The sequence below is a fragment of the Bufo bufo genome, chromosome 10, assembly GCF_905171765.1.
Source record: "Bufo bufo chromosome 10, aBufBuf1.1, whole genome shotgun sequence".
NCBI lineage: Eukaryota > Metazoa > Chordata > Amphibia > Anura > Bufonidae > Bufo > Bufo bufo.
This window is the reverse complement of record NC_053398.1, coordinates 41,951,527-42,489,143: the sequence shown is the minus strand read 5'-3', so window position 1 is coordinate 42,489,143 and position 537,617 is coordinate 41,951,527. Positions and strand designations below refer to the sequence as shown.

At 45.0% G+C, this 537,617-nt stretch overlaps 1 protein-coding gene across 1 annotated transcript; it reads left to right on the top strand.

Annotated features, from left to right (window-relative positions):
• The first annotated feature begins 178,254 nt into the window (after positions 1 to 178,254).
• Positions 178,255 to 409,146, top strand: LOC120980019 (mucin-5AC-like). Its single transcript, XM_040408884.1, has 39 exons — positions 178,255 to 178,327; positions 180,275 to 180,355; positions 208,075 to 208,119; positions 211,512 to 211,773; positions 211,856 to 211,973; positions 215,695 to 215,779; positions 216,348 to 216,454; positions 218,809 to 219,025; positions 220,144 to 220,269; positions 225,416 to 225,533; positions 226,249 to 226,387; positions 228,679 to 228,783; positions 236,765 to 236,834; positions 239,794 to 239,931; positions 242,565 to 242,729; positions 247,899 to 247,993; positions 252,806 to 252,932; positions 253,026 to 253,281; positions 257,000 to 257,052; positions 261,729 to 261,829; positions 262,591 to 262,742; positions 265,969 to 266,107; positions 266,193 to 266,303; positions 272,590 to 272,769; positions 275,885 to 276,124; positions 277,704 to 277,860; positions 285,091 to 285,219; positions 286,804 to 286,939; positions 309,397 to 309,440; positions 316,593 to 316,982; positions 318,348 to 322,790; positions 368,787 to 368,827; positions 388,424 to 388,540; positions 391,069 to 391,155; positions 393,137 to 393,223; positions 397,796 to 397,918; positions 399,512 to 399,572; positions 399,955 to 400,057; positions 408,608 to 409,146. The coding sequence occupies exons 1-39, from the start codon at positions 178,255 to 178,257 to the stop codon at positions 408,777 to 408,779; spliced, it is 9,393 nt and encodes a 3,130-aa protein (XP_040264818.1). The 3' UTR covers positions 408,780 to 409,146.
• The last annotated feature ends 128,471 nt before the right edge of the window (positions 409,147 to 537,617 follow it).

The window sequence follows — 537,617 nt, the reverse complement described above, 5'->3', positions numbered from 1 at the left end:
CTAGGTATAGCAGTGGTACTATACACCCAAAAATTTGTGAATTTCACCAGAAAATGTAACTGACAATTTATTTATTTATTTACCAGTCTGCTAGGTATAGCAGTGGTACATCACACCCAAAAATTTGTGAATTTCACCCGAAAATTTTTAATGACAATTTTTTTTATCCTGTCTGCTAGATATAGCAGTGGTACTATACACCTAAATATTGGTGAATTTCACCAGAAAATGTAACTGACAATTATTTTTTTTTAATGGTCTACTAGGTATAGCAGTGGTACATCACACCCAAAAATTGCTGAATTTCACCCGAAAATGTAAATGACAATTTAAATTTTTTTTTTTACCGGCCTACTAAGTATAGCAGTGGTACATCACACCCAAAAATTGGTGAATTTCACCCGAAAATGTAAATGACAATTTATTTTATTTTTTACCGGCCTACTAGGTATAGCAGTAGTACATCACACCCAACAATTGGTGAATTTCACCCGAAAATATAAATGAAATTTTTCTTTTAAACCGGCCTACTAGGTATAGCAGTGGTACATCACACCCAAAATTTGTTAAATTTTACTAAAAAATGTAAATGACAATTTTTTAAATTTTTTTAACCTGTCTAACTAGGTATAGCAGTGGTATTATACACCCCAAAATTGGTGAATTTCACCCAAAAATTTAAATAACAATTTTTTTTTAAACCGGCCTACTAGGTATAGCAGTGGTACATCACACCCAAAAATTTGTGAATTTCAATGGAAAATGTAAATGACAATTTTTACTTTTTTTAACCTGTCTGCTAGGTATAGCAGTGGTACTATACACCCAAAAATTGGTGAATTTCACCAGAAAATTTAAAAGACAATTTTTTTTTTTTTACCGGCCTACTAGGTATAGCAGTGGTACATCACACCCAAAAATTGGTAAATTTCACCCGAAAATGTAAATGAAAATTATTATTTAATTTTTTACCTGTCTACTAGGTATAGCAGTGGTCCATCACACCCAAAAATTGGTGAATTTCACCAGAAAATGTAACTGACAATTTTTTTTTATTTTTTAACCTGTCTGCTAGATATAGCAGTGGTACTATACACCCAAATATTGGTGAATTTCACCAGAAAATGTAACTGACAATTTTATTTTATTTTTTAACCTGTCTGCTAGATATAGCAGTGGTACTATTCACCCAAATATTGGTGAAATTCACTAGAAAATGTAACTGACAATTTTTTTTTTTAACGTTCTACTAGGTATAGCAGTGGTACATCACACCCAAAAATTGGTGAATTTCACCCAAAAATGTAAATGACAATTTTTTTTTTAACCAGCCTACTAGGTATAGCAGTGGTACATCACACCCAAAAATTGGGAAATTTTACCCGAAAATGTAAATGACAATTTTTTATTTTTTTTTAACCTGTCTACTAGGTATAGCAGTGGTACATCACACCCAAAAATTGGTGAATTTAAACGGAAAATGTAAATGACAATTTTTATTTTTTTTAACCTATCTGCTAGGTATAGCAGTGGTACTATACACCCAAAAATTGGTGAATTTCACCAGAAAATTTAAATGACAATTTATTTTATTTTTTTAACGGTCTACTAGGTATAGCAGTGGTAGTATACACACAAAAATTTGTGAATTTCACCCGAAAATGTAACTGACAAAGTAGTGAAATGATACAAAATAAAATATGTACAAATAAAAAAAAAAAAATGATTTATGAGGTAAAGTTCCATATGGAGTAGGAGTTTGAGGAGGCGGCGGACGTAGCGGAGTAGGTGGAAGTGGCGGTGGAGGAGGACTAGGTAGCCAACACAGGTTTTTGGTTTTAATTAAAATTTTTAAAATTAGGGTACACTCTAAAAGAGTGTGAAATATCCAAAATACAAGAATGAGCAATTGCGCTGCAGTATAACAATGGCTGGTTAGTTCCGGTATACAAGTCTATTGTGCACAAGGTACGGACAAGTCCTGAGGGATCCAAGCCTGGTTCATTTTAATGAACATGAGCTTGTCCTTGTTGGCTGTGGACAGGCGGCTGCGCTTGTCTGTGATGACGCCCCCTGCTGTGCTAAACACACAGTCAGATAATACACTCGCTGCAGGGCAGGCCAGCACCTCCAAGGCGTAAAGCGCAAGCTCAGGCCATGTGCCCAATTTGGAGACCCAGAAGTTGAAGGGGGCAGACCCGTCATTCAGTACGTGTATGCGTGTGCACACATACTGCTCCACCATGTTGGTAAAATGCTGCCTCTAAGACATTCTATATCAGCTGGTGGTGCTGGTTGTTGTGGCGTGCTGACAAAGATTTTCTACATGTCAGCCATGCTAACCCTGCCTTCTGAGGTGCTGGCGGTGCCCCAGCTGCGTTGGCGACCTCTTCCTCTGCCTTCGCCTTGTACTTCCACTGTGCCCCCGCTGTCAGGTGGAAATGCCACCAGCAGCGCGTCTACCAGCGTGCGCTTGTACTCGTGCATCTTACGATCACGCTCCAGTGACGGAATTAAGGACGGTACGTTGTCCTTGTAACGGGGATCCAGCAGCGTGGCCACCCAGTAATCAGCACAAGTTAGAATATGGGCAACTCGGCGGTCGTTGCGGAGACACTGCAGCATGTAATCGCTCATGTGTGCCAGGCTGCCCAGAGGGAATGCAAAGCTGTCCTCTGCGGCAGGTGTATCATCTGTATCCTCTGTATCCCCCCATCCACGCACCAGTGATGGCCATAAGCTGGTCTGGGTACCACCCTGCTGTGAACATGGTTCCTCCTCCTCCATCTCCTCCTCCTCATCCTCCACCTCTAGAACTGTGCCCTGGCTGGACAATTGTGTAGCTTGGGTTTGTGGGTGCAGGAACCCGCCCTCCTCCTCCTGTGCCACATCCTCTTCCATCATCGCCAGGAGCGTTTTTTTAAGGAGGCATAGAAGTGGGATAGTAATGCTGAGAACGGCGTTATCGGCACTGGCCATGTTGGTGGAGTACTCGAAACAGTGCAACAAGGAACACAGGTCTCGCATGGAGGCCCAGTGATTGGTGGTGAAGTGGTGCTGTTCCGCTGAGCGACTCACCCGTGCGTGCTGCAGCTTATCTATAATTGTAAGCATTGTTAATATATATAAATTCAGGGTAATCAGCACCTGTATTACTTACAAGCGCTCAGTAGCAGAGAGGAGACAGGAGGCAGGCCGGGAGGACGGGCGCTGACTGCGTGAGTCACTACGTCATGCGCCTGCGCCGCCCACTTTATGAATAAAGCAGGCGGTGTGGGCGCATGACGTAGTGATTTAATAACTGAATTTGACAGCAGTATATAAGCCTGTAATTTCACACGTGCTGATGCTGCAAGGCCTAAAAATAGTGTTTTTTGGCAAAAAAAAGTGTGTTTTTAAAACCCCAGAAAATGATGGGTGTATTTCTAGCTTAAATTGCACACTGACTAATCCAGATGTTGTATATTGCCAAAAAAGTGTTTTTTTTGGTAAAAGAATAGGAAAGCTGTATATATTAAACTTGAATTTAACACTTGCAGATCAGGAAAATAGTGTTTTTTTGGGCAAAAAAGTGTGTTTTTAAAACCCCAGAAAATGATGGCTGTATTTCTAGCTTAAATTGCACAATGACTAATCCAGATGTTGTAAATTGCCCAAAAAATTGGGATTTTCAATGTCCCAAAAGCTCAGATGCAGTGCTGGTGCACTGAGCTTGCATAAAATGGCCGCCGCCGCCGCCCACCTAACTGACTTATTAAAGTTATTTTTTTTCAGTCACTGGGCTCAGGGCAGGATAAAAAAATTGTGCCTTGCACCCACAAAACACAATGTATGTAGATCGCTGAGTTAGATTCATATTTTGAGCAAAGACTCTCTCCTATTCCCTCCCTGAAATCACCAGCAGCATCCTCTCCCTACACTAAGCACAGCAGAAAAGCAAAAAAGACCCAGGGTGTCCCAGGGAGGGGCGAAGGACAGTGCCCGCCCAATACGACCACAAAGGACACCCGTAAAAGGTAACTCGGCACAAGCTCCCGAGTACAACAGCAAAAACACACGAAAATGGAGCTCATAGTACCAAAAAATAAAAATATCTATTTTATTTAAAACATGATTAAAATTACATGAATGAAAAAACCAGTAGATGTGATGCCATAAGCAAGGTAAAATAAGAGCAGTGGATAGAAAATAAAGAGCGCCACCCTGGGGAAGCACACGAGTCAAAAGTACAACATGTATATATAGATCATAGAAAAATACTGGGTACAGTGCCCAAACTATGAAAAAGAGCAATGAGGCTAATGTACATAGGTGAATCAGTGGTCAGCGAGAGAACCACACACGGCAGTAAGACATGGTATATTGAACAAATACAATGTAAGAGGTAAACAACAAACCAACCATGAAGACCAGGTGTAGTGAGACACCAAAGTCATATTACCAGGGAGGGAATAGCTGGACCAGGACTCACCTAAAAAGGACCGTGTGCTGAATAACCCAGGATGGCGCTACCCCAACGCGCTTTTCGGCGTGCCTTCGTCAGGGGGTAACGCCATCACTGTTAATCTGATATTTACAGCCTCTCTCAGCCAATGAAAAGTCAATACTCACTCATCCCCAGGTGTGCATGTCCATTGGCGCGCGAGAATCCAGTCAAGCCGCGTCCGGCTGCCCCACAGCCGGTGTCCCGCCGACACGCCCACACCATGTGACGCAGTCACATGATCGGACGGCTACGGCGCTCGGACGCTCGGACGTGAGGCGCCGGAGGCGGTGCGGGATGACGCGCGCACACATCACAAAAGAGGAGGATCAGGGCACCAACATAACAGTATGCCTCCCATCGAAAAAGACCTGATTGTCTCAGCCGGGAGCCATCATATATATATATGTATCAATACAACATAATATACATTGGACAAAATACACGCCTACATATAATCCATGGTTTGTTGAACACATCAGTTGTTATAAGAAAATATATATATACACATCATGATAAAGTAAATATAATGGCATAAAGAGAACACGTGATAGTATTTGAAATACATAAAGATATAAATGTGAGTGTGGTGGAATGAATAAATACAAAATATAAAGATTGACAGTGCAAAAGAAAAAATAATAAAATAAACAATAAATAAATAAAGACGGTAAGCAAAAATTTATAATTGATAATAATAAAAATATAGTGGCCATAGACATGATATAGTGCAGAACCACGTGATGCAATCAAGGTAATATTTAGATCCAAGATTGCAGAAGTGGAATATACAGTGCTAGTGAAATTTAAAGATATGCATCACAATGATGATAATCATTATGCTATATTGGAACCAATACTACATACTTTATAAAGTGCAATGTGCAAAAGCAGGTTACATGGAATATAATCTGTATACCTCAATCTAAAAAGTAAACCGTACAGTGATCAAGCACCGTTAGACAAACATATATGTAGTCACGGCAGTGTCCTATACAATAAAGTAAATGAATAAAGTGCCAGAGTGCATGGAAGTGGGGAAGGAAAGAAGGGGGGGGGGGGAATAGGAAGGGGTAAAATGGGGGGGGGGGTGATGAGGAAAGGAGGGGGAAGGGGGGGAAAGGGGAAGGAGGGGAGGGGAAGGGAAGGAGAAGGACATTATGCATATATAGCTGTGCACATAACCAAATGCAGAAGAAACTCAGGTAGCTAAAACATAGGTAGCTAAAATATAACAAGCTGAGAAGAATCCAGTTGTGGCGAATGAATGGGAGGCAATGGAACATGGCGTTCTGCAACAAAATAAAGTGCTGGAGAGAGAGACAAAATATATTTTAGAAGAATAAAAATAATAATAATAATAATAACAAACAAGCTGTTAAAAGAAAAATGGTGGGATCCACAGTCATGGGCCCAGCGGTTACTGAAAAGATGAAAAGCCCAAATTGTCATTAAAGGGAGTCTGTTACCACATTTGGGCATATTAGACTGAACAAATAGTGTTATATGTGCCACCCAGAACTTAAAAACGGTACCTTTGTTGTAGAAAACGGACTTTTCTTTTAGCCGAAAATGAACTTTTAACATTATGTTAATGAGCCCTCTCAAGTGCCCAGGGTGGCGTCTCAATTCTCCGAGCTCCAGGCAGCACCTCCTCAACGGCTCATAACCCCGCCCTCCGTGCGCCTCTGCCCGCCCGTTTACTCTCCTCCTCTCTCCATTTCCACTGCAGCTGCGTGGTCAAATTCATAGCGGGCGCATGCGCAATGCGATGCCCGCTCCTGGCAGGGCATCGCAATACCTACTGTGCATGCGCCCGCTACGAATTTGACCGAGCAGCTGCAGTGGAAAAGGAGAGAGGAGGAGAGTAAACGGGCAGGCAGAGGCACACGGAGGGCGGGGTTATGAGCCGTTGAGGAGGTGCTGCCTGGGGCTCGGAGGATTGAGACATAATGTTAAAAGTTCATTTTCGGCTAAAAGAAAAGTCCGTTTTCTACAACAAAGGTACAGTTTTTAAGTTCTGGGTGGCACATATAACACTATTTGATCAGTCTAATATGCCCAAATGTGGTGACAGACTCCCTTTAAGGCCCCTGGGACGTAAGGTCCCAAGGGTCCAGATCCAACGGCTCTCCTTTTGGGCTAGCCTCTTGGATACATTGCCTGCACGTAGGTCAACCTGGATACAGTCAATCCCTCTAACCTTGAGAAATCTCGGGTTACACGAGTGAAATTCCTTAAAATGCCTTGCAATTGGTTTAAGGACCTCAACCTCCTTTACTTTCTGTGCATTCAGAATGTCCCTTACATGCTCCCGCACGCGGACCCTCAACTCACGTGTTGTCAAACCCACATATATCTTGGGGCATGGGCATAGGGCATAATATACCACCCGCGTGCTGGAGCATGTAAGGGACTGATTGATCTTGAAGGATCTAGCTCCCGAAGAATCCATGAAGTCAAAAGTTCGCTCCATATTAGGGCATGCAGCACATCTGCCGCAGGGTCTGAACCCGGTCTTTGGGTTCCCTTGTCCGACACAAAGTTGGGGAGATGTCGGTTGTAAATAGCCTCTCACCAGACTATCACGTAGGGTGCTAGCCCTACGTGCTGTGACAAGGGGTTGTGTAGATAAAAGTTTTTCCAAGACAGGGTCCGGTAATAAAATGGGCCAGTGTGAAGCCAAACACTTCCTCATTTCATCCCAGTGTGAGTGGTACGTACTTATAAATCAGATTTTTTTTTATTTAGATACCCTATCTCTTTTGGTTTGTAACAATTGAAGCTGATCCTGGATCTTAGCTCGCCGAATAAGCCTTTTTGATAGACCGATGGCTGTAGCCCCTCCTAAGGAATAGGTCCCTCAACTCACTGGCCTGCCTTTCAAAAGTCGCATCGTCGGAACAAATCCGACGGATACATAGGAACTGGCCAACAGGGATGGCAGAGATGGTGTTTTTAGGGTGCAAAGAGGTTGCATGCAAGTAAGCATTGACAGCCATCTCTTTCCGGAAAACATCCGTCCTAAGACGGCCGCCAGCATCCCTGAACACCGATACATCCAGAAAATCAACTCTCTGCTTATTATACGTATAGGTCAATTTGATATTTCTGGAGTTGGTGTTCAATAACTTAAAGAAATCATGAAGTTGTTCCTCGGTTCCCTGCCAGATCAGAAAGACGTCATCCATAGAATGGCGCGGTCATGATGACGTGTATGTCTGACAGGAAAAGGTCCCTCTCCCAAAGCCCCAGGAACAGGTTGGCGTACGCGGGCGTGCACGCCGCCCCCATCGCTGTCCCCTGGAGCTGCAGGAAAAAGGACCCATTAAAGGAAAAGAAATTCCTCGTAAGTAGAGTTGAGCGAACACCTGGATATTCGGGTTCGAGAAGTTCGGCCGAACTTCCCAGAAATGTTCGGGTTCGGGATCCGAACACGACCCGAACTTCGTCCCGAACCCGAACCCCATTGAAGTCAATGGGGACCCGAACTTTTGGGCACTAAAAAGGCTGTAAAACAGCCCAGGAAAGAGCTAGAGGGCTGCAAAAGGCAGCAACATGTAGGTAAATCCCCTGCAAACAAATGTGGATAGGGAAATGAATTAAAATAAAAATAAAAAAAATAAAAATTAACCAATATCAATTGGACAGAGGTCCCATAGCAGAGAATCTGGCTTCACGTCAGCAGAGAATCAATCTCTTCATGCCATAGCAAAGAATCTGGCTTCACCCACCACTGGAACAGGCCACTGTCACACATTTAGGCCCAGGCACCCAGACAGAGGAGAGAGATCCCGTAACAGAGAATCTGGCCTTATGTCAGCACAGAATCTGTCTTCATGTGATAGCAGAAAATCAGGCTTCACGTCACCCACCACTGGAACAGGCCACTGTCACACATTTAGGCCCCGGCACCCAGGCAGAGGAGAGAGGTCCCGTAACAGAGAATCTGGCCTTATGTCAGCGCAGAATCAGTCTTCATGTCATAGCAGAGAATCAGGCTTCACGTCACCCACCACTGGAACAGGCCACTGTCACATATTTAGGCCCCGGCACCCAGACAGAGGAGAGAGGTCCCGTAACAGAGAATCTGGCCTTATGTCAGCACAGAATCTGTCTTCATGTCATAGCAGAGAATCAGGCTTCACGTCACCCACCACTGGAACAGGCCACTGTCACATATTTTGGCCCAGGCACCCAGGCAGAGGAGAGAGGTCCCGTAACAGAGAATCTGGCCTTATGTCAGCACAGAATCAGTCTTCATGTCATAGCAGAGAATCAGGCATCACGTCACCCACCACTGGAACAGGCCACTGTCACACATTTAGGCCCAGGCACCCAGGCAGAGGAGAGAGGTCCCGTAACAGAGAATCTGGCCTTATGTCAGCACAGAATCAGTCTTCATGTCCTAGCAGAGTATCAGGCTTCACGTCACCCACCACTGCAACAGGCCACTGTCACACATTTGGGCTCCGGCACCCAGACAGAGGAGAGAGGTCACGTAACAGAGAATCTGGCCTTATGTCAGCACAGAATCTGTCTTCATGTCATAGCAGAGAAACAGGCTTCACGTCACCCACCACTGGAACAGGCCACTGTCACATATTTAGGCCCAGGCACCCAGGAAGAGGAGAGAGGTCCCGTAACAGAGAATCTGGCCTTATGTCAGCACAGAATCTGTCTTCATGTCATAGCAGAGAAACAGGCTTCACGTCACCCACCACTGGAACAGGCCACTGTCACATATTTAGGCCCCGGCACCCAGACAGAGGAGAGAGGTCCCGTAACAGAGAATCTGGCCTTATGTCAGCACAGAATCTGTCTTCATGTCAGAGCAGAGAATCAGGCTTCACGTCACCCACCACTGGAACAGGCCACTGTCACACATTTAGGCCCCGGCACCCAGACAGAGGAGAGAGGTCCCGTAACAGAGAATCTGGCCTTATGTCAGCGCAGAATCAGTCTTCATGTCATAGCAGAGAATCAGGCTTCACTTCACCCACCACTGGAACAGGCCACTGTCACACATTTAGGCCCAGTCACCCAGACAGAGGAGAGAGGTCCCGTAACAGAGAATCTGGCCTTATGTCAGCACAGAATCTATCTTCATGTCATAGCAGAGAATCAGGCTTCATGTCACCCACCACTGGAACAGGCCACTGTCACACATTTAGGCCCCGGCACCCAGACAGAGGAGAGAGGTCCCGTAACAGAGAATCTGGCCTTATGTCAGCACAGAATCTGTCTTCATGTCATAGCAGAGAATCAGGCTTCACGTCACCCACCACTGGAACAGGCCACTGTCACATATTTAGGCCCAGGCACCCAGGCAGAGGAGAGAGGTCCCGTAACAGAGAATCTGGCCTTATGTCAGCGCAGAATCAGTCTTCATGTCATAGCAGAGAATCAGGCTTCACATCAACCACCACTGGAACAGGCCACTGTCACACATTTAGGCCCCGGCACCCAGACAGAGGAAAGGTTCATTCAACTTTGGGTTGCCCCGCAATATAATGGTCAAATGAAAATAAAAATAGTATTGAATGAGGAAGTGCCCTGGAGTAGAATAATATATTGTTAAGGGGAGGTAGTTAATATCTAATCTGCACAAGGGATGGACAGGTCCTGTCGGATCCATGCCTGGTTCATTTTTATGAACGTCAGCTTGTCCACATTGGCTGTAATGACGCCCCCTGCCGTGCTGAATACACGTTCAGACAAAACGCTGGCCGCCGGGCAGGCCAGCACCTCCAAGGCATAAAAGGCTAGCTCTGGCCACGTGGACAATTTGGAGACCCAGAAGTTGAATGGGGCCGAACCATCAGTCAGTACGTGGAGGGGTGTGCACAGGTACTGTTCCACCATGTTAGTGAAATGTTGCCTCCTGCTAACACGTTCCGTATCAGATGGTGGTGCAGTTAGCTGTGGCGTGGTGACAAAACTTTTTCACATCTCTGCCATGCTAACCCTGCCCTCAGAGGAGCTGGCCGTGACACAGCTGCGTTGGCGACCTCTTGCTCCTCTTCTGTCTTCGCCTTGGGCTTCCACTGGTTCCCCTGTGACATTTGGGAATGCTCTCAGTAGCGCGTCTACCAACGTGCGCTTGTACTCGCGCATCTTCCTATCACGCTACAGTGTAGGAAGTAAGGTGGGCACATTGTCTTTGTACCGGGGATCCAGCAGGGTGGCAACCCAGTAGTCCGCACACGTTAAAATGTGGGCAACTCTGCTGTCGTTGCGCAGGCACTGCAGCATGTAGTCGCTCATGTGTGCCAGGCTGCCCAGAGGTAAGGACAAGCTGTCCTCTGTGGGAGGCGTATCGTCATCGTCCTGTGTTTCCCCCCAGCCACGCACCAGTGATGGGCCCGAGCTGCTTTGGGTGCCACCCCGCTGTGAACATGCTTCATCCTCATCCTCCTCCACCTCCTCCTCATCCTCGTCCTCCTCGTCCTCCAGTAGTGGGCCCTGTCTGGCCACATTTGTACCTGGCCTCTGGTGTTGCAAAAAACCTCCCTCTGAGTCACTTCGAAGAGACTGGCCTGAAAGTGCTAAAAATGACCCCTCTTCCTCCTCTTCCTCCTGGGCCACCTCCTCTTCCATCATCGCCCTAAGTGTTTTCTCAAGGAGACATAGAAGTGGTATTGTAACGCTGATAACGGCATCATCGCCACTGGCCATGTTGGTGGAGTACTCGAAACAGCGCAACAGGGCACACAGGTCTCGCATGGGGGCCCAGTCATTGGTGGTGAAGTGGGTCTGATCCGCAGTGCTACTGACCCGTGCGTGCTGCAGCTGAAACTCCACTATGGCCTGCTGCTGCTCGCACAGTCTGTCCAGCATATGCAAGGTGGAGTTCGACCTGGTGGGCACGTCGCATATGAGGCGGTGAGCGGGAAGGCCGAAGTTACGCTGTAGCGCAGACAGGCGAGCAGCAGCAGGGTGTGAACGCCGGAAGCGCGAACAGACGGCCCGCACTTTATGCAGCAGCTCTGACATGTCGGAGTAGTTGCGAATGAACTTCTGCACCACCAAATTCAGCACATGCGCCAGGCAAGGGATGTGCGTCAAACCGGCTAGTCCCAGAGCTGCAACGAGATTTCGCCCATTATCGCACACCACCAGGCCGGGCTTGAGGCTCATCGGCAGCAACCACTCGTCGGTCTGTTGTTCTATACCCCGCCACAACTCCTGTGCGGTGTGGGGCCTGTCCCCCAAACATATGAGTTTCAGAATGGCCTGCTGATGTTTACCCCGGGCTGTGCTGAAGTTGGTGGTGAAGGTGTGTGGATGACTGGATGAGCAGGTGGAAGAAGAGGAGGAGGAAGCTGAGTAGGAGGAGGAGGAGACAGGAGGCAAAGAATGTTGCCTTGCGATCCTTGGCGGCGGAAGGACGTGCGCCAAACAGCTCTCCGCCTGGGGCCTAGCCGCCACTACATTTACCCAGTGTGCAGTTAGGGAGATATAGCGTCCCTGGCCGTGCTTACTGGTCCACGTATCTGTGGTTAGGTGGACCTTGCCACAGATGGCGTTGCGCAGTGCACACTTGATTTATTCGGACACTTGTTTGTGCAGGGAAGGCACGGCTCTCTTGGAGAAGTAGTGCCGGCTGGGAACAAAATACTGTGGGACAGCAAGTGACATGAGCTGTTTGAAGCTGTGTGTGTCCACCAGCCTAAATGACAGCATTTCATAGGCCAGTAGTTTATAAATGCTGGCATTCAGGGCCAGGGATCGAGAGTGGCTAGGTGGGAATTTACGCTTTCTCTCAAATGTTTGTGAGATGGAGAGCTGAACGCTGCCGTGTGATATGGTTGAGATGCTTGGTGACGCAGGTAGTGGTGTTGGTGGTACATCCCATGTTTGCTGGGCGGCAGGTGCCAACGTTCCTCCAGAGGCGGAGGAAGAAGCCGAGGCGGCGGCAGCAGCAGAAAAGGCCGAGGCGGCAGCAGCAGAAGAGGTAGCAGGGGGAGCCTGAGTGACTTCCTTGTTTTTAAGGTGTTTACTCCACTGCAGTTCATGCTTTGCATGCAGGTGCCTGGTCATGCAGGTTGTGCTAAGGTTCAGAACGTTAATGCCTCGCTTCAGGCTCTGATGGCACAGCGTGCAAACCATTCGGGTCTTGTCGTCAGCACATTGTTTGAAGAAGTGCCATGCCAGGGAACTCCTTGAAGCTGCCTTTGGGGTGCTCGGTCCCAGATGGCGGCGGTCAGTAGCAGGCGGAGTCTCTTGGTGGCGGGTGTTCTGATTTTGCCCACTGCTCCCTCTTTTGCTACGCTGTTGGCTCGGTCTCACCACTGCCTCTTCCTCCGAACTGTGAAAGTCAGTGGCACGACCTTCATTCCATGTTGGGTCTAGGACCTCATCGTCCCCTGCATCGTCTTCCACCCAGTCTTGATCCCTGACCTCCTGTTCAGTCTGCACACTGCAGAAAGACGCAGCAGTTGGCATCTGTGTTTCGTCATCATCAGAGACGTGCTGAGGTGGTATTCCCATGTCCTCATCATCAGGAAACATAAGTGGTTGTGCGTTAGTGCATTCTATCTCTTTCACCCCTGGGGAAGGGCTAGGTGGATGCCCTTGGGAAACCCTGCCAGCAGAGTCTTCAAACAGCATAAGAGACTGCTGCATAACTTGAGGCTCAAACAGTTTCCCTGATATGCATGGGGGTGATGTGACAGACCGATGGGCTTGGTTTTCATGCGCCATCTGTGCGCTTTCTGCAGAAGACTGCGTGGGAGATAATGTGAACGTGCTGGATCCACTGTCGGCCACCCAATTGACTAATGCCTGTACCTGCTCAGGCCTTACCATCCTTAGAACAGCATTTGGCCCCACCAAATATTGCTGTAAATTCTGCTGGCTACTGGGACCTGAGGTAGTTGGTTCACTAGGACGTGTGGCTGTGGCAGAACGGCCACGTCCTCTCCCAGCACCAGAGGGTCCACTAACACCACCACGACCATGTCCACGTCCGCGTCCCTTATTAGATGTTTTCCTCATTGTTCCCGTTTACCACAATTTTGAGAATGGCAAATTTGGGAATAGTTTTTCAACCCAGAACAAAAACTGTGCTTTTACGGTCACTACAAATAACTTGACCAGCTAAAACAGTACAGATCTGGTTGAATAGAAATGTGAGGCCTGTTTTTTTTTGCGCTGTGTGACAGGTATAGGTTTAATCACAGAATTAGACTTGTATCTGCACGGTAGCGTGTGTGTTAAGTTTTTCTGAATGACACTATCAGCACCTTGAATCTAAGATATCCTTTTTGGGATAGATTTCAAGTAGGCCTGATATATATAGCATAAACTACTTATTTTGAGAATGGCAAATTTGGGAATAGTTTTTCAACCCAGAACAAAAACTGTGCTTTTACGGTCACTACAAATAACTTGACCAGCTAAAACAGTACAGATTTGGTTGAATAGAAATGTGAGGCCTGTTTTTTTTTGCGCTGTGTGACAGGTATACGTTTAATCACAGAATTAGACTTGTATCTGCACGGTAGCGTGTGTGTTAAGTTTTTCTGAATGACACTATCAGCACCTTGAATCAAAGATATCCTTTTTGGGATAGATTTCAAGTAGGCCTGATATAGCATAAACTACTTATTTTGAGAATGGCAAATTTGGGAATAGTTTTTCAACCCAGAACAAAAACTGTGCTTTTACGGTCACTACAAATAACTTGACCAGCTAAAACAGTACAGATTTGGTTGAATAGAAATGTGAGGCCTATTTTTTTTGCGCTGTGTGACAGGTATACGTTTAATCACAGAATTAGACTTGTATCTGCATGGTAGCGTGTGTGTTAAGTTTTTCTGAATGACACTATCAGCACCTTGAATCTAAGATATCCTTTTTGGGATAGATTTCAAGTAGGCCTGATATATATAGCATAAACTACTTATTTTGAGAATTGCTAATTTTGGAATAGTTTTTCAACCCAGAACAAAAACTGTGCTTTTACGGTCACTACAAATAACTTGACCAGCTAAAACAGTACAGATTTGGTTGAATAGAAATGTCAGGTCTATTTTTTAGGCGCTGGGTGACAGGCTCAACTTGCCCCTGATGTAGTATATGGCCAAAAAATAACCACACTATTGATGGTTAAATGCACTTGGGTGACACAGGCTCAGCCTGCACCAGATGTAGTATATGGCCAAAAAATAACCAGACTGTTGATGGTTAAATGCACTTCGGTGACACAGGCTCAGCCTGCAGCTGATGTAGTATATGGCCAAAAAATAACCAGACTGTTGATGGTTAAATGCACTTCGGTGACACAGGCTCAGCCTGCAGCTGATGTAGGATATAGCACAAAATAACCACACTATTGATGGTTAAATACACTTGGTGATAGCTTGTGCTGGCGCACCACAAGCCACAAAATGGCCGCCGATCACCCCAGAAAAAAGTGATATAAAAACGCTCTGGGCAGCCTAAAAAAAGTGAGCAAGTCGATATTAGCACTTCAATGATCCACAGCTGGAGATCGATCACAGAATGAAGTCTTTTAGACGAGTTAATGTGCCTAATCTCGCCCTAATGTCGCAGCTGCAACCTCTCCCTATGCTTGAATCAGCAGAGTGACGTGCAGCGCTACGTGACCCAAGCTTATATAGAGGCTGGGTCACATGCTGCACTGGCCAATCACAGCCATGCCAATAGTAGGCAAGGCTGTGATGGCCTCTTGGGGCAAGTAGTATGACGCTTGTTGATTGGCTGCTTTGCAGCCTTTCAAAAAGCGCCAAGAAAGCGCCGAACACCGAACCCGAACCCAGACTTTTACAAAAATGTTCGGGTTCGGGTCCGTGTCACGGACACCCCAAAATTCGGTACGAACCCGAACTATACAGTTCGGGTTCGCTCATCCCTACTCGTAAGCACAAATTTAAGGAGTTGTAACAGAAATAAAGAGAAATCCCTAGGCAGGCTTCTGGCAGAGAGAAAAAACTCTACTGCCCGCAAGCCATCCACATGTTGGATACTGGTGTAGAGGGATTTTTACATCACAGGTCACCATAATGTTATCCTCATCAAGGGTAATCCCCTGTATCCTCTGCAAGAAGTCAGAAGTATCTCTGACATACGATGGTAGAGTTTCCACAATAGGTTTAAGGTGGAAGTCCAATAGTTTGCAAATATTTTCTACCATACTATTGCACCCAGATATAATGGGCCTACCTGGAGGTATGGAGGCATTCTTATGAACCTTGGGTAATAAATACAAAGTTGGAATAGACGGTTCCTGAATGATGAGAGCTTCATGCATCTGTTTGGAGATGATGTTTCTCTCCAATCCAGTGTCCAAGATTTTCATTAATTCACCTCTAAAAGAAATTGAGGGATTAAAGGTTAGCTTCTGGTAACAAATAGGGTCTTTCAATTGCTGGTATGCTTCCACTAAATACATGCTACTGGGCCAAATCACCAAATTTTCCCCCTTGTCGGCCGGTTTGTAGATAACATCTGAAATATTTTTGAGTTTATCAAGGCTCTGTCGTTGGTCCCTATCCAGATTATCATGTCGAACAGACATGGGAATCTGTTCAAAGTACTTACTGACCGTCTTGACAAAGAGGTCAATCGCTGGACATAACGACAAAGGGGGAAATTTCTTAGATTTCTTTCTTATCACCAATGGTATTTCATCGGCGATATTGGTAACAGGTCCCTCCTGTTCTAACAGCAGATCCTCCAAAATACGGAGAGCCCGCTGTTCATCCTCAGAGTTTAGAGCCCCGGCTGAGTCACTCCTAGCATGCCATCTCTTCATCATCAAAGAGCGCCCAAACAAGTGCAAATCTTTGATGGCGGTGAAGCAATCAAACCTACAGCTAGGTACATACGATAGGCCCTTCTCCAACATAGAAGTATCTGTGTTGGAGAGAGTGTGACCAGATCAATTAATTACCTTGGGCTCATTGTCCAGATGTCTCAGATTCGGGGTTAATTCCGGTTGCCTTTTCCTTCCAGGTCCGTTACCCTGCTCCATCTTTCTCTTATTACGAGTCAGGTGGGTTGGATTGGTACCCTGTGACTGAGAGTCACCCACTGATGACACAGAAGATACTGAAGATGATCTGCTGCGGGACCTATTTCTATTAAGATCTCTGTTTTTCCATTTATATACGCAATTTTGTTGCGCATCGTTACTGTCCCTAGAGAACTTCTGAATTTTAGCCTCTTGAATTTCTTTTTCCCAAATTGGGTATTTTATGTCCAGTTGTTCTTGGAAAGTTTTCAAAAGTTCTGTGCTGCAAACACTCGACAGACGTGTCTGTAGTTGGTCAATTTCCATATCCATCTGTTCCAGGCTTTTTTTTGTTATGGCCAATCAGAAGCTCCAGGAATTTAAATGAGCTCTGATTGCAGGTCTCCTCCCATTTGGAGACAAAATTGTCATCCTCTATGGGAAAAGAGGGGAAAACCTGTATCCTAAAGCCTCTCTGGAGATATTTTTCCAGGAAGGCCTTATTCCACCATGTACGTGCTCTTTTGTGTAGCAATTGTTGTAATGAATTTTGGACATCCTTAATCATGCCACCGCTGGGACCACCCACCGCTCCTTCATCCTTGAAGATGGCATTGAGTGGAGAGAGCCAGGAAAGTTCTCTGGCCTTGTAGTCCATAATGATCCTAAGGTCAGAGATCTGTGAAAATACACAGTAAAGATTAATCAGAAAAGCAAAAAAAAAAACAGGGTGTCCCAGGGAGGGGCGAAGGACAGTGCCCGCCCAATACGACCACAAAGGACACCCGTAAAAGGTTACTCGGCACAAGCTCCCGAGTACAACAGCAAAAACACAAGAAAATGGAGCTCATAGTACCAAAAAATAAAAATATCTATTTTATTTAAACATGATTAAAATTACATGAATAAAAAAACAGTAGATGTGATGCCATAAGCAAGGTAAAAAAAGAGCAGTGGACAGAAAATAAAGAGCGCCACCCTGGGGAAGCACACGAGTCAAAAGTACAACATGTATATATAGATCATAGAAAAATACTGGGTACGGTGCCCAAACTATGAAAAAGAGCAATGAGGCTAATGTACATAGGTGAGTCAGTGGTCAGCGAGAGAACCCCACATGGCAGTAAGACATGGTATGTTGAACAAATTGTCACGGTGGATGTGCACTCAGTATAAAGGATAACACACCAACCAGGCTCTGGACGAGAGACAGGGGAAGGGTCACCTCCTAGTTTCTCCCTGACCTCTTTCCTTGCACTGCTCAGCCCACAGGCAGACCTTGAAGATAGGTATGCTGTGTCCTCCAGCCTGGACTGACAAAACCCTGAACTCCCTGAGATGGTGAAGTGGGGAGAGAGGAGCAGCCTGCTCGCACAGAACCTGGATGGGATAGATGACACAAACAATCAAACTAGAAATTACACTTATCTTCTGAGAGCAGGACCTGACAGCCAACCTTCCCTCCAAACTTCCCAGACAAAATGATCAGTATAATCCGCTCAGAGCACTTAGCTGGAGGCCATTTAAACTAATGACTCCACCCAGTGCACCTGATGAGAGGCGGATGCAGCACGGCACCAAAACAAATACTAAACTCGTGCTGCTATCCTGGCCGACCTCCGCACATCGTCAGAGTGGGGCATGACAGTACCCCCCCTTCTACGGGTGACCTCCGGACACCCTGGACCAACCTTATCCGGATGGGACCTATGAAAGGCCCTCACCAGTTTGCTGGCGTTGACATCCGACGCCGGGACCCACATCCTCTCCTTAGGACCTATCCCCTCCAGTGCACGAGGTACTGGAGGGAACCCTGCAGAACTCTCGAGTCGAGAATCCTGGAGATCTCGAACTCCAAGTTTCCCTCGACTAGAACAGGAGGTGATAGTACCACCGGTTTAACATATTTTTTTAGTAAAGACTTGTGGAAGACATCATGGATCCTCCAAGTCTGCGGCAGATCCAGTCGAAACGCCACAGGATTGATCACTGCAGAAATTTTATACGGACCAACAAATCTAGGCCCCAGTTTCCAAGAAGGCACTCTCAACTTAATATTCTTAGTGGACAACCACACCAGGTCACCCACACACAGGTCCGGACCAGTCACACGTCTCCTGTCAGCCATTCGTTTATACCTCTCACCCATCCTCTCCAAATTCCCTTGAATCCTCCGCCAGATAGAGGACAAGGCAGAAGAGAATCTCTCCTCCTCTGGCATCCCGGAGGAACCAGACCCAGAAAGGGTACCAAACTGAGGATGGAAACCATATGCGCCAAAAAATGGCGACTTACCCGTGGACTCCTGCCTACGGTTATTCAATGCAAATTCTGCTAAGGACAAGAATGAGGACCAGTCCTCCTGATTCTCAGCCACAAAGCACCTCAGGTAGGTCTCCAGGTTTTGATTGGTACGCTCTGTCTGTCCATTGTTGCAGGACGCCATGTTCCTTTGCCTCCCATTGATCCGCCACAACTGGATTCTTCTCAGCTTGTTATATTTTAGCTACCTATGTTTTAGCTACCTGAGTCTCTTCTGGATTTGGTTACGTGCACAGCTATATATGCATAATGTCCTTCTCCTTCCCCTCCATTTCTTCCCCTTCCCCCCCTTCCCCCTACTTTCCTCATCACCCCCCCCTTCAATTTTACCCCTTCCTATTCCCCCCACCTTCTTTCCTTCCCCACTTCCATGCACTCTGGCACTTTATTCATTTACTTTATTGTATAGGACACTGCCGTGACTACATATATGTTTGTCTAACGGTGCTTGATCACTGTACGGTTTACTTTTTAGATTGAGGTATACAGATTATATTCCATGTAACCTGCTTTTGCACATTGCACAATACTATGTAGTATTGGTTCCAATATAGCATAATGATTATCATCATTGTAATGCATATCTTTAAATTTCACTAGCACTGTATATTCCACTTCTGCAATCATGGATCTAAATATTACTTTGGTTGCATCACATGGTTCTGCACCATATGATGTCTATGGCCACTATATTTTTATTATTATAAATTATAAATTTACGCTTACCGTCTTTATTTATTGTTTATTTTATTATTTTTTCTTTTGCACTGTCAATCTTTATATTTCGTATTTATTCATTCCACCACACTCACATTTATATCTTTATGTATTTTAAATACCATCACGTGTTCTCTTTATTCCATTATATTTATTTTATCATGATGTGTATATATATTTTCTTATAACAACTGATGTGTTCAACAAACCATGGATTATATGTAGGCGTGTATTTTGTCCAATGTATATTATGTTGTATTGATACATATATACTGTATATGATGGCTCCCGGCTGAGACAATCAGGTCTTTTTCGATGGGAGGCATACTGTTATGTTGGTGCCCTGATCCTCCTCCTCTTTTGTGATGTGTGCGCGCGTCATCCGGCACTGCCTCCGGCGCCCCATGTCCGAGCGTCCTCACGCCGTAGCCGTCCGATCATGTGACTGCGTCACATGGTGTGCGCGTGTCGGCGGGACGCCGGCTGTGGGGCAGCCTGACACGGCTTGACTGGATTCTCGCGCGCCAATGGACATGCACACCTGGGGATGAGTTAGTATTGACTTTTCATTGGCTGAGAGAGGCTTTAAATATCAGATTCACAGTGATGGCGTTACCCCCTGACGAAGGCATGCCGAAACGAGCGTTGGGGTAGCGCCATCCTGGGTTATTCAGCACACTGTCCTTTTTAGGTGAGTCCTGGTCCAGCCATTCCCTCACTGGTAATATGACTTTGGTGTCTCACTACACCTGGTCTTCATGGTTGGTTTGTTGTTTACCTCTTACATTGTATTTGTTCAACATACTATTTCTTACTGCCATGTGGGGTTCTCTCGCTGACCACTGACTCACCTATGTACATTAGCCTCATTGCTCTTTTTCATAGTTTGGGCACCGTACCCAGTATTTTTCTATGATCTATATATACATGTTGTACTTTTGACTCGTGTGCTTCCCCAGGGTGGTGCTCTTTCTTTTCTGTCCACTGCTCTTATTTTACCTTGCTTATGGCATCACATCTACTGGTTTTTTCATTCATGTAATTTTAATCATGTTTAAATAAAATATATATTTTTATTTTTTGGTACTATGAGCTCCATTTTCTTGTGTTTTTACTAAGCACAGCAGAGTGACGTGCAGCGCTACGTGACTCCAGCTTATATAGAAGCTGGGTCACTTGCTACACTGGCCAATCACAGCCATGCAATTAGTATGCATGGCTGTGATGGCTTCTAAGGTCAGACAGTTAACCGCTTGTTGATTGGCTGCTCTGCAGCCTTTTTTTAAAAAGTGCCAAGAAAAAGCCGAACACCGAACCCAAACTTTTACTGAAATGTTCGGGTTCGGGTCCGGGGTCCAAAAATCCTAAAGTTCGGTACGAACCTGAACTTTACAGTTCGGGTTCGCTCAACCCTAGTTGACAGCACAGGCTGCAGATGACAACAATATTGTCAGCAGCTGACACGTTAAAAAAAGCCCACACTGCGGAGCCATGTGCCAGTGTCCTGGGAGTGCCAGATGTGACCGTGCATGGTGGATAGCTCACTCTAGATACATTTGCAGTCTGCTTTTTGCCTCCTGCCTGCAAGTTCTGCCTGCTTCTCCTCCTTCTCCTCCTTCTCTACTGCTCTGTCTCTCCCTCTGAACTCCCCTCCTCTCCCTCTCTTGTTGGCACCCACGTGACGTCCATCGACACGTCATCATCGTCACCTTCATTACCACTGACATTAGAGATCTCGGAGTAGGCAGCAACAGCGGGGACCTCCCTCCTTGGTCTAATCTGGGTACTGTCGTCAGACCACTGGGTGGTGGCCGTTGCTACCTCTTCTTCCTCATCCGATGCCAAGAATGGCTGCGCATCGGTAAGGTCTGGGAATGTATGGGAAAATAATTCCTCTGACTCGAGTGGAGGGGCTATGGTGGTGGTGATGGTGTATTTGGAGGTGCACACAGCAGAGAGGGAGGAGTGTGCAGATACAGAGGACGAGGAGGGTGCAGAATCGGAAGGCTGAGTGAGCCAATCAACCAGCTCTGGTGCTTCCTTTGAAGTAAATGCACACACGCACCTTCTCCGAATTCCCACTTAGGCTCCGGCCTGGTGCACCTGTCCAACGCCTACCACCCCTGCGGAACGGCCTGCCTCTTCCTCTGCCTGTCATTTTCTAAATGACCCTGTGCCAAAGATCCATTAGAAGAGCAGTATTTGTGGAAGCAGGTATATCGCAGACCTCAATCAGTATTTGGCAAAAACAGGTTTATCAAACCCCCTTAATCAGTACTTTGTGAAAGCAGGAATATAGAACCCCTTACTCAATATTTGGTGGAAGCAGGTATATTGCACCCCTCAAACAGTACTTTGTAGTAGCAGGTATATCAAACCCCTTAATCAGTATTTTGTGGAAGCAGGTATATCGCAGGCCTCACTCAATATTTGTCCCAGTTTGCATTGTGGCGCAGGACACCGCTCTCGAAGTCACACCGATGCGACCATCGATTGGATTGCAGCAGATAATGCTTCCAGTCGGTTAAGCACCACCCTGTCTTCCACAAAGTCCCGTCTCAGTAGCCAAGAGTCTGGTCAACAGAATCCTCACCCTAATCCTCCTTCCTCCCACCATTGAGAGTCTTTGCAAACAAGTTATCCCACACATAGTCCGAGGACCTCTTTTCATCGCCATTCCTTGATTAGAGCCTCTCGCCAAGCCCACTTGAAAAGGGACATGAGGAGTCAACGGCAATTAGTGTCTCATGAGGTTGCTGATGAGGATGAGACACAGTTGTCAATAAGTGAGGTTCTTGTTAGGTCAACAAGTCAGGAAGATGACCAGAGTGAGAAAGTGAAATAAGAGAGAAAAGAAGAGAGAGAGGACAATATTGCTGACAATATTGATGTATATGCGTATACAATTCGCTTACCAGAGGTTGTTGTGACATAGTCAAAACAGCTGCATAGGCTTTGGCTGGTATGTAACCCGACCAGAAAACGGGTGCTTGGCTGCAGCCTGGGTTCCTGCCTGCTGGAGTGGAAGTAAAACTTGTACCGGATAAAAACTGATGAACCTCTTCTGCAGGCGCTGCCAAAGATACCATTTAGATGAGGCGTATAGTTTAAAATGGCTTTAATTCGTCTACGCGTTTCAGGGGTGATTTACCCCCTTCATCAGGACAGTAAAACAAGTTTTAAACAAACAGAACATATATATATATATGCTTTCCTGGTTGTGTTTTGGCGCCAACAACTGTGGGTGGGGGTTTGCAGAAAAAGGATATCCAAAGCAACTAATCAAAAATGCGGCAGACAGATGTATGTCAAAAACACAGATAGAACATATAAGCACACCCCCGAAAAAACAAGAAGGATTGGATCATATAAATTTCATCACCCAATACAGCACTTCAAACAAATACATCCAGGTGACCCTTAAAAAACACTGGCACATACTACTTCATGATCCATATTTGGCAAAGCACCTACCAAAGACACCTAGGATCACCTATAGGTGGGCACCCACCATTAAGAGCGTTATTGCCCCCAGCAAACCAAAACAGCATTAAAAGAGACAAAATGAGGGGAAGATACAAACATGCAAACCCTTAAAAGCAGGAACTTTCAGATGTGGAACAAACAGATGCCTGTGTTGCAAAATGATCACACACAACCAAAGTACTTTTACATATAAACATAATGGTACAATATTCCCCATCAAACAACGAATGACCTGTCAAGCGAACTACGGTATGTTATCTATCTAAAATAATGTGGTTGCGGCCTACAATATGTTGGCCGCACCACACAACCTTTATATTGCCGGATGAATCAGCACCGGGAACAATATCCAAAGACACTACGCAAAACATAGTCTGTCCAGCCTAGAGAAGGAAAAACACCTTATCCGAGTGACACCCATCGAACAAATACCAGAAAACCCCTTTAATAGGTTTGATAATCTTCAAAAAAGAGAGGTCTTCTGGATATATCAGTTGGACACATTAGCCCCATTTGGGCTAAACAAATTAAATGAAACTATATTATAAAATCATCCCTGATTATTCGCATACAGACCCAGATAAAGGCATCTTACCAGAGCCAGACAGTATGCACTACCATTGACTTTTTTCGTCACTTATTACCTATTATTTTACATATATGTTGTAGTTATACACCATTATTACACAGAGAATCAGGCTTCATGTCAGCAGAGAATCAGTCTTCATGTCATAGCAGAGAATCAGGCTTCACGTCACCCAAAACTGGAACAGTCCATTGTCATATATTTAGGCCCCGGCACCCAGACAGAGGAGAGAGGTCCCATAACAGAGATTCAGGCTTCATGTCAGCAGAGAATCAGTCACTGCTCCCTCTTTGTCTTTTGCTACGCTGTTGGCTCGGTCTCACCACTGCCTCTTCCTCCGAACTGTGAAAGTCAGTGGCACGACCTTCATTCCATGTGGGGTCTAGGACCTCATCGTCCCCTGCATCGTCTTCCACCCAGTCTTGATCCCTGACCTCCTGTTCAGTCTGCACACTGCAGAAAGACGCAGCAGTTGGCACCTGTGTTTCGTCATCATCAGAGACGTGCTGAGGTGGTATTCCCATGTCCTCATCATCAGGAAACATAAGTGGTTGTGCGTTAGTGCATTCTATCTCTTCCACCCCTGGGGAAGGGCTAGGTGGATGCCCTTGGGAAACCCTGCCAGCAGAGTCTTCAAACAGCATAAGAGACTGCTGCATAACTTGAGGCTCAGACAGTTTCCCTGATATGCATGGGGGTGATGTGACAGACTGATGGGCTTGGTTTTCATGCGCCATCTGTGCGCTTTCTGCAGAAGACTGGGTGGGAGATAATGTGAACGTGCTGGATGCACTGTCGGCCACCCAATTGACTAATGCCTGTACCTGCTCAGGCCTTACCATCCTTAGAACGGCATTGGGCCCCACCAAATATCGCTGTAAATTTTGCTGGCTACTGGGACCTGAGGTAGTTGGTTCACTAGGACGTGTGGCTGTGGCAGAACGGCCACGTCCTCTCCCAGCACCAGAGGGTCCACTAACACCACCACGACCATGTCCGCGTCCCTTACTAGATGTTTTCCTCATTGTTACCGTTCACCACAATAAGAAAAAAATTATTTGGCCCAATGTATTGAATTCAAATTCAGGCCTTTTTTTACAGGCACCTAACACTATCTGGCTATCTATTTAGGTACCGTATTACACTAATACAGGCACAACAGTAACGACAGATTTAGCTGAATATAAATTGTAGGCCTAGTATTAAGGCGCTGGATGACAGGTATCCCTTTTACGGACAGAATTAGACTTGGAGATGCACGGTAGCGTCTGAAGTTATTGAGGATGACCCTATCCGCACCTTCAATCTAATATACCCTTTTATGGATAGATTTAACCTTGGCCTGATAGTAATTCCCTAAATTTGTGATTTCTGCTCTAAGTTGGGAATTGTATTTTAACCCAGAACAAAAACTGTGCTTTGGCAGACACTAAATAGATTGACCAGCCACAGCAGTATCAACAGATTTAGCTGAATATGAATTTTAGGCCTATTATTTAGGCGCTGGGTGACAGGTATACGTTTACGGACAGAAATAGACTTGGAAATGCACGGTAGCGTGTGTGTGAAGTTATTGAGAATGACCCTATCCGCACCTTCAATCTAATATACCCTTTTATGGATAGATTTAAAGTAGGCCTGATACAGCAGAAACCACTGATTTAGAGAATTGCTAAGTTGGGAATTGTATTTTAACCCAGAAGAAAAACTGTGCTTTGGCGGACACTAAATGAATTGACCAGTCTCAGCAATAAACACAGATTTAGCTGAATATAAATTTTAGGCCTATTATTTAGGCGCTGGGTGACAGGTATAAGTTTACAGACAGAATTAAACTTGGAAATGCACGGTAGCGTGTAAAGTTATTGAGGATGACACTATCCACACCTTAAATCTAATATACCCTTTTATGGATCGATTTAAACTTGGCCTGATACAGCAGAAAAAAAATATTTAGGGAATTGCTAAGTTGGGAATTGTATTCAACCCAGAACAAAAACGGTGCTTTAGCGGACACTAAATGAATTGACCAGCCTCAGCAATAAACACAGATTTAGCTGAATATAAATTTTAGGCCTATTATTTAGGCGCTGGGTGACAGGTATACGTTTACGGACAGAATTAAACTTGGAAATGCACGGTAGCGTGTGAAGTTATTGAGGATGACACTATCCGCACCTTAAATCTAATATACCCTTTTATGGATCGATTTAAACTTGGCCTGATACAGCAGAAAAAAATTATTTTGGGAATTGCTAAGTTGGGAATTGTATTCAACCCAGAACAAAAACGGTGCTTTGGCGGACACTAAATGAATTGACCAGCCTCAGCAATAAACACAGATTTAGCTGAATATAAATTTTAGGCCTATTATTTAGGCGCTGGGTGACAGGTATACGTTTACGGACAGAATTATTTAAACTTGGAAATGCACGGTAGCGTGTGAAGTTATTGAGGATGACACTATCCGCACCTTCAATCTAATATACCCTTTTATGGATCGATTTAAACTTGGCCTGATACAGCAGAAAAAAATTATTTAGGGGATTGCTAAGTTGGGAATTGTATTCAACCCAGAACAAAAACTGTGCTTCGGCAGACAGCAGACAGTATTACAATTGGCTAGCCACAGCTGAAACACCAGATTTAGGGTACTGCTATTTTGGCAATTGTATTTTACCCCTCAATAAAATAGCAAGCATAGCCAAGCCCCTGATGTAGGATATAGCAAAAAAATAACCACACTATTGATGGTTAATTGGACTTGGTGGCAGCTTGTGCTGGCGCACCACAAGACACAAAATGGCCGCCGATCACCCAAGAAAAAAGTGACATAAAAACGCTCTGGGCAGCCTAAAAACAGTGAGCAATTAAATAGCAGCAGTTCAATGATCCACAGCTGTAGATCGATCACTGAATTAAGTGTTTTTGCAGAGTTAATCACTGTCTAATCTGGCCCTAACAGCAGCTGCAACCTCTCCCTACACTGATCAGAGCAGAGTGACGTGCGGCGCTACCAGGGCCGGACTGGCCTACCAGGATACCGGGAAAATTCCTGTTAGTCCGGTAGCCTTGACTGTTGCACGGCCGGCCTTGCTGACAGCGAGGAGGCTCCTTGGCTGGTGCAGTATATATTACACAGAGTGAGTGACTGACAGAGAGAGGAGCCCATCCCACGCCCACAACAGCAGGCTTCGGGCACGGACATTGCCCAGAGCCTGACTCCTCCCACACATGTGACTGATCACATGATCGTGACATCACGGAACTGTCATCCGGCTGTTCAGGGCTGTGTGTCTGGTAGGAGGCTGAGTATAGAGGCTAGTGATTTTATCAATAGGAGAGCGATTGTTTCAGCAGTAAAGTAAGACTTAACATACAAAAACAGTTATGTGCCTGGTTTAGGACACATGAGGAGACATTAATAAATTAATGCTGTGACACATAGGGCCATGAGGGGGACCAGCATAATATGCTATATGTGTGTCATTCACACATATAGCATCTTATGCTGGTCCCCCTCATGGCCCTATGTGTCATAGCACACATCCCCCATAACAGTGCATCATCCATAGGTCCCCCATAACAGTGCCATCCACAGATCCCCCATAACAGTGCCATCCACAGATCCCCCATAACAGTGTCATCCACAGATCCCTCATAACGGTGCCATCCACAGATCCCTCATAACGGTGCCATCCACAGATCCCCCATAACGGTGCCATCCACAGATCCCCTCCATAACGGTGCCATCCACAGATCCCCTCCATAACGGTGTCATCCACAGATCCCCTCCATAACGGTGTCATCCACAGATCCCCTCCATAACGGTGTAATCCACAGATCCCCCATAACAGTGCCATCCACAGATCCCCTCTAAAACAGTGTCATCCACAGATCCCCTCCAACCCAGTGTCATCCACAGATCCCCTCCATAACAGTGTCATCCACAGATCCCCTCCATAACAGTGTCATCCACAGATTCCCTCCATAACAGTGTCATCCACAGATCCCCTCAATAACAGTGTCATCCACAGATCCCCTCCATAACAGTGTCATCCACAGATCCCCTCCATAACAGTGTCATCCACAGATCTCCCTCCATAACAATGCCATCCACAGATCCCCCTCCATAACAGTGCCATCCACAGATCCCCATAACAGTGTCATCCACAGATCCCCCTCCATAACAGTGCCATCCACAAATCCCCCTCCATAACAGTGCCATCCACAGATCCCCTCCATAACAGTGCCATCCACAGATCCCCCATAACAGTGCAAATAGACCTCTAGCACAATTCCCTTAAAGGGTTTCTACCACTTCGTTTTCACATAATCAGCTTTCAGACACTAGCGATCCGCTAGTGTCTGCTCTACCCGAACCATCCTAATATAATTGCTTTTGGGGCAGCCGTTTCGCTAAAAAAAGAACTTATATTGATATGCTAATGAGCCTCTAGGTGCTATGGGGGCGTCATTAGCACCTAGAGGCTCGGTCTACCTTCACAAAATGCCGCCGCCCAGCACGTCCCTCCAGCCCGCCCATCTCCTCCGGAATGCGATCCTCCCTGTGAGCATATGTATTTGGCGCATGCGCAGTGAATGTCTGACCGCTTTCTGCACTCCTCCCACACATGTGACTGATCACATGATCGTGACATCACGGAACTGTCCTCCGGCTGTTCAGGGCTGTGTGTCTGGTAGGAGGCTGAGTATAGAGGCTAGTGATTTTATCAATAGGAGAGCGATTGTTTCAGCAGTAAAGTAAGACTTAACATACAAAAACAGTTATGTGCCTGGTTTAGGACACATGAGGAGACATTAATAAATTAATGCTGTGACACATAGGGCCATGAGGGGGACCAGCATAATATGCTATATGTGTGTCATTCACACATATAGCATCTTATGCTGGTCCCCCTCATGGCCCTATGTGTCATAGCACACATCCCCCATAACAGTGCATCATCCATAGGTCCCCCATAACAGTGCCATCCACAGATCCCCCATAACAGTGTCATCCACAGATCCCTCATAACGGTGCCATCCACAGATCCCTCATAACGGTGCCATCCACAGATCCCCCATAACGGTGCCATCCACAGATCCCCTCCATAACGGTGCCATCCACAGATCCCCTCCATAACGGTGTCATCCACAGATCCCCTCCATAACGGTGTCATCCACAGATCCCCTCCATAACGGTGTAATCCACAGATCCCCCATAACAGTGCCATCCACAGATCCCCTCTAAAACAGTGTCATCCACAGATCCCCTCCAACCCAGTGTCATCCACAGATCCCCTCCATAACAGTGTCATCCACAGATCCCCTCCATAACAGTGTCATCCACAGATTCCCTCCATAACAGTGTCATCCACAGATCCCCTCAATAACAGTGTCATCCACAGGTCCCCTCCATAACAGTGTCATCCACAGATCCCCTCCATAACAGTGTCATCCACAGATCTCCCTCCATAACAATGCCATCCACAGATCCCCCTCCATAACAGTGCCATCCACAGATCCCCATAACAGTGCCATCCACAGATCCCCTCCATAACAGTGCCATCCACAGATCCCCCATAACAGTGCAAATAGACCTCTAGCACAATTCCCTTAAAGGGTTTCTACCACTTCGTTTTCACATAATCAGCTTTCAGACACTAGCGATCCGCTAGTGTCTGCTCTACCCGAACCATCCTAATATAATTGCTTTTGGGGCAGCCGTTTCGCTAAAAAAAGAACTTATATTGATATGCTAATGAGCCTCTAGGTGCTATGGGGGCGTCATTAGCACCTAGAGGCTCGGTCTACCTTCACAAAATGCCGCCGCCCAGCACGTCCCTCCAGCCCGCCCATCTCCTCCGGAATGCGATCCTCCCTGTGAGCGTATGTATTTGGCGCATGCGCAGTGAATGTCTGACCGCTTTCTGCACAGACATCTCCACTGCGCCTGTTCCTCGGAGCACTATGACGTCATCGGCGCAGGCGCAGTGGAGATGTCTGAGCAGGGAAGCGGTCAGACATTCACTGCGCATGCGCCGAATACATACGCTCACAGGGAGGATCGCATTCCGGAGGAGATGGGCGGGCTGGAGGGACGCGCTGGGCGGCGGCATTTTGTGAAGGTAGACCGAGCCTCTAGGAGCTAATGACGCCCCCATAGCACCTAGAGGCTCATTAGCATATCAATATAAGTTCTTTTTTTAGCGAAACGGCTGCCCCAAAAGCAATTATATTAGGATGGTTCGGTAGAGCAGACACTAGCGGATCGCTAGTGTCTGAAAGCTAATTATGTGAAAACTAAGTGGTAGAAACCCTTTAAAATATCGCATCGCATATCGTTATCGTATCCTGGTTGGGAAAAGCTGGTCTACTGTGATAATATAAACAATGGGGGTTCTACAAAAGAGCTATTGGTTCGGCAAAATTCATATTCGTGTTTACACACGTGTTTTAAAATGAATACTTTCCCCTTTTATAAACAAGTAAATAATGACGCAATGCTGTGGGGCTGGTATGCAACTTTTTCCAGGGCTGGTTTTTATCCCCAGTCCGGCCCTGGGCGCTACGTGACTCCAGCTTAAATAGAGGCTGGGTCACATGCTGCACTGGCCAATCACAGCCATGCCAATAGTAGGCATGGCTGTGATGGCCTCTTGGGGCAAGTAGTATGACGCTTGTTGATTGGCTGCTTTGCAGCCTTTCAAAAAGCGCCAAGAAAGCGCCGAACACCGAACCCGAACCCAGACTTTTACGAAAATGTTCGGGTTCGGGTCCGTGTCACGGACACCCCAAAATTCGGTACGAACCCGAACTATACAGTTCGGGTTCGCTCATCCCTAGTCATGACCTAAAGCGCCCGGCAGACCGCACAACTGCCCTGGAAGGCCGGGTGGGGGAAATTGAAGATGTTGTACCCTCCTTTAAGAGAGTCTCTGCTGATCAACCCAGAAAATTGCTCTTTTAATGGCCAAACAGGACGATCTTGAAAATCGTTCGCGGAGGAATAATGTCCGCATAGTAGGAGTGCCGGAGAAGGTTGAAGGGTCTAACCCGACTGATTATTTTGAAACGTGGGCGAGAGATACCTTTGGGAAGGAGACTTTAACGCCTCTCTTTGCAGTTGAAAGGGCCCATATGGTTCCTACCAGGCCGTTACCACCAGGCGCTCCACCAAGACCGGTTCTTATGAAGATTTTGCATTACAAAGATAGAGACATACTCCTGCGAAAGGCCCGCGAACAACCTGACTTAACCATTGGTGGCCAAAGGGTGTCGCTATTCCCAGATTACTCTATGGAGGTCCAGAAGCGGAGGTCGCGGTTCCTAGATATAAAGAGACGGCTGCGCAGCCTGAACGTCCCCTATTCAATGTTGTTTCCAGCGCGGCTACGGATAGTCGCTTTAGGCAGAACCAATTTCTTTGAAGACCCTAAGGAGGCTCTGCGATGGGTGGACAGTCACGAAAACCGTTTGAGAAATGCTGATCCACAGGCAGATGATAGCTGAAGGGCGGTTACTATGGTTCAGTTTGCATGACTGAATTTATTGAGCGTATGTGATAATGTGTCTGTGAGATGAGGTAGTCATGTGTGCAGGGTTAGCGGTCATATTATCAGAAGTTTACTGTTCTAATGTGTTTTATGCTAGCTTAATTGTGAACACCACTTCTGTAATGGGTTCGTTAATAGGGATGAGCGAACCCGAACTGTATACTTACATTTTCGTAAAAGTCCGGGTTCGGTGTTCGGCGCTTTCTTGCCGCTTTTTGAAAGGCTGCAAAGCAGCCAATCAACAAGCGTCATACTACTTGCCCCAAGAGGCCATCACAGCCATGCCTACTATTGGCATGGCTGTGATTGGCCAGTGCAGCATGTGACCCAGCCTCTATTTAAGCTGGAGTCACGTAGCGCCGCACGTCACTCTGCTCTGATCAGTGTAGGGAGAGGATGCAGCTGCTGCTGTTAGGGCGAGATTAGGCAGGGATTTATTTACTGAAGTGATCGATATACAGCTGTGTATCATACAACCTCTGCTATTCAATTACTCACTGTTTTAAGGCTGCCCAGAGCGTTTTTCAGTCACTTTTTTCTGGGGTGATCGGCGGCCACTTTGTGTCTTGTGGTGCGCCAGCACAAGCTGCCACCAAGTCCATTTTTAACCATCAATAGTGTGTTGTTTTTTTTTGCTATATCCTACATCAGGGGCTTGGCTGTGCTTGCTATTTTATTGAGGGGTAAAATACAATTGCCAAAATAGCAGTACCCTAAATCTGGTGTTTCAGCTGTGGCTAGCCAATTGTAATACTGTCTGCTGTCTGCCGAAGCACAGTTTTTGTTCTGGGTTGAATACAATTCCCAACTTAGCAATTCCCTAAATTAGTGGTTTCTGCTGTATCAGGCCAAGGTTAAATCTATCCATAAAAGGGTATATTAGATTGAAGGTGCGGATAGGGTCATCCTCAATAACTTCAGACGCTACCGTGCATTTCCAAGTCTAATTCTGGCCGTAAAAGGGATACCTGTCATCCAGCGCCTAAATACTAGGCCTACAATTTATATTCAGCTAAATCTGTCGTTACTGCTGTGCCTGTATTAGTGTAATACGGTACCTAAATAGATAGCCAGATAGTGTTAGGTGCCTGTAAAAAAAGGCCTGAATTTGAATTCAATACATTGGGCCAAATAATTTTTTTCTTATTGTGGTGAACGGTAACAATGAGGAAAACATCTAGTAAGGGACGCGGACGCGGACATGGTCGTGGTGGTGTTAGTGGACCCTCTGGTGCTGGGAGAGAAAGTGGCCGTTCTGCCACAGCCACACGTCCTAGGGAACCAACTACCTCAGGTCCCAGTAGCCACCAGAATTTACAGCGATATTTGGTGGGGCCCAATGCCGTTCTAAGGATGGTAAGGCCTGAGCAGGTACAGGCATTAGTCAATTGGGTGGCCGACAGTGGATCCAGCACGTTCACATTATCTCCCACCCAGTCTTCTGCAGAAAGCGCACAGATGGCGCCTGAAAACCAAGCCCATCAGTCTGTCACATCACCCCCATGCATATCAGGGAAACTGTCTGAGCCTCAAGTTATTCAGCAGTCTCTTAAGCTGTTTGAAGACTCTGCTGGCAGGGTTTCCCAAGGGCATCCACCTAGCCCTTCCCCAGGGGTGGAAGAGATAGAATTCACTAACGCACAACCACTTATGTTTCCTGATGAGGATATGGGAATACCACCTCAGCACGTCTCTGATGATGACGAAACACAGATGCCAACTGCTGCGTCTTTCTGCAGTGTGCAGACTGAACAGGAGGTCAGGGAGGAAGACTGGGTGGAAGACGATGCAGGGGACGATGAGGTCCTAGACCCCACATGGAATGAAGGTCGTGCCACTGACTTTCAGAATTCGGAGGAAGAGGCAGTGGTGAGACCGAGCTAACAGCGTAGCAAAAGAGGGAGCAGTGGACAAAAGCAGAACACCCGCCGCCAAGAGAGTCCGTCTGCTACTGGCCACCGCCATCTGGGACCGAGCACCCCAAAGTCAGCTTCAAGGAGTTCCCTGGCGTGGCAGTTCTTCAAACAATGTGCTGACGACAAGACCCGAGTGGTTTGCACGCTGTGCCATCAGAGCCTGAAGCGAGGCATTAACGTTCTGAACCTTAGCACAACCTGCATGACCAGGCACCTGCATGCAAAGCATGAACTGCAGTGGAGTAAACACCTTAAAAACAAGGAACTCACTCAGGCTCCCCCTGCTACCTCTTCTGCTGCTGCCGCCGCCTCGGCCTCTTCCTCCGCCTCTGGAGGAACGTTGGCACCTGCCGCCCAGCAAACAGAGGATGTACCACCAACACCACTACCTCCGTCACCAAGCATCTCAACCATGTCACACGGCAGCGTTCAGCTCTCCATCTCACAAACATTTGGGAGAAAGCGTAAATTCCCACCTAGCCACCCTCGATACCTGGCCCTGAATGCCAGCATTTCTAAACTACTGGCCTATGAAATGCTGTCATTCAGGCTGGTGGACACAGACAGCTTCAAACAGCTCATGTCGCTTGCTGTCCCACAGTATGTTGTTCCCAGCCGCCACTACTTCTCCAAGAGAGCCGTGCCTTCCCTGCACAACCAAGTATCCGATAAAATCAAGTGTGCACTGCGCAACGCCATCTGTGGCAAGGTCCACCTAACCACAGATACGTGGACCAGTGAGCACGGCCAGGGACGCTATATCTCCCTAACTGCACACTGGGTAAATGTAGTGGCAGCTGGGCCCCAGGCGAAGAGCTGTTTGGCGCACGTCCTTCCGCCGCCAAGGATCGCAGGGCAACATTCTTTGCCTCCTGTTGCCTCCTCCTCCTACTCGGCTTCCTCCTCCTCTTCTTCCACCTGCTTATCCAGTCAGCCACACACCTTCACCACCAACTTCAGCACAGCCCGGGGTAAACATCAGCAGGCCATTCTGAAACTCATATGTTTGGGGGACAGGCCCCACACCGCACAGGAGTTGTGGCGGGCTATAGAACAACAGACCGACGAGTGGTTGCTGCCGGTGAGCCTCAAGCCCGGCCTGGTGGTGTGCGATAATGGGCGAAATCTCGTTGCAGCTCTGGGACTAGCCGGTTTGACGCACATCCCTTGCCTGGCGCATGTGCTGAATTTGGTGGTGCAGAAGTTCATTCACAACTACCCCGACATGTCAGAGCTGCTGCATAAAGTGCGGGCCGTCTGTGCGCGCTTCCGGCATTCACATCCTGCCGCTGCTCGCCTGTCTGCGCTACAGCGTAACTTCGGCCTTCCCGCTCACCGCCTCCTATGCGACGTGCCCACCAGGTGGAACTCCACCTTGCACATGCTGGACAGACTGTGCGAGCAGCAGCAGGCCATAGTGGAGTTTCAGCTGCAGCACGCACGGGTCAGTCGCACTGGGCCTCCATGCGAGACCTGTGTGCCCTGTTGCGCTGTTTCGAGTACTCTACCAACATTGCCAGTGTCGATGACGCCGTTATCAGCGTTACAATACCACTTCTATGTCTCCTTGAGAAAACACTTAGGGCGATGATGGAAGAGGAGGTGGCCTAGGAGGAGGAGGCGGAGGAGGAAGAGGGGTCATTTTTAGCACTTTCAGGCCAGTCTCTTAAAAGTGACTCAGAGGGAGGTTTTTTGCAACAGCAGAGGCCAGGTAAAAATTTGGCCAGACAGGGCCCACTACTGGAGGACGAGGAGGACGAGGATGAGGAGGAGGTGGAGGAGGATGAAGCATGTTCACAGCGGGGTGGCACCCAACGCAGCTCGGGCCCATCACTGGTGCGTGGCTAGGGGGAAACGCAGGACGATGACGATACGCCTCCCACAGAGGACAGCTTGTCCTTACCTCTGGGCAGCCTGGCACACATGAGCGACTACATGCTGCAGTGCCTGCGCAACGACAGCAGAGTTGCCCACATTTTAACGTGTGCGGACTACTGGGTTGCCACCCTGCTGGATCCCCGGTACAAAGACAATGTGCCCACCTTACTTCCTGAACTAGAGTGTGATAGGAAGATGCGCGAGTACAAGTGCACGTTGGTAGACGCGCTAATGAGAGCATTCCCAAATGTCACAGGGGAACAAGTGGAAGCCCAAGGCGAAGGCAGAGGAGGAGCAAGAAGTCGCCAACGCAGCTGTATCACGGCCCGCTCCTCTGAGGGCAGTGTTAGCATGGCAGAGATGTGGAAAATTTTTGTCACCACACCACAGCTAACTGCACCACCACCTGATATGGAACGTGTTAGCAGGAGGCAACATTTAACTAACATGGTGGAACAGTACATGTGCACACCCCTCCACGTACTGACTGATGGTTCGGCCCCATTCAACTTCTGGGTCTCCAAATTGTCCACGTGGCCAGAGCTAGCCTTTTATGCCTTGGAGGTGCTGGCCTGCCCGGCGGCCAGCGTTTTTTCTGAACGTGTATTCAGCACGGCAGGGGGCGTCATTACAGACAAACGCAGCCGCCTGTCTACAGCCAATGTGGACAAGCTGACGTTCATAAAAATGAACCAAGCATGGATCCCACAGGACCTGTCCATCCCTTGTGCAGATTAGACATTTATAACTACCTCCCCTTAACATATATTATTGTACTCCAGGGCACTTCCTCATTCAATCCTTTTTTTATTTTCATTTTACCATTATATTGCGGGGCAACCCAAAGTTGAATGAACCTCTCCTCTGTCTTGGTGTCGGGGCCTAAAAATATCTGACAGTGGCCTGTTCCAGTGTTGGGTGACATGAAGCATGATTCTCTGCTATGACATGAAGCCTGATTCTCTAACAAATAATCTGACCCAAGAGTGAGTCAAAAGAGCCACCCCATAAATGCACATCCGACCATAAAGGAATATAAAAATATATATAAAGTTTATTAGACACAACAACACACACGCATTAAAAAATTGTATACAATATAGAACAAAGTGCGGTATGCAATAAAATATTTGTAACCGACACACACAGGTCCACTGAGTTATCACATATAAATGTATGCGTTATTAACCAGCATATAAAGCAATACAATGAATCACATATGTGAATCACATATGAAACCTGATTCTCTGCTATGGGACCTCTCTCCTCTGTCTGGGTGCCGGGGCCTAAAAATATCTGACAATGGCCTGTTCCAGTGTTGGGTGACATGAAGCCTGATACTCTGCTATGACATGAAGCCTGATTCTCTGCTATGGGACCTCTCTCCTCTGTCTGGCTGCCGGGGCCTAAAAATATCTGACAATGGGCTTTTCCAGTGGTGGGTGACATGAAGCCTGATTCTCTGCTATAGGACCTCTCTCCTCTGTCTGGGTGCCGGGGCCTAAATATCTGACAATGGCCTGTTCCAGTGTTGGGTGATGTGAAGCCTGATTCTCTGCTATGACATGAAGCCTGATTCTCTGCTATGGGACCTCTCTCCTCTGTCTGGGTGCCGGGGCCTAAATATCTGACAATGGCCTGTTCCAGTGGTGGGTGACTTGAAGCCTGATTCTCTGCTATGACATGAAGCCTGATTCTCTGCTATGGGACCTCTCTCCTCTGTCTGGGTGCCGGGGCCTAAATATCTGACAATGGCCTGTTCCAGTGTTGGGTGATGTGAAGCCTTAATCTCTGCTATGACATGAAGCCTGATTCTCTGCTATGGGACCTCTCTCCTCTGTCTGGGTGCCGGGGCCTAAATATCTGACAATGGCCTGTTCCAGTGGTGGGTGACTTGAAGCCTGATTCTCTGCTATGACATGAAGCCTGATTCTCTGCTATGGGACCTCTCTCCTCTGTCTGGGTGCCGGGGCCTAAATATCTTACAGTGGCCTGTTCCAGTGTTGGGTGACATGAAGCATGATTCTCTGCTGTGACATGAAGCCTGATTCTCTAACAAATAATCTGACCCAAGAGTGAGTCAAAAGAGCCACCCCATAAATGCACATCCGACCATAAAGGAATATAAAAATATATATAAAGTTTATTAGACACAACAACACACACGCATTAAAAAATTGTATACAATATAGAACAACGTGCGGTATGCAATAAAATATTTGTAACCGACACACACAGGTCCACTGAGTTATCACATATGAATGTATGCGTTATCAACCAGCATATAAAGCAATACAATGAATCACATATGTGAATCACATATGAAACCTGATTCTCTGCTATGGGACCTCTCTCCTCTGTCTGGGTGCCGGGGCCTAAAAATATCTGACAATGGCCTGTTCCAGTGTTGGGTGACATGAAGCCTGATTCTCTGCTATGACATGAAGCCTGATTCTCTGCTATGGGACCTCTCTCCTCTGTCTGGCTGCCGGGGCCTAAAAATATCTGACAATGGCCTTTTCCAGTGGTGGGTGACATGAAGCCTGATTCTCTGCTATGACATGAAGCCTGATTCTCTGCTATAGGACCTCTCTCCTCTGTCTGGGTGCCGGGGCCTAAATATCTGACAATGGCCTGTTCCAGTGTTGGGTGATGTGAAGCCTGATTCTCTGCTATGACATGAAGCCTGATTCTCTGCTATGGGACATCTCTCCTCTGTCTGGGTGCCGGGGCCTAAATATCTGACAATGGCCTGTTCCAGTGGTGGGTGACTTGAAGCCTGATTCTCTGCTATGACATGAAGCCTGATTCTCTGCTATGGGACCTCTCTCCTCTGTCTGGGTGCCGGGGCCTAAATATCTGACAATGGCCTGTTCCAGTGGTGGGTGACGTGAAGCCTGATTCTCTGCTATGCCATGAAGCCTGATTCTCTGCTATAGGACCTCTCTCCTCTGTCTGGGTGCCGGGGCCTAAATATCTGACAATGGCCTGTTCCAGTGGTGGGTGACGTGAAGCCTGATTCTCTGCTATGACATGAAGCCTGATTCTCTGCTATGACTTGAAGCCTGATTCTCTGCTATAACATGAAGCCTGATTCTCTGCTATGGGACCTCTCTCCTCTGTCTGGGTGCCGGGGCCTAAAAATATCTGACAATGGCCTGTTCCAGTGGTGGGTGACATGAAGCCTGATTCTCTGCTATGGGACCTCTCTCCTCTGTCTGGGTGCCGGGGCCTAAATATCTGACAATGGCCTGTTCCAGTGGTGGGTGACGTGAAGCCTGATTCTCTGCTATGACATGAAGCCTGATTCTCTGCCATGAGACCTCTCTCCAATTGATATTGGTTAATTTTAATTTATTTTATTTTTATTTTAATTCATTTCCCTATCCACATTTGTTTGCAGAGGATTTACCTACATTTTGCTGCCTTTTGCAGCCCTCTAGCCCTTTCCTGGGCTATTTTACAGCCTTTTTAGTGCCGAAAAGTTCGGGTCCCTATTGACTTCAATGGGGTTCGGGTTCGGGGCGAAGTTCGGGTCGAGTTCGGATCCCGAACCCGAACATTTCCGGGAAGTTCGGCCAAACTTCTCGAACCCGAACATCCAGGTGTTTGCTCAACTCTATTCGTTAAATATCAGGAGGATTATTGAAGAGGCAATGCGGGGAGTGGGAAGCAAGTGTATTGTATACTTTGGTGGGCAGTGCATAGCATTAACAGCTGGACTAAGCCACGCCTCGCCACTACAAGTTTTAACTGTACCGAGGAGCTGGTGGTTCTGACACGGTTAACTTTTTAAACCTGCAGTCCCTTAGGGAGAAAGTGCGGGGACCTGTCGGACACATCGGTGACCTTGTCCTAGACTACCTGAATACAGGATTGATTTTGTGTTTTTCTTTTTCTCTTGTCTTGTTTTTTGCTTCTTTTTGTCTTTGTTCTAATGTTGGGGGATGATGTTAGCTTAGAAGCCAGGATGTGCAGGAATATACGACCACCTACTGTGCTAGTGGGACAGGAAATGCAGCAGAAGCATGTTGATGAGTTAGGTCACACTCAGATTCGCTCCACTTACATATGGTCATTTTGGTCTGATGGCTAGTAGGGTGACTTTCTTCAGCTGGAACGTTAGGGGGATTAAGGAGGCCAATAAAAGATGGGCAGTGCTAGACAGTGTGGGGAAGTACCAGCCCCTGATTTGCTGTCTCCAGGAGACTCATTTACTGCTGGATCAAACTAGCATTCTCAAGCCGAGATGGGCTGGTCACTGCTTTCATGCCACCTATTCTGCCTATGCACGGGGGTGAGCATCTTAGTGCACAGGTCTATTGCATTCTCATGTTTCTCCCAGAATATTGACAGAGAGGGTAGATATGTGTATTTGCATGGCTCCTTATACTCAGTTGAATGCGTAATCATTGGAGTATATATTCCCCCACCATATTCCTCTCAGGCGATGAAAATATTAATTGCCTTGATAGCGGAACAGCCTAATGTACCTACAATAGTGTTAGGTGATTTTAATAATGTACCCTGCTTGTCACTAGATGAATTTCATGCTTCTCCACAGGTTGTCTGCAGCGATCTCACTCCCTTCGGCAGATTACTACAGGAAGCATCCATTTTGGACTTCTGGAGGTTGAGGTACCCTGACACCAAGCAGTTCTCTTGTCGCTCCAGCACATATGGTTCCTTATCCAGAATTGATTTCATTCTGGGCAATGAAGAAATGGGTTACTTGCTAGATGACATTAGATACTTGCCAATACACTTTTCTGATCATTCACCGATTGTGGAGACCTTTCAGATACTGCCATCCGTGTCGCGCAGATCTAATCAATGGAAGTTCAACCCTTATTGGCTGAATATCCTGGTTGATCTGTCATATGTCAGGGACACTCTAAATGAGTTTTTTTTAACATAATCTCCCATATACCGGTAGGATAGTAGTGTGGGATACAATGAAGGCATTCCTGCGAGGGATACTGGCTGCTAAAATGAATGTCCGGAAAAAAGAGAATAGTGCTCTAACCAGAAAGTTGCTTTTGGCGGTAGAGGCAGCAGAGGATAGATATGTAGAAAACCCTATACCAGAGCATGAATCTTAGTGGAGGGAGGCGCAGCAGCAGTTGGACGACCGCTTGCTCCGTAATGCCCGTAATAGACGGTTTTTCTTGAAGCAAACATATTATGAGGAAGGGGAAAAGGTGGGCAGGTTGCTGGCTCTGATTACTAGGTATCAACAGAATTCGAATTACTTGGCAGCGATGTGCGACGCGGATGGTACGGTGCAAGTAACCACTGAAAAAAAATCGCAGGTATTGTCAGGGTTTTATCAAAACCTATATACTTCCAAAACTGTAGCCACGCAAACTGACATCAAAAATTTCCTCCATCCCCTACGACTGCCCACTCTAGATCAGGATCAAAGAGTACTCCTAGACAGTCCCTTTACTTTGAAAGAATTGGAAGTAGCGCTAGGAGATATGGCTAACAATAAAGCCCCAGGGAGTGATGGCCTACCTGCCGAAATTTATAAACATTTTGCCCCGATTCTATTGTCCCAGTTAATGGAAGTATTTAATGAGGCCCGGCTGCTGGGGAAGCTGCCTGACACGATGAATGAGGCGATTATCGTCGTTATACCAAAGCCGGGAAAGGATCCATTGGAGGCGGAATCATATCGGCCCATTTCTTTGTTGCAGGCAGACGTTAAGTTGCTGGCTATGGTATTGGCTAACCACCTTAACTCAGTCATAGCCTCACTTATAAACAAGGACCAGGCAGGATTTATGCCAAACATGTCGACCACGGTAAATATCAGGAGACTACACATAAATATTCAGGTGGGCAAGGTCCTCGCCTTGAATGCGGCGGTCGCGTAGTTTGACGCGGCCAAAGCATTCAACAGCGTGGAATGGCAGTACTTGTTCCTGGTATTGGAAAAGATGGGGGTGGGATCGGTCTTTATTGACTGGATTAAAATGCTGTACGCATGCCCTACGGCTAGAATACAGGTGAACGGATACCTCTCTGACTCATTTAAATTGCAGAGGGGTACCCGACAAGGTTGCCCATTGTCGCCGTTATTGTTTGCGGTGGCGATAGAGCCCTTGGCGGAGGCCATACGCACATCTACGGTAGTTAAGGGACTTCGATACGGGTCGGTAACCGAAAAAGTATTTATACGCAGATGATCTGCTCATGTTTTTAGATGATTGGGCGACATCCCTGCCAGTTGCAATGGAGATTATTAACAGTTATGGACACATATTGGGCCTACGAATAAACTGGAAAAAAATCGGTCCTGTTGCCGCTTGCTGGGGATGATTCGGGGGATCCTGTCACGGCCGGAGGGCTACAGATAGTGTCGAATTTCAAATACCTGGGGATACAGTTCTCCAGAAATAGTAGGGACTTTATAGACCTGAATGTAATGCCGCTACTGGATAAGTTCAGGAAGAAAATACAGTCATGGTCGAAGTTACCTTTATCTATTGTTGGCCGAACATACCTGCTTAAAATGATTCTTATGCCCCAACTTCTTTATGTGCTGCATAACGCTCCCATATGGATTCCACTAAATGTGTTCTATACTATCAACGCAATCTTTAGAGACTTAATTTGGAAGAAGGGGATACCTCGAATAAAACTGAGTACCCTGTGTAGGGCTAAGACTCAAGGTGGACTGAGCATCCCTGATCCCCTGGTTTATTATCTGGCAGCCCAAATGCAGCACATAGGGGGTTGGGGTGAGGAAGAACAGGTTAATAAGACAGGTAGAATAGTAAAACACTTGCTTAACAGAGGGTGCCTCCTATCAGCGCTAGAGGATGGATCTTTTAAAGAAGTAGGGAGACCGTACGGGATATTGGATATGATACATATGGTGTGGTGGAAAACCAGGAAAATGGCAGGCATCACGGGGTATACGAAATTTACTCCAATATGGCCGAATATTATGTATGCTGAAATTATTAAGGTTTCTAGAGCTAGGACATGGAGGAAATTTGGCCTGGATAGACTATGTCAGTTATTCGAAGACACATCCCTTAAAGATTTTTCTAAATTACAGCAGGAGTTTAGTTTGTCTAAATCTCTTTTCTATGTATATCTGCAAGTGAGACATGCCATACAAGTGCAGGAGCGACAGGGGCGGCTGTTGCCTGCCCAGAAACACCTGATTATAGACCTCATGGCCACTGGAGACGGCTCGGGGAGAGTGATATCGCTGCATTATCTCAGCCTAATGGAAGCCTTACATAAAAAGAATCCATTGCAACTGTTTGAAAAATGGGAAAGAGATATACCAGAATTGAAGGGAGACCAATGGGAAAAGGTGCTCGCTGATTTTCCTGATATAGCGGTAAGTGAGGCTCACAGGGTCTCGCAATTGCAGTTGCTTCACAGGGTATATAGAACCCCGAAAATGTTACATAAAATAGGGTTTCGTGCCGATGATAAATGCCCAAGATGTGGAGTCACGTCTGCTGATCTTATACATTTGATGTGGAACTGTCCGCGCTTACGCAGATATTGGAACGATGTGGCAGACCTCATCGTGAAGGTTTATGAGGTTACGGTTGAACGTTCTCCTTTATTATGCATATTGGGATATGTTGGTGAAATGTCGGGAGGTTAAGTTAGCGATTCAACGTATCTTATATCAGGCTAGGAAGCGGATAGCGTCTCGATGGATAGTTCCGGAACCGCCGGAGGTGCACGAATTAGTGAAGGCAATACACACTTTGGAGCAACTTGAGAGTTATGTGTATAAAAAGAGAGGGAATAACAAGAAGTTTAATAAAATCTGGTATGCATGGATTGAACATTTCCATCTCGTTGTTTAAGATAGGGTTCTAGGGCTAGAGTAGACTGTGACAGTCATAGGTAATAAGGCAATCTGGATATAGCGTAACAAAAAGGGTGGAGTGCGTATATGCTGGAGTGCTTGTAGTATGACTGTGAGTCGGATCACATCCTGAACGCTGCTGTGGACTATTTCCAAGATGGACTGCACCTGGACTTTGGGGCTGGGGAAGGGGGGGGGGCTGGGGAAGGGGGGGATTGGGAGGGTTTCTCTGTGTTTTTAATTTTGTCCACATGAAAAATGAAAAATTGATCTCAAATAAAAAAAAATAGGTGCTTCGGGAGACCAATTCACTAAATCCGCTCCCTTTCTGGTTAGGTCAGTGACAAGCTTAACAACAACAAGATTTTTTTAAATAAATTTCTGGTAGTAATTGGAAAAACCAAAAAACGCTTTTAGAGAGGAGGGTCTCACCCATTCCAGAATCGCCTGCCCCTTCCCTGGATCCATCTTAAAGAATTGGGGTGTGAGAACATACCCCAAAAACTTAATTTCTTGCACCCCAAATATACATTTTTCACCTTTGCAAATATTTGATATTCTTGAAGAACCTCCAGTACCTGTCGAGTGTGGCTAACATGAGACTCCCAATCAGGTGAATAGATTAAAATATTGTCTAAATAAATGATCAAGAATCTCCCAATGAATTTTCTGAAAATATCATTGACAAAATTCTGGAAAATCACTGTGGCATTGCTTAAACCAAATAGCATCACTAGATATTCATAATGCCCCTCAGGGGTATTAAAAGCAGTTTTCCACTCATCCTCCTCCTTGATACAAATGAGATTATATGCTCCCCTGAGGTTGAGTTTAGTGAACTATTGAGCTCCAAGGACCTGATTAAACAGGTCTGGAATCAACGGCAAAGGGTATTGATTTTTTAAGGTAATTTTGTTTAACTCTCGATAATCAATACAGGGTCTTAACCCACCATCTTTTTTTTTCAACAAAGAAAAATTCTGCCCCCCATAGGGGAAACCAAAGGTCTGATATGACCTTTCTGTAAACTTTCCTTCAAATAGTCCCTCATAGACCTCCGTTCAGGGCCAGATAGATTATAAATACAACCCTTAGGGTACTTGGATCCTGGAATAAGTTTGATAGCACAATCATACGGTCTATGAGGGGGAAGGAACTCGGCATCAGACTTAGAAAACACATAACTGAGGTCACTGATGTAAGGCGGCAGGCAATTCGATTCAGAAGCGATTCCAGCTTGAATAATTGGTAAACAGCATGGCTCACACTTTTGTCCCCATTTCTTTAATTCACCCGTGGACCAGTTGATAATTGGATTATGAATTTGAAGCCAGGGCATGCCCAAAACTACTTCCACTGGTAATTTTATTAGTTTCAAAAAGGAACAACTCTCCATATGACTAACCCCCACCGTCAAGTTTACCTCAGGCGTACAATATTCCACAGTACTGTCCACCAAAGGAGTGGAATCAATAGCTATAATGTGTATAAGCTTGGGAAGAGACAAGATAGGTAATCCCAATGACAAGGCAAAATTATAGTCAATAAAATTAGAGGTGGACCCAGAATCAATGAACGCCTTCCCAGACACTTTACACATGCCCAAAGAAATAATCACTGGCAACATTTTTTCTTTTACTACCTCTGGGAGTATCTTATCCTTCTGATCATCAGGCCTGCAGGATCTCTTGGAGGGAGTACCCAGCGATCAGATTCTCCGCAGTAGGAACAGGCACCCTTTTGACATTTCACAGACCAACATAGCCGAGCACTGATTCATCATTATCGGCGCTCAGTTCCCCTGATGATCATTGTCTAGGGGAATGGTGGCCGCGCTGAGCAGGCGTGCACGGCCGAGTTCTCCCCGCTACCTGATCCCCATGGAGACGAGGACGCCGGCCGCGTTCTCGCTCCTGCATGCAGGTGGGATGCCGGCGGCGCTGCAAGGAAGAAGCGCGTCGTCCGCTCCCCGTTACAGTACCATTTTGGTCATGTGTGCGTGCAAAAAGGCAATATAAGCAGTGTGGAATGTGAAAAGTTGGCGACAGACTCTGTCGCATGGCCTGCAGGATGAAGTACCAAGCTTATTTAGAGGCCTGCACCTCTACATAGCTTTTCCTCTTCCTCCAAAAGCGCAGAGGGACTTGAGAGCAGCACTAAAAACGCCCACCTTTATAAATGTCCCCCTGTATTCTTATACATGTCTGTTGTGAATACATTCTCTTGCAAGGAACATGGAAAAGTGTTGGCAATTTGGAACTACTCCTTTAAACCTCTTTCACATCATCTTCAATCCATCAGTTTTACAGTACAATTATTCTTTAGACAATACTATTACTAAGCTTTAATAATGAAAAAAGAAAAACAAAACAAAATTAACAGTGATAGGTTAAGAATATGTTAAACTTGAGGTGTAAAGAGGAAGGAATATGATTACATCTTAATATCTGCAAACATACACTTCCTTGAGCTTATGCAGCCCTGATGAATTTTTCATGTGCTAGTGATACAATGCTTTAAATGAAAAACAGGTGATGTACCCACAGTAATGATAACTGACAATGTACTTTTGCATTTGTAAAGGGTCAATAACAGAATGTCATAATTATAATAGTCTCCTACGATAACAAGCATAAGAGGGTGAAAAATACAGCCCTGAAAAATGTGTATTTCCCCACCAATTTGTCAGTGAATATCCGATGACCGGTGTATGTGGTCATTTAAATGTTTCACCAATTACAACCAAGATACTGTACAGTGCTAAATATTTAGTATGCTTCCTAAGTGGGTCATCGAGGATTACACAAATATGGCTGTTCTCCTCCAAAAACAGCACCACAACTGTTCCAGGTTGTGTATGGATATTGCAGGTTAGCCCTACACACTGCAATGGAGCTGCAATGCCACACAGAGTTTATGGATTTGCATGCTACAGACATATTTTACAGACTTTTGTTTGCCTACCACTGTACCTCTGATATATATGTATCTATATGGTATGCTGCATTATGGCATTATGGCAAATGGAGTAGAGATGAGTCAATTGGTTTTAAATGATTCAAATTTGTTACAAACTTTCCAAAAATTCTACTTCCAGAACTTTTGGCAATTCGATTTGCGCAAATTGTGCAAAATGGCATCACATTAGTGAGCAAACCAGGGCAGGGAAGATAAAGAGGGATGGTCACATGACCCTGGGCAGTATACGGGACAGTGGCCTTGCCCATAATGCGTTGCAATCAGCCTAACAGCCAATCAAGAGGGACAATATTGACTTGTGTATTAGGCCCCATGTAAGTTTCCAAGCAGAGATACCGTTCTCAGTTAAGCCACTAACGTGATAGGATGTGTCTGTCACAGACAGAGCAATAAGACAAAGAAGACGGAGAGTTTAAGATCTTGGAGGGGAAATGTTAGGGATTGAGATGATATATTTAGTTAATAGAAATAACTACTTGATAGACACACAGGTTTTAGCAGTAGGGACAGGATAGAGTCAATTAGTTTATTGTGTGTGTCTTACAGAGCTTGAGTTGTTCACATGTATACACAGATCTGTTTTTAAAGAGACAGTACTTTCTTTTACGTGCAGGAACCAGCTTACAGGCCAATTAATAAAAATAAAATAAAATTCTAGAGGCTAATGATATTGCACTCAACATTGTACATGTAACTACACCTATTTCCTAAAACCTGTTGCAAATTTTCTATAGTTAATATGTGTAGTGTACAAATAAGTGTATTTTAGTGCATCACCAGCAGGGTACATTTTGATGACAAAGGTTGCCCAATTGTAACTTTTTGTTTTCAAAAACCTATTTAAAAGATTTTTTCAGTTAAGGGTGGGTTCACATCTGCGTTGTGGATTCCGTTATGGCTTTTGTTATAACGGAAAATAACAGAATCCATAAGACGGAAGGACGGATCCATCATGCTGCCCATAGACTTGTATTATGACAGAATGCAAAACAGAAGCCTTTAAAAGGCATTCCATCTTAATAGAAGTCTATGAGAATCATAACGGATCTGTCCCGTTTCCGTTATGCAGAACGAAGAAAAAAGTGCTTTCGACAGGACTTTGTTTTCCGTCTTGCATAATGGGAACCAGACAGATCTGTTATGATTACCATAGACTTCTATTAAGAAGGATCAAAACGGAATGCCTCTTAAAGTCTTATGGATTCCGTTATTTTCCATTATAACTATGTTATAACGGAAAGCCATAACGGAATCCAGAACGCAGATGTGAACCCACCCTAATAAGTGTATTAATAAGTACATTTTCCTGCATCAACAACAGGGTATATATTGTTCTCAAAGGTTATTCAATTTCATCTTTTTCCCCAAAAAACCTGCAGCAAATTTTCTATGGTTAATAAGTGTATAAATAAGCGGATTCTATTGCATCACCAGCAGGGTATATTTTGGTTGCAAAAACTGTCAAATTGTGCCTTTGTTTTTTTTAAACCTTTTGCAAATTTTCTACAGTTAATAAGTGTACAAATAAGCAAACTTTCTGACATCCCTGCAGGGTCTAAATTGTTTGCAGAAGTTGTCAAATTGAGCTTTTTTTCCCCCTAACAAACTGTTGCAAATTTACTACAGTCAGGAAGTGTACAAATAAGCATATTTTACTGAATCACCAGCAGGTTATATTTTCATTTCAGAGGTGGTCCAATTGTAATTTTTTTTCTAAAATCCTGTTGCAAACTTTCTACAGTTTATAAGTATATAGACAAGTATATTTTACTGTCTCACCAGCAATGTATTTTTTAGTTGCATGGGTTGTCCAATTAATTTTTTTTTACTCAAAAACATGTTGTAAAGTTTCTTTATTCCTGAACTCTCATTGTTTAAATATGCTTCAAAATAAAATATCTGTCAGTGTCAATGGGCACTGTAATATAAAATGAAAGACCCATGCCACATCATTAGAAAGAGTGAATGTGCGTGGCTGCAGTGAAAAATTGTCTTCCACAAGTGTAGAAAACATTACGTTTGTGAAAATAAATCAGGCATAGATACATCAGGATTTTCAGACACCACTGGTTGATATCAATTAATAGATTTGCAATTGCTAACAGTGGTTATTTATCACTGATGCCACTGTCCCTGTCTGCCTGTCTATCATGTTCCATAATTATGTGCTCTTGCTGCCGCATCTGCTGCTTCCTATACTGACATTACTAGTACCACTACACAGCTGCAAATCTACTGTCCATCAAGTTCCTTACTGTACTGCTACTACTGCTACTACTACCATTACTACTAACCCTACAGAGCCACATATCTTTTGTCTCCAATTCTTTTTCTGAACTACATCTGGCCTGTTAAGAAATACATTTTGGATGCTTGTTCAGAACAAGCTATAGCAATTTCTGATAATACTGCATGTGTATAAACATGAGCAGGTACCTGCCTCCTTTAGGCATAATGTTTGACCGCTGCCCCCAAAAAGGGACACATTTTTAAATTTTTATTAATTTTTAAAAAATATAACAAATCCGACAGTGCAGTGTGTTATGAAACAGGCCGTCTGTTAAGACCATCACCTTAGTGTTTCCCTATATAGATATACAGTATATGTCACTGTTACTCTGAGATTAGTAATGCTGTCTTTGCGTTAAAGAGCTTGAAAGAGGAGACAGGTAAAGAGAAAAAAAAAAGAGTGAGGGAAAAATCACAGAATTTTTTTTTAAAAAGAAAAATACTAGAGAGAAAAATATGAGTCGTAGGAGACCTCAAAAGTATCATACACAAATTTTATAGGACAATTAGAGCACTTTTGATTCGAGTTGACTTTCATATCTGAATAATTTCTTCTGACCCAAAACAAATTTCAAGAAATGTGTCCATCTGTAATGTAGGGCTCTTGCTCATTTTATTTCTGATGCCAACCTTCCTTGTGTATTTTACCATGAAGAATGAACCAGGAATGAAATAGCAATTTAAATATTGCATAATAAGCATATACAGTCATGGCCAAAAGTTTTAAGAATGACACAAATATTAGTTTTCACAAAGTTTGCTGCTAAACTGCTTTTAGATCTTTGTTTCAGTTATTTCTGTGATGTAGTGAAATATAATTACACACTCTTCATACGTTTCAAAGGCTTTTATCGACAATTACATGACATTTATGCAAAGAGTCAGTATTTGCAGTGTTGGCCCTTTTTTTTTCAGGACCTCTGCAATTCGACTGGGCATGCTTTCAATCAACTTCTGGGCCAATTCCTGACTGATAGCAACCCATTCTTTCATAATCACTTCTTGGAGTTTGTCAGAATTAGTGGGTTTTTGTTTGTCCACCCGCCTCTTGAGGATTGACCACAAGTTCTCAATGGGATTAAGATCTGGGGAGTTTCCAGGCCATGGACCCAAAATGTCAACGTTTTGGTCCCCGAGCCACTTAGTTATCACTTTTTCCCTATGGCACGGTGCTCCATCGTGCTGGAAAATGCATTGTTCTTCACCAAACTGTTGTTGGATTGTTGGAAGAAGTTGCTGTTGGAGGGTGTTTTGGTACCATTCTTTATTCATGGCTGTGTTTTTAGGCAAAATTGTGAGTGAGGCCACTCCCTTTGGATGAGAAGCAACCCCACACATGAATGGTCTCAGGATGCTTTACTGTTGGCATGACACAGGACTGATGGTAGCGCTCACCTTTTCTTCTCCAGACAAGCCTTTTTCCAGATGCCCCAAACAATCGGAAAGTGGCTTCATCGGAGAATATGACTTTGCCCCAGTCCTCAGCAATCCATTCACCATACTTTATGCAGAAGATCAATCTGTCCCTGATGTTTTTTTTGGAGAGAAGTGGCTTCTTTGCTGCCCTTCTTGACACCAGGCCATCTTCCAAAAGTCTTTGCCTCACTGTGCGTGCAGATGCGCTCACACCTGCCTGCTGCCATTCCTGAGCAAGCTCTGCACTGGTGGCACTCCGATCCCGCAGCTGAATCCTCTTTAGGAGACGATCCTGGCGCTTGCTGGACTTTCTTGGACGCCCTGAAGCCTTCTTAACAAGAATTGAACCTCTTTCCTTGAAGTTCTTGATGATCCTATAAATTGTTGATTGAGGTGCAATCTTAGTAGCCACAATATCCTTGCCTGTGAAGCCATTTTTATGCAACGCAATGATAGCTGCACGCGTTTCTTTGCAGGTCACCATGGGTAACAATGGAAGAACAATGATTTCAAGCATCACCCTCCTTTTAACATGTCAAGTCTGACATTTTAACCCAATCAGCCTGACATAATGATCTCAAGCCTTGTGCTCGTCAACATTCTCACCTGAGTTAACAAGACGATTACTGAAATGATCTCAGCAGGTCCTTTAATGACAGCAATGAAATGCAGTGGAAAGGTTTTTTTGGGATTAAGTTCATTTTCATGGCAAAGAAGGACTATGTGTCACGACTGTGACTGATCCAGACAGGTCTGGGAGGAGAAGGTCGCAGCGACTTGCTACTCGCGATAGCTTGTGAGTTTGCTCCGTGGTTCAGGGTATGTCATCTGGGTTTTGCCTTGTGAACCTTTTTGTCCTAACTGGGAGTTTGTAGGCATCCTTCTCAGGTGAGTCCTGTCTGCCACTCCCAGCTACTATATTAGTTTCACTTTCACTTGCAGTCATTGCCAGATATAGTCCTTACTTCCAGTTCTATTCTGACCTTTGAAGGAGATCGTTTGATGGTGTTGCTGTGGAGCTCTTGTCCGGCGTGGACTGTTGTGATTGGGATCGCCTTCTCTGCTCGTGACTGGATAAGTCTATCTCTGCTGTTGTTTGTTTGTTGCTGTCTTCCCCTGCTGTTCTCCTAGACATGAGTGATCGTGACTAGTGCTCCCATCGGCCTTTCCCCACTCTAGGCTTTAGGGTGACTGAGGGTTTAGGCATCCTGCTCGCCGCACGGGTTCACACCCCGTCTAGGGTATCAGGGCAGACAGGTGCCACCTTAGGGTTAGTCAGGGGTGGCCATTCTTTTTCCCATCCGTAGATAAGGGTCCCCCTTCCCCTCCGTCTGGTGCGACACGACTGCTGCTGGGGTAGCGGTCGTGACACTATGCAATTCATCTGATCACTCTTCATAACATTCTGGAGTATATGCAAATTGCTATTATAAAAACTTAAGCAGCAACTTTTCCAATTTCCAATATTTTTGTCGTTCTCAAAACTTTTGGACACGACTGTATTTAACTGTCCACATTCTGAATATAACCCCCAAAATTCCAATTAACTGAACTTTACTAATACTCCATTATTATATTGTAAATTCAGTTTAAAAGAACTGTGAAGAGTTAAGGCATTCAATCTGGAATATGGCAGCTTAAAATCGCTAAAAGTGTGTCTATCTGAATTAGGACTAAATTCCTTATCCAGAGGACTCTACTATAATGTTAGCAGATAAAAATATGCAACATGTTTTTTGTGGTATTTTTTTCTGTATGACAGTCACTAAACACTGAACAAAACACATTTAGATCTATACGTACCGTAGATCCATATTTGATGCTACATTTCTACAGGTGGATGTTCTTCTTCTCCATCTCTTTTTCTCATTTTCACCATTTTGTGTTGACTCTAGATTCCAGCATTTTTCCCAATGTTATACAGTACAGCAAAAGAAAATCTTGATTAGGGATGAGCGAACCCGAACTGTATACCCTGTGGACCCTCTGGTGCTGGGAGAGGACGTGGCCGTTCTGCCACAGCCACACGTCCTAGTGAACCAACTACCTCAGGTCCCAGTAGCCACCAGAATTTACAGCGATATTTGGTGAAGCCCAATGCCGTTCTAAGGATGGTAAGGCCTGAGCAGGTACAGGCATTAGTCAATTGGTTGGCCGACAGTGGATCCAGCACGTTCACATTATCTCCCACCCAGTCTTCTGCAGAAAGCGCACAGATGGCGCATGAAAACCAAGCCCATCAGTCTGTCACATCACCCCCATGCATATCAGGGAAACTGTCTGAGCCTCAAGTTATGCAGCAGTCTCTTATGCTGTTTGAAGACTCTGCTGGCAGGGTTCCCCAAGGGCATCCACCTAGCCCTTCCCCAGCGGTGGAAGACATAGAATGCACTGACGCACAACCACTTATGTTTCCTGATGATGAGGACATGGGAATACCACCTCAGCACGTCTGTGATGATGACGAGACACAGGTGCCAACTGCTGCGTCTTTCTGCAGTGTGCAGACTGAACAGGAGGTCAGGGAGGAAGACTGGGTGGAAGACGATGCAGGGGACGATGAGGTCCTAGACCCCACATGGAATGAAGGTCGTGACACAGACTTTCAGAATTATGAGGAAGAGGCAGTGGTGAGACCGAGCCAACAGCGTAGCAAAAGAGGGAGCAGTGGGCAAAAGCAGAACACCCGCCGCCAAGAGAGTCCGTCTGCTACTGACCACCGCCATCTGGGACCGAGCACCCCAAAGGCAGCTTCAAGGAGTTCCCTGGCATGGCACTTCTTCAAACAATGTGCTGACGACAAGACCCGAGTGGTTTGCACGCTGTGCCATCAGAGCCTGAAGCGAGGCATTAACGTTCTGAACCTTAGCACAACCTGCATGACCAGGCACCTGCATGCAAAGCATGAACTGCAGTGGAGTAAACACCTTAAAAACAAGGAACTCACTCAGGCTTCCCCTGCTACCTCTTCTGCTGCTGCCGCCTCGGCCTCTTCCTCCGCCTCTGGAGGAACGTTGGCACCTGCCGCCCAGCAAACAGAGGATGTACCACCAACACCACCACCTCCGTCACCAAGCATCTCAACCATGTCACACGCAGCGTTCAGCTCTCCATCTCACAAACATTTGAGAGAAAGCGTAAATTCCCACCTAGCCACCCTCGATCCCTGGCCCTGAATGCCAGCATTTCTAAACTACTGGCCTATGAAATGCTGTCATTCAGGCTGGTGGACACAGACAGCTTCAAACAGCTCATGTCACTTGCTGTCCCACAGTATGTTGTTCCCAGCCGCCACTACTTCTCCAAGAGAGCCGTTCCTTCCCTGCACAACCAAGTATACGATAAAATCAAGTGTGCACTGCGGTCCACCTAACCACAGATATGTGGACCAGTAAGCACGGCCAGGGACGCTATATATCCCTAACTGCACACTGGGTAAATGTAGTGGCGGCTGGGCCCCAGGCGAAGAGCTGTTTGGCGCACGTCCTTCCGCCGCCAAGGATCGCAGGGCAACATTCTTTGCCTCCTGTTGCCTTCTCCTCCTACTCGGCTTCCTCCTCCTCTTCTTCCACCTGCTCATCCAGTCAGCCACACACCTTCACCACCAACTTCAGCACAGCCCGGGGTAAACGTCAGCAGGCTATTCTGAAAATCATATGTTTGGGGAACAGACCCCACACCGCACAGGAGTTGTGGCGGGGTATAGAACAACAGACCGACGAGTGGCTGCTGCCGGTAAGCCTCAAGCCCGGCCTGGTGGTGTGCGATAATGGGCGAAATCTCGTTGCAGCTCTGGGACTAGCCGGTTTGACGCACATCCCTTGCCTGGCGCATGTGCTGAATTTGGTGGTGCAGAAGTTCATTCACAACTACCCCGACATGTCAGAGCTGCTGCATAAAGTGCGGGCCGTCTGTGCACGCTTCCGGCATTCACATCCTGCCGCTGCTTGCCTGTCTGCGCTACAGCGTAACTTCGGCCTTCCCGCTCACCGCCTCATATGCGAGGTGCCCACCAGGTGGAACTCCACTTTGCACATGCTGGACAGACTGTGCAAGCAGCAGCAGGCCATAGTGGAGTTTCAGCTGCAGCACGCACGGGTCAGTCGCACTGCTGAACAGCACCACTTCACCACCAATGACTGGGCCTCCATGCGAGACCTGTGTGCCCTGTTGCGCTGTTTCGAGTACTCCACCAACATGGCCAGTGGTGATGACGCCGTTATCAGCGTTACAATACCACTTCTATGTCTCCTTGAGAAAACACTTAGGGCGATGATGGAAGAGGAGGTGGCCCAGGAGGAGGAGGATGAGGAAGAGGGGTTATTTTTAGCACTTTCAGGCCAGTCTCTTAGAAGTGACTCAGAGGGAGTTTATTTGCAACAGCAGAGGCCAGGTACAAATGTGGCCAGACAGGGCCCACTACTGGAGGACGAGGAGGACGAGGATGAGAAGGAAGTGGAGGAGGATGAGGATGAAGCATGTTCACAGCAGGGTGGCACCCAACGCAGCTCGGGCCCATCACCGGTGCATGGCTGGGGGGAAACGCAGGAAGATGACGATACGCCTCCCACAGAGGACAGCTTGTCCTTACCTCTGGGCAGCCTGGCACACATGAGCGACTACATGCTGCAGTGCCTGCGCAACGACAGCAGAGTTGCCCACATTTTAACGTGTGCGGACTACTGGGTTGCCACCCTGCTGGATCCCCGGTACAAAGACAATGTGCCCACCTTACTTCCTGCACTGGAGCGTGATAGGAAGATGCGCGAGTACAAGCGCACGTTGGTAGACGCGCTACTGAGAGCATTCCCAAATGTCACAGGGGAACAAGTGGAAGCCCAAGGCGAAGGCAGAGGAGGAGCAAGAGGTCGCCAACGCAGCTGTGTCACGACCAGCTCCTCTGAGGGCAGGGTTAGCATGGCAGAGATGTGGAAAAGTTTTGTCACCACGCCACAGCTAACTGCACCACCACCTGATACGGAACGTGTTAGCAGGAGGCAACATTTCACTAACATGGTGGAACAGTACGTGTGCACACCCCTCCAAGTACTGACTGATGGTTCGGCCCCATTCAACCTCTGGGTCTCCAAATTGTCCACGTGGCCAGAGCTAGCCTTTTATGCCTTGGAGGTGCTGGCCTGCCCGGCGGCCAGCGTTTTGTCTGAACGTGTATTCAGCACGGCAGGGGGTGTCATTACAGAGAAACACAGCCGCCTGTCTACAGCCAATGTGGACAAGCTGACGTTCATAAAAATGAACCAAGCATGGATCCCACAGGACCTGTCCATCACTTGTGCAGATAAGACATTTATAACTACCTCCCCTTATCCATATATTATTGTACTCCAGGGCAGTTCCTCATTCAATTCTTTTTTTATTTTCATTTTACCATTATATTGCGGGGCAACCCAAAGTTGAATGAACCTCTCCTCTGTCTAGGTGCCGGGGCCTAAAAATATCTGACAGTGGCCTGTTCCAGTGTTGGGTGACATGAAGCCTGATTCTCTGCTATGACATGAAGCCTGATCCTCTGCTATGGGACCTCTCTCCTCTGTCTTGGTGCCGGGGCCTAAATATCTGACAATGGCCTGTTCCAGTGGTGGGTGATGTGAAGCCTGATTCTCTGCTATGACATGAAGCCTGATTCTCTGCTATGACTTGAAGCCTGATTCTCTGCTATGACATGAAGCCTGATTCTCTGCTATGGGACCTCTGTCCTCTTTCTGGGTGCCGGGGCCTAAATATCTGACAATGGCCTGTTCCAGTGGTGGGTGACATGAAGCCTGATTCTCTGCTATGAAATGAAGCCTGATTCTCTGCTATGACTTGAAGCCTGATTCTCTGCTATGACATGAAGCCTGATTCTCTGCTATGACATGAAGCCTGATTCTCTGCTATGCAACCTCTCTCCTCTGTCTGGGTGCCGGGGCCTAAATATCTGACAATGGCCTGTTCCAGTGGTGGGTGACGTGAAGCCTGATTCTCTGCTATGACATGAAGCCTGATTCTCTGCTATGACATGAAGCCTGATTCTCTGCTATGACATGAAGCCTGATTCTCTGCTATGACTTGAAGCCTGATTCTCTGCTATGACATGAAGCCTGATTCTCTGCTATGGGACCTCTCTCCTCTGTCTGGGTGCCGGGGCCTAAATATCTGACAATGGCCTGTTCCAGTGGTGGGTGACGTGAAGCCTGATTCTCTGCTATGACATGAAGCCTGATTCTCTGCTATGACTTGAAGCCTGATTCTCTGCTATGACATGAAGCCTGATTCTCTGCTATGGGACCTCTCTCCTCTGTCTGGGTGCCGGGGCCTAAAAATATCTGACAGTGGCCTGTTCCAGTGGTGGGTGACGTGAAGCCTGATTCTCTGCTATGCCATGAAGCCTGATTCTCTGCTATGACTTGAAGCCTGATTCTCTGCTATGACATGAAGCCTGATTCTCTGCTATGACATGAAGCCTGATTCTCTGCTATGGGACCTCTCTCCTCTGTCTGGGTGCTGGGGCCTAAATATCTGACAATGGCCTGTTCCAGTGGTGGGTGACGTGAAGCCTGATTCTCTGCTATGACATGAAGCCTGATTCTCTGCTATGACTTGAAGCCTGATTCTCTGCTATGACATGAAGCCTGATTCTCTGCTATGGGACCTCTCTCCTCTGTCTGGGTGCCGGGGCCTAAAAATATCTGACAGTGGCCTGTTCCAGTGGTGGGTGACGTGAAGCCTGATTCTCTGCTATGCCATGAAGCCTGATTCTCTGCTATGACTTGAAGCCTGATTCTCTGCTATGACATGAAGCCTGATTCTCTGCTATGACATGAAGCCTGATTCTCTGCTATGGGACCTCTCTCCTCTGTCTGGGTGCTGGGGCCTAAATATCTGACAATGGCCTGTTCCAGTGGTGGGTGACGTGAAGCCTGATTCTCTGCTATGACATGAAGCCTGATTCTCTGCCATGAGACCTCTCTCCAATTGATATTAGTTAATTTTAATTTATTTTATTTTTATTTTAATTAATTTCCTTATCCACATTTGTTTGCAGGGGATTTACCTACATTTTGCTGCCTTTTGCAGCCCTCTAGCCCTTTCCTGGGCTATTTTACAGCCTTTTTAGTGCCGAAAAGTTTGGGTCCCCATTGACTTCAATGGGGTTCGGGTTCGGGGCGAAGTTCGGGTCGAGTTCGGATCCCGAACATTTCCGGGAAGTTCGGCCGAACTTCTCGAACCCGAACATCCAGGTGTTCGCTCAACTCTAATCTTGATTTTTGTTAAACTGAAATTTATGGGGAAATATAGGTAATGCAGATGAACATGTTTAATACAGTTGGCTACTTATCAAAAATTAAGTTGGGGGTTCTTCATTCTAGTTGTAGCACACCTTTTTTTTAGTAACAATGTGGTCTATACCCCATGTCCACTTTGTACTACTAAAAATTGAGGGTAATATACAGGATATTCATGTGCACATCATAATGAAGTGTGTTGTCGGCCTACCTATAATGACTAATCTATTATATTAAATTAGGACTAAAGATGAATGGTCTTCTGGAAATGTGTTTTGTATCCGATCCGTCTAATTTTTCAAAAAGTCAATCCAAATCAAAAGTGCTCTAATTGACCTGAAAATTGGTATATGACACTCTGATATTTCCTAGGACTCACATTTTGTATACCTTGTTTAAATTATGAATTCACTTTTGCTCTTTACCAGTGGTGTGATGTTGCTGGTAATAAATAGTCTCCATCAGCAATGGCAGATCTACAGTATTCTTCTGCCTCAGCCAGAAGTGAATTGAAATTCTCACTGATCTTATAATTCCTTCATTCAAGTTATGTTTTGTATACTGGTGAAGGATAGCATTGTCTGTTTAGGTGTGACACTACCTGCCACTTAAAAACCCTCCTGAGATGTCACCGTTGGATGGACAATGCAAAGAGAGCAAACTCGGTCAGTTCTGGCCACTATTCCAATCTGCCTGCTCAGAAGTCCATGGAGTCAGAGAACACGGTATGCATCAGAGAAAGGGCACAGTCCCGGTAAGACTGAACCTTGTTGTTCAAGCGGTACATATCCGCCTACTGATTTGCATCAGCCTGCCGCAGCACATGAAAAGAATTGCTTTATCATGTTCATGACACTGAACTGGCTGCTGCTGCAGCTTTTGCTGCTTGTGGAGCTAGAGATGGTGGATGACTGAGCTGAAGGCAGAGAGGGCCTTCCTGATCAGACATGTGGGATGAAAGTGTCACGATCAGTGTGGGGGAAAAACTCCACACTAAACACAGGAGGGAATGCGAACAGTAACTGGGCCTGGAAAGTAGCAAAGGAACAGGTCACCTCCTAAACAACCCTAATCCGGGCCCTAACCACCTATCAATATGAATAGACCTTGAAGGTAGGAATATTCATTAGCTCGATACCTAGGCCCTTATATCACTATAAGGCCTTGGAATGAGGGTAAGACCAGAGACAACCCATTCCTCCCCAGATGGACGAATGAAAGTTTCTGTCTCAGGCACAGATACAAACAACAGGGAATATAACAAACACAAAACAATAAGAACAGACAAGACTTATCTGAAAGTAGAAAACTGGCATCTCCAGAAGCACCACAGAGTACAACCGACCAGCTTTTTAGAAGGCAGGAAGAAAATCTATAAACCGCACCTCCAAGAGTGAGAAGCGGCTACTTATGGGAAAGGTAGTTTACCAACAAGCAACACCTGAAGCAAGGGGTGTGGCATTCACCAAAACACAGACACAATATGATCCACAGTGAACTTGTCAATTTAACCCACGAGTTGCCAGTCTCTCCGATCTCCTGGTACCTGCCACGGGAACGTCCATGACAGAAAGCCTCTAATTGTCAAAAGCTGCACCAAGATGTGTACACAATATATCCTGATAATACTGAAATTTTGCCTCCCATTTGGCAACAAGAAAACATTCCCTCATTTTGTTTTGATAGTAAAGGTCTAAAAGCATGGTCATCTAGCCATCATCAGTTTTTTTCATGCTAAGGATAGGTCTGTCTGTAAGTACACAAGCAGGCATATAGCTTACTATTCTCACCAGCGTGCCCAAGAACCCAGTTCTTTTTGGCTCCATCCCCCACTGAGATGATTGGTCATCATGTCATCATCATGTCATCATCATTAGAGATGGGCGATGTTTTGAAAAATATGATTCGGTCGATTTGCAGAAGTTCATCAAGAAACTCAATTTGTTACAAATTAATTAGTCTCAAATCGCTATTCATTGTATGGAGCGGACTGCTGCAGTGAGCCTGCTCCATACGCGGAGGGTGCCGGCTGTCACATACAGCAGATTCCCGTCCGCAATGACGGGGAACAGCGATTGCCCCACCCCCCATCATTTAATCCATCAGATGCCACAATCGGTGTTGATCTGTGAAGTAAGGCAGAGGGACCCCCATAGTGAAATCTCAGGGCTCTGATTGATTACCATGGCAGCCTGGATGCTCTTAAAGATTCCTATGGCTGTCATGGTGCTGTATCAAAATCTTATTCACCTTAATAGATCTCTATTAAGGTGAATCCAAAGATCCCAGGTTTACTTTTAAAGTTGTCACTGAAGAGTAAAAAATAAAAAATGTGTATATATATATATATATATATATATATATATATAGAGTAAAGAAAGACACCGCAGCACGTCCGTTTGGTGAAGAAAGTGGGACCCTTTATTCACCTGTGCGACGTTTCGGTCCGCTTACTGGGACCATCCTCAAGCAATACAGCATTGTGGGAACTGTGAGCATTTTATGCAGTCATAGTCAATTAACATACACAAGTGGCAATCGATAAAATATACAAAATACAAAAGGTATAGTAACTATCAAAAGAATACAAATGTGGCAGGCCCGGAAGGTAGTTAAGATCAAAGCCGTGATCGGCATACATGAAGCTTCCAGGTATACATATTAGTCATAAGTACAATAAAAATACAGAAGTGACAATTAATAGTGAATCATTATCACCTGTGAATATGTGAAGTTGACAGGACCAAATATGGAGTTGGGCGTGCTCGATGGTGGGAGGATGAACTGTAGCGTGATGCGCCGCATGGAAGTGGCGTCCCGGAACTGCTACTGCGCATGTCCGTGACGTCACTGTAAGTCAAGCACATGATCACCCAGTGAAACGTCACGTGACACGGCAGCATAACATATCAATGCCGTAGGTAGAGGTAAAAACCAACATCAAAACAAGAAATTCTGTGGCAGTACACGGATAAAACACCCAGGGTATGTGGTCGGGCGACATGCCATCTTGCGATGCGCTGTCGTCCGGCGTCGACGGGCACAGAAAAGGGGGAAGGTGAAACAGCGGCAGCCATCACCCTCCCACCATGCTCGTCACAGTTAACCCCTTATCGGGTGGAAATCCTGCACAGTTACTTTCTAAGTATACAAGTAGCAGTAGTAAATATAGCAGTAATAGACAGTATAATAAGCAGTAATCCAGGGATAAGCCACACATGTTTAAAGTAAGCATCACGCCTCCCGCTGAGCTAAGCCCATCCAGCAATAGATCCTGAAAAGTGAAACAATAAAAGAAATATATTATCCAAATATATTCATTAAAAACAAGAAAACAATTTTTTCAACACTTAAGTCGACAAGGACAAAGCCAAAGGGAATCATATGAAAAGCCATGGCCTGTATTCTACATTCAAGCCCATCGGACGAATGGATTGTAGCTTAAAAATCCATTCGGACTCACGTTTTTTAAGCATTTTAATACGGTCACCACCAGTCCGCGGTAACGGAACTTGATCCAGGATCATGAACTTAAGATCTCCTTCAACATGATCCATGGCCGCGAAGTGGTGTGAAACAGGCAGGTCTTTACGTTTTTTCCGTATGGAAAATCGATGTTGATTGAAACGGGACTTGAAATCACATGTGGTTTCACCCACGTATAATAATTTGCAGGGGCACCATAAAACATAAATCACAAAACAAGAGTCACAAGTCAAATAAAATCTAAGGGGGTAAGAGATCCCAGTTTGTGGGTGGATAAATTCCCGTCCCTTCACCATGTATTTACAGTTTACACAGTAAAGGCACGGGTAACTGCCAGTTTTTTTAGGGGCCAAAAGTAATTGGCGTGTACTTTTTTGTGAGCCTATATCATTTTTGACTAATCTGTCTTTTATGTTACGAGCTCTCTTGTAAGAAGTGAGTGGTTTATTACAGAATTCAGGAATGTTTTTATGCTCAGTTTTGAGAATTGACCAGTGTTTGTTGATTATTTTATTGACATGTGAACTTGCTTCACAGAAGGTAGAAACAAAGGGTATTCTTTGAGAATACTCACGTTGAGTGCCTTGAAGCAATTCGCTTCTCTCTTTTAGATTACTCCGTTTGCGTTGTTGCTGCAGTATAGGAGCTGGGTATTGTCTCTGTCTAAAGCTTTGTGTCATGGTCTCAAGAGTAGCATCGAGCACAGAGGTATCACTGACTATACGTTTAGCCCTGATAAACTGGCTGTAAGGTAATGACCGCACCATCATCCGAGGATGAGCGCTGTCAAACCTCAAGATGGTATTGCGGTCAGTGGGTTTAGTGTAAACCTCTGTGCTCAATGCCCCTCTGGTACTGCGTACGTTCACATCCAAAAAATGTAACATATTGGTTGAAAATTCCAAGGTAAATTGTATGTCTGGAATCAGGCTGTTTAAATAATTGTGGAACAGATGTAGCTCAGAGGCAGTACCCGTCCAAATAACAAAAATATCGTCTATGTATCTCCACCACCTCAGCACATGGCTGAAGTGGTGGGACACATAGACATGCTGTTCCTCCAAATGGGAGACGACCATGTTGGCGTAAGTGGAGGCCACATTCGTCCCCATGGCCGTCCCTCTGATTTGCATATAATAGTCATCCCCAAAAAGGAAATAGTTATTATATAAAATCATGCGCAATAAAGCCAGAAAAAAAGTACGTGCCTCAATGGTGTAATCAGATTTAGCTAAGGCAGATTCCACAGTTGCCAACCCTATATCATGCTGTATAGAAGTGTACAGACTGACGATGTCGAAGGAGGCCAATATGGCGTCCTCCGGCATCGTCACGTCTGCTAACTTAGACAAAAAGTCAGTGGTGTCACTCAAATAGGATTTTGAGTTGACCACATAAGTCTGCAAAATCTTGTCTAAAAAGATGGAGGCGTTACTGAGTAAAGCGCCACGGCCAGAAACGATAGGACGGCCGGGCGGACACTGTAAATTTTTGTGGATTTTTGGCAATAAATAAAATAAAGGGGTGACAGGGTGTTCAATCAGTAAAAACTCACTTAGTTGCTCATCAATGAGACCGATTTGTGCATAGGTGTTAACAAGTGACTTGAATTCACGTTGTATGTCAAATCTGGGATCCCTTTGGAGTTTTACATAAACTGCAGAGTCAGATAATTGGCGGACTGCCTCTGTCAAATACATAGCAGTATCCATGACCACTACCGCACCACCCTTGTCAGCAGACTTGATGGTGAGGGAGTGGTCATGGATTAACTGTTCAAGTGCCTCTAATTCCTGTTTGGAAATGTTGGGGTGCTGGATGTGATCCAAGAGTCCAGAATGTTTGAGCTCCTGTATGTCACCCAGCACCGCGTCTGAAAACACGTCTAACGCCTTGGAAGATATTTGGGGGGAAAAATCCCTCTTGATCCTCAGTCCCCAATCAGATAAACGTAATTCATGCATGGGTAAAGTGGTAGCACTATGTACATCCTGAAAATGGATTTTTAGTTTAATTAATCTAAAGAAATACAATAAATCGGCTTCCAACTCATACCAATTAATACCACTCGCAGGACAAAAACTCAGACCCTTTTCAAGTAGCTGCTTTTGTACCGGTGTCAATATGTGAGAAGATATATTTACCACCGTCAGGCATTGGTCTTTCTCAGCATCTTTTGACTCCTTGTTTTTACGGTATTGATTTCTGTTTCGACCGCCCCTTCTAGTGGCTTTTTTCCGTGTGCAGGCAGAGGCCCTAAAAAAGTGGCTGAATTGCCAGTGTTGGAATCATCCCGCTTTTTAGTTTTTTTCTGACTCTGATTTGGATTTGTTCGGTTGCTTTCGTTCCAATTATAGACATGGCCAGTAGTATAGTCCATTGTGTCCCTTTGCCATTTTCCTCGCTTGGTTTCTTGAATATCACTCTTAAGCTTATTCAGATGGGGTTGAAACTTGTTATAGTACTCATCGAAGTCCTGTGGGGACAAGATGGCCCTTAATGTGGACTCATCTTCGGTCTTGTTGGCTGCTGTAGAAAATAAATCTTTGCGCATGAATTCAATGTTAAGCAGCATTAAATCCAAGGAATATTTATTGGAGATTTGTTCATATTTAGAGCGAAATTCTAGGTCATTGGAATACATGGAGGATCTAGGTTGTACACGCATCCCCCTAGGTACGCGGTTGGTTTTAACATATTCCACTAATGTGGTGGAATGTAATTCCAAAGTAAGGCATTTTCTAGAATCACGCTCGTACCTCTTTTTAATGTCAAGCAGCGAGGGAACCGAAAGAAAGTCCTTTTTGGGGATGACTATTATATGCAAATCAGAGGGACGGCCATGGGGACGAATGTGGCCCCCACTTACGCCAACATGGTCGTCTCCCATTTGGAGGAACAGCATGTCTATGTGTCCCACCACTTCAGCCATGTGCTGGGGTGGTGGAGATACATAGACGATATTTTTGTTATTTGGACGGGTACTGCCTCTGAGCTACATCTGTTCCACAATTATTTAAACAGCCTGATTCCAGACATACAATTTACCTTGGAATTTTCAACCAATATGTTACATTTTTTAGATGTGAACGTACGCAGTACCAGAGGGGCATTGAGCACAGAGGTTTACACTAAACCCACTGACCGCAATACCATCTTGAGGTTTGACAGCGCTCATCCTCGGATGATGGTGCGGTCATTACCTTACAGCCAGTTTATCAGGGCTAAACGTATAGTCAGTGATACCTCTGTGCTCGATGCTACTCTTGAGACCATGACACAAAGCTTTAGACAGAGACAATACCCAGCTCCTATACTGCAGCAACAACGCAAACGGAGTAATCTAAAAGAGAGAAGCGAATTGCTTCAAGGCACTCAACGTGAGTATTCTCAAAGAATACCCTTTGTTTCTACCTTCTGTGAAGCAAGTTCACATGTCAATAAAATAATCAACAAACACTGGTCAATTCTCAAAACTGAGCATAAAAACATTCCTGAATTCTGTAATAAACCACTCACTTCTTACAAGAGAGCTCGTAACATAAAAGACAGATTAGTCAAAAATGATATAGGCTCACAAAAAAGTACACGCCAATTACTTTTGGCCCCTAAAAAAACTGGCAGTTACCCGTGCCTTCACTGTGTAAACTGTAAATACATGGTGAAGGGACGGGAATTTATCCACCCACAAACTGGGATCTCTTACCCCCTTAGATTTTATTTGACTTGTGACTCTTGTTTTGTGATTTATGTTTTATGGTGCCCCTGCAAATTATTATACGTGGGTGAAACCACATGTGATTTCAAGTCCCGTTTCAATCAACATCGATTTTCCATACGGAAAAAACGTAAAGACCTGCCTGTTTCACACCACTTCGCGGCCATGGATCATGTTGAAGGAGATCTTAAGTTCATGATCCTGGATCATGTTGCGTTACCGCGGACTGGTGGTGACCGTATTAAAATGCTTAAAAAACGTGAGTCCGAATGGATTTTTAAGCTACAATCCATTCGTCCGATGGGCTTGAATGTAGAATACAGGCCATGGCTTTTCATATGATTCCCTTTGGCTTTGTCCTTGTCGACTTAAGTGTTGAAAAAATTGTTTTCTTGTTTTTAATGAATATATTTGGATAATATATTTCTTTTATTGTTTCACTTTTCAGGACCTATTGCTGGATGGGCTTAGCTCAGCGGGAGGCGTGATGCTTACTTTAAACATGTGTGGCTTATCCCTGGATTACTGCTTATTATACTGTCTATTACTGCTATATTTACTACTGCTACTTGTATACTTAGAAAGTAACTGTGCAGGATTTCCACCCGATAAGGGGTTAACTGTGACGAGCATGGTGGGAGGGTGATGGCTGCCGCTGTTTCACCTTCCCCCTTTTCTGTGCCCGTCGACGCCGGACGACAGCGCATCGCAAGATGGCATGTCGCCCGACCACATACCCTGGGTGTTTTATCCGTGTACTGCCACAGAATTTCTTGTTTTGATGTTGGTTTTTACCTCTACCTACGGCATTGATATGTTATGCTGCCGTGTCACGTGACGTTTCACTGGGTGATCATGTGCTTGACTTACAGTGACGTCACGGACATGCGCAGTAGCAGTTCCGGGACGCCACTTCCATGCGGCGCATCACGCTACAGTTCATCCTCCCACCATCGAGCACGCCCAACTCCATGTTTGGTCCTGTCAACTTTACATATTCACAGGTGATAATGATTCCCTATTAATTGTCACTTCTGTATTTTTATTGTACTTATGACTAATATGTATACCTGGAAGCTTCATGTATGCCGATCACGGCTTTGATCTTAACTACCTTCCGGGCCTGCCACATTTGTATTCTTTTGATAGTTACTATACCTTTTGTATTTTGTATATTTTATCGATTGCCACTTGTGTATGTTAATTGACTATGACTGCATAAAATGCTCACAGTTCCCACAATGCTGTATTGCTTGAGGATGGTCCCAGTAAGCGGACCGAAACGTCGCACAGGTGAATAAAGGGTCCCACTTTCTTCACCAAACGGACGGGCTGCGGTGCCTTTCTTTACTCTACATTGCACACCTTGGTAAGGTGTTTATCGCCGCTGGCACCCATACCCGACTACCAGCAGTGCTCCCCTGATTTCTTTTCCTATATATATATATATATATATATATATATATATTAAACTATCACCCGCTCTCACCAAAAAAGATATTAGGTATCACTGTGTCAGAAAATGTCTGAACTATTAAAATATTTTAAAAAGTTTGTGTGCATTGATTGCCGTAATGGAAATAAAATAAAAACCACCCCTCAAAAAAACATTGAATTACAGTTGTACGTACCACACATATGGTACCAATGGTAAACAATAAAAACAATAAAGAACATTTCAAAATGAACTGAGAAGACATATAAATATAATGTACACATTAAAATCATTAATGGCTCTGTTCTGTCAAATGGAAAACTACTAAAAAAACAGAATATTATTTTTTTTATACAGTTGAAATGAATCCCTTAAAATAAGACTGATTTCAATATTCCAAGTCTAAAATTAAAAATATATACAAATTACTGAATTATTAGGGTTCAAACCAGATGGGCCAAACATGGTGGATGGATCAAACATGGTCGCTGGATTATTGGCATAAAGGACAGGAGCGTGAAAACTAGTAGCTGCCATATAATATGTTAGCCAAACAAGGGCTGTTGCTGGTATGGGGTTTGACCTGTTAGGTGGGTCCACAGTCAACCAATTAAAGTAGTTGTGGCCAGCAACCTCCTGAAAATGCCTTTTTGAATGAGAATTACATAACGGGCCACATGTGGCCAATAGTTGACCACTATATACTTTTTACATTATTAATAAAGTTATACTTAACATTAACTTTTGCATCCTAAAACAAAATAAGAAGAGTACCTTGTGTCACAGCAGGTAACCAGCAGTTGAATTAAACAAACTGTGAAAAGAGGAGGTAAAAACGGTGATGGCACATTCATCAAGTGAGAGAAGAAGAAACTTGACAATCCTATAGTCGCCAACCACTGTTCCAACCCCATTGCTCTTCTGCCCTAAAGTGTAATACTGGTGAGAGTTAGTAATCTCTCGGCATCTTGGTGACTTTTGTTGGACATGCAAACCTTTTTGGGTGATTCGGAAGAATAAAGCCAGCAGTGAATTGCATTATTAAGACCTGGGCCCCCCTAAGGGGTGCAGACTGGATGATATAGGTTGGCACACTGTCACGCAAGGCTTTCATCTGATTGTTATTGCTAATTACATACTACTATTTCTATTATTTATTTTAACCCCTTGTACCCCGGCCAGTATTCGCCCTCCTGACTAGGCCATTCTTTGCAAATTTGACATGTGTCACTTTATGTGGTAATAACTTTGGAACACTTTTACTTATCAAAGCCATTCTGAGATTGTTTTCTTGTGGCAAACTGTACTTCATGACAGTCATAAATTGACAGTCATAAATATTTATTTATCCCCATTTGTCTACTTTATGTTGGCATTATTTTGTAAATGCCATTTTATTTTTTCAGGACGTTAGAAGGCTTACAATTTTAGAATCATTTCTTAAAATTTTTAAGAAAATTTCCAAAACCCACCTTTTAAAGACCAAGGACTTAAATAGTAAAGACCACCCATAAAGACCACCCATAAGTGGTACCATTTTTGGGTACATATGATTTTTGATCATTCATTATTAAACTTTATGGGGCAAGGTGACCAAAACGACACCCCTCAAGTTATTCAAAACTGATTAAAAAAATTGTTAACCCTTTAGGTGTTCCACAAGAATTAATGGAAAATTGAGATGGAATTTCAAAATTTCATTTTTGGCAGATTCATTATTATTTTTAATTTTTTTCTGTAACACATCAAGGGTTAACAGTCAAACACAACTCAATATCTATTACCCTGATTCTTCAGTTTACAGAAACACCCCACATGTGGTGGTAAACTGCTGTAAGGGCGCAGGGCAGGGCACAGAAGGAAAAGAGTGTCGCATGCTTTTTGGAAGGCAGATTTTACTGGACTAGTTTTTAGACACTATGTCCTATTTGAAGCCCCCCTGATAAACCCCTACAGTAGAAACTTCCAAAAAGTGAGCCCATTTTGGAAACTACGGGATAAGGTGACAGTCTTATTGGTATTATTTTGGGGGTACATATGATTTTTGATCGCTCTATATAAAAATTTTTGTTTTCTGACGTTCATCTGACAGCTTGTGCAGGGGCTTATTTTTTGCAGGAAGAGTTGATGTTTTTAGTGGGACCATTTTTGGGTACATATGATTTTCGATCATTATTACACTTTATGGGGCAATGTGACCAAAAAATTGGTTGTTTTGGCACAGTTAAATAGTTTTTTTCAGCGTTCACCTGTGGGGATAGGTCATGTGATATTTTATAGAGCAGGTCATTACGGACATGGCAATACCAAATATGTATACTCTTTCTAATTTATTAAAGTTTTACACAATAAAAGCATTTTCTAAGCAAAAAAAAATGATGTTTTAGTGTCTCCATAGTTTGAGAGCCATAGTTTTTTTTGGGCCGATTGTTTAAGGTAGGGTCTCATTTTTTGGGGGTCATAGGCCTTTTTGATCGCTTTGTGTTGCACTTTTTGTGATGTAAAGTAACAAAAATGGCTTTTTGGCACAGTTTTTAAAAAAAATTTGATGGTGTTTATCTGACAGGGTATGTTATCTGATATATTTATAGAGCTGGTCGGCAAAACCTTATATGTGTGTGGGTTTTTTTCTATTTCAATTTTTTCAACTTTTTTTCTTTATTATTAAAAACACTTTTTTTTTAACTTTATTTCTGTCCCACTCTGGGACTTCAACTTTTGGGGGTCTAATCCCCTCTGCAATGCATTACAATACATCTGTATTGTAATGCATTTCCTGTTAGTGTATTACACTGAGTAATATGCTAACAGGTTGCCTGGGTCTCACCACAGCATAGAAGTGGTTAATTCGCTGGCATCCGCTTTTACAGCGGTGCCAGCGGATACAGCAGGGGCCTGGCTATCAGTAACTACCGTCCCCTGCAGTAATCTGGTGGCACAGCTCCGATGCCTGCTCCATCACCATGACGTAATAGGTGCAGATTGGCCATGCGCCGCCATAGTGATGGGATATACCTCATGATCCATATTGGGACTTCTGATTGGCAAGGGGCACCTTTTAAACCTGCCCCTCTCCCCCAGCCATTAACTCCTCCTGAGGAAGCAATACTATACGCGAAACGCGCGTTGAGGAGCACCTCCGCCCTGGCACTAACCCCCTCCTTATACTGGTATGTTGCCCCACTATTTTATGCACCTCTTGGTCGGTAGACTTAATTGTTCAGGGCCTTAGTAGTGTTGCTGTATACTATAGGGGGCACGCTTGTATCTGTCCATTGCATAACCTTTGCCCTGATTGATAATTTTTTCAATAGGATATTCCTTCCACTATGCATTGATCATCAGGGTTATACTCATTTCCACATTGGGATAGGGCTGCTAACAGGGTGGTGCATGACTGTGTTTTTGTCCCTGCTTTTTTATCTTTTGTGACATACCGTATTTTTCGCTGTATAAGACGCACTTTTTCCCCCCCAAACGTGAGGGGAAAATAGCAGTGCGTCTTATATGGCGAATGCTGCTGATTTTGCTGAGTTTTCAATGATACACCCGCCGCGATGCCGTGCGGCGGGTGTATCAGCTGTGAGGGAGGCCGGGACTGGGGGCCGGCATCTGCTTTTATAATGACAGCAGGGCCCGTGCAGTGACTGTATTCTACTACATGGGCCCCGCTCACTGTATAATCCTATGTCTAATAGTTAATTGTAATTGTATGTAATCACATAAGGAGCGCTGTGTATTACCGGTACTTACAACTACAAGCGCTCGCCGCTAGGTAGGTAGCAGAGAGGAGGGAGGAGGCAGGCAGGGAGGACGGACGCTGGCAGTGTGAGTCATACGTCATGCGCCTGCTCCGCCCACTTTATGAATGAAGCAGGCGGCGTGGGCGCATGACGTATGACTCACACTGCCAGCGTCCGTCCTCCCGGCCTGCCTCCTCCCTCCTCTCTCCTCTCTGCTATCTACCGAGCAGGCGAGCGCTTGTAGTTGTAAGTACCGGTAATACACAGCGCTCCTTATGTGATTACATACAATTACAATTAACTATTAGACATAGGATTATACAGTGAGCGGGGCCCGTGTAGTAGAATACAGTCACTGCACGGGCCCCGCTGTCATTATAAAAGCAGATGCCGGCCCCCAGCGTGTATTGAGGGTCATTCACTACAGGGACACTTATGGAGGGGATCTGTGGATGACACATAGCATAAGATGTTATATATGTGTCATCCACAGATCCCCCCCATAACTGTCATACACAGATCCTCATAACAGTGCCATCCAGAGACCCCAACAAGAGCCACCCACAGATCCCCCATAAGTGTCACCCACAGATCCCCCATAAGTGTCACCCACAGATCCCCCATAAGTGTCACCCACAGATCCCCCATAAGTGTCACCCACAGATCCCCCATAAGTGTCACCCACAGATCCCCCATAACAGTGCGTCACCCACAGATCCCCCATAACAGTGCGCCATCCACAGATCCCCCATAACAGTGCCATCCACATACCACAATTAGTTCAAAACCCACCAAAAGCACACCTTTTGGTTCAAAATTTTTTTTTTCTTATTTTCCTCCTCAAAAACCTAGGTGCGTCTTATGGTCCGGTGCGTCTTATAGGGCGAAAAATACGGTATATTGTTGTTCATGTCCATATTTTAGTGATACATTAATAAAATTTGAATTTTTTACCATTCTATAGTGGTGTGTTATGCACTCCTCTTTTTGTTGTGTTATCTTTAGTACATCAAATTGCGGCAAGTCACTTGCCGCTATGACGTACTATGACGTCATGTGTCAGAAAGAGGTTAAAGCCCCATTAATTCCATGGCGCTGTAAATCAAAAGAGGATTACACAAACAAAATATGAAAAATACAAAGAAACTATTAATGTCTGATGTAGGAATAAGTAAATGTAGGAATAAATTATTAAAACTAAAGCAGAATACATTTTTCCCTAACAGAATGTATAAACTACAGATGAGCAAAGTTTTAAAAATTTCTGTTTGGGTGATTCGCCAAAGTTCTAAAAGAAATTACATTAGTTCAGAATTAACGAATCACAATAAATTAGGTATACCCAGGCCACTCCACCTAATCATAGTCTTCCCACTTGATGGCCCAATCTCTATGTGAAGGCTTGGAAGTTAGAATGAAGGGAGAGTGCAAGGAGACTGAAGGGAGAGTGTATTGCCATGCACATTAGTGTGCAGTGCACCAACATTCATAGCTAATCCATTCTGTTAGCGAAACAGTTAATCTGTATTGCAGACAGGTCTAATTTATCAATGTGTGCATTACTGTGCAGTGCACAAAGATTCATAGCTATTCACTTCTGCTAGAAATGCATACAGCTCATTTGGTAAAGAAAAAAACCTGTGCGCGTGTTGTAGCAGTCTGAACACATGCTTTTTAATCCCTACTGTTAGCTGTAGAATTACTGTGCGTCCTTTCAGGTAAATGTTAGCGTCAGATCCAATTTCTCGCCATGGACTTAACCAAGCAGTGCACCAAGATTTAAGTAGTGGCCCTATGACAGAGTGGAAGGAGTGGCAACAGCAGTGGCAGTAACAGTGACAATAATTACCTCATAACAGAGTGAGGAGAGGGGGCAGCAGCAGTGACAGTGACAGTAGTGGACCAACACTAATGTCCCCCAGTAGTAATGGACGAACATCGGCCAGGACGGTTCACGAACGCAAACGCGCGCTCGAGATCAAATGTTCGCTGGAGGTATATTAGGCAGTCTCCAGCTAAAAATTTTACTGTAGGCCAGTACAGGCCCCAAAAATTAGGCATTCACCTCACAGAAAAAGCCTTTTATGCTGCTGTATATACATAAGACAATAACTATTCTTTGTTCTGGGTAGTGGTGGATATGTGTGGGCTGGCATGAGGAAATTCAATTACACGTGGTCATCACAGGTGTTGAATTCCTCCGAGATCCACGCCTCATTCATTTTTAGAAATGTAAGGTAGTCCGAACTGTCGTGAGCTAGGCGAGTGCGCATATCGGTCAAGATCCCCCCTGCTGCACTGGACGTCCTTTCGGACAGGACACTCGACGAGGGGCAAGTCAAGGGTTCCATGGCAAATTTTGCCAGCTCCGGCCACAGGTCAAGCCTGCACACCCAGTAGTCTAGGGGTTTATCGCTTCTCCGAGCATCCACATCGGCCGTTAACCCAATGTAGTCGGACACCTGTCAGTCTAGGCGTTCCCTGAGGGTGGATCTGGAGGGCGGCTGTCGATGGGTTGGCTACAAGAATGATCTCATATCTAAAGTGACCAACACATCTTCAAACCGCCCTCTTCTTGGAGCCGCGGTAGGATTGGTTCCCGTAACCTGTTTCGCTGTTGGTGGAAATTCCTCTGCCAGCACCCGCAACAGCAGAATGCAGCATCTCTCGCAGCAAGGCCTGGAAATGCTGCATTCTGACAGCCCCCTGTGATGCTGGTAACATGTCCGCCATTTTGTGTTTGTACTGGGTGTCTGAGTACGTTGCCACCAAGTACTGGTCCATGCCCTTTATGCTTTTTATACGGGGGTGCCTCTTCAAACACTGGAGCATGAAGGCCACCATTTGCACTAAATTGGAAGCGGTGGAGCTGCCTGGCTCCCTCTAATTGCCAAGGAAAATGTCGTCCTCGGTCTCCTCCCTCCAGCCGCGGACAACACCAGGGATCCCCGAAAAGTCCCCCTCAAAGCCTGCTCTTCTTGCTCCTCCTCCCCCCAGCCCCCATCCTCCTCTGACTCCTCTTCAGACTCCTGCTGACTTGTCTCAGAAGGAGTAGCCCCTTTGGGAATTCATTCAGCATTGCGACTTCCTCATCTTCCAGCTTCCGCTCCTCGATGGCTTGATCAATGACACGATGCAATGAACGCTCCAGAAAGTAGGTGTAAGGTACGATGTCACTGATGGTGCCTTGGCTGTGACTGTCAAGTTTGGTGATCTCATCAAATGGCTGCAGAAGTCTGCATGCGTCGCGCATGAGCAGCCACTGGCGCGGTGAAAAGAAACCAAGCTCCCCACAACCTGTCCTGCCGCAGAGTTCGTAAAGGTAGTCGTTAATGGCACATTGCTGCTAGAGTAGCCTATCAAACATATACAAGGTGGAGTTCCAGCGCGTCGGGCTTTCACAAATCAGACGTCTGATGGGCAGGTGGTGTCGCGGCTGAACATCAGCAAGGCGAGCCATGGCCGTGTAAGATCCTCTAAAATGGCCAGAGATTTTCCTGGCCTGCCGCAAGACGTATTTGGCAATGAATCGCTGCACGACTAAGTTCAGGACATGTCCAATCCACGGCACATGTGTCATTTTGTCCTGTTTCAGCATGCTCAACAGATTGGCACTGTTGTTGCACACCACTTTACCAACTGTCAAATTAAGCGGGGTTAGCCACTGATAGGCCTGTGACCGCAGAGCTGAAAGCAGTGCAGGACCAGTGTGGCTCATGGCTTCCAGGCACAACAGCCATGGCACAGCATGGCAACGTCTTAACTGGCATGTTGAATAGGTTCTTGGGAGCTTGGGGGGTTCAGCGGAAGAGGCGGTAGCAGTGGAAAAGGAGGAGTCAGCCAAGAAGGATACAGAAGATGGAGTAGGAGGAGGACAAGAAGAGGCAGGCCTTCATGCAATCCGTGGCGGTAACACCAAATCCACACAGGAGCCACAGGTTACATGCTTGACGGCCGTCATAAGGTTCACCCAGTGGTCAGTAAAAGTTATGTACCTTCCCTGCCTGTGTTTGCTAGACCACGTGTCTGTGGTCAGATGTATCTTGGCACCGACACTGTGTGCCAGAGATATATTCACTTGCCGCTGAACGTGGCCATATAGCTCTGGAATGCCCTTCTTGGAGAAATATTTCCTTCCGGGGACGTTCCATTACGGTGTGCCAATGGCCACAAATTTTCTAAAGGCCTCCGAGTCCACCAGTTTATATGGCAGTAGTCGGCGGGCTTGCAGTTCCGACAAGCCAGCGGTCAGCCGTTGGGCAAGAGGGTTATCGGGCATCATCAACTTTTTACGCTCAAACATTTGGGCCATGGAAGCCTGCCTTATGCCAGATGAATGCGACGATGGCACGGTGGAAGGTGGAGTGGAGGACAAATGGGAGGAGAGAGGAGAAGGAGAAGAGGCAGGAGGTGGAGCGCAGCACAGGCTGCATATGGAAACACTATTGTCAGCAGCGAACACGTTAAAAAAAGCCCACACTGCGGAGCCATGTGCCGGCGTCCTGGGAGCGCCAGATGTGACTGTGCATGGTGGCTTGCTCCAGAAACATTTGCAGTCTGATTTTTGCCTCCTGTGCACTGCGAGTTCTGCCTGCTTCTCCTTCTTCTCCTCCCTCTCTGCTGCTCCGTCTCTCCCTCTGAACTCCCCTCCTCTTCCACTCTTGTGGGCACCCACGTGACGTCCATCGACACGTCATCATCGTCACCTTAACCACCACTGACATTAGAGATCTCGGAGTAGGCAGCAACAGCAGGGACCTCCCTTCTTGGGCTGATCTGGGTACTGTCGTCAGACCGCTAGGTGGCGGCCGTTGCTACCTCCTCTTCCTCATCCAATGTCAAGAATGGCTGCGCATCGGTAAGGTCTGGGAATGGATGGGAAAATAATTATTCTGACTCGAGTGGAGGGGCTATGGTGGTGGTGGTGGTGTCTTTGGGGGTGCACACAGCAGAAAGTGAGGAGGGTGCAGAAGCAGAAGGCTGAGTAAGCCACTCAACCAACTCTGGTGCGTCCTTTGAAGTAAACATACACACCTTCTGCAACTTCCCACTTAGGCTCCGGCCTGGTGCACCTTCCCGACCCTACCACCCCTGCGGAAAGGCCTGCCCATTCCTCTGCCTGTCATTTTCTGAATGACCCTGTGCCAAAGTCCTTAGAAAAGAGCAGTATTTGTGGAAGCAGGTATATCGCAGGCCTTAATAAATATTTGGTGGAAACAGGTATATCGAACCCCTTAATCAGTATTTTGTGGAAGCAGGTGTATCGCAGGCCTCAATCAATATTTGGTGGAAGCAGGCATATCAATCCCCTTAATCATTATTTTGTGGAAGCAGTTATATCACGGGACTCAATCAGTATTTGGTGGAAGCAGGTATATTAAACCCCTTAATCACTATTTTGTGAAAGCAGGTGTATTGGAGGCCTCAATCAATACTTGGTGGAAGCAGGTATATCAATTACCTTAATCAGTATTTTGTGGAAGCAGGTGTATCAATCCCCTTAATCAGTATTTTGTGGAAGCAGGTGTAACACAGGCCTCAATCAGTATTTGGTGGTAGCAGGTATATCGCTCCCCTTAATCAGTATTTTGTGTAAGCGGGTGTATTGCACCCCTTAATCATTATTTGGCAGAAGCAGGTATATCAATCCTCTTAATTAGTATTTTGTGGAAGCAGGTTTATAACACCCCTCAATTATTTTTTTTGCCAAGACAGTTATATCATTACATCACCCTGTTTATTTGTGGCAACAGGTTATAGGTATGTATATTGCAGCCGTCAATCAGTATTTTGTGGAGGCAGGTGTATCACACCCCTCAATCAGTTTTTTTTAGGGGGCAACAGGTATAATGCACCCGTTGCAAATAGTTGTTCCAATAGCGCTTGTCCCTCTATATAGCTGCGGTATCGCAGCAGAACCGCACACAACTGCTGCATAATACAAATGCACTATAATAAACTATCTATGTTAGAAATTATATTATAAGTATATCACAGTATCACATCCCTCATTATATCACACCTATCAATAGCACGCCTATACCATTTCTTAAAAGGACTTTTGTGGCCCTATTAGCTAGCGTTTGGTGTCCCTAACAGCCTCCCCCTGCTCCACAAAGCAACCTCTCCCTACACTTGCAAAACACAGAATGTAAAATGGCTGTCAGATCGGATTCTGTTATAGGGTGGGGGTGTGTCCATGTGCTGAAACGTCTCAATTGGCTGTCCTGTCCCACCTGATGGATGTGTCATGGGTCAAAGTTCGGCGCAATGCAAAAGAATATAGTGCTAGCAGACATCGCCATATGTTTTCATATTCGGCGAATCGCGAATGCTCAAAGTTCGCCGCGATGCGATCGCCAGACGAACCGCAAGGCTATCTCTATCCCCCAGTGACTTGGTGAAAAATTCACACACTGCCGAGTATGACTTTTTCCCCCCACCACTGCGTGATGCCTGCCTGCTGCTGTTTTTATGAACCTGTGCTTTGCTAATGTGTTGCTCACAGGTAAATCTCCTGATTTGCAAACGGTTTACCTCTCCCGCATTTGGCTGTCTCTCGAGCACCCTGACACCCTTGCTCCTTGATGATGACATCGCCCCTTCTTCACCTGGCTCCCATGTGCGATTGTCTACATTATCATCTACATCAGTTTGTTCCTCACTAATATCACCTTTACCTGTCTCTTACACACGTCCCTTACCTCTCGCACCATGTGCTCTTACTCGACTGTCATCATCGGTACTTGCACGCCTAGAGGAGTCTGTGCTGGCCTGTAACTGCTGACTGTCCTCAAAAAGCTCATCCTCACTGAAAAGTGGAGCAGAACTTGCAGCAAACATTACTTGGCTAGCAGAAGGAGCACCAAAGGCAAGAATCAGGTACAGGACAGATGAGGGCATAGAGGCCGTTACTGGGCCATGCCAACTAAGCGATTCCTGACTGTGTATCTGTTGTCATCTGAAATTATGTTCATGAGTGAGTCAACCATTCCAGTACAGCTGGAGTGGCAGCTCTGGCCTGTTGCTGCTACTACCAACCCTTCTTTTGCTGCTACTTGTGGTGGCTGCAGCAACATTTTTGCCACTGCCCGTTCATTTTGAGGGCCCAGGCAACTGTATGTTGGCCATAATGTACAGTAACTGTATCAGTAATGTAACAGATTAACTGAAAATGTGCTAGCGGTTTAACAAGATGCAGATGGCGATATATTACACCACACTTTAATACTGAGGCACAGTAATTCCATTTATAAATTAACAGATTAACCGGCATTGTGGCAGCAGGTAAACAAGATGCACATGGCGATTACACTCAACCTGTACTTTGCCTGCAGTCTCCCTATGCCCTCCATACAGTGTCTAAACACTCTCCCTACACTGTCCCTGCACTCTCCCTATCCAATATTGTACAATAAAAAGCCTTCTGAAACACTGTCCTTAGTAGAGATGTCGCGAACATAAAATTTTCAGTTCACGAACGGCGAACACGAATTTCTGCAAATGTTTGCGAACGGGCGAACTGGGCAAACCGCCATAGACTTCAATAGGCAGGCAAATTTTATAACCCACAGGGACTCTTTCTGGCCACAATAGTGATGGAAAAGTTGTTTCAAGCGGACTAACACCTGGACTGTGGCATGCTGGAGGGGGATCCATGGCAAAACTCCCATGGAAAATTTCGTAGTTGACGCAGAGTCGGGTTTTAATCCATAAAGGGCATAAATCACCTAACATTCCTAAATTGTTTGGAATAACGTGCTTTAAAACATCAGGTATGATGTTGTATCGATCAGGTAGTGTAAGGGTTACGCCCGCTTCACAGTGACAGACCAAACTCTGACAGACCAAACTCCCCGTTTAACGCACCACAAACAACCGCAAACAGTCCATTTGCACAACCGCAAACTCCCCATTTGCACATGGTTGGATAACAAGCTAGCCATGTCCCGTTCCTTGTCCTCACTGACGTCATTGAAGGTCTCTTCCTCCACTCAGCCACGTACAACACCAAGGGTCCCCGAAAGGTGACAACAAGCCCCCTGGGATGCCTGCTGTGGTTAGTCTTCCACCTCCTCAAAGCCACCTTCCTCCTCTGACTCCTTTTCTTCAGACTTCTCTCTCTGCGTTGCCGCAGGTCCAGCAATCGATGACGACAAGGCTGCTTCTGGTGGTGATGGTGACCATAACTCTTCCTCTTCATGCTCATCTACGGCCTGATCCAGCACTCTTCGCAGGGCACGCTCCAGAAGAAACGCATATGGGATGAGGTCGATGATGTTGCCTTGGGTTTGACTGACCAGGTTTGTCACCTCCGCAAAAGGACGCATGAGCCTACAGCCATTGTGCATGAGCGTTCAGTAACGCGGCCAAAAAATACCCAGCTCCGCAGAGGCTGTCCTCTTTTTTTTTCTTTCCTTTTATTCATCTTAACCAACAATTACAAAATTAGGAGCAACAGGATACATACATTCCCACCAAGCACCCACTTCCCTCCCCCCAAAACGCCGCCATAAGCTGAAGAATAAAAAAATGAATAAAAAATCTGTTCTTACCAGTTTAATCTCTGTTTTGTCCCCTATCAGGGGCCGGTGTATGGAATAGATTTTAGGAACCGGGAGATGGAAAAAGATGGTTGGTCGGTCCTCTTACTTCCAATTTGGGGCACTGAGCGTGCGCCGTGCAGTGTACTGTGCCACCCTATATGAGTGGTGTGTTAAGTAGTACTATTCTTATCAGTTTAATCCCTGTTACGTCGCCTATCAGGGGACGTGTATCGAATAGATTTTAGACAACCGCAGAGTTGTCAATAGTTGACACACTCATGACATAAATTTTATTCCTCTATGCGTCAATCTTGGTGTAGTGATGACTGTGCTCGTGCGCACATTTGGGAGATTGCGGGCGATGGCGGTTTTTCAAAGCCTATAGTCATGCTGAAGAAGTTTAGTGACAGTTAAGTGACCCAGAAAACAATGATTCTGCAGTGTGGGCCCATTGTTGGCCTAGTAGGCTTTAATGATCACCTTAGATGATCACAAGAAAATTAATGTTTTTTCTATGCAAAATTATCCAGCCGATCTCTTTTGGTCTGTTCACAATGAAGCAACGACCTTATCATCTGGGGTGTGCCAACATTACCAACACACTCATAGAGGTGATCGCTTCATTGTGATACTCAAGCCCCTTCACCACAACAAGGCAACAATTACGAAGGGGAATTGACACATGTATGTGCCTTTTTTTTGTTTTGTTTTTGCAGCCACAGTGCAGCACCAGAGGCCAGAAAAATTAGACATGTACACATGCCCGAAAAAATAGGTATTGTTGCAGCCGCTGCTGTAGCAGCGGCCAGAAAAATTGATGTTTTCCAGGCAGAAAGTGCACTAAAACATTGCGGCTTGAACCCTAGTTGGTGGCGGAGAAGTCACGCAAGTCATCCGGCATGCAGAGATTAAATACAGCAGCGTGTGGACCATTTTTAGCCCAAGGCATCTCATCAGGCCTTTTTTAGTCAAATGCATCCCCCACTGTCAGTCCCTTCGGGATCCATGCCTCATTCATCTTAATAAAGGTGAGGTAATCTAGACTTTTTTGACCTAGGTGACTTCTCTTCTCAGTGACAATACCTCCTGTGCGCTGAAGGTCCTTTCTGACAGGACACTTGAAGCGGGGCAGGCCAGAAGTTCTATCGCAAATTGGGATAGCTCAGGCCATAGGTCAAGCCTGCACACCCAGTAGTCAAGGGGTTCATCGCTCCTCAGAGTGTCGATATCTGCAGTTAAGGCGAGGTAGTCTGCTACCTGTCTGTCGAGTTGTTCTCTGAGGGTGGACCCCGAAGGGCTGTGACGATGCGTAGGACTTAAAAAGCTCTGCATGTCCTCCATCAACAACACGTCTGTAAAGCGTCCTGTCCTTGCCGGCGTGGTCGTGGTAGGAGGAGGATTACTTTCACCTCTTCCCCTGTTAGATTCCCGTTGTGCTGTGAAATCACCCTTATACGCTGTGTAAAGCATACTTTTTAACTTGTTTTGGAACTGCTGCATCCTTTCCGACTTCCGGTAATTCGGTAACATTTCAGCCACTTTCTGCTTATATCGGGGGTCTAGTAGCATGGCCTGTCATATATCTTCTATATGAAAAGAATCTTCATATAAAAGAGATATGACATAAATAGAGGTCCGCACCGAGATCGAGTAATTCTTTAACCACCTCCGGACCGCCTAACGCAGGATCGCGTTCCGGAGGTGGCAGCCCTGCGCAGAGTCACGCATATATGCGTCATCTCGCGATGGGCGAGATTTCCTGTGAACGCGCGCACACAGGCGCGCGCGCTCACAGGAACGGAAGGTAAGAGAGTTGATCTCCAGCCTGCCAGCGGCGATCGTTCGCTGGCAGGCTGGAGATGTGTTTTTTTTAACCCCTAACAGGTATATTAGACGCTGTTTTGATAACAGCGTCTAATATACCTGCTACCTGGTCCTCTGGTGGTCCCCTTTGTTTGGATCGACCACCAGAGGACACAGGTAGCTCAGTAAAGTCCCACCAAGCACCACTACACTACACTACACCCCCCCCCCCCCGTCACTTATTAACCCCTTATTAGCCCCTGATCACCCCTGATCACCCCATATAGACTCCCTGATCACCCCCCTGTCATTGATCACCCCCCTGTCATTGATTACCCCCCTGTAAAGCTCCATTCAGATGTCCGCATGATTTTTACGGATCCACTGATAGATGGATCGGATCCGCAAAACGCATCCGGACGTCTGAATGAAGCCTTACAGGGGCGTGATCAATGACTGTGGTTATCACCCCATATAGACTCCCTGATCACCCCCCCTGTCATTGATTACACCCCTGTCATTGATCAACCCCCTGTAAAGCTCCATTCAGATGTCCGCATGATTTTTACGGATGCACTGATAGATGGATCCGATCCGCAAAACGCATCCGGACGTCTGAATGAAGCCTTACAGGGGCGTGATCAATGACTGTGGTGATCACCCCATATAGACTCCCTGATCACCCCCCTGTAAAGCTCCATTCAGATGTCCGCATGATTTTTACGGATGCACTGATAGATGGATCCGATCCGCAAAACGCATCCGGACGTCTGAATGAAGCCTTACAGGGGCGTGATCAATGACTGTGGTGATCACCCCATATAGACTCCCTGATCACCCCCCTGTCATTGATCACCCCCCTGTAAAGCTCCATTCAGATGTCCGCATGATTTTTACGGATGCACTGATAGATGGATCCGATCCGCAAAACGCATCCGGACGTCTGAATGAAGCCTTACAGGGGCATGATCAATGACTGTGGTGATCACCCCATATAGACTCCCTGATCACCCCCCTGTCATTGATCACCCCCCTGTAAAGCTCCATTCAGATGTCCGCATGATTTTTACGGATCCACTGATAGATGGATCGGATCCGCAAAACGCATCCGGACGTCTGAATGAAGCCTTACAGGGGAGTGATCAATGACTGTGGTGATCACCCCATATAGACTCCCTGATCACCCCCCTGTCATTGATTACCCCCCTGTAAAGCTCCATTCAGATGTCCGCATGATTTTTACGGATGCACTGATAGATGGATCGGATCCGCAAAACGCATCCGGACGTCTGAATGAAGCCTTACAGGGGCGTGATCAATGACTGTGGTGATCACCCCATATAGACTCCCTGATCACCCCCCTGTCATTGATCACCCCCCTGTCATTGATCAACCCCCCTGTCATTGATCACCCCCCCTGTCATTGATCACCCCCCTGTCATTGATCCCCCCCCCCTCTGTAAGGCTCCATTCAGATATTTTTTTGGCCCAAGTTAGCAGAATTTTTTTTTTTTTTCTTACAAAGTCTCATATTCCACTAACTTGTGTCAAAAAATAAAATCTCACATGAACTCACCATACCCCTCACGGAATCCAAATGCGTAAAATTTTTTAGACATTTATATTCCAGACTTCTTCTCACGCTTTAGGGCCCCTAGAATGCCAGGGCAGTATAAATACCCCACATGTGACCCCATTTCGGAAAGAAGACACCCCCAGGTATTCCGTGAGGGGCATATTGAGTCCATGAAAGATTGAAATTTTTGTCCCAAGTTAGCGGAACGGGAGACTTTGTGAGAAAAAAATTAAAAATATCAATTTCCGCTAACTTGTGCCAAAAAAAAAAAATTTCTATGAACTCGCCATGCCCCTCATTGAATACCTTGGGGTGTCTTCTTTCCAAAATGGGGTCACATGTGGGGTATTTATACTGCTCTGGCATTCTAGGGGCCCCAAAGCGTGAGAAGAAGTCTGGTATCCAAATGTCTAAAAATGCCCTCCTAAAAGGAATTTGGGCACCTTTGCGCATCTAGGCTGCAAAAAAGTGTCACACATCTGGTATCGCCGTACTCAGGAGAAGTTGGGGAATGTGTTTTGGGGTGTCATTTTACATATACCCATGCTGGGTGAGAGAAATATCTTGGTCAAATGCCAACTTTGTATAAAAAAATGGGAAAAGTTGTCTTTTGCCAAGATATTTCTCTCACCCAGCATGGGTATATGTAAAATGACACCCCAAAACACATTCCCCAACTTCTCCTGAATACGGCGATACCACATGTGTGACACTTTTTTGCAGCCTAGGTGGGCAAAGGGGCCCATATTCCAAAGAGCACCTTTAGGATTTCACAGGTCATTTACCTACTTACCACACATTAGGGCCCCTGGAAAATGCCAGGGCAGTATAACTACCCCACAAGTGACCCCATTTTGGAAAGAAGACACCCCAAGGTATTCCGTGAGGGGCATGGCGAGTTCCTAGAATTTTTTATTTTTTGTCACAAGTTAGTGGAAAATGATGATTTTTTTTTTTTTTTTTTTTTCATACAAAGTCTCATATTCCACTAACTTGTGACAAAAAATAAAAAGTTCCATGAACTCACTATGCCCATCAGCGAATACCTTGGGGTCTCTTCTTTCCAAAATGGGGTCACTTGTGGGGTAGTTATACTGCCCTGGCATTCTAGGGGCCCAAATGTGTGGTAAGGAGTTTGAAATCAAATTCTGTAAAAAATGACCTGTGAAATCCGAAAGGTGCTCTTTTGAATATGGGCCCCTTTGCCCACCTAGGCTGCAAAAAAGTGTCACACATCTGGTATCTCCGTAATCGGGAGAAGTTGGGGAATGTGTTTTGGGGTGTCATTTTACATATACCCATGCTGGGTGAGAGAAATATCTTGGCAAAAGACAACTTTTCCCATTTTTTTATACAAAGTTGGCATTTGACCAAGATATTTATCTCACCCAGCATGGGTATATGTAAAAAGACACCCCAAAACACATTCCTCAACTTCTCCTGAATACAGAGATACCAGATGTGTGACACTTTTTTGCAGCCTAGGTGGGCAAAGGGGCCCACATTCCAAAGAGCACCTTTCGGATTTCACAGGTCATTTACCTACTTACCACACATTTGGGCCCCTAGAATGCCAGGGCAGTATAACTACCCCACAAGTGACCCCATTTTGGAAAGAAGAGACCCCAAGGTATTCGCTGATGGGCATAGTGAGTTCATGGAAGTTTTTATTTTTTGTCACAAGTTTGTGGAATATGAGACTTTGTATGAAAAAAAAAAATAAAAAAAAAAATCATCATTTTCCACTAACTTGTGACAAAAAATAAAAAATTCTAGGAACTCGCCATGCCCCTCACGGAATACCTTGGGGTGTCTTCTTTCCAAAATGGGGTCACTTGTGGGGTAGTTATACTGCCCTGGTATTCTAGGGGCCCAAATGTGTGGTAAGGAGTTTGAAATCAAATTCAGGAAAAAATGAGGAGTGAAATCCGAAAGGTGCTCTTTGGAATATGGGCCCCTTTGCCCACCTAGGCTGCAAAAAAGTGTCACACATCTGGTATCCCCGTACTCAGGAGAAGTTGAGGAATGTGTTTTGGGGTGTCTTTTTACATATACCCATGCTGGGTGAGATAAATATCTTGGTCAAATGACAACTTTGTATAAAAAAATGGGAAAAGTTGTCTTTTGCCAAGATATTTCTCTCACCCAGCATGGGTATATATAAAATGACACCCCAAAACACATTCCCCACCTTCTCCTGAGTACGGAGATACCAGATGTGTGACACTTTTTTGCAGCCTAGGTGGGCAAAGGGGCCCATATTCCAAAGAGCACCTTTCGGATTTCACTGGTCATTTTTTACAGAATTTGATTTCAAACTCCTTACCACACATTTGGGCCCCTAGAATGCCAGGGCAGTATAACTTCCCCACAAGTGACCCCATTTTGGAAAGAAGAGACCCCAAGGTATTCGCTGATGGGCATAGTGAGTTCATAGAACTTTTTATTTTTTGTCACAAGTTAGTGGAATATGAGACTTTGTAAGAAAAAAAAAAAAAAAAAAAAAATCATAATTTTCCGCTAACTTGTGACAAAAAATAAAAAGTTCTATGAACTCACTATGCCCATCAGTGAATACCTTAGTGTGTGTACTTTCAGAAATGGGGTCATTTGTGGGGTGTTTGTACTGTCTGGGCATTATAGAACCTCAGGAAACATGACAGGTGCTCAGAAAGTCAGAGCTGCTTCAAAAAGCGGAAATTCACATTTTTGTACCATAGTTTGTAAACGCTATAACTTTTACCCAAACCATTTTTTTTTTACCCAAACATTTTTTTTTTATCAAAGACATGTAGAACTATAAATTTAGAGCAAAATTTCTATATGGATGTCGTTTTTTTTTGCAAAATTTTACAACTGAAAGTGAAAAATGTCATTTTTTTGCAAAAAAATCGTTAAATTTCGATTAATAACAAAAAAAGTAAAAATGTCAGCAGCAATGAAATACCACCAAATGAAAGCTCTATTAGTGAGAAGAAAAGGAGGTAAAATTCATTTGGGTGGTAAGTTGCATGACCGAGCAATAAATGGTGAAAGTAGTGTAGGTCAGAAGTGTAAAAAGTGGCCTGGTCTTTCAGGGTGTTTAAGCACTGGGGGCTGAGGTGGTTAATTGATTGTGCAAATAGTGGAAGATTCCACATTTCTTCTTGGCTAGCCAGTGTGGTGTTACATCTGTATATTGATTATTGATCAGAAAGATGGGTGTTATAGGCAGTGACCCGGGTAGTGAATATGCTACAGCAGGTAGTCCACCCAACCCAATGCAGCTGATCCATAATGTTGTTGAATATATACACTCACGGAACAAAATTGATAAAGATATAAATGAATGGATTAATGAGCTACAGGAAAAAGCCAAGGAAGAACGTGGGGATATATGGCAGTTAGGTGACATGGTTGAAAGATACCTGACATATATTGATGTGTTGATAGATAAAAACAAAAAGGACCAACACCTTTTTTGCACATTGCCACCTGTCTTATATGCATTACTGGCGGTCAGTACTCATTCACAAAAGAGATGTGAATGTCACGGCTGAGGATGGGGGAAAACCCTCAGCCGTGTGCCGGGGGATGACAGTCGCTGCTTGACCAGGACGAACAGGATTAGGGAGCAGGTCACCTCCTAACAGCGTCCCTAACCCTGACCCTAACTCCTACCTGCATGGGCCGACCTTGAAGGTAGGAGGACCCATGCGCAGGAACCTCGGATCCCTACTCGCCCTCCGCCGGTCCCTAGGCTAGGAGTCAGAGTAAGACATCCTGTTCCTTCTGGATACGGAGGAACAGGAGTCTAACTGGCCAAGCTGCAAGGAAGGGAGAACAAGTGCAACCTGTGGCAGTGGCAGGTACTTGCCACAAACATCACACTGACCTGCCACAGACAACCAAGCCTGGAACCCATGTGGGTGTACTGCCCACAGACAGCAGGACTCAGCACACAAACATACAACACACGGGAACCCAGGACCACAGGTGCAATAAAACAACATAAAGCAAACACATCTTCAGACACCAAAGGACATATATAAGCTTATGACCAGAAGGTTGGCCCCCACTGGCAGTTGGTAAGTAACCAGGAGGATGTCTACAGCCAGCATGGCTGAAACACCCTCTCTGGCTACTGCCTACAACTGAGGCTTTATAGGGCCAAGAGGCCACACCCAACAATCAGACACACCCCGTGACTCAGACACACAGAAAGGGAGTTAACCCTTCCAATACCACAGAAGGGAAAACATAACTTAAAGGGGAAGTGTCAAAACTACAAACACACTGTGGCTGTTGCCGCAGGCAACAACATGGGTGGCAAGCGTGTCCTGGGAGTCAGCCTGAAGGCCGGGACACTGCCACCACATGTACACATACAACCAAACGTTGCCACGGGCAACCACAGTGAAGGGAAGATGTCAGTGCACACCACACACAAAACAGAGTGCACACAGACATACAAAAGTGCATACAAACGTGCACATAACTCCAAGGGAACCGCACACAAAGCTGTTGTCCGCGGCAACCGCACCTGAGGCTAACTACATTATGCCTCAAGCTGCGGTTGACACTACAACCCAAAACCGCGGGCAACAGTATGCGGCTCCCAAGGAGTCACGGCCATAACCGTGGCCGTGACAGTGAATCTGTGCAGGAAATGGAGATCTATGTAGCCCAGCTAGAAGCAGATCTCAGAGTCGCAGAGACCGAGATTAAGGACTTAAAATACAACCTTGATCTCAGCCATGATGCATATCAAAGGGCAAAAAGTGACTTAGAGGAGTTACTTCTCCGGCATTCCAAAATTCAGCAGACAGGCAAATCAAGCCATACTATAATTGATATTGATCAAAATCTGTCTGATACTGAGGGATTTCCAGACCCCCCAAATCTTACACCCCAACATCTAGACATGTCGTCACATGCTCTTAACCACCTCAGCCCCTATAGCTTAAACACCCTGAAAGACCAGGCCACTTTTTACACTTCTGACCTACACTACTTTCACCGTTTATTGCTCGGTCATGCAACTTACCACCCAAATGAATTTTACCTCCTTTTCTTCTCACTAATAGAGCTTTCATTTGATGGTATTTCATTGCTGCTGACATTTTTACTTTTTTTGTTATTAATCGAAATGTAACGATTTTTTTTGCAAAAAAATGACATTTTTCACTTTCAGTTGTAAAATTTTGCAAAAAAAACGACATCCATATATAAATTTTGCTCTAAATTTATTGTTATACATGTCTTTGATAAAAAAAAAATGTTTGGGTAAAAAAAAAAAATGGTTTGGGTAAAAGTTATAGCGTTTACAAACTATGGTACAAAAATGTGAATTTCCGCTTTTTGAGGCAGCTCTGACTTTCTGAGCACCTGTCATGTTTCCTGAGGTTCTACAATGGCCAGACAGTACAAACACCCCACAAATGATCCCATTTCGGAAAGTAGACACCCTAAGGTATTCGCTGATGGGCATAGTGAGTTCATAGAACTTTTTATTTTTTGTCACAAGTTAGCGGAAAATGATGATTTTTATTTTTATTTTTTTTCATGCAAAGTCTCATATTCCACTAACTTGTGACAAAAAATAAAAAGTTCTATGAACTCACTATGCCCATCAGCGAATACCTTTGGGTGTCTTCTTTCCAAAATGGGGTCACTTGTGGGGTAGTTATACTGCCCTGGCATTCTAGGGGCCCAAATGTGTGGTAAGGAGTTTGAAATCAAATTCTGTAAAAATTGGCCGGTGAAATCCGAAAGGTGCTCTTTGGAATGTGGCGAGCGTCAACAGCTAAAGGAGCTCTTCACAGAATTCCAGGACATGTTTGCCAGGCATTTTTATGATTGTGGGGAAACAGACCTACATGTCGCAAGAATCCAAACAGATCCTGATGCACCCCCTGTCTTTGTCAAACAATACCGACTTCCGCTGGCGGCTTACGAGTCCCTATCGGAAATCGTCAAAAACCTGGAGAGGAGGGGCATCATCCGTCCAATACATAGCTCGTTCAAACATCCTATACTTGGAGTCTTCAAACCCAACGGTCAATTTCGTCTCTGCTCGGACCTAAGACAATTGAACAAACGTGTTTACATGTCCGGATGGCCCGTGCCATACATTGACCAGTGTTTGGCGCAAATTCAAGGATCCAAAATTTTCACCGCCCTTGACTGTGCACAAGGATATTGGACGATTAAAGTGGACGAAAGGCATCAGTACAAACTGGCCTTTACATTTGGAAAGACACAATATGCATGGACCCGACTACCCTTCGGGCCATGAATTTGCTGTGTTCATGCATAAGGCAATGCCTGATGCCACTGAATGAGGTACCTTATCCTATGTGGATGACATTCTAATCAAAAGCACAACTTTTGAGGAACACATTGTAGAACTGAAGCATGTACTAACCCAACTTAGAAAATCTGGTGTGAAACTTTCTTTGCAGAAGGCTCAATGGTGTCGTGCCAAGGTAAATTTCTTAGGTCATGAAATCACTGCTGATGGAATCAACCCACAGAAGAAGAAGGTGGAAGCAGTGATCAACACCAAGTCACCTACCAATCTCAAGGAGTTGAGATCCTTCTTGGGCATGATGAACTATTTCCGTAAGTTTATAGATAATTATGCCGAAATTACAAAACCTCTTTTCCAGAAAAAGGAGAATCTGAACAAGATCATCGCCTATGCCAGCAAATCCTTATCACCGGTTGAGGTAAAATTCAACAATTGTGAGAAAGCATTACTGTCAACAGTGTGGGCTTTACAATATTTCAGGAGCTTTATTCAAGGTGAAAAGATCATTGCGGAAACTGCACATCAACCACTGCAATATTTGCAAAGTGAAAGTATCAAGGATGGAAATCTGTCAAACAGCAGGATAACCGCCTGGATGATGTCCTTAATGGGATGGCCATTGGAGATCAGGTATAAGCAAAATAATAAGAACCCAGTTGCTCAAGGATTAGCTGAACTGCATGATTGTTCCAATGCGGAACAGGGAGGTAAGTCACCAGAAAATGATTTCTTGGAAGAACAATCATCATCCCCATATAAATCTTATGAAGAGGAGTACTGCAAATCATTACCATATGTATATGTAGACGGCTGTTCTTTCCATACGGATGTAGGAAATGAGTGTACACTGGTTGCAGGTGTCGGAATTGCATGGAATAATATATTCCCGGACATATCCGTCGGATACAAAATTGGCCCCAAAAGTAGCCAAGTCGCAGAACTCACCGCTGTGTACAAAGCCGTACAAATGGCTATCAAATACGATATTAAAGAGTTTTCCATAATCACAGATTCTGACTATATTCGTAATAGCTTTGTGGAGTATTTCCCCAGATGGAAAAGATCCAATATGATGAGAAGTAATAACAAGCCAGTCAAGCATGGTAAGATGTTTTGTGAAATCGATGAAATGGTTATTACCCACAGTCTTACAATTTACTGGACGAAGGTAAAGGGTCATTCAAAATATCCAGGTATGGACAAGGAAGGAAATGACCTAGCAGACTCCCTCGCTAAACAAGCAGCCATCAATGGAGAAGTTTTGGATGTGGATGATCTCATGGGAACTATTCAAGTGGATGCAACAACAAGAAGTCAGGCCCAAAAAGGAACTGAAGCCAATGTGTTGCAATGGAGCCAAGATTCCCCTAGTGAGGATCTCATCATGAGCCAAAACAGGGATCCAATTATTGGTGCTTTTTATAAACACATTGAAGATCCACAGAATTATCCCATAAATACGAAAGATTGCAATGGCAAAGAGGAGTTGCGGATTTTGATGAAAGGTAAGTCCCAATTCTCATTACAGGATGGATTGTTGATTAGGACCTCGAAGAATGGTATCACGCAATGGGTAGTGCCCGCAACATACCGAGGTTTGATGCTCCAACACGCCCATGATGCCCCGACAGCTGGTCACCGAGGTGACAAGCTAACGTACGAATTGTTACGGGACTACGCTTATTGGCCAAATATGTTGCAAGATGTTCGCACGTATTGTCAAGGATGTCTAATCTGTCCTCAATTCCAGCCACAGACACCCACTCATCGAGCGCCGCTGATGAAAAGGGGGATGTTCATGCCATGGTCAGACATCCAAATTGACTTCATCGGACCAGTAACAACCTCATCAAAAGGCAACAGATACATGCTAACCGTGACTTGCTTGTTCACAAACTGGGTGGAATGTTTGCCTTGTAAAACATGCAGTTCAAGCGTATGTGCATCTCTTCTCATTAACCACATATTTTCCAGGTTTGGTCTTCCCCAACGCATCGAGTCCGATCGTGGATGTCATTTCACTAGTGAGGTGATGACAAAGATGTGGGAGATACTGGGGGTAAAAAGGAAGCTGCATATAGCTTATCGGCCAGCCTCTAGTGGTGGAGTGGAACGTTACAACCAATCCATTGTGAACATTCTAAAAAAGTTTGTCAATGAATCCAGTAAGGACTGGGATGTCAAATTGCCTTTGGTTCTTATGGCTATCAGAGCCACCCCAAGAGCAGCAACCAAACTTTCTCCCTTCTAAATGATCACAGGCAGAAGGATGGTGTTACCTCAATATTTGCTATACCGGACGACAGACCACAATTTAATAAATGTTACAACATCTCATCAATATGTGAAAAATCTGGGCAAGCACCTTCAGCATGCTTTTGCATTCGCCCAGAAGAATATAGAGAAAGCCGCAATAAGTGCTAAGACATACTACGATCTGAAGACCACACAGAAGGAATATCAAATTTCCGATCAGGTTTATCTCTATAACTTCGCTCGGGATCAAGTGAAGGAGAGAAAGTTCTTACCTTCCTGGAAAGGACCTTATGTCATCACTGACAAGTTGTCACCTGTGGTCTACAAGATAAAAATCCCTAAGGGGGATGAATTTGTAGAAAAATGGGTGCACATTAACCAGTTGCGTGTTTGTCATCCTAGCTCACGACTTCGCGAGATAGAAGGAGTTGGATGAAGAGAGGTGAAGAGATTTTACGGTTCTAGCTAAAGACGGAAACCAGGATTGGTATTGTATGAACAAACATGTATACTAACCATCCTCATGTGTGTTTCCTCCGTAACTAAACATCTCTTAACTTACCTCTAAAACTGAGAACTTACTCTGTTCAAGAAAAGAACCTATGCCAATCAAAGATACATGATAGCATTAACTCTTTTCTTGCAGGATAAAAAGTGAAAGATGTATGTATTCATATGTGTCATACAATTTTATAGGTACAAGATGCCGACTAAGAGGATCGCCATCGTTTATATCATCCTAATCTTGGGGAAGGAGTTCCACGCCGAGCCGATTGCTGTGCCAGGTCCTTCATCCGGGATCATGCTGCAGGACACCGCAGGATTAATATTGACGAACAAGAGGATTCTATCCCAAAAGATCTACATCAGTCTGGATCCACACGTTTTCGTTGAAAGACAATTCAACGTGTCTGAGATCATGTCGCCGGAATTCCAAGCCTGGTACCAGACACACATCGGATATACCCAAGAACGGATTGCGCAAATCCTGGAGCAAGCAAGAAAGACCTTGACCAGAGAGCCGTTTTCTACAAACCAAAGACCAAAGCGATTCATCTCTGCAATCGTAGCCGCTATAATTTTTAGCGTAATAGGCGCTGTCATTGCCACAGGTGTAACAGTTGCCAATTCCATCTCTATCAAAACATTGGAACTTGAAATTGGTTCATTGAAAAGGAACCTAATAAACATTCATTCGGAGATGGAGAATCAAAACAAACATTTATCGAACTTATATACTGTTTTGCAGGATCCTGGGATGGTTGAATTTATTGACCATCCAAGTGGTGCTTTGCATAAGATTCTTCAAAAAGACTTTGGCCAAGTTATGGTACAAACAAGGTTCACGCACCCAACCTTTAGAAGAAGACATATGAAAAGCCCTTTTTATGCATTCCAAATACATTCACACGTTATGGAACATTTTGGAATGAAGGGAGATTTGTTGTGCATTTTCATACGTATACAATATTATCTAATGACATTATAATCAAAATGAATGCTCATCTCATTGCCTTTAAGAATAAGATCAGCCTGAACCAAAGTTCTATTATGTGGCTGAAAAAAAAAAAAAGCCAAGATGAGTTCATGGCAAGTTCAGTTTATATAAAAATATAAATGGGAACATAAACGGACATTGTATTTAAAAGTTATTGCTAAAGATATGGGACCATCTGTAAGGAGTAAGTCAACTCCCTAAGACATGTCTGTCTGGAGGGAACAAGGTTACTTGATAAGGACTCATATATTGAGGCACACCTGCTGTATGAGGTTCAATTTATATATTCCTAATTATATTATATATATATCTCTGCATGGTATATTTAGTTTACAACATATGTTAATCAATAATTCATATAATGTGTTATCCATGTGTAACAATGTATCGATTTGTATATATGTCATATCATGTATTTACCATTTAGAAGGTAGAGAAACAAGTGAGTTTATGTTTATTGGATTTCAAAACAATAGTTATTCATGGATGTAGATAAGTGAAGTGTACAAGTTCCGATGCCAAGCATCAAAGCCGCTATATAAAATTTTCATCAAGTCAACCTATTTTTCAAAAAGATAGGAGAAGACAGTCAACTCCAACAAGTCCAGGATATAGGTAATTAAAAGTGTCAGGAAAAGACCTTCCTCAATGATTTATATAAAAAGGTCAACGAAGTCATGAGAACATATTATTAGATATTTAATTTTAATGCTTAAAAGTTGTGATGTTCATCTACAGTACCGCAGTGCCATCTGGAGGCAGATGGACAATATTATATTATTTCCTTATTTGTTCTATACCATATTAGGAGTTGATCTGACATCATGATGTTATTAGCATGCGAATACACCCACCTTACCTGATTGGGAATCCCTAATCTAAAGGGGATGATTCTTAGATAAGGGGGGGAATAATTACTCGTGTGCGGAGTAGCATAGGAAAAGGGGGCTAGAGAAAAGGATCCATATATCCATTGATCCATCCATTCATTCAATCAAAAAGAAAAACTTTACCAGAAGAAACTTGGATTATTCTTTTTGGATTACTAGGAAAGTTCTTCAGAACTGGTCCTATCTGAACTCTGTCTACCTTTGACCCGGTAACGTATATTTTGTTTACTACTCATGATATTAACCACCTCCGGACCGCTGTACGCAGATTCGCGTTCCGGAGGTGGCAGCCCTGCGCTCAGCGACGCATATACGCGTCATCTCACGTGAGCCGGGATTTCCTGTGAACGCGCGCACACAGGCGCGCGCGCTCACAGGAACGGAAGGTAAGAGAGTTGATCTCCAGCCTGCCAGCAGCGATCGTTCGCTGGCAGGCTGGAGATGTGTTTTTTTTAACCCCTAACAGGTATATTAGACGCTGTTTTGATAACAGCATCTAATATACCTGCTACCTGGTCCTCTGGTGGTCCCCTTTGTTTGGATCGACCACCAGAGGACACAGGTAGCTCAGTAAAGTCCCACCAAGCACCACTACACTACACTACACCCCCCCCACGTCACTTATTAACCCCTTATTAGCCCCTGATCACCCCATATAGACTCCCTGATCACCCCCCTGTCATTGATTACACCCCTGTCATTGATCAACCCTCTGTAAAGCTCCATTCAGATGTCCGCATGATTTTTACGGATCCACTGATAGATGGATCGGATCCGCAAAACGCATATGGACGTCTGAATAAAGCCTTACAGGGGCATGATCAATGACTGTGGTGATCACCCCATATAGACTCCCTGATCACCCCCCTGTCATTGATTACCCCCCTGTCATTGATCAACCCCCTGTAAAGCTCCATTCAGATGTCCGCATGATTTTTACGGATCCACTGATAGATGGATCGGATCCGCAAAACGCATACGGACGTCTGAATGAAGCCTTACAGGGGCGTGATCAATGACTGTGGTTATCATCCCATATAGACTCCCTGATCACCCCCCTGTCATTGATTACACCCCTGTCATTGATCAACCCCCTGTAAAGCTCCATTCAGATGTCCGCATGATTTTTACGGATCCACTGATAGATGGATCGGATCCGCAAAACGCATACGGACGTCTGAATGAAGCCTTATAGGGGCGTGATCAATGACTGTGGTTATCACCCCATATAGACTCCCTGATCACCCCCCTGTCATTGATTACACCCCTGTCATTGATCAACCCCCTGTAAAGCTCCATTCAGATGTCCGCATGATTTTTACGGATCCACTGATAGATGGATCGGATCCGCAAAACGCATACGGACGTCAGAATAAAGCCTTACAGGGGCATGATCAATGACTGTGGTGATCACCCCATATAGACTCCCTGATCACCCCCCTGTCATTGATTACCCCCCTGTCATTGATCAACCCCCTGTAAAGCTCCATTCAGATGTCCGCATGATTTTTACGGATCCACTGATAGATGGATCGGATCCGCAAAACGCATACGGACGTCTGAATGAAGCCTTACAGGGGCGTGATCAATGACTGTGGTTATCACCCCATATAGACTCCCTGATCACCCCCCTGTCATTGATTACACCCCTGTCATTGATCAACCCCCTGTAAAGCTCCATTCAGATGTCCGCATGATTTTTACGGATCCACTGATAGATGAATCGGATCCGCAAAACACATACAGGCGTCTCCCTGGAGCCTTCCAGGGGGGGTGATCACCCCATATAGACTCCCTGATCACCCCCCTGTCATTGATCATCCCCCCCTGTCATTGATCACCCCCCCCTGTCATGCTGCATTCAGATGTCCGTATGATTGTTACGGATCCACAGATACATGGATCGGATCCGCAAAACACATATGGACATCTGAATGGAGCCTTACAGGGGCGTGATCAATGACTGTGGTGATCACCCCATATAGACTCTCTGATCACCCCCCTGTCATTGATCACCCCCCGTGTCATTGATCACCCCCCCTGTCATTGATCACCCCCCCCCTGTCATTGATCACCCTCTGTAAGGCTCCATTCAGACATTTTTTTGGCCCAAGTTAGCGGAATTTTTATTTTTTTTTCTTACAAAGTCTCATATTCCACTAACTTGTGTCAAAAAATAAAATCTCACATGAACTCACCATACCCCTCACGGAATCCAAATGCGTAAATTTTTTTAGACATTTATATTCCAGACTTCTTCTCACGCTTTAGGGCCCCTAGAATGCCAGGGCAGTATAAATACCCCACATGTGACCCCATTTCGGAAAGAAGACACCCCCAGGTATTCCGTGAGGGGCATAATGAGTCCATGAAAGATTGAAATTTTTGTCCCAAGTTAGCGGAACGGGAGACTTTGTGAGAAAAAAATAAAAAATATCAATTTCCGCTAACTTGTGCCATAATTTTTTTTTTTCTATGAACTCGCCATGCCCCTCATTGAATACCTTGGGGTGTCTTCTTTCCAAAATGGGGTCACATGTGGGGTATTTATACTGCCCTGGCATTCTAGGGGCCCCAAAGCGTGAGAAGAAGTCTGGTATCCAAATGTCTAAAAATGCCCTCCTAAAAGGAATTTGGGCCCCTTTGCGCATCTAGGCTGCAAAAAAGTGTCACACATCTGGTATCGCCGTACTCAGGAGAAGTTGGGGAATGTGTTTTGGGGTGTCATTTTACATATACCCATGCTGGGTGAGAGAAATATCTTGGTCAAATGCCAACTTTGTATAAAAAAATGGGAAAAGTTGTCTTTTGCCAAGATATTTCTCTCACCCAGCATGGGTATATGTAAAATGACACCCCAAAACACATTCCCCAACTTCTCCTGAATACGGCGATACCACATGTGTGACACTTTTTTGCAGCCTAGGTGGGCAAAGGGGCCCATATTCCAAAGAGCACCTTTAGGATTTTTACAGGTCATTTACCTACTTACCACACATTAGGGCCCCTGGAAAATGCCAGGGCAGTATAACTACCCCACAAGTGACCCCATTTTGGAAAGAAGACACCCCAAGGTATTCCGTGAGGGGCATGGCAAGTTCCTAGAATTTTTTTATTTTTTGTCACAAGTTAGTGGAACATGATGATTTTTTTTTTTTTTTTTTTTTCATACAAAGTCTCATATTCCACTAACTTGTGACAAAAAATAAAAACTTCCATGAACTCACTATGCCCATCAGCGAATACCTTGGGGTCTCTTCTTTCCAAAATGGGGTCACTTGTCGGGTATTTATACTGCCCTGGCATTCTAGGGGCCCAAATGTGTGGTATGGAGTTTGAAATCAAATTCTGTAAAAAATGACCTGTGAAATCCGAAAGGTGCTCTTTGGAATATGGGCCCCTTTGCCCACCTAGGCTGCAAAAAAGTGTCACACATCTGGTATTTCTGTATTCAGGAGAAGTTGAGGAATGTGTTTTGGGGTGTCTTTTTACATATACCCATGCTGGGTGAGATAAATATCTTGGTCAAATGCCAACTTTGTATAAAAAAATGGGAAAAGTTGTCTTTTGCCAAGATATTTCTCAGGCTTCACGTCACCCACCACTGGAACAGGCCACTGTCACATATTTAGGCCCACGCATCCAGGCAGAGGAGAGAGGTCCCGTAACAGAGAATCTGGCTTCATGTCAGCAGAGAATCAGTCTTCATGTTATAGCAGAGAATCAGGCTTCACGTCACCCACCACTGGAACAGGCCACTGTCACATATTTAGGCCCAGGCACCCAGGCAGAGGAGAGAGGTCCCGTAACAGAGAATCTGGCTTCATGTCAGCAGAGAATCAGTCTTCATGTTATAGCAGAGAATCAGGCTTCACGTCACCCACCACTGGAACAGGCCACTGTCACATATTTAGGCCCCGGCACCCAGACAGAGGAGAGGTTCATTCAACTTTGGGTTGCCCCGCAATATAATGGTAAAATGAAAATAAAAATAGGATTGAATGAGGAAGTGCCCTGGAGTACAATAATATATTGTTAAGGGGTGGTAGTTAATGTCTAATCTGCACAAGGGATGGACAGGTCCTGTGGGATCCATGCCTGGTTCATTTTTATGAACGTCAGCTTGTCCACATTGGCTGTAGACAGGCGGCTGCGTTTGTCTGTAATGACGCCCCCTGCCGTGCTGAATACACGTTCAGACAAAACGCTGGCCGCCGGGCAGGCCAGCACCTCCAAGGCATAAAAGGCTAGCTCTGGCCACGTGGACAATTTGGAGACCCAGAAGTTGAATGGGGCCGAACCATCAGTCAGTACGTGGAGGGGTGTGCACAGGTACTGTTCCACCATGTTATTGAAATGTTGCCTCCTGCTAACACGTTCCGTATGAGGTGGTGGTGCAGTTAGCTGTGGCGTGGTGACAAAACTTTTCCACATCTCTGCCATGCTAACCCTGCCCTCAGAGGAGCTGGCCGTGACACAGCTGCGTTGGCGACCTCTTGCTCCTCCTCTGCCTTCGCTTTGGGCTTCCACTGGTTCCCCTGTGACATTTGGGAATGCTCTCAGTAGCGCGTCTACCAACGTGCGCTTGTACTCGCGCATCTTCCTATCACGCTCCAGTGTAGGAAGTAAGGTGGGCACATTGTCTTTGTACCGGGGATCCAGCAGGGTGGCAACCCAGTAGTCCGCACACGTTAAAATGTTAGCAACTCTGCTGTCGTTGCGCAGGCACTGCTGCATGTAGTCGCTCATGTGTGCCAGGCTGCCCAGAGGTAAGGACAAGCTGTCCTCTGTGGGAGGCGTATCGTCATCGTCCTGTGTTTCCCCCCAGCCACGCACCAGTGATGGGCCCGAGCTGCGTTGGGTGCCAGCCCGCTGTGAACCTGCTTCATCCTCATCCTCCTTAACCTCCTCCTCATCCTCGTCCTCCTCGTCCTCCAGTAGTGGGCCCTGTCTGGCCACATTTGTACCTGGCCTCTGCTGTTGCCAAAAACCTTACTTTAAGTCACTTCGAAGAGACTGGCCTGAAAGTGCTAAAAATGACCCCTCTTCCTCCTCTTCCTCCTGGGCCACCTCCTCTTCCATCATCGCCCTAAGTGTTTTCTCAAGGAGACATAGAAGTGGTATTGTAACACTGATAACGGCGTCATCGCCACTGGCCATGTTGGTGGAGTACTCGAAACAGCGCAACAGGGCACACAGGTCTCGCATGGAGGCCCAGTCATTGGTGGTTAAGTGGGACTGATCTGCAGTGCGACTGACCCGTGCGTGCTGCAGCTGAAACTCCACTATGGCCTGCTGCTGCTCGCACAGTCTGTCCAGCATGTGCAAGGTGGAGTTCCACCTGGTGGGCACGTCGCATATGAGGCGGTGAGCGGGAAGGCCGAAGTTACGCTGTAGCGCAGACAGGCGAGCAGCGGTAGGGTGTGAACGCCGGAAGCGCGAACAGATGGCCCGCACTTTATGCAGCAGCTCTGACATGTCGGGGTAGTTGTGAATAAACTTCTGCACCACCAAATTCAGCACATGCGCCAGGCAAGGGATGTGCGTCAAACCGGCTAGTCCCAGAGCTGCAACGAGATTTCGCCCATTATCGCACACCACCAGGCCAGGCTTGAGGCTCACCGGCAGCAACCACTCGTCAGTCTGTTGTTCTATACCCCGCCACAACTCCTGTGCGGTGTGGGGCCTGTCCCCCAAACATATGAGTTTCAGAACGGCCTGATGACGTTTACCCCGGGCTGTGCTGAATTTGGTGGTGAAGGTGTGTGGCTGACTGGATGAGCAGGTGGAAGAAGAGGAGGAGGAAGCTGAGTAGGAGGAGGAGGAGACAGAAGGCAAAGAATGTTGCCCTGCGATCCTTGGCGGCGGAAGGACGTGCGCCAAACAGCTCTCCGCCTGGGGCCCAGCCGCCACTACATTTACCCAGTGTGCAGTTAGGGAGATATAGCGTCCCTGGCCGTGCTTACTGGTCCACGTATCTGTGGTTAGGTGGACCTTGCCACAGATGGCGTTGCGCAGTGCACACTTGATTTTATCGGATACTTGGTTGTGCAGGGAAGGCACGGCTCTCTTTGAGAAGTAGTAACGGCTGGGAACAACATACTGTCAGACAGCAAGCGACATGAGCTGTTTGAAGCTGTCTGTGTCCACCAGCCTAAATGACAGCATTTCGTAGGCCAGTAGTTTAGAAATGCTAACATTCAGGGCTAGGGATCGAGGGTGGCTAGGTGGGAATTTACGCTTTCTCTCAAATGTTTGTGAGATGGAGAGCTGAACGCTGCCGTGTGACATGGTTGAGATGCTTGGTGACGCAGGTGGTGGTGTTGGTGGTACATCCCATGTTAGCTGGGCGGCAAGTGCCAACGTTCCTCCAGAGGCGGAGGAAGAGGCCGAGGCGGCGGCAGCAGCAGAAGAGGCCGAGGCGGCAGCAGCAGAAGAGGTAGCAGGGGGAGCCTGAGTGACTTTCTTGTTTTTAAGGTGTTTACTCCACTGCAGTTCATGCTTTGCATGCAGGTGCCTGGTCATGCAGGTTGTACTAAGGTTCAGAACGTTAATGCCTCGCTTCAGGCTCTGATGGCACAGCGTGCAAACCACTCGGGTCTTGTCGTCAGCACATTGTTTAAAGAAGTGCCATGCCAGGGAACTCTTTGAAGCTGCCTTTGGGGTGCTCGGTCCCAGATGGCGGCGGTCAGTAGCAGGCGGAGTCTCTTGGCGGCGGGTGTTCTGCTTTTGCCCACTGCTCCCTCTTTTGCTACGCTGTTGGCTCGGTTTCACCACTGCCTCTTCCTCTGAACTGTGAAAGTCAGTGGCACGACCTTCATTCCATGTGGGGTCTAGGACCTCATCGTCCCCTGATCGTCTTCCACCCAGTCTTGATCCCTGACCTCCTGTTCAGTCTGCACACTGCAGAAAGACACAGCAGTTGGCACCTGTGTTTCATCATCATCAGAGACGTGCTGAGGTGGTATTCCCATGTCCTCATCATCAGGAAACATAAGTGGTTGTGCGTTAGTGCATTCTATCTCTTTCACCCCTGGGGAAGGGCTAGGTGGATGCCCTTGGGAAACCCTGCCAGCAGAGTCTTCAAACAGCATAAGAGACTGCTGCATAACTTGAGGCTCAGACAGTTTCCCTGATATGCATGGGGGTGATGTGACAGACTGATGGGCTTGGTTTTCATGCGCCATCTGTGCGCTTTCTGCAGAAGCCTGGGTGGGAGATAATGGAACGTGCTGGATGCACTGTCGGCCACCCAATTGACTAATGCCTGTACCTGCTCAGGCCTTACCATCCTTAGAACGGGATTGGGCCCCACCAAATATCCCTGTAAATTCTGGCGGCTACTGGGACCTGAGGTAGTTGGTACACTAGGACGTGTGGCTGTGGCAGAACGGCCACGTCCTCTCCCAGCACCAGAGGGTCAACTAACACCACCACGACCATGTCCACATCCGCGTCCGCGTCCCTTACTAGATGTTTTCCTCATTGTTACCGTTCTCCACAATAAGAAAAATATTATTCGGGCCAATGTATTGAATTAAAATTCAGGCCTTTTTTTACAGACACCTAACACTATCTGGCTATCTATTTAGGTACCGTATTACACTAATACAGGCACACCAGTAATGACAGATTTAGCTGAATATAAATGTGAGGCCTATTTTTTAGGCGCTGGGTGACAGGTATACGTTTAATCACAGAATTAGACGTGGATCTGCACTTTTTTTAACCCCTAACAGGTATATTAGACGCTGTTTTGATAACAGCGTCTAATATACCTGCTACCTGGTCCTCTGGTGGTCCCCTTTGTTTGGATCGACCATCAGAGGACACAGGTAGCTCAGTAATATGTTGCACCAAGCACCACTACACTACACCCCCCCGTCACATATTAACCCCTTATTCACCCTTGATCACCCTTGATCACCCCTGATCACCCCATATAGACTCCCTGATCACCCCTCTGTCATTGATTACCCCCCTGTCATTGATCACCCCCCTGTAAAGCTCCATTCAGATGTCCGCATGATTTTTACGGATCCACTGATAGATGGATCGCATCCGCAAAACGCATACGGACGTCTGAATGGAGCCTTACAGGGGCGTGATCAATGACTGTGGTGATCACCCCCTATAGACTTCCTGATCACCCCCCTGTCATTGATTACCCCCCTGTATTTGATCACCCCCCTGTAAAGCTCCATTCAGACGTCCGCATGATTTTTACGGATCCACTGATAGATGGATCGGATCCGCAAAACGCATACGAACGTCTGAATGGAGCCTTACAGGGGCGTGATCAATGACTGTGGTGATCACCCCATATAGACTCCCTGATCACCCCCCTGTCATTGATAACCCCCTGTAAAGCTCCATTCAGACGTCCGCATGATTTTTACGGATCCACTGATAGATGGATCGGATCCGCAAAACGCATACGGACGTCTGAATGGAGCCTTACAGGGGCGTGATCAATGACTGTGGTGATCACCCCATATAGACTCCCTGATCACCCCCCTGTCATTTATTACCCCCCTGTCATTGATCACCCCCCTGTAAAGCTCCATTCAGACGTCCGCATGATTTTTACGGATCCACTGATAGATGGATTGGATCCGCAAAACACATACAGGCGTCTCCCTGGAGCCTTCCAGGGGGGGGTGATCACCCCATATAGACTCCCTGATCACCCCCCTGTCATTGATCACCCCCCCTGTCATTGATCACCCCCCCCTGTCAGGCTGCATTCAGATGTCCGTATGATTTTTACGGATCCACGGATACATGGATCGGATCCGCAAAACACATACGGACATCTGAATGGAGCCTTATAGGGGGGTGATCAATGACAGGGGGTGATCACCCCATATAGACACCCTGATCACCCCCCTGTCATTGATCACCCCCCTGTCATTGATGTCAAAAAATTAAATCTCACATGAACTCACCATACCCCTCACGGAATCCAAATGCGTAAAAATTTTTAGACATTTATATTCCAGACTTCTTCTCACGCTTTTGGGCCCCTAGAATGCCAGGGCAGTATAAATACCCCACATGTGACCCCATTTCGGAAAGAAGACACCCCTAGGTATTCCGTGAGGGGCCTATTGAGTCCATGAAAAATTGAAATTTTTGTCCCAAGTTAGCGGAAAGGGAGACTTTGTGAGAAAAAAATTAATAAAATCAATTTCCGCTAACTTGTGCCAAAAAAAGAAATTTCTATGAACTCGCCATGCCCCTCATTGAATACCTTGGGGTGTCGTCTTTCCAAAATGGGGTCACGTGTGGGGTATTTATACTGCCCTGGCATTTTAGGGGCCCTAAAGCGTGAGAAGAAGTCTGGGATCCAAATGTCTAAAAATGCCCTCATAAAAGGAATGTGGGCCCCTTTGCGCATCTAGGCTGCAAAAAAGTGTCACACATCTGGTATCGCCGTACTCAGGAGAAGTTGGGCAATGTGTTTTGGGGTGTCATTTTACATATACCCATGCTGGGTGAGATAAATATCTTGGTCAAATGCCAACTTTGTATAAAAAAATGGGAAAAGTTGTCTTTTGCCAAGATATTTCTCTTACCCAGCATGAGTATATGTAAAAAGACAACCCAAAACACATTGCCCAACTTCTCCTGAATACGGCGATACCACATGTGTGACACTTTTTTGCAGCCTAGGTGGGCAAAGGAGCCCACATTCCAAAGAGCACCTTTAGGATTTCACAGGTCATTTACCTACTTACCACACATTAGGGCCCCTGGAAAATGCCAGGGCAGTATAACTACCCCACAAGTGACCCCATTTTGGAAAGAAGACACCCCATGGTATTCCGTGAGGGGCATGGCGAGTTCCTAGAATCTTATATTTTTTGTCACAAGTTAGCGGGAAATGATGATTTTTTTTTTTTTTCCCTTACAAAGTCTCATATTCCACTAACTTGTGACAAAAAATAAAAACTTCCATGAACTCACTATGCCCATCACGAAATACCTGGGGGTGTCTTCTTTCCAAAATGGGGTCACTTGTGGGGTAGTTATACTGCCCTGGCATTCTAGGGGCCCAAATGTGTGGTAAGAAGTATGAAATCAAAATGTGTAAAAAATGACCGGTGAAATCCGAAAGGTGCTCTTTGGAATATGGGCCCCTTTGCCCACCTAGGCTGCAAAAAAGTGTCACACATGTGGTATCTCCGTACTCAGGAGAAGTTGGGGAATGTGTTTTGGGGTGTCATTACATATACCCATGCTGGGTGAGAGAAATATCTTGGCAAAAGACAACTTTTCCCATTTTTTTATACAAATTTGGCATTTGACCAAGATATTTCTCTCACCCAGCATGGGTATATGTAAAATGACACCCCAAAACACATTCCCCAACTTCTCCTGAGTACAGCGATACCACATGTATGGCACTTTTTTGCAGCCTAGGTGGGCAAAGGGGCCCACATTCCAAAGAGCACCTTTCGGATTTCACCGGTCATTTTTTACACATTTTGATTTCAAACTACTTACCACACATTTGGGCCCCTAGAATGCCAGGGCAGTATAACTACCCCACAAGTGACCCCATTTTGGAAAGAAGACACCCCAAGGTATTCGCTGATGGGCATAGTGAGTTCATAGAAGTTTTTATTTTTTGTCACAAGTTAGTGGAATATGAGACTTTGTAAGAAAAAAAAGAAAAAATCATCATTTTCCACTAACTTGTGACAAAAAATAAAAAGTTCTATGAACTCACTATGCCCATCAGCGAATACCTTAGGGTGTCTACTTTCCGAAATGGGGTCATTTGTGGGGTGTTTGTACTGTCTGGCAATTGTAGAACCTCAGGAAACATGACAGTTGCTCAGAAAGTCAGAGCTGCTTCAAAAAGCGGAAATTCACATTTTTGTACCATAGTTTATAAACGCTATAACTTTTACCCAAACCATTTTTTTTTTACCCAAACATTTTTTTTTTATCAAAGACATGTAGAACAATAAATTTAGAGAAAAATTTATATATGGATGTCGTTTTTTTTGCAAAATTTTGCAACTGAAAGTGAAAAATGTCATTTTTTTGCAAAAAAATCGTTAAATTTCGATTAATAACAAAAAAAGTAAAAATGTCAGCAGCAATGAAATATCACCAAATGAAAGCTCTATTAGTGAGAAGAAAAGGAGGTAAAATTCATTTGGGTGGTAAGTTGCATGACCGAGCAATAAACCGCTAAAGTTGTGGAGTGCCGATTTGTAAAAAAGGGCCTGGTCTTTAGGGGGTTATAAACCTGTGGTCCTTAAGTGGTTAAAGAAGGCCTGATACAGCAGAAACCACTAATTTTGAGAATTGCAAATTTGGGAATTGTTTTTCAACCCAGAACAAAAACTGTGCTTTGACGGTCACAAAAAATAACTTGACCAGCTAAAACAGTACAGATTTGGATGAATATAAATGTGAGGCCTATTTTTTAGGCGCTGAGTGACAGGTATACGTTTAATCACAGAATTAGACTTGGATCTGCACTGTAGCGTGTGTGTTAAGTTTTTGAGAATGACCCTATTAGCACCTTGAATCTAATATACCCTTTTAGGGATAGATTTAAAGTAGGCCTGATACAGCAGAAACCACTAATTTTGAGAATTGCAAATTTGGGAATTGTTTTTCAACCCAGAACAAAAACTGTGCTTTGACGGTCACAAAAAATAATTTGACCAGCTAAAACAGTACAGATTTGGATGAATATAAATGTGAGGCCTATTTTTTAGGCGCTGGGTGACAGGTATACGTTTAATCACAGAATTAGACTTGGATCTGCACTTTAGCGTGTGTGTTAAGTTTTTGAGACTGACCCTATCAGCACCTTCAATCTAATATACCCTTTTAGGGATAGATTTAAAGTAGGCCTGATACAGCAGAAACCACTAATTTTGAGAATTGCAAATTTGGGAATTGTTTTTCAACCCAGAACAAAAACTGTGCTTTGACGGTCACAAAAAATAATTTGACCAGCTAAAACAGTACAGATTTGGATGAATATAAATGTGAGGCCTATTTTTTAGGCGCTGGGTGACAGGTATACGTTTAATCACAGAATTAGACTTGGATCTGCACTGTAGCGTGTGTGTTAAGTTTTTGAGACTGACCCTATCAGCACCTTGAATCTAATATACCCTTTTAGGGATAGATTTAAAGTAGGCCTGATACAGCAGAAACCACTAATTTTGAGAATTGCAAATTTGGGAATTGTTTTTCAACCCAGAACAAAAACTGTGCTTTGACGGTCACAAAAAATAACTTGACCAGCTAAAACAGTACAGATTTGGATGAATATAAATGTGAGGCCTATTTTTTAGGCGCTGGGTGACAGGCTCAACTTGCCCCTGATGTAGTATATGGCCAAAAAATAACCACACTATTGATGGTTAAATGCACTTGATGAAAGCTTGACCCTGATGTAGTATATGGCCAAAAAATAACCACACTATTGATGGTTAAATGCACTTGATGAAAGCTTGACCCTGATGTAGGATATAGCAAAAAATAACCACACTATTGATGGTTAAATGCACTTGGGTGACACAGGCTCAGCTTGCCCCTGATGTAGTATATGGCCAAAAAATAACCACACTATTGATGGTTAAATGCACTTGATGAAAGCTTGACCCTGATGTAGGATATAGCAAAAAATAAACACACTATTGATGGTTAAATGTACTTGGTGGCAGCTTGTGCTGGCGCACCACAAGCCACAAGATGGCCGCCGATCACCCCAGAAAAAAGTGACTGAAAAACGCTCTGGGCAGCCTAAAAACAGTGAGCAATTGAATATCAGCAGTTCAATGATCCACAGCTGGAGATCGATCACTGAATGAAGTCTTTTGGAGGAATTAATCTGCCTAATCTCGCCCTAACGTCGCAGCTGCAACCTCTCCCTATGCTTGTATCAGCAGAGTGACGTGCAGCGCTACGTGACCCAAGCTTATATAGAGGCTGGGTCACATGCTGCACTGGCCAATCACAGCCATGCCAATAGTAGGCATGGCTGTGATGGCCTCTTGGGGCAAGTAGTATGATGCTTGTTGATTGGCCTTTCAAAAAGCGCCAAGAAAGCGCCGAACACCGAACCCGAATCCGGACTTTTACAGTTCGGGTTCGCTCATCCCTATTAAAGAGTATGACACTGGTTGTCATAAATCAATAAATCATACTGTGCTGATCAGATAGGGGTGTGTTAACACCACCGTGTCTTACATTTTGGATGTTACGTTGTAACTTCATCATTTGTTTTGCAGTTGTATTGTTTTTATATTCTTTGTTTTTAAAGAAATGATTATATATTTTTGCATATACAATTGTCCCTTTGTTTCACTGCTTGCACAAATCAAATTAAGATACTTGATAAAAAGAACTTAGAGGCGTTTTTTATGTCCGCCTGAAGGATAATATAATTTTTATATATTTTTTTATCCTCTCTTTTATATGAAGATTCTTTCATATAGAAGATATATGACAGGCCACCCAGTACAGGTTGTTCTCCTTTAGCCTTTTTATACGAGGGTCCATCAACAGGCATGACAGCATGAAAAACCCCATTTGCACAAGGTTGGATGTCGAGCTACTCATGTCCCGTTCCTCATCCTCACTGATCTCATTGAAGGTCTGTTCTTCCCCCCAGCCACGTACAACACCACGGGTACCAGATAGGTGACAACAAGCACCCTGGGATGCCTGCTGTGGTTGGTCTTCCTCCTCCTCAAAGCCACATTCCTCCTCTGACTCCTCTTCCTCAGACTCCTCTTCCAGTGTTGCCGCAGGTCCAGCAAGCAATGATGATAAGGCTGTTTCTGGTGGTGATGGTGACCACAACTCTTCCTCTTCCTCTTCACGCTCATCTACGGCCAGATCCAGCACTCTTCGCAGGTCATGCTCCAGGAAGAAAACAAATGGGATGATGTCGCTGATGGTGCCTTCGGTGCGACTGACTAGGTTTGTCACCTCCTCAAAAGGACGCATGAGCCTACAGGCATTGCGCATTGCGCATTGAGCAAAATACCCAGCTCTGCAGAGGCTGTCCTAGCACCCCGCTCATACAAATACTCATTGACAGCTTTTTCTTGTTGGAGCAGGCGATCGAACATTAGGAGTGTTGAATTCCAACATGTCAGGCTGTTGCAAATCAAGCGCCTCACTGGCATGTTGTTTCGCCGCTGGATATCTGAAAAGTGCACCATGGCTGTGTAGAAACGCCTGAAATGGCCACACACCTTCCTGGCCTGCTTAGCTCGACATCCCGTAAGCCTGGGTACTTATGCACAAAGCATTGTACGATCAGATTCAACACATGTGCCATGCGCACATGTGTCAACTTGCCCAAATTCAATGTCATCAACAAATTGCTTCCGTTGTCACACACCACTTTGCCGATCTCCAGTTGGTGCGGGGTCAGCCACTGATCCACCTGTGCGTTCAAGGTGGACAGGAGTGCTGGTCCGGTGTGACTCTCTGCTTTCAGGCAAGTCAACCCCAAGACGGCGTGACACTGTCGTATCCGGGATGTGGAATAGCCCCTGGGGAGCTGGGGAGGTGCAATTAATGTGGAGCAAGATGCAGCAGCAGAAGAGGACTCAGCCGAGGAGGTTAGCGAAGAGGATGGAGTAGGAGGAGTAGAGGAGGTGGCAGCAGGCCTGCCTGCAAGTCGTGGCGGTGTCACCAACTCCTCTGCAGAGCCAAGCATTCCATGCTTGGCAGCCGTCAGCAGGTTTACCCAATGCGCAGTGTACGTGATATACCTGCCCTGACCGTGCTTTGCAGACCAGGTATCAGTGGTCAGATGGACCCTTGCCCCAACACTATGTGCCAGACATGCCATGACTTCCTTTTCCACAATAGAGTACAGGTTGGGGATTGCCTTTTGTGAAAAAAAAAATTCGGCCAGGTACCTTCCACTGTGGTGTCCCAATAGCTACAATTTTTTTGACTCCACCAGCTTGCATGGTAAAAGCTGGCGGGCGAAGAGTTCCGACAAGCCAGCTGTCAGACGCCGGGCAAGGGGGTGACTCTGTGACTTTGGCTTCTTACGCTCAAACATTTCCTTGACAGACACCTGACTGTAGGCAGATGAGCAGGGACTGCTGAAGGTGAGAGGCGGAGTGGCGGGTGGTTGAGAGGGGGTAAGGAGGACAGCAGTGGTTGACGTGGCTAAAGATGCTGGACCAGGAGGAGGATGGTGGCTTTGAGTTTGTGTGCTGCTTGTACTCATCATGTGTTGATCCCATAGGCGTTTGTGATGTGAGATCATGTGCCTTCGCAAAGCAGTTGTACCTAGGTGGGTGTTGGACTTCCCACTACTCAGTTTCTTTTGGCACAGGTTGCAAATGGCATCGCTGTTATCAGAGGCAGACACACAAAAAAAATGCCACACTGCTGAGCTTTAAAATGACGGCATTCTGGTGGTGGCAAAAGCATGCGTTGATTGGCGTGCTGTCTGGCTGCCCCCGGGTGCCGATACATGCTGTCTGACTGTGCCACTAGCTCCATGCGACGACCTCCCCCTGCTTCCAACTCGTCTCCTCCTCCTCTCTGTCTCCCCATCTGAACTTTCCCCCTGTTCTTCTTCTTTTCAAGCAGGCACCCACGTGACATCCATGAAAACATCGTCATCATCAACCGCTTCACTTGTATCTGACAACTCAGCAAAGGAAGCAGCAGCGGGTACAACATCATCATCATCACACCGTACGTCCATGTGTGTAATGCTGCCTGACTGAGACATATCCCTGTTATCTACATCCTCTGGCAATAATGGTTGCGCATCACTCATTTCTTCCAACTGATGTGTAAATAACTCCTCTGACAGATCAAGTGAAGCGGCTGTGGTGCTAGTGTTGGTGGTGGTGGCGGGCGGGTGAGTGGTAACTTGAGAGGTGCCCGAAGCTGAGCTGGAGGAGGATGGTGCGTCAAGGTTCCGAGCGGAAGCTGTAGAAGATGGGGTGTCCTGTGTAAGCCAGTCAACTATGTCCTCAGAATTTCAGAGTTCAGGGTATGTGGCCTCTGAACACTGGGCATTATTCTAGGGCCAAAGGAAATCACAGCACCACGACCACGACAGCCCCTGCGGGGTGGCCTGGCTCTGCCTGTCATTTATTTTTAGATTAGTGGTACTATGTGTGCAAGGTACTGTGTCACCCTATATGAGTGGTGGGCAGTGGGCACAGTACAGTCTGTGGGCCTGACACACACTGGCAGGCTGCTGCAATTATATTACAGGAAAAAATTAAATGACTTTTTTATCTGCAAGGTACTGTGCCACCCGATATGAGTGGTGGGCAATGGGCACAGTACAGTCTGTGGGCCTGACACTCACTGGCAGGCAACTGCAATTATATTACAGAGAAAAAATTAAATGACTTTTTTATCTGCAAGGTACTGTGCCACCCGATATGAGTGGTGGGCACTGGCAGTGGGCACAGTACAGTCAGTGGGCCTGACACACACTGGCAGGCATCTGCAATTATATTAAAGGGTAAAAATTAAATGACTTTTTTATCTGCAAGGTACTGTATGACTTTTTTATCTGCAAGGTACTGTGCCACCCGATATGAGTGGTGGGCACTGGCAGTGGGCACAGTACAGTCAGTGGGCCTGAGACACACTGGCAGGCAATTGAAATTATATTACAGAGAAAAAATGAAATGACTTTTTCATCTGCAAGATACTGTGCCACCCGATATGAGTGGTGTACACACAGTACAGTCTGTGGGCCTGTGGCCTCTCACACACGGGCAGGCAACTGCAATATATATATATATAAAAAAGCAGACTGATGTACCAGCCCTAAAAAGGGCTTTTTGGGGTGCTGTCAGGACGCTGGAGTGGACACAGAACACTGGCCTAGCTAACGATTTCCCTATTAATTCAGCAGCAGCAGCTCTCTCCCTGCTCTAACTAACACTTCAGAATGAATCTAAGATGGATGCTGTCCTTGCTTTTTGATAGGAGGTGGGAGGGTCTGGGAGGGAGGGTATGCTGATTGGCTGGAATGTGTCTGCTGACTGTGAGGTACAGGGTCAAAGTTTGCTCAATGATGACGTATAGGGGCGGACCGGGAACTGTTCGCCGGCGAATAGTTCGGGACATCTCTAGTCCTTAGCTCTTAAGTGCTTTTCACATCTGTCCCTAAACTCAGCTCACCGTGAAATGGCAGAGTCCGCACAGGTTGAGCATTTTTATAAGGCTGTGACATCACAGGGGATGGCTGTTGATCTGTTTCATTGGCTAGCTGCAAGGCATTATGGGTGATTCACATTCCCGGGCTTCTTACTTTCACTTTCTAACACGTGCAGCAACCATTTTAAGAAAAAGTCTGATGCGTTACCACAAAGCACAAGGAAATTCGGATTGGTGGCAAATCAATTTTTTTCAGAATTTCATATCGAATTCCACTTCAGATATTTTGATTTGCTCAATACTAATCATCATCATCAGGCTCCTCCTCCTTCCCCTCCTCATACAGTGGTAGCTCCTCATCCTCCATGTCCTCACCATTGGACTTTATCAACAGCTACAGGGTAGCCAGCAAGATGTTCTTTCTTATCTATCCTTTGTTGCATCAGCCTTAGCATCTGCTGTAAGATAAATATCAGGTGGATGACAATGTTGATGCCGCAGTTGCCCTTGCAGATCTGTGTCCTCTTCGAAGGGCCTAAGTAAGCAGCAGGCATCCCTGATATACTTTCACTGCCTGACCTCTAAACAACACATTGTCCTTGCTAAGGTGGTGTGGTGCATGACAAAATAATTTATGCTGCTCGTACAGATGCTCCAACATATGCAAGGATGAATTCCAGCTAGATGGAATTTAGTAGATCAAGTGGTGCAATGTCAGACTATTTTGTTGCTGCAAGTCCAAAAGGGAGTTCCTTGACTCATAAGAATTACTGAAATGCAACAACAGTCTTCAAGACATGCACAGTATTGTCTGTAAGCCATATTACTATTTTGAAAATTGTTACCTGACTAAATTTACCATGTGCAGGGAGCCTGTATTGTTTCCACCAAATGCATTGCACCTATGATGTTCCTGCTATTATTGCTAATCACCTTGCCCATTTAGAGTTGGTGGAAAGACATTCAGCGGGTTGTTTGCTGCTTGACGCACTTTAGCTTTATCGGCTCTAACACAGAATAGCTTCTCACGTAGGCTCATCGGCCCTAACATAAAATGGCAATGTTTCACTTTACCCATATGATAGAAGGAAGGGGGAGTGGGAGAAATGACCTTCCCTACCTCTGTTGGGGACATCCATGGGGCAGGATATTGAGAAGGTGGATGTGCCTAGTGTGGGATCCAGACCGGCCACAAATGTGAATATATCTATAGGAGCTGGTCTTGTTGCTGCAGTGCTGCCTCGCCACTGCCACAAGAAATACTGTGGCTTGCACCTCGCACAGTGATAATTGCAAAGAGTGCCCCACGTTCTCCGACACATGACAATACAAGGATGGCTTTTTTGGAGAAATAATGGTGGTTAGGTTTTCTCCTGTGATGCTGAACTTACGACATCAGTTCCCTAAGTGGGAACTCAGCAACTGCACCACCAGCAGCTTGGCCAGACGGGAGTTTTGCTTGCACAATATCGGATTGCCAGGCATGTAGAGTTGTTTCCTGGCCAATCATTGATTTCTTGATGACTTAACAGAGTACTGTAGATGTAACGGAACGCCTAGCACCCCGACCGGGTACCTCCGTTGATAGTTGCTTCTAGTGCTTCCAGAGGACTCCAAGCACTCCACTTGACACCGTCAGCACTGCAGACCCCACGAACCGCCGAAGCTTGGTGGAGGTCTCGCCGTCTCCTACCCACCCTGGACCTACGACAAGGCTCCAGGCTCCAGTGGGTGAACCTCTGCTAAATCCAGAGAGCAGGAACCATGAACAAGCTCTTACAAGAGCTTATACTCAGGGGAGTATTGTGATATAGCAATCCCCAAGAGTGTAGTTATCCCATTCCCCAAACATGATCCAAAACTTCATGAAGGTATAAAAACAGGAACTCTCTTTATTTGAACACACAAGCATTGATTTATACACATCCTCCAACAAGGTTACCACCAACAGGGTTTTGTAAAAACAGCCAATCACATGCATTTACAGTATTCAAACCTTCCCAGCAATTGTACACAAAATCACAACCAACACACAGAAAACACCTCAAAACCCCACACATCCCCATAATGGATACATCCATGGATAGCTCTGATCTGGGTGAACAACATATCCAAAAATCACCCAGATCCGAGCAGGGGTTCCCGAATTCCATGGAAGTCACATTTGTCCGGCCGCAAGCATGGCTTTCCTGCCCAAAACAGTTCCACAGATTTAAGCTGTGCGGCCGGTCTGTCTTCTCCTTCAAAGTTAGTATGGGCCATAATCCTGGGGCAGGAGGCTGGCAAACAGCCCCCTCCAAAACACTGTGGCAAGGTTGGTTTCGCCACAGTAGGATTCTAAGTGGGAGAGCAGTAAATGATAATGAAGATGACAATGAGAGGGCAATGCTTTTGTCTTCTGGCACTGTGGAGAAAAACTGCCAAACGGGAGATATTCACACACAACTAGTGGCAGCTGAGCTTGGCTTATGTCTGGCACATTTTGAGCCTGTGCACACAAAATCAATGGCATTGCCAGTTCCTGAGCTGGTCATAACATAAGCATATCTGGCTCTGGCATTTTTTTTTTGTAGTTTCTGGCCGTATGTTGCAACTGTTATATATAAAGAAAAGTACGCTAGACCTTAGGTAGAGCGTGTGGACCACAGAGGGCGCACAAAACAACCGGTCGAAGACAATATTTTGGTTTCATCAGTATTCCATTTATTCGTAAGACAACGCGTTTCGGGGTGTTAGGGTCCCCTTTATCAAGTCTGAGCCGGAAAGCTGGAGAGATGTCACGGCTCGTCTGCAGAGGCACGTGTAGAACGTGCTCGTCTGCAGGAGGTCAGCGTTCTACACGTGCCTCTGCAGACGAGCCGTGACATCTCTCCAGCTTTCCGGCTCAGACTTGATAAAGGGGACCCTAACACCCCGAAACGCGTTGTCTTACGAATAAATGGAATACTGCTGAAACCAAAATATTGTCTTCGACCGGTTGTTTTGTGCGCCCTCTGTGGTCCACACGCTCTACCTAAGGTCTAGCGTACTTTTCTTCATACCGTTACCCAAGTGGCAGGGTGGCTCCTGCCCAAGGCGATCGAACGAATCTAGGCTGCACCAACCGTCATTTAGCTACACTCGATCTCCATTGCAGTTGCATCCAATTGATGCAACCACAATAGGTGAGCAAACCATTTCTTTCATTAGAAATCTGATTTACTTACCCTATGAGCGCCTTCTCTATCCTATTGGCCATTATCTGCTGTTATTTATAAGATAGCATAAGATAATCATTTAATAGTCCCACCATGGGACCAAATTCAGAGTGTTAGGGCTCTTTCACACCTGCGTTCTTGTCTTCCGGCATAGAGTTCCGTCGTCGGGGCTCTATGCCGGAAGAATCCTGATCAGGATTATCCTAATGCATTCTGAATGGAGAGAAATCCGTTCAGGATGCATCAGGATGTCTTCAGTTCCGGAACTGAACGTTTTTTAGCCGGAGAAAATACCGCAGCATGCTGCGCTTTTTGCTCCGGCCAAAAATCCGGAACACTTGCCGCAAGGCCGGATCCGGAATTAATGCCCATTGGCAGGCATTGATCCGGATCCGGCCTTAAGTTTCGGCGCATTGCCGGAGCCGACATTTAGCTTTTTCTGAATGGTTACCATGGCTGCCGGGACGCTAAAGTCCTGGCAGCCATGGTAAAGTGTAGCGGGGAGCGGGGGAGCAGTGTACTTACCGTCCGTGCGGCTCCCGGGGCGCTCCAGAGTGACGTCAGGGCGCCCCAAGCGCATGGATCATGTGATCGCATGGATCACGTCATCCATGCGCATGGGGCACTCTGACGTCATTCTGGAGCGCCCCGGGAGCCGCACGGACTGTAAGTATACCGCTCCCCCGCTCCCTGCTCCTACTATGGCAACCAGGACCTTAATAGCGTCCTGGGTGCCATAGTAACACTGAAAGCATTTGGAAGACGGTTCCGTCTTCAAATGCTTTCAGTACACTTGCGTTTTTCCGGATCCGGCGGGCACCTCCGGCAACGGAAGTGCACGCCGGATCCCAACAACGCAAGTGTGAAAGAGGCCTTACAGGAGCACAGAGATTACAAAAACTCCAACAATGATAAAGGCATTACAGTTACATTCAGTCTCTGGATAGAAAGATATCCACAGGAACATGTAGGCAATGAGTGCAGTCTACAGGGAGTGCAGAATTATTAGGCAAGTTGTATTTTTGAGGATTAATTTTATTATTGAACAACAACCATGTTCTCAATGAACCCAAAAAACTCATTAATATCAAAGCTGAATATTTTTGGAAGTAGTTTTTAGTTTGTTTTTAGTTTTAGCTATTTTAGGGGGATATCTGTGTGTGCAGGTGACTATTACTGTGCATAATTATTAGGTAACTTAACAAAAAACTAATATATACCCATTTCAATTATTTATTTTTACCAGTGAAACCAATATAACATCTCAACATTCACAAATATACATTTCTGACATTCAAAAACAAAACAAAAACAAATCAGTGACCAATATAGCCACCTTTCTTTGCAAGGACACTCAAAAGCCTGCCATCCATGGATTCTGTCAGTGTTTTGATCTGTTCACCATCAACATTGCATGCAGCAGCAACCACAGCCTCCCAGACACTGTTCAGAGAGGTGTACTGTTTTCCCTCCTTGTAAATCTCACATTTGATGATGGACCACAGGTTCTCAATGGGGTTCAGATCAGGTGAACAAGGAGGCCATGTCATTAGATTTTCTTCTTTTATACCCTTTCTTGCCAGCCACGCTGTGGAGTACTTGGACGCGTGTGATGGAGCATTGTCCTGCATGAAAATCATGTTTTTCTTGAAGGATACAGACTTCTTCCTGTACCACTGCTTGAAGAAGGTGTCTTCCAGAAACTGGCAGTAGTACTGGGAGTTGAGCTTGACTCCATCCTCAACCCGAAAAGGCCCCGCAAGCTCATCTTTGATGATACCAGCCCAAACCAGTACTCCACCTCCACCTTGCTGGCGTCTGAGTCAGACTGGAGCTCTCTGCCCTTTACCAATCCAGCCACGGGCCCATCCATCTGGCCCATCAAGACTCACTCTCATTTCATCAGTCCATAAAACCTTAGAAAAATCAGTCTTGAGATATTTCTTGGCCCAGTCTTGACGTTTCAGCTTGTGTGTCTTGTTCAGTGGTGGTCGTCTTTCAGCCTTTCTTACCTTGGCCATGTCTCTGAGTATTGCACACCTTGTGCTTTTGGGCACTCCAGTGATGTTGCAGCTCTGAAATATGGCCAAAATGGTGGCAAGTGGCATCTTGGCAGCTGCACGCTTGACTTTTCTCAGTTCATGGGCAGTTATTTTGCGCCTTGGTTTTTCCACACGCTTCTTGCGACCCTGTTGACTATTTTGAATGAAACGCTTGATTGTTCGATGATCACGCTTCAGAAGCTTTGCAATTTTAAGAGTGCTGCATCCCTCTGCAAGATATCTCACTATTTTTGACTTTTCTGAGCCTGTCAAGTCCTTCTTTTGACCCATTTTGCCAAAGGAAAGGAAGTTGCCTAATAATTATGCACACCTAATATAGGGTGTTGATGTCATTAGACCACACCCCTTCTCATTACAGAGATGCACATCACCTAATATGCTTAATTGGTAGTAGGCTTTCGAGCCTATACAGCTTGGAGTAAGACAACATGCATAAAGAGGATGATGTGGTCAAAATACTCATTTGCCTAATAATTCTGCACGCAGTGTATATTCAATTGGGTCAGTGTTGGTTGTACAGCCTAACTGCAGCAGGGAGGAGTGACTTACGATAGTGCTCCTTCTAACACTTGGGGTGAAGCAGTCGCTGACAATACTGCCCAATGCTATCACTGTCTCATGCATGGGATGGGAGTAATTTTCCAGCATGGAGATCAACTTGCATAGTATACTTCTCTCACCTACCACCTGTACTGGTTCTAGGGGGCTCCCCAGGGAGGAGCTAACCCATCCTATTGCCTCTATCAAGGCTACCAACCTATTTATCTAAGGTTAAATTCAAACACAATGTAAAAGCACTCTGCAAACACAAATAATAAAGTAAAAACATTAGTGCCATACCCACTATAGAAAATGTTGTAATGCTACTGCTATCTTATAAATGTGAGATTCTTGGCAAATAAATTTTGTACAAAATTATTTGTGCCTGTCCGCCAAGGCGATCTCTTTATAACAGGAACCTACACTATTTACTACCATCTCTGGTCTACTGGCCTCCATTAAAGTTAGAGAATGCAGGTTCCATATGCATGCTGAGCCCACACTGTATCATACCTGTCACAGCCAGACAGCTGAGAAGCGCTCACAGGAGCTTCTCAGATCCTCCTCCTTGAATTTCTTTGTTTTGGTTTAGTTTCTCATCTCGTTAGTCTATCTCAGCTGTCATGCAGTTAGACTGATCGCTACCCTTTAAGTTCCTCCCCATAATGCAGTAGTGTGCGGCTGACACAACTTCCTGGAGTGTGTGTGCATGCTGTTCCCAGTTCCCAGTTCCCAGTCGTCAGTCGTCAGTCGTCAGTCGTCATTCGTCTGCAAGATAAGTGCTGTTTATGTATTTATGATTTTGTCTTTTCTGGATCCAGGTGACCCTGACTCCCTCCGTGTCAGTGTAGGGAGCCGGTGGTCGTGTCCCTTCACTATTGTAGGGTCTTCAGGTAATAGATAGCCGAGGAACGTGGATATGCGGCCATCCACCTTTGGGGTGTTCGCATAGGCTGAGCAGTGAGGGAGAGCGGCAGGTCTATTGCAGGGGTCTCCCTTTGTTCCTTAGTTGTGGATCCAGAGAGACATTGTTTATATGGTATTGTTTTGTTTCCTGTACACCATCCGTGACAATACCACTTTTGGTGCCACAGTGGCCTCCATTAAATTTAGGGAATGCAGGCTCCACATTCATGCTGAGCCCACCCTGTATTTTACCTGATATTAATCTGAATCCACCTCGTCTTCGGCATCCTGATCCTGTCTTGTCGATCACACAATCATCATCAGAGTCCTCACTCTCTCGCCTACTTTTCTCACACCATGATATATTATCATGGGCTCCTTGGCTCCCTCCCATTTCCCTGTTCAGCATTTGCACAGAGTGCCACCGTCTCTACCGCTACCACCATGACTACAAGTGCCACTACTACCACCACCATCAGCACTACCAACATAGCTGTTGGTCACCCACTTCTCCCTGAACCTCCTCCTCAGGGTGATCCAAATACTAAATGTTGTCACACAAGTTATCAACAGAGAGATTCTCCTAAGTATCTTCCTTAGCACATGGTGGGGTTTTGTTGCCTTTTATTAGGAAAAAAAAAAAAGTTCCCCATTAGGAGGGGGCAATAAAGACAGAGATGATCCAACTGAAATTCTTTTCTGGGGTTACAAGGAGGAGGAGTGTTGTGGAAATTTTATTAGGATGTGTATTTAATATATTGTGTATTGTCATCATGTCTCTCAGTGTCAGGATAAACCATTGGAGTGGATATCTTCCCGTGTATGTCCTGTCACAGCTGCTGGGCGCAGAGGTCTCCGTCGGCGAATGGTCCATGTGCTAAGCACTGGGCTGTGGGCCGGGGGAGACTGGTGTGTTCAGCAGAGCAGTGTTTTGTTGGCTGATGTATGGACTCCGGCTAGGGCCCCCACGCAAGATGCGGATTTATTGGCTTGGCGTGGATGCATTTGTTATGAGAACAATAAATGAAAGGAACGTGCGTTTGTTGTCTCTAGTGCACCTGATCAGCCGCTGGAGATAATGACGTTGTCCTGTAAATAAACATGCATGAGGATCATAGTAACTTTATCTGGCATTGATCACTGAGCAAGGCTAGATAGGGTTCGCTCCAGTGGTTATAGGATACATGTGTTTGTGAGCTGGCTATGTTCTCATCTTCCTATGTCATCACTTCCTGTATGTCATCACTTCCTGTATCCTTGTTTTGGGCCAGCCCCTTTTACACCTTTTGTTAGTAAATAAAAGAAACAGACTGGGCAGGAGGAGTTGCTCAGCAAGAATTAAGCATGGCAACACCTGTGTCTGACTCTGACGGCGGTTGAGATTTTTGCCTTTCCTTACACAAAGACATTGGAGAGCGGATTTCTAATATTAAATTTTCTACAACAGATAATATTTCTACATCAGGAGCAGTGAACCTAATTCCAAAACACTGTGTCAGACTTATTTACAAATGGTCCTTAAAGTATAACTGTCATATTTTTATTTATTTTTTAGTATTGGATTGTGGTGATTAATATCTCCTTGGTGGCCCTATTTGCACTTTTCACTGTGTATTTAATTACCCCTTAATTCCACATTTTTGTTCCCTGTACTGCCTACTTTTACCTGTGCTTAAAATAGGGTTGCTAGGCATGGTCCGTCTATCTGTTGATAGACGGAGCACGCAGCGTGCAGGGTCACATTACTGACAGCCAGGGACTGTAAGTAAATGATTAAAGCCAAGTCCTCCCCAGCAGCTGATAACAGTGCCTGGGCTGTGTGCACTTCTCCCTGTGCCTGCGCTTGGCAGACGCTCCCTCACTCAGCAGAGCTGGAGAATGCAGTGTGGAAGCAGCGCACAACAGGGAAGGAGATTAACCCTTTAGGGGGAGGGCTCTGGTTACTGACACTTTTGGGGGGCTATTGTTACTGGCTAGTGAGGGCAGGCGGGATTAGCCTCAGGGTGAGGGCAGTGGCGGCCATCTTAACTGAATAGTGAAATTGCAGTTTTATGCAGACTGGTTGCTAAGGGCTGAATCTTATTAAATATGGGGTAAGTCAGTCTAATAGTAACTGATTCTGGAATATCATGTTATTAGTAACTCCATATATTAAAATTGAAATTAGGGTCTAAATATGACAGTTATCCTTTAAGACCAATAAAGCCTTTTTGTTCCATGTGCTATTTGCTCCATGGTAAAACAAAACCTTTATTAATTCCATCTACTGACTAAATAAACGTGTTAAAATATATCAGCTCTATCACATAGTTACTATTGTTATTCTGTTTATTTGTAAAACAGTTTACATCACAGTGTGATTTAGCAAGCCAAGGGATATGGTGAGCCATTTCAGCTCTTTGCTGCAGGCTCACTCTTCTATAAACACCTACAACAACCTCATCACAAAAAAAATCGCCCATAGATCTACAAACACAGACCAAGCTCAAAAAGGAAAGGATCGATGGGACTAATATCATAAAATTATACAAAAATATTTATTTATCAAAAGTCCATAGTGTTGATCAGGTATTAGAAGGAAAGAGAGCACGATGGGAATACAATACAGAAAATATATACAAGATGTAGCAGGGTTAGCACTCCCGCTGTTAACTCAAATTTCTTAACTCATTTCATTATCTTGAGACAAAAGCCATTGAAAAGCAATTGAAGGTGTTTGCTTAGATTAGATAACCAAACTCAGAAATCTCAGAAAAAGGAGTGCTAACCATGCTACATCTATATAAAAAAACTAACCATAATATATATAAAACTAACCATAATAGGTCTAAAACATACCCAGGGACATGGTTTGCAGAAACTGGAATGTCACCCGATGTACTCACACTTCGACATGTGTTTTGCCTCAGTAAGCTTCGTCAGGAGGTGATGATGTATGACAAAATAGGGGTATATATGAAAGAAAGGGGTGGGCAATAACTTAATCTATAACTATAATCACCTGAGAAGTACCAGCGGCAGCGCGACCCCGCGATGATGGCCGACACCATCTTTCGTCACCACTTCCACATAGCACACATGCAGCGCGCACAGTGACGTGGAACAGAGCGCATCCAGAAGGAGCCGGACAGCGCATGCGCCGGGTCGCGTCTCTGGTATAATCATGTGATCGAGTATCATAAGAAAGATCATATGACTGATCCTATAGAAAATAAGGGAAAATGGAAAAGAATACTCGATAGAGCATAATTTTATATAAGCAACATCACAATTTCAAGACTACATGATCGTCTCCAAGCCCCATATATCATGATCAAACATATTTAATAATATTAGATTACAAATAATCAATTAAAACCATGATCATAATAATAATTAAAATCAATTCATAGTAATTAAGTACATAATCATGCATTATAGAATCTCAGAACACAAATACCTAATCATGTAGGAGGAGATTATTTTACTTTCTAACCGATAGGTTATTATTGTATATAAACTACTCTCTATGATTTATTCAGTTGTGAAGAAAGCCTAAACATAAGGCCAGCGTATGAAAGTTATTATGTGAAATATAAATTGTAAAGTAGGAAAAAAAAAAATATATATATATATATATATATATATATATATATAAAAAAATAAAAAATATTTATATATTTTTTAGTTTTTTTATATATTTGTAATTTTTTATTTAGGTTTTCTTCACTCTGGGTTTACTCTGCACATATCCCAGACTTTACCATAGATCGTTTCATTAGTACTCACTGAGCATGTCACTAGACTTAGATTTTTCCTCTAGATTAGCCAACTATTTTGTGCCTGTCTAGGAGTTTCTTTATTGCTACTTTTTATCTATAAAAATCATTGTAGATAGTATGGAAAGTTGTCCGCTATTACTAACATCTGTAGTAATTGTGCCTTGACGTGCTATAGGTCAGTATCTGCTGAGACTCAGAGGTGAACACAACATCATCCTGCTGGGACTGAGAAGAGTTAGCCACCCAGTTCACAATCTCATCCTCTTTGTCCTCATCTATCGTAAGCAAGGGAGAACTGTGGACATCTACTACTTCTGGGCAGATGGCTGGTGCTGCCACTGCTGCTTGCATTAATGTCCATGTTCTGACTTTATGACGATGAGGCATGGGTCTTTTGTTTTCGCCTCTTCCATTTACCAGTCATTTTATTATGAGGCCAAAAAAGTCATGGGTTTGGTACTCAGAATATTAAATGGTACAAGCAAAATTGAAAGAGTTATTTCTTTAACTTAAAGGCAGAGGTGCAATTTAAAGACAATGTACACTGATATTGACAATTTACAACGGTAATACAATAAATGGAATGCTATATTTTTGTAGTTATTACAGTACAACGCGTTCACGGTAATGCACGGTATATTGATGCAATACAATGCGTTAACGGTTTGGCATATAAATGCTGATATTGCAGCAGCACCACCCCTTGCCATGTAAAGACACTCCCATTGTCATGTGAAGCTCCATCTATTACTACTACTGGAGTGAAACTTAAACTTCTAGCTGCTACTATTGTCTGGATAGGCCACCAGCCCTTGTCTGAATTGCTTCTGACCATTTCCACATTGCTTTTTTTTGTGCTGTTTGTTTTTTAAACTATTTCCAATATGAGAACAATGAGATTGCGCCTCAAGTTTCCCCAATTTTATAAAAAAAAATTTTTACATGACAAGCAAGTGAGGGACTGAAAATGAAGAACTGTGTATTGGAAAGACTTAAGACTAGGGTTGAGCGAACCCGAACTGTAAAGTTCAGGTTCGTACCGAACTTTAGGATTTTGGGACTTCGGACCCGAACCCAAACCTTTCCGTAAAAGTTCGGGTTCGGTGTTCGACGCTTTCTTGGCGCTTTTTGAAAGGCTGCACAGCAGCTAATCAACAAGCGTCATACTACTTGCCCCAAGAGGCCATCACAGCCTTGCCTACTAATGGTATGGCTGTGATTGGCCAGTGCAGCATGTGACCCAGCCTCTATATAAGCTGGAGTAACGTAGCGCTGCACGTCACTCTGCTGTTACAAGTGTAGGGAGAGGATGCTGCTGGACTTGTGATTTCAGGGAGAGAATAGGAGAGAATCTAAGTCAGCGATCTACCTAGAAATAGTTGTGTAGGTGCAGGGCACTATCGTTTTACCCTGCCCTGAGCTCATTGACCAAAAAATACAAACTTTTAGAATTCTGTTAGTCAGGTGGGTGGTGGCGGCAGCGGCCATTTTATGCATGCTCAGTGCACCAGCACTGCATCTGAGCTTTTGGGACATTGCAAATCACCATTTTTGGGGGGCAAACTACAACATCTGTATGAGTCAGTGTGCAATTTAAAGGGAACCTGTCATGTGGATATTTGATTATAATCTAACTAATTATATACAATCATTAACTACTAAAAAGTACCTTAGATGTATTCACTTACTGGTGTGACAGATGGTTATCTCATAATATACACATGAAGATGCCGCATGCCGCATGCTAATGAGCTGATTTGAGTCTGGCGTGATGTCATTGAGTCCAGCGTATATTTAATTCAGAGCTGTAGCCACTCCCCTGCCCACCTGCTGCTGATTCATATGGAAACATTCAGCAGCAGGTGGGCGGGGAGAGTCAGGAGCTCATAAATATTCATGACTCATCATTATCAGCTGGAGCTTTTCAATACAAGATGTTGGCAGATTGACTGGGTCAATTAAAGAAAGTGACCCAGCATTGTGCTAAGAGAATCAATCACTTATTTATGTTGCCCTTAGTTAGGACACCATAAAACTGGTGACAGGTTCCCTTTAAGGTAGAAATATACAGCTTTCATATTCTGTTAGCAAAAAAAGACTTTTTTTGGGGCAATCTACAACATCTGTATTAGTCAGTGTGCAATTTACGGTAGAAATAAACCCAATCATTTTCTGGGGTTTGAAAAACACCCATTTTTTTTTTTTTTTTAAAAACAGTATTTTCCAGATCTGCAAGTGTTAAATTCAAGTTTAATATATACAGCTTTCATATACTGTTAGCAAAAAATGACTTTTTTGGCAATCTACAACATCTGTATTAGTCAGTGTGCAATTTAAGGTAGAAATACACCCATCATTGTCTGGGGTTTGAAAAACACACTCTTTTGACACAAAACACTATTTTCAGGCCTACACAAAACGCTATTTACTGCAGGCCTACAGAGGTTCAGGCCCTCTGAGATACTACCTCTACATACAGGGGTTTGAATTAGGCATTTGAAATACAGCCATTTTGGGCAAAAAAATCTTTTATTGAGGTCTAGTCTGGTTCAGGGCTTGTGAGATACACCTTTACATACTGTCGTTCTATTCTACTATTAATTAAACACCCATTTAGGGCCAGATCCTAAATTTAAAAAATATGAGGAGAGCTTCAAATAAGGGACGTGGCCCAGGTCGTGGTGCTGCTGGTGGAGCTCCTGTTGCAGGGAGAGGACGTGGTCGATCTGTGCCAGCTACACGCACAAGTGAAACCCCTTCCTCAGGTGCGAGTAGGCGACAAAACCTGCAGCGGTATTTGGTTGGGCCTAATGCTGCTCTACGAACGGTGAGGCCTGAACAAGTACAGGCGATAGTAGATTGGGTTGCTGACAGTGGATCCAGTTCCTTCACATTGAATCCCACCCAGTCTCATGCTGAAAGACCACAGTTGGCACCTGCAGCCGATGTCCATCAGTCTTTCACCTCACCCCCTTGCAAATCAGCCAAGCAGTCTGAGCCCCAAGTCATGCAGCAGTCTCTTCTGCTTTTTGATGACTCTGTTAGCTGGGTTTCCCAGGACCATCCACCTAGCCCTGCCCCAGAAGTGGAAGAGATTGAGTGCACCGATGCCCAACCACTTACTTTTCAAGATGAGTACATGGGAGGACCATCGCAGCACGTCTCGGATGATGACGAAACACAGGTGACAACTGCTGGGGCTTTCAAAAGTTTGCAGACCGACAAGGAAGTCAGGGGTGAAGACTGGGTGGAAGATGATGTGGAGGATGATGAGGTCCTCAACCCCAAATAGAATCAAGGTCATGCGAGTGACCGATGTAGTTCGGAGGAAGAGGCGGTGGTCGCACAGAGCCACCAGCACAGCAGAAGAGGGAGCAGGGTGCAAAAGCGGAGCCGCTGTCCTCTAGACAGTACGCCTCCTACTGCCCTCCACAGCAAGGGACCGATCACACCGAAGACAGCTCCAAGGAGTTCCCTGGCGTGGCAGTTCTTCAGACAATGTGCTGACGACAAGACACGAGTGGTTTGCACGCTGTGCAATCAGAGCCTGAAGTGAAGCATAAATGTTCTCAACCTGAGCACAACCTGCATGACCAGGCATTTAAGTGCAAAGCACGAGCTGCAGTGGAGTAGACACCTCAAAAACCAAGAAAGGTCTCTGGCTCCTCCTGCTTCCTCAGTCGCGGCCTCTTCATCCACCTCTGGAGTGACAGTGCCACCTGGCACCCCGCAAACAGAGGATCTGTCACCAACACCAATACCTGGGTCACCAAGTATCTCCACAATGTCCCACGGAAGCGTTCAGCTCTCCATATCCCAAACGCTGGAGAGGAAGAGGAAGTACCCCCCTACCCACCCGCGATCCCTAGCCCTGAATGCCAGCATTTCTAAATTACTTGCCTTTAAAATGGATAGTTTTAAAAGCCTTATGGCGGTGGCTGTCCCACAGTATGTCGTACCCAGCCGCCACTACATTTCAAGGCGAGCCATCCCTTCCCTTCACAACCAAGTAGGAGACAAAATCAGGTGTGCACTGTGCAACGCCATCTGTGGCAAGGTGCACTGACTAAGGATACGTGGACCAGTAAGCACGGTCAGGGCCGTTATATCTCCATAACAGCACACTGGGAAAATGCAGTGGCGGCTGGACCTGAGGCAGATAGCAGTTTGGCGCATGTCCTTCCACCACCGAGGATTGAAGGGCGCTTCAGTTTGCCTCCCGTTGCTTCTGGTGGCTGCCCGACTGTTTAGGGAGGGTAGACAGGGACTGTGGGTCCCCCCCCCTTCCTTTTCCCATCCTTAGGGTACTTGTATGGCCCTAGATTTAGAGTTGTTAGTTGGTGGGAGTATGTAGGGTTAACTTATTGCACAGCAGGAAGAGGAGGCGGGTAGCGGGAGGGTACTTATGTGCTGTCCCCGCCTATCCTCTTCCTCTTTATCGGAAGCGCGGTGCCCTGGTAAGTCGCACCTGTGCTCTGTCTGTATAAGAGTTTGGCGATGGCCGCGGGTGATGCCCGTCTGAGGGAGGTGTTGTTGGCACGTATGGCAGAGGGGGGTGAGGGGTGGCTGCGCTCGTTTTTGTGTAGTCTGGGTTCCCCTGATCCCTCACCTCCTCCTGTCAGTGCTCCGGCTGCTGAGGTTCTGGTGCAGCCCCGTGATGCAGCGATTGCTCCTGTGGGGGGCAGGCGGTCCTCCCGGCTTATCCGCCCCCCCATACGTCTCGGCCATAGCCCCCCTCCTTCCCCGCTTACCTTGGGCTCCCATAGCTGTGCTGCTGCAGGATCTTTAGAGATGCAGGCTGCCGGCTCTGTGCTGAGGGCGGTAGCTCCGCCCCTTCCTTCCCCCTCTCGGCCTCAGGCACTTCCCTCCTCACACGAGGTCAGTGGAAGTTTAGGTGTACACGCAGGCAGAGTTATGGGGTCACAGGTTAGCAGCCACTCTTCCCAGAGTCTCCCTCCCACCCCCCCTTCCACTCAATTCACTGAACCCCCTGCCATGACTGAGCAGCAGCCGGGTTTTAGTTCTGTAGCTCCTTCCCTGGCCATGCTGCCTGCAGTGACCCCTGGTGGTGCTGAGGTGCATTTTCCCCCTATCACTGCACTGTCTCAGCCACACGTACCCCCCCCCTCCCCCTCCTGCCCCCGAACGGTCACGTGCCCGCAGAGGACGGTCCAGCTCATCATCCTCCTCTCATGAGAGCCGGAGGCGCCATGGATCCCGCAGGTCGCGTCGCAGGTCAGGTGACTCAGCCTGGAGCAGGCGATCCAGATCCTCCAGGTGGCGGTCCCCGTCGTCCTCGGAGGGGTCCGTTGCTGCGCCAGGGGAGTCTGTGAGGCGTGCGCGGGTCCAGCGCAATAGGCGGACGTCTGGTCGGTCTTCCAGGGCTCAGAGCCTGGTTCTGGGAGCTTCTCTACAGCCCGAGGTTCCCGTTCCTGGTCCTGCGGTAGCGCCAATACCGCCTCCATCCGGTGAGTACCAATTTACGGGTGCGTGGGGGGCGGGTGGTGGGGGTTCTGATATGGCTACACTGTTAAAATTGTTAGTGGATCGTTTGCAGCCTAATACTGACCAGTCCCATCCGCCTCCTCCTGCTAAGCCAGCTCCGGTGTTAGCGGGGGTGCATAAAGAGTCATGTTTTTGTGGGGTTAGTTTTTTGGGTGCCCATTTGGATGAGGCCGTTCGGGAGAAGGTTTGGGCTAACCATTATGTGGATATTTGGTCTCTCATATCAGTTGATCAACATACCGTTGACAAGGAGAGGCGTTTTTCGGACAAGCCGTATGAGCGTAGGCCCAAAGTTGCCAGAACCATGAACAATTGGTTACAGGCTTTTTCGGTGTTGGGTTGCATTATGGGCCAGCGTCACCCTGAGCGCTGTTCTGAGTTGTTTGTTTATCAGGACATCATTTATAGCGCCTATAAGTCCCATGGGGGCAGCGCATGGTGGCGCTATGATGAGGAATTTAGGCGCCGTTTGGGTTTGCAGCCGGAGATTGGTTGGGGGGTTAAGGCCACGGATGTGTGGCTGAGGCTGATGGTGTCACAGAGACCTCCCCCCTTTCCAGGGGCGGCCGCTGGTTCAGGGGGATCTCCTTCGCCGGGACCGGTGGCCGTCCGACGACCCGGGTCATGCTGGTTATTTAATGAGGGTAACTGCAAGTTCGCAGGGTTGTGCAGATTCAAGCACGAGTGCTCGGTCTGCGGTGGTTCCCACTCGGCTAATAAATGCTCCCGCCCCCCAGTTAAGCTTTCCAAGCAGTTCGAGCACGGGGCTCAGAAGGACCCCGGTGAGCGTAGTAGAGATGGGCCCCTGGCTAGACAGGTACCCCAATAAGCAGGCAGCTGCTCAGCTCCGTGTTGGTTTTTCGTTTGGTTTTTTCATCCCTTTTATTCTGAACCGGTCCCCGTATTTTTCGGATAATCTGAAATCGGCCCGTGATCTCCCCGAGGTTCTCAGGGAGAAGGTCGGTAAGGAAGTTTCTCTGGGTAGGATTCGGGGCCCGTTTACTGATTTACCGTTTTCTAATCTGCGGGTCTCCCCGTTGGGCGTTGTCCCCAAAAGAGAGCCAGGCAAGTTCCGGTTGATCCACCATCTCTCTCACCCTAAGGGTTCGTCGGTTAATGACGGCATCTCTCCAGAGGATGCGTCTGTGTCTTATGTGTCCTTTGACCGGGCGGTTGCGTTGGTCAGGGATGCAGGCAGGGGGGCCCTGCTGGCTAAGTCGGATATCGAATCAGCTTTTCGGCTTCTTCCGGTTCACCCGGATTGTTTCCACCTGTTGGGTTGTTGCGTTGATGGCCTTTTTTATTATGACACGTGCCTCCCTATGGGTTGTTCTATTTCTTGCCATTATTTTGAAATGTTTGGGTCTTTTTTGGAGTGGGTTGTTCGTTATGAGTCTGTTTCTACGTCAGTTTTGCATTATTTAGACGATTTTCTCTTTGTTTCCCCTGGTAGTGGTGGTGGTTGCCTGTCCCTGTTAACTGTTTTTCTGGAAAGGATGGCGCAATTTGGGGTCCCCATTTCGAGTGAGAAGACTGAGGGCCCGGTTACACGGCTTTCGTTTTTGGGCATTGAGATTGACACGTTGGATATGGTTTTCAGGTTGCCGCCGGAGAAGTTGCAGAAGCTTATGGGGTTGATTGATGGTTTCCTGTCGGTTAGGAAGGTTACCTTGTTGCAGCTTCAGTCCCTGTTAGGTTTGTTGTGTTTTGCATGCCGAGTTATGCCCATGGGCCGGGTCTTTGCCCGTCGCCTGTCATTGGCCACAAGGGGGGTTAAATCTCCGCGGCATCGCATCCGGCTATCCAAGTCCCTGAAAGATGACTTGGGGGTCTGGAGGTCCTTTCTGTTGTCTTACAATGGTCACACGTGCTACATGTCCAAGGAAATATCTAACGCTGAGTTGTCTTTGTTTTCTGATGCGTCGGGGTCTTGTGGTTTCGGGACCATTCTGGGGAAGGACTGGTGCGCTGCTGGGTGGCCTGAGTCGTGGCGGTCATCTGGGTTGTGTAAGAACCTTACTCTGCTCGAGTTATTCCCCATTATCGTGGCGGTGGAGCTGTGGGGGGACAGGTTGTCCAACAAACATGTGTCGTTTTGGACGGACAATCTGGGAGTGGTTTATTGTGTCAATAACTTGTCCTCCTCTTCTCTTCCTGTCTTGTCTCTTCTGCGTTACTTGGTTCTTCGGTGTCTGGCATTAAATGTTTATTTTAGAGCCCGTCATGTTCCAGGTGTTGAAAATAAGGTTGCTGATGCTCTTTCCCGTTTTCGTTGGCAGGAATTCCGATCCTTTCTCCCGGAAGCGGATCGGGAGGGCCAGGAATGCCCCCCGCACCTATGGGATTTGGTGGACAGCAACTGATGTCGCTTGTCAGATCCTCGGTTTCTCCTGCTACCTGGCAGGCTCACGGTAATTCATGGGTTCAATGGTGGGGGATGGTGGGTGCACGAGATGTTGGCGCTAGGGATGATCTGCGGCTGGAGGTGACTGTGGAATGGCTGTTGCATTTGCGAGCTTTGGGGGTTTCTGCAGCGGTTGCGCAGCGTCGTCTATCGGGCATTGCGTTTCACTTTAAGCTGCGGGGATGGCCGGATGTTACCAAGCAATTCGTTATTCGTCAGGCTTTAAAGGGTTGGAGGAAGGAGTATGTTTCCCGAGAGAGTCGACGGCCGGTCTCGTTTGGCTTACTCGGTAAGCTTATTTCCCTGCTTCCCGAGGTTTGCTCATCTCCCTTTGAGGTGGCCCTGTTTTCAGGCAGTTTTAGTTTGGCCTTTTTTGCGGCCCTTAGGGTCAGTGAGCTGGTTGCCCCTTCCTGTCGTAAACCGGGGGGGCTTTCTAGTGATGATGTTGTTCTGGGTAATGATTCGCTTAGGATCCGGGTCCAGCGTTCAAAGACGGACCAATTTGGGAGGGGCACCTGGATTCCCCTCCACCCGGTTCCTGGTGGGGCATGCCCGGTTCATCTGATATCACAGTATAGTTCTTTGCGTTCTACTGGCTGCAATTTCTTTGCGCATGCGGACGGCTCCCCCCTTACCAAATTTCAGTTTGTCACGGTTTTCAAGTCTTGTTTGTCTTTAAGTGGTGTTGATCCCAAGGAATTTGGGACTCACTCGTTTCGTATTGGGGCTGCTACTGAAGCTGCCAGGGCGGGTTTATCTGAGGCGGAGATTATGAGGATAGGTAGATGGAAATCGGCCTGTTTTGCACGGTACATCAGACCGGACCTTTTGTTATTATAAAAAAAAAAAAAAAAAAAAAAAAAAAAAAATGTGTTTTATTTGTCGATATTTCTAGTGCTATGATCCATTCTAATAGTTTTTCTTGCAGGTTCGGGCAGGCCGGCGGTGTGGTTGATCGGCCATTCATATGTTTTTTGGGCGGCGCAACGAGCCGACTGTAGGCCTGGCGGAAGATCGCTCGGTTTTCGAGAGGCGGAAGTGTCATGGAGAGGTATTCGTGGCCTCCGGTGGTCGCATCTTCTCTCGCAGGTGGTGGAGATTGGCTTTCAGGCCGTGGGCCCGGTGGTCCTGGTGGTTCACGCTGGGGGCAATGACATTGGTTCCGTGCCCTTGCTGGAGCTGCTGACCCTGATGCGGTCAGATATGGAGAGGTTCCCGTCCTTCTTTAGAGAGGTAGTGTTGGTATGGTCGGAGATTGTTCCGCGGGTGGTTTGGCACGGTGACAGGGACGGGGAGGCTATAGAGAGATGCAGGCGGACGTTGAATTTGCGGGTTTCCCGTTTTGTCAGGTCCAGGGGAGGTGTGGTTGTTCGGCACCGCCAGTTGGAAGGGGACAACCGTTCTTTAATGAGGCCCGACGGTGTCCATTTGACGGATATTGGACTAGATATCTTCCTTTCTGGACTTCAGGATGGTATTGAGCAGGCCCTGTTTTTGTTGGGTGGTGGTCGGAGCCCTGTTTGAGGGCAGGTCTCCTCCGTGGCGGCAAGTTACTGCAAATAAAAAAGTTATTAATGATGGGTTTGGCGAAATCTGCCCGTTGGGAGTCCAGCGGCTGGCGGATCGCACGGTTTTTATACTGTTGCCGTTTTGATGAATAAAAATATAGCTGTGGCCGACTACCACCCAGCAATAAAGAAAGGTTAAAAGAAAGAACGTGGTCAGTGTCCTTATTTGGGATGGTTGTGAAGTGTGGGCCAGTGTGGTAGGGGTCACCCCCCCCCCCTTTTTATCCTTGGTTATTACCAACAGTCTGGTGGCTGCCCGACTGTTTAGGGAGGGTAGACAGGGACTGTGGGTCCCCCCCCCCCCTTCCTTTTCCCATCCTTAGGGTACTTGTATGGCCCTAGATTTAGAGTTGTTAGTTGGTGGGAGTATGTAGGGTTAACTTATTGCACAGCAGGAAGAGGAGGCGGGTAGCGGGAGGGTACTTATGTGCTGTCCCCGCCTATCCTCTTCCTCTTTATCGGAAGCGCGGTGCCCCCTCCCTCCCTCCCTTTTGTTTCCTGTATTTGAAAGTTTTAATGTTAATTTATATTTCTGTTTGTCTGTGCGTTATGTCCTCAAGGAGGCTGTATGCAGGATTGAAGAATTTTATAAGTCACAGCTGGCGGCAAGTTACTGCAAATAAAAAAGTTATTAATGATGGGTTTGGCGAAATCTGCCCGTTGGGAGTCCAGCGGCTGGCGGATCGCACGGTTTTTATACTGTTGCCGTTTTGATGAATAAAAATATAGCTGTGGCCGACTACCACCCAGCAATAAAGAAAGGTTAAAAGAAAGAACGTGGTCAGTGTCCTTATTTGGGATGGTTGTGAAGTGTGGGCCAGTGTGGTAGGGGTCACCCCCCCCCCCCTTTTTATCCTTGGTTATTACCAACAGTCCTCCTACTCCTACTCTGCTTCCTCATCCTCTACCAGCTCCTCATCCGGTCAGCGTAACACCTTCACCACCAACTTCAGCACAGCCAGGGGTAAACGACAGCAGGCAGTTTTAAAACTTATCTGTTTGGGGGACAAACCTCACACCGTGCAGGAGCTGTGGACAGGCCTTGAACAACAGACCGATGAGTGGTTTGTGCCAGTCAGCCTTAGGCCCGGCCTGGTGGTGTGCGATAATGGGCGAAATCTCGTAGCAGCTCTGGGACTAGCCGGTTTGAAGCACATCCCTTGCATGGCGCATGTGCTGAATTTGGTGGTGCAGAGATTCCTTAAAAATTACCCTGACATGTCAGAGCTGCTGCATAAAGTGCGGGCCGTCTGCTGCTCGCCTGTCAGCGCTGCAGCGTAATGTCGGCCTTCCCGCTCACCGCCTCTTATGCGACGTGCCCACAAGACGTGCCCGTTCTCAGCGTTACTATCCCACTTCTATGCCTCCTTGAAAAAACGCTCATGGCGATGATGGAAGATGATGTGGCACAGGAGGAGGAGGAAGAGGGATCATTTCGTAGGGTTTACGGCCAGTCATTCCCAAGTGGCTCCGAGGGTGGGTTCCTGCACCCACAAACCCAATGTACACAATTGTCCAGCTAGGGCACAGTTCTGGAGGATGAGGAGGTGGAGGATGAGGAGGAGGAGATGCAGGAGGAGGAACCATGTTCACAGCAGGGTGGCACACAGACCAGCTCATGGCCATCACTTGTGCGTGGATGGGGGGATACAGAGGACACAGACGATACACCTCCCACAGAGGACAGCTTTTCGTTGCCTCTGGGCAGCCTGGCACACTTGAGCGATTACATGCTGCAGTGTCTCCGCAACGACCGCCGAGTTTCCCACATTCTAACTTGTGCTGATTACTGGGTGGCCACGCTGCTGGATCCCCGTTACAAGTACAACGTACTGTCCTTAATTCCGTCACTGGAGCGTGATCGTAAGATGCGCGAGTACAAGCGCACGCTGGTAGACGCGCTGCTGGTGGCATTCTCACCTGACAGCGGGGACATAGTGGAAGCACAAGGCGAAGGCAGAGGATGAGGAAGAGGTCGCCAACGCAGCTGGGGCACCGCCAGCACCTCAGAAGGCAGGGTTAGCATGGCCGAAATGTGGAAAAGCTTTGTCAGCACGCCACAACAACCAGCACCACCAGCTGATATGGATTGTCTTAGCAGGAGGCAGCATTTCACCAACATGGTGGAGCAGTATGTGTGCACACGCCTACACGTACTGAATGATGGGTCTGCCCCCTTCAACTTCTGGGTCTCCAAATTGGACACATGGCCTGAGCTTGCCCTTTACGCCTTGGAGGTGCTGGCCTGCCCTGCAGCCAGTGTATTGTCTGAACGTGTGTTTAGCACAGCAGGGGGCGTCATCACAGACAAGAGCAGCCGCCTATCCACAGCCAACGTGGACAAGCTCACGTTCATTAAAATGAACCAGGCATGGATCCCTCAGGACTTGTCTGTACCTTGTGCAGAATAGACATTTATACCACCATCAAACCTACATTTTTGTACTCAAGTCAAGTGCAATGATTCTTTGTTTTCTTTTTTTTTTATTTGTCCCAATATTTTGGGGGCTACCTACCCCAATAAAAAAATAATAATAATATTGTTGGCTACCTGTTCCTCCTACATTGCTGCCTCCACCTACAACACCACATTCACCGCATCCTCAACCTCCGACTCCATATCCACCTCCTTCTCTGAGTTGCAGGTTAATAATTTGTAATTTTTTGTTATTTTATCTTATTTTAAGTTATTTCCCTATCCACATTTGTTTGCAGAGCAGTTGCCATGCTCTTAAGCACATTTTACTGCCTTTTACATCCCTCTAGCCTTTTCAAGGACTATTTTAGAGCCATCTTAATGCAAAAAAGTGCCAATTTTAGTGCCCTAAATTGAAAAAAATTATTATTTTCAATTGTTGGGTGACATTTTACCATTTTTGGCGTATACAAACCCCTGCTGTGCCTGGGTGACATGGGCCTAAATCTCTCAAAATCCTCTGTTCTATTGCTGGGTGACATGAACCCCCCTTTTGCCGTGAATGAACCCCTGATCTGCATTGCTAACAGGGAACTAAATTTAGTGAAAACATCTGTTACTGATCGGAAGATGCGCGACTACAAGCGCACGCTGATGATGGCATTCCCACCTGACAGCGGGGGCACAGTGGAAGCACAAGGCTAAGGCAGAGGAGGAGGAAGAGGTCGCCAACGCAGCTGGGGCACCACCAGCACCTGAGAAGGCAGGGTTAGCATGGCCAAAATGTTGAAAAGCTTTGTCAGCCTTGGAGGTGCTGACCTGCCCTGCAGCCAGTGTATAGTGTGAACGTGTGTTTAGTACGGCAGAGAGCATTATCACAGGCCACAGCCAATGTGGACAAGCTTACGTTTATTAAAATGAACCAGGCATGGATCCCACAGGACTTGTCCGTACCTTGTGCAGAATAGACATTTATACCAGCCTCAACCATCCATTCTTGTACTCAAGTGCACTTATTCTTTGTTTTATTTTGTTATATGTCCCAATATTTTGGGGGATACCCCAATTTAAAAATAACACAAATCAGTGTTGGCTACCTATTCCTCCTTCACCGCCGCTTCCACCTACACCGCCACGTCAACCTACACCGCCACATCCACCCATCCACCGCCTCCTCAACCTCCTACTCCTAGATCCAGATTGTTATTTTTAATTGTTCTGTATTTTATGTTATTTTAAGTCATTTCCCTATCCACATTTGTTTGCAGAACAGTTGCCATGCTCTTAAGCACATTTTGATGCCTTTTTTGCAGCCCTCTAGCCCTTTCCAGGACTATTTTAGAGCCATTTTAGTGCCCAAAAGTTCGGGTCCCCATTGACTTCAATGGGGTTCGGGTTCGGGGTCAAGTTCGGGTCAAGTTCGGGTCCCGAACGCGAACTTTTTTTTCAAGTTCGGCCGAACTCGTCAAACCCGAACATCCAGGTGTCCGCTCAACTCTACTTAAGACATTTTTTTGGTATCATATTGGAACCTGCACTGTATGAACTTGATCTTGAGTTTTATTCACATTGCTGTATGAACTGCATCAAACACTGGATCAGGTTCCATTAAGCCTCAGTCACACATCAGTGTTCCACGTATGTGTGCTGTACGTGTTCTCCACAGACAGCACATATACCCATTCATTTTAATGGGTGTATTCACCAATCCATGTTGGTTTTAGCTCGGAAGTATGCTCTATTTTGTCCATGTTCACGGATCCATCACGCCCATTATAGTCTATAAGTCCGTGAAAGCCACAGATTCACAGATCATTTGCAAGTGATGCTTTGAAAACATTTTTCTGCTGCACAGTGTCAGTGAAACACGGATGACACACAGGCAGCAAAAAACAGACACGTGGACCACAAATGGATGCTTCACGGCCATCTTCTCTGAGGCATCAGTGACCACCTTTTCACGAATTAGAGCATGGACATGGGTGTGTAAATGAGGTTTAAGGGGAATAGAAGGAAACCTTTCTCAATAGAATTATTTGAGAAAATGCAAATCTGACTCAGAAATACCTAAAGAGTTAATTACTGTGTAATGTTGGAATGTCTTAAGGTGTGGCTGTGCAAATATGTAAGGGGATGCTGTTATAAAGAAAAGAATTAGTGGTTTACCTAACTAAACATTTCATAGAAAGAATGCCAAGACTGGGGTGATCAGTGTTACCTCTAACACCATGAAATATTACTATACAATGAGGGTTAAGCCATTTATTTTAATAAACACATCAAATCAAATAATATTCCCAAACTGGATTTGCTTATTAGTCTTAAGATGTTATTTGTATGGTGTCTATAGAAATGTAAATAAAGTATCCAAATATTAATATAGTATAAGCACAATAATTTACCAAAAAAAAGTGTTTATGTGTACAATTTAAAATGTGTTCATTTACCAGTCGCAGCCCCCACCTCCTCCCTTCCTGACTAGGTGCATTTTTAGTGTTTTAAAGCCATTTGTTTTCCCTTTTAGTTATGTTAATCTTTTTTGCACCTTTTGTCATGATAGATGGGGCTTTATATTTATGGCATTTTTATTTTAGCATGTTTGTTTTTATTTTTTATAATCAGAAAGATATAAAAAGGGGGAAAAAATCAGTTTTTCACGTTTTATTTATTTTGATAATAGTACAATGTGCAACTAAAATATATATATTTTTTCCCCCTTACCGTAATAGTCATTTTAATATATGGGTTATACTGTGTGTTATACTATGTGTGATAATCACTGGGAGCAGGGATACAAGGCTGTGGTGTGGCGTATGGTCATTTTATTTTTATTTATATATCTTTACTTATTTTTTTACACTCTTTTAAAGGGGAATACAGCCCCCAGTGAGGTTGTACAAAGCTTTGCAACCTCATTGCAGAGCTGATCTGGGTTTTTAAAACCCAGCAGCTCGTACAGATACAGTACACAGCCCCGCGCGATCACATGACCCCTGGAACCGAAACAGGAAAAGACATTGCCGCTTCCTGATCTCTATATGCATGTACAGCGTTTTTTGAGCACTGAGTATAGATTGATGGGCAAGGCAGGGATGCTAAAAAAAAAAAATCCGTGCCGTCTCGGTGGGAAGCTCTCATGTCACTGACAGTGGGCTCTCTGGTCCTGCAGCTGCACAATTAGCGTGTGGATCTGATCTCTGCTAGGACATTTAGAAAGATTTGTGGCACCCATCTGGATATGCATAGACTATTGATGTACAGCACCATGGAATTAATGGTCCTTTCAAATAAAAAATAATAATAGTAATGATGTCCTATCCTGAGGATAAGTCATCAATATCTTTTCCAGGATAGCCCCTTTAAGACATGAAAAAACAGGAAAAAACAAATAAAATTTATGTGGTGATAATTAGGGGTAAGCAAATCGACTTCGGATGAAGCATCCAAAGTCGATTCGCATAAAACTTTGTTCTAATACTGTACGGAGCAGGAGTACAGTATTAGAATGTATTGGCTACGATGAGCCAAAGTTATTGCTTCGCGAAGTCTCACGAGACTTTGCGCAATAACTTCATAAATTAATTTGTACTGTAAAAAAAACTTTTTCCGAACCCAGGTTCGGTTCCAAGTGGATGTTTCATCTGAAGTCGATTCGCTCATCCCTAGTGATAAGGCACAAATATACACTACTCAAAAAAGTGGCCGAAACGGGTGAAAATGCTCCAAACCCAGACACTGTGGCGTGTCTATAACCGGGGGAGAAATTCCTCCGCATGCGCTCCACAGACAACAGAAAGCTCCAGCAAAAAATACGTACACTGGAGGATGTCGGGGCGGACCGCATGCACCACAAGAACATCTTACACAAAATGATACATTGTGCAGATGAAAAAATATACATACACAAATCACTGCAAAAAATGCACCAAAATGATACGCAACTGACAATACTAGCTAATTCCTCAGGCCGATGTTAAAAGCTGAGAACTTTGCCAATATCTTCCAGTCAGGAACATATCGGAGCCCCTCATGCACCACGTCACGGTGTCTCAGCACGCATGGGGTCCTACCACTCAACTGCCCGTGGTGTGTGAACAGGGTCTGAACAGTGCAATTAACTCACAGCCAGACTCTCCCATGCCTCCATAGTGGTATCACCAATGCGCTGTGAGGTAAAATAAAGCTGTGAGCCGCACCCACAACAGACCATGTGACACAGAAGCTACCAGGTGCAAAAGAATGTTACCAACAAAATAAAGTGGTACATTCCATACACATAAGGACAAAAACTCACTGAAAAAAGTGGCCTAAACGGGTGAAAATGCTCCAAACCCAGACACTGTAGCGTCAGGGTACCAAGGGGGGGCGGCCCGCCCCGGGTGCCACTCACAAGGGGGGTGCCATGACGGAGTCACCCCTCCATCTACTGCTGCACCGCGACGCGACTCCGCCAGGCGCCGGCTTCTGTGGAAGGATTATTGCGGCGGCGCGCAACATGACATCACGACGCTGACGCCGCCTTCACGGATCTTTTAAAGAAGCGGAAGGATCCATTACCAGCGGTCGGACGGAGCCTGAGGCATCATCAAAATGTAAGTAAATAATTGTGTAATTAAGGGGTGTGTGTGTGTGTAATTAAGTGGGGGTTTGTAATTAAGGGGGGGGGTGTAATTAAGGGATGTGTGTGTGTAATTAAGGGAGGGGTTTGTAATTAAGGTGGGGAGGGAGGGGGTGTAATTAAGGGGGGGAGTGTGTAATTAAGGGGGGGTGTAATTAAGGGAGGGGGTGTAATTAAGGTGGGGAGGGAGGGGGTGTAATTAAGGGAGGAGGTGACGTGTAATTAAGGGAGGGGGTGTAATTAAGGGGAGAAGAGAGGGGGTGTAATTAAGGGAGGGGGTGTAATTAAGGTGGGGAGGGAGGGGGTGTAATTAAGGGGGGGAGTGTGTAATTAAGGGGGGGTGTAATTAAGGGAGGGGGTGTAATTAAGGTGGGGAGGGAGGGGGTGTAATTAAGGGAGGAGGTGACGTGTAATTAAGGGAGGGGGTGTAATTAAGGGGAGAAGAGAGGGGGTGTAATTAAGGGAGGGGGTGTAATTAAGGTGGGGAGGGAGGGGGTGTAATTAAGGGGGGGTGTAATTTATTTCCAAGTTAATTTATTTTTCACAGTTATAGTTTTTTCAAGTTGATATAGAGCTTACAAATTTGTAATAAATATTATTGAAAACATTGAAAAAAGTTTGTGCATGTTTTCTTAACTTTCTTTTGGCGGGGGGGGGTGCCAAACAAAGGGTTCGCCCCGGGTGCTAAATGCTCTAGGTACGCCCCTGTGTAGCGTGTCTCTAACCGGGGGAGCAATTCCTCCGCATGCGGTCCGCAGACAACGTCAATCCCCATGCGTGCTGAGACACCGTGACGTGGTGCATGAGGGGCTCCGATATGTTCCTGACTGGAAGATATTGGCAAAGTTCTCAGCTTTTAACATCGGCCTGAGGAATTAGCTAGTATTGTCAGTTGCGTATCATTTTGTGCATTTTTTGCAGTGATTTGTGAATGTATATTTTTTCATCTGCACAATGTATCATTTTGTGTTAGACGTTCTTGTGGTGCATGCGGTCCGCCCCGGCATCCTCCACTGGCATTCTAAGCATACTGAAATGAAAGCTATAATTTACTGCCCCCAAAAATGACAATAGAATTAATAAATCCTCTTTGCAGGAAACCCTAACTTAATAGGTCCACCTGGGTCTAGATGTCATAATATGTAAGATGTTTTTTTTCTCTGTTAAAACCACACACAATAGATGAAATCATAAAGACGTGCATTAACAATAGATATCCTCAATATTTTACACAGTAGGGCAGATATTTGATATTTGGGAAAACTTGCACTGAATAGTGAATCAAACTGTAGTACGGAAATATAATTATAAAGTCTACGAAAGACAATGAAAAGGGGAAAAACAGATAACAAAAGACAGAAGTTTGATACTGTGAATACTTTCATGTGCCCAAACCACTAGGAGTTTTGAATGTAAAGCAAGTTAAAGTTGTAACGTACAAAATACATTTATAGCTTTTTCAAGATACAGTATAGGTCATTACTGGCATTACTGGTTTAGGTCTAACTACTAGAACACCGACTAACCATGAGAACAAGGGTTGCAGGTTTACTTTGCTGCTCCAATTGTAATGTTTTATATCCATCTCACCTCTCAGGACAGGCATGGCCCCCTCCCGTAGCTCTGTGCCCTCCTGGCATTGTTGGCAGTAAAAGGGGTGACTAGTACTACCTGGACTATGTTGCATGGTCTGAGCTGACTCATGCAGTCAGTGTGAAGTTAAGGCCTCTTTCACACTACCATATGGCTATTTCAGTGTTTTGCGGTCCGTTTTTCACTGATCCGTTGTTCCGTTTTTTTGTTTTCATTGTGTTTCCGTTTTTCCGTTCCGTTTTTCCGTATGGCATATACAGTATACAGTAATTACATAGAACAAATTGGGCTGGGCATAACATGTTCAATAGATGGTTCCGCAAAAAACGGAACGGATACGAAAGACATACGGATGCATTTTCATATGCATTCTGTTTTTTTTGCGGACCTATTGACTTTAAATATAGGACATGTTCTATCTTTGCACGGAACGGAGATACGAAAACACGTAAACGGAATGCATACGGAGTACATTCCGTTTTTTTTGCGGACCCATTGAAATGAATGGTTCCGTATATGGACCGTATACGCAACGCAAAAAACGGCCACTAAACGGAAACAAAAAACGGTAGTGTGAAAGAGGCCTAACCCTGGTAGTATCAACACATTAGCCTCACATCCGCAGCAGGGATTAATAGAACATGGGAGCCTTGTGACAGAGACACAGGAGATGGAAAGCTGAAAGTGACTGAGATGCTGTAGTTCCTGCATGCATGTAGCTAGTAAGCAAATAAAGGAACACTTGCATATAGGGTTCACTATGTCACCAGCTAGTAGTGCAGAGGAGTTCAGGCCAAAGCAGAGGAGCTGAAGGAAACCACCTACCCATAGGCCTCTTTTAGGCTACGTCTACACGACGACATTTGTCGCGCGACAGATAGGGCACAACTACACTGCAACATTTGTAGCGCAACATTTTGTTGCACCAATGTCGCGCGACAATTTTTATAATGGCAGTCTATGGTGTCGCACTGCAACATGCAACATGCTGCGACTGCGACGCAACAGTCCCAGAAAAATCCATCTCGAATTGATTTTCTGCGACTGTTGCGTCGCAGTCGCAGCAAGGGTGACATGTTGCAGTGCGACACCATAGACTGCCATTATAAAAATTGTCGCGCGACATTAGTGCAACAAAATGTTGCGCGACAAATGTCGTCGTGTAGACGTAGCCTTAGATCCCAGACCTGTATTGAGACCTGCTGGACAGCAACTTAAATGCTTGTAGGGAGATAGGTCTCTGGTGTGCAGATCATGCAGCACTGCACAGGAGGTGAGAATGTTGTGGTTAAAACTGAAGAGCCTCCATCTACATTGCTACCATGCTGAAGAGACCAGTATATGGTCATCTGGTTGTAATGCAAGTCAGGGAGATCATCAGGCCAGGACTGCCAATCCAGCAGACTGGGCATATGCCCAGTGGGCCTCGCTGACTTCCGACACTAGGGGTCAGTTAGGGTGGCCAGCAGGGGCATCGCTAGGTGAAAATATTTGGGGCCTGGGCCCCGGATCTTTTGTCCCAGGCCCTGAATGTACTGCATACCGAACATATAAGATGCATAGGAGTGCATCTAATAGTCTGAATATTAAAGTCATCAGCATGCAGGAGCCACAGGGAGGTGAGGGCAGTGCAGCGCAGCTGTACTCACTCACCGCTCCATGGTCTTTTTTCAGGCTCCGCTGTGCACTACGTCCTGACTGCGTACAGCGTCAGGATGTAGTTCAAGTAGGCACGCACTATGACCTTACGCTGTGCAACATCAGATCATAGTGTAGCGCGAACCCACAGAAGACCAGGAAGCATAGAGTCCTGCAGAGTTGCAGCACCATCAGGAGCAAGTGAGGTAAGTATACACTGCGTGCAGAATTATTAGGCAAATGAGTATTTTGACCACATCATCCTCTTTATGCATGTTGTCTTACTCCAAGCTGTATAGGCTCGAAAGCCTACTACCAATTAAGCATATTAGGTGATGTGCATCTCTGTAATGAGAAGGGGTGTGGTCTAATGACATCAACACCCTATATTAGGTGTGCATAACATCCTTTCCTTTGGCAAAATGGGTCAAAAGAAGGACTTGACAGGCTCAGAAAAGTCAAAAATAGTGAGATATCTTGCAGAGGGATGCAGCACTCTTAAAATTGCAAAGCTTCTGAAGCGTGATCATCGAACAATCAAGCGTTTCATTCAAAATAGTCAACAGGGTCGCAAGAAGCGTGTGGAAAAACCAAGGCGCAAAATAACTGCCCATGAACTGAGAAAAGTCAAGCGTGCAGCTGCCAAGATGCCACTTGCCACCAGTTTGGCCATATTTCAGAGCTGCAACATCACTGGAGTGCCCAAAAGCACAAGGTGTGCAATACTCAGAGACATGGCCAAGGTAAGAAAGGCTGAAAGACGACCACCACTGAACAAGACACACAAGCTGAAACGTCAAGACTGGGCCAAGAAATATCTCAAGACTGATTTTTCTAAGGTTTTATGGACTGATGAAATGAGAGTGAGTCTTGATGGGCCAGATGGATGGGCCCGTGGCTGGATTGGTAAAGGGCAGAGAGCTCCAGTCCGACGCCAGCAAGGTGGAGGTGGAGTACTGGTTTGGGCTGGTATCATCAAAGATGAGCTTGTGGGGCCTTTTCGGGTTGAGGATGGAGTCAAGCTCAACTCCCAGTCCTACTGCCAGTTTCTGGAAGACACCTTCTTCAAGCAATGGTACAGGAAGAAGTCTGCATCCTTCAAGAAAAACATGATTTTCATGCAGGACAATGCTCCAACACACGTGTCCAAGTACTCCACAGCGTGGCTGGCAAGAAAGGGTATAAAAGAAGAAAATCTAATGACATGGCCTCCTTGTTCACCTGATCTGAACCCCATTGAGAACCTGTGGTCCATCATCAAATGTGAGATTTACAAGGAGGGAAAACAGTACACCTCTCTGAACAGTGTCTGGGAGGCTGTGGTTGCTGCTGCACGCAATGTTGATGGTGAGCAGATCAAAACACTGACAGAATCCATGGATGGCAGGCTTTTGAGTGTCCTTGCAAAGAAAGGTGGCTATATTGGTCACTGATTTGTTTTTGTTTTGTTTTTGAATGTCAGAAATGTATATTTGTGAATGTTGAGATGTTATATTGGTTTCACTGGTAAAAATAAATAATTGAAATGGGTATATATTTGTTTTTCGTTAAGTTGCCTAATAATTATGCACAGTAATAGTCACCTGCACACACAGATATCCCCCTAAAATAGCTAAAACTAAAAACAAACTAAAAACTACTTCCAAAAATATTCAGCTTTGATATTAATGAGTTTTTTGGGTTCATTGAGAACATGGTTGTTGTTCAATAATAAAATTAATCCTCAAAAATACAACTTGCCTAATAATTCTGCACTCCCTGTATATCATTTTTTTCATCTGATCTGAGTTCTGATGAGGGGTCTGATATGAGGCTGATGGGTGGTTGATCTGAGATCTGATGGGGAGTCTAATCTGACTCTGAAGGGGGTCTGATATGAGGTATGATGTGGGGTATAATCTGGGGCTGATCGGGGTCTGACCTGAGGCTAAAGGAGGCTGGGTAAGGGGTCTGATCTGAGACTAATGGTGGTTGGGGTCTGATCTGAGGTCTGATGAAGAATGGGGGTCTGATCTGAGGTCTGACTCTGAATGAAAAATATTTTTTTCTTATTTTCTTCCTGTAAATCCTGGGAGCATTTTACATTCCTCAGGACGGCGATACAATTGAATCAGTGCAGCGAAACACGGGAGCCAATTACACCACTCTCTCTCATAGGCTGCAGGCAGCTAGGCATGAGGCATATGAGAAGTAGTACAGTGCAGGAGGGTCTTAGGCAGTGCAATGATGTCAGATTAAGGACAGGGGGCACTAAAAGGAATGTGGGCACTATAGGGGGCAGTTTAAGGACTGTGAGTACTATAGGAGGGCAGTTTAATGACTGTGGGTACTACAGGGGAGCACTATAAAAACTAGGGACAATTACAAGGGGCCACTATCAGGACTGGGGCACTATAAGGACTATGGGCACTACAGGGGGCATTATAAAGTCTGGAGGCACTATGAGAGGCAGTTTAAGTACTGAGGGCATCACAAGGATTGTGGGCAGCACATGAGAGTACTATAAGGTTTGGGCACTAGCAGGTCTGGATACATTACAGGGGGCAGTTTAAGGAATGCAGTCACTACAGGGGGCACTATGAGTTCTGGGGGCACTGTAAGGTCTAGGGTAGAGATGAGTGAATAATCGAAAATTTTGATTTGGCTGATTCGCCGAATTTGACAAAAAAACTTGCTTTGTGACAAATTACTTCATCATGAATCGCATTTTTTTGTAAGTAGCGGATGCAATAACAGGGAGCTGCGATAGCGCCACCCCTGTCATTGTACCGCTCAGATGCCGCGTTCATACATGATCGGGGCATCTGAGTTTAAAAAACAGTGTAAAATTAAGAATAAAAAAAAAATGTAATCAAACTTATAGCCTCCATTTGCTTGCGATAGGCCGGCTGCCGCCATCTTGCTTGAAAATCTGGAGCGAAACCTCGCGTGGCGCAAGATTGCGTCATCACGACGGCCGGCGTGGTCATACGTCACCACGCATGGGACTTTGGCCGAGATCTTCAATCAAGATGGAGGCTGGCGAGCAAATGTAGGAGGTAAGTTTGAATTTTTTAGTTTTTTACACTATTTCAGGTTAAATCGATTCACTGACACGAAACGAAGCACGAGGAAATTCGGCTTCGAGGCGAATTGAATTTGTCCTGGAATTCGGATCGAATTCCACTTCTTGGGATTCGATTTGCTCTTCTCTAGTATAGGGCATTACAGGGAGGGAACTCTATAGGGGTGCAATAGAGTTGCTTTATTACTACTGGGTGCACTACGGTGGGCATTATTATTTGGCACAATATAGGAGCACTACTAGGGCACTGTTACTAATGAGAGCACTCTGGGAAAGAATTATTATGATTGGTGGGATTTTTATATTACTGGAAGTCCCCCTACAGTAATTCAAATGTTAAATTTTTCTGAAGTACAGTAAGTATTTGGGGGCATTGGGGAGCACAGCGGGTACAGTTTTGGGGGTAGTAGCTGGATGACAATGTTGTGGCACCAGGGTCGAGAGGACAATGATAGAAAAGTGAGGAAAGTAATATGTCTCTGTGTCAAATTCTGCAGAGACGAGACTCGGCTAAAAGAAATTGTCTGGACCAAATGGAGAAGATGACAGAATATCTGCTTCAGAGGAGATGTCACCTGTGAGGCACTGGATGTGAGAGGTATGTGTTGCTGTATAGTCCTGTATATGTCATTGTGTCCATGCAGCAGGTAAAATATCTTTAGTCCTAGAGCGTGTGGGGTTGGCAACTTAGAGAATTGGGCCACATGCATTGAGACTTGAGCCTTGGATCTTTTGAGACCCTAGCAATGCTTGTGAGTTTTTAGACGTTTGGTCCTCTATCCGGCACAAGGCTAGGACGGACGGACAGAAGTCCACCTTTTTAGTGGCTTTTGAAGACAGGGAACTGCCACCATATAAATTTGCTATTCCCGGTGGCAGTCCCTATATTAAAGCATCTCTGCAGCACGTCAGGAAGCATCCAACTCCACATAATAAGCTGTGCATGATATTGTCTGAAGCAGCGGGATCTGCTTGCAGAGAAGCAATATATTATTTTACCAATAACTGGATGCGGTATTAGTACTTAGAAAGGCGGGCCAACCATCTTTGCTCAAGTGCACCGAGCTTGGCATTCTCCAGGTGTGCCAACGGGTTGTTGTCCGTCATCACATTCACTTCTGCACCAGTCAGGTATTCTGCAAACCTTTCAGTCATGGCCCACACCAGTGCCAGTAGTTCCAGTTTAAAGGAGCTATAGTTATCAGGGTTGCGTTCTGACTCTCTTAGGGACCGGCTCCGAAGGGCGATGACTCTCTCCCGTCCATCCTGGACTTGGGATAGTACAGCCCCCAGACCATGTAGGCTTCCATCAGTATACAGCAGGAATGGGGAATCAAACCGCACTTAAGCCAGGATCGGGGCATTGGTCAGCGCCTCTTTTACTGCTTCAAAGGCATCTTGTTGCCGGGGCCCCCAGTCGACGGGACGTTTCTTCGGGCCCCCAGCCGTGCCTCTTAGCAACTAGTTTAACGGGCCTACCAGATGAGCGATTTTGGGAATAAACCTCCTGTAGTAGCCGGCCAGTCACACGAATGCCCGTACCTCCCGTAGTGTACTCGGCGGGGGCCACTTCTGAACAGCCTCCACCTTGCTGGGGGCCGGTTTTACCCCCTCCTGGGTGACCACATGTCCTAAGTACTCTATCTGCTGTCGGAACAGCTGGCACTTTTTGGGCTTGCTCTTGAGCCCATAGTCTCGTAGCCGTCCCAAGACTTGTCGCAGCTTCTGGAGGTGATCTTCAAAGGAGGCCCCAAACACTACTATTTCATCCAGGTATATCAATACTGATTCGAAGTTTAGGTCCCCCAGACAGTGTTCCATCAATCGCTGGAAAGTCCCCAGGGCATTGGAGAGGCCGAAGGGCTTCAATAACTGTATATAGGGACTTCACATCGAGGGTCCCTATAATATCTCCTTCAATCCACGGTAGTGACCACAGCTGATAAAAGAGAGACAATGAAGACACCATAGTGAATCCCTGACGAAGAGCACCGTAGTGCTAGAAACGCGTTGGATAATTCCTTTTTGGTGTCTGAGAGGAACCGTAGCTCTGGGGACATCACCCGCTCCATTCCGTGAGCGAGAGCAAAATACAAAAGTAAAAACTGCGCCACCGGCCGGGGGCGAGTTTTGAAAAGATCCCGAACAGAACTTTGCCTACTATCAGCGGGGACCCCTGAAGCCCCTGAAAGAAGAATAATAATAATACTCTTTTAAACACTCCACAAGAGAACTCACTAACAGCTAAGAGGAGGACCTACTAGGAGAATAAGGTAAAGCCTTCTCTCAGATTGAATATCAAGTAGTATCTTCCTATCGTAGCGTATAGAAGTGCAGTGGAGGTGCGCGGTGCTCCTACATTCTTTTAGAAGTTGTTTCCTACATTAGATAGTTAGTATACACTGCGTGCAGAATTATTAGGCAAATGAGTATTTTGACCACATCACCCTCTTTATGCATGTTGTCTTACTCCAAGCTGTATAGGCTCGAAAGCCTACTACCAATTAAGCATATTAGGTGATGTGCATCTCTGTAATGAGAAGGGGTGTGGTCTAATGACATCAACATCCTATATCAGGTGTGCATAATTATTAGGCAACTTCCTTTGCTTTGGCAAAATGGGTCAAAAGAAGGACTTGACAGGCTCAGAAAAGTCAAAAATAGTGAGATATCTTGCAGAGGGATGCAGCACTCTTAAAATTGCAAAGCTTCTGAAGCGTGATCATCGAACAATCAAGCGTTTCATTCAAAATAGTCAACAGGGTCGCAAGAAGCGTGTGGAAAAACCAAGGCGCAAAATAACTGCCCATGAACTGAGAAAAGTCAAGCGTGCAGCTGCCAAGATGCCACTTGCCACCAGTTTGGCCATATTTCAGAGCTGCAATATCACTGGAGTGCCCAAAAGCACAAGGTGTGCAATACTCAGAGACATGGCCAAGGTAAGAAAGGCTGAAAGACGACCACCACTGAACAAGACACACAAGCTGAAACGTCAAGACTGGGCCAAGAAATATCTCAAGACTGATTTTTCTAAGGTTTTATGGACTGATGAAATGAGAGTGAGTCTTGATGGGCCAGATGGATGGGCCCGTGGCTGGATTGGTAAAGGGCAGAGAGCTCCAGTCCGACTCAGACGCCAGCAAGGTGGAGGTGGAGTACTGGTTTGGGCTGGTATCATCAAAGATGAGCTTGTGGGGCCTTTTCGGGTTGAGGATGGAGTCAAGCTCAACTCCCAGTCCTACTGCCAGTTTCTGGAAGACACCTTCTTCAAGCAGTGGTACAGGAAGAAGTCTGCATCCTTCAAGAAAAACATGATTTTCATGCAGGACAATGCTCCATCACACGCGTCCAAGTACTCCACAGCGTGGCTGGCAAGAAAGGGTATAAAATAAGAAAATCTAATGACATGGCCTCCTTGTTCACCTGATCTGAACCCCATTGAGAACCTGTGGTCCATCATCAAATGTGAGATTTACAAGGAGGGAAAACAGTACACCTCTCTGAACAGTGTCTGGGAGGCTGTGGTTGCTGCTGCACGCAATGTTGATGGTGAACAGATCAAAACACTGACAGAATCCATGGATGGCAGGCTTTTGAGTGTCCTTGCAAAGAAAGGTGGCTATATTGGTCACTGATTTGTTTTTGTTTTGTTTTGGAATGTCAGAAATGTATATTTGTGAATGTTGAGATGTTATATTGGTTTCACTGGTAAAAATAAATAATTGAAATGGGTATATATTAGTTTTTTGTTAAGTTACCTAATAATTATGCACAGTAATAGTCACCTGCACACACAGATATCCCCCTAAAATAGCTAAAACTAAAAACAAACTAAAAACTACTTCCAAAAATATTCAGCTTTGATATTAATGAGTTTTTTGGGTTCATTGGGGATTCATGGTTGTTGTTCAATAATAAAATTAATCCTCAAAAATACAACTTGCCTAATAATTCTGCACTCCCTGTATAGTGTGCGGCAGGAAAATGGATGTGCAATGTGCATGTGAGAGATATTTCTCTGCTGTCCATACATACATGCTACAGACATTGTGCTGTGATGTCACAACAATATTTAGTGCACCAATCAGTAATCTCTACTCAGACCTGATAAAATGTGAAGTTGCACGTATTGCGCCAAAAAATATGCGCATCATTAGTGCCGATTTGCGCAATTGCAAATATATTGGAGCACTCTATCTGCATATAAAGCTATTGTTCTGCCATGTATGCAAAATGTAATAAAAAACAGTGCTGTAATGTAAAATTACTTACAGTGATCAGGAGTTATTCCTCACAGTCACAAAAGTTGCTGCCAACCATTTTCTCCAGTCTCAGGAAACTTCTAGCAGCTTGAAAAATTTAGCAAAAGTGATCCATGCCTGTATTGCGTGCACAATATGCGCATATTACATTGCCGATTTTCGTAATAAAGAAAATAATGACTGGAGATCACGAATTCTAGAATTTGCAAATTTATGGCGAATATTAGTACAAAAATTCGTGAAATATCACGAAAACGAATATTGCCTATGCTGCTCATCACTATTTAGCAATGCGTTTTTTTAAGGGTGCGGGTGGTGCACCCAACATACTGGATCCTGCATTCAATACATTCAATAACATAAATAATATAGTTGGTGTTGCAGTTAATAAAAGTATTGGTATTATGACAATAGTTATTTGCTGTGGAGGTCACAGACTTAGGCCTATAGAACACGACCATATGGCTTTTTCAGTGTTTTGCAGTCTGCAAAAAACGGATCCGAAAAAAATGCGCATGACATCTGTGTGCATTGCGTTTTTTTCAGAATGGAAAATCTGGCCCCTAATAGAACAGTGAACAGTACTATCCTTGTCCGTTATGCAGACAATAATAGGACATGTTCTATCTTTGAACGGAACAGAAAAACGGAAAATACGGAAACGGAATGCATATAGAGTACATTCCGTTTTTTTGGCGGACCCATTGAAATTAATGGTTCCGTATACGGTCCATATACGGAGCGCAAAAAACGGAACGTAAATGGAAAAAAAATGTTTGTGTGCAAGAGAATATTTTTAATTTGGGGGTCAGCATCCAAAATAGGTAACTATTTTTTGAGGAGATGAACAATCTGATCATATTCTGAAGAATAATTAGTAGAAAAAAGTAACAAAATCAGTATTACGATCAGTAGTGTTATGTTTTCTGGGGGAAATTTTTTGTGACAGTGCCATCGCTGAGTAAAGATTCTCTATTTTTAGTGATCGCAATATTTTTGCCATGATTGAGAGACCAAATAGGATAGCCTCTTTCTTTGAGGCAGTTATCAATGATGACACATTCCTTATAAAAATCCTTGATGTCTGAACAAGCACGTGATGCCCTGATGTATTCCCCTGCCAGGATGCTGCGAATTGTGTGCTTGGGATGGCAGCTGCTTGCGGCCAAAATAGTGTTACGTGCTGTAGGTTTTTGATACAACCCGCTTATGACAGGAATCTCCAATCAGAGTTAGATCCAGAAAAGAAATTTCATATGAGTGACTATTGTAAGTGAAAATTAGTGAAAAGCTATTGTTATTTAGATATTCAATAAAGGCTGGGACGGACGCCACAGGGCCCCTCCAAATGAGGAGCATATCATCAATATAATGTCTGTACCGGCCTATATGAGATAAATAAGGATTATGTTTGGGGAAATGTGACATTCCCCAAACCATGCCATAAAAATAATGGCGAGAGCAGGGGAGAACCTCGCTACCATTGGGCATCCTTTAACCTGTAAGAAAAAATTATTATCAAAAGAAAAATAATTCCAAGATAATATAGGAAGGCATGTGTCACCGAGGTTCCTGGCCTCGGTAGAGTTAAGAGCCAGTTTTCCTGTGCCAGCAGAAGTTTCTGTTTGACACCTTGCTATTTTTTTTTTAATTCAATTATTTTTATTGAGCATATAAATACATCAGGTACATAAAGTACACACAACGGTATGTACCGTACAAAAACCATAAATACAATATGTACCATGTCATGTTGATCACTCACGTTACCAAATACACATTTCCATATACATTATGCTTGCCTTCAGTACATTCAGTGCAATATTTTATTAAATAATTCACACTTGTCTAGATACAGCAGCCAGGGAATTAGATAGATCTTGACTAGTATACAATGATTGCGGTGAGGAACACCATCTTTCCCACACTTTAGCGGATTTGGAAGCACACCCTCTGTTCTTATACACAATATTTTCATATGGGATGATGATATTTACTAAATTTTTCCACTGTTTCAATGTGGGTCCTTTCTCCCCCATCCACCTAATTGCTATTGCCTTCCTTGCCATAAACAAGGTCTCCCTCAAAAGTATCCTCTCATAATGATCCCATAACTCATCATCTAATATGCCAAAGATGCACAATTTGGGATCCATGGGCACTGGGTGGTTCATAAGAATGGTTAAAAAATCAGTAATTTTATACCAAGACACGGAGGCTTCGTATAGCTTTTCTCCTTCTTTACTGAAACCAACAGCAGCAAAGAATTAGCATAAAAAATTAAGGACAACCCCAAACAACCCCTCCCATAGATAGTCCATAAATAGGTCCTCCTCTGTCATCTCTTCCTCTTTCTTTGCTGCTGCCCACAGCAGATAAGTACCTCTCGTTTTGTCTCACAGTATTTCACCTAGTTTATATGGGTTTTGTCTTGTAATATTCTTAAATTGGGTTATATGGTTTTTTCTTTCCATAACTATATCAAAGTTTGAGCTTTCTTTATCGTTTTCCCTCTACCTTATCTTATCCCTAGGTTTTTTTTTTTCGTTTTCTCTGGTGATTTATCGCTCCTGCTTCTGCCTTTTACCCTATTCCTTGATTTTTATTCTGTTCCGTTCCAGCGCATTCGCTGCTAGCTTATCAGTTCTTTGCCCAGCTTCCCCCCCCCCCCTTTCTCCGTCTCTGCTTACTTCAGGCGCCATTATCTGGTCGTCTAGTTGTTCGCGCTTCTTGCCGCCCGAAGTCTCGCATCTCGCGGGACTTCGGGGGCAGTCGCGGGGGGGCGCTCGGAGCATGGGATTCTCGGGCGCTATCTTGGTGTTCCCTTAATATACCTTGTGGCGCCGGGACTGGTCATCTCGGCAGCCATCTTTGCACACCTTGGGTGTACGGGGGCGTGTCTGTTTTCTCCCCTTCTCCGCTCCGTCGGCGCCATCTTACCGCTCTCCTGACACGGTCGGTGCCTGCTCCTGTCTGCCTGTGCCTAGTTAAGTTATTATTTTTCCCCCTTTTGCGCTCTGCTGTTACCAGGAGTGACTAACTCCTTTATCATGTCCTTCCCTAACGATCTTCCTATGCCCTCTGCTCCAGTGGGTCCCTCCACTACCTCGGCCCTGTGACCTGCAGCCTCAAACCTTTTACATGCAGAGCCCCAGGTTGTAGATTTGCAGCAATCTATTTCATCTGCAATTGCTAATGCCATGGGCAATGTTTCTAGCATGATTTCTCAAACTATTTCTCAGGCGCTTAGAGCGCAAAGTCCTGTCGCCACCCCACCTGCTGATATTACCCCAGCTACCTCCAGAATTGATTGCAATGATGGCTTGGTTCCATCAAGAGACGGCGTGCATAGGTCACGCAAGAGAGCCTGTCCGCGCCAGGCGGAAAAAGCGCGCCCCTGGAAGTCCGCTCGGGCTCGTCCCGAACTAAGCTCTGACTCTGAAATTGAGTCCGATGAGGAGGTTTGTAGTGAGGACCAGTATGCCTCTGATGTAGATTTGGAAGGGGTCCGGGTGGCTGATGAGGAAGAAGGGTTTGCCCCTCCGCTTCACCCCCCTTCTAATGTGGGTACGGAAAATAATACTCCTGGGTCTGGTTCCCTGTTTGACCCTCAGGGCGAACCACTATTTGATCCGGACAGCCTTCACCATCCGAGGTCGGCTGAATGGTTGCCCATTCCACATGTGGCACAATATTTAGAGAACAGGGTTAGGAAACCCCTTTCCAAGGAAACCCGAAATAAATTAAAGGCTGAATGCCCCCGCCCCTTAATTCCAAATAAGGTGGCTGAGACACCCAATGTGGATCCCAAAATGATCCAGTTCCTTTCTAAATCGGGTTTTAACCCCCGTAAGGGCCTAGACTCTGCTCTTCGTGCTTGTCAGGACAAGCTCTTGGACAGTCTAGGTCCCATGACAAAAATATTTGAATTGGCTGAAACTGCCAGAATTGAGGGTACGGCCATAGACCCAGAAGAGCTCAGTGGCTGGGCGCAACGCGCCATTTGTTTAATAGGAAACGTTAATTCCTCGTTGTCCATTGAACGTAGGAAAGCATTGCTCATGAAGATTGAGCCCAAACTCACTAACATGGCTCTAACGGAGACGGGTAAGGAGGCTCAGGGGCTCCTCTTTGGCGATAGTTTTATTAAAGACCTAGGAAAATTTGTGGGGGCTTTTACTGCGCTTGATAAAGCTCAGAGCTCCATGCGTAGGGTTTTCCACGGGCGTGTCTCTAATAGGGCCGGGAGCTTCAGGGGCCGACTGTCTGGCCGTGTCCACTTCCAGACGCGTGGAAACGCGCGAGGTCCCTATAATCAAAGACCATCATTCCAGGAGCAAAGAGAACAATCCTCGTTCTTCCCATCCAGGGGTCAGCAGTTTCGCTCCAGAGGTTTCAGAGGCAACCTTGGATCAAGACGTCCTCTCGGTAAGTCCTCAAAACCTGTGTGTTTTTTCCAACCTTTGTATAGGGGGCAGACTCCAACATTTTTTGCCCGCTTGGAACCGGATTACCTCCGATCCGTGGGTGCTGGCCACGGTCCAGGGATTTCAGATAGATCTTGTAGTCTCTCATCTGTCATTCCCAGAGCCTCATCCTCTAATACTCTCAGAACCGGCCCGTTTTTGCATGGACCAAGAGCTCCGTTCCCTTTTGGACAAAGAAGCAATAGAGAGAGCACCTCCTCACTCTTTGGGGGTGGTCAGCAATATCTTCTTGGTAGAAAAGAAGGGAGGTCAATTCCGACCGGTGATAAATCTGCGGAATCTGAACAGATTTGTATGCTACCGCCATTTCAAAATGGAAGGTATTCATCTGCTCCGGGACCTCCTACTGCCTGGAGATTGGATGGTGAAGTTGGACCTGAAGGATGCCTATCTGACGGTCCCGGTGGCTCCTCAGTCCAGAACACTTCTCCAGTTTCGTTGGCACGACCTCTTATACCAGTTCACGTGCCTCCCATTTGGCCTATCATCAGCCCCCTGGTGTTTCACCAAATTGATGAGACCGGTGGTGGCTTGGCTTCGCAGTCAGGGTATCCGTCTTGTGATTTACCTGGACGATATCCTCTTCATGGCTCAATCCCCGTCGGAACTTTTAATTCACCTTCGGGCCGCAATGTCTCTTATTTCAGGTCTGGGATTCGTCATCAACACCGAGAAGTCCTGCCTTCATCCGTCCAGATCGATGGAATTTCTGGGTTTTGTGGTGGACTCCAACGAGCGGACACTATGCCTTCCGGGATCCAAAATCAGATCTATACGCAAGGAACTACGTCACGTCCTGAGACTTCCTCAGATGTCCCTGCGTCATCTGGCACGCGTTATTGGCCTTCTATCTTCTTCTATTCAAGCGATCTTTCCAGCTCCGCTTCATTATCGAGCATTACAACGACTGAAGATCGCTCATTTGCAAGCCGGCGTATCCTATGCGGACTTGGTGATGTTGGATCGCGAGACGAGGGACGAGATCAGGTGGTGGATTTCCAACCTCGACGCGTGGAATGGCAAGGCCATTGTAGGACCTCAACCGGATCTGATCGTGGAGTCGGACGCCAGTCTCCTGGGCTGGGGTGCATACTGCAACGGGGTTTCCACCGGAGGACCCTGGTCAGGCAACGAGGCTCATCTCCACATAAATGCTCTGGAACTGTTAGCGGGCTCCTTCGCCATCCGCAGTTTCACCAACGACAGGATTTCGGCGTGTATCAGGCTCAGGATGGACAATGTGTCAGCCGTACGGTATGTCAATGCCATGGGGGGCACCCACTCATCGATCCTAACCCATCTGGCGAAGGAATTTTGGACCTTTTGCCTAGACAGAGGCTTTACGGTGGTCGCGGAGTACATCCCAGGACTACACAATACTTTCGCGGACTGGAGTTCTCGTCACTCATCGGATTTCAGCGACTGGAGATTAGATCCAGCGGTATTCTCATCCATCATGTCGATTTGGGGACTTCTCTCTATGGATCTGTTTGCTTCACGTTGGAACGCTCAGCTCCCGAACTTCTGGAGGCCAGATCCTCTGTCGGTAGCTGTAGACGCCCTTCTGCAGGATTGGTCGGGTCAACTAGCTTACGCGTTTCCCCCGTTTGCACTCATCCCGCGGGTACTTTCTCAAGTCCGTCGCCAACTCGCGGACTTGGTGCTGATCATCCCCTTCTGGCAGGCCCAGTCCTGGTTTCCTCAGCTCCTGGAACTTCTTGTGGAAGACCCCCGTCTCCTTCCATCGAGTCCAGATCTTCTTCGCGGACCTCTGGATCAACTGCATCCGCTGGTGGCGGACGGGTCTCTTCACCTACTCGCGTGCAGAATCTCAGGGAACATTGGGGTGTCACAGGCTTATCGGGATCGGCTCATACCCTTCTGGAGAACGCGTGGGCCCCTGGCACCCGACGCGCTTATCAATCAGCCTGGAAGCGTTGGTCTGACTGGTGCGTGGGGCGGAATCTGGATCCCTCTTCGGCTCCTGTGACTGACATACTCGAGTTCTTGACGTCCCTTTATGATGAGGGTAAAGCCTATAGGTCGATTAACCTTTACCGTTCAGCCATATCGTCTAGGCACCAAGGTTTTGCGGGATGTCCGGCGGGTCAACACCCCTTGGTATGTCGTCTTCTTAGGGGATCTCGGTTATCTCGGCCTCCTAGACCCCGTTTCACTAGTTCTTGGGATGTTACGTTGGTTCTGCAGTTTTTCTCTAATTGGCCCCTCAATTCTTCTTTGACTCTACGCCAACTCTCGGCGAAACTTGTCACTCTGCTGTGTTTGATTTCATGCAAAAGAGTTTCAGATGTGCGGGCTTTGGATTTCGATGCTCTGTCGTTTATTCCTAGCGGTGTCTTGTTTAATATCTCTCGCCGCACGAAGACTAATATCCGGTCGGTATCTTACCCGGCTTTTCCGGATAATCCAGCCCTTTGTCCGGTGCAATGTTTGAGAGAGTATTTGGACCGCACTTCTTCCTTGCGTATTCCTTCTAACCCTCAATTGTTCATTTCTTTCCGCAAACCCTTTCTTCCGGTTACAAGTGTCACTCTTTCCCGTTGGGTTAAGTGGATTCTTTCCCTAGCTGGAGTTGATACGTCGGTATTCACGGCCCATTCGGTGAGGGGAGCTTCGACTACCTCCATGACCGTTGCGGGTGCCCGTTTGGAGGATGTCTTACGTTTAGCTGATTGGTCTAGGGCTTCTACATTTAGGGAATTTTATTTCAGACCGCCTCCACATGCTTTTTCTGCGGTGATTTCGACGCTTTAAACTAGCAATACGAAGCCTCCGTGTCTTGGTATAAAATTGCATGATTTTCCTATTTTATGTCGTAAAGTCATGATTTTATTAAAGACACGGAGGCGAGTATTGCCCACCCTCTTCTTTTCCCTCCCTATGTTATTTTGCTCTTATGTTATTTATTGCAGATAGCCACATGATTGGTTTTATGTTATTTATTGTTTAATTGTGAATGACCTTTTGTCTCCCGCATGTTTTGGTAAGACTTAAGTTTTCAGAATTACCTCGTATTATTATATATTTTTTCTTTCCATAGGTTGACCCCTGTTGCATACCTACTTACCTAGTGAGGTTTCCTGGAAGTTGTTAGGACCAGTTGATCGTCGTTCCGGTTGAGCTATGGTTCCAGTTTGTCGGGATTGTGTTTCCGGTTGGAGTTCGGTTACAGGATGTTCGGTCCAGTGTTCAAGTGGTCCACATCAAAGAAAGAGGAAGAGATGACAGAGGAGGACCTATTTATGGACTATCTATGGGAGGGGTTGTTTGGGGTTGTCCTTAATTTTTTATGCTAATTCTTTGCTGCTGTTGGTTTCAGTAAAGAAGGAGAAAAGCAATACTCGCCTCCGTGTCTTTAATAAAATCATGACTTTACGTCATAAAATAGGAAAATCATGCAATTTTCGTCCAGAACCTCTGGATGTGTGGGCACATCCAAATCAGATGCCAAAAATCAGCGCCTTCCATGGAGCATCTATGGCAACAGGAATGAGTCAGTGAACCAATTTTAAACAAACGTAAAGGAGATAAGTATCCCTGATGCAATATACATAATTGTATAAACTTATTATTTATTGCTGGGGACACCAGCACCGGGGACTCTAGTAAATCCTCAATATCATCATCAGCAAGATCCGGAATCAATGCTTGCCATTTCAATATCACCTTTAATGGAGTTAGTTTATATTTGGTATTCAATAGATGGGTGTACAATCCTGAAATAAATCCTTTGGGTCCCTGGGATCGAATCACTCCAATCATAGGAAATCTGGTGATTTGGGTCCGTGCCGCCCCAAAATGTGTCTGCAGAGCATGGCGTATCTGTAGGAACTTGTGAAATGAATTCCTAGGCAGGTCATATCTACTACACAGTGTATCATATGCACAGAAATTGTTATCATCCTATAGGTCCCCTAGCTGATATACATTATGCCTCTTCCAGAACTGAATTCCAGGCAATGACAGTAGAGATGGGAACATAGGATTATCCCATAGAGGGACATCTGGAATGTGATCCGAATACCCATGTAAAGTTTTACATGCTTTCCATACCTGAATACCCAACCTATGTATTGGTAGCAGTCGTCTAGGGAATAAACTTGGACGTTCTAGAACAGGCCATAGCGATTTCACATTCAAATATTCAGCCAGAAGGTATTCAGATCTGGGTGTTTGAACTTCAGTACTTAACCATGCCTTCAAGTAACGTAATTGTCCTGCCAAGTAGTAAGTATATAGATCTGGTAAAGACATGCCTCCATCTCTCCTCTGACGACATAGGGTATCCACCGATAGTTTGTGTCTATTAGGCCCCCACAGAAAGGGCGCTAGCATGGACTTGTACTGCTGGAAGGTTTTCTTTGGGATAATAATGCTAGCATGCTCCATAATGTATAGAAATTTAGGTAGGACGACCAATTTGATCAAATTAATGCGGCCTGCCACCGATAATGGTAGGCCTCCCCAGATCCTAAATTTATCTTTACAGTAGTCCAAAAGAGGCCTAACATTAAGAGCCTGAAAGGAATCAGCATTTTTTGTAATAGTGATACCCAGATATTTTTAAGCTAGATACTATAGGCAAATCCCCGCTAGGAAGTTGTATAGGGTCCATGTCATATAAGGGGAAGAGTATCGATTTAGACCAATTAATTGATAGTCCAGAGAATCGACTAAATCCTTCGATTAATGTTACAGCTCTAGGGAGAGTGCTTTCCACCTCTGACATGAATAACACCATGTCATCCGCATATAAGCCTGCTCTATCTTCTCCCATTCCCAGACTCACTCCCTTGAAGATCTCATCCTGCCTGATACGTATAGCCAGGGGTTCAATAGCTAATGCAAAAAGCAAGGGGGAGAGTGGGCAACCCTGCCGCGTGCCTCTTCCTAATGGAAAGCTACATGAATGTGTTCCATTTGCTAGGATATTAGATTTTGGTTCCTTATATAATATGGAGATCCATTTAATGAAATTGGGGCCAAACCCAAACTTTTCTAGCGAGGTAAGTAAATATGGCCATTCTATTGAATCGAAGGCCTTGGCCGCATCTAATGACGCCAAAGCCCACTTCTGTTCTCTAGCTAACCCTATTTGTGTAATCACCTGTACTCTTCTAATATTATCTGATGTAGATCTCCCAGGCAGAAACCCCGACTGATCCAGATGAATCATAGGGCCTACCAGCCTGCCCAATCTTGATGCCAAAATCTTAGTTAGAACCTTGTAATCCAGATTCAGCAGGGATATCGGCCTGTAAGAGCCACATTCCTCCGTGTCCTTTCCTGGTTTCAATATAACCACAATTGATTCTTCATACAAGGATGGAGGCAAACAACCCTGCCTAAACGCCTCACTGTACATACTTAGCAGAGATTGAGATAGAGAAGCAGCATATTTGGAGTAGACTTCCACAGGCAGCCCATCCGGGCCAGGTGATTTCCCTCTCGCAAGTCCGGCTATAGCCTCCGATATATCCTGAGTTGTTATCTGGGCTTCCAATATGCTCCTTAATTCCTGTGACAATGTAGGGATCTCAATATCTGACAAATAACTTCTCACCTCATCAGTAGTGTAATCTGCCCTCCCAGTATACAGTGTCTGGTAATACTCTCGAAACCTATCAACAATGGCATCAGGTTCAGTCTCTAATCCTAAGTATTGCTGGGGACGCCTGATTTTGCCGGATTATATGGGCTAATAGTTTACTTGATTGATTCCCCAGCTCAAAGTAGAATTGTCTGGTGAAGAACAGCCTGCGTTGAGCCTTTTCTTTCAGGAGACTCAAATATTGACTTCCTTTCACCAGCCAATTCCGTTTATTCCGTTCCGTGGGATCATCAATATATAATCTCTCCAATACAGAGCACTTCGAAGCTGTCTCTTCCTCCAGTCTAGCTGAAGCTCTCTTCACAAAAGATATGGAGGATTTAAGGCAACCCCTCAAATAAGCCTTTAGTGTATCCCACTTCAGCAAGGGATCTACGTTGTCATCGTGAACCTCCACAAATGCTGCTAATTGATCCGGTATACGGTCATTGGATGAAAAAAGGGTAAGCCAGAAGGGGTGTATCTTCATTGAGTGACCTGTCCGTCTAAGATCTGGTAACAGAGTTAAGAGTACCGGGGAATGGTCGGATACCCCTCTCACTCCATACTCAATCCTATAATTAGCAGAGCACATTGATAGAACACCCTAGTGATAGAACTTATTCTTGTCATTCCTCCAGTCACAGAGACTATTGTGACTGGAGGAATGACAAGAATAAGTTCTATCACTAGGGTGTTTAGGGTGTTTAAGTCGCCACATATCCGCCCAGCCAACCTCTGTCATCAATTTAGCTAGGGAGGAACCATTTTCTTCAGCGTCCTCCAATGACCCCCTCGGGTGGAACCTATCTAAGTTGTTAGACATAGTCATGTTATAGTCACCCATGCACAACACCCTAGCCGATGGGTAGGAAGCCGCAAAACTAATGGCCCGATGGAGTATTTGCAAAGAGGACGGGGGAGGTATATATATCCCTAGTAACACATACAGATTACCTTGAATGTATGCCGCTACAAATATGTACTGACCCGCGGGATCAATCTGCATTTGCTCAAGTTCCCACCGTAACGATTTATGTATCATTAAGGACACCCCTTGGGACATATTTGTATAGCAGGAGTGCTGTATCCATTGTTGCCACGGCTTCCTCAGCCGTCCGATCGTTTCTGTGGTTAAATGTGTCTCCTGCAGACACAATATGTGTGGCTTGAATTTCTGTATCTCAGAGAATACCATGGCCCTTTTCCGAACGCTCCCCAGACCCCGGATATTCCATGACATTACTCTCATGTCCGCCATGTTATAATATCAAACTCAAACATACGGATCCATCGCTCATCCCAGATTCCCTCATCTCTCACGTCTGCCATCCCAGCAATCCCGAGACTTGGTAAACTCAATATCATATTTCTGACATAGTACATATCATTAAACAAATAACCATAAACCATAAAACAAGATATAGAGGCAGGACTTGGAATACGACTCATTCCAGGTAAACACTTTTCAGTCCTGCGACAACCAAGCAGTGTCAAGGCCCCCGTGGCTACACTTAAACGGGGAGTACTAATGGTATATTTTACCAGTCGCACTGATGTTATTAGCTATAACATGAGGGATAAATGCATACCCTAACTTTCAAATTAAGCATGCATATACGCACAACTTTGAATATTTTCTTATGCAATAGTGTCGTCAGTAAGAGCGCAATGGTCCTGGTGAGGCATCCCCCCCCCACCGCACCCACATCGATGTCTGGCTATGTATATCATATTGCAGTGAAGCAATGCATTAGTTGTACCCAGAGGAGAGATGCCCCCCCACCCACACACCCCCACAGCCGAACATGATCAAGCGCTCAAAACTTCACCACAGCACATCAAGTAATGGCATAGGATATAACATTAACGTTCAAGAACAGAGTGTCCCCTGATAGGTTTATACTTGCGAAATTAAGGCATAGGTAAGGACAACTTGCAATCCAAATATAAGATCACACTTCCTATCGCATCTCCTCCTCAACACAAGAAAAGTCCATCGCCCATAACTCAAGAATAAAGTTATCTGTGGTCTCTGGCGGGACGGGGTCTACTCTCCATCCAGACGACAGCTTCCGCTGGTGAGTTGAAAAATCTGCTCCTTTCTCCATCAGTAATCCTCAGACAGGCTGGATACGCCATGGAGTAAGGTATGTCCATTTCCCGAAGTCGCTTCTTCACTGCTACAAACATAGCTCTGCGCTTTTGTAACTCCGCAGAGAAATCCGGGAAGATCAAGACCGTGGCGTTTTCAAAGCAGATATTTTGCTTACGTCTCGCCAGTTGAAGGATACGATCTCTATCATTAGAATTCAGTAGTCGTGCCAACAACGGGCGCAGAGGAGCTCCTGGTGGTGGTACTTTGGCGGGAACTCTGTGAGCTCTCTCCACAATGAATGCAGTAGAAAAAGTAGCGTCTGGGAAGGTAGACTTCAGCCAAGTGGTAACAAAAGTCCCAGGATCAGTGCCTTCTGCTCTTTCTGGAAGTCCCACAATGCGCAAATTATTGCGCCGCGTGCGATTCTCGTAATCATCGCATTTCTGTTGCCAGTATTCAACTTTCTTTTCTAATTCAGATATTTGCGCAGGTATCGGGTGCACTCTATCCTCAACATCAGAGATTCTCTGCTCCGATTCTTTTATGCGCTCGCGCATGCTCTGCATATCGGCCCGCAGAAGGCCTATATCTACCTCCACTTCTTCCATCTTTCTGGATAAGGAAGATCGGCAGGTAGTAATAGCCAGTAGTAATTGCTCCGTCACTTGTTTAAGTGAAGGCTCGCTCTGGGTCGCCACCTCCGCTTCCAGTAGCGACTCCCCAGAGGCCGACGATGCGCGTGACTGCTCTCCCGCTCCGCCGCCATCTTGGTGATCTGAGCGAGCAAACTCTTTAAGTTTTTCTGCGGCAGTAAGAGCTCTATTTCGTGACATTTTTGGCACGCGGGATCTACCCGATCTTTTGCTCCTCGGTGTGGAAATGTTGGCGTCTGTTAAGTTCAGGATTAACGAAAAGTTAGGGCATGAGGTCCGGAGCTCTTGCTAACCGCGTCCTCTCATGTCAGCTTCCGGCCACGCCCCCCGACACCTTGCTATTTAGTATAGCTGTAATAGCTGATCCGTAATGGCTTTTACTGGGAGTAGTCAAAGTGCTGGGTGGGTGACTACTCCCCACGTTCCAGGCCAGGTCTTGACTGGCCTATATAAAAAAAAACAGACAGCAGTGTCAGCTGGTGGTAATTACCTCTCTCTCTGACAGGGGAGCTCTGGCAATCGCTGGATTGGAATCTGAGCCGTGTGCTAGGCTGGAGGCCTAAGTTTGGGAGGTCTGCTCTGTCCTGAGCAATGCTGATCGGGTGTGAACTAACACCTAAGATAACAGGTGACTGTTTTGTTGTATGAACTGTCTAGGTGTAAATGAACACCAAAACTGCAAATGGGCTGTTGTACTGTTTTGTCGCAATAAGTGTGAATAAAACACTGAAGTTTTTGAGTTACAAACTAGTCTTTGCCTCTATACTGCGTCCTCTTGTCCTCTCTACCAGAGCGAATCCCCACAATAATAGAAAACTGGTAAAATCAATTATATATTCTTTTAATTCAGCTGAATAGTCACTGTATTTATTTAAATGGAAAGTCAAGGCTGTCAGGGCTCCTGGGTGTCGAATAGAAGGATAAAGCGCTTGAATGTCGCAGGTAACCCAGGTTGAGTGTGAATCCCACCATATATTATTCATGTTGTTTAGTATATTTTTGCTGTCCTTCAAATATCCTGGGATTCGGGTGGCCAGAGGTTATAGATGATGATCCACCCAGTCACAAAGTCTTTCAAAAATGGATCCAGAGCAGGAGACAATAGGTCTATATGTAATAGGGGTATCCTGCTTATGTATCCTAGGTAAGCCGTACATGATAGGTGTACAGGGACAGGTACTCTTTTTCGTTATCGCTTAAGACACCCAAGCGGTAATTGCACGTACTAATTTATTTATATGAATTAAAGTAGAATAAAAATCAAAATGATTATCAGGAAGTCCTTTGGATAGAACACTGATTTGTTGTTCGGTAAGACCAGTAGATGACAGGTTAATAACATTACGTATTTCATTGTTCAGATTGCTGCATTTCCGTGTCTTTCTCTTGGTATACCTTGGAGTAGGACCTTTTGTGTTTACAGCCTGTCCGGTGTCATTTTTTGACTTTTGTTGATAATTATATTATAGCTTGGTAGTACAATTGTAAGGAGTATTCACATCAGTATCATAAAAATTGGATAGTCCCTCTGAAGTTTCTGCCTCATGAAGCTGACATTCATTTTTATTTCCTATATTTCTTGGATCTATTTTTAAGAATAGACTTCTGTGTTTGGGGGTCATCCTCATTATGTTTCCAGGTATAAACCATGTTGTGATCATAGTCATGGCGATTGCGAAGAAATTTGGATCTTTTTACTTCTGTTATTATTTTTTCCAATTTTGCCAGGTTATCCTTAATTTTTTGCTCCATTTCCAAATATTCGTTTTGAGAAATGAACCTTAAGACCGATTTGTCATACCTATATTGATAACCTTATTCACACTGCATTTTGCCTTCTTGTTAAATGCATATTTTGCGATATGTGTCTGTACTGGGCTTGATATACTCTTTTATTAAGATATTTCCAGTCCAGCTCCTATTCCATCCATGCCAGATTTTATGTGTTACTGCTTTTTCAGCATGCCTGTTAGTATATAAACTTTTATAATTTTCTATGTCTTGTATGCTATGAGGAAGGGCTTGTATGCCCGAAACGCGTAAGCAACAGTGGTTTTAATATTTTTATACTATGTTCTGAGTTAATAAAGGATTTTTTTTATTTGGGTGCCGGATCTATCCACGTTTTTCCTGCATTGTTCCAGGTTGCCAGCCCAGACCGCGTGCACCATAACTGCATGGAGGTGAGCCTATCCACTAAAGAGCTGCCTTATCTTCCTCTCTGCTCCGATTGTCAGGGATTATGATCCTGAATACAGCTGAGAAGATCTTCTGCTGAATCTCTGTAGGAATGCAGTTCATGAGGAGAGTATACAGTTGGCTACATCACCACAGCCCCATATTACCACAGTCTGTCCTGTCCATCCTCTTTTTACTTCAGCTGACTCCTCACAGCTGATTCACAGCTGATCTCCTACAGAGACTCAGCTGAAGATCTTATCAGCTGTATTCAGGATTATAATAATCCCTGACAAGCAGAGCAGAGAGGAGGATGAGGCAGCTCTTTAGCTCAGTGTTATAAAGTAACTTGCCCTGCTGTGTGATTAGGACAGGTTTTGTGTGTACTAATAGGATGACAGCCATTTTATTTTCCTGCCACCATCCTGGAGTAGGGAGACACACATAGCACTATGAAGCCAAGCAGATTCTCTAAAATTACACAAGTTGCACTATGGTGGAACATGGAGTCATTATGTGTCAGTACAGCTTCATAATATATTATCCTAAGCAATCTATTTGCCACATGTGAGCATAGCCTAATTTTTGGCGAAATGATAAATTGGAGATATATAGTGAAGCCGATTATACGTGCATCAGAATTGTGACTGACATTATGTAACAGGAAAGGTTGGCAGGCTAGCCTCCACCTTTTCAATTATCATATTACTGCAATCCTTCACAGCAAGGTATTACTGCTTGACGGCAAACGCGTCACATACACATATGTCAAATATCTATAGTCTGCTAATTTATCAACATGGGTTTATAAGAGCTCATCCAATTGTTCCTGTAGCTTGGGAGTTTATCTGTTATGAATAGTGGGCAGGTTGCCATTTTCTATAAAAATGACAAACACTAATGCTTTTCCTGATAAGTTTAATATCAAATTCATTTAAAAACTAATTCGTTGACACTGAGCTTGATGTATCATGCAGGAAATGGTGACTTTGTCTTGGCATTTTCTACAGGGCTATGAAAGGTGGAGAATGTTTAAACAGTGTTCCTTTTTAAAGTTTGTGCTGTTGAATGATTATTATACGGCTAACTAAATAATTTTTTATTTCTTCCTTCTTTGATTTCCTTATAACTTCGCTGTAAGGTATACAGATCATTTAAAACAGTTGGTGTCCTACATTATCTCTATTACACTCATTGTATTGTAATTCTTTAAAGGATGAATAAGAGGCTCTGTTATGTCATATGGACATTGTCACAAAATTGTCACATACAACCAAACAGGCAGGGGCGGACTGGGAACTTAAAGTGGTCCTAGAAAAAAAAGAAACGAAAAGTGTCCCCCAAGACAAATTCAAAGAAGACCGGGCAACACAAGTATTCATGGCCAACACGAGTCACAGGCAGGGCTAACAGAAGTAGGCTGGGCCAGCAATATCACAGTAAATCCAGGAGGGCACCTGGGGCAGCTGGCCAGATGCATAAGTACTTGATGCTCCTAACATTGATGTTAAAAGCATCTCATTGTTATGTACCTGGCCAGTGGCCATGAGAAGAGCTCGGGTGGTCACCTTGGCATCGGCCCACCAGGAAATTTCCCTGAAGGGTTGGCCAGTCCGCTCCTGACAACAGGACATGAGACAGCACTGTGGCATTCACTGCACCTGTGACTTTGCATGTGACTTAAGCGGGTACAGAGTGTCCACATTAGCTTTCACACTCGCAGGCACAAGATAGCAGCGCATGCACAGGATACCGCTTCTCTCTCACCTGGCAAGACAATGTTTCTGTGTCTTTTGTCCTGTGTGTCTATACGTTTTAAAGTGTTATGTTTATGGCTATGGCCTCGTTCCTGGCACTAATGCTGGAAACAGGTTGGATCCTTGCGAATGGGCAAATATACTTTGCCAGATACGATGAACTTTGGCAGGCTGTTACTCTACCACAACGGCCTGCCCAAAGATTTTACTGCTAATGTGAAATTCGCTTTAGTTACAGTGTGTAACTAGAGTCACCTACAGCACCTTGAAAAATATTCATATCCCTTGAACTTTTCCAAATTTTTTCACGGGGTGCCCACAAACTTAAATGTATTGGGATTTTATGTAATAGACCAAGACAAAGTAGCGAGTATGTGTAAAGTTTAAATAAAATGATACATGGTTTTCAAAAATGTTAATAATAAAAAATCTGGAAAGTGTGGTGTGCATTTGTATTCAGCCCTCCTGAGTCAATACTTTGTAGGACCACCTTTTGCTGCAATTACAGCTGCAAGTCTTTTGGGGTATGTCTCTACCAACTTTGCACATCTAGAGGCTGAAGTTTGTGCACATTTTTCTTTGCAAAATAGCTCAAGCTCAAATTGGATCTGTAAACAGCAATATTTAAGTCTGGACTTTGACTGGACCATTCTAACACATGAATATGCTTTGATCTCAACCAGGCATGCCCAATCTGCAGCCCTCCAGATGTTGAAAAACTACAACTCCCAGCATGCCCGGACAGCCTACAGCTATCAGCCTACAGCAGGGCATGGTGGGAGTTGTAGTTTTGCAACAGCTGGAGGGCCGCAGGTTGAACATCCCTGAAAACTATTCCATTGTAGCTATGGCTGTATGTTTAGGGTTGTTGTCCTGCTGGAAGGTGAACATCCACTCCAGTCTCAAGTCTTTTGGAGCCTCTACCAGGTTTTCCTTCAGGATTGCCCTGTATTTAGCTCCATCCATCTTCTCATCAACTCTGACCATCTTCCTTGTCCCTGCTAAAGAAAAGAATCCCCACAGCATGATTCTGCCACCACTATGTTTCACGATCGGGATGGTGTGTTCAGGGTGATGTACAGTGTTAGTTTTCTGCCACACATAGTATTTGGTATTTTGGCCAAAAAGTTAAACTTTGGCCTCATCTGATCAGAGCACCTTCTTCCACATGTTTACTGTGTCTCTACATGGCATGTGACAAACTTCAAACTGAACTTTTTATGGCTTGCTTTCAAAAATGTGACTGCAAACACATACCATATGGTCATCTGAATAAACCCCAAGTTTGTGGGTGCAATGTGAAAATATGTGGAAAAATTCAAGTGGTATGAATACTTTTACAAAGCACAATTTTGGATTGAGCCATACCTTTTGGTAGATGTCTCTTAGAAAGATATTTTGATCCGCAGGTTTTCATAGTTTTACCAGTCTAGGGATGGCACCCATGCCAATGAAATATAAAGAACTGGAAACAAAATTGAATTCTCGGATTTCCCAAGGCAGAAAAGGGTCTCTTGATTCTAAATATTTTAGTGGATTGTTCCAAATGTAAATTATGACTGTAGAATTTCAAATACAATGTGTTCTATTGTACTGTATCCACCACCTGTGGTTTGGAGAGATGGATTTTTTATCCCTTTCATTAGTATCCTGGTCAGAGTAGTCCTTCACAAAGGACATTTTGCTCCTGTTTGTCAACCAAACTAATTTAATTACTTTCTTGGAAATGTAACTACTTTCACCTCTGTGCAGGAATATGCAATAATGTCTGAATTTGGACAAATAAAATGTGACTCATATCTGATACAACATGATTCATAACATAATTGATACAAATAAGATGTAGCTTGTACAGAATATAGGAACGATTAATTATTGAGGGAAATTACTCCAATCAAGACTCCCCTCTATGTGCCAAAGTGGAGAGCCATTCTGTAAGACCTAGCTCGGAGGTACATTATATGGATAGTCATGTGTGGCTGACAGCGACTTCCTCCAGCATTATCAGCTGATCTCTGGGGCTGAGAGGATCCGGACTTCGCTGTCTCAGTGAAAAAACCTCTTTAACCGCTTCATTACAGCAATTTGCAGTGTTACAGGGCAATGGTAGCTTGCAATGTATCCTGGCCATTTTGTATGTTGGGTTACGGATAAGAGCCTGGATGCGTCTTGAACTCCTATTATCTACGACATACAATAGACAACCACACAAAGGCTATATGCCAAAAGCCACTTTTGTGCAAGCCATCAACCTATCCATGAGACAGATAACAGACTTAGTCAGCATACCTTACAATGGCAGCCTTGTGCACTATGAGACATTCCAAACCAGCTCTCATCTGACTGAGAGCCAGTAAGCCTCAAAGTTACTTCAGATCTGTTGGATGGCTTGGGTGGACCTGCGCACCTAGATCAATATCATTAGGGAGACAAAAAGTTTTCTGATTGTCCTAACATAATATTCAATAACTGTCACGAGGGGGTGTCGAGGGCCACGTCTGACTCCGTTGTACCCGAGGTCAGGAGGTCGCAGCGGGTGGCTGCGCGCTCTATATCTAAAGATCACGTTGTTTCTTAGTGACTGTTTTCTGTGTTTGCCTTGCTATCCTTTTTGTCTCAATCAGGGATCCGTAGCTTCTCCTCCTCAGCTGTTTCTTGTCTGCCACTCCCAACCTCCTTATATTCTCCCCTCACACTTCTCTGGTTGCCAGTTATAGAGCTTCCTGCCTGGACATCTATACTGACCCACTGGAGTTGTGAATCCTGGTTGTCGTTCCAGAGTGCTACCCTCCGGATCCCTGTTGGGCTTCTTGTTGTCTCCTGTTGTCGCCCACCTGGGATTATATGTTGAGTTTGTATTGTCTGTCCTTCCCTTGGTGTTTTCCTTTAGAGATAGTGGTGCGGACTAGTGTTCCCACCGCCCTGTTCACTATCTAGGGCTCAGCTTAGGGAAAGCCAGGGCTTTAGGCACGTGATCGGCGTACGGGTGAGGAACCCGTCTAGGGACGTCAGGGCAGCCAGGTGCCAGCCGCTAGGTGAGTCAGGGGTCACCACCTTCCCTCTCACTTGGGCAGGGCCTTCCTTGTTCCCTCCCTCTGCGTCACGTATGTGATAGTCACGCCGACCGTGATATTATAACTGGCCTTTACTTTTTGAGAAAAAAAAAAAATAAAAAATTTTTTTTTGTTGTTTTTTTTTTCTCTACTTAGAATCCAATATGGATCCTATTGCTGCCTTGGCAAAACAGCTTCAAGGCCTGTCTTTGGAGGTGGCAGGATTGAAGTCGTCTGTCCTCCAACAACAGCAGCAAATGCAGCTGACCGCACCCCCAGCGGTTGCTATGGGTAACCAGGTTGTTACAGAACCCAAGGTTGTTCTTCCTGACAGATTTTCTGGGGGAAGGGACAAATTTGCGACGTTCCGTGAGGCCTGCAAATTATACTTTAAGTTGCGCCCTTACTCCTCAGGTAATGAAGAACAGCGGGTTGGGATTGTCATTTCCCTGCTTCAGGGGGACCCACAATCCTGGGCGTTCTCGTTACCCCCTGTTTCCCAGGCTCTCCGGTCAGTGGAGGGATTTTTTGGGGCTTTGGGTCTCATATATGATGACCCTGACCGAGTCGCCCTGGCTGAGTCGAAGTTACGGAGACTCCTACAGGGAGATCGGTCAGCAGAGGAGTATTGCTCAGAGTTCCGTAGGTGGGCTATGGATACTCAGTGGAACGACCCGGCTCTCAGGAGTCAGTTCTGCTCTGGGTTATCTGAAAGGGTTAAGGATGCACTGGCGCTGTTTGAGACCCCCCTTTCCCTTGATGCTGTTATGTCCCTCTCTATCAGAATAGATAGGCGTCTTAGGGAGAGATCGAAAATTCCTGAGCAATTGGTTACCTCTCCCAAGCAACAATTAGTCTGTACTGACTTAGATGAGCCTATGCAGCTAGGCGGAACTTCTCGTCAGGTCCGTCCTCCTGAGGTTCGCCGTAGGGGGGGGGGGCTTGTTTTTTCCGTGGGGGGAAGGGTCATTTCATTAATGTCTGTCCCTCCTTTCTCAAAAACAAAAGACCGTCGGAAAACTACTAACCCGAGGCTGTGCGGAGGATGTCAGCCGGGGGGTATACGTTTCCTCCATACGAACATCTCAATTTGTGTTACCAGCGGTTATTGTTTTTGGTGTTAAGACGGAGTCTATTTCTTTTTTTCTAGACAGTGGAGCAGGGGTAAATTTGATAGATGCCCATTTTGCCCGCACTATGGGTTTGTCTCTCTGTACGCTGCAGAGACCTATTCCCGTATTCGCTATAGATTCGGCTCCTCTGTCTCAGAGAAACCTCACCCACATTGTTCATAATTTACACCTTCGGGTAGGGGACCACCATAATGAGTGTCTTTCATGTTACGTTCTGGAGGGCCTTCCCTCTCCTGTGGTATTGGGTCTTCCCTGGTTGGTAGCGCACAATCCAGTGGTGGATTGGCAGGCCAGGGAGATATTGGAGTGGAGTGAGCATTGCAGAGAGAATTGCTTAAATAACAATTTCTTAATCGCCTCCATAGCTTCCCTACCTACATTTATTTCGGACTTTGAGGACGTTTTTTCTGAAAAGGGTTGTCAGAAGCTACCACCTCATCGTCCTTATGATTGCCCGGTTAACCTGATTCCCGGTGCAAAATTACCCAAGTCCAGGTTGTATAATCTTTCGGGTCCCGAGAGACAAGCCATGAAAGATTATATCTCCGAGAGTCTGGCTAAGGGACACATCAGACCCTCTTCTTCACCCGTGGCTGCAGGGTTTTTCTTTGTTAAAAAGAAAGATGGGGGCCTGCGTCCTTGCCTAGATTTCCGTGAGCTAAACCAGATAACCATCCGAGACCCATACCCTCTTCCTCTCATTCCTGACCTTTTTAATCAGATTGCGGGTGCTAGGTGGTTCTCCAAACTTGATCTTAGGGGGGCCTACAATCTGATTCGTATCAGGGAAGGGGATGAGTGGAAGACAGCTTTTAACACCCCTGAGGTGCATTATGAAAATCTAGTTATGCCTTTCGGTCTGACCAATGCCCCCGCTGTCTTCCAACATTTCGTTAATGATATTTTTAGTCATCTCATCGGCAGGTTTGTAGTCATATACCTAGATGATATCTTAATTTATTCGGCTGATCTGAAAACACATGAGGTGTGCATGTCAGGCAAGTACTGCAGGTCCTACGGACGAATAAATTATATGCGAAAATTGAAAAATGTGTCTTCGCCGTTCAGTAAATACAGTTCCTGGGATATCTATTATCTGCTTCAGGTTTCCGTATGGATCCTGGGAAGGTCCAGGCAATTTTAGATTGGGATCTTCCTGAGAACCTTAAAGCCCTACAACGGTTTTTGGGTTTCGCAAATTTCTATAGAAAGTTCATTAAAAATTATTCAGTGATCGTTAAACCCCTTACCGACATGACTAGGAAGGGGACTGATTTTTCTAAATGGTCTGACGCCGCTAAAAATGCATTTTCCTCTCTAAAAGAGAGGTTTACCTCGGCACCTGTTCTAATTCAACCTGATGTCTCCCAGCCTTTTATTGTTGAGGTAGATGCGTCAGAGGTGGGAGTGGGGGCTGTATTGTCTCAGGGTCCGTCTCCTGGCAAGTGGCGCCCTTGCGCTTTCTTTTCCAAAAAATTATCTTCTGCAGAGAAGAACTATGATGTTGGAAATAGAGAATTGTTGGCGATTAAGCTGGCGCTTGAAGAGTGGCGTCACTTCTTAGAGGGAGCAATCCACCCCGTCACGGTGATTACGGATCACAAAAACCTTCTGTACCTAGAATCGGCTAAGCGTCTCACCCCTAGACAAGCTAGGTGGTCGCTATTCTTTACCAGATTTAACTTTGTAATCACCTATCGTCCTGGGGCAAAAAATACCAAGGCAGACGCGTTATCTCGTAGTTTCCCTGGAGGGGGTAATGCTAGTGATCCGGTACCTATTTTACAAAGAGGAGTGGTTGTCTCTGCTGTACACTCTGTTCTAGAGGGAAAGGTGTTAGAGGCCCAGGGGGACGCCCCGGCCTCTTGCCCCTCAGAGAAATTGTTTGTACCGTTAAACCTGCGTCTTGAATTATTAAAAGAACATCATAATTCGGCACTTGCTGGGCACCCGGGTAGTAAAGCAACCTTGGAGCTATTATCTCGTCGTTTTTGGTGGCCAAGGTTGCGTCAGGATGTAATGGATTTCGTGTCTACTTGCTCTACTTGTGCACGCGCGAAAGTCTCTCATACACGTCCAGCAGGGTCTTTATTGCCACTTTTTATCCCCCACATCTGTTAATGGATTTCATCACTGACTTACCGTTGTCTGCGGGTAAAACAGTTATTTTGGTAGTAGTAGACAGGTTTAGCAAAATGGTACACTTTTTTGCGCTACCCGCACTTCATAATGCTAAAACTCTTGCTCAGGTGTTTATCAGTGAAATCGTGAAGCTTCACGGGGTCCCTTCCGATGTGGTTTCGGATCGGGGAACCCAGTTTATTTCTAAGTTTTGGAAAGCTTTTTGTTCCCGTTTGGGGGTACACTTGTCCTTTTCCTCAGCTTTCCATCCTCAGTCGAATGGACAGACTGAGCGTACCAACCAAAACCTAGAAACATATTTAAGGTGTTTTGTGTCTGAAAACCAAGAGTTGTGGTCATCATATTTACCGTTAGCTGAGTTTGCCATAAATAATCATTATCAGGAGTCCACTGGCAAGTCACCATTCCTTGGTGCATACGGTTTTCATCCCCAATTTTGTACTTTCAAAGAGGGGGGGTCTTCTGGGGTTCCCGAAGAGGAAAGGTTTTCTTCATCTCTTTCATCGGTATGGCAGAAAGTGCAAGTTAACTTGAAAAAGATGAGTGGTAAATATAAATGCATGGCCGATAAGAAACGGTCGCCAGGTCCGGACCTAGGAGTGAATGACTATGTGTGGTTGTCTACTAGGAATATTAAGTTGAAGGTTCCCTCTTGGAAACTGGGCCCTAGGTTCATTGGTCCTTATAAAATAGTAGCCGTTATTAACCCTGTGGCTTTTCGCCTGGAGCTACCTCAGACTTTTAAGATCCATAACGTCTTCCATAAATCGTTACTCAAGAAGTATGTTCCACCTCTTGAACCATCACCACTGCCTCCTCCTCCTGTTATTGTGGATGATAATCTGGAGTTTCAAATAGCCAGAATTGTTGATTCTCGTCGGGTCCGCCGCTCTCTTCAGTATCTGGTGCATTGGAGGGGTTACGGTCCCGAGGAAAGAATGTGGGTTCCAGCGTCAGAGGTAAACGCCAACAGGTTAATTCAGGCTTTCCATACCTCTCATCCGGAGAGACCTGGTCCTGAGTGTCCGGAGGCCCCTCGTGAAAGGGGGGGTAAAGTCACGGGGGTGTCGAGGGCCACGTCTGACTCTGTTGTACCCGGGGTCAGGAGGTCGCAGCGGGTGGCTGCGCGCTCTATATCTAAAGATCACGTTGTTTCTTAGTGATTGTTTTCTGTGTTTGCCTTGCTATCCTTTTTGTCTCAATCAGGGATCCGTAGCTTCTCCTCCTCAGCTGTTTCTTGTCTGCCACTCCCAACCTCCTTATATTCTCCCCTCACACTTCTCTAGTTGCCAGTTATAGAGCTTCCTGCCTGGACATCTATACTGACCCACTGGAGTTGTGAATCCTGGTTGTCGTTCCAGAGTGCTACCCTCCGGATCCCTGTTGGGCTTCTTGTTGTCTCCTGTTGTCGCCCACCTGGGATTATATGTTGAGTTTGTATTGTCTGTCCTTCCCTTGGTGTTTTCCTTTAGAGCTAGTGGTGCGGACTAGTGTTCCCACCGCCCTGTTCACTATCTAGGGCTCAGCTTAGGGAAAGCCAGGGCTTTAGGCACGTGATCGGCGTACGGGTGAGGAACCCGTCTAGGGACGTCAGGGCAGCCAGGTGCCAGCCGCTAGGTGAGTCAGGGGTCACCACCTTCCCTCTCACTTGGGCAGGGCCTTCCTTGTTCCCTCCCTCTGCGTCACGTATGTGATAGTCACGCCGACCGTGATAATAACCTTTCTATACAGTTTTGTCATGTAAAAACTAATTTGCATAAACATAGGCATATGGGAAAGACATGCAAATGAGCAGAATCTGCCTTGTTTTTTAGCTGAAAAACCATTTGCATGGAAAATTCGCGATCTACACTACTCATGAACAGCACAATCTATTGGTTTCATAGTCTTATGACAAGACGATTACTCTTGTCATAAGACTAAGAAACCAATAGATGGCGCTGTTCATCTTGTTGGGGTGCTAGTAAGTGGGGCACACTGCTCAACAGAGTCCACACACCGTGTAGCACTCAGCCTATAATAGCCTGGCTTTTGGCATATAGCCTTTGTGTGGTTGTCTATTGTATGTCATAGATAATAGGAGTCCAAGACGCATCCAGCCATCCTCTTAATGCTGTTTCCAAACCATTTTGATGGGGTTTCCATCAATTTCTAACCTTTTTTTGTGAACCAGACCCCCTCTCTTCTTCAGAGCAGGGGTTGCCTGGTTTGATGCTCGGGTCTCCAATTGACTTTCATTGTATTAAATTGTACTCGAGCACCCGCAGTATTTGAGCACTCTGATTTGCCGAGCATAGTGATGCTCGCGCCGAACAGCAGTTCGGCCAAGCATGCTCGCTCAACACTAGTCCCCTGCAGTCCTATGTAACAGCACATATAACACAGTGATGGCTATCTGAGTACCAAAAATGTAGTAGTGTTACCTGTAGTCCAATGTAAAACCACAGATAACACTAGTGCTGATAATGTGGTAGTTTTACCTGCAGTCCTGTGTAAAACAACTGATAATACTAGTGCTGATAATGTGGTAGTGTTACCTGCAGTCCTATGTAAAAGTGTAGATCATGTGGTAGTCTTACCTACGTCCTTAGTGTGCCTCCCTGTGCCTCTCCCACAGAACTCCATGCTGGTGGTGCTGCTTCCTCTTCCTTCTTCTTGCCCCGCACAGAACATCCTGATGTGGTTGCATCAAGACATAGGAACACTGTGGGCATGGTGATGGGAAATCACATAGGAACAGAGGGATTGTCAAATACGCAAAGGGACACACACACTGGGACAGAAACACACACATACAGAGGTATACACACACAGGGAGAGACACACACACAGGGAGAGACACACACACAGGGACAGACACACACAGGGACAGACACACACAGGGACAGACACACACAGGGACAGACACACACAGGGACAGACACACACATGGACAGACACACACACAAGGACAGACACACACAGACAGACACACACACGCAGAGACTGACAAACCCACATGGACAGACACACACAGGGATGGTCAAATACGCACAGGGACAGACAAACACACAAGGACACCCACACAGGAAGAGAGAGACACACACACAGGGACAGACACATACACACAGGGACACACACAGAGGGACAGACACACACACACAGTGACAGACAGACACACACACACAGGGAAAGACACACACAGGGATTCAAATACACACAGGGACACACAGACAGGGACAGGCACACCCGCACACCCACACACAGAGACACACACACACACACAGGGAGAGACACACACACAGGGACAGCAATGGTCAAATACTCACAGGGACACAAACACTCAGGAACAGACACATACACACAGACTGTTGGTATCTAGGAACAGGGGTTAGGATGAGAGAGCTACCATGAGCCCCCCGTTATTCACTTATACCATAACAAAAGACACGGACACTGTTTTTTACTTTTAACTTGTTTTACTGGGTGATGATCGGCCACAGCTAAACATTACAATGGCAAATTAAACTCCTCCCCCAACCATTCCTTCGGTGCGGTGTGCCAACCCCTGGACCCCAGAGGGCACGTGCGCCAAATCTGTTACCACCATGCTCCTTTTCTCTAAATTGCCGCCAGCTGTGACTTCCGAACTCCAATCCATAACCAGGAACCTCGAACAAAAGAAAACAACATGACCATCCAAACTTAAACACAAAACATAACAATAAGGGACGGAGTTGCGGGACCAGATTGCCTTCACTGTAAAGAGGAAGGGCCAGGAGTAGGGGGGGGAGTATATATCACCTCCCATTGCCTCGTCCCCCTCCTGTTCCGTAGCCCCACCACCTCATCTTTTAACCCTTTCGACCCCACTCCAGGTTACCACCCCTTTTAAACCTTTTATGGCCCAACGGGCCAACATTGAGGTTTGGGGGGGCCTTAACTTCTTATTAAACCTGAGGAAGGGGATGGGGAACCATCAGTCCCTCATCACCCTCCCTAAACCGTCGGGTGCTATCCACAAACGCAAATGTAACATCCCAGAGTTATGTTACGAAACTCTTTTATCTGCATTATCATCCTGTGTAATTTAACATCACATTCTCACAAATGTGCATATTCTAAGCCTGTTACATGTATTTGCTGTAATTTCCATGTACACCAGCAGGTGGCAGCAATGTTTAGCAAGGCCTTAGTTCAGTTTAGTATTTCTAGACTGGAATAGTACATTCCAGTTTAGCTCCCCCCTCTTTGAGCAGAGTGGGCTTGCCCATGTCCTTCCTCATGGGGAGAGAAGGAAGTTACAGTTAGTGTGCCAGCCACCCCGGCTAGGGGAAGGCTATGCTGGTAGGAGCTCCCAGTTCTAGGGATCCCAACCCAGAATATTGTCTCGGCTGAGACCAAAGATCACCATTCCCAGCCTGAGCCTTGAGCCTCAACTGGCGACAAGCAAGCTGCCATCTCCAGAACTCCAGGACGAACCATTCCCTGTGAGCGTAACTGTGAGTAACATCCAGAGACCAGGAGAAGCCAAATTCCTCCTCAGATAGTCAGTCCCATACACAGCAGAAGATAGACAGAGCAGAAGATAGTAATTCCTGCCATATTCTCCAGGCACATGATAGGAGCAGAAGAGATATTGATCCCTGCCATACATTGCCAATACCTGCTGGGACCCAAGACTAGCTGTATCTCATGTGGATTAATACTGCCTCCAGTAAAGACAAGTTGAATTATATTCCAAGTCTGGATCTCATTCATTACTACCAAGTTCCTCAATTACTCCTACTAGCAACACACTCATTTATTTCAAGTGAGCCAGGATCCAGGAGTCCAGCCGTACCAAGGTAGGAGACACCGTTGACACTATACCTACTACCACACAGAGACATTACACCACTCTGGCATTCCTAACCTGGTACGTGAGTTGCAACACATTAAAGGGCCCTGAGACTGTACCCTGCGCACTTTGCAATTGGCGTCACAAACAAAAACAATAGACTTCTATATCCATATCCGGACCCACTGCATAATTTTGGCGTCCGCCTAACCGTACCACGGTCCGGCTCATTGCACAAACACAGGGACACACACACACAGGGACAGACACACAGAAAGGGACAGACACACACAGGGACAGACACACACACAGCGACAGACACACACAGGGACAGACACACACAGGGACAGGCACACACAGGGACAGACACACACAGGGACAGGCACACCCACACACAGAGAGAGACATACACACATGGACAGACACACAGGGACAGACAGACGCCCAGGGACAGGAATGGTCAAATACTCACAGGGACACACACACACACACAAGGACATACACAGAGGGATAGACACATGCACACAGGGAGAGACGCACACACAAACAGGGACAGGGATGGTCAAATACTCACAGCGACACACACAAGAACACACACAGGGACAGACACATACGCACAGGGAGAGACACACACAGAGGGACAGAGAGACACACACAGGGAGAGACACATACACACAGGGTCAGACACACACACACACACAGGGTCAGACACACACACACAGGGTCATACACACACAGGGACAGACAAACACAAACAGCGTCAGACACACAGACAGGGACACACACACACACGTACACAGGGAGAGACACCCACACACAGACACACACACACACACAGGGACAGACAAACACACACACACACACACACAGGGACAGACACACACACACAGGGACAGACACACACACACAGAGACAGACACACACACACACACATGCACACAGGGAGAGACACACAACACAGGGACAGACACACAGGGACAGACACAGACAGGGACACACATGCAGAGACAGACAAACACATATGGACAGACACAAGCAGGGATGGTGAAAGAACTCCCTAATCCATACCACGAAAAAGTCAGGAAAGACACATACCGTAAGTCACGTGAATACAGCAGCGCACATGACTGTATCCTAAACTGATCATTGGTCCAGGAATCAATGGGGGAGCCGCCTATGTCACCATATCTTATGTGAGCATGCCATTACTAAAGATGGCCACTATTTATTGACTGCGCATGCGTCAATCGGGACCAATCACATGACCCACCAATTTTTGGCGGAAATACGGCACAGAGCGGAGGTATGTATGTACACTTCAGGTGTTGTGTTTATGCAAGTGTTTGTCAAATATGGCATAGGCCACCCTTATATCACAGTGTGTGGTAATCAAAAGTATGTTAAATACAAGAGAGCCATGTTGTCCTTATCTCCAGATAATAAATAAAAAAATAGAAAATACATTACGTATACAATAGGCTCTTACTATCTAAGCGAATACAGAGGCTAAATGTGCCACAACCACAAGGGGCTTTATTCCATTAAATTCATAAATATATATATCAATCGATTATAAATACATTGATTATATAAATAAAGTGTATTAAAAATGTGTTAAAAAAAAAAACTAGTAATAAAAATATATATGGAAAAACCCAATAAATTCACAGGTAAGTATTGAAACCATGATTAAATGGTATCAAAAATCAATCAAAAATTAATCAAAAGCAAATTGTGCTTATACATAACTTATAATAAGTGAGGTGAAGAAGAAAGGAAGACCATGTGCCAGACCATAGTAAAAGGTACCGGGACATGTCAAACAAAGTAAGTGATAGTGCCAAGCGTGATAAGTGACCAAACCGAGAAGTGAATACCTACCTCCAATATTTATGCCTATAACTATACACTGTTAATAAATCAAGTACTTACTACTAAATAACCAAAAATCGTACGAAAATATATGTGGAGGGATACCCAAGCGTGCAGGCATATGCGCCCGCCCACACAACAATATGCTCGCCCGCACATGCCCACGCACCCATACGCGTCCACATGCACACATTTATATCAAGCTGACAGCTCATGGGAAGTGTCTTTTCTGCCTCAGCTCAGGGGGCGTGTCTCAGCTCTCCCTATCACAGCTCAGGAGGCGTGTCTCAGCTCTCCCTATCACAGCGCAGGAGGCAGTTGAAGGATGAAACTGAGCATGTGCGGCCTTGTCAGTGAGCAGGACAAAGTAATAAGAAAAAAACAAACAGCAGGTGGCGCTATACAGATACATTTTATTGAATAACCCAGTGGCTCTGCTAAATTTTTAATTACAAGCAATTGCAAAGTATTCAGATCCAGGTGCTGGTTTGAAAACTGTAGAATATTTTTTCGTAGGACAACCCCTTTAATGGGAATTACCGAAATCTTTATCACTGAATTCAAAATCACATCTTTTGCTAAATTAATTCTGGTGCTGATAGTCTGCTGACATATTGGTGTGTGTCACAGTTACTTACCGTATGTTGTAGAGGACACACTCTGTCCAAATGCACTTTTTTTGCTGTTGCCACTACTACTACCGCCCCTACCCAGCTGCACATCTCCTACCTTGTCCATGTTCCATACAGTAGTACTGCAGCTGGGATCCCTACTCTGCACAATATAACAAACCTGAAACTACTCTCAAAAAGGGACAATATTCTGACAGCTTTTATAAAAAGCCAGTGCTTCTTCACTTTTCAGGACAATGTTTTCCTTAAATTAACACCAAACCTGCTGCTATTCACCGAAAAGGGATCATTCTTTGGGCTCCTTGTTTGAAAGGAGTCATTGCTTCTTTCACCTAAAAGAGATCATTTTAGGACTGGTTGTTAAAAAGCCATTGTTTCTTCGGATACCACCATGTCCATGTGTGTATTGTATAAATACTGGCAGACATTTTCCCGCAAAATGGGATAACTTTTGAACCATTTTTGAATTTAAAAAGTATAAAATATCAGCGTGTTTTTAAACAGACTGTTTGTTAGTACTTACTATCATCTGTATATATACCGTATATATCTGTCCTTTTCATATTTCTAATGCTGTTGTGGTGTGGATACAGCTTGCAGTGGGTTGGATACAGTCCTGGGATCAAACTTGTAACTGATCACCCAATGCATGAGCAAACACTTTCTCAATAAGTGAAAATATCATTGATACAACACCCAAATCAGTGTTTCTGTTGCCTGGAAACAATGAATCTGTATGAGTCCGAGTGATTGCCGTAGTAATGGCACATACCCGAACAGCGGAAAGGATTGCTGCACATAAAAGGCAATTATCAGGAGTGAACACTTTATTCCCAATAGTTGCCTGGTCAGTTAGCCCGTATAATGGGGTCTTTATGGAAGATTGTTTCACATTAGACAAATATTGTCAGGAATTCATCCAGTTAACCCTGTGCTGGTACAGTTACTATAATAACCAGTCAAGTCCAGGATGGTGTAGTGTGACTGACATATCACTTTTCTATTTGCTCAAGACTAAAGTGTTAAAGGATATAATATATTGGATATGTTGAAACTTTAGGAGACTGGGATGTGCCATCAGTATTTGTAGTCTGGGACACGGCCAAGTCCTAGGCAATATAAACTGGTCTAACTAGGGAGCTTTGCACTTGCAACTATGAACCTACTTGGGAAAGATCAAGCACTGCTTTGGATTTGGGCATGGATATTGTGTTCTTGCAGCCCCATTGGTAAATATAATTCATTACTTCAATATGCCGTGTATCTTATAATGGTACAGAATGGATGGACAGCAGGTTAGCTATTTGGTTATAAATACAAGTCTAATTCAAACTTAAGAGTAAGACCTAAGGAAACAAGTAAGTAAGGGATAAGGATTTCCACAAGATTTTTTGTTGAGGAATTAATGCCATAGATTTTGCTTTGATAGAACATCCAGGCTTTGTCATGGATTTTTCGGTAGATTTGCCACGATAGTCGCATTACATTACAATGGGTGAAATGTGCTATGAAAATCCACTAGAAGATTTGACTTTCTGTAGATTTAAAATCGGTGCTACAGACACCGATTATTCTTTCCTCAGTGTATGAATGACATTTGTTAATATTTCATCCACTTTGCTGGTACTATAAGAGTTCGGCCACAGGGTCAGGTTTTCTGATGAAGTTTTGGAATCTAAAAGCAGGAGTGAGTCAAAAAATCAAAGTATAAAGGACAGATATTATGTCTCCCCTTTTTTTTTAATTCTCTCCTGGTTTTGGCTTCCAAAACTGCATCAGAAAACCTGAATGTGTGGCTGTACCCTAATATGCTGCAGAGTTTTTGCACTTAGTGAACAATATTTGAGAGTAATGGGTTTTTTGTGTATGTAGAAAATGTTTCAGATCTTTGAGTTCAGCTCATGCAAAATGGGAGAAAAACCGAAAGTGTTGCGTTTATATTTTTCTTCAGTGTATATAAAAATATTCTCTATTTGCATGGAATCCAACATAAAAAGCTCTGTATGCCTCCATATGAAATCACAGCATTCTGGAGATGCAGTAGAGGGCTTAATCACCTCTACATCAGCCCTATTACTCATTTGCGATACACAGTATCTACCAGAATGTGCTTCATATACAACGTCTACGACAGATGGCACTGTACACGATGCCACAGATTTACTATTGAAAACACAGTACCCCATAAACAGTACCTGCCAGAGAGTGACCTCATATCACTGGATATTGTCCTCCATGCTACTGCTGCTTCTGAGACTGTGCTACAGTGATAAAGGATTTCCCTTTCTCTGTGCATGCTGTATATGGGAGACATAATAGCAGCTAGTCTCCACCCAGTAGCTCAAGGATAATTGACAATTAGAGTTAGAGCCTGTAAGGTTTGCCACCCTGAATTTTTAAATGATATACAGATGTGGCAAGTGGCAACATCAGTGGGTCAATGTATTTTTCTGAAAGTGCAGCTTGATGCCAACTTTAAGCTTTAGAGGTGAAGGTGGCTGTAATGGGTGGAGATTTGTCAGTAACTAGAATATCTTTACTCTGGCACAATGCTTTGTGGTTCGAATACAGTATATTAGTGCAAAACTTGGCTGTTACAGTCTTTTAAAGTTACACAGCTCGGAGCTTACTATTAAGAATGGAACAGTCTCTCAAAGAGGCCACTCAGTGTATTGGTTACAGTCTCTCAAAGAGAGCACACAGCATGTTGGTTGCACATTAACAGGCTCCAAGAACATCTCACATATAGAAGATGGTACAGAACTGCAAGTTGGCACCCTCAGTGTCTGGTCATAATAACAGTAGTATTTCCAAAGCATTGCTCAGCTCACAGTACAGAAATTTTCCAGTAGGTGGTCCTGAGCTACTCTAGTCATTCCAGGAAAAACTTTGGTTAAGAGTTCCCCTCAGGAAAAGCAGTCCGAAGCAAGGTTCACCTCCATATAGGATGTCAGGATCAAATGCTCTACTGTAACTCACCGGCCAGCACCAACTGTTTTTGGCTTTCATAGACCAGGCTGGCTTATTATTGCAGTTCTCCATTAGTACTGTGCAGCCTAGGCCCATGAAATAATAATAATTACAATTATAATAACCTGAAAACTTCAGCCGCAATAACAGAATCATGGGCATGCCTAATCTTTTTAACTGACACTGGAAAAATTACTCTATTCCAGGAATTTACGGACAGTCTTCCACCCGGAAGTCTGCAGCTGAGAAAACTGGTAAAAAAAATGCATCACAGAAGTCGTCTAATGGTAAGATATAGTTATATTCCTCATTAGATGAAAACCCAGTGAAACTGCAGAACACAAATCAAAATAAAAGTAATATTATGGTCAGATGTAGTATTATTTCTCATGTACACAAACATCAGCTTATTCTGAAAAGTCACCTGAAGCAACAGGTAAGCTTTAGATACGCAACCGGGGGTCTTAATTGTAAGGTCTGCTTTGGAAATTAAATGTAATGTATTTTTCACAATTTTTTCCCCAAATGACAGTGGACAAATGGCAGTGTCTCTTATAAAGCCAATACTAGTGAGCGCTTCTATATGGAAGCACATACTAGTATGCAGTAGGTGCGGGGAGCAGTGAGTGAAGTACTGGCTGAACTCACAACTGCCTGGTCTTCTCCGGGCCTGCGATACACTGTCCTGACTGTCAGGATGTAGGGGGCACACTATAACCTGCGTGACCCATGCTGTGCGATGTCAGGTCACAGTGTAGTGTGGACCCAAAGAAGACCAGGGAGTGGTGAGTGAAGTGTGCTGTCTGGAGAGGTAAGTCTATTTAGAAATGTTTTTATCTGATCAGAGGTCCTATATTGGGGGTCTACCCTGAGGTCTGATATAGGGGGTCTGATCTGAGGTCTGATATGGGGGTCTGATCTGAGGTCTGATATAGGGATCTTATCTGATATTTGATGTCTGATATGGGGGCCTGATCTGAGGTCTGATATGGGGGTCTGATCTGAGGTCTGATGAAGATTGCGGGTCTAATTTGGGAGTTTGAAGAAAAATATTTTTTTCAGATTTTCCTCTTCTAAAACCTAGGTGCGTCTTATCAGGTGTATCTTAAAAAGCGAAAAATACATTAGGTGTCTCGTGTAGGGTATGAAAAATGTAGGGATCCTTGCTTTCAACTATATCACTATCCTCAGGCACTATTACTTTGTAGTATAGTATCTGGGAGCACTGCCTGCCTCCACAGGCACATAATTAGTGGTTTAGCAGAATGAGGGTGAAGATTGTGTCTTGGCAGCAAAATCCAACCACAGTCTTTGGGAGAATTGGTCATGAAGGTCTGGACTAGTGTCACGCAGATTGCAATATTGCAGATCCCTATTGTATGGATCTATCATACCGTGCCCATACACTGCTATGGGCATACACTGTGCCTCTATATGGCACTGATTGTATATAACATCATACAGGGCCTTGCCACATGTATGATGTTACATCATATTGTAGTGATTTTGGCCAATTCCTAAGCAATCAGATGTGAGCTCTAGTGCTTTTCTTGGGGATAGTCCAGTATTCAACTGAAAAAATGCAACACTGCTAATACTTTCCTCAAAAGTAGTTTTACATCATAAGTCACTTCAAGCCCTCATGTACACGGCAAAGCTGCATGCACAGAGACTGTTTTGTGGCATACCGAGTGCCCACAGTTCCATATAATAAAGCACTGGTGTCTCAGAAAGGAACTGTATTCTCTCCTAGAAGCATTACCTCAAAGGCAATATATAGCACTCAATGGAACTGCCATTGTTTTACTCAAAGGTTCCATATGAATCCATGAAAATAATACTGTACCTCCACACGAAATTAGAGCATATCACAACAGGCTTCCATGACCTCCAGCCACAGCTCTCCCCGCTCCGTTCTCGTTGTAGGTAACTATCAGACAATGGGGGCATATCCTAACAATATGCCCCCATTGTATGTGATGGGAATGCCCCTTTAAGGGGGAAGGAGGATATTCACTGAGTTATTTCTGCCACAGATTTTGCTTTGATGCAGCAGCAAAATCCACACATGTGCTTTGTCCTCATTTTAGCTTCCAAAACTACATCAGGAAACCTGAACGTGTGGCCGTTCCCTAATATACTGCAGATTTTTTGCATTTAATTGAGCTACAAAAAATCAACTGCATTTCTGCCAAGTGTGAACATAGTCGTACAGAGCCCATGAATAATTAAAACTTTAGCTTTTATTAAATATACGTTAATAGGATCAGCTATAATACTTCATTCCTATTACACACCAAAACAAAAAACAACAACAAAACTTAGATACAAGTCGACTGGAAGTGGAACCACGATTGATGCTTATCATACAAGGAAGGAATGCAGGGGTCAGGCATTGGGGGTTATGTCCCTATAGTATTCCTGACTAATGCCTTAACCCAGAGATGCACCCTAAAGGTGAGTGCACTCTGTTCCCGTTCCTATTCCAGACTTTCCTTATTATTACCCTCAGTACATTCCAACGCCCTTCCCCTCATTCAGGTTCTTTAGGGGGGGTGGTAATAAATGGGTTATGTTTGATACAATAGAATCAATTAAATACAATATATATATAATCGGTTAGTTACCAAAAGATGCAGCCAGTAATAAATAATAAACAGGATAGTTTAGTTGCCACCTGGTACACCCAGTTAGATGCCTCATATTGTAGATGACATCATGCACATAGTCCAGATTTACTCAGATATATGTAGATCTAGGTCCATACTCCCACAAAAAGTCAATGTTTCAATAACTTGAGAATCAATTACAGCTTGACAACAACATATCATGCTGTATAAGTTATGGTCTGCTGAGGCATGGCATCCTACTCTTCTTGAAGGGCTGTCCTCAGGTCATTGAGGTTTAGGGGTACAGAGTTAGGAGCCTCTACATGGCAACTCAGCTGATCCCACAGGTTTTTAATGAGATTCAGGTCTGGAGAAAGTGCAGGCCACTCCATTTGAGGTCCCCCAGTCTCCAGCAGCCATTCCCTAATGATGAGACCTCGATGAGGTGGCGCATTGTCCCCGATGAAGATGAAATTAGGCCTGTGCTGTTAATGCAGAGGGACAATGACTGGATTCATGTTATTCAAGTAGTATGGGCTTGTCACTGTACCATTCACAAAGTTTAGGGCAGCTTTGTATTGACTAGACACATCTGCCCACACTGTAACACCACCACCACCAAAAGCTTGTCTGGTGACAACAGTGGCTGATGCACAGCGCTCTCCCTGATGTCTCCAACATCGTTGGCGCCAGGAGCATTGCCAGGTCAAAACATTCAGGTCTTGAGCCCCGGATGTTTTGTCCAGGGCCCCGAATGTTATGGCAGTCTGCAGAGAGAAGGAGACAAGCAGTGCTTGTCTCCCTCCCTCATTCTCTTCTGCAACACCTACGCTGATTGGTGGAGGAGCAGTAAGCAGGCTTCTCTCATTGCTGCTGCTCCACTAATCAGAGCCTCCTCCTGCATGCTGACAGAGTTCGTGGGAAGCGCTGGCCCGCTCTGTCACACCATGAAAAAAGCCAGCCACAGTGTAAGTTCTACAGCTGTGTTCTTGGGAATGTGGTGGTTGGGATGTGTGGGGAGGGGGTGGATGAGGGCACCGGCAGCAGGACAGCTACTGCACATTCCAGGGGAAGGTAGTGGACACAATGCAGGCTACACTCACTTTATTTTCGAAAGGTGGGGAGATTGATTCCTACAGGCAAATGTCATTCACTCCACTTTCCCTCCATACTAGATTGAAATGATCTTGGAATTACAGTATCTGGGACCAAAAAGCAGACTTACATTATATTTCTACTAAGTCTAATAAATATATACACTAATGTAAAGCTGATTTGTGGTCCCCAATAATTCCAAGATCACTCCAATAAGTTATGGAAGGGGCCTGGAGTAAATGACTCTGCCTGTGGCACCCTTTATCTACAAGCATACCCCCAAATAAAAATCACCCAGAAAGCCTCTAGCTGGAACACCCCTTCTAAGACCCCAAATGACAACCAACAGATCTTAGCCATTAACCCCTTAAAAACTATAAGACGGAACTGTACATCATAAGCGTTAAGAGGTTGTATGTGAACACATTTGTCCAGTTAAACAGAGGGAGGGGGCTCCCTCTGTCACGGCCATCAGTGCCCTGTGACGTGACTGTGGGCACATATCACTCAAGCCTTAATTAGCCATTTTACAAAATAAATGTCTTATTTATAATGCATGGTGCATGCATGCAGTGATCAAAAAGTTGCAGGTACCCCAGAATGAAAACAGTTCATAATACAAAAAATAAGCCTCATACAGCTCCATCAAAAGAAAAAAGAAAAACATTTTGAATCTCAGAATATAATAACACAAAAACAGATTAAAAAAATAAATAAAAAGAAGAAGCATGTACAAAGGTTGGAAGTGTCGTATTGTCATGGATCAGTCACTGGATTTATTTAATTGTTATCCACCAAAAACCCATGCACTCTCGGCTAGTATGTATGTGTATAGGGGAGTTGAAAGAGACAGCTATCACATCGCCTTTTATTTTCCGTTCTGATCCATTCTGAAGAACATAAAAAAAAAAAGATCCTGTAAAAAAAAATTGATCCTGTGCATCCATTATGAACATTGTGCATCCGTTTTAGCCATTTCCATCAGAGATCATATATATTTTTTTAAGGTGGGAAAAAAGTCCTGCAGTACTTTTTTTCTGTCTAAAAAATGGATCTCAGTCGGAAATGACTAAAAAGTATAATCTGTTTCTAGTGCTAAGGCATGAGTATGTGGGGGGGAGGGAGGGGGAGGGGACAGGGCGGATATTTCAAGAATTTGGCACATATGCATTGGGGCTTGAGCCCCGGATCTTTTGAGACCCTAGCAATGCCCCTGGTTGGCACCCAACATTTCTGCTAAGAGCAAACCAACCTTTATCAGTGAACAGCACTGAGGCCCACTGGTCCTTTGTCCAGCGTAAATGCTCCCTGGCCCATGCAAGACGATGACGCCTGTGCCTGGTGGTGTGGTCAGGTACTCTTGCAGGTCGTCCAGCATGCAGACCACACAGATATAAACAGTTTTGAATGGTCTGACGTGACACTCTGGTGCCTCTCTGGTGCCTCTCCCCTCCTTTGAATGTGCCTAAGGTTGTGTGGCATTAATCATTCGTTTCCGCAGGGCATTGTTCACAATGAAGCAGTCATCGGTGTGGGATGTGGCCAAAGGACGTCCACTTTTATGCCTTTCTGTGACTCTTCCAGTCTCTTTGTATCTCTGTTGCAACCTGCTGATGACACTCTGTGGCACTCTACGCTCAGTGGCCACTTCCATCTGAGAAATTCTGCTTAAAGTCTCGCAATAGGGAGGTACTGTTGATCACTTGCTAGGCGTCGTCTTGGTCTCATGATGTCAAAATGTGAACAGCATGATAAGGAGGACTGTTTAACTATTAATTCTAATTGAACCAGGAAATTTATTGGGCGATTCATGGATCAAATACCTGTTGTGAATTTTGCTGTTAATTTGCTCCTTGTTAGAGAACAGCAAGTTGTGCAAAAAGTACTAAAACATTGAACAATTAAACAAGTCCATTCAAAAGTTTAGAGAAGGTCACATTAAGTTCACCTGTAAAGGTTAGTGCATTTAGGTTCATCCTGAAATTTCACCCACAAACCAAATATCCCTAAATTTTAGTGTGTAGTAGTGTATATGCCTATGGGTAAATAGATGGTAACAAACGGCCTGTTTAAAAACACATTGCACTGCTCTCTCTTCTGACTGGTAAAATGCTAGCTGCCATTTTGAGTGATTCATTGGAAACAAATGGCAAACATTTTGGATTTGCTAGAATCTAATTATTTTTAGAACTTTTTTTATAAATTTGATTAGTTTAGAATTGATTCACTCATCTCTAAAGTATAAAGGTACTGCCACAGAGTAAGGTTTCTGTTTCTGTATATGTTCTATACACTTTCTTTCCAATTCTCATTTACTCATGGTTTTGGCTTCCGCATGCAGAATCCTGACCCTGTGGCTGTAACCTAACAAGGAAGGAAGCTAGTTTACCTTCACATGATCTTCTGTCCTTGTAACTGGCTGCTAAGCTGTCAGGTGGGAATGCTAACATCAGCGTGCGCTTGTAGTCGCACATCTTCCGTTCAGTAACATATGTTTTCACTAAATTGAGTTCACTGTAAGCAATGCAGAGCAGGGGTTCATTCACAGCAAAAGGGGGTTCATGTCACCCAGCAATAGAACAGAGGATTTTCAGAGATTTAGGCCCCTGTCACCCAGGCACAGCAGGGGTTAATTCACGGCAAAAGGGCGTTCATGTCACCCAGCAATAGAACAGAGGATTTTGAGAGATTTAGGCCCCTGTCAGCAATGCAGAGCAGGGGTTCATTCACGGCAAAAGGGGGTTCATGTCACCCAGCAATAGAACAGAGGATTTTGAGAGATTTAGGCCCCTGTCACCCAGGCACAGCAGGGGTTCATTCACGGCAAAAGGGGGTTCATGTCACCCAGCAATAGAACAGAGTATTTTGAGAGATTTAGGCCCCTATCACCCAGGCACAGCAGGGGTTTGTATACGCCAAAAATGGTTAAATGTCAACCGACAATTGAAAATATATTTTTTTCAATTTAGGGCACTAAAATTGGCACTTTTTTGAATTAAAATGGCTCTATAATAGTCCTTGAAAAGGCTAGAGGGAAGTAAAAGGCAGTAAAATGTGCTTAAGAGCATGGCAAGTGCTCTGCAAACAAATGTGGATAGGGAAATAACTTAAAATAAAATAACTAAAAATTACAAATTATTAACCTGCAACTCAGAGAAGGAGGTGGATATGGAGTCGGAGGTTGTGGAGGCGGTGAATGTGGTATTGTAGGTGGAGGCAGCAATGGAGGAGGAACAGGTAGCCAACAATGTTTTTTTATTTTTTTATTGGTGTAGGTAGCCCCCAAAATATTGGGACAAATAAAAGAAAAGAAAACAAAGAATCATTGCACTTGACTTGAGTACAAGAATGTATGTTTGATGGTGGTATAAATGTCTATTCTGCACAAGGTACAGACAAGTCTTGTGGGATCATTTTAATGAACGTGAGCTTGTCCACGTTGGCTATGGACAGATGGCTGCGTCTGTCTGTAATGACGCCTCCTGCGGTGGTAAATACACGTTCAGAGAGTACACTGGCTGCAGGGCAGGCCAGCACCTCCAAGGCATGCAGGGCAAGCTCTGGCCATGTGGACAATTTGGAGACCCAGAAGTTGAATGGGGCAGAACCATCAGTCAGTACGTGTAGTCGTGTGCACAGGTACTGTTCCACCATGTTGTTCAAATGCTGCCTCCTGCTAACACGCTCCATATCAGCAGTTGGGGCCGGTTGTTGCGGCGAGGTGACAAAGCTTTTCCACATGTCGGCCATGCTAACCCTGCCTTCTGAGGTGCTGGCGCTGCCCCAGCTGCGTTGGCGACCTCTTCCTCCTCCCCTGCCTTCGCCTTGTGCTTCCACTTGTCCCCCGGCGTCAGTCGGGAATGCTCTCAGGAGCGCGTCTACCAGCGTGCGCCTGTAGTCGCGCATCTTCCGATACTGCTAGAGTGAGGGAATTATGGACGGCACATTGTCTTTGTAACGGGGATCCAGCAGGGTGGCCACCCAGTAGTCAGCACACGTTAAAATGTGGGCAACTCTGCAGTCGTTGCGCAGGCACTGCAGCATGTAGTCACTCATGTGTGCCAGGCTGCCCAGAGGTAAGGACAAACTGTCCTCTGTGGTAGGCGTATCGTCAGCATCCTCCGTATCCCCCCAGCCATGCACCAGTGATGGGCCCGAGCTGCGTTGGATACCACCCCGCTGTGAACATGCTTCATCCCCATCCTCCTCCTCCTCCTCCTCATCCTCCTCCTCCTCGTCCTCCAGTAGTGGGCCCTGTCTGGCCACATTTGAACCTGGTCTCTGCTGTTGCAAAAATCCTCTTTCTGAACCACTTCTAAAAGACTGGCCTGAAAGTGTTAGAGATGACCCCTCTTCCTCCTCCTCGTCCTGGGCCACATCCTCTTCCATCATCGCCCTAAGTGTTTTCTCAAGGAGACATAGAAGTGGAATTGTAACGCTGATAATGTCGTCATCGCCACTGGCAATGTTGGTGAAGTACTCGAAACAGCGGAACAGGGCACACAGGTCTCGCATGGAGGCCCAGTCATTGGTGGTGAAGTGGTGCTGTTCCGCAGTGCGACTCACCCGTGCGTGCTGCACTGAAACTCCACTATGGCCTGCTGCTGCTCGCACAGTCTCTCCAGCATGTGGAAGGTGGAGTTCCACCTGGTGGGCACGTCGCATATGAGGCGGTGAGCGGAAAGGCCGAAGTTACCCTGTAGAGCAGACAGCCGAGCGGCGGCAGGATGAGAACGCCGGAAGCGCGCACAGACGGCCCGCACTTTATGCAGCAGCTCTGACATGTCGGGGAAGTTGTGAATGAATTTCTGCACCACCAAATTCCGCACATGCGCAAGGCATGGGATGTGCGTCAAACCGGCTAGTCCCAGAGCTGCAACGAGATTTCGCCCATTATCGCACACAACCAGGCCGGGCTTGAGGCTCACTGGCAGCAACCACTCGTCGGTCTGTTGTTCTATACCCCACCACAACTCCTGCGCGGTGTGGGGCCTGTCCCCCAAACACATAAGTTTCAGAACGGCCTGCTGACTTTTACCCCTGGCTGTGCTGAAGTTGGTGGTGAAGGTCTGTGGCTGACCGGATGAGGAGGTGGTAGAAGAGGAGGAGGAAGCCGAGTAGGAAGAGGAGGCAACAGCTCTCCGCCTGGAGCCCAGCTGCCATTACATTTACCCAATGTGCAGTTAGGGAGATATAGCGTCCCTGGCCATGCTTACTGGTCCACGTATCTGTGGTTAGCTGGACCTTGCCACAGATGGCGTTGCGCAGTGCACACTTGATTTTATCCGATACTTGGTTGTGCAGGGAGGACACGGCTCTCCTGGAGAAGTAGTGGCAGCTGGGAACGACGTACTGTGGGACAGCAAGCGACATGAGCTGTTTGAAGCTGTTCGTCCCCACCAGCCTGAATGACAGCATTTCAAAGGCCATCAGTTTAGAAATGCTGGCATTCAGGGCCCGGGATCGAGGGTGGCTAGGTGGGAATTTACGCTTTCTCTGAAAGGTTTGTGAGATGGAGAGCTGAACGCTTCCGTGTGACATGGTGGAGATGCTTGGTGACGGAGGTGGTGTTGTTGGTGGCACATCCTCTGTTTGCTGGGCGGCAGTTGCCAACGTTCCTCCAGAGGCAGAGGAAGAGGCTGAGGCAGCAGCAGAAGAGGGAGCAGGAGGGGCCTGAGCCCTTTCTTGGTTTTGAAGGTGCTTACTCCACTGCAGCCCGTGTTTTGCATGTAGATGCCTGGTCATGCAGGTTGTGCTAGGGTTCAGAACGTTAATGCCTCACTTCAGGCTCTGATGGCACAGCGTGCAAGCCACTCGGGTCTTGTCGTCAGCACATTGTGTGAAGAAGGGTACTCCTTGAAGCTGCCTTTGGTGTGCTCGGTCCCTGGTGACGGTGGCTAGTAGCAGGCGAACTGTTTTGGCGACGGCTGCTCTGCTTTTGCACCCTGCTCCCGCTTTTTCTACACTGTTGGCTCAGTCTCACCATTGCCTCTTCCTCCGAACTCTGAAAGTCAGTGGCACGACCTTCATTTCATGTGGGGTCTAGGACCTCATTGTCCACTGCATCGTCTTCCACCCAGTCTTCCTCCCTGGCCTCCTTTTCGGTCTGCAAACTGTAGAAAGACGCAGCAGTTGGCACCTGTGTTTCGTCATCATCAGAGACATGCTGAGGTGGTATTCCCATGTCCTCATCAGGAAACATAAGTGGTTGTGCGTCAGTGCATTCTATGTCTTCCACCCCTGGGGAAGGGCTAGGTGGATGCCCTTGGGAAACCCTGCCAGCAGAGTCTTCAAACAGCATAAGAGACTGCTGCATGACTTGAGGCTCAGACAGGTTCCTCGATATGCACGGGGGTGATGTGACAGAATGATGGGCATGGGTTTCAGGCCATCTGTGCGCTTTCTGCAGAAGACTGGGTGGGAGATAATATGAACGTGCTGGATCCACTGTCGGCCACCCAATTGACTAGCGCCTGTACTTGCTCAGGTCTTCCCATCCTTAGAACGGCATTAGGCCCGACCAAATATCGCTGTAGATTCTGGGGGCTACTGGGACCTGAGGTAGTCGGTTCAGTAGGACGTGTAGCTGTGGCAGAACGGCCACGTCCTCTCCCTGCACCAGAGGCTCCACCAACACCACCACCACGACCATGACCGCGTCCCTTATTAGATGTTTGCCTCATAGTTAGCGTTCACAAAACAAAGTAAAAAGTGGTTAATTGTGTTAAAATAATTAACCGCAAATATAAACCCTGATACTTTACAGTTCGGGTTCGCTCCACTCTAGTCAGGAGTAATTCTTGACCATTCCTCTTTACAGAACTGTTTCAGTTCAGCAATATTCTTGGGATGTCTGGTGTGAATCGCTTTCTTGAGGTCATGCCACAGCATCTCATTTAGGTTGAGGTCAGGACTCTGACTGGGCCACTCCAAAAGGCGTATTTTCTTCTGTTTAAGCAATTCTGTTGTTGATTTACGTCTATGCTTTGGGTCGTTGTCCTGTTGCAACACTCATCTTCTGTTAAGCTTCAGCTGGTGGACAGATGGCCTCAAGTTCTCCTGCAAAATGTCTTGATAAACTTGAAAAACTTGTGATGATAGCAATCCGTCCAGGCCTTGACACAGCAAAGCAGCCCCAAACCACGATGCCCCCACCACCATACTTCACAGTTGGGATGAGGTTTTGATGTTGGTGTGCAGTGCCTCTTTTTCTCCACACATAGTGTGGTGTGTTTCTTCCAAACAACTAAACTTTGGTTTCATCTGTCCACAGATTTTGCCGGTACTGCTGTGGAACATCCAGTTGCTCTTGTGCAAACTGTAAATGTGCAGCATTGCTTTTTTTCCGTTAGCAGTGGCTTCCTATGTGGTTTCCTCCCATGAAATCCATTCTTGCTTAGTGTTTTACGTATCGTAGATTTGCTAACAGGGATGTTAGCATATGCCAGAGACTTTTGTAAGTTTTTAGCTGACACTCTAGGATTCTTCTTCACCTCATTGAGCTCTTGCAGTCATCTTTACAGGACGGCCACTCCTAGGAAGTGTAGCAGCAGTGCTGAACTTTCTCCATTCATAGACAATTTGTCTTACCGTGGACTGATGAACAACAAGGCTTTTGGAGATACTTTTATAACCCTTTCCGGCTTTATGCAAGTCAACAATTCTTAATCGTAGGTCTTCTGAGAGCTCTTTTGTGCGAGACATCATTCACATCAGGCAATGCTTCTTGTGAAAAGCAAACCCAGAACTGGTGTGTGTTTTTTATAGGGCAGGGCAGCTGTAACCAACACCTCCAATCTCATCGCATTGATTGGACTCCAGTTGTCTGACACCTCACTCCAATTAGCTCTTTGAGATGTCATTAGTCTAGGGGTTCACATACTTTTTACACCTGCACTGTGAATGTTTACATGGTGTGTTCAATAAAAACATGGTAACATTTAATTCTTTGTGTGTTATTAGTTTAAGCAGACTGTGATTGTCTATTGTTGTGACTTAGATGAAGATCAGATCACATTTTATGACCAATTTGTGCAGAAATCCATATCATTCCAAAGGGTTCACATACTTTTTCTTGCAACTGTATATACAATAAGTGAGAAAAGAATATAGGTTTATCTAATGATAAAAAAAGCGAGATTATTCGATATTACAAAGATATAGCAATAGAGATGGCCTTGCATTTCGCCTGGCGGTCGTTTCAAGGCAAACTTTGCTCATTCGCTGTTCGCCGAACAGGCGAACATATAGCGATTTCTGCCGGCACCATATTCTTTGCATTGTGCAGAACTTTGACCTATGACACATCCATCAGATGGGACAGGACAGCTAATTGAGAAGTTTCAGCACATGGACACACCCCCTACCCTATAAATAAACCCAATCTGGCCGCCATTTTACATTCTGTTTTTTGCCAGTGTAGGGAGAGGTTGCTGTGTGGAGCAGGAACAGACTGTTAGAGAGTATAGAGACACAAAACGCTAGCTAATTGGGCCCCAAAAGTCCTTTTGAGGACTGGTATTGGTGTGCTATCGATAGGTGTGACATACTGAGGGGTGTAATATACTTATAATATACTTTCTAACATAGAAAGTATATTATAGTGCATTTGTATTGTGCAGCAGCTGTGTGCGGTTCTGATTCAATACTGCAGCTATACAGAGGGACAAACGCTATTGGAACAACTAATTGCAACTAGTGTGATATACCAGTTGTCCCCAAAAAAAAATAATCGGATTGAGGCAGGGGTGTGATATACCTATACTATAATTTCTATATAGTGCATTTGTATTGTGCAGCATTTGTGTGCGGTTCTGCTGAGATTCCGCAGCCATACAGAGGGACAAACGCCATTGGAACAACTAATTGCAACTGGTGTGATATACCAGTTGACCCCAAAAAAATACGATTGAGGCAGGGGTGTGATATACATATAATATCATTTCTATATAGTGCATTTGTATTGTGCAGCATTGGTGTGCGGTTCTGTTGAGATACCGCAGCTATACAGAGGGAAAAACGCCATTTGAACAACTAATTGCAACTGGTGTGATATAACAGTTGCCAACAAGAAAATCTGATTGAGGCAGGGGTGCAATATACCTAGAATATTATTTCTATATAGTGCATTTGTATTGTGCAGCATTTGTGTGCGGTCTGCTGAGATACCGCAGCTATACAGAGGGACAAACGCCATTGGGACAACTAATTGCAACTGGTGTGATATACCAGTTGCCCCCAAAAAAATCTGATTGAGGCAGGGGTGCGATATACCTATAATATAATTTCTATATAGTGCATTTGTATTGTGCAGCATTTGTGTGCGGTTCTGCTGAGATACCGCAGCTATAGAGAGGGACAAACATCATTGGAAAAACTAATTACAACTGGTGTGATATAACAGTTGCCCCTAAAAAAATCTGATTGAGGCAGGGGTGCGATATACTTAGAAAACAATTTCTATATAGTGCATTTGTATTGTGCAGCATTTGTGTGTGGTTCTGCTGAGATACCGCAGCTATACAGAGGAACAAATGCCATTGGAACAACTAATTGCAACTGGGTGACCGCCTAATGGACCTCCCGCCACATTATAAATTGTTCTTTTCTGTACGGTGAATTAATAATTTTTGGGGCCTGTAGTCCACTGGCCTGCAGTAAAATTGATATCCATTGACCGTCTAATATACCTCCAGCCACATAATCATTGGATGTTTTCTGTACGGTGAATGCATAATGTTTGGGGCCTGTACTCCACTGGCCTGCAGTAAAATTGATATCCAATGACCATCTAATATACTTCCAGCCACATAATCACTTGATGTTTTCTGTCAGGTGAATGCCTAATTTTTGGGGCCTGTACTCCTGTGGCTTAAAAAAATAAAAATCTAGGCTCCAGCAGGGAACATTTCTGAAAATTTTGCTTTAAGATGCATATAAATGGCCCCTGATTGAAATACATATTTTTGGGGGGAATTTTTGCCATTGATCCCACTCTGGTATGTCACTGTCCATGTTGTGGGACGGTTTGTGCACTTCTTGTAAGTATTTGGTGGCTGCAAATATGACCTGAAGGTTTTTTAGGTTCACCCGTCATTAAAGTGAATGGGGCCCGCTGAAAACTTGCGGTTCGTGAACATTTGATTACGTTCGCGAATCATCCCGGCCGATGTTCGTCCATCACTATATAGCAATATATTCTATATATTTGCAAATTCTCGAAGTGCCAATATTCACAATAAAGATTTTGCGCTCAACATTACTCCTATTAACATAAATCCATATTGAGTGAGCTCCCCCTTTGAAGGGACGAAGGGTATTTAAACTTTCTGTATAACTAAAGGAGAGCTCTAACCACGAAAATCATATATTAGAAAATCAATAAGTACAGAATTTTTTATCCTCTCTGCTGTTTCATTTGTTTCCTAAATGCAACTTAGTACAACAAAGTATCTAAATAAGCCTACATTAACAATTTCCTACTATTTTGCTTCTGCAATGTGTGTAAGTTCATCCTCTAGCTGCTGGTGTTGCTAAATCTGACATATCTGCCAGAACTGTGCTCCTGGCTGTGTCAGCTCTCTCTGCTCTTCCCCTCCCTTCTCTCAGTGTTTAAAATAGCTGCATGAGGTTGTACACCTGTATGAAGAGTTATGAGCACCAAAGGAAGCCAGATCTCACAGGCTGTAGATAACAAAGCGCATATTATGCAGTTGTGGCAGGGGAAGGCAGCAGCATCCTAAATACACAGATCTAACATATTACTGAAAGGGGCATACCAACATGAGAAAAGACTGAGAGTAGGAGTGAGTTGAATACTGCATATCAGATGTCTGAAAATAAACAAAGGAATGAAAATTGCAGAAAATAAATAGGTAATTTTTGGAAACTGCGTTTCAAGTTAAATCTGTTATTGCAGATTGAAGCCTCCTTAGGGTATATGTATATATATGTATATATATAAATATATATAAATATATATAAAAAAAGAAAAAAAGGGGATGGCAGCACCGTCACAAAGACACTTGGAAGAAAAGGGTGCACAGGCCCAGATGTGGATATAAGCCAATCCAACAAATGTAAAAAATGAAAAAAGGGCAGCACTCCACTGGATTAAAATAAAATAAACTTTATTTACCCATAGGCTACAGCGACGTTTCGGCTCATACACAGGAGCCTTCCTCAAGCAGTGTGCATACATCAAAACTCTGGGTACATATAGTGTTACAGCCAATTAAGAACAATTACATGTTAAGTGAACATAATTAATAAAAAATCTAAATACATGATGCCATATAAATATCAAAAGCAATAAGACCAAACATATGTGAATATTAGATCGTGATACATACAATTGTGAAATAATATGGTAGATATAAATAGTACAATACATTTGTATTACACAAATCACATAACAAGTGCCAGCTGAAGATGATTGCATAAAGTGCAAAGTGCTTACTGTTACAGGTGATGACTATAATGGAAGCGGGAGGGAGAGTGGCTGTTGTCCATGTAGACATGTGCGATCCGGCGTACCTGAATCCCCACTGCGCATGCCCCCATGACGCATAAACTGTGTTTCCGTCTAGCATTAGCCTCGTCACGCTACGCATGCGCTCTTAGGCTATAACGCTATCGCGGCCATTTTGGATAAGGGCAGAACGCCCACTGAGTTACGCTGCTATTAAGGACAACTAATAGTCCCGGTATACCGCAGGCTAGGGGTGAAAAAGGACATATATACATGTCCGAGTGTCTCAGTGGCTAAGTGGCTAAGTGGACTAAGCAGAGGGCCAACACCTGCAAATTGAAGTGGGGCGCCCCACCAAGGCTATAGAGCGGTAGCGCATCCGCATGTAGATGCAGAGTCGCACCGCTACTTCAGTCAAAGTCCATCCATCGCCACCTCACTCTGAGGGATCTCCTCACCACACCCCGCCATAGTAGTAACGGAATCTGAGTTAAAAGTACAGAGGTAGTTATTTAAGGAAATACACAAGCCTAAAGATCATGTAGAGCAGACGCGTCCAGACATCGTGACCACACAGCCCCAATGGACATGACGCCACTTCCCCATATCCCGAATCCAATGAAAATTTATCTAAAAGAAGAAGAAGGAAGAGAAAAAAAGAGAATACATTAAAAAAAGGAAAGACTTGGAGAATAAACCTAAGATATATGCTTTGTATACACAAATCACATACTACACAGAAAGACAGTCGACATGAGTGCAAAGAGAGAGGGCAAACCACGCAACTAACTCACTCCAACCCTATAGTCCACATTGAGACCACATGGCTGTAGAGAATTAAGTGTATAAATCCATTTGAGCTCTCTCTTTTTTAGGAGTCCAATCCTGTTGCCTGCGGTATACCGGGACTATTAGTTGTCCTTAATAGCAGCGTAACTCAGTGGGCGTTCTGCCCTTATCCAAAATGGCCGCGATAGCGTTATAGCCTAAGAGCGCATGCGTAGCGTGACGAGGCTAATGCTAGACGGAAACACAGTTTATGCGTCATGGGGGCATGCGCAGTGGGGATTCAGGTACGCCGGATCGCACATGTCTACATGGACAACAGCCACTCTCCCTCCCGCTTCCATTATAGTCATCACCTGTAACAGTAAGCACTTTGCACTTTATGCAATCATCTTCAGCTGGCACTTGTTATGTGATTTGTGTAATACAAATGTATTGTACTATTTATATCTACCATATTATTTCACAATTGTATGTATCACGATCTAATATTCACATATGTTTGGTCTTATTGCTTTTGATATTTATATGGCATCATGTATTTTGATTTTTTATTAATTATGTTCACTTAACATGTAATTGTTCTTAATTGGCTGTAACACTATATGTACCCAGAGTTTTGATGTATGCACACTGCTTGAGGAAGGCTCCTGTGTATGAGCCGAAACGTCGCTGTAGCCTATGGGTAAATAAAGTTTATTTTATTTTAATCCAGTGGAGTGCTGCCTTTTTTTTCATTTTTTATAAATATATATATATATATATATATATATATATATATATATATTTGTGGTCAAGGCTACGGCCAAGGGGATGCCTGGAAACCCTAAGGAGATAACACTAAGACTAACCTAACTGGACGTGTTTTAGATGACCTGACAGAATGACTAATGATGTGCCCTTTGCCATTGCTGTGGGTAGGCCTATAAGGGGGCATACCCTGTGGAAATAGAAAGTGAAGAGGGGGAGGGTGACACCTGAGAACTCACACCCGTGGGTGAGACCGTGCCTTGTTTTTTTTTTACTTCTTGGACCCTGGATGGAAGGGGCGACCGGGACATTAAGTTCTGAAACGCTTGTAGCGGTGGAGCGACAGACAATAGCGATTTAAAAAGTGAACCTGAAGAACGTGACAGGCAGCAGACATTTGATAAACATAAGCTCGAATAAGCGTAACAGTCAATGGACATTCGGGAATAATAAATGTAAGCCTGAATAATGTAAACAGGCAACAGACATTAGAAATTTTAAAAACTCAAGCCTAAGTAACGTAAACAGGCAACAGACATTAGAAGTTAGTAAACGTAAGCCTGAATAATGCAAACAGGCAACAGACATTAGTAATTAATAAACGTAAGCCTGAATAACGTAAACAGGCAACAGATATTGGTAGTGAGTAAACATAAGCCTGAATAACGTAAAAAGGCAACAGACATTAGTAGTTAGAAAATGTAAGCCTGGATAACGTAAAACAGGCGACAGATATCAATCAACGTAGGCCTTAATAAAGTAGACAGGCGACAGAACAATAATGATTAATAAACGTGAGCCTGAAACGTAGCAGGCAACAGACATGATGATTGATACCGTAGGCCTGAATAACGTAAACCGGTGACAGACATTGAATAATAAACGTAGGCCTGAATAACGTAAACAGGCAACTGTAATCAATTAACGTAAGCCCGAATAATGTAAATAGGCAACAGACATTAGAAGTTAGTAAACGTAAGCCTGAATAATGCAAACAGGCAACAGACATTAGTAATTAATAAATGTAAGCCTGAATAACGTAAACAGACAAAAGACATTAGAAGTTAGTAAACTGGAGAACGGCGGCATCTGCCGGGAGAACGGTGCGGGGAGCGCGAACTGCTCCTGTGAGAGATCGGGAAGTCCGGGGAAAAGCCGCGACGCATCGGTGTCTGGTGCATGACCGACTCGGGGCAACAAATCAAGCACTTCGTAGCAGCGCCGCGCGTCACAGGCCCTACGACGTGACGTCATCACGCTCACCGCCATCTTACCTGTATTTCCCCATTTTTTTTTTTGTCAAAAAACTAAAATCCAGACGCAGATAGGAGAAGACAAATTTCATTTTTGCTAATCATGACCCTTCACCAAGACATACAAAGTGAATAGTAAAACTTCCTTATACCTAGTAGGAACTCACTCCTATTGTATTATTGGCTTCAGCTGAAGTAAATCAAAGCAGATTGTTTTGGCTAGCAAAGGCAAGGAGACCAAGCTGAGTGAATACGAACCGCGGCATGAATACAAACAGTAGCACAAAAACCAGCTCACCCAAGCACCACAGACCGGTCTTTTTTTTTTGTAACAGAACCGCTCTCCAGTAAAAAAGCTATGCTTTAACAGAACTGTTGCTATCCCTCCATTATTTCTTCTGGCAATGCTGGTACAACATGGCAGCTGAGTGCCAGACAGACGGATCCAAGGGAGCATAGCCAGAAGGGTAGAGAACGCTGGAGGCAGACACCCCGTAGCTGCGACACTAGGAGCGGTGAACGAGAGACCAGGGTGGCGAACTAACAGACAGATGAAACAGCCACACCGTGCGAGACCGTGAGTGTGCCGCACGTGCAAGGAAGCCGATGGCGTAGCCGCAAGTGCAGGTAAGGAAAGCTCAAGGCAGGGAGGGAGATCAGAATGATCCATGTGCTTGAAAGCTGCGGGAGCCCTACCCAACCTGCAAGCCCAGCCAGAAACAAACCCAGAGCGGCGGTTGTCCTTGAGCCCGATTTGCGCTTACCGTAAGAAACTTTGGCTGGCTCAGGGCACCGTGGCCCATGGATACTTACGAGTCGAGCACACTTCAGCGTAGCTGCTGTTGGTGTGAGCTGCTTGGGTCAGGGATGAAAGCACGCTCCCTCCTGCACCTGAGAACTCACACCCGTGGGTGAGGCCGTGCCTCGTTTATGAAGTGCCTCCGCCTCTCCCACAAATACAGGCTGACTCATCAGCCTTAACTACATATAAATGGAAAAATAGACAGCACTCCAAGGGCTATAAAACAATGAAAAATGTATTCACCCATGTGGAACAATACAGCAGCAACGTTTCGGCTCACCCATCTATGGATGAGCTGAAACGTCGCTGCTGCTGTATTGTTCGACATGGGTGATTACATTTTTCATTGTTTTATAGCCCTTGGAGTGCTGTCCATTTTTCCATTTATACATTTTGGGCTATTAGCCTATGACCAAGGACATAGCACCCTATTCTTTGTTTTGATTTTTTGTCGGTGCTGCCAACCTTTTCTATATATATATATATATATATATATATATATATATATATATAAAAATAAAAGAAAAACCACCAGCAGCACCATCCAAGAGAAAAAAGGAAAAAAGGGAGGGTGCAAGGCCCAAGTATGGCAATAGGTGCTGACCCACTTGTATAGGACAAAAATTGGACTGCCCTCCAAAGGACTTTCCAATGAGTCAATATGCTTTATTCACCCATAAAGTGGCACAGAGCGACGATTCGGCTCATACATGAGCCTTTCTCAAGCATTGGTGCAAAATGAACAGCAAACATATAAAGGTGTAACAATCAAAGTAATCAGTGAAATGACATGATTGATAATTAGAGTAATAATACAGATAAAAAATATATCAAAATACATAAAAGGTCAATTATCATCACTAAAAGATAAAGTGACAAAGTGCATATTGTAAATCAGATACATTGCACAGTACATTACATACAACACCATATAATGTGCATAATTAGATCCATCTGTATGTGCAATCAGTGCATACACGTAATCAATGTGATCATAAGTAGGAGGAGAGAACAAATTGATACCTGGATGAACGATGAAGCCCACACATACTGTCTAAAGATTACCTCTGCGCATGTTCCGGCTGCATTACATCATCAAAGTAATAATAAGCTATATTATTTGTGTCTATTATATATTATTTATACTCATTTATTTCACTTTTTTAGACACTTTCACACACCTGGGAGAAGGTGTTATGGACAAAGAATGTGCCTGGAGGTTGGATGAAGAGCCCCCTGCAAAGTACAATATCACTCTAACACCTCATCTTTGAAGGAGGATTTGTTTTTTCAATAAGGCTCCTTTCGCGTGTCCCGCCTGCATTGCATGAGGGCGTTCCCTCTTCGTTTTAACAAGATATCGTCTTGTACAGTATAAGTGCTGATGTCATCAGTATGGTATTTTCTTTATAGTTTCGCACATCCAATGACCAATTATGTCACAGCCGATAGAGGAGAACCCTCTTTGTCACGATATGGGGCAGGATGGGGACCCTTAATGGGTGTTGGCACCATTGGGGCGCCGAATGGGCTTGTGTAATCCATCTTGGAAGAGATGGTCGCTCGCCTAACCTGCCTGTGATTGGAATTCTGTCACGGAACCATGAACCAGACGTACAACAAGAGATAAGTGAAAATAAGAAGGCTTTATTGAAAATAAAGCTGTAAAGCAAAAGTCCAAACGGATGGTGAAACCGAGCAGAGTCTTTGCGAAGCCAGAGGTCAGGAACCAGAAGGGTAGTCAGACGAAGCCAGGATCAGGAACCAGCAGGGTAGTCAGACGAAGCCAGGATCAGGAACCAGCAGGGTAGTCAGACGAAGCCAGGATCAGGAACCAGAAGCAGCAGCAGTCTTAGAAGCATGTGAACACAAGAGGACCAAGCAAGGAACTGAAACCACAGACCTCCTATATATATGAGCTAGGCATCCAGCTCCTCCCAGTGGGAAGGAGGAGCCGCAGGGTGGAAGGCTACAAGAAACCCAGAAACCAAGATGGCCGCCAGCACATGTCAAACGAAGGAGAACAGCAAGAAGGTAAGACCATGACAGTACCTCCCCCTCAAGGGCCCCTCCTCCGCGGAGCACAAAACGGTTTCTGAGAGGCTCGGAGCAAGGCAGGAGCATGGACATCTGCGGAGGGAACCCAGGAACGCTCCTCTGGACCATAACCACGCCAATGGACCAAAAACTGCAACCGACCGCGGACCAGGCGTGAGTCCAGGATATTGCTCACCTCATATTCCTCACGATTGCCCACTTGGACCGGACGAGGCCGAGGAACCGAGGAAGTGAAACGATTACACACCAGTGGCTTCAACAGGGAGACATGAAACACGTTGGAGATCCGCATGCCAGGAGGAAGCGCAAGGGCATAGGCTACCGGGTTTACCCTGCGAAGCACTCGGAAGGGACCAACAAAGCGAGGCGCCAGCTTGGGAGTGGGCACTCGAAGGTTGAGGTTGCGGGTGGACAACCATACACGGTCTCCGACCTGGTAGGAAGGAGCAGGCGCTCGTCTGCGATCAGCCTGGAGTCTCTGGCGCTGCGCAGAGACCTCAAGGGACTTCTGGATCTGTACCCAAGAAGCACGTAGGACGGAAAGGTGATCCTCCACAGCCGGAATATCCTGGGGAGAGAATACCTCCGGTAACACGGCAGGTTGGAACCCATAATTGGCCATGAAGGGAGACGTCCCAGAGGAAGAGTTCACCGCCGTGTTCCTGGCAAACTCAGCCCAAGGCAGAAGGTCAACCCAATTGTCTTGGTGATCGGAGACATAGCAACGAAGGAATTGCTCCAAGGCCTGATTGGATCGTTCTGCGGCCCCATTGGACTGAGGGTGGTAGGCCGAGGAGAAGGAGAGATGAATCCCCAACTGGGAGCAAAAGGCGCGCCAGAACCTGGACACAAACTGACTCCCCCGATCCGACACAATCTCCTTGGGCAAACCGTGCAACCGGAAGACCTCCCTGGCAAAAATCGTGGCCAACTCTTGTGCAGAGGGTAACTTCTTGAGAGGAACACAGTGGCACATTTTGGAAAACCGATCCACAATCATGAGAATGACCGTATGGCCTCGGGATGCAGGGAGGTCCACAATGAAATCCATCCCCAGGTGTGACCATGGGTGCTCCCCGGTGGCTATGGGTTGCAGAAGGCCCAACGGAAGGTGCCGAGGGGACTTACTCTGGGCACAAACGGAGCATGCCGCTACATATGCGGCGATGTCGGAACGTAGGGAAGGCCACCAGAACAGACGTGAAACAGCCCAGGACAGCTGATTCTTTCCAGGATGCCCCGCGGTCTTGGAGTTATGGTAGGTTCGCAACAACCGAGTGCGCAACTCCTCAGGCACAAAACATCTGCCGTTGGGTCTCCCAGAGGGAGCACCAGATTGAGCCGCCAAAATCTGCTAACCCAGGGGAGAGGTCAGGCTGGTGCGAATGGCGGCCAGGATCTGATTCGGAGGTATGACCGAAGTCGGAATCGACTCCTCCCTGGACAGCTCGGAGTACTGCCATGATAAGGCATCCGCCCTGATGTTCTTGGAACCGGGTAGGTAGGAGACCACGTAATTAAAACGTGACAAGAACAGAGCCCATCTGGCCTGACGTGGTGTCAATCTCTTGGCCTCAGAAAGGTAGGTCAGATTCTTGTGGTCCGTCAGGATGAGAACCGGAACCACCGAACCCTCGAGCAAGTGCCTCCATTCTTTAAGGGCCTGCACGATGGCCAATAACTCCCTGTCACCAATCTGATAGTTGCACTCCGTGGAAGACAGTTTCCGGGAGTAAAACCCACAAGGAAGCAGAGGACCCTCTGGTGTTCTACGCTGAGACAGAAGGGCGCCTACTCCCGTCTCAGACGCGTCCACCTCGAGGACAAAGGGCAACTCAGGAATGGGATGCGACAGAATCGGAGCCGACACAAAGGCGGACTTTAGGGCCTCAAAAGCTCGGATGGCCTCGAGCGGCCAGACCTGGGAATTACTGCCCTTCCTGGTCAGATCCGTGAGAGGCTTGGCCAGCATGGAAAAGTCCCTGATGAACATCCGATAATAATTGGCGAAGCCCAAAAAGCGCTGCAGGGAACGAAGACCACTGGGCTGGGGCCACTGTAAGACAGCCGAAACCTTCTCAGGATCCATGGAGAACCCCTCAGCGGAAATGATGTAACCTAAGAAAGTTACCTGGGATCGGTGAAATTCGCATTTCTCAAGCTTACCGAACAGCTTGTTCTCTCGTAACCGTTGCAACACTCGTCTGACATCCAGAATGTGGGCCTCCATGGATTCAGAATATACCAAGATGTCATCCAAATAGACCACCACACACTGCTGCAACAGGTCACGGAAAACATCGTTGATGAATTCCTGAAAGACTGCGGGCGCATTGCACAACCCAAAGGGCATAACCAAGGATTTGTAATGACCGGTCCTGGTGTTAAACGCGGTCTTCCACTCATCGCCCGCCTTGATCCTTACCAGGTTATATGCCGCCCTCAGGTCGAGTTTGGTAAAGACCGTGGCCCCTTTAAGGCGATCGAACAGCTCGGAAATCAAGGGTATCGGGTAAGCGTTCTTGATCGTGATGCGATTGAGACCCCTGTAATCGATGCAAGGCCTCAACTCACCGCCCTTCTTTTTCACAAAGAAAAATCCAGCCCCTGCCGGGGACGAAGATTTGCGAATGTGTCCGCGTGAAAGCGCCTCCCTCACGTACTCCTCCATGGCCTCATTCTCCGCTACCGACAGTGGATAGACTTTGCCACGAGGAGGAACGGCACCAGATTGTAACTCTATGGCACAATCGTATGGGCGGTGCGGAGGTAGGGCAACCGCGCGCACCTTATCGAATACATCCCGGTACTCCTCGTATTCAGGAGGCAACAGAGAGTCCGAGGAAGTACACAGCAACCTGACAGACCCATGGATGCAACTAGCCCCACACTGCGGTGACCACGAGAGGATCTCGACCGATCTCCAATCGAAAGTCGGATTATGCTTCTGGAGCCAGGGGTACCCCAAGACCACCGAGTAGTGTGGAGACGAAATAACCTGGAGGCAGACCGACTCTCTGTGAACGGCACCAATGGCTATCCCCACTGGAAGGGTCTCATGAGTCACGTGTGGCGGCAGAAGGGGTCTGCCGTCTATCGCCTCAAGAGCCAGTGGGGAACCTCGAGCCTGCAGAGGAATGGAATTGGCGGCAGCGAACACACTATCAATGAACAAACCACCAGCACCAGAGTCCACCAACGCCTGGGTCGTCACCGAGCCCCCGACCCAGGAGAGGACAACAGTGATCAGTGGTTTGTCAACACGGGAAACCGGGGACGAGGAGACTCCACCCAAGATCTGCCCCCGACAGGATCTCAGGTACGAGCGTTTTCCCGGACGGTTCGGACATGCCAACCGAAAATGCCCACCGAGACCACAGTACATGCATCGGCCCTCGCGTCTCCGGAGTGCCCTCTCCCCCTCGGACAGGCGAGCAAACCCCAGCTGCATGGGTTCACCCCCAGACAAGTCATCCCCAGGAGGCGTGGGAGGAGAGGGAGGCACGGGTGGGACAGCAAACGTAGGCACCAATCTGTTAGAAGACCTCCGCAGGTTCTCCTTAAAGGAAGGTCTCTCCCTGAGTCTGGTGTCAATCAAAATCAGGAAAGAAATAAGAGACTCGAGCTCAACTGGTAGGTCCTCAGCTGCAACCTCATCCTTCAAGGCATCAGAGAGACCATGAGAGAAAGCAGCGACCAGAGCCTCATTATTCCAGCCCACCTCTGCTGCCAGGGTACGAAACTCAATGGCGTATTCAGCTACGGATCGTGAACCCTGTCTGATGGACATAAGGAGCTTCGCAGCAGAGGCAGCACGAGCCGGCACATCGAATACCTTCCGAAGAGAAGCAACAAAACCGGAAAACTCGGCAACCACCGGATTGTTGTTCTCCCATAAAGGGCTGGCCCAGGCCAAGGCCTTGTCCGAGAGCAGCGAGATCAAGAAGCCCACCTTTGATCTCTCAGTGGGAAAGGCATGTGGCAGCAACTCGAAATAAATGCCCACCTGGTTAAGGAAACCTCGGCACTGAGTTGGCTCTCCCCCAAAGCGCTGTGGAAGAGGGGCAGAACCGGTCATACCCCGAAACACCGCAGGCGCAACAACAGGTGTCGGGGTAGACTCTGGCGCAACAACCGGAGCGGCAGTAGGAGCGAGCCCTGGAGCGACAACCGACCCATCGGCAACGGGAGCGAAATGAGCCGTGCGTTCAAGCAGGGTTTGCAACGCCACAGCGAACCGACCCAACAGGTGATCCTGCTGATCAAGTCTGGCAACCAGCGTGGGTAGCGAGGATGGCCCTGTACCGTCAGAATTCATGGCTTGGTCCTAATGTCACGGAACCATGAACCAGACGTACAACAAGAGATAAGTGAAAATAAGAAGGCTTTATTGAAAATAAAGCTGTAAAGCAAAAGTCCAAACGGATGGTGAAACCGAGCAGAGTCTTTGCGAAGCCAGAGGTCAGGAACCAGAAGGGTAGTCAGACGAAGCCAGGATCAGGAACCAGCAGGGTAGTCAGACGAAGCCAGGATCAGGAACCAGCAGGGTAGTCAGACGAAGCCAGGATCAGGAACCAGAAGCAGCAGCAGTCTTAGAAGCATGTGAACACAAGAGGACCAAGCAAGGAACTGAAACCACAGACCTCCTATATATATGAGCTAGGCATCCAGCTCCTCCCAGTGGGAAGGAGGAGCCGCAGGGTGGAAGGCTACAAGAAACCCAGAAACCAAGATGGCCGCCAGCACATGTCAAACGAAGGAGAACAGCAAGAAGGTAAGACCATGACAAATTCATCCATAGTGACTGTTCTGATAAGGCGTAAGACGATTGTGATAATTCTTTGGTTACCGTGATGTGTTTAAAATAAGTCTGGCAATGTTCCCTTCCTTAATATGGCGGAGTTTACAAGGGAGTCGGTGCTGCGCATGCGCCGCCGGCTCCAGCCGTCAGCTAATGGACTTGGAATGTGATGCACGCTTGCGCTGCTTTGGTCATTGGTTGGCCACTTTGCGACTCACTTGTGTCTCCATTCGGCCCTACTTTGATGATGTAATGCAGCCGGAACATGCGCAGAGGTAATCTTTAGACGCGCCACGTGTGACATAATTGGTCATTGGATGTGTAAAACTATAGAGAAAATACCATACTGATGACATCAGCACTTATACTGTACAAGACAATATCTTGTTAAAACGAAGAGGGAACGCCCTCATGCAATGCAGGTGGGACACGCGAAAGGAGCCTTATTGAAAAAACTAATCCTCCTTCAAAGATGAGGTGTTAGAGTGATATTGTACTTTGCAGGGGGCTCTTCATCCAACCTCCAGGCACATTCTTTGTCCATAACACCTTCTTCCAGGTGTGTGAAAGTGTCTAAGTGAAATAAATGAGTATAAATAATATATAATAGACACAAATAATATAGCTTATTATTACTTTGATGATGTAATGCAGCCGGAACATGCGCAGAGGTAATCTTTAGACGGTATGTGTGGGCTTCAACGTTCATCCAGGTATCAATTTGTTCTCTCCTCCCACTTATGATCACATTGATTACGTGTATGCACTGATTGCACATACAGATGGATCTAATTATGCACATTATATGGTGTTGTATGTAATGTACTGTGCAATGTATCTGATTTACAATATGCACTTTGTCACTTTATCTTTTTGTGATGATAATTGACCTTTGATATATTTTTTATCTGTATTATTACTCTAATCATCAATCGTGTCATTTCACTGATTACTTTGATTGTGACACCTTTATATGTTTGCTGTTCATTTTGCACCAATGCTTGAGAAAGGCTCATGTATGAGCCGAATCGTCGCTCTGTGCCACTTTATGGGCGAATAAAGCATATTGACTCATTGGAAAGTCCTTTGGAGTGCAGCCCAATTTTTGTCCTATATATATATATATATATCCCCTGCAGTGGCCCTCCAATAGTAATCCATAGATGCCGAAGTAATGCCCCTCAGCTCTTACAAAGAGGCACTTTATTGTGGAACATAGATGGGTGGGAATTGCATGGACAGGGCTTTATTGAACACCCAAAGAACTTTATAACTATACAGTTACCTAATAAAACTTTGACTACCTGCAACTATGAGGCTTAAGATTAAAATGACTTACACAGATACTATTGAAATCAATAATAAATGTATTCTGCCACTGATGTACATAAGAAAAGTTTTTGATGAGTGTGAGTGGCAATCTCTCAAACAATGGAAAATAGTGAACTCGCCATAGTCGTACTCCTAGCAATACTAGTTGCATGTAGAATTCCAGTAATGGAGATGCAATGGATATGCCTTTAGGTAATTTTTTTATGTGCTTTGAGAAATGATGATAGAGGTCAAAGGAAAATCCTCTCGCCAGATGTAATAGAGGTGCAACAAACAGGGAAAAAAAATAAAGGACACAGGATGTGAGCTCACAGAAGATGAGGAGTTACAGGATAAATTACATGGAAATTAGAACATAGATAACTTAATAAAACTAAATATAACATTGGTTAAGTACTCTAAGTACAGTGGGTAACAACACAAAATACAATAATGAATTGTAATTGAATGTCATAGCTGGGATAGCCAAAAAATCTTTTTAGTAACAGGGCTCAGACCTCAATAAGGATATATTATTTTCCATACAGCATTTTGGACTAGAAGAAAACAAGTGAAGGTTCACTTGCAGTAATCACCGCCTTTATTGGGCCTATAAATTCAAGTGATCCACAAAAACTCAAAATTATATTTTAAATGTAAATGTATAAAATGCTATGCACAGTTTATCAAGAAACACTAGTAAACCTTGCATGTCTGGTTTTGCTAGCATTTTTGCACATACTTGTTTGTGAAATTGAGTAGATAAAGATAATGTGTATTATTTAATTTTCCCTTCTATAACAAACTATAGTATACTAGACAAACAGGACTTAATACTAAATTTCCTGTTGTAAAGCCAATTAGCAACTGTAGTGCTTATAAGTAGTCCTGCCTGAACAGCTTGTAGGAGAAATAACATATACCTAGTCTATTCTTTAACACAGCTAATTTAATAAGTGGGAGAGGATACATAATTATCATGATCATATCTGAGTCTGATCATATTTCTTTACAATATTGAATTACTGTGACAGTAACACTGGAGTTTCAACAGCGTGTATTGTATTCCAGGAAATCGTAAACTTCGTCCAATAAAACCAACCCCATCTCCAATACGTAAGTAATAGAAGTACATGAATAAATGTTAATTATTTGAATATGTTTGTGGTGTTACTTAATAGGAATCTATCACATTGACCCTGCAGTTCTATATGTAGGCAGCATGTTATAGAACAGGAGGAATTGAGAAGATTTATGTATAGTTTTATAGGAAAAGATTTAGTATAACTTTTTTTTTTTTTTTGCTTAGGAGCCCAATGGGTGGTCCTTCTCAGTGGCGTGCATACAGACTGTCAATCACTGAGCAGGGTTTACCTATTAAATTCCTAAGGATAGAAAGTCTGGAGAAATAAATTAATAGAATACAACTTAGGCTACTTTCACACTTGCGTTCGGAGCGGATCCGTCTGGTGTCTGCACAGATGGATCCACTCCTATAATGCAAACGCTTGCATCCGTTCAGAACGGATCCGTCTGCATAACTGTTTTTTTCAGATCTGATTTTTCACTTCGTGAAAACTCAGATCCGACAGTATATTCTAACACAGAGGTGTTCCCATAGTGATGGGGACGCTTCAAGTTAGAATATACTAAAAGAACTGTGTACATGACTGCCCCCTGCTGCCTGGCAGCACCCGATCTCTTACAGGGGGCTGTGATCCGCACAATTAACCCGTCAGGTGCCAGACCCCCCTCCCTCCCCAGTTTTAAATTCATTTGTGGCCAGTGCGGCCCCCCTCCCTCCCCAGTATTATATTCATTGGTGGCTAGTGCGGCCCCCCTCCCTCCCCAGTATTATATTCATTGGTGGCCAGTGCGGCCCCCCCTCCCTCCCCAGTATTATATTCATTGGTGGCCAGTGCGGCCCTCCTCCCTCCCCAGTATTATATTCATTGGTGGCCAGTGCGGCCCCGCCTCCCTCCCCAGTATTATATTCATTGGTGGCCAGTGCGGCCCCCCTCCCTCCCCAGTATTATATTCATTGGTGGCCAGTGCGGCCTCCCCTCTCCCCCCCCACCCCTAATTAAAATCACCCCCCATCATTGGTGGCAGCGGAGAGTTCCGATCGGAGTCCCAGTTTAATCGCTGTGGCTCCGATCGGATACCATGGCAGCCAAGACGCTACTGCAGTCCTGGCTGCCATGGTTACTTAGCAATTGTAGAAGCATTATACTTACCTGCGATGTCTGTGACCGGCCGGGCGCTCCTCCTACTGGTAAGTGAAAGGTCTGTGCTATAAGCAATGCGCCGCACAGACCTTTCACTTACCAGTAGGAGGAGCGCCCGGCCGGTTACAGACATCGCAGGTAAGTATAATGCTTCTAAAATTGCTAAGTAACCATGGCAGCCAGGACTGCAGTAGCGTCTTGGCTGTCATAGTAACCGATCGGAGCCCCAGCGATTAAACTGGGACTCCGATCGGAACTCTCCGCTGCCACCAATGATGGGGGGGGTGATTTTAATTAGGGGGGAGGGAGGGAGGGGGGCCGCACTGGCCACCAATGAATATAATACTGGGGAGGGAGGGGGGCCGCACTGGCCATCAATGAATATAATACTGGGGAGGGAGGGGGGCCGCACTGGCCACCAATGAATATAATACTGGGGAGGGAGGGGGGCCGCACTGGCCACCAATGAATATAATATTGGGGAGGGAGGGGGGCCGCACTGGCCACCAATGAATATAATACTGGGGAGGGAGGGGGGCCGCACTGGCCACCAATGAATATAATACTGGGGAGGGAGGGGGGGCCGCACTGGCCACAAATGAATTTAAAACTGGGGAGGGAGGGGGGTCTGGCCCCTGCTGCCTGGTAGCACCTGATCTATTATAGGGGGCTATGATACACACAATTAACCACTCAGGTGCGGCACCTGAGGGGTTAATTGTGCGGATCACAGCCCCCTGTAAGAGATCAGGTGCTGCCAGGCAGCAGGGGGCAGTTATTACACAGTTCTCAGTATATTCTAACTTGAAGCGTCCCCATCACTATGGGAACGCCTCTGTGTTAGAATATACTGTCAGATCTGAGTTTCACGATCTAACTCAAATCCGATGGTATATTCTAACATAGAGGCATTCCCATGTTGATGGGGACGCTTTAAGTTAAAATATACCATCGGATTGGAGAAAACTCCGATCCGATGGTATATTAATAGGGACTCCTGACTTTACATTGAAAGTTAATGGGGGACGGATCCGTTTGCAATTGCACCATATTGTGTCAACGTCAAACGGATCCGTCCCCATTGACTTGCATTGTAATTCAGGGCGGATCCGTTTGGCTCCGCACGGCCAGGCGGACACCCGAACGCTGCAAGCTGCGATCGGATGTCCGCCTGCTGAGCGTAACGGAGGCCAAACGGAGCCATACTGATGCATTCTGAGCGGATCCGCATCCACTCAGAATGCATTGGGGCAGTACGGATCCGTTCGGGTCCGCTTGTGAGAGCCTTCAAACGGAACTCACAAGCGGAACCCCGAACGCAAGTGTGAAAGTAGCATACTGAATCTTTAGCCGCTTTTGTTTTAATACATTTTGCATAAACCAATAGCACAGATAAATATCAAAATCTTTCTATTATATTTTATAAGAGAAAAATGTTTCTTCCTTCCCCGACTCCCTCCTAAAGTAACATTCTCACCAAAGGAATACAGGATGCCCATAAAAGACTATAAAGAGCGGTGAGGCGAGTGAGTTGCAGAGAGAAAGAATAGACATACAGTGAAAGAGCTTGTTTTAAAAGACAGAGACGCACTTGCTACCGATAGAAACCTAGGCAGATGACAGGAAAAATGTTGTTAAAGGGAGAAAGAGGCATTTTACTCTTATTAAATGTAACAATGTTTCTTATATTCACCTGCACTATTGATCTATGCAATATTTGTTGAAACAGCTTTTGCCATTTAAATTGCCTGTACATAGTACATGCATATCCTCCAAAACAGATAACTATCAAATGTGTATGGGGCCCCCGACTTTTCCAAATGATAGATGTTGGGGGAGATAAGCATGGATTTCAACATGCCCTATCTTTTTGTTCTTGGGGAAATAAGCTGCTCTCTAGCAATTTCTGACAGTGGTAGTCACTACAACAAAATGTTCAACCACCACTTTCAATGAGAAATTGCAGTTATATGTTGAATAATAATTCACATTGTAGAAAAATAAAAAAAAATGTTCATTCTTGGAGTGGATTTCACATGGAACTTACGATTCAAATCAACAGGGGGCCTAAAAACCACCTGAAAATCCTGTCAAAATCCACATCAAAATCACTTCAAATGGAAAACCACCTTCAAAAAAACTGTGCAGACAACACATGAAATGGTGGTGCAGATTCCGCACCTAAATTTGAATCATACTAACACAGTGATTTTCCAGTTGTTGGATAACATCTTCACACATTAAAAGACTACTGTTCATTCCAGATACTTTTTTTTGCAGAACAATTTAAAAGTCACAGTGGACAGGTTTGCAGCACATGGGGAAATGATCACTTCAAAACATTTGATGGAGATACCTACAACTTTCCTGGCACATGCAATTATTTATTTGCCTCCCACTGCAAAAGCAACAATGAAGACTTCAACATTCAGATCCGACGCACTGAGATAAAGGGCATCCCTGTTATAACCGAAATAACAGCAATACTAAAAGGAGTGGTGTTGGAAATAAAAAACAATACTATAATGATGGATGGGATCATGTAAGTTGTTCTTTAACTTCTTTTCACCATCTAGGCTTAGTGTCTCATTGTAAAATGGCAACTGATGACACTTATTTCGTAGGGTGAAAGAGGTTCCTGCTGAAAAGTCTAGGGTTCATATTGGCAAACTCGGCCACAACATCAAGATCAAAGTATCCAATGATATTTCTCTGATATGGAACAGAAAAGACAGTCTGCTGGTAAATGAAGATATAGTTGCATATGTATATTGTACAGTATATGACTTTGCACTGACACTGCACAGGGGAACCACTCTATAGGGGTTTATTTAAGTCACACGCCTATGTCTAGGAGTCTTTCAAAAGAGATATCTTGGACAGCTGCAGAGCAGGCAAGTTTCCTGCAAAGACTGTTGGCAGACTCAACTAAGAAGACCCTAGTTCTTATATTGCTTCCATTGCCATCAGGTGTAGCTGTATCAATATGTACGCAGTGAACTAGCCCTGGTAGCAATTATCTACAATTTTTAACATTTCAAGGAGTATTTCATGGCTTTAAAGGGCTTGTCCCATGAAGACAGTGTAGCCCCTATCTACAGGATGGAGGTTAATATCTGATTGCAAAAAGGTCCAACTGCTGGAACCCCTGTCGATCACAAAAATGGGGACCTATGCTCCCCATTCTTGTCTGCCCCTGCATTCAACTCCATGGGACTGCCAGAGATAGCTCTCTGAAAGCCCCATACAGCTAACTGGAGCGGCAGCACACAAGTGTTACTAGAACTCTATTGAAACAGTAGAGAACCCACCTTGTTTTTGTGACTGGTGAGGGCCCCAGTGGTCAAGCCCCAACCAATCAAAAACTTATCCTCTATCCTGTGGATATGGGGTATATTGTCTTCATGGTAAAACCCCTTTAATATTGATGACCTATTCTTAGGATATTTCATATTCCTGATGATCAACCTTTTCATAGGATGCATCGAAACATTTACAACTCTGTACATTATGTGATAGGACTAGTAGAACACTGCTTTGAAAAAAATGCCTCTGTGTAAATTGTACATTTTAGCATTATGTAGAAAATGAAATTCTAATGAACTGCATGTTGTATGCTAATTACCATTGAAGATTCATGAAGGTGGTGCTGCTGTCCTTAAAACTCATGCAGTCCAGTCTTTATACCCTCATTTTCCATTTATTAACATCCTCCTGCAGGTGCTAGTAGTGAGAGACTAAATCCTTAGGGGTACCAATAGGACGATCTTTCACAAAGACCAGGATAGTCGAGCAGTGTGTAATATTCCTGGCACTCTAGTTTGACATAGCAAAGAATGCGTTGATAGATTAAAGGGCTGGCGAAGACCTGGCAGTCATGGTACACATTGGTACCAATGACAAAGTTAGAGGTAGGTAGAAGGTTCCTGATTTCAGGGATTTAGGTAGCAAGCTCAGGACAAGAACCTCAAAGCTAGTATATTTTGAAATACTACCAGTACGAGGAGCCACAACAGAAAGGCAGGGGGAGATTAGAGAGGTTTACGAGTGAGTCAATAACTTCTCTGTCAGCTACAGGCTCTATCATAAGAATGGGCTGCACCTCAATGGGGAAGATGTACCTGTTTTGGCAGAGAATATGGCTAGAAGGTTGGAGGAGTATTCAAACTAGGGACTGGGGGGCGGGAAATTTCATTATAGGAGTGGAGAATAGTGCTGATAGTGACCTAGGGCAAGGTAAGAGAACTGGGGTGGAATGGAGGGAGAGACTAGAACAGGTTATAAAGGTGCAGGGTAAAAAATATCCAAAAACCTCTTAATTTTATGTATACTAATGCCAGAAGCCTGACTAATAAAATTGGTGAACTGGAATTAGTAATGCCTGAGGAGGACATAGTGGGAATAATTGAGACATGGCTGGATTATAACTATAACTGAGTGGTTAACTTACAGGGTGTGAAGCAGGGACAGGCCTCATATATGAAGGACGATATGTATCTCCGAGAATGCTGCAAGAAACCTATTAAGGAGATACATATCGTGGTTTGCTGTAGTGCACCTGAGACGTGCCACGAAGGTACGCAGCCTTGGTGGAGTGGAAGCCAGAATCTAGAGTGTCCAATAAGATACATAGTGGACACTGTTGTTACCTAGTATAGCTGGTATCAGCTAATCCGGGCCTGACTTTTACTGGGAGTAAGCAAAGAGCTGGGTGGGTGCTTACTCCCCACGATCCACTCCTGGGTTTATACATGGCCCATGTCCACGATTGCGTTTAAAAGTCAGCAGCATGAGGCAGGATGTGTCTGTTGTGTGAGATCTGCAGATCACACACTGCAAGGCGTGTGTGAAGCTAACACTAGCCTGTGGACACTTCTAAAGGAGCCCTGAGCCTGCATGACTTTATTGTGTATGACATGGACTGATTACTTGTCCCGGCTGCGATCCGGCTGAACTGAACTGAAACAAGCTGAACAAGCAATAAATCATTTTAAAGTGACTTTGTTGTGTCCCTGCCTGTCTTTAAAACTGGTCATAGGAGCCCAATGGCATAATAAGGGTTACAGTTTATTTAGGAAGGATCATAAAAACTGAAGAGGGTTGTGCCTTTATGTAAAGTTCTGTCTAAAGCCCACACTCCCGGAAGATCTAAGTGAGGGAAAGGAACATGTGGAGTCAAGTAGGAAATAAATTGAATATGTAAAAGACAGATAAAAGCAGCAAATCTGGAGACAGAGAGGCTAGTTTCCAAAGAGAGTAAAACTAACGCTAAATGGTATAAAAGTATTGGCCCTTTAAGGATGACGAGGGAGAAGGTGTAGAGGGTGATAAGGAGAAAACAATCTATAAAAAAAAAAAATTCTCCACTTTATTCGGAAAATGAAATGTCAGATGAAATGCAACGTGTCAAAGTAAACTCCCCATTAAATGTGACCTGTCTGACACAGAAGTAACTGCAATGGCGTGTGAAAAATATAAAAATATACAAATCACTGGGTCTAGATGGCATACACCCCATATTTTAAGAGAATTAAGTAATGTCATAGACAGATCCTTTTTATTTTTTATATTAAAAAGATTTTATGGGATTTTGATACTGATGAGATGACCTATCTTCAGGATACGTCATCAGTATCTGATCGGCGGGGGTCACGGTGGGGATATCTCCTGTGAGTGCCACAACCTTCTCGCAGCAGAATAACAGGCCGAACTGGATGGACAAATGTCTTTTTTCGGCCTTATGTACTATGTTACTATGTTACTAAGCACAACGCCATACATTGTATAGTGTGTGTACTTGGTATCGCATATAGCCTCATTGAAGTCAATGGGGCTGAGCGCGATACCAAGCTCAGCCACTATACAATGTACGGCACTGTGCTTGTTGATCACTAGTGTTGAGCAGATCGAGCTTAGATCCGAAGGCAATTCGCTCAAAACTTTTAATGTTATACAGAAATACATTTCCATACAGCATTCAAACGTATGGGGCCCCGGCAAGGCAAATTCGTTATCACCAATGAATAACTTTGGAATTTGATTTTTGAACTTTAAAACCATTTTAGAACATGTCTATGTAGTCTGCTTCAGTACCGAGGTTCCAGCCAGTACCGAAGCCGACTTCTGATCCATGTTTTAAAATTGTTTTAAAGTTTAAAAATCAATGGCCGAAGTTATTCAATAAAAGTTGATACTATTTTACATGACAGTGCTTTATGTCTGCTGGACATTTTCTCACACTCCTACTGCAAGTTCACTTTAACAGCCCTCTTAGTGAAGCTACTACGTGAGAGAACCTATTCTTGGAAGTCAATGCCCTAGTATCCTATGAGGAAAAGGAGGTGTTGTCATTATATGTTAAGAAGACAAAACGTGATCAGATGTCTGTGTAGGTGTGGTCACTATTTGAACAAGACATTGGCTTTATTTTTAGTCATTTTAAAAATTGTGTTTTATCTTGTAGCTGAAACTGAACCGTAAAAAATATGCAAAGCAAACCTGTGGACTGTGTGGTGATTTTAGTGGTGTCCGTGGATTCAAATTAGATGGTAAGAAACTATTCAAATTGTTCCGTATTCATTCAGTACATATAGTAAAAATAAAGTGGCTTCCACAGATGAGAGGGGGAAAGGGCATGAAAGACATTGAAAGGGCAATAAGGGAGCCCAGGCTCCCAGCCCAGTCATTCAGTCGTTCATGCAAGCAATATAAGATTATCCTTACGTCTTACGTACGTGGAAAAGAGTTCATATTCTTCAATATTACAGACTCAAATGGACTACTACACGCCCTCTATCTTCCCCTGCCTATAGCTGGTCTGCAGGAGGTATTTTAAAGCGCCTCCTTCTACAGGAAGGCGTCGTAGCAACTTAGGTTCCTAGCTTTTCTAGTTTCCTATTTGAAGATTATCCTTAGGTCTTACGTACATGGAAAAGAGTTCATATTTTTCAATATTAGAGACTCAAATGGACTACATGTCCCACTATTGGTGTCTGCATGCACTATTGTATTCTCTCCAAGAAGCAATGTATATATGTAAAAATAGTTCCAAATTACAGCATATGAAGTTTTCAGTTTCTGTAAAATTATAATACATTTTGCATTTTCCTTATTCAGGTAAACAGCTCACTCCAGTGCAATATGGAAATTTACAAAAAATTAGTGGTCCAACTGAAGAGTGTCTAGATGTGCCTTCTTTCACTCCGAAATATTGCAAAGATAAGGTACAATAAAAAACAATAAAATTATGTTTTTTCTGAGTTAATTAGTATGCATGAGAATACATTTGTTAACAAACATTTTTGGAATTAGTTCTAATGGGCATTGAATATAAAATCTAATCCAATCACTATCCCCCGGACACTCACAGCAAATTATTTTGTAAAAACATGTAACATATCTACTTAATTGTATTATTATGACATGATGAAATTTTGTAGAGTAAAATCTGGCATTTATAACATATTGCAATCTGTCCAAACCGAATATTTAACTCCTCTACCATTGATACAAACTGAAAAGAATGGCGTGGTATTAAACAAGCAGGAAGTGCTCAAACCCACATGCAGTTGTGCATATATATATAGGGGAGCAAATCCTGCACTTGTGGCCCGTTGCTAATGACGATCTCCAGCAAAAATGCCTACAGTGGAGGATGCCCTCAGCGAACCACAAGTACAACAATAGACATCCTACACAAGATAGCAATTATGTGGATGTGATAATCATTATAGCAATATAACAAAATAATAGCAAAGACAGGTGCACTCTGCGATCTTACTAAACTCTCAAACTGATTTTAAAATTGAGAGATTAGCCAACATATCCTACGGTGTAGGACATGTCTGAGCCCGAGCACCGGGCCGAGGTTTCTCAAGTAGCTCTGGGACCTAACACTCACCTACCTGTTCCGTATGGGCGATACCAGGAGCCAGTGGACAAATTACAGGAGCATGAGGCCGACTCACAAACAACTCACCAGTTACCTCCAGCATGTAACCATGATAGCAATGGGAGGAGGGAGGAGACATGTCCTACACCGTAGGACATGTTGGCTAATCTCTCAATTTTAAAATCAGTTTGAGGGTTTAGTAAGACCGCAGAGTGCACCTGTCTTTGCTATTACTTTGTTATTTTCCTCTACCATTGACCAAATTGGAGGAACTGGAACAAGGGGCAGATATAAAATATTTCTAAACATTGACTATCACGGATCACACCTTGCAAAGTCCCAATTTTGACACTAGCTATCTCTACTGGACCGAAGTTATGACATAATGTTAGCCCAACTCCCAGTACCTGCGATTCTGTCCCCACACGCAGGTACGGGCGCCAAACTTCTTCACTCCTTCCGGCTGCTGCACGCCGTGCTGACAGGTGCAGACAGCGGGGTTCTTAGCTGTGGTTTGCATTCCTACCACCAGCATTTCCCTCCTGGCTCTGAGCAGAGCTTGCACTCTGAGTTATTTGTGTGTATTTAGGGTGTGTGTGGGCATGTCTCTACTCCCTTTGTGAGGCAGTCTGCGCACGCCCTCTATCTTCCCATGCCTATAGCTGGTCTGCAGGAGGTATTTAAAAGCGCCTCGTTCTACAGGAAGGTGCCGCAGCAACTTAGGTTCCTAGCTTGTCTAGTTTCTTATTTGAGAGAAGGTGTTCTATTGGTTCTTGTCATTCTGTGTATCGGACTTCGGATTAGGATTTGCGGACTTTGCCTGATAGCCACCTGCCCTGACCCTGATCTACGTTTACGGACTTTGCCTGACTGCTGCCTGCCCTGACTTCTGCCTTCGTACCCTGACTACGCTTTTGTCTGGTCAGCTTCTGGTCTCCCAGCATTCACTGGGTGTATTGTGTCACCTGGAGGTCAGTCCATTGGGTTTACTCTCTGGTCCCGATTCCCTTGTGTTCCAATTCTCCTCTGAGGTAGCATCTGGTACACCCCTCGGGAAAGTCTCTCCTCACCATCAGAGGTATCGTGTGAAGAATGAGGGGTGTGCTCAAACATCACCCTCAGAGGGAGTTGGTCACATGGGGCAGCGGATATTCACCCGCTGGTCATAAAACATAAAACCAGTAAACATGAGGCACACATCATGATCAGCCACAAACATGTAATGTAAAGCTGACAGCTTCCAATCTTCTCAAGAATATTCTTCTTTATTTAATAAATGCTCATTCATGCAAAAAATGGCAGACATAAACATGTGACAGGGTAGGCAACATTGCTGCTACCCCATGTCTATAGCCAAATTTCCAGACTTCTGGGCCACATATGTTCCTGCAAAACTCCCGTCCTGACCCTTATACATGTCAACAGCACAAGTCAGTAGGCCCTTTTCCATACCAAGTCATGCTAGTCTGCCACTATGTCTTTACCTGCACCAACGCTGTGGAGACTATTGGCCCAAAGGTGTAAAAATTAGTTGTAAATTCCTACCTCTACACCTGTTGTAGCTGTTCTCCTATTTTTCAAGATATGATTTAGTTTTCTACTATATTATAAACATGGTAGTTTGTGAAATATTATTGTTAAATGTAAAATGAGTTCACACCATTAACACATGTGTCTTTGATACAGGGTGAAATATGTAAGAATATTCTGACCTCTGCCGCCTTCTCCAATTGTAACACCATTCTAGAACCTATGGATTACATAGATATGTGTGTGCAGGACCTCTGTCAGTGTGATGCGAAGGACAAAATGCTCTGCCTGTGTGGTGCGTTTACTGAATATTCACGGCAGTGCACTCACGCTGGTGGAGTCCCTGGGAACTGGAGAACCCCAAAAATGTGTCGTAAGTGTAAAGAAGCATAGAGCTAATACAAAATAATAATGCATAAATACTGTAAGGAGACTTCATGTACAAAGGCTAAATTTAAACACCTGGCTGAGAAAACTTCTAGTTCTTTTCCATCTTCGATGGTCATAATAGAGGTGGACCCCCATAAAGGAACTCTGTCATCTTCAAAATCATTATCAAAGTAGGCATACCACTTTGTAACATAGGTCCACTGAAACATAAACATACCTTTCTTGTGAAATTCCAGTCCACTTATTTTTATGCAAATAAGTTTTTCTGAGAACCTTGGGGGTTATGTTTTTGGACAACTACCGTACATGCCAATTTGCAGTACTTTGAAACTGATTTTGGAGGTGACAGACTTCCTTTGAAAGTCAATTAAAGTTCATTAAAGGCAGGAGCTATAGATGCAGATATTGTCCTTGGTTGGATTTGAAGCTAGGACCATCAATGCTGCAAGGCACCAGTGCTTTGGATGATATTCTTTTCTGTAAAAGGTCCTCATCTGATAATAAGCTGCTCACAGACTATCACACTGTTAGCAACAGATCAGCAGTAACTGCTCAGTTTCCCTGCAGCACCATCAGAGGAGAAATCAGGATCAGACTAGGACTCATTGGGCCCACCAGAGAAAATAATTATCGGGATCCAAACCCCATATCTTCAATAAAGTCTAAAATATTTTGATTCAAAGAAGTAGACCCTAGTGACAATTTATTGTCTCCAAAGGCCGCTCCAAATGTTTTCTTGTCTCTGGCCTTTCGGAGCCCCTATAGTATCAGAGCCTGGGCCGACCAGAAGATCTGCTTACACAGAAGAATAAGCGTTACACATCATTTATCAATTGATGACATATGTAATGTATGGACATACCAAGTCCTTCAGTCTCTTTTGCATTATCTTTTCACTTGTACTATTAACCAAAATTCCCTAATAGAGTATTTGAAAGAGGGTTTTATAAACAAGACAATCCCTTTAACATATTTCAGTAGACTGTAAGATTGCAATCTCTTCTCCCGGGGCCTATTGCATGAAAAAATTGCTATATTCAATAAACTGTTTTTGCTGCGTTACCTGTTGTAACCAAAGCTGATGTCTTTTTGTGTTTTCAGCCCAGCCATGCCCCCCTAATATGGTATACCAAGAATGTGGCTCCCCTTGCCCCAATACATGTTCCAATACAGAGAGAACCGAGGTTTGTGAAGACCATGGCACTGATGGCTGCTTTTGTACTCCAGGTAAACAGATTTTTCTTTTGTATTGTATTGTGATTCTTTTCTCCAGCACTTCAAAGATACGGAGCTTTATGCAAACTTTAATGCATACTTATTGTTGCAAAAATACTCTCCATTACTGCTTAAGGTATTATATATTAGATCTAGTGCACCAATAACTTGAATTGATACACCTTTTTACATTTTAAAATGCATATGTACTCTTGTTTTTTTTGTAGGCAGGCCTTTTCTAATGTAATGGTAGGGGCATGGTCAGCACCCAGGAGCCAAGAAGGCATCTGTCCACTTCAGCTTATGTCGTACCCCCCCCTCCCCCTTCACCTTAATCCTCCCAAGCTTCTACTTATGGCCTAACTGATATAATTGCTTAGGACTGATAAGGAGGAAAAGGAAAGAGCCTGCCGACAACATTATAGGAACTGTAGGCTGTTGGAAGTTGAAAATCCCTAATGAAGATTTTCATATCTGCTACCAGGGGCGGACTGACCGGTCGGGCATTTCGGACGTGGTCCGAGGGCCCGGCCAGGATAGGGGCCCGCCGCAGCTGTGCTAAAGAGTTTTTTTTTCACCGCCTATTTCGCGTCCCCTCGTCACGTGACCTATTCCTCCCAGTAGCTCATACATTACAGGCTTTTTCTAGTTGGAGGAGGCCAAAAGACCTTTCATGATGTCACGACCACGTGATCCTGCGTGGGCGGAGTCAGTCTCCTGGGCTGGCTGTTCAGCGTGAGGAGGAAAAGGACCTGTGATGATGTCAAGACCATGTGATCCTGTGTGGGAGGAGTCAGGCTCACAGGCTGTGCAACTGGAGGAGGTAAAGGACCTGTGATGCTGTCGCTACCCTGTGATGCTGTATGGGCAAAGTCAAGTGAAATTCCCTAGGTAAAGTCTGTGACCAGGGCCCCACCTATGTTGCAGATCTACAACTTTCAGAATTTCTTGCCCACCAAAGACTGCCAGGACATGCTCAGAGTTTTAGCAGCAGCCTCAGAGCCACAGGTTGGAAAATATTGGTCTACAGAATTATTTATATATCTTAAGGCCTCTTTCACACTTGCGTTGTCCGGATCCGGCGTGTACTCCATTTGCCGGAATTACACGCCGGATCCGGAAAAACGCAAGTGAACTGAAAGCATTTGAAGACGGATCCGTCTTCAAAATGCGTTCAGTGTTACTATGGCACCCAGGACGCTATTAAAGTCCTGGTTGCCGTAGTAGTAGTGGGGAGCGGGGGAGCAGTATACTTACAGTCCGTGCGGCTCCCGGGGCGCTCCAGAATGACGTCAGAGCGCCCCATGCGCATGGATGACGTGTCCATGCGATCACGTGATCCATGCACGTGGGGAGCCCTGACGTCACTCTGGAGCGCCCGGGGAGCCGCACGGACGGTAAGTATGCTGCTCCCCCGCTCCTCACTACACTTTACCATGGCTGCCAGGACTTTAGCGTCCCGGCAGCCATGGTAACCATTCCGAAAAAGCTAAACGTCGGATCCGGTAATGCGCCGAAACGACGTTTAGCTTAAGGCCGGATCCAGATCAATGCCTTTCAAATGGGCATTAATTCCGTATCCGGCCTTGCGGCAAGTGTTCAGGATTTTTGGCCGGAGCAAAAAGCGCAGCATGCTGCAGTATTTTCTCCGGCCAAAAAACGTTCCGGTCCGGAACTGAAGACATCCTGATGCCTCCTGAACGGATTTCTCTCCATTCAGAATGCATTAGGATAAAACTGATCAGGATTCTTCCGGCATAGAGCCCCGACGACGGAACTCTATGCCGGAAGAAAAGAACTCAAGTGTGAAAGAGCCCTAACTTGAACAAGTAATAGTTCATTTGGCTTCATTTGTGTCATCCTCTAGGCTCAAACTTGCTTGTCTAAAATAAATATTTTCTTTCCTTCTTGGTCTATAGTTTCTGAGTTTCTTTGTGAATGTACACTGCTTGAAATATATCAAATTCCCTTTTGTCCTCTTAGTGAAATTGGCACCTCCTAACCTCCAATGGCATCAGGGATCCAACAACTTTTATATTTTAAAGGGTTGTCAATTATCCTATTAGGGTATCCTAGATTGGTCCTAGAAGGGGCCTATGTTTTGTATGTTCATTAATTAGCACAACTGTGTGTGTCCTCCTGCCCCTTACCTCATCCTAGTGGTGGTCCCAGCCCTTCTGTACCTTGGTGCCTCCATTACAGCACCTGTGTTACAGTGTGTCAGCCCACAGAGAGCCCTGCATACAACCTGCTGACTGTCTCCATCTAACATAAGCTTTTCCAGGGTGAGATCCACCTGAAGCTGCTCGGTTCTTTCTTTCAGCCAGATGTTCTCTGTGATTTCTGGGATCTGTCTACAGTACTCTGTGAGAGTCTGTCCCTGTGTGTGTGGCTCTCCGTGTGTGTGTGTGTCTGTGGCTCTCCGTGTGTGTGTGTCTGTGTCTCTCCGTGTGTGTGTGTCTGTGTCTCTCCGTGTGTGTGTGTCTGTGTCTCTCCGTGTGTGTGTGTCTGTGTCTCTCCGTGTGTGTGTGTCTGTGGCTCTCCGTGTGTGTGTGTCTGTGTCTCTCCGTGTGTGTGTGTCTGTGGCTCTCCGTGTGTGTGTGTCCGTGGCTCTCCGTGTGTGTGTCTCTGTGGCTCTCCGTGTGTGTGTATGTATGTCTGTGGCTCTCCGTGTGTGTGTATGTATGTCTGTGGCTCTCCGTGTGTGTGTATGTCTGTGTCTCTCCATGTGTGTGTGTGTCTGTGTCTCTCCGTGTGTGTGTGTGTCTGTGTCTCTGTGTCTGTCTGTGTCTCTCCGTGTGTCTGTCTGTGTCTCTCCGTGTGTGTGTCTGTCTGTGTCTCTCCATGTATGTGTGTGTGTGTGTCTCTGTGTCTCTCCATGTGTGTCTGTGGCTCTCCGTGTGTGTGTCTGTGGCTCTCTGTCCCTGTGTGTCACCATCACCATGCCCACAGTGTTCCTATGTCTTGACGCAGATGCATCAAGACATTCTGTGCGGGGCAAGAAGAAAAGGAGGAGGCAGCGCCGCCAGCATGGAGTCCGTGGGAGAGACATAGGGAAGTGTGTTGAGCGAACTTGTGTTTTAAGTTCGGCATCTAAAGTTCGGGTTCGGATTATCAAAGTATCCCGTTATGGATTCTGCTACCACGGACCATAACGAAATTTAGAATCCATAACGGGATACTTTGATAACCTGAACCCGAACTTTAGACGCCGAACTTAAAACACAAGTTCGCTCAACACTAATAGGGAGGCACCCTAAGGACGTAGGTAACACTACCACATTATCAGCACTAGTGTTATCTGTAGTTTTACATAGGACTGCAGGTAACACTACTACAATTTCTGTACTCAGATAGCCATCACTGTGTTATCTGTGGTGTTACATAGGACTGCAGGGGACATCTACTATATTTTCTGTCCTCAGAGAATTATCACTGTATAGGGGGACCCACTGAGACTTTATCGCCAACAGTGCCACCCACAGAGCCCCCACAACAGTGGCACCCACAGAGCCCCCACAACAGTGCCACCCACAGAGCCCCCACAACAGTGCCACCCACAGAGCCCCCACAACAGTGCCACCCACAGAGCCCCCACAACAGTGCCACCCACAGAGCCCCCACAACAGTGCCATCAACAGAGCCCCCACAACAGTGCCATCCACAGAGCCCCCACAACAGTGCCATCCACAGAGCCCCCACAACAGTGCCACCCACAGAGCCCCCACAACAGTGCCACCCACAGAGCCCCCACAACAGTGCCATCCACAGAGCCCCCACAACAGTGCCATCCACAGAGCCCCCACAACAGTGTCATCCACAGACCACCATTAGTTCAAAACCCACCAAAAGCACACCTTTTGGTTCAAAATATTTTTTAATTTGGCTATTCCCCACCCCTCTTGTAATTGTTCCGCTACTTGTGGGCTGCGCGGGCATGAGTTCAGTCACTTCGGTGCACAATCCCGTCCTGCAGCGCGTGATCCCGCGAGACCCGCCGCTGTAGGTCACGGGTCTCGTGGGATCACGCGCCGAAGTGACTGAACTCATGCCCACGTAGCCCGCAAGTTGCAGATCAGTGGAACAAGTACAAGGTGGAGGGGACTGTTTCTAACAAAGGCTCACTAATGGACGCTGAGATTAGATCACCCCATACGAAAGCATTGAACCAAAGGTCTGTTTTACTCCAGGAAGCCCTCAGGTGGCTGCCAGCCACTAGAGGCTGACTTATTGCTGGAACGTAAACAATGCAGTTTCTCTAGAACATTGCAGCTCGATTTGCAAAAGGGACACTGTACCCAGACCACTTCAATGAGCTGAAGTGGTCTGGGTGCCTTTTGTGTCGCTTTAACTTTGAAATCTTATTAAAGATTGTGTAAGGTGTGGCTGGAGGCGGGGCATGGAGGCGGGACAAGGGTGGGGCTTGCAGCAGAACATGGGTGGGGCCTGTAAGGGGGCCCTTGATTTATTTTGCCCGGGGGCCCTGAGGGTTCTCAGTCCGCCCCTGTCTGCTACTGATCTATAACTGAAAGAGGTTCTCCAGGACATAAGTATTGGTGACTTATAGTCAAGATAGATCATCAATATCAGATAAGTGAGGTTCCAACTCCCAGCACCACTGACTATAAGTTATTTGAAGGAGTCATGGTGCTCAAAGGAAGTCTTTGGCCTCTTTATAGTATACCGAACACAGTGCCTACATTGTATAGCAGCTGTACTTGGTATTTGAGCTCTGTCTCAGTCACTTGATTTGGAATGGACTGCAGAATGGCCATGTGAATAATGAACATGATGTCATAGGCCAAGGAGGAGGCGAAGTGCTCATATAAATGTCACAGGCCCCTTCCACCATCTGATCAGTAGGATGTGAGGAGTCATACCCTTTCCAATTTGATATTGATGACCTACCATATACTGAGAATAGTCCATATATTAAGCTGTTGTTAGCACACTCAAAGAGGCCTCTAAATGCAAAAATTCATGGATCCCAAAAATCCCAGTTTTGGTTATACTCACAGCAAAAATCAAATCCTGCAAATTGCAATCCAGAAGATCAGTCATAAATATTTAAGTCCTGCATATTTTCTTTAAATGTTCACACATTCACCCTTGTTCTAACACTTACTGATTGTTAATAAAAACATGTCTTTTTACTTAGGAACTGTGCTTGACGACATAAATAACAAAGGCTGTATCCTCCAAGAGGATTGTTACTGTGTCTATAACAGTGAGATTTACTCACCAGGATCCTCTTTCAGTAATCCATGCCGAGAATGGTAACGACAATCGATATGTTTATGACTGTAACAATGTAACAATGCCTGAATTAATGGACAATGAGAGTACCAAGTGATTTTTTATTTGTCCTGCCAGTAATGGAAAGAACAAAACATAATTGAGTTACCATTGCCAGTGCTTGGAATCTGATATTTCTAAAGATACAGAATTCCCATGTTAATTGGCCAAATGACAAATATATATATATATATATTGCATTAGGAAAGTCTTTAGACCCTTTCACTTTTTTTTACATTGTGGCCTTGCCCTGAAATAAAAAAAAGTTCAGGTTTACTCAGGACTTAGTTGAAGCACTTTTGGCAGCGACCAATCTACTTGGGAATGATGCCACAAGTTTTCACTCCTGGATTTTGGGATTTTCTGCCATTCTCCTCTGTACATCCTCTCAAGCTCTGTTGGTTTGGATGGGGGCCGCCGGTGTACAACCATCTTCATGTCTCTCAGAGAGATTGTTGATTAGGTTCAATGTTCAAGTCAAAGATCTGGCTGGGCCACTCATGAACATTCACAGAGTTGTCCGAAAGTCAAGCCTGTGCTGTCTTGTTGGAAGACAACGACCCAAACTACTGAGAAACAGACTAAAAATTTCTCTCATGATAAATCTTCCCATGTATGTTCATGATTTATTCATGATTTATTTATGTATTTTTATGTATGAAAAAACTGAATTATATACCGTAATGTTTTCCATAGTACTTGTATCAAAGGAAAATGGAAGTGTGAAGAGTTTTCCTGCACAGGAAGTTGTTCAGTTGAAGGTGGATCACATATTAGTAGCTTTGATGGATTCCGTTACAGTTTTAATGGGGATTGCAGCTATGTACTTGCTAAGGTAAAATATTAAGAAGCAGTTCAATCTTTTGCAGGAAAATCTCCAATGTAGTGTTATAACATAAAGACAATGGTATGTTCAAATCAACATTTGGAATCTGGGTGATCTACAGTCCAGGTTCTCACCCTGCAGTACATGTACCCCAGGAAGGATACACCTTATCCGAGGTATACTCCTCATTTGGGGTCATCTTCATACTTTCCTCATCCTCTGCTTTTATCGTGCAGCACAGTGTATAGCTATAGTCCTGAGTAGTGTTGAATGAATCGAAGTATCAAAAGTGCACTTCGATCCGAATTTCAGGAAAAATTTGATTTGCCACGAAGCCAAATTTCCTCTTCACATTAATAAATCAATTTTCTCTGAAATGGCGATAAAAAAGAACCAAACCTCACCTTAACCATTTGCATGCGAAGAGGCCGTCACAAATAGGCCGCCACTATGGCAGTTTACCATAGGAAAATGCCGCAAATCCCTTACACAGCAATATATATTTTTTTACTCCTTTATTTTTGATTAGCAATAAAAAAGGGATTTAATTGCAGTTTAAAAAAACTAAAAATGTACAATGTGATATTATATTAATACATAGCAATGTGAAGGACAAGCAAGTATAAAAAAGTTTTTAAATAAGTAAAAAAGTTCAAAGCATCCACCTTCCCCAATAATAAAAATAAACAATTTAAATAAAAAGAAGATAATTTTTGCTGTTTCAAAACCGCCTGTACAATTAAAATACGCAGCTCCATAGACATAACTATAAAAAAGCATTATTACATAGTGCCATTAATATCTGTCTATCAAAAAACAATCACTAAAAAAAATATAAAGTTATGGCTCTAGGAGGACAGAGAGTGAATAATGGAAAACCACAAGGTCAAGAAGCAGAGGTTATGAGACAGTGTAATCAGCTGCATAGAAGTATTCAAGCTGATATCACAGCAAAGAGACAATGGCACTTGCAATGCCGCGTTCTACAGTACATGCAAATTGAAAGAGATTCAGGTGCTCTTTAGTTTAGGGAGTACACAGTATGTCTCTACGGGTATTCTCCTAAATGGGAGTCATCACACTTTCTGCTTGCTCTGCTTTTAAGCGTAGCATAGTGCATGACAAACAGCCCTGAAGGTTAAAGGTTTATCCAACCAAAAAAATAACTAACTAAAGGACATATTTCTTTACTAATTGCCAAATAAAAAATAAAAAATAGCAGCACATCCAACAGCAGTTCATACAAAGTGCAAGTCTCTTTTCCCAGATAATGAGGTATGGTGGCTGGCAATGTGGCAGAAGATGATGCTTAGAAGTTGGCTAGCTGACAGTGTCTCTCTCCTGATTCCTTTCACTACGGCTGTACTCTAGCACTTGTGGCACTAGATGTTCACAGTATGATGCAGGTTTCTAGCTAAGCCTGTTCTGAACTGTGGTGATGGTGTATTAACATGTTTCCCATCACCTTGCAGTCTTGATAGCTTGATTGCTTGATCACTTTGCTGACACAAATACGCCATAGTTTAAACATCTTTTGTAGCCTACTACCTTGCAGGCTCTCTGGGGTGATTGTCCTCCTAGATGAGCCGCCTCTGTGGTCCACATGTCCTGGAGGAGCGGGAGATGGATCACACTCCTTGCCTTCCTTTCTATAACTACCCTAACTAGCTCTGCCCCTTCCTTGGAAGGAAGTAGGACCAGCCCATTCCTACCAAGAGGGGAGGAATGGGATGGTAAGTTCCATTCCCTTTGCTAAACACTGTCAACTGTACCCTATCTGCTGGTGAACAAAGTGTATAGCATGACATTATATTACATTGCATTACAAACCATTTGCCATAGTAGTACCCCCAGGTCTGAGGTACTATACAACCTCTTTCATATATGAACCTGATCAATTAATTATTTGTCCCTTCGTCTACAGTTTGTAGATTAGAAAAATGAGGGTTCTCATAGAAAAGAATAAACAAATAACTGAAGAATCAGACTGCACATAGTGCATGAGATTGTAGTCTGTTGCCATAGCGACACATTGATCTGCATAATAGCTTGTATATAAGAAACCTACAATACTTTAATCACAATATTATATTGGAGCAATAACCATAGTTGCCTATATTCGTTAAATCAAACTTTAAATGTATTTTACAAAAGCCCATGAGTTTTGTATGTTAGTGTTTAATAAATTTTTTGGTGAAATTCTATTTCATAAGAAGTTTCATATTGCTGTGCAAGCATTATTCTGCTGTCTTTTGAGCAATACAATACTAATACCTTTATTTCTAATCTTTTTTAAATAGCATGATGATTTCACTATACTTGCCGATCTACGCAAATGCGGCGGATTCGGTAACAAAAAATCCTGCCTGAGAAATGTGGTTTTGGTCTTACAAAAGGGGGAAACTGTAAGTAACTTTTATCAATAAGGTATATTCACTGTTTTCCTAACAAGATTCTGACAGAAAGCAGCATTATTTATATTATTGTAAATTCAGAACACATTTTTTTTGACAAGTGAAGAAATAAATTGACATTCATTTTACAAATGCATGCAACGTTTTATGTACAGGGGCACGTATTGAGAGGAGGCGGCATTTCAATATTGTGCTTGTGAATGAAGCGGTAATATGAATATTAGCTTTCTGAGCAGATCTCAGTGTGGTGAATCTATAATACATGGAGTATATGATATGTAGATGCTAAGACACAGCTCTGTCCTCAGCATGTATAGTATGAAGGGTTTTGGAACCGCGCTGCTCTGGACCGTGTCTCCCGATAAAAGTAGATGGCAGAGGGTGAGCCCCTTTTTCCCAGCACCCAAAGGATCCAATCCTCCACAGATCTCCTCTTCTAAGGGTTTCAAATGGGATAGGCAGAATAGTGAAGCACCCTTTGCAGTTTTTTGGTTAAAAGGTTTTATTATACTCACAAGAGTTGGTAGACAAAAAGCATGTAATACAAATATCAGAACGTCAGGTTCCTGTATTACATGTTGTATTACATGCTTTTTGTCTACCAACTCTTGTGAGTATAATAAAACCTTTTAACCAAAAACTGCAAAGGGTGCTTCACTATTCTGCCTATCCCATTTGAAACCCTTAGAAGAGGAGATCTGTGGAGGATTGGATCCTTTGGGTGCTGGGAAAAAGGGACTCACCCTCTGCCATCTACTTTTATCGGGAGACACGGTCCAGAGCAGCGCGGTTCCAAAACCCTTCATATTGTATCTACCGGTGTGCACGACCTACCACACTACTCCGGGACCAGCAGCAACGCAAGTAATTGTCCGTGTTGGGACACAGGACTGACTTTTCATTTTTGCTATTTCTCAGCATGTATAGCCCTGTCAATCAAGGTGAGGGGGGAGTGTGCAGAGCAGAGAGGGGTGTTACAAAGCAGTTCTCAAATGATTCAACGCCGACTCCTGGTGCTCCAATTGCTCATTTGCATATGAATAAAGACATAGATATATCTGCAGCTGTTTAGCATACAGAAAAAAGAAAGTTTTAATCAGCGTGATGAGCCCTACCAGGCAGTATGTCTGGTTTTATATGGTTGATCCTGGTGACAGAGCCTTTAAACAGGCTGGGAGAGCCAGGAAAAAGCCTGGTCCACAAGAAACCCTTGAAGTATGTTTCACTAATAGCAGCTTCATCAAGATACTTCCTGTGTTATATTTGTAGGAAATACCAGTATATATGTAAAGGAAGGAAGCTATTTACAGTGCAGTTGAGACTAAGTGTGTAGGGTTATATTTGTTATAACCCAGTGGGGTAACTAGAAATGACTGGGCCCCACAGAAAATTTTTGATTGGGCCCCCCCCCCCAGCAAATGCACAAATGGTTCACATGCAGTATACATAAAAGTCCATCCATATGCCGTTCAGAATCCATGTGAAAGATAAATGTGGCACGCTCCATCATATTTCATACTACAGAGGTAAGCTTCCCTAGAAGCCTTGCGATATAAAGGGGTCTCGTGCAGGGGCGGATTAAGTGCATGATAGGCCTCGGGCCCCTCCCTTCATTTTAGTTTAATTTTTTTTTCTGTATGAAGAGTCTGCAAAGCTTAGTGAGTGCCACAGTTTCTTCCTACTCCATATGACATCACATTCATCTTTCAGGTGGCCTAGAGCCAGCTTGGTCCCATCCGAGTGATTGGGGCTGAGCTGCAGTACCAAGCACAGTGATATCAAATTGACAGCTCTGTGCTTGGTAAGGAGCAAAGAGGCTGCGGCGCTCACTGGAACATCTCGGTCTCCTCAAACAGCTGATTGGCGGGGATGCCAGGAGTCGGACCCCCACCATCTCATAACTCTCTGAGTACAGACAGCGATGGACTGGCCATCGGGAGTACCGGGAGAATCCCGGTGGGCCGATCGAATTATGGGCCGGCCAGGGCCGCCAGGCAATCAGGCATCAGGGGCGTAAAGCTCCAGTAACAGCAGGCAGTGTGGGGGCGGCGCTCACTCACTGACGTCACACGCCTGCTCCTCCCACTAGGCGGCGCAGGCGCGTGACGTCAGTGAGTGAGCGCTGCCGCCCGCACTTGTTACTGGAGGCTGGAGGCGGGAGCTGAATATGTAAGGTAGACCGTAGTAAAGACTCTTTACTAAAGAGATGAGCGCTGCCGCTGTGCCCCCACGTGTAGTAGAATACCTACCTGGAGCCAGTGCCAGACTGTGCACAGAAAGGGCACTTTGTCACTGTGGACAAAGTATGGCACTTTCTGTGCACAGATTGGCTCTAGGTGGGTACAGTGTGGCACTGCAGTCACTAAGGGCACTATTTATCTGGGCATAGTAGGGCACTATCTGCCCACATAGTCAACATATGGCGCTCTGGGCACTGCCATATAATAGTGTGGGTACGGTACGGCGATATTTGGTTCTATGTGGGCACTGTATGATTGTGGGCAGATAGTGCCATACTATCCACAGATAAATGGCGCATTTAGTGCCTGTCGTGCCCACATAGTGCCATATAGAACCCATACTCGGAAAGCGCCATACTTGTGTAGACAGACTATTATAGGCAAAGTATGGCACTTTCTGCCCACGTTTTAGCTCTAGGTAGGTATGATATGGCACTTTGTGGGCACTGTAGACACTAAATACACAACTTATCTGAGCATAGTATGCCCAGGTCTTCCCACGGTCATACAGTGCTCAGATAGCGCCATGTTATGCACAGATAAATGGTGTATTTCTTGCTTATGGTGCCATACAGTACCTACCTAAAGTGAAAACCTACAGTACTTTGGCCACAGTCATACAGTGCCGACATAGAGCCAAAGTATGGCACTTTCTATGCACCTAGGTAGGTACTATATGGGTACAAATGCGCTATTTTTCTGTGAATAGGAGGGCACTATCGTGCTCTATGTGGGCACTGTATCACTATTAGGGCAGATAGTGCCATAGAGACAAAATGTCTCCCAGCACATTATACATGGCTCGTCATCATGGTTACGACCTCCCTGTAATCCAGCATTGGTGGTCGAAAAAAGCACCAAACTATGTGCACTCCCACAATCCCGGCTACTCCTATAGTGTGCAAGCACGACCACCGCTGCTGGATTACAGGGTGGTCAAAACCATGGAAACGAGCAGTGCATAATGTGATGGAAAAATGACTCCCGCCAGCAAAGGAAGCAATATGGACAATCACAATACATTAGTAAGTGCCTTGTATTAACTTTCTCTACAAGATAAATGCCACTTGCTGAAGAGACATAACCCCTTTTTTGAGTGTGTTTGGGAAAAATAAAGTGGGCCGGTCTGGCTGAAGTCCAGGGCCACTTTATTGTCCCAGTACATCCCTGAGTACAGATATCATAGATGTTACCTGCAGTCCTATGTAACATCCCACATAACACAGAGAACTATTGTGTTATGTGAGCTGTTACATAGGACTGCAGTTGACATCTACAAATTTTAATTTTTGGTGCCAAATTTAAAATACATATGATTATGATAAAAATGACTTGGAGGAGAAGATGAGACGCAGGTCACAGTAGTGAGCCAGCTCTACATATAGGGGAATACAGCACCATTTACCTCTTACTTCCAGTGATATCTCCTGTCATGTAGATCTTCTCTTTCCTCTTCTCCTCCGTTTAACCCAGACCACTATGACAAATTCTTTCAGCCGCATCTCATCTCTACAGAGTTGGTTTCACAGATATGTTAGATTTCTCATAATTGGGGTCATTTATCAAACTGGTGTAAAGTAGAACTGGCTTAGTTGCCCATGGTAACCAATCAGATTTCACCTTTCATTTTCCAAAGGAGCTGTCAAAAATGAAAGGTGGAATCTGTTGCTATGGGTAACTAAACCAGTTCTACTTTACACCAGTTTGATAAATTATCCCAAAGGTCCCTATAGTGTCTACAGCAGCTATAATGTCCCCTAAAGTGCCCCCAGTAATAATAACACCCTATATTGTGCTCCAGGTAATAATGCCTGTATAGTGTCCCAAAAAATAATGTCTCCTAATAGAAATGCCCCCGCACTTCCCCATATAATAATTTCCCCCACACTATCCCCATACAGTAATTTCCATCACACTGCCCCATATAGTAACTTCCCCCACACTGCCCCATATTGTAATTTCTCCCCAGACTGCCCTCCGATGAAATAATTTGCTCCCACACTGCCCTCATAAGGTAATTTTCTCCCACACTGCCCCCCTATAAAGTAATTTGCCCCCATGTAATAATCTGCCCCGCAAAGTTGGCACACACAGAAAAAAACTAAAAAAAACTAAAAGCTTATACATACCTGTGTCCGGGATGGGGAGGCAGGCTGCAGGTGCGCAATCTTTATTGTCCTGCATCCTGGCGCAGGCGCACGATGATGTCATCACGCACTGTGCCGGGATTATGCTACCATATAGGACTCAGGCCTACTAGGCCTGAAGCCTATGGCGGTAATCGGTGGCAGGGGAGGGAACTATGTGGGTGTTCGGGTTGGGCCCCCCAGCGATGCCAATCCCAGGGTTGCCGACCTGGACACCCCTATGTTAATCCGCCATTGGTCTCATGGGATGACATGCCTGCAGAATTGTAATATGGAACAATAGGCGCTTCAAGTTGAGTAAATAGATTTTCCATAAGCACAAGGAGCATATTAATATATTAGGTCCTGCTCTGCCACAGTCAGATACTGAAATATAACTGAAAATAATGAGCATAGCAATATAACATCATTTTCATAGATCTAAGTGCACCTACGGTAACTATTTATCCGTGAATCTGTGAAGATCACAGATCTAGGCTTTCCTTCTCCTGGTGCAAAGATTCATTTTACTGTTCTAACCCTGCATCTAAATATCTTAGCCAGGGCAAAGTCAATGGCTGGCCCTCCTTTGATATATAGCACCTAGGAAGGTGTTCATGCCAGGCCCTTTCCCCCCCTCCCTTCAGAGCTATGCCCTTAGTGTTAGTCATTTATAACACTGGTGCTTAGGGACATTCATGGAGATCTTTGTTTCTTCTTTTCTTTTTTTTGTTCTTTAGCCAACTTGAACCTTTGTCTACTAATTAAAAGGGGTGTTCTGGTTAGAGAAAACTATCGCCTATCCATAGGATAGGGGATAACTATTAGATTATTGGGGGTCCTACCCCTGGGACCCCACCATTCATTAGAACTGGGGATGCGTACCCTGTGGACCCTCCATGAAAAGGATGGAGCGTCTTTATTTATTTCTATGGAAGAGCCGATGATAGCCAAGTGCTATCTTCGGTGCTCCAATAGAAATTAATGGAGAGGCGGTGCACATTTCCAACCAGCTGCTCCTTTCATTCCAGGGGGGTTACACGAGGTATGGGTCCCCCATTCTTATGACAGGTGGGGGTACTGGCAGTAGGACCCCCATTAATCAAATTGTTATCTAACCATAGTATCCCTTTAAGGAGCCCTTCTACACCCTCCTCCACACTGGTTATTTTACCATCAAGTGACATTACTGATGTCCATTATCAGGGAACTCTTGAAGGGGTTTTGCAGTCAGTACATATTGATGACCTATGCTCAGGATAGGTCATGAATATTTAATTGTTGGGGTCCAACTCTTGACACCCCCGCTGATCAACGGTTCGATTTGGAGGCGGCACTTGTGCCAGCGCTACTTCCTCTTCCTCTTCAAGATTACACAGTGTGTTGACTTGCTTGAAGCGGCAGCGCCGTGTAACTACAAGTGCTCTTTGCATTGAAGTGACTACAATGCGCCTCTGAGACTTTGGAGACGGTGTGCAGTGTAATCTTGAAGAGGAAGTAATGCTCGCCAAAGCACAGCCTCTAATTTAACCAGCTAATCAGCAGGGATGTCAGGAGTCGGACCCCCACAGATCAGGTGTTGATGACCTATCCTGAGGATATGTAATGGCTGCACAACCTCTTTAACACTAAGAGCACTGAAAGTCATAGGGAAATTTGTTTATTTCATTATTTATTATTATATATATTTTAATGATTTTTTTTATTTAATTTTTTATGTGTAGGGGCAGTGATACTGACCATTTTTTGTAATATACACTGCTCAAAAAATAAAGGGAACACTTAAACAACACAATGTAACTCCAAGTCAATCACACTTCTGTGAAATCAAACTGTCCACTTAGGAAGCAACACTGAGTGACAATCAATTTCACATGCTGTTGTGCAAATGGGATAGACAACAGGTGGAAATTATAGGCAATTAGCAAGACACCCCTAATAAAGGAGTGGTTCTGCAGGTGGTAACCACAGACCACTTCTCAGTTCCTATGCTTCCTGGCTGATGTTTTGGTCACTTTTGAATGCTGGCGGTGGTTTCACTCTAGTGGTAGCATGAGACGGAGTCTACAACCCACACAAGTGGCTCAGGTAGTGCAGTTTATCCAGGATGGCACATCAATGCGAGCTGTGGCAAAAAGGTTTGCTGTGTCTGTCAGCGTAGTGTCCAGAGCATGGAGGCGCTACCAGGAGACAGGCCAGTACATCAGGAGACGTGGAGGAGGCAGTAGGTGGGCAACAACCCAGCAGCATGACCGCTACCTCCGCCTTTGTGCAAGGAGGAACTCGAGGAGCACTGCCAGAGCCCTGCAAAATGACCTCCAGCAGGCCACAAATGTGCATATGTCTGCTCAAACGGTCAGAAACAGACTCCATGAGGATGATATGAGGGCCCGATGTCCACAGGTGGGGGTTGTGCTTACAGCCCAACACCGTGCAGGACGTTTGGCATTTGCCAGAGAACACCAAGATTGCAAATTCGCCACTGGCGCCCTGTGCTCTTCACAGATGAAAGCAGGTTCACACTGAGCACATGTGACAGACGTGACAGAGTCTGGAGACGCCGTGGAGAACGTTCTGCTGCCTGCAACATCCTCCAGCATGACCGGTTTGGCATTGGGTCAGTAATGGTGTGGGGTGGCATTTCTTTGGAGGGCCGCACAGCCCTCCATGTGCTCGCCAGTGGTAGCCTGACTGCCATTAGGTACCGAGATGAGATCCTTAGACCCCTTGTGAGACCATATGCTGGTGTGGTTGGCCCTGGGTTCCTCCTAATGCAAGACAATGCTAGACCTCATGTGGCTGGAGTGTGTCAGCAGTTCCTACAAGATGAAGGCATTGATGCTATGGACTGGCCCGCCTGTTCCCCAGACCTGAATCCAATTGAGCACATCTGGGACATCATGTCTTGCTCTATCCACCAACGTCACGTTGCACCACAGACTGTCCAGGAGTTGGCAGATGCTTTAGTCCAGGTCTGGGAGGAGATCCCTCCGGAGACCATCTGCCACCTCATCAGGAGCATGCACAGGCGTTGTAGGGAGGTCATACAGGCACGTGGAGGCCACACACACTACTGAGCCTCATTTTGACTTGTTTTAAGGACATTACATCAAAGTTGGATCAGCCTGTAGTGTGTTTTTCCACTTTAATTTTGAGTGTGACTCCAAATCCAGACCTCCATGGGTTGAAAAATTTGATTTCCATTTTTTTATTTTTGTGTGATTTTGTTGTCAGCACATTCAACTATGTAAAGAACAAAGTATTTCAGAAGAATATTTAATTAACCCAGATCTAGGATGTGTTATTTTTGTGTTCCCTTTATTTTTTTGAACAGTGTACTTTAAGCACCCAAATCATACAGTTCTATTAGAAAATTAGCTCTAAATTGGCCAAGTGCATGCAGGACTTTTGTCTCCGCTACAAAATAGATCCCCTGAATGGAAACCTAACTGATCCCATTATAGTCTATAGGGTCCGTAGGCTTCGTTTGTCTCAGTTATGTGACGGAAAGGCAAGCGCAGATGTGAACTTAGCCTTGTTATAAAACGTATGACTTTTTAACTGCATGATTTTGTAAAACCAAGAACATTCTCCTTTTATCATTAGGTGCTTACCATCAGAGAGAATGGTGTCATTTTCCTCAACTGGATGCAAATTCAGCTGCCCATCTCAGTTGGTGAGTTTTAATAATAACTTTTCAAGGTTGCAAAAATATATATATATTCTCAGTTCTCTCCGCCTCATTAGAATTATGAGTTATTTTTTTGCTTTTGTTTTTTTTTTCATTATATCAGTATTTTATTTTCTGATCTCAGCAAATCCAGCTCTGTGGCAAGCAGATGCTTGCAATAAAAATCTTTATTTATATAGTGCCAACATATCGGCAGCGCTTTACAATCTGAGTTTGTGACATACATGTGAGTTTGGGTGACATACATATGTGGCAATGTTCTGTGGTGTGCTCGCACACTTAAATCTGTGCCTGCAGGTACAGAACAGCAGGGATCAATGCGCAAGCACAAGAAATGCAATCATACGGCGCATGCGCAAAATCTAGGATGGAATCGCGCCCGAAACTATACCAAAGGCTGTCAATCAAATACTAAGGGCTCATGCACACGACCGTATGTATTTTGTGGTCCGCAAAATACAGATCAGCAAAAAATACGGATGACATCCATGTGCATTCTGTATTTTGCGGAACGGAACAGCTGGCCCATAATAGAACAGTCCTATCCTTGTATGTGATGCGGACAATAATAGGACATGTTCTATTCTTTTGCGGAATGGAATTAAAATGAATAGTTCTCCATATGGTCGGCAAAAAAAAACGGAACGGACACGGAAAGAAAATATGTTCGTGTGCATAAGCCCTAAGGGGAAGTGGGCGCGGTGAGCTTGACTTCAAGCGAGAAAGCCACTGTCCGCTTGACTTCAAGAACCTCATTTACAGACGGCCTGCTGGGGAATAAAAGTCCTTTTTCAGCGATCTTGCACATCGGACATCTAAGACAAAAACATCTTTAGAAACATGATGACAACATCAATAAGTTAATGTTTGGGGTTTATGGTGCATTTTGTAGCTGACAGGTTTCCTTTAAATGTAAAAGACGGTAGGGAACACTTTTCCTTATATAAGACCGCCACCTGCTGGCTGTAAAATTAACTGTCATTAATGTGTAATTCACTTAAAAATAAATAAAAAGTAATAAATAAATATTTTTTTTTTTTTTTTTAAAGAGAAATACAGAAAAAAAAAATGCAAACGTTATAGCAATAATTACTAGTATTAGCAATAGTATAGCAGACTAAATACACACCAATACAAACTCCCTCTACACTTTTTCGTTTTAGTAATAGTATAGTGGAATTTGTGTGTGTAAAATATAAAAACATACACACATTTCTTATTTTAAAAATGTTGTTTTTTTTAGCTATATTTTGTATAGCAGGCTTTTTTCTGCGTAAAATATACAAATGCGGATGCGATGCGTTTTTCACAGATGGTTGCTAAGAGATGTTATTTGTATACATTGAGTTTTTTTATCACGTGCGCGCAAAATGCATTAAATTGCATTGCACCCGCACAATAAAAACGTAACAACTTAACGAGATCGCAAACAAAACTGAATGGACTTGCTTGTGAAATCGCGCATTTTTACTGAACACATCCGCAACGCATCCGGACCTAATCCGCATACGCTCGTCTGCAAGGGGTCTTAATGTGCCCCATCCTCCATACACAACTGGTACCTTTAAAGGCTATGTAACCCTTTGGGGCATTTTTTTAATTATTGCATTGTACTCATTTTAAGCTAAAAATATATATTTTTAATTGGTCTTAATTAAAAATATGGAGTCCATTTTTCTGTACAAAGCTGAGTGTCACGGTCCCTCAGGTGACTGATGTCAGGAGTTCAAGGAGACTTGCTGAACATGGAGGAATCTAACAGCCTCCTTGATTTCTCTTTATTCAGTGTTAATAAGGTTAATGACCACTTCCCTTGTCTCAGCTGTTGCACAGTGGTCATCACTTCTACCATTTATTGTCTAACCCCACCCTTCTGACTATGCAGTAGATTGCTTTATTTGGTTTTGGAAAGAGCTGGAATGTGGTTCTCCCTGAGTTTCCTGCTCATCCTTCTACAACAGAAGCTAAGTGTCTTGCTTGTTTGTATTTTGTCTTTGCTCCTTGGTTGTTGTTTTTAGGCCTCAGGGAGACGCTTGTTCCTTCATCTTGGAAGGAATGGGTTGTCTCAGCGCTGTCAATATCTTTAGGGCTCCTCAGGGTCTCCAGTGCTTCCAGGTTCCTGTGTATGGGCATTTCTACCTTCAAGTGGTGCCCATACGGTTAGGAGTCAGGGCCAGGAGTAGGGTTATTTAGGTGGTGACCCTTTCCCTTCTCTAGCGTTGAGGCCTAGTGGCTTTTCCCTTCCCCCCTGGTTTTCGGTGTGGTGTTTGCTTACCCCTTTACCTCATCCGTGACACTGAGATACTATAGTAGCACCCTTTGGATTTTCTGTCTTTTCCATCAGACCAGGAGCTGACAGACTCCTTATTTTCTGCTCTCTGACTTTCTAAACACTCATTATACTGTAGCTCAGTTCTTATCTTACTGATAAGAATGTGGCTTAAATAAGTGTTTTTTTTTACCTCTTGGTAGCTTGGAGATAAGGCTTATTAGATGGGCACAAAGTGAAAGTACAGTACCAGTCACAGAGCTAGAAATACAGTTAACCCTTTGTGATAGGAACGTCTCAATATTTTTAATAAAGGCCAATCGAAAAAAATATTTTAGCCACAAATGAGTAAAATGCAATCATAAAAAAAAATTGCCTCTGAAGGTGTGCGTAGCCTTTAAAGAGACCCAGTACCCTGCCTAAGCAATCATGTCATATACGTTTCTTCATGGTCCCCTGACAGAACAACTCTCTCATCTCTCTGTAACAATCCACCAGTAATTGTCATGAAATGCGTTATCTCAGCAAGAAGCTGCTTTTAAGGTGGCAATGGTTTCTCCCAAACCACTAACTGCACAAGTTGGGAAGATTAGATAAATAGATAGATATATAGATAAATAGATAAATAGATATGTATTATGTTTTTTCTCAGTCACATTTTACTTTCTTTTACAGCAAATATTACAGCCTTCTGGTCTACATCTTTCTACGTAAACATACACACAACATTTAATGCTGTAGTACAAGTCCAGGTTAAACCAGATATGCAGGTGTATGTCACTATTGGCCCATCCTATCATGGTCAGACTGTCGGTAAGATTTCATTTTTAGATTAAATCTTAGCATTATGCCTTTTGGCTTTATGATATTGGATTGACAGTTTAGATACTTTTATGTAACTGAAGCCTTTTTTAACTTTCATACCTAGCCAAACACTTTAAAGGGACTGTTGGATGATGGCCTCTGTTCGTGTTCACTATGATAAATCAAAGCACCATGTAATGCTATATTGATCTAGCGATAAGTGCTCATTGTCAGGAGATTCTATAAACATAATAGTGAGTCAATCAGTCAGTCACCTGAGATCAGAAGTTGGGTTGTTGTGTTGAGATACATTCCCTTAAAGGCGTTCTCTGGGAATGAATTAAAATGTCTGCAAGCAACCCATCCCATCCAGCAATGGGTTTTCTCTACTTGCAGAGCGAGGTAAGGGGGAGGGGAAGGGGTGTGAGGATGGGGGCATCTCTACCTGGCGATCCATCTTCTGCACATGCTCTACACTAGAACTCATCCGAACAAATTTATACTTGAGGAAGCATTCCCACAGCTCTAGACCCTCTCTTTGCCGGCAGATTAACATGGCTGCACTTCTTCTGCAGCCTTGGTTATCTTGTGCATGAGCCTTTACAGCGGGTATCAGCGCATGCGCAGATGATATCCTTACAAACCTGCATCAATAAATTTAAACAATTACCAATTCATTTTTGTAGGCATATCATCTGTACATGCGCCGATACTTGCAGGTGCATGAACAAGGCCATGTGCGCCAATGTTAATCTGCAGTTGGGAATCATCTGTAGAAGGACAGTCCCTCACATACAGAGAATTCATTAAAATGAACGAATCAATTCATACAAATCGATTTGATCAATCCTTACTCCACATAAATTAACTTTGATCTCAGGCTGCTCAGCCTGACTGCATATGGCATACAGGATCACATCATTGTCATCTATTGTAGAGCAGGCTTTCTGCTCTACAATAGATAGTAATAGAGCAATCTGGTATGGAGTCAGTCTAAGTAGTCTGAGATCAAAGTTTCTTGATGTGTATATGCAGGAGGCGGAGCGCAGTGCAGTGGGGCCCTGCACTATTATCCCCTCTTCCCACAGCTCTGTAAACAAAGGCAACCCATCTTAGGCCCCTTTCACACGGGCGAGTAATCCGCGCAGATGCGATGCGTGAGTTGAACGCATTGCACCCGCACTGAATACCGACCCATTCACTTCTATGGGGCTGTTCACATGAGCGGAGATTTTCACGCATCACTTGTGCGTTGCGTGAAAATCGCAGCATGCTCTATATTCTGCGTTTTTCACGTAACACAGGCCCCATAGAAATGAATGGGGTTTCGTGAAAAACGCAAGCATCCGCAAGCAAGTGCGGATGCGGTGCGATTTTCACGCACGGTTGCTAGGAGACGATCGGGATGGAGACCCGATCATTATTATTTTCCCTTATAACATGGTTAGAAGGGAAAATAATAGCATTCTGAATACAGAATGCATAGTAAAATAGCGCTGGAGGGGTTAAAAAAATAAATAAAATGTAACTCACCTTAAGCCACTTGATCTCGAAGCCCGGCATCTCCTTCTGTCTCCTTTGCTGAACAGGACCCGTGGTGAGCATTCACTACAGGAAAATGACCTGTGGTGACATCACTCCGGTCATCACATGATCCATCACATGATCTTTTATCATGGTGATGGATCATGTGATGGATCATGTGATGACCGGAGTGACGTCACCACAGGTCATTTTCCTGTAATGAATGCTCACCACAGGTCCTGTTCAGCAAAGGAGACAGAAGGAGATCCCGGGCCGCGATCAAGTGGCTTAAGGTGAGTTAAATTATTATTTTTTTTTTTTAACCCCTCCAGCGCTATTTTACTATGCATTCTGTATTCAGAATGCTATTCTTTTCCCTTATAACCATGTTATAAGGGAAAATAACACAATCTACAGAACACCGATCCCAAGCCCGAACTTCTGTGAATAAGTTCGGGTTTGGGTACCAAACATGCGCGATTTTTCACACGCGAGTGCAAAACGCATTACAATCTTTTGCACTCGCGCGAAAAAAATCGCGGGTGTTCCCGTAACGCACCCGCACCTTTTCCCGCAACGCCCGTCTGAAAGAGGCCTTAGGCTGAGTTCACTTCAGGGTTTAGCCTTTCTGTTTGTCTGCTCCATTATGGATTTGGTGCATAAGTGAGCCGAACTGAGCCTATGAACCCCATAGACTTTAATCGGGTCAGGTTTCCACTCATACTGTAGAAAGATTTTTGAAGCGGAGACAAAAGTTGTCCATTGGGCTCAGTTATGTGCCGAATCCGTCCTTTCCGGAGCAGAAGAACGGAAAGGATTAAGTCTGACGTGAACTCAGCCTTAGTCACCTTCTAGGACGGATTGTTTGCAGCCATTTTAAGTCATTCCCAGTGATCCTCTACTATACATTAACCAATTTTTTTTAATGAAAATTATGTATAGTATGGAGACCGCTTCACACTACACTTATTGCTCCAATCGTCCATAGTCATATATTTGTAGAAGTGCAATTTTAATACGTGAGTGTCAAGTCAAATATGTCAAGTCTGATAAATTTCCAATAAAAAACTACCCATAGAGCATCTGCTACATTTATACTTTCTTTTCTTTCCTAAAAGGATTGTGTGGAAACTTCAACAACATCCAGAGCGATGATTTTAAGGTTATTAGTGGGGTCTCTGAAGGGACCGCTGCCGCATTCGCTAATTCATGGAAGAGTAACAGCAACTGTCCCAATATCAAGAACAGTTACGAGGACCCATGTTCTGTGAATCTGGAGAAGGGTATGTAAATGAGGAAACAGTAATACAATACAGGGAGTGCAGAATTATTAGGCAAGTTGTATTTTTGAGGATTAATTTTATTATTGAACAACAACCATGTTCTCAATGAACCCAAAAAACTCATTAATATCAAAGCTGAATATTTTTGGAAGTAGTTTTTAGTTTGTTTTTAGTTTTAGCTATTTTAGGGGGATATCTGTGTGTGCAGGTGACTATTACTGTGCATAATTATTAGGCAACTTTAAAAAAAACAAATATATACCCATTTCAATTATTTATTTTTACCAGTGAAACCAATATAACATCTCAACATTCACAAATATACATTTCTGACATTCAAAAACAAAACAAAAACAAATCAGTGACCAATATAGCCACCTTTCTTTGCAAGGACACTCAAAAGCCTGCCATCCATGGATTCTGTCAGTGTTTTGATCTGTTCACCATCAACATTGCGTACAGCAGCAACCACAGCCTCCCAGACACTGTTCAGAGAGGTGTACTGTTTTCCCTCCTTGTAAATCTTACATTTGATGATGGACCACAGGTTCTCAATGGGGTTCAGATCAGGTGAACAAGGAGGCCATGTCATTAGATTTTCTTCTTTTATGCCCTTTCTTGCCAGCCACGCTGTGGAGTACTTGGACGCGTGTGATGGAGCATTGTCCTGCATGAAAATCATGTTTTTCTTGAAGGATGCAGACTTCTTCCTGTACCACTACTTGAAGAAGGTGTCTTCCAGAAACTGGCAGTAGGACTGGGAGTTGAGCTTGACTCCATCCTCAACCCGAAAAGGCCCCACAAGCTCATCTTTGATGATACCAGCCCAAACTAGTACTCCACCTCCACCTTGCTGGCGTCTGAGTCGGACTGGAGCTCTCTGCCCTTTACTAATCCAGCCACGGGCCCATCCATCTGGCCCATCAAGACTCACTCTCATTTCATCAGTCCATAAAACCTTAGAAAAATCAGTCTTGAGATATTTCTTGGCCCAGTCTTGACGTTTCAGCTTGTGTGTCTTGTTCAGTGGTGGTCGTCTTTCAGCCTTTCTTACCTTGGCCATGTCTCTGAGTATTGCACACCTTGTGCTTTTGGGCACTCCAGTGATGTTGCAGCTCTGAAATATGGCCAAACTGGTGGCAAGTGGCATCTTGGCAGCTGCACGCTTGACTTTCTCAGTTCATGGGCAGTTATTTTGCGCCTTGGTTTTTCCACACGCTTATTGCGACCCTGTTGACTATTTTGAATGAAACGCTTAATTGTTCGATGATCACGCTTCAGAAGCTTTGCAATTTTAAGAGTGCTGCATCCCTCTGCAAGATATCTCACTATTTTTGACTTTTCTGAGCCTGTCAAGTCCTTCTTTTGACCCATTTTGCCAAAGGAAAGGAAGTTGCCTAATAATTATGCACACCTGATATAGGGTGTTGATGTCATTAGACCACACCCCTTCTCATTACAGAGATGCACATAACCTAATATGCTTAATTGGTAGTAGGCTTTCGAGCCTATACAGCTTGGAGTAAGACAACATGCATAAAGAGGATGATGTGGTCAAAATACTCATTTGCCTAATAATTCTGCACGCAGTGTAGACATGGCCTGAAGGAGTCTATTCTGTCATAAGCTCTTGCTACATTTTATCAAAGCTTTATGAGAATGATGGTTTATCTGTAACGCCCGTTCTCCTGCACGCAGTCATATGACTTTTACGCTGTGTTAGTTCCCAATACCAATGACATCACGTCGACATCTGAGGCATGGCAAGGCTTGTAAGGCTCTGCCCTGTCGACACAACATCATCAATGGCCTTGCCTCTGTGGGTAGTGTTCTGCTCATTCTCCTGGACCCCGCTCTGTAGATGTGATGTCAGCAATAATGCTGTGTTTTAGTACTCATACTACACAAGGCCGTTGCCTGGCCGTGTCCGTTTTGCAGCCCGCAAACAGTGGGTCCGCAATATACGGGCACCGGCCATTTCTGCACCGCATCACGGACCCATTCGCCAGCTGGGAGAGAAAGAAGAGGCAGAGAACTGATTCTACAGGCACGCCCTCATGAGTTATGTTCTGGGATGTAAACACCAGAGATGGCCACAGATCGCTGGAGGAGTCAAAATGCACTCCGAACTTCATGATCTGACTGGCATAATGCCATAAGCTTGAATGCTGGAGGCATACTCACCCTCCGCCTCCACAGCTGGTCTCTGGGGGTATTAGAATGGTGAATATTTCTCCTTTGCTTTTAAAGGAAATCTGTCACCAGGACAATCGTTAGTGAAGTAAAACCATGGCCTAATAGCACTTAGTACCTTATTTCCAGATTTGCCTTTGTTTCAGCAATAGATGTTTTCTATCTTCCGAAAATCCAGTTTATTTGGTATGCAAATTAGCCAGTAAGGTGCCCAGAGGGGCGTCACTCTTGCAGGAAGGAGCCCAGACACGCCCCCTGCTAGTGCCCAAGCCCGCGCTTATGCTGGGAGCAGGGAAAGGGGGGGGGGCAGAGTTATGGCTTGAATGTGATGTAAGAGGGGTAGGTGGACACATTGTGGCAGGGGGCGTGCCTGGGCTCCTTCCTGCAAGAATTACGCCCCTCTGGGCACCTTACTGGCTCATTTGCATACCAAATAGATAGAAAACATCTATTGCTGAAACAAAGGCAAATCTGGAAATAACGATACTTCAATAGCGATCATCCTGGTGACGGATTCCTTTAATCCCTTGGAGCTCTTTCTAATGATATTTTCTTCCTGGACAACCCCTTTAACGAAACCTCATTTGTCAACTTCTCAGTCAGGCTCGGTCTGGCCCACAGGGGCACAAGTAAATCCCCTGGTGGGCCTCTGAGTAAGTTTAGCCTCTAGTCCTCTACCCCCTGCACAAGTGGCACATGACACTTACAGATGGACCGCATACAGCATCTCAACCAGCCTATGTCCATATCAAAAAAACTGAGCAGGTTATTTAACCCCTTCACGATCTCTGCTGTACATGTTTAAAACAGCAGACCCGAGGCACTTGTATGTGATTAGCCATAAGGCTGATCGCATACATTTTCCCCCCTCAGATGCCGTGGTCAAATGTGACCACGGCATCCGAGCAGGCCGGAAGCAGGTGCCGCGTGCAGCACTGTATTGTTATATTGAAAATGAAGTGCTCAGGGATGGCTATATAGCCAAAAATGAACACATTAGGCAGTTTAATCATTGCCAGTTATAGTCACTTTAAAAAAAAGTTTAAAAAAAGTTTTAAATTTTTTTTTAAAATATATAAGAATATAAAAGTTCAAATCACCCTCTTTTCCTCAAAATAAAAATACTTAAACAATAAAAAAGTAAACATCATGGGCATCGCCGCAAGTGAAAATGCCTGTACTATTAAAATATAACAGTATTAAACACTTCCCGTATTATCACGTACATGTACGTGAGCGAATGCGGCTCCTTGCTTGATGCAATTGTGTGCATAAAGCCCTCCTCTTAGGTCACAAGTTGACGGAGTGTCAGCCTTAGGCCTCTTTCACACGACCGTATGGTTTTGCGGTCAGTTTTTTTGTTTCAGTAGCGTTTCTGTTCCGCTTCCGTTCTGTTTTGCCGTTCCATTTGGTTTCCGTTTTTGATCCCTTTTTCGTGGATCGCAAACGGAAGCATACAATAATGTTTAAATAGTAAGTACATTATTAAATTGGGCTGGACATAAAATTTTCAATAGATGGTTCCGCAAAAATTAAACGGATACGGAAGACATACGGGTGCATTCCCTATTTATTCCGTTTTTTTTTTTGCGGAACCATTGACTTGAATGGAGCCACGGAACGTGATTTGCCGTCAATAATAGGACATGTTCTATCTTTGAACGGAACGAGAATCCGGAAATAGAATGCATACGGAGTACCTTCTGTTGTTTTTGCGGACCCATTGAAGTGAAAGGTTCCACATATGGACCGCAAACGGAATCCACAAAAACAGAACGGAAAAAAATAAACGTTCGTGTGCCTTAGTGGCCTTAGAGGAGAGAAACACTGGAGAGCCAGAAGACTGAAGAGCCTAAGGAGTGAAGAGAGGAAAACATTTATAAAACATGGTGCATTTTAAATCCATCTGCCTTAGGCCTCGTGCACACGACCGTTGTGTGTTTTGCGGTCCGCAAACCACGGATCCTCAAAACACGGACGGCGTCCATGTGCATTCCGCAATTTGCAGAACGGCACGGGCAGACATTATTATAACTGCCTATTCTTGTCCGCAAAACACGGACAAGAATAGGACAGGTTATATTTTTTTTGCGGAACGGAGCAACGGATGCAACTGTCCGCATCTTTTGCGGCCCCATTGAAGACAATGGGTCCGCATCTGAGCCGCCAAAACTGCGGCTCGGATGCGGACAAAAACAACGGCCGTGTAAATGAGGCCTAAGGATACATGCACACGACCGTATGTGTTTTGCGGTCCAGAAATTGCGGATCCGAAAAAAAAAGGATGACATCCGTATGCCATCCGTTTTTTTTTTTTTTTTTGCGGATCCATCCTAAAACGGACGAGAATAGGACATGTTCTATTTTTTTTGCGGGGTTTACGGAACGGACACACTGATGCGGACAGCACACGGTGTGCTGTCTGCATTTTTTGTGGACCCATTGAAATGAATTCTATTCGCAAAAAAAAATATTGAACGGACACAAAAACAAACAGCGTTTGTGTGCATGTAGCCTTAGGCCTCATGCACACGGCCATTGTGCGGCCGTTTCGTGCATTGGGGACCGCAATCGCAGCGGCCGGACCCATTCAACATATCATATTTATTTGCGGTGCGGAACAACGGAAAGAAACACCACGGAAGCACTCCGTAGTGCTTCCGGTGTTCCGTTCTGTGATTCCGTTCCGCATCTCCTTAATTGCGGAACCATTCAATGCTTTTTCTTTTATGGAAAATTCAATTACTAAATAATGAGCTGTCTAATGAATATACTGTATACCATTGTAATGGATATACTAAGCTATTATATGGTTTGTTTATAGATGTAAAACTACCGGGATACTTTTATTTTATCAAATACTATCATGCTTGTTTTTACTCTTAGCAGATTCCTTCTATACGTTCTTAGTTTATTCAGTTTACTGTACATTTTGCTTGTTTTAATAAACTAAAAGAATTCTACCTTTTCTTACAGAAAAATATGCACAGCATTGGTGTGGTCTGCTCACATCTCCGTCTGGACCGTTCTCCCCTTGCCACTCAATAGAAAATCCACTGCCATATCATGCGGTAATGCACTTTTCCCAACTCTTTCTTCAATGAAAGAGAGATTAGCACAAGTTTTTGCATACAGCACTTTTAGATGTTATAGTGATGGTTAGAGATGAGCAAATTGAAGCCAAGCGAATTGACTTTGATCTGAATTTCAGGAAAAATTTGATTCGCCATGAAGTAGAATTTCGTGTTGACGAATCAATTTTTTCTGAAATGGCAGTGAAAAAAAAACCCTTACCTCATCTGTTTGCTCACGGAGAGGCCATTGTGGCCATCTTGATTGAAGAAGTTGTGCAAAATTTTGTACGTGGTGACGTCACCGCGCTGGCTGGGTGCAGTGACGTAATCAGTGATTTCGAGATTTTGAGTGGTTTATTCAATAAAGATGGCCAAGACGGCCCCTCCACGTGCAAATGAAGGTGAGTATGTTTTTGGTTTATTTTTTACCCTGATTAACCCCTGAAAGGCCTCAATTTTAATGTCAGATGCTGCAATCAGCGATGAATGCGACATCTGAGGGGTTCAATGACGGGGGAGTGGTTCGATCGCCGTTCCACGGCATTGCAGCCACTACATACAATGAAATGCGATTTGTGACGAATATAATTTTTCAGGACTTCGCTCCTCACTTGTGATGGGATTAAACAGATAGTGGGAGATTTTTGAAAACTGATGTAAAGTAGAACTGGCTTGGTTGCCAAAAGCAATCAATCAGATTCCGCCTTTCATTTTCAAAAGGACCTCTGAAAAACAAAAGATGGAACCATTCTACTTTACACCAGTTTGATAAATCTTCCCCAGAGTCTCCAAATATATGGCACAATATTTTATAAAGTGACAGCCACAAGGCTTCCAAATACAGAAACAGCTAGGTGGCACCCATATGAGCCACCACCCACCATAGGGGTTAGAGGCATAGCTATAGGGCAGGGATGGCCAACCTGCGGCTCTCCAGCTGTTGTAAAACTACAACTCCCACCATGCCCTGCTGTAGGCTGATAGCTCAAGGCAAGTCTGGGCATGCTGGGAGTTGTAGTTTTGCAACAGCTGGAGAGCCTAAGGTTGGCCATCCCTGCTATAGGGGAAGCAGGGGAAGCGACTGCTTTGGGGTCCAAACTCAGAAGGGGCCCACCCAGGAGAAGGAGAGGAGAAGTAAAAGATTTTATTGTCAGGGCCCTCAACAGTATTATAAGATGACAGGACGGACACGCGCGGGGGGGGGGGGGGGGATCACAAATTTGCTCTGGGGCCCAGGCATTTCTAGTCACGACACTGATAGGGGTTTCAGCTACAGATCTTCAGGCAGTAAAAGCTATAAAATAGAAGATGCAGAACATTAGCTCGCCAGTATAGTGTCAGCCAAAGGCCTTTAAATGCAGAGACAGCTCAACAGACAAATACAATCAATGGCATACAATGAGAGGCTGCCCCATAGCAAAGGTCAAAAAGTACCCCATTATGGTACCAAATTTTGTCACCAAAGTTTTTGTATTCCAGCCCATGCCTTTTTCATGTCACTTGGTCCAATTCCTCTACTCCTTGCTTGGTAACAATGCAGTTCCTCTATGAAGGGGAGGGGGGTTGTCCTATACATGTTCTTGTCAGACAGTAAAAAAACTGTGTGGGACCATCAAGGGCTGGACCCCCCCCCCCCTCCCTCTCTATTGATCCCATAGTAGCCACATGGTCTAGTTCTATGGTATGTAGCCATTTGATACATGTTACAGTACTTCTTAAAAGTGATAGTCACAGGACATCCATAAACTTGAGGACCTCTCCCTATACAATAAAAAACGAGTCTTCTAAATATGGTGACAACCAGAAATCCCATACAGTTACAGTTCTAAGCTGAAATTCAGTAAACACAGCATAGTTTAAAGGGGTTGTTTACCTTTGGGGGAGCAGGTCACCTCTGAGGCTATTGATTGGCTGTAGCGGTGTCAAAATGGAAGTTAACATCCTGGGAGCGCAACTGAGCAGCAGTGGCTGAGGAGAAAATGAGCGGACAGGTCTGCTGGTCTGCCCAAGGGAGGGGGGTTTGCCGAACCACGGGTGCACAACCCCTTTAAGGGGCAATACAGAAATGGGAATATTATTTCTGTGGTCATTTTATTTTTATATTTGGCTTTTAGGCATCTGTTTTTCTATAAAAAATGATGAGGATTTTGTTCAGTGTCAGACTGGGATTCTTTGGGCCCACTAGAATAAACTATTGCTGGGACCCCACCCCTATATCATCTATACAGTCTAATAGGGTTTGAACCAAATTAATAAACCCCAGTGACAAGTGATTAGCACCAAAGGCAGCTTCAAATTAAAAAAAAATCCTGGATCTTGGGGGCCCACTATGGCTTCAGAGACTGGACCCACTAAAGGATCCTACTGTATTATGATGTGCCAGTCCGACTCGGATTTGATTTCATAGGTCTAATGTTTACATAGGCATAAATACTCTTTTAGGACATGTTCACTTAAGATATAACTCTTTGTGTGCCTGTTGCTGATGCAGTAGTTTAATGTGCTTCTGTCATGTGCTTCTGCTCTTAAAAAGTACTAAATCCATAGCCCTTCTCCTCTGTTAAAGGGGTTGTTCAAGTTATAAAAAATAAAAAAACACTGAAAAAGATAAAAAAAATAAATGAATGTGCGCATGGCTACATTTATAATAGAAAAATCACTGAAAATAATGCACTAAACACAATAGATGCAAACATTATATATGGACTAAGTCCTCATTCTGATATGATAAATTCTTAGGCTTTCAGACAATATATTTTGTATATCATACATCAAAACACATTAGTGCTGTAACGGTCTCGTACACACACACACAGGGGGGAGGATAGTGACCACTGCGCTCCACCCTCACCCCTGGCCCTGCCTACTTGCCTCACGAGTCCTGATGACAGGGGACAACTAGACGGCAGTCCGTAACTTAGTATACGTGCGGGAAGGACAGACAAGACAAATAACGGATAGTGAACGGATCGGGTCAAAACCAAGAGGACAACGCAGTACAGAGGGATAAGCAAAGAAAGGTCAGGAGAAGCCGGGGTCATAAATACCAGGCGAGTCGAGAAGTACCAAAGGAGTCCGCAAAGAATAGTCAGGTGGAAGCCGAGGTCAATATACCAGGAAGGATGCGCAGTACAGGAGGAGCAGGCAAAGGATCGTCAGGGAACAGGATCAGGTAAGTACACAGGTATCCAACAACTGCCAGGAACCTAAATTAACAGGCAACCTGTGGCCAGCAGGCTGCCCGTATTTATAGTGGGGAGTGAGGGTCATGTGACGTGGCCAGCGTCACATGACCGACAGACTGACCAGTCGAGCACCGAGTGATCAGCTCGGCGCTCAAGGCAGACCAAGGAGCAGGGAGCCTCCCAGCTAGCAAAGCCGCCCTGGGAACGAGGTCAAACACAGATCCTTGCTCCCGAAGCTAAGCAGCAGGTCTGCGGCTGATCGGAGACCGAGTGTGCCTTCGGCACCCCGTTACAAGTGCCCACCAGCGCCAAGGTGGTCTCATTAAGGCAGGACTCTAAACCTACCTCTATGCCTTCGGGCATCTACATCTAGGAGAGCAGACCCTGCACATATAGTGTGCTGCTACTTGTTACCTCTGTCTGCAGTCAGCATCCAATGAGAGGAAGAGCATGCACAGCTATACGTACCACCTAATCAAGGTCGCCTGCGGGATAGGGGGGGAAAAAGTGCACAAAAAACAGCTACTTCAAAGGGGGAATAATAGGAGAGCATTTAGACTTAAAGGTGCAACTTCTTCAGGTATATACTACAGACAAAAACAAAAAAACAAGTCTTGTACATGAACATATTTATTACATCATTCAGGATTTTTTTAAAAAAAAATTCTCTGTAGTATATACTTGAAGAAGTATTATTTTTATGTGATTTTTCTTTTATAAATGTTATTGAGTTACGTAAAAAAAAAAGCACTGTATATCTGATGTTCTGCAATATACATATACACAAGCTAAGCAAGTTTTAGGCCAAAAAAAAGATATTTACTCATTTCCCTAGTTCTGTTCTGGCCCCTTTGTTTATATGCAGTTGCAGAGCTGTGATGGTGTTTAAGTACAGTCGCCAAAGATGTCAACAGGGATTGCCTCTCCCATCCCTCTGCTCTGCAAAGGGAGTGAATACAATTGCTGCCCTGCATGTAGTCTGACTGCTGGGATACTCAGCAGCATGTTATATGTTTGGGACTACAGTTCCCAACCGTACAGTACAATGACATTGCTCATACACACAGGATCTCCCCCCTACCTGTTCTTGTGCAATGCTCTGCAGACACTTCCTCACAGACAGCAGAAGAGTATTTGTCAGCTCTATGTTTGCAGGGTGAGGAGGGAGAGAAGATCCTGTGCACAGAATTTGTCTCTTCAGTGCCTGCTCAGTACCTGAGGCAGACCCTCCAACCCTGCTTATGGTAGAAGGGGTTAAACTTTGCTGAAGAATCCAGTGAGAGGGGAGACACAGGGTAGTCAGCCCAGCCAGCAGATTGGGCAGTGCAAAGAGGGGCATGGCCAGCAGGGGGTGTGTTTTTTTGCTCCAACCAGCACAGCTTTCATAGTGAGGTTCTGTGCACCAAGGCAGGCCTGCTCCTCCTGCTTGGAACGTCATCAGTGCAGGGAAAGAAGCTGACGTAACAGGTCGCATGACCCTCAGCTAACTAGGAGAACAGGGCCACTGGAGATGAAGTAAGTGAATTGAAAACATCTTTAATTTTCTTAGTTGATTAACAGCATACAGCACCATAAACCTGTGTGTATTAACTTTTTTTTTTATTTTTTTTATTTTTTATTTTAGAATTGCCTTTCAGACACATGCAGCTGTAAAGACAGTGAGGAATGCATGTGTGCAGCTCTGGGTTCATATGCCTATGCATGTGCCAAGAAAAGTGTCACCCTCATTGGGTGGAGAGACAATGTCTGTGGTAAGTATTTGTGGAGTCCTCATTTAGCCCATGTAAACGTGCCCTGTAAAGACTTCCTTTTTAATTTTTAGATTTTTTTATTGCTCCTTATAGAAAAGTACACCAAATCTTGCAAAGATTCCCAGGTATACCAGTACAATGTAACACGGTGTCAGCCCACCTGCCGATCTCGCAGTGATGGTGACACAACATTCAACTATGAATTTTCTCCGGTGGATGGATGTGTGTGCAGAGGAGGAACATATCTAAATGAGAATGGAGATTGTGTAAATTCAAGTTCATGCCCATGTTACTACCAAGGCAATGCCATGCAATCTGGAGAAATGGTTGAAGAGAATGGAATTGCGTGGTAAGCATGTAGAAAAAAATGGAGGCGGTGTCTTTTCTCGTTATAATACAGCATTTTTTGTAGTCCATCTGGTCCTCCCAATCATAGCTTATTTAAACATGGCTGGATTTCCATTTCCCGATCCCATAGGTGTAACATATATGGCTTCTTAGCTTGGACCCTTCTAATATGTTAAAACTCTTTACGCATTTTGTTTTGGTACTTTTCTTATGGATTTCTTAAAAACAAATCCTTGACTAGAACTATACATAAAACCTAGATAAATTAGCAGCTCAACATTTGCTAGATGTGGTCAACTTAACACATTAATGGAACTTAAATGCATCATTTGAATCCATCATCCTTGGGTAAGACAAAAGGTTGACTTAATTAAAGGGAACCTGTCACTGGGATTTTGTGTATAGAGCTGAGGACATGGGTTGCTAGATGGCCGCTAGCACATCCGCAATACCCAGTCCCCATAGCTCTGTGTGCTTTTATTGTGTAAAAAAAAATGATTTCATACATATGCAAATTATCCTGAGATGAGTCCTGTACGTGAGATGAGTCAGGGACAGGACTCATCTCAGGTTAATTTGCATATGCATCAAATCGTTTTTTTTTACACAATAAAAGCACACAGAGCTATGGGGATTGGGTATTGCAGATGTGCTAGCGGCCATCTAGCAACCCATGTCCTCAGCTCTATACACAAAATCCTGGTGACAGGATCCCTTTAAAGCATACTTTCAACAAACATTGCATGAGGAATAACACTATTTCTGACCATTATGTGACATGTATCTGGTATTTGTTTTATCAGTTTTCTCCTCTGTATGCTGGTTCTTTTTCACAGCTTTATCAAATCTGGTGGGTGGAAAATAGCTCCCATCCACTGCACACAGAAAGTAGAGGAGAATAAGCATTATAACTTTCTCACGCTCACTAAAAAACAGCCCCAGAATTATTGAAGACATTAGAGAGAAGTGCTGACTTCTACTAATGTGAATATACCACTTGGACTGAGATAGTAACTTTCTATTTAACTGCACAGTCTCTCTGGCTTCCCTCTCTCTCTCCATAGACTTGTATGAGATAAAGTTTTCTGATCCTTTAGTGAGCAGGCAGACCTCCTGGTCTCACCAGGGTGGATTTCTCATAAATTTCAGAGGCAAAGTTATTTTACAAAAGGGAAGGAAGGGGAGAGAGAACAACTGATAATTCTAGAACAAGGATTTTTCTCTGATAAAATATATTACATAAGTTTCTTTATGGTTGTTTGTACTATTGATTTATACAAAGTTGTGTGGAAAGGTCGTGACCATTTAAGCACAGTCTTAAACAAATTGGTTTAAGATAGGAATACCATTTTAAAATCCAGGTAAAATGGCTTTAGTGCCTCATAACAGTGCCAGTCACAGTCCCCTCATTACAACAAGTACTCTATACAAGCCAACAAAGATGCCTCCAAAAAAGCCAAAGTGCCCTTCAGTGCCCCCATAAAACTGTTACCAAGAGTTTGCTCACATCAGAGGTGTGGAATAAACTTTCTTGATGTGAAAGGCTAAGGTTTGTGCCACTCCAGTTAATCAGATTACTTTTGCCTGGTATTACTTGTTATATTAAAAGTACCGTAATTCATTTGAATTCTGGTGACCACTGACTGCAGTGATGCACTGGGTTGCCGATTGTCCATAAAATTCTGGACAGTCTGTAAAAATAAGTGACTTTTCCTGAATCTGTGAAAAAAAAGTTGAGTGATTTTTTTTTTACACTGGTGGTTGCTGATGATATGTATATGTATATGATGGTATATTGAACTATAGACATGTTTTACATAGAATGTTTATCATGTATTATGGTTTTCCAATTTGTCTGTAAAAAATAGTGTCTGTCTGTGATTTTGGGATTAATTGTCCAGAAAAATTCTGGTTGGCAACCCTTATGCTGTATCATAGACTATATAGACAGTATGCTTGTATACTTGTCTGAAGGTCATTTTAGCTTGGCTAAGACTTTTAAAACTGTTAGGGAACATTCACATTAACATATTTTTTGGTCCGCATCCGATGCACATTTATTGCAGATCGCATGTGGAACCATTCATTTCTGTGGGGCAGCCTAACCCCTTCAGGACCCTGGGATTTTCCATTTTTGCGTTTTCAATTTTCACTCCCCGCCTTCCCATAGTCCTAACTTTTTTTATTTTTCCATTCACATAGCCTTAAGAGTGCTTATTTTTTGTGGGACAGGTTGTACTTTTTAATAGCACCATTTACGGTTGCATACCATGTAGTAGGGAGCGAGAAAAAAATTCCAAATGGGGTAGAATTTGGAAAAAACGTAATTCTGATAAAGGTTTTTATTTTTTTATTTTTTACACTATGCGGTAAAATTGGCCTGTTATCTTCATTCTCCAGGTCAGTACGGTTCCAACGATACCACACTTGAATAATTTTTCTTGTGTTTTAATACTGAAAAAAAAAATATTAAAACTTTGAGGAAAAATGTATTTTTTTTCATAACCATATTCTGACCCCTATAACTTTTTTGTAGCTATGTGTACGAGGCTGTGTGAGGGCTCATTTTTTGCGGGACAATCTGTTCTTTTCAGTGCTACCAATTTTAAGTGTGTGCGACTTTTTGATCACTTTTTATTAAAAAATTATTGGGTAGTTAAAGTGACAAAAAATGGCAAATTGGCTGTTTTTAATTTTTTTCCTGCTATGCCATTTGCCGTATGCCATTAATATTGTTATATTTTAATAATATGGGTATATTTGCACGCGGCGATGCACATTATGTTTATTTTTTTATTGGTTAAGTATTTTTATTTTAAGGAAAGGGGGGTGATTTGAACTTTTAGGTTTTTTATTTTTTTATTTATATTTATTTATATTTGTAAAAACTTTTTTTTACTTTTTTAAAGTCACCTTGGGTGATAATAACTGGCAATTATTCGATTGCCCATAGTATTAATTGATGGCTAAATAGCCATCATTGAAGACTTCAATTGCACTATATCAATACAAGGCTGCCACCTAGTGGCCTGTATTGATATATACATCTAATGGACTCTGAAAACGGCTTGGGGCTTTGGTCAATTAGATCGAAGGTAACAGGTCCCCCGATCTTACCCGGGGAACGCTGTTACTGGACCGGAAGCGAGCGATTTATGGTTCCGGTCTGCGCAGATGGCGTGGTCACATTGGACCACGGCATCTGAAAGGTAAGATGTATGCGATCAGCCTTATGGCTAATCGCATACATGTGCCACGGGTCTCTGCTATTTAAAATAGCAGAGACCCCGCAGCTAAGGCGCTCGCTGCACGTGCGAGCGGGTGCCATGTTTAGGGATTGGACCCATGACGTATAGCTATGTCATGGGTCCTTAAGGGGTTAAAATGCGAATGGCACACAAATGTCATCCATCTGCTGTTCGCATCTGTGCGGATGAGCCGCAAATTATAGAACATTTCCTTTAGGCATTTTTTTCAAGTAAGCAAGTGAAACGTGTCAGATGTCAGATACAGCAAAACAGATACATTATCTCGTGACAAAAGCCATTGAAATCTATTGAAAATTTTGTTAACTTTTTCTTGCTATTCTTTACTTAACGCGTTAACCATCAAATTGAGCTCGGCTGCATCTGTACATTCATGTGAATGCTCCCTTTATATGTCATTGCCTAAAATGTACAAAATCGAATGATGCATACATTAATGTTTTATATTAACAGTACCTGTGAAAGAGGCCATCTGACCTGTGTGGGAGCAGTCATTAAAGAGCCAGGTAAATCAAAGCTACTCTTTACAGCCCTTATTCTAGACTCCAGATGTTCTGAAACTACAACTCCGAGAATGCGCCATTCGCTTCTATCAGAGTTGTGAGAACAGCCGAGCATATTTGCATGCTGGGAGTTGTAGTTTCACAGCAGCTGGAGTGCCGAAGGTTGCTGATCCCTGGTCTAGACAATAATCCTAGCTTCCCCCCCCTTTATTATCCAAATAATATATATATATATATATATATATTCCAAATAAATGTTACGCAGCACTCCTTGGGTAAAAAGTGAAAAAATGTGATATTTATTCAACACATGTTGATACAGGCCTGTATCAACATGTGTTGAATAAATATCAAATTTTTTCAATTTTTACCCAAGGAGTGCTGCGTTACATTTATTTGGATTGTGTTTGGACCCCAGGACCAAGGGGAAAACGCTGGCACCTGAACTACTTGAAGCAAGTAGTGCTGCCCTGCCATTTTCTGGATATATATATATAGGTTTTTCAAAGAAGAGGCAGCACTCCAGGATACGGTGAAAAAACGACCCTCTTTATTTCCCCTGTGTAACGCTTCAACTGCTCATTGCAGTCTTTCTCAATCAGTCTTGCTTGAGAAAGACTGCAATGAGCAGTTGAAACGTTGCACAGGGGAAATAAAGAGGGTCGTTTTTTCACCGTATCCTGGAGTGCTGCCTCTTCTTTGAAAAACCTACAACAATTTGACCCAACAGCCTAAGGTCAGAGGATTTTTGCACCCGGCTTCACCTGCAAGTAGTGCTGCTGCTATTTCTTTGTGTTTTATATATATATATATATATATACATATACAGTCAGGTCCATAAATATTGGGACATCAACACAATTCTAACATTTTTGGCTCTATACACCACCACAATGGATTTGAAATGAAACAAACAAGATGTGCTTTAACTACAGACTGTCAGCTTTAATTTGAGGGTATTTACATCCAAATCAGGTAAACGGTGTAGGAAATACAACAGTTTGCATATTTGCCTCCCACTTGTTAAGGGACCAAAAGTAATGGGACAATTGGCTTCTCAGCTGTTCCATGGCCAGGTCTGTGTTATTCCCTTATTATCCCAATTACAATGAGCAGATAAAAGGTCCAGAGTTCATTTCAAGTGTGCTATTTGCATTTGGAATCTGTTGCTATGAACTCTCAAGATGAGATCCAAAGAGCTGTCACTATCAGTGAAGCAAGCCATCATTAGGCTGAAAAAACACAACAAACCCATCAGAGAGATAGCAAAAACATTAGGTGTGGCCAAAACAACTGTTTGGAACATTCTTAAAAAGAGGGAACGCACCGGTGAGCTCAGCAACACCAAAAGACCACGGAAAACCACTGTGGGGAATGACCGAAGAACACTCTCCAGGAGGTAGGTGTATGTGTGTCAAAGTCAACAATCAAGAGAAGACTTCACCAGAGTGAATACAGAGGGTTCACCACAAGATGTAAACCATTGGTGAGCCTCAAAAACAGGAAGGCCAGATTAGAGTTTGCCATACGACATCTAAAAAAGCCTTCACAGTTCTGGAACAACATCCTATGGACAGATGAGACCAAGATCAACTTGTACCAGAGTGATGGGAAGAGAAGAGTATAGAGAAGGAAAGGAACTGCTCATGATCCTAAGCATACCACCTCATCAGTGAAGCATGGTGGTGGTAGTGTCATGGCGTGGGCATGTATGGCTGCCAATGGAACTGGTTCTCTTGTATTTATTGATGATGTGACTGCTGAAAAAAGCAGCAGGATGAATTCTGAAGTGTTTCGGCCAATATTATCTGCTCATATTCAGCCAAATGCTTCAGAACTCATTGGACGGTGCTTCACAGTGCAGATGAACAATGACCCAAAGCATACTGCAAAAGCAACCAAAGAGTTTTGGAAAGAAGTGGAATGTTATGCAATGGCCAAGTCAATCACCTGACCTGAATCCGATTGAGCATGCATTTCACTTGCTGAAGACAAAACTGAAGGGAAAATGCCCCAAGAACAAGCAGGAACTGAAGACAGTTGCAGTAGAGGCCTGGCAGAGCATCACCAGGGATGAAACCCAGCGTCTGGTGATGTCTATGTGTTCCAGACTTCAGGCTGTAATTGACTGCAAAGGATTTGCAACCAAGTATTAAAAAGTGAATGTTTGATTTATGATTATTATTCTGTCCCATTACTTTTGGTCCCTTAACAAGTGGGAGGCACATATGCAAACTGTTGTAATTCCTACACCGTTCACCTGATTTGGATGTAAATACCCTCAAATTAAAGCTGACAGTCTGCAGGTGAAGCACATCTTGTTAGTTTCATTTCAAATCTATTGTGCTGGTGTATAGAGCCAAAAATGTTAGAATTGTGTCAATGTCCCAATATTTATGGACCTGACTGTATATATACACAGTTTCTAACAAACCACCCCGAATATGTAAGGCGTAGGCCTTTGTTGCCACTCTGTTTTTACTCATTTACATGTATATTTGGCCTAAAAAAAAAGCACAAAAATTAACAAATTTATGTCAGCTTTAGCATTTTTTATGTTTTACAGTACAAGCTGCAGAAATCCATTCTTTAAAAAAATTCTGAAGATTAGCTGTTTGATAGTTCAGCCTATTGCTCCTGAATGATATTCTTAGGCTACATTCACATGAGCATTTTTGCTGGATCCGTTGTGGATAAGCAAAAACGCTTCCGTTATGATAATACAACCGGTTGCTTCCTTTCTGAACGGATCCGGTTGTATTATCTCTAAAATAAACAAGACGGATCCGGCACTAAAACCATTGTAAGTCAATGGGCGGCGGATCAGTTTTTTTTAAAGTGCCTGAAAAAAAGGGAGCCGTCTCCATTGACTTACATTGTGTTTTATGCCGGATCCGTCTTGATCAATATCCCATGCTTGCAGCGGTTTTGTGTCCAGCATGGGAAAGCAACCAAATGGAACGGAATGCATTCTGGGGCACTCCATTCCGTTCAGTTTTGTCCCCACTGACAATGAATGGGGACAAAACTGAAACGTTTTCCTCCGGTTTTGAGATCCTATGATGGATCTCAATACTGGAAAGGAAAACCACAGATGTGACAGTAGCCTGAGCCGAATTATGCCCAAATCAAAGTTGAACTTTGGTTCCTTCAGCAGAGGAGTGAAAGTGGTTCTAGACCGAGTCATCAATTTAACAGATTTTTCATGGAACAGAATTCTGCAGCTTCCTATGTACTGTGAAACATACTGTAGATAGCTACTAGATTGGGTCTGTCACTTGGGACATACATCAGGATAAAGGTCCCTTCACACACGGTGGGAAAATCTGCCAGAAAATACGCCACATCAAGTCAATTCCTGCCCTGTGTTCTGCTGCAGAAGAACATTCTGCAGTGTAAATAATGGGGGACATTTATAAAGACTGGTGATTTAGATGCGGACTGTGGTTGTTCCGAAAGTTTACGCCTCAATTGTGGGGGTTCATTAGCAATAGGGCACAGTGCGATACCTCAGCTAATATAGTAGGGGATCTAGGAAAGGTAGTGCGGGTCAGTGCACCCCCGCCTGCGCTCCTGTGCTTTATATTAATCTCAAAGAGCACTCGGGGTGTATAGCTAGTTTTAATCTTTCAGTTAGCTCACAGATGTTCACCTTCTCCACTTATTTTTAATAAAGAAGTAAAAGCTTTTAGTGTCTGGGACAAGAGTGGTTAGTAGCCCATTTGACAAATTGTTTGATATATTATAAAACCCTTCCCGGACAGGGTCCTCTCTAGATTTGCTTTCAGGTCCATGCCTCAGCTCCACAAAAGATAGGACATGTCCTATCTTTTGCCGTATCTTGCAGATCGCGGACCCATTCAAGTCAATGGGTCTTCATCCGTGATACGAATGAGCCCTTAAGTTGAGTTATTTGACCATCAGTGTACAGTATGTTATCACTGGGCACTGGTCAATGGTATACTGGTGATTGAATACATTATTTTCATGGTGGACTGGGAACTTAAAGTGGCCCTGGAAAAAACTAAGTGGCCCCATATTCTAGATGGATCCGAATTGACAAGGCAGGGCAACACAAATATGCTGGACTAACTCAAGTAGAGCGGGACCAATAGGTGAAATGCAGGCTACAGCAGCTACCTTTAGCATGCTGCCTGGACTTCCCCTAATAATGACCCCTATTGTGCCCCCAGTAGTATGACCCTTAAGTGACCAAGAAAAGAAGAAAAAAAATAAAGTACCTAAGACCTGGTCCAAGTTGCCACCTCTGATGCAGCCTGCAGGCTAGAATGCCTTTGTCCCTGCCCCATTTGTACACTGCCTCATAGAGTGGCCTGTGGCCTATAAGGGTGCACTTCAGGGCATACTTATGTGCCTGGCCACGGGCTCCCATTACCCACTGTAATATTCAGCAAGGTACAGAAGTACAATACCTAATGCTCCCAGCATTAATATCCATTCATAGAATCATATCATTATGTCCCTGGCCATCAGCAGTGAGGAGGGCTTGGCGACCCCCTGGGCATCAACCCCTGGTTATCATATAAGGTAAAATCACATTACTATTTTTCAACAGTAAATTGTGTTGTGATTTATATTTCTGAAGCGGCTCATTTTACATACTGTTTGTGGAGATTTTTATGTTAGTACTACTATTACATCCAAAACTCTCCCACCAGTTTGCCCAGACCCACTGGCTTATTTTAATTGTTCCGGAGCTCCAAAAGGAACCAAGGGTGTGGAGTGTCAGAAGAGCTGTCATACATTGGACATGGACTGCGTAAGTAAACATGGAAATGATGAGCATCTTTTATCAGTGCAACTACCGATACACACAAGGACATGCATTTTGAGTGAGGGCAATTGTAAAAGCAAAACCTCCTCATTCAGTTGATTATTATAGTCCAAAAGCCCCTAGAAAGAGCAATTCTCTAAGTCCAACCATTCCGTACAAACCCAAGTTAATCCAGAAGAGGCAAAAACCACTCTTCCACCCTACAACTGAAAACAATGGCATTCTTGTAACCACCGATCCCTGAATCAACATTCTATATAAATACCGGTAACTCTGTATATTGTGTTTTACAAGGAAGATATCTAACCCCTTGTTAAAGAGGTTATCCAAGCTAGAGCTATTAATGACCTGTCCTCAGGATAGGTCATTAATATCAGATTAGAGGGAATCCAACAGCCAGCATCCCGACTGATCAGCTGTTACCTGTAGTCATCGGTGCCAGAAACTACACAGTAGATGGTGTGGAAGGAGAAAGCTCCATCCACTGTGGAGTTTTCTGGGCTGAAGTACTGAACCCTTCACTTGAATGGATCTTGAGCTGCAGAATGCTATCATGGCAGATACATGGAGACTTCTGCTTCTAGCTCCATCAAATGTTTAGTTTTATGGTGGATGATTGGTGGGGGAGCCAAGCATCAGATCCCTACAGATCTGATATTGATTACCTATTCTGAAGATTCTAAAGAGGCCTTACACTGTGTGACAAAGTCTCTAGTACATTTAAATTGTGTCTCATTCTTCTACAGTTCAGCTCTCAGTGTATATCAGGCTGTATGTGCCCTCCTGGCCTGGTTTCTGATGGGGAAGGAGGTTGCATCGGTAAGGAGCAGTGCCCATGTATACATAATGAAGCTACATTTAAACCAGGAGACACCATCTTGATTGGTTGTAACACATGGTAAGCCTTTTCACTTTCACAATATGCATGCTGTCCAGCTGTAGCAGATTTGCAGTATAGAGTCTGCATCAGTTTAACCTCTTCCCGACCAGCGCCGTACATGTATGACGCTGGGCGGCAAATCATGTGCTGCAGCGCACGTGACCACATATAGGACCACATATGGGGTGTTTCTCTAAATTGCAGAATCAGGATAATAAATATGAAGGTTTATTGTGTCGTTAAATCTTCTCTGGATTAACATAAAAAATCTGCAAAAAATAAAAATCACATTTTGAAATTTCACCTTCACTTATCTTTAATTTTTGTGGAACAACTCAAAGGTTAACAAAGTTTGTAACATCAGTTTTAAATCATTTGAAGAGTGTAGTTTCTAAAATTGGGTAATTTATAGGTGGTTTCTATTAAATAAGCCCCTTAAAATCACTTTATAACTGAATTGGTGCTTAAAGAAATTATTTTGGAAATGTTCTTGAAAATTTGAAAAATCGCTTCTAAAATTCTAAGCCTTCTAAGTCCTAAAAAAAAAAAAAATTACTGATACCTACATGAAGTAGATTCTAGTGAAGACAGGGCGGCACTACCTTCTTGAATTCGCGGTGCACGTGTCCGTGGAATGGCGTCCAGACAAACGTTTCAAAGAAGAAGACCGGCACTTCGCAGATGTAGATCACAATGTAGATTTATTCAGTCACATATTCAAGTGGCATAGTGACGCGTTTCAGCACAAGTGTGCTTTCATCAGACTGCAATGAAACATCTTACACTCCAGCTATTTATACATAAATGAGACACTAAGGAACTGACATCATCAGAGGAGCTCCGCCTCCCTCATTAACTAAAAATTCGCATATCAAATAATCGCAATGAAATATTCGCATTAGAAAATTCGCAAAAAAGTTGCGGGTCTCTTAGGCACAAGCACATTCAAAAAGGCAGAAAAGGAATTTTTTATGGAACTTTTGAAAATAGTCCTTGAGCAAAATTACTTTTTGTTTCAAGATTCTTTTTATCAGCAGTGCCGTGGGACCGCGATGGGATCGGACGTCGCGACGCCATACGCAAATACATATATGGCTTCTTTTGAGTGTCAATTTGTTTACTATAGCCCTCTATATCATCAACATTGTATATTTTTTGCGTATGGCGAGGCGACGTCCGATCCCTTACGGAATTTACCACGTATTTAAATTCCATCTGGGATGAACCTAAATTCACTGTACACCATAGTTCTGATAGAATTTCCTTTTTGGATACCTGGGTGACTAGGGACAAAGAAGGTAAGATACAGACGGATTTATTTGTGAAATCAACTGATAGGAACAGTTTACTGTCCTTTTCAAGTAGTCACCCAGCAACCATCAAGGAATCTATCCCATATTCACAATACCAGAGGGTTAGACGGATCGTCAGTGATAGGGATATGTGCCAAATAAGATTAGACGATATGACCAATAAATTTAGAGAGCGAGGCTACCCCCCTGATCTATTGAAAATACAGCGTAATAAAGCTGAGACTACACCACCGGATAGAACTAAGAAAGAAACAAGGATCCCCTTAGTGATTAAATACCATCCCTGGTCCCAGCGCCTGAGGACTATTGTTAATCAACATTGGCACATATTATCCAAGTCCTATCCACGGATAGGAGAGTTCCAGAGGCCACCCATGATATGCTATAAACGGGCAGAAAATATTAGGGATAAAATAGTCCGGGCAGATGTGGGAAGTAATAAAATAGAAAGAGGACAGAGTTTTTTATCTACACCTAGACGGGGCACTTTTCCTTGTTTAAATTGTGTCAATTGTTCCAGCGTCATAAAGGGTTCATGTTTTTCCCACCCTCACTCAGGTGAAAATATTCCAATAAGGGGCACGTTCACCTGTGATAGTAGATTTGTGGTTTACATTCTTAAATGTCCATGTGGATTATTATATGTGGGGGAAACCTCGATGAGAATGAAGGACAGACTAAGTAAACACAAATCTACTATCCGCAAACAGAATTTATTACTTCCAATACCCCTTCATTTTCATGATAAAAAACATAATATCTCGCAGTTGAGGTATCAGATTATTGTATCATTACCCCGTCGAGGGGGTGATAGAAATAAATTGTTATTGAAAAGAGAGGCTTACTGGATCCATCGTCTTCAGACAATGGAGCCCAGGGGCCTCAATCGTGAGTACAATGTGTCCTGCTTCCTATAAGGCATTCGGCTTTATGCAATTAGATAAATATATTTCTCTTTTTCTTCAGCGTGATTAATCACTGCCAAAATGGACTATTGGACTGAAAATCTTCGCCAGTATAGAGTGGATATGTTTATGCGAATTTTTTTTGCGAATTTTCTAATGCGAATATTTCATTGCGATTATTTGATATGCGAATTTTTAGTTAATGAGGGAGGCGGAGCTCCTCTGATGATGTCAGTTCCTTAGTGTCTCATTTATGTATAAATAGCTGGAGTGTAAGATGTTTCATTGCAGTCTGATGAAAGCACACTTGTGCTGAAACGCGTCACTATGCCACTTGAATATGTGACTGAATAAATCTACATTGTGATCTGCATCTGCGAAGTGCCGGTCTTCTTCTTTGAAACCTACATGAAGTAGACATATGTCGAATGTTGATTGATTACTATTTTATGAGATACATATCTGTCTTAAAAGTGGAGAAATTCAAATTTAGAAAGTTGTGAATTTTTCTAAAATTTCTGTAAATTATAAATTTTTTTAATATAAAGAAAGGAAAAAAAAAATTGATCCAAATTTACCACTATCATGAAGTACAATCAGAAAGCAGAAAACAATCTCAGAATTGGTTAGATAAGTAAAACCATTCCAAAGTTCTTACCACATAAAGTGACACATGGTGCCTGATTTGAAAAAATAGACCTGGGCAGGAAGGTGAAAAATAGTCTGGATTAGAAGGGGTTAAAGCGCTCTAAATCCAAAATCTTGGTCATTCAATTTAATTTTGGTGGATTGTGAGAAAGAGAGAGACAAAAATAAAATGATCAGTTCGGACCCAAATTAAAATTGGTCGACAGTTTCAGCTGAACCCCCTCTTATAACAATATAATGCACTGACTACTGATTCTTGTACTGTAGTTTTAATAGTAGCTAAACAATGCATGCAAAAACTGCACTGTGTGATCGAAGCCTTGTGCTTGATATATTTGCTCAAAGTACGTTTGTCTTCTGATTTGCCTATTTTTGCAGCACCTGTAAGGACAGAAGATGGCAGTGCACTCATAAACCTTGCCTTGGAACGTGTTCCGTTTATGGGGATGGTCATTACATCACTTTTGATGGCAAGCAATTTACCTTTAGTGGGAGCTGTGAATACACATTAGCCCAGGTACATTCGTTTTTACATTTTGACAGCAAATAAAAGATGACCTGAATGGACATGGCTGATAATACCACATTTTCTTTTTCTACAGGATAATTGTGGTGAGAATGGAGGTCAAAGCTCTTTCAGAGTCATCTCTGAGAATGTGCCCTGTGGAACGACTGGCACCACATGTTCAAAAAACCTCAAGATGCTTATTGGAGTAAGAAATCAATATTTTAAACAGTTTACTAAAAAGAGAAGACCCTGGCAGACTTTGTTAAGCAAAGGATGACCCAGATTGTAGGATGACCCAGAACCTAGCATATACCAGTAAAAAAGATTTTTTTTACACTATACATTATGTGTAGGGATGATCAAAGGTTTTCCAAAAGTTTTTTTTTTTCTGATAACCTATCTTCTGGATAGGTCATCAGTATCTGATCGGTGCGGGTCCGACACCCGGGACCCCCGTCGATCAGCTGTTTGAGAATGCACTGGCGCTGCAGTAGTGCCGAGGTCTTCTCTCTGCTTACCAAGCACAGTACCGTACATTGTGTAGTGGCTTTGCTTGATATCACAGCTCAACGCTATTCACTTCAATGGAGCTGAGCTGCGCCTAGGCCATATGACTGATGAACATGATATCTCATGGCCTAGCAAAAGCTGAAGATGGTCGTGGCACTACAGCAGGTGTCACTTTCCTCTCAAACAACTGATCTACGGGGTCCCGAGTGTCGGACCACAAGTGATCAGATACTGATGACCTATCCAGAGGTAAAAAAGCTCTTGGAATTCATTGGAATCAGCAAAGAAAATCGATTCTGATGCGTCCACACTGGGGCCCGGACAGGTAAGTTTGTAACAAGACTAGAATAGTTAAAATTTTCAGACATGATAACAATTGTTTTTCTTGTTTAACCACTTGCCGCAACTGTAACGCCGAAAGGCGTCATCGCGGCGGCTCCCCCAGGCTACGCTAACGCCGATTGGCGTCATCTCGCGAGAGCCGAGATTTCCTGTGAACGCGCGCACACAGGCGCGCGCGCTCACAGGAACGGAAGGTAAGAGAGTGGATCTCCAGCCTGCCAGCGGCGATCGTTCGCTGGCAGGCTGGAGATGTGATTTTTTTAACCCCTGAAAGGTATATCAGACGCTGTTTTGATAACAGCGTCTAATATACCTGCTACCTGGTCCTCTGGTGGTCCCCTTTGTTTGGATCGACCACCAGAGGACACAGGTAGCTCAGTAATATGTTGCACCAAGCACCACTACACTACACCCCCCCTGTCACTTATTAACCCCTTATTCACCCTTGATCACCCCTGATCACCCCATATAGACTCCCTGATCACCCCCCTGTCATTGATCACCCCCCTGTAAAGCTCTATTCAGACGTCCGCATGATTTTTACGGATCCACTGATAGATGGATCGGATCCGCAAAACGCATACGGACGTCTGAATGGAGCCTTACAGGGGCGTGATCAATGACTGTGGTGATCACCCCATATAGACTCCCTGATCACCCCCCTGTCATTGATTACCCCCCTGTAAAGCTCCATTCAGACGTCCGCATGATTTTTACGGATCCACTGATAGATGGATCGGATCCGCAAAACGCATACGGACGTCTGAATGGAGCCTTACAGGGGCGTGATCAATGACTGTGGTGATCACCCCATATAGACTCCCTGATCACCCCCCTGTCATTGATTACCCCCCTGTCATTGATCACCCCCCTGTAAAGCTCCATTCAGACGTCCGCATGATTTTTACGGATCCACTGATAGATGGATCGGATCTGCAAAAAGCATATGGACGTCTGAATGGAGCCTTACAGGGGCGTGATCAATGAGTGTGGTGATCACCCCATATAGACTCCCTGATCACCCCCCTGTCATTGATTACCCCCCTGTAAAGCTCCATTCAGATGTCCGCATGATTTTTACGGATCCACTGATAGATGGATCGGATCCGCAAAACGCATACGGACGTCTGAATGGAGCCTTACAGGGGCGTGATCAATGACTGTGGTGATCACCCCATATAGACTCCCTGATCACCCCCCTGTCATTGATTACCCCCCTGTCATTGATCACCCCCCTGTAAAGTTCCATTCAGATGTCCGCATGATTTTTACGGATCTACTGATAGATGGATCGGATCCGCAAAACGCATACGGACGTCTGAATGGAGCCTTACAGGGGCGTGATCAATGACTGTGGTGATCACCCCATATAGACTCCCTGATCACCCCCCCTGTCATTGATTATCCCCCTGTCATTGATCACCCCGCTGTAAAGCTCCATTCAGACGTCCGCATGATTTTTACGGATCCACTGATAGATGGATCGGATCCGCAAAACACATACAGGCGTCTCCCTGGAGCCTTCCAGGGGGGGTGATCACCCCATATAGACTCCCTGATCATCCCCCTGTCATTGATCACCCCCCTGTCATTGATCACCCCCCCTGTCATTGATCACCCCCCCTGTCAGGCTGCATTCAGATGTCCGTATGATTTTTACGGATCCACGGATACATGGATCGGATCCGCAAAACACGTACGGACATCTGAATGGAGCCTTATAGGGGGGTGATCAATGACAGGGGGGTGATCACCCCATATAGACTCCCTGATCACCCCCCTGTCATTGATCACCCCCCTGTCATTGATCACCCCCCTGTAAGGCTCCATTCAGACATTTTTGTGGCCCAAGTTAGCGGAATTTTTTTTTTTTTTCTTACAAAGTCTCATATTCCACTAACTTGTGTCAAAAAATAAAATCTCACATGAACTCACCATACCCCTCACGGAATCCAAATGCGTAAAATTTTTTAGAGATTTATATTCCAGACTTCTTCTCACGCTTTAGGGCCCCTAGAATGCCAGGGCAGTATAAATACCCCACATGTGACCCCATTTCTGAAAGAAGACACCCCAAGGTATTCCGTGAGGGGCATATTGAGTCCATGAACGATTGAAATTTTTGTCCCAAGTTAGCGGAAAGGGAGACTTTGTGAGAAAAAAATAAATAAAATCAATTTCCGCTAACTTGTGCCAAAAAAAAAAAAATTTCTATGAACTCACCATGCCCCTCATTGAATACCTTGGGGTGTCTTCTTTCCAAAATGGGGTCACATGTGGGGTATTCATACTGCCCTGGCATTCTAGGGGCCCTAAAGCGTGAGAAGAAGTCTGGGATCCAAATGTCTAAAAATGCCCTCATAAAAGGAATGTGGGCCCCTTTGCGCATCTAGGCTGCAAAAAAGTGTCACACATCTGGTATCGCCGTACTCAGGAGAAGTTGAGCAATGTGTTTTGGGGTGTCAGTTTACATATACCCATGCTGGGTGAGATAAATATCTTGGTCAAATGCCAACTTTGTATAAAAAAATGGGAAAAGTTGTCTTTTGCTGAGATATTTCTCTCACCCAGCATGAGTATATGTAAAAAGACACCCCAAAACACATTGCCCAACTTCTCCTGAATACGGCGATACCACATGTGTGACACTTTTTTGCAGCCTAGGTAGGAAAAGGGGCCCACATTCCAAAGAGCACCTTTAGGATTTCACAGGTCATTTACCTACTTACCACACATTAGGGCCCCTGGAAAATGCCAGGGCAGTATAACTACCCCACAAGTGACCCCATTTTGGAAAGAAGACACCGCAAGGAATTCCGTGAGGGGAATGGCGAGTTCCTAGAATTTTATATTTTTTGTCACAAGTTAGCGGAAAATGATGATTTTTTTTTTTTTTTTTCTTACAAAGTCTCATATTCCACTAACTTGTGACAAAAAATAAAAATTTCCATGAACTCACTATGCCCATCACGAAATACCTGGGGGTGTCTTCTTTCCAAAATGGGGTCACTTGTGGGGTAGTTATAGTGCCCTGGCATTCTAGGGGCCCAAATGTGTGGTAAGAAGTTTGAAATCAAAATGTGTAAAAAATGACCAGTGAAATCCGAAAGGTGCTCTTTGGAATATGGGCCCCTTTGCCCACCTAGGCTGCAAAAAAGTGTCACACATCTGGTATCTCCGTACTCAGGAGAAGTTGGGGAATGTGTTTTGGGGTGTCATTTTACATATACCCATGCTGGGTGAGAGAAATATATTGGCAAAAGACAACTTTTCCCATTTTTTTATACAAAGTTGGCATTTGACCAAGATATTTATCTCACCCAGCATGGGTATATGTAAAATGACACCCCAAAACACATTCCCCAACTTCTCCTGAGTACGGCGATACCACATGTGTGGCACTTTTTTGCAGCCTAGGTGGGCAAAGGGGCCCATATTCCAAAGAGCACCTTTCGGATTTCACTGGTCATTTTTTACAGAATTTGATTTCAAACTCCTTACCACACATTAGGGCCCCTAGAATGCCAGGGCAGTATAACTACCCCACAAGTGACCCCATTTTGGAAAGAAGACACCCCAAGGTATTCGCTGATGGGCATAGTGAGTTCATGGAAGTTTTTATTTTTTGTCACAAGTTAGTGGAATATGAGACTTTGTAAGAAAAAAATAAAATAAAAAATAATCATTTTCCACTAACTTGTGACAAAAAATAAAAAATTCTAGGAACTCGCCATGCCCCTCACAGAATACCTTGGGGTGTCTTCTTTCCAAAATGGGGTCACTTGTGGGGTAGTTATACTGCCCTGGCATTCTAGGGGCCCAAATGTGTGGTAAGGAGTTTGAAATCAAATTCTGTAAAAAATGACCAGTGAAATCCGAAAGGTGCTCTTTGGAATATGGGCCCCTTTGCCCACCTAGGCTGCAAAAAAGTGTCACACATCTGGTATCTCCGTATTCAGGAGAAGTTGGGGAATGTGTTTTGGGGTGTCATTTTACATATACCCATGCTGGGTGAGAGAAATATCTTGGCAAAAGACAACTTTTCCCATTTTTTTATACAAAGTTGGCATTTGACCAAGATATTTATCTCACCCAGCATGGGTATATGTAAAATGACACCCCAAAACACATTCCCCAACTTCTCCTGAATACGGAGATACCAGATGTGTGACACTTTTTTGCAGCCTAGGTGGGCAAAGGGGCCCATATTCCAAAGAGCACCTTTCGGATTTCACTGGTCATTTTTTACAGAATTTGATTTCAAACTCCTTACCACACATTTTGGCCCCTAGAATGCCAGGGCAGTATAACTACCCCACAAGTGACCCTATTTTGGAAAGAATACACCCCAAGGTATTCGCTGATGGGCATAGTGAGTTCATGGAAGTTTTTATTTTTTGTCACAAGTTAGTGGAATATGAGACTTTGTAAGAAAAAAAAAAAAAAAAATCATAATTTTCCGCTAACTTGTGACAAAAAATAAAAACTTCTATGAACTCACTATGCCCATCAGCGAATACCTTAGGGTGTCTACTTTCCGAAATGGGGTCATTTGTGGGGTGTTTGTACTGTCTGGGCATTGTAGAACCTCAGGAAACATGACAGGTGCTCAGAAAGTCAGAGCTGCTTCAAAAAGCGGAAATTCTCATTTTTGTACCATAGTTAGTAAACGCTATAACTTTTACCCAAACCATTTTTTTTTTACCCAAACATTTTTTTTTATCAAAGACATGTAGAACAATAAATTTAGAGAAAAATTTATATATGGATGTCGTTTTTTTTGCAAAATTTTGCAACTGAAAGTGAAAAATGTAATCGATTAATAACAAAAAAAGTAAAAATGTCAGCAGCAATGAAATACCACCAAATGAAAGCTCTATTAGTGTGAAGAAAAGGAGGTAAAATTCATTTGGGTGGTAAGTTGCATGACCGAGCAATAAACCGCTAAAATTGTGGAGTGCCGATTTGTAAAAAAGGGCCTGGTCTTTAGGGGGGTATAAACCTGTGGTCCTTAAGTGGTTAATTTAATATGAAAAATTGGAAAGGGCGTTCATTTGAATTTCTAACATTTTTGTGTTTTACTTTTTTATAAAATTTCTTAGACTTTTAAATTTTTTTTTACTCAAATTTTACTCCCAGTAGGGGACTTTAACATGTGATCCACTGAAGTCTATAATACTTTTACTGGCTGGCTGTCAAGCCTTGCCACAGACTCTAGGTTATCGTATCAGATTATTGGAACCCTGCAATTTTGTCACTGGGTCTCCAATCGAAGAATAGAGGGAACCCAGTTGACTGCAGCATGAGACCAGTCTAAATCCCTCACATACCTTGGATGTAAAGCTACACCCAGGTGTGAGATTCTTGATTCTTAACATGTTAAGTTAAAAATGCAATGAACTTTTGATTTTTTTCAAAGGCTTTCAGTGGCTTTTGTGACGTGATGTCACACTAAAAAAACTGCGACATCTCAAAGTCGATTTCACAATCGTGTTTGTACAGTATTTAAACTGGTTGCATGACTTTTATTTCCAAAATGTGTGGCATTTCAATAGACATCTCTCTTTCTCACTGAGGACTTGTGGATAAATACTGAGATACAGTAGATAGTTTTACACTTAAGTTTATTTGATCAAAAGGGTGAAGAGATTCTTCTTGACAATGAAAAGATTGAAGTGATGAAGAGAAATGAAAAGAATACAATTCCTTATCATGTTATACGCAGAGGCCTATATATGGTGATAAAAACTAATAATGGGGTCATCCTCATGTGGGACAACAGGACAACAATGCACATCAAGCTTGCTCCTCATTTCCAGGTAAAATACTTTAGTTTAACCCTAATATACTGTACTTCATTTTACCTAATTCAGGTTATAATTTTTGTGTCTAAGTTAATTTATCTGTTATTTAATTTGAGGTTATGCTTTAAAGAATGACCCATTTCTGATTGGGTTTTTAATAAGTTGTTACTCAAGCATTTCTAGCTCCAAAGCTTAGGCTTAATTCACCTATATGGTAACTTGTGCATACACTTCAATAGTCAAATGCATGCCAAAAGAAAGCCTGCTACACAGAAAAGATAAAAGTAAGGGCTCATGCACACAAATGTTTTTTTTTTCTGTGTCCGTTCCATTTTGTTAGTTTTTTGCACTGTATGCAGAACCATTCACTTCAATGGGGCCACAAAAAAAAATTGGAAATTACTCCGTGTACATTCCGTTTCCGTGTGTCTAAATGGCTGTTCTGCAAGGAATAGAACATGTCCTATTATTGTCCGCATTATGGACAAGGATAGGACTGTTCTATTAGGGGCCGGCTGTTCCATTCCGCAAAACACGGAATGCATACGGTTGGTATCCATGTTTTGCAGGTCGGCAGTTTGCGGACCACAAAACATCCAACGGTCATGTGCATAAGCCCTAAAGGTGCAATGCAAATCACCTCCAAAGTAGCTACAGAGTTCATCCTTACTGCTCTAAAGGTACAGTAGGCTCTGCAGATTTGCCTTTCGCAGTTTTTTGTGTGGCGAATCTGCAGCATTGTAAAGTTAAGAAATCTCATTCACACACATGTAAAGAATCTGCAGTGTAAATTGACCTGCGGTGCGGTTTTAAAATCTGCAGCATGTCATTTTATGCTACGGATCTCCACTGCGGATTTCACCCTTTGCAATGGAGAGGGTGATATCCACAGCTTTACAAATGGAATCTGCAGTAAAACCCACAGTGAACTGCTGCATTCCCATCACTTGTGAACATACCCTAGCAATGTGTCTGTTTGTTTTTTCACTGCACCATCATGTAACAGATAAAAGCACGTCAAATAAATTGCAATATGTTTCATTGGGCGTGCAATGTATTTGACTAAGGTCTCATGCACACAACCGTTTCATTTTTTTGCGGTCCGCAAATCGCAGATCCGCAAGAAACGGAAGCCGCCCGCGTGCCTTCTGCAATTTGCGGAACGGAACGGTCGGCCCATTGTAGAAATGCCTATTCTTGTCCGCAAAACGGACAAGAATAGGACATGTTAAATTTTTTTTGCGGGGCCACGGAACGGAGCAACGGATGCGGACAGCACACGGAGTGCTGTCCGCATCTTTTGCGGCCCCATTGAAGTGAATGGGTCCGCATCCGAGACGCAAAAACTGCGGCTCGGATGCGAACCAAAACAACGGTTGTGTGCATGAGGCTTAAGGCTACATTCCCACAACAGTGAAAAAAGACAGTTAAAAAACAAAACAGTCCATTTTTAATGACAGCCTTCTCACTGATGCCTTTCTGAAAAATGGCCATTAAAAATCTATCTATTGGATCTATCGGTCCGTGAGAATGGACAATATAGAGGAGGTACTATGTTATAATGGCGGTACACCTTTCGCCATTGTTCTGAGGTGTCAGGCGCTGGTTTCTTGTAATTTTGAACTAGGGCCATTGTGTTGCATGGGGGTTCATTTTGCCACTGTTCGGTGCCTTCTGGCATTGTCAGGAGCTCTCCTTGTTTTGCTGTGCAGCCTCGGTCTGGGAGGGTTTGTATGCCGACTAGACAAGCCTCTGCTGCTGGACCTGTCAGTATGACTGGAAACCAAGCCAATCAATGTTCAGTCTCTGTGTCCAATCATAGAGCGAGGAGGGGAATTAAAATCAGCTGCTCCCAATCATCAGTGCCTGGTATTTTGTTTGTCTAGGCTCTATACTGTGTGAATACCATTGCTTTCTCTTGTTTTAACCCGTGGCTTGTTTTTGGTTTATCCTCTGCTTCTAATTGTGCTCTCATCGACTTTACTGGCATCAACTCTGGCTTGTACCTGGATATCCATTTGTTTGCTACAATCATCGTTTTTGCCTCTCCTGGTTCTCTGATCCTGCATGCTGACACTTCTTATTCGTACCTTATCACTCTTAGTGTTCTGCTACTAGTGTGCCTGCAGAAGTGGTCTGTTGTCTGGATCCAAGGACGTATCCTGGGTCTTTAGCAGCCAAATCCATCCTGCCTCTCGTGGGGCTCTGGTGAACAGGGTAAACTTAGATTCCGCAGCATTTGGGCACACTAGTGGTGGTCTGGACAATGACTACAGTTTCCCCAATAGGCGTTGACTTCTTGTGGGTGTAAATTTGGGCCATTGTGCTTTGTACCTCTCTAGTTCAGTACTGCTAGGGATAAACTTCCTTGGCTCTGTGTGTACACCTACAAGACTAATGTGTTAATTTGTTTTGCTATATTGTTGAGATGTTGTCTGCCTGGTTCTTTCTGTAAGCCTGTGTCTCTGGTGCTTTCCACTGGAGTTTCTGACCCCTGTGTGTCAGCTGCCAACTACACCACTATTCCAAGAGGTAGCAACCTGGTGGCACCCCCGCAGCGAAGATCAGATCTCTGTATAGGGGTTAAAGAGTGAAAACCAAGAGACTGCCAGGATAACACCCTCAGGACTAGCCCTAAGTCAAACCGGTTAGTTGGCACAGTGGTTCCACAACCATTGTCCATAACATTATATTGTGTGATGGCCATTATTCAAGGCCGGTTAAAAACTGCTTTGTGAATACACCCACAGTCTCAAATACTTCTGGAAATTGCAATTTTGTAATATCATAGAATGTACCCAAAGTCTGGGTTTCAGCCTGTTGGCTTGCCTTGGGTCTGAAAGATGAGACAACTGGTATTATAGGATAGTATACAGTGAGGCTAAGGTTGAAGCTTGTGAACAGGTGGATAGCTGTATATACTGTACCTGGGTATCCATTTATGTAGTGTATTTTAAATAATGCCCTAAATGTGATGTGATGAGAGCCTTACAATGAACACTCAATCACATAATATAATCACCAAATTAGTTTTTGTGATACCGTATAATTACCATGTATAGTTGCCCCCCTCTCTTTAACATTACCTCTTTAACACTACATTTTTTCTCCATAATTTTTTTCCATGAAGGGTAAAGTCTGTGGCATTTGTGGTAACTATGATGGAAATGCAAACAATGATTTAACTACAAGAAGTCAATCCGTGGTGGAGAACCTAATCGAGTTTGGTAACAGCTGGAAAACTGACCCTAACTGTCCAAATGTGCATGTTGTCAATGATCCATGTTCTATCAACCCATACAGAAAATCTTGGGCACTGAGGCAGTGTGGAATAATTACCAGTGAAGTCTTTAAATCTTGCCACACTCAGGTGAATGCTTCTAAAATTTATAATTATATTACAGAGGTTGTCCAAGTGTTTTTAATACTCTATCCTCAGAATAGATCATCGGTATCTGATCAGTTGGAGTCCAGCTTCTAGTACCCCCGCTGATCAGCTGTTTTAACAGGCCGAGGCGTTTTGTTGAGTGCCGTGGCCTCTTTGTAGGCCAGTGAAATCACATTTATCGGTCACAAGGACTGATCAGCCTATGACTGCCGTTAGTAGTAAAAATTGCAAAGATTGCATCAAAAGCAAGGCACTGTAGGGGGGGAATTTATCATGAGGGAAATATTTTAAGTAAGTTTTTCTTGAGGCTGCATTTGAGTACTTTATGCCACATTTATCAAATATCTCATGTTACTTAATAAATTTGTCTTATCCTTAGACCTAACACTTTTTTTTGTCTCAAGAAGTTACTCCAGTTTTCCCACTCCAACTTCCTCCTGGAGTGAGATTCTGACTTTTTTGCAACGTTTTAAAAAAAAGTCTGAATAATAAATCTGGAGTGAAAGTCACTAACATAGCTAACCACACCCACTTTTCAACCCGCATTCAAAAACTGGAGTGACTGGTGTAAAATGCAAAAAGTCACAAAATTTTGCACAAACGAGTGCAAAAAAAATGCTGCAAAATTTTGCACAATCACTTGCTTAAAGGGCTTCTTTCACCCCACTAAACATTTTTTTTTTTGTGGTTACTTATAATGCCTATAATGCGATTTATGCATACATACTGTCATTAATCATTTTCGTTCAACAGATTCTGTTAAAAACTTACTTTAAAAATATGCAAATTACCTTGCTACCAGCAAGTAGGGCGGCTACTTGCTGGTAGCAGCCGCATCCTCCTATCCTAAAGACGCCCCCTCCGCATGCTGATTGACAGGGCCAGCGGACGGGATCTTTCTCTGCTGGCCCTGTTTGCATTCAAAATCTGGCGCCTGCGCCGTACCTGTCTTCAGTCGGCGCAGGCGTACTGAGAGGTGGATGCTCGCTCGGTCGCTCCATCCTCAATGCGCCTGCGCCGATGACATCACATCTACACCCGGCGCAGGCGCATTGAGGAAGGAGCGACCGAGCGAGCGTCCTCCTCTCAGTGCGCCTGCGCCGACTGAAGATAGGTACGGCGCAGGCGCGAGATCTTGATAGCAAACAGGGCCAGCAGAGAAAGATCCCGTCCGCTGGCCCTGTCAATCAGCATGCGGAGGGGGCGTCTTTAGGATAGGAGGATGCTGCTGCTACCAGCAAGTAGCCGCCCTACTTGCTGGTAGCAAGGTAATTTGCATATTTTAAAAGTAAGTTTTTAACAGAATCTGCTGAACGAAAATGATTAATGACAGTATGTATGCATAAATCGCATTATAGGCATTATAAGTAACCAAAAAAAAATAAAACTGTTTAGTGGGGTGACAGAAGCCCTTTAAGTGAGTGCAAAAAGTTGCAAGAGCCCAATTTTTGCGATTTTTTTTTGATGCCCGAATTCTGGAGTGAAGGTACAGTATAATAAATCAGGGCCTGTGAGTCCGGAAAATGTTTGTCAGCTATACTAAGTGTTTTCCTCTTTATAGGTTGATCCTACCAGATATTATGAGTCTTGCATTAGTGACTCATGTGCCTGTGATACCGGTGGGGATTGTGAATGCTTTTGTACTACTGTTGCATTATATGCCCAGGCCTGCAGTGAAAATGGATTATGTATAAACTGGAGGACACCAACTATATGTCGTAAGTCTGAATACTATTCACGGATCCGAAATAAGAAATTGCATTTAGTCCTGCACGATTTTATCAAATTGCTATGTTCTATAAAGTGTGATGTACTATTATCATTATCTGTTACGTACTATTAACATTTGGTACCACTGAGGGAGAGTTTACACCTTCCTTTTATTTTCCGTTTTTCTGATCCATCAGAAGAACAGAAAAATACAGATCCTGTGCATCTGCAGAGGATGCGTTTTATTACAGCATCGTATAAAAAATAACGGATCCTTTTTTTTTAGACAGAAAAAATGCAGTCCTTTTTTCCGTCTAAAAAAATGTATCTCAGACGGTAATGGCTCAAACAGATGCCAAATGTGCAACAGGATCTGTTTTTTGCTGTTCTTCTGACGGATTAAAAGAACAGAAAATGAAATTGAGATATCTCCCTTAGGGCTCATTCACACGACAGTATGGCTTTTTTAGTGTTTTGCGGTCCGTTTTTTATGGATCCGTTGTTCCGTTTTTTGTTTCCGTTTTTCCGTTCCATTTTTCCGTATGCCATATACAGTATACAGTAATTACATAGAAAAAATTGGGCTGGGCATAACATTTTCAATAGATGGTTCAGCAAAAACGGAACGGATACGGAAGACATACGGATGCATTTCCGTATGTGTTCTGTTTTTTTTGCGGACCCATTGACTTGAATGGAGCCAAGCACCGTGATTTGCGGACAAGAATAGGACATGTGCTATCTTTTCACGGTACGGAAATACTGAAACGGAATGCACACGGAGACACTTCAGTATTTTTTGCTGAACCATTGAAATGAATGGTTCAGTATATGTTCCGCATACTGAACTAAAAAAACGGCCAGTATACTGAACGCAAAATACTGTCGTGTGCATGAGCCCTTAACAGCACACCTTAATAGACACAGATATCAAAAAACTATTTTAAAGGGATTTTCTGTGGTTAAATATTCAGAACCCATCCTCAAGGTGGTCTTTCTGAGTGTTTTATACCAATGATCTATGGGATATGTCATTAGTATGTTATTAGTAGTGGCCAAAACCTGATGAGCACCATGGCCTCCTCATACAGTAGTTTGCCAGGCTCAGCACCATTCATTGGATAGCAGCTGTGCTTGATATCACAGCTCATACCTATTCACTTGAATCAGACTGAGCTGCTCCTAAGGCCTATTGCACACGACCGTATGGCTTCTTCAGTGTTTTGCGATCCGTTTTTCACGGATCCGTTGTTCCGTTTTTTGTTTCCGTTGTGTTTCCGTTTCTGTTCCGTTTTTCCGTTCCGTTTTTCCGTATGGCATATACAGTATACAGTAATTACATAGAAAAAATTGGGCTGGGCATAACATTTTCAATAGATGGTTCAGCAAAAAACGGAACGGAAACGGAAGACATACGGATGCATTTCCGTATGTGTTCCGTTTTTTTGCGGACCCATTGACTTGAATGGAGCCACGGACTGTGATTTGCGGGCAATAATAGGACATGTTCTATGTTAAAACGGAACGGAAAAACGGAAATACGGAAACGGAATGCATACGGAGTACATTCCGTTTTTTTTGCGGACCCATTGAAATGAATGGTTCCGTATACGGACCGTATACGGAACGCAAAAAACGTCCAGTAAACGGGAAAAAAAAACGTCCGTGTGCAATAGGCCTAAGCCATGTGACCGATGATGTCACTGGCCTAGGAAGAGGCCACAAGACTCATTTTATTGAATAACTTTTATTGAGTAACTCATTACATTTTATTAAATAACTCACTGGCTATTCTACATTTATAATTACATGCAATTTTAGAACTATTCAGATCCAGGTGCTGGTTTGAAAACTAGAACTTTTTTCGTGGGACAACCCCTTTAAATATATTTCTAAATACTTTCAATTAGTTAGAACGACTTGCTTTGTCTAGGGGTTAATCATTCATGAATTAAAATGTCTATGAGAAAAATGAAACCCATCCAAGCACATAGCAGGGCAAGTTGCTTGAGAGCTGGAGACCTGTCTCAGCCCTGCTTCCTGCTCTACTTATCAGTAATTGGGATGGTGAACCAGCAAGAAAGACACAGTAGAGAATGCATACCTAGGATTAGTGATGAGCAAAGTATTCAAAAATTCGATTTGGCTGCTTCGCAGAATTGAAATAAAACACAAATTAGCTTCATGGCAAATTACTTTGACGAAGCGCATTTCTTTGTAAGTAGTGGACTCAGTGCTCTATTTCAATACCTTAGGCCTCATGCACACGACCGTATATATTCTGGGGTCCGCAAGAAAACGAATCCGCAAATAATACGGATGATGTCCGCGTGCATTCCGTATTTCGCAGAACGGAACAGCTGACCCTTCATAGAACACTACTATCCTTGTCCGTAATGCGGACAATAATAGGACATGTTCTATTTTGTTGCAGAATGGAAATACGGACATATGGAAATGGAATGCACACGGAGTAACTTCAGTTTTTTTTGCGGACCCATTGAAATGAAAGGTTCCGTATACTGTCCGCAAAATAACGTAACGGACACAGAATGAAAATACATTTGTGTGCATAAGGCCTTAACTGCATGTTATCATTGCTAGTCATAGTCTTTGTTTGGCTCACTAGCTAGGTTCCTGGTTCCCTGTTGAGTACTCTGTGTTACTGATCCCGGCTTGTCTTCTGACCACTCTGTCTCACATTTTGGTACTGCGCAGCCTATCTGGTTCTGATCTCGGCTTGTCTTCTGACTACTCTCTGTCTCATATTTTGGTATTGTGTAGCCTGTCTGGTTCTGATCCATTTCTGACGACTCTGGTACTTTGTTTTTCTGTCTGTGTGTTTGGCTGTATCTGTACTTTTGTAGCGTAGGGACCATCCACCAGTTGTGGTCTAGCTATTTAGGGCTTGCAAAAATTGAAAAAAAGGGGAGCTTAAATGGGGGAAATGGTTGGGTGATAGGGAACGGAGGATAAGGGGGTAGGGGGAGGAAATGGAAGTGGGGAGAGAGGGGGAAAGGGGGGTTGGGGAACTGGAGTGGAGTAGGTGATGGAAGGAGGGGGTGAAAGGAGAGGATAAAGAGGGAAATGGGACGCCAGGGGATTCCAAAAGCTTTAACCAAAGTAAGAAACAAAGTTGTGAGGCTGCTCACACTAAATAGAACCAAGGTTCAAGCGACCTGACTAGCAGGCCATGACAATTGGTAGATACACGAAAAAAGAGAAAAAACAGTGGAGCGCCACGTGGTAGGAAGAAACATGAGGAATCTTTGATCTACAGTCAGGTCCATAAATATTGGGACATCGACACAATTCTGACATTTTTGGCTCTATACACCACAATGGATTTGAAATGAAACGAACAAGATGTGCTTTTACTGCACACTGTCAGCTTTAATTTGAGGGTATTTGCATTCAAATCAGGTGAACGGTGTAGGAATTACAACAGTTTGAATATGTGCCTCCCACTTGTTAAGTGACCAAAAGTAATGGGACAATTGTCTTCTCAGCTGTTCCATGGCCAGGTGTGTGTTATTCCCTCATTATCCCAATTACAATGAGTAAATAAAAGGTCCAGAGTTCATTTCAAGTGTTCTATTTGCATTTGGAATCTGTTGCTGTCAACTCTCAAGATGAGATCCAAAGAGCTGTCACTATCAGTGAAGCAAGCCATCATTTGGCTGAAAAAACAAAACAAACCCATCAGAGAGATAGCAAAAACATTAGGCGTGGCCAAAACAACTGTTTTGAAAATTCTTAAAAAGAAGGAACGCACCAGTGAGCTCAGCAACACCAAAAGACCCGGAAGACCACGGAAAACAACTGTGGTGGATGACCAAAGAATTCTTTCCCTGGTGAAGAAAACACCCTTCACAACAGTTGGCCAGATCAAGAACGCTCTCCAGGAGGTAGGTGTATGTGTGTCAAAGTCAACAATCAAGAGAAGACTTCAACAGAGTGAATACAGAGGGTTCACCACAAGATGTAAACCATTGGTGAGCCTCAAAAACAGGAAGGCCAGATTAGAGTTTGCCAAACGACATCTAAAAAAGCTCTGTTCTGGAACAACATCCTATGGACAGATGGGACCAAGATCAACTTGTACCAGAGTGATAGGAAGAGAAGAGTATGGAGAAGGAAAGGAAATGCTCATGAACCTAAACATACCACCTCATCAGTGAAGCATGGTGGTGGTAGTGTCATGGTGTGGGCATGTATGGCTGCCCATGGAACTGGTTCTCTTGTATTTATTGATGATGTGACTGCTGACAACAGCAGCAGGATGAATTCTGAAGTGTTTCGGGCAATATTATCTGCTGATATTCAGCCAAATGCTTCAGAACTCATTGGACGGCGCTTCAAAGTGCAGATGGACAATGACCCAAAGCATACTGCAAAAGCAACCAAAGATTTTTTTAAGGGAAAGAAGTGGAATGTTATGCAATGGCCAAGTCAATAACCTGACCTGAATCCGATTGAACATGCATTTCACTTGCTGAAGACCAAACTGAAGGGAAAATGCCCCAAGAACAAGCAGGAACTGAAGACAGTTGCAGTAAAGGCATGGCAGAGCATCACCAGGGATGAAACCCAGCGTCTGGTGATGTCTATGCGTTCCAGACTTCAGGCTGTAATTGACTGCAAAGGATTTGCAACTAAGTATTAAAAAGTGAAAGTTTGATTTATGATTATTATTCTGTCCCATTACTTTTGGTCCCTTAACAAGTGGGAGGCACATATGCAAACTGTTGTAATTCCTACACCGTTCACCTGATTTGGATGTAAATACCCTCAAATTAAAGCTGGCAGTCTGCAGTTAAAGTAAATCGTGTTATTTTCATTTCAAATCCATTGTGGTGGTGTATAGAGCCAAAAATGTTAGAATTGTGTCGATGTCCCAATATTTATGGACCTGACTGTATATAGTAAAAGACGGCTTATATGGCCATCCTGGAGATATTTGGAAGGGGGGCCATGTACTATGTAGCCAAGTAGAAATAATAGATCGTTTTTACATTTAGGACTAGAAAAATATATATTTTTAGTACAATTAATACAATGTTTTTTGGTTGTTTAGCGGAAATTATACACATAGTCGTGCGTTTTTACTTACTTCACCGAGGGGTGGCGCAAGATAAACTCAAGACACTTCACGCCAAGCCTCCCCTCGCCGAGGTCGCCTGTAGAGTATTAGATCCCCTTGACATCCTATAGATAGACCCGGTGGACTTCAGACGTAGCACAAGGTATCCTTTATTGAGTAAGCTTGACCCCGAAACGTGTGGGCCACTTCCTCTCGGTCATGTGACCCAGACCCGGAAGTGCGTTCCACCCGTAGAACGCACATCCACGGGTTCCAGTCCAACTGGGAATAGGATTGAAGGACCATGTCTATAGGGGTTAATTTTAGGCCCAAGAAGTTGCCCTCGTGTGTTTCAGAAAAATGTTTGGACACCCTATGTTTCAAGTACTGCCTCTGAATGTTGGAATGATGGTTATTGAGTTTTTCCTTCACTGTTTGTGTTGTTCGGCCTATGTACTGTAGGCCACAAAGGCACTCCAACATATATACAACATACCTGGAGTTGCAATTCATGTAGTGTTTAAGGGGAATGGATTCCCCAGTGTTAGAAACGGTCACTATATTGATATTTTCAGAAATACTACGGCAACACATGCAGCATTTAGATCCACATCTGAAGGAACCTTTGGATAACTCTGCAAGGTTGTCAGTGCCAGGGTTTGTGCTGAAAGTAGGTAGGGACAGTGGGTGGTTGCAGTTGCCTTACTGTCCTTGTCCGTATCTATGCTACTTTAACCACGACACCATGTTGCAACTAGTGTATACAAGATTGGACCACCTAGAATTCTTAGGACCCATATTGTGCCACCATTTGAAGCGTGTATCATCTTATGCCATATTATAGAGGTATTCTCTCTTTTGCATTGCTTCTACTGTAGGAGTGAATAATGTGCCTCATGGAAGCGCCATACAGTGCTACATGTTGTGCCTCCCTGAATCTATATAGAGTATTTGCTTACAACATTATCTTGTGGATCACTCTGAAGTAAACTCAGGACCAGCCATTTGGTTGAAGTCTCAACACTAAGACAACCTTCTTTTCTTGTCTCACTAAACTGTACACCTAGGTGAATAAAAATAATAGTGCATTAAAATTAATAGGACATATGAACCCTTTTAAAAAATAAATGGATGATATGTTACCCTGTCGTAAAATATCTGATCTAAATCCTTTGGCAAAAAGAGAGATGGCTTCTGTAGAAATGATGGCCGTCAAGATGGAATGTGACGGACACCATTTTATCTTCTAAGCACAGAGCCTAGAAGACTCTAAAGATGTTCCATAAAAATTATAAACACATCAGTCAAACAAAACTGTGTTAGGGCTCTTTCACACTTGCGTTGTCCGGATCCGTTGTGTACTCCATTTGCTGAAGGTGCCCGTCGGATCCGTAACAACGCAAGTGAACTGGAAGCATTTGAAGACAGATCCGTCTTCAAAGTGCTTTCAGTGTTACTATGGCAGCCAGGACACTATTAAAGTCCTGGCTGCCATAGTAGTAGTGGGGAGGGGGGGAGCAGTATACTTACAGTCCGTGCGGCTCCCGGGGCTCTCAAGAATTACGTCAGAGCGCCCCATGCGCATGGATGACGTGATCCATGCGATCACGTCATCCATGCGCGTGGGGCGCCCTGACGTCACTTTTAAGCGCCCCGGGAGCCGCACGGACGGTAAGTATACTGCTCCCCCGCTCCCCACTACACTTTACCATGGCAAACAGGACTTTAGTGTCCTGGGAGCCATGGTAAACATTCAGAAAAAGCTAAACATCGGATCCGGTAATGCGCCGAAACGACGTTTAGCTTAAGGCCGGATCCGGATTAATGCTTTTCAATGGGCATTAATTCCGGATCCGGCCTTGCGGCAAGTGTTCAGGATTTTTGACCGGAGCAAAAAGCGCAGCATGCTGCGGTATTTTCTCTGGCCAAAAAACGTTCCGTTCCGGAACTGAAGACATCCTGATGCATCCTGAACAGATTTCTCTCCATTCAGAATGCATGGGGATAATCCTGATCAGGATTCTTCCGGCATAGAGCCCCGACGACGGAACTCTATGCCGGAACAGAACAATGCAAGTGTGAAAGAGCCCTTACAATACTAACATTCATATTGATTCTGTTTCTGTTACTTACTGGACTTGTGTCATTTCACCAGCCGTGTTTTGCGATTACTATAATGATGCTGGAGACTGCGAATGGCATTATAAAGCCTGTGGAGATAAATGTGTGAAGACTTGCAGAAACCCAGAAGGAGAGTGCCTACATGAACTTTCAGGCTGTGAAGGTAAGAAGACTAATAGATGATTTGCTGTTTTGAAGTGTATTCGACTAGGAAAATACAGGACAAATAGCTCCAAACTTATTCACTAGTAGGTTCTATCATCAAAACCTAAACTAAATAAGAGAATGTAATGTCTACAAATATGTTTCAAAAATTTTATTCTGACAATTCATTATATTTTACAACCACAATTAAAAGGCTGGAGAACTTTTGTTTGCATAACAATGACACTTTGGTACAGTATTTAGTGGAGTTTTATCTTAAATTTCGCACTAAACAGCTAAACTAACATTTGCCTATAACAAATGGAAATTTTTCAGCCCATTCTCTTAGGCTGGGTTCACACTTGAGCGTTTTACAGCGCGTTCAAACGCGCTGTAAAACGCTCAACACATGAAAACCAATGCTTCCCTATGGCCCTGGTTCTCACTTGAGCGTTTTACAGCGCTGAAAAACGCGCTGTAAAACGCCCTACGCTCAGGCTCAATTCACACCTGAGCGTTCTGAAAGGAGCGCTCTGTATGCGCGATTGTACGGACGTTTACAAGCGCGCATACAGAGACAAGTGTGCACACAGTGTCGCGCGTTCCCGAAAGTCTATGTACGGGAACGCGCGACAAGCGCCCAAAAAAACGCTCCTGTACTTGTGTGAGCGTCGGGCGTTTTACAGCGCGATCGTACGCGCTGTAAAACGCCCAGGTGAGAACCATTCCCATAGGGAAGCATTGGTTTCTCCTTGTTGAGCGTTTTACAGCGCGTAGGAACGCGCTGTAAAACGCTCAGGTGTGAATTGAGCCTTAAACAAGTACTTGAGCTTCTTTGGGGCGTTTTGACGCGCGTTTGTGGCCATAGGACATTGCAGTCAATCACACAAACGCGCGTCAAACGCGCGTTTACTATTGCAAAAAATGCTCGTCAAAAACGCGCGTCAAAAACGCGCGTCAAAAACGCGCGTTAAACGCGCATATCAAAGACGCTCATGTCTGAACCCAGCCTAAGTGTTCGTTGCATCTCCACTAAGGCTCAGTTCACACCTGAGCGTTCTGAAAGGAGCGCTCTGTATGCGCGATTGTACGGGCGTTTACAAGCGCGCATACAGAGACAAGTGTACACACAGTGTCGCGCGTTCCCGAAAGTCTATGTACGGGAACGCGCGACAAGCGCCCAAAAAAACGCTCCTGTACTTGTGTGAGCGTCGGGCGTTTTACAGCGCGATCGTACGCGCTGTAAAACGCCCAGGTGAGAACCATTCCCATAGGGAAGCATTGGTTTCTCCTTGTTGAGCGTTTTACAGCGCGTAGGAACGCACTGTAAAACGCTCAGGTGTGAACTGAGCCTAAGCGTGGCATAACGAGCAATCAATCATTAATCTTTAGGATTTGCATAGATAACACACAACCTCTGCTGTTTACTTGGGCTCCCAATAGTTACCGTATGTTAGTTTATGTTTTTGTCCTTTTGTTATTCTTATGAAGTAGTAGACACTTTTTAATGTCTAAGTATATATTCTATATCTATGTACCATATGACTATATTAAACTTTGACATTGGAAGATATGTAACTATTCTCATCCATTCATGCGGCAGGCTGCTACCCTAAATGCCCACCATCTAGACCCTATTTTGATGAAGATAACATGAAGTGCGTGGCTCAGTGTGGCTGTGTTGACAATGGCATATTTTATAAATACGGAGATAAAGTACAACGCAGCTGTTATTCTTGGTAAGAACATAAATAAGACGTTAACAATGTATTTTATCTGAATTGGGTTGAAAACAGTAGAAAGTAGTTTGAGGCTGCATATTCTTAATGAAACCATATTTCTCAAATGTAAGCATGGTTTGTATCTGACAATAGTGTTTCCTCTTTCTTCACACATCCGTATGTGTTTTGCGGATCCGCAAAACACGGACACCGGCAATGTGCGTTCCGCATTTTGCGGACCGCACATCGCCGGCACTAAATAGAAAATGCCTAATCTTGTCCGCAGTTGCGGCCCCATAGAAATGAATGGGTCCGCAATTCCGTTCCGCAAAATGCGGAACAGGATTGCTGACGTTTGAATGGAGCCTTACTGTGAGGATAATTCTTTGTTTGTATAAAATTGTTGACTATATTAAGAACTTCCAATGGCAAGGAGAGAAGCAAGAGGGAGAAGGTGAATCACATGTTGCTCTTTGGTTCTTAAAGGGGTATTCCCATCTTGCTACTTCATCCTCAATTGCTGCCAGCTAGCTGTTCACTTCCTGGTTTTCTGCTACTAAGGCTGGGCTTAGGCAGTTTGAGTGAAAGCCGGCCACACCTCCTTATGACATCACACTGAGAACTCAGTCCTTGCGTGCTAGTTCATGTGAAGGCAGTCTGGCAGCCTGCAGTGTCTGTTAGGCCCCTCCCCCTGCTGGGGAATCATTAGAGAGCCATGTGAAGTGAGCTCAGTGTACAGTAACATAAAATCTCAGTCTGATCTTTTACAAACCCATTCTGTGCATCAAAAACTATAATTCCATATTATACATTAGTTCAAAAGCTTGATCAACGCCCACCCACCAGCACTGATGCAGATTTGTTTCCATTACAGCTGAACTCCAGTTGTGTATAAACCTTACACTATGTATCTTTATAGATGCATATACAGCCCAGCTACATGTGTCTCCTACAGTCCCCTAACATCACTTTGGCTGAATGGCTTCCTATACAGCCCTGCTACATCTTTATTCTACTCCCCCACTAGCACTGTGTCTGAAAAGCTTCATATACAGCTCTGCTATATCTGTCTGTTTATCTCTTCATCCAGCACTGTGTCAGAACAGCCGCATATTCAGATCTGCTACATCTGTTTCTCTCTTCCACCAACATTGATGCTGACCCGCCACCTATACAGCTCTGCTACATCTGTCTATTCCCTTCCCCATTAGAACTGTGTCTGAACAGCAGCGTATTCAGCCCTGCTACATCAGTTTCTCTATTCCACCAGCATTAATGCTGACCCGCCACATATACAGCTCTGCTACATCTGTCTATTCCCTTCCCCACTAGAACTATGGCTGAACAGCAGCATATTCAGCTCTGCTACATCCACCAGTCCCCCCATATGTCTCCATCAGACCCCCATATGCCTCAAACATTCCCCATATGCCTTTAAACAGCACCATATGCCTCAAACAGCCCCCATATGCCTTAATAAGCCCCCATATGCCTCAAACAGTCCCCATAGTTCCTCCATTAGCTCCCATTATGCCTCCATCAGCCCCCATTGTGCCTCTATCAGCCCCCATTGTGCCTCCATCAGCCCCCATTGTGCCTCCATCAGCCCCATTGTGCCTCCATCTGCCCCCATTGTGCCTCCATCTTCCCCATTGTGTCTCCTTCAGTCCCAATTGTGCCTCCATCAGCCTCATTGTGCCTCCATCTGTCCCCATTGTGCCTCCATCAGCCACATTGTTCCTCCATCCGCCCCATTGTGCCTCCATCAGCCCCCATTGTGCCTCCATCAGCCCCCATTGGGCCTCCATCAGCCCCCATTGTGCCTCCATCAGCCTCAATTGTGCCTCCATCAGCCTCCATTGTGCTTCCATCTGCCCCCATTGTGCCTCCATCATGCCCAAGTGCCTCCATCAGCCCCCAACAGCCCCATTGTGCCTCCATCAGCCCCATTGTGCCTCCATCAGCCCCATTGTGCCTCCATCAGCCCCATTGTGCCTCCATCAGCCCCATTGTGCCTCCATCAGCCCCATTGTGCCTCCATCAGCCCCATTGTGGCTCCATCAGCCCCCATCAGCCCCATTGTGCTACCATCAGCCCCCATCAGCCAAAGTGCCTCCGTCAGCCCCATTGTGCCTCCATAAGCCTCATTGTGCCTCCATCTGCCCCCATTGTGTCTCCATCTTCCCCCATTGTGCCTCCATCAGCCCCCATTGTGGCTCCATCAGCCCCCATCAGCCCCATTGTGCTACCACCAGCCCCCATCAGCCCAAGTGCCTCCGTCAGCCCCATTGTGCCTCCATAAGCCTCATTGTGCCTCCATCTGCCCCCATTGTGCCTCCATCTGTCCCCATTGTGCCTCCATCAGCCCCCATTGTGCCTCCATCAGCCCCCATCAGCCTCATTGTGCCTCCATCTGCCCCCATTGTGCCTCCATCAGCCCCATTGTGCCTCCATCAGCCCCATTGTGCCTCCATCAGACCCCATTGTGCCTCCATCAGCCCCATTGTGCCTCCATCTGCCCCATTGGGCCTCCATCTGATCTGCCCCATTGGGCCTCCATCAGCCCCTATTGTACCTCCATCAGCCCCCATTGTGCCTACATCAGCCCCCATAGTGCCTCCAGCAGACCCCCATATGCCTCAAACATTCCCCATATGCCTTTAAACAGCACCATATGCCTCAAACAGCCCCCATATGCCTTAATAAGCCCCCATATGCCTCTAACAGTCCCCATATGCCTCAAACAGCCCCCATAGTTCCTCCATTAGCTCCCATTATGCCTCCATCAGCCCCCATTGTGCCTCCATCAGCCCCCATTGTGCCTCAATCAGCCCCCATTGTGCCTCCATCAGCCCCATTGTGCCTCCATCAGCCCCATTGTGCCTCCAACTGCCCCCATTGTGCCTCCATCTGCCCCATTGTGTCTCCATCAGCCCCAATTGTGCCTCCATCAGCCTCATTGTGCCTCCATCTGTCCCCATTGTGCCTCCATCAGCCACATTGTGCCTCCATCCGCCCCATTGTGCCTCCATCAGCCCCCATTGTGCCTCCATCAGCCCCCATTGTGCCTCCATCAGCCCCCATTGGGCCTCCATCAGCCCCCATTGTGCCTCCATCAGCCTCCATTGTGCCTCCATCAGCCTCCATTGTGCTTCCATCTGCCCCCATTGTGCCTCCATCAGCCCAAGTGCCTCCATCAGCCCCCATCAGCCCCATTGTGCCTCCATCAGCCCAAGTGCCTCCATCAGCCCCATTGTGCCTCCATCAGCCCCATTGTGCCTCCATCAGCCCCATTGTGCTACCATCAGCCCCCATCAGCCAAAGTGCCTCCGTCAGCCCCATTGTGCCTCCATAAGCCTCATTGTGCCTCCATCTGCCCCCATTGTGTCTCCATCTTCCCCAATTGTGCCTCCATCAGCCCCCATTGTGGCTACATCAGCCCCCATCAGTCCCATTGTGCTACCACCAGCCCCCATCAGCCCAAGTGCCTCCGTCAGCCCCATTGTGCCTCCATAAGCCTCATTGTGCCTCCATCTGTCCCCATTGTGCCTCCATCTGTCCCCATTGTGCCTCCATCAGCCCCCATTGTGCCTCCATCAGTCTCATTGTGCCTCCATCTGCCCCCATTGTGCCTCCATCAGCCACATCGTGCCTCCATCAGCCCCATTGTGCCTCCATCAGCCCACATTGTGCCTCCATCAGCCCCATTGTGCCTCCATCTGCCCCATTGGGCCTCCATCTGATCTGCCCCATTGGGCCTCCATCAGCCCTACTCTACCTCCATCAGCCCCCATTGTGCCTCCATCAGCTCCCATAGTGCCTCCATCAGCCCCCATTGTGCCTCCATCTGCCCCCATTGTGCCTCCATCAGCCCCATTGTGCCTCTATCAGCCCCCATTCTGCCTCCATCAGCCCCATTGTGCCTCCATCAGCCCCATTGTGCCTCCATCAGCCCCATTGTGCCTCCATCAGCCCCCATTGTGCCTCCATCAGCCCCATTGTGCCTCCATCTGCCCCATTGGGCCTCCATCTGATCTGCCCCATTGTGCCTCCATCAGCCCTATTGTACCTCCATCAACCCCCATAGTGCCTCCATCAGCACCCATAGTGCCTCCATCAGCCCCCATTGTGCCTCCATCAGCCTCCATCTGCCCCCATTGTGCCTCCATCAGCGCCCATTGTGCCCCCATCAGCCCCATTGTGCCTCCATCAGCCCAAGTGCCTCCGTCAGCCCCATTGTGCCTCCATCAGCCCAAGTGCCTCCGTCAGCCCCATTGTGCCTCCATCAGCCCCATTGTGCCCCCATCAGCCCCATTGTGCCCCCATCAGCCCCATTGTGCCCCCATCAGCCCCATTGTGCATCCATCTTCCCCATTGTGCCTCCATCTGCCCCCATTGTGCCTCCATCTGCCCCCATTGTGCCTCCATCAGCCCCATTGTGCCTCCATCAGCCCCCATTGTGCCTCCATCAGCCTCCATTGTGCTTCCATCTGCCCCCATTGTGCCTCCATCAGCCCCATTGTGCCTCCATCAGCCCCATTGTGCCTCCATCAGCCACACTGTGCCTCCATCTGCCCCCATTGTGGCCCCATCAGCCCCATTGTACTACCATCAGCCCTCATCAGCCCTAGTGCCTCCATCAGCCCCATTGTGCCTCCATAAGCCTCATTGTGCCTCCATCTGCCCCCATTGTGCATCCATCAGCCCCCATTGTGCCTCCATCAGCCTCATTGTGCCTCCATCAGCCCCCATTGGGCCTCCATCAGCCCCCATTGTGCCTCCATCTGCCCCCAATGTGCCTCCATATTCCTCCATTGTGCCTCCATCAGCCCCATTGTGCCTCCATCAGCCCCCATTGTGCCTCCATCAGCCCACATTGTGCCTCCATCAGCCCCATTGTGCCTCCATCTGCCCCATTGGGCCTCCATCTGATCTGCCCCATTGGGCCTCCATCAGCCCTATTGTACCTCCATCAGCCCCCATTGTGCCTCCATCAGCCCCCATAGTGCCTCCATCAGCCCCCATTGTGCCTCCATATGCCCCCATTGTGCCTCCATCAGCGCCCATTGTGCCTCCATCAGCGCCCATTGTGCCTTCATCAGCCCCCATCAGCCCCATTGTGCCTCCATCAGCCCCCATCAGCCCAAGTGCCTCCATCAGCCCCATTGTGCCTCCATCAGCCCCATTGTGCCTCCATCTGCCCCCATTGTGCCTTCCTCAGCCCCCATCAGCCCCATTGTGCTTCCATCAGCCCCATTGTGCCTCCATCAGCCCAAGTGCCTCCATCAGCCCCATTGTGCCTCCATCTGCCCCATTGTGCCTCCATCTGCCCCCATTGTGCCTCCATCTGCCCCATTGTGCATCCATCTGCCCCGATTGTGCCTCCATCTGCCCCCATTGTGCCTTCATCAGCCCCATTGTGCCTCCATCAGCCCCATTGTGCCTCCATCAGCACTATTGTGCCTCCATCTGCCCCCATTGTGCCTCCATCTGCCCCATTGTGCCTCCATCTGCCCCCATTGTGCCTCCATCAGACAATGTGCCTCCATCAGCCCCATTGTGCCTCCATCACCCCACATTGTGCCTCCATCAGCCCCCATTGTGCCTCCATCAGCCCTATTGTGCCTCCATCATCCCTATTGTGCCTCCATCAGCCCCGGTGCCTCCATCAGCCCCATTGTGCCTCCATCTTCCCCATTGTGCCTCCATCTGCCTCCATCAGATCAAGTGCCCCCATCAGCCCCATTGTGCCTCCATCAACCCCCATTGTGCCGCCATCAACCCCCATTGTGCCTCCATCAGCCCCATTGTGCCTCCATCTGCCCCCATTTTGCCTCCATCTGCCCCACTGTGCCTCCATCAGCCCCACTGTGCCTCCATCAGCCCCGCATTGTGCCTCCATCAGCCCACATCAGCCCAAGTGCCTCTATCAGCCCCCATTGTGCCTCCATCAGCCCCCATTGTGCCTCCATCAGCCCCATTGTGCCTCCATCTGCCCCCATTGTGCCTCCATCAGCCCCCATTGTGCCTCCATATGCCCCTATTGTGCCTCCATCAGCCCCATTGTGCCTCCATCAGCCCCCATTGTGCCTCCATCAGCCTCCATCAGCCCACATTGTGCCTCCATCAGCCCCATTGTGCCTCCATCTGCCCCATTGGGCCTCCATCTGATCTGCCCCATTGGGCCTCCATCAGCCCTATTGTACCTCCATCAGCCCCCATTGTGCCTCCATCAGCCCCCATAGTGCCTCCATCAGCCCCCATTGTGCCTCCATATGCCCCCATTGTGCCTCCATCAGCGCCCATTGTGCCTCCATCAGCGCCCATTGTGCCTTCATCAGCCCCCATCAGCCCCATTGTGCCTCCATCAGCCCCCATCAGCCCAAGTGCCTCCATGAGCCCCATTGTGCCTCCATCAGCCCCATTGTGCCCCCATCAGCCCCATTGTGCCTCCATCAGCCCCATTGTGCATCCATCAGCCCCATTGTGCCTCCATCTTCCCCATTGTGCCTCCATCTGCCCCCATTGTGCCTCCATCTGCCCCCATTGTGCCTCTATCAGCCCCATTGTGCCTCCATAAGCCCCCATTGTGCCTCCATCAGCCCCCATTGTGCCTCCATCAGCCCCATTGTGCCTCTATCAGCCCCCATTCTGCCTCCATCAGCCTCATTGTGCCTCCATCAGCCTCATTGTGCCTCCATCAGCCCCATTGTGCCTCCATCAGCCCCCATTGTGCCTCCATCAGCCCCATTGTGCCTCCATCTGCCCCATTGGGCCTCCATCTGATCTGCCCCATTGTGCCTCCATCAGCCCTATTGTACCTCCATCAGCCTCCATTGTGCTTCCATCTGCCCCCATTGTGCCTCCATCAGCCCCATTGTGCCTCCATCTGCCCCCATTGTGCCTCCATCTGCCCCCATTGTGCCTCCATCAGCCCCATTGTGCCTCCATCAGCCCCCATTGTGCCTCCATCAGCCTCCATTGTGCTTCCATCTGCCCCCATTGTGCCTCCATCAGCCCCATTGTGCCTCCATCAGCCCCATTGTGCCTCCATCAGCCACACTGTGCCTCCATCTGCCCCCATTGTGGCCCCATCAGCCCCATTGTACTACCATCAGCCCTCATCAGCCCAAGTGCCTCCATCAGCCCCATTGTGCCTCCATAAGCCTCATTGTGCCTCCATCTGCCCCCATTGTGCATCCATCAGCCCCCATTGTGCCTCCATCAGCCTCATTGTGCCTCCATCAGCCCCCATTGTGCCTCCATCTGCCCCCATTGTGCCTCCATATGCCCCCATTGTGCCTCCATCAGCCCCATTGTGCCTCCATCAGCCCCCATTGTGCCTCCATCAGCCCACATTGTGCCTCCATCAGCCCCATTGTGCCTCCATCTGCCCCATTGGGCCTCCATCTGATCTGCCCCATTGGGCCTCCATCAGCCCTATTGTACCTCCATCAGCCCCCATTGTGCCTCCATCAGCCCCCATAGTGCCTCCATCAGCCCCCATTGTGCCTCCATATGCCCCCATTGTGCCTCCATCAGCGCCCATTGTGCCTCCATCAGCGCCCATTGTGCCTTCATCAGCCCCCATCAGCCCCATTGTGCCTCCATCAGCCCAAGTGCCTCCATCAGCCCCATTGTGCCTCCATCAGCCCCATTGTGCCTCCATCTGCCCCCATTGTGCCTTCCTCAGCCCCCATCAGCCCCATTGTGCTTCCATCAGCCCCATTGTGCCTCCATCAGCCCAAGTGCCTCCATCAGCCCCATTGTGCCTCCATCTGCCCCATTGTGCCTCCATCTGCCCCCATTGTGCCTCCATCTGCCCCATTGTGCATCCATCTGCCCCGATTGTGCCTCCATCTGCCCCCATTGTGCCTTCATCAGCCCCATTGTGCCTCCATCAGCCCCATTGTGCCTCCATCAGCACTATTGTGCCTCCATCTGCCCCCATTGTGCCTCCATCTGCCCCATTGTGCCTCCATCTGCCCCCATTGTGCCTCCATCAGACAATGTGCCTCCATCAGCCCCATTGTGCCTCCATCACCCCACATTGTGCCTCCATCAGCCCCCATTGTGCCTCCATCAGCCCTATTGTGCCTCCATCATCCCTATTGTGCCTCCATCAGCCCCATTGTGCCTCCATCAGCCCCATTGTGCCTCCATCTTCCCCATTGTGCCTCCATCTGCCTCCATCAGATCAAGTGCCCCTATCAGCCCCATTGTGCCTCCATCAACCCCCATTGTGCCGCCATCAACCCCCATTGTGCCTCCATCAGCCCCATTGTGCCTCCATCTGCCCCCATTTTGCCTCCATCTGCCCCACTGTGCCTCCATCAGCCCCACTGTGCCTCCATCAGCCCCCATTGTGCCTCCATCAGCCCAAGTGCCTCTATCAGCCCCCATTGTGCCTCCATCAGCCCCCATTGTGCCTCCATCAGCCCCATTGTGCCTCTATCTGCCCCCATTGTGCCTCCATCAGCCCCCATTGTGCCTCCATATGCCCCTATTGTGCCTCCATCAGCCCCATTGTGCCTCCATCAGCCCCCATTGTGCCTCCATCAGCCTCCATCAGCCCACATTGTGCCTCCATCAGCCCCATTGTGCCTCCATCTGCCCCATTGGGCCTCCATCTGATCTGCCCCATTGGGCCTCCATCAGCCCTATTGTACCTCCATCAGCCCCCATTGTGCCTCCATCAGCCCCCATAGTGCCTCCATCAGCCCCCATTGTGCCTCCATATGCCCCCATTGTGCCTCCATCAGCGCCCATTGTGCCTCCATCAGCGCCCATTGTGCCTTCATCAGCCCCCATCAGCCCCATTGTGCCTCCATCAGCCCCCATCAGCCCAAGTGCCTCCATGAGCCCCATTGTGCCTCCATCAGCCCCATTGTGCCCCCATCAGCCCCATTGTGCCTCCATCAGCCCCATTGTGCATCCATCAGCCCCATTGTGCCTCCATCTTCCCCATTGTGCCTCCATCTGCCCCCATTGTGCCTCCATCTGCCCCCATTGTGCCTCTATCAGCCCCATTGTGCCTCCATAAGCTCCCATTGTGCCTCCATCAGCCCCCATTGTGCCTCCATCAGCCCCATTGTGCCTCTATCAGCCCCCATTCTGCCTCCATCAGCCTCATTGTGCCTCCTTCAGCCTCATTGTGCCTCCATCAGCCCCATTGTGCCTCCATCAGCCCCCATTGTGCCTCCATCAGCCCCATTGTGCCTCCATCTGCCCCATTGGGCCTCCATCTGATCTGCCCCATTGTGCCTCCATCAGCCCTATTGTACCTCCATCAGCACCCATTGTGCCTCCATCAGCCTCCATCTGCCCCCATTGTGCCTCCATCAGCGCCCATTGTGCCTCCATCAGCGCTTATTGTGCCTTCATCAGCCCCCATCAGCCCCATTTTGCCTCCATCAGCCCAAGTGCCTCCGTCAGCCCCATTGTGCCTCCATCAGCCCCATTGTGCCCCCATCAGCCCCATTGTGCCCCCATCAGCCCCATTGTGCCCCCATCAGCCCCATTGTGCATCCATCTTCCCCATTGTGCCTCCATCTGCCCCCATTGTGCCTCCATCTGCCCCCATTGTGCCTCCATCAGCCCCATTGTGCCTCCATCAGCCCCCATTGTGCCTCCATCAGCCCCCATTGTGCCTCCATCAGCCCCATTGTGCCTCCATCGGCCCCTATTGGGCCTCCATCAGCCCCCATTGTGCCTCCATCAGCCTCCATTGAGCTTCCATCTGCCCCCATTGTGCCTCCATCAGCCCCATTGTGCCTCCATCAGCCCCATTGTGCCTCCATCAGCCACACTGTGCCTCCATCTGCCCCCATTGTGGCCCCATCAGCCCCATTGTACTACCATCAGCCCTCATCAGCCCAAGTGCCTCCGTCAGCCCCATTGGGCCTCCATAAGCCTCATTGTGCCTCCATCTGCCCCCATTGTGCATCCATCAGCCCCCATTGTGCCTCCATCAGCCTCATTGTGCCTCCATCAGCCCCCATTGTGCCTCCATCAGCCCCCATTTTGCCTCCATCAGTCCCACTGTGCCTCCATCAGCCCCACTGTGCCTCCATCATCCCCCATTGTGCCTCCATCATCCCCCATTGTGCCTCCATCAGCCCCATTGTGCCTCCATCAGCCCCATTGTGCCTCCATCTGCCCCCATTGTGCCTTCCTCAGCCCCCATCAGCCCCATTGTGCTTCCATCAGCCCCATTGTGCCTCCATCAGCCCCATTGTGCCTCCATCTGCCCCATTGTGCCTCCATCTGCCCCATTGTGCCTCCATCTGCCCCCATTGTGCCTCCATCTGCCCCATTGTGCCTCCATCTGCCCCCATTGTGCCTCCATCAGCCCCATTGTGCCTCCATCAGCTCCATTGTGCCTCCATCAGCCCTATTGTGCCTCCATCTGCCCCCATTGTGCCTCCATCACCCCACATTGTGCCTCCATCAGCCCCCATTGTGCCTCCATCAGCCCTATTGTGCCTCCATCATCCCTATTGTGCCTCCATCAGCCCCATTGTGCCTCCATCTGCCCCATTGTGCCTCCATCAGCCCTATTGTGCCTCCATCAACCCCCATTGTGCCGCCATCAACCCCCATTGTGCCTCCATCAGCCCCATTGTGCCTCCATCTGCCCCCATTTTGCCTCCATCTGCCCCACTGTGCCTCCATCAGCCCCACTGTGACTCCATCAGCCCCCATTGTGCCTCCATCAGCCTTCATCAGCCCAAGTGCCTCTATCAGCCCCCACTGTGCCTCCATCAGCCCCCATTGTGCCTCTATCAGCCCCATTGTGCCTCCATCTGCCCCCATTGTGCCTCCATCAGCCCCCATTGTGCCTCCATATGCCCCCATTGTGCCTCCATCAGCCCCATTGTGCCTCCATCAGCCCCCATTGTGCCTCCATCAGCCCCCATTGTGCCTCCATCAGCCCCATTGTGCCTCCATCAGCCCCCATTCTGCCTCTATCAGCCCCCATATGCCTACATCAGCCCCCCATATGCCTCCATCAGCCCCCAGGTGCCTCCATATACTTACATGCGCTGTGGCCGCCCGACGCTCCTTCTTCTTGTAACTCACCGGTCTGTGCGGCGCATTGCTTATGCTTATAGTTACAAGAAGAAGACTGCAGATAACTAATAACCCCAACCGCTAACGCATGTCTTCCCCGCCTAAACCAAATAACGACAGAAGCACATGTTTTGTGGAGTGAGGATCGGTCATAGCTTTATTTAACTTTTTTTAATCTCTTTTTTTACCAAAAACACCAAAACTCTTATCACCAGAAACCACTTCCAGGAGTATGAGAAGTGATATGCCCCACGGAAACCAGAGTGGGCAAGTCCGCCTTCTCCTCCGGTCTTAGTAATTTATTTCCACCGACCTCCAGCTGTGACTTGAACCATGACAACTGTAACAGAAAGATATGTAAGACAAAACATCATAGAGAGAGCAGTCAAAGGGCGGGCTAGTGGGAAAATTCCTGTTGAAGGTGCCGGTGAAAAGAGACCAACCTGTGATAAGCCCTGCTATTTATTAACTCTAGGGGGAGGGACAGGAGAGACCATAAATCTGAACCAGGGGAAAAAAGGGGGGGGAAGATAAGGGAGAAAACCAAATACTGAAACAGGCATACACAGTGCTGAAGGAATAACCCCCCCTCCCCCCATTAGAAGAAACTACAATGCCGGCAGGAGACATGAGGGATTTAACCCATGAGCTGCCACAGTATCTGAAGTCAAAAACGCCCTCGCTATATGCTGTGGTGTCAACTAGACTGCAGATAACTAAAAACCCCAACCGCTAACGCATGTCTTCCCCGCCTAAACCAAATAACGACAGAGGCACATGTTTTTTGGAGTGAGGATCGGTCACAGCTTTATTTAACTTTTTTTAATCTCTTTTTTTTTAACAAAAACACCAAAACTTTAATCACCAGAAGCCACTTCCAGGAGTATAAGAAGTGATATGCCCCACGAAAACCACAGTGGGCAAGTCCGCCTTCTCCTCCGGTCTTAGTAATCTATTTCCACCGACCTCCACGGAGGAGCCCGTGTACTCCTACACTGCGCTCCGGCCCCCACCCAACAAAAACAAGGCCTGTTCCACTGCGTCTTGAAGGCAGGAAAGAAAAATGTCCAGGCCAATTTCATTGAGGTGGACACCATCCGGTCGCATAAGGCGCTGGTTGTCCCCTTCCAGCTGATGATGGCAGATTACCACGCCCCCGCGGGAGCGAACAAAGCGAGAGATCCTAGCATTCACCGTGCGTCTAGCCCTCTCAATAGCACCTGCGTCTCTGGTGCCCTGCCACATAACTCTAGAGATCATCTCAGACCAGACCAGAATAACTTCTTGAAACAAAGAAGGGATTCTTTCCAGATCGGCTCTAATGAGGGTGATGAGCTCTGCAACCTTGAGCATGCAGAGGTCATTCCCCCCAGCGTTAATTACTAAAACAATCAGGGGTTGTATAACTGTACTGGCATTAACAGTCTCCGGAAGTACTTGCGACCAGCCACTCCACATGACTTCCACATTCCAGAAACCCAGGCTTCGTCCACCAGGCCTGAACTCTGCTCTTTGGCCGGCCCAGAGAATGTAGGAATGCCCCAGAAAACAAACCGTGGGGCGAGGAGAATCTGTGAAGAAAATACAGTTGCAAGAAAAAGTATGTGAACCCTTTGGAATGATATGGATTTCTGCACAAATTGGTCATAAAATGTGATCTGATCTTCATCTAAGTCACAACAATAGACAATCACAGTCTGCTTAAACTAATAACACACAAAAAATTAAATGTTACCATGTTTTTATTGGACACATCATGTAAACGTTCACAGTGCAGATGGAAAAAGTATGTGAACCCTTGGATTTAATAACTGGTTGAACCTCCTTTGGCAGCAATAACTTCAACCAAACGTTTCCTGTAGTTGCAAATCAGACGTGCACAACGGTCAGGAGTAATTCTTGACCATTCCTCTTTATAGAACTGTTTCAGTTCAGCAATATTCTTGGGATGTCTGGTGTGAATCGCTTTCTTGAGGTCATGCCACAGCATTTCAATCGGGTTGAGGTCAGGACTCTGACTGGGCCACTCCAGAAGGCGTATTTTCTTCTGTTTAAGCCATTCTGCTGTTGATTTACTTCTATGCTTTGGGTCGTTGTCCTGTTGCAACACCCATCTTCTGTTGAGCTTCAGCTGGTGGACAGATGGCCTTAAGTTCTCCTGCAAAATGTCTTGATAAACTTGGGAATTCATTTTTCCTTCGATGATAGCAATTTTTCCAGGCCCTGACGCAGCAAAGCAGCCCCAAACCATGATGTCCCCACCACCATACTTCACAGTTGGGATGAGGTTTTGATGTTGGTGTGCTGTGCCTCTTTTTCTCCACACATAGTGTTGTGTGTTTCTTCTAAACAATTCAACTTTGGTTTCATCTGTCCACACAATATTTTGCCAGCACTGCTGTGGAACATCCAGGTGCTCTTGTGCAAACTGTAAACGTGCAGCAATGTTTTTTTTGAACAGCAGTGGCTTCCTCTGTGGTATCCTCTTGTTTAGTGTTTTACGTATCGTAGATTGGCTAACAGGGATGTTAGCATATGTCCAAGACTTTTGTAAGTCTTTAGCTGACACTCTAGGATTCTTCTTCACCTCATTGAGCAGTCTGCGCTGTGCACTTGCAATCATCTTTACAGGACGACCACTCCTAGGGAGCGTAGCAGCAGTGCTGAACTTTCTCCATTTATAGACAATTTGTCTTACCGTTGACTGATGAACAGCAAGGCTTTTGGAGATACTTTTATAACCCTTTGCAGCTTTATGCAAGTCAACAATTCTTAATCGTAGGTCTTCTGAGAGCTCTTTTGTGCGAGGCATCATTCACATCAGGCAATGCTTCTTGTGAAAAGCAAACCCAGAACTAGTGTGTGTTTTTTATAGGGCAGGGCAGCTGTAACCAACACCTCCAATCTCATCTCATCGACTGGACTCCAGTTGGCTGACATCTCACTCCAATTAGCTCTTGGAGATGTCATTAGTCTAGGGGTTCTCATACTTTTTCCACCTGCACTGTGAATGTTTACATGGTGTGTTCAATAATAACATGGTAACATTTAATTCTTTGTGTGTTATTAGTTTAAGCAGACTGTGATTGTCTATTGTTGTGACTTAGATGAAGATCAGATCACATTTTATGACCAATTTGTGCAGAAATCCATATCATTCCAAAGGGCTCACATACTTTTTCTTGCAAATGTAATCATAATAGCTCAGGGAGAACATAAGAGACAAAGCATGCTGACTTCCACCTACCAATCCGTTGTACCTCAGAATCCGGTAAACCCGCCCTGGCGGCCTCCGTGGCCGCACCGAAGAGAAACGAATGAGAACCATATTCCGTGACAGGCATACCCAATGATGCGAGGCAACAGCGGAAAACGGAGCAAAACTGAAAACGGTTAAGGGGAAGGCCGAAGGCATGCATAAAAATTAAGTGCCATTTACACGGGAGGCATTGAAGTCCTCAACAGCGCTGACAGGGCAAACCGGGCCAGAAATGCGGTGCAAAGAAACCCTGGCACCACAAGCAAAAACATCGGTTTTAGAAAGACGGATACAATCTCGCAGAGATGAGTCGGAAAAAGAGACATCAGCAGGAGCAAGCCCTCCTGGGCGGAACCTGGACTGAGGAAGCAGCTCGACAATTCTGAAAGCGCCAAAAAAAGCGAGGCAAAAAGCGGCACGAAAAAGTAAAACCTCAGCAGGAGAGTAGCAGACCTTGTCTAATGACTGGACTAACTGGGTGAGAAGCTGATAAGAAACGGAGCGCCTGCATTCCTTATGAACATATTCTTTCCGCCACCCCTTAAGGGCTTGACGAACTATGAAAATTTTGTGACGTCCGACCAGCCCCGGAGACTAAAGTGAAAACTAATACCCGACAACCTATGCTGGGCAACCACCGCTGAAGCCCCCGCGGCCCGCAATTGCAACACATAATCAATAGTAACTCGCAGCCTATCAGCAACAGATGTGTGAACTGGCAGGTCAGTCGCCAATGCTGCCCAGTCCGCCCAAGCCTTACCATAACCAGACCAGGTCCTTGGCGTCACTGAAGCTCGGATAAGGGGCAACAGCCATTCATCGGTATGTGCCAAAGGTGAGTAGGGCACTGACAACCCTCCGGCGCCGCATCCGGCACAAGCTTCCGGAATTCCTGCCAACGAAAACATGAGAGAGCATCAGCAGCAACATTCACAACACCCAAAACATGCGAGGCCCGGAAATAAATGTTTAATTGCAAGCATCTAAGTACAAGGTGACGTAACAATGACAAAACTGGAAGAGAAGAAGAGGACAATTTGTTAATGCAACGTACCACCACCATATTATCAGTCCAAAAACAAACATTGCCTATTTTGCAATTTGAAACCCCATAATTCAATAGCGACAATAATGGTAAATAGTTCTAATAAAGTAATGTTTGAGCAAAGACTGGCAGTGTGCCATTGAGATGGCCAGGAGGCGGCACACCAGTCCGTTCCCAAAATGGCGCAGAAACCGGAGGAACCCGCTGCATCGGTAAAGAGGGACAGGTCGGGGCTGCCAGCACGTGTGGCCGTTATAACACTTGAGGAAGTCACGCCACACATATAGGTCATGCTTTAATTGCAGGGTTAAACGGACGTGGTGATGGGGATTAGAGACGCCTCGTGTTGCCAGGGATAAGCGTTGTGAGAAGACCCTACCCATGGGCATAACCCGACAAGCAAAAACTAGGAGCCCAAGAAGGGACTGAAGCTGCTTGAGGATGACAGATTTTACAGCGCAAAAACCTTCAATAAGGGCGAGGAGCTTAGACAACTTATTCTGGGGAAGTCGAAAAACCATTGCAGATGAGTCAATTTCAATACCTAAAAAGATAATAGAAGTGGCTGGGCCCAGGGTCTTATCGGCAGAAAGAGGGATGCCAAACCTGGACATTAGAAAACAAAAAGAGTTCAAAAGAAATTGACACTGGGAGGAATCTCCTGGGGAAACAAAAAGAAAATCGTCCAGGTAATGAATGATGGAGCGGGAACCAGTTTCATAGCGGATGACCCATTCCAGGAAAGAGCTAAATAATTAAAAGAAATGGCAGGAAATGGAGCAACCCATAGGGAGACAGGTGTCGTAATAGTAATGCCCATCTACCATACACTCGGAATAGGGCTGGAGGATTACCCAGAACAAGCCGGGACTATTCAACACAAAGCCGCGACCACGTGACAACCTACGTCACCTCACAGACGCGCGAACCACGCCTCCCGGCGTCCCTAGCAACGCGAGCTACACCGCCGACTCCGGGATCCAGGACAACCGCCGAGGGAGAACAAATCACCGCTTGAGGACCGAATACAACGCTGGGTGAAGGGTAAGTGACATCTGCAGCCAGACTAAGTGCGGGACGCCGCACCCAGGCTCAGAACACCCCTTAATCCCACAGTACCCGCATGATGACTACTATAGCATCCTATGATGCAATGTACTAATACACATGTCTGCGGCTGTATGAAACATAATTGACTTACAACACCTACCCTCTACGGATCATAAAGGAGTCTCAAGGCGCAACATCCATTCTTTTATTCATATCCAGAGAACAATATTATAAAATAATAAGACTACCTTAGATTAAGGAGCAATACAGATTATTCTAAGACAATTTTTTCATGGATAGACCTCTCTACCCATAAGGACATCGATACTACCAATTATTATTATTTTTACCCTTTTTTGTTTTTCTAGCGCATCATTTTTCTAGCGCCAATTTTTTTATCCATATCTTTACATCTCCCAGCGCATCATCCTTATAGCGCACATTTTACATCCATATCTATATATTCACATATATATTTTATTCCCATACTTCTTAAACACCAGCTGGCAACCATTGAATGATAATCCACCCATCTCTACACTATATTTTATTGAACACTTTATAATATACCTTACAGCCATTTTATATACAAATAAATTAATTTATTGACCCAAATCAGAGTGTGCCTGCTTACTCTCTTTCTTTTACAGTCCCATAACATAGCCTAAGACTGAAAAAGCTTGTAACCAATTGCCCATGGTGTGAACCACCTTAGGCCTGCGATCAATAAATCTATCGGAGTTGGGCCTGCGCTCCTTATCAACCGTGTGCTGATCGACTGTAATCAAAGACCAAATATCGACATACTGGTTGTTCCAAATTGAATTTTTAGTATCAATGTCTAAATGCGCTCCCAGAGGGGAGAGGCTGCAAAATAAGTATTCTTTGTGATAGCTGGCCTTAGGCGGAGGAACACCAGGGGCAGTAGGCTTGGGGGGCGGATGAGAACCCATCTGGTCCAGTTGCGACAGCAATGCCTTAAGGACCGGAACTAACTGCTGACCCATATATGCCGAACCCCAGGCCCCAGTAAAATTAAACTCACCGCCAGTAGAAGTAGAAGGAGGCTCCACAGGAACAACTGGAGGATCCGGCTCCTGGACCGCACTGACCCGACTGGCCCCGCGGGACAACCTTCTGGCCGAGTGAGTGGCTCCCTGCCTACGGCGTGAATGTGACCTGCCAGAACTAGTGCTGCAGGAGCTGACCTCCGATAAGGAAGGCGACTGCCAATGAGAGGACCTGGAGCAGACATTTCTGCGGATCCGCCGCGAGGATCGTGAGCGGTGACTGGAACAGCTATGCCTATTGGATTCCGACCTGCGTCTAGAGTGGCGGTCGGAGCAACGTCCAGGAGAGGTGGATGGAGAGCACCTTTGTGGGTTAACATGCTGAGTTGCCTGTTTAGGGAGAATGAGGACAGCAGGGGTCTCAGGCTGCTGTAACACAGGGACTGGTATGGGGGCTGAGGTGGCGGCTAACTGAGAAGTTGTGAAAAGTACATTGGTGGGCAGTGATGGCTGACCAGCATTCAGCAAGCCATGGGAAGGGTTAACTGAGAGCTCCTCAGCAGATGAGGGGGCTGTGGGAGTGTTTCCCATTGTGTTTGAAGTGAAGAATGAAGGATTTATTGCAGGGGTATTATTTGCAGAGTGCGCCAGAGCAATAGCACACAATGCAGGAGCGGGGGCGGGGCCACAGAACACGCTGCAGGAAGGGAAGCAGAGTTTCCAGCAGGCATGCTGGATACAGCGCCCCCCCCCCCGCTTGTCAGCACTGGACAATTTATGGATGGAGGAGGAGGGGTGAGTGAGGCTGCTTGTAGCAGCAGTGGGATAGATACCGGCCGGGACACTGGCTACAGTGTGCGCCGGAATGGGAGTGCAAGGTACAGGAGCGGGGGGCGGGGCCACAGAACGAGCTGTCGACAGGACATAAGATGTCCCAGCAGCTGGATACAGCGCCCCCCTTCCCCATCCCCGCTTGCACCCACAAGTTAATCTATTAAGGGAGGGTAGGGGATATGGCTTGGACTTAGACGGCAAGGAGGGCGGATACGCCGTGTAGTTCGCCGGCTCCCAACAGAGGAGGATGCTGGTGGAGCAGGAGGGGGCTCCTGCAAGCCAGCCAATAATCGGGACAAGAAATCCGTTGAAGGTGCCGGTGAAAAGAGACCGAGCTGTGATAAGCCCTCCTATTTATTAACTCTAGGGTGAGGGACAGGAGAGACCATAAATCTGAACCAGGGGAAAAGGGGGGGGGGGGGAATTAGGGAGAAAACCAAATACTGAAACAGGCATACACAGTGCTGAAGGAATAACCCTTCCCCCCCTCCCCCCATTAGAAGAAACTACAATTCCGGCAGGAGACATGAGGGATTTAACCCATGAGCTTCCACAGTATCTGCAGTCAAAAACGCCCTTGCTATATGCTGTGGTGTTAACTAGGAGCGCCGGGCGGCCACAGCGCAGGTAAGTATATTGCTGCAGAGTAAATGACCATGACAGTAGCGTCCTGGCTGCCATGGTAACCGATTGGAGCCCCAGCATTACACTGCTGGACTCTGATCGGAACTGCCACTGCCACCAATGATGGGGGGGGGAGGGGGAGGACGCACTGCCCACCAATGATTTTGCCCCAAGAATTTTATTTTTAATCAATACCCGGCCATCCTGAAATTTAAGGAGGGGGGTGGGGGGGGGAGGCCGGCACAGTTATACACAGTAGCGCAGCCCCGATCTCCTCACCATTCACTGAGGAGATCCGGGCTGCGCTGCTGAACGCTGAAAGCCTGGACAGCTCCCCTCCTCCTCCGCTGATAGGACAACATTCCCCCTGCCCCCCTACACCTTCTCCTTCTGGCGACGTGCGCGCTCACAGTTAGAATGAGAGGTCGGCCACAGGGAAACATCTGCACAAGCGCGGCCCATGGATGCCGCAGGCGAGCGGTGGCCGTATCCATGGGCAGCGTATATAAACAATGGAGTAGGAGAATTGAATTTTAGAGCGAACAGTAGTTTTTTTTTAATGCAATATATTTAGTCAAATGTTCACTGGGGGGGTATACAATTAAATACAATATGATCATAAAGATTGTAATACCCCTTTAAGCCTGTATTAGACAGGCAGATAGTCACTAACAAGCGTTCATAGTAACCGATTTACCCGATGAACGAGCAAACGTTTTTTCATCAGGCAATTGGAATCTTTCAACAGGCTAAAAATCATCTAGTCAGTAGAGCTATTGCTCCTCCCTATACTATGAAGGAGATTGCTGCATGTAATAGCAGTGGTCTCCTCCTCTAACTAGCAGATGATTGCCGGGAAGGAACACTTCCCTCCCTGACAATCGTCTGCTAATCTGCAGCTGTAATACAGCCTTGACAAGGCAAGGAGGATCTTCTCTGCCTTCTTTTTCTTTTCACTTCTGGTTAACTATGGTCGCTCCAAGAGACAGACTTTTTTAAACAACATTCGAGGAGGTTTCCACTTTTTGGACATGCTTCTGGTAACCATAATAAAGGGCAACAATTCTGAAAAGAGACACATCCAGCATCATCATGTTTCACATAACACACACTGAAGGTTGTTGATATCAGTGGGTTTAATTTATTGCTACATACATTTCAAATAGGAGAAATACACTACTCACAAAAAGTTAGGAATGTTTGGCTTGTGGGTGAAATTTCAGGATGAACCTAAAATGCACTCTAACCTTTACAGGTGAACTTAATGTGACCTTCTCTAAACTTTTAAATGCACATGTCCAACTGTTCAATGTTTTAGTACATTTTGAACAACTTGCTGTTCTCTAACAAGGAGCTTAATGGCAAAATTCACAAGAGGTGTTTGGTCCATGAATCGCCCAATACATTTCCTGGTTCAATTAGAATTGGTATGTAAACAGTCCTCCTCATCATGCTGTTCACATTTTGACATCATGAGGCCAAGACGACACCTAACAATTGATAAACTGTATTTCGCCATTGTGAGACTTCAAGCAGGATGTTTTCAGATGGAAGTGGCCACTGAGCTTAGAGTGTCATAGAGTGTCATTAGCAGGTTGAAAAAGAGATACAGAGAGACTGGAAGAGTCACAGAAAGGCAGAGAAGTGGACTTCCTTTCGCCACATCCCACACTAATCACTGTGAACAATGCCCTGCGGAACCGGATGATGAATGCCACACAACTCCAGGCACATTTCAGGGAGATAAGAGGCAATCAAGTGTCATGTCAGACCATTCAAAACCATTTATATCAGCATGGTCTGCGTGCTAGATGACCTGCAAATGTACCTAAGCACACCCTCAGGCACAGGCAACATCATTTTGCAAGGACAAGGGAGCATCTACACTGGACGAGAGACCAGTGGGCCTCAGTGCGTTCACTGATGAAAGTCGATTTACGCTGAGCAGAAATGATGGCCGCCAAAGATGTTGGAGACGTCAAGGAGAACGCTATGCATCAGCCACTGTTGTCACCAGACAAGCCTTTGGTGGTGGTGGTATTGCAATGTGGACAGATGTGTTTAGTCAATACAGAGCTGCCCTACACTTTGTGAATGGTACAGTGATAAGCCCATACTACTTGAATAACATCATTAATCCAGTCATTGTGCCTCTGCATGAACAACACCGGCCTAATTTCATCTTCATTGATGACAATGCGCCAGCTCATCGAGGTCACATTATTAGAGAATGGCTGCTGGAAAATGGGGTACCTCAAATGGAGTGGGCTGCACTTTCTTCAGACCTGAATCCCATTTAAAACCTATAAGATCAACTGAGTCAACTGAGTCATAACTCTGTACCCCAGAACCTCAATGACCTGAAGGCCACCTTTCAAGAAGAGTAGGATGCCATGCCTCAGCAGATAATAAGTTGACTTGTGAACAGCATGAGATGTCGCTGTCAAGCTGTAATTGATGCTCAAGGCCACATGACAAGTTATTGAGACATTGACATTTTTGTAGGGGTATACCCACTACCGTTGTTGGCTTTTGTTTCAATAAATTGTTCCAGATGAGGAAATCACCATTGCATGCTTCTACTTAAATGCCCTACTTTCATGATATAATATCACCGAAGCGTGAACTTTTTACGTTTTGCATAAATTTCATCCGAAAGCCAAATATCCTTAACTTTTGTGAGTAGTTTTATGTACAGTATGCCCTATATGTCTTCACCCAGTAATGACAGCTGATCATTAGGTGTTCCTGCAATCAATCTCTGCACTCATCTCATCATACAGGAAACTGCTTTAGGAAAGGGAACTGTCATCAATGTTAAATCTCTTTAAAAAAAATCTGGGAGCTATGACTTGATCAAGATTGCTTGAATATAGAATAAAGCCTAGAGATGGGGATATCCACCCAGTCAACTGATGGCTCATGTAAAGCCTTATCTTTGATCTCCTGACCTCTTAAACATTCATTGCTAAACTCTTATCAGACTGACAGGAATATGAGCTCAGGAGATCAGAGATAAGGCTGCACATGAACTGTCAGCTGACTGGACAGAGTTGACTAGATTCAGAAGTGATATTGTGCAAACAGGCAGATTTTTAACCCTTGTAGTTAAATAAACGACTCCCAGCACCCCAGACCATCAGCTGTTTGTAAGCGTTGCCTTCTCTTCTCTGTTTACGTTCTTGCAGTCTCAACTGGAGCATTGAAGAGGTGTAATTGCCACTACATCTTTCTCATTCACTCCTATGGGATGGCTTCGTTCTATTCATTTCAACAGAAAGGAGCCATCCCATTGAAGTGAATGGGGAAGCTATAGTTGTAATTATACCTGCTCACTGGTGCATATGCGACAGCGAGAAGGTAGCATTCATGCCAACACTGCTTTCTCTTCAAACAACTGATCGGTCGGGGTGCTGGGAGTCGCCCCCCCCCCGCTGATCTGATATTGATGATCTATCCTGAGGATAGGTCATCAATATAAAAAGCAGACAACCCCTTTAAAGTTAGTATTCTGTATTTGAAAGTTAAGATTTATCTGCTCATGTTTGTATCACTGAAATGTTTATTATTATTTTTTTAGTGTTTGTGCTAAGGATAAGATCAGATGTGATTATAATATTACAGGTATGTATATATTCCATTGTTTCATGATGCACTATTTCAAAATACCATGGTAGCTGAAGTGATGTGATTTTTGATCTTCCCTTGCTGTGCTGGTGTTTCTCAGCGCAATACTGTATATTAGGAGCAAACTGCAATAAAATCACATTGAACAGCAACTCTAGTTAATCACATTGCAGTGACAATAGAAGAAAGCCAGCACATCTTAGCCATTGTTTCCATTTCTTAAACTGCATAAATTGCTAGTTGTTGCTGTTTGTTGAGATGTTTTTAATGAATATGAAACAAGACATTAATTTTATATCAAGAATACTGTACATGCTGGCTTTTATCCTCTTTAAAGGCGTTTTCCAGGAGTTTTACACTGATGACCTATCTTCTGGATATGTCATCAGTATCTGATCGGTGGCAGTCCAACACCCATGACTCCCACCGATCAACTTTTTGAGAAAGCATCAGCAATTGCAGTAACAACGCGTCCTTCTCGAGCTTTTCCTAGGCCTTTTGATGTCCTAGGGGCAGCTTAGTTGTATTGAAGTGAATAGGACTGAGCTGCGCTAGCAAGAACCGCCGATATACAATGGAAAGCGGATGCTAATATATATGAGTGATAAAATTACACACTAGGCAAAAATCTGTGTTGATTCATCTCCACACAGTTCAAATAAAAAAAAATGTTTAGGTTAAAGTTTGGGAAAGCAAAATATTCGTGTCTTCCAATACTCAGGGTAGCGGACAGTTTATTTCTGTGAGTCATAACATACTAGGCTGAAATCCATTTTGGTTCATCTCCACACAGTTCAAATTGAATTTCTTCTTTTTTTTTTTTTTTTTGGGAAAACAGAATACAATACGCAGAGTAGCGGACGATAATATCTGTGAGTGATAACATGACATACTAAATCTGTTTGGTTTATCTCCACACAGTTCAAATGGATTTTTTTTTTTTCGGGTGGAACTTTGGGAAAACATATACATGTCTTACAATATGAAGGGTAGCGGATGATAATATCTGTGCGTGATAACTTGACATACTAGGTAGAAATCTGTTTTGGTTCATCTCCACATAGTTCAAATTAAAAAATTTGGTTGAATTTTGGGAAAACAGGCTATACATGTCTTACAATACACAGAATAGTGGACTATAATATCTGTGAGTGATAATGTGACATACTAAATCCGTCTTGGTGCATCTCAACACAGTTCAAATTTAATATTTTTTTAATTGAAGTTTTGGAAAACAGCATATACGTGTCTTACAATATGCAGGGTAGAGGACAATAATATCTGTAAATAATAATGTGACATACTAGGCAAAAATCCAGTTCGTTCATCTCCACACAGTTAAAATGTTTTTTTTTTTCTTTTTGAGAGGGGGGTTGAAGTTTCGGAAAACAGCATATACTTGTCTTACAATACACAGGGTAGTGGACGATAATATCTGTGAGTGATAATGTGACTAACGTTCTAAATCTGTGTTTGTGCATCTCCACACAGTTAAAATTATTTTTTTGCTAAAGTTTAAGAAAAATGCATGTACGTGTTTTACAATACGCAGAATAGCGAAGGATAATATCTGAGTAATAGTGTGACATACTAGAGTGAAATCTGTGTGTGCATCAACACACAGTTCAAATGTAATATTTTTGGGTTGAATTTTGGAAAAACAGGATATACATGTCTTACAATATGCAGGGTAATGGAGGATAATATCTGAGTGATAACATGACATACTAGGCCGAAATCTGTGTTGGTGCATCTCCGCACAGTTAAAATTTTTATTAGTTTGTTTGGGATAACATAGCATACTATATGTGTCTTCCAATACTCAGGGTTATGGATGGTTTGTATCTGTGAGTTATAACGTGAAAAACTTGTTTCTTGTGTTTTATAGGAGATATTCTTTTTTTCTGAATTTGCATATTTTATTGAACAAAAGACATTGGGCACAAATATTTTTGCGCCAATACTGTATTATTTCCAAAGTCAATTATCGTCAGCAGCATCTGTGCTGTGTTTGTGGAAAGGGAAGGACACCTTATTGCACCTCCCTGTCTGTAATTTCCATAAAGCAGATTTGCAAACTGTTCTGTACGTTCTGTGACTAGTTAGGCCCAAAATCTCAGGGCTATAAAAGGGTTCCAAATGAAAGACCTAGAGCCAGAGCCAGCATGTGGGTAGTAGCAGCACCAGCTATCTGGCGAGAAGTAGTAGTAGTAGGCTACAGTTGTCTCTTGCTTCAAAAAGATGCAACATTATTGTTGAGGAGAAAGAGGATGAGATTGTGGATTGGATGGCTCAATCCTCCTCTTATTCTCATCAGGATGAAGTGAAAATGTCTTCTGTGCGTGACACTGTGCTGTGGAGCCACAGGTCACAGTGTTCCTCCTGCTCTTCCTCCTCGTAACCCCAGATAATGCTTTCAGTGGAGTCCTTTCAGTCTTCACTGCCCCTTCCTAATGGAGTGGGGCAAAAAAAAACACCATGCACTAAGGCAAATAGTCAAGAGAGTCTCCCTGTTGATGACTTATGTGAGAACAATAAGTGTTTGTACTGCCATGAGGATGAGGTTTAGGAGAAGATTGCAAACCCCAATCATAGCTGGGTTGGTGGTGGTAGTAGTGGCACCCATAGCAAAGGTATTGGTGGTGGGGGCACCGACAGTAGCAGTTGAGGCAAATGCAGAGCAGGGGAGGTATGGCCAAGGAGCTCACCATGATATCTCACAATGATAAAAGTGGAAGGGAGGGTGAGGTCTCCAATAACTATTGTCTGCTGGACAGGACCTGGGAGACGGATCGGTGTGCTGAGATGAAGACAACATCATAGGAGGAGGGTGGTGGCGGAAGCAATAAAGAGCAAAGGTGCCATACCTTCCAAAGAACAGCCAGGGCTATGTCTGCTTTGGGATCTGGTGATACCGCTGACACTGTGTTTGGGTTAGGCCAAAAACATCCCAGAGCTAAGCCAAGGTTGGCTGTCTCTAGCTCTGAGACAGTATCTACCATCAGGCTGTTTTTCTCCAGGCTGCCAGAAGACACGAGCCCTGTGCAAGCTCTGCAACAACAAAATAAAATGTGCCCAGGCAAACGCAAATGTAGGCACCACAGCTCTACTGAACCACATGAAGTGGCATCTCCCCATCCCATGGGTAAGACAAGGGGTGCAGCCATCTACTACAACAGGAATTCCCTCCTTCTCCAGGTCCCCCTTGCAGCAGTCAGGTCACATCCACGGGCAGTACAGTGTCTTTCACATTGTCATCATCCCTTTCTGCCTGTCCCACTCAGACTCCTTCTCCTCCTTTCCATCATCCCCCATCGATAATAGAATGCATGGCCAGGAAACAAGAGTACACACCCAGCAATCTACTGGAGTGAAAACTTAATTCCCACCAGCGCAAGCATTTCAGCCATTTTTATGTGATGAGGGACACTCTTCTGGACTTGCAGCTACAGATTTGCCTGATGCTACACATTCCATCGCCCTGGAATTCAACATTGCACATGCTCAAGAGTCTATACGAGCAGCAAAAAGCCATGAACAATTTTGTCATGCACCAGACCACCTGAGCAGCAGGTAGCCTGTGTTGTTTCGAGGTCAGGCAATAGCAGCACATCTCAGACACCTGTTGGGTGCTGAAGCCCTGTAAAGATGCTACAAAGTTTGTAGGCAGGTAAAACTGCAGCATGAACAATGTCATCCCCCTCACATTTATCTTAGAACAGACGCTGACACGCAGCAGTTGATGACTGTCGAAGAAGAGCAGCTAACATATCTTGCTGGCTGCCCTGTAGCTGATGGGGACCCACAAGGAGACACTGCCATGGAGGAAGAGGATGAGGAGCTGCCTCTGCAAGAGGAGAAGGAGGAGTCAGAGGTGGAGGAGCAAGAAGACAATGATGATGGTGGCACCGGCCATGACACCCAATCATCTCGGTGAGGGGTGGAGCCAGAACAAACTAGCTGTGTGCTCACTTGCTTATGAAGTGACAGGCGTATCATTGACATCAAAAAGTCTAATGATTACCAGATAGCCAGCCTTTTAGACCCTTACTATCAAAGCAAATTGGGGGAATGCTTTCCCCCAACAGAAAAGGAGAACAGATAATGTTATTACCAGGAAACACTGTGTATGCAGCTTGATGCAGCTTTTGGCGAGCATACGCCTGCCTCCAGTGTGTCTGAAAATGAAGGCCCTCTCTGTCCCCCACAGTGTCACCTCCCTCCTGCCACAGCAAGCAGCATAAGGTGAAGCAGCAGTAGCCCGTTAAGTCTCCTCAACATGATGGAGCACTTTTTCCATGTGTTGCACCAGGCTGGGGCCAGTCAGCAATCTGAGAGCTTCCCCCTCAATGCCCAAGTTCAGGCCTACCTGCACTCTGGCCTGTCTCTAGTGCATGCCCTGTTCCCTGACCCCATGAATTTCTGCGCAGGCAGACTGCAACTATAGCCCGAACTGACACAGCATGCTCCCTTTTTCACAGTACACTCCCTTTCTTCATTCTTGTCATCTCAGAGCCTACATCTTGCCACTGCTGCTGCCTGACTACCATCATGTTCTGTAAGGCTGCTGCTGCCTTCATCCATCATGCTGCTACCTGCCTGCCAACATGTACTGCCTGCCGCCTCCTCAACTGCTGCTCCTTGTTGTTAATCCTGTACTGCAACCACTATTAAAGTTACGCATCTGGCGCTACTACCAATACAACAAATTACTACTATTGCTACTGCTACTACCCATCGACCAACCAACCAACTGCCTTGCATGTTTCAGGGTATGCTGCTTCTACTATCCTAATAACCTCAGGATAGGCCATCAATATGAGATCAGTTTAGTCTGACTCTTGGAACCTCCGCAGATCAGCAGATTGAAAAAGCTTCAGCACTTAGGCTTAGTCCAACTACAGTATATGCAAGCTATACAGGGAGTGCAGAATTATTAGGCAAGTTGTATTTTTGAGGATTAATTTTATTATTGAACAACAACCATGTTCTCAATGAACCCAAAAAACTCATTAATATCAAAGCTGAATATTTTTGGAAGTAGTTTTTAGTTTGTTTTTAGTTTTAGCTATTTTAGGGGGATATCTGTGTGTGCAGGTGACTATTACTGTGCATAATTATTAGGCAACTTAACAAAAAACAAATATATACACATTTAAATTATTTATTTTTACCAGTGAAACCAATATAACATCTCAACATTCACAAATATACATTTCTGACATTCAAAAACAAAACAAAAACAAATCAGTGACCAATATAGCCACCTTTCTTTGCAAGGACACTCAAAAGCCTGCCATCCATGGATTCTGTCAGTGTTTTAATCTGTTCACCATCAACATTGCGTGCAGCAGCAACCACAGCCTCCCAGACACTGTTCAGAGAGGTGTACTGTTTTCCCTCCTTGTAAATCTCACATTTGATGATGGACCACAGGTTCTCAATGGGGTTCAGATCAGGTGAACAAGGAGGCCATGTCATTAGATTTTCTTCTTTTATACCCTTTCTTGCCAGCCACGCTGTGGAGTACTTGGACGCGTGTGATGGAGCATTGTCCTGCATGAAAATCATGTTTTTCTTGAAGGATGCAGACTTCTTCCTGTACCACTGCTTGAAGAAGGTGTCTTCCAGAAACTGGCAGTAGGACTGGGAGTTGAGCTTGACTCCATCCTCAACCCGAAAAGGCCCCACAAGCTCATCTTTGATGATACCAGCCCAAACCAGTACTCCACCTCCACCTTGCTGGCGTCTGAGTCGGACTGGATCTCTTTGCCCTTTACCAATCCAGCCACAGGCCCATCCATCTGGCCCATCAAGACTCACTCTCATTTCATCAGTCCATAAAACCTTAGAAAAATCAGTCTTGAGATATTTCTTGGCCCAGTCTTGACATTTCAGCTTGTGTGTCTTGTTCAGTGGTGGTCGTCTTTCAGCCTTTCTTACCTTGGCCATGTCTCTGAGTATTGCACACCTTGTGCTTTTGGGCACTCCAGTGATGTTGCAGCTCTGAAATATGGCCAAACTGGTGGCAAGTGGCATCTTGGCAGCTGCACGCTTGACTTTTCTCAGTTCATGGGCAGTTATTTTGCGCCTTGGTTTTTCCACACGCTTCTTGCGACCCTGTTGACTATTTTGAATGAAACGCTTGATTGTTCGATGATCACGCTTCAGAAGCTTTGCAATTTTAAGAGTGCTGCATCCCTCTGCAAGATATCTCACTATTTTTGACTTTTCTGAGCCTGTCAAGTCTTTCTTTTGACCCATTTTGCCAAAGGAAAGGAAGTTGCCTAATAATTATGCACACCTGATATAGGGTGTTGATGTCATTAGACCACACCCCTTCTCATTACAGAGATGCACATCACTTAATATGCTTAATTGGTAGTAGGCTTTCGAGCCTATACAGCTTGGAGTAAGACAACATGCATAAAGAGGATGATGTGGTCAAAATACTCATTTGCCTAATAATTCTGCACGCAGTGTATACTTAGTAGTATTGTACAGGATAGTGAATCTAAAGTGCAGTGCTGCTACTAAGCAGATGGTATGCAGATGGATCAAGGAAAACAAAAAAGAGGACACAGTGCTCACACAAAAACTACAACCCTTTAAGCAACTGATCACAGAGGGTACCAAGGGTCAGACATCACGAGTCTCATAATTCTAGCTTATCCTGAGGACAAGCAATCAAAATCCTGAACATGAAAAAAGAAAACCTCTGTAATGTAGAGACTAGGGCAGATTTATGAAACGATCTAAAATAAAAACTTCATTTGTTGGCTACAGCAAAAAATTACAGCACCTTTCATATCTCTAATATGTACCATAGGACAAAATGCTGCACTGCGATTGGTTGCTATGAGGAGCAAAGACCAGTTTTATTTAACAGTAAAGCATTATCAACATTTCTTGAAAGCAGAAAAAAATATAAATAAACGACTATATAATAGAAGCAGCACAGAACAATGTATGTAGCTGTAAAATAATGTGTATTCGGTTGGGGTAGAACAGAATGAAGTATGGGGAGCATTGTAAATAGTATTTTAGTTGTTAATTGTGAAAAGTGTACAGTTAAACTTAAATATGAGAAACATAAAATGAGAAGTTTTCTACAGAAAGTAAAAATAACTGATGTTTTTATCTTTAAAGCTTGTCAGTGCATTTATGAAGACAATATATATTACTATGAAGATACCATTCCATACCCCAATGCAGAAGATAGTAAATGCAGCCAAAGGAGATGTGGTGAAGATGGAAGAATTGTTACAATAGCTTTCAATAACTGCACAACAGTATCATCACCGCCCACCAAACAGCCACAAAAAAACATTACAGCCGCAACGATGACTACAATAAAACATACAACTGGAAGAACGTCTACAGAACAAATCACTTCAAGGAGAAATTATAACACTTCAACATATACACATTCCACAACTACTTCTACAAAATCTACACTGTTGTATACTCCACGAACAACACCTATAAAATCAACTAGTCATTCTCCCAGCCCTTTGACAACACAGTCAATATTACCAAGTGTTGGTTTAAATTATCAAGTCTTCAATACTACATCAGGCCCATTTACACATTCCACGACTACTTCCACTGAATCTACACTGTTGTATACTCCACCAACAACACCTATAAAATTAACTAGTCATTCTACCAGCCCTTCGACAACAGAGTCAATAATACCAAGTACAACAACAGTCTTGAAAACTACATCAGGCCCATCTACACATTCCACAACTACTTCCACTCAATCTACACTGTTGTATACTCCACCAACAACACCTAAAAAATTAACTAGTCATTCTCCTAGCCCTTCGACAACAGAGTCAATAACCCCAACAACAACAACAGTCTTGAAAACTACATCAGGCCAATCTACACATCCCACAACTACTTCTACTAAATCTACACTGTTGTATACTTCATCAACACCTAAAAAATCAACTAGTCATTCTCCCAGCCCTTCGACAACAGAGTCAAAAACCCCAAGTACAACAACAGTCTTGAAAACTACATCAGGCCCATCTACACATTCCACAACTACTTCTACTAAATCTACACTGTTGTATACTCCATCAACACCTAAAAAATCAACTAGTCTTTCTCCCAGCCCTTCGACAACAGAGTCAATAATACCAAGTACAAAAACAGTCTGGAAAACGACATCAGGCCCATCTACACATTCCACAAGTACTTCTACTAAATCTACACTGTTGTATACTCCATCAACACCTAAAAAATCAACTAGTCCTTCTCCCAGCCCTTCGACAACAGAGTCAAAAACCCCAAGAACAACAACAGTCTTGAAAACTACATCAGGCCCATCTACACATTCCACAACTACTTCTACTAAATCTACACTGTTGTATACTCCATCAACACCTAAAAAATCAACTAGTCATTCTCCCAGCCCTTCGACAACAGAGTCAAAAACCCCAAGAACAACAACAGTCTTGAAAACTACATCAGGCCCATCTACACATTCCACAACTACTTCTACTAAATCTACACTGTTGTATACTTCATCAACACCTAAAAAATCAACTAGTCATTCTCCCAGCCCTTCAATAACAGCGTCAATAACCCCAAGTACAAAAAAAGTCTGGAAAACTACATCAGGTCCATCTACACATCCCATAACTACTTCTACTACATCTATATTGTTATATACTCCATCAACACCTAAAAAATCAACTAGTCCTTTTCCCAGCCCTTCGACAACAGAGTCAAAAACCCCAAGAACAACAACAGTCTTGAAAACTACATCAGGCCCATCTACACATTCCACAACTACTTCTACTAAATCTACAATGTTGTATACTTCATCAACACCTAAAAAATCAACTAGTCATTCTCCCAGCCCTTCAATAACAGCGTCAATAACCCAAAGTACAAAAAAAGTCTGGAAAACTACATCAGGCCCATCTACACATCCCATAACTACTTCTACTACATCTATATTGTTATATACTCCATCAACACCTAAAAAATCAACTAGTCCTTCTCCCAGCCCTTCGACAACAGAGTCAAAAACCCCAAGAACAACAACAGTCTTGAAAACTACATCAGGCCCATCTACACATTCCACAACTACTTCTACTAAATCTACACTGTTGTATACTTCATCAACACCTAAAAAATCAACTAGTCATTCTCCCAGCCCTTCAATAACAGCGTCAATAACCCCAAGTACAAAAAAAGTCTGGAAAACGACATCAGGACCATCTACACATCCCATAACTACTTCTACTACGTCTGTATTGTTATATACTCCATCAACACCTAAAAAATCAACTAGTCCTTCTCCCAGCCCTTCGACAACAGAGTCAAAAACCCCAAGAACAACAACAGTCTTGAAAACTACATCAGGCCCATCTACACATTCCACAACTACTTCTACTAAATCTACACTGTTGTATACTTCATCAACACCTAAAAAATCAACTAGTCATTCTCCCAGCCCTTCGACAACCGAGTCAAAAACCCCAAGAACAACAACAGTCTTGAAAACTACATCAGGCCCATCTACACATTCCACAACTACTTCTACTAAATCTACACTGTTGTATACTTCATCAACACCTAAAAAATCAACTAGTCATTCTCCCAGCCCTTCAATAACAGCGTCAATAACCCCAAGTACAAAAAAAGTCTGGAAAACTACATCAGGTCCATCTACACATCCCATAACTACTTCTACTACATCTATATTGTTATATACTCCATCAACACCTAAAAAATCAACTAGTCCTTTTCCCAGCCCTTCGACAACAGAGTCAAAAACCCCAAGAACAACAACAGTCTTGAAAACTACATCAGGCCCATCTACACATTCCACAACTACTTCTACTAAATCTACAATGTTGTATACTTCATCAACACCTAAAAAATCAACTAGTCATTCTCCCAGCCCTTCAATAACAGCGTCAATAACCCAAAGTACAAAAAAAGTCTGGAAAACTACATCAGGCCCATCTACACATCCCATAACTACTTCTACTACATCTATATTGTTATATACTCCATCAACACCTAAAAAATCAACTAGTCCTTCTCCCAGCCCTTCGACAACAGAGTCAAAAACCCCAAGAACAACAACAGTCTTGAAAACTACATCAGGCCCATCTACACATTCCACAACTACTTCTACTAAATCTACACTGTTGTATACTTCATCAACACCTAAAAAATCAACTAGTCATTCTCCCAGCCCTTCAATAACAGCGTCAATAACCCCAAGTACAAAAAAAGTCTGGAAAACGACATCAGGACCATCTACACATCCCATAACTACTTCTACTACGTCTGTATTGTTATATACTCCATCAACACCTAAAAAATCAACTAGTCCTTCTCCCAGCCCTTCGACAACAGAGTCAAAAACCCCAAGAACAACAACAGTCTTGAAAACTACTTCAGGCCCATCTACACATTCCACAACTACTTCTACTAAATCTACACTGTTATATACTTCATCAACACCTAAAAAATCAACTAGTCCTTCTCCCAGCCCTTCGACAACAGAGTCAAAAACCCCAAGAACAACAACAGTCTTGAAAACTACATCAGGCCCATCTACACATTCCACAACTACTTCTACTAAATCTACACTGTTGTATACTTCATCAACACCTAAAAAATCAACTAGTCATTCTCCCAGCCCTTCAATAACAGCGTCAATAACCCCAAGTACAAAAAAAGTCTGGAAAACGACATCAGAACCATCTACACATCCCATAACTACTTCTACTACGTCTGTATTGTTATATACTCCATCAACACCTAAAAAATCAACTAGTCCTTCTCCCAGTCCTTCGACAACAGAGTCAAAAACCCCAAGAACAACAACAGTCTTGAAAACTACTTCAGGCCCATCTACACATTCCACAACTACTTCTACTAAATCTACACTGTTGTATACTTCATCAACACCTAAAAAATCAACTAGTCATTCTCCCAGCCCTTCAATAACAGCGTCAATAACCCCAAGTACAAAAAAAGTCTGGAAAACTACATCAGGCCCATCTACACATCCCATAACTACTTCTACTACATCTATATTGTTATATACTCCATCAACACCTAAAAAATCAACTAGTCCTTCTCCCAGTCCTTCGACAACAGAGTCAAAAACCCCAAGAACAACAACAGTCTTGATAACTACATCAGGCCCATCTACACATTCCACAACTACTTCTACTAAATCTACACTGTTGTATACTTCATCAACACCTAAAAAATCAACTAGTCATTCTCCCAGCCCTTCAATAACAGCGTCAATAACCCCAAGTACAAAAAAAGTCTGGAAAACGACATCAGGCCCATCTACACATCCCATAACTACTTCTACTACATCTATATTGTTATATACTCCATCAACACCTAAAACATCAACTAGTCCTTCTCCCAGTCCTTCGACAACAGAGTCAAAAACCCCAAGAACAACAACAGTCTTGAAAACTACATCAGGCCCATCTACACATTCCACAACTACTTCTACTAAATCTACACTGTTGTATACTTCATCAACACCTAAAAAATCAACTAGTCATTCTCCCAGCCCTTCAATAACAGCGTCCATAACCCCAAGTACAAAAAAAGTCTGGAAAACTACATCAGGCCCATCTACACATCCCATAACTACTTCTACTACATCTATATTGTTATATACTCCATCAACACCTAAAAAATCAACTAGTCATTCTCCCAGCCCTTCGACAACAGAGTCAAAAACCCCAAGAACAACAACAGTCTTGAAAACTACTTCAGGCCCATCTACACATTCCACAACTACTTCTACTAAATCTACACTGTTGTATACTTCATCAACACCTAAAAAATCAACTAGTCATTCTCCCAGCCCTTCAATAACAGCGTCAATAACCCCAAGTACAAAAAAAGTCTGGAAAATGACATCAGGACCATCTACACATCCCATAACTACTTCTACTACATCTGTATTGTTATATACTCCATCAACACCTAAAAAATCAACTAGTCCTTCTCCCAGCCCTTCGACAACAGAGTCAAAAACCCCAAGAACAACAACAGTCTTGAAAACTACTTCAGGCCCATCTACACATTCCACAACTACTTCTACTAAATCTACACTGTTGTATACTTCATCAACACCTAAAAAATCAACTAGTCATTCTCCCAGCCCTTCAATAACAGCGTCAATAACCGCAAGTACAAAAAAAGTCTGGAAAACTACATCAGGCCCATCTACACATCCCATAACTACTTCTACTACATCTATATTGTTATATACTCCATCAACACCTAAAAAATCATCTAGTCCTTCTCCCAGCCCTTCGACAACAGAGTCAAAAACCCCAAGAACAACAACAGTCTTGAAAACTACATCAGGCCCATCTACACATTCCACAACTACTTCTACTAAATCTACACTGTTGTATACTTCATCAACACCTAAAAAATCAACTAGTCATTCTCCCAGCCCTTCAATAACAGCGTCAATAACCCCAAGTACAAAAAAAGTCTGGAAAACGACATCAGGCCCATCTACACATCCCATAACTACTTCTACTACATCTATATTGTTATATACTCCATCAACACCTAAAAAATCAACTAGTCCTTCTCCCAGCCCTTCGACAACAGAGTCAAAAACCCCAAGAACAACAACGGTCTTGAAAACTACTTCAGGCCCATCTACACATTCCACAACTACTTCTACTAAATCTACACTGTTGTATACTTCATCAACACCTAAAAAATCAACTAGTCCTTCTCCCAGCCCTTCGACAACAGAATTAATAACACTTAGTACCACAACAGTCTTAGAACATACTACAGGCCCATCTACACATTTTACAATTTTTACTAAACCTGAAACGTCTTATACTTCACCAACAACACTATCTACTAGCCCTACTTTTCAATGCCACTGGACAGACTGGTTTGATATGAACCATCCAACATCTGATAATGATGGAGGAGATGAAGAGAACTATGAAGTTGCAAAATATAGAGGAGTATATGTTTGCCGTAATAAAACCCTTATCAAAGACATTAAATGTAGGGCTAGCTCATATCCTGACATTTCCATTGAAAACCTTCCTCAAAAAGTCACCTGCAATATTGAAAAGGGTCTACTTTGCAGAAACCAAGATAATCCTGGTCCACTTAACATGTGCTTGAATTATCAAGCAAAATACTGTTGTGAAGAAATTATAACAACTACATCAGCTGTAACTTCCCCAAGATCAACATCTGCCCTTACTTTCAGCATTTCAACAACAGAATCAACTATATCTACAGCGAGTACTGCTCCACTAAGCAGTCCAAAATCAAGCACCAGTCTTACAGGTATGTGTTCTTCTTTTTAGTTCTTTATAATAGCAAGGTTTGCATTTTCTTTTTGTAATTTTTTTTTGTATTGATATGTATATACTGTATATTGATTTAGAATTATTAGACTCTATATTCATTTTTTCTTGCAAAGAAAGTTTGATTTCAGTATTTTGAGGAAATATGTTTGCATAAGCCGACAAATTAGATGTTGTGGAGTCAATGCCCGAGATGTTGGGTCATTCTATTTTTTTTTTTAAGATTTGTGAATCTTGGGGAGGAAGAAGAATTATGGGGTAGGAAGTAGAGATGAGCGAATTTCTCAAAAATTCTATTTGGTCGGTTCGACAAATTTTCCCAAAATATTTGATTCTATCCGAATTTATTCGAATCGCGTTAAAAAACAGCTATTTCCTGGCTGCAGAGATCCTGTATAGTGGTATAGAACACTGTGCCTTGCAGAAACACACATAGGGAGTCTGCTATGGTAGTGAAACAATGCTCTGAGTCAGTATGACACGCAGATGACAGGCGTTGCTCTTAGAATCATGGCACACTTCTTTTATTTGGGCAGTTATGGGGCCATAACTGAACAAATAACTCAAGTGTGAACTCAGCCATACAGGTCTATGTTAGCGTCAGGTATAAAGAACCGTCCAGAGGCCCAAGATCCTGCTATAGTGTGAAAAAGCGCACTCCTTTTACACCATCGTCAGCTGATTCCACATAGATTTCTACAGAACATGTTCTGTTAAACGCTTATAAAAGTAGAGCACCCTGACAGAGTGAAGAGGGTGTCAGCAGTATGTTTGTGTTGACCTCACTGATTATTTTGCTCTTCCTTTGATCCGTCAGAACAATAACCCTCAAAAAACGGATCCTGTCTGTTGAGCATCAGCCTTCACTCGGTCAGCATTTGGTCAGTAATCCATCAGTATTGCTAAAGCCCAAAAAAAAAAAAAACAGGAGTGGATCCAAAACAGAGATGACACGTGAATGGAATATTTGCATGTCTTCTGTGTTTTGTACCCACTCCTGCTTTTGGCTTACAAATCATAAGCAAATCATGCTGCAAAATAGGGACCATGTCATACAGGCGTTATAGCTGCTACATGGACAGGATCCGTTGTGCGTCTCATTTTTCCTTCCTTCTGACAGATCAGAAAAAGGGTCAAATAAATGATGATGTCAACCAGGCCAAAAAGGCAATTTAGTTTCCCCGTCATGGAGTAGGGAGGGTGGGAACAGCATGAGAAGTCCACAGAGTGGGCCAGTGACAGAGTGGTGAGGTAGCAGCAGCATGAGGAGACCACAGAGTGGCCCAATTACAGAGTGATGAGTTGGCAGCAGCATGAAGGTACCAAAGAGGAGCAAATTGACACGGTGGTGAGCTGGCAGCAGCATGAGGAGACCACAGAGTTGCCCAGTGACAGAGTGGGGAGGTGGCAGAAGCATGAGGAGACCACAGAGTGGCCCAATTACAGAGTGATGAGTTGGCAGCAGCATGAAGGTACCACAGAGTGGCAAATTGACACAGTGGTGAGCTGGCAGCAGCATGAGGAGACCACAGAGTTGCCCAGTGACATAGTGGTGAGGTGGGGGGCAATACCAGTACCAGCTGAAGATGGTGGGTGGCAGTAGGAACACCTGGTAGCAGTTGTATGGCATCAGGCGGGTGGCAGCATCAGAATAATAGCTGAAACAGGTAGCCAGAAGAAACAGGTCTCTTTTGACAAAGTTTAGGTGTGGCACCATGAGGGATCTAGTCTGATGCATTAGGCACTGGTGTGTGGAAATCCTGGCTGATCCACACCTGATTCATCTTCGCAAATGAAGGTTTCTCCACATTTTGGATGGATAGGTGAGTTCTCCTTGGGTAACTATGGCCCCCACCGCACTAAACACCCGCTCTGAGGCCACACTGCTGGCCGGGCAGGAAAGCTTGTCCAGGGCAAGCTCGGCTATTTGCGGCCACAAATCTCGTTTGGCTGCCCAGTAGTCCAGGGGATCTTTGATGTGAGGTGGCAGGGTGCACTCCAAGTATGCCACAACCTGCTAGTTCAGGTTCTTCTCTATGTCTAGCTACTGCTGCTGGTGAGTAGTTTCTTCACTAGGCGCTTAAAGAAAACTGCTCATCAGTGACTCTAGACTTAAGTTGCTGTTGATGGAGCTGGTACTGCTCCTGACTCCCCCCCCTCCCCCAGCAGCCATGGCAGTGGAACGTGAGGGCCCCCCAGTCAGACCTGCATGAAGATGGGTGATTGCGCACTTAGACAGCAGCTATAGGATGTCTCGATAGTAGATCAGTTTGTCCTCCCTCTCAGCGGGTGTAAAAAAGCCCCCAATTTGGACCGGTAGCCACTTGGTAGTCCATAACTTGGAAAGGGAAGGACTGCAGCACCAGCAACTTGGCCAGGAGCACGTTCAGCTTCTGCGCCGTTGGATGAGTGCACACATACTGTTGTCTCTTGGCAATTGCTTCGGTGATTAATTGCTGACAAAATAACTGACGAGGAGTAGGAGGAGCAGGAGCATCAGGACCAGCAGATGATGGGAAGGACAGACAGCTCCCTTCAGCTGAGGTGGTGGAGCCTTGACTGCATGAAATTGGGTGCGTGTCACTGGGTGCTGCGGCAGGCCAGACCACCACATCAGAGCCATGGTTCTCCCAGGCCACTTTATGGTGACGCTGCATGTGTTGACGCAGGGCCATGGTGCCAACATTGCCACAATGCTGAGTATGGTATTTTCCCCCAACACTCCTTGCTGACTGCCTGCTACCTCTGCCTCAGTGAACCCTTGCATTGCTACTTTCCAGGCAGGTAGGCTCCTGTCAAGTGGGTGGTCTACCCCGCGCATGTTTGGCTCCCGACCTCCCACTGCTGCCACTCTGCTGACTCACGGCCACGCTACCACCTTGATGAAGGCCCTTCTTCACCTGGCTCCCACCCAAGTGCAATCAGCTACATCAACATCATCATCCACTACTGTCTGCACGTCACTGATGTCCCCCTCAACGGTCTCAGGCCAGAAGCCTGGCCGCTCACCTGATCCCACGCAAATCTCATCATCACTACTTGCCCACCTACCAGAGGAAGTGGCAGATGTCTCCTCCAGATCTTGGCTGGGCAGTAGCTGATGATTGTCCTCTAGTAGCTCGTCCTCGCTGAAAAGTGATGCCGAGCCTATGGCATATAATACTTCTCGCGATGAGTGAACAGAAAATGACAGAGGCAGGTTAAAGACAGTTTGGGGCACAGGGCCTGCTCCCGGGCCATGTCAACTAAGCGTCATGTCAGAGGAACCCACCGACTCTTGGCTGGGGGTGTCTGATGTCACTTGCAATGAAGTCGAAGACCGAGTCAACCATTCAAGCACCGCTGGGTTGCTGGTCAAGACACGACCGCTAGATTGCAATGGGAGTTCAGGCCTCCCTCTGCGACTCCTGCTGCCACCCCCCCCCCTTCTTCTGCTGCTACTTCTGCCTGCGACTGAAACATTTTGGCCACTGCCCATTACCTTTGAAGGGCCTGCCACTTGTCTGTCTGACATACTTTATAATAAAATAATTAAATTAACATTAAAATAATACACCCCAAAAAAGGCTGTAGTACAATGTAACTTCACTGCAGAACGTCAATTAAGACGTATTCTTTTTCCTATTAATACACACAAAAAAAAGAAATATAACATATATCACAATTCACCACAGAACGGCTAATAGGACGTACGTATATTTCCTTTTAATACACACGGTAAATGGCTGTAGTACAATGTAACTTTACCGCAGAACGGCAAATTAAGACATATATTTTTTCCTATTAATTACCCCCCCAAAAAAATATAACAATCACAATTCACCTCAGAACGGCTAATAGGACGTACGTATATTTCCTTTTAATACACCCCGTAAATGGCTGTAGTACAATATAACTTCACTGCAGAACAGCAATTAAGACATATATTTTTTCCTATTAAAACCCCCCCCCCCAAAAAAAAATATATATAAATATAACAATCAAAATTCACCGGTGAAGGGCTAATAAGACGAATGTATATTTCCTATTAATACATCCTGTAAACAGCTGTAGCACAATGTAACTTCACCACTGAACAGCAATTATGACATTAATTTTTTCCTTTTTTGTCCCCTATTAATATACCCCCCAAAAAATTTAAAACTATGTAAAATCAATGCAGAATGGGCTAATAGGACATACCTATCTTTCCTATTAATACACCCTGTAAATGGCTGTATAACACAGAACTTGCACCCCAATAACAAGCAAGGTTTGCTGGAATTACTCATGTATCATATAGTGCAAACAACCTAAAAGCAGCAGTATAACCACAATTTAGATCTCCAATTAGTGTAGCAAGGTGTAATAGAATTGCTTCTATTACCTATACACTTTCCTATTGCACCCTGTTCACCTTTTATAGTGTGAATGATGCCTCCCTATCCTTTCCCTACACCTTGAATAATCTTTCCCCGAACTTCTAAATCGATTAAGGCCTCTTTCACACGGGCGTGTCCGGATTAGGTCTGGATGCGTCCCGATGCATTGCGGCAAACGGGTGCATTGCGGGTGCACGCACGCGCGTGATAAAAAACCGACTGTGCTACCCAGACCCGAACTTCTTCACAGAAGTTCAGGTTTGGGTTAGTTGTAGTGTAGATTGTATTATTTCTAGAGTTGAGCGAACACCTGGATGTTCGGGTTCGAGAAGTTCGGCCGAACTTCCTGGAAATGTTCGGGTTCGGGATCCGAACCCGACCCGATCTTCATCCCGAACCCGAACCCCATTGAAGTCAATGGGGACCCGAACTTTTCGGCACTAAAAAGGCTGTAAAACAGCCCAGGAAAGGGCTAGAGGGCTGCAAAAGGCAGCAAAATGTAGTTAAATCCCCTGCAAACAAATGTGGATAGGGAAATGAATAAAAATAAAAATAAAATAAATAAAAATTAACCAATATCAATTGGACAGAGGTCCCATAGCAGAGAATCAGGCTTCATGTCATCAGAGAATCAGGCTTCACGTCACCCAAAACTGGAACAGTCCATTGTCATATATTTAGGCCCCGGCACCCAGACAGAGGAGAGAGGTCCCATAACAGAGATTCAGGCTTCATGTCAGCAGAGAATCAGTCTTCATGTCATAGCAGAGAATCAGGCTTCATGTCACCCACCACTGGAACAGGCCACTGTCAGATATTTTTAGGCCCCGGCACCCAGGCAGAGGAGAGAGGTCCCATAACAGAGATTCAGGCTTCATGTCAGCAGAGAATCAGTCTTCATGTCATAGCAGAGAATCAGGCTTCATGTCACCCACCGCTGGAACAGGCCACTGTCAGATATTTTTAGGCCCCGGCACCCAGACAGAGGAGAGGTTCATTCAACTTGGGTTGACACAGCTGCATTGGCGACCTCTTGCTCCTCCTCTGCCTTCGCCTTGGGCTTCCACTTGTTCCCCTGTGACATTTGGGAATGCTCTCAGTAGCGCGTCTACCAACGTGCGCTTGTACTCGCGCATCTTACTATCACGCTCCAGTGCATGAAGTAAGGTGGGCACATTGTCTTTGTATCGTGGATCCAGCAAGGTGGCAACCCAGTAGTCCGCACACGTTAAAATGTGGGCAACTCTGCTGTCGTTGCGCAGGCACTGCAGCATGTAGTCGCTCATGTGTGCCAGGCTGCCCAGAGGTAAGGACAAGCTGTCCTCTGTGGGAGGCGTATCGTCATCGTCCTGCGTTTCCCCCCAGCCACGCACCAGTGATGGGCCCGAGCTGCGTTGGGTGCCACCCCACTGTGAACATGCTTCATCCTCCCCCACCTCCTCCTCATCCTCGTCCTCCTCGTCCTCCAGTAGTGGGCCCTGTCTGGCGACATTTGTACCTGGCCTCTGCTGTTAAAAAAAAACCTCCCTCTGAGTCACTTCGAAGAGACTGGCCTGAAAGTGCTAAAAATGACCCCTCTTCCTCCTCCTCCTCCTGGGCCACCTCCTCTTCCATCATCGCCCTAAGTGTTTTCTCAAGGAGACATAGAAGTGGTATTGTAACGCTGATAACGGCTTCATCGCCACTGGCCATGTTGGTGGAGTACTCGAAACAGCGCAACAGGGCACACAGGTCTCGCATGGAGGCCCAGTCATTGGTGGTGAAGTGGGGCTGATCCGCAGTGCGACTGACCCGTGCGTGCTGCAGCTGAAACTCCACTATGGCCTGCTGCTGCTCGCACAGTCTGTCCAGCATATGCAAGGTGGAGTTCCACCTGGTGGGCACGTCGCATATGAGGCGGTGAGCGGAAAGGCCGAAGTTACGCTGTAGCGCAGACAGGCGAGCAGCGGCAGGATGTGAACGCCGGAAGCGCGAACAGACGGCCCGCACTTTATGCAGCAGCTCTGACATGCCGGGGTAGTTGTGAATGAACTTCTGCACCACCAAATTCAGCACATGCGCCAGGCAAGGGATGTGCGTCAAACCGGCTAGTCCCAGAGCTGCAACGAGATTTCGCCCATTATCGCACACCACCAGGCCGGGCTTGAGGCTCATCGGCAGCAACCACTCGTCGGTCTGTTGTTCTATACCCCCCACAACTCCTGTGCGGTGTGGGGCCTGTCCCCCAAACATATGAGTTTCAGAACGGCCTGCTGACGTTTACCCCGGGCTGTGCTGAAGTTGGTGGTGAAGGTGTGTGGCTGACTGGATGAGCAGGTGAAAGAAGAGGAGGAGGAAGCCGAGTAGGAGGAGGAGGAGACAGGAGGCAAAGAATGTTGCCCTGCGATCCTTGGCGGCGGAAGGACGTGCGCCAAACAGCTCTCCGCCTGGGGCCCAGCCGCCACTACATTTACCCAGTGTGCAGTTAGGGAGATATAGCGTCCCTGGCTGTGCTTACTGGTCCACGTATCTGTGGTTAGGTGGACCTTGCCACAGATGGCGTTGCGCAGTGCACACTTGATTTTATCGGATACTTGGTTGTGCAGGGAAGGCACGGCTCTCTTGGAGAAGTAGTGCTGGCTGGGAACAACATACTGTGGGACAGCAAGCGACATGAGCTGTTTAAAGCTGTCTGTGTCCACCAGCCTAAATGACAGCATTTCATAGGCCAGTAGTTTAGAAATGCTGGCATTCAGGGCCAGGGATCGAGGGTGGCTAGGTGGGAATTTACGCTTTCTCTCAAATGTTTGTAAGATGGAGAGCTGAACGCTGCCGTGTGACATGGTTGAGATGCTTGGTGACGCAGGTGGTGGTGTTGGTGGTACATCCCATGTTTGCTGGGCGGCAGGTGCCAACGTTCCTCCCGAGGCGGAGGAAGAGGCCGAGGCGGCGGCAGCAGCAGAAGAGGCCGAGGCGGCAGCAGCAGAAGAGGTAGCAGGGGGAGCCTGAGTGACTTCCTTGTTTTTAAGGTGTTTTTACTTCACTGCAGTTCATGCTTTGCATGCAGGTGCCTGGTCATGCAGGTTGTGCTAAGGTTCAGAACATTAATGCCTTGCTTCAGGCTCTGATGGCACAGCGTGTAAACCACTCGGGTCTTGTCGTCAGCACATTGTTTGAAGAAGTGCCATGCCAGGGAACTCCTTGAAGCTGCCTTTGGGGTGCTCGGTCCCAGATGGCGGCGGTCAGTAGCAGGCGGAGTCTCTTGGCGGCAGGTGTTCTGCTTTTGCCCACTGCTCCCTCTTTGTCTTTTGCTACGCTGTTGGCTCGGTCTCACCACTGCCTCTTCCTCCGAACTGTGAAAGTCAGTGGCACGACCTTCATTCCATGTGGGGTCTAGGACCTCATCGTCCCCTGAATCGTCTTCCACCCAGTCTTGATCCCTGACCTCCTGTTCAGTCTGCACACTGCAGAAAGACGCAGCAGTTGGCACCTGTGTTTCGTCATCATCAGAGAAGTGCTGAGGTGGTATTCCCATGTCCTCATCATCAGGAAACATAAGTGGTTGTGCATTAGTGCATTCTATCTCTTCCACCCCTGGGGAAGGGCTAGGTGGATGCCCTTGGGAAACTCTGCCAGCAGAGTCTTCAAACAGCATAAGAGACTGCTGCATAACTTGAGGCTCAGACAGTTTCCCTGATATGCATGGGGGTGATGTGACAGACTGATGGGCTTGGTTTTCATGCGCCATCTGTGCGCTTTCTGCAGAAGACTGGGTGGGAGATAATGTCGGCCACCCAATTGACTAATGCCTGTACCTGCTCAGGCCTTACCATCCTTAGAACGGCATTGGGCCCCACCCAATATGGCTGTAAATTCTGGCGGTTACTGGGACCTGAGGTAGTTGGTACACTAGGACGTGTGGCTGTGGCAGAACGGCCACGTCTTCTCCCAGCACCAGAGGGTCCACTAACACCACCACGACCATGTCCGCGTCCGCGTCCCTTACTAGATGTTTTCCTCATTGTTACCGTTCACCACAATATGAAAAATATTATTCGGGCCAATGTATTGAATTCAAATTCAGGCCTTTTTTTTACAGACACCTAACACTATCTGGCTATCTATTTAGGTACCGTATTACACTAATACAGGCACACCAGTAATGACAGATTTAGCTGAATAGAAATTTGAGGCCTATTATTTAGGCGCTGGGTGACAGGTATACATTTACGGACAGAATTAGACTTGGATATGCACAGTAGCGTGTGTGTGAAGTTATTGAGAATTACCTTATCAGCACCTTGAATCTAATATACCCTTTTAGGGATAGATTTAAAGTAGGCCTGATACAGCAGAAACCACTAATTTAGAGAATTGCAAAATTGGGAATTGTATTTCAACCCAGAACAAAAATTGTGCTTTGACGGACACTAAATAACTTGACCAGCTAAAGCAGTAATGACAGATTTGGATGAATATAAATGTGAGGCCTATTTTTTAGGCGCCGGGTGACAGGTATACGTTTAATCACAGAATTAGACTTGGATCTGCACTGTAGCGTGTGTGTAAAGTTATTGAGAATTACCCTATCAGCACCTTGAATCTAATATACCCTTTTAGGGATAGATTTAAAGTAGGCCTGATACAGCAGAAACCACTAATTTAGAGAATTGCAAAATTGGGAATTGTATTTCAACCCAGAACAAAAACTGTGCTTTGACGGACACTAAATAACTTGACCAGCTAAAGCAGTAATGACAGATTTGGATGAATATAAATGTGAGGCTTATTTTTTAGGCGCTGGGTGACAGGTATACGTTTAATCACAGAATTAGACTTGGATCTGCACTGTAGCGTGTGTGTGAAGTTATTGAGAATAACTTTCTGACAGGCTCAGCTTGACCCTGATGTAGGATATGGCCAAAAAATAACTACACTATTGATGGTTAAATGCACTTTGTGACAGGCTCAACTTGCCCCTGATGTAGTATATGGCCAAAAAATAACCACACTATTGATGGTTAAATGCATTTGATGACAGCTTGACCCTGATGTAGGATATAGCCAAAAAATAACCACACTATTGATGGTTAAATGCACTTGGTGACAGGCTCAACTTGCCCCTGATGTAGTATATGGCCAAAAAATAACCACACTATTAATGGTTAAATGCACTTGATGACAGCTTGACCCTGATGTAGGATATAGCCAAAAAATAACCACACTATTGATGGTTAAATGCACTTGGGTGACAGGCTCAGCTTGCCCCTGATGTAGTATATGGCCAAAAAATAACCACACTATTGATGGTTAAATGGACTTGGTGGCAGCTTGTGCTGGCGCACCACAAGCCACAAAATGGCCGCTGATCACCCCAGAAAAAAGTGACTGAAAAACGCTCTGGGCAGCCTAAAAACAGTGAGCAATTGAATAGCAGCAGTTCAATGATCCACAGCTGTAGATCGATCACTGAATTAAGTCTTTTGGAGGAGTTAATCTGCCTAATCTCGCCCTAACGTCGCAGCTGCAACCTCTCCCTACACTTGTATCAGCAGAGTGACGTGCGGCGCTACGTGAACCAAGCTTATATAGAGGCTCGGTCACATGCTGCACTGGCCAATCACAGCAATGCCAATAGTAGGCATGGCTGTGATGGCCTCTTGGGGCAAGTAGTATGACGCTTGTTGATTGGCTGCTTTGCAGCTTTTCAAAAAGCGCCAAGAAAGCGCCGAACACCGAACCCGAACCCGGACTTTTACGAAAATGTTCGGGTTTGGGTCCGTGTCACGGACACCCCAAAATTCGGTACAAACCCGAACTATACAGTTCGGGTTCGCTCATCCCTAATTATTTCCCCTTATAATGGTTAAGGGAAAATAATAGCATTCTGAATACAGAATGCATAGTAAAATAGGGCTGGAGGGGTTAAAAAAAAATAAAAAATAATTTAACTCACCTTAATCCACTTGTTCGCGCAGCCCGGCTTCTCTTCTGTCTTCATCTGTGAGCAATAGGACCTTTGATGACGTCACTGCATTCATCACATGGTCCATCACATGATCCATCACCATGGTGATGGATCATGTGATGAGCGTAGTGACGTCATCAAAGGTCCTATTGCTCACAGATGAAGACAGAATAGATGCCGGCTGCGCGAACAAGTGGATTAAGGTGAGTTAAATTATATATTTTTTTTTTTAACCCCTCCAGCCCTATTTTACTATGCATTCTGTATTCAGAATGCTATTATTTTCTCTTTATAACCATGTTATAAAGGGAAATAATAATGATCGGGTCCCCATCCCGATCGTCACCTAGCAACCGTGCGTAAAATTTGCAACACATCCGCATTTGCTTGCGGATGCTTGCGATTTTCACGCAACCCCATTCATTTCTATGGGGCCTGCGTTACGTGAAAAACGCACAAAGAGGAGCATGCTGCGATTTTCACGCAACGCACAAGTGATGCGTGAAAATCACCGCTCGTGTGCACAGCCCCATAGAAATGAATGGGTCAGGATTCAGTGCGGGTGCAATGCGTTCAACTCACGCATTGCACCCGCGCGGAATACTCGCCCGTGTGAAAGGGGCCTAAGTCTTTCCTAGCACTGTCCCTAGTGCCTGCTGACAGCTCTCCCAGCACTAAGTAGACTGGAAAATGGCTGAATCCATGGCTTAGGCTATTTATAGGGCTGTGACATCACAGGGGCTGGCTGGCTGCTGATTGGCTGCATGCATGGCATTGTGGGTGATGCCTCATTCCCAGAGTTCTATGCACCATGTCCTAACATGTGCAGCAGATAAAGAAGAAAATCCACAGCACTCCTCAGTTCTGGTGAACAAGCTGGTTACTTTATTGGTAACAGCAGCATAGGGATAGCAACGTTTCAACCATCTCTGGTCTTTATCAAGCTATATATATATAGCTTGATAAAGACCAGAGATGGTTGAAACGTTGTGCAGCAGCCATTTGCGATTCGTTAGTTCGAAGCGTGAGGAAATTCGGCTTCGGTGCAAATCTAATTTTGTCCTGAAATTTAGATTTAACTCCACTTAGTCAACTTTGATTCGCTCATCTCTAGTTGGAAGGTGTTCTACTTTAAATAGTTTTATTTATTTTTACTTAAAACTCACATATGAAACCCTATGTCAATGAGTTCAAAAAGGGATTTTTTTTTATAAAAAGTGTCTACAGGGTCCTCCTATAGTTGGCCATAGTAATCTCCATCAGAGATAATCCTCAAAGCTTCTTTGTACTGTAGTTTACCCCCACCCCTCACCCTTATCTGCATTCTTAATAAAAATGTCTGAGTTAGAGATAAGATCATTAGTAACCCTAAATTGAGCTCTGGTAGTGGTCTTTCTAGTGATATTGGTTATTTTCTGTGTAGAAGCTTTCTAGGGGTGGTCCACTATATACTTGTAGATAAAAGGAGGATTTATTTCTCAGATTAGAAGTTGAGTTATCCAATTGGTCTGCTAGTGCTTCGACATCTACATAGTAAAGATCACCCCTATTGTCCTCATCTGTGTTTTAGGATAATCGCTGCTGCAGTGGGGTGACCTATTTTCGTTAAGTGCTTCATTGCGAAATTATGTTTTATTGTTAGTTTGCGTACATATTGGTTGAGGTCTAAAAGAGTTCAAAGAGGTGTGCAGTCTATTAGAAAAACTAATGGGGAAGAAGTCAGGTGAGAGAAAAGGGTCTATTAAGTGTGGCTCAAGACGTTGTACATCAAGTAATGTAATATCAAATCGGTCCAATTACAACATCACATGGACTGTGGCTCAACCAACCATCATTTACATGTTACGCTGCCCATGTGAACTCAAGTACATAGGAAGAACCACTCAAACAGTTAGGCCTTATGCACACGGCCGTTGTGCGGCCATTCCGTGCATTGGAGACCGCAATTTGCGGTCCCCAATGCACAGGCAACATCCGTGCGGCGGCCGGGACGGATCGAGACCCATTCAACTTGATGATCCGTCCGCAACGTAAAAAAATAGAACATGTTCTAATTTTTTGCGGTGCGGAGGCATGGACAGAAACACCATGGAAGCACTCCGTAGTGCTTCCGTGGGCTTCCAATCCATGCTTCTGTTCCGCACTGTGTGAATGGGTCCGCCTCCGTGATGAGGGGTGCACACACCGCCGGTGCCCCTGTATTGCGGACCCGCTGTATGCAACGGCCGAGTGCATGAGGCCTTAGGGAGAGATTAAATCAGAACCGTTTATACTGTATATTAAATACCTACCTTCAATTCACCCTAATAGAGTGTGTAAAACTATCATACCAGTGTCTGTGTAGGAAAGAAATGTATTGGATTTTTCATTTAAATTCATTAACACCATTAGGTTTAGGGCTCATTAAGACGACTGCAAGGGCTCCGTGTCCATATTGCAGACTGTAAACCGCAGATCCACAATATACCAGCACTTGCCGTGTGCACGCCGTTCTGCTGATGCGGACCCATTGATTTGAATGGGTCCGCGATCCGCAAAATACGGCAAAAGATAGGACATGGCCTATCTTTTGCAAAACAGAGGCACGGATCGGAAGCCCACAGAAACACCAGGAATCGCTTCCATTGGCTTTCGGGTCTGTGCCTCTGCACCTCAGAAGATAGAACATGTCCTATCTTTTGCCGTATTTTGCGTATCACAAACCCATTCAAGTCAATGGGTCCGCATCCGCAGCATGGAGCGCGCAAATAAATCCCTGGAGTACACTAGTGACTGAGCATAACATTTTTAATAGATGGTTCTGCAAAAATGGAACGGATACGGAAGACATACGGAGTACATTCCGTATGTGTTTTGCTTTTTTTGCGGACCCATTGACTTGAATGGAGCCAGGGAACGTGATTTGCGGGCAATAATAGAAAATGTTCTATCTTTGAAAGGAACGGAAAAACGGAAATACGGAAACGGAATGCATACGGAGTACAATCTGTTTTCTTTGTGGAACCATTGAAATTAATGCTTCCGTATATGGACCGTATACGTAACGCAAAAAACGTTTGTGTGAACGAGCCCTAACGTGTTAAGCAAATAATGGCAAGAAAAAGATACTGTAACTAACTTTTAATGGTTTTCAAAGGCTTTTGTCACAAGATAATCAACATAACACTGTGCCATGTGTTACCAGAGTCAAGTTTAGCTTGGATCTATACAAAAAATGGTTTCAACATTAATAGGATATCACCAGAGTATTAATAATAATATCTTTATTAACTGATTGTTATATTTACATATACTTTATTATTTTATATTATATGCTATATTTTTATGTCCTTTACTTTCTTTTTAATATGGTTTTGTGTATGGCTTTTTATTGACAATTCATATGTCACATATTTACACTTATTTGTCACTATTTATTTGTCATATGTCACATATTTATGGACAGTGTTGTTATTTACACAGTTTTCAGCTATATCTTGTCATTCATAATGGCACTATTTATGTAGCCCTTGGTTATCATTTGTCATCCATGATAATCCTGTACATGCATGTAGATCGAATGCTGCCTTTTATTCTTATCTTTGAAGGGAACAGGCCATTCATGTTATTTAGTTTTAGGGGAACGATTCATATTTTGTCTGTGCATTAATCATGCTATTCCAAGAGAATGCATGTCATATGCTTTTATGGTCTATCTATCTATTCCGTGTAAATGCTCATATTTTTTATTTTATTTTATAGTAATTCGCATTTTTCCCACAATCATGTCGTCCTTATTGGAATGCAGGGTACGTCTTCAAATAGTTAATTATCCTATTTAGGCTCTAATATTCTATGTTCTATGCTTCAATGCACCTAACTATTAGGCCCCTTTCACATGGGCGAGTATTCAGCGCGGATGCGATGCGTGAGGTGAACGCATTGCACCCGCACTTAATCATGACTCATTCATTTCTATGGGGCTGTTCACATGAGCGGTGATTTTCACGCATCACTTGTGCGTTGCGTGAAAATCGCAGCATGCTCTATATTCTGCGTTTTTCACGCAACGCAGGCCCCATAGAAATGAATGGGGTTGCGTGAAAATCGCAAGCATCCGCAAGCAAGTGCGGATGCGGTGCGATTTTCACGCACGGTTGCTAGGAGACGATCGGGATGGAGACCCGATCATTATTATTTTCCCTTATAACATGGTTATAAGGGAAAATAATAGCATTCTGAATACAGAATGCATAGTAAAATAGCGCTGGAGGGGTTAAAAAAAAATTATAAATAATTTAACTCACCTTAATCCACTTGATCGTGGTGCCGGCATCTCCTTCTGTCTCCTTTGCTGAACAGGACCTGTGGTGACGTCACTCCGGTCATCACATGATCCATCACCATGGTAAAAGATCATGTGATGGATCATGTGATGACCGGAGTGACGTCACCACAGGTCCTGTTCAGCAAAGGAGACAGAAGGAGATGCCAGCACCGCGATCAAGTGGACTAAGGTGAGTTAAATTATTTATTAATTTTTTTAACCCCTCCAGCGCTATTTTACTATGCATTCTGTATTCAGAATGTATTATTTTCCTTTATAACTTGGTTATAAGGGAAAATAATACAATCTACACAACCCCGGTCCCAAGCCCGAACTTCTGTGAAGAAGTTCGGGTTTGGGTACCAAACATGCGCGATTTTTCTCATGCGAGTGCAAAACGCATTACAATGTTTTGCATTCGTGCGGAAAAATCACGCGTGTTCCCGCAACGCACCCGCACATTTTGCCGCAACGGAAGTCTGAAAGAGGCCTTAAGGAAATGCCTCAGCGTTCCAGGGTGGAACACACCTCACAGTGCCGCCCCTCCGTTCCAGAAGTGCTGTAGCATTCCAAGATGGAGTGCATAACATTGTGCAGCTGTGGACTGGAAGTGACCTCACTGACACTTCCAATCCCAACATGTGAGTGAACGCTAACATGGCGATGTGCACTCAGAAAACAGCAGCATTTGATCCATACTTTTTTTTCAATATATACTGTAAATATGGGTAAGTGTGGTGTACTTGTGTTGTATGTCTTTTGAACTCCTGATAAAGTGGTCCCTAGAACTCCCCGGAGCACGTTGAGTTTAACTAATAAAGCGTTAGCCTTTGATTATATGGAAGTCCTCCTGTACCTTGTGGGATATTATCTGTGCTAAACACCTACAAGAAACCTTAGCGGGGGAGGAACAGTTTTGTAAGTGTCTTGAGCATATCTTGCAAACTCCATCCCTGGTGGAGTATTCTATACTCCTTATATACTCTCTATATGGTATTCTGATGTGGATAGAGTTGGCGCCTCACTATATCCTTTACAGATTTTTAATTTATTTTGGTCATCACCAAGGGATTGATTCTTTGATGAGTGCTACTTCCTCTTCCCTCTTGTAGTATAAGATTTATAAAATAATTAGTGATGAGCGAGCACCAAAGTGTTTGTGTGTTCAGGTGTTCGGTCCGAACACATAGCGATATTCATGTGCTCGGCCAAGCACCCGAGTATAATGGAAGTCAATGGGAGGCGACCAGGCACCCCCTGCTCGGATGAGGGGAGGGTGCCTGGTTCATAGGCAAAGGTCTGAAAGTGATGGAAACACCTCTGAAATCGATCAGGAACAGCAGGGGGACGATGTCTGGATGAATCTTGGACACCAATGTCGCTGCTGGGAACCAAGTTGTCCGAGTTGTACGCCAGTGAGATTTGTATATACATTGATTTTCACTATATCCCAATATATGGCCCTGAAGTGCACAGACAGTATTCTAATGCAGAGTACTGAGATTAATGGGTTAAACAGCTGACAGCAAAAATGTGGTCAGATTCTGGGACCAAAAAATATTGTTTTCACTGATATTCTTCCTATCTATGCCCCTGATACACAGAAGGTATTGCACATATGTCATAATTCACTGCAGACACCTTCTATTAAGATAGCCAATGAAGCAATTTTTTTTGTAAATTAAAAACTTTTGGGTCTTTGAAACGTCTTGAGAAAGACTTTTGGGTCTTTGAAACGTCTTGAGAAAGAGTAATTTGCAATCACAATCTCCCTACACTGTCTGCTCCTTCCTAACAGCTCTCCCTGACTCGCAATGAGCCGAACCCACGTGACCGGGTGCTATATTGCACCCGATGACATGTTCCGGCCAGCCAATCACTGTAATGCCAGTAGAAAACGTAGCTAATGTCATTACAGTGATGGCAATACTTACCAGCATGTTTATTGGCTGCTTAGAAGGCGCCAAATGTGCAGGGAGGAGACTCGAGCACATGTGGTACTCGGCCGAGCATGTTCGCTCATCACTAAAAATAATCTATATTTGATCTGTACTACCTTTTTCCATTCAACATCTGCACTCCTATCATATTGGCACCCTGTCTTTTGAGCTCATATCCATGCATAACTTCTTTGTTTATTTTTATTTTTTGGCACTACAATGGAAAAAATAAATAAAAGCGGACAAACTAGAGACCAAGAGATTAATTGCCAAAGAGAGCAAAACTAACCCTAAAATGTTCTTCGATTATATAAATGGTAAATAGTATAAATCTGAACGTGTCGACCCTCTACCGAGCAATGAGGGGGGAGTTGCAGAGAGCGACAAGGAGAAAGCAAAGCTATAAAATATTTTTTTCGCCACTGTATTCACTGAGGAAAAGAAACTGTCAGATGAAATGCAGAATGTAAAAGTAAATTCCCCATTAAAAGTGTCCTGTCTGACCCAGAAAGAAGTACAACAGCGACTTAAAAAAATTTAAATAGACAAATCACCAGGGCCACATGGCATACACCCCCGTATCCTAAGAGAATTAATTTATGTCATAGCCAGACCCTTATTTCTGATATTTACAGACTCTATACTGACAGGGAGTGTTCCACAGGATTGGCGCATATCAAATGTGGTGCCAATATTAAAAAAGGATGCAAAAACAGACACCAGAAACTATAGGCCAGTAAGTTTAACATCTGTTGTGGGTAAACTGTTTGAAGGTTTTCTAAGAGATGCTATCTTGGAGGATCTCAATGAAAACAAGCAAACAACATCATATCAGCATGTCTTCATGAGGGATCGGTCATGTCAAACTAATTTAATCAGTTTTTATGAGGAGGTAAGTTCTAGACTTGACAGCGGCGAATCAATGGATGTCGTATATCTGGATTTCTCCAAAACATTTGACACTGTACCACATAAAAGGTTAGTATATAAAATGAGAATGCTCGGACTGGGAGAAAACGTCTGTATGTGGGTAAGTAACTGGCTGAGGGATAGAAAACAGAGGGTGGTTATTAATGGTACACACTCAGATTGGGTCACTGTCACTAGCGAAGTACCTCAGGGGTCAGTATTGGGTACCATTCTCTTCAATATATTTATTAATGATCTTGTAGAAGGTTTGCACAGTAAAATATAAATTTTTGCAGATGACGCTAAACTGTGTAAAGTAATTAACACTGAAGAGGACAGTATACTACTACAGAGGGATCTGGATAGATTGGAGGCTTGGGCAGAGAAGTGGCAGATGAGGTTTAACACTGACAAATGTAAGGTTATGCACATGGGAAGGAATAATGCAAGTCACCCGTACATACTAAATGGTAAAACACTCGGTAACACTGACATGGAAAAGGACCTAGGAATTTTTATAAACAGCAAACTAAGCAGTAAAAACTAGTGTCAGGCAGATTTACAAATCACTAGTCAGACCACACATGGAATACTGTGTACAGTTCTGTGCTCCTGTAAACAAGGCAGACATAGCAGAGCTGGAGAGGGTTCAGAGGAGGGCAACTAAAGTAATAAATGGAATGGGTGGACCACAGTACCCTGAAAGATTATCAACATTAGGGTTATTCACTTTAGAAAAAAGACGACTGAGGGGAGATCTAATTATTATGTATAAATATATCAGGGGTCAGTACAGAGATCTCTCCCATCATCTATTTATCCCCAGGACTGTGACTGAGGGGACATCCTCTGCGTCTGGAGGAAAGAAGGTTTGTACACAAACATAGAAGAGGATTCTTTACGGTAAGAGAAGTGAGACTATGGAACTCTCTGCCTGAGGAGGTGGTGATGGTGAGTACAATAAAGGAATTCAAGAGGGGCTTGGATGAATTTCTGGAGTGTAATAATATTACAGGCTATAGCTACTAGAGAGGGGTCGTTGATCCAGGGAGTTATTCTGATTGCCTTATTGGAGTCAGAAAGGAATTTTTCCCCCCTTAAGTGGGGAAAATTGGCTTGTACCTCACAGGGGTTTTTTGCCTTCCTCTGGATCAACTTGCAGGATAACAGGCCGAACTGGATGGACGAATGTCTTTTTTCGGCCTTATATACTATGTTACTATGAAATAAAAAGTGATCAAAAAGTCGCAAACAATTCAAGTTGGTATAACTGAAAAGTACAGATCGCCCCGCAAAAAATTGAGCCCTCACACAGACCTGTACACATAACTACAAAAAAGTTATAGGGGTCAGAATATGGTGATACCATTTTTTTTTCTCTCAAAGGTTTTTTAAAAAAAATTCTGTATTAAAAAGCAAGAAAAATTGTACAAGTGTGGTATCGTTGTAACATTACTAACCTAGAGAATGAAGATAACAGGTCAATTTTACTGCATAGTGTACGGTGTAAAAATAAAACACCTTTGTCAGAATAGCATTTTTTCCCAATTCTACCCCATTTGGATTTTGTTTCCCACTTACTACCACATGGTATGCAACTGTAAATGGCGCCATTAGAAAGTATAACTTGTCCCTCATAAGGCTATGCGAACGGAAAAATAAAAAAGTTAGGACTATGGGAAGGCGGGGAGTGAAAAACAAAAATGCACAAATGGAAAATCTCAGGGTCCTCTAAGGGTTAATAAATAGGACACATTTAATGTCTCTCATAAATGTGGTCCAAATTGTGCCCAATTCTGGAACATTTTATGTACTAAGAGGGTTATTTATTAAGACCTGAGTTTTAGATGCCGATCTTAATAACCCCTGCGCTGGCAGTGAATCTGCCAAAGTTACGTACAGACGCCGGCCTCTACATAACTTCGGCGTATTCATAGAAATGAATGGGTCCGCAATTCCATTCCGCGGAATAGAATTTGCGGATGTGTGAATGGACCCTTAGATCTGGACTTGCAGATCTGGACTTGCAGAAGTGCACGGCATTATAATTTAAAATGTTGTATGTCTCTGCTTGACCTTATTTCTACAGAATCATACTGACATAAACCTGTCACTATGATTCTGTAGGTCAAGCAGAGACATACAGCATTATAAATCATGATAATGCAGTGCGCTTCTGCATGTCCAGAACGGACAATCACGCTCACACACGGAGCATGATTCCTGCAATGGACTACCTCGTGTGAAACAACCCTATGAGAACGAGGGATCGCTATTGCAGTTTGCATGGAACGTTCATTCCCGATAATCTGCCCCAATATCGGGCCGTGTAAATCCACCTTTACAAGAACTAAAGAAGGACTTATCCTCCAATATCTTTTTGTTATTCAAGTGTTGTTTTTTAAATGCCTATTTATTACACTATGCCTAAGTTAACTTGAAAGCTTTCTGCAAATGTACCATCATTGCATCCATTTTTGTTATCCATTATAAAGTATCATACTAGCTCATTTTTATTTTGTTTCTTGTAATGAGAGCAATAAACCTATTTACAGTTGATGATATGACCATACAGAGAGCTACTGTGATAGTTATAGGAGGAAAGTGACAGCAGCAGAACAGGATGCAGCTCAGTGATACACCTGCTACAGTTACTTTAAAAAAATAAAAAAATTATAATTATGGGGAAACCCCACCAGATTTTTTAGCCCAGGGGCTCCAACAAGCCTCATCCGGCTCTAGCCATTAATGGAGTTGTTTTTTTCAATTATCTCCCTTTACTGTACATAGATGTAAAGGGTGGTCCACACAACTGTGGCCTCATTCACATCTCTGTTTAGGGTTGCCGGCAGACTCTTCTTCAACGTTGGATCCCCATTGACTGCAATGAGGTCCGACAATGGTCCAGCAGATTTTTGGCATAAATGCTGCTTTTGGCTGGACAAAAACTGCTGCATGCAACTTTTTTTTATCTGGTGGACAGCCAGCATTTGCGCCGGATCAGGCAGCCGGATCTCCTGAACGAAGATGTGAACATGGCCTAAGGGGCTGCTGACATCATGTTATCATGTTTTTATCCCATGTTTTATCCCATGTTTATCCCACACTAAGCCTTTGCATCCTGCAAAGTCCAGGATACATTAATAGGATATATGTGTGTGTATATATATATATATATATTTTTTTTTTTTTATGGAACCCTATAACAACAGATGCTACTTTATGGAATCGATTGGAGACGGGCATTTAACAAGTATGTTATGTGAATACTTTAAAGGGGTTGTCTGCCTTTTTTAATACTGATGACCTATCCGCAGGATAGATCATCAATATCAGATCGACGTGGGGGCTGACTGCCCCCACCCCCAACCGATGAGCTGTTTGAAGAGAATGTAGCGTTCATGTTCTCTTTACTGTTTACCTGCTCGCCATTAACATTTCAGCGGCTAGTGGATTACACCTCAGCTGTCCCCATTCACTTCAATGGGACAGCTCCATCCTATTCACTTGAAAGGGAAGGAGCTGCCCAATTGAACTGAATGTGGACGGTGAAGTTGTAATTTCACACTCTCATCGCTGTTATGTTCCATTCCCTTCAAACAGCTGATCAATGGGGATGTTGGCTGTCGGACCCCCGCTGATCTGATATTGATGACCTATTACAAATGCAGACAACTCCTTAAGGACCAGGCCATTTTCCATTCTTTTGTTTTTGTTTTTTACTCACAACCTTTCCAGAGCCAAAACTTTTTATTCTTCCAATCACATGGGCATATGAGGGCCAAGTTGTACTTTTTGTGAGACAAGTTGTAATTTTTTAATAGCATCATTAGTTGCATACAATGCAGTGGGAAGCTGGAAAAATTGTAAAATGGAGCACAATTCCACCACATTTTTATGGGTTTTGTTTTTACAGTGTTTCTTATGTGATAAAACTGAACTGCTTCCATAATTCTCTGGGTCAGTGTGATTACAACAATACCACATTTATGTAGTTTTCTTGTGTTTTAATACTGACAAAAAAAAATTGGGAATTTTTTTTGAAAAAGTTAATCTCGCTATGTTAAAAGAGTTGTCTGGCCATATATAGTGATGACCTATCAGATCAGCGGGGGTCTGCTGACCAGCCGATCAGCTGTTTGAAGAGGAGATGGCGCTCCCCGCGAGCGCTGCTTCCTCATCATTACACCATGCGTCGTCTGTAAGACGGTGCAGTGTAATTACTGTATGCACGAGTACTCACTCCATTGAAGTGAATAGAGTGACTACTTGTATTATACTGCACTTCTGAGATGAAGTGCAGTGCAATGAAGAGAAAGCAGCGCTCACATGGAGTGCCGCCTCCTCTTCAAACAGCTGTTTGATTCTGATGATAGGTCATCAATATATATTGCCAGACAACCCCTTGCTGACCTAGGATGACAATGCTCGTCCTAACTGGCCGGTACTTAACGCCTAGGGTTACCTGGCTGTCCCAAATGCGCTGCAGCGATCAGCTAGCATTGGGGAAAACACAGATGCCGGCGGATTAACCCCCTGTATGCCTTGGTCAACCTGACCGTGGCATACAGGGGGTTTGCGGCAGCTTGTACCTCCCCATCGGGTCCCCGTGCTGCGGTGATGGGGACCGGATGGTTGCTATGGCAGCCCCGATGCCTTGCACAGGCATTGGGACTGCCAGCTACGGAAGCCCTAGAGATGGGTCTCCTAGGTAACTGTCAGCGTCTTACAGTGTATGGCACTGACAGTTCAATGCAGCACAATACATATGTACCCTGAAATGCTGAAGTCCCATAGTGGGACAAAAATAAAAAATAAAATAAAAATGTTTTTAACAATAAAAAAAATTAAAGTTTCAATTGAAAAAAAACAACCTTCTCTATATAAATATCCCTTGAACCACCCCGTCCGGTCAACACTGCAAAAAATAAATAAAACTGTGCTAAAAAAAGCAATTTTTTGTCACTTTTATCACAAAAAGTGTAATACCAAGCGATCAAAAAGTCATATGTACCCAAAAATAATACCAATCAAACGTCATCTCGTCCCTACATAAGACAATCAGCCAAAAAATAATAAAGATATGGATTTCAGAAAATGTAGACATAAAAACATCATGTTTTTCTGTTTAAAAAATGCTTTTATTGCTTAAAACCTAAATATATAAAAAAACTGACATATTAGGTATTGCCGCGTCCATAACGACCTGTTCTATAAAAATATCACATGAGGTAAACTGTCTGCTGAACACTGTAAAAAAATAATAATAAATAGCTGTGCCAAAAAGTCATTTTTTAGCACCTTACATCTCAAAAGGTATAATAATATCAAGCGATTAAAAAGCAGTATGTACCCAAAAATAATACTAATCAAACTGTCATCTCATGCCACAAAAAATTAGACCCTACATACAATTGGCAAAAAAATAAAAAAGATATGGCTTTCAGAAAATGGAGACATAAAAACATCCTGCTCTATAAAAATATTACATGGTCTGATGAACACCGTAAAAATTAAATAAAAACCGTGCCAAGAAATAAATTATTTTGTCACCATACATCACAAAAACGATCAAAAAGTAGTATGTACCCCAAAATAGTACTAATCAAACCGTCATCTTATCCCTCAAAAATCGAGACCCTTACTAAGACAAACACCCAAAAAATACAAAAGATTTGGCTTTCCGAAAATGGAGACATAAAAACATGAATGTTTTCCTTTCAAAAATTGTGCGCTCTGCCGTGTTCCTGTACAGCAGTTTATGACCAGATATGGGGGGTGTTTCTCTAAACTGCAGAATCAGGGTAATAAATATTGAGTATTATTTGGCTGTTAATCCTTGATGTGTTACAGGAAACAATGAATTAAAATGGAGAATCTGCCAAAAAAAGTGAAATTTAAAAATGTAATCTCCTTTTTCTTAAATTCTTGTGGAACACCTAAAGGGTTAAAAAAAGTTTGTAAAATCAGTTTTGAGGCGTGTATTTTCTACAATGGGGTCATTTATGGGTGTTTTCCACTATGTAAGCCCCACAAAGTAACTTTAGAATTGAAGTGGTCCTTAAAATAGTGGGTTTTAGAATTTTTCTTAAAAAATTTAAAAATTTTGCTTATAAAATTCTAAGCCTTATAAGATCCTAAAAAATTAAATGATATTTACAAAATGATGCAAACATGAAAGTGGACATATGGGAAATGTAAGGCAATAACACTCTCATGATGTATCACTATATGCCTTTAAAGCAGAGAAATTCTAATTTAGAAAATTGCAAATATTGCCAATTTTTCTGTAAGTTTTGAATTTCTTAATAAATAAAGGAGAACTATATCAACTAAAATTTTTCAATATCATGAAGTACAATGTGTCGCGAGAAAACAATGTCAGAATGGCTTGGATAAGTAAAAGCATTCCGAAGTTATCACCACATAAAATGACATATGTCAAGTTTTAAAAAAATGGCCTGGTCATTAAGGTGAAAAATTGCAAGGTCCTTTATGTTTACTGAGCTGTGTGAGGCCCCATTTTTTGCGTAATAATCTGTAGTTTTTATTGATACCATTTTGTGTGTGTATGAATTGTTGATCACTTTTAATCAATTTACAATTTTGACAAATATTTAATATTTTAATAGCATGGGTGCTTCCACACGTATATATATATATATATATATATATATATATATATATATACACACTAGTGTTGATTGGGAACCAAAGTGCTCGGGTGTTCGGGTGCTATACCGAGCACCAGAGCACAATGGAAGTGAATGGGAGAACCAGAGCATTAAACCAGGCACCCCCTGGAGGGTGTCTGGTTCATAGGAAAAGGTCAGAAATTGATGGAAACACCACTGAAATGGTTGCTGCTGGGAACCATGTTGTCCAAGTAGTACGCCACTTTTACAGACTGACACTAATACGCACAAAACCAAAGGTAAAATTGATTTTAGAGGAAAAATTGTTAGGAAACATTCTTTCCTATATATTTACTTGTCTATAAAGTGCATGTGCTGCCAAAAATTACAAGGAAGAGGCACTCCGATACAACCTGCATATCACATAATGGAGGGCCTCATGCACCCTTGAAAAATTATGATTGATGGCCTGCTGATGACCCTCAAAAACATTATGGGCGAGGGCCTGCTGCTGAGCTGACCATCTAAAACAATATGGTTGAGGGCTTGCTGGTGAGCTGACCCTCTAAAACATTAAATGCGAAGGCCTGCAGGTGAGCTGACCCTCTAAAACATTACATGCGAAGGCCTGCAGGTGAGATGACCCTCTAAAAGATTGTAGGTGAGGGCCTACTGCTGATCTGACCCTCAAACATTACATGCGAGGGCCTGCAGCTGACCTGACCCTCTAAAATATTGTAGATGATGGCCTGCTGGGGAGCTGACCATCTAAAACATTATATGCGAGGGCCTGCAGGTGAGCTGACCCTCTAAAAGATTGCAGTTGAGGGCCTGCTGGTGAGCTGACCCTCTAAAACATATGCGAGGGCCTGCAGCTGAGCTGACCCTCTAAAACATTATATGCGAGTGACTGCAGGGGATCTGACCCTCTAAAACATTATATGAAAGTGCCTGCAGGTGAGCTGACCCTCTAAAAGATTGTAGGTAAGGGCCTGCTGACCTTCTAAAACATTATATGCGAGGGCCTGCAGGTAAGCTAACCCTTTAAAAGATTGTAGGTGAGGGCCTGCTGGTGAGCTGACCCTCTAAAACATTATATGCGAGGGCCTGCAGCTGAGCTTACCCTCTAAAATATTGTAGGTGAGGGCCTGCTGGTGAGCTGACCCTCTAAAACATTTTATGCGAGGGCCTGCAGCTGAGCTTACCCTCTAAAATATTGTAGGTGAGGGCCTGCTGGTGAGCTGACCCTCTAAAACATTACATGCAAGGGCCTGCAGCTGAGTTGACCCTCTAAAACATTGTAGATGAGGGCCTGCTGGTGAGCTGACCCTCTAAAGCATTATTTGCAAGGGCCTGCAGGTGAGCTGACCCTCTAAAAGATTATAGGTTAGGGCCTGCTGGTGAGCTGACTCTCTAAAACATTATATGCGAGGGCCTGCAGGTGAGCTGACCCTCTAAAAGATTGTGGGTGAGGGCCTGATGGGGAGCTGACCATCTAAAACATTATATGCGAGTGCCTGCAGGTGAGCTGACCCTCTAAAAGATTGTAGGTGTGGGCCTGCTGGTAAGCTGACTCCCTAAACCATTATATGCGGGGGCCTGTAGGTGAGCTGACCCTCTAAAAGATTATAGGTGAGGGCCTGCTGGTGAGCTGACCCTCTACAACATTAGGAGCGAGAGCAGACTAATTAGCATGTCGATATGATGGAAGCGGAGGAGGAGGGCGACGAGAAAAGGGAGATTGAATATACCCTTTTTTGTGGTGTAAGGGGTGCAATGGAATATAGTGTATTCAGTACATTATAAAAAACACATTTAAAGTGCCTTTATGTTTAGTTGTTTTCCTTTGGTGGAGTAGAGAAGTCAGGGGCAATCCAGTCCTTGTTCATTTTGATAAGAGTCAACCTGTCAGCATTTTCAGTTGACAGGCAGATGCGCTTATCAGTTATTATGCCCCCAGGAGCACTAAATACCCGCTCTGACAAAACACTGGCGGCAGGGCATGCCAGCACCTCCAAGACATAGAGCGCCAGTTCATGCCACGTGTCCAGCTTTGGCACCTAATAGTTGTGAGGCACAGAGGGATCACTAAGGATGCTAACGCGGTCTGTTAAATACTCCTTCACAATCTTCCAAAACGTTTCCCTCCTTGTGACACTAGGCCGTGCATCAGGGTGAGGGTGCTGGCGGGTTATCATGAAACTGTCCCAGGCCTTGGAGAGTATTGCCTTGCCTCTGTTGGAACTGCTGTGTGTTCCCCTCATCTCCCCTCCTCGGTTGCCCAAGGAATGACGTACTCTGCTGCCAGCGTTGTCAGCTGGAAATTTTTGGAGACATTTTTCCACAAGGATCTTCTGGTATTGCACCATTTTGCTAGTCCTCTCCACCACAGGAATGAGAGATGAGAAGTTCTCTTTGTAGCGGGGGTCGAGAAGTTTGAACAACCAGTAATCAGTGTTGTCCAAAATGTGTATAACGCGTAGTTCACTGGAAAGGCAGCCTAACATGAAGTCAGCCATGTGTGCCAGAGTACCAACAGGCAAGACTTTGCTGTCGTAATCAGGAGGATGACTCTCAATCTCCTCATCCTCTTCTTCCTTCTCTGCCTATCCATGCTTAACAGATGGAATTAAACTTCCATGGGTACTACCGTCTGTAGCTGAGGCAACCGTCTCCTGCACCTCCTCCTCCTCCTCATCCAATTTGCGCTGAGAAGACAAACTGAGGGTGGTCTGGCTATTTCCCTGTGTACATTATCTGCAACATTATCTGCAGTATTTCTCCTGTGTAACGTTTCCACATTCAAAATACCTGTGACATTCCTGTCATTTTATATTAGCCGCTGCTGACATCAGCAACATTATCTGCGGTATTTCTCCTGTGCAATTATCTCCCTTTACTGTACATAGATGTAAAGGGTGGTCCACACAACTGTGGCCTCATTCACATCTCTGTTTAGGGTTGCCGGCAGACTCTTCTTCAACGTTGGATCCCCATTGACTGCAATGAGGTCCGACAATGGTCCAGCAGATTTTTGGCATAAATGCTGCTTTTGGCTGGACAAAAACTGCTGCATGCAACTTTTTTTTATCTGGTGGACAGCCAGCATTTGCGCCGGATCAGGCAGCCGGATCTCCTGAACGAAGATGTGAACATGGCCTAAGGGGCTGCTGACATCATGTTATCATGTTTTTATCCCATGTTTTATCCCATGTTTATCCCACACTAAGCCTTTGCATCCTGCAAAGTCCAGGATACATTAATAGGATATATGTGTGTGTATATATATATATATATATTTTTTTTTTTTTATGGAACCCTATAACAACAGATGCTACTTTATGGAATCGATTGGAGACGGGCATTTAACAAGTATGTTATGTGAATACTTTAAAGGGGTTGTCTGCCTTTTTTAATACTGATGACCTATCCGCAGGATAGATCATCAATATCAGATCGACGTGGGGGCTGACTGCCCCCACCCCCAACCGATGAGCTGTTTGAAGAGAATGTAGCGTTCATGTTCTCTTTACTGTTTACCTGCTCGCCATTAACATTTCAGCGGCTAGTGGATTACACCTCAGCTGTCCCCATTCACTTCAATGGGACAGCTCCATCCTATTCACTTGAAAGGGAAGGAGCTGCCCAATTGAACTGAATGTGGACGGTGAAGTTGTAATTTCACACTCTCATCGCTGTTATGTTCCATTCCCTTCAAACAGCTGATCAATGGGGATGTTGGCTGTCGGACCCCCGCTGATCTGATATTGATGACCTATTACAAATGCAGACAACTCCTTAAGGACCAGGCCATTTTCCATTCTTTTGTTTTTGTTTTTTACTCACAACCTTTCCAGAGCCAAAACTTTTTATTCTTCCAATCACATGGGCATATGAGGGCCAAGTTGTACTTTTTGTGAGACAAGTTGTAATTTTTTAATAGCATCATTAGTTGCATACAATGCAGTGGGAAGCTGGAAAAATTGTAAAATGGAGCACAATTCCACCACATTTTTATGGGTTTTGTTTTTACAGTGTTTCTTATGTGATAAAACTGAACTGCTTCCATAATTCTCTGGGTCAGTGTGATTACAACAATACCACATTTATGTAGTTTTCTTGTGTTTTAATACTGACAAAAAAAAATTGGGAATTTTTTTTGAAAAAGTTAATCTCGCTATGTTAAAAGAGTTGTCTGGCCATATATAGTGATGACCTATCAGATCAGCGGGGGTCTGCTGACCAGCCGATCAGCTGTTTGAAGAGGAGATGGCGCTCCCCGCGAGCGCTGCTTCCTCATCATTACACCATGCGTCGTCTGTAAGACGGTGCAGTGTAATTACTGTATGCACGAGTACTCACTCCATTGAAGTGAATAGAGTGACTACTTGTATTATACTGCACTTCTGAGATGAAGTGCAGTGCAATGAAGAGAAAGCAGCGCTCACATGGAGTGCCGCCTCCTCTTCAAACAGCTGTTTGATTCTGATGATAGGTCATCAATATATATTGCCAGACAACCCCTTGCTGACCTAGGATGACAATGCTCGTCCTAACTGGCCGGTACTTAACGCCTAGGGTTACCTGGCTGTCCCAAATGCGCTGCAGCGATCAGCTAGCATTGGGGAAAACACAGATGCCGGCGGATTAACCCCCTGTATGCCTTGGTCAACCTGACCGTGGCATACAGGGGGTTTGCGGCAGCTTGTACCTCCCCATCGGGTCCCCGTGCTGCGGTGATGGGGACCGGATGGTTGCTATGGCAGCCCCGATGCCTTGCACAGGCATTGGGACTGCCAGCTACGGAAGCCCTAGAGATGGGTCTCCTAGGTAACTGTCAGCGTCTTACAGTGTATGGCACTGACAGTTCAATGCAGCACAATACATATGTACCCTGAAATGCTGAAGTCCCATAGTGGGACAAAAATAAAAAATAAAATAAAAATGTTTTTAACAATAAAAAAAATTAAAGTTTCAATTGAAAAAAAACAACCTTCTCTATATAAATATCCCTTGAACCACCCCGTCCGGTCAACACTGCAAAAAATAAATAAAACTGTGCTAAAAAAAGCAATTTTTTGTCACTTTTATCACAAAAAGTGTAATACCAAGCGATCAAAAAGTCATATGTACCCAAAAATAATACCAATCAAACGTCATCTCGTCCCTACATAAGACAATCAGCCAAAAAATAATAAAGATATGGATTTCAGAAAATGTAGACATAAAAACATCATGTTTTTCTGTTTAAAAAATGCTTTTATTGCTTAAAACCTAAATATATAAAAAAAACTGACATATTAGGTATTGCCGCGTCCATAACGACCTGTTCTATAAAAATATCACATGAGGTAAACTGTCTGCTGAACACTGTAAAAAAATAATAATAAATAGCTGTGCCAAAAAGTCATTTTTTAGCACCTTACATCTCAAAAGGTATAATAATATCAAGCGATTAAAAAGCAGTATGTACCCAAAAATAATACTAATCAAACTGTCATCTCATGCCACAAAAAATTAGACCCTACATACAATTGGCAAAAAAATAAAAAAGATATGGCTTTCAGAAAATGGAGACATAAAAACATCCTGCTCTATAAAAATATTACATGGTCTGATGAACACCGTAAAAATTAAATAAAAACCGTGCCAAGAAATAAATTATTTTGTCACCATACATCACAAAAACGATCAAAAAGTAGTATGTACCCCAAAATAGTACTAATCAAACCGTCATCTTATCCCTCAAAAATCGAGACCCTTACTAAGACAAACACCCAAAAAATACAAAAGATTTGGCTTTCCGAAAATGGAGACATAAAAACATGAATGTTTTCCTTTCAAAAATTGTGCGCTCTGCCGTGTTCCTGTACAGCAGTTTATGACCAGATATGGGGGGTGTTTCTCTAAACTGCAGAATCAGGGTAATAAATATTGAGTATTATTTGGCTGTTAATCCTTGATGTGTTACAGGAAACAATGAATTAAAATGGAGAATCTGCCAAAAAAAGTGAAATTTAAAAATGTAATCTCCTTTTTCTTAAATTCTTGTGGAACACCTAAAGGGTTAAAAAAAGTTTGTAAAATCAGTTTTGAGGCGTGTATTTTCTACAATGGGGTCATTTATGGGTGTTTTCCACTATGTAAGCCCCACAAAGTAACTTTAGAATTGAAGTGGTCCTTAAAATAGTGGGTTTTAGAATTTTTCTTAAAAAATTTAAAAATTTTGCTTATAAAATTCTAAGCCTTATAAGATCCTAAAAAATTAAATGATATTTACAAAATGATGCAAACATGAAAGTGGACATATGGGAAATGTAAGGCAATAACACTCTCATGATGTATCACTATATGCCTTTAAAGCAGAGAAATTCTAATTTAGAAAATTGCAAATATTGCCAATTTTTCTGTAAGTTTTGAATTTCTTAATAAATAAAGGAGAACTATATCAACTAAAATTTTTCAATATCATGAAGTACAATGTGTCGCGAGAAAACAATGTCAGAATGGCTTGGATAAGTAAAAGCATTCCGAAGTTATCACCACATAAAATGACATATGTCAAGTTTTAAAAAAATGGCCTGGTCATTAAGGTGAAAAATTGCAAGGTCCTTTATGTTTACTGAGCTGTGTGAGGCCCCATTTTTTGCGTAATAATCTGTAGTTTTTATTGATACCATTTTGTGTGTGTATGAATTGTTGATCACTTTTAATCAATTTACAATTTTGACAAATATTTAATATTTTAATAGCATGGGTGCTTCCACACGTATATATATATATATATATATATATATATATATATATATACACACTAGTGTTGATTGGGAACCAAAGTGCTCGGGTGTTCGGGTGCTATACCGAGCACCAGAGCACAATGGAAGTGAATGGGAGAACCAGAGCATTAAACCAGGCACCCCCTGGAGGGTGTCTGGTTCATAGGAAAAGGTCAGAAATTGATGGAAACACCACTGAAATGGTTGCTGCTGGGAACCATGTTGTCCAAGTAGTACGCCACTTTTACAGACTGACACTAATACGCACAAAACCAAAGGTAAAATTGATTTTAGAGGAAAAATTGTTAGGAAACATTCTTTCCTATATATTTACTTGTCTATAAAGTGCATGTGCTGCCAAAAATTACAAGGAAGAGGCACTCCGATACAACCTGCATATCACATAATGGAGGGCCTCATGCACCCTTGAAAAATTATGATTGATGGCCTGCTGATGACCCTCAAAAACATTATGGGCGAGGGCCTGCTGCTGAGCTGACCATCTAAAACAATATGGTTGAGGGCTTGCTGGTGAGCTGACCCTCTAAAACATTAAATGCGAAGGCCTGCAGGTGAGCTGACCCTCTAAAACATTACATGCGAAGGCCTGCAGGTGAGATGACCCTCTAAAAGATTGTAGGTGAGGGCCTACTGCTGATCTGACCCTCAAACATTACATGCGAGGGCCTGCAGCTGACCTGACCCTCTAAAATATTGTAGATGATGGCCTGCTGGGGAGCTGACCATCTAAAACATTATATGCGAGGGCCTGCAGGTGAGCTGACCCTCTAAAAGATTGCAGTTGAGGGCCTGCTGGTGAGCTGACCCTCTAAAACATATGCGAGGGCCTGCAGCTGAGCTGACCCTCTAAAACATTATATGCGAGTGACTGCAGGGGATCTGACCCTCTAAAACATTATATGAAAGTGCCTGCAGGTGAGCTGACCCTCTAAAAGATTGTAGGTAAGGGCCTGCTGACCTTCTAAAACATTATATGCGAGGGCCTGCAGGTAAGCTAACCCTTTAAAAGATTGTAGGTGAGGGCCTGCTGGTGAGCTGACCCTCTAAAACATTATATGCGAGGGCCTGCAGCTGAGCTTACCCTCTAAAATATTGTAGGTGAGGGCCTGCTGGTGAGCTGACCCTCTAAAACATTTTATGCGAGGGCCTGCAGCTGAGCTTACCCTCTAAAATATTGTAGGTGAGGGCCTGCTGGTGAGCTGACCCTCTAAAACATTACATGCAAGGGCCTGCAGCTGAGTTGACCCTCTAAAACATTGTAGATGAGGGCCTGCTGGTGAGCTGACCCTCTAAAGCATTATTTGCAAGGGCCTGCAGGTGAGCTGACCCTCTAAAAGATTATAGGTTAGGGCCTGCTGGTGAGCTGACTCTCTAAAACATTATATGCGAGGGCCTGCAGGTGAGCTGACCCTCTAAAAGATTGTGGGTGAGGGCCTGATGGGGAGCTGACCATCTAAAACATTATATGCGAGTGCCTGCAGGTGAGCTGACCCTCTAAAAGATTGTAGGTGTGGGCCTGCTGGTAAGCTGACTCCCTAAACCATTATATGCGGGGGCCTGTAGGTGAGCTGACCCTCTAAAAGATTATAGGTGAGGGCCTGCTGGTGAGCTGACCCTCTACAACATTAGGAGCGAGAGCAGACTAATTAGCATGTCGATATGATGGAAGCGGAGGAGGAGGGCGACGAGAAAAGGGAGATTGAATATACCCTTTTTTGTGGTGTAAGGGGTGCAATGGAATATAGTGTATTCAGTACATTATAAAAAACACATTTAAAGTGCCTTTATGTTTAGTTGTTTTCCTTTGGTGGAGTAGAGAAGTCAGGGGCAATCCAGTCCTTGTTCATTTTGATAAGAGTCAACCTGTCAGCATTTTCAGTTGACAGGCAGATGCGCTTATCAGTTATTATGCCCCCAGGAGCACTAAATACCCGCTCTGACAAAACACTGGCGGCAGGGCATGCCAGCACCTCCAAGACATAGAGCGCCAGTTCATGCCACGTGTCCAGCTTTGGCACCTAATAGTTGTGAGGCACAGAGGGATCACTAAGGATGCTAACGCGGTCTGTTAAATACTCCTTCACAATCTTCCAAAACGTTTCCCTCCTTGTGACACTAGGCCGTGCATCAGGGTGAGGGTGCTGGCGGGTTATCATGAAACTGTCCCAGGCCTTGGAGAGTATTGCCTTGCCTCTGTTGGAACTGCTGTGTGTTCCCCTCATCTCCCCTCCTCGGTTGCCCAAGGAATGACGTACTCTGCTGCCAGCGTTGTCAGCTGGAAATTTTTGGAGACATTTTTCCACAAGGATCTTCTGGTATTGCACCATTTTGCTAGTCCTCTCCACCACAGGAATGAGAGATGAGAAGTTCTCTTTGTAGCGGGGGTCGAGAAGTTTGAACAACCAGTAATCAGTGTTGTCCAAAATGTGTATAACGCGTAGTTCACTGGAAAGGCAGCCTAACATGAAGTCAGCCATGTGTGCCAGAGTACCAACAGGCAAGACTTTGCTGTCGTAATCAGGAGGATGACTCTCAATCTCCTCATCCTCTTCTTCCTTCTCTGCCTATCCATGCTTAACAGATGGAATTAAACTTCCATGGGTACTACCGTCTGTAGCTGAGGCAACCGTCTCCTGCACCTCCTCCTCCTCCTCATCCAATTTGCGCTGAGAAGACAAACTGAGGGTGGTCTGGCTATTTCCCTGTGTACATTATCTGCGACATTATCTGCAGTATTTCTCCTGTGTAACGTTTCCACATTCAAAATACCTGTGACATTCCTGTCATTTTATATTAGCCGCTGCTGACATCAGCAACATTATCTGCGGTATTTCTCCTGTGCAACGTGTGCGCATCCCAAAAATATCAGTACCATCCAGTGTACTTTTTCCGTAGACGGTGTCCGCTAGGGTAAATCTCCTGTGTAATGTTTACACATCCAAAATATCTGTGACATTCCCTGTAATTTTATATTAGCTGCTGCTGACATAAGCGACATTATCTAAGATATTTCTCCTGTGTAAAGTTTCCACATCCAAAATTCATGTGACATTCCCTGTAATTTTATATTAGCCGCTGCTGACATCAGCGACATTATCTGCGGTATTTCTCCTGTGTAACTTGTGCGCATCTCAAATATGTTTTTAATTTTTTTTGCGCATACACTTACAAATCCTACGCTACTGTACGTGTGACATACTTTCAAGCATATATAACATTTAATATGAAGAAGGCGAGCAGTAAGGGACAAGGAAGTGGCCGTGATGCTGATGGTGCACGCAGAGGCCGTGGCCCTGGGCGCGTTGAAACTGTGCCTGCTGCCAGTTCTAACCCCCATAACTTTTTCAAAGTAGATCTCTGGAGCTGTGTGCGGGCTTGGTTTTTGTGGGACGATCTATAGTTTTTTTTTTTTACCATTTCAGAGTGTGTATGACTTTTGAATCACTTTTTATTCAATTGCTTTAGGATTTAAAGCAGGGGTGGGGAACCTCCGGCCCGAGGGCCGTATGCGGCCCACGGTATCATTTCATGTGGCCCCCGGCCCCCTGCCAGAACATAATGTGAAAATGCTTATGACCCCTTCCATTATGGAAGCGGTCATTAGCATACGGGAGGCACAGGAAGGTGAGAACAGCACTGCACTGGCTGTCCTCACCTTCCTGGTCTTCTTTCAGCCCCACACTGTGTCCTGACACATCCAGCGTCAGGACGCAGTGCACGTAGACGTGCACTATGACCTGACGCTGTGCGGTGTGAGGTGACAATATAGTGCGGCAGGAAGAAGAACAGGGAGGGTAAGTGAATCTGCCAAGAGGCAGCGCCGTACGGAGCTGGAGAGGTAAGTTTATTTGTTTATCTTAAATACAGTATCTGATCTGATGTCTGATTGGGGCTGATCTGAGGCTAAAGGAGGGTGGGGAGGGTCTGATGGGGGTCTGATCTGAGGCTTGGGAGGGTCTGATCTGAGGCTGGGGGTGTCTGATCTGAGGCTGGGGTTTGATAGGGGTCTGATCTGAGACTAGGGGGGCTGATGGGGGCTGATCTGAGGCTGGGGAGGGTCTGATGGGGGCTGATCTGAGCCTAGGGAGGGTATTATGAAGGTCTGATCTGAGGCTGGGGGGTCTTATAGGGGCTGATCTGACCCTGGGGGGTCTGATGGGGGCTGATCTGAGGCTGGGCGTCTGATCCGGGTCTGGTCTGAGGCTGGGGGTCTGATGGAAGTCTGATCTGAAGCTAGGAAGGGTCTGATTGGGGTCTAATCTGAGGCTTAGAGGTCTGATGGGAGTCTGATCTGAGGCTGATGAAGGCCTGGGGGGTCTGATAGGAGGCTGATTTCAGGCTGATGGAGGTGGGGGCAGATATTTTGCTGAGAAAGGGACAAAGGCAGGGACAGTTGCGAAGAAAGAGGCAGGGAGAGTGAAAGCTGGGTGAACCCCTCTCTGGACCCCCTGGGTTTAGCTTCCTGCCATTAATGTCAAATAAGTAACATTCTGAACTTAAAAATTAGACTGCTATGTGTGGTCAATATGGCGCCTGTATTGTATGTAATATACTGTATATATATAGTGCAGGCTCTATTTTGTGCTGCAAAAATACAGCCCTCTAGATTATTTTAATTGAAGTGCAATTTCTGTAACTTATCCCTAAGTCAATTATATGTTTGACCAAATACAGCAGTAAAAATTTTTTATTGAGAATTTTGTATGGCCCCCGAATGATGTTACAAATATCCAAATTGCCCTTGGCAGCAAAATGGTTCCCCACCGCTGATTTAAAGTGACAAAAAAAATTGTCAATAGGCCATTTTGATTTCTTCCCATTACCCAGTTCACCATATTAGATTTTAATAGCACAACGTAAATATAATGGCATGATCATGACAAAAAAATACCCAAAAAATAAATTATGTAGAAGAACAAGCATGTCAGAACACTGCAGAGGAATGACAGGAGACACATCTAATAAGGTGAACAGCTGCTTGTTACAATGGTCAGCAGATGACACACTAAGGTTATAGGGGTTCTGCAGGCCATTTATATTGATGACTAAGGTTGAGCGAAGCAAGCTTTGGATCCAAGCTATTTTTTCATGTTTACGTTCAGTTTTTTGCGGTCCATATAAGGTCCGTATACGGAACCATTCATTTCAATGGTTCCGCAAAAAAATTGAATGTACTCCGTATGCATTCCGTTTCCGTATTTCCGTTTTCTGTTCCGTTCAAAGATAAAACATGTCCTATTATTGCCCGCAAATCACGTTCCTTGGCTCCATTCAAGTCAATGGGGCTGTAAAAAAAACGGAACGGATACGGAATGCATCCGTATGTCTTCCAATACCGTTCCGTTTTTGCGGAACCATCTATTGAAAATTTTATGTCCAGACCAATTTTTCGATGTAAGTACTGTATACTGTATATGCCATGCTTTTGTTTCTGTTTGCAATCCGCAAAAAAACAGAAACCAAATTGAAAAACTGAACGGAAGCGGAACGGAAACACTTCTGAAACAAAAAACGGAAAAGCAGATACGTTTAAAACGGACCGCAAAATACTATAAAAAGGCATACGGTCGTGTGCAAGAGGCCTAATGCTGTACGGAGTTCCTTCTCCGTACAGCATTAAAATGTAAATACTCCAAAGAGGCAAAATAAGTTATCACTGAAGTTTTGCGAGACTTCGGTGAATAACTTCGGCATTTGATTATCAAACTTGAAAAACATTTTAAAAAAGGTAGCCGAAGACGGCTTTGGCAATGATTGGTACCTTGGTATCGAAGCTGATTTCGGAACCAAGTTTTAAAATGGTTTTCAAGTTGAAAGATCAATTCCCGAAGTTATTCACCGAAGTCCTTTGCCTCGCTGGAGCCCATACATTTTAATGCTGTATGGAGATGAATCTCCGTAAAGCATCAAAATGAAGTTTGGAGCAAAGCGACTTCAGATCTTGGATCCAAATCTGATTTCGCTCATCCCTATTGATGACCTATTGTCAGGATAGGTCACCAATATCAAATCGGTGGGGGTCCGACTTTCCATGTGAGCACTGCTCAATGTTCGTTACACTATACGTTGTCTCCTCTGGTGTAGTGTAATTACAAGTACTCGCTTCATTCAAGTGAATGGAGAAACTAATATTGAAGGCTGCTTGCAGCCTGTAATTGTGGGAGGGGCGCGCTTACCCTATATAAACCCCCTCCTACAAGCAGAAGGGCGCCCGGTTCTTGCTTCTGCAGCATCCAGTGTCTGACGTCACTTCCGGTCGCGTCTCTCCGTCGGTTCGTCATCCCGTTCGTGTTGCCAGCCGCATCGTCTCTCGTGAGTATCACCGCTCTGCGGCCCGGTCAGACGCGCCTTGCCACCGGCACCTCGTGTCCCTGTTAACCTACCGGCAGCTCCGTCGGGTTCGGGGCTGACAGCGCAGCGGCTGCCCGGTCTCCCCGCTCTGCCGCGGCAGCTATCATCCCGCATCATGTATACACATGGGTACTGTGCGGATCTGTGGGAAACCATGTAGGAATGCCTAAATGCTTTAGCTGTTCATTTATGATTGTGGGGTCCGGGGGCTGGCAGCGCAGCGACTGCGGGGTCCCCGCTTGCCACCGCAGCGGCTGCTATCATTCCACAGTTGTGGAATCCACGGGTGTTTGCAGCGGTTTCTTGTGAGTCGGGGGTTAACATAGTAGGCCTCATCTCCCTCTTGGTTCATTCGCCTCCAAACATGTGCCCATCTCGGCGCGCCCCCCCCCCCCCGGGCCGGCGCGTGCGCCACTGGCTGGAGGGGGGCGGTGCCTGGGGGCGGGGGGGCGTTCCGACTGGTCACTTACGTCATGGGGGACATGGTTCAGCCAGGTTAGTCATTATCGCTGCTGGCGGCGGTACCCTGGCATCCCTGCCTTTCTGATGTGGGCCGGTGTGGGGGTGCCGGACTGTCAGTACAGCAGGCTCGTTCCTCGGCTCAAATTACCAGCTGATTCCGACTGCTGGCCTGCTGCCCTGTTTACCCCGCGCAAAAATCAAATTAAAGGGGAACCTTTGATCCTATGCAAGGCTGGGCGCCTGACACAACAGCATTTGACAACTCATCGAGCCACTCTGTGGGTGGGGTTCCCGGCCACTCTGTTGCAGGTTCCCTGTATCCAGGCGTCATGACCCCTGAACCAGTGTCTTCCCTGAATCGCTCAGGTACAATGTCTTCCTTGAATCACCCAGGTGCAAATGTCTTCCCTGAATCGCCCAGGTGCAAATATCTTCCCTGAATCGCTCAAGGGCAATTTTCTTCCAGATATCGCTCAGGTGATGTCTCCCTGAATCGCTCAGGGGCAGAATGTCTTCCCTGAATCGCTCAGGGGCAGAATGTCTTCCCTGAATCGCTCAGGTGCAATGTCTTCCCTGAATCGCTCAGGTGCAATGTCTTCCCTGAATCGCTCAGGTGCAATGTCTTCCCTGAATCGCTCAGGTGCAATGTCTTCCCTGGATCGCCCAGGTGCAATGTCTTCCCTGAATCGCTCAGGTGCAATGTCTCCCCTGAATCTCTCAGGGGCAATGTCTTCCCGGAATCACTCAGGTACAATTTCTTCCAGGTATCACTCAGGTGATGTCCCTGAATCACACAGGTGTAAGGTCTCCCTGAATCACTCAGGGCAATGTCTCCCTGAATCGCTCAGGTGCAATGTTTCCCGGAATCACTCATGTGCAATGTTTCCCTGAATCGCTCATGTGCAATGTTCCCTGATTCGCTCAGGTGCAATGTTTCCCTGAATCGCTCAGGTGCAATGTTTTCCCTGAATCGCTCAGGTGCAAGGTCTCCCAGAATAGCCAGGTGCTATCTCCCTGTATCACGCGGGGCAATATCTCCCTGTATCACTCGGGGCAATGTCTCCCTGTATCACTCGGGGCAATGTCTCCCTGAATCGCTCAGGGCAGTGTCTCCCTGAATCGCTCGGGTGTTTTTTTCACTGCTTAAGGGACTAGCAGGTCGCGGCCCTCGCCGGGCATCGGTCAAACACAGCTTATTTTTTCGTAAGCAGGGCCTCGGCCACCAGAGCTGCAAGCAAGCCACTGTCGTTGGGCCAAAGTTTCTCCCTGTTCAGGTAAGATCCAGCCACGAGGCTGATGTTACGCCCTGTCACTGCATTGGGTATTTGGTGTCACGAGCTCCCGTTCATAGGTCTCCGTCTCAATACAGAAGTCGGTAGCGTAGTCCGTTCCATTCCAGGTAAGTAGCGGACAACGCTATTCGGTCGAAACCATTCCCCTCTAGCTCTTGTTTGGTCACCCGGGGGAGGGGGAAGGAAATCTCATCTGTCACCTTCATACCTCCTCCATGCAGCTTGAAGATGTCGCAGGCCCCAGAGTCGGATGATAATCTGTCCTTGCCCGGGACCTCCGTGTCAGGCCGCGCCAGCAACCCCTCCCTGCAGAGCTGGACCGTTCCAAAGCTTGTAGCAGAGCTCAGACGAAGAGGGATTCACCATCCTGCCACCGCGAGAAAAGCGGAGCTGTACCGTCTCCTAATGACGGCACCATCGGGTTCAAGTGAGGAGCCATCTCCCTCGTCGATCCAGCTAACCCTCCTGCAGTTGCAGGCCACCATCGCCAGTCTGGCGGGTTCGGTCGCGGATATCCAGACTAGGATGGGGGAGTGGGAGTCCCGGCCTCCTCCGGCCCTGCCTTCCCCAGCCCTTCCGGTCTTACCTTCTACGTCCCAGGATTCGGCGCCGGGTACGGTCCGTTCCAGGCCCAGATTGCCCCCTCGCATTACATTCCAGAAAACCTGAAAAGGGTCATCCTGGCAGGGAGGGACGTCAACCTGGCGTCCATTCTCATTGCGTCGCAAGACGTATCTGAGAACAAAATCATTAATTGCGGGGAGGTCTCGGTGGTTCTTCGGGCCAAGGATACCCGCCTGAACCGAAAACTATCGGTCCCCGAGTTTGTCCTGGCATTTAGCCTCTACCGAGATACCATCTGCGGCGTCCAGCCACACAGGCGTGAGGAGCTGGACTCCTACCTGTACCAAGTCACTGACTTAGGATACAAATACTGGGGAAAGAACTTCTACGACTACCACAGGTCTTTTTTAGCCAAGGCGGCAGCCGCCCTCGCCCAGTTCCAGTTTATCACGGACTGGGCGAACTTGGACATGGAGCTGTTCTGCCCGGTTGCAGGCCCCCATGTGCGCTGCGTGCCAGTCCATCCAGCACACGGCCGACTGGTGTCCCAATCTCCCCACCCCGGCCCGGGAAGGCTCCCAGCCAGGTCCCTCTGGCACGCAACGGTCCCAAGGTTCCACCGACAAGCTGGGCAGGCCCATTACTTTCTTAGGCCAGAGTCAGGTCTGCAACAACTTTAACGCCGGGGGCTGCGGTTTCAATAGTTGTAGAGCCTTGCACGTGTGCTCCCTCTGCTTCAGGGCTCACCCCCGCTCCAGCTGCGCGAAGAGGCAACATAAGACTCTATGACTAGCCGACATCAACATCGAGCTCTTGGGCGTCCTGTTGCGAGATCACCCCGATCGCCAGTCAGTGGAGTTCCTTATCACCGGTTTCGAGAGGGGTTTCAATACGGGATTCATTGCCCTCCCTCAGGTTTCCTGGGAGGGAAGGAACCTACAGTCGGCTAGGCAGGACCCAGAGGCGGTGGCCACCCTGTTGCAGGACGAGGTTCGCAAGGGGTTCCTGCTAGGCCCGTTCAAATCCATTCCCTTTGCTGAGTGGAGGATCAATCCCATTGGTCTAGTCTCCAAACAGGCATCCAATAAAAAGCGTCTGATATACGATTTGTCTGCTCCACACATGTCGCCGATCCCCAGTCTTAACTCCCTGATCCCGTCAGGGGAATTCTCGATGTCCTATGCATCCATCGACGAAGCCATCCAGTACATCCTGCTGGCTGGGGAAGGGGCTTGGTTGGCTAAGGCCGACATTGCGGACGCCTTTAAACTGCTCCCCATCCTTCCTCGGTTATGGCAGTATTATGGGTTGCATTGGGCAGATGGGTTTTATTTCGCTAACCGCCTCACCTTTGGGTCGAAAAGCAGCCCGTGGTTGTTCGACAGGTTCGCCTGTGCACTACACTGGATCCTTGTCCATCATGGGGGTATGGACATGGTCATTCATTACTTAGATGACTTCCTGATCGTTGAGAGACCCCAAAGGCCCCCATCAGGGTTGGAGAGCTTGCTCCAGCTGTTCACCAGTCTCGAGGTCCCCGTAGCATCCGCCAAGAAAGAGGGTCCAGGCACTGGGGTTACCTTCTTGGGCATTACTCTGGATTCGGTCCGCATGGAGGCCAGCCTCCCCGCGGCCAAGCTAGCCAAGATCAAGGCCGCCGTTTCCTCCGCGGCCTCTTCTGGAGTCTTGTCCAGGCAGGAGCTCCAGTCCCTGTTAGGATTCCTTACCTGTGCCTTCAAAATCATCCCACAGGGCAGGTCCTTCATTTCTTGGCTTCTCAATCTCCTCCCGACTGCTCCGGATCAGGACTCCACCGTCCGGCTGGACTGCCCCGCCATGTCGGATCTTCAGATGTGGTGAACCTTCCTGACTGGGTGGAATGGCATTTCCTTGTTCGTGCCATCCCCGGATGCAGCATCCCCCACGGTTTACACCGACGCAGCGGCCTCCCGCGGGTTCGCGGCAATCTTCTATCCGCACTTGTTGGTCGACAATTGGCCGGAGGAGCTCCTGTCCGAGGCTGAGGCTATGAGGTCCTCGCCACTGTTGGAATTATACCCCATTGTGGAGGCTGCCCACGTGTGGGGTCCGCTCTGGGCAAACAGGTCAGTCATCTTGAGGACGGACAGTCAGGTCCTGGTGGAGGTAATCTCCAAGGGGAGGGCAAAATCTCTCAAGATAATGTCCCTGCTGCGTAAGCTTGTCTGGCTGTCCTTGGAGTTTAACTTCCATGTCTTTGCTTTCCATATCCAGGGAGCGCAGAACGTGGCGGCTGACGCCCTGTCCCGTTTTAACCTCAACGTTTTCTTTCAGGAACTCCCAGAGGCAGATCCCGTCGGCGTTCCAGTTCCACCTAACAGCGCCCTCCTGCTGGACTAGAGCCCCTGATAGCAACCGCGCAGTCATTGGTCCGGCGGTCGCTAGCCACCAACACCGCCAGGAACTATGACACCGGGTTCAGCATGTTTAAACGTTTTGCTGACACTCATCCGCAGGGGGAGGTGGACGAGGTCACTTTCATCATGGCCTTCATAGCCCATTGCCACTCCCACCGCCACCTCTCGTTCAATACCATCAAGCTGTATTTGGCGGGCATCCAACACCACCGGATGCTCAGCGACCCCTCTGCCAGATCCATCTTTTCAAATCAGGCCATCAAAGCCACCCTCAGGGGCATTCAGAAAGTCATCACGGCAGTCCAGGTGCGCAGGCAACCGGTTTCAGGTGAACTTTTCCGCAGGTTATCCATAGCCCTGGACGGTCTTCCTTTTGGCCAATTTACAAGCATCATCACAAAAGCGGCCATGTATCTCGGGTTCTATGGGTTCCTCAGACCCGGGGAATTCACCTGCAGCGCCATCTCCCGAACTACCCTGCTAAGGCGACATCTCGCCTGGCACTCCGACCACTTCATTTTGTCCATTCCGTTCTCCAAGACCAGTCAAACCGGAATTTTACCCTACGGCTAACTGTTGGTGTCCTATAAAGGTGCTCCAGGAGCTCCTGGCCTCCCTTCAATCTCCCGCTTTAGACGGCCCGTTGCTCCCGGTTAACGGTAAATCCCTGTCTTCTACCATGTTCATCTCCAATATCCGCACCCTGGCAGCAGGGTTGGGTTACAACCCTAGCACAATATCCGGGCACTTATTTCGTATAGGGGCCGCGTCCGCAGCTTCCAGTCACCAGGTACCGGCGCACATCATTCGCAAGATGGGTCGTTGGAGGTCATCCTGCTTCACAAGGTACATTCCGAATCCACGGGCTGAGGTATCCCGAGCCTTCTGTTCCTTGGCATTGTAGGTCACACAATGCTTCAATAAATATCTCATACCCTGCAACGTGCCGGTTCTCTTTTTGCCCACTTATTCAGGCCTTACCTCGTCACTGGCGTCGGGCACACTCCAGCCAGTTGGGTCGGGACAGTCCATAGGCATGCCTATTCTGTTCCTCGCGCAGCTCCTCCCACAAATATTGAAGGCTGCTTGCAGCCTGTAATTGTGGGAGGGGCGCGCTTACCCTATTTAAACCCCCTCCTACAAGCAGAAGGGCGCCCGGTTCTTGCCCCTCCCTCCCATCCCTTTCATCATTACTCCTCTTGGGTGGCCCACTTATTCAGGCCTTACCTCGTCACTGGCGTCGGGCACACTCCAGCCAGTTGGGTCGGGACAGTCCATAGGCATGCCTATTCTGTTCCTCGCGCAGCTCCTCCCACAACTTGTCATTATACTGCACCGCCAAAACTTCTGAGACAAAGGCAGTGTAATGAACAGGAAGCAGTGCTCTCATATAGCGCAGCCTCCTCTACAAACAGCTGATTGGCAGGAAACCCTGATGATAGGTCATCAATATAAATGGCCTGCACAGCCCCTTTAGCTGGAGCTGATCAGAACCATTAGGCTGGGTTCACACGGGCATAACGGATTTGTTCAGGATGAATCCCGGGTGTACTATGGCAAACCCGCGTGTTTGCGTTTTGCACGCGCGTGATAAAAACCTGAATGTGGTACCCAGACCCGAACTTCTTCACTGAAGTTCAGGTTTGGGTTCGGTGCTGTGTAGATGTAATTATTTTCCCTTATAACATGGTTATAAGGGAAAATAATAGCATTCTTTAATACAGAATGCTTAGTAGAAGGTCAATTGAGGGTTAAAAAAAATAAAAATAATAACTCACCTCCTCCAATTGATCGCGTAGCTGCCGGTCTCCTGTTCTTTCTTCAGGACCTGTCATTTATTTATTTTTAACCCTCAATTGACCTTCTACTAAGCATTCTGTATTAAAGAATGCTATTATTTTCCCTTATAACCATGTTATAAGGGAAAATAATACAGCGAATAGACTGTCATCTTAGCAACCATGCGTGAAAATCGCACCGCATCCGCACTTGCTTGCGGATGCTTGCGATTTTCACTCAGCCCCATTCACTTCTATGGGGCCTGCGTTGCGTGATAAACGCACTATATGGAGCATGCTGCGATTTTCAGGCAACACATAAGTGATGCATTAAAATCACCGCTCATGTGCACAGCCCCATAGAAATGAATGGGTCAGGATTCAGTGCGGGTGCAATGCGTTCACCTCACGCATTGCACCAGCGTGGAAATCTCGCCCGTGTGAACTCAGCCTTAACCAATTCTATGCTAGGTCTAATAAGTAAAAAAAATTTTTCAAATTTTTTGCTGTCTAAAGCCAATGTACATGATTTTATTTTTATATTGGGAATGGACAAATTGTTTGAATAATGGCACAACTCAAGGCAAGTTTACCTTACCTCCCCACAACACAAATACACACACGCACACATTTCACTGCTGGCACGATCTCTTATGACTCAGACCAGCACAGGAAGATGAAATTTCATACAAAACTACTAATAGGCTTCTATTGTATAGTATACATTTCTTTTAGTTTGTCAAAAACGTTCCTGCATTGCGCTAACCTTTTGTAAATAAAATCATAAGTATAATAAATTGTAGAAATACTGTGACCAGACCCTAACTGGACTTTAGCCACAGCAAGGCCCATGATTATCAACGCAATGAAAGTGGACATGCATCTGGTCTATATAAATTTATGGTGGACCCTTAGTCTCTTCTGCTCTATTGGGCTTTAAGTATTTCAATCTGAGCCACAGGGACTTAGCTGGGGAGGCAACCAAGGAATGTGGCCCAAGTGCATTAAAGAATGAAGGGAGGGCGGCGACTGCCCAGCATTACTCAGTTTAGAAACTAGAAATATTGGTCCTTTGAGAAGGAAAGCCCAGCTACACCATGCTGACCTATATTTGTTACACCCCACATACTCAATATCCATTCACATGCATACTTTGAAGCTCACCTCTAATATAGTTTGAAGATACTTCTTCTTTTTTACTTCTGGATTTGGGAACTGTGATATTAAGGAAATACCACAAGTAAATCTGGTGGAGTGTCAAAGACATATGTTAATAATGCCACACATGTGTGACCCGAAGCAAATGTCGGTGTTAGTGGGAATGGAAATGCTCTGTGGCAGTTATGGTGGGGGCAGATGTTGGAGTAGATAAATGTTTATCCATGCCTAATATAAGTAGGCTCCGAGCATTGCTCCCAGCTTTGCCGCATGGTCACTGCAACTCCGTTCAGCAGAGTCAGATGGAAAAGCATCTTCATCATTAAAATCAAACTGGGTTGGTTGCTTTTGGTGATGTGCCTACTGATGGCCTTAGTGCTTTCTATATTTTAGCAGTGACCATGGCAGCAGATGAGAAAATCTCGAGAAAATCTCAGAACGTGTCCATTAACTTGCAGTAGAGTACCTTTGTAGTGAGTTAGGCTGGTGGTACATCTGCAACGCTCCGAGCCAGTGGGTATATATATATATATATGTCCCTGTCTTCCTTTCACTTGTAACACTTATAGTCATGCATTTAGTATACCCTGTATCGAGCTATAGGCCTTGATGGTCTTTGCTAATGTACCTATGTTCAAGCCATACTTACTGTCCAGTTTTATGACCCATCTGTACTTTCATTTGATTTTTATATTTACCAACCATAGCACGTTTCTGAGCACTTTTGAATTTCTGGTGTTCCTGCTACTTACAGTATATAGAGCCTAAGTGTCGGTTCACATCTGCGACAGGTAAATCAGATTTTGTCTATTCCGGCAGAGGAGCAAACTAATGGAATTACCGTATCTGCTGAACCCCGCTGGATTCCATTTCACTATAATGGGATCCAACTGGGATCTGTCGAGTTTCCAACATAAATGCAGTCATTCTATCAGAAAAATACTGCTGTATCTATCTATCAATCTATCTATCTATCTATCTATCTATCTATCTATCTATCTATCATATATCTATAGACATATAAGTACACACATGTAAATATTTGAACGTTTAAATAATATGCTTTATCCTTCTCTACAGAAACACCTCATTTTTGTGTTTATAAAGGCTTCAGATATAAGGTAAGATACTCATTAATACTTTCAGTGCTGTTTTATGATATATCTGTGATATCTGAGGGTGGTAAAATTCAATAAGGTTGCCATCTTTTATTGTAATTAAAGTTCAGGTTAATTACAGTACTTCAAGATCCTGCCCCATTGTCAGTTGCACCTTAATTTCTCCTCGGCAACAGACTACAACGGTTCTCTTTGTCGGAATGATGGTTCTGTTCACATAGCATTTAGACACTACTGGGGACATTTATCAAATCAGATATGTTAGTTTTGTGGTCTAAAAAAGCCACAAGTCGTGGCAAATGCAACTTTTTCTGTAAGCATTTGGTTCAATTTACAACATTTTGTGATCCTCGAAACTTTTCACAGTGGTCTATGTTTAAGAGCTAAAAGTAAGATTAGACCGGGATTATGGCTCATTTACTACAGTCGTGGCCAAAAGTTTTGAGAATTACATAAATATTGGAAATTGGAAAAGTTGCTGCTTAAGTTTTTATAATAGCAATTTGCATATACTCCAGAATGTTATGAAGAGTGATCAGATGAATTGCATAGTCCTTCTTTGCCATGAAAATTAACTTAATCCCAAATAAACCTTTCCACTGCATTTCATTGCTGTCATTAATGGACCTGCTCAGATCATTTCAGTAATCGTCTTGTTAACTCAGGTGAGAATGTTGATGAGCACAAGGCTGGAGATCATTATGTCAGGCTGATTGGGTTAAAATGGCAGACTTGACATGTTAAAAGGAGGGCGATGCTTGAAATCATTGTTCTTCCATTGTTAACCATGGTGACCTGCAAAGAAACGCGTGCAGCCATCATTGCGTTGCATAAAAATGGCTTCACAGGCAAGGATATTGTGGCTACTAAGATTGCACCTCAATCAACAATTTATAGGATCATCAAGAACTTAAAGGAAAGAGGTTCAATTCTTGTTAAGAAGGCTTCAGGGCGTCCAAGAAAGTCCAGCAAGCGCCAGGATTGTCTCCTAAAGAGGATTCAGCTGCGGGATCGGAGTGCCACCAGTGCAGAGCTTGCTCAGGAATGGCAGCAGGCAGGTGTGAGAGCATCTGCACGCACAGTGAGGCGAAGACTTTTGGAAGATGGCCTGGTGTCAAGAAGGCCAGCAAAGAAGCCACTTCTCTCCAAAAAAAACACCAGGGACAGATTGATCTTCTGCAGAAAGTATGGTGAATGGACTGCTGAGGACTGTGGCAAAGTCATATTCTCCGATGAAGCCTCTTTCCGATTGTTTGGGGCATCTGGAAAAAGGCTTGTCCGGAGAAGAAAAGGTGAGCGCTACCATCAGTCCTGTGTCATGCCAACAGTAAAGCATCCTGAGACCATTCATGTGTGGGGTTGCTTCTCATCCAAGGGAGTGGGCTCACTCACAATTTTGCCCAAAAACACAGCCATGAATAAAGAATGGTACCAAAACACCTTCCAACAGCAACTTCTTCCAACAATCCAACAACAGTTTTGTGAAGAACAATGCATTTTCCAGCACGATGGAGCACCGTGCCATAAGGCAAAAGTGATAACTAAGTGGCTCGGGGACCAAAACGTTGACATTTTGGGTCCATGGCCTGGAAACTCCCCAGATCTTAATCCCATTGAGTACTTGTTGTCAATCCTCAAGAGGCGGGTGGACAAACAAAAACCCACTAATTCTGACAAACTCCAAGAAGTGATTATGAAAGAATGGGTTGCTATCAGTCAGGAATTGGCCCAGAAATTGATTGAGAGCATGCCCAGTCGAATTGCAGAGGTCCTGAAAAAGACGGGCCAACACTTTAAATACTGACTCTTTGCATAAATGTCATGTAATTGTCGATAAAAGCCTTTGAAACGTATGAAGTGCGTGTAATTATATTTCACTACATCACAGAAACAACTGAAACAAAGATCTAAGAGCAGTTTAGCAGCAAACTTTGTGAAAACTAATATTTGTGTCATTCTCAAAACCTTTGGCCACGACTGTACATGTAACTTTTGGAAAAGTAGCAAAAAACATGTAACCTACACCAGGCAACCCCCAGTGTACTTTTAAACATAAAGGTGTAAACCACATTGCACTCATTACAGATATATTATCAAAGAGTAACTAAACTTTTATGCTAAATTTTAATATGTTGTCCCTAACCTCCTAAAAAATATTTTCCTAATATACTTTATTTATTAGTTTTCTATTTTTACCATACTTTTTCACCCCTACTGCGCACTTGTGCACTAAAACTCAGTGCTTCCTACACCGCTGAGCTGTCAGAGGTGTATGGAGTATGGAGTACTCATTTTATGAATGGGGCCGCAGCAGTGCAGGGAGTACGAGCAGGAGCACTCATTGCTGCTCCTGCCCGTGCTCCCTGCACTATTACTAACTGCTGGCATAGCACAAGGGTACCCTGTACCCATGTACTATGCCAGGTTTGGCTGAGCGGAGCGGTCTTCTGCCTGCTCCACTCAGCTAAGAGAACTGCATGTCAATTTGGACATAGATGGTTGGCTCTCATTGCACAAGGAGTTGTGGGCTTCAGACCACCATCCTTCCCTAAACATTCCCAATAACCCTTAATCCAATTCCCTTCTTATGCTAAAATAGAGAGGAAACTGGGTAAGTCGAGTCAACTTTATTTCCAGCTTTATCAAAAAGCATAGTCAGCTAGGCCAATATTTAAACATCCAGTGCAAATGTAGGGAATCATTTATTATTTGTGGTTGTTTTTGTGTCTGGATTTGCTTTGTGTGCACCATTTCATAAATTTGGTACATGGACACAAAGCAAATCCAGACTTAAAACTGACACAAAAACAACCGCAAATAATAAATGATCCCCTACATGTGCAGTGGATGTTATATTGGCATAGCTGACTATGCTTTTTGATAAAGCTATAAATAAGGTTGACTTGACTTACTCAGTTTCCTCTCTATTTTAGCATAAGAAGGGAATTGGATTAACTATCTGTTATTTAAGGTTATTGGGAATGTTTAGGGAAGAAGGTTGGTCTGAAGACCACAATTCTTTGGGCAATGAGAGCCAACCATCTATGTCCAAATTAAAAGTCTTTTAAGATTTACTTTTAATTTAAAAAAATATCTAATAATTAGCAATTTTTATATTTCATACAAGTCTCTCAAAAGTCCTATCCAGCTCTTATTCTTAGCTGGTATTGAGCAAATTGATAAAAAATGTATTGACTAATCAGAATTTCTGAAAAAATTTGATTTACTGCAAAGCCGAATTTCTTCGTGCTAACGAATCAATTTTTTCCTGAAAAGGCAGTAAAAAAAAAACACATACTCACCTCATCCATTTGCGTGCGAAGAGGCAGTCATGGCCATCTTGATTGCAGAAACTGAATGAAATCTTGCGTGGGATGATGTATGCCATCACCGCATCCAGCCAGTGTGCATCAGTGATGACATCACTGCGCCTGGCCAGCATGATGACGTCATCACTTCACCACAAGAGATTTTGTTCGGTGTCTTCAATCAAGATGGCCGCGACTGCATCTACACAGGGCAAATGGTTAAGGTGAGTATGTATTTTTATTCTGATTTAACCCCAGAATTTTTATTCTGATTTAATGCTTAAATTGTAGTCTCAGATGCCACGATGAACGTAGTATCTGAGGGTTTCAGTGAAATTCTGCTAAGCAGCCAAATAGAATTTTTCATAACTTCGCTCACCTCTATTCATAGCACAAGAATAATATAAAAGTATCATCCCTCCCTCTCATACCCAATCCCATCCCTACAGATGGTAAGAAAAAGGGGGAAAAAGGAAAAATATGGTAAATAAATAATAAAAATCCTTCTCAGTTAAATTCATAACAATTTTTTTCTGGAATTTGGTTTTTAAAAAACCTTTCCCATCTGTCTGACCCTGAGCAACTGTCTCATCCTGTCCTCTAGATAAGGAAACAATCTAGTTACCCACTTCTGTAGTAAAATAGGTCACTAATTAAGCACAAAAATTGAATCAACAGTGTTTAATTTTTGAGATTCTGTCACCATGACACCAGAATCTAAATATATCTGAATATATAAATCTTCTGGATAGGTCATCACTGTCTGATTGGTGGGGGTCTGACACCTGGGACCTCCGCCGATCAGCTGTTTGAGAAGGCAGCTCACAGTAGCGCAGTTAACTTCTCCAGCTTTCCTTAGCCAAGTAACATCACATTCATTGGTCACATGGCCTAGGCGCAGTTCAACCCCATTGAAGTGAATAAGGCTGAGCTGCGATACCAAGCACAGCAGTTGTACCATGTATGACACTTGGTGAGCAGAGAGAAGGGGGCAGTGCTATTGCAAGCACCAGTGCCTTCTGAAACAGCTGATTGGATTGGGTCCCAGGTCATCAGTATAAAAATCTCTTGGAAAACCCCCTTAACAACTTCAGCTTCCAATACAACCTATGGGTAATTATTAGTGTTGATCGAGCACCAAAGTGCTCGGGTGCTCGAGTAGAACACATCGGGATGCTCGGGTGCTCTACAGAGCACCAGAGCACAATGGAAGTGAATGGGAGAACCAGAGCATTAAACCAGAGCATTAAACCAGGCACCCCCTGCTCTGAAGAGGGGAGGGTGTCTGGTTCACAGGAAAAGGTCAGAAATTGATGAAAACACTACTGAAATGATTTGGGAACAGCATGGGGAGGATGTCTGGATGCATCTTGGACTCCCAGGTCGCTGCTAGGAAGGATGTTGTCCGAGTTGTACACCACTTTTACAGACTGACAACAATACACACAAAAGCGAAGATAAAATCGATTTTAGAGGAAAAATTGTTAGGAAACATTCTTTCCTGTATATTTACTTGTATATAAAGTGCAAGTGCTACCAAAAAATACAAGGAAGAGGCACTCCGATACAACCTGTATATTACATAATGGAGGACCTCATTCACATTGTGGTACAAATGTTCAGGTAGTGGGACTCCTACACTCATAAAGCCTATGCACTAAGTGAAAGGGCTGCCAAAAATTACAAGGAACCGGCATTTCAATACACTGTTTATTACACATAAAGGAGGGCATCATACACACCCTTTAAAAATTATGATTGATGGCCTGCTGGTGACCCTCAAAAACATTAGGAGCAAGGGCCTTCTGGTGACCATCTAAAACATTAGGAGCAAGGGCCTTCTGGTGACCATCTAAAACATTAGGGGTGAGGGTCTGCTGCTGAGCTGACCATCTAAAACATTAGGGGCGAGGGCCTGCTGCTGATCTGACCATCTAAAACATTAGGGGTGAGGGCCTGCTGCTGATCTGACCATCTAAAACATTAGGGGCGAGGGCCTGCTGCTGATCTGACCATCTAAAACATTATGGGCGAGGGTCTGCTGCTGAGCTGACTCTCTAAAACATTAAGAGCTAGGGCAGCCTAATAAGCATGTTGATATGATGGAGGAGGAGGATGAGAAAAGGAAGATTGAACCATATACCCATATACAGTGCATTCAATACACCATAAAAGCCACATTTAAAGTGCCTTTATGTTCAGCCGCTTTCCTCTGGTGGAGTAGAGAAGTCAGGGGCAATCCAGGCCTTGTTTATTTTGATAAGAGTCAACCTGTCAGTATTTTCAATTGACAGGCGGATGCGCTTATCAGTTATTATGCCGCCAGCAGCACTAAATACCCGCTCTGACAAAACGCTGGCAGCAGGGCAGGCCAGCACCTCCAAGGCGTAGAGCGCCAGTTTGTGCCACGTGTCCAGCTTGGACACCCAATAGTTGTAAGGCACAGAGGGATCACTGAGGACGCTGACACGATCTGCTATGTACTCCTTCACCATCTTCCAAAACGTTTCCCTCCTTGTGACACTAGGCCGCGCATCAGGGTGAGGGTGCTGGCGGGGTGTCATGAAACTGTCCCAGGCCTTAGAGAGTGTTGCCCTGCCTCTGTTGGAACTGCTGTGTGTTCCTCTCGTCTCCCCTCCTCGGTTGCCCAAGGAACTACGTACTCTGCTGCCAGCGTTGTCAGCTGGAAATTTTTGGAGAAATGTTTCCACAAGGACCTTCTGGTATTACACAATTTTTCTTGTCCTCTCCACCACAGAAATAAGAGATGAGAAGTTCTCTTTGTAGTGGGGGTCGAGAAGGGTGAACAACCAGTAATTGCTGTTGGCCAAAATGCATATAATGCGAGGGTCACGGGAAAGGCAGCATAATATAAAGTCAGCCATGTGTGCCAGAGTCCCAACAGACAAGACTTCACTGTCCACATCAGGAAGATGACTCTCAATCTCTTTATCCTCTTCCTCCTCTTCGGCCCATCCACGCTGAATAGATGGAATAAACCTGCTATGGGTACTACCCTCTGTAGCGGAGGCAACCGTATCCTGCTCCTCCTCCTCCTCATCATCATCCAATTCGCGCTGAGAAGACGAACTGAGGGTGGTCTGGCTATCACCCTGTGTACTGTCTTACCCCATTTCCACCTCTTCCACATGCAAAGCATCCGCCTTCATTGTGAGCAGCGATCGTTTCAGTAGACACAGGAGTGGGATGGTTACACTGATAATAGCAGCATTGCCGCTCACCATCTGTGTTGATTCCTCAAAGTTGCATAAAACCTCACTGAGGTCAGACATCCATGCCCACTCCTCGCTTGTGAAGAGCGGAAGCTGACTGTCACGGCCTCAGTGTTGTGCGCTGTGACACGTTTGCCGTACATGCCGGTTGCCAGGGGCAACGCGTGGTTGTTTGCATGTGTGTGCTTTGCTCCTCTTCTCCTGGTTCCTCCTCTGTCTGGTGCTGGAGGGGTTAACTACCTTGCTGGGTGTGGTCACCAGGTGCTTCTTATATACCTGTGGCTTAAGGTCAGGAGTCAGTTGTACTCCAGCCTTGGTCTGTGCTGGAGTTATGCTCCTTGTCTGGATGTTCCATCTTCCAGTGTGAGGGCTACCTAGTGGGACATCGATGTCTCCAGTGATTTTTTCCTTATTTCTCCTCCTTTTCCCCCTACCTTCTCTGTGTTGGTGTTTGGTGAGGGTTTATGTTCAGGGTGTGGTGTCTTGTCCTGTTGTTGTTACATGTCTGGTCAGTTGGTGTTTTATGTCCGGCATGTATGCAAGTCGTACCCTGTTTGTTGTTCCTCCAGAAGGGGGCTCTATGGTTTCCCGGAGGGATGGACCAAAAGTCAAGTCTGTTAGCTGTTGCTGGAGTGCTGGTTCCTATGTGTGTCGGTACATACTGAGTCCAGTATTGTGTTCGGATGTCAGTACGTTAGCTTGGGTTACAGTTCACCTTTGTGTGGTCTTCTGTTGTGCTGTCCAGCAGCTGTGGCAGGTAAGTTACCATGCCTTCCTGGGTTCTTGGCTCAGTGGTTATCCCCGCCACTGTATACTTACCTGCCGTTCCACTTGGCTTTTCTCTGCAACTAGGCCGGTTGAGACTCCTGTTCATCCGTGTCTTGGAATAATAGGTTGTCTCTCCCCTGCTCCTATGTGAGGGATTATCAGGGCGACTCAGGGTCCTAGGTATCCTGGGTATGAGCCGTCCTACCATCCAGGTCCGCTCATGCAGTGTGGAGTTAGGGCGAGGATTAGGAACGCTTTAGGAGGTGACCTGCTCCCGGCTTCCTGGACTAGCTGCTTCCCCGCATACCCATTATCGTACGGTGGGGAGTTTCCCATACTCCCCACCGTGACACTGACTTGAAAGGCGACAACCATGTTGCAGCTGGTATTCCACTACTGCCCTCTGCTGCTCACAAAGCCTGGCGAACATGTGGAACGTGGAGTTCCAGCACGTGCTCACGTCGCACAACAGTCGGTGAACTGGCATTTGCAACTGCTGCTGCAGCATTGCCAGACCGGCGGCAGTTTTAGATGACTTTTGGAAATGGGCATACACGTGGCGCACCTTCACCAGTAGCTCAGGCAAATTTGGGTAGGTTTTGAGAAACCACTGAAATACTAAGTTGAACACGTGGGCTAGACATGGTATGTGTGTGAGCTTGCCAAGCTCCAAAGCCACCACCAAGTTACGGCCATTATTAGACACAACTAAGCCTGGTTGTAGGTTGAGTGGCAAGAGCCACAGCCCAGTCTGGTCCCTTATACCCTGCAACAGCTCTGCAGTGGTGTGCTGTCTGTCACCTAAGCAAATAAGTTTCAGCACGGCCTGTTGACGCTTCCCCACTGCAGTGCTACACTGCTTCCAGCTACTGACTAATGGCTGACTGGTTCTGCAAGATGAGAATTCAGAGGAGGAAGTGGAGGAGGAGGTGGAGAAGGAGATGGGGGGTTTGCAGCCACTAATGTAGGTGGTGGCGGAAATCCTGATGGAAGCAGTGCCCGCAATCCTTGGCGTCGGTAGCACCTGTGCCATCCCAGGGTACAAATCGCTCCCGGCCTCCACAACGCGCACCCAGTGTGCCGTCAGGGAAATGTAGCGTCCCTGGCCAAAAGCACTTGTCCATGTGTCAGTTGTTAAGTGCACCTTCCCAATAACTGCGTTGCTCAGGGCACAGGTGATGTTACGTGATCACATGCTGGTGTAAGGCGGGGACGGCACACCAGGAAAAATAGTGGTGGCTGGGGACTGAGTAACGAGGGACGGCCGCCGCCATCAGGCTGTGGAAAGCCTCAGTGTCCACAAGCCTAAATGGCAACATTTCCAGGGCCAGCAATTTGGAAAGGTGCGCATTTAGTGCTATGGCCTGTGGGTGGGTGGCTGGGTATTTGCGCTTTCGTTCAAAGGCCTGGGGTATGGACATCTGTACGCTGCACTAGGACACATAAGTGGATGTGCAAGATGATGGTGCTTGCGAAGGTCCAGGTGCAGTGCGGGAGGCCTGCGTTTTGGACAGTAGATTGGCCAGCACGTAAAACAGGGGAAGAGGAGGCAGTGGTGTGACCTGCAGACACTGATTGTGGACTCAGGTGTTCGGCCCACCTATTAGGTTGCTTTAAAGCCATGTGGCGGATCATGCTGGTGGAGGTGAGGTTGCTAGTGTTCCCGCCCCTGCTCATTTTGGTATGGCACAGATTGCAAATGACAATTTTTTTATCGTCCACACTTTCCTCAAAAAAACGCCAGACTGCGGAACACCTACCCCTTGGCAAGGGAGATTTCCTCAAGGGGGTGCTCCGGGGAACAGTTGCAGGCCTGTTTGATGTGACTCGCCTTCTCCCTTTTGCCACTCCACTGCCTCTTCCAGCCTGTTGTGGTGCTGTGGATCCCTCCCCCTCTGTACTGCTGTCCTCACTCAGCTTGCCACATTCCCAGGTTGGGTCAGTGCTTTTATCTTCCACCACCTCCTCCTCTACTTCCTCACTCTGGTCATCTTCCTGACTTGTTGACCTAAGAAGAACCTCACTTATTGACAACTGTGTCTCATCCTCATCATCAACCTCTTGAGACTCTAATTGCCGTTGACTTATTGGCATCATCATCATCATCATCATCCACCTCTTGAAACACTAATTGCCATTCCCCACTGTCATCTTCTTGTGACTGTGGATGCTCAAGAGTTTGGGAATCAGTGCACAAGATCTCCTCATGTCCCTCTTCAAGCGGTCTTGGCGAGAGGCCCAAATCAAGGAGTGGCGATGAAAAGAGCATGTTTGCCAACACTCTCCAAGGAGGATCAGGGTGAGGATTCTGTTAACCAGACTCTTGGCTACTGAGACTGGACTTTGTGAAATACAGGGTGGTGCTTAACTGACTGGAAGCATTATCTGCTGCAATCCAACAGACCACCTGGTCGCACTGGCGTGACTTCAAGAGGTGGTGTCCTACGCCGCCCTGCAAACTGGGACATGAAGCTAGGTATCATGGATGATTGTGTTTCTTGTGCTATGGCAGCAGGCACAGTTTCACTGCGCCCAGGGCCACAGCCTCTGCGTGCACTATCAGCAGCACGGCCACTTCCCCGTCCCTTACTGGTCGCGTTGAGCATATTAAATGGTATATATGCTTGCAAGTATGTCACACGTACAGTAGCGCAGGTTTTGTAAGTGTATGCACAAATAAATTGCACTGAATGTCACAGATATTTAGGATGCGCAAATGTTATACAGGAGATGTAGCGCAGGTAAGGTCACTGTCACCAGCGGCAAAAGAATTACACAGAATGTCACAAATATTTAGGATGCGCAAACGTTATACAGGAGATGTAGCGCAGCTAATGTCGCTGTCACCAGCGGCTAAGAAAAAATGTCACTGAATGTCACAGATATTTAGGATGCGCAAATGTTATACAAGAGATGTAGCGCAGGTAAGGTCGCTGTCACCAGCGGCAAAAAAATTACACTAAATGTCACAGATATTTAGGATGCGCAACCGTTATACAGGAGATGTAGCGCAGTTAATGTCGCTGTTACCAGCGGCTAAGAAAAAATTACGCTGAATGTCACAGATATTTAGGATGCGCAAACGTTATACAGGAGATGAAGCACAGGTAATATCGCTGTCAACAGCGCCGAAAAAATTACACTGAATGTCACAGATATTTAGGATGCGCAAACGTTATACAGGAGATGTAGGGCCAGGCTATTAAAAGATTACCGGACACCTTCTTTATCACAGAATTTTTTCATCAGCAGATATGTACATAGAAGACACTCAATCTCCACCAATACGCTTTCTTCCTCCAACACGGCAAGCACAAACTTGTGCAGCAGATGTAAAACATAGAGGATAATCGATCTCCAATAGGCTTCCCTCCTCCAACACAGCCTATGGGAAACCAAAAAGGTTGCACTGATAGTGAAGTACTGACTTCTCCACTTCACATAAAAACATTTGTTATACTCACAAACACAAACTTCTGTACAGCATATCAGACATAGTAGAAAAGGTCATTTTATAGCCCGACCCAGGTTTCGCTTTCACGCTTAGTCAGGGGCGATTGTCCTGCCTCCTACAAGGCTGCTTTTAATCCCCAAATCAAAACCACCCACAGGACGTCCCACCCCCACCTCTCATTATCCTCTGCCTACTAATACCATAAAAACAATATATAACGATTAACATTCAAATATCTTATTCAATACATATACCTTCACATAAAAACAATATTCTATTAAATGACACATATAAAAACTTCAGCAAAATAACCCCATAAAACAGACCTCCTAGTAAAGGAACCTCTCTACACCACCTATCTACATACTATTCATTCATAAAATTCACTTCTCCCATCATTCGTCATGTGACTACACTCATGTGGGTACTACGACCAATTATCCTACTGCATTGCCCCAAGGTCCTAAAACTTCACTCATTATGCAGAGCTAAGCTGCTAATTCATATGCACTATGCCCACAGCAGAATCCTTTATATTAAACAAGGCTTGATGTCACACTCTATATTTAAACCCTGCTTTTGCAGGGTATCCAGTTTAAACATCCATTCTACCTCTCGTTTATTTAACTTAGCAACAGGGTCTTCCCTTCGTATGTTTACTTTACTTTAGTGGTGAAATATAACTGAATATAACCCCTGTATATAAAGGGTGTATCTCACACGCCCTGACCCACACTAGGCCGCAATTAAAGATTTGTGCCCAAAATGGCTGTATTTCAAATAACTGAATATAACCCCTGTATATAAAGGGTGTATCTCACATGCCCTGACCCACACTAGGCCTCAATTAAAGATTTGTGCCCAAAATGGCTGTATTTCAAATAACTGAATATAACCCCTGTATATAAAGGGTGTATCTCACAATGACATATGCAGCAAAGGCTGCAAAATAAACGTTTTTGCCCAAAACGGGTGTTTGTTTAATAACTGAATATGACAGCAGTATATAATCCTTGAATTTCACAGGTGCTGATGCTGCAAGGGCTGTAAAATTGTGTATTTTGGCAGAGTGTGTTTTTAAAAACCCTGAAAATTATGGCTGTATTTCTAGCTTAAATTGCACACTGACTAATCCAGATGTTGTATATTGCCAAAAAAGTCTGTTTTTTTACTAACAGAATATGAAAGCTGTATATAACGTTTGAATTTCACACGTCCAGATGCAGCTAGGGATGTAAAATAGTGTATTTTGCACAAAAAGGGTGTTTTAAAAAACCCAGAAAATTATGGCTGTATTTCTAGCTTAAATTGCACACTGACTAATCCAGATGTTGTATATTGCCAAAAAAGTCTGTTTTTTTACTAACAGAATATGAAAGCTGTATATAACGTTTGAATTTCACACGTCCAGATGCAGCTAGGGATGTAAAATAGTGTATTTTGCACAAAAAGGGTGTTTTAAAAAACCCAGAAAATTATGGCTGTATTTCTAGCTTAAATTGCACACTGACTAATCCTGCAAAGGCACCAGATGTTGTATATTGCCAAAAAAGCGGTGATTTTTTACAACCAGATTATCAGTGCAGTTTTCCAAGATTGGATTTCAATGTCACAAAAGCTCAGATGCAGTGCTGGTGCACTGAGCCTGCATAAAATGGCCGCCGCTGCCGCGGCCGCCCACCTAACTAACAGACGGATAAAAGTAATTATTCGGTCTCTGGGCTCAGGGCAGGGTAAAAAGATTGTGCCCTGCACCCACACAACTAAATGTATGTCGATCGCTGAGGTAGATTCACGTTCTGAACAAAGATTCTCTCCTATTCTCTCCCTGAAATCACCAGCAGCATCCTCTCCCTACACTAGTAACAGCAGAGTGACGTGCAGCGCTACGTTACTCCAGCTTATATAGAGGCTGGGTCACATGCTGCACTGGCCAATCACAGCCATGCCATTAGTAGGCATGGCTGTGATGACTTCTAAGGTCAGACAGTTAAACGCTTGTTGATTGGCTGCTCTGCAGCCTTTCAAAAAGTGCCAAGAAAGCGCCGTACCCCGAACCCGAACTTTTACTGAAATGTTCGGGTTCGGGTCCGGGGTCCAAAAATCCTACTTTACAGTTTGGGTTCAGTCAACCCTAATAACAATATATGCCTAATTTAGTTAATAATCACAAAAATGTAGTAGAGCAAAACAAATTACAAGAAACACATCTTAGCTATCTCACATAAAAAAAGTATGTATTTATATATATATATATATATATATATATATACAGTTGCAAGAAAAAAGTATGTGAACCCTTTGGAATGATATTGATTTCTGCACAAATTGGCAATAAAATGTGATCTGATCCTCATCAAAGTCACAACAATAGACAATCACAGTCTGCTTAAACTAATAATACACTAATATTTAAATGTTACCATGTTTTTATTGAACACACCATGTAAACATTCACAGTGCAGGTGGAAAAATATGTGAACCCCTGGACTAATGACATCTCCAAGAGCTAATTGGAGTAAGGTGTCAGCCAACTGAAGTCCAATCAATGAGATGAGATTGGAGGTGTTGCTAACAGCTGCCCTGCCCTATAAAAAACACACACCAGTTCTGGGTTTGCTTTTCACAAGAAGCATTGCCTGATGTGAATGATGCCTTGCATAAAAGAGCTCTCAGAAGACCTACGATTAAGAATTGTTGACTTGCATAAAGCTGGAAAGGGTTATTAAAGTATCTCCAAAAACCTTGCTGTTCATCAGTCCACGGTAAGACAAATTGTCTATAAATGGAGAAAGTTCAGCACTGCTGCTACTCTCCCTAGGAGTGGGCATCCTGTAAAGATGACTGCAAGAGCACAGCGCAGACTGCTAAATGAGGTGAAGATGAATCCTAGAGTGTCAGCTAAAGACTTACAAAAGTCTCTGGCATATGCTAACATCCCTGTTAGCGAATCTACAATACGTAAAACACTAAACAAGAATGGATTTCATGGGAGGATACCACCGAGGAAGCCACTGCTGTCCAAAAAAAAACATTGCTGCACGTTTACAATTTGCACAAGAGCACCTGGATGTTCCACAGCAGTATTGGCAAAATATTCTGTGGATAGATGAAACCAAAGTTGAGTTGTTTGGAAGAAACACACAACACTATGTGTGGAGAAAAAGAGGCATAGCACACCAACAACAAAACCTCTTTCCAACTGTAAAGTATGGTGGTGGGGACATCATGGTTTGGGGCTGCTTTGCCGCGTCAGGGCCTGGATGGATTGCTATCATCGAAGGAAAAATGAATCCTAAGTTTATCAAGACATTTTGCAGGAGAACTTATGGCCATCTGTCCACCAACTGAAGCTCAACAGAAGTTGGGTGTTGCAACAGGACAACGACACAAAGCATAGAAGTAAATCACCAATAGAATGGCCTAAACAGAAGAAAGTCCTGACCTCAACCTGATTGAGATGCTGCGGCATGACCTCAAGAAAGCTCCGATCGGTTACCATGGCAGCCATGGTAATCTCCCTGCTGCTGGGTGCACAAAGCACAGGGTAGCAGGGACAATGTGAGATCCAATGCACCATAATAGATCTCTATTAGGGTGCATAGGACAAGGGAAGAGATCCCAGGTTCTAGTCCCATAAGGGGGCTAATAGTTATTCAATAAAAAGTTTAAAAAAAACAAAAAAAAAACATTACAATTTTAAATCACCCTCTTTCCCAATTTACATAAAAAATGTATAAACAATAAAAAAAACAAATTAGGTATCGCCATGAGTGAAAAAGTCCAAACTATTAATGTATTGAAAAATATCTCTTATGTGGTGAGCGCCGTAACAGAAAAAAAATGTAAAAAAACACACGATTCTCCATTTTTTTTCTCTCCTTCTCCCCTAAAAAATAGGATAGGACTGTTCTATTATGGGCCGCACGTTCCATAAATTGCGGAATGCACACTTTTTTTTGGCATTAAATTTTTCTTTTGCATGGTATCGAGTATTGCATTACTTTTTAATAGGACCGAAATTTAATCAAAATGATGGTATTGTGACAACCCTAGTCACAGGGGTATAATGCCTTTAGGTCACAAAGAAATGGCATCTAATGGCTGTAAACCCCCAGAGTCAGGAGACCGGCGCTGGATAACAGTCACTGCACTCTGGGGGCTGCTGCACAGAGAGGCCGGGGCTGAGAACAGTCGCTGCACTCTGGGGGCAGCTGCACAGAGAAGCCAGGGCTGCTGCACAGAGAGGCCGAGGCTGAGAACAGTCACTGCACTCTGGGGGCTGCTGCACAGGGAGGCCGAGGCCAGGGGCGTACATAGAAATCACTGGGCCCCATAGCAAAAATCTGAATTGGGCCCCTTAACCCCGCCCACTACCCACGATGGCCCCTCCCACTTCCTGACCTGGCTCCTCCCATGTCACACCCCCATTAAATAAATTTATACATGACCTACTGAAACTGTTAGGGATAAACATTTTTATTTTATTATTAACCAACTTTGTTGCAGTAACGTATAAAATGTACATGTATTTTCCAATAAGGATTTGTTCTGTTTGTTTGCGTTTTGATAGTGAAAAAAAATAAAAAATTGGGGAAAAAAAATCTGTTTTACTTTTTTGTCGCCATATTTGGACCCCTATAACTTTTTTGTAATTATGTATACGGAACTATATGGGGGCTCAAATTTTGCGGGGCGATCTGAACTTTCCATTGATACCATTCTCAGGTGTTTATGACTTTTTGATCACTTTATTTAAATTTATTGTGGAAAAGGAAGCGACCAAAAACAGCTAATCCGCCTTTTTTCTGTTTTGCTGTTTGCCATATGGGGAATATTTTTTTATATTTTCATACAATGGGCGTGTCACTTGCCAGGCTTGCCAGAGTGGGCACAGGACAGTGCACATAGGGCGCAATATGTATGCCACACAACTGAGCGAGTGCAGGGCAGGAGCGCATGCACATCACTCCTCCTGCCTCTGTCCACTGAGCTAAAGCCGGACGTAAGCCATCCCCCACATCTTAACCCCTTTGCTACCTGCGCCATTTTGTCATCATCACTTCTCTTACCCCAAACCCCTTTAACTCCTTGCTGCTGATGCTGAGTGTGCACATATATTTGTGTGTGTGTGTGTGTGTGTGGGGGGGGGGGGGGTTTGGCTGGTTGGTGAAATATCATTTGGTGGCTATGTGCACATTCAGCATTAGCAGCAAGGGGGGGGGGTTGTTAGGAAGGAGTAGGTGTAGGAGGAAAGCACACTGTCCTCTATGAGCCCCCCCCCCAACCCCTAATGCCCCCCAAAAATCTCAGGACAGTCACAGTGTGCTGTCTTCCTTCTCCCCCATGGGCATTTTGGGGCTCATAGAGGACAACAGGACTCACTGGAGTGGGATTGAAGCATGTCCCACCCTGTCCTGGCTGTCCCCCTCCCCACCCCTCCTCTCTCTTGCTGCCTGGCCTGCCGCTGTGTCAGTGTCTGACAATCTGAGTATCCAGATGGATCTGACATATATTAGTGAGTGTCTGAGTGACATAACATACGGTACCTACTAGTCTCTGCTGACTGAGTGCTGACTGAGTCTGCTCTGACTCTCTCAGTCTCACTCGTCTCAGGCAGCCAGGGCCAGGCACTGCAGGCAGTGACACGGCAGGAGTCAGGACGAATGGTTCTGACTTACCTCAGGCCAGGGAAACACAGGTGCTTCTGTTCTAACTTCTTCCATCTTCGTCTCCTCAGCTCAGGCACACTGGCGACGGCCGACGTCTTCGAACCGATTCTCCCGCCTCCCTTGCGCCACTGGCCAATCAGCAGCTGCCTCAACAGAGTTGCCTTGTGCTGATTGGCCAGCGACTCGAGCGCTACATGCAGGCTGGTTTGATCCTGATTCCGCGTCAGCAGACTGTCAGGATCAGGTCAGGAGGTCAGGATCAGGTCGGGAGGGGGGGGGTGCTTGGCGGCAAAGAAGAGTTGGGGCTGAAGATTCCTGAAGAAAAGCAGCCGCATAGCCGGCCCGCATGTCATGAGTGGGCGGGGCCAGATAGTGTGGGCGGGGCCTTCTCTGTACTCCGGGCCCCCCAGTGCCGTGGGCCCCATAGCAATGGCGTGGTCTGCCTCTATGGGCGGTACGCCACTGGCCGAGGCTGAGAACAGTTGGTGCACTCTGGGGGCTGCTGCACAGAGAGGCCAGTGCTGAGAACAGTCACTGCACTCTGGGGGCTGCGGTAATATGGCTGTAGTGTGTATGGACTAAGACCCATATGGGAAGCACCAGTCTTTAGTAAATGACCCACAATGTTTTATTTGACTGAAAGGCATCTTTGTAATGCTAAGGTGCCCTTCCTGACAATGTGCACCTATGATGGGCACACTCTGAGCAACCCAATTATCATGGTTTTCCGCTACGATGTCCCATTTCCAGTGGGAGTGGTGAAGATGGCTGATCGCTGCTATCTCCAGCACTGCCATAGAGAATGAATGTAGCAGAAGGGGGCACAGCCGCTCCATCAGATTTGGGGGGAACGGTGACCCCGTTCTTGGTGGGCAACTAAGAGATATTACTGCATGGGGGCATTAAGGAGACATTATAATGTATGGGGGCAACAAGGAAACACGAGTACATGTTTTGAGTGTTTTTTTTTTTTCTAAATTGGCATTTATCGATATATATATATATATATATATACACTGCGTGCAGAATTATTAGGCAAATGAGTATTTTGACCACATCATCCTCTTTATGCATGTTGTCTTACTCCAAGCTGTATAGGCTCGAAAGCCTACTACCAAATAAGCATATTAGGTGATGTGCATCTCTGTAATGAGAAGGGGTGTGGTCTAATGACATCAACACCCTATATTAGGTGTGCATAATTATTAGGCAACTTCCTTTCCTTTGGCAAAATGGGTCAAAAGAAGGACTTGACAGGCTCAGAAAAGTCAAAAATAGTGAGATATCTTGCAGAGGGATGCAGCACTCTTAAAATTGCAAAGCTTCTGAAGCGTGATCATCGAACAATCAAGCGTTTCATTCAAAATAGTCAACAGGGTCGCAAGAAGTGTGTGGAAAAACCAAGGCGCAAAATAACTGCCCATGAACTGAGAAAAGTCAAGCGTGCAGCTGCCAAGATGCCACTTGCCACCAGTTTGGCCATATTTCAGAGCTGCAACATCACTGGAGTGCCCAAAAGCACAAGGTGTGCAATACTCAGAGACATGGCCAAGGTAAGAAAGGCTGAAAGACGACCACCACTGAACAAGACACACAAGCTGAACCGTCAAGACTGGGCCAAGAAATATCTCAAGACTGATTTTTCTAAGGTTTTATGGACTGATGAAATGAGAGTGAGTCTTGATGGGCCAGATGGATGGGCCCGTGGCTGGATTGGTAAAGGGCAGAGAGCTCCAGTCCGACTCAGACGCCAGCAAGGTGGAGGTGGAGTACTGGTTTGGGCTGGTATCATTAAAGATGAGCTTGTGGGGCCTTTTCGGGTTGAGGATGGAGTCAAGCTCAACTCTCAGTCCTACTGCCAGTTTCTGGAAGACACCTTCTTCAAGCAGTGGTACAGGAAGAAGTCTGCATCCTTCAAGAAAAACATGATTTTCATGCAGGACAATGCTCCATCACACGCGTCCAAGTACTCCACAGCGTGGCTGGCAAGAAAGGGTATAAAAGAAGAAAATCTAATGACATGGCCTCCTTGTTCACCTGATCTGAACCCCATTGAGAACCTGTGGTCCATCATCAAATGTGAGATTTACAAGGAGGGAAAACAGTACACCTCTCTGAACAGTGTCTGGGAGGCTGTGGTTGCTGCTGCACGCAATGTTGATGGTGAACAGATCAAAACACTGACAGAATCCATGGATGGCAGGCTTTTGAGTGTCCTTGCAAAGAAAGGTGGCTATATTGGTCACTGATTTGTTTTTGTTTTGTTTTTGAATGTCAGAAATGTATATTTGTGAATGTTGAGATGTTATATTGGTTTCACTGGTAAAAATAAATAATTGAAAGGGGTATATATTTGTTTTTTGTTAAGTTGCCTAATAATTATGCACAGTAATAGTCACCTGCACACACAGATATCCCCCTAAAATAGCTAAAACTAAAAACAAACTAAAAACTACTTCCAAAAATATTCAGCTTTGATATTAATGAGTTTTTTGGGTTCATTGAGAACATGGTTGTTGTTCAATAATAAAATTAATCCTCAAAAATACAACTTGCCTAATAATTCTGCACTCCCTGTATATATCATTATCGTGATAAATTTCTTAATATCGTTATCGTGGGAAAATTTTTGATATCGCCCAACCCTAACCTATAACCTCAGTTCTCTCTGCATCTGCCTTACCCTCTCCACTTGAGAGGTACTTGATTGTCAGGCCAAGCAGCCATGTCATGTTTACACTACCTGGTACTGTCAATCAAAATGCAGGGGGTGCAGGTAGTAGCAGAGAAAGCTGAGCCTCTAGGAGTAAAGGTAACGCCCCGTTGCTCCTAGAGGCTAATTTTCATATAGTAAAACATAATTTTTCTCAGTAATGTGGGTTTAAACGAACATGGGACCAATACAGATGTCTTCAGCTTCCAAGCGCACATGAAGCAGGTTAGCCAGTTTTATAAGTTCAACTCCACCTTTAAAAAAGTCATGAGTGACAGAGTGCAATTAAATAAAAATTTAAATGTATATTTATATGTAAAGAAGCACTGATTTATTTAACTCTGGCTTTTAGTGTACATAGCCATGAAGATATTCCATATAAATTGTGTGTACATGGTATTCAAATTTCCGCCTTTATTTATGTGACACTTTTGTGCTTGCATATTTTTAGGTGGGATCCTCTGTTCCAAAAAATCCAGAAAGCTGTGAAGAATGCCAGTGCACAAAAGAAAAGAATATTGCAAAAGTAATGTGCAAAATAAAAGCGTGCCAGACTATCTGCTCGCTGGTAAGTGATTTTTGAAAAACCACAAAGGTTTCTTATATGTTCATAAATTAGGTAATGCTATTTAGTCCATCTCTACAAGCAGATTGGGCTCACCACTATATGTACAGTATATATATATATATACAGTATATAATAGTCACAATGGTATAGCAAGTATCCATGTTCAAATAGAGACAGCACAACTCGAGTGCTGGTGTAGTAGATGACTAGATGATACAGTACAGCATCATTAGAACAGGAAGGTGGTATGGTCCTTTAAAATGGACCCCCAAAAATGAAGAAGAGTGCACCGCCCAAGCGCAGCTTTCTCTCCATTCATTTTTATGCGAGTTCCATAAAAACAAAAAAAGAATGCGAGCACTTGGCTATTTTTGGAAGTCCTATAGAAATACATGGAGAGTGCAGTGCACAAGTGTGGCCACCGTTCCATTAATTTCTGTGAGACTGCTGGAAATAATCAGTCAGCACTGCTAGACTGCTGGAAAAGTCAGCACTCGACTATTTTCGGAACTCCCATAGAAACGAATGGAGGGTACCCACTGATGCTCGCCTGTTCTCTGCTTACTTCGTGGCCCCATTTTGGAGATAGGTGAAGGTCCCTCCTTTGGAACCTACACCTATCTGACAATGGTGGTATATACTAGTGATATGCCCCCAATGTCTCAGATGAGGCAACCCCTTTAAGGAGAGCTGAGCTTGTGGAGGGCAGAAGATTCTTATATTCAGTGGCCATTGAGCAAAGGGGGGGGGGGGGGGGCTTGGGCCAAGGGAGTATGCTATGGATTTTCTGTCTAGTAGGAAAATGGGGATTCTAGATCATATTAATCTCATTATTATTGTTATAGACAGTGGACATGGACCCACTGTGCCAACCAACCATTTTGACTTAGGGCTAATCTTAAGGGCATGGTCCTGGCAGTTCACTAAATTTTTATCTTTTAACCCCTATACAGGGATATAGCCTTTACTGCAGATAACCAAACAGACCGCTACATCCTGGAGTAGTCTTTGTGTAGTTGGTAGGTGACCCACAGGGATCAGAGACACCGCTGGAAATCACCAAGGGTTCAGGCAGTACTCATAGTCAGGAAACAAGCCGAGGTCAGGACAGGCAGAGTCAGTGCTTATCTGTAAGTCAAATCCCAGGTCTGGGCAAGCAGCTATGAATCAAAACTAGAAAAGGGTGTATACCCAGGAACATTCAGCTATTGGTAGGGGAAACATTTAGCTGTATGAGCTGGCCCTAGAGACCAGACCAGGAGACCTGATAGTAACCGCAGCCTTCAGGATCAGTCTGAGATGATGGCAGCCAGGAGTGCAGCCAGAAAGAGAGCAGCAGGCAGGATAAGTTGAGTGGTGTCTGTGCCCACAGGGAAGAGTGGCGGGCATGGATGCCTCTGCCACAATTATTATTATTTGGTGAGTGTACCCTTAATGAGAGACAATCTTGTAGACGGCAGAAGATTCTCACATCAAGTGCCCATTGAGGCCAGAGGTGACCTGGGAGCCAGAGGGGAATTTAATTGATTACTGCCTATTAGTAACCTAGGGATTTCAGATCAGTAAGAAAATTGCTAATATGTTTTGCCCCAAAAAGCATGTTCTATGGGAAGAAAAAAAAATAGCATGTTGCCGATTATCATTTTTTATTTTTCCTTGAGTGTAGCTACTACGTATGAGGGCTTATTTTCACGTGCCAAGGGTTTAAATGTTCACTGGATTCTGTTATATAAATCCTTCTACTATATACCGTATTTAGAGAAGAAATGGGAAAACAGTAAATCTTTGGGTTATTTCTATTGTGGGGATTTGAAGCTTTGGTTTCTTTTGCTTATGGTGTGCTATTTTAAAAATGTGGGTTATTTTATATTTTCATTTTGAACATGCCTGATTGGTCTGAAGGTGTGAAATAAGTATTTTAGAACAATTGGATTATACCATAAATAACAGAAATTGCTGACGTATGGGGTCACATGAGCTGTTGTCATGTTGCTCTTACTTAATTTTGCACGTGCAAAATAAAAAAGGTGCAAGAGCAAGAATCCAGTAGGTTTTATATGACATTCATAAAAAAATATCCATCACAGGTACAAGCACATGCTCCCTACATGTTTCAGGCCAACATGGCCCTTAATCATGGCATATATAACATGACAGAACACAGAACCATAGAATATATTTTATTTTTTAATTATTTCACATGGCCTTCGTGTTGACATCAAAATTTTAAAAAATACATGAGTTAAGATTGGTTTAAGGAATGTCAGATCAAGGGGTGCAGACTGAGACAACATTCTTGCATCTGAGAACTGTAGCATAAAAGTAAAACGTGTCCAGTATGTTCAATTACATATCAGGAGGGGAGGTTAGAAGAAACCATAGTATTGATATTGATTGCAGGAATGTAAATGGCAGAAACAGATGTTGAGATGATGGATAAAGATAGCAAGTAAGAAAACAACTAATACAGAAATATTAGTAATTTCTGAAACATTTAACAAAATCATATTTTACCTTTTTTTCTTCAGGGTTTTACATACAAACCGGAACCTACAAAGTGTTGTGGAAAATGTGTACTGAATACATGTGTCCTTGAAGCCGCTGAGATAATAAAGGTACAGTATATAGCCCTTGATAACTTCTGTAATTTACTTCATACTTCAATGCATATTTATGTATATGACCTGACATTGTTGGTTGCCTGCAGCAGATTCAGGTGATGAATCTGGGAGACCGGATATACGGTATGATAAATATCTCATCACTTGGAGTCCCACAAAGCCCTCCATTCCTGCTCAACGCATGGACACAATAAAGAGGAGTTTTAATGGAGTAGCCTGCATACATTTCTGCAGCTCCATTCAGTGTCTATTGGGCTGATGTAAGTAAATGAGTTCATATCAGTCCCATAGACATTGAATGAAATGGCACCACAGATGCTTGATGGGCGTTCCACTCAAACGGTTTCTCACTATGTTCATGCAATGCGAAGAAATTCAGGGCTTGGGGCTCCCCACTCAAATTTGATGTAAAGAAACCAAGAAGTGACAGAATTCTTAAAGCTCTGATGAACATTTCAGGCCTACACAGGGGCATTTTGAACCCTTTGGATAGTTGATGAATGCTAATTGTGGTAAAACCCCTTCAAAGGGGTTGGCCACTTTTTGGGGGTGGCAAACCCTGATGATGCCCAGACCTGCAAAATGAAAGCATACTTGTCTGTTCCCCGCCACTCTATCCCAGCTACTTCAATCCACGGCCACAGCTCAGGTCCCCCTATGTAAACATTCACTTTCATTCTACTCCAGCCAATAACTGGCCCAGTGCCAATAACTGTCACGAGTGACCTCACCCCCTTGCTTTATGTCAATTGGCCATGTGATGTAAGGGGGTCAGGTAATTACTGAAGCCAGTCAGTGGCTGCAGCAGCATCAAAGTGTACAGTTACAGCAGGGGACACGAGAAGCCAAGGCCAACGACCCAGTTGTGGGGCTAGGGAAGTGTTCTTTCCTTTTGCATGTCACCATTAGGAGAGTTTGCCAAAACACCTGCAAAATTTAGCCAATCCTATTAAAGTGTATTGTAATGCCAATTATATTTTTTACTACATCATGTCAAGAGGAAAAAATAAACTTTTTAAATATGCAGTGTATGTACATTCATCCATTCTGAATTTTTATTACTATTTGCTTTTGCTTTAAAGTTTGCAGGTGTACAGCTCTGTCAATTTGATTATTGGCTTTGAACTCCCTTCTGCTCTCATGAGAGTAGCAAGGCTACAAATGGCTCAGTCAGGAGTGTCTAGAGAGCTACAATATTGATCTCATTTTTTAATTTAGATATGAGCTCTAATTGTAAACATTGGTCTTGATATAGCTTGGTAAAGTTGGAACCACTTACATTTGCATGGGGGGGAAGGGGGCAAGTTTGTTAAAAACTTTTCCTTACTGTATGTTATCAACCTTTCTTACCAGCCGGGGACACATTCCAGAATATGAGTAGTTGCTCCAGTCTCTCCTTTGTATCTGTTTAGGCACTCTTAGAAGTCACACTATGCACACACATATATTTTAGTAAATTGTGCACTTTTATAATCTCAAAAATTTAGTTTTCATGCAGAGGCTGTAGCAATAGAAAGTACAGTACTTGTATGTGTGTGCATCAGGATCTGGCTAAAAGGTGCATTCAGATATGTCTGGCAAATCAATTTACCTCTTGGATGGTTGTGCAGGTTCAAAAATGTTGATTACAGCAGTTTTCTAGCCAGTGCTGTGCTCAGTTGGAACCTATGAGCTACAATGCAATCCATCCATCTTTTAACATATGGCATTCCCATCCAAGGTGGCTTTGGATCACCAGACAGATGTAAAGATCAGATTCTTGTCTACACCCATGTGGCAGCCATTTTGCTGCATTTTCTAAATGTATGAGCCGGTAATATTAGGAGAATTATGAAAATGAAAAATGTAGACTTTATGGTTGGATTATAGAACACTATATGTGCTACTCCATTATATTGAATAGAATATATGACGTCGGAATTGGAAATAATATTTAAGTATTTACTTTCAAACATCCACCTCTTTTCTTCTTCAGGGCTATTCCATTGGAAATTCACTAGAACAGTGTTGTCACGATTGTTCCCAGGATGTTTGCGCCATAAATAACACTGTGTTGATCAAGGTATAGTTGAAATACTGAGACTAGATATTGACGGGTCATTAGTACATACAGTATACAATGGTGCTTGAAAGTGTGTGATCACTTCAGAATGTTTATTCTATATATATATATATATATATATATATATATATACTATTTAACTATTTTTCATAAGTTCTAAAGGTAGAAAAAGATGACCAAACCAAGCAAATGAGTCAAAAATATTTAGCGTTGCCATTTATTTATGTATGTGAGTGGCAAAAGTATGTGAACCTTTAGGATTAGCAAACAATTTGAAGGTGAAATAAGAGCTAGGTGTATTCAATCAATGGAATAACAAGGTGTGAGTGGGCGACCTGTTTTATTTAAAGAACGGGGATCTGTCAAATTCTGATTTTCACAAAACATTTCTAGAGGTTATATTATCGTGAGATCAGAAGTTCATGAAAAAATAGACTTAACACGTCTTAGGTCCATAAAGAGGTTACTAAACTATGATATAATATATAAACAAATATCTACAAATATTCAGTAAAGTAACAGTGACCGAGAGTCGGCAACCAACGGGTAGGCTCCATTGACCAGTGCACGATATGGCACTTGGCCGATGCCCATATGATACAAAGAGAGGTGATGGTAACAAGACATCTCACCCTGATGATATTTTCAAGTGAGCTGAGCTACTTGTTCCACAACTAAGTTTTTTCTACTCTCCTTGCCCCTCCTAGCCCCACCTAAAGGTCAATATGCATGTACAGTTACCTCATACTACAGAAATGTGGCCAGGTATAAACATCACATCAAGATTTTGCAGGACCTCATAAGGAGAATTGTTGATGCTCATTTGGCTGGAAATGTTTAGAAAACCATCTCTTAAAAGTTTGGACTCCACCAATCCACAGTCAGAAAGATTGTGTACATATGGAGGAAATTGAACACTACTGTTACTCTTACCAGGAGTGGTCGACCAACAAAGATAATGACAAGAGCAAGGCATGTAATAGTTTTCAAGGTCAAAAGGTAACCTCTAAGCAACTAAAGGCCTTTCTTACATAGCTAATGTTAATGTTAGTGAGTCTACCATCAGGACACTGAACTTAATGGTGTGCATTGCAGGATTGCATGGAGAAAGCACCTATTCTCCAAAAGAACATTGCTGTCTATCTGCAGCTTGTTAAAGATCGCCTAGGCAAGACAGAAGGCTATTGGAATAATGTTCTGTGGATAGATAAGACCAAAATAGGACATTTCAGTTTAAATGAGAAACATGAGAAAACATTCCAGCATAAAAACTCTTCCCATCTATGCCCAATCTGGGCCAGGACAGCTTGTAACCAATGATGAATTCTTAATTTTACCTGCAAATTCTAAAAGAAAATATCCAAGACAACGTGGGTCATGCAACAAAACAACAAACCTAAGCACACAAGTCATTCTACCACAAAATGGTTTTAGAAGAATAACATTAACATTTTGAAATAGCCAAGTCAAAGTCTTGATCAATAGAAATGTTGTGGAAGGACCTACAGCAAGCAGTTCATGGGAAGAAAACATAAAGTTGAAGCTATTTTGTACGGAGGAATGAGCTGAAATTCCTCCAAGCCGATCTGCAGAACTAATCAACAGTTACCGGAAATATTTAGTTGCCATTATAGCTGCACAAGAGAGTCACACCAGATACTTAGGCACAGGTTCACATACTTTTGCCACTCACAGACATCTGATATTGGATGATTTTCCTCAATAAAATAGTAAGCAATATTTTTGACTAATTTGTCTGATTTGGTTATCTTTATCTACTTTTAGGACTTGCGTAAAAATCTGATGTAGTTTCATGTCAAATTTATGCAGAAATACAGAAAATTCTGACGGGTTCACAAACTTTAAGCATTACTGTATTGGACCTGTTACAGTGACACTTGAATTACCTGCATTTCTATAATGAAAAGTCATAATATTCTAACTATGTTCTTTCTGGAATTTTCAAGATCTCTGATAGAAGTCGTTGCTTTTACACCAGAATTCTGACATGGAAAAGTAAAAAAATTGTGTCTTTTTGGCCCTCACTCCACTTTTCAGAAGTGGAGTGAAAAGGCGGCGTTGGGACGGGGTGGGTCAGAAGACCCAACACATTTATCTTTATTCACGCCAGTTTTCTGGTTTGAATCAAGACATAAACCTATGAAAGCTAGTGGGCTGCCATAGATTCAAGTATATCGCACAGCCTGCCAGAAGGATGCGACAAAGCCTCCTCTTCAACATAAATTTGTCGCATCCTTCAGCAGTACAGAGGGAATCAAGTTCGGCACATAAAACGCTGGTCTTAATAAATGTCCCCCCTAATTGTAATTTTCAGGGGATAAAAGTCTGTCCTGGACATGTGATGGATGCACAGGTGCACAGGTTGATATAAAGTAACCTGAAAGTACACAGTAATCTGAAAACTGTACCGTGAGGTCATGTCTACATCTACCACATTTGCTATGACAAATATCTGCAGGAAATCAAAAGAAAACACCAGGAAATCTGCAGCGAAAAATCTGCACCAAACCATGGGGATTTTTTTTGTGGATTTCCTTGTGTAAATAGGCGAGTATCTACAATAAAAAAAAAAAAACACTATTCTCACCTCCTCTGGGACTTCCATCGCAGTGGCTTCTTTCTTCCCCCACTGGTCTCCCCCATTGGCCTGGCCTCAAGTGATGATATCCCACATGTGACTGCTCTTCAGACTGTGATTGGTTACAGTGGCCATGTGCGATGACATGTCATGTCTGGAGGCTGGGTATACAAAGAACAGCAGCAGACCACAGAAGCACTTCCATGTGAGTACCAGGAGAGGTGACTTTAGCAGGTTAATAGGGAAAATCCACAACAAAGCCATGACTAAACCAGGACATAAATTTGCCTCGCTGTTCAATTTCTTTGTAGAAAATTTCATCAACAAGTGGGTGAGAGTTGTTTAAATCTAATAAACTTTTCTGCTAGCATATTATGCAGCAGATTTTCTGTCCACAATTATTAATGGAAAATATGCAGCATTTTGTATTGTCTGAAGACGTATAACTGTAATGAGCTAAGCTCCTCTGTGTCTATCGTATGACCTGGACCGACTTCTGTTTACTAGTTGTAGCCAATAAAGATTCCTACTGAATTTCTCAAGTGGAGATCTCGAAAGAAGTGATGCATAAAGTATATTGGAAAAGTATATAACTTTTCATTGTACATAACAAAAAATGTATTTGCTAAACCCGAAATACCACCTTAAAATGAGGAGTGGGTAGTTTTGCAAAATCATAGCAATCACAATGCATAACAGTTTTATCTAAGTATGTGTGGACCACAAAAATCGGACCATAAATAAAGGATATGTCTCATGATCAGCATTGGATTGAACTTCCTTGGGCCCACCAGAGGAAATGTTCCTGAGGTTCCACCACCCTCATAAACTGCAAAGGGTCCTTGTGTAAACAAGTTTTCGGACCCCTTTTATGTTAGTTTGTTGAGAGTGTGCTTATCACAGAGATCCCTTCCAGCAAGTTGTTTATTGATGTACTGTACCGACTTGTGGAGTATAATCCATCAGTGAGAACTATGGCAGTAGGTAACAGTTCTTTACATGCAATAAAGCAGACATTGGTGTTTTGGGGATAAAACTATGGTGGTCCCTTTTTGCACTGTGCAGCATACAGTATATGGTATATCCCCCTGATCTTAGGTAAGCTTTAAATGAAATTTTCTTCTGCTAGACCTTACGGAGCCTGTTTTATTAGGGGTCATTTATTGTCAGAGTTTGGGTGAACTGCAAGATCCTCTAGTTCTCTGGTGGGCCAGCCCAACCCTACTCATGATACTTATTATTATTATTATTATTGCATATATGAAAAGGGATGTATGTACATAAGCATTTATACGATAAGTTACAAAATGGTACAGAAGGAGAGAGGAGCCTGCAAGGGCTTACAATCTCCAAGGGAAGGGGGAGGATAAAGGAGGTGAGATTAGGAACTGTTCATTTGGCAGTATAGTGGCAGACACCCATAACATATGTATGGTAAAACTCAATGATACACACCCCAGAGTGATAAAACAGTAAATTCTAGAAATAGTTATTGCATTTTGTAAAGAGAACCTGACGCATTAAATATGAATTCTGTTCTGCCAGCAGCATGGTGTAGAGCAAGAGCTTAGCAGATTGATATATAGTTTAGTGGGAAAAGATTCAGTGTATAGTAATATCTGCACTTTCTGTACTTAAGAGTCCAGTGGGAGGTCCAAATCATTGAGCGAGAGCTTTGTCTGTATGCACACTGATACAAGAAAGGCCATCAATCATTGAGTAGGGCTGACCAGTAGACTCCAAAGCATAGAAAGTAAAAGGAATTGCTGAAATGTTGTTACACTGTCTCCCCACAAAACTATATATCAAACAGCTTCTCCTAACATGCTGCCCTTAGAACGGCATTTCCAAATGACAGACTCCCTGTAACCTGCCTCCAAATGTCAGAACAGTAAAGCACTAACCAAAACATAATTAGACAATCATCAAAAAAGTTATTAGTTAAGTTACTTACATGATTTTACCTTTTACAGCCTGGAAAACATTGGAACCCGCCTGGTGATAAGTGCACATTTTATGACTGTGACGCAAACAAACTAACAGTCATAAGAAGAGTGATGTCTTGTCCAGTGCAAAAAAATCTAACGTGTCCAGAGGTACAGAAAAAATACTGGAAAAAAAAAGCTCTTTTACCTTAATTCTTTGTTCTCCTTTGTGTCCAGTTTTAGAAAAGATGGCCCCACTCTCTGCACAATCATAAAGTAACTCCTTCCTGTTTGTATAGTTTCAGTAAAATACATTATACTGTAGTTATTCAATAAGAACTCTGGGGCATTATTTATTGGACTTATAGGGGGTAATTTATCATGAAGGTAATATTTGAAGTCCGTTTTCCTTGAGGCTGCTTTGGAGTATATGTCACATCGGTGTTTGTTAAATTTGGTGCATTTGTAAACCTAACTCTTTCATCTAGAAATGATACTCCAATTTTCCTACACCACCCTTGCACAAAGTCTCTATTTTGGAACTTTTTGAAGCCAAAATTTTGAAGTGCAGGGCTTGATACATTCCTCCCATAATGTTAATGCACCAGGAGTTGCATCTACACATTTTTAACCTTTTCACTATGGGCAGCTGCTTACATAGTTGGTTATAAAAAAAGACCTAGGTCCATCAAGTTGAGCCATTTAATGGTGCCTTCACATGCGGCAGATTTTGTGGCAGAAAATTCCGCGACTAAAAATTAGTTCCATTCATTTGAATGGGGCAGCAAGCACATGGAATTCAGCAAGCTCCATTCAGGTGAATGAAACTGATTTTCAGTCCCAGAATTTTCTGCCACAAAATCTGTAAAGGCACCCTAATACTTACAAACCGAAGTTGTAGGAAGTGGAAGGCAAAAATAAAAACACTCGAAACAGTAGAGACCCAATTTGCCATAAAATGGAAAAAAATAAGTCCCTCCTGATCCCTGCTGGCAATTGGACAGTTCCTTGTATCAAGATACTATATTAAAGAGCATCTGTAAGCAAAATCAACCCTATAAACCAGGTCAACTGTATGGTATGATTGATCCTGCTGATTAAAATAAATACTTATCTTGTGAAAATTACTTGTGGCTTTCCCAAGAAAAAGACTTTAATTCTTCATGCAAATGGGGAGTTCAGTGCACTTAGAAGTGGGGAATGAGCCTCTCAGTGCACCTCAGCTCCTTATGTTTCCAGTGCTGTCCATGCCCATCAGTGCTCTGAAGCCCTCATGCATCTCCATCAAGCAACCCCCTCCTTATTTTCGTGCATGCCCCCCCCCCCCACATATATAGAGCTCTGCTGTATATATCATTTTTTGCTACAATCAAAAGACCAGAAAGTCAATGGTATGGTGGGTTGGCCATACTGTGATTAGCTTCAGAGTTGTAAGACTACCCTGACTAACCATACTTATTGTATATATGTTCTATGTGTGCTGTACGCATAATCTCCATTGTCTTCTAAGAGATACAGCTTGACCCTGCTCTCTCATGCCTCCAGCTTGTAAGAGTTGACATAGGAGAAACCTATCACAAGCTGGAGACAGGGGAGGCAGGGTGTAAGACTTATGGCAGCCAAAGCAGAGGACTTCCTTAAACTGTACATACAATACATAGTTATTAAATCCTGTATAATGCCACCAAAAAGATACAATTTAGTTTTTTTCCAAAACATTTTATCTGCTATTATGATATTTTTCATTTTATGGTATTTCCACAGGGTATTATGGTTAACTTTACAAGCGCAGATGGATGCTGCACAATACAATACTGTGAACCACGTAAGTCTATTGCCTAAAAATGTTGAGGGTCAATTACTATTTAGAAATATGCCTGCAATCTGTGACTTTTCCCGGCTCATTCCAAGTCTAAATAGTGGGCATGGCATGGGCGGGGAAAGGGACGAGCCGAGAGACCCGTCTCATTCATAATTTTCTGCGCCTGTTTTAGGCATAGAAAATAGTCTAAATGTAAGCATGCTAGGAAGCTGGCTGGCACAAATGGAAACCGGGGGCATACAGCTCCAGCCCGATAGACTTGAGCCACTGTGCACGAGGCCATACTGTGAAAATGATCTTCAAGCTATTAACACATTTGCAGAAAGGGCCATTCTTTGGACATTATTCATGCTAGCATAATTTATTTTTCCCTTTTTTTATACAGGAAAGTGTGATGTAATGACATCATGGGAGGTTATCGAAAATAATGGGTGCACTGCCAAAGTGATGTTAACAAACTGTGGAGGTTACTGCAGCTCTATGTCCAGGTGGGTATTAGGGTAAAAGGGTTATGAAGAGTTATAGAAATGTCATTGTGTCAGTGTATCAATGTAGTAATGTAGGCACTCCAAAATGGAGTCTAGAGCAGGAGTGAAATTTGTGCTTCTCATTTGGTTGGTTTAGAGGATTGCCTAGATTGTATTAATCCTTTATCTGTGAATCTTGCTAGGTTCTGACAACTAGAAACGTTCTATTTACTGACAAAAAAAAAGATCCGCTATGAGAGGCTGAAATGAAAGGGTTTCCTGACTCCAGGAAGTGGTGTATCACATGATCCCTTCTCAACCAGCTCTTTAGCAGCTCTGAAAAAGATCATGTGACATGTGCTTCACAATTCCTCAGAAATAACAGTCCACATTTATTATCCCAATTTCTGGGGGAAATTTCACAGATTAAATAATCACATCTTAGGCTCTGTTCATTCCTGCAATAGAGGCTCCATCTACAACCTCTGTCGCAGATTCGGTCAAATTTCACAAGGAAAAATAGTTCAGCATGCAATGCAACGTTTTCCGTCAAAGCGATAAGCATCTACAGTAGGGGGAGCCCAAGAACCCGCTTGTACTGTACATCAGTTGTGTCTATCGGACGGTTACCCGTGCTGTTCATCACGCGATGGATGAAGTGAAGTGTAGTTTAGTCATGATCTAGCACCAAAGAATTTGGGTGTTCGGCCCGAACACATTGCTATATTCGTGTGCTCGACCGAGCACCCGAGTATAATGGAAATCAATGGGAGACAACCAGGGAGGGTGCCTGGTCCATGGGGAAAGGTCAGAAAGTGACAGAAACATCACTGAAATGGATCGGGAACACCATGGGGACGATGTCTGGATGCATTTTGGACTCCCAGGTCGCTGCTGGGAACCATGTTGTCCGAGTAGTACGCCACTGACAAAAATAAGTACAAAACCCCCCCAAAAAATTTATTTTACAGGAAAAATTGCAAAACATTACAAGCAAGAGGCACTCCGAAACAGCCTGTATATCACATAAAGGAGGGCCTCATTCACATTGTGGTACAATAGTTCAGGTAGTAGGACTTCTACAGTCATAAAGCCTATGCACTAAGTGAAAGGGCTGCCAAAAACTACAAGGAACCGGCACTCCAAAACATCCTTTGTTACACATAAAGGAGGGCATCATAAACACCCTTGAAAAATTATGATTGATGGCCTGATGGTGACCCTCAAAATCATTTGGAGCAAGGGCCTGCTGATCTGACCATCTAAAACCTTAGGGGCAAGGGCCTGCTGCCACATTGGTGATTCTAGATAACCTCTGGGCAATTGCACGTCCCCGTGATGGCAACAATACATTTGGATGTCTGCCCTATCAACTTTCAATGTTATTTTCTGCGCCTACCATGGTGATCATGGGTAATGGGGAATCAGGGTTCGATGCCGGAGAGGTAGCTTGAGAAAGGGCTACCACATCTAAGGGAGGTCAATGGCTGAAATCTGATTGGCTGTTGTTGCATTGCCCCTTTTTTTTCCTAATTGTGAATTACCCAGAGAGGGTGGGTCAAGTTATTAAAGCAAAAGCATGCAAGGAAGGCAGCAGGTGTGCGGCAATTACCCACTCCCGACTCAGGGAGCTAGTGGCGATAAATAACAATACAGCAATCCTAAGCGGCCTGTTATTGGAATGAGTACACTTTCCATTAATGAGGATCTATTGGAGGGCAAGTCTGGTGCCAGCAGCCAACTTGCTCCCGATCTCCACAACGTTTATCCAGTGTGCCATCATGGTGAGGATTGTGTTGACCAGACTCTTGGCTACTGAGACTGGACTTGTAGGTGAGGACCTGCAGGTGAGCTGACCCTGTAAAACATTATATGCGAGGGCCTGCAGTTGAGCTGACCCTGTAAAACATTATATGCGAGGGCCTGCAGTTCAGCTGACCCTGTAAAAAATTATATGTGAGGGCCTGCAGGCAAGCTTACCCAGTGAAACATTTTATGTGAGGGCCTGCAGGTGAGCTGACCCTGTAAAAAATTATATGCGAGGGCATTATATGCGACAAATAAGCATGTTGATATGATGGAAGAAGAGGAGAAGGATGAGAAAAGGAAGATTCAACAATATACACATAAAAGAGGGCCTCATTCACATTGTGGTGCAATAGTTCAGGTAGTGGGAATCCTACACTCATACAGCCTATGCACTAAGTGAAAGGGGTGCCAAAAATTACCGGCACTACAATACACCCTTTATTACACATAAAGGGGGACATCATACACACCCTTGAAAAATTATGATTGGTGGCCTGATGGTGACCTAACATGAAGTCAGCCATATGTGCCAGAGTATGTAGAAAAGACAAATATAGCATATATAGCAATTACGGACATAAGATAAATTCAGCATAAAATGGATCCAAATAAATGTGACGATATAATGCAATATAATCTGGGTTGATCCTCTCACATGAAGGGGTTAAATGCATGTAGTAGTAGAATCAGCAGGTTTGGTGTGTGTATCCAACTCAGGTTATAATGGTGAGTGTGTATACACCTCAAGTTCAGTTTACCAGTGTCATTAATAGATTAATCGGCAGGTGTGTTCCTCCACCTGCAGGAATATACCCACTCTATTCCAAAACAGATTGGTAACAAATGAAGCGGTCATAGGTAATCTGTAAAACAATCATTAAATAGGCAATATGGCAGAAAGATTTGCGGTGTATGTGTGGCGTCCCACTATACCGCACTGCCTAAAACGCTGTTTACCTTTCCGAATGGCTTCTATTGCTGTAAATGTCCTTTGTGAACGGGCCCGTTCATATGATCCTCAATTGACCAGGTTTGTGGTGAGTATTTCAGGGATCTCAAAGTGTGTAATGCAGCCAGTGTCCGGCAACACGAGGGAGTCGTGGGGTTCCAGAGGGATATCTTTCAATCTGGATTTTTCAAAGAAGACGGTGGACAAAGGCAAATATGTTGTTGTTCATCCGTACATACAGCAGGTCCTAACCAAACGCGTTTCGGGGTTTCCACTATACCCCTTCCTCAGTGGTGACCAGTGTGGATTCATCAAAGTTTTTTAATGCCCACTCCTAATGCCCAAAGTTTTTTAATGCCCACTCCTCGCTTGTGAATAGTGACAGTTGACTCGAAAGGCGACGACCATATTGCAGCTGGTATTCCACAACGGCCCTCTGCTGCTCACAAAGCCTGGCCAACATGTAGAACATAGAGTTCCAGCGCGTGCTCACGTTGCACAACAGTCGGTGAGCTGGAAGCCGCAAGCTCTGCTGCAGCGTTGACAGACCAGCTGAAGCTGTGGACGACTTGCATAAATGGACACACGCACGGCGCGCCATCACTAGTAGCTCCGGCAAATTGGGGTAGGTTTTGATAAACGCTGAGCCACTAAGTTTAAGATGTGGGCTAGGCATGGTATGTGTGTCAGGTTGCCGAGCTCCAAAGCCGCCACCAAGTAACGGCCATTGTCAGACACAACTATGCCTGGTTGTAGGTTGAGTGGCGAGAGCCACAGCTCGGTCCGGTCCCTTATACCCTGCCACAGGTCTGCAGCGGTGTGCTGTTTGTCCCCTAAGCAGATCAGTTTCAGCACGGCCTGTTGACACTTACCCACAGCAGTGCTACACTGCTTCCAGCTAGCGACTGATGGCTGACCTCTGCTGGAGGTGGAAGTGGAGGAGAAGGCGGCGGAGGAGGAGAAGTGGGGGTTGGAGCCAGTAACATAGCTGCTGGCGAAGACCCTTATGGACGTAGGGCCCACAATCCTGGGTGTGGGTAGCACCTGTGCCATCCCAGGGTACGACTCACTCCCGGCCTCCATAACATTCACCCAGTGTGCGGTCAGGGAAATGTAGCGTCCCTGGACACCAGCACTTGTCCATGTGTCCGTGATTAAGTGGACCTTCCCAGTAACTGTGTTGGTCAGGGCACGGGTGATGTTCTGGGACACATGCTGGTGTAAGGCGGGCACGGCACACCGTGAAAAATAGTGGCGGCTGGGGACTGCGTACCAAGGAACGGCCGCCGACATCAGGCTACAGAAGGCCTCAGTGTCCACAAGCCTAAATGGCAACATTTCAAGGGCCAGTAATTTCAAAAGTTGTGCATTTAGTGCTATGGCTTGTGGGTGGATGGGTGCGTATTTGCGCTTGCATTCAAATGACTGTGTTATGGACATTTCGATGCTGTGCTGGGACAGGGAAGTGGATGTTGTTGCTGATGGTTCATGCGAAGGTCCAGGTGCAGGGCGAGGGGCATCCAGGCCTGTACCTTCGACAGGGGATTGGCCAGCAGTGCGTAACACAGGGAAGAGGAGGCAGTGGTGTGACCCGCAGACCCAGATTATGGACCCAGGCGTTCGGCCCACTTATTAGGGTGCTTGGATGCCATGTGGCGGATCATGCTGGTGGTGGTGAGGTTGCTATTGTTCACGCCCCGGCTCATTTTGGTACAGCACAGGTTGCAAACTTCCACTCTTCTGTCGTCTGGACTTTCCTCAAAAAAGCGTTATACTGCAGAACACCTACCCCATGGCAAGGTAGATTTACGCATGGGGGTGCTCGTTGTAACGGTTGCGGGCCTGTTTGGTGTGGGCCAACTTCTCCCTTTTGCAACCCCACTGCCTCTTCCAGCCTGTTTCGGTTCTGCGGATCACTCCCCCTCTGTACTGCTATCCTCGCTCGGCTTTTCACCTTCCCATGTTGGGTCAGTGACCTCATCGTCAACCACTTCCTCTTCCACTTCCTGACTATGCTCATCCTCCTGACTTGACCTAACCACAACCTCAGTGATTGACAACTGTGTCTCATCATCAACCTCGTGAACAAATGATTGCCGTTCACCACCGTCATCTTCTTGAGACTGTGAAGGCTCAAGAGGTTGGGAATCAGGGCACAATATCTCAGTTCCCTCTTCAAGCGTGCTGGGCGAGAGGGCCAAATGTAATAGTGGCGCTGGAAAGAGCTCTTCGGAATATCCGAGTGTGGGATCACTCGTTAGGCAAGCCTCTCCATGGTGGGAGGAAGGATGATCAGAGTGAGGATTTGGTTGATCAGACTCTTGGCTACAGAGACTGGACTTGGTGGAAGAGAGGGTGGTGCTTAACTGACTGGAAGCATTATCTTCAGCAATCCAACCGACCAACTTTTCGCACTAGTCCGACTTGGACAGTGTTGTCCTGCGCCGCCCAGCTAAGTTGGTCATGAAGCTGGGTACGGTGGATGTTTTTTTTTTTCTAGTGCACTGGCACAGTTTTATTGCGCACAGGGCCACCATCAGCATCACGCCCACTTCCCCGTCCCTTAGTGCTCGCCTTCTTCATATTAATGGTTTTGTCACTAGATGTGGCGCAGATTGTTTTACAGTCCGCTAAAGACACCGTTTTCGGATGCAGGACAGTATATGTCACAGAAACCCACAGATTATGGACACTATATTAGGTCCAGATTATTGCAATTTGCAATACAGACACTGTTTTCTGATGTAGTACAGTATTGGTTAGAGAACACCCCAGATTATGGACACTATATTAGGCCCAGATTATTGGAATTTGCAATACAGACCGAGTTTTCGGATGCAGGACAGTATATGTCACAGAACACCACAGATTATGGACATTATATTAGGCCTAGATTATTGGAATTTGCATTACAGACACAGTTTTCAGATGCAGGACAGTATATGTCACAGAAACCCACAGAATATGGACACTATATTAGGCCCAGATTAGTTAAATTTGCCCTAAAGAAACAGTTTTCGGATAGCGTACTGTATATGTCACAGAAAACAACACACTATGAACACTAGATTAGGCCCAGATTATTAAAATTTACGCTAAAGAAACAGTTTTCGGATGGAGTACTGTATATGTCACGGATGTGTATTACACGCACACACTACAGAGACAGTAGATGAGGGCTGGCCCCTGATTATTAAAATTTACGCTAAAGAAACAGTTTTCAGATGGAGTACTGTATATGTCACGGATGTGTATTAAATGCACACTATAGACAATAAATGTGGCGCTGATTATTTGAATTTAAGCAAAAAGACAGTCTGCGGATGATGTACAGTATATGTCACTAATAGGTATTAAAGGAAAATATCTTGCTGCTGTCAAACACACACACAGTAGTCCTTAAAAGGACTTTGGGGGTCTTTGAAAAGCTTTTGGTAGATAAAGCAAATTTCTCTCCCTGTCCCTTCCTCAGCGTGAAGGTAAAAATATATTGCTGCTCTAAAACACACACACACACACACACAGTACTCCTTAAAAGGACTTTTGGGTCTTTGAAAAGCTTTCTTAGAATAATAACTGTGAATTTCGCTCCCTACACTGCCTTTCCCTTCCTACGCTCTGCTCTCCCTGATTATGACTGATCCGAGCACGTGTCATCGGGTGCTATATAGCACCCGATGTTGAGTTCCGGCCAGCCAATCACTGTAATGCCAGCAGCCAACATGGCTACTGGCATTACAGTGATGGCAGTACTTACCTGCACATTATTGGCTGCTTAGCAGCCGCGAAAGGTGCGGGGAGGAGACACGAGCATGGCGCTCAAGCACATGCGGTACTCGGCCGAGTACCGCCATGTGCCGAGCATAGCTATGCTCAATCCGAACAGGTATTCGGCCGATCATGCTCTCGCTCATCACTAGTGTAGTTGTTTCTGGTATGTTTGTATATAAATTTGGGCATACCAGTAAATTGTGTAAGAATTGCGCAAGATTTTATCAAAATATGTTTTGTCAATCCCAAAAAAATAAACTAGGGAAGTGATTGGGCACGGTCCAACTGTAAATGTATCTAGTCACCACTGCAGCACCACCCACATGACAATTGTAGAAAAAATGCTGATTTTTACTGGGGCATGACTACTTCTATTTACTAGTAGGTTGACTTTAGAGGCCAAATTGTGCTCAAATTGTTTTACAAACTAAGAAGACAGGTTGGCATTAGCAGGAGGTGCTTCAAACCCACATGCAGTTGTGCATATATATAGGGGAGCAAATCCTGCACTTGTGGCCCGTTGCTAATGGCAATCCCCAGCAAAATGCATACAATGGAGGATGCCCGCGGCGAACCACAAGTACCACAATAGACATCCTACACAAGGTAACAAGTGCGGATGTAATAATTAATATAACAATATAACAAAACAATAACAAACACAGGTGCACTCTGCAGTATTACTAAATCCTCAAACTGATTTTAAAATTGAGAGATTAGTCAACATGTCCTACGGTGTAGAACATGTCTAAGCCCGGACACCGCGACAAGGTTTCTCAAGTACGGCTCAGGTAGGTGTCCGGGCTTAGACATGTTCTACACCGTAGGACATGTTGACTAATCTCTCAATTTTAAAATCAGTTTGAGGATTTAGTAATACTGCAGAGTGCACCTGTGTTTGTTATTGTTTTGTTATATTGTCAAATTGTTTTAAAATACATTTTTTGGGGAATTTTTACCCATTTTTCATACATCCCACATTATTTAAGTATCTGTAAATGTCAGTTAATTTTAATGTTTCTGAAAAAAATTACATTCATTGTTCATATCTTTATAAAAATATATCATTTATATAACATAAAAATAATTTTATGGGCATACTGTATGTATTTATGTAATGTGTACAATGTGCCAAATGTATTATGCATTTTAGATATTCTGTCCCCCTCACTAGAAAGTTTTAAGATGTGTCTAGAAAGTGGAGTCATAAATTGAACTACATTTGCGGTGTGTCATTATTAAAGATTTCTTAAAATTGGATACTGGTCCTATTCGTCCAAATCAACCCTCTGATTAGAATTGGGTCATAAATTCAACCTGATTTAAAAGTGCTCTGATTGCCTCGAAAAGTCTGTCTCTTGGATTCTCCATAATCAAATCACACAAAATTTAGATTTTTAGAATCAGATATTTTTGAAAAATTTGGGTAAAATTTCCCAATTTTAGAATCGATTTGCTTGTCTCTAGTAGAGAATCGATTCATTTATCAAACAGATTTCTTAAGCAGCAAAGGTCTGGCCCTACTGCTGAAGAGGCTTTCCCCCCCCCTTTCATTGACAGGGACTGACATCTGGTTTGGCTCTGTCAATCTTGCGCCTGCCATGTTAGCACAAGCACAGAGGCTCTGGTTCTGCTACTGGAGCAGCGCAGATGCCAACTGCACATGTGCCAATACATTTTTAGGTACCTATTTATAAATACCTGGAAGTGAGTCTATCAGCTCGTGCACAGTTGACATCTACCCCTCACTTCTCAAGAAGTCTGTTTGATGAATGAATCAATTCTTAAAAATCGACTCGTTCAACTCCAATCTCTAGCCCCTGTATTGGCACAAAACATTGTTGTGAAGCCAGCCAAATTGTGGTGTAAGAAAAGGTGTCTAAATGGTCTAGCAAGACGTGCCAAATTTATTACACAGTTGGCTCTACAGTGATAAATTTGGCATAGCAAACTGTCCTGTCTGTTATTATTTTGTGTAAATTTACGATTCTGTTAATACATTTTGCCAAAATTTTTACTGTGTTTCCTTGTTAATTTTCCAGACACCCCAGTTTCCCTAAGATGGTTAAACATGACTGCACCTGCTGCCAGCCGATAGATACCACAATCAAGAAAGTTCAATTGCTATGTAAAACTGGAAGGAAAATATCATACAATTACACCGATGTTCTCCAGTGTGCATGTAGGAAAGCAGCCTGTGTTTTCACAGAATAAAACGACTGGTATATGTGATACAACGAAGACACACTATTAGACCAGTCCCTGTTATAATTATACTTTGAGAATTTTTTCTGACACAAATTAAATTATTCTTTAAAACTGTAATTCCTATACAATTACATAAATTAAATATAAAAATGTAATAAGGTATGATAAGAGAATATAAGCAACTAGTGAATGTTGATATATGTCACGTGTCAGCACTATATGAGCCATGCAATAAATGTAGTATATACAGCACTATAAAATGAAGGCAGAAAATTGATTTGCACATGGAAAATTTATGGTTTCTACACATTTCTAATGGTAATAAACACATTTTCGTCAATGCTGATATATTAATATATATTCTATTAAAATTATAATATTAATATGCATCATGGATGTCTTTGTTGTTCTTTATTTTAGGAGGGTTCACTTGTAAAAAAGTTTAAAATTATAGCGGGGGCGGGGGGGGGGGTTAGGAGAGAGTGCATTCAGTGTTAAATACTGCAATTTTTTTAAGGAAATTCTCACATGAGCCACAGTAGGAAATGGAAGGCACCATCTGGTTCAGCATGAGCTGTGTCTGCTGTTTTTTGAAACAGTACAATATAAATCCTTTAAGCAGACATGTATGCGAATCATTAAACAAATTTGGTATATACTCTTATGTTTCTTCACATGCTTCACATTTATAAAGCCACCAAGATCCATCATAGAGCTGCCATATTGAGCTTGAGCAAAACTGAGATCTCTAGAATGTCACCAGGGAAGTAAAATGAGATGCCACTTTGACCCAGTGGCTACCGTGTTTACAACATACTGGTTGATGGTTGCAAATACTAGTGGCTATGTTACTGCAGCCGCCTCTGCTTCACTTACTGTTTCTGGGTTTTGACTTCCGGTGGTATGAACCTGCCTTCTGCACTCCCATTCCAGGTGGGTCTGGCCACTAGGTGTGCTCTGTTTTTCCACACAGGCATTAAAAGGGCCAACATACTTTCTAAACTGCTCCAACCTATGGCTGGGTACCTTGGAGTACTTAACACACCTTTCCCTGTGGGAGGGTGTCTAAGCATAAAGTTCTCTAGCTTGCTAAGTTTCTTCAAAGTAGTATTATCTCTGCTCAATGCCATGTACTGACCTCTGACTGTTTACTGGATTCTGAACCTCTGCTACCTGACCTGTGCCTGACCTACATATTGAATCTCCACTGCCTGCCCTGACTTCAGTCTGTTTACCATTTTGTATGTATTATACCTGCCCTGATCTTGGCCTATCCCTGACTATGATTTTGCCTAACCCCTCGGTCTCTTACCTCTATGGGTCATCTGTTAATTACACACTACTCCAAGAGGTAGCTGCCTAGTATGTTTCCTGCAGCAAAGTCCTAATCCCTGTCCAGGGGTAGAGATGTCGCAAACATAAAATAGAATTTACGCAAATGTTCGCGAACCGCCATAGACTTCAATAGGCAGGCGAATTTTAAAACCCACAGGGACTCTTTCTGGCCGCAATAGTGATGGAAAAGATGTTTCAAGGGGACTAACACCTGGACTGTGGCATGCCGGAGGGGGATCCATGGCAAAACTCGCATGGAAAATTACGTAGTTGACGCAGAGTCGGGTTTTAATCCATAAAGGGCATAAATCACCTAACATTCCTAAATTGTTTGGAATAACGTGCTTTAAAACATCCAGTGTGTGTATAAGATCAGGTATGATGTTGTATAGATCAGGTAGTGTAAGGGTTACGCCAGCTTCACAGTGACAGACCAAACTCTGACAGACCAAACTCCCCGTTTAACGCACCGCAAAGAGTTATTGTCAATAGTTGACACACACATGACATAAATTTTATTCCTCTATGCGTCAATCTTGGTGTAGTGATGACTGTGCTCGTGCGCACGTTCGGGAGATTGCAGGCGATGGCGGTTTTTCAAAGCCTATGGTCGTGCTGAGGTAGTTCAGTGACAGTTAAGTGACCCAGAAAACAATGATTCTGCAGTGTGGGCCCATTGTTGGCCTAGTAGGCTTTAATGATCACCTTAGATCAGTGGTAGCGAACCTATGGCACTGATGCCAGAGGCGGCACTCAGAGCCCTGTCTGTGAGCACCCGCACCCTGGAAAAAGTCTAAAGGGTAGACTTTAGACTTTACCCGCCATTCATCAGCGCAGGGCGCACTATGTAGAGCACAAGCAGCGCACTAAATGTAGGCAGGTTATTATAGCCAAATGATAAAGTACATAGAAGATGTACTATATTGGACTGTAGTATTCAGGGTAAATTGCTGTGTTGGCACTTTGCGATAAATAAGTGGGTTTTTGGTTGAAGATTGGCACTCTAAAAGGTTCACCATCACTGCCTTAGATGATCACAAAAAAAATTAATGTTTTTTTCTATGAAAATTTATCCAGCCGATCGCTTTTGGCCTGTTCACAATGAAGCAACGACCTTATCATCTGGGGTGTGCCAACATTGCCAACACACTCATAGAGGTGATCGCTTCATTGTGATACGCAAGCCCCTTCACCACAACAAGGTAATGATCACGAAGGGGAATTGACACATGTATGTGCCTTTTTTTTGTTGTTGTTTTTGCAGCCACAGTGCAGCACCAGAGGCCAGAAAAATTAGGCATGTACACATGCCTGAAAAATTAGGTATTGTTGCAGCCGCCGGAAAAATTTATGTTTTCCAGGCAGAAAGTGCACTAAAACATTGCGGCTTGAACCCTAGTTGGTGGCAGAGAAGTCATGCAAGTCATCCGGCATGCAGAGATTAAATACAGCAGCGTGTGGACAATTTTTAGCCCAAGGCATCTCATCAGGCTTTTTTTAGTCAAATGCATCCCCCACTGTCAGTCCTTTCGGGATCCATGCCTCATTCATCTTAATAAAGGTGAGGTAATCTAGACTTTTTTGACCTAGGCGACTTCTCTTCTCAGTGACAATACCTCCTGCTGCGCTGAAGGTCCTTTCTGACAGGACACTTGAAGTGGGGCAGGCCAGAAGTTCTATCGCAAATTGGGATAGCTCAGGCCACAGGTCAAGCCTGCACACCCAGTAGTCAAGGGGTTCATCGCTCCTCAGAGTGTCGATATCTGCAGTTAAGGCAAGGTAGTCTGCTACCTGTCGGTCGAGTCGTTCTCTGAGGGTGGACCCCGAAGGGCTGTGACAATGCGTAGGACTTAAAAAGCTCTGCATGTCCTCCATCAACAACACGTCTGTAAAGCGTCCTGTCCTTGCCGGCATGGTCGTGGTAGGAGGAGGATTACTTTCACGTCTTCCCCTGTTAGATTCCCGTTTTGCTGTGACATCACCCTTATACGCTGTGTAAAACATACTTTTTAACTTGTTTTGGAACTGCTGCATCCTTTCCGACTTCCGGTAATTTGGTAACATTTCATCCACTTTCTGCTTATACCAGGGGTCTAGTAGCGTGGCCACCCAGTACAGGTCGTTCTCCTTCAGCCTTTTTATACGAGGGTCCCTCAACAGGCGTGACAGCATGAAAGACCCCATTTGCACAAGGTTGGATGCCGAGCTACTCATGTCCCGTTCCTCGTCCTCACTGATCTCATTGAAGGTCTGTTCTTCCCCCCAGCCACGTACAACACCATGGGTACCAGATAGGTGACAACGAGCACCCAGGGATGCCTGCTGTGGTTGGTCTTCCTCCTCCTCAAAGCCACATTCCTCCTCTGACTCCTCTTCCTCAGACTCCTCTTCCAGCGTTGCCGCAGGTCCAGCAAGCGATGATGATAAGGCTGTTTCTGGTGGTGCCCACAACTCTTCCTCTTCCTCTTCACGCTCATCTACGGCCTGATCCAGCACTCTTCGCAGGGCACGCTCCAGGAAGAAAACAAATGGGATGATGTCGCTGATGGTGCCTTCGGTGCGACTGACTAGGTTTGTTACCTCCTCAAAAGGACTCATGAGCCTACAGGCATTGCGCATGAGCATCCAGTAACGTGGCAAAAAAATACCCAGCTCCGCAGAGGCTGTCCTAGCACCCCGGTCATACAAATACTCGTTGACGGCTTTTTCTTGTTGGAGCAGGCGGTCGAACATTAGGAGTGTTGAATTCCAACGTGTCGGGCTTTCGCAAATCAAGCGCCTCACTGGCATGTTGTTTCGCTGAAACATTTCCTTGACAGACACCTGACTGTGGGCAGATGAGCAGGAACTGCTGAAGGTGAGAGGCGGAGTGGCGGGTGTTTGAGAGGGGGCAAGGAGGACAGCAGTGGTTGACGTGGCTGAAGATGCTGGACCAGGAGGAGGATGGTGGCTTTGAGTTTGTGTGCTGCTTGTACTCATCATGTGTTGATCCCATAGGCGTTTGTGATTTGAGATCATGTGCCTTTCGCAAAGCAGTTGTACCTAGGTGGGTGTTGGACTTCCCACGACTCAGTTTCTTTTGGCACAGGTTGCAAATGGCATCGCTGTTATCAGAGGCAGACACACAAAAAAAATGCCACACTTCTGAGTTTTGCAATGATGGCATTCTGGTGGTGGCAAAAGCATGCGTTGATTGGCGTGCTGTCTGGCTGACCCCGGGTGCCGATACATGCTGTCTGACTGTGCCACTAGCTCCTTGCGACGACCTCCCCCTGCTTCTAACTCGTCTCCTTTTCCTCTCTGTCTCCCCATCTGAACTATCCCCCTGTTCTTCTTCTCTTCGAGTGGGCACCCACGTGACATCCACGGACACATCGTCATCATCAACCGCTTCACTTGTATCTGACAACTCAGCAAAGGAAGCAGCAGCGGGTACAACATCATCATCACACCGTATGTCCATGTGTGTAATGCTGCCTGACTGAGACATATCCCTGTTATCTACATCCTCTGGCAATAATGGTTGCGCATCACTCATTTCTTCCAACTGATGTGTAAATAACTCCTCTGACAGATCAAGTGAAGCGGCTGTGGTGCTAGTGTTGGTGGTGGCGGTGGGCGGGCGAGTGGTAACTTGAGAGGTGCCCGAAGATGAGCTGGAGGAGGATGGTGCGTCAAGGTTCCGAGCGGAAGCTGTAGAAGATTGGGTGTCCTGTGTAAGCCAGTCAACTATGTCCTCCGAATTTTCGAGTTCAGGGTACGTGGCCTCTGAACACTGGGCATTATTCTAGGGCCAAAGGAAATCACAGCACCACGACCACGACGGCCCCTGCGAAGTGGTCTGCCTCTGCCTGTCATTTTTTTTCAATTATGCGTGCAAGGTACTGTGCCACCCTATATAAGTGGTGGACAGTGGGCACAGTACAGTCTGTGGGCCTGACACTCACTGGCAGGCAACTGCAAGTATATTACAGATGAAAAATTAAATGAATTTTTTATCTGCAAGGTTCTGTGCCACCCTATATGAGTGGTGGGCAGTGGGCACAGTACAGTCTGTGGGCCTGACACTCACTGGCAAGCAACTGCAAGTATATTACGGAGGAAACATTAAATGATTTTTTTTTTATCTGCAAGGTGCTATGCCACCCTATATGAGTGGTGGGCAGTGGGCACAGTACAGTCTGTGGGCCTGACACTCACTGGCAGGCAACTGCAATTATATTACAGAGGAAAAATGTAATGACTTTTTTATCTGCAAGGTACTGCGACACCCTATATCAGTGGTGTGCACACAGTACAGTCTGTGGGCCTGTGGCCTCTCACACACGGGCAGGCAACTGCAATATATATATAGAAAAAAATTTATAAAAGCAGACTGATGTACCAGCCCTAAAAAGGGCTTTTTGGGGTGATGTCAGGACACTGTCCTTACAGCAGATAAATCTTGAAGGACTGGAGTGGACACAGAACACTGGCCTAGCTAACGATTTCCCTATTAATTCAGCAGCAGCAGCACTCTCCCTGCTCTAACTAACACTGCAGCTTCAGAATGAATCTAGGAGGGCTGCCGTCCTTGCTTTTTTTTAGGAGGTGGGAGGGTCTGGGAGGGAGGGTCTGCTGCTGATTGGCTGGAATGTGTCTGCTGACTGTGAGGAACAGGGTCAAAGTTTGCTCAATGATGACGTATAGGGGGCGGTCCGAACAAGCGATGCTCGCCGGGAACTGTTCGCCGGTGAATAGTTCGGGACATCTCTATCCAGGGGTTAAAATCAGGGGAATGCCAGTGTTATGGATTAGTGACTGCGAACCCACTGTGCCAATTAATTGGTTTAGCTTTGGGCTAAACTCTAAGGACGCTATTCTGGTGCTCCCCTGGTATTCATGCTTTAATCCCTATACAGGGATTTGGACCTTGCTGCAGGAAAGCAACTGGACTGCTACCTATTGGGAATAGTCTCTGTGTAGTTGGCAGTAGGACCACTGGGATCAGTGACACTGGTGAAAGCACTAGAAGTTCAGGGTACATCAAAATCACCAATAATTCAGGAAAACTGTAGGTATAGTCTGAGCTGTCACCAACACTAAAATGCTAGTTTTTAGAGATCTAGGCAGCAAACGGTTAACATAGACAAAGAAAAGACTTACAGGTAGAGCAGTGATGAGGCAGGGGGACTTGAGCACAGACAGGGTAGATAGACTGGGTTAACCAAAACACAAACTGAATTAAACTTAGACAGGTGCAAAGAGGCAGGAAGACACACTTGAAACACGGCAGAAATACAGGGAGGAGATAATGCAGGATAAACAAAGGTAAATCATAATAGCACTAGACAACCAAACAACTTTGCTGCTCACCAGAGAACCTAAAGCTGTCAAGTTGTGTAGGTTCCGGTACTTCCTGTGTATATCTTTCCCAATTTTTGTTAAACAGCTGTGAGTGCTCCGTACAAGCAAGAAAAACCAAATATCAAATTGTTGCCCAAAGTTGGACATGTGCAAAATATATGACTTCTCTATATCAGAAACTGGAGTACTTATATTCCAGTTTCTGGTGTGGAAAAGTCATACACTAAGAAGTTAACCTTATCTCTATCTTCTCTCAAAGAAACGGCTTCTCTACTTACCAAATCTTCTCTAGATCTTCCACTAGATGGCACCAAATCTCCTCCTAAGAAAAAGCAGCGACTCTCACCCAGGACTGAATGAAGGTCCGTTTCTCAAATTCACCAAGAACGAATTAGTAAAGAACATTATCACTGTGCATTAAAAAAGCAGTCCTGCAGCCCGCAGAGTTAAAAGCTAAAGATTTTCAGTCTTTTTCGCTTATGCATCCCTGAAAAAAGGGTCTTTATTACCACGTGCGTACTGTAGTTCAATAAAGTTATTGCCCCCGAATTCCACAAAAACCCTACCCTACCGTACTATAAAGATAAAAACTCAGACCTACACAATTTCCTTAAAAAACAAGACTTTCAAGACGCAGAACATGACTTTCCTTAATTTCTAGATAAGTGGGTATTTCAAATGTGAGGGGCATCTTGACTGTTTAACTCCTTCCTGACTGCCCCACATAAATTTACGCCAGTGGTTGACCATTTAAAATTGGCACCCGCTCTGCTTGAGTGGGCACCATTTTCAAACGCCCGAGCGGGTGCCATAGTAGGCACCTAGGACTAATGAATTTGATAGACAGTAACTTCAATAACATAAATTTAACCCCTCAGATGCTGTGGCCAAATGTGAGCACAGCATGTGGGAGGTTAAAGATCGGGAGCACACACTCTGGGCTGTGTACCAGATCCCCCTGCCGAGGATTGGGGAAGCAGGATATTAGTGTGGCGCAGCCTCCCACGGCATCTGGGAGGTTAAAGATCAGAAGCACAGAGAAGATGAAAAAGCAAACATGAAATAGTTCTAGATAAGTGGGTAGTTCAAAAGTGAGGGGCACCTTTACTGTTTAACCCCTTCCTGACTGCCCCACATAAATTTAGGTTGGCGGTCGGGCATTCAAAAATGCCCGAGTGGGCGCCATAGTGGGCACCAAGGACTAATATATGCGATAGATAGTAACATCAATTGTACACATTTAACCTCTCAGATGCTACCAGCTCTACCTGCTGAGGATCGGGGAAGATGAATAATAGTGTGCAGCAGCCTCTGTACTCAGTAGTGGTACGGTCTGGCGCACTATGCAAGCTATTAAAAAGTGTAAAAAAAAAGAAAAAAGTTTTTAACAATATTAAAATTCAAATCACTCTCCTTTCACCAAAATAAAAATAAAAATACATAAATAATTTAAAAAATTAACATTATGGGCATCGCCTCATGCGAAAACACTCGTACTATTAAAATATAAAAATATGTATCACATATTGCAAACAGCAAAACAAAAAAAACAAAAAAAATTTAAAAAAGAGTCCAAATGGCCAGTCGCTTCACCTTCCACAGAAAATTTAATAAAAAGTGAATCAAAAGGTCATACACACCCCAGAATCAATTAAAAGTACTTATCGCCCCACAAAAAAATGAGCCCTCGCACAGCTCTGTACACAGTTATGGGGGTCAGAATATGGCAATGAAAAGAAAAAATTAGTTTTTTCCAAAGTTTTAAAAATGTAAAAAAATGAAAGAATATCTGTACATGGGATATCATTGTAATCGTACTGACCGGGAGAAAAAAAGTAACAGGTTAGTTTTACTGCATAGGAAATGGTGTAAACAAGCAAAACATAAAACAGTAGCAGAATGGTGTTTTTTTTATAGTTCCACCCCATTTTGATTTTTTTCCACTTCCCACCTCATTGTATGCAATCGTAAATGGTGGCAAAGTCTTTTTAACCTGATGAAGGGGGCTTTAGTACCCCCGAAATGCGTTGTTTTGTTATTTTATTGACATAAAAAAGAAAAAACTCAATAAGGCCTCATGCACACGACCGTATTTTTTCACGGTCCGCAAAACGGGGTTCCGTTGGTCCGTGACCGTTTTTTCGTCCGTGGGTCTTCCTTGATTTTTGGAGGATCCACGGACATGAAAAAAAAGTTGTTTTGGTGTCCGCCTGGCCGTGCGGAGCCAAACGGATCCGTCCTGAATTACAATGCAAGTCAATGGGGACGGATCCGTTTGACGTTGACACAATATGGTTCAATTTCAAACGGATCCGTCCCCTATTGACTTTCAATGTAAAGTCAGGAGTTAATATACCATCGGATCGGAGTTTTCTCCAATCCGATGGTATATTTTAACTTGAAGCATCCCCATCGCCACTGATCTCTTATAGGGGGCTATGATATGCACAATTAACCCCTCAGGTGCAGCACCTGAGGGGTTAATTGTGCGGATCACAGCCCCCTGTACGAGATCGGGTGCTGCCAGGCAGCAGGGGGCAGTCATGTCAGTATATTCTAACTAGAAGCGTCCCCATCACTATGGGAACGCCTCTGTGTTAGAATATACTGTCGGATTTGAGTTTTCACGAAGTGAAAACTCATCTCTGAAAAAGCTTTTATGCAGACGGATCTTCGGATCCGTCTGCATGAAAGTAACCTACGGATCACGGACGCGGATGCCAATCTTGTGTGCATCCGTGTTCTTTCACGGACCCATTGACTTGAATGGGTCCGTGAACCGTTGTCCATCAAAAAAATAGGACAGGTCATATTTTTTTGAAGGACAGGAAACACGGATCACGGATGCGGCTGCAAAATGGTGCATTTTCCAATTTTTCCATGGACCCATTGAAAGTCAATGGGTCCGCGAAAAAAAACGGAAAACGTCACAACGGCCACGGATGCACACAATGGTCGTGTGCATGAGGCCTAAAGAAGAAGATTTCTACTCTTCATGCGAGTGTCCTGGCGGGTGTATTTTGCGCCTTAAGTGTATCCTGATTTATTCCTACACTCCTCCATAAAGGCACTGGACTGTGTGTGAACGGTGCTCTGTACAGCCAGGAGACTGATGGACATTGGGCTGGGAAAGCCGCGTGTTATGACCGTGTGTGAACGGTCCTTTAGGTGAGTCAGGGATTTATGTTATATGTTTAGGTAGAGCCCAGACGGGCAGGTTTTAATTTTGTACCGTGTTTGTTGGTGCTGGTGTGAAAAATAAATGCACTGTTTGGACAATTAACACGGTTGTCAGCGAGAATTCTGTGACTGAGACCCTGGAGATAGAGCTAAACCCCCACAATTGGTGAAGGAAGCATGCAGGCGTCCCTGCTGAAATAAGGCAAAGTGGTTTCTAGGGGCAACAACATCACCAAAAGGAGCAGGTGCTGCTCGTGTTGTTCTGGACACTTGTTGCTGGGTTGCAAAGGAGTCGCTGTGGGGAGTTTAAAGGGCCAGAAGCCTAGTGAGAGAGACTGAAAAAAAAAAAAAAATTAAAAAATTTTTTTTTTTGGGGGGGGGGGGGGGGGGGGGGGGCTCTGGCTAAGCGGACTTGGTTGCCGAAAATGTCTGTTAAGGTAACTTGTATGACGGAATATGCCAGACGGTGGCAGCATATAACGTGGCAAGAAAACCTGGGCAAGGAGCTGGGTTATGGCCCAAGTGAAATGGCGTGTTTTGATGGAGAGCGGGAGGCGTTGAGGGCGCAATTGCAGTGGGCCCGCGAGATAAATTCTACAGCGCTGAGTAGACCCTCTGTAAGCGTCCAAGGTGTCGGTGGTGTGCCTGGAGTTCCAGGAGAAAAGCAAACCTATGCCGTTGCCAAGGGCAACCGCCGGGAAGATAAAGAGGTGGAGAGCGGTGCGGCTCTCAGCAGTGCCTGTGTTTCCTGTGATGGTGTACAAGATCCTAAAGGGTGCGCCTGGAGTGACCGTCCGGGAGAAGTCCGGAATCCAGGCCATGTGGTTTCCAGTAGCAACGATTGCAGTAAGAAGTCTGCCGGTGGTCGTGGTACCAGGAACCTAGAGAAGACTGGTATAATTGTAAATATGCTGGACAGACATGTGATTAAAAAGATTTGTCAGATAGTTCCCACCGGACGTGAGACTATGGTGACAACTAGAACCAATGGTGCCAAGTTATCTGCATTGCCTAATTAAAATGTGAAGTTATGTAACCTTGGTGATAAGGATGACCCCCTTTTCCTTTGCAGGCTGTGATAAACGTACAGGAAAGTGAGGCAATGCTAGAAGGGGTACCACATGTACTAGGTACAGATAAACAGTCTCCACAGGGTTCTATGGTTAGTAAGCTCGGGTGCAAGATAGATGAAAGTGGTGTGGCCTATAATGTGAACCAGGCACCCGAAAGAGAGCCTGAGCAAGTGCAGGTGGCTCTCACTGAGGGGGAGTCTCCAGTGAGAACTGGGTCTTGTGGACCTCATGTTACAAATATGTTCATATATGATGTGATGTTGGGCTGTGATATCATTTTGTTGTTGTGGGGTAAGGTAGACACTTCTGCAGATAGCGACGAAACTCCTGCAGAACCTGTACTTGCCCGTTTAAATGAAGGTCTGAGGGTGCTGCACATTGGCCGCCGTGGGGAAAGAATATTGCCTATTGAAAACAATGGTGCTGATAAGGTGCAAAGTGATTGTGTCAAGTTGGCGGAAATGCGTAATGAAAGTGGGATGTCATGTGAAATATGTGATGATGAGGATAACATGCCTTTTCCGTTGCAGCTTGTGGTCAGGGGAGAAGCGCTCCCTGGTGGTAAAAATGTAAATGATGATGAAGCTTTATTTTCTTCATCTGCTATTTTTAATGAAGAACTATGTAACTTGATCAAGAGATTTGAAGAATTGCATATAAGTAGTGTGGAGCGTAGCTCAGCTCCAACTCAGTGTTTGAATGTGCAAGAAAGGGTAGAGGGAGTATCACACGTACCAGATGTGCAGTCTCCACAGGGTTTTATGGGCAATAAAGTAATGTCCCAGGGAGGTATTAACTCGGCAGTGCCCCTAGAGGTCAGTGCTAATAATGACATGAATGACATAGGCGAGGCATGTGCTGTGACCATTAGCAACTCCAAGAGGGAAGCTACCAGGTCAAAGTCTTGCGAAGTTGAGGTGGTTACTAGTAGCGACCAGTTGACAATTGTATCTGACATGACTAGAGTTAAGTGGGGAGATTTCAGCCTAGTGTCTGAGACCCATACCCAGACCGGGTAGATGACCTCACATGTCAGTACAGCTGCAATCCTGAAGATTTTTCTCTCTCCACACGGTCCCTAGATATGATAGAGAAGGGACTAGCTGTCTTCACAAAGTCACCGAAGAAGACTGCAGTAAACACAAACAAAGTGCTTAAAGGGACCCTGGGTGGAAACCCCACAGGGTGGCCAAAAGAGAATGGTGATACTCCTACATCGGCTGCAGCAGAGCAGAATAAAGAGCATCTGGAACAGGAGGCCCTCTCCTTGTCTTGATCCATTGAAGAAGGGCTTGAGGAGCGAGATGAATGTGAGAGGCTGAATAAGCAAGGGATGGAATAAGAGCAGGGATGGAAGATCTCATGAGCTCAAAAGATGAAGTCGGGAAGAACGTCTATGAGTTGGAGAAGCCTAGGCCATAGCCTGTTAAAAATGGATCTGGAGATGGGGGGCGCTGCAGCGCCGACCGAGGCGGAGAAGACGGAAGAACTTTCTGCTGAGCCTGTTGATGGGGCTGATGTGAATACAGAGGCCAAGAGACACATGGCAGGGGGTAGACAGGACCTGGTCCCGAAAGACCTCCCCTCCGCCTGCTGAAAAAGAAACCACAGCTGAAAAATAAGTCATCGGGGGCAAGCGTGCTCTGCTGAAGGAGCGCCGCAAGGCCAAGGAGAAGGGGTCTGAACACGACCATGAATGGGAGCAACTGTGCGAAGTCAGGAGCTGCAGCAGTACAAGAAAAGGCCTGAACATGAGAGCAAGAATCAAAGAGTGTGAGAGAATGTTATTATTATTAAGAAAACAGTAGAAAAAGAGTGTCTGTCTGTTAGTTGGGCACAGAAGGCCTTTAGACAGTTTCTACTAGGTAGGAAGGCAGTGTTTATGACAAACCAAGCTCTTCTGGCCTGTGTCTGGCAGAATAAAGGGAAGCCTGTGATGCTGGCCACATCTTCCAGGGGTAATGTTGAGCTGGAAGATGGCAGGTTAATGTGGATGCCCTATCACAAGCATCCATTTGGTACATATGTTCACCCCCACAGGGTTGAACACGGGGGGGGGGGGGGATATGTGGCAATGTGAATAGTGATGGGTGCAGTAAAGTCCCGGGGAAGCATGAAAAAGGGGTGTTTGCACCAGGAGCGTGTCACCAATGGGCCGGGCCTTGGTGGAGTAAAGGCCCTAGATATAGGTGGCCACTAAGCTAGTTGGTGGACACCAAGCTACTTGGCTTAGCTGGCTCCAGGGGCGGGCTTTTACTGGGAACAGGCAATGTGTTGGGTGGGTGCCTGTTCCTCATGCTCCAGTCCGAGATTTTGGAATATGCCCATGTCCAGGGATGGTATTTAATCCTGTTGCTGGACTTGGGTGTGGCTTCCAGTCTGGGGAAGGAGACAGAGTCTTTGGGAAACACAGTCCTGCTGGAGACTCTGGAAGAGTGGTCTCAGCTGGGCTGGCTGCGGGGCCACGGGGCTAGGTGCTTGCCGGATTGTTGGTGGACGCCGTGATGCTTGGGCTCAAGTGTTCACAAGGCCGGAGTCGGGAGGACTACTGGGCCACACTCCCCCATAAAGGCACTGGACTTTAGACCGTGTGTGAACGGTGCTCTGTAAAGCCAGGAGGCTGATGGACATTGGGCTGGGAAAGCCGCGTGTTATGACAGTGTGTGAACGGTCCTTTAGGTGAGTAAGGGATTTATGTTATATGCATTGGCGTAGCTATAGGGGTCGCAGCGGTCGCAATTGCCAGGAGAGCCACAGTAAAGCCGTACCAGCGGGCCGCGCGGCCCGCAGCTAAGTTGCTAACTAAAATCACATAGGGGGCGGAGCGGAGGCTGAGAGGCGAGCCCTGCGTGCACTGTGCAGGGCAGGCAAAGTGAGGAGGGGTAGCGGCTTCAGGTCAGGAAGAGAAGTGAGCAGCTGTGTGCTGCCGGGTTTGGTTGCGAGTGAGACTGCACAGTCTCTGTTCCAGCAGAGCCTCTGATTCTGAGCACATGAGGAATATCGGTAATCACTCACCTCCTCACACCCCTGAAAGGCAGATGTTATGGTAGACCCTACAGAGCTACAGGACCTGACCGTTTGGTAGTATAAAGGACCTTTGATGATGTCATGATCACGTGTGTAGGAGGAGTCAGCACTGCAATTGGTCAGAAGAACTGTCTGTATAAACTGCTGCAGAGCAGTGTATGTAATGTGTACTGTGGTGCTGTGTGTGAATGTGTGTGCAGCAGGCTGTATGTGTAATGTGTACAGGAGAGCTGTGTGTGGGTAATGTATGCAGGCTGCAGCAGAGCTGTATATATAATGTGTACAGTGGAGCTGTGTGTAGGAAATGTGCATGCAGCAGTGCTATATGTGTAATGTGTAGAGCTGAGCTGTGTGAGAATGTGCGTGCAGCAGAGCTAGATATGTAATGTGTATGGTGAAGCTGTGTGTGGGTAAGGTCAGTGGCATAGGGATCGCCATAGCAGCCATTGCAATGGATATGGGGCCCTACGCCACTGGGGGTGACCGCCGTGCGCTCCTCCTTCTTGTAACTCGTCACAGGTCTGTGCGGCACATTGCTATAAGCATAAGCAATGCGCTGCACAGACCTGTGATGAGTTACAAGAAGAAGGAGCGCCAGGCGGCCACAGCGCATGTAAGTATGCTGCAGAGTAACTGGTCATGGCAAACAGGACTTCAGTAGCGTCCTGGATGCCATGGTAACCGATCGGAGCCACTGCCCACAAATGATTTTAATACCGGGGGGGGGGGGGGTGTGCACTGCCCACCAATGATTTTAATACCGAGGGAGGGGAGGGTGCACTGCCCACCAATGATTTTAATACCGAGGGGGGGAGGGTGCACTGCTCACCAATGATTTTAATACCAAGGGGGGGGGGTGCACTGCCCACCAATGATTTTAATACCGGGGAGGGCACACTGGGGGCTGATGGAGATGGTACTGGGGGCTGGTGAGAGGTACTGGGGGCTGGTGGAGAGGGGACTGGTGAGAGGACCTGGGGGCTGATGGAGAGGCACGGGGGGCTGGTAAGAGGCACGGGGGGCTGGTAAGAGGCACTGGGGGCTGATAGAGAGGCACTGGGGGCTAATGGAGAGGCACTGGGGACTGATGGAGAGGCACTGGGGGCTGATGGAGAGGCACTGGGGGCTGATGGAGAGGCACTGGGGGCTGATGGAGAGGCACTGGGGGCTGATGAGAGGCACTGGGGGCTGATGGAGATGGTACTGGGGGCTGATAGAGAGGGTACTGGGGACTAATGAGAGGACCTGGGGGCTGATGGAGAGGCACGGGGGGCTGGTAAGAGGCATGGGGGGCTGGTAAGAGGCACTGGGGGCTAATGGAGAGGCACTGGGGGCTGATGGAGAGGCACTGGGGGCTGATGGAGAGGCACTGGGGGCTGGTGAGAGGCACTGGGGGCTGATGGAGAGGCACTGGGGGCTGATGGAGAGGCACTGAGGGCTGATGGAGAGACACTGGGGGCTGCAATGGAGAGGCTACTGGGAGCTGATGGAGAGGCTACTGGGGGCTGCTTTGAGGCTACTGGGGGCTGCTATGAGGCTACTGAGGGCTGCTATGAGGCATGGGGCTCTTATCTGAGGTCTGATTAGGGGTCATCCATATTGGGGTCTGAGCTGAGGTGTGATCTGAGGTCTTATTGGGGTCTTATTAACATTGGGGATCTTATTGGGGCTGTTAGCTGAGGTCTGATTAACATTGGTGGTCTGACCTGAGGTGTAATTAATTAATTTTTTTCCGGAGCAGCTTGGAGAAAAAAGCCTCACAGTCTCCCACACTCCTTCTGCCCGGCCAAGCCAGCCAGCACCCCTGAGGCCAAGCCAGCCAGCACCCCTAAAGGCCAAGCCTGCAAAGCACCCCTAAAGGCCAAGCCTGCAAAGCACCCCTGGGCCAAGCCTGCAAAGCACCCCTTAGGCGAAGCCAGCCAGCACCCCTGAGGCCAAGCCACCCAGCACCCCTGAGTCTTCAGAACTGTAAGTAAATTATATACAAGGGGAGCTTATAATATGAAAGAGACGAATTATGTCAGAGCCGCTCTTCACCTACACGTGTATCAGCACTAGATATATACCCCTTACTCTCCCTAATACCCAAACTACACAAGATACATAACCCTACCTTCTGTCTAATACACATACACACCCCACGATATGTACTTTCACCTTCTTGTGTTACAGACCCCTGTACAATTTAACAATCTTCTTTAATAGATAGACATTTAGATTCATACATTTCCTACACTGGCACAAATGCGTTGTCAGTGACCAACCGTCTGTGCTCAGTCCTACGCGTAAGCGTCGCAAGTGCATGAGGAGCTGCTGATGTGGCGGCGAGGTCCGAGAGGTATGTGGGGGTGGGAGATCCGGGAGGGGGGGCCATAATTTTTTTTTGCTATGGGGCCCAGTTATTTATAGCTACGCCCCTGGTTATATGTTTAGGTAGAGGCCAGACGGACAGGTTTTAATTTTGTACCGTGTTTGTTGGTGCTGGTGTAAAAAATAAATGCACTGTTTGGACAATTAACACGGTTGTCAGCGAGAATTCTGTGACTGAGACCCTGGAGATAGAGCTAAACACTATATATTTCAAAATTGATACAAACCATAGAACATAGAAAGTCTAGCCTATGATGCATCATTACTGGTAAGACAATAAACATACAAAACTACATGCTAACAAACTTGAAAGGAAAGCAGCTAAATCCAGAATTCTTTTAACGTAGAAAAAAATCTTATATGTCAAAAGATCTCAATCAGTTTGAAAAATTACTTTACCACTTTGTAAAATTCTAAAATATTGACACCTCTCTCCAGGGCTGTGAAGTAGTATATTGGTGCCCTGGGCGGAAAACACAAATGACGCCAGATACACACTCCAAGCACTTGCAAACACTAAATACTAATGGAGATTATTTTTTTTTCAGTTGATTTTTATGAGTACAAGGTTTAAAAATAAGTCTGTATGCAAGCTATCACACTCGGTTTTCTTTGAATTCTGTCATCTAACTGTAATGCTTGTAGATAGGGACAGACATGGACAGTGAGCCCTGACATAGAACCCCGCCAACTTTCCCTACCTAGTTGCAGTTCATTCACTAGGGAGCAAGACCCCAACTGGTCGACGGCCTCTATGCTACTAAGGTGAAGAGACAGACAAACACCAAGAGACAGCAACAACACAAAGGGACAGTCGTACGAAAATGGGTCAGAATCAGGCGGACAGTGAGAGTGCTCAAAAGACAAGCCGAGGTCAAAAGCACATACAAATCCAAATGAATCTAGAAGCCAGAAACCTAGCTAGAGAGCAATATATGAGCTGTCAGATGACAGGTTTCAAAGAAAACAGACTGTGACAGGTTGCAAACAGACAGATTTTTAATACTTGTTTCTTAGAAACCACTGAACATTCTTAATAAAGGCCAATTAAAAAAGATGATTTTTACCCCAGAATAAGTAAACCACAATCATACAAACATGAAGGTGAACATAGCCTTTAATGTTTTTAGTGATTGGTACCTAGGAGATGATTTACAGTGAGCATGGAGAACCTGTTTAATGGAAAATACTATGGGGGTATTTTTTAAACAGAAATATTCCTAAATTAGGCGTATTTCTTTCGAAGATTGCGACACAAAGGTCCTTTGCGCTGCACGCCGGGTCTAAAAAAGTGGACATGGTGTGGGAAGGGGACAGGCCAGCAATCTGCTCTGCAATTTGCGACTTTTCCCCACTCATGTCAGGGATGAAGATGTGCCTGTTTTAGGCATAGAAAATGGTCTAAATGTAAGACTGCTAGGAAGCTGTCTTACATTTAGAAGTCTTCATAACTCCAGCAGATCCACCGCCAGGTATAGGGGTCTAAAACAGTTCTTAACAAATGTACCGCTATGTCTTCATTCGTTATCTTATGTGCCCTAAGCTTTAAAGTGGTTGCGAAGCCTGTTAATGTTGACGACCTATCCTCAGGATAGGTTATCAATATGTGATTGGCGGGGGCAGAATCCCCGTCGATCAGCTGTTTGAAGAGGAGGTGGCGTTCCATAGGATAGGTCATCAATATAAACCCATTTTAAGGCTTTATTCACATGAGGATATTTCTTGTCTGTTTGTATATATGAGACAAAAAGTGTTTTAGCAAATTACAATTTAATTTGATCCACTCTACTGTATAGCAGATTGTGCATATAACATTCCCCCACATAACTTACCAAAATCCTGCACCTCTCTGGCCTGCAGCAGTGGGTGTTGCTGTGGGTCAGAGGGAGGTCTAGCAGACATGTCCAGTATGTAGTGCTATAATGGAAGTTATAGCCACGCAAGCTCTAGGTCACATTGGGGACCATTGTGTTTGCCATCTGGATATCTATAGACATTTTTCTTTAAAAAAAAAAAAAAAAAATGTTATAAATATAAAAAGTGTAGCAAATGATTCCATGAGTAAATGAAGCGATTCTACAAATAATACTAAGAGAGAACCTTTCAAATAAATTAGCCAAAACACAATGTAGAGTGCAGAGAGACCCAGCAAACAATAAGTAGTAATACAGCACTTAGTGTACTGTACATGCATTGTTATCTGAGACATTACTGTGTACCCACCTGATGTAACAATACATCAAAGATGATAATACATTTCCTTCTATTAAAGTTACTTTACTCATTTTTAATTGTTTTATGGATGATAAATTTCTATTCCTTTCAACAGTTACTGTACAATTTGTGAATCTACATTTAAAATAAAATGGCCATTGGGATTTAAGCTATGCTTACACTGGTGGAACTCTGAGCATGGGTCCAATCATTGACCAATGGAACCTATTCACTTATAATTGATTGCCATCTGGGTTCTGTTGAGGTCTCTGTCCATATAACGACAAGAATAATACAGTACTTCATGCTGTACTACTATTGCCATTATGGTAGCTGAAATCGTGATCTTCTCCTACCCAGCCTCCCAAACTTCTACATTCACCCTCATTTACACCTAAAATTCATCTTGAGAGAAGAGACAGACTGTCAGTTTGCCAAGTTATCAGCTCACCTGTTGAGAGGTAAAGGACCAGGAGGAGAAGGGAGCTGCTGGAGGGAGATAGAGGCAAAGAGACACACAGAGATGCTGGTTCTAACCCCAGATTTGTATTTACAGCTACACTGCTTATTACTGCTGTATTACAGTATGTCCTTCTGCTACTGCTTCTTCCTCTGAGGGTGTGCTATAAAGAGATAGGGAATCAGGATCTCCTCCCCTCTCTATGTGTGGTATGTATGGGAGACATCATAGCCAGGTTTCCCAAATGTCCCTCTTTTGGAGGGACAGTCCCTCTGTCCCTCTTTGCTCCTTAAATGTTCCTCTTTTTGATCTGAAGTACAGATTTACATTATTACATTTACAATATTGATCCAGAAAATGCTTGTCTCGTTCCTCTCTGTATATTAGAGCCCGTCTTGTATATTATTTCATTATTAGATGAAATTTGGATCTTAGAAATTTCTATATTGAGATCATTTTTGCGCTACTGTGTAAAAGAAAAATAAGTGAAGTGCATAAATATGCCGGGAAAATGGATCTTTCACACAAGGAACCATAAGTTTCCCTCTTTGACCTTCCAAAAAGTTGGGAGGTATGATCATAGTAGTTAGTCTCCACCCACTAGCTTGTGGAAAACTGACAATTATATATTGAGCTTGCAGAGAAATAAACTGGTAATAAATGTAGAGTACAAGTCATGTAATGGCCAGATAGTGTAATGTACTGTATACACACATTACAACTTATTCTGAAAAGTCAGCTCATCTAACCATCCCTTTGTGGTGATCTAGGTCCTTTAGTAACTTCACGACCTGGACGTTTGGCAGCATCCCGATTGCAGCCTCAAATAAGTTGCATCCAACTCATGCTCCACACACAAGCAAACTTCAAAAAATTTAACATATTAATACTGTCAGAATTGTGTTGTGTCCATATCTGATCTTCATTGAAAAATCTGCCAACCGCTTACATGATGCCCTTTACATGCAAAGCTGTATTTTTATACAAAGTATACTGTGTATACTCTTAATAATTCTAGATTTGATGTAGCAAGGTAGTTGTATCTTGCACTAGAAATGGGCGAACCACTCGAGATTTGGTTCAGGTTCGCCAAATTTTTTTAAAACTTCAGTTCAGATCCGAATCAATTCGGGTCAATCCAAAGTTGCTCCAGTTGCCCTAAAAATTGGTATATAACTCCTCTAGCCTCCTAGGACTCATACTTTTTAGAAAACTCAGGTTCTCGAACGCAATGACAGCAATATCAAATGATGTCTGAGTGGCAATGGGTAAACGCATGTTGGACAGCATTAACATACAACGTGTTTAAAAACACACTGCGCCGGCATATGTGTTATGATTTTTCGTATTCCAAAGGTTCCAAAAATTGTCCCTTACTGAAGGAATATTATGTTTGAACACAAACACAGTGTTATGGTATAATTATTTTTTTTTAAAAGCTGCTTGGGGAACCAATCGTCCAAAAATTATGCCTTGACAGGGTCAGAATGCCTGCCTATATGATACGCACACGTGTTGATTGTCATGAAATGTGGCTGCAATAGTAGCAGCAGCAGAAGCAGCACAGCATGGAACGTACAAGGCAGTAGAATGGCTGTCTATGGGTAGTAGTAATAATAGCTGTAGTGATAGTAGTAGTGTTAGTAGTAGTGGCAGATGCTTTGCATTAATGGCGGTGGAAGCAAGGGATTAGCAGCGAGGAGCAACAGCAGCTAAGACAGCGGCATCTGCAGCAGTGGCATGATGGCGGAGGTGACATGATGGAGGCAGCAGTGGCCATACAGAACATGATGGTTGGCCAGTTGCAGCAGTGGCATAATGGTGGTGGTGGCATGATGGAGGCTACAGCAGCCGTACAGAACATGGTTGGCAGGTTACAGCAGTGGCGTGATGGTGGTGGTATCATGATGGTGGCAGCAGCAGCTTTACGAAAGATGATGGCAGGCCGCAGCAGTGGCATGATGGTGGCGGTTGTATGATGGAGGTAGCAGCAGTGTTACAGAAGATGATGGTTGGCAGGCTGCAGCAGTGGCATGATAGTGGTGGCGGCAGCATGGAGGCAGGGAGGCAGCAAAAGTGGCAAGATAGGGCACCGCCAGTAAGGGGAGATGTATTCATTGGCCTCAGCCGAAGGAGTGTAATAATTCTTTCCAAATCCAGGCTTGGTTAGTTTTGGACAATGGCGGAGGACAACTTCATCCGTTTGAGTGTCATCATGCCCCTCCCCTCCCCCCCCCCCCCCCCCCCCCCCCCCCGTTGCTGAAAACCCTCTCTAAGATGATACTGGAGGCTAGGCAAGATAGAGGAAAGAGACCGTGCTGTGCCAGTTAGGGCCACTGTGCCAGTCTGCGTGCCCAGAAATCCATGGGGTCAGGTAACAGGGAGACTGGCCAAAACCAGGGCTTTGAGGCGGGAGCTATCAGCTTACTGATTGGCCTCAGCCTGAGGTGGCACTTGGTCTTCCCTAAGGAAGCTAACATGAGGGGTGCCTTGCGGTGGTGCTCTTTTTGGGTCTGTATGCTGTTCATGTACACAATGTGGATACACATGCTCAGTGATATTGTTTATATCTTACAGCACTTTTAATAAGAACATATTTTTGCATCTCCTTGTAGTTTTGGATTATGATACCATATATATATATATATATATATATATATATATATATATATATATATCCTTTTAACCCTTTGGTAATGTAATAAAGATATACTTTTTATGGATTTTTGAAGCAAAGTGCTAATTTGCTGTCTTATTGGAGACTTTGTCCCAGATATAATTAGAGCAAATTTTCTTTGAACTATTGGAAGAATTTTTCGGCAGAGCAATTGGGAGCACCTGTGTTTGCTGAATTTTTCGGAAAAATTTGCTTAGATCCGAATTTATTTGCGGCAAATCGCGTTAAAAAAACTGCTATTTCTGGGCTCCAGAGAGCCTTTATAGTGGTGTAGAACAATGTGCCTTGCAGTAACACTCATAGGGAGTCTGCTGTGGTAGTGAAACAAAACTGTGAGTCAGTATGACATGCAGAAGACAGGCGTCGCTCTTAGAATCACTGAACACTTCACTTATTTGGGCAGTTACGGGGCCAAATCTGACCTAATAACTCAAGTATGAACTCAGCCTTACAGGTAGATCTTAGCGTGAAGAAGTGCCCTCCTTTTACACCGTCTTCAGCTGATTCCACATAGATATCTAAAGAACTTGTTCTATTAAACGCTTAGAAAAGTAGAGCCCCCCCCCCCCCGGACAGAGTGGAGAGGGTGTCAGCAGTAAGTTTGTGTTGACGTCGATGATTATTTTGCCCTTCCTCTGATCCGTCAGAACAATAACCCCCAAACAACTAATCCTGTCTCTGGAGCATCTGCTTTCACTCAGTCAGCATTTAGTCAGTAATCCATCAGTATTGCTAAAGCCCCAAAAAAGCAGGAGTGGATCTAAAACAGAGATGACACATGAACCGAATATTTGCATGTCTTCAGTTTTTTCTACCCACTCCTGCTTTTGACTACCAATTAGAGATGTCGCGAACATAAAATTTTCCGTTCGCGAACGGCAAACGCAAGTTTCTGCAAATGTTCGCGAATGGGCGAACCGGGCGAACCGCCATAGACTTCAATAGGCAGGCGAATTTTAAAACCCACAGGGACTCTTTCTAGGCACAGTAGTGATGAAAAAGTTGTTTCAAGGGGACTAACACCTGGACTGTGGCATGCCGGAGGGGGATCCATGGCAAAACTCCCATGGAAAATTACATAGTTGACGCAGAGTTGGGTTTTAATCCATAAAGGGCATAAATCACCTAACAATCCAATTTTTTTTGAACAACGTGGTTTAAAACATCCAGTGAGTGTATACGATCAGGTATGATGTTGTATCGATCAGGTAGTGTAAGGCTTACGCCCGATTCACAGACATTGACAGACAAACTCCCCTTTTAATGCACCGCAAACAACCGCAAACAGTCCATTTGCCCAACCGCAAACTCCCCATTTGCACAAGGTTGGATACCAAGCTAGCCATGTCCCGTTGATGTCATTGAAGGTTTCTTCCTCCACCCAGCCACGTACAACACCAAGGGTCCCCGAAAGGTGAATTGAATAGATTTTTCGAACGGGGAGATGGTTAAAAAAAATGCTGGCTCCCTCCCCTTTGTTTGAATCCACGCCACGGTCACTGCGTCTGCGCCGTGCAATTTACTGTCACACCCGATATGAGTGGTATTTTCTGTAGTACTATTCTCATCAGTTTAATCTCTGTTACGTCCCTAATCTGGGGTCCATTTATTAAATTGATTTTTCGAACGGCGAGATGGTTGAAAAAATGCTGGCTCCCTCCCCTTTGTTTGAATCCACACCACAGTCACTGCGTCTGCGGCGTGCAATTTACTGTCACACCCGATATGAGTGGTATTTTCTGTAGTACTATTCTCATCAGTTTAATCTCTGTTACGTCCCCAATCTGGCGTCCATTTATTAAATAGGTTTTTCGAACGGGGAGATGGTTAAAAAAACGCTGACTCCCTCCCCTTTGTTTGAATCCACGCCACGATCACTGCGTCTGCGCCGTGCAATTTACTGTCACACCCGATATGAGTGGTATTTTATGTAGTACTATTCTCATCAGTTTAATCCCTGTATGGTCCCCAATCTGGGATCCATTTATTAAATAGATTTTTCGAACGGGGAGATGGTTAAAAAAACGATGGCTCCCTCCCCTTTGTTTGAATCCACGCCACGGTCACTGCGTCTGGGCAGTGCAATTTACTCTCACACCCGATATGAGTGGTATTTTCTGTAGTACTATTCTCATCAGTTTAATCCCTGTTACGTCCCATATCAGGGTGGGATTGCCTTTTGTGAAAAAAAATTTAGGCCGGGTACCTTCGACTGCCTTCACAGTGACAGACCAAACTCTGATACACCAAACTGAATTGATTTTAGGAACCGGGAGATGAAAAAAGCAGCTTGGTCGGTCCTCTTACTCCCAAGTTGGGGCACTGCGCGTGCACGGAGCAATGTGCTGTGACACCCTATATGAGTGGTGTCTTAACTAGTACTATTCCTATCAGTTTAATCCCTGTTACGTCCCCTATCCGGGGACGTGTGTCGAATTGATTAACCATTGTCGAATTAACGTGTGGCGTGATGATGTAGGAGTAGGACGTCAGGCTTTCTTTTCCTCCTCCCGGGTTTCGGCCTCCTCCGCTCTCCCTGAGGTCTCTGCGGTCTGCGGCTTCCCTTTCAACCCTCTTCGTAGTTCGATCCCCTCTGCTGCTGCTTATACACTTGGTGGCCCGAGCCTCGCTGCTGTTGTACCTCTACTTCTGCCTTCAAGCCTGCTCCCTGCTCTCCCTCTCCACTTACCCAACGTAAGTTGCGGACTTCCATCCTCCTCCTCCCGAAAGTTTGTCCCCTGCTTGGACCTTCTCCTGGACTCCGGTATCGGCTTTGGTTTGTTCCGGCTGCCTCTCTCCTGCCAGCTCGGTGCTCCCTCTGCTCGATCCTCTCTGCATTCTGCATTCTTCGCTAGGGCTGCCTGAAGGCTTCGCTGCTGGTGTTTGTGGTGGGGTCTGCTACAGCTGTGCTTCGGATCTCCGGTTCCATTCTCCTGTGCTGAGATTCCTGGCTGGCCTTCCCGGAGTGGCTGGCTGGCTTCCTGGTGAATCCCCTCACCTCGTGGCTCCACGTGGAAACGGGTGAGATGGTTGCTATTTTCCCTGTGCATTGTATATGGTTGGTTTTTCCTATGCTGGTTAAAAAGGTGAATAAGGCAATCAAAGGCTAACCGAAAGGCTACCAGCGTGCTTCCAAGTTACACCTTATATGAGCAGCACACTAAGGGAAGATAAGGATCCTAAAAAAAAAAAAAAAAAAGGGAGAGGGGGGAAAAAGGAAAAAGAAGGAAAAAGAAAAAGAAAAGGAAAGGAAAAAAATAAATATATAAAATAAATAAAAAGCAAGAAAAAAACAGAAGAAACAAAAATAAAGGGGAGAAGAGAAGGAAGGAAATAAAGGAGAGGGGAAAGAAAGTAAAGGGGAAAGAGAAGAGAAGAAAGAGAAGGAGAAAGGAAAAAAAGGAAAAAAAAAAAGGGAAGGGGAAGCAGGTAAGAAAAAGAGGGATAAGGAATGGCTCCAAAAACTAGCAGGCGGTCGACAGACCTCTCTGCTCAGAAATCTGCTACCAAACCTTTTGAAGGGATAAAAATAGACCAATTTCTAAAGTCCCCAAGGGTCAATACCAGAGGTGGTCAAAAGGACATTAGTTCAAAAAGGACTGACAACACTGAGGTGATGGAGGCAGAACCACAAAAACCCTCTGGGTACCCCCAAGGGGAAGGGGTGGCAGAGGGAGAAGACACGATTAAGGGTGATCCCATTTCACTAAAAGAAATATTAATGGCAGTGAAACAGAATGGGGACTTAATACAAGGCATTACAACTCAACTCGGGTCAATCCATGCCGAGGTGGGACTGATTAGAGACGATCTGAAAAAAATCAGTGATAGAGTTATTAATGTGGAGAGCTCTCTGGTAACAATGCAAAATGAACCCCAAAACATAAACACTGAGGCTTCCACCCTGAAGATAGATCTCAACCTTCTTAAAAGAAAGGTAGTAGATCTTGAAGATCGGTCACAAAGATATAATGTGAGAATATTGGGGGTCCCAGAAGGTGCGGAAGATAAGAACCCTATCCAATTTATACAGTCCTTGATTTTGGAGAACTTTGGAAAGGACTTTTTTTCTCCAATGTTTATGGTGGAAAGAGCCCATTGCGTCCCGGGTGGGAAACCAATCCCTGGGCATCAACCGCGAACACTCCTTGCTAAGATGCTCGTCTCAAGGGACAGAGATATGGTACTAAGAAGGGCGCGGGAATGCTCGCCCGTTCTATATGATGGGAATAGACTGTCTTTCTTTCCTGATTTCTCAAAGGATATTCAGGAAAAGAGACGTTCGTTTATGGCTGTTAAAAAGAGGCTAAGAGAAAAGGACATTAAATATTCACTTATTTTTCCAGCAAAACTCTGGATTATTTTTAAAGACACCACTCTGTTTTTTGACACCTCGGAAAAAGCCGCGGACTGGCTTGAACATAATAATATGCAGGGTCGGACTGGCTCACCGGGAAGCCGGTGAAATGCCCGGTGGGCCCCTTGCCTGTCTGCTTATACTACAGCCAGAGCCACCAGCAGGGGCAGGGCAGTTACTATACTTTCAGGCGTCTGGTTGTTATCAGGTGCTGGACTGCAGCACTGGCACATATATCATGTTACTTTGGTGAAAGGGACAGCACAATACCTTGCAGCGCTTGCTCCTTTCTCCAAAGTAAACTTCACCGACCCGACATGAGCAGACGGCCCCCCCTCCTCTCTGCAGTGTGAGATTCCGTCATGTGTGAGGAGGGGGCGGAGCCAGAGGAGCCGAGGAGACAGCAGCAGGAGATCATGGAGACTCTGCTCTCTCTGAGTCACTGTGCCTCCCTCCAGTATAAAGTTCAGTCCTCTTCTCTGGTCCCACTACTCCACACAGCAGCACTGGGGTAAGTTATTGTGGGAGGGAACTGGGAAGTTAGGAGAGTCCTGAAGCTGCACATCTTGTGTCCCTGTTCCAGCCCCTCACAGACCTTTCCCACCAACTATCTCACCTATACTTTATACAGAGCAAGAAGTTATGTCTTCCAGTGTCCCCCTCTTCCCTCTCATCAGTGGCATTTCACACTTTCCCAGCCCCTCACACCCACATAATATGTAATGTCTCTGGAGCAGTGGCATACACACAATCCATGGGGCCCCGGTGCAAAACTGAACCATGGGGCCCCCCTCCCCGTCGCCGCCCCCCTCCCCCCCAACCTCCCTCCACCAGCAGCAGAGTTAGGCTACTTTCACACCTGCGTTAGGTGCGGATCCGTCTGGTATCTGCACAGACGGATCCGCACCTATAATGCAAACGCTTGTATCCGTTCAGAACGGATCTGTTTGCATTACCACGAACAAAAAAATAAATAAATAATGCAAACGGATCCGTTCTGACTTACACTAAAAGTCAATGGGAGGCGGATCCATTTTCAATTGCACCATATTGTGTCAGTGAAAACGGATCCGTCCTCATTGACTTACATTGTAAGTCAGGACGGATCCGTTTGGCTCCGCATCGCCAGGCGGACACCAAAACGAATCTGCACAGACGGATCCGCACCTATAATGCAAATGCTTGTATCCGTTCAGAACAGATCCGTTTGGCTGCAAGCAGCGTTTTGGTGTCCGCCTCCGGAGCGGAATGGAGGCTGAACGGAGGCAAACTGATGCATTCTGAGCGGATCCTTATCCATTCAGAATGCATTGGGGCTGAACTGATCCGTTTGGGACCGCTTGTGAGAGCCCTGAAACAGATCTCACAAGCAGACCCAGGGGTGTGGAAATTTTAAAAAAAACTACTTGTCGAAGGACTAAAGTGGGGGCTCAATCTACTTGTCCCTCATGACCATCTACTTGTCCTGAACTTATACTAACGTTATACTGTATGGGGGTGGGGGCCACAAGGCGATGTTATACTGTATGGGGCGGGGGCCACAAGGAGATGTTATGCTGTATGGGGCGGGGGCCACAAGGAGACGTTATGCTGTATGGGGCGGGGGCCACAAGGAGACGTTATGCTGTATGGGGCGGGGGCCACAAGGAGACGTTATGCTGTATGGGGGCAGGGCCACAAGGAGATGTCATGCTGTATGGGGTGGGGGCCACAAGGAGACGTTATACTGTATGGGGGTTGGGGCCACAGGGAGACGTTATACTGTGCGGGGGCAGCCGCTTGGTGACGTTATACTGTATGGGGCACTAGGGCAGCCCCAAGGTGACGTTATACTGTATGGGGGCCACAAGGAGACATTATACTGTATGGGGGCAACAGGGAGACATTATAGTTTATCAAGTGCCACGTGCAGTGCAGATTGCAGGCAGGGCCAGAGCCTCAGAAGACAGACAGCACAACCTTTATTTCTGACACCCCTGCAGATGAGCGTTCCTCCCGGAGCCTGTCCACATCGCAGCTCCCGGCCTGACCTGCAAGCGCTGACTGGGTCACATAGCATTATACTGATTTATGATGCTATGTAACCCTTACAGTTCTGGAATGTATTGGATAACACTGACATAATGCTGTCAGTGTTATCCAACACATTCCAGAACATATAACATATACCGTATATCTCCTGAGAAGCCAATTTGATCCTAAAGGGTTAATTTACCCTGTAATCTAAACTCGGTGTCATCTGTCACTTCTCTTATCTCTCTGCTCCTGTCCCTTAACCTTATCACTGCTGCAACAAAAGCAGCCGAGAGCCGACAGCCTCAGTGTAATGTAAACTGTTCTACAGTCGGACTCACGGCCCTTTTAACTCAATGAATCGAATGAGTCACTAACTAATCGGATCTTTAGATTCTTTTAACTTGTGACTCATTCGATTCATTTCTATTCTAACTCCCTGTACAGACGGCTCAGAGCTGCTAGTGCTTGCCTTGCCTCAGCTCTGATTGGTTGGTGGGCGGGGAGGGGAGGGGCTGGCAGAAACCAGCTTCCACTCTAGCACCGGCTTCTTCATGCTCTCCCGAAAGCTTTTCCGGCGCCTTCTCCCTGCTGCGTCTCGGCGTTGTTGTGCGCCTGCGCAGCCTAAGGAAACGTCATGTCCGGTGCGGCCGCCCAACAGGAAATGACTAGGCACGCCGCACCGCCACACCCGCACATGGAGGAGAATCAGGGGGAGGAGACTCTCACTCAAGGAGGGTAGGGCTGGCCTGGCACTGCAGCGCAGAAACGCAACACTGGGTGGTGGACCTCGGGTCGGCCGCCCGGATTAAGGCTGTTTCACACGAGCGAGTCCATTGCGGGAATCACGCTCTGTGTGTGAGTGTGAACCTCCGCTCTGGACTTGCAGGAGCGCACGGCATTATCATGATTTATAATGCTATGTTCCTCTGCTTGACCTTATTTCTACAGAATCATAGTGACAGATTTATGTCACTATGATTCTGTGGAAAAAAGGCCATGCAGAGGCACATAGCATTATAAATCATGATAATGCCGTGCGCTCCTGCAATCCAGTGCGGAGGTTCACACTCACACACGGAGCATGATTTCCGCAATCGACTCGCTCGTGGGAAACAGCCCTTATACAGGCAGGCACAGCACTACTGCAGGGCGGGGCCAGGGGTCCACAGGCGGCCGGGCCCCCTGAAATGCCGGGCCCGGTCGCAACTGCGACCCCTGTATGTAGCCCCTGCTCTGGAGGTTATATCAGTACTGGAGCGATATAAGAGGAGCAGCTGATATCAGTCACATATGATGTAATGTCTCTGGAGGTTACCGTATTTTTCGCCCCATAAGACGCACTTTTTCCCCCCCAAAAATGGGGGGAAAATGCACCTGCGTCTTATGGGGTGAATGCTGACATTTTTACATCGCAGGCTGCGATGTATGCGAGAGCGGGGAGGGACTGGGAGGAGGAGCTGGGGGCCGGCAATTGTGGCGGGGCCGGTGCAGTCACTGTACTCCGGCCCCGGCGCTCCAGTGCTGCAATATTCAAATATAAAATGTCTCATTCAATTAAAAGTGATTAAACATGCCCCCCCCCCCTTTAATATTACCATACATCCTAACAGCCGGGCGGGCGGCAGCATAACTCCCTGATGTCACGTGCCTGCACCGCCTACTTTATGAATCAAGCAGGCGGCGCAGGCACGTGACGTCAGTGAGTGACGCGCTGGCCGCCCGGCCTGCCTGCGTTGTACAGAAGCTGTTAGGGTGTACAGTAATATTAGGAGTGAGGGGGCATGTTTAATCACTTTTAATTGAATGAGACATTTTATATTTGTATACTGCAGCACTGGAGCGGTGGGGGGGGGGGATCTGTGGATGACAGTTTTATGGGGGACATCTGTGGATGGCACTGTTAAGGGGTGGGGGGTCTGTGATGGCACATATATAACAGTGCCACCCACAGATCCCCCTCCATAACAGTGCCACCCACAGATCCCCCTCCATAACAGTGCCACCCACCGATCCCCCTCCATAACAGTGCCACCCACCGATCCCCCTCTATAACAGTGCCACCCACAGATCCCCCTCCATAACAGTGCCACCCACAGATCCCCCTCCATAACAGTGCCACCCACAGATCCCCCTCCATAACAGTGCCACCCACAGATCCCCCTCCATAACAGTGCCACCCACAGATCCCCCTCAATAACAGTGCCATCCACAGATCCCCCTCAATAACAGTGCCATCCACAGATCCCCCTCCATAACAGTGCCACCCACAGATCCCCCTCCATAACAGTGCCACCCACAGATCCCCCTCCATAACAGTGCCATCCACAGATCCCCCTCCATAACAGTGCCATCCACAGATCCCCCTCCATAACAGTGCCATCCACAGATCCCCCTCCATAACAGTGCTATCCACAGATCCCCCTCCATAACAGTGCCATCCACAGATCTTCCTCCATAACAGTGCCATCCACAGATCCCCCTCCATAACAGTGCCATCCACAGATCCCCCTCCATAACAGTGCCACCCACAGATCCCCCTCCATAACAGTGCCATCCACAGATCCCCCATAACAGTGCCATCCACAGATCCCCCATAACAGTGCCATCCACAGATACCCCCCATAACAGTGCGTCATCCACAGATCCCCCATAACAGTGCATCATCCACAGATCCCCCCCATAAGGCCTCATGCACACGACCGTTGTTGTGTTCCGTTCCGCAAAATGGGGTTCCGTTGTTCCGCGATCCGTTTTTGTTTCCGTGTGTCTTCCTTTATTTTTGGAGGATCACCAGACATGAAGGAAAGTAAAAAAAAATCTAAGTCAAGTTTGCCATGCAAATGATAGGAAAAAAACGAACGCGGACACGCGGACGCGGATGACAATCTTGTGTGCCTCCGTGTTTTTTCACGGTCCCATTGACTTGAATGGATCCGCAAACCGTTTTCCGTGGAAAAAATAGGACAGGTTATATTTTTTGGACGGACTGGAACCACGGATCACGGACGCGGATGACAAACGGTGCATTAGCCGAGTTTTCAACGAACCCATTGAAAGTCAATGGGTCCGCAGAAAATCACGAAAAACTGAACAACGGGCACAGAATAAAACAACGGTCGTGTGCATGAGGCCTAACAGTGCGTCATCCACAGATCCCCATAACCGTGCGTCATCCACAGATCCCCCATAACAGTGCCATCCCCAGATCCCCCCATAACAGTGTCCTTCACAGATCCCCAGTAATAGTGCCATCCACAGACCACCATTAGTTCCAAACCCACCAAAAGCACACCTTTTGGTTAAAAATATTTTTTTTCTTATTTTCCTCCCCAAAAACCTAGGTGCGTCTTATGGGCCGGTGCGTCTTATAGGGCGAAAAATACGGTATATCAGTACTAGAGCGTTATAAGAGGAGCGGCTGATATCAGTCACATGTGATGTAATGTCTCTGGAGGTTATATCAGTGCTGGAGCGTTATAAGAGGAGCGGCTGATATCAGTCACATATGACTGTGGATAGGTCATCAGTATCTGATTGGTGGGGGCCTGACACCCGGGACTAGGGATCGACCGATATTGATTTTTTTTTGAGCCGATAACCTGTGAACTTTCAGGCCGATAGCCGATAATTTATACCAATATTTTGTGCATTTTCATTTTTGAAAAAAAAATTAAAATTCCTACACAAATCTGTTGTTAAACGAAGAGATGCCATTATATATATCTAAGATTAAATATTTATACTTAATATTTTGGAGTTTTTTTTTTATTTAATGACTATTTCCCCCTTAGTGGCTAGAACCTGGATCCCTTGTCCTATTCACCCTAATAGAGCTCTATCAGGGTGAATAGGACCTCACACTCTCTCTGCTGCCCTGTGCATAGTACACATGTCAGCAGGGAGCTGACTATGGCAGCCAGGGCGTCAGTAGCGTCCTGGCTGCCATGGTAACCGATCAGAGCCCCGCAATTACACTGCTTGGGCTCTGATCAGAAGCTGCCACTGCCACCAATGAAGATAACTTGCCCATTAATTCAAATATAGCGACACCTGACCTCTATGAGAGGTAGCTGCGATCCGCGACAGTTAACCCCTCAGGTGCAGCTATATGATTCACCCGCCTCCTATATTTGAATTAATAACTGAGTTAACATCATTGGTGGCGCAATGGCCACAGCCCCTCCCCTCCTCTTCCCCTCTTGCCTCTCACTGGTGGCAGCAGCGGCACAGGGGGGAGGGACTGCTTCCTTCTCCCCTGTGCTGCTGAGGGAACATTGATCGCGTTGATAGCAGCGTGATCCATGTTCGCGATTCGTTATCGGTATATCGGCAAGGTTAGATGCCGATACCGATAACTTTGAAAATCCTGAATATCGGCCGATAATATCGGTAAATCCGATAATCGGTCGATCCCTACCTGGGACGACTGCCGATCAGCTGTTTGAGAAGGCACCGGGGCTCCTGTGAGCCCTGTGCCCTTCTCTGCGATTTTTCTTGGCCATGTGATGTCACGTTCATTGATCAAGTGGCCTAGGAGCAGCTCAGCCGCATAGAAGTGAAAGGGGCTGAACATGATACCAAGCACAGCCGCTATACAATGTACGGCGCTGAGCTTGGTGAGCTGTGAGGAGGCCGGGGCACTACTGCCAGCACTTCAATAAACTTATCCTTCTGAATATGCAGGAAACATTTCCTTCACTTTGGATATTGTTTAGGCTGGGGGACTAGGTGGTTCATCTAGGACATGGAATGTGTGACTGCTGTCCACACTACTGACTGTAAATAACAGTAACGTTTTTATCAACTAAATGAGTTGCTTAAAGGGAGTCTGTCATCACAGTTTTACCTTTTTAACCCTTCCCATAGCTTTCTAGCAGCATTACAGTTGATAAAAACGTTACCTTTATAAGCAATCGTGGACTTATAAAACTGGCAAAAATCATCTTAGTAGGATATGCAAATGAGGGCCCGCAAGTGCCCAGGGGCGGCGTCAACCTCGTAGGTGCCCAGGCAGCTCTGCCTTATCGTCGCTTCCCCCCGCCCAGTCTTTCCCTCTGCCCGCTCATCCTTTCCCTCTGCCCGCCCATCTTCTTATTTCTTTTTTCGCCGAGATCCCGTGCTTGCGCACTGAGTCCATCGGCCGGCGCATGCGCACTGCGATGTCCATTCCTGGTACGGCATCACAGTAATTAATACACATGCGCCGGCTAACGGACTCAGTGCGCAGGCGCGGGATCTCGGTGAAAAAAGAAGTAAGAAGATGGGCGGGCAGAGGGAAAGGATGGGCGGGGGGAAGCAACGATAAGGCAGAGCCTGGTTGACGCCGCCCCTGGGCACTTGCGGGCCCTCATTTGCATATCCTACTAAGATGATTTTTGCCAGTTTTATAAGTCCACGATTACTTATAAAGGTAACGTTTTTTTATCAACTGTAATGCTGCTAGAAAGCTATGGGAAGGGTTAAAAAGGTGAAACTGTGATGACAGACTCCCTTTAAAGAGAAACTATTTTATATAGTGCAGTGCACAATACTGTTCTGTTTAGCATACTGTTACTGTATTGTGTGCTAAAATGCATACATTCATGTGTGCGAGACAGAAAAATGAACAAGTTATATCTCCAGCTCTAGGGTGGGCCCCCAAAATCAATTCCACTGGTGGGCCCTAGGCACCCCAGTCAGACACTGATAATATGTGATCTAAATATAGAGGGAGTGCAGAATTATTAGGCAAATGAGTATTTTGACCACATCATCCTCTTTATGCATGTTGTCTTACTCCAAGCTGTATAGGCTCGAAAGCCTACTACCAATTAAGCATATTAGGTGATGTGCATCTCTGTAATGAGAAGGGGTGTGGTCTAATGACATCAACACCCTATATTAGGTGTGCATAATTATTAGTCAACTTCCTTTCCTTTGGCAAAATGGGTCAAAAGAAGGACTTGACAGGCTCAGAAAAGTCAAAAATAGTGAGATATCTTGCAGAGGGATGCAGCACTCTTAAAATTGCAAAGCTTCTGAAGCATGATCATCGAACAATCAAGCGTTTCATTCAAAGTAGTCAACAGGGTCGCAAGAAGCGTGTGGAAAAACCAAGGCGCAAAATAACTGCCCATGAACTGAGAAAAGTCAAGCGTGCAGCTGCCAAGATGCCACTTGCCACCAGTTTGGCCATATTTCAGAGCTGCAACATCACTGGAGTGCCCAAAAGCACAAGGTGTGCAATACTCAGAGACATGGCCAAGGTAAGAAAGGCTGAAAGACGACCACCACTGAACAAGACACACAAGCTGAAACGTCAAGACTGGGCCAAGAAATATCTCAAGACTGATTTTTCTAAGGTTTTATGGACTGATGAAATGAGAGTGAGTCTTGATGGGCCAGATGGATGGGCCCGTGGCTGGATTTGTAAAGGGCAGAGAGCTCCAGTCCGACTCAGATGCCAGCAAGGTGGAGGTGGAGTACTGGTTTGGGCTGGTATCATCAAAGATGAGCTTGTGGGGCCTTTTCGGGTTGAGGATGGAGTCAAGCTCAACTCCCAGTCCTACTGCCAGTTTCTGGAAGACACCTTCTTCAAGCAGTGGTACAGGAAGAAGTCTGCATCCTTCAAGAAAAACATGATTTTCATGCAGGACAATGCTCCATCACACGCGTCCAAGTACTCCACAGCGTGGCTGGCAAGAAAGGGTATAAAAGAAGAAAATCTAATGACATGGCCTCCTTGTTCACCTGATCTGAACCCCATTGAGAACCTGTGGTCCATCATCAAATGTGAGATTTACAAGGAGGGAAAACAGTACACCTCTCTGAACAGTGTCTGGGAGGCTGTTGTTTCTGCTGCACGCAATGTTGATGGTGAACAGATCAAAACACTGACAGAATCCATGGATGGCAGGCTTTTGAGTGTCCTTGCAAAGAAAGGTGGCTATATTGGTCACTGATTTGTTTTTGTTTTGTTTTTGAAAACGAGATCCATATATAAATTTTGCTCTAAATTTATTGTTCTACATGTCTTTGATAAAAAAAAAATGTTTGGGTAAAAAAAAAATGGTTTGGGTAAAAGTTATAGCGTTTACAAACTATGGTACAAAAATGTGAATTTCCGCTTTTTGAAGCAGCTCTGACTTTCTGAGCACCTGTCATGTTTCCTGAGGTTCTACAATGGCCAGACAGTACAAACACCCCACAAATGACCCCATTTCGGAAAGTAGACACCCTAAGGTATTCGCTGATGGGCATAGTGAGTTCATAGAACTTTTTATTTTTTGTCACAAGTTAGCAGAAAATGATGATTTTTTTTTTTTCTTACAAAGTCTCATATTCCACTAACTTGTGACAAAAAATAAAAACTTCCATGAACTCACTATGCCCATCAGCGAATACCTTGGGGTCTCTTCTTTCCAAAATGGCGTCACTTGTGGGGTAGTTCTACTGCCCTGGCATTCTAGGGGCCCAAATGTGTGGTAAGGAGTTTGAAATCAAATTCTGTAAAAAATGACCAGTGAAATCCGAAAGGTGCTCTTTGGAATATGGGCCCCTTTGCCCACCTAGGCTGCAAAAAAGTGTCACACATCTGGTATCTCTGTATTCAGGAGAAGTTGAGGAATGTGTTTTGGGGTGTCTTTTTACATATACCCATGCTGGGTGAGATAAATATCTTGGTCAAATGCCAACTTTGTATAAAAAAATTGGAAAAGTTGTCATTTGCCAAGATATTTCTCTCACCCAGCATGGGTATATGTAAAATGACACCCCAAAACACATTCCCCAACTTATCCTGAGTACGGAGATACCAGATGTGTGACACTTTTTTGCAGCCTAGGTGGGCAAAGGGGCCCATATTCCAAAGAGCACCTTTCGGATTTCACTGGTCATTTTTTACAGAATTTGATTTCAAACTCCTTACCACACATTTGGGCCCCTAGAATGCCAGGGCAGTATAACTACCCCACAAGTGACCCCATTTTGGAAAGAAGAGACCCCAAGGTATTCGCTGATGGGCATAGTGAGTTCATGGAAGTTTTTATTTTTTGTCACAAGTTAGTGGAATATGAGACTTTGTATGAAAAAAAAAAAAATCATCATTTTCCACTAACTTGTGACAAAAAATAAAAAATTCTAGGAACTCGCCATGCCCCTCACGGAATACCTTGGGGTGTCTTCTTTCCAAAATGGGGTCACTTGTGGGGTAGTTATACTGCCCTGGCATTTTCCAGGGGCCCTAATGTGTGGTAAGTAGGTAAATGACCTGTGAAATCCGAAAGGTGCTCTTTGGAATATGGGCCCCTTTGCCCACCTAGGCTGCAAAAAAGTTTCACACATCTGGTATCTCCGTACTCAGGAGAAGTTGGGGAATGTGTTTTGCGGTGTCATTTTACATATACCCATGCTGGGTGAGAGAAATATCTTGGCAAAAGACAACTTTTCCCATTTTTTTATACAAAGTTGGCATTTGACCAAGATATTTCTCTCACCCAGCATGGGTATATGTAAAATGACACCCCAAAACACATTCCCCAACTTCTCCTGAGTACGGCAATACCAGATGTGTGACACTTTTTTGCAGCCTAGATGCGCAAAGGTGCCCAAATTCCTTTTAGGAGGGCATTTTTAGACATTTGGATACCAGACTTCTTCTCATGGGGCCCCTAGAATGCCAGGGCAGTATAAATACCCAACATGTGACCCCATTTCGGAAAGTAGACACCCTAAGGTATTCGCTGATGGGCATAGTGAGTTCATAGAACTTTTTATTTTTTGTCACAAGTTAGCAGAAAATGATGATTTTTTTTTTTTCTTACAAAGTCTCATATTCCACTAACTTGTGACAAAAAATAAAAACTTCCATGAACTCACTATGCCCATCAGCGAATACCTTGGGGTCTCTTCTTTCCAAAATGGCGTCACTTGTGGGGTAGTTCTACTGCCCTGGCATTCTAGGGGCCCAAATGTGTGGTAAGGAGTTTGAAATCAAATTCTGTAAAAAATGACCAGTGAAATCCGAAAGGTGCTCTTTGGAATATGGGCCCCTTTGCCCACCTAGGCTGCAAAAAAGTGTCACACATCTGGTATCTCTGTATTCAGGAGAAGTTGAGGAATGTGTTTTGGGGTGTCTTTTTACATATACCCATGCTGGGTGAGATAAATATCTTGGTCAAATGCCAACTTTGTATAAAAAAATTGGAAAAGTTGTCATTTGCCAAGATATTTCTCTCACCCAGCATGGGTATATGTAAAATGACACCCCAAAACACATTCCCCAACTTATCCTGAGTACGGAGATACCAGATGTGTGACACTTTTTTGCAGCCTAGGTGGGCAAAGGGGCCCATATTCCAAAGAGCACCTTTCGGATTTCACTGGTCATTTTTTACAGAATTTGATTTCAAACTCCTTACCACACATTTGGGCCCCTAGAATGCCAGGGCAGTATAACTACCCCACAAGTGACCCCATTTTGGAAAGAAGAGACCACAAGGTATTCGCTGATGGGCATAGTGAGTTCATGGAAGTTTTTATTTTTTGTCACAAGTTAGTGGAATATGAGACTTTGTATGAAAAAAAAAAAAATCATCATTTTCCACTAACTTGTGACAAAAAATAAAAAATTCTAGGAACTCGCCATGCCCCTCACGGAATACCTTGGGGTGTCTTCTTTCCAAAATGGGGTCACTTGTGGGGTAGTTATACTGCCCTGGCATTTTCCAGGGGCCCTAATGTGTGGTAAGTAGGTAAATGACCTGTGAAATCCGAAAGGTGCTCTTTGGAATATGGGCCCCTTTGCCCACCTAGGCTGCAAAAAAGTGTCACACGTCTGGTATCTCCGTACTCAGGAGAAGTTGGGGAATGTGTTTTGGGGTGTCATTTTACATATACCCATGCTGGGTGAGAGAAATATCTTGGCAAAAGACAACTTTTCCCATTTTTTTATACAAAGTTGGCATTTGACCAAGATATTTATCTCACCCAGCATGGGTATATGTAAAAAAGACACCCCAAAACACATTCCCCAACTTCTCCTGAATACAGAGATACCAGATGTGTGACACTTTTTTGCAGCCTAGGTGGGCAAAGGTGCCCATATTCCAAAGAGCACCTTTCGGATTTCACTGGTCATTTTTTACAGAATTTGATTTCAAACTCCTTACCACACATTTGGGCCCCTAGAATGCCAGGGCAGTAGAACTACCCCACAAGTGACCGCATTTTGGAAAGAAGAGACCCCAAGGTATTCGCTGATGGGCATAGTGAGTTCATGGAAGTTTTTATTTTTTGTCACAAGTTAGTGGAATATTAGACTTTGTATGAAAAAAAAAAAAAAAAAAAATCATCATTTTCCACTAACTTGTGACAAAAAATAAAAAATTCTAGGAACTCGCCATGCCCCTCACGGAATACCTTGGGGTGTCTTCTTTCCAAAATGGGGTCACTTGTGGGGTAGTTATACTGCCCTGGAATTTTCCAGGGGCCCTAATGTGTGGTAAGTAGGTAAATGACCTGTGAAATCCGAAAGGTGCTCTTTGGAATATGGGCCCCTTTGCCCACCTAGGCTGCAAAAAAGTTTCACACATCTGGTATCTCCGTACTCAGGAGAAGTTGGGGAATGTGTTTTGCGGTGTCATTTTACATATACCCATGCTGGGTGAGAGAAATATCTTGGCAAAAGACAACTTTTCCCATTTTTTTATACAAAGTTGGCATTTGACCAAGATATTTCTCTCACCCAGCATGGGTATATGTAAAATGACACCCCAAAACACATTCCCCAACTTCTCCTGAGTACGGCGATACCAGATGTGTGACACTTTTTTGCAGCCTAGATGCGCAAAGGTGCCCAAATTCCTTTTAGGAGGGCATTTTTAGACATTTGGATACCAGACTTCTTCTCATGGGGCCCCTAGAATGCCAGGGCAGTATAAATACCCAACATGTGACCCCATTTTGGAAAGAAGACACCCCAAGGTATTCAATGAGGGGCATGGCGAATTCATAGAAATTTTGTTTTTTGGCACAAGTTAGCGGAAATTGATATTTTTTATTTTTTTCTCACAAAGTCTCCCTTTCCGCTAACTTGGGACAAAAATTTCAATCTTTCATGGACTCAATATGCCCCTCACGGAATACCTGGGGGTGTCTTCTTTCCGAAATGGGGTCACATGTGGGGTATTTATACTGCCCTGGCATTCTAGGGGCCCTAAAGCGTGAGAAGAAGTCTGGAATATAAATGTCTAAAAAATTTTACGCATTTGGATTCCGTGAGGGGTATGGTGAGTTCATGTGAGATTTTATTTTTTGACACAAGTTAGTGGAATATGAGACTTTGTAAGAAAAAAAAAAAAAAATTCCGCTAACTTGGGCCAAAAAAATGTCTGAATGGAGCCTTACAGAGGGGTGATCAATGACAGGGGGGTGATTAATGACAGGGGGGTGATCAATGACAGGGGGGTGATCACCCCCCTGTCATTGATCACCCCCCTATAAGGCTCCATTCAGATGTCCGTATGTGTTTTGCGGATCCGATCCATGTATCCGTGGATCCGTAAAAATCATACAGACATCTGAATGCAGCCTGACAGGGGGGTGATCAATGACAGGGGGGGGTGATCAATGACAGGGGGGTGATTAGGGAGTCTATATGGGGTGATCACCCCCCCTGGAAGGCTCCAGGGAGACGCCTGTATGTGTTTTGCGGATCCGATCCATCTATCAGTGGATCCGTAAAAATCATGCGGACGTCTGAATGGAGCTTTACAGGGGGGTGATCAATGACAGGGGGGTTATCAATGACAGGGGGGTGATCAGGGAGTCTATATGGGGTGATCACCACAGTCATTGATCATGCCCCAGTAAGGCTCCATTTAGACGTCCGTATGCGTTTTGCGGATCCGATCCATCTATCAGTGGATCCGTAAAAATCATGCGGACGTCTGAATGGAGCTTTACAGGGGGCTATCAATGACAGGGGGGTAATCAATGATAGGGGGGTGATCAGGGAGTCTATATGGGGTGATCACCACAGTCATTGATCACGCCCCTGTAAGGCTCCATTCAGACGTCCGTACGCGTTTTGCGGATCCGATCCATCTATCAGTGGATCCGTAAAAATCATGCGGACGTCTGAATGGAGCTTTAGAGGGGTGTGATCAATGACAGGGGGGGGTGATCAATGACAGGGGGGTGATCAGGGAGTCTATATGGGGTGATCACCACAGTCATTGATCATGCCCCTGTAAGGCTCCATTCAGATGTCCGTATGTGTTTTGCGGATCTGATCCATGTATCCGTGGATCCGTAAAAATCATACGGACATCTGAATGCAGCCTGACAGGGGGGGTGATCAATGACAGGGGGGTGATCAGGGAGTCTATATGGGGTGATCACCCCCCCTGGAAGGCTCCAGGGAGACGCCTGTATGTGTTTTGCGGATCCGATCCATCTATCAGTGGATCCGTAAAAATCATGCGGACGTCTGAATGGAGCTTTACAGGGGTGTGATCAATGACAGGGGTGTAATCAATGACAGGGGTGTAATCAATGACAGGGGGTGATCAGGGAGTCTATATGGGGTGATCACCACAGTCATTGATCACGCTCCTGTAAGGCTCCATTCAGACGTCCGTGTGCGTTTTGCGGATCCGATACATCTATCAGTGGATCCGTAAAAATCATGCGGAGATCTGAATGGAGCTTTACAGGGGTGTGATCAATGACAGGGGGGTAATCAATGACAGGGGGATGATCAGGGAGTCTATATGGGGTGATCAGGGGCTAATAAGGGGTTAATAAGTGACGGGGGGGGGTGTAGTGTAGTGGTGCTTGGTGCTACTTTACTGAGCTACCTGTGTCCTCTGGTGGTCGATCCAAACAAAGGGGACCACCAGAGGACCAGGTAGCAGGTATATTAGACGCTGTTATCAAAACAGCGTCTAATATACCTGTTAGGGGTTAAAAAAAATCACATCTCCAGCCTGCCAGCGAACGATCGCCGCTGGCAGGCTGGAGATCAACTCTCTTACCTTCCGTTCCTGTGAGCGCGCGCGCCTGTGTGCGCGCGTTCACAAGAAATCTCGGCTCACGCGAGATGACGCCAATCGGCGTTAGTGTGACCTGGGAGCGCCGCAGAAATGACGCCTTTCGGCGTTAGCGTGACGGTAAGTGGTTAATTAATTCACGGTTTTCTACACAATCACCAGGGCAAAAGGCTTGGGTGAGGGATTGCCCAAATATACAAAGTGTAGGGTGGGGGAGTATTTTTACTAACCCAGATGTACTATCCCACAACTTTAATCACGTCCTAATACAGTTCAATATTTATCATAGATTATACGTTACCCCTACTTGGCTTAATAGGTGTGGAATAAGAAATTCCTCCAACTATCCTCGATGTGATACTGCCGGTGCGGATTACATACATATGATCTGGGCATGCCCAGAACTCGGGGCATACTGGAGTGGTATTAACAAGGTTCTTATATACAAACTAAAAACACAGATTCCTCTTGAGCCACAATTGTTTTTACTGAACGATTGTCACTACCAGAGTTTTGAGACGTTCTCACAGCTCTGTTTCTCCACCCCTGTGATGATGTCACTACTAGAGCTTGGAGGAGTCCTCCCAGCTGTTCCTCCTGCGTTTGATTTCCCTGCCTTTAAATCACCCCTCCTCCTTTCTAGGCTGTGGATTATAGTTCTCATTTGAGTTGTAGCTCTTGCTTGAGTATCTTCACTTGTTAGCTTTCATTTCACTGGACCTGTGTTCTGCTGCAGCAAGCACTCCGGATATTGCCAGCTGTCTTTGGATCCGTCATCTCTGCGGCTGCAGCCCCTTCAGCTAAGTGTGCAGACATTGTTGTGTACCTGCACATGTAGCTCTATTAACTGTGTATGCTCTTGTTGCTCACATACAGCCGTGACAACGATCTCTCGATACTAACTAGTTATAAACCCCAAAAGATTCTAATAGGCAGAATATTACTATTGGCCAGGGTCCTGATTAGTCGGAGTTGGTTTGCATGATAGGCCCCAGAAGTAAACAAATGGATAAATCTGGTGAATAAGGTGAAAAATTATGAGCGGATTCTCTATAAGCAGAGGGGTGGAATTGAGAAATGGGTTAAGATTAGGGATGAGCGAAGCCGAACTGTATAGTTCGGGTTCGTACCGAATTTTCGTAAAAGTCCGGTTCGTACATTTTCGTAAAAGTCCGGGTTCGGTGTTCGGCGCTTTCTTGGCGCTTTTTGAAAGGCTGCAAAGCAGCCAATCAACAAGCGTCATACTACTTGCCGCAAGAGGCCATCACAGCCATGCCTACTATTGGCATTGCTGTGATTGGCCAGTGCAGCATGTGACCCAGCCTCTATTTAAGCTGGAGTCAAGTAGCGCCGCACGTCACTCTGCTCTGATCAGTGTAGGGATAGGATGCAGCTGCTGCTGTTAGGGCGAGATTAGGCAGGGATATATTTACTGAAGTGATCGATATACAGCTATGTATCATACAACCTCTGCTTTTCAATTGCTCACTGTTTTAAGGCTGCCTAAAGCGTTTTTCAGTCACTTTTTTCTAGGGTGATCGGCGGCCATTTTGTGTCTTGTGGTGCGCCAGCACAAGCTGCCACCAAGTCCATTTTTAACTATCAATAGTGTACTGTGCTTGCTATTTTATTGAGGGGTAAAAATACAATTGCCAAAATAGCAGTACCCTAAATCTGGTGTTTCAGCTGTGGCTAGCCAATTGTAATACTGTCTGCTGTCTGCCGAAGCACAGTTTTCGTTCTGGGTTGAATACAATTCCCAACTTAGCAATTCCCTAAATCAGTGGTTTCTGCTGTATCAGGCCAAGGTTAAATCTATCCATAAAAGGGTATATTAGATTGAAGGTGCGGATAGGGTCATCCTCAATATCTTCACACGCTACCGTGCATTTCCAAGTCTAATTCTGTCCGTAAAAGGGATACCTGTCATCCAGCGCCTAAATACTAGGCCTACAATTTATATTCAGCTAAATCTGTTGTTACTGCTGTGGCTGGTCAATCTATTTAGTGTCTGCCAAAGCACAGTTTTTGTTCTGGGTTGAAATACAATTCCCAACTAAGCAATTCCCTAAATTTGTGGTTTCTGCTCTATCAGGCCAAGGTTAAATCTATCCATAAAAGGGTATATTAGATTGAAGGTGCGGATAGGGTCATCCTCAATAACTTCACACGCTACCGTGCATTTCCAAGTCAAATTCTGTCCGTAAAAGGGATACCTGTCATCCAGCGCCTAAATACTAGGCCTACAATTTATATTCATCTAAATCTGTTGTTACTGCTGTGCCTGTATTAGTGTAATACGGTACCTAAATAGATAGCCAGATAGTGTTAGGTGCCTGTAAAAAAAGGCCTGAATTTGAATTCAATACATTGGGTCAAATAATTTTTTTCTTATTGTGGTGAACGGTAACAATGAGGAAAACATCTAGTAAGGGACGCGGACATGGTCGTGGTGGTGTTAGTTGACCCTCTGGTGCTGGGAGAGGACGTGGCCGTTCTGCCACAGCCACACGTCCTAGTGAACCAACTATCTCAGGTCCCAGTAGCCGCCAGAATTTACAGCGATATTTGGTGGGGCCCAATGACGTTCTAAGGATGGTAAGGCCTGAGCAGGTACAGGCATTAGTCAATTGGGTGGCCGACAGTGGATCCAGCACGTTCACATTATCTCCCACCCAGTCTTCTGCAGAAAGTGCACAGATGGCGCATGAAAACCAAGCCCATCAGTCTGTCACATCACCCCCATGCATATCAGGGAAACAGTCTGAGCCTCAAGTTATGCAGCAGTCTCTTATGCTGTTTGAAGACTCTGCTGGCAGGGATTTACAAGGGCATCCACCTAGCCCTTCCCCAGGGGTGGAAGAGATAGAATGCACTAACGCACAACCACTTATGTTTCCTAATGATGAGGACATGGGAATACCACCTCAGCACGTCTCTGATGATGACGAAACACAGGTGCCAACTGCTGCGTCTTTCTGCAGTGTGCAGACTGAACAGGAGGTCAGGGAGGAAGACTGGGTGGAAGACGATGCAAGGGACGATGAGGTCCTAGACCCCACATGGAATGAAGGTCGTGCCACTGACTTTCAGAATTCGGAGGAAGAGGCAGTGGTGAGACCGAGCCAACAGCGTAGCAAAAGAGGGAGCAGTGGGCAAAAGCAGAACACCCGCCGCCAAGAGAGTCCGTCTGCTACTGGCCACCGCCATCTGGGACCGAGCACCCCAACGGCAGCTTCAAGGAGTTCCCTGGCGTGGCAGTTCTTCAAAGAATGTGCTGTGCCATCAGAGCCTGAAGCGTGGCATTAACGTTCTGAACCTTAGCACAACCTGCATGACCAGGCACCTGCATGCAAAGCATGAACTGCAGTGAAGTAAACACCTTAAAAACAAGGAACTCACTCAGGCTCCCCCTGCTACCTCTTCTGTTGCTGCCGCCTCGGCCTCTTCCTCCGCCTCTGGAGGAACGTTGGCACCTGCCGCCCAGCAAACAGAGGATGTACCACTAACACCACCACCTCCGTCACCAAGCATCTCAACCATGTCACACGGCAGCGTTCAGCTCTCCATCTCACAAACATTTGAGAGAAAGTGTAAATTCCCACCTAGCCACCCTCGATCCCTGGCTCTGAATGCCAGCATTTCTAAACTACTGGCCTATGAAATGCTGTCATTCAGGCTGGTGGACACAGACAGCTTCAACCAGCTCATGTCGCTTGCTGTCCCACAGTATGTTTTTCCCAGCCGCCACTACTTCTCCAAGAGAGCCGTGCCTTCCCTGCACAACCAAGTATCCAATAAAATCAAGTGTGCACTGCGCAACGCCATCTATGGCAAGGTCCACCTAACCACAGAAACGTGAACCACTAAGCACGGCCAGGGACGCTATATCTCCCTAACTGCACACTGGGTAAATGTAGTGGCTTCTGGGTCCCAGGCGAAGAGCTGTTTGGCGCACATCCTTCCGCCGCCAAGGATCGCAGGGCAACATTCTTTGCCTCCTGTTGCCTCCTCCTCATACTCAGCTTCTTCCTCCTCTTCTTCCACCTGCTCATCCACTCTGGGACTAGCCGGTTTGACGCACATCCCTTGCCTGGCGCATGTGCTGAATTTGGTGGTGCAGAAGTTCATTCACAACTACCCTGACATGTCAGAGCTGCTGCATAAAGTGCGGGCCGTCTGTGCGCGCTAACGGCGTTCACATCCTGCCTCTGCTCGCCTGTCTGCGCTACAGCGTAACTTCGGCCTTCCCCCTCACCGCCTCATATGCGACGTGCCCACCAGGTGGAACTCCACCTTGCACATGCTGGACAGACTGTGCGAGCAGCAGCAGGCCATAGTGGAGTTTCAGCTGCAGCACGCACAGGTCAGTCGCACTGCGGAACAGCACCACTTCACCACCAATGACTGGGCCTCCATGCGAGACCTGTGTGCCCTGTTGCGCTGTTTCGAGTACTCCACCAACATGGCCAGTGGCGATGACGCCGTTATCAGCGTTACAATACCACTTCTATGTCTCCTTGAGAAAACACTTAGGGCGATGATGGAAGAGGAGGTGACCCAGGAGGAGGAGGAGGAGGAAGAGGGGTCATTTTTAGCACTTTCAGGCCAGTCTCTTAGAAGTGACTCAGAGGGAGGTTTTTTGCAACAGCAGAGGCCAGGTACAAATGTGGCCAGACAGGGCCCACTACTGGAGGACGAGGATGAGGAGGAGGTGGAGGAGGATGAGGATGAAGCATGTTCACAGCGGGGTGGCACCCAACGCAGCACAAGCCCATCACTGGTGCGTGCCTGGGGGGAAACGCAGGACGATGACGATACGCCTCCCACAGAGGACAACTTGTCTTTACCTCTGGGCAGCCTGGCACACATGAGCGACTACATGCTGCAGTGCCTGCGCAACGACAGCAGAGTTGCCCACATTTTAACGTGTGCGGACTACTGGGTTGCCACCCTGCTGGATCCCCGGTACAAAGACAATGTGCCCACCTTACTTCCTGCACTGGAGCGTGATAGGAATATGCGCAAGTACAAGCGCATGTTGGTAGACGCGCTACTGAGAGCATTCCCAAATGTCACAGGGGAACAAGTGGAAGCCCAAGGCGAAGGCAGAGGAGGAGCAAGAGGTCGCCAAACGCAGCTGTGTCACGGCCAGCTCCTCTGAGGGCAGGGTTAGCATGGCAGAGATGTGGAAAAGTTTTGTCACCACGCCACAGCTAACTGCACCACCACCTGATATGGAACGTGTTAGCAGGAGGCAACATTTCACTAACATGGTGGAACAGTACGTGTGCACAACCCTCCACGTACTGACTGATGGTTCGGCCCCATTCAACTTCTGGGTCTCCAAATTGTCCACGTGGCCAGAGCTAGCCTTTTATGCCTTGGAGGTGCTGGCCTGCCCGGCGGCCAGCGTTTTGTCTGAACGTGTATTCAGCACGGCAGGGGGCGTCATTACAGACAAACGCAGCCGCCTGTCTACAGCCAATGTGGACAAGCTGACGTTCATAAAAATGAACCAGGCATGGATCCCACAGGACCTGTCCATCCCTTGTGCAGATTAGATATTAACTACCTCCCCTTAACAATATATTATTCTACTCCAGGGCACTTCCTCATTCAATACTATTTCTCTCCTCTGTCTGGGTGCCGGGGCCTAAAAATATCTGACAGTGGCCTGTTCCAGTGTTGGGTGACATGAAGCCTGATTCTCTGCTATGACATGAAGCCTGATTCTCTGCTATGGGACCTCTCAACCTGTCTGGGTGCCGGGGCCTAAAAATATCTGACAGTGGCCTGTTCCAGTGTTGGGTGACATGAAGCATGATTCTCTGCTATGACATGAAGCCTGATTCTCTGCTATGGGACCTCTCTCCTCTGTCTGGGTGCCGGGGCCTAAAAATATCTGACAATGGACTGTTCCAGTTTTGGCTGACGTGAAGCCTGATTCTCTGCTATGACATGAAGCCTGATTCTCTGCTGACATGAAGCCTGAATCTCTGCTATGGGACCTCTCTCCTCTGTCTGGGTGCCGGGGCCTAAATATCTGACAATGGACTGTTCCAGTTTTGGGTGACGTGAAGCCTGATTCTCTGCTATGACATGAAGCCTGATTCTCTGCTATGGGACCTCTCTCCTCTGTCTGGGTGCTGGGGCCTAAAAATATGACAATGGCCTGTTCCAGTGGTGGGTGACATGAAGCCTGATTCTCTGCTATGACATGAAACCTGATTCTCTGCTATGACATGAAGCCTGATTCTCTGCTATGACATGAAGCCTGATTCTCTGCTTTGGGACCTCTCTCCTCTGTCTGGGTGCCGGGGCCTAAAAATATCTGACAATGGCTTGTTCCAGTGGTGGGTGACATGAAGCATGATTCTCTGCTATGACATGAAGCCTGATTCTTTGTTACGGGACCTCTCTCCTCTGTCTGGGTGCCGGGGCCTAAATATCTGACAATGGACTGTTCCAGTTTTGGCTGACGTGAAGCCTGATTCTCTGCTATGACATGAAGCCTGATTCTCTGCTGACATGAAGCCTGAATCTCTGCTATGACATGAAGCCTTATTCTCTGCTATGACATGAAGCCTGATTCTCTGCTGACATGAAGCCTGATTCTCTGCTATGACATGAAGACTTATTCTCTGCTATGACATGAAGCCTGATTCTCTACTATGACATGAAGCCTGATTCTCTGCTATGGGACCTCTCTCCTCTGTCTGGGTGCCGGGTCCTAAAAATTAGGGATCGACCGATTATCGGTTTGGCCGATATTATCGGCCGATATTGAGGATTTTAAACGTTATCGGTATCGGCATCTATTTTGCCGATATACCGATAACGTATTGGGAACACAGATCGCGCTGCTCTCAGCGCGTTCTGTGTTCCCTCCGCAGCACTGGGGAGAAGGAAGCAGTGTCTCCTCCCCCTGTGATGCTGCTGCCGCTGCCGCCAATAGCAGGAGAGGAGACAAGAGGAGGGGAGGGGCTGTGGCCGCTGCGCCACCAATGAAGATGAGTCTTTCATTAATTCAAATACAGGAGCTGGGAGCTGGCTGGAGAATCACATAGCCGGCTCCCGACCTCTATGAACGGCAGCTGCGGTCCGCGGTAGTTAACCTCTTAGGTGCCGCGGATCGCAGCTACCGCTCATAGAGGTCGGGAGCCGGCTATGTGATTCTGCAGCCAGCTCCCGCCTCCTGTATATGAAAGAGAGGTATCTTCATTGGTGGCGCAGTGCGCCCCCCCCCTCAAGCCCCCTAGTATTAATCATTGGTGGCGCAGTGCGCCCCCCACCCCCATCCCAATAGTAAAAACATTGGTGGCGCAGTGCGCCCCCCCCCCCCAGTTCTAATCATTGGTGGCAGTGGCCACAGGATCCCCTCTCCCCTGCTCCTCCGATCGGAGCCCCAGCAGTGTAAGCCTGGGGCTCCGATCGGTTACCATGGCAGCCAGGACGCTATTGAAGCCCTGGCTGCCATAGTCAGCTCCATGCTGCTGTGTGCACAGGGCAGCAGGGAGAGTGCGAGATCCTATTCACTCTGATAGAGATCTATCAGGGTGAATGGGACAAGGGTTCTAGTCCCTAAGGGGGCTAAAAGTTAGTAAAAAAAAAAAAAACACAAAAATATTAAGTATAAATGAAAAAGATTTACAAAAAAAATAAAATAATAATACACGTTAACAATAAACATGAATTTTCAGCAGATTTGTGTAGGAAATTTTTTTTTTCCTCAAAAATAAGAATACCCAGAATATCGGTATAAATTATCGGCTATCGGCCTGAAAGTTGACAAATTATCGGTATCGGTATCGGCCCTAAAAAATCAATATCGGTCGATCCCTACTAAAAATATCTGACAATGGCCTGTTCCAGTGGTGGGTGACATGAAGCCTGATTCTCTGCTATGACATGAAGCCTGATTCTCTGCTATGGGACCTCTCTCCTCTGTCTGGGTGCCGGGGCCTAAAAATATCTGACAGTGGCCTGTTCCAGTGTTGGGTGACATGAAGCCTGATTCTCTGCTATGGGACCTCTCTCCAATTGATATTGGTTAATTTTTATTTATTTTATTTTTATTTTTATTAATTTCTCTATCCACATTTGTTTGCAGGGGATTTAACTAAATTTTGCTGCCTTTTGCAGCCCTTTAGCCCTTTCCTGTGCTGTTTTACAGCCTTTTTAGTGCCGAAAAGTTCGGGTCCCCATTGACTTAAATGGGGTTCGGGACGAAGTTTGGGTCGGGTTCGGATCCCGAACCCGATCATTTCCGGGAAGTTCGGCCGAACTTCTCGAACCCGAACATCCAGGTGTTCGCTCAACTCTACCACTGAGTTATTCACTGAAATCTATCTCTATAGCACCACCTGCTGTTTGTTCTTTTTCCTATTCCTTTGTTCTGCTCATTGAGATGGCCGCATATGCTCAGTTACATCCTTCAACTGCCTCCTGAGCTGTCATAAGGAGAGAGCTGCAGCAGAATGGACACACCCCTTTAGCTGCAGCAAAAAAGACACTCCATGCAAGCTTGATATGAATCTAGCAGAGCAATAAATGGGGATATATATGGATCCATGTGAGGTACAGGGCTGGTTCTAGCTTTGTTATAAATAGATGATCATATGATAAAGATATGATGTATGATTTTCATTTTTTAAATTTATCATGGGATAACCATTTTAATTTTCCTCTAGTCTTTAGATATTGTTTACAAAAGACACACGCTGAGCTTTTCAAATGTCTAGCAGACTGATCTTAAAGAGGTTTTCCAGGACTTTAACTTCCAGGACCAAGCCATTTTTCACCTTTCTGCCCAGGCCATTTTTATGTGTCACTTTATGTGTCAAAAAATTTCATTTTTATTTATAAAAATAAAATAAAATTTACAAAAAATTTGGAAAAATTAACAAATTTACAAATGTCAATTTCTCCACTTTTATAATATATAGTAAAAAGGCTTAGAAGTTTAGAAGCAAATCTTGAAATTTTCAAAACCAACTTTTTAAGGACCAATTCAGTTCTGAAGTCACTTTGTGAGGCTTACATAATAGAAACCACCCAAAAATGACCACATTTTAGAAACGACACCCCTCAAGGTATTCAAAACTGATTTTACAAACTATGTTAACCCTTTAGGTGTTCCACGAGAATTATTGGAAAATGGAGATGAAATTTCCAAATCTCACTTTTTTGGCAGATTTTCCATTTTAATTAAAAAAAAATCCACTAACAAAGCAAGGGTTAACAGCCCAACAAAACTCAATATTTATTGCCCTGATTCTGTAGTTTACAGAAACACCCCATATGTGGTTGTAAACTGCTGTACGGGCACACGGCATTGCTCAGAAGGAAAGGAACGCCATATGGTTTTTGGAAAGCAAATTTCACTGGGATAATTTTAAGCTGCCATGTCACATTCGAAGACCCCCTGATGCACCCCTAGAGTATAAACAACAAAATGAGCCCTAGGTTGGCGCTCTCGGGATGAAAAATCACTTATTATACAAAAGGTCATCCAGACCAATAAATCCCTTTAGGGGTCCCAACAAAAAAGTTTAATGTACTGTATATAAAACTAATTCTTTAATTGTACCTTTAAAATTAAACCTACAGACGACAGATCATGAACAATTAAAACTATCAGGGACTGGCAATATGTCACTTAAAGTCTTGGGATTGCTGGAAGGACTGAGTGGGTGCTTTATTTATCTGTGTGTTTATGGATATTATTACCACATTGTGTTATATGGAACAGACTCACGTTCATCTGTCACCATCCACAGTAGCCACTGGGGACGGTTAGGACTTATCACAAATTGGCGATCAGACATGCCACACTGTGTATTATAAGTCTGCGCAACACTACTTGGCAGTTTACTGCTCAATTCGCTAGGTGCACACACAATGTGGCTGTCTGTATTACTACATATCAATTGTTCCCTGCCAGCGTTCATGCACTGTGACTATTTGCATTACCACATGCGGATTGTTTACTGCCAGTGTTCATACAATGTGGCTATTTGTAACACCACGTGCAGATTCACTGCCGGCGTTCACACAATGTGGTTAAATCTATCACCGCATGCAGATTGATCACTGCCAGTGTACATACATTGTGGCTGTTTGTATCTCCATGTGCAGATTTACTGCCAGCATTCACACAATGTGGCTTTTTATATCACCACATGCAGATTCACTGCCAGCGTTCACACAATATGGCTTTTTTGTATCACCACATGCCGATTAGTCACTGCCAGCGTTTGTGAAATGTGGCTGTTTGTATCACCACACTCAGATTACTATCTGCCGGCATTCCAGCCCATTCACATATATGCATCCACTCTACCTATCCTCAGCTGATGTGTTGTTTCTATTGCTCAGCCCTGTCTAAAATCACACAAAATTACTGCCCCTCCCGACATGTTTTGCCGCTGTTGCGACTTCGTCAGAGGAATAGGGGTATAAACTAAAAAAAAAGTGACCCCATTTTGGAAACTACACCCCTCAAGGTATACAAAACTGATTTTACAAATTTTGTTAACCCTTTAGGTGTTCCACAAGAATTAATGGAAAATGGAGATGAAATTTCCAAATCTCACTTTTTTGGCAGATTTTCCATTTTAATAATTTTTTTTCCAATACCAAAGCAAGGGTTAACAGCCCAACAAAACTCAATATTTATTGCCCTGATTCTGTAGTTTACAGAAACACCCCATATGTAGTCGTAAACTGCTGTACGGGAACACAGCATTAAACAGAAGGAAAGGAATGCCATATGGTTTTTGGAAGGCAGATTTCACTATTTTTAGCTGCCATGTCACATTTGAAGACCCCCTGATTCACCCCTAGATTAGAAACTCCAAAAAAGACCCCATTTTGGAAACTACGGGATGAGGTGGCAGTTTTGTTGGTACTATTTTAGGGTACATATGATTTTTGGTTGCTCTATATTACACTTTTTGTGAGGCAAGATAACAGAAAATAGCTGTTTTGGCACCATTTTAATTTTTTGTTTTTTACAATGTTCATCTGACAGGTTAGATCATGTGGTATTTTTATAGAGCAGGTTGTTACGGACGCGACAATACCAAAAATGACAACTTTTTTGGTTGTTTGTTTTAGTTTTACATAATAAATCATTTTTGAAAAAAAATAATAATTTTGGTGTCTCCATATTCTGAAAGTCATAGTTTTTTTTTGGGCAACTGTCTTATGTAGGGGCTCATTTTTTTTAGGAATGAGATGACGGTTTGATCAGTACTATTTTAGGGTGCGTATGAATTTTTAATCGCTTGCTATTAAATTTTTTATGATGTAAGGTGACAAAAAATAGCTTTTTTTAACACTTTTTTTTTTATACTTTTTTTTTTTTCTACGGTGTTCACCTGAGGGGTTAGTTCATGTTATACTTTTATACAGCAGGTTCTTACGGACGCGGCGTTACCTAATATGTTTACTTTTTTTATTTATGTTTTACACAATAACAGCATTTTTTAATTAAAAAAAATAAGGTTTCATTGTATCCATATTCTGAGAGCCCTATTTTTTTTATTATTTGGGCGATTGTCTTAGGTAGGGTCTCATTTTTTGCGGTATGAGATGTCGATTTGATTGGTTCTATTTTGGGATGCGCATGACTTTTTGATAGTTTGGTATGCACTTTTTGTGATGTAAGGTGGTAAAAAAATTTGCTTTTTTGACACCGTTTTTATTTAATTTTTACGGTGTTTACCTGAGGGGATAGGTCATGTGATATTTTTATAGAGCAGGATTTTACGGATGTGGCAATACCTAATATGTATATATTTTTTTATTTATGTAAGTTTTATACAATGATATAATTTTTTAAACAAAAAAAATCATGTTTTAATATCTCCATAGTTTGAGAGTCATAGTTTTTCAGTTTACGGGGGACTGTCTTAGGTAGGTTATCATTTTTGTGGCATGAGATGACGGCTTGATTGGCACTATTTTGGGGTGCATATGACTTTTTGATTGCTTGCTATTACACTTTTTGTAATAAAAGGTGCCAAAAAATGGCTTTTTTGACACCGTTTTTATTTTATTTTTACGGTGCTCACCTGAGGGGGTAGGTCATATGATTTTTTATAGAGCAGGTCGTTATGGACGTGGCAATACCTAATATGTATACTTTTTTTTTATTTATGTAAGTTTTACACAATGATATCATTGCACCACTGCAATTACGGCCATTGCAATTACCTATCCTCAGGATCAACATCAGATCAGCGGGGGTCCTACCCCTGGCACCCCCGCAAATCAGCTGGTTGAAGAGAAGGCCGCACTCAGGACAAGCTCTCCCTTCCTATTCAAGTGTATAGGAATGAGCCGTCCCATAGAAGTGAATTGGACGGCTTGTAATTTCACCTGCTCATCACTGCTGCAATGTCGACAGTGAGCAGGTAAACAATGAAGAGCTTGCACGAGCATGTCTTTCTCTTCCACCAGCTGATTGGCAGGGGTTACGGGTGTCGGACCCCTGCAGATTTGATATTGATGATGACCTATCCTTACAGTAGGTCATCAATATTAAAATCCCAGAAAACTCCTTTAAGTAAAGCCAAATCAGAGGAAACCAAGCCATGTGGGCCACTGAAACCAATTTTCTTCATGGGAGAAAAAATATCGGTATTTTCTGGCCCTCATTTAGGCTATTGGCTAATTTTTCTGGACGTGATTGTATTGTCTTATCTGATATCTCATTGTTTGCTTTTACTGTGCATCAAATGACAAATTGTATTGCATTATTGTAAAATTATCTCGGTCTGTGTACCCTATATTTCATAAATATGTAAAAAATATCAGTCGGGTAGAAATGATAAGAAAATTAAGGAATACAAGCTAAATCACAGACATTAAAAGTATCTTTATTTGGTTTGTGCACTGCATGTATATGGTGTGCAAATAGTAGTTATAACCAACAAACATAATGGATGACGTAGCTGATGCTTATTACACGGGGCTAAAAGACAAAGCTGTAGAAAGTTCTGACAGCAAAGAAAATGTTCATTTGCATTTGCCAAATCTGCCATTTTGAAGACTGCAATTTTTTTCTTCAATATGTCATTCATATATTGAAATAGCTACTGAATTTGCTTTTTTATTTTCTTGATTTTCAGAGACGTACAGTATTAAGCTGTTCGAAGTTGGACTGGAGTACCTTTGGCCCACCAGAATAAATGATGCTGGAGACCCATAATCAACCTATACGGGCCATGAGCATGTCCACTTTTCACAGAATCTTAAATTATCAAAGCATGTGTTATCAAGTTCACTTACGGCTCTCTTCTGATAAAAAGGCACAAACACAGCCAAGGAGGTGATACTACAGTATTTATAGAGAAATATGTATTACTCCTGGACAACTCTCAAACTAGTGCTTCAATTGCTTTTTATGGTATGTGATTCCTTTTTTCAGAATTTGAGCAAAGGCAAGAAAGTGAAGACATAATGTACATAAGAGCCTTGGTAACATAACTATTAAAGCATAAAGTGATACATGTGGAATTTAATAGAAATTAACAGTTAAATTGTCATTGACTCTGCTAATGGGAACTAATTTTAATCATCCAAATGTGCACAGGTAGGAACAGAACAGTCACATGTCAATATATAGGTGAATTTATACTTGATAGACTTTCCATTCTTGCACACCAGTGTTATAGTTTTTTCTTCGGTTGTCTTTGGTACACAGCATGTACAATTCCCTTCCATCTTCTGATTCAGAAAGGAATACCTGGGCAGAGGAGACACGAGAGCATATGTGAGCAATAAAAATTGCTATTCAATTAAAAGTCACAGACCTAAGTTTGCCATTTTGCACACGGTAATATAACAAATACTGTATATTAGACATTTATAGGACATCCAAAAGATATGACATAATACAGTTTGTCTAATAGGTGGAGTCTCCAAAGGCACCCCAGATGAAAACTAAACAGAGTTGTGGTCCAGAATATACATAGATCTCACAAGGCCCCATAGGAAAAGTTACTACGGGCCCCTAGTTTCCCAGAATGCATGTGTCAATTACTCCCAGGCAAGCACACAAGCGACATTGTACCAGTTCACTGACATATGGACATTTTTCTTAGAATTTTCCTTGTGGAAGAAAGTTTAATTAAAAAAATTGCCCTCCACTTCACCCATGTAATCTGACTTCTATAATGGAAAACGTGGAAAAGGTGCTTCACAACTATGACATTGAGGAAATGTGAAAAAGTTAAAAACAGACTCAACTGTTCAATTTCTTGTTTCACATCCACAAAACCGCTGCAGGCAATCACTGGCATGGTCTCATGCCTTACGTGCTAGCATTATCACTGAGGCAAACTATTGCCACATCACGGCTGCAGGAAATAAACCGAAGACTAGCAGGGACCACCAGTGGACCACTGGGGTGGCAGGGATTTAATTAGCTCTTTGGATTTGAAATGAAACGAACAAGATGTGCTTTAACTGCAGACTGTCAGCTTTAATTTGAGGGTATTTACATCCAAATCAGGTGAATGATGTAGGAATTACAACACTTTGCATATGTGCCTCCCACTTGTTAAGGGACCCAAAGTAATGGGACAAAAGAAACATTTACATTAAAGGGGTTGTCCCACAAAAAATATTCTATAGTTTTCAAACCAGCATCTGGATGTGAATACTTTTGTAATTGCATGTAATTAAAAATTTAGGACAGCCACTGAGTTATTCAATAAAAAGTATCTGTATATCGCCACCTGCTGTTTATTTTTTTCTTATTTCTTTGTCCTACTCACAGAGATGGCCGCACATGCTCTGTTTTATCCTTCAACTGCCTCCTGAGCTGTGATAGGGAGAGCTGAGACACGCCCCCCTGAGCTGTGATAGGGAGAGCTGAGACACGCCCCCCCTGAGCTGTGATAGGGAGAGCTGAGACAGTCGCCCTTAGCTGCAGCAACTCATTTTAAGCTCTTTAATGCTGAGCCAAGGTTAATATTATTTATGACTATGGATGAACACATGGCTGTTGGTGGTAACAAACAGAAACTGCCCTGTAGGACTATTTATGGCAAAAAAATGACACTTTTTTGGCAGAAATACTTGACACTGTGTATACACACATACTGCCTGGGGTCAGATATACCCCATTCCTCATCATTTCTCTCTTCTGAAAAAATGGATGTAATTTTGAGAAGTTTGCCTGAATTGAATTGTCAAAATATTTGGATTCAGATTTTACTAGAATATTTAGAAAATGTGGCTAAAATTGATTTGTTTAGAATCAATTTGCTCATCTCTCTAAGGAGGCTTTAAACAAAAAATTGGTGGCTTATCTCTAGGATGGACATCAGTAACATATGATAGAGATATGCAGAAGTCCTTTACAGACATTGACACTCTTGACGCCTCCAATGGAGACATCAGTCTCTTTGAAGTGTGGAAAACCATGCAAACGCAGGGAGAACATGCAAACTGATGGTGTTCTTGATCAGATTCAAACCTCGGACCCCAGAGCTAACATTTAAGCTACCACCCTGTCCATTTCTGTTTGTTTTCACAAATGTGCAGTAAATAGGATTCTGTGCCTCTTACTAATATTCTGTTATCGGAAATTTTGTTCCAATGTCTTCTTCTGGGAAATCAGTATGGGGTGCAGAGGACACTGTAGTAAAGAAGACATTGAACTGCCAAATAATGCAATTTACTGCACATTTGTGAAAATACAGGATGGCTAACCCCATTAAAGGGATTTACCAGGATAAGGGTCTGATACCCTGCACCGCTGGCCAGGGCTGGGACAAGGCCATTTGGTGCCCAGGGCGAAGATGGCAAACTGCGCCCCCCCCCCCCCCCCGTTTTTAAGAAAAAAATTAGTTTGTTATTTGTATTACATTATTTTCTTACTTTTTACAGTCTGTGTGTGAGTAGCAGCTAGTGAAGGCAGGCTCCTCGTGGCTTGTTCTTCACGCGCCGACACAGCTCCCTGTAGGCTGCGCGAGTCCTCCCTCTCTCACCTCACACCTCGCCTCCGGCGTGAGCCGCGTGACGTCACACGGCGCACGCCGGTGGTATCAACCAAATGAATCCTCCATGGGGGGGGGGGCGAGGAAACGCAGAGGAGGAAAGGGAGCCCGAGCCAGGAGCGCAGTCGGCACAAAATTCATAGGGGGAGAGAAGGAGCAGCGCTGACATGGCTGGTGTGGACGGTGTAGGCGGGTGCAGGAGCGCACTCAGCACAGCAAGCACAGCAAGTGGCGCTTGGCTAATGTGGTACAGTGAAGCTGTACACTGCTGGCACTTCACCTGCGCCCCCCTCCTGTCCGCAAATGGTAGCGCCCAGGGCACCCGCTCCTTCGGCCCCTGCCTTGTACCGGCCCTGCCGCTGGCAATCAGTTGGTTAGTTGCAACTCTGGCACCAGAACTTGGTGCGGGAACTACACAACTCCATTCATTGTTTATAGGTGGAGCCGGTGACTGCAGCACTGCTCCCATTGAAGTGAACGGGAGCAGTGCTGCAGTTATCAACTCTGTCCACTACAGAATAGAAAGAGCTGTATAGTTTCAGCAACGTCCCTGGAGCAACACCCAAACAACGGATCAGAGATGTTTGGAATGTCAGAACCCACACACACCACCAACCATTCTCTTTCAGATATTGCTTGCTATCCTGAAAAGAGGCCATCAATATTAAAATCCTGGACAACCCTTTCAAATGCACGGAAGCATAGCCATACCCCAGCATTTAAAGGTGCACATCACTTTTTTTTTTCTGTCGGATTCACCTCTTGGACCTCTAGGAACAAAGTTGTGGAATATTTATAATGGTATATAAATAATTTTATAAAATGTTTATTTTAATTATTTTTTTCTGAAAATGAATTTGGTGTGAAGCATTAATAACTGCACATAATTAATGAAAGTGATACTCACTTGGTGTTAGACATGCAGGTCCCTTCACAATAATTCACTTTCACAGGTGCAGGAGATATACAGTTTTGAAAATTGATGACGGTTAAATTGCTGTAAACTTCACAATTTACTTGCTTAGCTAAAAGAAAAATTTACATTAAAGGGGTTGTCCCACAAAAAAATATTCTATAGTTTTCAAACTAGCATCTGGATGTGAATACTTTTGTAATTGCATGTAATTAAAAATTTAGCATAGCCACTGAGTTATTCAATAAAAAGTATCTGTATATCGCCACCTGCTGTTTATTTTTTTTCTTATTTATTTGTCCTACTCACTGAGATGGCCGCACATGCTCAGTTTCATCCTTCAACTGCCTCCTGAGCTGTGATAGGGAGAGCATGGACACGCCCCTTAGCTGCATCAGAAAATACACTCCCCATGAGCTGCCAGCTTGATATAAACCTAGCAGATCAATTAATGGGGATATCTCTGAATCCATGTGAGGTACAGGGCTGCTTCTAACATTTTTAGGAAGAAATTATCATTAGAGTTGAGCTAATAGAATCCAACAAAGTGGAATTCAATACGAATTTCAGGATAAATAGTGTAAAAAAGTGTGAAAAACAAAAAAAATCATACTTACCTCCTCCATTTGCTTGCGACTGGCCGGCCGCCACCATCTTAATTTAATATATTGGCAGAACATGTTCTATTTTTTTTGCAAAGCAGATGGATCATGGACCCATTCAAGTCTGGATCTGTCTGCGGAATCCACACAGATGTTGCCCGTGCATTGGGGACCGCAAATTGAGGTCCCCAGTGCATGGAACGGCTGGGCATCGGCCACGTGCATGAGCCCTTAAAGGGTCAGTGTGGGGTTTTGTATTTTTCTTCACATTTGGCCCCTTTCAGATGAGCATTATGCATTATGTCAGTGTTATCCAATACATTACAGACCTCTAAGGGTTACATAGTATCATAAATCAATATAATGTTATGCGACCCCGTCAGTGCTGGGAGGTCAGGACGGGAGCTGTTGCATACTTATGCTGCGAGTCTGATGCTTGGAACTCGCTCATCTGAAAGGGGCCTAGAGCTTTTATCAGACAGGCAGATAATAGTGCAGATCATCGCTAACGAGCATTCATAGGATCTGGTCAAATAATACTGCCGCCAATTACCGGATAAACAAGATAGTTCATCAGGCCATCGCAATCTTTCAGAAAGTTTCAAAATCGTTGTTTGCCAGCGGTAGATTGAGCCAACTAATCATGATCTGTGGCAGCAAACAATTAATCAGAACGAGGACGAACGATGGTATTAGCGATCACTTCTCCCCATACTGAGGAGGAGATTACTGCATGTAATAACAGCGGTCTCCTCCACCAGCGAGCAGGTACTCGCCGAGTAGGACTGTTTCCCTCCTGACAATCGCCTAGATCAGGGATGCTCAACCTGCGGCACCCCAGCCGTTGTAAAACTACAACTTCCATCATGGCCATTTCTGCCGTTTCAGAGAAAATCAATTTGTTACCACAAAGCATGAGGAAGTGCTTTCGCTCATCTCTAGTATGCATACTATAATAATAAACTTCCTTTCCATACCTGCACATATTTTGCAACATCCACTTTCGTCTGTCATTATAGTTCCCTATAAATAAACAGGATTTGGTCATTTTATGCATTTCACAGTTACACACAGGCCATGCATTAGGAAGTTTCTATTGTCATAATTTATTTCCTTTCGTATTTCCGCTCAGCCTGATCTTCTATGTAAGGCTACTTTTACACTCGCGTTTGGTGCATATCCGTCATGGATCATACAACCGCCTGCATCCGTTCAGAATGGATCAGTTTGTATTATCTTTAACATAGCCAAGACGGATCCGTCTTGAACACCATTGAAAGTCAATGGGGGACGGATCCGTTTTCTTTTGTGCCAGTTTGTGTCAGTGAAAATGGATCCATCCCCGTTGACTTACATTGTGTGTCAGGACTAATCCGTTTTGCTCAGTTTTGGTGTCCGCCTCCAAAGCGGAATGGAGGCGGAACAGAGCCAAACTGAGCCAAACTGATGCATTCTGAGCGGATCCTTTTCCATTCAGAATGCATTAGGGCAAAACTGGTCCGTTTTGGACCGCTTGCGAGAGCCCTGAACAAATTTCACGAACGGAAACCAAAACACCAGTGTGAAAGTAGCCTAAGGAGGACCAATTAGCTCTGCTGCTAAAACCACTTATTAATTTATTCATACATTTTCATGAGGAAAAATAGAGGAATAGCACAATACAAAGTTCTAAGAAAAGGTGTTCCAGAATTGTTATTTCATGGGGAATTCAAGTATTTACTAAAACCAACAGGTTTAGAGCTGACTCTAAAATTAGTTTCTCTGTTAGGCCCCTTTCACACGGGCGAGATTTCCGCGCGGGTGCAATGCGTGAGGTGAACCCGCACTGAATCCAGACCCATTTTTATGGGGCTGTGCACATGAGCGGGGATTTTCACGCATAACTTGTGCGTTGTGTGAAAATCACAGCATGCTCTATTTTGTGCATTTTTCAGGCAACCCAGCCCCATAGAAGTGAATAGGGCTGCGTGAAAATCGCAAGCATCCGCAAGCAAGCGCGGATGCGGTGTGATTTTCACGCACGGTTGCTAGGAGACGATCGGGTTGGGGACCCAATCATTATTATTTTCCCTTCTAACATGGTTATAAGGGAAAATAATAGCATTCTTAATACAGAATGCAGAGTACAATAGGGCTGGAGAGGTTAAATTTTTTTAAATAAAAATAAATTAACTCACCTTAATACACTTGTTCGCACAGCCCGGCTTCTTTTCTGTCTTCATCTTTGCTGTGCAGTAGGAAAAGGACCTGTGGTGACGTCACTGCGCTAATCACATGGTCCGTCACATGAACCACCACCATGGTAAAAGATCATGTGATGGACCATGTGATGAGCGCAGTGACGTCATCAAAGGTCCTATTCCTACTGCACAGAAAAAATGAAGACAGAAGAGAAGCCGGGCTGCGCGAACAAGTGGATTAAGGTGAGTTAAATTATATATATATTTTTTTTAACCCCTCCAGCCCTATTGTACTATGCATTCTGTATTAAGAATGCTGTTATTTTCCCTTATAACCATGTTATAAGGGAAAATAATAAAATCTACACAACACCTAACCACAACCCGAACTTCTGTGAAGAAGTCCGGGTTCGGGATCTGGTACCAAACATGCCGATTATTCTCCCGCGCGTGCAAAACGCATTACAATATTTTGCACTTGCGCGGAAAAATCGCGCATTTTCCCGCAACGCACCCGCATCTTATCCAGCCCAAAACCATGACGCCTGTGTGAAGGAGGCCTAATAGTACGACACTAGTGGGAGTAAGCTCCTGACCATAGCTGTACTATTTGGGACAATATGTCTAAAAAAAATAATTTCCCAATCTGATCAGGAGTGGGAGTGAAATTGCCAACCATAACTATTATTCCACTCTAATGGCAATTATTCCATCTCTGCCGCAATCAACACTTGGCCATTAAATGTTATTTTATTATAATTCAGCATGAAAAACTAGCTACTTTCTGTTACAAAAATGCTCCAGTTTTGAGTTATTTTCTTTACTTCATTATTATGGTGCTCTCTGGTGTTGAATCTGTACAGTGATATTCAAGTCCACCTACTTAGGTGGTCGCACATGCTCAGTTCCATCCTTCAACTAGCACCAGTAAACTATCTGTTAGAAGCTGTGACAGTTACAGGGAGAGAGCTGTAGAAGAAAAGACACACAGTCTTAGGGTACTTTCACACTAGAGTGGCAACGGAACTGCCTGCCGGATCCAGCAAACCGTATGCAAACGGAAATATGTTTTTTCCAGATCCGTTAGACGGATCCGGTGATATACTGGATCCGTCTCAACCGTTGTTATTCAGAATAACGGATCCAGTATTAAATTTTTTTCAAAGATCAAAAGAAAAAATAGCTCCCCCTATGTCCCGGCGCATGCGCAGAACGGAAAACCGGACCCGGCAACATGGCAATTTCCGGAACACCTGGTACCTGATCCAGTATTAATACATCTCTATGGAAATTAATACCGAATCCGGCAAATGCGGTAGTGTTCCGTGATTCTGCAGTATTTTCTCCGGTCAAATACCATACAAGGGACGCAACGGAAGACATCCTGATGCATACGGATTGTACAGGGTTAGTTGTAGCTTTATTAGAAAGAGATTGTCATGTACCGTTATTACAGTTATGTCTAATTTTCATTTTTTTTACATCAATCATGGGATAACTCCTTTAAGAAGTAAATAGACCCTAGGTTTATCTTATGCTGTAGCTAGTTGTTAGGGATGTGCCATCAAATTATAGGCTGTAAATACCCCTTTAAATATTAGCATCTTTATTTCATAGACAATACTGGACTAATTATGACAAATTCCATCAACGAGACCTTACCTCTTTACATAATGATGGGTTAAATGGTTGACAGGTTTTTTTTATAGTGATCAACTCATAATGATCATCGCAAAAGTATTTGATGCATTTGTCATCGGGAGGTGACCAGGTTTCTCCAGGCTGTAAAAAAAAATAGATATGGTGTAAATTAGCAAAAACTATTTCTTGTTTTAAAAATTATTCATAAAGCGAAGTATTCATAAATTCAATTTGACTGCTTCGCCGAATAAAAAAAAAAAAAAATCAGCTTTGTGACGAATTACTTTGTCACAAAGCGCATTCCCTTGTAAGTAGTGGGTGCAAAGACAGGGAGCGACGGCACGATTTCCCGTCATTGTACCCCCCAGATGCAGAGTTCATACATGATTGTGGAATCTGATATTAATAACAGAGTGTAAAATTTAAATTAAAAAAAATTAAATAATACTTACCTGATATATTTGCTCGCAATAGGCCAGCCGCCGTCCATCTTGCTTGAAGGTCTTGTAATCTTGCACGGCTTCAGGTTACGTCATCGCGCCGGCTGGCGTGGTGCACTGGATTTAGGACAAGATCTTCAAGCACGATGGCGGAAGCCGGCCCATCACAAACAAATGGATCAGGTAAGAATTGTCCTATATGCACATTACATGACCCACCCTTTCCATCTCTACAGTGAATATCCAATTTTAAAGAGAGGTCCAGAGTTTTCCAGGGGAAGGACATTTATTTTCAAAATTGGCAGAAGGGGTTAAAGCTAAAACTTAACAGTTACTTACTCTCATTGATCACCCACTCAGCCAATAACTTGCTACAGTGGTGACCCGCATCAGCCATTAACACGCCAAGTGTGGATTTTCAGACATTTCCTGTTTGTCCACCTTGGATCAGGAAACGGAGAGCCAAAACCAAAGCAGTGTTGGAACAGTAGTAGATTACTTTTAACCCCTTGTGGACACTTTTTAAAGGCCATGTACATCTTCGGGGGACAATTTTTTCATTTATTTTTATTCATTTTGGGCTAAAAATCATTTTTTAAGTTGGTCTTTATTATAAATATTCTGCATTCTGTCACAAAAGGTTAACTCTTTGTCTAAGTGTATTAATTGTACTTTCACTTTGTGACGTCATCTATTATACCTGGTCTCTAAATTACTAGTAGCCCAAAAACACTTATTTAAGCCACATTATTGTCAGTACGATAAGCATTGAGCTACTGTATAATGAGAGTTTATAATGTTTGTGAGAAGAGATAATAAGTCACCAGCTGAGCTGCCTGATGGGACAGAGTGAAAATGCAGAGACTGCTACTAGAGAATCTCAAGCTACACAGAGAAAACGGCTCAACATTGTTAATAAAAACCAATTGAACAAATTATTTTTTAGCTCAAAATGTTTTCTTTGGTTGTTTCTCACACACAACATACTGGTTGTTTGATTGACTTTCTATTAGAGATTAGTAAATTTTTTGAAAATCATTTCACGTCCAATTCAAATGAATCAGTCATCAGATAAATTTGACCCGAAAAGTTGTGTATGACACTCTGAGGTCTCCTAGGACAATATCCAGCCCCCTTCAATTCCAAGATAACATTAGTAATGTCAAAGTGATATAGATGGCTATGGGTGAATAAGTGATAACAGGCTGCCTACTTAAAAACACACTGCACTGTAAAGGTTTGCTATGCTTTTTAAAATAAAAAAAATGGTCCAAAAATAATCCCTTTTGGAGGAAGGTGTCTGCCGGTGTTTCCACACACGGTAGTATCAGAAAAGGCAATGGCTTTTTGAAAAAGCATTAAAAAAGGAGGTAAATCAGGGGAATAGCAGCAGATTTAGTATTATGTTAAAGTGTATATATATATATATATACACTCACCTAAAGAATTATTAGGAACACCATACTAATACGGTGTTGGACCCCCTTTTGCCTTCAGAACTGCCTTAATTCTACGTGGCATTGATTCAACAAGGTGCTGATAGCATTCTTTAGAAATGTTCAAGAAACCAATTTGAAATGATTCGAGCTTTGTGACATGGTGCATTATCCTGCTGGAAGTAGCCATCAGAGGATGGATACATGTTCTCATTCTGTTTACGCCAAATTCAGACTCTACCATTTGAATGTCTCAACAGAAATCGAGACTCATCAGACCAGGCAACATTTTTCCAGTCTTCAACAGTCCAATTTTGGTGAGCTCGTGCAAATTGTAGCCTCTTTTTCCCATTTGTAGTGGAGATGAGTGGTACCCGGTGGGGTCTTCTGCTGTTGTAGCCCATCCGCCTCAAGGTTGTACGTGTTGTGGCTTCATAAATGCTTTGCTGCATACCTCGGTTGTAACGAGTGGTTATTTCAGTCAACGTTGCTCTTCCATCAGCTTGAATCAGTCGGCCCATTCTCCTCTGACCTCTAGCATCCACAAGGCATTTTTGCCCACAGGACTGCCGCATACTGGATGTTTTTCCCTTTTCACACCATTCTTTGTAAACCCTAGAAATGGTTGTGTGTGAAAATCCCAGTAACTGAGCAGATTGTGAAATACTCAGACCAGCCCGTCTGGCACCAACAACCATGCCACGCTCAAAATTGCTTAAATCACCTTTCTTTCCCATTCTGACATTCAGTTTGGAGTTCAGGAGATTGTCTTGACCAGGACCACACCCCTAAATGCATTGAAGCAACTGCCATGTGATTGGTTGACTAGATAATTGCATTAATGAGAAATAGAACAGGTGTTCCTAATAATTCTTTAGGTGAGTATATATATATATATATATATATATATATATATATATATATAGTAGCAGCAACAGCCGTACAATATGAAGCTTGACAGATGAGGTAGGAAATGCCTGTCTGTGTAGGGGTAATGGTAGTGGCAGTAGTAGCAGAAGCAGCAGCAGCTGTACACTACAGACAAGACAGGGAATGTGTGGCTGTGTACAGGAAGCAGTAGAAGCAGCAGAACAAAATGGAACATGACAGAAAAGTAAGGAGATGTGTGGCTGTGTAGGAGCAGTAGTAGTGCCAGTAGGAGAAGTTGGAGCTTTAACTGCAGAAGCAGCAGTACAGTATGGAACATGATGGACAGGCAGACAACAGTGATGGCACCATTTTGCCTATAATAAATAGCCACTGTCGGCAATGGCAGATCCATTCATTGGCATCAGCTGGAGGTTTGGGAAGATCCAAACGAATCCATGCCTGATACATTTTCACAAATGTAATGTTTTTCTCACCTGTGGAGTACAATATTGCTTTATTGTGACAAAACCACCTCCTGTGCTGACAACCTTCTTTGATAGTACAATGGAAGCTGTACAAGACAGTACATAAAGAGAAAACTGAGCCAGTTTCGGTCATAGGTTCAGTCTGTTTACTCAGAAGTCCACAGGGTCAGGGAATAGGGTAGTTAAAGGGTAACTGTCATTTTTTAATCAAGAATTCAATTTTAGCATATGTTACTGTTAGAGTTGAGCGAACACCTATATGTTCGGGTTCGGGGAGTTCGGCCGAACTTTAAAAATAAATTTGGGTTCAGGACCCGAACTCGGACCCGAACCCCATTGAAGTCAATGGGGACCCGAACTTCACTTTATTATTTTCCGTTATAACATGGTCCCCCCTCCCTCCCTTCCCAGTATTAAAATCATTGGTGGCCAGTGCGGCCCCTCCCCTATTAAAATCATTGGTGTCCAGTGTGGCCTCCCCCCACCCCTAATTAAAATTATTGGTGGCAGTGGCCACAGGTTAACAACCCCCTCCCCCCCATCATTGGTGGCAGCGGAGCGGCAGTTCCGATCGGAGTCCTAGTTTAATCGCTGGGGCTCTGATCGGTTACCATGGCAGCCAGGACTCTACTGCAGTTCTGGATGCCATGGTTACTTAGCACTTTTAGCAGCATTATACTTACGTGCGCTGTCTGTGGCTGGCCGGGCGCTCCTCCTACTGGTAAGTGACAGATCTGTGCTATAATCAATGCACCGCTGTCATGGTCTTACCTTCTTGCTGTTCTCCTTCGTTTGACATGTGCTGGCGGCCATCTTGGTTTCTGGGTTTCTTGTAGCCTCCCACCCTGCGGCTCCTCCTTCCCACTGGGAGAAGCTGGATGCCTAGCTCATATATACAGGAGGTCTGTGGCTTCAGTTCCTTGCTTGGTCCTCCTGTGTTCACATGCTTCTAGACTGCTGCTGCTTCTGGTTCCTGATCCTGGTTTCGTCCGACTACCCTGCTGGTTCCTGATCCTGGCTTCGTCTGACTACCCTGCTGGTTCCTGATCCTGGCTTCGTCTGACTACCCTTCTGGTTCCTGACCTCTGGCTTCGCAAAGACTCTGCTTCGGTTTCGCCATCCGTTTGGACTTTTGCTTTACAGCTTTATTTTCAATAAAGCCTTCTTATTTTCACTTATCCCTTGTTGTACGTCTGGTTCATGGTTCCGTGACATTAGGACCAAGCCATGAATTCTGACGGTACAGGGCCATCCTCGCTACCCACGCTGGTTGCCAGACTTGATCAGCAGGATCACCTGTTGGGTCGGTTCGCTGTGGCGTTGCAAACCCTGCTTGAACGCACGGCTCATTTCGCTCCCGTTGCCGATGGGTCGGTTGTCGCTCCTGGGCCCGCTCCTACTGCCGCTCCGGTTGTTGCGCCAGAGTCTACCCCGACACCTGTTGTTGCACCTGCGGTGTTTCGGGGTATGACCGGTTCTGCCCCTCTTCCACAGCGCTTTGGGGGAGAGCCAACTCAGTGCCGAGGTTTCCTTAACCAGGTGGGCATTTATTTCGAGTTGCTGCCACATGCCTTTCCTACTGAGAGATCAAAGGTGGGCTTCTTGATCTCGCTGCTCTCGGACAAGGCCTTGGCCTGGGCCAGCCCTTTATGGGAGAACAACAATCCGGTGGTTGCCGAGTTTTCCGGTTTTGTTGCTTCTCTTCGGAAGGTATTCGATGTGCCGGCTCGTGCTGCCTCTGCTGCGAAGCTCCTTATGTCCATCAGACAGGGTTCACGATCCGTAGCTGAATACGCCATTGAGTTTCGTACCCTGGCAGCAGAGGTGGGCTGGAATAATGCGGCTCTGGTCGCTGCTTTCTCTCATGGTCTCTCGGATGCCTTGAAGGATGAGGTTGCAGCTAAGGACCTACCAGTGGAGCTCGAGTCTCTTATTTCTTTCCTGATTTTGATTGACACCAGACTCAGGGAGAGACCTTCCTTTAAGGAGAGCCTGCGGAGGTTTTCTAACAGATTGGCGCCTACGTTTGCTGTCCCACCCGTGCCTCCCTCTCCTCCCATGCCTCCTGGGGATGACTTGTCTGGGGGTGAACCCATGCAGCTGGGGTTTGCTCGCCTGTCCGAGGGGGAGAGGGTACAACGGAGACGCGAGGGCCGATGCATGTACTGTGGTCTCGGTGGGCATTTTCGGTTGGCATGTCCGAACCGTCCGGGAAACGCTCGCACCTGAGATCCTGTCGGGGGCAGATCTTGGGTGGAGTCTCCTCGTCCCCGGTTTCCTGTGTTGACAAATCACTGATCACTGTTGTCCTCTCCTGGGTCGGGGGCTCGGTGACGACCCAGGCGTTGGTGGACTCTGGTGCTGGTGGTTTGTTCATTGATAATGTGTTCGCTGCCGCCAATTCCATTCCTCTGCAGGCTCGAGGTTCCCCACTGGCTCTTGAGGCGATAGACGGCAGACCCCTTCTGCCGCCACACGTGACTCATGAGACCCTCCCAGTGGGGATAGCCATTGGTGCCGTTCACAGTGAGTCGGTCTGCCTCCAGGTTATTTCGTCTCCACACTACTCGGTGGTCTTGGGGTACCCCTGGCTCCGGAAGCATAATCCGACTTTCGATTGGAGATCGGCCGAGATCCTCTCGTGGTCACCGCAGTGTGGGGCTAGTTGCATCCATGGGTCTGTAAAGTTGCTGTGTACTTCCTCGGACTCTCTGTTGCCTCCTGAATACGAGGAGTACCGGGATGTATTCGATAAGGTGCGCGCGGTTGCCCTACCTCCGCACCGCCCATACGATTGTGCCATAGAGTTACAATCTGGTGCCGTTCCTCCTCGTGGCAAAGTCTATCCACTGTCGGTAGCGGAGAATGAGGCCATGGAGGAGTACGTGAGGGAGGCGCTTTCACGCGGACACATTCGCAAATCCTCGTCCCCGGCAGGGGCTGGATTTTTCTTTGTGAAAAAGAAGGGCGGTGAGTTGAGGCCTTGCATCGACTACAGGGGTCTCAATCGCATCACGATCAAGAACGCTTACCCGATACCCTTGATTTCCGAGCTGTTCGATCGCCTTAAAGGGGCCACGGTCTTTACCAAACTCGACCTGAGGGCGGCATATAACCTGGTAAGGATCAAGGCGGGCGATGAGTGGAAGACCGCGTTTAACACCAGGACCGGTCATTATGAATCCATGGAGGCCCACATTCTGGATGTCAGACGAGTGTTGCAACGGTTACGAGAGAACAAGCTGTTCGGTAAGCTTGAGAAATGCGAATTTCACCGATCCCAGGTAACCTTCTTAGGTTACATCATTTCCGCTGAGAGGTTCTCCATGGATCCTGAGAAGGTTTCGGCTGTCTTACAGTGGCCCCAGCCCAGTGGTCTTCGTTCCCTGCAGCGCTTTTTGGGCTTCGCCAATTATTATCGGAAGTTCATCAGGGACTTTTCCATGCTAGCCAAGCCTCTCACGGATCTGACCAGGAAGGGCAGTAATTCCCAGGTCTGGCCGCTCGAGGCCATCCGAGCTTTTGAGGCTCTAAATCCGCCTTTGTGTCGGCTCCGATTCTGTCGCATCCCAACCCTGGGTTGCCCTTTGTCCTCGAGGTGGACGCGTCTGAGACGGGAGTAGGCGCCCTTCTGTCTCAGCGTAGAACACCAGAGGGTCCTCTGCTTCCTTGTGGGTTTTACTCCCGGAAACTGTCTTCCGCGGAGTGCAACTATCAGATTGGTGACAGGGAGTTATTGGCCATCGTGCAGGCCCTTAAAGAATGGAGGCACTTGCTCGAGGGTTCGGTGGTTCCGGTCCTCATCCTGACGGACCACAAGAATCTGACCTACCTTTCTGAGGCCAAGAGATTGACACCACGTCAGGCCAGATGGGCTCTGTTCTTGTCACGTTTTAATTACGTGGTCTCCTACCTACCCGGTTCCAAGAACATCAGGGCGGATGCCTTATCACGGCAGTACTCCGAGCTGTCCAGGGAGGAGTCGATTCCGACTTCGGTCATACCTCCGAATCAGATCTTGGCCGCCATTCGCACCAGCCTGACCTCTCCCCTGGGTGAGCAGATTTTGGCGGCTCAATCTGGTGCTCCCTCTGGGAGACCCAACGGCAGATGTTTTGTGCCTGAGGAGTTGCGCACTCGGTTGTTGCGAACCTACCATAACTCCAAGACCGCGGGGCATCCTGGAAAGAATCAGCTGTCCTGGGCTGTTTCACGTCTGTTCTGGTGGCCTTCCCTACGTTCCGACATCGCCGCATATGTAGCGGCATGCTCCGTTTGTGCCCAGAGTAAGTCCCCTCGGCACCTTCCGTTGGGCCTTCTGCAACCCATAGCCACCGGGGAGCGCCCATGGTCACACCTGGGGATGGATTTCATTGTGGACCTCCCTGCATCCCGAGGCCATACGGTCATTCTCATGATTGTGGATCGGTTTTCCAAAATGTGCCACTGTGTTCCTCTCAAGAAGTTACCCTCTGCACAAGAGTTGGCCACGATTTTTGCTAGGGAGGTCTTCCGGTTGCACGGTTTGCCCAAGGAGATTGTGTCGGATCGGGGGAGTCAGTTTGTGTCCAGGTTCTGGCGCGCCTTTTGCTCCCAGTTGGGGATTCATCTCTCCTTCTCCTCGGCCTACCACCCTCAGTCCAATGGGGCCGCAGGACGATCCAATCAGGCCTTGGAGCAATTCCTTCGTTGCTATGTCTTCGATCACCAAGACAATTGGGTTGACCTCCTGCCTTGGGCTGAGTTTGCCAGGAACACGGCGGTGAACTCTTCCTCTGGGACGTCTCCCTTCATGGCCAATTATGGGTTCCAACCTGCCGTGTTACCGGAGGTATTCTCTCCCCAGGATATTCCGGCTGTGGAGGATCACCTTTCCGTCCTACGTGCTTCTTGGGTACTGATCCAGAAGTCCCTTGAGGTCTCTGCGCAGCGCCAGAGACTCCAGGCTGATCGCAGACGAGCGCCTGCTCCCTCCTACCAGGTCGGAGACCGTGTATGGTTGTCCACCCGCAACCTCAACCTTCGAGTGCCCACTCCCAAGCTGGCGCCTCGCTTTGTTGGTCCCTTCCGAGTGCTTCGCAGGGTAAACCCGGTAGCCTATGCCCTTGCGCTTCCTCCTGGCATGCGGATCTCCAACGTGTTTCATGTCTCCCTGTTGAAGCCACTGGTGTGTAATCGTTTCACTTCCTCGGTTCCTCGGCCTCGTCCGGTCCAAGTGGGTAATCGTGAGGAGTATGAGGTGAGCAATATCCTGGACTCACGCCTGGTCCGCGGTCGGGTGCAGTTTTTGGTCCATTGGCGTGGTTATGGTCCAGAGGAGCGTTCCTGGGTTCCCTCCGCAGATGTCCATGCTCCTGCCTTGCTCCGAGCCTTCCACGCACGCTTCCCTCAGAAACCGTTTTTTACTCCGCGGAGGAGGGGCCCTTGAGGGGGAGGTACTGTCATGGTCTTACCTTCTTGCTGTTCTCCTTCGTTTGACATGTGCTGGCGGCCATCTTGGGGCCATCTTGGTTTCTGGGTTTCTTGTAGCCTCCCACCCTGCGGCTCCTCCTTCCCACTGAGAGGAGCTGGATGCCTAGCTCATATATACAGGAGGTCTGTGGCTTCAGTTCCTTGCTTGGTCCTCCTGTGTTCACATGCTTCTAGACTGCTGCTGCTTCTGGTTCCTGATCCTGGTTTCGTCCGACTACCCTGCTGGTTCCCGATCCTGGCTTCGTCTGACTACCCTGCTGGTTCCTGATCCTGGCTTCGTCTGACTACCCTTCTGGTTCCTGACCTCTGGCTTCGCAAAGACTCTGCTTCGGTTTCGCCATCCGTTTGGACTTTTGCTTTACAGCTTTATTTTCAATAAAGCCTTCTTATTTTCACTTATCCCTTGTTGTACGTCTGGTTCATGGTTCCGTGACAACCGCACAGACCTTTCACTTACCAGTAGGAGGAGCGCCGGCCGGCCACAGACAGCGCATGTAAGTATAATGCTGCTAAAATTGCTAAGTAACCATGGCAGCCAGGACTGCAGTAGCGTCCTGGCTGCCATGGTAACCGATCGGAGCCTCAGCGATTAAACTGGGACTCCGATCGGAACTGCCGCTCCGCTGCCACCAATGATGGGGGGGGGGGGTTGTTACCAATGATTTTAATTAGGGGGGGAGAGGGGAGGTCGCACTGGACACAAATGATTTTAATAGGGGGTGGGTGGGGGAGAGGGAAGGCCGCACTGGAGACCAATGATTTTAATAGGGGGGGCCGCACTAACCATCAATGATTTTAATAGGGGGGGGGGGGGGGCGCATTAGCCACCAATGATTTTAATTAGGGGGGGGAGAGGGGAGGCCGCACTGGACACCAATGATTTTAATAGGGGGGGCCGCACTAACCACCAATGATTTTAATAGGGGGGTGGGGGGGCTGCACTAGCCACCAATGATTTTAATAGGGAGGGGGGGGCCGCCCTGGCCACCAATGATTTTAATACTGGGGAGGGAGGGAAGGAGGGGGGCCGCACTGGCCACCAATGATTTTAATACTGAGGGGTTAATTGTGCGGCACCTGAGGGGTTAATTGTGTGGATCACAGCCCGCTGTAAGAGATCAGGTGCTGCCAGGCAGCAGGGGGCCGTTATGTCCACAGTTCTCAGTATATTCTAACTTGAGGCGTCCCCATCACTATGGGAACGCCTCTGTGTTAGAATATACTGTCAGATCTGAGTTTTCACGATCTAACTGAAATCCGATGGTATATTTTAACATAGAGGCGTTCCCATGGTGATGGGGACGCTTAAAGTTAAAATATACCATCGGATTGGAGAAAACTCAGATCCGATGGTATATTAATATTACCCGAACACTGAACCCGAACCCAAACTTTTACTGAAATGTTCGGGTTCGGGTTTGGGTGCCGAACACCGTAAAGTTCGCTCAACCATAGTTACTGTTGCAGCAGCATTATGCATAAAGCAATCTTTTGTTTCTTCACATACCACTGTTTTTCTTGAGTTTTTCCCTTAGTAACGGCTGTTTAAATATTTACAATATGAGAACCTTCTCGAGATGGCTCCTATGCCAGTTCTCTGAGGCCAAAACTGCTTTCCCTCACTTCTCATACACACCTGCTGTAGCCAGCAGGTCCCTGCCAGCCAATCAGATTGGATTACTGAGAGACACGCCTCCTCACTCTGAAGCCAAATGGAGGCATGCAGTGTGGAGGACTGCCCCTCTGTCTCTTGTTTATACTAAAAGGAAGGCAGACAAGCAACGGTCTTTTAAGGGAGCAGTGGAAAGGGACAGATGACATTAATGAAAGCTGTTATTATAAGGTAATTACAGATCTTTTGACAGTCATTGACAGACTAAGGGTACTTTCACACTAGCATTATTCTTTTCCGGCATTGAGTTCCATCCTAGGGGCTCAATACCGGAAAAGAACAGATCAGTTTTATCCTAATGCATTCTGAATGGAGAGCTATCCGTTCAGTATACATCAGTATGTCTTCAGTTCAGTCTTTTTGCCATTTCAGGACGGAGAAAATACTGCAGCATGCTGCAGTTTTCTCTCCAGCCAAAACGACTGAACACTTGCCGAAATGCCGGATTCGGCATTAATTTACATTGAAGTGTATTAGTGCCGGATCCGTCATTAAGTGTTCCGGAAAAATGGATCCGGCATTCCAGTCTGTGCATGCGCAGACCGAAAAAAATGCATCCGTCTGACAAATGCCATCAGTTTGCATACGTCCAGTGACGGAACTGCCTGCCGGAATCCTCTGCCGCAAGTGTGAAAGTACCCTAACTCATGTATACATGCCTAGCTCTAATAAACTACCAATAAAAAAAAAATATGACAGTTACCCTTTAAAGAGGACCAGTCCCCACTCCCGACATGTCTGTTTTAATAGCTACATGCATTTTCTGTGTAATATCAATTCTGGAACATCTATTTTCGTGACTCTATGTTGTGCCATTCCTTTATTATTTCTACTAGAAGTTATCAATGAATTTCTTGCAATCTGCAGTAAGGTTACAGAGAGGTGTTTAACAGGTTGGGTGTGTGTCCCTGCACAATCTGACAATAGCAGCACTGACTGAATAGAGTCTGACTGTGCAGGTACATTCGCCCAACTGGTTAACACCCCTCTGTACCCTTACTGCAGACTGCTAGCAAATCATTCATAACTTCAAGTAGAAATAATAAAGGAATGGCACAACATAGAGTCATAAGAATAGATGCTCCAGAACTGTTATTACATGGGAAATGCATGGACTTATTAAAACAGGCATGTCAGGAGAAGTGACAGGTCCTCTTTAACAGAAAAAGTGAACCTAGTTGTCCAATTGTGCATGTCCATTTGGTCATGTGCCTCCCTTTTGGTATGAGGAAAACATTCCACCATTTTACCTATATATTGAGGGTCAAGAATGGCTATCTAGTAGTCAACATTTCCAATGTGGATCACGTGAATAAAGTTGATCACCTGACCAGAGGACACGTGACCCAATAGGAAGGTCCTATATACCAAGCTGGCGTCCTGACCGCATGAAGATAGAATCCGGTCTAGGAGGATCAAATTATCGTATGTGGCGTTTGGAAGGGTAACGTACCAAATAGATGTACCGAATATATGCATAACGTATTGAACATATGTACCGAATATATGTATTCATTCACCTCTTGGATGCCTTGATCGGACACGTTGGTCCAAATTATAAGTGACGGAATTCCACACCAACTTGGGTACTCATTTACAACCATAGGGGGTATATACTGACACTTTGCAACTATATAGTGCTGCTAACCCTCGTTGTATAGACCCCTTGTGGACTAGAAAATCACTCTACGGTATTCAGGACTGAAACATACTGGTCCATTGTGGCTAAAGTGTGAGGATAGCTATAATAATCCTCGACTTGCAAGCCAGTGACATTATTAGGAGTTCTCTGAACAGTTGTCATAACACAAGATTGTATGCTTATATATATTTTTTATTCATCAGTGTTTTACCTAGTGTCTCATTTAGAATTTTATTTATGTTGATTAGATTATGTATGATGTTGTATTGGCGCCTTTTATAAATTGTGATTTGTGATTTAATGTGGATGAAATTGTAATTTTTGAATATATATATTATTGATCGAATAAATTCATTATATTACAACTCTTATATTACATCGAATATCCATTTGCTCCAGAGAATCGAGTGCCCCCTGACTATCTATCTATTTATTCTCTTCACTGCGACCAAGGGTAGGCCGCAAGGGTTGTGCACCGTATCCAGGTGGTATAGGAGGTTTTAGCCACTGTACTATATACTCTTTTCCTCATTGGTGTTTCTTACCCACACATTATTTTATGGGTGACAGATGGAAAGGAGAATGAGTAGGAGGTGGTGTCTGATAGGACGAAGCAGTAGCTGATGATTTGACGATTATGACAACAAAAACAATACTGTACAGCTTGTGGATGTGACCTGGCTACTAGAATGATGACAGGGAAAAGAATAGCCTGGCTAACATTGTTGGCCAGTTCACTTATTCCACCTGAGTGGGAGATGCCACTTCCTACTGAACAGGGGCGCACTGCTCGTGAGGCGGTGGCCTCAGGTGGTGCTCTGCAAAACTGCAAGGGGGCGGCAAGTTAGCCTCCTGTCCTGCACTCCTTATGTCACATACCGTACGGTAAGTGTATTCAGGGGCCTGTGTGAGCGTACACAGCGCATTCCTCTCCACATCTGAAGGGGGGTGCCCTGCCAGAGGATTCTTCAGTGCGGTTTCCTCCCCACTGAAATAAAGCTTTCCTGCCTGCTCTAGCAGAGCAGGAAGCTGAAGCCCTTCCCACCTGCCATAGAAGTTCTGCTGAATGTTCAGGGAGAGCACTTGGAGGGCCTGCCAACATCTCCTGCCTCCTGCAGAAAGCTTCAGCTCACTATTCAGCACTATTCAGTTAGAAGGAACATGAGGGGGCGGGGAGGCTCAAGAAGTTTAAACTGTTCTACCTGGACTTCCTTTCTGACAGACTTCCTCTGCCTGCAGTAAAGTTAAGTGTATACATGTATGTACATGTGTGTAAATGTGTTTATTATATATATAGGTATGTGTATGTGTGTGTCAGGCCGGGGCTGCCCCCTCAGTGTGTGTGTGTCTATATTATTATTATTTATTATTAAAGTGCTATTCATTCCATAGCGTTGTACATATAAAAAGGGGTATACATACATAATACAGACAATTGCACTAAGCATAAACAAGACGATTTACAAACTGGTACAGAAGGAGAGAGGGCCCTGCCTGCGAGGGCTTACAATCTACATGGTATGGGAGAAGGACACAGTAGATGAGGGTGTATGTATGCGCATCATATATACTGTATGTGTGGGACAGTTTGAATATCTTTTAAAGATACTGTACATAGACACATATATACACTCACCTAAAGAATTATTAGGAACACCATACTAATACGGTGTTGGACCCCCTTTTGCCTTCAGAACTGCCTTAATTCTACGTGGCATTGATTCAACAAGGTGCTGATAGCATTCTTTAGAAATGTTGGCCCATATTGATAGCATAGCATCTTGCAGTTGATGGAGATTTGAGGGATGCACATCCAGGGCACGAAGCTCCCGTTCCACCACATCCCAAAGATGCTCTATTGGGTTGAGATCTGGTGACTGTGGGGGCCATTTTAGTACAGTGAACTCATTGTCATGTTCAAGAAACCAATTTGAAATGATTCGAGCTTTGTGACATGGTGCATTATCCTTCTGGAAGTAGCCATCAGAGGATGGATACATGTTCTCATTCTGTTTACGCCAAATTCGGACTCTACCATTTGAATGTCTCAACAGAAATCGAGACTCATCAGACCAGGCAACATTTTTCCAGTCTTCAACAGTCCAATTTTGGTGAGCTCGTGCAAATTGTAGCCTCTTTTTCCTATTTGTAGTGGAGATGAGTGGTACCCGGTGGGGTCTTCTGCTGTTGTAGCCCATCCGCCTCAAGGTTGTACGTGTTGTGGCTTCACAAATGCTTTGCTGCATACCTCGGTTGTAACGAGTGGTTATTTCAGTCAACGTTGCTCTTCTATCAGCTTGAATCAGTCGGCCCATTCTCCTCTGACCTCTAGCATCCACAAGGCATTTTTGCCCACAGGACTGCCGCATACTGGATGTTTTTCCCTTTTCACACCATTCTTTGTAAACCCTAGAAATGGTTGTGCGTGAAAATCCCAGTAACTGAGCAGATTGTGAAATACTCAGACCGGCCCGTCTGGCACCAACAACCATGCCACGCTCAAAATTGCTTAAATCACCTTTCTTTCCCATTCTGACATTCAGTTTGGAGTTCAGGAGATTGTCTTGACCAGGACCACCCCCCTAAATGCATTGAAGCAACTGCCATGTGATTGGTTGACTAGATAATTGCATTAATGAGAAATAGAACAGGTGTTCCTAATAATTCTTTAGGTGAGTGTATGTGTGTGTATATATATATATATATATATATATATATATTATACACATGTGTGTATAGACAGTGCTTATACAGTCCTGATCAAAAGTTTAAGACCACTTGAAAAATGGCAAAAAATCAGATTTAGCATGGCTCGATCTTAACAAGGTTCCAAGTAGAGCTTCAACATGCAACAAGAAGAAATGGGAGTGAGACAAAACATTTTTGGAGCATTCAATTTAATGAAAACAACAAATAAACTGAAACAGGCTGTTTTTCAGCTGATCAAAAGTTTAGGACCACACCTCCAAAAAAAAACTAAACCCCCCCCAAAACAGAAATCCAACTTCCAAACATGAACTCAGTAATGAGTAGCTCCGCCGTTATTGTTTATCACTTCCAAAATTTGTTTCGGCATGCTTGATGCAAGCGTTTCCATGAGGTGAGTGGGAACATTTCTCCAAGTGGTGAAGACGGCCGCATGAAGGACATCTACTGTCTGGAACTGTTGTCCATTTTTGTAAACTTCCCTTGCCATCCATCCCCAAAGGTTCTCAATTGGATTTAGATCAGGGAAACATGCAGGATGGGCCAAAAGAGTGATGTTATTCTCCTGGAAGTAGTCCCTTGTCCTGCGGGCATTGTGTACTGTAGCGTTGTCCTGTTGAAAAACCCAGTCGTTACCACACAGACGAGGGCCCTCAGTCATGAGGAATGCTCTCTGCAACATCTGGACATAGCCAGCGGCCGTTTGATGCCCCTGCACTTCCTAAAGCTCCACTGTTCCACTGAAGGAAAAAGCACCCCAGACCGTTATGGCCCCCCTCCACTGTGGCGCGTAGAAAACATCTCAGGTGGGATCTGCTTGTCATGCCAGTAACGTTGGAAACCATCAGGACCATCAAGGTTAACTTTTTTCTCATCAGAGAATAAAACTTTCTTCCACCTTTGAATGTCCCATGTTTGGTGCTCTCTTGCAAAGTCCAAACGAGCAGTTCTGTGGTGTTCAAGGAGACGAGGTCTTTAAAGATGTTTTTTGTTTTTGAAGCCCTTCAGTCTCAGATGCCGTCTGATGGTTACGGGGCTGCAGTCAGCACCAGTAAGGGCCTTAATTTGGGTCGAGAATCGTCCAGTGTCTTGACGGACAGCCAACTGGATCCTCCGGCTCAGTGCTGATGAATTTTTTTTGGGTCTTCCACTTGACTTTTTTGTTCCATAACCCCCAGGATCATTTAAGAAATTCCAAATGACTGTCTTACTGCGTCCCACCTCAGCAGCGATGGCGCGCTGTGAGAGACCCTGCTTATGCAGTTCAACAACCCGACCACGTTCAAAAAGGGAGAGTTTTTTTTGCCTTTGCCATCACAACATGTGACTACCTGATAGAAAATGAGATTTGGCCTTTTAACGGCATGTGGTCCTAAAATTTGGATCAGCTGAAAAACAGCCTGTTTCAGTTTAATCGTTATTTTCAATTAATTGAATGCTCAAAAATTTTGTTATTTCTTCTTGTTGCATGTTGAAGCTCTACTTGGAACCTTGTTAAGATCCAACAATGTAAAATATGATTTTTTGCCATTTTTCAAGTGGTCTTAAACTTTTGATCAGGACTGTATATACAGTACAGACCAAAAGTTTGGACACACCTTCTCATTCAAGGAGTTTTCTTTATTTTCATGACTATGAAGGCATCAAAACTATGAATTAACAGATGTGGAATTATATACATAACAAACAAGTGTGAAACAACTGAAAATATGTCATATTCAAGGTTCTTCAAAGTAGCCACCTTTTGCTTTGATTACTGCTTTGCACACTCTTGGCATTCTCTTGATGAGCTTCAAGAGGTAGTCCCCTGAAATGGTCTTCCAACAGTCTTGAAGGAGTTCCCAGAGATGCTTAGCACTTGTTGGCCCTTTTGCCTTCACTCTGCGGTCCAGCTCACCCCAAACCATCTCGATTGGGTTCAGGTCCGGTGACTGTGGAGGCCAGGTCATCTGGCGCAGCACCCCATCACTCTCCTTCATGGTCAAATAGCCCTTACTTTCAAAGTTTTCCCAATTTTTTGGCTGGCTGACTGACTGACCTTTATTTCTTAAAGTAATGATGGCCACTCGTTTTTCTTTACTTAGCTGCTTTTTTCTTGCCATAATACAAATTCTAACAGTCTATTCAGTAGGACTATCAGCTGTGTATCCACCTGACTTCTCCTCAACGCAACTGATGGTCCCAACCCCATTTATAAGGCAAGAAATCCCACTTATTAAACCTGACAGGGCACACCTGTGAAGTGAAAACCATTTCAGGGGACTACCTCTTGAAGCTCATCAAGAGAATGCCAAGAGTGTGCAAAGCAGTAATCAAAGCAAAAGGTGGCTACTTTGAAGAACCTAGAATATGACATATTTTCAGTTGTTTCACACTTGTTTCTTATGTATATAATTCCACATGTGTTAAATCATAGTTTTGATGCCTTTAGTGTGAATCTACAATTTTCATAGTCATGAAAATAAAGAAAACTCTTTGAATGAGAAGGTGTGTCCAAACTTTTGGTCTGTACTGTATATATATATATATATATATATATATATAATATACACACACACACTGTATATATAAATACATAAAACAAAAAATACTGGGGGTCATTTATCAAACTAGTGTAACGTAGAACTGGCTTAGTTGCCCATAGCAACCAATCAGATTCCTCCTTTCATTTTCCAAAGGAGCTGTCCAAAATAAAAAGGTGGAGTCTGATTGGTTGCTATAGGCAACTGAGCTAGTTGTACTTTACACAAGTTTGATAAATGACCACTGTGCTGTATGCATTGTCTTCAGTGGCCTGCTGTGAAAAAAAATAGTATTCCAGCACATAGCACACTCTTAGGGCCCGTTCCCACAGCGGCTTTTGGCAGCAGAACTTTGGTGTGGACACGTGCACCGAAATTTGGTTGATGGCCATGTGGTTTCAGCCACCCCTACGTTCAGGGGCGGACCGAGAACATAAAGTGGCCCTGGAAAACCTACTAAAAGTGGCCCCCCGTTTTGTAGTTGGGTCCAAATTGATGGAAGGCAGGGCCAGCAATATCATATTGTGGAACATTATACCACCCCAACAGGGCCAAATACCACAGTCTATCACAAAATACTGCCGCCAGCAGCACAAAATACATCCCCAAAAACTTCCACTGGCCAGCCATGAGGAGGGCCCAGGTAGCCCCCTAGGCATCGGCCCACTGAGAAATTTCCCTGTAAGGTCTATAGCCAATCGGTCCCTGCATATGTTTCAATGGGAGGCAGCACTGAAGATCACAGAGCGGTGGTTTAAAGCCGTGGCTGCACTAAGAACAGACAAGTCCCTTGTCAATGTGTCCATGGCTTTAAACTGAATGGGGGTGCTATTTCTGTGTTTGCCTCAGGCAGCAGAGAGGCTAGGTGTACCCCCTGGTACTGAAGGAGAGACATAGGGGGAAATTCATAATTTACCTTTTTGACTTAAATGCTGCAGAACCCCAGTTTTGCACCTTTTTCGTTGCAACTGGAATTTTATGGCAACCTCGCCAGATTTGCAAAAAGGGGACTTGGTGAGGTTTGGGTGTGGTTGGAGCCATTGATCCTGGCTAATTCATCACTATTTACACCAGAAACTGGTGTAAATAATTACTTGAAATTGGTGCATGGACTGCAGAGGTAGCATGTGATTTATGATGAGGCATGCATCTTATCGTAAATTACATGCCTTCCCTGGAAGCACAGGCCTGATCAAGATCGGCACAGAAGAAAGGCACTTCTGATGAATCAAGGCAGTAGGTCCTACATGTATGCCAGAATGGCCTTGGCTTATTTTTGGTCTGCAAAACTGCACACTTTGTTGGTTTTGTCAGCTGTCATTATGAGTAAAGTAAATTTATAAAGTAGATAGCCACACAAGCCACCACCAGTAACACTCACAATATGTTTACACTACAACCACCTTAACTTTCCTTGGGTTTGACAGTGTTTTTGAGGCTGCACCAAGAAGCAGCAGTGGCATCAACTGATTCCAAACTTACCACAGTAGAAGCAAATGTGACCCTGGCAGTTTTATGGGTGTTTTGGCTATATGTATGCTCTGCTCTTAATTGCCATCCCCACCCTCCTCCGCTCATGTCACCACTCCTCATCACCCTGATCCAGTTGCCAGGTCCAGTCCAACACACAATCATCATCATAATCCTCATTATCTCAGGCCTGCAACTTTTCTCAGACTGTGATTAGACACGAGGACCCAGGGTATTGTCTTTTCTTAGGAAAGGGAGCGTGGCCCACTAGGATGGACCAGTGAAGACAGAGATGATGGAAATCAAAGGCCTGTTAGGGCTGCAAGGAGAAGTACCTAGGAAGAAAGCCCCCAGCCTTGGCTCATAAATGTGGTTGTAAGCTCAACATCAACATTATCCTGCTGTGACTGAGATGATGAGTGTGACCTACAGTTCACCATTTTATCAGCTTCCTCTGAATATAAAATTCCAGTGCCTACCAGAAGTGAGGGAAAACTGTAGCCCTGGCTAATATCTACAGGATGACTGGAGTCAACTGTTCTGCTGCTGCTTGCCCTAAAGCCACCCCACATTCTCACTTGCAGATAACATGACATGGGTCTTTCATTTTCCATTTCTACTCCGCCCATTGCCACCTTGTCTTTTACCGCACATTGTGTTCGAAGCCTATTTATATAATGAGAAGTCACAATGTTTTGTTGGCCCGATTAATGAAAGAAATTATTGCAATACTATTTTCCAAAATGTTTTAAAACAAAATGCACAATTGGACAGAGTGCACAGGGGTAACAGTGTGTGACGCAGAACAACACAACTGGTACACTAGTCAATGATGAATGCAATTTTTGCAATACAATTCTTTAAACATTTTCAAACCAAAAAGCACAGTTGGACAAAGTCCACTACAATGTTAGGCATCTTGCAAAATAAACATTTTTTTTACCGTTTAAGTTCAGTTTTCTGCGTTCCGTATACGGAACCATTCATTCCATTGGATCCGCAAAAAAAACGGAAGGTACTGTGTATGCCTTCCGTTTCCATATTTCCGTTCTGTTCAAAGATAGAACATGTCCTATTATTGTCTGCATAATGGACAAGGATAGTACCTGTTCATCAGCGGCCAGCTGTTCCGTTCCGCAAAAAACAGAATGCACACGTATTTTTGGGGGATCCGTTTTTTGCAGACCGCAAAATACTGAAAAAGCCATACAGTCGTGTGCAAAAGGCTTAACAGTGAGTGATACGAAAATTCATCATGTAGCATTTACATTTTATTTTATTTTTTAAGAAATGTGCAGTTGGACAGAGTCTACACAGTATAAGGTGACTATGATGTGGGAAAATACATCTAGTCAGAATAGTACACTATAGAGACGAGCAAATAGATTCAAATTAAATCAGATTCCTTAAGAACTTCACAAAATTCTGCTGCCAAACATTTCTAAATTTTGGCAACACACAAAACTGTATCTCGCCCTCCATTTTAATGTGAAAATTGGAGGGAAATAGGGTAGGAAAAATAAAGATGGTGGATCACATGATCCTGGGAGAGAGGGGGCTTGACCTGATTGGCTCATAGACTGGCAGACAGCCTGTGATCCAATCAGGAGGCAGGATTTTGGCAGGTCCTTGAGGCTCTAGGCTAGCTCAGAAACAAATACACAGCCATGTGAGCGGACTTGTGTTGGATGTGTCTGGCAGACAGCAATTACATGTGCAAGCCAGCCATGTTAGTGTGTTGCAGGGATAGTTTAAGGATATATTTAGTTAGGTAGATTGAATGAATAGGTAGAAAAGTCAGGGATTTATCAGAGAGGAAAAGCATAGGGTCAGAGTTCTAGGTGTATTTTATGGCAAGGATAGCGCAGCTGCTGGCAAAGTGGAAAGTTTCATGCACTGCAATCACCAAAATCCTGCAGTGCCTGAGAAACATAATTTTTTGAGCAATGACACCTTTTATTTTTCTAAAAGCCAGTTGCTACCATTTAAAATTGCACAGTTCAGCTCATTGTACTATTGCTCTAGCATTCCAGTTCAATTTAAAAACATTGCACTGCAGTGTTAATATAGCAGTTAGTTGCTGTCAGCACCATAGGCAGGAGCTCACAGACAGTGAGCCCTAACTGGAACCCAGCTCCCTTTCCCTGCCTACTTTGCCGTGCAAGCCCTTGCGGCAAGTCCGCAACTGGAAAGACGTTCCCTACTCTGCTAAGTGCGAGACAGAAACATACACCACAGACGAAACAACATAGAAGGGTGGTTGTACCGGAATGGGTCGGAACCGGGTGGATATTACAGTAACCAGTCGCAAACACAGCCCCAGAGTGCATCACTGGGCAGGTAAGTTTGGTGACAGTTGCATTATACTGCTGCTTTAATATAGCAGTTAAATTCAATGCATTATACCACAGTATTGATATACCAGTTAGTTGCATGCATTATACTGCTGTGTTAATATAGCAGTTAAATTCAATGCATTAACATGACCTATCATCAAGATAGGGATATCAGATCAGCACCGATCAACTGTTTGAAGAGGAGGTGGTGCTCCATGCATTCGCTGCTCTTGTTCATTACACTAGGTGTCATCTCCTCTGAGCGGCACCATAGTGTAATCATAAGTACTTGCTCCATTCAAGTGAATGGAGCGAGTACTTGTAATTACACTGTATTGGGGCCAGCCAGTAGTAGTAGCAGCAAGCCACAGTTCTACATCACTTATGTTCTCTCCATCAGAGCTGGATAATGTCAATGATAGCTCTGAGTTTGACACAGTGCCTTTGAGCCAGGGCTCAGCACATTCCTCCTGCACCTCCTCTTTGCAGCCCCAGAGAAGCATATCATTTTTACCATCTCTGTCTTCATTGCCCCCTCCTAGTGGGGAACCTACTTTTTTTCTAAGAAGAGGCAACAACACACCATGTGCTATGGAAGATACTTAAGATAGTCTTCCTGTTGATGACTTGTGTGAAAAGCGTAAGCATTTGGACTGCCAAGAGGAAGAGGTTCAGATGGGGAACATGATGTATAGCTATGTTGGTGGGGGTGGTAGTGGTAGTAATGGCACTTGTAGTCACGGTGGTGGTAGGGGCAGTAGTAGACATGGAGACAATGGCACGTTGGCAAATACAGAGGAAGGAATGTAAGGGGGAACTAGGAGCCCACAATCACATACCACAGTCTGATAAAAGTAGTGGGGAAGATGAGGACTAGATGATGACCTGTGTTGGACAGGACTTGGGAGCAAAATTGGTGTGCCTAGCAGAAGGTTACATCAGAGGATTCTGGTGACCCCAGAAAAGGCATGAATATCAGCAGAAAAAATGGCTAAAACCTCCAAAAGAACTGCCAGGGCTAATCTGCTTCTATTGTCGTCAGCTCAGGAAGAGGTGATGTCGCTGATACTGTGGTAGTATCTCTCCCAAAGCTAATTTTCTCCACAAGTCAACACAGAAAACCACTCTGCCGTGTGTAAGATCTGCAGGATGAAAATAAGCCGTGGGTCTACAAACATAGGTACCGGTACAAGGGCCTCCTTTGCAGCACATCAGACACATCACCAGATCCATTGGGAAATGAAACTGGGCAGCATTTGGAACAAGTCTGTCCTATTTCTTCTGGTCTTCTTTGTGGCAGATACTTCTACTCCCCTTAAATGCCTGCATATCTCCTGTCTTGTCAGTGAGGTTCCACACTGCACTGCAGCTGCTGCTCCCAAGAAGGAGGAGAATTAATTGACATTTGCATACAACAAGTCACAGTTTTTTCTGATACTACTGTGTGTGTATAAACACCAACAGGCATTTGCCCCAATATGGGAAAATTATTGGAACTTTTGTTGTTTGTCTTGGTTTTAAAATGTGCCGTTCTCAAGCACATGAGGTGCTCACTAGATCTTGTGGGAAGATAGATCTGGCCTGGAATCGGAAACAAGACTGTCTTCTTTGTAGCAGCCAGGCCTCATCGACTACCAGTACAGCGTCCTTCTCAATGTCATCATCAAGTTACTTGTTCTCTGGCTTAGACTCCTCCTCCACTCTGTCGTCAGTCGTCATAACGGAACGTGCGACTAGAAAAACAACTCTACACTCTCAGCAATCCGGTTTGTAATTTGATCAAATGGCTGGTGATGCAGTTAATTACCACCTTAATTGTGGTAATTGTAGTGCATTTTCTTGCCTTCACCCAAATATTATTCATCACACAGTCAGTAGTACTTCCAGCTATATATGTGTCTCATAGGTTCGGAAAATGTTGGCACTGTTCCACACCTTCACACAAAATGTTTTTCATCAGGCAGGCATTATTACTTCTTGCCTGCTGTTCCATATAATGTGTCTCTTCTTTGTGGAGATGTGGCTCAGTTCCATGCCTTCACCCAATTTTTTTTTTATCAGGCAGCCAGTAGTACTTCTTCCTAGCTGTGTAAAAAATGTGTCTTGTCTTTCTCTAAATATGGCACGATTCAGCTCCGTCAACAAATTTAATCCTCCACTTTCTCTCTGTCTCTGCTACAAGTAGCAGAAGCCACAGGATCCAGTTCAGGTTGCTACATGATGGAACTGTTTTTTTCCACTTCTGTCTGACACATATCAGCAAAGGAGCATTCACTACCTGAACAGCTAGGTTCATTTGTACCTGCACTGTGCTCTTTCTCTCCGACACAAACCCCTGTTCTCTGACCCCCATGGACTTCTTGGGAGGCAGATTGGAACAGTACCCTGAATTGGCCCACGTTTGCTCTCACTTTACTGTATTGTCCAGCCTCCACTGTCACCTGTGGGTTTTCAGCACAGCAGGTGGCTTTTTCACACCCAAGTGAACAAAATTGTCTTGCTCAAGTGTCCAAAACACTTACCGTTATCAAAATCAATCAGGCTAATGCATCAGTGAGATCTCTAGCTGATGATAATGAATAGATCTGCCATTGCTGACAGTGGTATTTATTGCCGGCCCCAATCATGCAACTGTTGCTTCTACCTAATCATGGTGATGTTATACAGTACTACTGATGCTACTGCAGCTGCTACTCCCCATGTTTCCACTACTACTACTACTACTCCAAAAGTGTTTGCACATCTGCTTGCCTTATGAGTGAGGTTCCGATACTACCTATACTACCGTATGTGTATTTTTATTTTTTATTCAAATCCTTTTATTGATTTTCAAAAAGGTTTTTGTGGACAAAACAAGCAACCCCACAAAAGAAAATAAATAAAACACAAAGCACAAACCCACCCTTTCCCCCATCCTCGGAGGTGCTGCAGCTCGGCTGTCAAATAATACATGCGTGGGTCAGGGACACTGAGACCTCCCTGGTTTTTAGGTCTACACAGAACAGCAAGTTTTATGCGTGGTATTTTCTTCTTCCAGATAGATTCTCTAAATATTGCGTTAATCACATGAAATACTCGCAAGGGGATCCAGGATGGGGCGTTATGTAATAGATATAAAAGTTGCGGCATAAGGATCATTTTTAACAAGTTGGTGCGGCCAATAAGTGATAGAGGGAGCTTAATCCATATTTGGACCTTTCGTCTGAATTTATCCAAAAGCGGTAATAAGTTCAGACGAAAAAAGTCTTGCGGATTCAATGAAACCTGGATACATGGGTGTAGGAACTCCCAAAAATCTGGGGGGGACAGCATTTTTGCTCGCCGGGTATAAACTTACAGTTCTGAAGACTCAGGGGAGTGTGGGAGACTGTGAGGCCTTTTTCTCCAAGCTGCTCCGGATCAGTGCTCTGGGCTCCGGGCTGGAAGTGGGCACAATAAGGAAAAAAAAGAAATTATTACACCTCAGGTCAGACCACCAATCAGACCCCCAATGTTAATCAGACCTCAGCTAACAGCCCCAATAATATCCCCAATGTTAATAAGACCTCAGATCACACCTCAGCTCAGACCTCAATATGAATGACCCCCAATCAGACCTCAGATAAGAGCTCCATGCCTCATAGCAGCCCCCAGTGCCTCTTCAGCAGCCCCCAGTGCCTCTCATCAGCCCCCCAGCGCCTCTCATCAGCCCCCCAGCGCCTCTCATCAGCCAGTAATAACAGCCCCCCCTCAATCATGTGCCAGTAATAACAGGGCCCCCCCCAAACAGGGCCCCCCCCAATCATGTGCCAGTAATAACAGGCCCCCCCCCCAATCATGTGCCAGTAATAACAGCCCCCCCAATCATGTGCCAGTAATAACAGGGCCCCCCCAATCATGTGCCAGTAACAACAGGGCCCCCCCTAATCATGTGCCCAGTAATAACAGGGCCCCCCATCATGTGCCAGTTGGTCACAACCAGACAGTTGAGAAGCTCTGACAGGAGCTTTCCAGATCCTCCTCCTTGAGTTTCTTTGTTTTGGTTAAGTTAAACATCTTGTTAGTCTAGCTCAGCTGTCATGCAGGTTCGGACTGATTGCTGACCTTTAAGGTTCCTCCCCCAGAATGCAGTAGTGTGCGGCTTATACAACTTCTGGAGTGTGTGTGCCATGCTGTTCCTAGTTCTCAGTCCACAGTCCCCAGTCGTCTGCAAGATAAGTTCTGGTTTATGTTTTATGATTTTCTGTTTCTGGATCCAGGTGACCCTGACTCCCTCCGTGTCTGTGTAGGGAGCCGGTGGTCGTGTCCCCTCACTATTGTAGGGTCATCAGGTGTAAGATAGCCGAGGTACGTGGATATGCGCCCATCCACCTTTGGGGTGGTCGCATAGGCTGAGCAATTAGGGAGAGCGGCAGGTCTATTGCAGGGGTCTCCCTTTTGTTCCTTAGTTGTGGATCCAGTGAGTCATTGTTTATATTGTATTGTCTTGTTTCCTGTACACCATCCGTGACATTATCAGCCGCCAAAACCGTCTCAAGCATGGATCCGGTTTCACTTTTGGCTGAACGCTTTCAGGGTCTTTCTTTGGAGGTAGCTGATCTCCGTAAGACTTTTTCTCAGTTTCAAGTGACCGGTTCAGCTTGCGTTCATGGAGTTTGTGCTGAGCCTAAGATCTCGCTCCCGGATACGTTCTCCGGGGGTAGTGAGAATTTTGTGCGTTTTAGAGAGGCTTGCAAACTCCATTTTCGCCTTCTTCCCCATTCTTCTGGTGATGAAGAACGGAGGGTGGGGATCATTATATCGCTGCTCAGGGGTAACGCTCAGTCCTGGGCCTTTTCGCTGCCGGAGGGGGCACGGCCCCTCGTTCAGTGGATGAATTCTTTTTAGCCCTGGGTCAGATATATGATGATCCGGATCGTATTGCTCTGGCTGAGTCTAGACTACGTCTGTTATGCCAGGGTAAACAATCCGCAGAGATATACTGCTCAGAATTTCGGAGATGGGCAGCAGATACGGGTTGGAATGATGCTGCACTCCGAAGTCAATTTTGCTATGGTCTTTCAGAGAGATTGAAAGATGCATTTGCCTTTCATGAAAGACCTACCTCCTTGGATTCTGCTATGTCTCAGGCCTGTTCGTATTGACAGGCGTCTTAGAGAGAGAGGAGAGATCTCTCCTTCCTGTCATACTCAGTCCCGGGACAGTGCAGCGGTCTCTTTCTGTGCGCAGGGGTCTCAGTCGCTGTCAGTCCCTTCTGAGCAGGAGCCCATGCAGCTGGGGTTGATTGCCTCTGACAATAGAAGATTCAGCCCGCATGGAGGGTTTGTTTTTGTTGTGGAGGTATAAATCATTTGGCAAATGTTTGTCCCTCTAGGAGATTCAGGCTGTTTTCTGGGAGTAATAAAGAAACAAAAAGGAAAAAATCTTTTAAAAATGTTCCGTCTGTTACTAATGGCAGGGTTGAGGCGGAAATTGAAGGTTTTCCGTTTTGCTTTGTAGTTCCCTTTTTGTCTTGCCTTCTAGGGTGGCGCTAGAGAGCAAAAGCATTTTTTTGTGAGATTTTTGTGGATAGTGGAGCAGCTGTCAATCTCATTGATAATCAATTTGCAATACTCTTGGTTTCCAGGTATGCACTTGGGAAAGGATATTCCTTTTTTGCTATTGATTCCGCTCCACTTTTCTCAGAAATCATTAAAGGCATAGTTCACAATATCCGTTTAATTGTGAGTGATGCTCATGTTGAGGATGTGTCATGTTTCGTCCTTAGCGGTTTGCCTACTCCTCTTGTGTTGGGGCTACCCTGCTCACTAAACATAACCCCACCATTGATTGGCAAGCGAGGCAAATAATGGTTGGAGTGACTTTTGCAGAGAGAATTGCCTCATGACATCTGTTTCTGAGGTTTCTACTAAGACTGTACCACCTTTCCTCTCTGAATTTTCGGATGTCTTCTCTGAGAGTGGAGTCAGGATTTGCCCCCACACAGGGAGTACGATTGCCCTATTAATCTCATCCCAGGCGCCAAGCTGCCTAAATCTCGTTTATACAATCTTTCCCAACCTGAGAGGGTCGCTATGCGTGCTTATATCTCTGAGAGTCTGAGAAAAGGACAACATACGACCCTCGAAGTCACCTGTTGCCGCTGTTTTTTTCTTTGTTAAGAAAAAAGATGGTTCTTTAAGACCTTGTCTGGATTTCAGGGAGCTGAAACAGTATCACTATTCGTGACACTTATCGCTTCCTCTGATCCCCGGACCTGTTTAACCAGGTTGTTGGGGCTAAAGTCTTTTCCAAATTAGACCTAAGAGGGGCATACAACCTGGTCAGGGTCAGAGAAGGAGACTAATGGAAGACGGCTTTCAATACCCCTGAGGGCCATTTTGAGAATTTGGTTATGCCTTTTGGTTTGATGAATGCCCCAGCCGTTTTTCAGCATTTCGTGAACAGCATTTTTTATCATTTAATGGGAAAATTTGTATTAGTGTATTTGGATGACATTTTGATTTTTTCTCCTGATTTCAAGACTCATAAGGAACACTTACGTCAGGTCTTGCTCATCCTGCGGGAGAATAAATTATACGCGAAACTGGAAAAATGTGTGTTTGCGGTTCCAGAAATCAATTTCTGGGGTTTCTTCTCTCCGCTTCTGGTTTTCGCATGGACCCCGAGAAGGTCCGCGCTGTGCTTGAGTGGGAGCTTCCTGAGAATCAGAAGGCGCTGATGCGTTTTTTGGGCTGTGCCAATTATTACAGGAAATTTATTGTGAATTATTCCTCTGTTTGTTAAACCACTCACTGATATGACCAGAAAGGGGGTAGATTTTTCTTCCTGGTCGGTTAGAGGGCGCTCATAAGGCCTTTTCTAATATCAAGGAGAGTTTTTGCTTTCCGCTCCCATCCTGGTACAACCTGATATTTCGTTACCCTTCATAGTTGAGGTTGATGCTTCTGAGGTAGGGGTGGGGTGCGGTCTTGTCTCAGGGTTCCTCTCCTGCCAAATGGCAACCGTGTGCCTTTTTCTCAAAAACTTCCCTCCGCAGAGAGAAATTATGATGTGGGAGATAGGGAATTGTTGGCCATCAAGTTGGCTTTTGAAGAATGGCGGCCATTGGCTAGAGGGAGCCAACAGAACCCTATATTACCGTGTTTACTGACCATAAAAATCTGGCCTACTTGGAGTCAGCCAAGCGTCTGAACCCGAGACAGGCCGAAGATGGTCTTTGTTCTTTTCAAGGTTTAATTTTGTTGTCACGTTCCACCCTGGGTTAAGATGTGAAGGCAGATGCCCTGTCACGTTGTTTTCCGGGAGGTGGGAATTTTGAAGACCCGGGTCCCATTTTGGCTGAAGGTGTGGTGGTCTCTGCTCTTTTTCCTGAATTGGAGGCAGAGGTGCAGGCAGCCCAGTCAGAGGCTCCTGATCTTTGTCCTCCTGGGAGGTTGTTTGTGCCTCTCGCTTTGAGACACAAGATTTTTAAGGAACACCACGATACGGTCCTTGCTGGGCACCCGGGGGCAAGAGCCACACTGGATCTCATCGCTCGGAGATTCTGGTGGCCTGCGCTTCGTAAGTCGGTTGAGGGTTTTGTGGCAGCTTGCGAGACTTGCGCTCGTGCCAAAGTCCCTCATTCACGGCCATCAGGTCCTCTCCTTCCCTTACCCATTCCTTCCCGTCCTTGGACACATCTGTCCATGGACTTCATAACGGACTTGCCTCGTTCCTCGGGGAAGACTGTGATTCTGGTGGTGGTGGACCGTTTTAGCAAAATGGTGCATTTCATCCTTTTCCTGGTTTGCCCAATGCTAAGACGCTGGCGCAGGCATTTATTGACCACATTGTCAAATTGCATGGTATTCCTTCAGACATAGTCTCTGATAGGGGCACGCAGTTTGTTTCCAGATTCTGGAAGGCTTTCTGTTCTCGCTTGGGGGTTTGGTTTGTCATTCATCTTCTGCTTTCCACCCACAGTCCAATGGCAGACAAGAGCGCGTCAATCAGAATCTGGAGACATATCTGCGCTGTTTTGTGGGCAAGAATCAGGAGGATTGGTGTTCTTTTTTGTCCCTTGCTGAGTTTGCTTTAAATAACCGTCGTCAGGAGTCCTCTGATAAGTCACCATTTTTTGGTGCCTATGGGTTTCATCCGCAGTTTGGGACTTTCTCGGGCGAGGGGTCTTCTGGTTTACCTGATGAGGAAGATTCTCCTCGTCTTTGCATCTATTTGGCAAAGTTCAGGATAATCTAAAGAGCATGAGTGAGAGATATAAGCGTGTGGCAGATAAGAGACGTGTGTGCCTGGTCCCGGACCTGAATGTTGGTGATCTGGTATGGTTGTCTACCAAGAATATCAGATTGGAAGGGGTTCCCTCCTGGAAGTTGGGTCCTAGGTTTATTGGGCCTTACAAGATCCTGTCTGTCATCAATCCTGTTGCCTAATCGTCTTGATCTTCCTCAGACTTGGAAGATCCATAATGGTTTTCATAAGTCCTTATTGAAACCTTATGTTCAACCTATTGTGCCCTCGCCTTTGCCGCCTCCTCCGATTGTGGTTGATGGAAAATCTTGAATTTCAGGTCTCTAGGATTGTGGATTCTCGTCTTGTCCGCGTTCCCTCCAGTACCGTGTTCATTGGGGGAGGGTTATGGTCCTGAGGAGAGGAGTGTGGGGTCCCAGTGACGGACATTAAGGCCTCTCGTCTCATCAGGGCTTTCCATAGGTCCCATCCTGAGAAGGTGGGCTCTGAGTGGTCCGAGTCCACTCGTAGGGGAGGGGTTACTGTCACAACCAGACAGTTGAGAATGCTCGGACAGGAGCTTTCCAGATCCTCCTCCTTGAGTTTCTTTGTTTTGGTTAAGTTCCTCTTCTCGTTAGTCTAGCTCAGCTGTCATGCAGTTGGACTGATTGCTGCCCTTTAAGTTCCTCCCCAGAATGCAGTAGTGTGCGGCTTATACAACTTCCTGAGTGTGTGTGCATGCCTGTTCTAGTTCTTCAGTCCACAGTCCCCAGTCGTCTGCAAGATAAGTTCTGTTTATGTATTTATGATTTTCTGTTTTCTCTGGATCCAGGTGACCCTGACTCCCTCCGTGTCTGTGTAGGGAGCCGTGGTCGGTGGTCCCACTCACTATTGTAGGGTCCATCAGGTGTAAGATAGTCGAGGTACGTTGGATATGCGCCCATCCACCTTTGGGTGGTCCGCATAGGCTGAGCAATAAGGAGAGCGGCAGGTCTCTTGCAGGGGTCTCCCTTTTGTTCCTTAGTTGTGGAATCCAGTGAGTCATTGTTCATATTGTATTGTCTTGTTTCCTGTACACCATCCGTGACACCAGTAATAACAGGGCCCCCCCAATCATGTGCCAGTATAACAGCCCCCCCCCCCCCATCATGTGCCAGTAATAACAGGGCCCCCCCCCCAATCATGTGCCAGTAATAACAGCCCCCCCCAATCATTGTGCCAGTAATAACAGGGCCCCCCCATTCATGTGCCAGAAATAACAGGCCCCCCCATTATGTGCCAGTAATAACAGGGCCCCCCCCAATCATGTGCCAGCAATAACAGGCCCCCCCCAATCATGTGCCAGCAATAACAGGGCCCCCCCATCATGTGCCTGTAATAACCAGGCCCCCCATTATGTGCCAGTAATAACCAGGCCCCCCCATTATGTGCCATTAATAACCAGGCCCCCCCCATTATGTGCCAGTAATAAACAGGCCCCCCCATCTATGTGCCAGTAATAACCAGGCCCCCCATTATGTGCCAGTAATAACCAGGCCCCCCCATTATGTGCCAGTAATAACAGGCCCCCCCATTATGTGCCAGTAATAACCAGACCCCCCCCATTATGTGCCAGTAATAACCAGGCCCCCCCCAATATGTGCCAGGTAATAACCAGGCCCCCGCCCTCCCCATTATGTTGCCAGTAATTACCAGCCCCCCCCCCATTATGTGCCAGTAATAACCAGGCCCCCCCCATTATGTGCCAGTAATAACAGGCCGCCCCCCCAATCATGTGCCAGTAATAGGGCCCCCCCATTATGTGCCAGCAAAAAAAATAATTAACACTTATACTTTACCTCTTTGGAGCGATGCGATGCAGGACTCTTCCGGCCTGTGTCCCGATCCCAAGCGCTGTAGCGGCTCAGGTGGCGCGATGACATCATCGAGCCGCCTGCGCCGGCCTCTGATAGGCTGCCGGCCTAGTAGTGCCGGCAGCCTATCAGAGGAACAGGAAAGGGACACACCTCCCTGCCCTGCTCCTCCGCAGCCTTCTGTTTGTATTGCTGTCCTGAGGACGGCGATACAAACAGTCAGATCACTAGGGAGATGAGCGCGTCGCTTCCACAATGGAAGCGCTTATCTCAGTGCTGCCCCGCCGCCGCCGCACACACTGCCGCTGGGGGGATTTGACCAACCTGTCCCCCCCCCCCCGCAATTATTTCCTGGGGGGGATCCGTCCCCCCCGGTCCCCCCCGCTTCCTACGCCCATGCCTGGATACCAAGATATTTGATGGAAGGTACTATCTGCAGTCCTACTGCAAGACTCTGATCCTCCTATGTAACCTCTCCCAAAGGCATTAACACAGACTTCATCCAGTTGATGGTTAAGCCAGACAACTGTCCAAAATCATTGATAATCTGCCTGGCAGCGGCAATGAGGAAGTCCAGTCACTCAAGAACAACAAGAGGTCATCTGCATAAAGAGCCACCTTCTCCATCACTGACACACAGGTGATGCCCTTCACTGCCTCCGCTTTCCAAAGTGCCTCCTGCCACGGGTTCCACCGCAATCGCATACAGTAGTGGCGACAGGGGGCACCCCTGCCTAGTTCCTCTGTGCAATTCAAAGGAGTCGGAGAAGGACTACCATTCCTTGCAGCCTAGCTGTTGGTCGTGCGTATAGTTAATCGGATCCAGTTAATGAATCCCGACCCAAGCCCCATGGCTTCTGAGTACCATAATAAGGCATAGCCATTCCACACTGTCAAATGCTTTGGCCGCGTCAAGAGACGCGACCGCCGCACCCAACACATGGATCTGACCCACCTGAATATTCAGGTACAGTCGTCTTATATTTACTGCAGTGGACATGTTGGGTTATAATCCGGCTTGATCAGAGTGATCACAGACGTGATCACAGAATTCAAGCGGTTGGCCCAAGACTTTTGCCAATAGTTTGACCGTCCCACCTGTAACAGAGATATGGGTCGGTAAGATTCTGGCTCCAGGACAGTCTTTCCCCCGGTTTTGGGATAACCACAATGATGGCTACGTTCATTGAAGCCGGAAGGGCATTACTAATCTGAGCTTCTTTGAATACCTCTAGTTAATTGGGGTAGAAGTACTGAAGCATAAGTTTTGTATATTTCAGCCGGAAGGCCATCTCCCCGGGTGCGCTTGTTATTGGACATATCTCTCAATGCCATTTCTAAACTCCAGAAGGAGATGGGAGCGTCTAACCGGGAACTGCTGGTCCTGCGTAATTAGTAGGGAGTCCGAGCGGTGTAAGAAAGTTATCCATCTGAGTTTCAGACGTAGTGACTTTCGAGGAATATAAGTTAGAATAGAAGGATTGCATGATCCCTGTTACATGTTCTGAGGAGGTACATATTGTCCCATCAGTTTTACGCAGAGCCGCTATAAAGCTGGATTGGTGTTGGGCCTTGATTAAGAGAGCTAAAGTCTACCGCCCCCTTTCTCCCTCCTCATAATACCGTTGTTTTTTCGAAAAAAATCTCCTGTTCTGTGCATTTAACAATAATCTATCATTTAGCGCACATCTGAGCTACCTTCCACTTATTTTCCGCTTCTATAGATGGGTTCTTTATAAACTCAGCTTCCTTCCCCGCCATATCATGTAGCAGGCTCCTTACTTTTTCCCTAGTTTATTTTTTCTCCCATTGACCTTCGCTATTAAGAGGCCGCGCAAAAAAGCTTTCAACGCGTCCCATTCTATCAAGGTGAGGCAGTGGCAAATTAAAATAAAATACTCAGTTAGCTGCTTCTTTATTATCCGCCACATCCACTAAGATGTGTAGCAGTTTGGGTTAAATTTCCAGCACCTATCTCCCCACACTAAGCGCGGCTGCAGAGTGACAACAGTCAGAACACGGAGAATGATCGAATAACCTCCTGGGGAGATACGTAACATCCCGAATTAAGGCGACCAATTGTCTCATTGACCAGCACTAAATCAATCCTGGACAAGGAGCCATAGAACTAGAGTGGCAGGAATATTGCCCGCGCGTCCATATTCTCAGTCTCCAGAAGTCAAGAAAGTGCCGCCTCCCTTATCAAGCGTCCAAAAGGGGTAACTCCCTCACCAAGCACCTCAGGGGAGCGGCTAAGCCTGTCTAGCTTTTGACATGGTACAGCATTAAAATCGCCAAAAGTAGAGTAGGAACATGCTGGGGGTCACCAATATAAGAGATCATCCTCTTAATAATCAGTGGCGAGTAGGGCGGAGGGATATAAATTCCTATAAGAACGCACTCTACATTTAAAAAAGTGTGCAGTGTAGGTATATATACACCGCCCTTCGTCATCAATCTGCTTGTTGATGCAGGTAAACGGAATAGTCCTATGGACTAGATACTTACTCCCCTGGCATATGCCGAGTAAGTGGCATGAAAGCTTTGCCCAGCCCAAGAAGGAGTGAGCAAGTGAACGTCAGAGGGTAATAGATGCGTTTCCTGTAACAACAAAGCAAGGGTTTGATATTGACATACATTATCTAAAACTGCTTTTCTCTTGTTAGCATCCCCTAATCCCCCTCACATTCCAGCTCAAGATTTTTACTGATACTAGCCATATTCACCAGATTATCAGTAGGTGAGCAGATAACGGGTACCTCCAAGCGATCTTGACTGTAGCCCTCGGAACCCCCTGCATTCCCCCCTCCATGTAAACAACCAAAACGTATGGATGGATACCGGCCGTACCAACAGGTCCCCGCCAAAACTGCCCATATTGGACCGCGGGTTAGGAACAGAAAAACTGTCGCACCACCGGATCTCGCCGTCAGGGAGGTGGTAGGCTACTGAACAGAAACTTGAAATGTAATAATACCAAACAGTGAAAATGGAATATACAGCCGCAAAGGTCTGTAAAATCTTATATCCGCCTCCTTCGCCCCTCGGCGTACATTGCTACAGTATAACTTTAAAACCAAACCAACCCATACATCCTCCACAGACTCCCCATATCTCTCAACAGGAAAGGAGAACGGTGCAATCAGACAAACACGCCAGCACACATTGGGCTAAAACAGACAGGATCACTTTCCCAGGCATATATTCAAGTCTATATACTCAAGTGATCCGCGACGGTCAGGAACGAGTTCGTATCAATTTCCATCCGCCCGTGGAGCCGCCGTCTGGATTTGTCGCTCATGTCGGTCCAAACCAGCGCATTGCCTCTTTTGGATCTTCAAAGAAGGTAGCGGTTCCAAAAGCAACTACTCTCAATTTCGCTGGGTAGAGCATCGAGTAAGGCACATTTATTCCACATAGGCGACGTTTATATATCCAGGAATCTCGCCCTCCGTTTTTGGACCTCCATGGAGTAGTCAGGAAAACAGAGACACCTTCTGACCATTAATAGCTAATGCAGGCAGGTCACGAGCCTTTCTGAGGATAATGTTCCGGTCCTTGTAGTGAAGTATCTTCATGAGTAACAGGTCTGGGGGCTGAGCAGAAGCCTGGTGGCAAGGGCCGGGTCGGGACCCAATGAGCCCTTTCGATGGCAAAAGTGGGGTCAGCGTATCTGGGACGAATTGTTCGACCCCCTCCACCTTCTCCGGCACTCCCACGTTTCGTACATTATTTCTACGCAGACGGTTTTCCAAATTGTCCTGTTTAGCTGCTATGACAACTAGCTTGCGAGCGTGTTCAGAGGTGTCCCTCCTAAGAGGAGGTATGGCATCTTCCAGTTCCCCCCACACGACCCAATAGAGCAGTAGTACAATCAGCCAGCCGTTTCAAATCATGGCACACTATAGACACATCCTTTTTAATAGTGCCCACTTGCATGGTAAGAGTAGTAAGAACTTGCTGCATTTGGCTATAGATCGCAGAACATCTTTAAGAGTGGGTTCATCAGGTTCTGGATCAAGGCCTCAGATTCAGCTCTGGTCTGGCAGGGCAGCTGTGGAGCAACCCACAGTGGCAGTAGACGAGTTCCCAGCTCCAGCATATCTGCAGCACTTTCTCCTCCAGAGTCAGGGTCGTCCTCATCAGGGCGGTTATTGTGCCCAGCAGAGACAGTATTCGCCAGGGAGTGTGTAAATTGTGAGAAAACTTGTCTAACTTAGCTGCCGCCTCACGCTGCATCTCTCCTGCGCGCTCCCGGCGGCCTCAGGGTATCGGGCCCGGCGTCATCTTGAATTTCTTTGTCAGCGCCTTTAGCTCCTCTCTGCCCTGCGATCTGTGCGCTATTCACCACGATATGGTACCAGAGGACTCAGGTACACCGCCAGCAAACCTTTTGGGGGTCTTAGCAGAGGAGTCCCGGCAGTCGGTCAGGATAACAGGCCGAGGGTGTGCGGGAGCTTAACGGACCTGCGGCTTCTCACATAGCTGGCTAGCCACACTACCGTATGTGTATAGACACTGTCCAGCAGACAATTATTGGAACCTAAATATCTTGGTCAAATGCCAACCTTTGTATAAAAAATGGGAAAAGTTGTCTTTTGCCAAGATATTTCTCTCACCCAGCATGGGTATATGTAAAAAGACACCCCAAAACACATTGCCCAACTTCTCCTGAGTAAGGGATACCAGATGTGTTGACACTTTTTTGCAGCCTAGGTGGGCCAAAGGGTCCACATTCCAAAGAGCACCTTTCAGATTTCACCAGGGCATTTTTTACAGATTTTGATTTCAAACCCACTTCTCACGCATTCGGCCCCTAAAAATGCCAGGGCAGTATAACTACCCACACAGTGACCCCCACCATTTTGGAAAGAAGACACCCCCAGGTATTTCGTGATGGCATAGTGAGTTCATGGAAGTTTTTATTTTTTGTCACAAGTTAGAGAATATGAGACCTTTGTAAAAAAAAAAAAAAAAAAAAACGGAATCATCATTTTCCGCTAACTAGTGACAAAAATAAAAAATTCTAGGAACTCGCATGCCCCTCACGGAATACCTTGGGGTGTCTTCTTTCCGAAATGGGGTCACTTGTGGGGTAGTTATACTGCCCTGGCATTCTATAGGGGCCCTAATGTGTGGTAAGTAGGTATATGACCCTGTGAATTCCGAAAGGTGCCTCTTTGGAATGTGGGCCCCTTTGCCCACCCCTAGGCTGCAAAAAAAGTGTCACACATCTGGTTTCCCCGTACTCAGGAAGAAGTTTGGGCAATGTGTTTTGGGGTGTCTTTTTACATATACCATGCTGGGTGAGAGAAATATCTTGGCAAAAGACAACTTTTCCAATTTTTTTATACAAAGTTGGCATTTGACCAAGATATTTAGCTCACCCAGCATGGGTATATGTAAATGACCACCCCAAAACACATCTGCCCAACTTCTCCTGAGTACGAGAGATACAGATGTGTGACACTTTTTTGCAGCCTAGGTGGGCAAAGGGGCCCACATTCCAAAGAGCAATCTTTTGGATTTCACGGCCATTTTTTACAGATTTTGATTTCAAACTACTTTGCACGCATTTGGGCCCCTAAACTGCCAGGGCAGTATAACTACCCCCACAAGTGACCCCATTTTGGGAAAGAAGACACCGCAAGGTATTTCATGATGGGCATCAGTGAGTTCATGGAAGTTTTTATTTTTTGTCACAAGTTAGTGGAATATGAGGACTTTGTAAGAAAAAAAAAATCATCATTTTCCGCTAACTTGTGACAAAAAATAAAAAATTCTAGGAACTCTCCATGCCCCTCACGGAATACCTTGGGGTGTCCTTCTTTCCAAAATGGGGTCACTTGTGGGGTAGTTATACTGCCCTGGCATTCTAGGGGCCCTAATGTGTGGTAAGTAGGTAAATGACCTGTGAAATCCGAAAGGTGCTCTTTGGAATGTGGGCCCCTTTGCCCATCTAGGCTGCAAAAAAGTGTCACACATGTGGTATCGCCGTATTCAGGAGAAGTTGGGCAATGTGTTTTGTGGTGTCTTTTTACATATACCCATGCTGGGTGAGAGAAATATCTTGGCAAAAGACAAACTTTTCCCATTTTTTATACAAAGTTGGCATTTGACCAAGATATTTATTTCACCCAGCATGGGTATATGTAAAAATGACACCCCAAAACACATTGCCCAACTTCTCTTGAGTATGGCGATACCAGATGTGTGACACTTTTTGCAGCCTAGATGCTCAAAGGGGCCCACATCCTTTTATGAGGGCCATTTTCAGACATTTGGAATCCCAGACTTCTTCTCACGCTTTAGGGCCCCTAAAATGCAGGGCAGTATAAATACCCCACATGTGACCCCATTTTGGAAAGAAAGACACCCCAAGGTATTCAATGAGGGGCATGGCGAGTTCATAGAATTTTAATTTTCTTTGGCACAAGTTAGCGGGAAATTTATTTTCTATTTTATTTTTCTCACAAAGTCTCCCTTTCCGCTAACTTGGGACAAAAATGTCAATCTTTCATGGACTCAATATGCCCTCAGCGAAATACCTTGGGGTGTCTTCTTTCCGAAAATGGGGTCACATGTGGGGTATTTATACTGCCCTGGATTCTAGGGGCCCTAAAGCGTGAGAAGAAGTCTGGAATATAAATGTCAAAAAAAATTTACGCATTTGGATTCCCGGGAGGGGTATAGTGAGTTCATGTGGAATATGAGACTTCTGTAAGAAAAAAATAAAAATTTCACGCTAACTTGGGCCAAAAAATGTTCTGAATGGAGCCTTACAGGGGAGTGATCAATGACAGGGGGGTGATCAATGACAGGGGGGGTGATCAATGACAGGGGGGTGATCAGGGAGTCTATATGGGGTGATCACCCCCCTGTCATTGATCACCTCCCTATAATGCTCCATTCAGATGTCCGTATGTGTTTTGCGGATCCGATCCATGTATCCGTGGATCCGTAAAAATCATACGGACATCTGAATGCAGCCTTACAGGGGGGTGATCAATGACAGGGGGGTGATCAATGACAGGGGGGTGATCAGGGAGTCTATATAAAGTGATCACCCCCTGTAAGGCTCCATTCAGACATCTGTATGTGTTTTGCGGATCCGATCCATGTATCCGTGGATCCGTAAAAAACATACGGACATCTGAATGCAGCCTTACAGGGGGGGTGATCAATGACAGGGGGGTGATCAATGACAGGGGGGTGATCAGGGAGTCTATATGGGGTGATCACCCCCGTCATTGATCACTCCCCTGTAAGGCTACATTCAGACGTCCGTATGTGTTTTGCGGGTCCGATCCATGTATCAGTGGATCCGTAAAAATCATACGGACATCTGAATGCAGCCTTACAGGGGGGTGATAATGACAGGGGGGTGATCAATGACAGGGGGGTGATCAGGGAGTCCTATATGGGGTGATCAGGGGCTAATAAAGGGTTAATAAGTGACGGGGGGGTGTAGTGTAGTGTGGTGCTTGGTGCTACATATTGTTGAGCTACCTGTGTCCTCTGCTGGTCTATCCAAACAAAAGGGACCACCAGAGGACCAGGTAGCAGGTATATTAGACGCTGTTATCAAAACAGTGTGTAATATACCTGTTAGGGGTTAAAAAATTCACATCTCCAGCCTGCCAGCGAACGATCGCCGCTGGCAGGCTGGAGATCCACTCGCTTACCTTCCGATCCTGTGAACGCCGCGCACCTGTGTGCGCGCGTTCACAGGAAATCTCGGCTCACGCGAGATGACGCCAATCGGCGTTAGTGTAGCCTGGGAGAGCCGCCGCGATGAAGCCTTTCAGCGTTAGGTGTGCGGCAAGTGGTTAAACAGGTTGTTTGCTAACACCGTCAACCATGCGTTTAACTACAGCTATAGATGTCGGTGTCACTCTGACATTATTTATTTCTGCCGCCATTGAGCTTAAAAGGCAGGGGGAAATAAAAAAATAAAGAGAAAAAGAGAACAAGATATTTTAATAAAAACTCTAAGTCCTAGAAGACCTCAAAGTTTCCTATAGCAATTTTCAGACCAAAATCAAATTTTCGGACTGATTTGTAGTGTTGGTCGAGCACCAAAGTCGTTGCTCTGGTGCTCGAGTAGAACACTTCACGATGCACTGGTGCTCTACAGAGCACCCGAGCACAATAGAAGTCAATGGGAGAACCCGAGCATTAAACCAGGCACCCCCTGCTCTGAAGAGGGGATGGTGTCGGGACTCTAGTTCGGCTTAGGAGTCCCTGCTCTTACTTCATATATAGCTATGTCTATATATGGAGTCAGTGCTTGGGGACACCCAGTGTATTAAAATCTAATTAGCCTCTATTTCTGAAAAGTTTCTGGTGGGATTTGAACTCACAACCTTCTACATTACAGCCAAGAATCTTAACCACTACACCATACAATTACATGGTCATTTACTAAAAAAAAAAAATAATTAGACTTCTGCTGTATAGTAACATAGTAACATAATACATAAGGCCGAAAAAAAGACATTTGTCCATCCAGTTCGGCCTGTCATTCTGCAAGTTGATCCAGAGTATAGGAATACTTACTACTAGTAACAGCAAAAGTCAAATTTTTATTTTTTTAGTAACTAGTCATGCAGCTGTATAGTGTAGTGGTTAACATTCTTGGCTGTAATATAGAAGATTGTGAGTTCCGAATCCTGCCAGAAACTTTTCAGAAATAGAGGCTAAAATAGATTTAAATACACTAACTCGAGCATCGCGCTTGAGCACATGCGATATTTGGCCGAACACTGCGATGTGCCGAGCATAGCGATGCACGAGCCGAACTGGTGTTCACCCAAGCATGCTCGCCCAACACTACTGATTTGTTCTGATCAGACCTAAAACAAATTTCAGGAAATTTGCTCATCTTTAGTACACTTAGAAACTTTACAAAATTTTTTTTTTAAATGTTCACTTGTACAGTCGAGTTTAGTACAACTGTGATGCAAAAAAAATATGTTAGCCAGTGTGTTTATAATTTTTGTTATGTTAATTGGACTGCTAGCTGGCTCCTACACATTACAAAAAAATGCATTGAAGGGCTACAGCCCAAAGACATACATAATCTGGAGTCTGGCCCTATCCTAAAATGTTCTATTATCTTCCTTAAAGATTAACTAAACGTTTAATTAACTTTTTGGAAAAATTGCCCTAATGCCCTAATAATACTTTTTGTAATGTACTTTATTAATGCATTTTTAATTTTGCATAGAGATATTCCTCCCCACTTCCCCTGAAGCACACCATTCCCTGTGTGCTTAAAATCCACTTTTCTGTACACCGCTGACTTCTCATCGGTGTATTGAGTACGGGCTGTACAGTTTATGAATGGGGCCGCAGTGCATGGAGTACTGGCAGGAGTGTGCATTGCGGCTTCTGCCTGTGCCCCCCCCGTCCCCCACAGAGGTTTACTAAATCCTGGCATAGTACATGGGTACCCTGCAGCTATGTGCTATGCCAGGATTAGCTTAGTGGAGCAGGCTCCTGTCTGTGCCTGCTTCACTAAGCTAAGAGCTGACATGCAGGAGCCCACTCTGCTCAGCTAATCCTGTCATAGCACATGGTTACACGATACCCATGTGCTATGCCAGCATTTAGTAAACCTCTGGGGGGGCACAGGCAGGAGCAGCAATGCACACTCCTGCCAGTACTCCATGCACTGCGGCCCCATTTATAAACTGTACAGCCCGTACACAGCCCAGAATAAACATGGCTTCCCTGGCTGGGATCATGTATACTGCCTATAAATAGAGATGAGCGAATCAAAGTTGAAAAAGTGGAATTCAATCTGAGATTTCAGGACAAATTTGATTCGCACCGAATCTGAATTTCCTCACACTTCATGGTAACGAATCAAATTTTTTCCTAAAATGGCTGCTGCACGTGTTAGGACATGGAGCAAGGAACTCTGGGTACGAGGGATCACCCACAATGCCATACATGCAGCCAACCAGCAGCCAGCCAGCCCTGTGATATCACAGCCCTATAAATAGCATCAGCCCATCTTGGATTCTGCCATTTTCCAGTGTATTTAGTGCAGGGAGAGATGTCAGCAGGCGCTAGTGATAGTGGTAGAAAAGACTTTTAAACTTTTATTTTGCTGTATAGACGTTCATGTAAAGGATAGGGAGGAATCATTTCACAGTATTGAAGCAGAACAGGGTTCAGTAACGGAGTTTACAGCCTGGGTAATAGGAACAATCCTATTACACCTTGCTGCACTGACTGGGGATCCAAATTGCCATAATACAGCTCTGTAATTCCAGCAAACCGTTCTTGTTATGGGAATGCAAGTGCTGTTTGATATAGCCATTAAAATGGTTTATTACAAGGAAATATTTCTATGTCTTATTTGCCCTTGTGCAGCGCAGTTATATGTTTTAAAGCATTTTTGGCTTGTATTAGTAGTTTATTAGCCGTTGTGTGGTGAAGTGAGAAAATTACAGCCCTTTTTGGCGTGTATTAGTGGCAAAAAAATATATATTATTTGCTGTTCAGCGGTGCAGTCATATGTTCTAAAGCCCTTTTTGGCGAGTATTAGTGGCACAAAAATATATATTATTTGCCATTCAGCTGTGCAGTTATATTTTCTAAAGCCCTTTTTGGCGTGTATTAGTGGCAAAAAAACTGTATATTATTTGCTGTTCAGCGGTGCAGTTACATGTTCTAAAGCCCTCTTCGGCGTGTATTTGTGGCACAAAAAAAAAGTATTTGCCGTTGTGTGGTGAAGTGAGAAAATTACAGCCCTTTTTGGCGTGTATTAGTGGCAAAAAAAATACATGTACAGTACAGACCAAAAGTTTGGACACATCTTCTCATTCAAAGAGTTTTCTTTATTTTCATGACTATGAAAATTGTAGATTCACACTGAAGGCATCAAAACTATGAATTAACACATGTGGAATTATATACATAAGAAACAAGTGTGAAACAACTGAAAATATGTCATATTCTAGGTTCTTCAAAGTAGCCACCTTTTGCTTTGATTACTGCTTTGCACACTCTTGGCATTCTCTTGATGAGCTTCAAGAGGTAGTCCCCTGAAATGGTTTTCACTTCACAGGTGTGCCCTGTCAGGTTTAATAAGTGGGATTTCTTGCCTTATAAATGGGGTTGGGACCATCGTTGAGGAGAAGTCAGGTGGATACACAGCTGATAGTCCTACTGAATAGACTGTTAGAATTTGTATTATGGCAAGAAAAAAGCAGCTAAGTAAAGAAAAACAAGTGGCCATCATTACTTTAAGAAATGAAGGTCAGTCAGTCAGCCGAAAAATTGGAAAAACTTTGAAAGTAAGGGCTATTTGACCATGAAGGAGAGTGATGGGGTGCTGCGCCAGATGACCTGGCCTCCACAGTCACCGGACCTGAACCCAATCGAGATGGTTTGGGGTGAGCTGGACCGCAGAGTGAAGGCAAAAGGGCCAACAAGTGCTAAGCATCTCTGGGAACTCCTTCAAGACTGTTGGAAGACAATTTCAGGGGACGACCTCTTGAAGCTCATCAAGAGAATGCCAAGAGTGTGCAAAGCAGTAATCAAAGCAAAAGGTGGCTACTTTGAATAACCTAGAATATGACATATTTTTCAGTTATTTTACACTTGTTTGTTATGTATATAATTCCACATGTGTTAATTCATAGTTTTGATGCCTTAATAGTCATGAAAATAAAGAAAACTCTTTGAATGAAAAGGTGTGTCCAAACTTGGTCTGTACTGTATATATTTGCCGTTCAGCGGTGCAGTTATATGTTCTAAAGCCCTTTTTTGCTTATTTTATTGGTACCAACTTTTCTTTTGCTGTTGTGTGGTGAAGTGAGAAAATTACAGCCCTTTTGGCAGAAAAAAATATATTTGCCGTTCAGCGGTGCAGTTATATGTTCTAAAGCCTTTTGTGGGGTGTATAAGTGGGAAAAAAAAGGGCCTATTTGGCCTTCAGCAGTGCAGTTCTATGTTCTAAAGCCCTTTTTGGCATGCATTAGTGGCAAAAATATATATATTATTTGCCGTTCAGCGGTGCAGTTATATATACTAAAGACCTTTTTGGCGTGTATTAGTGGCACAAAAAATATATATTTGCCGTTCAGCAGTGCAGTTATATGTTCTAAATCCCTATTTGGCGTGTATAGTGACAAAAAAATATATATTATTTGCTGTTCAGCGGTGCAGTTATATGTTCTAAAGCCCTTTTTGGCGTGTATTAGTGGCAAAAAAATATACGTTATATATTTTTTTACGTTTAGCGGTGCAGTTATATGTTCTAAAGCCTTTTGTGGCGTGTATAGGTGGAAAAAAGTAAGGGCCTATTTGCCGTTCAGCAGTGCAGTTATACGTTCTAAAGCCCTCTTTGACGTGTATTAGTTGGGGGGAAAAAAGGGCTTATATTAGTCATTGTGTGGTGAAGTGAGAAAATTACTGTCACTACCAGAGCTTTGAGACGTTCTCACAGCTCTGTTTCTCCACCCCTGTGATGATGTCACTACTAGAGCTTGGAGGAGTTCTCACTGCTCTGTTTCTCCGCCCCTGTGATGAGCTCTTTACTTTCTTTTCCTTCCTCCCAGCTGTTCCTCCTGCGTTTGATTTCCCTGCCTTTAAATCACCCCTCCTCCTTTTGTAGTGTGTGGATTATATTTCTCATTTGAGTTGTAGCTCTTGCTTGAGTATCTTTCCTTGTATGCTATCCTTTCACTGGACCTGTGTTCTGCTGCAGCAAGTACTCCGGATATTGCCAGCCTGTCTTTGGATCCGTCTTCACTGCGGCTGCAGCTCCTTCAGCTAAGTGTGCAGACATTGTAGTGTATCTGTGTGTTTTCTGACTGGATCCGAGGCGACCACGGTTCCCTCCATATACTGAGCAGGGCACTGGTGGCCGTGCCCCTTCCACTATTGATTGGCAAGGAAGGCAAATAAATGAGTGGAGTGACTTTTGCAGAGAGAATTGTCTTACAGCGATTTTTGCAGAGGTGTCTACTAAAACTGTGCCATCATTTCTCTCTGATTTCTCGGACGTGTTTTCCGAGAGCGGTGTTCAGGAGCTACCTCCTCACCGGGAGTTTGACTGTCCCATTAACCTCATTCCCGGAGCCAAGCTGCCAAAAGCTCGCCTCTACAATCTCTCACAACCGGAAAGAATCGCAATGCAAACCTATATCTCCGAGAGTCTCGATAAGGGGCATATTCGTCCCTCAAAATCACCTGTTGCCGCTGGTTTTTTTTTTTGTTAAAAAAAAGATGGCTCTCTGAGACCTTGCCTAGATTTTAGGGAGCTGAACTGTATCACGATTCGCGATCCCTATCCCCTTCCTCTGATCCCGGACCTCTTCAACCAAATTGTTGGGGCCAAGGTTTTTTCCAAATTGGATTTGAGAGGCGCGTACAACCTGGTCAGGGTCAGAGAAGGGGATGAATGGAAAACGGCCTTTAATACCCCTAACGGGCATTTCGAGAATCTCGTTATGCCTTTCGGCCTGATGAATGCTCCGGCCGTCTTTCAGCATTTTGTTAACAGTATTTTCTACCATTTAATGGGGAAATTTGTATTGGTGTATCTTGATGATATTTAGATTTTTTCCCCTGATGTTCAGACCCATCAGGATCATCTTTTTCAGGTTCTGCAGATTCTGCGGGAAAATAAATTGTACGCCAAGCTGGAGAAATGTCTTTTTATGGTATCGGAGATTCAATTTCTGGGTTTTCTCCTCTCTGCTTCTGGTTTTCGCATGGATCCGGAGAAGGTCCGTGCTGTACTTGAGTGGGAGCTTCCTGAGAATCAGAAGGCATTGATGCGCTTTCTGGGTTTTGCGAACTATTACAGAAAGTTCATTTTGAATTATTCCTCTGTTGTCAAACCCCTCACTGACATGACAAAAAAGGGGGCGGATTTTTCCTCTTGGTCGGAGGAGGCGCTTGCAGCTTTTTCTAAGATTAAAGAGAGTTTTGCATCTGCTCCCGTCTTGGTGCATCCCGATGTTTCCTTACCTTTTATTGTTGAGGTGGATGCTTCCGAAGTGGGTGTGGGTGCGGTTTTGTCCCAGGGCCCTTTTCCTGCCAAATGGCGACCCTGTGCCTTTTTCTCTAAAAAACTCTCCCCGGCAGAGAAAAACTATGATGTGGGAGATAGGGAGTTGTTGGCCATCAAGTTGGCTTTCGAGGAATGGCGCCATTGGTTGGAGGGGGCCAGGCACCCTATCACCGTTTTTACCGACCATAAGAATCTGGCATACTTGGAGTCGGCCAGGCGTATGAATCCGAGACAGGCCAGATGGTCTCTGTTCTTCTCCAGATTCAATTTTGTCGTTACATTCCGCCCTGGGATCAAAAATGTGAAGGCTGATGCTCTCTCTCGCTGTTTTCCGGGAGGAGGAAACTCAGAGGACCCGGGTCCCATTTTGGCGGAGGGGGTAGTTGTTTCTGCTCTATATTCTGATTTGGAGGCCGAGGTCCAGGCTGCCCAGACTGAGGCACCTGCCCATTGTCCTTCTGGGAAGTTGTTTGTGCCTCCTGAGCTACGTCACAAACTCTTCAAGGAGCATCATGATACTGTTCTTGCTGGTCACCCCGGGAGTGGAGCCACGGTAGATCTCATTGCTCGGAGATTTTGGTGGCCGGCTCTTCGTAAGTCGGTGGAGGGTTTCGTGGCTGCTTGTGAGACGTGCGCTCGCGCTAAGGTCCCTCGTTCACGGCCTTCAGGTTCCCTTCTCCCGTTACCCATACCTTCCCGTCCTTGGACACACCTGTCCATGGACTTTATCACGGATCTTCCTCGTTCCTCAGGGAAGTCGGTGATCCTGGTGGTGGTGGACCGTTTTGGCAAGATGGCTCATTTCGTACCTTTCCCTGGTTTACCCAATGCTAAAACGTTGGCGCAAGCTTTTGTCGACCATATTGTTAAATTGCATGGCATTCCCTCTGATATTGTTTCCGATCGAGGCATGCAGTTTGTGTCCAGATTCTGGAAGGCTTTCTGTTCTCGCCTGGGGGTTCGGCTGTCCTTCTCTTCTGCTTTTCACCCGCAGTCGAATGGTCAGACTGAGCGCCTCAATCAGAATCTGGAGACATATCTGCGCTGTTTTGTGGCAGAGAACCAGGAGGATTGGTGTTCATTTCTCCCTCTTGCTGAGTTTGCTCTGAACAACCGTCGTCAGGAATCTTCTGATAAGTCACCATTCTTTGGTGCATATGGGTTCCATCCGCAGTTTGGGACATTCTCGGGAGGGGCTCTTTCTGGTTTACCTGAGGAGGAGAGATTTTCCTCGTCTTTGTCTACCATTTGGCAAAAGATTCAGAGTAATCTTAGAAAGATGAGTGAGAAGTATAAGCGTGTGGCTGATAAGAGACGTGTGCCTGGTCCGGACCTGAATGTGGGTGATCTGGTGTGGTTGTCTACAAGAAATATTAAACTGAAGGTTCCCTCCTGGAAATTGGGTCCCAAGTTTATTGGGCCTTATAAAATCTTGTCAGTCATCAATCCTGTTGCCTTCCGTCTTGATCTTCCACGGGTTTGGAAGATACATAATGTATTTTACAGATCTCTCTTAAAACCATATGTCCAGCCCACGGTACCCTCCTCTTTGCCTCCTCCTCCGATTTTGGTTGATGGCAATCTGGAGTTTGAGGTTTCCAGAATTGTGGACTCTCGCATTGTCCGCGGTTCTCTTCAGTACCTCGTTCATTGGAAGGGTTATGGTCCTGAGGAGAGGATGTGGGTTCAGGTGTCGGACATTAAAGCCACTCGCCTCATCAGGGCATTTCATAGGGCTCATCCTGAGAAGGTGGGTCCTGGGTGTCCGGAGTCCACCCGTAGAGGGGGGGTACTGTCACTACCAGAGCTTTGAGACGTTCTCACAGCTCTGTTTCTCCACCCCTGTGATGATGTCACTACTAGAGCTTGGAGGAGTTCTCACTGCTCTGTTTCTCTGCCCCTGTGATGAGCTCTTTACTTTCTGTTTCCTTCCTCCCAGCTGTTCCTCCTGCGTTTGATTTCCCTGCCTTTAAATCACCCCTCCTCCTTTTGTAGTGTGTGGATTATATTTCTCATTTGAGTTGTAGCTCTTGCTTGAGTATCTTCCCTTGTATGCTATCCTTTCACTGGACCTGTGTTCTGCTGCAGCAAGTACTCCGGATATTGCCAGCCTGTCTTTGGATCCGTCTTCACTGCGGCTGCAGCTCCTTCAGCTAAGTGTGCAGACATTGTAGTGTATCTGTGTGTTTTCTGACTGGATCCGAGGCGACCACGGTTCACCCCATATACTGAGCAGGGCACTGGTGGCCGTGCCCCTTCCACTATTGTAGGGGTTACAGTGGTCATCAGTCTCAGGTACGCGGGCATGCCTCGTTCCACCATTTGGATCCGGGCATGGGCTTAGCAGCATAGGGAGAGCTTTGAGGGTCTGACAGGGGTCACCCTTTATCCTCCCTAGTTTGGGTCCGGTCAGTAGCTCTATTTTCTGTGCATGCTCTTGTTGCTCACATACAGCCGGGACAATTACATACTTTTTTGGGGTGTTTTAATTTCCTTTTTGTTTATTTATTTGATCTAACAGTATGTCAGACAGATAAGTGCCGGGCCCTGCACAAGGGAGTGGCAGAGGCTTAAATACTTCTGGAGCAGGCACAGGTCGCAGCAGAGTAAGGGGGCATGGCAGCAGTAGTCGCAGCGAGAGGCCTGAGCTCCCGGTGTCATCTAGCGGTCGTGTCTTGACCAGCAACCCAGCAGTTCTTGAATGGTTGACTCCACTTCATCCGAAGTGACATCAGACACCCACAGGCAAATGTTGGTGGGTTCATCAGACACAACCCTTAGTTTGCATGGCCTGGGAGCAGGCCCTGTGCCCTCACCTGTCCTCAACCTGCCTCTGTAGTTTTCTGTTCCCTCAGCCAGAGAAGTATTATATGCTGTGGGCTCAGCTCCACTATACAGCGAGGACAAGCTACTAGAGGACAGTCAGCAGCTACTGGCCAGCCAAAATTTGGAGGAGACATCCGCTGCTTCCTCCGGTAGGCAGGCAAGTAGTGATAAGGAGAGTGGCGTGGGAGTTGGTGTTGCAAATGGTCAGGCTCCTGACCCAGAGACCGTTTACAAGGACATCAGTGACGTGCAGACAGTACTCGATGATGATGATGTAGCTGATTGCACTTGGGAACCGGGTGAATTAGCAGCTTTATCATCATCGGGAGAAGAGGGTGGAAGCTTGCCCGTGAGGCAGCAGTGGAGACAGCAAGTCGCTAGCGTGGCTGAGAGTCAGCAGAGTGGCAGCAGTGGGTGGTCGGGAGCCAAACGTGCCCGGGGTAGACCACCCGCTTCGCAGGAGCCTTTCTGCCTGGAAATTAGTGGTGCAGTGGTTCACGGAAGCAGCGACGGTAGAAGTCAGTCAGTGCGGAGTGTTGGAGGTAAAATCACCTACTTGGTGGTGTGGCAGTTTTTTGTTAAGCCACCGGAGGAGGTCAACATGGCCATTTGTAGAATCTGTGGGCAGAAGGTGAAGCGTGGCCAGGGTGCCAATGTTGGCACCACTGCCCTGCGTCAACATATGCAGCATCAACATCAACCTGGTCCTTCGCTAGCCGGCTGACGCGCGCCCCCGGGTCATGTGATCGGACGGGAGGAGGTGGTGGCTGCGCGCTGTCAGTGCGGCTCCCTCCCCCTGTCTGGTCATGTGACATGGTGGGCGTGCCTCGCTTGGCTTATGGTACTGGGTGGCGCGCCTCTATGATGTCATGCTCCACATCACTGGGCGCATTCGCTAATTAACTGCCGGCTGTGGACCACACTATTTAAAGTTAGACATAGTTAGTTACTTTTACCTCCTGACGAAGCCTCTCCAGGCAAAACGTGCGTCGAGGTGCAGCTCTGGTCACACACTCTGGGTTCCGGCACACCATGGGTAATATATGTTTTGCTTTTTGCTAGGATTTTTGTTATTGTAGTGTTACTGCTTACACTTAGCTCTCTTGCCCTGCCTTTATTTATTTCACATTTGGCCACTGTACTTTTCAGGCGGCCATCTATGCTACCTGGGTGGGCTAGCTTGCTAGGTGCGACCATATATACTTTTACTCTTTATTTGCATGTAGCAGACATATGCTCATATGTTACTTTGGGCAAGCGTACAGATTTCCCATACTTATGTGGCTCCATACCCAGGGCTGTGACCCTCTTTTCCTTGTTAGTTGGGTATATGTGAGGGCGGTTGTTCATGATCCCGCCACATGGGGCGTCCCACCCTCCCTTACCTTGGTGCCTTGTGTCATATATTTATATTATTTGATTGTGTTAATAAATTACATATATTTTATATGTGTGTTTTCTCATTCTTATGGGGTTATTGGTTTGATTTGTTGGTTGGTTTTGCATCAACATAAAGTGGCCTGGGAGAACAGTGGCTCAGATGTGGTGGTCCAGCCTGCTGCAGCAACCGCTGCATTACCCAGGGGCACACAGTCGATTTCAGATAGTCAAGGCTCCACCACCTCAGCCGAGGGGAGCTGTCTGTCTTTCCCATCATCTGCTGGTCCTGATGCTCCTGCTCCTCCTCCTACTCCTCGTCAGTCATTCCGTCAGCAATCGATCAACAAAGCGATTGCCAAGAGACAACAGTATGCGTGCACTCATCCAACGGTGCAGAAGCTGAATGTGCTCCTGGCCAAGTTGCTGGTGCTGCAGTCCCTCCCTTTCCAAGTGGTGGACTCTGCACTTTTCAGAGAACTGATGGCTCGTGCCAAGCCGAGGTGGAGAGTCCCAAGCCGTCATTTCTTTGCCAAAAAGGTAGTACCAGCCCTACACACACATGTGGAACAGAAGGTGGGTCAGTCCTTGAGCCTGTCTGTGTCTGCCAAAGTGCATGACAGCACCAACATGTGGAGCTGTAACTACGGTCAGGGACAATACATATCGTTTACGGCCTACTGGGTGAATGTGGTTCCTGCACAGTCACACCAGTAACTTGGCCAGGTGACTCCGCTTCTGTCTCCATGTTCTCACGCCGTAGGTCCTGCGACAATGTCCGCCTCTGCCTCCTCATCCTCCACCGTGTTCTCAGCCTCCACTGCAAGGATAATTCACAGTGCCCCTCCAGCATACCACATGTGCAGGGCATGGCGGTGTTACACTGTTCTGCACTTGGTTTGCCTGGGCAAACGGAGTCACACAGGGGAGGAACTACTCATTATCCTTCATCAAGAAATTGAATCCTAGCTCTCTCCGCGACAACTCAAAATTAGAATCATGGTGACTGACAACGGGAAGAATATGGTGTCGCCGCTGCGTCAAGGAGGGCTGAGCCATGTGCCCTGCAAGGCACACGTGTTCAATCTGGTTGTCAAGCGGTTCCTGAAGTCTTCCACCCATCTGCAAGACATCCTAAAGGAAACTTTGCATGCACTTCAGCCACTTGTAAACCACACCCTCCTTGAGCTGCAGCTGCAGAACAGCATCCCCCAACATAGGCTGATATGTGACGTTTCCACCCGTTGGAATTTCACCCTCCATATGTTGGACCGACTATATCAACGGAGAAAGGCCATCAACGATTTATTGATGATCCAAGCGGACAGGAGTACTGCCCTGTGTAACTTCGATGTTAGCTAGTGGCAGCTCATGCTTGACACCTGCTGTTTTCTCAGGCCCCTTGAGGAGGCCACGTTATTTGTCAGTCGCCAGGACTACGGAATGAACAATGTCATTCCACTGCTTCATGTCCTGGAACAGATGCTTTTAAATCTGGCTGGTCATGGGACTGGAGATGTGGCGCCTAGATCTCATGGCCACATGAGCAATGTGGAGGCTGAACTGGAGGAGGAGGAGGACAATGGAGCACAAGCAATGTGTAGCGAAATGGGTGGTTTTTCTACATAGGTGACAGGAGAGGAAGGGCAGGAGCAGCCAGAGGAGCTACAAGGCGATGAGGAAGAGGAGGCAGAGGACCCTGCCACACTATGGCAGATGGAGGCAGGAAGTCCCTCCGAGTCACTTGCACAAATGGCCCGATGCATGCTCACTTGCTTGCGTAGTGACAGCCAAATTGTAACCATTCAGCAAAGTTATGACTTCTGGCTCTCCACCTTGTTGTACCCTTGCTACTGGTCCGAAATGGGGGCCTTTTATGCACCCGCTGAGAGGGAGGACAAACTGAACTACTATAGAGACATCCTATGTAGTCAGTTGGCCGCTGCCTATCTGCGCCATCGTCCATCCTCTCACAGGCTCCCGTTCCTCTGCCATGGCTGCTGTGGCAGGGTGGGGGAGTAGGAGCAGTTCCAGCGCCATCAGCAGCAACTTGAGTCTAGAGACGCTGATGAGCAGCTTTCTTTACCTGCCTAGTGAAGAAACTACTCAGCAGCAGCAGCTAGACCTGGAGCAGGACCAGAACCAGCAGGTGGTGGCATACTTGGAAAGCAGCCTGCCACCCTATATTGAATATTCGCTGGACTACTGGGCAGCCAAACTGGATTTGTGGCCGCAACTGGCAGAGTTTGCCCTGGAAAAGCTGTCCTGCCTAGCCAGTAGTGTTGCATCAAAGCGGGTGTTTAGTGCGGCGGGGGCCATAATTACCCCAAGAAGAACTCGCCTGTCCACCCAAAATGTGGAGAGACTGACCTTTGTCAAGATGAATCAGGCGTGAATCAGCCAGGATTTCCACCCACCAATGCCTGATACATCAGACTAGATCATCCATGGTGCCACACCAACACTTTGACAAAAGAGACCGTTTTTTTCTGGCTACCTGCCTCAGCTACTAGTCTGATGTTGCCACCTGCCTGATGCCACACATCGGATGCCAATTGCTCCTTCTTTAACCCACCATATTCAGCTGGTACTGGTATCGCCACCCACCTCCCCACTCTGTCACCGGGTCACTCTGTGGTTTCCTGATGCTGCTGCCACCTCCACACTATGTCACCTTGCCGCTCTGCGGTCTCCTGATGCTGCTGCTATCTGAACACTATGTCACCTTGCCACTGTGTGGCCTCCTGATGCTGCTGCCACCTCCACACTCTGTCATTGTGCCACTCTTTGATCTCCTCATGCTGATGCTGCTTCCACCTCCACACTGTCATTGTGCCACTCTGTGGCCTCCTGATCCTTCTGTCACCTCCACACTGTCATTGTGCCACCCTGTGGCCTCCTCCTGATGCTGCTTCTGCTGCCGCCATCTCCACACTCTGTCAACGTGCCACTCTGTGGCCTCCTGATGCTGCTGCCACCTCCACACTGTCATTGTGCCACTCTCCTCCTCCTGATGCTGCAGCTTCTGCCACCTCCGCACTCTGTCATTGTGCCACTCTGTGGCATCCTGATGCTGCCACCTCCATACTGTCATTGTGCCATCCTGTGGCCTCCTTCTGATGCTGCTGCTGCCACTACCTCCACACTCTGTCATTGTGCCACTCTGTGGCCTCCTGATGCTGCTGCCGCCACCTCCTCACTGTCACTGTGTTACCCTGTTGCCTCCTCCTGATGCTGCTGCTGCCACCTACGCACTATGTCATTGTGCCACTCTGTGGCCTCCTGATAATTCTGCTGCCACCTCTACACTGTAATTGTGCCACTCTGTGGCTGTCACATGCCGGGGGACCCCAAGGGGGACCTCCAGGATGACATATGAGCAGGACAGTTAGGGAGGAAGACTAATGAATCTTTTGATCCATGTGTCTTTACAGAGGAAGAGGTTCTAAGTCAGCTGTCTAAAATTAATACAAATAAGTCACAGGGGCCTGATGGGATACACCCAAAGCTATTAAAAGAGCTTAGCGGTGTACTAGCAAAACCATTAACAGATTTTTTTAACCAATCACTGGTAACTGGAGTTGTCCCAAAAGATTGGAAATTAGCAAATGTTGTGCCCATTCACAAGAAAGGTAGTAGGGAGGAATCGGGCAACTATAGGCCAGTAAGCCTGACATCAATAATGGGACAATTAATGAAAACCATACTTAAGGAGAGGATTGTGGAACATCTAAAATCCCATGGATTGAAAGATGAAAAATAGCATGGGTTTACTTCAGGGAGATCATGTCAAACTAATCTTATTGATTTTTTTTATTGGGTGACTAAAATAATAGATGGCGGAGGTGCAGTAGACATCGCTTATTTAGACTTTAGTAAGGCTTTTGATACTGTCCCACATAGAAGGCTTATCAATAAATTGCAGTCTTTGAGCTTGGACTCCCATATTGTTGAATGGATTAGGCAGTGGCTGAGGGACAGACAATGGAGTATATTCAGAGCATTGTCTTGTTACCAGTGGGGTACCTCTGGGATCTGTTCTGGAACCCATATTGTTTAGTATCTTTATCAGAGAAATTGCAGAAAGCCTTGATGGTAAGGTGTGTCTTTGCTGATGACACAAATATTTGTAACCGGGTTGATGTTCCTAGAGGGATACACCAAATGGAAAAGAATTTAGGAAAACTAGAGAAATGGTCAAAAATCTGGCAACTAAAATGTAATGTTGATAGGTGCAAGATAATGCACCTGGGGTGTAAAAACCCAAGAGCAGAATATAAAATCAGTGATACAGTCCTAACCTCATTATCTGAGGAAAGGTATTAGGGGGTAATTTTTTCAGAAGGTAGGCAGACAATGTCATAGAGCAGCAGGAAATGCTAGCAGAATTCTTGGGTGCATAGGGAGAAGCATTAACAGTAGAAAGAGGGAGGTGCTCATGCCGCTCTACAGAGCACTAGTGAGACCTCGTTTGGAGTACTGTGCGCAGTACTGGAGACCATATCTCCAGAAGGATATTGATACTTTGGAGAGAGTTCAGAGAAGAGCTACTAAACTAGTACATGGATTGCAGGATAAAACTTACCAGGAAAGGTTAAAGGACCTTAACATGTAATACACATATAAACATAGGGTTATAAATAGACACGTGGAGAAACAACATCCATACACCAAATGAGTAACCACGCATCTAAAGTTAATGAAAAATATATACTCTTTATTACTTTCACAATATATATAATATAATATAATAATGTTGATGCAATTAAAAAATGGATCATAGCAGCAGCATATGGTAGGTCAACAAACAGCATAACAGTACATCCAATATATTAGGAATGTTGTTCCACACATCCAACCAAACGTACAAAAGTACAAGCGCTGGAATTGAAATCAATCAATCATGTCCCATGTAATCCATGGGGCTAGAAATAAAGTGCAAAGTGCAAGCTAGAAAAAAAACAACAACAAGTAGGACTATATGTACTGTCGGTACCTTGTCTGGTATCTCCAATGACCCCCCTATCTATTTTTTAATTGCATCAACATTATTATATTATATATATTGTGAAAGTAATAAAGAGTATATATTTTTTATTATCATTAGATGCGTGGTTACTCATTTGGTGTAAGGACCTTAACATGTATAGCTTGGAAGAAAGGCGAGACAGAGGGGATATGATAAAAACTTTTAAATACAAAAAGGGAATCAACACGGTAAAAGAGGAGAGAATATTTAAAATAACCCACTGCGCCACTGACTAGCAGTACTCTGGAGGGGAGTAACTAACTAGCTACCTGGTCTTCACTAGAGCCTCAGATGGTGAGGATAGGCTTGGGCCGTTAGGGTAGTTGCCAGGGGCTACTCCAGAGAGTAAACCAAGTCAGTGGCAGCAGGATCAGGCGGCAAGGAGATACCAGACAAGGTACCGACAGTACATTGAGTCCACGGACAGGCAGGAAGAACGGAACAAAGGCAGATTCAGGTACCTGCCCCCCAAGGAATAGAAGCAGGGCAGCCCCTGGGCAGCCCCTGCAAGAGCTGCATAGAGACAGAGAATGGGCATTCGGGCATATGGGCATTCCCCCTCCAGGGAACACAGGAACCCTCTTCCGAAGGCGGACATGGACAGACATGAATGGAACACCAGAAGTAGTAAGGACTGCCAGACAGACAATAACAGGACATAGATCAGACACAGATAAGCTTTGCTAGGCTCAGAAGCAGATAAGCTCTGCTGGGCTCACACGCAGATAAGCTCTGCTAGGCTATACAAATACAGGGCATATACAAGGCAAGGTAGAGGGCATGAAGACAAAATTACAGAACCAGACGGAACACACCAAGCTGTAGATGGCAGGACCCCTTGGGTCAGCAGAAAAGGGCAAAACCTGGCAAGACAAATGTAGACAGACAGACCACACAGAGCAGAAGGGTGAAACACCCACAAGGCAAGACAGAACAGACTGACCAAGACTGACCTCACAGAGCAGAAGGGTGAAACACCCACAAGAGAGGACAGAACACACTGAACAAGACTGACCTCAACACTCCACGCTCAAAGGCAGAAATAGCAGCCTAACGAGCGAACCTGGAAGGACACACCCAGGGACCGACCAGGGGAGGTTAACCCCATCAGAACCAAACAGGGAGGTACCAAATTAGGTCAGGGGTAACTAGAAACCACGGCATACCAAGCTGTGATACACGATGTTGCTCCTAGCAACCAGCATTCACGGAACACCGCAGCCAGTATGCAAGAGCGCAATAGACCTGACATACCCACAGGTAGACGATACAGCCAAAGGTGGTACACACACACACACACGGGCAGGTTCACCCTAGATACCACAGCCAGCACGCAGCCAAAAGCAACCAGCCTACACAGAATCACCCGTAGCCAGTACTCAAAAGACGTACAGCCAGCCTGCAGGTCAAACCACGTCACAGTGAACTGCACCTTGACAGTGGCCTCCTCCTGATACTGCTGCCACCTCCAGACTCTGTCATTGGGCCACTTTGTGGTCTCCTCATACTGCTTCCACCTCACCATTATGTCATAGGGCCACTCTGTGGACTTCTCATGCTGTTCCCACCCTCCCCACTTTATGACTTGACCACTATTTTGCCTTTCAACCTGGCTGATATAATCATTTATTTGACCCTTCTTCTGATCTGTCAGAAGGAAGGAAAAATGAGATGTACAACGGATCCTGCCTATGTAACATCTGTAAGGCCTGCATGACATGGTCCCTATTTTGCATCAGAATTGGATTATGATTTGGTAGCCAAAAGCAGGAGTGGGCACAAAACACAGAAGACATGCGAATATTCCATTCATGTGTCATCTCTGTTTTGGATCCACTCCTGTTTTTTTTTGGGCTTTAGCAATACTGATGGATTACTGACCAAATGCTGACCGAATGAAGGCGTATGCTCCACAGACAGGATCCGTTTTTTGGGAGTTATTGTTCTGATGGATCAAAGGAAGGGCAAAATAATCAGTGACGTCAACACAAACTTACTGCTGACACCCTCTCCACTCTGTCGGGGGGGCTCTACTTGTATAAGCGTTTGGGGAGCGGACCGGTGGTGTTGCTGCGTGGTATATTGAGTTGCTTGGTCAGTATTTTCTATGTGCCTATTTTATTTGTAGTCACCATATTGCCTCAGTTAGCCTTTGTGGCGTGTATTATCACCCCCAAAATTTGTATCTGTTGTACAATATATGCATATGGGTTGTATGATGCAATTTTGGAGCCATAGCGGTCAGGTTTTATATACCTTTCTACTGATGACCAATCAAGATTTTTGCACGTGCACTTTATTATAATATATACCAGCAGTTCACCATCGGTCCTCTTGGTTTTTAATATGTATTGTGACCTGTGTTAAATGTCTTTGTGTGACTTGTGTCAATCATGTGTGTTTTTGTGATTTTCTAATAAAATTATGCTATTTTGGATTACTTTGGTACCATTAGTGTTCTTTGTACTATATTGACCCACTCCTTTTGGTCGGTTTTCATGCTATAATCAGGGGTGGGCCATGAACTTGTTTTGGGCTATATATAGGTTCCTAAGCGTTTAATAGAACAGGTTCTGTAGACATCTATGTGGAATCAGCTGACGACGGTGTAAAAGGAGTGCACTTCTTCTTGACGCTAACATTGACCTGTAAGGCTGTTCACACTTGAGTTATTTGGTCAGTTTTGGCCCAGAGACTGCCCAAATAAGTGAAGTGTGCAGTGATTCTAAGAGCAACACCTGTCATCTACATGTCATACGGACTCACAGTATTATTTCACTACCAGAGCAGACTCCCTATGTGTGTTACTACAAGGCACAGTGTTCTACACCACTATAAAGGCTCTTTGCAGCCATTTTAGCTCATCTCTACCTATAACACATGTTTATATGGTCCTTCTTGATTGACTGAGGCTGACTGCTAGTCATTATGGGCAAGCTCGCAGGCCAGGGCCCCACAATGGCTGATGACATTTTGAGCAATTTACCCCAATGGAACCGCAAATGGTTTGGATTCACTCAGAAGTCATTTGTGAAATTCTTAACTAATTTAAAAAAAAATTGGAATCGATTCACTTATCTCTAGTACCATATGTCAGATTCGGATTGACCACAACACCATTTCTTCTTTTGAATTTGTATGAATTTGAGAACCGAATTTATGGAACTGTAATATGGCTGTGTACATCAGCCCTAAAGGGGTTTGTCTATCTTCATCAAATGGCATTTATCAGGTAGAGAAAGTTACTACAAGCCACTTACTAATGTATTGTGATTGTCCATATTGCCTCCTTTGCTGGCTGTTTTCATTTTTCCATCACATTATCCACTGCTCACTTACAGGGGTTACGACCACCCTGCAATCCAGCAGTGGTGGTCGAGCTTGTACAAGATAGAAAAAGACCTCGGCATATGCACACTCCCGCAGTCCTGGCCACCAGACAGGCTGACCCCTTTTCCAACAGTGTGCAAGCATGACTACTGCTGCTGGACTGCTGGGTGGTTGTAAGCCCTTGGTACAAATGGTGTATGATGTGATGGAAAGATGAATCAAGTCAGCAAAGGAGGCAATATGGACAATCGCAATACATTAGTAAGTATCCTGTATTACCTTTATCTACATGATAAATGCTATTTTCTAAAGTAAGAAAACCCCTTTAAAGGTTTGGCCACATGTAGTAGCTGCCTTCCTCCAATTCATGCAGCTTTATGACAATTTGCTCTGGTTTTGCAATGCTCAGTTAATGGTTTTTGCAAGTGCCTCATAAAAAATACATGAATCATAACATTTGAAGAGTTTGCTGGAACATTTCCGCAAACTTTACTGATTTGCAAACTAATTTGGTATTCATTTATCCCTAGAATACATTGGGATAATCAATGCAACATGCTTGACGAAGTGACAAAATAATAGGTGACTCAATTATGGAATGGAATGGGAAGATAAGTGAATCAAATAGATCATTTCACTCTGCTCTTAGTATCTGTATAATTTCTACCCCACACACTGACAATTTTTTCCAATGCACTTACCTTTCTTCCATAACAACCCTGTGGTGCTGTAGTTGCTGCTTTTGAATATGTAATTTCTGGAGTTGATGCTTTTCTAATAGTGGTTTGTAGTAGTGATTTGGTAGAAGATGGTGGTGCTGTTCTTGTAGTAGTCTGATTAGTTTTTGATATACTGGTAGTAGCTTCAGTTTTTTTTATAGTATGAGGACTGGCTGTTGTCATGGTCATTTGCATTGAAGTTTTCAAAGTTGATGATGAAGAGCTTGTACTGGTTCTAGTTGTGGTAGAGTGAATAGTTGTTTTAGGAGCAGTAACCATAGTAGTAGCAGTTGCAGCAATAGATGTAGGAGTGGTTGATGTGGTTATTGGTGATGTTTTAAAAGTAGTTACTGTAGTAAGCTGAGTAGCTGTCGTTGAGATAGTAGTAGATGGAGGAGTGTTTTTTGTTGTGGTTGTAGTCCTTGGTGATGTTTTAGGAGAAGTTACTGTAGTAATCTGTGTAGTTGTCGTTGAGATAGTAGTAGATGGAGGAGTGGTTTTGGTTGTGGTTGCAGTTGTTGGTGATGTTTTAGGAGTGGTTACTGTAGTAAACTGGGTAGTTGTTTTTGTTGATGCACTGGTTGATGGAGGAGTGGTTGTGGTTGTAGTTCTTGGTGATGTTTTAGGAGAAGTCACTGTAGTAAACTGAGTAGTTGTTTTTGTTGATGCACTGGTAGATGTAGGAGTGGTTGTGGTTGTAGTTCTTGGTGATGTTTTAGGAGAAGTAACTGTAATAAACTGAGTAGATGTTGTTGAGATAGTAGTAGATGGAGGAGTGGTTTTGGTTGTGGTTGTAGTTCTTTGTGATGTTTTAGGAGAAGTTACTGTAGTAAGCTGTGTAGTTGTCGTTGAGATAGTAGTAGATGGAGGAGTGGTTGCAGTTGTGGTTGCAGTTGTTGGTGATGTTTTAGGAGTGGTTACTGTAGTAAACTGGGTAGTTGTTTTGGTTGATGCACTGGTTGATGGAGGAGTGGTTGTGGTTGTAGTTCTTGGTGATGTTTTAGGAGAAGTCACTGTAGTAAACTGAGTAGTTGTTTTTGTTGATGCACTGGTAGATGGAGGAGTGGTTGTGGTTGTAGTTCTTGGTGATGTTTTAGGAGAAGTTACTGTAGTAAACTGAGTAGCTGTTGTTGAGATAGTGGTAGATGGAGGAGTGGTTTTGGTTGTTACAGTTCTTGTTGATGTTTTAGGAGTAGTTACTGTAGAATGAGTTGTCATTGTAGTAGAAATTGTGGCTGAAGAAATTGTTTTTAATGTTGCCGTGGCATATGAAGTTGAAGCGCAGTAGTAAGATTTTTCAATATTACAACTCTTACTGCAAATTTCTAAAATAGTGCAACCGGAACTATCTGTTATGTTGGAAATAATATTGCCTAAAAAAAAATATAAAAAAATAAATAAAAATGATGTAAAATGTAAAACCTACACATATATTCCATTTAATTGATGAAATGAATCTAGAATGTTCACTGACGACAAAAATTGCCTTGAAAATGGTGAGGAGTTTAAACATATTGGCCCAGATTTCCTAAGCAGTTTACAAAAATCTTTGGCATAACTGCAGCAAAAAAATCACAAATATGGTGTGCAAAAATATGAATTTTTTCATGACCGACCAAATATGTGACCAGAAATCTTTGCATGGTCTCCAAGAATAGTTTAGACCACATTTACTAAGCAAAAGACACACATTTTAGAAAAAAAATTAAGCCTACTCATAGCATAGACTTTATTTTATTGTCAAAAAGTTCAAAATATTGAAAATTTATAAATGAGATATGTGACTTTTAAAATAAATGGTGAGCACTCCAGTTACCTCTAGTGCTTAGACTTGAATAACAAACCCCAGTCTTAGCAATTGCGGTCATTAATGAACTTTACATTATATAGTCATTAATAGAGATGAGCAAAGTTTTAAAAAATTCGCGAAATTTTTTCAGGAAATTTGCTTAGTTCTGAATAATTCGCAACAAATCGCATTAAATCAGCTATATCCTGGCCTGCAGGGAGAGTGTATCTCTGTGTACATCACTGTGCATTGCAAAAACATGCATAGCTAGTCCTTTCTGGTAGTGAAACAGTTACTGTGACAGGCAGGTGGACACCCCAATTTGAGAATCAAGGCCTAATAGAATTGCTTATGAAATAAACAAGGAGGACACCTCAATAACAGTAGAACAAGACAGATTATTTACCCAAATTTGAGAATCAAAATGTAATAGAATTGTTTATCTATTAAACAATGTGGACACCCCAATAGCAGTAAATTAGACAGAGAATTCACCAAAATTTGAGAATAAAAACTTAATAGAATTAGTTATCAACAAGGAGGACACCCCAATAACAGTAGAACTAGAAAGGTTATTTACCCCAATTTGAGAATCAAGGCCTAATGGAATTGCTTATCTATAAACAAGGAGGACACCCCCATAACAGTAGAACTAGAAAGGTTATTTACCCCAATTTGAGAATCAAGGCTTAATGGAACTGCTTATCTATAAACAAGGAGGACACCCCAATAACAGTTATATTAGCTTGTTCACCCCAATTAGATAATCAAGCTCTAATAGAATTGCTTATCTATTAAACAAGGAGGACACTGTTCATGATCTCGAAGATACATAGTTACATAGTACAGTTGAAAAAAGACATACAGTATGTCCATCAAGTTCAACCAACAGATAGAAAGGGATGTGAATAAAGGGAAGGGGAGTGGAAATCTGAATTCTACATTCTTATGTAAGGATTATGTTATTTAATTGTAAGAACTCATCTGAGGGTATGACCAAACAGTCATAGGCATAAGGGGCATGGACATACTGCGGTATAGTACCTTGCAGGCAATTAGTCCACAGCTTATTTAAGTAATGAAAACCATACTGTATTGTCGGTCTGCATTGTTAATGGCCATGCAGCACCTTCTATGCTGAGTGGCCATTTAAAATGCAGAGCAGCTATACAGTTTGGTCTTCATTAGTTAACCCTTTTTAACCCAGGCCAGTTTTTACCTTACTGCCCAGGCTTATTTTTGCAAATCTGACATGTGGTACTTTATATGTTAATAACTTTGGAATGGTTTTACTTATCTAACCGATTCTGAAACATTGTACTTCATGTTTGCAGTAAATGTGGGTTAATATTTTTTTTTCCTTTACCAATAAAAAAATCAAAATGGTAAGAAAATTTGGAAGAAATTAGCAATTTTCAAAATTTCTATTTTTCTACTTTTAAGACTAGTAATACCTCATAAAATAGTTATCAATGAACATCCCTATATGTCTACCTTATATTGGCATCATTTTATTTTTTAGGACCTATGAAGGCTTAGAAATTTAGAACCAATTTTTCAAAATTTCAAGAAAATAATATGATATGGATTTTGGAGGGCAGATTTTGTTGAAATGGTTTTTGGATGCCATGTTGTATTTGAAGAGACCCTGAGATACTCCTACAGTGCAAAGGAAGAAGCACCATATGGCTTTTGCAGCACAGATTTTGATGGATTGGTTTACCATGTTGGTATTGAACAGTCTCTAGGGTACCAGTACAACAATTTTTTGACAACTTTTGCTTATTTTTTGTGGAATGAGTTGCCATCATCATTAGTTCTATTTTGGGGTACACACAACTTTTTGATCATGTTTTATTTCATTTTTTGGGAAGCAGGATAAAGAAATGCAGCAATTCTGCCATTGGTTTCAGGGTTTTGTTATTGCAGTGATAACTGTGCAGGAGAATGACATGTTATAGCTATTTTGCTGGTCAGTATGATTACAGAGATACCACTTTTACACAAAGCATTTTTATAAAGAAAAATAATATTTTTGCGTTGCTATTTTCTTAAAGCCACAATTTATTTTTATTTTTTTGGCAATTGTCTTATGTGGGGACTTGTTTTTTGTGGGATGAGATTATGTTTTCATTGGTATCATTTTGGGGTACATGAAAGGATGGATCATGTGATATTTTTGGAGAGACGGTCGTTTTTTCTTTTTTTTTCAATTTGTTTTACAATTTTAATTGACTTAATTATGGGAAAATGATAGCTTTTTTTATTTTACTTAAAACTTATTTTTTTATTAGGTAAAACACTTTTTTGGAGGGTCTGATCCCCTCTTCAATCCATTGTGTATTGTAATACATTGCCTGTCAGTGTAATACACTGACAGTGTGCCTATGAGACACAGAATGGAGGTTAGAGAGGGAGCCCCCTCCCTCCACAAATCCTGCACATGCCGCAGTCACACCATACAAGGGGTTAATACACTGGCAACGGTGTATTCACCAATGCTGACGTAAACAGCAGGGTCTCGGCTGTCAAGAACAGCTAGGCCCCTGTGGCTGATCAAGCGGGCACAGCTACTGCACCAGCCTGATCAGGCCCAAAAAATGGCACTGGGCGGCAAATCATGTCCCACTCCGCCAGACATGTATAATATGACGCTGGATTGGAAGGGAAATGTAAGAGGCAGCAATGGCCTAATTGGCACGCAGCTCAGCCGCTCCCCGAACACCCCACGACAATTTCTTGTGGTTGCTATGTATTTTGGCAATATTACATCCTAGAGATGAGCAAAGCATTCAAAAATTTGATTTGGTCATTTCGCCCAATTTTTTCTGAACATTTGGTTTGAACTGAATTAGTCATAAATAGTGTTGAGCGAACTTTTGTTTTAAGTTCGGCGTCTAAAGTTCGGCTTCCGGTTAGCGGAGAATCCCGATATGGATTCCGAATTCCGTTGTGGTCCGTGGTAGCGGAATCAATAATGGCCGATTATTGATTCCGCTACCACGGACCACAACGGAATTCGGAATCCATATCGGGATTCTCCGCTAACCGGAAGCCGAACTTTAGACGCCGAACTTAAAACAGAAGTTCGCTCAACACTAGTCGTAAAGCATGTTAAACCAGGCCTATCCCGGCCTGCATTTAAACTTTAGGGAGAATCTATCCTGGTGTACATCACTATGCAGTGCAGCAACATGCATAGCTAGTCCTTTCTGGTAGTGAAACAGTTACTGTGCTTCAGAATGACAAGCAGGCCACATATATGGCCATGCACATCATTGTGCAGGCCATCAACATTCCTAGCTAACCCCTACCTACCTAAACAAAAAAATTCATAAAGCATACTTTCGTAAAACAAAAAAACATAAAATGCTGTGTGCCCCTGCAGGTGTCCCAATGAATCATTAGTGGAACAAAATAAGGACATGGAGGCAACGCCAATAAAGTAGTAGAGAAAAAAAAAGGTTCTGTTTAATCCATGTTAAGGCACATGTATTTGAATTCCTTCTGTTAGATATAGAATAAATATGCGTCACTATTAGACTTAGTTCAAACTTCACGTATTTGATCAGCTTTTGTCAGCCCAAAGCAGGTGCAGGTCAAACCAGCAGAACAGGTGCAGATCTATTCTTAATAGCCAATCAGAGAATAGGTTTGACTCCTGAATTTGCCTCATAATAAGTGAGGAACCTAATTGACCAAATAACAGAAGTGGGAACTCTGCCTTACAGGTCAATGTTACCGTCAGGTCTAATTTATCGGCTTGGACTTAACTGTGCAGTGGCCCAAAATTCAAGAAGTGGCCCCATGACAGTGGGGAGGGTGTCAGCAGTAAGGTTGTGTTCACATCACTGTTTATTTTTCAGTTCTTCTGATCTGTCAGAAGAACAGCCCAAAAAAAGCGGATCCTGAGGATCTGCCTTCACACCATCAACATTTGGTCAGCATTTGATCAGTATTGGTAAGGCGAAAACAGGAGTGGGTCCAAAACAGAGATAACATAATGGAAATATTTGCATGTCTTCTGTGTTTTGGACCCACTCCTGCTTTTGGCTTCCAAATGATGTTCAAATTTTGATGCAAAATACTGACCGGGTGATAGAGGCCTCATGGTCAATTTGTGTGAGTTTTGTCCATTTGCCTCTGAAATCAGTTTTATTCAGATGAAAAAAAAGTCCTGCATGCATGAAATTTCCACACTGTTGACTGCCTGCCGCTGACTTTATGAAGCCATGTTTCCTGACAGGTAGGCTCCTGAGTAGCAGACAGTTTACCCTGGGAACATTTTCTGTAGCTCCAGATCTCCCACTGCTTCCACTCTGCAGGGTCATCAGCATACTGCCACCCTGCTGCTGTCTCACGTGCCTGCTGCCACACTTACCCCCTGATGATGATGCCACTTTTTCACCCAGCTCCCTCGTGCGATTGGCTTCATCATCATCCACTAATGTTCGTTTGTCACTTATGTCACCCTCACCAGTCACATGGCCATGTCCCTGACTGCTCGCTTTAGGTGCTCCCACCCAACTGTCATCATGCTAGTTGCACGCCTAAGGAAGGACTCAGCAGACCTCTGCTCCAAGTGTGTGCTGGCTTGTAGCTGCTGACTGTCCTCACTAAGCTCATCCTTGCTGAAAAGTGGAGCAGAGCCGGCAGCATGCATTACTTCCCAAGCAGAAGGAGACGCAAAAGAAAGATGCAGTTGCAGGCAGTGAGGGCACAGAGGTTGTTCCTGGGCCATGTCAACTAAGTGTTGTCTCAGATTAACCCACGAATTCCTGGCTTTGCATATCTGCTGTCACCTGAGATGATGTTGGATAGTGAGTCAACCATTCCAGTATGGCTGGATTGTTGGTTAAAACACGACCGCTGGGTGACAGTGGAGGCTCGGGCCTGTTGCTGCGGCTGCTGCTACCACAACCCCTTCTTCTGCTGCTACTTGTGCTGGCTACAGCAACATTTTTGCCACTTCCCATTCCTTTTGAGGGCCCAGGCAACTGTCTATTGTCATAGTTTACAGTAACTGAAGCAGTACTGAAACAGATGAAGTATGAATGGCACAGCAGATAAACTAGAAAAACGTGCCTATATATTACACCGCCTTTTAACAATGAGTCTGATGCACCATACGTCTGTATGTATAACTGAACAGATTAATTATTAATGGTGCACCAGATTAACTAGGTACGCGTACCAATATATTAGACCGGCTGTTGAGACTAAGTCTGATCACAGTCAGTCTATGTATAACAGAGCAGATTAAGAATGAATGGCACAGCAGTGGAACAAGGTGCACAGGGTGATTACACTGAGCCTGCACTGTCTCTGCAGTGTCTATGCAGTCTCCCTATGTTCTCCCTACAGTGTATGAAAACTCTCCCTACAATCTTCCCACACTGTCCCTGCACTGTCCCTGCACTATCCCTATCCAAGATTCTACAATTAAAGCTTTGTTATACTCTGTCCCTAGCATTTGGAACATCTGTCCATATATCTCCTCCCTGGGCTTCTTACTTTTACTGTGTAACAAGTGTAGCAACCATTTTAGGAATAAATTGATTTGTTACAATGAAGCGAGAGGAAATTCGGATTCGTTGTGAATCAAAGTTTTCCTGAAATTTGGTTTGAATTCAATTTGCTTCACTTCGATTCGCTCAATACTACCCACAAGTCTATTGTTCCTTTATCCATAACAGTATTCTGCTGGGCTTAGAAACAGCTTTACATATTACATGACGTTATTTAGTTTATGGTCTATAAGTACAATCCCTTTTCTACATGTGACTTTACATTTTTTTTTACTTCCCCTAGGTCAGATGTTGCATGTAGATTGTGAGTACCCAGTTGGATAACTGTACATCAGCATGCAGCATTGTGGCTTACTGGTGTCCTAGGTTTGAATCTGACCAGGGCCCACATCTGCATAGAGTTTGTATGTTCTTCCCATCTTTCCTCCCACTTAAAATTTTTTCAAAATTGGCTTCTTATAAAACTGACCCTAGTGTGTTTAGAGGTTGAGTGCCTATATGGCAGTTGCTGACTTTCCAGGCAGTTGTCCTAGCCACATAACTGACATTGTCACATTTACAAAATCGGTGCCCAATCAATCAGTGTCCAAGTCAGCTTGGTGCATTAGAACTTGTGAGGATACTTTAGGGGGATCATTATAACAACTGTAGGCACTGTAGA

Excerpts from the sequence above, each read along its gene's own strand:
- LOC120980019 (XM_040408884.1), top strand. The coding sequence starts at position 178,255 with ATGAACCTACTTGGGAAAGATCAAGCACTGCTTTGGATTTGGGCATGG. Across the intron at positions 262,743-265,968 it reads TTGATTGGTTGTAACACATG|CACCTGTAAGGACAGAAGAT; the intron begins GTAAGCCTTTTC and ends CTATTTTTGCAG. Across the intron at positions 286,940-309,396 it reads CAACGCAGCTGTTATTCTTG|TGTTTGTGCTAAGGATAAGA; the intron begins GTAAGAACATAA and ends TTATTTTTTTAG.